This window comes from Macrotis lagotis, chromosome 1 (assembly GCF_037893015.1).
Source record: "Macrotis lagotis isolate mMagLag1 chromosome 1, bilby.v1.9.chrom.fasta, whole genome shotgun sequence".
NCBI lineage: Eukaryota > Metazoa > Chordata > Mammalia > Peramelemorphia > Peramelidae > Macrotis > Macrotis lagotis.
Genome location: NC_133658.1, coordinates 827630005 through 828206720, shown reverse-complemented (window position 1 = coordinate 828206720; position 576716 = coordinate 827630005). Strand labels below are relative to the sequence as shown.

Sequence of the window (576716 nt, the reverse complement as noted above, 5' to 3'; positions counted from 1 at the left end):
CATGCAGGTTGGTTTGCAAATTCCTCTGAGAGATTAGTATCAGAAGATGAAGATTGACTGATCAACAGCACAGACCCTCACTTGTGATCAAGGACCATGTGATTTTAAAGGCTAACTAGAGTAAGGAATCATAATCAGTAACAGAATTAGTCTTAGTGGTAGCAAACTGCTGTAGTCTCCTCCTCTCAAGCAGGAGAGGCTCATCTTAAATGAAATATAATCATTTCCTAGTAGGGTAAGGTCATGGATTTAGGATTGGCCCAGTTTAGTATCTTCCTATTAGGGGCATACAAACTACACTGTTCTAAAGCCACAACTTAAAAAACTTCCAATCAAATGGTGGGGTATAACTACATCTTTTCAATGGAAGACAACTTCCCATGAGTTAGACCCCCCTGTGGTATATATGCTGACATACCCAACACCCATAAGGTCCAACAATTTTCAAATGATATAGTTTTCCCAGCTTCACTGTGTAATTTATATCAATGAATCTTTTCCAGTCTTCCTGGAAGGAGTGGATGAAAAGGAGAATACAACAGATAATACTAGTAAAACTTAACATCAAGAAAACTTTACTCAATAGGAAAATGATATTACTCAGACATAAAGCAATTGGTATAGAATACAGACCAAGTGAAAAAGATTTCAATACTGAAAACTTCCAAGAAGCAGGCAGACTACTTCCTGCATTCTCCAATCTCAGATCCCCTAAGAGAAGTTGTCTACAGAGGAAAAAGCAACAGGAAAAAGATCAAAAGCAAAGCAAAATAACAAGATGGACCAGTGCTTCTTGTCACAATAAAAATGATCAAAAATGTGAAGCACAGAGCCAGTGGTAAAATAAAAATCTTCCCATCTATTGAATTTTCTACCTCTCCAATCTCTGTGGAAGAGTTATCAAACTGGGAAAAATTTGCAGGAGAAGCAAAAACAATAGGTGACAAAACAAAAATAAAGTAAATCACAAAATGCATGTTGAATTCAACTAAGGGGCAGGTTTTACATAAGAATAGTATCCAAAAGTCCTTTTTTTCCAATCTTGATTGCAGCAGTGGTCAGCCACACTTTGGAACAGACTTCCCCAGCTTAGTTTCACTGGTTCGCTGGAAATTTTAAATGTACCTTTATCTCCAAGATGGAAATCATGCAATGCAAAATCCAAAGAGCTAGTTTGTATACAGCTCCTGTGTCATGGAATTCTCCCAGTCTGTTGTGTAATTCCCTTGTGTGAGAGGCAACAGAAGTATCTCCTCCTAATGTTGAAGGAGAAATACCTGTCTAGTTTTTTAATATTAAGAAAATATTATTTGTGCCTGTTTGATATTTTCTGAGGGTTTTCTCTCAGATGGAAATTCCCTCCAATTGTTCAATGTAACTCCATTGAAAAATAAATGTATATTCTCCAAGATAAGAGCAACCTCAGCCCATCCCTTTTCCCTAACTCCAGCATCCTGCCTCCCAGTCTTCCAAAGTGGGATCACCCTTTAATTCCCTATCACCCTTTAATTCCCTTTTTTCCTGACTCTTTCCAGCACAAGAAGTGGGAAAGACTATAAAAGTTTGGCCCGAATTCCCCTCTAGGTTGGACTCATTCAGGTCTAAGCCCAGTCTTTTTTTTTTTGTTTGTTTTCCTTTCTCTTTCAGGAGTCTCACCTAGACTTTTTGTTATTCAGCCTTTCCTTTAGTAATTTACTGACTCTCCAGAAAATTTTAATCTGTGAACTTTGCAGACTTGTGAATTAAAAAAAAAATCTGAGCTTCTACATTTCCAGGGTCAGTCTTGAGATCTTGACTTAAGAAGGAGCCTTTATCTTTGAGTTCTTTGAAACACCACAGACCAATTCCCCATCATCACCAATAATGATGTAAATACTGGATGGAAGGGATTAAAGAGGAATAAAGAGGAATAGGAAGGATGGGGCATAAATAATACATCTTGGAAGGCAGGTGGGCAGAAACCATCACTTAAAACTGCCCAGCTAACCCAAACAATGGTTCATCTGATCAGAAGAAAATTTCTCAATGGCTAGTCTTAATTTCTTCAATTTGCAATAGTAAAAAGACCAAAATTGAGGTTAAAACAAATGATCACTAGCAGATTTATATCAAAATTTACACAAAAGGCTTGCTATTTATTCCCTCAACTATAAGGATCTTTACCTGCTCCCAAGTTATCAAAATTCTATCCAAGGGGGAAACCAAAGGGATCTTGTTCTTGTTGGAACTTTTTCTCTGTCATGACTCCTGGGAAAAATAATCTAAAAACCAAAACTTAACTCTAAACCATCCCATTCTATGGGGCAAACCTAATCTGGCTCCCCAAAGAAAACCTGAACTTAACCAATTCCTGAGGTAAACCTAATCTTCCATAGTCCCTGAAACAAATCTAATCTTCAACTTTCAGAAAACTTAATCAACATTAAATTTAACCCAATTCCTGGGGTAGATCCAAACTTAACCTAACTTAAACTTCCCCAATTCCATTTTCTTTTTTTAGGTTTTTACAAGGCAAATGGGGTTAAGTGGCTTGCCCAAGGCCACACAGCTAGGGAATCATTAAGTGTCTGAGGCTGGATTTGAATTCAGATACTCCTGACTCCAGGGCTGGTGCTCTTATCCACTGTGCCACCTAGCTGCTCCTCCCAATTCCATTTTTAACTGATCTTCATTTTATCTCAACGATTCGAAACTGTAGGCCCTAAATAAATATTTATTGATTAAGCAGAGCCAAGATGTAGACTCAAATTCGAATGTCAGAGGCAAGCAAAGTATCAAGGTAAGAAGTTTTTCCAGTCTGCAGCACTGGAGTGAAAGTCTAGCAAGAGGGCATAGAGATAGAAATAGCTTTGGGAGCTCTCTGCCCAGAGATGTTAAGGGGGTTGAACAACTAGTCAAAAAGAGATTACAAAGAGACCCTTTGCTGGCACTAAGCAGAGCTGGCATTGATTGGCAACTCTACTGTCCATACACAGTTCTGGACAATAGTTCCAGGGTAGAGAAGAGCACTTATGGTCAGTCATAAGGAGGCAGGTACTGCAGTCATAGTTCCAGGGCCAAGAGGAGGACTACAGGGGATCAATAATTCTTCCTGGGTGAAGACAAGAGTTTAAGAAAACAAAAGTCCAATTTCTGGGAAGAAAGATGGCAGAGTAAGCAAGATATAGCTTGAACTCTCCCAAATTTACCTCCAAATAATTATGAAATAATGGCTCAAAATAAACCTGGAACAGCAAAATCAACACAAAGATGAGATGAAATTTTTAGCCCATGACGACTTGGAAAAAAGGTCTGTCTCACTCAGGTAAAAGAGGAGCACAGTTCAGGGCAGGCAGCATCCCAGTAATCCAGAAAGAGACCCTGCCTCAGCAAACCAGTAGGAGGCCCTGAGCCCCAGTGCAGCTCAGTGTCTGAGGCCCCATACTCCTGGTGTAGGACAAGTGCTGTCCCATCCTACCACCTCCATGAGTCTGGATACAGCACCAGAAGAGCAACCAAGGCCACCCCAAGACATGGTACAGCATCAGGTCCACCCTAGGCCCTGACGCAGCATCAAACCCCTGCACCTAGAGCCCCAGTGCCACACCAAGAGAACAGTCAGACTCCATACTGCCCTGGTCAGACCCTCCCCACACAGTGCCAGGCAAGTGATCAGGTCCCCCACAGCACCTGTACAATACCAGGCAAGCAGCCAGGGCCTGTAGATTCTAGTACAAGAAGTTTGGGACAGTACCCTTTCCACTCAGGCCCCCCCCCCCGCCAAAAAAAAAAAAACTGGAAGCACTCAAAAAAGGATTTTTAAAAATCAAATAAGAGAGGTATAAGAAAAGCTGGGGGGTAAGAAATGAGATGCAAGGGAATCATGAAAAAAGTCAATTGCTTGACTAGAAAATGAAAAAGATACACAAATTTTGCTTTAAAAAACTTCTTAAAAATAGAATTAGTCAAATAGAAAAGGAGGGGAAAAGCTAACTGAAGAAAATAATTCCTTAAAAATTAGAATTGGACAAATGGAACTCCCTGAGACATTAAGAATCAAAGAAAATCAGAAGAATGAAAAAATAGAAGGAAGTGTGAAATATCTCATTAAAACCTTTGAAAAACAGATTCAGAAGAGAAAATTTAAGAATTATCAAATGACCCAAAAGCATGATCAATAAAAGGACCTGAACATCATACTTCAAGAAATTATCAAAGACAATTACCCAGATCCACTGATTACCTCTTTTTTTTTTTAGGTTTTTGCAAGCCAAATGGGGTTAATTAGCTTGCCCAAGGCCACACAGCTAGGTAATTATTGTTTGAGGCCGGATTTGAACCCAGGTACTCCTGACTCCAGGGCCAGTGCTTTATCCACTATGCCACCTAGCCACCCCCACTGATCACCTCTTGAAAGAGATCACAAGATGAAACTCCTAGGAATGATACAGTCAAATTCTAGAAGTCCTAGGTCAAGGGAAAAAAATATTGCAAGCAGCCAGAAAGAAACAATTCAAATATCAGCTAACCACAGTCAGGATTACACAGGATTCAACAACTTCTACATTAAAAGATTGGAGGACAGGATTTATGATATTTTAGAATGAAAAGGAGCAAGGATTGCAGCCAAGAATCATCTTTCCAGCAAAACTGATCATTCAATGGACATTCAATGAAATAAAGAGCTTTCAAGTTTTCCTGATGAAAAGAACAGAGTTGAACAGAAAATCTAATTTTCAAATAAAAGACTCAAGAGAAGCATAAAAAGGCAAAAACAGAAAATACAAGGAAATCAATAATATCAATCTGATTGCATCCCTACATGGAAGTTAACTTGCAAGAACTGTTATCAATATTAGTGTGGTTAGGAATATATGTAAATGGAAAGTGTGGGGTATAAGGTAACTGTGAGGGGATGGTATAAAAGAAATTAAGGGATGAGAAAGATGATTACATTGGGAATGGAAGGAAGAGAGAGGTAGAAATAGGTAAAGTATCACACATGAAGAAGGGAAAAAGACTTATAAGTGGAGGGGAAGGTGAGAAACTAAGTAGTGGTCATTGCTAGAACCTTTCTCTCATTAGAATTGGCTCTAAGAGGAAATAATAAACACAGTCACTTGGTATAGAAATATATCTTACCCCATAGGAAAGAATCAGGAGAAGTTAGGGAAGGCAGATTGGGGGAAGAAGTGGTCAGGAACAAAACACTAATGGGGGGAGCACAAATGTGACAGGGGAGAGAGAGAACAATAAACAGGAGGAAAAATAATATGAAAGAAAATATACAGTAATCATAAATGTGAATGGATGAACTCACCCATAAAATGAAAATGAACAGAAGAATCCTACAATGTGTTATTTACAAGAAACACACAGAAAACACACACACACACACACACACACACACACACACACACACACACACGCACACACAAACAATTAAAGGGCTGGAGCAGAATAGATTATGCTTCAACTGAAGTAAAAAAAAAAAGCAGAGTAGTAATCCTGATCTTATACAAAGCAAAAGCAAAAATAGAATCAATTAAAATAAAGAAGGAAACTACATTTTGCTATAAAACATACTATAAAAAATGAAGCAATAATACCAAATTTATATGATCAAGTGATATAGCATACAAATTCTTAAAGGAAAAGTTAAGAGAGTTACAGTAATAAATAGATAGTAAAACTATATTAGTGGGGGACTGAAACTTTCTCCTTATAGTTCTAGATAAATCTAAGTATAAAATAAATAAGAAAAAGATAAAGGGTGAATAAAATTTTAGAAAATTAGATATGACAGACCTCCAGAGAAAACCAAAAGGAGATAGAAAAGAATATACTTTTTTCTCACAGTACATGAAATCTACACAAAAACTGACCCATATATTAGAGCATAAAACCTCAAAATCAAATGTAAAAAGGTAGAAATATTAGATGCATCCTTTTCAGATCATGATGTAATAAAAATTATACTCAATTAAAAAGCAGCAAAAGATAAATTAAGAATTAATTGAAGACTAATAATCTAATCTTAAAAACTAAAAAATCTAATCTTAAAAAATAACAAATAGAGGGGCGGCTAGGTGGCATAGTGGATAGAGCACCGGCCCTGGAGTCAGGAGTACCTGGGTTCAAATCCGGCTTCAGACACTTAATAATTACCTAGCTATGTGGCCTTGGGCAAGCCACTTAACCCCATTTACCTTACAAAAAAAAAATCTAAAAAAAAATAACAAATAATAGAAAAATAATTTCTTTAAAGAGGATGACAAAATGGTCAGCTAGATGGTGTAGTAGAGTACTAGCCTGGAGTCAGGAGGACCTGAGTTCAAATTTGGCCTCAGACACTTAATAATTGCCTAGCTGTGTGACCTTGGGCAAGTCACTTAAAAAAAATCCCATTGCCTTAAATAAATTTTAAAAAATTTTTAAAAAGAGGATGACAATAACACAACATATCAAAATTTATGAGATGAAACCAAAATAGTACAGCAAATTTTAGTTCTCTAAACTTTCACAACAATAAATTAGAAAAAAGAACAGATCAATGAATTCAACATGCAATTAAAAAAACTAGAAATAGAAGAAAATAAAAGTCCTCTATTAAGCACCAGACTAAATATCCTGAAAATCAAAAATGAGATTAATAAAAGTGAAAGTAAGAAAACTATTAGACAAATAAATAAGACCAGGAATTAGTTTCCTGGAAAAAACCTTAGCATTAGTTAAGTTGAAAGAAAGAGGAAAACCAAACTACCAGTATCAAAAATGAAAAGAATGAATTCACCACCAATGAAGAGAAAAATTAAGCAATTATTAGGAAATATTTTACCCAGTAATATGTCAATAAATCTAACAATCTAAGTGAAATCAATGAATATTTATAAAAATATAAATTGCCCAGATTAACAAAAGAGGAAATAGAGTATTTAAATAATACCATCTTAGAAAAGAAAAATTGAACAAAACATCAGTGAACTAAGAAAAAATTCGCAGGGTCAAATGAGTTAACAAGTGCATTCTATTAAACATTTAAAGAACAATTAATTTCAATAGTGTATAAACTATTTGAGAAAATAGGCAAAGAAGGAGTCCTACATCAAATTCCTTTTATGGGAAATATGGTGCTGATACCTAAACCATAAAAAGGCAAAACAGAAAATGAAAACTATAGACCAATTATCTAATAAATATTGATGCAAAAGTAAATACTAGCAAGAAGATTATAACAATATATCATCAGCTTCACACATTATTATACCAGGAATGCAGGAGCAGTTCAATATTAGAAAAACTATCAGCATAATTGACTATGTCAATAACAAAATTAACAGAAATAATATGATTATCTCAATAGATGTAGAAGAAGCTTTTGACAAGATATAGCACTCATTACTATTAAAAGTACTGGAAAGCACAGGAGTAAATGGAGCTTTCTGTAAAAGAATAAATATTAAGTATCTAAAACCATCAGCAAGCATTATCTGTAATGGAGATAAACTAGAAGCCTTCCCAGTACAATCAGGGATGAAGCAAGGATGCCCATCACCATCATCATCATCATCATTATTATTTAATATTATACTAGAAATGTTACCTATAGAAATAATAGAAGAAAAAGAAATTGAAGAAATTAGAATAGGCAATGAGGAAATAAAAGTATCACTCTTTGTAGATGATATAATGGTACATTTGGAAAATCCTAGATAATCAATTAAAAATTACTTGAAATAACTTTACAAAGTTTCAGGATATAAAATAAACCCACGTAAATCATCAGCAGTTCTCTCTCTCTCTCTCTCTCTGTATGTATGTATACATATGTGTGTGTGTGTGTGTGTGTGTGTGTGTGTGTGTGTGTGAACAAAGCCTACCAGCAAGAGATAGAAGAAATTTCATTTAAAATAATGGTAAATGGGGCAACTAGGTTGCACAGTGGATAGAGCACCAGCCCTGGAGTTAGGAGTACCTGAGTTCAAATCCAGCCTCAGACACTTAATAATTACCTAGCTGTGTGGCCTTGGGCAAGCCACTTAATCCCATTTGCCTTGCAAAAACCGAAAAAAAAAATAAAATAAAATATCTGGAAATCTCCTTGCCAAGACAAACCCAAGAACTATATGAACACATTTAAAAACCACTTTTCACCTAAATAAGGTCAGATCTAAACATCTGGAAAAAATATCAATTGCTCAATGATACACCAATGATAATTCTACCTAAATTAATTAACTTATTCAGTGTAATATCAGGCAAACTACAAAAAAATTATTTTATAAAGCTAGGAAAAAAACAATAACAAAATTCACCTGGAAGAACAAAAGTTCAAGAATTTCAAGGGAAAAATACAAAGAAAGGTGGACTAGTCATATCAGATGTCAAACTATATTATGAAGTGGGAATCATTGAAACTAGTACTGGCTACAAAATAGACTGGTGAATCAGTGGAATAAATTAGGTACACAAGACATAGGAGTAAATGACCACATTAGTCTAATGTTTGATAAATTCAAATACCCCTTCTGAGATAAGAACTCACTATTGTATAGATATTGTTGGGAAGACCAGAGAACAGTATGGCAGCACAAATGAAATAGACTATGGATCAATTCTCTGCTACTTGTCCTAACTTTGGCCTGACAACACCAAGAAAACAGATTCTCCACCAGCCAACAGTTGACTGTATCCATGGATACAACAAACTGAGAAATTCTGAATGTTGTGGATAAGCTCATTTATCTTGGGTGTATACTTTCCAGGGATGTACAGGTAAATGATGAAGTTGACACACATTGCCAGAGTTAGCTTAGTGTTTGTGAGACTCTGAAGGAAAGTGTGAAGAAAAGAGATTATTAGGTTGACTACCAAACTGAAAGTCAACAAAGCCATTGTGCTGACATCATTGCTGTATGCCCATGGAATCTGAACAGCATACCAAAGCTGGCCACAAAATCAAGCCACTTCCGCCTGAATTGTCTTAGAAAGATTCTTAAGATCATCTGAGGAGATAAAGTACTAGACACCATGGTTCATTTTCTGAGCCGAACTGATAAGCATTCAAACTCTACAATGGAAAGCACAACTCTATTGGACAGGCCACACTGTTTGATTACCTAGGGGCAGCTAGGTGGCATGGTGGATAAAGCACCGGCCCTGAAGTCAGGAGCACCCGAGCCCAAAACTGGCCCCAGACACCCAACAATCACCCAGTTGTGTGACCCCATGCAAGCTACCCCAACCCCATTGCCCTACAAAAACCAAAAAATAAAAAATAAAGAAGACCCAAAATAAAATAAAATGGTAACAATAATAATAATAGTAGGGGCGACTGGGTGGCAGACAGATCACTGGCCCTTGAGCCAGAAGCACCCAGGTCCAGATCTGGCCTCAGACACCCAACAATCACCCAGCTATGCGGCCCCAGGCAGGCTACCCAGCCCCATTTGCCCTGTAACACCCCCCAGAAAATAATAATAATAAAAAAATGTGCTTCAGTCTGTGTTCCAACACTGCCAGCTCTGTCGCAGGTGGATCACATTCTTTAGGATAAGTCCATCACAAAAGTTACTTCCATATTTTTCCACTGTTGCCATTGCTGATCGCAACTCCCTCCATTCATACTTCTCCACTACTACGAACTATATATTCTCTCTCCTTTCACTCTGTCTCTGCTGTAGGATAGAGTGGCACAGCAGACAGATCCCTAGCCCTGGGGCCAAGAGGCCCCAAACCCACATATCACCCTTTACCCAGCATCCACCCGGCCCTATGGTCCCAGACAGGCCATCCAATCCCAGCCCCTTGCAAGAAGTAAAAAAGAAAATATGTTATATCTGACCACTCTCCCCCATGGTCCATCCTCTCCTCCATCACTCACATACCCCCTTCCCCTTGTCCCCTCCTTCTTACTCCAGATGTCTATACCACATTGAGTATATATGCTGTTTCCTCTCCTAGCCACCTCTGATGAGAGCCAAGATTCCTTCATTCCCCCTTGCCTTCCCCCCTTCTATATCATTGCAATAGCTCATTGTAATAAAGAAAAATCTTATTATATGAAATATCTTAGCCTATTCCCCCCTCTCCTTTTTCTTTCTCTCATTACATTTCCCTTTTATCTATTGACTCCATTTTTACACCACAATATATCTTCAAATTCAGTTTTCTCCTGTGCATCATCTATAAAAGCTCCTTCTACCTGCTCTATTAAATGAGAAGGTTCATACAAGTATTATCAGTATCATTTTTCTATACAAGAATACATGTAGTTCATCATCATTAAGTCCCTCATATTTTTCTCTTCTCCTCCACTCTATGCTTCACCTGAGTCCTGTATCTGAAGATCAGCTCTGGTCATTCCAACAGGAACATTTGAAATTCCCCTGGTTCATTGAAAATCCATCTTTTCCCCTGGAAGAAGACATTCAGCCTTGCTGGGTAGTTGATTCTCGGTTGCATTCTAAGCTCTCTTGCCTTCTGGAATATTATATTCCAAGCTCTACAAAAGCTTTTAATGTAGTTGCTGCTAAGTCCTGGGTAATCCTGACTGCAGCTCCATGATATTTGAATTGTGTCCTTCTGGCTGCTTGTAATAGTTTCTCTTTGATTTGGGAGGTCTGGAACTTGGCTATAATATTCTTGGGGGTTGTTTTTTTGGGATCTGTTTCTCGGGGAGATCGGTGGATTCTCTCCATTTCTATTTTTCCCTCTGCTTCTAGGATATCAGGGCAATTTTCCTATAATAATTCTTTGAAAATGATGTCAAGGCTCTTTTCCTGATCATGACTTTCAGGCATTCCAATAATTTCTAAATTATCTTTCCTAAGTCTGTTTTCCATATCAGTTGTTTTTTCAGTGAGATGTTTCACATTTTCTTCTAATTTTTCATTCTTTTGGTTTTGAAGTATTGAGTCCTGATTTCTCGTAAAATCAGCCTCCCTGAGTTCTATTCTTTGTCTGAAGGATTTGTTTTCCTCAGAGAGCTTTCTTATCTCCTTTTCCATCTGGCCAATTCTGCTTTTTAAAGCATTCTTCTCCTCAATAACTTTTTGGACTGTTTTATCCATTTGACCTAAGCTGGTTTTTAGCATGCTATTTTCTTCAGCATTTTTTTGGATTTCCTTGACTAGGCTGCTGACTTCATTTTCATGTTTTTACTGCATCTCTCTCATTTCTTTTTCCAGTTTTTCTTCTAATTCTCTCATTTGATTTTCAAAGTCTTTTTTGAACTCTGTCATGGCCTGAGCCCAATTTCTCTTTTTCTCGGAGTCTTTAGATGCAGGGGCTTGTACCTCCTCATCTTCAGATTGAGTGTTTTGATCCTTCTTGGGATCACAGGCAAAGTATTTCTCCATGGTGTTCCTCTTTTTTCTCTGCTTGCTCATTTTCCCAGCCTGATCCTGGTTTTGGGGTGCTTCCTGAGCTTTTGGGACACCCCCACAAGGATCTCAGTGTGTGAGTCTCTGTCCTCCCTCTTGGTCTGTGAATGAACATAAAGGCCCCCCTCTGCCACAGGGCTGAGGTCAGGGGGGGGTCCCTGATGTCTATGGGGGGCCTAGACTGTGATCAGGATCTGAATGTGGTCAGAGCCCCAAAGTCCTGTTCCAGGGACAGAGGACAGAGTTCAGCAATCTCTCTCCACTCCCCTCCCTAGGCTCAGCGTGCTCATGCCCTGGGGGCTCCTGCTTACTGGCTCCACCTGCTTCTGGTTCCTAGATCTGGGCTGCCATGACTTGCTGTGTGCCCTGAGGGCTGGGCTTCACGTGCTCGTTCTGGCAGAGGTCCCCGGCTGTTCCCCCAAATTGTGCCCGGTGCTCCCTGAGGTGTAAGTCAGGAAACTCCACTGCTGTGAGCAGCGGCTCCCAGTGCCCTGGGGCTGCCTCCGGGAGGCTGAAGTTCCTTCACTGGCAGGCCACCCCTCTGGCAGCCACCCCTCCGACCCCATGGAGCCGAGCCTTTCCGCTCTTTTCCAGGTTACCTTGGGTTGGAGAATTGCCTCACTGGATCCTTCTGTGGGTTCTGTCTCTCGAAAATGTAGTTAGAGTCCTTAGTTTATAAGTTTTGGTCCAGAGCAACTGAGAGAAGGTCCTCTCCTGTCACCATCTTGGCTCCCACTTTAATGCAGTTCTAATGAGAATTAAGTTCCCTAGCTGCCTGTCCTGCATTGTAAAAGTTTTTATTTATTATCTTTGTATGAGATAAATTCCTCCAGTTTACCTCTCCCCATCCAATTATATTTTTTAGAATCATCCCATTGATTCAATGAAAAAAAGTACAAAAGAAGGTGGCTTAGCCCTACCTGATCTAAAATTATATCATAAAGCATCAGTCATCAAAACTGTCTGGTATTGGCTAAGAAATAGAGCAGTGGATTGGAGGAATAGACTAGGGGCAATAGCAGGAAACGATCATAGTAGTCTGCTGTTTGATAAACCCAAAGAATCCAGCTATTGCAATAAAAACTCTGTTTTTTGTGATGGTCACAGGTCTACAGAAAATAAAGAGAATTAGAGAAGTGGGCATATGAAGTGGATAGGTGGGAGTGGTGGTGGCAACTATAGTCAAAAGTATTGAAACAGAATCCAGCTCTACCCCTTTAGAGCAAATCAGTAATCAATTAGCAAATGAGAAATGTTTTGAACTTAAAAGGATAAAGGAGAAAATTATTAACAAGCAAGGTAGCTCAGACTTTGTACTCAAATTTATGGTTTGGGAATTTATGTTGATTCCTGAAGGTGAGGAGACTGGTGTGACTTCAGGTTGAAGGGAGAGAGAGGCAATAAAGCGAACTGAATTGAAATAATAATTTGGATGATATGGATAAGAAGTCTGGAATGGATGGGCATTCTAAATGAATGGGTTCCAAAACTGATTGATTGACTGGAAGGAACATCTGAATCCATGAAATTCATAGATCCATTTGAGAATCTAAGAGCTAAAAAACAAAGACATGGCCGTAGGAATTTTGACATAGTAAATCTTCATGCAAATTCAGATGACAGGGACCCAACCTCGGATTTTGATTTTAACAAGGACATCAGCCTGGTCACATCTAATAAAGGCACTAGACAAGTCTAAATCTGAGCTTTGTTAGCTGGAGACAAAATGACCTTTCCCATATAAACATAATGTGATAGACTCAAATTTTATATTTCTTTCTTTCTTTGGGGGGTGTTAGGTTTTGGAGGAAACAATTTGAATTATACAGGTAGCAAGTTTCTGAGGTCATATTTATACCTAAATCCTTCTGACTTCATGACCTGTGCTCTATCCACTGAGCCATTGAACTGTCTCAATTTTTATATATTTTTCATTGCTGTCAGAGAAGTGCTTCACTTTTGTCTTATTCTTGTTATTGCTGTAGATTTTATACTAGACTAGGGTGGAGGAAGCATCTCTTCCTTAGGGATAGCATGGTATAGTATAAAAGTCCTGGACTTGGAATCAGAAAACCTGAATCCAAGTTTCTCATCAGAAAATGAGAGGGTTGGAGTAGAAGTCCTCTGATGTCCCTTCTACATCTATGATCCTATTCTAAATAGGATCTAACTAGGATTTTATTTTTATATGATCCTATTCTAAACCCTCTTTAACCATCAAGAAAGGAGTTCTTCATATAGATGACCTTGATATCCCTTCTAAATCTGTGATCCTCAGAATTCTCTTCATCCATCAAGAAGAAAACTCTCCTCATAGTGGCAAAGAATTGGAAAATGAGGGATACCCATCAACTGGGGATGGGCTAAACAAATGGTGGTATATGAATGTAATGAAATACTATTTTTCTGTAAGAAATCATGATGGAGGGGCAGCTAGGTGGTGCAGTGGATAAAGCACCGGCCCTGGAGTCAGGAGTACCTGGGTTCAAATCCAGTCTCAGACACTTACTAATTACCTAGCTGAGTGGCCTTGGGCAAGCCACTTAACCCTATTTGCCTTGAAAAATCCTAAAAAAAAAAAATCATGATGGACAGCCCTTTGAAAAAGCCTGGAAAAACCTGCATGAACTGATGCTGAGTGTAGTGAGCAAACCAGAACAACATTAAATGATCAACTATGACAGACTTACTCATCTCAACAACTCTAAAGGATTTCTGATGGAAAACACTATCCACACATCCAGAGAAGGAACTATGGAGTCTGAAGTCCGACTACAGCTTACTATTTTCCATTTTTAAAATGTTTTATGTTTCCCCTTTTTATTTTGATTCTTCCTTCACAACATGATTAACATGAATATATGTTTAACATAGTTATACATGTATAACCAATACCATTAGATTGCTTTCTGTCAAGGGAGAAAAACATGATACTCAAAATATTACAAAAAGTGATTGCTGAAAACTATCTTTGCTTGTGGGTGGAAAAATGTTTATTATTTATTTTTTTAAAAAGGGAGTTCTAGGGGCAGCTAGGTGGCGTAGTGGATAAATCCCCGGCCCTGGAGTCAGGAGTACCTGAGTTCAAATCCAACCTCAGACACTTAATAATTACCTAGCTGTGTGGCTTTGGGCAAGCCACGATTTGCCTTGCAAAAACCTAAAAAAGAGAAAAGAAAAAAAAGGTGTTCTCTATATAGTTTACTTCTGGTGTCCCTTCTATGTCTGTGATCTCTCCAAACAACTCTATGGGACAAGGGAAGCAATGAATAGAGATGATTTTGCCCAATTATATAGTAAAAAACAAACCAAAAAAAAAGCCAATAACTGAAATGAATATCTACAAAAAATATAAAATGTGCAACTTAACAGAAGAAGGAAAGAATTTAAATAAACCAATCTGCAATGGGGAGGAGTTGAACAAACCATAAACGAACTCACAAAATAAAAAAAAAATCAAAATTTATTGTCTTTTATAATGGTAAAAGCTGGAGATGCAAAAAAAAAAAAAGATAAAAGGTTCTCTCTGCCCTTAAGGAGCTTACAGTCTAATGCAGAGGAGATAACATTCACCTTCATATTGGATAAATAGGAAATAATTAACAGGGTTAATAATGAATTAAGGATTTTATTTATTTTGAGTTTTACAATTTTTCAGTCTTACTTCCTTCCCCCCCACCCCCACACAGAAGGCAATTTGTCAGTCTTTACTTTGTTTCCATGTTGTACATTGATCCAAATTGAGTGTGGGCATTAATAATGAATTAAAGATTTTATTTATTTTGAGTTTTACAATTCCCCCCATCTTACTTCCCTCCCCCACCCCCCCACAGAAGGGAATTTGTCAGTCTCTACATTGTTTCCATGTTATACATTGATCTGAATTGAGTGTGGGGGTTAATAATTAAGAGGGTAGGGGGCGCAGTGGATAAAGCACAGGCCCTGGAGTCAGGAGTACCTGGGTTCAAATCCAGTCTCAGAAACTTAATAATTACCTAGCTGTGTGGCCTTGGGCAAGCCACTTAACCCCATTTGCCTTGTAAAATCCTAAAAAAAAATAAATAAATAATTAAGAGGGTGGGATGTTAATTGGGACTTGGAGGAAAGCAGGAGATGGAATTAAACACGAATGAATTTACCAACCGAATCCTAACAAACATTCAAAGAACAATTAATTCCAATATTTCACAAACTGAAAAGAAATTCTATTTAAATGCTTCTGTGATACAAACATAGTCTCGCCGTTAACAGCGGAGAAGAGAACCTAGAAGCCGCTATCTAAAGCCCACCGCCCTCCGGATCCTCTCCGCAGTCTCAGCAAGGGGTCCCGGGCCAGGTCGCTGCTCCGGTCCCAGGACTCGCTGGGGCCCAGCGCCCACCCCCCCGGGGGCGGGACTCACCGGCTTTATTTTGGTTTGAAAGTCCGGAAGACCCGCCCCAAAGCGGGGTAACCCCGGGACTCGACCTAGCAACTTCAACGCTCCTCTCAGTCCATTGGGCCATTCCATCGAGCCCCGAGCCAATAGGCGGAGAGCACGCGAGCGATCGAACGAATCAGAGAGCGCGGCGCGCGGTTCGAACGCGCCTGCCCGTCGTCTCCTCCGGTCCCGTCCGAGGTAGCCGAGGAGGCGCAGGTTTACGGACCAGCACGCGCGACCGCCGGCGGCCCCGGCCATCATGAGCGCCGCCACGCTGCAGCTTCCCCCCAGCCAGAGGTCCAAGCCCCAGTTCAAAGGTGTGGGGGTCGCGAGGGGGGAGGCCTCGGGCGGGGTCGTGCGGGGGGGGCAGGGCGGCGCTTGCCCCTCGCCTCCGGCGCGGCCTCGGGCTTTTACTCTCTTTGGGCCGCGAGCGCCGGAGGCCAAGGACGACGCTTTGGTTTCCTCGGTGCCCCTGGCGAGTAGCTAGGAGTGAAGCGGCCGCTTCGTGAAGGCTTTGTTCGCCGAGCGCGTGAGGGGAAGGCCTCGCGGGGGTCGGGGGTCGGAGGTCAGTCGGGGCGCGCCGGGGTGAAAGGGCGCCGGAGTGGCGGGGCAGCCGCGGCCCGCAGAGAGCCCGCCCCTCCCCCTCCGGCTGCCCAGTGCCCGGCCGCCGGCCTGGGCCCCGCCACATTGCTGACCAGTCTCCCGGGTGGGGTTCAAAAGGGCCGGGGAGGGGGCAGAGGTGGTCCAAACCTCCCGGGGAAGCCAACCCGCGAGTCTTTATGTTTAAAGTTTTATTTAATTGCCAACCCTTTTTATGACTATTGTTATATAAACACCAGCTATTCAGATATATCTATCATGTAAATACAAATTATTATATTTACATTTCATAAACGCCAGCTGCTATATCACTATATATCGTATAAACGCCAGCACTTCATTTATGTCATGTAAGTAGTAATTATTATATATATATATATATTATATGTATAATAACTAATATATGTAATATTATATGTATATATATATAAATGCCATCATGTAAATGTTAGCTATCATATTTAAGTCATGGTAAGTAGGAAGTGTATTTATGTTATATAAATGCTGGCTAAAGTATATCGCATATTATAGTCATATTATGTAGTTACCAGTTATTGTATTTTTATCTCATAAATGAAGATTATTCTATTTTATCATGGAAATATGAATTATATATTTACATAAATGCCAACTATTATATCACGTAAATGCTTGCTATTACTAGCATTAGTAGTAGCATGAGTACTAGCTAGTATTTCTTTCTATTTTGAAGGTAATTGTACCGTATTGTATGCTCTCTGATTGATGTACTGAATGACAGTGGATATTTGTTATCTCCTTCTTAGGTTATTAACTGAGGAGCCATGGTAGTGCTGTGGAAAGGCATTCTCAATGGGTGTAGTAATCCCAGCTCTGCCATCTACTGCATGGCATGTGAGGGGCAGGATTGCCCAGGAGATAAGATGCCTTCTTGGAGTCAGGAAGATCTGGGTTCAGATGTTGTCTCAGCCACTCTCTAGTTGGTTGACTCTGGGGAAGTTACATAACCTCACTCGGCTTCAATTTCTGTATCTATAAAATGTGGGGATTTTGGACAGTGACCCTTTTTGATCCTAGGCACAGAATATTCTTTGTTTTCTAGAGTTTCAGGTGGGAGAATTATCCATGCCCATCTGATGGCAAGTGTTAAATTCCCAGCAATTCATAATACCTAGTTAGTGTGCCCAGCCCTAAATCTACAATCCTGTGAATTTGTTAGATAAAACAGGACCCACATATTTCTACTTTCCAGTTATATAGAAGCTCTGTTTTGGATGAATATTTCTTTTGCAGTACTATTAGTTGACAGTGCCTTAATTTGTTGGTGTATTTTTTGAAATTTAAATGTAGTTGATTTGTTTATCTCTTCCATTTGTCAATTAGAACAAAGAAGACAAAAACTTGAGGAATATATCGCAAGAAAGAAAGCCTTTTCTGGTTTAAAATTACAGGAAAAGCAGATAACCAGGTAAAGTTTATTTTAGTTTTTAGCAGAACACTAAAACAAAGTTTTCACTATGAAACAATTTTCATGAATGCTGTTCAGGAAGCTTCAGTGGCTTTCTGTTATACTCTGAGATAAGACACAAATTTCTCTGTTTGGCATCCAAAGCCTCTCACAATTTGGCTCCAACTTAGCTTTTCATTTTTATTTCTAATTAAGTCTCTCTCTCCTGTACTGTGATTACTACCACATTAGCCTACCTACTTGTGTTACTTTTCTCCTACTTAACCTCCAAGCCTTTGTATAGGATATCCTGCATGCTTGAAAAGTTATTCCTTTCATCTTCACATCTTCAAATCTGAGATATACCTGCCTCCTAGATGCCTTTCTCGATTTCCATTTTGTAATATGTATGCATTGGTTCTCCAAACTCTACATGAATGAATTGCTGTATTTAAAAATAGATTTTCATTTTATCTCAACCTCTGCTTCAAATAAGTATGCATCTCTATGGCATAACAAACAAATAATTGTCCAGCTTCTGCTTGAGTTTCTATAGTGACAGGATATAGTACTTTTCTAAGGTTGCCTATTCTGTTTATAGATATCTTGAACTGTTGGAGGGTTCTTTCATATATTCTGCTGAAATCTTTCTCCCTGTAATTTATATCCTCTTCAGTCAAGCAGTAATCTTCAGGGAGTTTTGAACCCGGGATGTGACATTTGCAACCAGAAGATGTGACATTTTGTCTGAACTTTGATACTTATAAGCTTTGGGTTTTAACAGTTGGTAGCTTTATAATCAGGCATTTCAGTTGACCTTTCTATGCCTCATTTGTAAATTGAGAAAAATATTTGTACTAATTACTTCACAGAATTGTTTTGAAACAAATTATTTTATAAACTTCTAAAGAACTAAAGAAATATTAGTTTTTTTTTTTATTGTGACAGGTAAAGATTCCTGAGAAACTGAGTTTCTAGCTAATAATAAAGTGATGGGAAATAGTTTTTCTCAAAAACTTCAGGCAAAAAATCATGGAGAGTATGAAAACTTGAAGTGTTTTTTTGAAGGAAAATGCCCCCAACAAGAGAAAATCAATCCTGATTGGTGGACATTTAATGAGGAAGTGGGCTAGAAGTCTAAAGCACCTCCTGCTGAGAATGTGGCTTGATCAGGAGACTTAATTCCAGCAATCTGGACAGGGATCAGATCACTCTGATTTTCTCCTTAATGATCTGGGCCAACCTAAATTATAATGAAGGGTTACAAGGACAAAGACTCATTTCTTGGATCAATAACCCACCCAGACTGGGTTCTGTGTACACTCTTTTTTTTGGGGGGGGGGTTGCAAGGCAATAGGGTTAATTAATTTGTCCAAGGTCACATAGCTAAGTAATTATTAAGTGTCTGAGGTCGAATTTGAACTCAGGTCCTCCTGAGTCCAGGATCATTCTCTATCCACTAGGCCACCTAGCAGTCCCTCTGTTTACACTTTTTGTTGTTATTGTTGTTGTTGTTTTTGCAAGGCAATTTGGTTGTGTGTTTACACTTTTAGCAAAAGAATGGGCTTCTGGGTGGGTAGGATCCCAAAGATCAACTAGCATGTTTCCCAGTGGTTAGGGCAATCTTATCTATCAGTCATGCCTTTCAGAACCTGAACTCTGACTGGACCTTAAATAAGGAAGTAAAAGTAGAAAGACCTGAATCCTAATTTAAAATTAGTTATTAATATAATTGCCAAATAATTTCTCTCAATTATTACCTTCATCATCTTGTTTGCACTCTGAACTGAATATGACATAGCCTTAGAAAATATATAGTACATTTAGACTATTAACTTCTATTCTTCTGGTCATTACAGTTTTTATACGATAGAATAATCTATTAGTTTTTTAAAGAGTTACTTGTTACACCATAAATCATATAAAACTTGCAGTTTATTAAAACTCCCAAGTCTTTTTCATATAAACTGCCTTTTAGGTAGATTTCCTCTATTTTATATTTGTAATTTTTTTTTCTTTTAACTTAAATGTAAGACTTTTTATATGTTGTAAGATGTTTTACATGTTGAATTTTATTGTATTAGATTAGCTCATCAGAATCTTTTTGGGGTCCTGGTTATATCATCTAATGTATCTTCTCCAACTTGATAAGCTGCAAATGTGATAATCAAGCCATCTTACATCATCAGCCAAAACATTGATAAAGGTTTTAGACAGAATAGGGTCAAGGACAGTGAACATAGGCTAGAACCAGAAAGGAAAATTAAAAAAAGATTTATGAGCAGTAAAAATAAGTCTCACTAAAGCTCATGGTTTTCACCTCACTCAGGCTATTTGCACACACAGTTTTAACAAACTTGGTTATCTGATTTCAGAGTTACCATATTTAAAAGGGGAAAAGAAGTTTTTATTGAGAGCAAAGGAAAAGTATCTACAAGTAGAGGAATCAGAAACAAAAACCATTTAAAAACAACAACTGAAAAAAAACCCATAGCACTTTGGGATTCTTTAGTGAGTAACTGATTGTGATTTGCCTTAAAGCCACATAGTTAGTAGTCTATGTATTCTGACTTCTATTCCAGATTTCTTTTCCTCACCTAGTCCAGAATTTTTTTTCCCCCATCACAGTTATGCTTATGACAAGTGACCAACAAAATTTGTGATTCTGTTTAAAGAAAGCAGGAAGGCATATAATGTATTTTAGAAATGTTTCCATCTGTATTGGCTAAAATAAAAAAAAGTTTAAATGCTTAATGAGGTAAATTTATAAGCTATGCTGAGTAATTGACTCAGTGATTTTCTATAGTTGAAGTTATCTTTTTGTTATTATTATTCTTTTATCTCTTTTTAACTACATCCCAAAACTAATTTTACTCCTTAAAATATTAAATAGTGGCTACTGGAACTGTCGGCTTTTCAAATAATTATTTTTTTTTTTGAAATTGTTTGAGAACTAGAAGGACTTGGATATTAGTGAAATTTGAATTTCCAACTAGGGAATCTATAGAGACAGTATTTCACTCTGAAAATAACATTTCATGGGGTCTAAGGGCTGGAACTTTTTTTTTTAAATCTTCTCACCCCTTCCATGCACCTTATAAAGAAAATATCTAACCTAAAAACTAAAGACTCTCTTTTGACTGCATGACAGTCATAAAGATAAGCAAACCAGTATGAGAAACTTAATGTGGATTTTGAACCAAAACAAACAAAAATATCTTCTGAACTAAAAAATGTCTGTTACCTCAAAGATATCAAAGACAGTTGAAAGGACCCATACCTACAAAATTACTCAGAACAGCTCTTTTTTGTAGTAGTAAGAAAACTAAACTAAATGGGTACCCATAATTTAGGGAATAATTGAATGATTGCATGAGAATATAATGGAACATTAATATGCCATAAGAAAGGGATGGTATCAGAGGAATCTGGGAAGACTTATATGAACTGATATTTATTTTATTTATTTTTTGTTTTTTAAGTTTTTGCTAGGCAGTGGGGTTAAGTGGCTTGCCCAAGGCCACACAGTTAGGTGTGTCTGAGACCAGATTTAAACCCAGGTACTCCTGACTCCAGAGCCGGTGCTTTACCCACTATGCCACCTAGCCACCCCCTGAACTGATATTTATACAATTAAAATATTGTTAAAAAAAAAAAACTTTGAAAGCAATAACAATTCTGATCAATGCAATGATCATCTTGATTCCAAATAATGAAACATGTTACCTACCTTCTGACAGATAGATGATGGATGGATTCAGAATGCAAAATGAACCAAATAATTTTGGATATGAAAGAATTTGTTTTACTTGACTTTACATAACTGGTGTAAGGATTTTCTTTTTCTTTGTTTTTAATTGTGTGAGCAGAGGATAGAAAGAAAAATTAATTTTTATTCAAAAAGTAAAATTTATTTTAAAAATGTTCATCTAGGGGGCAGCTAGGCGGTTCAGTGATTAGAGCACCGGCCCTGGAGTCAGGAGGACCTGAGTTCAAATCCAACCTCAGTCACTTAATATTTACTTAGCTGTGTAACTGTGGTTAACTCTCTTAACCCCATTGCCTTGCCCCCCCAAATGTTTATCTAAAACAATAAATGTGCCATGCCAAAACATAAATTCATATCTTAATGTATTTTAATTTAAAAAATGATTGTACTAGTATCAGGTTTTACAGTACCTTAAAATATTATCTCTTAGAAGTTTTTAAAGAGGTATACTTAGATGTATAAATGTAAGTGATTTATAATTAGCCCATGGACTTTTTATAAATGAGAACTTCTAAATTATATATTGGGAATGTTGGGAACAAGTATACTTAAACAATTCAAATATTTTAATTTTTTCCTACATCAATTTTCTTTTTTAAAGCAATACTAATTGTAATAAAAAACTATCTGGAGATCCAATCCAGAAGGTTCCAAAAGCTCTGAAGCTTAGCAGCACGAAAATGGTAAGTCTAATACTTAAATCCTTTATTTTTAAATTTTATAGTTTAGTCCTGTATTTGTTGTTTCTTCTCCTTTTTCTCCTATAACATTTTTTTCTCTAATAGAAATTAATCATAAATTACTGACTCATCTAACTATTTCAGGATGACAAAGAAAATGCTAATTTACCTATTTGGAGGAAAAAGATCCCAACAGTAGGAAGAGATAATGTTTCTTTAACGTCTACCAATGTATTGACAAATTCAACCAAAGATAATGATGTATGTTGTCCTAAGAACTGTGATCAAACTATGCAAGTGTTACCAAATGAAGATGACCCTAAAATTCGCTGTGTGTCACTTAGCCAAACCTTTCGCCTTAAAAGAAATATTAAGGAGAAACAACTAGTTGCAGAGAAGTTGAAGCAAGATGCTACCTTGCCAAAGAAACCAGTCCTTGGCTCTTATCGTGGTAGAGTTGTCCAATCTAAAGTAAACTCGTTTCGAAAGCCATCAGATGTTACAGATGAAAGTTCTTTAATAAGTAAGACAACTGCAACTACTGTCAATAAAATAAGGCCTCAGTCTGTGAGAAGCACTGAAGTAACTGTGAAAGACGATAGAGCGACATCAGTTACTATTTCCACTAAGTCTGGTGGTACTGCTTCTTCCCAGAACAAAACAGCCTTTCAACCTTCTAGCAAAAACCAGGTTGATGCTGTGCAGAACAAGGACAAAATCACTGCAAAAACCTCTATTAATGTTACTACCCGAAGAGAACCTCCAAAAAAGAGATTACCTCTCTCAAAACCAGCTCTACCAAATATCAAGACAAACCTGATTTCTGGTATAAAAGAAAATGAAGCATCATCAAAATATAGGACATCTGTTGCTGCAACCGTTCATGTTTCTGAATCCAAACCTGCTTTAACTTTCAGTAGCAAATTCAGAGAGGATTCTAAAACTGCTGATAAGAGAAGATACACTTTAGCAAAAGCACCTCTCAATATGGGAAAATCTATACTAACCAAAGAATCAACAGAAGAGAGAAGGTAAAAATAAATTACTGGAAAATTTGGCTAGATTATTGTCTTCATAATAGTTTGCAAATTACTTTATAGTACTGTACAATCTAGTAGGTATGCATTTTCTCTTCCATGGATTACAAATAACTTTAAAACACTGCATTGTAACTATTCTAGTAAGATGGCCCCTAAAACCTAAAGTAAAGCAAATGTTTAGTCAGATGGATTCAAGTGTCACCAGCCCCACTCACCATCCCATCCCTGCATTTATGTTCATTGATGGTGTGAGTTGCATCGTATTTATGAATGGATATTGAATTCTAGATGTGACCCTTGGGGGGGGTTTATTGAATCACAGCTTAGATGAGCTAAAAGTTGGACATCCCTGTACTTGAGATATTTTATATTTATGCTATTTTTAAATATTCTAAATTGAAATTTGGTTCTTTGGGGACCCTTGAAGTTAACAACACCTAAATCTCAAAGCCTGGCTATATACAATTCGATTACTTCCTTAGAACATTGAATCCTTTCCACCATACAGTAGAAATCACTAGCTTTATTGTTAGAGGACTTAGGTTAATTCTTGGCTCTGACGCTTAAAATTTGTAAAACCTTGGGTAAATTACTTTTACCTCTTTAGACTTGTTTCCTCAACTGTAAACAAGTGGGTTAAATGATCTGTAGATCTGAATGAGCTCTACTGTCTCTCTTCAAGCTCTGTGTCTATGATTCTGCTGCAGTTTGGGGTTCAGGTGGTGAATTAGGATTCAAATAGTGAAAGAATTTCACATAGATTCATGACTCAGAGTGATAAGGGACAGATAAATTTTATTTCACAGGTTCTAAGTTATTACATGTGGTCTCTTTCCCCAGAGGATAAGCAGCTAATAGGGAGAAAGCTAGGACTTATAGATAGGGTACAGGAGATGGCCTACAGGCTAGGAAAGGGGTAAAGGGGTAAGGGTTCATGCTTTGAAGGCCTGGTATAAAAGATTATGTCAGGATGTTCAGGAATAACAAATGCTCATTTTGGGTACCAAAGAGCTGAGTTTGTTAGCATGTTGGGCTTCTGCCTGTTTTTTCCTCATCCATGTGGCCTAACAGGTATCCTGTCTGATTGGTAGAATACAGGGTACACAGATGGCTGTTATCAATTCAAGGACTTTGGTAAAGGGAGGAGGGCTATTCTTGAGAATGGTAACAAGGGATGTTTTGAGAACAGTCTTTTTGTTTTTTGTTTTTGCAAGGCAGTGGGGTTAAGTGGCTTACCCAAGGCCACACAGCTAGGTAATTATTAAGTGTCTGAGGCCAGATTTGAGCTCAGGCACTCCTGACTCCAGGGCCAGTGCTCTATCCACTGTGCCACCTAGCCACCCCTAAGAACATAGTTTCTCAGGACAGATATACAAAGTTAGCATAGAAAGACATAAGATTTAACTATTTGTTGTCTGCCTAGTATTTCCACAGCATCAATCCTAATGTATTTCTTCTAATTGTAGAGCTCGTCTGATTGAATGGCAAAATGACAAAAGAAGAGTAATTAAAAAACCACCTGTATCTAGTCTAGCTGCTCCACTTAAGATGGAATTGCCAGAGGAAAAACCAATTGAGTCTTTCTGGACCACCATTGCAGAAGAAGATGAGCAAATATTATTCACTGATAAAGTTAACAAAATATTTTCTGAATACTTGAACTTAATTAATAAGGTAGTAATATTTACTTTTTCATTTATGTCACATCAGTTTTATTTGTTTAAGTTTATCAGTTACATTTTATCAATTTCATTTTGGAGATTAATCTTTTGTATAAAAATAACCTTACTTTTTTTTTAGTGAACAGTTTAGGGAAATATTTCAAAGATATCAATAGGAAAATTAGTCTAATTTAAGTCTAATTACTTACCTTAGTGGATTTTCACAGATAATAAATATTTGTCACAGAATGTGATGAGATTTTGAAATTACTTTTTCTCTGGCCATTTATAGTATCAAAAACATTTATAAATTGAATTTTTTTATCCTTCTAATATTTAACTAAGCACAAGTACTACTGAATGGTACTTCCATAGTACTGAGAGAAATTAAAATATTATACCTTAAAAGCACAACCACGTTTTTCAAGAATGCACTCAACTTATAAATCTTGTTCATCTAGTCTACCAAGCCTTGTAACTGAATTCTTCAAATAAAAGTTTTTTTAAATTTCTTATTATTACATCACCATAGTTTCACCTGGTATCTCTTCCATTTTCCCCTCCCAGAAAAACTATCCCATATATCAGAAGAGTATTTTCAAAAGAAAAAGTGGGAAAAAATTCATATAGCTGATCAACAAAAAGATTGAAAATATTTCCAGTACACAATACTTGTAGAACTTCCACCTCTGTAAAGGGATAGAATGAGACTGTCTTCCCATCTTCTTTTGATTAACACTTTTGCAATATTTATTAGTAATTTTATTTTGTATGAGTGATTGTTCTTTATCATTTCATTGTTGTAGTTATTATGTAATTTGTTTTCTTGACTGCTTAATTTACTCTGCATCAGTTCATGTAGCTATTTCCCTGCTTTTCTGCATTCATATTTCATTGTTGTACCACAGTTTCTTTAGTCATCCCCAATCTCTGGGTATCTACTTTATTTCCAATTCTTTGCTATCACAAAAGTACTGTTATAAATATTTTGGTGTACATGGGAATTTCTTATCTGTGACTTCCTTGGGGTATAAGCTAGTAATGTAGCTTCTCAGTCAAAAGGTATAGACAATTTAGATATTTTATTTGGATAATTCTAAAATGCTTTCCAAAATGGTTGTACTGATTTAATTGTTACATAGTGTGTTTATGTGTTTATCTTCCCTCAACCTATTCAACTTGGACTATTCCCATCTTTTGTCATCTTTGCCAGTTTGTAGGGTTTGAATCAAAACCTTGGGTGTTTTGATTTGCATTTCATTTATTAGGGATTTGGAGCATTCTTTCACGTAGTTCTTAGTAGTTTTAGATTCTTCTTCTGAGAACTGGTGGTCATATCCTTTGATCACTTATCTATTGCAGAGTGGTTTTTTTGGTCTGTATATGTTAATTGTATATATCTTGGATTTCAAACCTGTTCCAGGGAAATTTTATACAAAATTTCAATTTTGATGGCTTCCTTTCTTATATTAAGTGAATTAATTTTGTCTGGGCAAAAGCTTTTCAGTTTTATGCTATCAAAATTACTTATTTTTATCTTTTGTTATTGCCTCTATCTTTTGTTTGGATAAATATTTCCACATCTGTGAGAAGTATGTAGTATGTTTCTTTTCTAATTTTTTAAAAAATAGGATCTTTTCAGCATTAAAGCACATATGCATTTAAAAATATATTATAGAATATGGTGTGGAATAAGATGTTGGCCTAAGCCTAATTTTTGCCACAATGTTTTTCAGTTTTCTAAGCAGTTTCTATCTTTTTTTTTTTTTTTTAAGAAAAATGCTATGCAAGGTGTTTGAGAAGTACATAATTTCTTTAGGTGTGGTTTTCTTTCTAGGAACATTTTTAACACCTTAAATTAAACATTTGTATTTTCATTAGTTGACATAAATTTGCGAGAAATAGATTTGGGTTGCATCTTGGGTTCCTTAGCTCTTTAAAATAAATTCCATTTCTTTTAACAGTTTCCAGTGGGTGTAGAATAGACTTATATTATTGGAATTTCTTTATTTTATATTTTATAGGGGGGTTTTTTTGATCACTTAGAAAATTTGTTGTTTGTCGGTGGAATTTAATCATTATGTGCTTAGAAATTGCAGTGCTATATTTTCTCCTGAAGGCAATAAATGGATTCTTTAGTTTGAACTTTATTGTATTCAGAACTTTTGGACATTTTTCTTATCTTATCTCTTATATAATCGTGTCACTTTCTTGACTTGTCATGTTCTTCTGGGAGACTTAAAATGTTTAAGTTGTTTCTAACATCCTGTCTCAAGATTGATATTTGAATGGAGATCATACTGTCTTTCAATATTACTGCTTTTTGCTTCTCTTCCAGATTGTCTTTTACTTTTGTATATTTGCATTCCCAATCAGTTATTTTTTTTATTTGTTTAGTAAGACTTATCATTGTGAATTAAAGTTATTCTGTTCTACCAGTTATTTCTGTTATATGGACCATAAATTCAGCTTTCACTATTGTTATTTCTCCTTAAATCATTCAGGAACATCTTGCTGTTTCCTTGCTCTATTTGGGATTCCCAGGGTCCCTCTACCTTATCAGGTATTAATTCCATTTTCCTCTGTTTTGAGATACTTATTCATAAATACCTGGACTATTTTACCTGATCTAAAGACCATATTCCTTCTGTTATTATTGTCTTCATTGTTGGTTTGTTTAATTACATTCATGATCTTTGAATTTTTCTTCCAGAGAGCTTTAGTAGTATCTGCCTTTTTTTCTCTTAATTCCCCCTATTGCTTACTTTTTAACTCCCTTTCCTTTGATGGTAGTTTCCCTGGGAGCTAGATTTCAATTATTTCAGCTTCCTAATATACTGGAGAATTGACATTTTGCCAACCTTGGTCTTTGCCCCCAAGTCTGGGTGGCTGAACTGGCCTTAGCTGGAGGCCAGATTCTCTTTTTCAAGGTTAACGTATTTCTACATGGCCCTGACATTCCACAGTTCCTTTTCCTCAATTCTCTGGTCAAGTTCTCATATGGAACAGCATCTCTCATAGCCTGAGCAACCCTCTACCTTTCAAAGTTCCGAGATGCTGAGAAGGGGGGACAGGATTGGAGTAGACTTATGTTCACTAGCTGAATTCTTGATATAATTTGACTGGAGGTGTCAGAAACCTATAGGAGCATAAGGAAGGAACCCTAAGGAGGTCAGAAGATTGATATTTGTTGCTCATATTTTTGGTGTTACTCTGATCACCTCTTCCTTTTTTGCGGGCTATAGCAGAACTGAAGAATACTTAGCTTAATTTGACTTAACTCTTGTGGTACTACAGCATTTTGACCTTGCACCCTTGTACTGTTACATGTAAACTTTTATTTTAGTTTTGAATGATAATTTTTGATTTGATCAATGATCTCCTTCATTTCCAGAATCAGTTAAGGTAGTTAGCACAGTACCTGGTACATGGTTTGCACTGAATAAATATTTGTATATCTCCATCCATCCTTTTTTCCTTTTCTCTTTCCCTTCCCTCCCTCCATTTTTCTTTCCTTTGGTTCTTTAGAATAAATATCTTTTCTTTCCCCCTCAGTGATCTATATCTTATGCTTTTAAAAAAAAGCAGTTAAACAATATCAGATTACATATTAACTATGTATAATAATATGCCATATTCCCACAAGTAGTTTCCCAACTCCACAAAAGGAGAGAGGTTAATATCTTAACTCTTCTCAAGGACCAAGCTTGGTCATTATAAAACACCTACTTTTTCATAGTATATCTCTTCTCCGTGGTAGATTTCTTTTCCTACTTTTGTAAACAGTTTGTACAGTATTGGCATTAATTATTCTTTGAATGTTAAAATTTACTTGTAAATCTTTTTTACTCCCAATTTATTATTTTTCCTTTGGGAGCTTCTTTATGACTTGTTCATGATGCTACTTTTTCCCAAAACATTATGGTCCTAGGAAACTGTAGCACTATTTGTTCATCTTCTGAATTAATGTTTAGTATTATAAGAGATTTTCTTGTCCTTTTATTTTCTCCCATAAAGGTTAAATTTCAAAAGACCAAAATTCTTCTCATTTTTCAGTGGTAAAATAGTTACTGATTAGACTTATAGATCCATATTAGCATTATTCTTTTGCTTCAGATTGTGACTTGATTGAAAGAGATTTAAAGGAAGAAAAATATAATATGCACACTTTAGCAGTTTTGTAGGAAGTCTAGATGTTCATTACTTTGGAAGCTAAAAATAGATTATTCTTTAAAAAGAAATTGAGATGGGAACATACAACTGTGAATAGTCCCCACTTTTCTTTTTGTATATACATGTATTCTAGGAAACTTCACTAAGAAGTGAATTGCAGAAAAACTAGTAGATGCTTTTTCTTTCAAGGAACTTCATCACAATCTAAATTATAAAGTAATGGGTTTTTATCATTAAATCAAAATGACAAAATTTCAGGGAAACTAACTGATGGGTTGCACAATATTAATTAGAACTAGAAGGGACTTTAGAAAGAAATCATCCAGTCCAAACTCTTTAGATAAGAAAACCAGTGCTGGAAGTGAAGAGCCTTAACCAAAATTACTCAATGACTAAGTGGCAGAGCTAGAACTTGAATCCAAGGCTTTAAAACATTTGAGTCCACCCATTTTCTTCCATACTAAAGATTAGTGATTAATTATTAAAGTGAAGGCTAAAATACTTTTTTGTATCATTGGGTGAGCATATATGTAATCTTTTTAAAAAAAATTTATTGTTCCAATTGTATGTAAGGATAATTTTCACCATTCATTTTTGTAAAGTTTTCTCCCTCTGACCCTTTCCCCCCCCCCCCCCACCCTAGGATAACAAATAATCTCATCTAGGTCATACAATTGTGTTACACATATTTTTGTATGTGTAACGTGAAAGAAAGAAAAATTGGGGGGGAGGAAAAAATCATAAGAAGGAAAAAGCTGTAAATATTTAAAAAGGTGAAAGTAGTATGCTTTGATCTGCATTCAGATTCCATAGTTCTTTCTCTGAATATGCATGTGTTTTCCATAGTAGGTCTTTTAGAATTGTCTTAGATCTCTATACTGCTGTTAAGGTATATAATGCTCTCCTGGTTCTGCTCATATTTCACTCAGCATCAGCTCATGGAAGTCCAGGTTTTTCTGAAATCTGCCTGCTCAGCATTTCTTATTGAGCAATAATATTCCCATATATTCATATACTTCAACTTCTTCAGACATTCCCCAATTAATGGACCTCCACTTACTTTCCAATTCTTAGTCATCAAAAAAGAGTTGCTATGAATATTTTTGTACATTTTGGGTCTTTTCCCTTTTTTTCTGATCTCTTTAGGATACAGACCTAATAGTGGTATTGTTGGATCAAAGGGTTTGCATAGTTTTATTGCTCTTTGGGTATAATTCCAAATTGCTCTCCAAAATGGTTTGATCAGTTCACAACTTCATCAACAATGCATAAATGCTCCAGTGTTCCTACATCCCCTCCAATATTGATCATTTTTCTTTTTTCATTATATTGGTCAATCTGTTGTGTGAGGTGCTACTTCAGAGTTAAACGTTTTAATTTGCATTTATGTAATCAAAATGATTTAGAAAATTTTTTCATAATCTATAGACAGCTTTGGCTTCTTCATCTGAAAACTATTAATATCCTTTGATAACTTATCAATTGGGTAATGACTTGTATCCTAAATTAATTTTATTCAGTTCTCTATGTATGTTGGAAATGATTCTTTTATCAGAAACACTAGCTGTAAAAATTGCCTAGTTTTTGCCATACTATTTTCCAGTTTTCCCACCAGTCTTTGTCAAATAGAGTTCTTATCTCAGAAGCTAGATTCTTTAGATTTATACTATAGTAACTTATTACTGTTTGTTTTGTATCTAATGTATTCCACTGATCCGCTCCTCCATTTCTTAGCCAATACCAGACATTTTTGATGACTGTTACTTTATAATATATAGTTTTGGATCTGGTACAACTGCTAGAACCTCTTCCTTTACATTTTTTTCATTGGTTCTCTCAGTATTCTTGATCTTTTTTTCTTCCAGATATTGTTATTTTTTAGCTCTATAAAATAATGGGTAGTTTAATTAGTACATTTTAGGTTTTTGCAAGGCAAATGGGGTTAAGTGGCTTGCCCAAAGCCACACAGCTAAGTAATTATTAAGTGTCTGAGACCGTATTTGAACCCAGGTACTCCTGACTCCAAGGCCGGTGCTTTATCCACTATGCCACCTAGCTGCCCCTAATTGGTACATTTTAAAAGGAATTTTTCTGTCTCTAAATATACCATCATATCATCTGTGGAGCATGTTGGTTTCAGCTCTGATATTATTGAAAACAAAACTAAGGATGCCTGTTATATATACTAATTTTAATATTGTATTAGAAACCTAGGCTTTAGCAATAAGAGGGGGAAAGAAGAAATGAAAGGAATTAGAATAAGCAATGAGGAAAAATATGTAAGTATTTTTTTCCTTTTCTGTAATCTAGCAATTTGTATTTTTATAAATATTTATCCATTTTACTTAGTTTGTCTTTGGCATATAGTTGGACAAAAAAGTTTTGAATTATTGCTTTAATTCCTTCTTCGTTGATAGTGAATTCACTCCTTTCCATTTATGTTACTAGTAATTTGATTTTTTTATCAAATTAACCAAAGATTTATTGATTCTATAGTTTTTTCCATAAAATCAACTACTAGTTTATGTAGTAAGTTCTCCAGTTTTCTTACTTTCAATTTTATTAATCTTTCCTTTGATTTTTTAGGATTTCTAATTTGGTATTTAATTGGAGATTTTTGCTCAATTAATTGCTCTCTTCAATTTATTCATAAATGCATTTAGAGATATAAAATTTCCTCTTAAAAACTGCTTTGACTGCATCCCATAAGTTTTGGTATGTTGTCTCATTGTCGTTTTCTTGGATGAAATTATTGATTGCTTCTATGATTTATTGTTTGACACATTTAGGATTAGGTTATTTAGTTTTTAATAGTTTTTAATCTTTCTATGGCCCCTTGTTACATGTAATTTTTATTGCATTGTGATCTGAGAAAGATGCATTTGATATTTCTACCTTTTCTACATTTGACTATGAGGTTTTAATGCTCTAATACATAGTTTTTGTATAGGTCTCTTGTGCTACTGAGAAGAAGATATATTCCTTGATTTCTCCAGACATCTATCAAATCTCACTTTTCTAATACTCTGTTTACTCTCTTTACTTCTTGTTTATTATTTGTTAGATTTATCTGATTCTGAGAAAGGGAAATTGAGATCTAATACTGCTAGTTTAGTTTTGCTATCTGTTACATAACTTCTGCAAGAATTTGAATGCTATCCCACTTGTACATATGTGTTAAGTGTTGATATTACTTCATTGTCTATGGTGCCTTTTAGCAATATGTAGTTTCCTTTTGTATCTCTTTTCGTTAGATCTGTTTTTGCTTTTGTTTTGTTTGAGCTCATGATTGCTAACCCTACTTTTTTTTTTAACTTCAGCTGAAGCATAACATATTCTGCTTCAGCCTTTTACCTTTACTCTCTGTATCTCTAGCCTTTACTCTGTATATCTCTGCTTCAAATGCGTTTCTTTCAAATAACATATTGTAGGATTTGAATTTTTAATTCACTGCTATCCACTTTGGTTTATGGGAGAGTTCATCTCATTCACATTCACAGCTATGTTTACTTTATATTCCCCTCCATCCTTATGCTTTTTTCTCTCCTTTGACCCAATCCCACTCTCAGCAGTATTTTGCTTTTGACCACCACTTCCCTCAAACTACCTTCTCTTCTATTTTTCCCCCCTTTTCCCACCTTCTATCAGCCTTTCTTTCCCCTCTTTCTCCCCTCCCTCCCTTCTCCTCCTATTTCCCCTCTAAGTTAAGATAAATTTCCTAACCCAATTTGGGAGTGTATGTTATTCCTTCTTTGAGCCAAATCTGTCGAGAATAAGATTTAATTAGTGTTCATACCCTTCCTTCTTTCCCCCTCCTATATAGGTCCATTGTGTCTCTTCATTGGAAACTATTGACTCTATAATACTTAGTCTTTCCCTTCTTTCAGTATATCCATTTTTTTAATGTCTTAATTTTTTAAAAATACATTATAATCATCTTATATCTACACCGTCTAAGTATATTCCTTTAAACTGTTCTAATAAAAATTCAGTTCTCAAGAGTTAAAGTATTATCTTCCTACGTAAGAATATAAACAGTTTAGTCTTAATAACAGTTAGCTTTTATTAAAGATTTCATTTATTTTGAGTTTTACAATTTTCCCCCCAATCTTACTTCCATCCCCCACCCCCCAACAGAAGACAATTTGTCAGTCTTTTACATTGTTTCCATGGTATACATTGATCCAAATTGAGTGTGATGAGAGAGAAATCATATCCTTAAGGAAAAAACAAAGTATAAGAGATAGCAAGATCAGACAATAAGATATGTTTGGTTGTTTGTTTGTTTTTTTTTTTTTTCCTAAATTAAAGGTAATAGTCCTTGGTCTTTCTTCAAACTCCACAGTTCTTTATCTGGATATAGATGGTATTCTCCATTGCAGACAGCCCCGAATTGTCCCTAATTGTTGCACTGATGGAATGAGCGATCCCTTCAAGGTTGATCATCACCCCCATGTTGCTGTTAGGGTGTACAATGTTTTTCTGGTTCTGCTCATCTCACTCAGCATCAGTTCATGCAAATCCCTCCAGGCTTCCCTGAATTCCCATCCCTCCTCCAATCCTTTAATGTTGAAGCTGCTAAATCCTGCATAATCCTGACTGTGGCTCCTTGGTGTGTGAATTCTTTTTGGCTGCTTTTTCTCCTTTAATGAATAATTCTGAAATTTGACAGTATTCCTTGGAGTTTTTATTTTGGGGATCTCTTTCAGGAGATGATCAACAGATTTTTTTCTCAAGGACTATTTTACCCTCTCATTCTAGGATATTAGGGTAGTTTTCTTGATAATTTCCAGGCTCCTTTTTAGATCATAGTTTTCAAAAATAATTTGTTAAATTATCTCTCCTGGATCTATTTTCCAGGTTGGTTATTTTTCCTAAGAGATGCTTTACATTTTCTTCTATTTTTACAGTCTTTTGATTTCATCTCTTCTTTTTGCTGTCTCTCAGGCATTTTGTCTCAACTATTACATATAAGAAAAAAAGTAAAACTTATTTCTGTATTTTGTCTATCTTTAGTACTTCTAAATCTACATGTAGAATCTAGCCAGTTATCAATTATCCATAATATTTTAAGAAGCAAAGATAAAATTATTGACATTTTTTTTTGTTCTTTACATTTAGGGATGTCCAAGGGAAGAAGTACTTTTAACACTGGAGGAACTCATTGTAAAAATTCCGGATGCCAAGAAACTTGTTAAGTATTGGATATGCCTTGCACGCCTTGAACCAATCACAAGCCCTATTGAAAATATCATTTCAATATATGAAAAAGCTATTCTTGCAGGGGCTCAGGTGAGAACTAGAATTTATTAGTTTTTGTTATAATGTGATTATCACAGTTATTCTAGAAACTATGATTTTAACTTATAGGAAATTAGTTAATTATATAGTTTGGAGAGAATTACATAAGTCTTGCTATTAATATTGGTTTCTCTTAGAAAATTTTCATTAGTTTTCCAGGGATGATCAGGCAGGCCTAGGTAAGCTAATTATAAGTACTACATAAAACAGTATGCAGCTTATTAATTTGGATCAAGAAATATAACCAAAAATTTTACATATTCTCCCTGGAAGGAGATATTTATAGGAAACAATATTATAACTATTTTGTATAATGAATCTACATTTTAAATGAAAATTAATTTTATGATCTTAAGGAAATATTTTGCTTTTATGGAAGGAAGTTATTTGGTAAATTGGATTAAAATCAGTTTGCATACTGAATCTAGAAAAGGAATCCTATAATATTAAGAAATATTTATTTTCATAATATTATGGCCTGGTAAATTACTCATCAAATAGAAATATACTTGCCCAGCATACTTGTGAATTGCTTTAGGGCAGTATCACTCTCATAATCCTCCAGCATATTTGCATACATAGAATGTACTGTTTGGATTATTCTCTTATTTTGAATTTTTGTACAAATTTGTCTTTATTGTTTCTAATGTCCATCCTGTTGTTCTTTATACATAACACTTCTTTTTTATTGATGGATAAAATTTCCATACTCTTAAAAAAATGAAATTGGGAAAAGGGTTTCTGAACCATTTGTGTATTCATTTGTATTTGCCTTAGTAATTAAATGAAATGTAATTCAGGCCTTTATTAGAACTAATATCACCTCTTTCTCCACCCCCAAATTCCATTCAAAATTGATCAGTTCCTTATAAAGGCTTTATCAGAATTAGTAAGATTAATTTGCAGTTATGAAGAATGGTGCTAACATAACTACCAATACAGAAGAATCAACTTTACAAAGTATTTTTAAATGCTTCTGGAAGAAAAAAAAAGTAAGCTTTCCAGTTTAGATTTTTTTGGTGGGGGGGGGGGTTGCAACGCAGTGGGGTTAAGTGAATTGCCCAAGGCCACACAGCTGGGTAATTAAGTGTCTGAGACCAGATTTTGACTCCTGAGCCAATGCTTTATCAACTGTGCCACCTAGCCACTCCGCTATAAATTTTTAAATCCTCCATCAGAGCAATGGTTTTCAAACTTTGCTTTCAAGACCCCTTTACAGTCTTAAAAATTATTGAGGACTCCACTAAGGTGGTTTTATTTATGTAAATCATATTTATTGATAGCTACTGTATTATAAGTGAAAAAATCGTATAATTATTATGAAAAAAGTTTTGACTTGTTGGAAACCCCTGAAAGAATCTTGAGAACTGCCAGTTCTTCCCACGTTGAGAACTACTAAATTTGAAAAAGATCAGAAATTTCCTCTTATAATTTTGTGTAACTTCTATGCTAAATGGAATCAATTTGTTAGGTTATTTTAATAATTAGAATTGATAGGAAAGTTTTTTGATTATCTAATTAAAATGAGCATTGTTCTGAGCATTCTTAAGGTAAATTATAAAGTAAATCAGTGTCAATTTTCCTCTAGCCTTATGAGTTTGGAATTTTATATTTCAAGTCTATGTCTCCTACACATAAACATAAACATCCCATGAAAGTTTGTTCACCTAGATCTAACCACATTCCCAGCTGCATAGTTTGCAATTTTCTCCAATCTTCCTGAAGCTCATCTTTTTGGCCTCTACTTGGGGATATAAGTCCCCATTCTGCTTTTAGCTGAATTCGTTTTCACAATTATTTCAATATTTTTCTGACTATGGCATGACTTTGGAAAATATGAAATTGAATCAAACATCAGCCTTCACGAAGCAACAATCTAGTAACAGAAATGGGGGAGAGAGAAAGAAATGGACATTTATAGAGCAGCTGTTCTGTGCAGGTGCTGCACTAAGGGCTTTTTACAGCTGTTTTCATAGGATCCTCCCATCAACTCACAGGTGTTGATAATAGCACTCACCACATGCTTTAACATGATCATCTGATTTGTTCCTTCAACAGCACCAGAACCATGTAGTGAAGGGTGGGCCAAGGAGGCAGAGCTGAATCTGGGCTGGGGCGGGGGGCTCAACCCTTCTTAATCAAAGGCTCAACTCTGCTCTGTCTCCCCTACCACCTGTCATTTCAGGGCCCTAAATAGCACAAGGAGCTAAATGTTAGTATTGTTTACATGTCACAGTTGAGTAAATTGAGGCAAACAGATGAAGAGCCTTACCCAGTGTTACATTGTCACAATTATATGCAACTAGGTTGTATGCAGCTTGGTTCTTCTGACTCCAGGTCCAGCCAACATTTTCCTTTGGCTTTTGGTTTACAAAGTACATTTTCATGGATTATCTCATTTGCACCTTCTAATCCTGATAGGTAGATGAGTGAGGTGTTATTCTCACTTTATAGATGAGGAAACTGAAGTTTCAGATAGGTTAAATGTAGTTCCTTTACTTATACGTTATAAGTGAGTGAAAAGATGGATATAGCTAGAGACATAGGGCTGTATTTGAAGTAAGAAAGACTTTGGAGTCAGATCTTTCTCACACATTCCTAACTCTATAACTCTGTGCAAATCACTTTCAAAACAAAATGCTAGGCAGCTAGGTGGAGCTTGGGCAGCTAGGTGGCACAGTGGATAGAGCACCGACCCCAGAGTCAGGAGTACCTGGGTTCAAATCCGACCTCAGACACTTAATAATTACCTAGCCGTGTGGCCTTGGGCAAACCACTTAACCCCATTGCCTTGAAAAATCTAAAAAAAAAAGCAAAAACAAAATGCCATTTGCCTCAGTTTTCCCACCTGTGAAATGGAGATAATGACACTTACCTCCCTATGTTGAGAGAATTAATTGAGACTTTATTTGTATAGTAATGAGCAGAATGTCTGGCACACAGCCTGTTTGTTTCTTTTTCCTTCTTACTGGGGATAATCAGGAAAAATTCATGGAGTCATTAGATTGTGCAAATACGTAGGTGAGAATAGAAGAAAGACAGGCAGGGCAGTTTTACTATTGTGTTAAATTTAATATCAGCTTAAAATGTACATAACAAAAGTATATATATATATATATAATCCTCTGTTATTACAATGTTCAAATTTATTGGTTTGTTATATTTTTTAAAATTAAAGAAAAAGGGGAGTTAGAATTTGAAATATATTTCTAAGTATAGATTGAATTCCAGTAGAGGAGAAGATCATTCCATTTGGGGTAATGGAAATTAGCAGAGGTGGAAAAATAATGCATATTCAGAGTGATGTCAGTGATGGTCCATTATGATTCCTATATAAAGTCTGCTTAGGGAATAATCAGAAATTAACTAGCAAGTTACATTGGGACCAAGCTATGAAGATCTTTGAGAAGTAGGCTAAGAATCTAGAACTTAATCATTCAGACAATGAGGAGCCAGCTTTGCAGAATATACTGAGAGGCAGTTAGATGGCAAAATGGATAGAATACTGACCCTGGAGTCAGGAGGACTTGAGTTCAAATCTGGTCTCAAATACTTAATAGTTGCCTAGCTGTGTGACCATGGGCAAGTCATTAAACCTCATTACCTTAAATAAATAAAAAAAATTAAAAAGAGAGGAGAGACAGGAAGCAAATAGATATTGATTGTAATAGAAGCATGTAATAGAAGCATGGGGATCATAAGAGCCTTATTTTAGGTTTCTAGCAGTGGAAATAAGGAAAGAAAAAGCACAGTTGTATGAGATTAAAAGCCTACCTATTTGTGAGGTTTTGTGTGTGTGTGTGTGTGTGTGTGTGTGTGTGTGTGTATGTGTGTGTGTATAAACACGTCGGGGTAGCTAGGTGGTGTAGTGGATAGAGCACTGGCCCTGGAGTCAAGAGGACCTGAGTTAAAATTTGGGTTCAGACATTTAATAATTGCCTAGCTGTGCGACCTTGGACAAGTCACTTAATCCCATCTTCTTAAATAAAATAAAAAAGATAAACATGTGAGTAAATGTATATGTGCATAGGACTCCTATTTCATATCTTAAGTATTTCTGATTTAAAAGTATGAAACTTTACTTCCTCAATCTTAATGTTTACAACAACCAGAATGAGACATTCTGAGACTAAAAGTTCCAACTAATTCTATGCTTTTCTTTACTAAAAAGGACTAATTTTTTTTTTAAGCCTATGGAAGAAATGCGACATACATTTGCAGATATCCTAACAATGAAGAGTCAAGTGACAACCAGTTCTGGTAAACTGGAATCTTTATTTCTCTAAAATATTTCTGGTTTCATTAGTTTTTCTTTATTAGAAAAAAATATTTTCTGTTTAAGCTTTTGGCTTCATTTTATTTGCATTCTATTATTCTCCCAAACTAAATTTCTAGACTTTTTTGGTTTTTGACTCATGTGAATATTAATGAGCCCTCTTTTTATGTTTAGGGGATGTATTCTATAGAAAAACACATCAACTGACCTATCAGGTATATCTGATAGTTAATAGAAGGGATTCCTTAATTGGCAGAACCTAATGCTTCTACCTTATTTGCTTTAATATATTTACATCAGGGTTTATGTTGCCAAGTAGCAAGGGCAATTCAGTCTTCCAGTTTTTTGATGGAGTTGTTGAGAAACAAAATAAATTTTGGGAAAAAATTGGAATGTATTTCTACATTAAGTGATCCTGTATTAATCTAGATCCAAACAAAAGCTTGGGTGAATTTCAGGATCTAACAAGTTTTTTTTCAAGTTTCTAGATATTTGGGTGGCAGAAAAGGCAGTAGTAAATAGGAAAAAATACGAAAGGCTGAAGGTTTGATAAGAGAGTATGGTACATGATTGTGGGAGCAATCTACTGGAGAAGATTAAAGAAATGATGAGACTAATTATATAAATAGTTGTCCTCAGAAAGAAAATGGTAAAGGGTAAAGAGAGAATTAGAGTAGGAAAGAAAGGAGATGATGTTATTTTTGAATAGGATCTTTAAAATTTTACAACTTGTTACTCATTTTTAGCTTAAAAACCAGTCAGTTATGTGTTAGTTTTCTTTAACCAGAAAGCTTTATTGTAACATTGACTAGTAGTTTCTCAATAAGAATTGCATTTTCTTCAGGGGAGAATGTTAATGAGGTTTGTTCAGCTAAAGAAGAAGTCAACAAAGTATGTGATGAAATTATAAATCAAGATAAAATTGATGTAGATGATTCATCAGCAGTGGAAAATTCAGAATCAAAGGATACAGACCACAAATCAAGTAATGTAAAACTTCAAGTGTCTGAAAGAGAGCAAGAGGATAAAACTGAAGATTCAAACTGTAATGTAGAGACTCCTGAAAAGGAAACTAGGGGATCTTTTGTCATTAAATATAATGTGTCAACCACTCCATACTTGCAAAGGTAAGTCAAAAATTGCCAAAATTTAGTGAATCATGGTACAAAATTTTAGTTAAAACATTTTGGCTCTAATTTTCCACAGCTACTATTTTTTTTTTTTTGCAAGGCAGTGGAGTTAAATGATTTGCCCAAGGTCACAGAGCTAGGGAATTGTGTGTCTGAGGCCAAATTTGAACTCAGGTCCTCTTGGTTCCAGGGTCAGTGCTCTATCCACTGTGCCACCTAGTTGCCCCCTCCACAGCTACTATTAATGCAATATCTTAATGTAGACTTTCACAAACTTTCTTGGTTCTTTTAACTATTAATGACTAAGTAATTTTTTCATAGTACCCCTAGGCCAAAAACAACCCCTAATAGTTTGACTAACCTGAGTAATTAGTTCTATGAACTTAATAAGTATTTATGTCCTCACAACTTGGTATCTAAGTAAAAAAAAATTTGGATTACTTACATATACAGAGTTGACAGATATTTACTTAAAAATTTTAAGAAATGAGAAAATTCTGATAGTTATTGACATAGCTGTAAAAACAAATATACCAAAATATATTTAAGCATTAGAGACTCATCAAAACGAATGTAGCATCATTTCTGAAATGATGAACTTCCTTGAGCTAGCAGTTCACATGGTGTCTACAAGTAGATAGATGCATTTAGAATATGGACTATTGTGATGTTTTATGGAAAATTTAAAATATCCTAAGGAACCCATTTGAGTTTACTATGGTACCTTGGACTGTGCACAGCTTGGAAACCAAGATCTGAATAGTTAAAAAAAAAATCAAATCTCTAACCAAATTTGCTGAATTTTAAATTAACTCAGGTTAAACTAGATTATCCTGCTCAAAGTTGTTAAACACATAGCTTTCCAGTTAGCAATAGGAAGGAACCCTTGTGCATCCTGCACCAGATTAAAATGCAATCAGCAAATACTTAATAAAATAATAGAAAATATGGGGAGGCTAGGTGGTGCAATGGATAAAGCATCAGCCCTGGAGTCAGGAGTACCTGGGTTCAAACCCAGTCTCAGACACTTAATAATTACCTAGTTGTGTGGCCTTGGGTAAGCCACTTAACCCCATTTGCCCTGCAAAAAAAAAACAACCCACTAAAAATAAATAAATAAATGAAATGAAATAATAGAAAATATAATAGAACAGAAATAGTCTTAATATGTGGTTTTCTAAATCAAGATTCAGTCTTTAGGAATCCTTGTCCTATGTCTTCCTATGAATTCAGTTTTATGTTGGAGACCTTTATTTACCTACATTGTGTGGGTACATTTAACACTTTTTTTAGTTGAAAATTCTTTAAATAATTGAACTACCTTTTAAATCAGATATTCCTAATTGTGTGTCAGAAAACACAAAGATGAACAGTTCCATAAAAAGCAAATATATAGAATACAAGTTGAAAAAGAAGGGCAAAAAAGGTAGATTCTTTGAAGAGAGGTTTTTGGTTTGGGTTTTTGAGAGGCAGTGGGATTAAATGACTTGCCCAGGGTCACACAGCTAGGTAATTATCTAAATGTCTGAGGTCAGATTTTTATCCCAGGTCCTTCTGACTCCAGGGCCAGTGTTCTAATCCACCACACCACCTAGCTGTCCCACGGAGAGGTTTTAAAAAGAATTTTTAGATTTTTAAGACTAATATATATATATATATAGATAGATAAATAGATAGATAGATAGATAGATAGATAGATAGATATAGATATATATATAGATATAGATATATATATAGATATAGATATATATCTGCATAAAAGAGGGGAAGTGGGGAAAAGCTTGTGTCTGAATGTTGAATAGGTTATGGGTTTTTAATTTCTGTTTGAGATTAGCAAGTACTAATGTTCCATATCATATTTGAAGAACTGCCTCCTAAATGTTAACACTTAAAAGGTAACATGAAGTTTGTTGTGAAACTTTAGGAATAACTTTGTGTTTTCCTTTAGTGTGAAAAAGAAGATGAATTTTGATGAAAATAGTTCTTCATTTAAAGACTTGAAGTTTCTGACACCAGTGAGGCGTTCTCGACGTCTTCAGCAGAAGATTTGTAAATTACCAGATATGTTAAAAGACCATTATCCTTGTGTTTCTTCATTGGAACAGTTAGCAGAACTGGGAAATGAAACAAGTGCTTATATATGCCGCCCAAACATTGCACTATGTACAACTTCCCTTGAAGAAGAAGCAAAAGAAACAGAAAAGAAATGAAACTTTAACAAGAGAAGAAATATATTTGAAAACTTATCCAATTAAAAGTTGTGTTTCAGTTTTCACACTTCCCACAGATGTGTAGAATAAGTTTTTACTAAGTTATTTCTACAGTGAAAATATAATTGATAAGGCACTTATAGCAGGATTTGACTTGCTTGGATTAATAAACAGATTTAGCCTTACTATCAAAATGTAAAAAAGTTAGAGACTAATTTTTTTTTGAGATTGGTAGAGACTGTCTTTGAAACAAGACTATACATTTTGTATTTCTACATCAATATTTTGAGCAAGAAAAATCCGAGTATAATTAATTCAAGAATAGCTTAGCTGATTATTTATATATTCTTTCATTTTTGTGACTATTTGAATGGAATTTAAACATCTAAACAAAAGAACAATGTTTGAAAAATAAGTTTTTCTAGAAGTGTGTTTGTATTGAAGTAAGCAAACTAATGTGATATATTTTTTTCCATTGAGGAAATGTGTTCCAATTTAGGAAGATTTAAAATTCACTTTATTTGGGATTTTTAGAGTAGGAGCTTATGTTTATTTAACAGTCTTCTGAACAGTTCTCAATGTTTAACAACTAAAACTGAAATTTTGAGGTTTTTTAAAGATATAAAAGTTGCATTAAAATTCTTATCATGAATAGCAGTTACAAATGTGTCACTTTGTCATATATTTTTAAAGTAAATCATTTGCCTTCTCCATTTTTAAGACCTACAGGAATTCCTAAGTACAGTAATGCCTTATGGTCATCGAAGACTCATTATTTGACCTAACATTGGTGAGTAAGGTATTCTGGGTTAGTGAATTTCTCAGGTAAAGTTTTATGTACTTCAGCGTTAGAATTGGCAAAGATTTAACAGGTCATCTAATTCATCCTCAACCATGCATCTTGTGAAGCAAGTCATTGAATAACTATTTCTTTAGTTCCTACAATATGCTGGGCACTGTGAGGATAAAGAAAAAGCAAAAACAACCTCATCCTTATAAGAAGTTTATTTCTTAAAGGAAGATACAGGACACACACACACACACACACACACACACACACACACACACACACACACACAGAGGTGTGTATGTCTACGTAATATGTGTGTGTGTGTGTATGGAAGATAACCTTGGAAGAATTTTTTACAAAATATAGTTATTTAAGCTCTCTGACCTTTAGTGACAAGGACCTCACTATCAGGACCCATTTTTTGAGGGGGGAGGTCTAATTGTGAAAATTGTCTGAAATATGTCTCCCTATAATTTCTGTCTAGTACTAATTCTGTTCTCTATAGTTCAATTGAATACATTTATTTGCTCCCAGTGCTTTTCCTTTCACTGCTAAAATTCTATAAAGGATAGTATTGTAGATTCCAGTCATTGCTTCCACTTTTATTATCTCTTTACTCTTCTACCACTTTTAAAGTCTTTTAGTCCCACTGCTTTACTAAAACTACTAGCTCAAAGACCACCAGTGACCTCTGAATTGCTAAATTTTCTTCTTAGCTCTTCTGTATATAACACTTTTGACCAGACTTCCAGGTCATGTGGTTGTATGACTAACAACATAGAAAACCAGTCATTTTTTTCATGAACTGTACACAAGATGTAAAGCAGTGATAACTATCTCTACAGTCCAAAAATCCTGAGATAACCTGATAATCTAACATCAAGAAAGGTAAATCTTTAATTTTCTCACTCCGTTCCCCCTCTCCAATGAGTTCATGTTGTGTATGGCAAATGACCCAACCTGACCCAAAAGACTTACACTCTGGGATTCACTCAGAAAAACTTGCTATTGCTGAAATCTCAGCCAACTAACACCCTCTCCTGTTACTGCAGCCCTCTACAATTCTGAAGCAACAAATAAAATAAGAGGGGTACAGCTTAGGGGCTATGGAAGGAAAGTGGATTCACAGTTGAGACCAGGAGAAAGCACTTGGGGCAGATACCTGCTGGAGGATCCATGAGGAAGCACATATATAAGTCCCATTGTTTTACTGAAACTAACTCAGACCACCAGTGGCCTTTTAATTGCCAAATTTGACAACCTTCTCTCAGTCTATTCTTTTTACTCTTTTGTAATGACACTTTTGACCAGATTTCCAAGTCATGTGATCATGTAATTGAATAAGATGGAAGACCCTCTTGGTTTATTTACCATCAAGAGTGAAAGTAGGAAAATGAGCTAGAAGAATATAAGGGGATAAAAGACATCTTAGGAAGAAGAAAACTCACTTAAAACCTTATGCACAAATAGATAACATAATAGAAAGTAATGAAAGGGAAGGTGACCTCCCACAGAACAACTAGATGAGTCAACACCTCTGAATGAATGATAGACAGGAAAATAAAGCAACACCTGAAAAAGAAGATGTGGATTCTCAAGTGCATGGAACCAAAGCAAGATATTCAAAAATGGTTCCAAAGAGGAAAAAAAAATCATGAAAGTAGAATTTATGGCCTGCACGGCAGAAATAGAATCTATGGTGGTAAATCTCAAAAGAAATGAGACGGGGTGGCTAGGTGGTGCAATGGATAAAGCACCGGCCCTGGAGTCAGGAGTACCTGGGTTCAAATCCGGTCTCAGACACTTAATAATTACCTAGTTGTGTGGCCTTGGGCAAGCCACTTAACCCCATTTGCCTTGCAAAAACCTAAAAAAAAAACTTTAGATTTGATGGGGGGAGGATCTGGGGAAAGGGGTGTTGACAGCTTACTAACAATCTCTAAACTTAGTACAATGTAAGAATTCTAGTTAAAAACCACAGAGACTTTCAGCATAAAGAAGAGGAAATTCAAAGAACCTAAGACTATTCTGTACCTACTAAAAGCCATCAAGAAAGGTTGGAATATGTTCCAAAAAGAAAAGAAAATATATAGCCCACAATGAGATACCTTCACAAATCTGAATCCAACAATAAGACATTCAAAAAAGAGGCATTTGAAACATTCCCTGCAAGGAAACCAAGGTGTGAGCAGATCATTTTTCTTGCAAACAACCCAGATAACATGACAAATACAAGAAAGGTAAATAAATGTGGCAACTAATGAAAATGCAGAGAAAGACATTGCCCCAGAAAAAATAGATAATTGGGTTAACAGCAACAACAAAATGACAGGCCATTAAGAGATTTCTTTCTAAAAGTACAGATAAATTATGAAAGCAGTACTTAATTAGAAGTAGTGATGTTGAAGCAACAAATCTGAAACAGCAAGGACTAAACCTAGAAATACCTAGAAGTGAATCAATGTTTTTTTTTAAGAGATGAAATTCCTGAATGGGAGTACTCATAAAAGGGAAAAAGGAGGAAGAACATAAAAGAAAATGTGGCAAGCAGAGAAGGAAAAATAACTAGTCTCAGATGTCCTATAGTAGGTAGAATGGGTAAGTTTGCAAAGAGAGGGACCAGAAAAGAAAAAAGGAAGAAAACATAATTCACTGATGTGAGGGGGTACTATTGGAGAATATTCCTATGGAGAAAAGAGTGCCTACAATAGGAGACTGGGACCTTACAATGATATTATCTTCAGGAATTTAGTGTTTAGAAAGACCAATAACTCTAAAAAGATAGATTTCTACCTGAACTAGCATTCTGCATCAGGATAAAGGGTGAAAGGCGTGGTTTCAAGGAAAAGATTTCATAACTAAAAAGGGGGGGAAATGATCATGAGGCTAGATAGCAGGGAATAGTAAATCAGGGATGTAGCAAAATTTCTACCATGGGGCAATGATTCTAGCTTCTCATTTTTTAGAAGTGGTCTTTCAAAGAGAGGTTCAACGGAAGAGAGAGCAAGATCTTTAAGAGAGTAATATAGAAACTTTGGAAAAGAACACAAAAAAGGTATCTTAGAAGTTTTTAATTACATGAATACAGGAAAATAAAGACTAAAACAAGGACCTAGAATCTAAGAAAATAAGTCTAGAATAGAGAAGAGAATGAGAAAAATCCTTTTGAGAAAAAGGCACAGAAAATGAAAACATGGAAAAAGACTAGAGAAAGGTAAATTTTATTTGACTTTCTAACAGAAAAAAGATGAATTAACTAAATAAAAGATGAAAGAAAAAGGAATTAAGCAAAATTCCAAAATTAGCAAAAAATAAAAATGGGAGTGTGAGTTTTGGGGTGAGAAGAAAAATTATATGAATGGGGTTGCCTTAAATTGTCAAAATCATTGAAGAAATAAAAGTACAGTAATTAACAAAGAGCATCCTAATTCAGGACAAAAAATGAGAAAGTGAGGGAAATATAAATCCAACTCATAACTTTAAATGTAAATAGACTGATGTTTACCATAACTATACCTGTAGAATCTATATTAGATTGCTTTATGGCAAGAGGGAAGGGAGGAAAGGAGAAAAAGTCACACTTAAAACCTTGCAAAAAATGGTGAAAGCGACCATGTTAATGGAAAAAAAAATTAAAAATTTATTAAAAAATGTATATGGGGTGGCTTAGGTGGTACAATGGATAGAGCACCAACCCTGGAGTCAGGAGGACTTGAGTTCAAATCTGGCCTCAGACACTTAATAATTACTTAGCTGTGTGACCTTGGGCAAGCCACTTAACCCCATTGCCTAGCAAAAAAAGAAAAAACAAAAAAATGTAAATAGATTAAACAATAGAGTAAAATGAAAAAGTCTGATACTCAATGAGAAGACAAAATCCTATAACCTTTCTTACAAGAAATATGCCTAAAGCAAGATGAACAAAATCTATCAGGTGAATTCAAAAAAGCAGGGGTTATCATAGTTCAGTCATGTCTGACTCTACCCCATAGACCATACTGTCTGGGATTTTATTGGCAAAGATACTGAAATGGTTTGTCATTTACTTCTTCAGTGAATTAAGGCTGGCTGGTTGGTCTTGTCCTTCATTATCAAAGAAGAACAAAATGACATCACAGTCAGAGATAAATAATGATGTGTCTGACTATGACTGATCAGACCAATATGAACTCGGAATGCTCTATCACAAGTCAGACAAATAGTCCATGTGAACTCCTAGGGTGCTTATCCTAGACTTAAGTATGTCATATTTCCTTTGAGCTGCTTCAATTTTGCCTTCTGATGAGGGCACACAATGCTGGGTAGTACAGCCTCAAATTGTACAATCAGTTCTAAAGTTCTTAAGAGAGATTTTCAGGGTGTCCCAGTATCCCTACTTCTGACTCCCTTGTGAGCACTTGTCCTTGGGTAAGTTCTCCATAAAACAGTCTTTTTTTTTCACAACTTTTTTTTTTTTTTAGGTTTTTGCAAGACAAATGAGGTCAAGTGGCTTGCCCAAGACCACACAGCTAGGTAATTATTAAGTGTCTGAGACCGGATTTGAACCCAGGTACTCCTGACTCCAAGGCCGGTGCTTTATCCACTACGCCACCTAGCCACTCCTAAAACAGTCTTTTTTTGACAAGGGTACGTCTTGCATTCTAATCAGTGGTCAGTCCATTGTAGTTGCACTCTCTGTAGTAGTTTAGCTCAAGAAAGGACTTCAGTGTCTGGTATCCTCTCCTGCCAGGTGATCTTCAGAATCTTCCTAAGACAATTTAAATAGAAGCGATTTAGTTTCCTGACATGGTGCTGGTAGACTGTCCAGATTTCACAGGCATATAGCAATGAGGTCAGCACAAGATTTTGTAGGCCTTCAGTTTGGTAGGCAGTCTAATACCTCATCTCTTCCACACTTTCAGTCTCCCAAATACTGAGCTACCTCTGGCAATGCGAATGGCAACTTCATTATCAATGTGTACCTCCCTAGAAAGGTAAGTGAACTTGTCCACAGTATTCAAAACTTCCTCCATTTGCTATAATCGATGGTTCCACTTATGGATGGTGTGGTGCTAGCTGAAGAAGCACCTGTGTTTTCTTAGTGTTGTCAGATCAAAATTAGCACAAGTAGCAAAGAATCAATCTATACTTCATTGCATCTCAGCTTCAGAGGCTTCATTGAGTGCACAATCATCTGCAAACAAGATCATGCATCAACACTCCCTCCCCTTTGGTCTTGGCTTGTCTTCAAGTTGAAGAATTTGCCATCAGTACAGTAGCTGACCTTGATGTCATGTTCATCCTCAGTGAAAGTGTTTGATAACTTGGCTGAAGACATTATGCCAAAAAGCATGGGAGCAAGGACATATCCTTGTTTCACTCCATTGGAAATCTTGAGAGCAACATCCACTATACAGAACCTGGGCAAGCATGCCTCAGTGAATTAATGCAGACATTATATAGCTTGCCCAGTGTCACACACATATTAAGTGTCTTAGGTCAGATTTGAACTCAGGTCTTCCTGACTCCAGACTAGAAATCTATCTACTAAACCATCCAGCTGCCCATCATGCTGCTAGACAAAGCAAAAACAAACATAAAAGGTAATAAGGAAACTATATTTTATTTATAGGAAACATGTACAAAAAATCCATAACAATGTTAAAATTATATGTTCCTAAAAATCTTTGCATGAAAATTCATAAAGGGACAATTAACTGAATATCAAGATGTTCAGTAATGGCAAGATATTTTAATTTTAATCTGTTTTGCACAAATCTCACAAAAATAAAATGGAAAATTGAGCAAATTGCTAGAGAAACTTAAACTTAGAGACTTCTGGCATCTTCTAAATGAGACTGTAAAAATATACATATTCAATACTATATCTGTCATTTACTAAGGGCCTATGTGCATGGCTTTATACTATATGCTAAGGATACAAAGAAGGGCAATCTAATGGAGACAGCATGCAAATTACTATGACCAAACAAGCTACATTCAAAAATAAATGATAATTACCCAAGGAAAGGAACTAGAATTAAGAGGCAAGGAAAAACTTCTCCAGAAGGTGGGACATTAACTGAGTCTTAAAGAAAGCCAGTGAGGCCAGGAGACACAGAAGAGTAGGGAGAACATTTCACTAAAGGGGGATAGCTGGTGAAAACTGGAACTGGGAGATGGAGTATCTTCTCTGGTGTATAGCAAGAATGCCAAGATCATATTTGATACTGGACAAGAAAGGGAATCATTAGAGTTGAATAAAGAAGGGGATGGTCAGATCTCTGCCTTAGAAAGACCACCTTGAATTGAGTGGATGATGGATTGAAATGGGGAGAGATTTGTGGCAGCCTAACAACCAACAGGTTATTTGCAGTAGCTGGGTGTGAGGCTGGTTGGTTGTTGGTTGGTTCTTGTATTTCATTATCGAAGAAGACCAAAACAGCATCACTATGTTTGAGACAAATTACAGTGTGTCTGGCTGTAACTGATCAAACCAATATGAGCTCAGGATGCTCTACCATAGTTTGGGCACAAATAATCTTATTAGCTTACTCTAAACATTTCCTTTGAGCTGCTTCCATTCTGCCTTGTTCATGGAGCACAGCACCCTCTTTGATGAGAACACACCACGCTGGGCAGTTCTGTGTCAGTCCTATACTGTACAATCAGTTCTAAAGTTCTTTAAGGGGACAGAGCCAAGATGGCAGAGTAAAGGCAGGAATTCCCAGGAACTCTTCCCTAGATGACTCCAAATACCTTTAAATAATGACTAGCCAAGTTGTAGAGTAAGCAGAACCTACAGAAAGACGGAGTGAAACAATTTTCCAGCCCAAGACAGCTTGGAAGATCTATAGAAAGGGTCTATTACACTCTTTAGAAAGGATTTAGAAAGGACTACAGCACAACCCAGGTCATGCCAGAATGAAACAATTCCAACCATCCAGGAACAGCCCATGGGGTGTCTGGGTCCTTGGGATTCATTCCTGGGTCTCTGGAAATGATGACAGTTTCCAGACTGAAAAAAATAACATCTTACAAACCAGTTTAAGTCAAATGGGAAAAGCAGTCCAAAAGGCCAATGAGGAGAAGAATGCCTTAAAAAAACAAATTGGTCAAATGGAAAAGGAGATACAAAAGCTCTCTGAAGAAAATAATTCCTTCAAATGTAGAATGGAGTTCAGGGAAGCTGATGACTTTGTGAGAAATCAAGAAACAAGAAAACAAGAAAAAAATAAAAAACTAGAAGAAAATGTGAAATATCTCATTGGAAAAACAATTGACCTAGAAAAAAGGTCCAGAAGAGATAATTTAAAAATTATTGGACTACCTGAAAAAGTCATGACTAGGAAAATAGCTTAGACTTCATTTTTCAAGAAATAATCCAGGAAAACTTGCCCTGGTATCCTAGAAGCAGAGGGTAGAGTAGAAATTGAGGGAATCCACTGATCATCTCCTGAAAAAAAAATCCCAAAATTAAAACTGACAAGAATATCATAGCTAAATAACAGAACTCCCAAGTCAGGGAAAAAAATATTACAGTCAAAAATAAACAATTCAAATATTGTGAAGCTACAGTAAGGAAAATACAGGATTTAGCAGAGTCTACATTAAAGGCTGATAGGGCTTGTAATATAATATGCAAAATTGAACATATTCTTTCAGGGGGGGAAAAATGGATAATCAATGAAATAGGGGACTTTTAAAATTTCCTGATGAAGCAACCAGAGCTGAACATTAAATCTGGTCTTCAAGTAAAGGACTCAGGTGAAGTATAGAGAGGTGTGGACAGGAAGGGTAAATTATGAGGGACATAAATGATGTTAAACTGCTTGTATTCCTACATGGGAAGATGATACTGATAACTCTTTTGAGAAATCATTTATTAGAGCAGTTAGAAGGAGCCAATGTAGTTGAGGCACAGGAGGGAGTTGAATTTGAAGGTATAAGATATTAAAAAGATGGAGTTAATGGGTGAGTAAGGAATGTACTGGGGGAAAGTGAATGGAGAAGTGGAAAAGGCTATGTTATTTCACATAAATGAGTTAAGAAAAAGCTCTTACAATGAAGTGAAGAAGGGGAAGATGAGGGGGAATGAGTCAGACTTTATGCTCATCAAAGGTGGTTCAGAGAGAAAATAATATACACATTCAATTGAGTATAGAAATCTCTTATCCTAGAGGAAAATGAGAGGAAAGGAATGAGAGACAGGAGACCGGGGAGGGAGGAGGGGGTTTAGGTGATAGAAGAAAGGGAAGATTGTGTCAGCTACAATACACTTTTGAGGAGGGACAGGGTGAAGAGAGAGAGAGAGAATAGAATAAATGGGGGGTAGAGGGGAATAGGATGGAGGGGAAATAAAACTAGCAATAGCAACTGTGGGAAATATATTGAAGCAATTTCTCTGATAGACTTATAATAAAGAATACTATCCATCCTAAAGACAGAAATAATATGTTTGAAAACAGACTGAAGCACATTTTTTTTCTTTTCTCTCCATTTTTCTTGAGGTTTCTCTTTGTTGGGGAGGGGGATTATGTTTACTCTCCAACATGACTATTGCAGCAATGTGTTTCATGGCTACACATTTTAAAATTACACTAAGTAACTTACTTTCTCAGTGTAGGGAGTGGAGGGGGAGGAAGAGAAAGAATTTGAAACTCAAGATATTGGAAGTAAATGTTGAAACTTGCTTTGGGGAGCGGCTAGGTGGCGCAGTGGATAAAGCACTGGCCCTGGAGTCAGGAGTACCTGGGTTCAAATCCGACCTCAGACACGTAATAATTACCTAACTGTGTGGCCTTGGGCAAGCCACTTAACCCCATTGCCTTGCAAAAACTAAAAAAGAAAAAGAAAAAAAAAAAGAACATTAGTCCATCTCTCTACGATCATGTCTGTATTACTAATCAAAGTAGCTTTATCAGTACAGAGTAGTTGAGATGCACCAAATGTCTGACACATAAACAACCTTTAGGTTATCAAAAAAGCACTTTGGATTGTTACTATCTACATAAAACTGAATTTCAACTGCCTTCTTACTGAATCAAGAATCCTGAATCTCTCTAAGCTTTGCAAGCACGTTACTTTTTATGGAATTAAATGCTACCTTCATAGAAATGGATGAACTACCTTACTGGTAAATCTATGGATTTGTTTTGTTTTTTCATTTGGCAGTGTCTGTATATTTCCCCACCATTTTTCATCAAACCAGTCTTGATGTTTGTTAGTGTTTTATCTCAGATGAGCAGTATAGCAAATCTCTGAATGCTGCCCACTCCTTTTCTGCTCCACTGTTGCCAGTTTTTGTAGGGGCAACTTTCCCTCCAAGCTAGCAACAAACTGTTCCCACGCAGAGAAACACTCTAATCTCATAAATTCTTCTGGTAGTCCCTTTGCTTTGGAGCCACTGCTTTGGCTGAATGTGAATATATAGCTTGGAGAGGATGATTCTGTGATCAGTCCAGTACTCTGCACCACACATTGCCTTTGTCACTCTCGCCTCCTGTCTCTTTTCCATACAATCACCTAGTCTAATAGATGCCAATGTTTGCCACGAGGGTTCATCCAGGAAGTTTTAGTGTGTTTAGGTAAACGGAAGACAGTGCTTGTGATGAGAAGGTTATGAGATGAACATGTTTTCAGTACTGAAGAAAATAATCATTGCTGTTGTTGTTTCCAACTCCATTCCTCTCAAGGACTCCCTACCAATGTCTGATAGTCTGAGTCTACTCTAAGCTTTAAACCCCTACAGAATTATAAACTTGTCCTCTTTTGGTACATTGAGGATAAAGGTCTCTAAGTCTTCATAAAATTTTTCTTTGACCTCCTCAGGGTTCATGATGGTGAGAGCACAGGCACCAAGGATGGTGGCCTGTCGTTTCCCTGCGAGTGGCAATCACATTGTCATGAGCCCACCCTTCACCCCTTTGGTAGGCATACAAGCCAGTTGACCAGACTAGTTTTGATTGTGAAACCAACCCCAAATTCACCCCAGCAACCTTTTTAGTCACCACCCTATTTCTGAGCTAGTCCTCTTGCTGTTTGTTGAAGTTAAGGCCAGATTGCCATGGGAGCCACGACCCAGTATTATACAACAGACAGATTATTGCAGAATTCCTCTTTGGTCTGCAGGACCCTAGTGGAAAAACTTTCAACCATCAGTGTTTAGGTTTTCACCTGAGAGTGAAGAATTAACTATGGGATTAGGTGTTCCCTTCTTGGTTCAAAGGTCCATGTTCTGTAACTTCATATTTTTTAGGTTTGTTTTGTTTTTTTTTTTGCAAGGCAATGGGGTTAAGGGTGCCCAAGACCACACAGCTAGGTCATTATTAAGTGTCTGGGGGCGGATTTGAACTCAGGTCCTCCTGGCTCCATTCCCCGCCCGTCGCCGCCCCTCTAACTTCATATTAATGATCTTGGTTGTACCTAGTTTGTTTTAATGCTGATCCCTGCGTTAGAGGATGAGCTCCCCGAGAGCGGGGCCTGCTCTTTGTCTCTGGTTTCCCCAGAGTTTAATCGGTGTTTATTGCCTGAGACAATGAAAACATTCAGCACCCCGCTCCTCTGGAGTTTAAGCTGTCACAAGGAACACTAAATACATCTGTTTTTGCGAGGAAACACGAAGGACCTTCTTTAAAGAAAACACCGGGACCCGGTTCTTGGGTCTTTCTGCAAAGACCCTCCCGCGTTGGTCGTCTGTTTGGTTTTGCCGGAGAACCAGAGAACCAGCTGGTCCGGGGCCCGGGCGCAGCGGCGTGCTGGGGCGTCTGGGCTGGGGGCGGGGCGGGGGGCCCCCGAGGACCGCCTCCCGGGGAGAGCCCAGCCCCGCTCCCCCGGACTCGGCCGCCTTTTGGTCGGCTTGTTTTCGTTTGGCTTTTTAAAGGGAAGTCGAGCTTGGTGAGTTGGGGGGAGGGGGTCCCCGGGGGTCCCCGAGAGCAGTGTTGCACACGGGGGTGATGCCGATGCACAAGTCTTCCTAAACAGCCCTGAGCGTTCCAGGTAAGGCGCGGCATTACCGAGCCGATCCTAAAACCCTTCCTGCGTCCTTGCAGTCTGTGAGGGTTGAGTCGCACTTGCAGTTTTGTATCCACCGGGAGGGTAGGAGCACATAGTAGAATGGTAAGGGGGTGGGGTGGGGGGGTTCTTTTTTCTTCTTCTAAAAATAACAAAGCTCAATGGGAAGCGAAAAGATTTAAAATCTGAGGTGGGAGTGGGTCATGAGCCTCAAAGGCTCAGTAAAACTCTGTGTCTTTCAATATTTCCAGGACAGCCTTATGGAAGAGGGATTCAATTTATTCTGCCTGATCCTCACTGGGCAGAACTAGCAACTACTGAGAGAAAGTACAGGGGGTTATAAAGAAATTTCAAACCATTTCATGTGTGATACCGGGCCTGTTAAAGTCCAATATAGAGGGGGTGGTGGCTAGGTGGCACAGTGGATAGAGCACTGGCTCTGGAGTCAGGAGGACCGAAGTTCAAATCGGTAATCAGACAATTAATAATCACCTAGCTGTGTGGCATTGGGAAAGCCACTTAACCCCATTTGCCTTGCAAAAACTAGGAAGGAAGGAAGGAAGGAAGGAAGGAAGGAAGGAAGGAAGGAAGGAAGGAAGGAAGGAAGGATCGATCCAAGGAAGGATCCAAGGAAGGATCCAATTTAGAGGGGGTTCTTCCACTTTGGTGACCTGAGATGTTGACCTAACTCATGCCTCTTGAAGACCCAGATCAACATTTTGTGATTCTAAAGTTTCATTAGTCATTCTGTGAGGATTCTATTTGAAAGCTGAGGTGAAAGAGTGACAGAAATAAACATTTCCTCGTTATTGCTATTATTAATTATTATTTTCTGGAATTAGATTTATTGCCACTTCAGGAAACTTAAACAAGTTAGTAATCTTCATTTGATTATCAGTGGGCATATAGTCCTTGATTATTGTTCATTGATAAGTTTGCCTCAGAACAAATGATGCAAAGGGAAATATAATATGGGCAGAAAAACATGTAAAAATGAGGGAGAACCTAAGGACAGAATTTAAAATAGTCTGTTTTCCTTCAGTTCCTTAAACTTTACTTAATCAAAGATCAAACCATTTGGGACAGGATCTTTTTGAAAAGGTTTTACATAGGAAAATTCTACTGGTTGGTTTAGTCCATAATATATGCATCTATACATACATACACATACATATGTATTTATGTATACATGCATATATTATATATATATTATATATATATTCCCAACTAATTTCTCTAGGTTTATTCCACTTCTCTTCGTATCTCCTATATGCTAGCCCTTCTTGTGGTTCCTAATCTTGGGTCTCTATTTCTATTCCTTTCTATAGGCTTTGATATTAAGACCTAAATTTCTCCCTCTCCTCTTCACTGCTGCCTGTTAGAATCCTGTGGGCTCATTTATGTGCCTCTTCCAGAGGGAAGTCATTCCTGATCCACTTGTTCATACTTTCCTTCATATACTTGACCTGTTTATAACATTGTTTTTTTCCGAGTAGATTAAAAGATCCTCAGAAGGACATGAGCTGCTTTTCGGTTTATTTATTTCCAGCATTTAGCATATTGCTTTGCAAATAGTAGGTGCTTAATAAAAACTTGTTGGTTTGGACCAGTCTCCAGTACTATCCCTGAATTCTAACAGAAAATAGGTCACATCAACTAAAAAAAAAAATTCAGTGAACCTAGCCTCAAAAAATAAAAAAGATTTGCACTTCACAACTTTTTCCTGTTGTATTTGAAATTTCTGTGCATTTTTCTTCCAAGCAATTCAAGTAGTCTTACTTTTCTAAAGGGATCATGTTGTTGCTGTTCAGTTGTGACTAACTCTTCATGACCTTTGTGGAGTTTTCATGGCAGAGATAGTGGAGAGGCTTGCTATTTTCTTCTGTTCATTTTTTAATCTGAGGAAACTGAGGCAAACAGGGTTCAGTGAAGTATGAGGTCAGGTCTTCTTGACTCCGAGTCCGATCATTTATCCACTATACCACTGGACTGTCCAAGAGAGAGAATAGTTTCCCATTATTTATTTCTTTAAAAAAAATAATCCGAGAACTGGTTTTTATGGAGGGGTGGGGGTTGGTTGGTTGTTTTTAATACAGTCTGTAGGATTTAGAGACTAACTTATAAAATGTAACTTTTACCAAGGTCAGCTGCTCCTTCATTATGGATAACTACACAGTCCTGAAGGTGATCGGGGAGGGCTCCTTTGGCCGGGCCCTTTTAGTTCAACAAGAAAGTGGCAATCAGAAGTATGCAATGAAGGAAATACGGCTTCCCAAGGTAACTGTTTAGTAAATTAACTCTCAATGTCAGACAATTTGGAAGCACACATGTTCCCGAGGCTTATGTTGAATCAGATTTATAATTGTACCCAGGATGATTCTTAAAGTTAAAAAAGTGGTTTATATATACTGTTTCTTTAAAATGATGAATCATCCTCCTTGATGGAGATAGCTACAATGTAGCCTTCACACCACTGATGAAGAAATCACCTTTGTTGCTTTGCTCAATGAGTCCATTTGGGACCAAGTGAAGTTTCCCCCATGGCAGAAGAAAAAAAAAGAACGATTCAAACCCAAGAATTCAATAATGAAAGTGCTCTGAGAACCAAATTGTATGCTGTATAAACATGACCTGCTCTCCCCTTCATCATTATGTTGAAAAGTTAAGCGTAGGATTAACGTACCTGTACAGGTGGGGCTAGGTCAGACAGGAGAGAAGACACTGGACTGGAAGCAGGAGCCCTGGTGGTGGGTTCCTCAATTCCTGCCCTTTTCTTTGACTTTGAGGAAATCACTTTCCCCTTTGTAGGCCTTGGTTTTCTGATTTTATAGAAGGAGCTTGACTAGATAATCACAAAATGAAGTCCCAATTCAGTTCTTCAAGGTTGATGATTTATGAGAAAGAAGCTATGGTTTTATGAAATAAAAATAGAGAAAAACCACAGTGATTTCAAAGAGACCCAAATGATTTGCTCTTGCTGAATTCGTGTGTGACCCTGTTTAGAGTTTTCTTTTTGTATTAGACATAAAGTTTTATTCTCTGGGATTTACCATTAATATTAGGTGCAGGCCATTCTAGTAATGATCACTCATTTAGGGTTTTCTTGTTAAAGACACTGAAGTGATTGTCCATTACCTTCTCCAGCTCATTTTACAGATGAGAAAACTGAGGCACCAGTGTTACACCACTAGTAAGTGTCTGAAACAAGGGCTGTATACTTGTCTCTTCCAGCTCTAGATCTATGACCTATGACCCCCTAAAATTCCTGGTCTGACCCTTCCTAGGTATGTGACCATGGACAAATCAGTTTTTTTTTTTTAGGTTTTTGCAAGGCAATAGAGTTAAGTGACTTGCCCAAGGTCACACAGCTAGGTAATTAGTAAGTGTCTGAGGTCACATTTGAATTCAGGACCTTCTGACTCAAGGGCCTGTGCTCTATTTACTGCACCACCTAGTTGCCCCATGGGCAAATCATTTAATCTGAGCTTGTGTCCCCACCTGTAAAATGGAGATAATATTTGTATAACCTATCTTATGTCCCTTTTGTATGAAAAGGACTTTTTATATCATGAAACTCAATAAAAATGTGAATTGTAATTATATTATGCAGGTCCCTGAGCACCTACTATATTAAATTTATAATAGATCAGATGACTGAATTTGTATAAAGTCATTTCAGTTTGCCCAGGGTTTCTAACTAGTTAAAGAATTTAAATGCATCATATGAGCAATGTCCTCGGAGAAAGAACTTGACTATGGAGTTGAGAAACCTGGGTTTCCAATCCTTGCAATGATATTTACTAACTATAATGAATCATTTTGTCCCTCCTCTGCTTCTATTTCCTTATCAGATAAAAGAGGAGAGCAATACTTAGATTACTTCCCTTAACACAGTTATTTTACTTTATAACTCTGAATTATCATTACTGAATACTTTGTGAATGTATTTGTAGAATTATAATATAAAATCACTTTTTACAGTCTCTCTCTGATGTAAAGAACTCTAGGAAGGAAGCCATTCTATTGGCTAAAATGAAACATCCCAATATTGTTGCCTTTAAGGAGTCATTTGAAGGTAAATACTAATTTATTTCATTCTTATGAAGTAGTGTCCACATTTCTGAATGTTGTTGTTTATGGAATAATTAACTAACAAATTTTAAATTTATCCAAGCTGATGGACACTTGTATATTGTGATGGAATATTGTGATGAAGGTGATCTCATGCAAAAGATTAAACATCAAAGAGGAAAATTATTCCCCGAGGATACGGTAAGAGATCTACTTTCTTAAACATCTTTTTTGCACTTAATTTGGTCAAGCTCTATGTTGCATTTTCACACTGATTAGATGTAAGCTCCCCCAGAACAATGAGGTCCTATATCATGTAATTTTTTTTGTTTGTTTTAGGATTTTTGAGGGGTTTTTTGTAAGACAATGGGGTTAAGTGACTCGCCCAAGGCACACAACTAGGTAATTATTAAATGTCTGAGGCCGGATTTGAATTCAGTTGCTCCTGACTCCAGGGCCAGTGCTCTATACACTGCGCCAACTAGCTGCCCCTATCATGTGTTTTATTTATTTTTTTTTTAACAAGCATCAAGGACAGTGTCTCACACATAGTGGGCATTTAATTAATGCTTTTATTTATTGTATAGTGTGCTAGAGTACTATGATATGGACTTTATGATATGACTTTTAATATGAAAAAATATAACCTCAAGAAACTAGTAATGAAAGTGATCATTAAATTACCAAAATAACAATGAAATTATGTTTGTTATATTTATGCTTTCAGAGTTTTGAAATATGATTTATATTTATGAGAATGCTAATATCAAATACTTTTCTCAAAACTAGTTGGCTTTGTTTGAATGAAAGAAAAACAGACAAAAGTCTTGAAATAAAATAGTAATATAAAATAACAGCATATGAGTTTGAATTTTTTACTTCATGTCTGAATATTTTAATGAATGAACTAACTAGTTTTCTGACATTTGGAGTTGCCAAAACATTATGATATAGTGGGAAAAAAGCATTGATTTTGTAGACCTGAGGTTTGTGTTGAAATCTTGCTTCTGATATTAACCATGGGAATTGGGGAAGTCTCTTAATCTCCTTGGGCTTCCAAAATGAAGAGTTGGACAAGATAGTATATAAGATTCCTTTTAGCATCTAAAACTGTGATCCTGTATTGATGATAGTAATGATGATGATGATGATGATGATGATGGTGATGATGATGATGATGTTGATGAGAGCATTGTGAAGAGATGATATTGATGAGATGGTGATGATAATGTTGAAATAATGATCCATGATGATAGTGATGATGATGATGATGATGAAGATGAGATGATTATTATGATGAGATGATGATGATGATGATGATGAGATGATGTTAGTAATGTTTAGTTCTTTGATTTCATTGGTGGAAGAAATCCCCTTATCCATGGAGATCAATACCTGTTCTGCCTTTATCTCCCTCCTTGATTGCTTAGAATTTCTTGAGAGATTACAGCCAGATGTGGATCTGAATGCCATATATTTCTATCTCTGAAGTCACTTCTCTATATCATCGTGCTACTTCTCATATGTATATTTTCATTGTGTTTTAATGTGCTCAAGATCTGAAAATACATTAGAACATATGTATGTGGATATAAAAAAATCCTTAAGAAAATGGTACTCCATGAACCAGATTTTGAATATCTTTTCCTCACAGATCCTTCACTGGTTTACACAGATGTGCCTGGGACTGAATCACATTCACAAAAAAAGGATGTTACATAGAGATATAAAGTCCAAGGTGAGTGGATTTTTTTAACTATTTTTTTTAAATGCTTTTCTCCCTGGAAACATCTCTTTGGGCAACTTGGGAACATTATATCATTTGTTTTATTTATATCATTTATGTCATTTATTTTTTACAAATATCTGACTGCTTACAGATGAACTTGGATTAAACACTTTAGTTGAGTATTTACTTATTAGAACTTATTGTTTATTATCATTAATATTATTACTTATATTTGTATACTACATTTTTTTTTGCATGGCAGTGGGGTTAAGTGGCTTGCCTACTGCACTACCTAGCTGCCCTGTGTGTACTACATTCTTAAAGCATCAGTGTTAGGTAATGTTATCCCAATTGAGACAAAGAGATGTCTTAACTGGACTTTAGTCTTCCAGAAATCTCAGTCTCTATAGATGAGGGCCTGTTTAGAGCCTGTAGACTTATTTTATGTATAGTATTATCAAGATCAACTTTTTTCCTAGCTGATAGTAGATCAAAAGTAGCAAATTAATAGTTTCTTCATATTAACAGTCCATAGTAGTTCTTATTTCTATAAGAACATTAATGAAGGGGCGGCTAGGTGGCATAACGGATAGAGCACCAGTCTTGGAGTCAGGAGTATCTGGATTCAAATCCGGTCTCAGACACTTAATAATTACCTAGCTGTGTGGCCTTGGGCAAGCTACTTAACCCCACTGCCTTGCAAAAAAAAAACCTTAAAAAAAAAGAACATTAATGAAGGTCAGGAAAAATAAGAAAAGCAATCTGGATCTGTTTAGAGTAAGGACAAATAGTTTTCTGAGCCTTAATAGCTTGTGAGGGCATGTAAACACATAAAATATTTATATTTATAATAATAGGCCAAAATAATCATTTATCACCTGGTAAGTTACATTCTGAATGTCACCTGGTTAAGAGCAAAAGAAACAGAGATATTTACCTTTATGTAGCTAGGTGGCACAGTGGATGGAGTATTGGACCTGGAGTCAGGAAGACCTGATTTCAAATCTGGCCTCAGATACTGACTAGCTTGAGTGACTCTGGACAGGTTACCCAACCCTGTTTGCCTCAGTTTCCTCATCTGTAAAATGAGTTGGAGAAGATATGTCAAACCACCTCAGTATCTCTGCCAAGAAAAGCCCAAATGAAGTCATGAAGAGTCAGAAACGACTAAACATCAATCAACAAGCTATGTGACAAAAGACCTCAGGGTACACACCATTTGACCTTGTCCTATTGAAAGTAAATTGAGCCTAGCCTGGTGGTGCATGTCTTAAGTTGTCAGCTCTAAGGGAGGCTGAGGTTGGTGGATCCTTGGAGCTAAGGATTTCTGAGTTGTAAGTTTTGGCTTAATATAATGAACCCTGCAGATCAGGGAGACCACTAGGCTACCTAATGAGGGTAAAGAGCCATAGGTCAGAAATGGAGCAGGGCAAAGTTCCTGCGCCAATTGGATTGAGATCAGGACTCTGAGTGGCCCATGTACTTCCAGCTTGGGAAAGGTAGGGAAGTGTAAAGAAGGAAGGAAGAAAGGAAAGAGGGAAAGATGGAAGTAAAGAAAGGAGGAAGAGAGGAAAAAAGAAGGGAGAGATGGAAAGGAGGAAAAGAGGGGGAAAAACAGGGAAGGAAGGGAGGAAGAAAATAAGAAAGAAGAAAGGAAGGAGGGAGGGAGGGAAGGAGAAAAAAAAACAAAGGAAGGAAGGAAAAAAATTGAACCAGTCCCTTGGCATAAATATTGATCTGTCCTTTCCTCTTTCAGTAAATTTTTTCCCACCTCAGAGATGACCTCCTTTTCCCATTTTGGGTGTGCATTGCTCTCCCACTCAATTAACCCCTGATCCCCCTCAAATAGCAACAACAAGGCAGGTATTAATATCTCCTTTTTATAGATGAAGAAATTGCACTACACAGAGACATTATGTGATTAGTTCATATCACACAGCTAGCACATGGCACAATCAGAACCAGTCACTGTTAATAAGAATTCGTTAAGTGCCTGAGCACTGTACTACTTGCTGGGGATACAAAGAATGGTAAAAAAAACAGTCCCTGTCCCAAAGAGCTTACAATCTAATGAAAATAATTAGAATCTAGGTGTTCTGACTCCTCAATCCATACTTTTTCCACCATCCTATTCTTCTGAGAAAAATGATTTATAGCAAGTTTTTACTCCTAAGAACTGACTGACTTGACATTGTGTTTTATTACTACAGTCCCCTTATCTGATGTTCTAGGAACAAACTATTACACATTTGATGTTGCCATGGACATGCCTTCCCTAGGAATAGGAAACCAGGAGAAAGCTCAGATAACAAAGGCAGTCATCCCTAGCTGGGTTTGATCAATGCTTTCATTTACACTTCATCATTCACTTCAGGTGTCTGCTGAGGTATACTTCCTGAGTCCTTGAGCTTCATAAACTAGAACCACAGATAGGCTTAGAAATATATGAATAGGCCTTAATACTTCCTTAACTGTGTGACCTTGGGCAAGTCACTTAACCCCACTACCTTGCACACCAAAAAAAAAAAAAGAAAAAGAAATTTATGAGTACTGTCCCCTCCCTGCTTCCTAACATTGGCTGAACCATAAGCATTTATAGGGGAGAAAGACCTAGCCTCTAAACTATTCCTTTTAACTTCTTCTGGTTTATTCCTGGACAGACTCTAATTTGCCTTGTGTCTGTTTTTTTGTTTTTTTTTTTAACAAGGCCTTCAGGGTTAAGTGACTCATTCAGACGTCATACAGCTAGCAAGCTGAAGCCAGATTTGAATTCAGGTCCTCCTGACTACAGGACCAATGCTCTATCCACTGTACCACCTAGCTGCTTCTGTGTCTATTTTTAAGATAAGCCAGTTACCTTACTTCTGTTTGGTTCCCCTAAACGTCTGAACAAATAATATCATGATCACTAGCCTCTATTCAGTTTTATCTGTTTCCTACCATACCAGTACTGTGGAGGAGAAGCTCAGAACATATAAAGGAAAGAATATTGGACTTTGAGTTAAATCCCATTTTGACTACATATTAGCTGTGTTGTTGTTTATTTGTGTTCTTCAATCCGTTTGGGGTTTTCTTGGCAAAGATACTGAAATGATTTGCTAGTTCCTTCTCCAACACATTTTTCAGATGTGGAAATTGAGACAAACAGGATTAAGTGACTTCCCAGGGTCCCACAGCTAGGAAGTGTCTGAGGTCAGCTTTGAACTCAGAAAAATGATTCTTCAGGACTTGTGGGCTGGCCACCTAGGTACCCTATTCAAGAAAATAGAAAAGTTCCAACATTGACAGGAGGAATTTGATATAAAAGTGAAGGAAATCCTGAGTTTTAAAAATGAGATTTCTTGCCATTAACTAGGAGTAGTAGCTGGCATTTATAAAGAACTACAAGATTTTCAAAGCCTGTTACTTGTTATCTCATTTATTCTTCACAATAAGGTGGTGGGGTTTATTGTTTTCATTTTACAGGAGGGAGAACTGAGACTAAGAGGTTAAGTAATTTGCCTAAGGTCACATCTGAATTCTAACCAGTTCTTTCTCCATTTTGCTACCCCTATTCTTATACTACTTAAAATTAAAAAATTTAAGAAATTAATTTTTGGAAATACCAAAAATGTGGAGTTGGACAAGACATTGTCCTTATTCTTGCTGTTACTGCCCCATTTTACTCTAAGGGAATTATAGTATCTCTTAGATCAGGTTTTTTTCAACTTGAAGCAGTACTGGTAGGTCTTGCCAGAAAAACCTTACTTAATAAGTATATTAAATAGGTTTATACTGCCACATTCCCATTTTCCAACCAACCTATACTAACATCACAGTCCTTGCCAGGATCCGTCTATTCCTCCCCAATTCCCTGGTCTGCCCAGAATTATTACTGTTACTCTATTTGGTCACAAGGTGTCTGGGAAGTGAAAAGTAGATCCTCTTCTTGCAGTGATTGGGGACTTCTTTCTAATGATAAACAATAAGATATTTGTTAAAGAGATAATCTGATTTTCTTTTTTTTTTTTTCTTTTTTTTTGTAATTCAGAATGTCTTCCTCACTCAGAATGGACACATAAAATTGGGAGATTTTGGATCTGCCCGACTTCTCTCTAAGTAGGTAATTCTCTTCTCTGATAGATTTAGTGATCAAAGTATCTGCCATTCAGTAACAATCTGATAAACATTATTTCTCATTGTTCCTTCAGGCCTATGGCATATGCTTGTACCTATGTGGGAACACCATATTATGTGCCTCCTGAAATCTGGGAGAATATGCCTTATAACAATAAAAGGTATGTGATTCATCCATCTAACAAAAAGATAAAGCTCTTTTAGATCTCTTCACCTTTCTTGGTGTAATCGACCCTTTTGGCAGCTTGGTGAGGCCTATAAACTCCTCCTCAGACCTATATTTTAAATTGCATCTAAAGTAAATACCATTATCCCTTCCCCATTGCAAGGTTTAAGGATGCAGGGATCCCATGAGTTGGAAAATCTACATAAAATTTTTTGACCCTTCTCTTTGTACCAGGAAAGAGGTGTGAATTTTTTCTTTTTCTATTACAGATTATTTACCATACCTTATTGTAAAATTTGGGTTAAGTATTTGGTCATAAGTTTTGTGTTGTCTGCTAACCTTTGTGTATCATCTGTGATGCAAAATTCTCCCAAAATTTCCAGGTAATAGGACAGAAAAGGAAAATGACAAATGACAAAATGAAAAAAATAAGGCTACTAATGCACCGTGGTAAAATTGTGCATTCTGGAGAACAATTTGAAATTACATCCAAAGGTCTATAAAATGATGTATATCTTTTTGATCTGGCAATTCTACTATGAGGTCTGTTTCCCAGAGAGATCAAAGAAAAAGGAAAGGACCCATATGTACAAAAATGTTTATAGCAGCTCTTTGTGTGGTCACAAGAAATTAGAAACTGAGGGGATGCCCATCAACTGGGGAATGACTGAACAAGAAGTTGTGATATAGGATTGTGACAATTCGATTGTGTGTATTCTTGTAAGAAGTGACAAAGAGGATGGTTCCAGAAAAACCTAGGAAGACTTATGTGAGCGGATTCAAAGTAAAGTGAGCCAAACCAGGAGAATGTTATATGTACAGAGTAATAGCATTACTCTAATGATGATCAACTCTGAAACACGCTGCTCAATAAAATGATCCACAACAGTTAGTTCCAAAGGATTCATGATGAAAAATGTGGTCCAACTCCAGACAGGGAACATACACATTCGGAAGACATATATATATATATTTTTTTTTTCTTTTTTTTCTTGCTACATGGTTAATGTGGAAATATTTTTTGCATCAGCATTATATTTCTTGCCTTTTTTTTTAGTTTTTTGCAAGGCAAATGGGTTAAGTGGCTTGCCGAAGGCCACACGGCTAGGTAATTATTAAGTGTCTGAGGTCGGATTTGAACTCAGGTACTCCTGACTCCAAGGCCAGTGCTCTATCCACTACGCCACCTAGCCACTCCCTATATCTTGCCTTCTTAATGGGTGTGGATGGGAGTGGAGAAAGAGACTTCATTTGACACAAATTAAAATTTAAAAAAATAAAGAAGAGAACTTATTCCTTCTTCCAGAGGAAAATGACCTTTAGAAATTAGAAACCACATTATATAAAAAAATGGTTGCTGGAACTAGACTTTTTACCCTATAGAAGATAAGACCTGGAACCTTGAGGAAGTTCCCAAAGTGCATGCTAGCAATCCTCAAATATCTGAAAGGTTTTCAAGAGAAAGTACACTTCTTTTGAGTTGTTATATAGACCATATAACACTAGGACCAGTGAGTGGAAGTTCAAGGGACATATATTTAAGCTCAGTATAGGAACAGTAGAATTACTGTTAAATTAAAAATTAGTGAGTTCTCTACTAATATATGTGTTTAACTACTTTTCTGGGATGTTGTGTGAAACTAAGTGAACATAAAGATCTCTTCTGATTTTTAAGGTTGCTTGAATCTTAAATTTCTCAAATATTCCCCTTTAGGATAAATAACCCCCAAGTGACCCTCTTGATAGGATCTAGACTGAAGTTAAGCATGAATCAGTATGGGGTTTTAGATGGCTCCAGTTAACAAATATTCAATTAAATTTAAATTTCTTGTGCAGTCATCTTTTTTTAATTGTACTATGTTATGAAAATGCTTGTTTTATTCCAAAATTAAAATTTTATTTCATAAATTAAAAAAGTTAAATTGTCTTTAGTAAGTATGGCATCTGTCCATCTTAAAGATAGATTAAAAAAAACCTGTTTGTATTTGAATAAACATAATTTAAATGAACAGTTGGTGACTTTATTTAATTTTTTTATGTTTCAGTGACATATGGTCCTTGGGATGCATTTTGTATGAACTCTGTACACTCAAACATCCAGTAAGCATTCTTGTAAAATAGAACATTCAAAACTATTGTTAATTGAGCTTTGCTCTGCTTAGGTTTTAAGGAATGCTTTGTTATAATAGGAAATTTGGTTCCTTGAAATGGATAGATGAGAAAACTTTCAAATATTTTCATAACTATGAATTTTACTTAAAGATAGTTTAGCAGAGAATAGAAATAGGAAATATTTATTTCATCATCCTTTTCAGTTCTAAAAGTATATCTTTTTATGAGTAGGCAGATTTTATCTTTTTATTCTCTTCTCTGATAGAGAAGACATCGAAAAAAGAATTTTCTCATATAATTCTTATGTCTTTCCAATGTATTTTACAAACATATTTATTACTATAATTTCTAGTTAGTCAACTAACATTTATTAAGCATTTACTCTGGTGCCATTCATTGTGCTAAACTCTGGGAATACAAAGAAAGGCAAAAAGATGTGGTTTTATTGTTAGAGTAACAAAAAAGAGATTAATTTTTAATATTACCCTACCTTTATTTAGACCAATGTTTCTCAGTTATTTTTGGACTCTGGGACCCTTTTGCACTCTTAAAAATTAATGAGGATCTCCTATTTTATGGGTTATATTTACCAAGATTTACTGAATTAGATATTAAAGTATCTTAGTATTATTATTAAAATAGTTTTGAGTTTGGGACCTCCTAGAAATAGTCTCAAAGAATTGCCCCCAAGGTCCTCAGAGAACATTACAAGATGTCTGGGTTAGATTTTAGTGCTTACAATACTAGGTCATTCATTTATTACTTCAACAAACATTTGGCAAATGTATCCTATGTTCCAGGTACTATGATAGGTACTGTGGAGGATCCATAGACTACACATAGTTCTTATTTTTCTGAGAATTTATAGTCTAGCAAGAATGCTACAATTATATACCTGAAACGATAATAAATCTAAAAGTGTGATAGTGAAGCTAAAATTGGCATATGTGTATATATATATATATATATATATATATTATGAGAAAATGCTTTGAGAAGGCAAGGTTTTTGTGTAAAATTGTGAAGGATGGCTAAGAATTGGACAGGCAATGGAATAGTGGGAGGGTGTGTGTAGGAAAATTGCATATAGGAAGATTAATGTTTTATTGTTACTAATTGAACCCTAAAATGTCCTACCACACCAATGTGGGGTTATCTATTTGAGACATTGGTATGAGTGATTCTGTAGAAAAGTTTATCACTAATATTGGAGGGAAAACATCTCATCCATATGTATTTTTGTAGTGATGAGTCCATAACATCATCCCAGGGTAAAAGTTCCAGCATATGTTTGATTTTAGCAGCAGAATTTTAATGAATATCTTTGGTCTCTCAAACTTAGTTTTTAAATGATATTAAAAAACCTATCAAAGCATGAGTTATACCTTTTTAAAGAGAGAACATATACGAAGAAATTTGTGATCTATTGCCTTTATTTTCTCCTAATTCATTCTTGATCCTTTGGAGATCATACAAATTCAAATACAGCAACTGATTAGCATAAAATTCAGAATCAAAGCAAGTCTGTTCTTTCATAGCTCAAACAGATTTTTTTCTTATTTTACATTTGTTGAGTACATATTTTTCCATTTTGTTTCATGTTCAGAACTGATTATAGAAACAAAGAAAAGGCCCTAACTATTTTTATTTCTATTTCTAAGGAATTTCTTTTTTTAGGTTTTTTCAAGGCAAATGGGGTTAAGTGGCTTGCCCAAGGCCACACAGCTAGGTAATTATTATTAAGTATCCGAGGTCAGATTTGAACCCAGGTATTCCTGACGCCAAGGCCGGTGCTCTATCTATTGTGCCACCTAGCTGCCCCAGGAATTTTTTTTTAAACTTCATTTCAGTTGATTGTCAAGATGTTCATCTCTATTCCTACTCCATTAAAAAAAGAATAGGTTTGGGAGCATCTAGGTGGTGCAGTGGATAGAGCACTGGCCCTGGAGTCAGGAGTACCTGAGTTCAAATCTGGCCTTGGACACTTAATAATTACCTAGCTGTGTGGCCTTGGCCAAGCCACTTAACTCCATGGCCTTGCTAAAATCTTAAAAAAAAAAAAGAATAGGTTTAAACTTTATTTCTAAAACATTAAGTTGCATATTTCATTCTCCATTCCTTGGTGAAATTTCACAACACACACCACTTTAAAAGATTTAATTTTCCTAGTATAGTGGTTTAAAAACCTGAAAGGAGACATACCATACATAAATACATATATGTCTATATGAATATGTTTATGCATATGAATAAATGTATTTACATTATCAAAAAGAATAAAGGAAAAATGGGTTAGGATATAGGTGAAATATGCTAGAACTGTAGGCATCATTAATTAGAAGACATGGTCTTAAAAAGTCATTATTCTTTCTGTGAAGTATCTTATCAAGCAGGGAATGGACTTTTGGCCCATCCTCACTTCTAGTCCCCATTTTATAGCTGAAAAAAACTGAGGTTTAGAGAAATTAGCCCATTACACATAGGCTTAAAATGTTCTGGAGGAGGGCAGCTAGGTGACGCAGTGGATAGAGCACAGGCCCTGGAGTCAGAAGTACCTGAGTTTAGAACCAGCCTCGGACACATAATAATTGCCTAGGTGTGTGACCTTGGGCAAGTCACTTAATCCCATTGCTTTAAATAAATAAAATGTCATGGAGGATAATTAGTATGTAGCAATAAAAATGCTTGTAATTGGGAAAAAATAAAATATTTATAAGGTAAAATTAATTTTAATATTTTAGTTTCAGGCCAATAGTTGGAAAAACCTTATCCTCAAGATATGCAAAGGCTCCTACAATCCCCTCCCATCTCATTACTCCTACGAACTTCACTATCTGATAAAACAGATGTTTAAGAGAGATCCTACATATCGTCCTTCAGCTACTACAATTCTCTCTAGAGGCTGTTTAGCAAAACTTATTCAGAAGTGCTTATCACCAGAGGTAAGATATGTTTAACTGGGCCATGAGTTGATTTTCTAAAATGTGACAAATTGACATTTATACTTTTTCCAGCTTCAGGCACTCATATAGATAATTGATAAATGGATATCATTATGACAGGATCTAAAAGGAAGGTAAGTTATTCACATCACATTTTCTAATATCCTGTTTCAATTTACAGATAATCAAAGAGTATGGTGAACATATCATAGAGGAAACCAGGAAGTCCAAAGATTCGCCAAGAAAAATGGGTAACAACTTTGGAATTTTATTGTTTCCCAAAAAGCCTTGATGGAGTAGTGATTAATTTACATGTTTTCTTCTTCCAGCAAAATTACCCTTAGTTTAATATAAGCCCCCTTAATGGGTGTATGACTGAGTGGAAGAAATGATTGCAGGGGATATTGAGGATCACATAGTTCCTAGACCACTTTTTAAACATCATTTTGGTTGATTGTTAAGATGCCCTATTCCTACTCCATTATAAAAGAATAGGTTTAAACTTTACTTCTAAAACATTAAGATGCATATTTCATTTTACATTCCTTGGTGAAATTTCACAACACACCCCAGTTTAGAAGATTTAATTTTCCTAGAATAGTGAAAATTAATTTAACTGTTGGTAAGAGAGACAGCTGGGTGATGCAGTAGAGATAGTATCTCATTCTGTGACTTTGCCTTGCCTAAAATGCTTTGTCCCCACTCCCCAACCTTGAACTTAGAATCTCAGGCTTTTTTTTTTTTTAAGTTTTTGCGAGGCAATGGGGTTAAGTGGCTTGCCCAAGGCCACACAGCTAGGTAATTATTAAGTGTCTGAGGCTGAATTTGAACTCAGGTACTCCTGACTCCAGGGCTGGTCCTCTATCCACCTAGCTTCCCCTCAGGCTTTCATTAAGACTCAACTCCACTACTACCTCCTCCTGGATGCTCTTTCCCATTCCCTCTGCTCATAGTGCCAACCATTTTAAAGTTATCTTATGATGACTCTGTATCTCATATGTTCTGATCAACATATGTTGTCTCTGCCATTAGAATGTGAGGATCTCGGGGGCAGGGATTATTTTTACTTTGTTTCCACAGCACAAAATACAGCAACTGGCAGAGTCGGTGTTTAATAATTGTTTGCTGATTCTTGATGACGCAGAAACCCATTATTTCAACACTCATTCTTCCAATGATATATATCTCTGTGTATATCTCTGTATGTTTTATATTATATATAATGTATATATGTGTGTGATATATGTGTATGTGTGTGATTTATAAAACTAACACAGATATGATATTGCAAGATTTATATAATACTTTCTAGACTTTATTTAATCCTCCTTAATCCTTTGAGGCAAAATGCTCTGGGCAGATTTATTCCTCCATTTTGCTGATAAAAAATTGAGAGGTCAAATGATTCACTTAGTCCCACATCTAGTAAATGACAGAGATAGTCTGTGAACACAAATTTTTGTGGTTTTTTTAGGTCCAACATTTTCATTACACTAATAATAGTTGTTGTGAATCTAGTTGTTGTTATTATATGCGTTGCCTTTCCATGTAAATCGTGAAATATTACACTATCCCAGGTTGAGGATGGTTGCAAAGACACCAGAGTAAGGTTGCATGCTGCAGAGCAGTAGGATGTTATCATTGCTGACTTGCACATAAGATTTGGCATAAATAAAGGAAACTAAATATATGCCTAGAAAAGAATGTGCTGCTTGTGGGCGAGAGCAAGAGATAACAGGGACAGTTTGAATGAGGCATGGAAACTGTCAACTGCTAGAAGAGCTATGTATGAAATTAAATAGCTTCAAAAGAGGATTTACAGACAGAAAATGCACAAGGGGAAGGAAAAGGAAGGAGAGAAGGAAGTCTATCATATGATAGGCTTTTGGAAAATGTTATACACATCTTATTTTATCCCTGTAGCAACCTTGTGAGGTAGGCGTTGTTGTGATCACCATTTTGCAGTTAAGGAAACCCAGACCGACATCAGTTAGGTGACTTACTCAGGATTAATACAATTAGGAAACCAATTTGAACTCAGGTCTTCCTGCCTGCAAGCACAGTTCTCTATCCACTGACCTACCTAACTACCTTCAAATGCACAGGATAAGGAGGAAGAATTGGGATGCAGTTTTCATGTAGAGGGAATACCCACAGGGACGAGATCACAGATCCATCAGAGTATACATATTGACATCAAACTTCAATCATCTAATATGCATTGATATTGCTTATGCAAAAACTTTTCAACTTGATATAATTGAATTTTTTGAATTATTGAATTATCTTTTATGATCTTTTCTTTTTTCTTTTCTTATTTTTTTTTTTTTGTCAAAAATTCTCTCATTAGACAATTCTTAGCCAACAAGGGATGGAAAGTGCATTAATATGGTATCATAGGGGTGGCTAGGTGGCACAGTGGATAAAGCACTGGCCCTGGAGTCAGGAGTACCTGGGTTCAAATCCGGTCTCAGACATTTAATAATTACCTAGCTGTGTGGCCTTGGACAAGCCACTTAACCCCATTTGCCTTGCAGAAATCCCTAAAAACAGGGGCGGCTAGGTGGCGCAGTAGATAAAGCACTGGCCCTGGAGTCAGGAGTACCTGGGTTCAGATCCAGTCTCAGACACTTAATAATTACCTAGCTGTGTGGCCTTGGGCAAGCCACTTAACCCTGTTTGCCTTGCAAAAACCTAAAAAAAAACCCCTAAAAACAACAAAAAAAAATATGGTATCATAGATCTTAGAGCTGGAAGAGACCTCAGAGGTGATTTAGTTCAACCTCTTCATTTTCCAGATTAAGAAAAATGTTTGAATAAAATACAAAAGATTAAATCTGACATTAAGCACTTACTATGTGCAAGGCATTGTGATAGATGCTGTGTATATAATGACAAGAGCAAAATCATCCTGGCTTTCTCTAGAAAGTTATCTTCATTTTGTAGAGTGGGATTACAATGTGTACATAGAATAGTATAATGTAGAGAAAATTGAAGAGGAAAAAAATTAATTAGGGAGGAAGGATGGAATCAGAGAAGGTTTCAGCAATAATTTTGAGAGATAGAGATGAATTATATTTTGAAAAATTCCTTTTTTGGGGTTTGGGGAAGGGTGTTACTTGTCCTTGATTTCATCACTGTGAGGAACCTCCATTTATCTATGTGGTTCATCACATTCTCTTCAACTTATCTTAGAATTTTCTGGGCAAGTGAGATGTTTGAGTGACTTGACCAGGGTCACCCAATCAGTTTGTATCTGAGGGAAGATTTGATCCTAGATCTTTCTGAGCCAAAGACTGGCTTGAAAAAGTGCATATTCATTTAAAAGTTGGGGCAGCTAGGTATTGCAGTGGATAGAGCACTGGCTCTGGAGTCAGGAGTACCTGAGTTCAAATATGGCCTCAGACACTTAATAATTACCTAGCTGTGTGACCTTGGGCAAGTCACCCCACTTTGCCTTGCAAAAAAAAACACCTAAAAAAAGTTATGCTTTTGTACAACTTTTGTAAAGTTTGACCCCTTCCAGTCTTAAAATGCTGCTCTCTTTTAACTCTTGAGGTTGACTTACCTTTGTTTCTCTAGAATAAGTTCAGTGTTTGTTCTCATTTAGCACTTTATAGGTGTTTAAAAACCAGCAAATAAACCTTATTGATGTCTTTTGTTTTTATACTTTAGTCATTTCTGGATGTATTATGCACCCATTCAGTGAAAATCAGTTAAGCAAAACCAATAACATAGTGACCCAGTTTGACTGCATTCCACACCTTAATTTCCTCATTTCTCCAGCTAAAAGGAGGGAGCTTCATTTCCTCCTCTCTTCTCCATGGTCAAGATTGGTCATGACAGTTTATTGTAGACACTTTTAAGGACTTGATGAAATAAATTAGTCTCCCCATTTTGGATCATATTTTCTTTGAATGTTTCAAGTAAATTTGGAAAAATCTCTGGTTATTTCCCATGAGAAACAAGAGTAATACTCAATAGTTGGGGAAAAAAAAAGATTAGATTATTGAAAGAGTTCACTTATTAGCTACTGCTTTTTTTTCTAGTCTAATTATACATACATTAGGACTTTGATAACCCACTTAATGTAAGGAATGTGAAAAGGCACCAGGGAACATCTGGCTTCAATGTTATTTTAGCTCCTACTGGTTTCTCCACAGAGAGAAATAGTTGTACCCACTTTGACACCATAATGATCAGATTTGCAACTGATCATCTGCTGAATAGAAAGGTATGTGGTAACACAAGATCAGAATTTTCCTTTAAAAATCTAAGTTGTGGGTGGCTAGGTGGCACAGTGGATAGAGCACTGGCCTTGGAGTCAGGAGTACCTGAGTTCAAATCCAGCCTCAGACACTTGATAATTACCTAGCTGTGTGGCCTTGGACAAGCCACTTAACCCCATTGCCTTGCAAAAACTAAAAAAAAAAAAAAAAACCAACTAAGTTGTTGGGGAGGTTAAAACTTTGCACCTCTTCTTCCAGCTAATGGTTTAACTTCCTTTTAAGACTTTATAAAAATGGAAATAGACATTGAGTGACATGAATACTTGAATGCATAGTTTCTTTTTCTCTCTCAGGCACTGCTGGAAGAAATATACTCTCAGGAAATGAGGCAGTTACTATGGTAAGTACCTTAAAATCCAATAAGCAAGTGTTTGTTGAATAGGTACCTTTTCTCTACTTGGGGCAGCTAGGTGGCCCAGTGGATAGAGTGCTCGGTCTAGAGTCAGAAGACTCATCTTCTGTAGTTCAAATGTGGCCTCAGTTACTTACTAGCTGTGTGACCCCAGACAAGTCACTTAACCCTGTTTGCTTCGGTTTGCTCTTCTGTAAAATGAGCTGGGGTAGGGGCAGTTAGGTGGTGCAGTGGATAGAGCACCGGCCCTGGAATCAGGAGTACCTGAGTTCAAATCCGACCTCAGACACTTAATAATTACCTAGCTGTGTGGCCTTGGGTAAGCCACTTAATCCCATTGTCTTGCAAAAAAAAAATGAGCTGGGGAAAGAAAATGGCAAACCACTTCAATATCTCTGCCAAGAAAATCCCAAATGGGGTCATGACTGAAAATAACTGAACAACTACTCTACCCAGCCTTGTTTGCTGGTCACAACAAAAGAAAAATGATGTCCCCTCTTCCCTCAAACAGCTTATTTCTTTGGGATATGAGATTTGAATCCATAAAAGAAATACATCTGAACTAGTCCCTGGGTTGTCTCCAGCTCTCTGCCTTCCATTTTACCCTGTGAAGCACTGCTGGTTTCTACTTAAGAATATTTTTTAACAGAGATTCCTCAGCTAAAAAACCCAACAGCAATTCTCCATTGTCAACTGAATAAACTCCCTAACCCAGCATATAAGAATTTTTCCTGATCTAATCCTAACCTCCAAATCTGCAGTGTTGACCACAGGTCCAGTCCCATGGAAAAAAGTATGTCATTCATATGTGAGAGTCTGATGCTAATCTAGGAAGAGTTCTCTATTCTCATTTCCTAAATACCCTAGAAACTGGGGCTTGAGTCAGGGAAGAGTTGTTTAGAGGGCAGTTGGGGTGGTAGTTGGGAAAAAAAAGAAGGCAAGGGCAGTTAGTATTGTCTGAGAACAGTAGCACAGAAAGCTCCCCTTAGGCTAAATGCATTGATGTTGCTCATGTAAAAACTTTTTAAACTGATGTAATTGAATTTTTTTGAATTATTAAATTATCTTTTATGATCTTATTTTTTTCTTTTTGCTATTTGTCAAGAATTCTCCCATTAGATAGTTCTTAGCCCACAAGGGATAGAAAGTACATTAACATAGGATCATAGATTTTAGAGCTGTAAAACCTCAGAGGTGATTTAGTCCATCCTCTTCATTTTACAGATTAAGAAACTGAAGCCTAAATAGGGTAATCAGTTTGCTTAGGTTCACTTTCCCAGCTAGCAAGATCTGAGTCAGAATATAAAAACACTGGATTTCCAAATCCTTCACTTTATACAGATTTCCTCCCAGCATAGCTGCATGGTTTGCAACAAGGATCTTGAAAGTTCCATTCGATTCTGCCTTACCCTTCCCAGATCTCACCTGCTCAGGAACCTCCCCTGGTGTCATATGGCCTCTTGAGATCCATTTCCTTCAAAACTCACTTCAAGCACCTTCTGCATGAAACCTTTCTAGAGCTACCCACCTGTTGTTGCCCATTCCCAATCATTTTGCATTTATTTTGCATATAATTATATAGATTATCTCTTCTAATAGAACATAAGCGCCATGAAGGTAAGGACTAGTTCATTTTCATCTTTGTTTTTCCTTGTTTTAGTGCAGTGCCTAATACATAGTATACAATTAATAAATATTTATTTATTAATAAATGTTTATTGATTAATTGTTTAACTATAAACAGTCCCTACCCTCAGGAAGCTTACATTTAATGGAGGAAGACAACACTTAAAAAGAGTTTGAAAAACATTGATGGGGAAAGGGAAAGGGAAGGTGAAGAGATGAATGTGTCTGATATGGAAGCCAAGACAGAAAAGTGGAGTCTCAGGTGCAGGCTGGAGGGGAATGAAGACATGTTGACCTTCCTCTTAAAGTGGAGGTTCTTGGGGAATCTAGGGGGAGAGGTTGTTGTGGTAGGTAAAAATCTGGGAGGGCATTCTGGGACCCTGTAGGGGAAGTTCAGGAGAACTGGATCTGTTCTTCCCAGCATGGGGGGTCAGAAAGGACACCTCCTCTCTGGAATGTTGGGTTCATTTTGGATTCGAGGACCAGTATTGACACTCTGGAACATGAGTGAATGGTGAAGGGACTCGAGGAATCTAATGTTAAATGAATATTGGGTGAGTCTTGGGTTGATCTTGAGAGTTGTCAATCACTTTTGTACATTAAAATGTAGAAGAGAGTTAGAGAGAGACTTGTTCTCAGAGGGCAGAACTAGGACCAATGGTTAGAAGTTACATGGGAGTACATTTTGGTTTGATATGAAGGAAAACTTTCAGTTTCTTTCAAATGATGTATTGGGTTTGGTTATAAGTTAGTAAGTTCCTCAGCATATGAGCTTCAAGTATATGGATCTATACTTTAGGTAAGACTTGACAGAGTGGACTTAAAAGGTTCATGATTTTGTATTTAAAAATTTTTTTTTATGTACCACCTGTGTTTTTCATTTTTTTGAAAGCAAGGAGAAGAACAAGGTAAAAAGTGCAGCCATGCTGACTTAGAGAACATTAATAAAAATTTGACTGAAAATGCATTGAAGCGAATAAGCAATGAAGATAAAGGTAAATTATTAAAGTTCTAATGCTCTAATTCTATAATTATTATAGTCTTTCTCCTTAGGGGAGGGGAGGCAGAAATCTAGAGGAAATGGCCACATAATATCTTTCCAGGACAACCGAGCAAGCAGACTTTTATAGTCTTTCCAGTAATATTTTTATATCTATATCTATATCTAATCTATATCTGTATATTTATATATATTTATGTGGATGGATGTTTGTTCTTCTTTCCTGAAGAAGACCATAACACCAAGTAGATTGATGCCACAAGATGCATGTGAACTGGATTTGAATGAGGAGGGCTATACAGCCTCAATTTCCCCTCCAGAGCCATCTGGGTCCAGTGGCCAGATAGGAGTCAGGATGATTGGAGATGGCCCTGGATGCAAGGCAGTCAGGGTGAAGTGACTTGCCCAAGGTTACATAGCTAGTGTCAAGTGTCTGAGGCTGGATTCGAATTCCTGTCAGTTCCTGACTCCAAGGCCAGTGCTCTATCCGCTGTGCCTCCTATAGCTGTATAGTTATATATTTTGTATCCATAATCTGTATGAATAGATGTTAAATATATTTCATATAAACATACAAATACATATAAATATATTATTAATTTATTATATTTGTATATCAATACATATGTATTTTTAATTTATGTTTTAAAAGATGTTTCCAAATTAAAACCAATGAATTTGAATTAGAAGTCTTGATTCTTTTGTGATCCATGTGATCTGGAGCAAATAATATAATCTTTTCTATATTTGTTTCAAATATGAAATAGCAATACTTTCACATAATTTCAGAATAATGATAATCTCCTGAATGCTCTTCTGATATATTTTTTTCATATTTTTCCAATTTATAGACTGCCCACATTTTGTCAAGCTCAACATAAAACACTTATTTGATAAGCTTTCTTTGGGCTTAAATAACATAACTACATGTTATAACATTTCTTACATAACATTAATCAAACTACTGATAAATATGTATACTGTAAAAATATTTTAAACACTTTACTTAGTACCCTATTTTTTTATTTTCTTTAGCTCTGAGAGGTCAGAAATTCTTGCTCTGCTTATTTGAGGGAGACAACTTATCAAAGTGTTTTTAATGTGCTATATTAGTTGACTAAATGTTTAAAAAGAACACTAATATTCCTCCTTTTATCCTTTAAATAAGAAAACAAATCAGTCCATCTGAGGAAAGATAACTCACCAAGCCCTCAGAGACGGCAGTGGGAGAAAAACATATCTAATACAGCTGTAAATGCCCTGGAAAAAGCATCCATTCTTTCCTCCAGTTTAACATCAGAAGAGGATAGAGGTATGTAAATAAGATTAAGTGTGACTAATTTTATTATTTTTTTATTTAAATTTAATGAAATTTTTAAAAAATTGAAAATTTTTAATTCAAAAATATTTTCCCAATTACATGTAAAAGTTACTTTATATTAATTTTAAAAATTAATTTTTGAGTTCCAAATTCTCTCCCTTTCTTCCTTTCTTTTACCCTTCCTGAAATGGCAAGCAATTCGACATGTTATACATACATGTCATTTAAAACATATCGGCATATTAGTCATGTTGTGAAAGAAAACACAGACCAAAACAAACCACAAGAAAATAAAAAATATATGCATTGATCCGAATTCAGACTCCATCCTTTCTTTTCACTGTGAATCCTTCAGAATTGTTGTAAATCATTGCATTGCTAGGACAAGCTAAGTCATTGATCATTGTATAATGTTGCTGTTTCTGTGGGCACTGTTTGCTTGGTTCTGCTCACTTCATTTTGCATCAGGTCATGTAAGTCTCTCCATGGTTTTCTGAAATCATCCTGTACCTTATTTCCTATGACATAATAGAATTCTATCACAATCATAAACCACAATTATTCAGCCATTCCCTAATTAATGGATATTCCCTCAATTTCCAATTCCTTTCCTCCACAAATAGAGCTGCTATAAATATTTTTGTATATACAGAATCTTTTCCTTTTTTTTATAAAACTTATCTTTGAGGGTATAGACTTAGTAATGTCATTTCTGGGTCAAAGGGTTTGCACAGTTTTATGCTCTCCAGAATGGTTGGATCAGTTCACAAATCCACCAACAGTAGATTTAGTGTACCTATTTTCCCTCATCCCTTCCAACATTTGTCATTTTCTTTTTCTATCACATTAGCTAATCTGAGAGGTGTGAAGCAGTATCTCAATTGTTTTAATTTGCATTCCTCTAATAGTAATTTAGAGCAATTTTTTCACATGACTATTCTTAGCTTTGATTTCTTCTGAAAACTACCTGTTCATATTTTTTGAACATGTATCATTTGGAGACTGACTTGGATCTAATTACCTATATATTTGAGAAATGAAGTCTTTATCAAAGAAACTTGCTGTAAAATTTTCCCCATTTTCTATTTCCTTCTAGTTTTATTCATGCAAACTTTTTCAATTTAGTATAATTGAAATTAACCATTTTTATGTAGAACTTTCTAAGAATGTTTTGGTAACCTGCTTTTCTGATGTCAGTGTATGGATAAGACTCATGAAGATGGAATAAGTTCTTAAAAGTAACAAGTAAACAGTGCTCTTCTTGGTTTTGAGATATGATTTGAAAGATGCATTTTCTGTTCCATGTCAGATTGTTGTTTTAATGCATATCAATCCTTTGATTATGTTCTAATTAGGTGGTTCTGTAATAAAGTATAGTGAAAATAATACCAGGAAGCAATGGCTCAAGGAATCTCCAGAAACGTTGTTGAATATCCTTAAGAATGCTGACCTTAGCTTGGCATTTCAGACATATACAATATATAAATCAGGTAACTAATGATTATTCTTCATATACTCGCATAAATGCTTAGAAATTAAATGTTAGAATTTTTAAATTATTTTAAGATATCCAGGAACTATTGTTCTATTCTTGTTAAAAATGCAATAAGAAATTATAGGATTTTCTGGAAAATCATTATAGATTTACATTTATTTTATTAGCTACTTTGCTTATTTGATTAAGCGAATCATAATATATATGATATTCCCTCTTATTATAACATATAAAAATTTGGTTGGATATAATAGGGAGTCCCTGAAGTTAATTAAAAGGGGGAAGGGCTTCAGTTAGCTGAGTTTTAGGGAAAATTGATTTCGAAGCTGAGGAGAGGATAGACTAGATGGGAGACTTGAGGCAGAGAGACCAACCAGTAAGCTTTAGTGGTCCAAGAGTGAGGGCCTGCACTAAGATGGAGACAGTGTCACAGGAGACAAGGGGCCTTAAGGCAAGAGATTTATGAGGGTAACAATTTTTTTGAAAGATTTTATTTTGAATTTTACCATTTTTTCCCCTAATCTTACTTCCCTCCCCCACCCCCTATGGAAGGCAGTCTTCTAGTCTTTACAATGTTTCCATGATATAATTTGATGTTGATGAGAGAGAAATCATATTCTTAAGGAAGAAACATAAAGTATGAGATATAGCAGAATTATATAATAAGATACCATTTTTTAAAATTAAAAGGTAAAAGTCTTTGGTCTTTGTTCAAACTCCACAATTCTTTCTCTGGATACAGATGGTATTCTCTAATTCTCTATCACAGATATCCCAAAATTGTGCCTGATTGTTGCCCTGTTGGTATGAACAAGTCCATTAATGTTGATCATCACTCCCACGTTGCTGTTAGGGTATACAATGTTCTTCTGGTTCTGCTCATCTCGCTCAACATCAGTTCATGCAAATCCTTCCAGGCTTCCCTGAATTCCCATCCCTCCTGGTTTCTCATAGAACAGTAGTGTTCCATGACATACATATACCACAGTTTGTTAAGCCATTCCTCAATTGATGACATCCCCTCAATTTCCAATTCTTTGCCACCACAAACAGGGCTACTATTACTATTTTTTTGTACAGGTGATGTTTTTACCCTTTTTCATAATCTCTTCAGGGTATAGATCCAGTAGTGGTATTGCTGGATCAAAGGGTATGCATATGTTTATTCTTTTGGGCATAATTCTATATTGCTCTCCAGAAAGGTTGGATGAGTTCACAGCTCCACCAACAATGTATTAGTGTCCCAGATTTCCAGCATCCCTGCCAACATTGATCATTATCCTTTCTGGTCATATTGGTCAGTCTGAGAGGTTTTAATTTCATTTCTCTAATAATTAGTGATTTAGAGCAATTTTTCATGACTATGGATCATTTCAATTTCCTCATTTGTAAATCACCTTTGCATATCCTTTGACCATTTGTCAATTGGGGAATGACTTGTCTTTTTTAAAAAAAATTTGACTTAGTTCTCTGTATATTTTAGAAATGAGTCCTTTGTCAGAAATACTAGTCATAAAAATTGTTTCCCAATTTGCGACATTTCTTTTGATCTTGGTTACAGTGCTTTTGTGTGCGCAAAAGTTTTTTAATTTAATATAATCAAAATTGTCTAGTTTATTTTTAATGGTGTTCTCCATCTCTTCCTTGGTTATAAACTGCTTCCCTTTCCATAGATTTAACAGGTAAACTATTCCTTGATCTCCTAGCTTGCTTATAATACTGTTTTTTGTGTCTAGATCCTGTATCCATTTTGATTTTATCTTGGTATAGGGTGTGAGGTGTTGGTCTAATCCAAGTTTCTGCCATACTAACTTCCAATTTTTTTATCTCAATAGCTGACTCTTTGAGTTTATCAAACAGCAGATGACTATAATCATTTCCTGCTATTGCACCTAGTCTATTCCACTGATCCACCACTCTATTTCTTAGCCAATACCAGACAGTTTTGATGACTGATGCTTTATAATATAATTTTAGATCTGGTAGGGCTAAGCCCCCTTCTTCTGCACTTTTTTCCCCATTAAATCCCTGGAGATTCTCTACTTTTTATTTCTCCATATGAATTTACTTACAACTTTTTCTAACTCATTAATTTTTTGGAATTTTGATTGGTAGGGCACTAAATAGGTAGTTTAGTTTTGGTAGAATTGTCATTTTTATTATATTTGCTCGGCCTATCCATGAGCAATTGATATTTGTCGTTATTTAAATCTGATTTTATTGTGTGAGAAGTGTTTTGTAATTGTTTTCAAAAAGTTTCTGAGTCTGCCTTGACAGATAGACTCCCAAGTATTTTATATTGTCTGAAGTTACTTTGAATTGGATTTCTCTTTCTAGCTCTTTCTGCTGCATCTTGCTAATCATATATGGAAATGTTGAGGATTTATGAGGGTCTATTTTATATCCTGTGATGTTTGAAGGCAATAGGGGAATAGTCAGTAGACAGGGACAGATTAGAGCTAAATGACAGATGATAGAGGGAACAATGATAGAGGGATAGAGATGATAAATGGGGATGATAAGGAGACAAGTTTCTGGAGGTGGAATTGTATCAATTGTACAAGTGGAAGGATTTATCTTGGTGAAGAGAAGGGCTACCTTGTGAATCAGGAGTGAAGGAGAAGATAGTAGCTGTAGGCTGGCACATGAATGATGTGGGATAAGAGGGGAGAAACTTGCAACAAATAGTCTCAGTTTTTTCAATGAAATTTGAGGCAAGGTCCTCAGTTGAAAGGTTTGGGGGAGAGGGAACCATTAGAATTTTGGTTTAGAAGAGCTGCTTTGAAGAGTTGGACAGTGAATCCATTGAGATTGCCTTGATGCATTGAGAACCCAGTAGACATTTTGTAACATAAATTTGTTGGGGACCTAATCAACACAGTTTCAGAATTTTCTCTTACTTCCTTCAACAACACATGAGCGGCAGATGGAGGAAGTAATCCAAGACTGAAATCTGGCAGGGCAGGTTCTTCATTAAGATAAGGATAAAGACTAGGATAGGGTTGAGTTGAACTGGCTCATCATTAGATCAAAATGGGGAATTGGAGTTACTAAAACAAGGGAGATAGCCTGGAAAAGAACTGAGGGTTTGAGGGATTGGAGATCATGGTTCATGGATAAAGTATAGAGATTGAAGCCCTAAGGCAGAGATCAAATTAAAAAAATTGTCAACCCTTGATAAGTAGTCAGATCTGAGCCCCACAAGCTACCACTTGACTGATGATTGTGAACAAGTCACTTAACTTGTTTCCTTATTTTTAAGGTAAAATGGGGGGGGGGGTTAGACTAAATGATCTTCAAGATTCTGTAAATTGTCGATTCCATAAGTGAGATGATGTTACGAGAAAGGATTTTATTCCCTATTATTTCCAGTAATTAAACCTCCTTGGACAGAGTCCAAACAAGGTGGTTGTTATATAAAGTTCCATGTTAGAGTGGGTAATGACATAGCAACTCTTTGTTGTATTATTTATAATAGGATTTGCCTCTTATCAGACTGGATTTTTTATTATCCCAAGGTAAGAAAACTTGAACTGGCAGTCAAGACTGAGTTTTTTAATTCCTGGTCCCATACCTATATTATATAATTTAAGAAAGGGAATTGAATTGTATTCTACTTGATCATTTTTATCTTTTAAACAAAGAAACCCATATTAAAATGCTTTTTAAAAATTCTTAGTTGAAAGAATTTAGTAAGTAGGAATATTATCGTAAGTTCTGTGTGATGCATAGGCAGTTATCATATATTCCTGCAATTATTTTCTCATTTTAATGTAATGTGGACACAGAGGACCGAAAGGAAACAATGGCTCTTTGTAAACTTTGTCTTGGAAACCTGAGGTATTTGATCTTGAGGAGGAGAAATAACACTCCTTAATCAATCAACCATTAAGTGTTTACTTGAATACCTACCATGTGTTTAGCATATATGGGAGAAACAGAAGTCAAGGACATGGTTTCTGTCTTCACGAATCTTATGGTATAGTTGGGAATATATATTGTATATATATAAAATGTATAAGCATATATACATATGTTTGTGAATGAAACAAGAATATTTTTTAAAGTTATTCTTTTAATCTTTGGAAGGCTCAGATAATTTCCTGAAAGGACCTCTTTCTGATGAAACAGAAACATCAGATTGTATAGATGGAGATTATGATATCATCTTGGACCCTGAAAGACTTGAACCTAGATTAGATGAAGAGGACACGTATGTTCAATTTAAAAAATTTTCATTAGCATGTATTTTCTTTGACTGGATTATATGATAGTTTCACATTAGATATGGGGATTTTATATTATTCTTCACCCTTGTGGAATACAGACATGATATTTTTGCCCTGTAGAAATAAAACAGTGTTAAGATATAGAATTTCATCCCATTGTTGATTTAGATCTGTGTATCTAATTTTTCAAACCTTCTATTCCTTGCTTTTTTATGATAAATATTTAGGAATAAAAAACTATAATAGAAATAGTAAAATGAATTTTAGAGCTTTCCTATCACCCCTTACTCCTCAAAACAAATTTAATGGTCAAGAGAGAAGAGAATAAAACTTTTTTTTTAGTGCTTGTGTTACTTTGTATTAAATCACCAAATATTTGTGTACCTGTGATGAGGAATTTATGTTTTCATTTCTCATATGTAGGGATTTTGAAGAAGAAGATGATGACCCAGACTGGGTATCTGAATTGAAGAGGAGAGCTGAATTAAAGTGTGTGGGTCATGAATAAGTCCTAAAGAAATGTTTCTTAAGCACATTGAGAAGAATTGTTAAATTAATCAACACTGTGTAAATTTACTTTGGCAACAGAATAGATAAAGGACTATTAAAGATGAGGGGTTTAATGATTATCACCAGAAAACACATCTATAACCCCAGTGGGTTTTTGAAGTAGATGTTAGTTCTGTATTAATCCTCTAATTGGAACAGCATCATGTAAATTGTTTTCTTTATATGTCAGAAAGGGAAGTGGTGCCATCCTGAGAAAACATCTTGAGATTTCTTTTTTCTATATTTAATGTACTTTTAATCCTAAAATACTCTAGTAGGGGAGATGGTTGTTGCTGCTTATTAAAAAGATTTTGACATAATGTATTTATACTTCCAATTATGTGTAATAGGATTTTTTAGTGGTGTTCTTAAGTAGTAGGGGTTTTTTCCCACTAGTTGGCAAAAGAACCAGTGAGGATGGAACAGAAAAAGGAAGGTAAGAATGAGATGAGAAATAGGAAGATGAGGATGGGATGAATGTCTAGATCACATCAGAGGTCAGATATAAGTGACAAGAATGGGATAGGAGTATCACCAATGAAACTGAATAAGGAAGGACAAATCCTTGAGAGGAAAAATCAATCTCTGTTACTGTCAGTTCCAGAGAAAAAAGAGATAATTTTCTTTTTTTTTTTAAATGAGAGAAAATTTTCGGACTACAGTATTCTTTGATAGAATGTAAGCTGTTTGAAGGCAGGAACTCTTTTTTTTTAATATATTACAAGTTATTTCTGGTATGGGGTGAGCCCAAGATAGATGTTTGCTTTGAATTGCTCAGGTGGCCTGCTCTCCCTAGGGTTCACAAAAATTTTGATTCATTGATTATTGCTTAGCAAGCAGTGTGACATGAATAGAGAAGCCACCAGAGTCCAATGTAATTATCACTCTTAATAATAATTACAGTTTTGCTTAATATGAGGTCATTTTGAAAATGAATTCATAAAAATGTTAAGGTCTCAATAGAAATACAGAATTGTAGATCTTGGAAACAACCAAGACTTTGTCCAGACTATTTATTTTATAGGTCAAGAAACTATGGTTCAGAATAGCTGTAGCTTGGCCAAGATTGCACACTGGTAGAACTGAGACTATAATGGCACCATGTCAATCCATCAGTCAGCAAATCTTTATTAAGAGTGCTTACTACATGAGAAGCATTGTCCTAGGTTCTAGGCAAACCAGGAAAGACAAAAACCTTCCCTGCCCTCAAGGAGTTCACATACTCACAGGGAAGATAACATGTAAAGAAAGGTAAGCATGAGTATTCCAGTGTTCTTTCCACTATGCAGGATCCTTCTGTCAAATGATCTCATGATTCTTCTGAAGTACAAAGTACTGTTTTGTTTTTGTGTACAAAGAGTGCTGTAAAATGAACTGCTCCATGAAAAAATATATGACATCAAGGAGACAGTGGGGATGGAACAGAAATAGGAGAATGAGGTTGAATCGAATTTTTTGATCAGATCAGAGGTCAGGTGTAAATAATAAGGAAGAAAAGGACAGAAGAAAGACGTTATTAGGTATCTGAGAGCAAAACAGATGGTACCAAACTTGGATTTAAAATTAGGAACAAAGCAAGGCTGAGATGGGGATGGGGTACTGGTTAGGTAAAAATAGCATTTATGTTGAGGATCTAGGAATTAAGGGAGGGGTCATGGGAAACAAGTAGGTAGGAGATCATTAGGAATTTAGGGATAGATAATTAGGTTGTGGCAGACTTTGCAACCTGTAAGTCTTCAATTTTGTAAAAATAATTAAAAGTACACTTTTTCATCTGCAACCAGTACCCACTTCTCTGTTTTGTAATCTTAAGGTGCTTTATGTTGAAAATCATACCTCCTTTGAGAAATTAATAGTTTTCATGATTTTTCCTGAAAAATATTTGATTACCTTTTCATACTTTTTCATAATAAAAAACATGTCTTGCATTAGAATAATTATGGAGAGTTTATTTTTGTGTACATTTTTTGCTTTTTATTTCCAAAATATTTCAATAATGTTTTTTAAAAAAGCAAACAAACCTCTTAAGGGTATCTAGCTTCCTAAGATGGTAACCTGAAGAGAAGACAGACCACCCAGCTCCCATATCCCTACTCTTGCAAAACCAATGGATCTGCACTAGACTGAATGATGATGAAGAAATCCAGTGAGTAGTTATAGTAAGTCTTAACAAAACTGCATAAAAAGACAGCCAGAATCTTAAGGCAGTAAGAAGGGGACCCCTCTGGCAGAATGGGTGCTTGTATGAAGAGACAGATCATGGCCAGCCTTCAAGATTCTATCAGGGGGCGGCTAGGTGGCGCAGTGGATAGAGCACCAGCCCTGGAGTCAGGAGCACCTGAGTTCAAATCCAGCTAGGACACTTAATAACTACCTAGCCGTGTGGCCTTGGGCAAGCCACTTAACCCCATTGCCTTGCAAAAAAAAAATTCAGAAGGTAGCCAGAGTGGAGGGCTCCTCTGAGGGGAGGGAGGTAGGAAATAAGCAGTTATTAAGCACTTACTATGTACCAGATAGTGGGCTAAGAATTTACAAATGTTCATTCCTCATGACAATATTAAGTATATGATATCATTTAACTATGTGATATAGTTACAATTTGCAATTTACAGTTGAGGAAATGAGGCAGATGGAGATTAAGTGATTTTCCTAGGACCACACAACTAATCGGTATCTGAGGTGAGATTTGGATTCAGGTCTTCCTGACTCCTGTCCCACCATTCTAGCCACTGTGACAGCTGGCTGTCTTTGAGAGAAGCATCACGTGGTCAGAAAGAAGCAGAATTGAAATTAAGGGATTTTAGTTAAGATCACAAAAGACATGGCAACTTCTACTGAATACCAGAGGAGATCTTTTATTACAGTACTCTGAAAGGCAAAAAAGAGATATTTTCCACCAAGAATAACTTACTTGCAAAGCTGAGTATAATCCTAGAGGAAGAAATAGGACCTTTAATGGAATAGAAGACATTCTGACATTTCTAATAGAAAGACTAGAGATGAGAAGGAACTTTGAAATAGAAATACGAGCGTCTGCAGATTACCTGAAAGGTAAATTGATACACATAATTGAAAAGAGCAAACATTTCCTTATTGGGAGAGAAATATTTGCAACTTACAGTTGAGGAAATGAGGCAGATGGAGATTAAGTGATTTTCCCTTATTAGGAGAAGAAATAGATGTCAGAACCTTACTATGTTCAACAGGTATTGAATGAGTTAAAAAAAAATATGGCTTGGGGGTTTATTGATTCTATTCTGAGATTTTTAAGAGGGGAAAATAAGGGTGACTATAATTGTTGAAAGGAAGAATATGCTTTCTCTTAACAGACATGCATAAGATTTACAGAACATAGGAGAGGAAAGATGGGGCATCACATGAACCTCACTTTTATTTGAACTGAGCAAAAACTAAACACAAATACACAGAATTTTGAATAGAAATATGTCAAACTTGGATAAACAGGGTTACAAAAGGGTAAGAGTTGAGATTGACAAGAATATTGGGGAGGGACTAAATTAGTCAAACGCTTTGAAAAAATATGGGGAAACTATCATTCCACTGTTCCAATTGTCAATTATATGACAAAAGGAAATAAAAAAATAGATGTCATAACTTGCCTTTGATGAAACTATTGTGGCTCTCTGTGAACACTACTTCTTTAAGATAGTAATCATCATTTATTACAACCTAGAATTTTGCTAGTATTTGGAAATCAAGTGCATTTGCAGAAAACATGATCTTTTTTGGGGAAATGGAACAATTTTTCATTTTTTATTTCTATGATATCTTTCCCATTCTCTATAATCTTTCAAAGATTCAGTGACTCAGCAATCATATCTGCCTGTTCTTCCAAGACTTCAGAATATAATTGGTCATAGGTTGATGATTTTTGGCAATTTGAATTCATCAGACTGCTCCCTGTCAGCCCTCATTCTGAAATATTTTTCTGACTTGATTACTTCTTTTTTTATTTAAGAGGCAATGGGGTGACTTGCCCAAGGTCACACAGCTACGCAATTGAGTGTCTGAGGTTGGATTTGAATTTCGGACCTCCTGGACTGTACCACCTAAGCTGCCTCAATTTGATTACTTCTTGATTGATTTTTCTATTTCTTCAGGCCCCTGCCTGGCCTGAACTATTGCAATGCCAGTTTTCATGTCTCATTTCCTAATTTAGACTATAAACTGCCAAATTTCCTCTTTGCAATGCAGAGATGTTATTCCACTATTCTATTCAGAAACCTCCAGTGGTTCTGTGTTACCAACTGAATAAAATCCAAAGGCCTATTTCAAGGGTCTCTTCTATCTGGCTCCAAACTGTCCTGTCCATATAGTATTACTCGCTTGCCATATTCTCTGAACTCATCCTGCATTTCCCTATCTCCAAAACAAAGTCAAAATCACTTCTTTTCTACTTCTGCCTCCTTTATCCCAAGACCTGGCCCCGCTATACCTTTGTTTATAACTCCTGGCTCATATTTTCTTTAATCCCTCTAGGTAAATATAATCTTTACTGTCTCAGATAACTCTGTTTATAGCTCTCCTATGTATTTATATTGTAATTTGTGTTATAGTTATTGTGCATATTTTCTTGTTTCCCCTGCTAGATTATAAATAGAAGGGCTTGGAAGGAGCCCTATTTGTTTTTATAAATCCACGAGCACAGTGCTTAAGATACAATAATCACTTCATAAATTTTATAGAATTGTTCAATGGAAGTGTTTCCCATTTCCCACTACTGCCTTAAAAAAACCGAGGCCTACAATTTATGCTATTAGCTGGCTAGCTACAACTTAGCAACAAAATTGATTCCCATTCCACGTTGTACTAAAACAACTAATGGTGATGGGGGAAAAAACATGAACATTCGAACACTCCAGCAACGGGGGGAGACCAAGGAGACAGAAAGAGGCAGGGAAAGACAGTTTATGGAAAACTAGGTTGACCATGGGGTGCTCAGACGTTGTATTTTATCTTTGTTCGGTGCAGATTTGGATGATTTGCATGAAGTATGTCCTGGAAGTCTGGAAGTGGCAGGCTCTCCTTGCCTTGTTTAGGCTTAACTAATGATGATAAATTAAACACTCTTCTCTGAGCACCCTACGTTACCCGTCCCGAGCTGGAAGGAGAAGTGGTAGACAGCACAGCAACTTCCGGGGGCCATTCCCCGCCCCAGGTAGGAGGGCGCGGCGCCCCGGTTTGGAGCGCGGGCAGGTGTCTGTCTAGGCCGCACCTTCCCGGAGGCGCGTGACGGCCGGGGCAGGCGCCGCCGAGGCGACTCGCGGCTTTTCAGCTGTGACTCGGAGACGCCGCGCCGCTCGTCGGAGCCGCATCGCCCGCCGCCGCCGGCCGCGTGGCATCCGCTTCCGTAGCTCAGGCTCCGGGGCCGCTCGGGGGCGGCTCCCCCTGCTCCAGCGGGGCGGGGCGGGCCGGGGGCGGGGGCGGCTCACCCTGCTCCAGCGGGGCGGGGCCGGGGCGGGGGCGGGGCCGGGGCGGCTCACCCTGCTCCAGCGGGGCGGGGCCGGGGCGGGGCCGGGGCGGGGGCGGAAGGGCGGCAGCAGCGCCGCCTGATTCGCCCCCTGCCCCGGGGGCGGGGCCGGGGCGGGGCCGGGGGCGGGGGGGGGGGGGCGCCGCCGCTGGCTCCGACGCCGCTTCCGCCCTTCGGGCTCCTCCGCACGGCCGCACGGGGGCGCTGCGGGGCAGGCCGAGCGGCCTCCTGGGGGAGACGCGGGGCAGGTGAGGGGGCGCGCCGCCGCTGCTGTGGAGGGAGGGAGGGGGCGGGGAGGCGCGCGCTCGTGGGGGAGGGGGCGTCCTCGGGAAGGCGGCGGAGCTCGGTCTCCATGGCAACGGGTAACAGCGTCTGCAGGCGTGGCCCCGGATGTGCGGGGGGGGGGGGGCCCCCGCTGGCGGGAAAGCCCCTCTGCGCTTCCTGGGGGGGCGAGGAGGGCCGGGCCGCCCCGCCCCCGGGGGGCGCGCCCAGGAGTGGGGGTGCACACACATACACCGCACACACCACACACGCATGCAGCACACATCACACACATGCAACGCACATCATACACACATGCAACGCACGTCATACACACATACACCGCACGCACCACACACGCATGCAGCACATCACACACATGCAATGCACATCATACACGCATACACCTCACACACCACACACGCATGCAGCACACACCACACACGCATGCATGGCCCACACACATGTGCAATGCAACACAATGCACCACATGCACACAGCGCACACCATACATGTCATGTACACACATACCACATACAGACCCACTCACACCCCACATACCACACTCACACTACACACCACACACACCACACATATGCGACACACAACATGCACATATATACCACATACAGACCCCACTCACTCCACACACATGCACAACACACATGCACACAACATGCATATATGCACCACACATCACATACAGACCTCACTCACCACACACAAACACAAATACCACACGCCACACACATATGCAACATACACATATACAACACACCACATGCACACACCACACACCATATGTTATGTGCACACATACCACATACAGACCCACACACACCACACTCACACTACATACCACACATACACCACACACCCCATGCACACTGTATGCATGCCCACACACACACACACCACATACAGACCACACACAAGCACACAAGCCCCCACACCACACTCACACTACACACTACATATGCCACACGCACACCACATAGGCACCCCCCATTCATGAATGCAGGACAGTAACATATATGAAGAGATAGCCCTAATCTGCCTCTGCCGGTGTCCGCCTCTCTTCCCTGTGGATGTTGGCTCTGACTCCCCGACCCACCTGGGGTTTTCTGGGCAAAGACAGTGCAGGGAGTTTGCAGTCTTCTTCTCCAGCTCACTTGGCACATGAGGATAACGCCACAGACAGGGGAAGTGACTTCCCAGGGTCTCCCGACGCCAGGCCTGCAACTCTGACCTCCTGCGCCGGCTAGCTGCCACCCGTGTAGATATGGCAGCAACAATTATCTTGAGAATCTTGAAGCTGAGGAATTCTGTCTTAGAGGAAACTCAGTAAAGAAGGGGTAGCTAGGTGGCAGGGTAGATAGAGGCTGGACCCAGAGCCAGGAAGAGCTGAGTTCAAATCTGCTCTCAGACACTGACTAGGTGGGTGACCCTAGGCAAGTCACTTAGCCTCCCTTTGCCTTAATCCACCGGATAAGGTAAGGACAAGCCACGCCATTATCTTTGCCAAGAAAACCCCAAGTGATCAACAACAGTGCAGAAAGCCTCTCTCACCCTACTGTCCCTATCTGGTAACTACCCTGTACTGATATGTGTGCAGATATGTGTGCGTACATATATTCACATATATCCTCCAATCAATAAACCTTTATTAAGCATTTACAATTGCCAGACATTTTTTAAAGCCCTGGGTGTACAAAAAGAGGCAGTAGATGCAAAATCTAAGCTTATACAGCTAATTTTCTTTATGGAAACAAACGTTTATTTCTATAAAATAATTTAAAGTTATCAGACTTTAGAATGAACTTTGGACGGAAAGACATTTTAGAAAAATTAATCAGTTTTTAATTATAACCTAGTCAGATCACTTATCAGAGAGGGAAAGTCTTAGGCCGGGAGAGGCTTTCCTCACTGAGTTTCTCATAAAATAGACTTCCTCCTCTTGCTAGCTAATGGTTCTCATGGTGGTCATTGCCACAACTGTATTAATTTTTTCATTTGTAAATAATCATTATGAACATGTATAAATTATTTTAAGATTTTTTCATTCCAGACTTTTTCTACACCAGAAACCATGGATAAATATGATGTGATTAAAATGATTGGGGAAGGAGCCTTTGGGAAAGCATTTTTGGCAAAAGGAAAGGCAGACAACCAGCCATGTGTTATAAAGGAAATCAATTTAACAAAGGTAAATTTATAAAGTAAAGACCTATTTTTAATTTACTTGCTGATGTTGATAGTGTTTAGTAATGCAGTATCAAAATATTTTTTAATTTCATATTTCAGTCCTTAACTGTATAATATGTGCCTTGCATGTAGTAATCATTTTGGAGTAAATCACACATCTATGTTTATATCCACATAAATACACACATATATTCATCACATTATTTTTTTTTAGGTTGTTTTTTTTTTTTTTTGCAAGGCAATGGGGTTAAGTGTTTTGCCCAAGGCCACACAGCTAGGTAATTTGTAAGTGTCTGAGGTCAAATTTGAACTCAGGTCCTCCTGACTCCAGGGCCAGTGCTCTATCTACTGCCCCACCTAGCCGCCCCCATCACATTCATTAAATAGGCCTTATGGTCAGTGAATTCATTGTGGCCAATGTTTGTGTAGAACAATATGCTTTCCAAAGTGCTTTGGCATCTCATCGTAACAGCAGAGGGTTTCTTACCATCTAATGGAACTCACGGAATCACAAAAAGGAAGGGCCTTTGCCGAACACAGACACCTTTGTACAGAACTGCTAAGGAAAGATCATCTATTTTTCATTCAGATCTCTTCAGTAAAAACCTACTTATAAGTCAGCCAACAGGTTTTTATGAAGTATTTCTATATGGGTCTGGCACTGTGCCAACTCCTGAGGGTGCAAAGTAAGGCTAAGATAGTCTCTGACCTCAAGGAGTTCACATTCTAATGAGGAAGACAGCACATGGATGTTGAATGGTATATGGAAGGTGATCTCAGAGAGGAACACCTGCAGAAGCAGGATTTGAGTCTCTTGAAAGAAACCAGTGAAACAATGAGGTAAAGGGAGAAATGACAGTATTATGAACCTGAGGGATAACCAGTATATAGGCATAGGTGTAAATCACAGGAGATTGGCCAATATCCGGATTAAAAAAGCATGAAGGGAAGTAGAAGTCTAGAAAGATAGGAAAGAGTCAGTTTATAAAGGACTTTAAATGCTAAACAGAATTTTATATTTAATCCAGGAGGAAACAGGGAACTCATTGGGTGGGGGGAAGGGTGTAGTGACATGGGCAGAACATTTTTTTTAATAATATTTTACTTTTTCCAATTCTATGTACACACAATTTTAAACATTCACTTTTTTTTATAAAATTTCAAGATACAAATTTTCTCCCTCTGTCTTTTTCCTTCCCTCTCCCTAAAACAATAAGCAATGAGGTATTGGTTATATATTTGCAATCATGTAAAATTGATTTCTATTTTAGTGATGTTTTTGAAAGAAGAAACAATTTGCAAAAGTATTGTAGTTTGCAAAAGGAAAAAAAAATCATGATAAAATAAAGGGAGAATAATGTTTCAATCTGTATTCAGACCATCCCTTCTTTCCCTAGTTGTGGGTAGCATTTTCCATCATAAGTCTTTTTTTTGTTTTTGGTTTTGTTTTGTTTTGCAATGGGGTTAAGTGACTTGCTCAAGGTCACACAGCTAGGTAATTATTACATGTCTGAGGGCAGATTTGAACTCAGGTACTCCTGACTGCAGGGCTGGTGCTCTTATCCACCATGCCACCCAGCTGCCCCATCTTTTAGAATTCAGCAGAACTTTTTTTTTCCTTAAGAAAAATCACTTTGACAACTGAGTGGTAGGTGGATTGGATTCAGAGAGATGATTAAAAAAAGGGAGACTGATTAGTTTGTGGTTGTTTTTCAGTCTTGTTTGATTCTTCATGACCCTTTTTGGGTTTTCTTGACAAAGATACTGAAGTGGTTTGCCATGTCCTTTTCCAGCTAATTTTACAGATGAGGAAATTGAGGCAAATAGGATCAAGTGAACTTGCCCAGGGTCATACAGCTAGGAAGTGATTGAGGCCAGATTTGAACTCAGGAGAAGTCTTCCTGACTCCAGACCTGGCACTCTATCCACTATGCACACAGCTACCCAATTAGTAAATTAATTCAGTAATCCAGGCTAGAAGTAATAAAGGCCTGAATTAGCATAATGTCTGTGGAGGTGGAGAGGGGGTATATATTGAAGATGTTGTGAAGGTAGAAATGACAAGATTTGGCAATGGATGGGTGAGTTAAAGTGAGGCGTCAAGGATGACACCTAGTTGAGAGTCTAGGTAATTTTGAGAATGGTGGTGCCCTAGTCATAGGAAGATTAGAAGATGGGAAGATTTGGGGGGGGGGGGAAGATAAATTCTGTTTTGATCATATTGAATTTGATTGCCTATAGGATTTCTAGTTAGAGCTGTCCTAAAAGATGATATGGGACTTGAGGATCCAGAGAGACATCTAGGGATCTGGGAATCATCTTCATAAAGATTATGGAACCTATGAAAACTGATTGGATTACAAAAACAACTGATTGCATTCTTTGGATAGCTTTGTTAGGAAGTCTTTCCCTGTACCCAATCTAAAATTTCCTCTCATTGAGGTGGCTAGGTGGCACAGTGGATAAAGCACCAGCCCTGGAGTCAGGAGTACCTGGGTTCAAATTCTGTCTCAGACACTTAATAATTACCTAGCTGTGTGGCCTTGGGCAAGCCACTTAACTCCATTTGCCTTGCAGAAACCTAAAAAATAAATAAAATTTCCTCTCTGACTTCTTTACTTGGTTATTAGTTCTGTTTTCTGAGGTCAAGGAGACTTTATCCCTTTTCCAAATGACAACCTTTTACATAATTGATAACATCTGTTTTCTCGGAGTTTTCAGTTCTCCAAACTAAACATCCTTATTTCTTTTATTCAGCTTATCCCAAAATTTGAGCCGATTAAAATTGGGTCCTGACCTTGTCATTGAGGATGTTAGCTATCCCTCTAATTTTGTGTCATCTTCAGATTTGATCTATGTCTTCACCTAATTCATTGACAAAAGTAACAACTAGCATATGACCAAGGACAGTTCCCTGGGGGGTGGGGGTGGGATGGGGTGGGGGTGGGGGACTCTCCGAGAAATTTTATATTGTTTACACTGAACCACTTTTTTGGACATACTTTCCATATTCAGTTATTCAATTCAGAATCCACTCAATTGTACTATAAATTTAGTTTGCATTTCCTGTTATCTACAGTAATAATATGAGAAGTTTTGCCAAATGCTTTCCAGAAGTCTAGGTTAAATCACATGTACAATATTCCCCTGAGTTATCCACTGAGTAATCACAAAAAGGGAGAATAAGGAGTCAGTCATGATTGTTTCCTTGTTTGTTTTTCCTTCACAATTTAACTATGATTAGATCCTTTCATATGAATTATTTTTAAACATTTTGTTTTCTTTTTTCTTTAAATCATTTTAATTTCCTAAAATATATTTTCCTCCCTCCTTTCTTTTGAGTCATCCCTTGTAACAAAAAATAAAAAGGAAAAGCAGTTCAGCAAAACTGACCACTATACAACTAACTTGTTCCCTTTTAAGATGTTCACACACGATTTTAAAAGTAATCCAAACAAGGACTATGTCAAAAAATTAAGTCAAGCTTATCAGTTTATTGTATACTGTCTTCCACTGTCTTCCTTTTTTTTAAAAAATCAGAAAATTGATATAACATTATTTCTTCGTTTTTCCTGAGACACCTTCTCACATTCTGGTAGAGGCCAATTGTATTGCCCAGCTCTTTTTGTATCCTGGGATGTGGCTTGTCTGGACCTGAGTAACTGAACTCATCCTAGGAAGCTAAGTGCTCTCATTATTTACTTAATTATCTTGGGTTTCAATTTTAATTACCTCGTTGAATAGAATTGAATTTCCAATTAGCTATTTATTTTTGTTTGGTCCTTTCCAGTCCAAACACCATTCTTCTTGGACAAGAAAAATAGAAACGAAGTTAGTTATATTATCTGTTGTCACTGCCACATTCACCCTAAGCATCAATCTTTTTCTGCATTTGTGCCCTTGAAGCCCTTACCCTTCCATGTCCTCCAGGAGCTTGCCTCTTTGAGCATCCCCTCTCTCTAATCATACATCACAATAATATACTGTTACATTCATATAATACAATTTGTTCAGTCATTCCCTAATTGGTTGGAGTCTGGAAATTCCTTTGGTTCCAGTTTTTGCTACTACAAAAGTGTAGCCATAAATATTTTTGTATGTAATGACCTTTTCTGTCTTTCTTTGATCTATTTAGGATATACTTCTCTTGGTCATTTTATTGGCTCTCTTGAATTAAACAATTCTTTGCAGATAACTCCCTAAAAAAAATCTATCTATCATCTATCTCTGTAACTAACTATATCTCTATATCTATCATTTTTGTCTATCTGCATATATATATATACATATACATATACATATATATACATATACATACATATACATATATATATATATATATATATATATATATATATATATATATGCACACTCTCTTTCTGAACTCCAATCCTATATCATCATCTGTCTCCTGGACACCTTATCTTGGATGCTCTGTAGGCACAAAACACCTAGCCTCTTAAATCTTAATCATTTCTATTCCCACATCTTTCTCATCCATCTGTTGACTCACTTGGTCATCCCCCTATTTTAGGTCCTCATCCTCTCTCAGCTGGACTATGGCTCTGATATTTTGATTGAACTGCTGTCTTGCAATGTCTCTCTTCTTCACTCCAGCCGTTGAGTAGTTGCCACAGTCCTTTTAAAGTATATGTCTTGGGGCAGCTAGGTGGCGCAGTGGATAGAGCACCAGCCCTGGAGTCAGTTCAAATCCAGCCTCAGACACTTAATAATTACCTAGCTGTGTGGCCTTGGGCAAGTTGCTCTTAACCCCATTGCCTTGCAATTCTCTGGGATGTTAAAGCTGCTCAGGAATTTATTATAGCAAATTATTACATATATACAAGTTAAAACTCCTAGAAAAGCAGTAAACAATTTAAGAATAGGCTAGATTAAGTTTGAGTGAAAGTGTGTGTGTGTGGGGGGGGGCATGGTGAACCACCAGGGCCTAGCATGGGAGCACATAGCCTAGGAAGGAAAGAGAGATGTAGACATCCTCCAGGATCAGGAGATAGAATCAAGAAGAAGGCAGAAGAGGTGACCCTTCTTGTTAAATACCTTTCTGTGGTAGGCTGGGCAAGGGATGGTGCTTGGGGAGTGGTTGCGCCAGGTATCTTCCAGTGGTAGGCTATGTTCAGGTCCCTTCCTATCCCAAGGTTAAGTGGAGAGGAAAATGGGGCCAAGACACAAAACAAGGTCAAGGGGAGATGGATACAATCAACATCTCAGGAGCAGCCTTCCACAATTAACAATATTTTAACAGCATTAAAGCTACTTGGATAAAATGCAAGTCTGGTATTTAAAGTCTTTCCTATGCTTACCTTTTCAGACATAGCACACATGACTCCATTTCATGTGCCCCTCTATTACAGTCAAATTGATTTACTTGCTAATCTTCAAACTTAGCATTCTATTTCCTTCCTCCATGGTTTGGTTCAGGTTGTTCCCTCTGCATGTAACTCACTCCCTTCACCCCTTAGAAGCTCTAACTTCTTTTGAGGCTCATCTCACACAGCAGCCCCTGTACCCTTTTGGGAAGGCTTTCTTCATCCCCTTAGTGCTTAATCCAACCACCAATTATTAATTATTTACTCAGCTACTTATTTGTTTGGATCCCTAAGATCTAAACCTGAAATGTAATTATTTTAGGGCAGGAAAAATTCCTGGAAAAAATATGTTCTTATAAATATTTGTTCAATTGGATCAGACTGAATTTTCCAATATGCTCCTAATATAACTTCAAAAAAATCCTTTTTGATTGTTCCTTACCATCCTCAGCTCATTCTAAGCTCCTGATATCTTATTGGACATAAAAATATTTTTTTTTTAAGGCGGTGGGGTTAAGTGGCTTGCCCAAGGCCACACAGCTAGGTAATTATTAAGTGTCTGAGGCTAGATTTGAACTCAGGTACTCCTGACTCCAAGGCCGGTGCTCTATCCACTGTGCCACCTAGCTGCCCCCATAAAAATAATTTTTATTGATTTCTTTTGTTTTTATTTCTCAGTGTATTTTTTTTCCTTCCTCTCACAAGGATTCCTTTTGAAACTATTTCATTCTCCATCCATTACTTGCCCTTGAAACTATCTTAAGCATGTAAATGAAAAAACAAACAAAAACTCTAAACCTGTATTGGTTGATGAATTCCTTGTATATCTACATCTGTTTCTTTATTCATTTGTCTCTTCTTTTCATCAATACTATTTCCTTTTATGTTTTCAAAATTCAATTCCTGAGAGTTTCCTCCTTCCTGGGCTGGCTTCCCCTATGAAATGTTAGTTCATGGAATCCTATCCTATCATGGAGCCCTTTGAAATTTCCTCTCACACCCTAGGCTGCAGGTTAGGTTATGGGTCATTGGATAGTGTTGAATCCAGTATCAGGAATACCATCATGTAATTCTGTTATCAGACACCTACTAGCTTTGTGGCCCTGGGCAAGTCACTTAACCTTTCTTTGCTTCCATTTCCTCATCTGTAAAATGGGGATAATAGCATCTATCTCCCAGGGATGTTGTGAACCTCACATGAGATAGTATTTTAAGGTGTTCTACAAATCTTACGGACTACCTAATGCTATTTTTTTCTATTATCTATATATCTATAAGACAACGGAGTATTTCTTTCTAAGATTGGCATTATTTCTGCTGCAGTGAATTTCATTTTACTGGCCAGAATCCAGTGCATAATAACTTCTCATTACTTTCTCTACTTTTTGAAGGATGAATTTTTTTCTCTACTTAAAAGCAAGCCAATAATTTTTTCACTCCTTTGCTTTTCAAAGGATGATTGAGGTCTAGAATGACTCCTAGGTCACCCTTTTCTGCTACACTAATAATCTGTTTCTTTCATTCTTCATCTGTTGCTTCCTTTTGTCCTGTTGTTAGAAAGCAGATGCAGACTGTACTCAGTGCATGAGGCTTGTTAGGGCAAGAGGCAGGGGCATAGACTTCCTGGGACAGTGTTATTAGGAGGTGGGTGCAGAGGTAGCCAACTCATCAACCAATACAGGTTCCAGTGGAGTGAAGGAGGTACAGGAAACATGGGTGATTCAGATAGTTCACCTTTGAATCATTGGCTTCTGAGCCCACCACATGCTTGAGAGTCCTCTTCCAAAGATGACCAGTGATCTCTGCTTTAGGATGATCTCATCCTTAACTCCTACCATTTTTGATGTTGTTGGCTCTCTCCATCCTGGTTTTTGTGACATTGTTCTTTCTTTGTCCTCCTCCTACCTCTCCGACTGCTTGCCTTCAGTCCCTTTTGCTAAGTCTTTAACTGTGTCTCTTCTTCCAGTCAGGAATCTGCCCCAAGGCTCTGACCTGGGACCCTTGTTTCTTTTGCCTCTAGACCCTCCTTTTTGGTGATTGTATCAAATCCTGTGGATTCAATTATCATCCTTATGCTGATAACTTCTAGACTCCTCTATTAGGTATTTAAAGTCTTTCTTAATCTGGTTCTAGATTATTTTCCCTGATTTATTTCACATTTGTCCTTTTTTTGTACCATAATGTGTCCAGCCAAATTGCATTATTTGCCGTTCCTTTCAGCCTGCCTCTGTCTATGCCAAAGACAATCTTCCAACCCTCAGCCCTCAAAATCATTTTATCTGGCACCACCATGGCAACCACAGGTGGGACTTGAAATTCAATAAATCTAGGAACTTTTTAGGGGTGAATTACTTAAATGTTTGATCAAATATGGCAGGCTAATTTTTCAGCTGATAGTTTTGTATGACCTGCAAATGATGTTATTAATCTCCAAATGGTGCTCAGTAGGGAAAAAAAGGGTCCCACCCTTGGTTTATGTGATTCCTCATGCCCAGAATGCACTTCAGCATCTCCCAGCTGGTTGTAAACTTTGAGAGGACATGGGCATTTTTCATTCTTGTGTCTCTCTGTTCTGTGTCTTGAACATAGGTCAGGAATTGGGATGGAACGATCCTTTGATTTCATTGATTTAAGAAGCTCCTGGTGAAACATTTTATCTACTAATGTGGATTGGCACCTTCTCTGAAATTTATAGTCTTAGAGAGCGGATGATAGGTTAAGTGATTTGCATAGGATCACATAGCCAGTATATGTCAGAGGCAAGACATGGATTCATACCTTTCATGGGTACAGAGCCAAGCTTTACATCTACTATGCATTGAATTTTGACTCTTGAGTGCTGTGGCTGGAAGAGTTCAAGATCCCCTAGTATGAGGACAGGAGATGGGGAGGACAAAACAACTGCAAGCCAGTCAATCATCTATTGAGGAAGAGAGTTGGGAGACCCTAGTCCCCTGGAGGTTGGGAGATAACAGCCCCCAGGATCTGAGTTATTGCCTGCTACTTTTCAGCAGTCTTTTTTTTTTTTTTGTATATTACAGTTTCTTCCCCAAATTTTTTTTGTTTGCACAAGATGAGCAAGTATAGAAATAACTCCAACAGATGCAATATCTTGCTCATTAATATTCATAGCAATAATAAAAAAGCTCCAGAAACATTAGTTTTCTTTATAATAACTATAACAAATACTTATCCATTTGCCTGCTCTGAGTTGGCCAATGTACTAGATTTTGCAAATTAAGAGGAGTGATACAGGTCACAGGGTGCTGACTTGCGGTGTGGCAGGGAATAAACACTTGTAGTATCTCTCAACCAGTTACTTTTCTTTTTTTTTCCATTTAAGCTAAACAAATAAAATGCTGAATGCCTAAAACTTTATTTTTAAAATTTATTTAGATGCCTCATCGAGAAAAAGAAGCTTCAAAGAAAGAAGTCATTCTTTTGGCAAAGATGAAGCATCCAAATATTGTAAAATTCTTCTCATCTCTTCAAGGTTTGTTGTTTTTCTGATTTATAGGTGCATATCTGTTGTGTTATGTAGACAGTAGTTCCTGAAAACTGTGACTAAATCAAGTTTTTATAAGTTGAATAATTTCTTCCATTTACCTTACCTTTCAAAAACTACTTTATCTTCATTTCTGCTTTATTTACCTTCAGTTGGCAGTGGTTTCTAGTATAATTTTAATTCTAAATTTCTATGCTACCTCCTGACTTCAGTAAGTATGCAGCACTGTACTTTGCATACAGAAGTCATTTAAAAAATGTACATTAAAAACATTAATGAATAATCATCTACCATGGCTATTCCCCATGATACAGTAGATAGAACACTGGGCCTAGATTCAGGAAGACTTGAATTCAGACCTAGCTTCAGTCATTAGCTGTGGGATGCTGTCTGCCTCAGTTTCATCGGTAAAATGGGGATACTAGTAATGCCTATCTCCTGGCATTGTTGAGGATGAAGTGACTTAATAGCTGTGAAACACCTAGCTCAGGGCCTGATCCAAGGTAAGTATTATATAAATATTAGCTATCATTATTAAAAATGTAAATGTTCTATGGGATGCTATTATTTAAAGAAAATTTATAGTGGATATTATAGAATTACTCTAAAGTACATTATATCATACTATACAGTAGATAAAGCAGTGGGTTTGGAATCAGGAGGATTCATCTTCATGAGTTCAAATCTGACTTCAGCTACCTACTCAGACTGGGCAAATCACTTAACCTTCTTTGCCTCAGTTTCCTCATCTGTAAAATGAACTGCAGAAGGAAATGATAAACCATTCTAGTATCTTTGCCAAGAAACTCCAGATAAGCTCACAAAGAGTTGGACACTTGTCCTTAATTTAAGTTGTGCACTCCCTGGTCCGGCCAGGCTGTCCCTCCATGTCTACAATGCACTCACTCCTTCCTTGCCTCTCCTGCTTAGAATCCCTGCTTAAGGGTCACCTCCCCACACATATCCGACATTGTTTCCACCCACTGTAGCACCTTCTGTCTTTTTATATGGCTAATTCGTGTTTGTCTCCTTGAAGTCAAAGATAGATTGGGTCCTACTCTTCCTGGTATCCAATACATTGTCAAGCACAGTGCTTTCCATCTAGGAAATGATTGATAATGTGGAATGGGGTCGTGCATCTTTGCATCCCTCACAATATAAGCAATTTGCATTCAATAATGACAATTACAGCTTACATATATGGTCTGAAGTTCATCAGAGCTTACAAAGAGTTGCTCCTCGGTATAGAAGGAAACAGAGACTACAAGTCATGAGAGCTTAAGGTCACACTAAGACTCTTAGAACATCTTGTATTAGTGTGTATTTGGTGAGAGCAAATTTTAAGGAGGGAAAAAGCGGGAAGAAAAAGAATAAGTAATAATAGAGGAGGAAGAGGAAAGTTCAGTCATGTCCAACTCTGTGGCAAAGATTGCTTGGCAGGGAGATACTGGAGTGGTTTGCCATTTCCTTTTCTAGTTCATTTTATGGATGAGGAAACTGAGGCAAATAGGGTTAACTGACTTGTGCAGGGTCACACAGCTAGTAAGTGTCTGAGACTTTATTGGAACTACGGAAGATGAATCTCCTTGACTGTTTAAACCTAGCACTCTATCCACTGCACCGCCCAGCTGCCCCAAGAGGGAAGTAGAAAGGGGGAAAAATGGGAGAGAAAGAAGTGCCTTCCCCCAACCCATTCCTCCTAGGCTTTTTTGGATTAAAGAGAGGGAGCATGTTCCCACCTCATTCATTCATTCATTTAAACAGCGTATGGTGGTTAATGAACTGAATTTAGAGTCAGAAATATAGGCTTACATTCCTCAATTGACAAATGATCAAAGGATATGCAGACGATTTACAGACGAGGAGATCAAAGCAATCCATAGTCATGTGAAAAATTGCTCTAAATCATTACTTATTAGAGAAATGCAAATTAAAGCTTCTCTGAAGTACCACCTCACACCTCTCAGCCTGGCCAATATGACCAGAAATGATAATGATCATTGTTGGAAGGGTTGTGGGAAATCTGGGACACTATTACATTATTGGTGGAGCTGTGAACTCATCCAACCTTTCTGGAGAGAAATTTGGAACTACGCCCAAAGGGCAACAAAAATGTGCATACCCTTTGATCCAGCAAGAGATGATGAAAAAGGGTAAAAGCATCACTTGTACAAAAATATTCATAGCAGCCCTGTTTGTGGTGGCAAAGAATTAGAAATCAAGTAAATGTCCTTCAACTGGGGAATGGCTTAGCAAACTGTGGTATATGTATGTCATGGAACACTATTGTTCTATTAGAAACCAGGAGGGATGGGAATTCAGGGAAGCTTGGAGGGACTTGCATGAACTGATGCTGAGTGAGATGAGCCGAACCAGAAAAACATTGTACACCCTAACAGCAACATGGGGGTGATGATCAACCTTGATGGAGTCACTCATTCCATCAGTGCAACAGTCAGGGACAATTTGGGGTTGTCTGCAAAGGAGAATACCATCTGTATCCAGAGAATCAATTGTGGAGTTTGAACAAAGACCAAGGACTGTTACCTTTAATTTAGAAAAAAAACCTGGTATCTTATTGTCTGATCTTGCTATCTCTTATACTTTATGTTTCTTCCTTAAGGATATGATTTCTTTCTCATCACACTCAATTTGGATCAATATATACCATGGAAACAATGCAGAGACTGACAAATTGCCTTCTGGGGCGGGGGATAGGGAAGTAAGATTAGGGGAAAAATTGTAAAACTCAAATAAAATCTTTAATAAAAATTTTTAAAAAATGTAAAAAATAAATATAGGCTTAAATATGAACTTGATCACTTATTTGCTAACTGGGAAAGTTATCTAATCTTTTTTTCAGCCTCAGTTTTCTTAGTTATACAATGAGATGGTAGAAACTGGAGAGTCAGTGGGCCACTTCCTTCTTATCTTCTGCCATTTTCCTTTAGACGGTATTTATTTCTATTTCATTCTTTCTCTTCCTCCTCCTGCTGTTCCTTCGGTTTGAATTTGTTCTCACCAAATACATGCTAAATTTGAACAAACTGTTTGATGATGTACAATGCTAAGTCTCCAACTAATGCAAACTTTTATTTATATAAACACTTTTTAATATGGGAGCAACATAGCACTGGCCCTGGAGTCAGGAGTACTTGAGTTCAAATCCAGCCTCAGACACTTAATAATTACCTAGTTGTGTGGCCTTGGGCAAGCCACTTAACCCCATTGCCTTGCAAAAACTAAAAAAAAATGGGGCAACATGATTAATTTTCTTTCCTCATCCTTATATCTTGTATTGCTCACTCCTATTCGTACATCTGTATTGGTGAATAATGAAAATTTAGTTAACTTAAAAGTGACTTTCTTTGATAAAATGTTGGGGACCCTTGACCTAAGTAAGGATTCTTAATTTGACATTCATGAACTTGAACTTTTAAAAAAAATTTGATTCTTTTCAATATAGTTGAGAATTCCTTGTATTTTGTAATTACAATTCCTTTGCAATCCTATGTATTTTATTTTATGCATTAAAAATATTATTCTGATAAAGGATCCTTAGGCTTCACCAAATTCTCTGAGGGGTACCTGACTCAGAAAAAGTGTAGAAGCCCTGCACTACAGCAAAAAGTTCAGGCTTATTAGCCTAGTAGTCAAAGCCCTCTCCATTTGACTTCAAACCTTTTGTTTTCCTTGGTTCTTCTACTTCTCTACAGGAACTCTTTACTCCTTAATTATACTTAGGGAAACATTTCCTGGAATTTCTTGTCTCCATGCCATTACGATGCCTTCCCCCGTCCTTTTTGGCTCCCAAGACCCAATTTAAATGCCACATTTTCCAGGAATCCCTCTTTGACCACTCTGACCTAAAACAATATCTCTTCTGAACCTCTCCATCACTTTCTGCCCATTTGAGGCATATGCATAGTGGATGGATGGTTGGGCTTGGAATAAGCAGAGAGGGATTGGCATCCTTCCTCCTCCTCCTTCTAGATTGGTGACATTCTGTCACCTACTCAGTCTTGATATTTTTAGCTATAAAATTGGGATGATGAAAGCATCTACCTCACAAAATCAGGGTAAGAAAATAATTTATGTAAAGTGCCTTGCAAACCTTGAAATCCATATAAATCTAAGCCATTGTTATTGTTTCTGTTAATATTATTATTATCATTATTATTATTATTAGCTTGATGTCACAGCAGATGGAGCACTGAACCTGGAGTCAGAAAGACATGATTTCAAATCTAGCCTTAGACATTTTCCACCTGTGTGATCCTGGGCAAGTCACTTACCCGCTATTTGTCTCAGTTTCTTCAACTACAGAATGGTGAAGATAGGAGCACCTACCTTGCAGAGCTGTTGTGAGGTAGTGTTTGTAAAGCAACAACAATTTTAAAAAAAGGACTTCTTAACACAGTGCCTAATATATATGATATATGCTACATAAATCCTTATTTCCCTTGCCTCTATGATCTTGTGAAAATTAACTATTAATTTTAGTCCCTTGGCTATGTTGTTTTTATGTTGCTTTTCTTGCCCTAGTCTTTGTGACCTCATTTAGGTTTTTCTTGGCAAAGATACTAGAGTGGCTTGTTATTACTTTCTCTAGCTCATTTTACAGATGAGGAAACTGAGGCAAAACAGGATTAAGCGACTTTCTCAGGCTCACACAAAGCTAGTAAGTGTCTGAGGCTAGATTTGAACTCAGACCTGATACTCTGTTCACTGTACCACCCAGCTCTCCCTGAATACAGAGGCATGATTAAGTCACACTACCATATTTAACTTGACCTATCTTAATGTTTATCATGAGACACTGCATCTCCTGACTTTATACTTTTCCACTGACTTTTCTCCTTGGGATGTTTTTCCTCCTTGTCTCTGCCTCATAGCTTCCTTTAAGATATAGTTTTTAAAAAAAGGAAGGAGAAAAAAGATTCAACCCAAATTCCACCTTTCACAAGAGGCCTTGCCCAGTTTCTCCTGTTGCTAGAGCTTTCTTTCTGAAATGTTTCTCTCTGTCTTTTCAGGTCTGAATAGACATCACAAACACCTTGTTTTCTTAGACTGATAATGACATACCTTTCAGACCTCACATAAAACTTTTGGAAAATAATTGAATGCAGTTATCCTTCAATAGGGTTAGGGACTGGACTTGTGATTTCAATGGTATAGGGAACTCATGAATGAAGAAATTCCCTCCCCATCGATGCAGGTCGTCATTTCTCTGTAGCTTGGTTATTAGAGTTTGACCCCCATTGATCACTGTAGAGGTGAAGTGACTTGCCCAGGGTCACCCAGACAGTCCATGCCCAAGGCTAGTCTTGAATCCAGATCTTCCTGGTTTCGAAGCCGACTCATTTATGATGCCACACTGCTTCTCATGATTTAATATTGAATGTTACAGATATCTGTGTTGCTATTCACATTCAAGTATATTCTAAATTCTTCTACCAAATAGTAGATTCTTGGAAAGTGGGAACTGCAACTTGTATCTCCCCATGCACCTAGCTCAGTGTTCTGAATACACAAAATACTTAAGAAATGTTTGGGGGATTTTTCTGATACAGACAGACATAGAGAGAACCAGAGACAGAGGCAGAGAGAGATGGAAACAGACAGACAAGAAGATAACAGAAATTTCTCCATATCCAATCTAGTGCTTGTGCAATGTATTTTTTTGGGGGGGGGGGAAGAGGGACCCTACATATAGGAATTTATATAAATTCCTTTTAAAATTTAATTTTAGGGGCAGCTAGGTGGCACAGTGGATAGAGCACCGGACCTGGAATCAGGAGTACCTGAGTTCAAATCCAACCTCAGACACTTAATAATTACCTAGCTGTGTGACCTTGGGCAAACCACTTAACCCCCTTTGCCTTGCAAAAACTAAAAAAAATTTTTTTTTATTAGATTTGACTCATTATTCTAGACTACTGAGCACTTTTTGGATTCCTGTTCTTTAACTGATGTATTAGCTAGCCCTCCTAGTTTTCACATCATCTATAAATCTGCTGCACATACCTAATATCAATCCCTCTCACTTAGCCATTCCTGAAGTAAGTCCAGCTGAGTTGTGTCTATGCTACCAAAATCAGCCAGTGCTATTCACCTGATGGGAGTTACTCTGGTGGAAACACAGCAGCTTCTCATAGAGGACTTGTCCTCAACCTTTCTTTAATGAGAGGAGCATAACTTTAAGTGTGATAATGGGAGTCATAAATATTATGATGGACCCACTACTCCAATATTGCTGAAATATCTCATTGTAATGTAGAGTGACCCAATCTCTGGAAGGTTTTCACCACACACTCAAGCTCTGACAATTCTTTCCAAACCAGAAAGGTTTTGAATATAGGCTCAAGGATGGACTGTATGTCTATGAAGTTTAAGGACCAGCTTAGCCAAATTCACAGAAGCTCAACACTATGAGATTGACTAATAGGTGTTACATATTTTTGGTTAAAACCACTTCATTAACCCTTCTAATAAGTTAAGGAATGATTTTGAGCTACACACATGAAATAATTTTTCCAAAAAACATTGACTAATTTTGTGTTTTAATTTAAAAATGGAAGGTACAACTTAGATATTTTAATGAATAATTTGGGAGGTAGATTTCTAAACCATTTTACAGGAGGATATTTTAATTATACTTAAAAATACCTTACCTTTGATAGGAGAGGGAAGATCATGGGAGAGGTAATTAGATGCAATACATATTTGAGGAGGGACAGGGTGAAAGAAGAGAATAGAATAAATGAGGTGGGGAGGAATAAGATGGAGGGAAATATAGCTAGCAATAGCAATTGTGGGGAAAACTATTGAAGCAATTTCTCTGATGGACTTATGATAAAGAATGTGATCCACCCCAGAGACAGAGTTGATGGTGTCTGAATATAAACTGAAGCACTTTTTTTCTTTCACTTTTTTTTTGAAGTTTCTCTTTCTTTGTGTATGTGTTGGGGGTTATGTTTACTTTTACACCATGACTATTGTAGTAATGTGAAAAAAAATTTAAAAATTGGTTTTAAAAAACTTACCTTTTTAAAGAATCAATACATATAGGAAAGTTATTCCAGTAATTAAAATAATGCCCCTTTTTTCTTATAGAGATGAATAAATTATACATTGTGATGGAATATTGTGATGGAGGAGATCTTATGAAGAGGATCAATAGACAACATGGAGTACTCTTTGATGAGGACCAGGTAAAGGATTCTAATTAGTTACCAAAAGCTAGTATTTGAGGGAGAAAAAAGAGATCTGCTTTTATTATTCCAAAACTGTATAGCATGTCATTTGAGGGTAACCCCTCATACTAGAATGCAGTGAACTAACCAGTTCCCTAACAAATACAGTTTGATAATTATACATTATATTGTATATTCATTATACATTGACAGAAATACATTGACAGTTATGACTGCAGTGACTCTCATTGAAAGTGAAATCGTGGGGCGGCTAGGTGGCACAGTGGACAGAGCACCAGCCTTGGAGTCAGGAGTACCTGGGTTCAAATCCGACCTCAGACACTTAATAATTACCTAGCCATGTGGCCTTGGGCAAGCCACTTAACCCCATTGCCTTGAAAAATCTAAAAAAAAAAAAAGTGAAATTGTCTTGAGTAAAATGTTAGCATTCTTACAACCTCTAGCATTCCCTGCCCAAGTCCCTTTTAATCAGAATCTGGAAGTATTTAAAAACAAAATATTATAAATACAACATATTAACCTCTTGACTAAGTTTTATTCCTTTTTCCAGTGGAGCCTTATAATAGCTATACGCCTTTGTTAGTGAGAGGAAAAACATTCTTCTTAGAAAATGTCATTTTAGTTTCACTAGTTATTAAGAGAAGAAAGAGAGTGAAAAATAATGGCCTCCTCTCTCATTGCCACTTTGTGCAGCCACATATTTCTTTAATACATACAGAGCTTTTGTTGAAGTCCATTTGGGAGCTCTGGTCATGGAAGAGATATGTGCCTGAATAAGAATCAGAGTCAGAATGATGGATGCTTAATATTCTGGATTAAAGCACTCCACAATAATGTTATCATTATCTTCTCTGAGGTCTTTTTGTTACATTTTGGTATTTAAGATTGCCTCCAGTTTTGTTATTAAATATTTCTATTAAAAGTAAGTAATCCATATATCTCAAAACGTTGTGAATTTATTCAAGCATTCTTCCTGTGCTCATATAGGACCATATTCTGGATTTATGGAAAACATGTCTCCTCTTTTCCTCTGTGTGCTTTTTCTTCTGTATTTATAAGACTGACCTTCACTGTTAAAGTTGGGGCTACATTTCATTTTGATAACAGGGCTTCCAGAATTGCAATTTAACATTTTGTCTTTAGAGCTTACCTACCTATAATTCTCCCCTTTTCTGTATTTAATAAGGGAAATAAACAAACAAATGTTTGTGAATTAGTAAAATTTGACTGTCATCTCTATAAACATGGATTGCATACTGAAAAAGACCCTGAATTTTATGGAGAGAAATTGACAAAAATGAAGCCAAATGAGGTGTTAAAAGTAAGATAAAAACCAGATTCTAAAAACTTCTATGCTTGTCCTCCATATTTTCTCCCACACTAAAAAAGAAACACAACTAAGAAGCAACACAGTTATCAAGAAAAAGAAAATATAAGCATGGTGCCAGTACATTTTTAACATTTAAATGTTCAGTAAGAAAAACAACATAGGAAGTCTCATTCACTTCCTTGCTTCTAATCGTTTATCTTTTAATTGTACTGAATTCTCACATACAAGAAGACCGGAGTTCAAATCCATCCTCAGACAATTGCTAACTGTTGGCTCTTGGGCAAATCACTTTTGCCTCAATTTCCTCATCTGTAAAATAAGAGATTTAATATCATCCATCTTTCATTTTTTGTGAGGATGAAATGAGATAATAATTATAAATAATTATAAATTATAATTATAAAACACAGTGAGTACTATATAGATGGTAATTAACCATTGATGATGATGATGATTTATGATGATGATGTTGAACCTCATCTTTGTGCCTCAGTTTTCCTTGTTAGAAAATGAATAGAATTAAAAACTAAAGTGGATTCTTATATAAATATGTTTGATTGATACAGAGTATATCCATGTAATTCCTTTGTTTTTTTATATTGTTCCATTCAATTCTTTTTTTTTTTTTGGTCTTTTTTTTTAGGTTTTTTTTGCAAGGCAAACGGGGTTAAGTGGCTTGCCCAAGGCCACACAGCTAGGTAATTATTAAGTGTCTGAGTCCGGATTTGAACCCAGGTACTCCTGACTCCAGGGCCAGTGCTTTATCCACTACGCCACTACGCCACCGTTTTTTTTATATTGTCATTGGGACATTTCACTGAAATTGTAACTATCAGATTGACAAGAGTAGCTTCTCTTTCATTGCAGATTCTGTGTTGGTTTGTGCAGATCTCTCTGGGATTGAAACATATTCATGATAGGAAAATCTTACACAGAGACATAAAATCCCAGGTAAGTAACTCAGAGAAGATGAACGAGAAAAATGGGATCTTTCTCTTGGCCCAACTCACATAGTTTTTTTTTTTTTCTTTGTTTATAGAACATTTTTCTTAGTAATAATGAGATGATTGCAAAGCTTGGGGACTTTGGCATAGCAAGAGTATTGAACAAGTAAGTAGCTTTTAAATACATTTTCTTTACTGCTCAAAATGGCCAAGGTAATATCCAACAGTTACATGTAAAAGTATTGTTTAATATTTTTAGGTAAATATTTGGATACTGACTCTGAGATGGCAATTGGCACACTGAGGTACACCAAAGAAATACCATGGAAGGAAGGAAGGAAGGAAGGAAGGAGGGAGGGAGGGAGGGAGGAGGAAGGGAAGGGAGGGAAGATGAGAGGAGAGAAAAGGAGAGGACAGGAAAGAAAGTAAAAATAAAACAATAAAGAGCCTTTTATCATATAAGCATAGTCAAGCAAAATAAATTCTCAAAACTCATTTCTCCATCTTCATCAGTTCATCATCTCTTGGTCACAAAATGTTCTGTTTCATCAGTCCTGTGGAATCATTGTTTATAATTTCATTAATCAGAGTTCTTTCAGAATTGTTCTGAAATATTGATATAATTTGTTCTTCTGGTTGTGCTCATTTCACTCTGCACCAGTTCATTTAAATATTCTCAGGTGTCTCAAATCATCTCTTCATTACTTATAGCACAATAATATTCCATTACCTTCATATACCAAAATTTGTAAAGCCATTCTTTAATTACCTTAGCTTTACGGTTCTTTGCCACTACACAAAGAACTGCTATAAAGGTTTTTGGTTTTGTTTTTACATATATGTCTTTTTCCTCTTTTTTTGATCTTAATAGAATTAATAATGAGTAAAAGGACATGTGCAGTTTGATAAAATTTTGGAATATAATTCCTAATTGCTGTTCAGGATGGTCAGACAATTCACAGCTCCACATCAGTGTACCTGTTTTCCCACAGCTGATTCAAAATTTATTATTTTTTTTCCTTTCTTTTTTTCCCCAGCTTTGCCAATCTAGTTGGTGTGAGTGGACTCTCAGAGTTGCCTCAATTTCCATATCTCAAATTATTAGTAATTTGAAGCAGTTTTCATATGACTATAGATAGTTTGGATTTCTTTCCTGGAGAAGTTTCTGTTCCTATCCTTAGAATATATATTAATTGTATCAAAATATATTTAACATGATTGTACATATATATAACCTGTGTATCAGATCACTTGCTGTCCTGAAGTGTGGGAGGGAAGGGAAGAAGGGAGGAAAAAAACCGTGGAACTCAAAATCTTATAAAAAATGAATATTTAAAATTATCTTTACATGTAGTTGGAAAAAATAAAATAAAAAGTAAAAAACCCCAAATGTCAAAAAATATTATAATGTGTAATTGAAGAAAAATAAAATGAAAAACATTTTTTAAATGTTTATTAATTGGAGAATGCATGCAACCTCAGTTTCAATAAGAATTGAATGATATTTCTGTGATTTTGAGCAAGTAATTGCCCTTCTCTCTGAGGCCTCAAGGAGAACTAATAAGGATTTCTTAACTTAACAGACCCCTTGGCTATCTAGTTAGACATATGGACTCTTAGAAGAATGCTTTTAAATGCACAGATTAAAATACATAGGATTATAAAAGGACACATTTTTGTTGAAATATAATTATTAAAATATTTTTAAACTCCTCAAGTTCAAAATTTCTGAATTAAGTGATCCTTAAGGTCCCTTCTAGTCTAATATGATATTTTGAAGGTTTGAGAGGTTTGACTTATAACCCTCTCTCAATCTCCTTCCCAAAATTATTTGTCCGTTTAATTGTAAACCCCTCATTAGCCTTCTTGGAAGAAACAACTAATTATTTTCCATAACTAAGTGCAAAGGTAGGTTTAATTAGTAAGTTGCAGATTGGTCTCTTTCTTTTAGTTGGAGGTAGATTGGGAGTAGGTAGCCTCCCTAGCAGACACTTTCCAGGTATTCTAGAGTCTCTTTCTCCTTCCATGGGGTACTGGCCATTCCTCATCCCCACTCCATCCTTCCTTGCGTTGCCTCTTGTGCTATTTACCCTGAACAGGGTTTGAGGTGCTTGATCCAGGTGGAAAAATTTCTAGTTTTTAATTTTTTTTTTGTTTTAAGGCAATGGACTTAAGAGTGACTTGCCTGAGCGACTAGATGGTGCAGTGGATAGAGTGCCAGCCCTGGAGTCAGGAGGATCTGAGTTCAAATGTGACCTCAGACACTTAATAATTACCTAGCTGTGTGGCCCTGGGCAAGCCACTTAACCCCATTTGCCTTGCAGAAAACTTAAAAGAGAGAATGACTTGCCCAAGGCCACACAGCTAGGTAATTATTAAGTGTCTGAGGCTAGATTTGAACTCAGGTCCTCCTGACTCCAGGGCTGGCACTCTATCCACTGCACCTCCTAGATGCCCCCTAAGAAATTCCTAGTTTTGACTGTGTCTCTGAGATCTCTTCCAACTAAGTTTCTCTGTATTTTTTAAAAATATAAATAGTTAACATTCAATTTAATTCAATCTAGTTAATATTTATTGCATCTTCATGGTTCCCAGGACTATAAAATGGTGGGTTGAATAGTAATCTGGAGATAAATGGTTTGTCTTTGAAGAATCAGGCAGGTCCATGACCATCATTTCTTCTATTCTAAGTCTAAGACCATCATATTTTTCTATATCTGTGACTTTACTTGATTCTTCCAAAAGCAAATGTAGGGCTCTGGCCATAAGGAACCTCCTGAGAGGTAGGAAACAAAGTAGTTCAGGGAAATAGTGGTGAATTTGAAGGCAGATGATTTGGGTTTAAGTCCCATCTATTTTTTTTTCATTGTAAAGATTTTATTTATTTTGAGTTTTACAATTTTTTTCCCCTGATCTTACTTCCCTCCCTCCCCCACAGAAGGCAATTTGCCAGTCTTTAGCATTGTTTCCATGGTATACATTGATCCAAATTGAATGTGATGAGAGAGAAATCATATCCTTAAGGAAGAAAAATAAAGTGAAAGAGATCCCAAGATCACACACATAATAAGATATCAGTTTTTTTTCCCCAAATTAAAGGTAATAGTCCTTGGTCTTTCTTCAAATTCCACAATTCTTTCTCTGGATACAGATGGTATTCTCCATTGCAGACAGCCCCAAATTGTCCCTGATTGTTGCACTGATGGAATGAGCAAGTCCTTCAAGGCTGATCATCACCCCCATGTTGCTGTTAGGGTGTACAGTGTTTTTCTGGTTCTGCTCATCTCACTCAGCATCAGTTCATGCAAATCTTTCCAGGCTTCCCTGAATTCCCATCCCTCCTGGTTTCTAATAGAACAGTAGTGTTCCAAGACATACATATACCACAGTTTGTTAAGCTATTCGCTTAAGTCCTATCTTGACTAATTGTTATTAGTTTTGTTTCCTATTTTAATGAAGTATTTTTCTATAATATAATGACTTTAGGAAAAAAAGTCTAATTTTCTTGTCTCCCTGAGAATAAACTTCTTTATTATCTTGTTCAAAATACTTTTAGTACAATGGAACTCGCTCGGACTTGTGTTGGGACACCTTACTACTTGTCTCCAGAAATCTGTCAGAATAAACCCTACAACAACAAAACGTGAGTTCTCTCTATCAATTGACTCATTTGAAATTAGCTGTCAAGTCTCATTTAGAGAACTCTATAAGAAATACGGAAACTATGTGTCATCCCTGCCATGCTGTTAATTAAAGGTTTATATCTTAATGTCCATGTAAGATGGGTCCTTTGTCAAGAAATGGTTAAATTGGGACAGCTAGGTGGCACAGTGGATAAAACACCAGCCCTGGAGTCAGAAGTACCTGGGTTCAAATCGTCTCAGACACTTGATGATTACCTAGCTGTGTGGCCTTGGGCAAGCCACTTAACACCATTTGCCTTGCCAGAAAAAAACCCTTAAAAAAAAAGGGTTAAATCCTTCTGGAGAAAAGGTATCATTAGAGAAATGGAGTCTCTATGAAGAAAAGGTATCATCATGGAGATCTTGTTATTCTGTGATCCCATTTGGTAACCATGGGAAGTTTTGGTCATGGAATATAAAGCTTGGTCCCTGGGAATGGTACTTTTGGATGAACTGCCCTGCAGTTACTTGCTAAAGACCCTATTAATGCTTCTGATCAATCAATATTTATTAAATGCCTACTGTGTCCCCAGGAACTGTAAAAAACTCTGGGGGATACAGAAAAACAATGAAACTCAGAACTTGCCATCAAGAAGTTTATAATTTAATGGAAGAGGCAACATGTAAGCAAATACATACAAAACAAGCTATATCCAGGATAATAGGAAGTAATTCATAGAGGGGAAAGCACTAGAATTAAGAGAGGTAATTAAGAAAGCTTCCAGTAAAAAGAGAGATTTTAGTTGGAGGAAGCCAAGAAAGTCAGTCAGCAGAGTAGAATATTCTAGTTTTTTGTCTGAGAAACATATATAACAGAGAAATGACCTTGTTATTGTACACATTGCATGTACCACCTATTTATTAATTAATCTTAACTATAATCATACCTATAGCTAGTATTCATATATAATTTTAAGATTTGTAAAACAATTTTTATTTGACTTACAACACTCTTGGGAAGTAGATATTATTAAATATATTATATTATTTAAAATTTGGGAAACAAAGGCATGCAAAATGTTAAATGATTTGTTCAAGATAGTTGCTCTGTTTGTTTTGTTTTTTTGATTTTTGCAAGGCAATGGGTTAAGTTACTTGCCCAAAGTCACATAACTAGATAATTATTAAGTGTCTGAAGGCTAGTGCTCTATCCACTGCACCACCTAGCTGCCCCCCAGGGTAGTTCCTTTGTTCTTGAATGATACTACTGTTTTGTGAATAGTCTTTGAGTATAAGGAAGTCCCTTCTGGGAGGACACAGGGTTCCTCTAGTGAAATTTAAAAAAGCTTTGAGAGCCAATTTCTGGATAATTTAACAATTTTATTAATAATGCCAGCATCTTAATAAAAGGATGGTTATCTGAAAATTTAACATTTGACTCTTAGGAGCTATTCCTAATTCTAAAATTCCCTGACTAATAGAAATGGTTGTTTTGTTTGTTTGCCTATTTAACTTTCCTAGGGGAAAGAGGTGATCAACATAGGGACAAAGGGACAAAGGGACAAAAACATTTCTACTTAAGATAGTTAGGATTTTTTTTTTAATAGACGTCTTCTGGGTTTTTTAACATCATAGTTATCCCTCTGTTAGACACTCCCACAGAACTATTCCATAGAACAAACAGTATTTTTTAAAGAAAAGAAAGAAAGGGAGAGAGTGGAAGTGAAGGAAGAATTGAAAGAGTGAGAGAAAGGAAAGGAGGAAGGAAAAAAAATGAAAAAATCAGTTTAACTGATCAATACGTTGAAAAAATCCGAAATAAAAAAGTCCTCTACACCTAGTTTTATTTCTTTTTCTGAGGCTAGGTAATTTAAGATCAATATCAGGTAAACTGATAGTTTGAGTATTTTATAACTTTGAAGGTATTTTTTCATTTCTTTTGCACTTTCATTTTTATTAGCACATAATTGGGCATAATATGTTCATACAGTTATATGTGTGATTATTCATTTTACTATTTCTGGTTTTATTGTGATGTCAACTTGATCATTTGATATTTTATTAATTTGACTTTCTCCATTCTTTTTAAACAGATTAGCTAAAGTTTTTAAAACTCAATTGTTTTTTCCAAAGAATCAATTATTCATTTCCTTTAATATTTCTGTTATATTTTGGTTTTCAATTTGTCTATATTTCTTCTAATTTTTAAAAATATCCTCCCGTGCTATTTTAGGCTTATTTGTTTATTTGTTGGCTTGTCAATTTTTAAAAATGCATTTTCAGCTCATTAGTTCTCTTCTATTTTGTCAATATATATTTGTAGGTACATTCTGGATTAATTATGATTTGCTTTAACTATAACCCTCCTGTCCTACTGTCCCCTTAGGTCTAAAGAGAACATGATATCCCACTCTGCACCTTTGAATAATCTCTGTATTCCTCTAAATTTGGGAGAACAAATAGCTAAAAAACAATGGCTAAAGCATTAGACTTGGACTCAGGAAAACATGAGAGTTCAGGTTCTTCTGCCTTAGGCATTTACTGTCTGGGTACCCACTGTAGACACTGGGTTTCCTGCTATTCTGTGATGGTGTGGGAAAACTTGCGGAATTTTGGTCATGAGATATAGGCCTCAGTTTCCTCATCTGTAAATGCTGGGATTGGACTCTAGGGCATCTGAAATTCTCTCTCTATCAAAAACTGTGCCCCCTCTTTTCAAGACAACACAAGCACAGTTAAGCTTTGTGAGGGAACTCTGAGGTATAAACTATGTAATGGCCTAGGTATTTCAGAGCTCTTCTCCCATTTTTGAGGCAGGAGAGCTCAGTTGTCAAGCATTAGATTTTACCACTATCCCCTGGATGACAGTACTTGTTAAAAAACCTCCACCACTACCACCACCAAAATGAGTTCATTTCAGGTGTCTTATGCCTTGGATCCCCCTTCAGTCTTCAGACTTCTTTTTTGATCCTGACTTTTGGAGAAATGTTTATCTGGCCAATTAACATTGGTAGGCTTGGATTTTTAAAAAAAATAAGATTTTTTTTTCCTGATTGGGTACCTTTAATTTCTGGTCAAGACCCCATTGATATCATACTTATCACTATGATTATTTTTGATTATTAAGAAAGATATTAACTTTGCACCTAATTTTGATCTTGAGAAATCTTATCAGTCTGTGATACTGCACTATTTTGCTTTTCCCCTTATATCTCTGATTGCTCTTTTTCCTCCTTCTGCTCCTTGAATATGGCTAATTCCCAATCCATTGTGGGTTATTTTTTTGTTTTCTTTTAATTTTCTCAAAATATATTATCTAGGCTATTTTTTTGGTTGTGTCTTTTGAGTAGTCCAATGATTCTTAAATTTCTTCATGTAAAAGTTATTTTACATAAGGATCATGGGTGGGATTTGAACCTAGTGTCTTTAGTTTCTAGAGTAAGTGTCCTTTCTATCATGCTGCTTCCCATATAGTTTAAAAATGCTGAAGGACCCACACTTATAATTCAGCAAAAGTCACATTAGCCATTCTGGTTTGGGGTTAGATTTCTCTTTTCACAATCATTTCTTGTATACTAAATACCTGCTACTCATATTTTTACTGTTGCCGTATTAGATTGGAATTGAGTTATTACAATGACCAGTGGAGTTGGGAACTGATAGAGTAGAGATGTCTTTACTATTGTTAGGACCAGAATCAATAATGCTTTCTTTGTAATTACTTCATCACTAAAAGTAAAGAGCATACATTTATAAGTTTGAAGAATTATAACTCTCTGCTGTAACAAGTATTTTTCATTTATTTGGCTTTGTTTCCATAGTGTTGCATAAGTAAATATTCATCACAATAATCTTCGAGGATATGACATTATGCATTATGAAAGTAATCTCTTTCCGGAAAGGGTCAACCTCTATGGAAATTGACTATCTTCTAAATCATGTGAATTAAACCATTTTTAGCTTATCCCCATCAAATCACTTTGAAAGAATAGAAAAAAGAACACTTGACCCTTATAGAGCCTCCCTACCCAAAGAGAAATACATTGTTTAATACATTAATTAATGATGAGTTGTGTCTGTGACAGAACCTTCTATGTGAATCTTGGTATTATTTGAATAATTAGAATTATTTGATGATGGTTGTATAGTATAATCTCTTTTTTTATAGTTTTCAAAACTGAGGATCATAAAGACAGAGTAAGGAGATTACTTTTTTGTTGTTGTTTTTTCAAGTTAAGTGACTTGCCCAAGGTCACACAACTTAGTATTAAATGTCTGAGGTTTGATTTGAACTCAGGTCCTCCTGGGTTCCAGGACCAGTGCACTATTCTCTTTGCCAACTAGAGAACATCTTTGAAGCCAACTGAGGACTAAGTGGTCATGGTGGCTTAGAACTCTTTTTTAAATCTTGATTTTTCATGTCCCGAGTACAGGACCCTTGTTAGGTGCCTTACCTTTCTCCAAGGAAAAGGGGGAGAATGAGAAGAAGAGAGTTTCTAGGAAAAAGGGAGATAATGGGAAAAGGATGAGGAAGATGAAAGTAAAGAAGAGAGAAAGAAAAAGAAGGAAAAGAAAGACAAAGGAATGATAGAATATGGAGCATGAGAAAGGTTGTGTAGTCTTAACTAGAAAGAGAGGAAGTTGCAAAAAAAAGTATATATTTTAATTGTGTTTTGCTTTTTATGTGTACTTCCCTCCTACTTTGTTATGATTGAGGTATTGAATTAGAATTCTCCTTCTTTGGTCAGGTTGATTGAATTTTACCTAACAGTATTATGATGCCATTATGTTTGAAGATGTCATCCCTACACATCTCTATGTACTTATCGGAATTATAATGAAGACCTGCAATGAAACTAGTAGTGGAGCTATGAGATTAATAGAATCTACATCAGTTTCATTGTTCAAATTGTTTCCTAATTCTGGGGTCTTATGACATTTAAAAACAAAACATTATAATAAAAGTAAACATTATTATAAGTTGGAAGAAAAATTGTTTTTGCTATAACAAAGGGCTATGCATTTAATTTAGCAAATGAAAGTATTCTTTTTTTTTTTTGCAAGGCAAATGGGGTTAAGTGGCTTGCCCAAGGCCACACAGCTAGGTAATTATTAAGTGTCTGAGACCGGATTTGAACCCAGGTACTCCTGACTCCAGGGCTGGTGCTTTACCACTGGGCCACCTAGCCGCCCCCCCCCCCCCCCCCGATGATTCTTTAAGACAGTGATAGACTCCATGAACTCCCAAGGAGCTCATGGATAGACTTCAGGTGGGTTTTGAACTTGTATAGGAAAAAAAAATTACAGTGTTATTTTCTCCAACCTCTAATTGAAATTTAATATTTCCTCTAATGATGAATGTGGGCAACAAATATTGTTTTGAGAAGAGACTATAGGCTTCACCAGATTACCAAAGAGGGTCCATGATGGACAAAAAAGGTTAAAATCCCTTGCTCTAAGATATGAAATTATGTTTTGTAAAATCAAGTCAAGATTCTTTTTTTTAAATAAATATTTTATTTGTTTTCCAATCATATACAATAGTAGTTTCTACCTATCATTTTTTGTAAGGTTTTAAATTTTACAATTTTCCCCCACCTTCCCTTCCCTCCCCCCACCCTCACAACGCAAGAAGGCAATGAGATAATCTTTACATTGTTTCCATGCTATACATTAATCAAAATTGAATGTGTTGAGAGAAAAATCATATCTTTGAGGAAAAAATAAAATATTAGAGATAGCAAAATTATGTAGTACAATAAGACAACTTTTTTTTTTTAATTGAAGGTAGTAGTCTTTGGTCTTTGTTCAAACTCCCCTGTTCTTTCTCTGGATACAGATGGTATTCTCCATCACAGATACCCTAAAATTGTCCCTGATTACTGCACTGATGGAATGAGCTAGTCCATTAAGGCTGATCATCACTTCATGTGGCTGTTAGGGTGTACAATGTTTTTCTGGTTCTGCTCATCTTGCTCAGCATCAATTCATGCAAGTCTTTCCAGGCTCCTCTGAAATCCCATCCCTCCTGGTTTCTAATAGAAAAATAGTATTCCATAACATACTTAATACCATAATTTGTTCATCCATTTCCCCAATTGATGGACATTCACTTGATTTCCAGTTCTTTGCCACCACAAACAGAGCTGCTGTGAATATTTTTGTACAAATGATGTTTTTACCCTTTTTTCATGATCTCTTCAGGGTATAGACCCAGTTAGGGCTATTGTTGGATCAAAGGGTATGCACATTTTTATTGTCTTTTGGGCATAATTCCAGGTTGCTCTACAGAAAACTTAGATCAGTTCACAGCTCCACTAACACTGCATTAGTGTACCAGATTTTCCACATCCCTTCCAACATTGCTCATTGCCCTTCTGGACATATTGGCCAATCTGAGAGGTGTGAAATGGTATCTCAGAGATGCTTTAATTTTCATTTCTCTAATCAATAATGATTTAGAGCAATTTTTCATATAACTATGGATAGCTTTGATTTCCTCATCTGTAAATTGCCTCTGGATATCCTTTGACCATTTGTCAATTAGGAAATGGCTTGTTTTTTAAATAAATTTGACTCAGTTCTCTATATATTTTAGAAATAAATCCTTTGTCAGAAATACTAGTTATAAAAATTGTTTTCCAATTTACTAAATTTCTTTTGATCTTGGTTATAGTGGTTTTATTTGTGCAAAAGCTTTTTAATGTAATATAATCAAAATTATCTAGCTTGTTTTTAATAATGTTCTCTACCTTACCTCTTCCTTGGAAATAACCTTTCCATAGATCTGACAGGTAAACTATTCCTTGATCTCCTAGTTTGCTTATAATATTGTCTTTTATGACTAAATCCTGTATCCATTTTGATCTTATCTTGGTGTAGGGTAGAAAATGTAGGTCTAATCCAAGTTTCTGCCATGCTAACTTCCAATTTTCCCAACAGTTTTTATCACAGAGAGAGTTCTTATCCCAGAAGTTGGGCTCTTTGGGTTTATCAAACAGCAGATTACTATAATCATTTCCTGCTGTCTCTTTTGCACCTAGTATACTCGACTGATCCACCACTCAATTTTTTAGTTAGTTCCAGACAGTTTTGATGACTGATGCTTTATAATATAATTTTAGATCTGGTAAGGCTAAGCCAACTTCTTTTGCACCTTTTTTCATTAAATCCCTAGATATTCTTGACTTTTTGTTTCTCCATATGAATTTAGTTACAATTTTTTCTAGTTCATTAAAGTAATTTTTTGGAAGTTTGATTGGTAAGGCACTAAATAAGTAGTTAGGTAGAATTGTCATTTTTATTATATTAGCTTGGACTATCCATGAGCAGTTGATATTTGCCCATTTTTTTAAATCTGATTTTATTTGTGTTAAAAGTGTTTTATAGTTGTTTTCATAGAGTTTCTGAGTCTGCCTTGAAAGGTAGACTCGCAAGTATTTTATATTGTCTGAAGTTACTTTAAATGAGATTTCTCTTTCTATCTCTTGCTGCTGTTTCTTGCTAGTAATATATAGAAATACTGAAGATTTATGTGGGGTTTTTTTTAATATCCTGAGTCGTCAAGATTCTAATGGGTCAAACAATGTCAATAAAAAGATATTCAAAGAGTAGAAAAAAGAACCTTAATATTTCATCTGTTTCTTGAGGCACTTGAAAATAATATAATCCTATGAATCCTTTCTACAATCTGAGAATACTTGTTATGAAATGCATAGGATCTCTATGAAGGAGGAGGGCCCATTTTAAAATATTTCATCTGGGGCTATTTTTTTCCTAGCTTGGCTTTGAGTGCCTCTAATGTAATTATTTTTACATTCCCTACTTTTGTTTTTTCTAGTGTAATTATTCAAGAAGTAAAGTGGTGATTGTTTATTGAATAAAGTCACAAATCGCTTCATATTTTTAAAGCTTTCCTTCTAATAAATGCCACCTTTAGAAGTCATAAGCAAATTTGTTATAGGATTTCAGCTTTCAAGATAGCTATTTATAATTCTAGCCTCCTTCTTCCTGATGAACAATTTGCAAAGATGTCCATTACAGCTATCACTTATATTATTTTAAAAGTCTAAGTAAAGCTAATGCATGTTGAAAAATGATAAGCAGTAATTTCATTGATTAGTTGTCAATATAGGAGATATTTAATTGAAATAATGATAAAATTTTGGCCTCTAGAACTTTATTTTTTCAATGAAAATCCAACACTCAGTACCTTAAAGATATGGGGGGACCTAATCCTAGTAGGTGCAAGGTCATTATAAGAACCCTGGTAACCAAGGTTGAGCATAAGTAAGATCAACCACTCTGTCCAAAAGTATAGGGTGAGAATATTTTTTATACAAAACCTCAATTTGCAACTGAGGTTAAAGTTTGAGCAAAGTAGAAGATATGGAACACTAGAAAGAATTATGGGGCTGGCTAGGTGGCGTAGTGAATAAAGCATCAGCCCTGGAGTCAGGAGTACCTGGGTTCAAATCCAGTCTCAGACATTTAATAATTACCTAGCTGTGTGGCCTTGGGCAAGCCATTTAACCCCATTGCCTTGCAAAAAAAAAAAAAAGAATTATGACAGATCTAGAGATACCCAAAAATCCAATCTAAGAAAGTAACTCTGTATCAGCTGTAAGTAAAGATTTAAGGCAAAAAATTACATATATTGTGGATTTTAAATAAGAAATAAAAGATGACCTGGGCAAATTTTGGTTTTGTTCTGAAGATTTTAAGAGGAGAAAGAGAATGGAAGGTAAAAGGAATACATGAGTACAGAAAGGAACAAGAGGGTATAATTTGCTATTTCTCATAATTTAGTGTGTGAATAGGAAAGTATACCAGCATGGTGGAAGGTGGGACACCATAAGAGATAGCAGAAAGGCCAATTTCAAAGAATCTTTGGAAGGAGAAACTGATGCAGAGTAAAATAGGTAGAACCAGGAAAATAATTTTATAAGGACAGTATCCTCATAAAGAAAAATCGCTTTGAGTCTTAAGAACTCTGTTCAAAGAAATGACTAGTCAGGCTTCTATGGAACCTATGATGAAGCATATTATTCACTTCCCAAAAGAGATATGATGGTACAAGCTGTGGAAGGACACAAACATATTTAGATATGTCTACTGTATGAATTTCTTTTGCTTGAACTTACTTAGTTGTTATAAGAGTTGTATTTTTGTCTTCTTCTGTTTTCAGTTGGGGAGATGTTGGTGAAATAGAAAAAATAGCAATGGTGATCCCATAAAAAGAAAAAATATAAAAGACAAGTGTCATTGACACATAAAAAATACACAGGGAGAACAGAAAGTAATTCAGAAAAAACAGACAAACATGACAGTTTTTAAAGTAACAGGTTAAATTCATAATATACATTTAAAAAAGTAAGTAGTATATAGAAAAGAAATTCATAGTTTCACATGCAGTACTTTATTGTGTTCTATTTTTGTATATGGAAATGCTTATTTTTAATATCAAAATATTAAGTTCAAAGTAGAGATATTTTGAAAGAAAAAATAGATATATTTGGTGTCACTATATAAACTGAAGATTGTAAGTTTAGCACTATAGAGATCTCAGAGATTTTCTTGAATAATTTACCTTTCTTTAAGATACACTGTCACCAAGCAGATAGTGATGTGTTGTTAAATGGGCAATTTAGCATCTCATAGTGATAGTGAATTGAATTAGAGAGTAGCCCATTTTTGTGCTCAACTTTTTTCTCTCCATAAAAATAAACTCATCAATGAAACAAAGCATCATAATTTATTTGATTAGTATTATACAGTTAAAGTAAGATTTAAAGAAACACACCCACATAGATATAATTGCTTTCCCAGTAATCTCTTATCTTCTTAAACTGCTTAATTCAACCTAGATCTTCTCCAGTCTTGATCAGGACATCTCTGTTTAATTCATGCAAATGTTATATTTCAAATGAAAATTAAAGCCTCAAATTGCTTATAGATGTATAGAACTGTTAAACTGATAACAAATTTTACATACTTTTCCCCATTCTAACAAACTAACAGAAGAAATTTCACTTTACTGTCACTTATTTCTCATAGAATTGGCCTCAGTTTTCATTTAGTAAGAATAATTTTTCACTTACTCATAGTAAATGTGAAAACACTGAAAAACTATATAGTGCTTTGCAAATGAAAGTCATTTACTTTTATTATTTCCATTGTTGAAGCATTTTTGAAAAAATAAATATATGTTTTAGGTATATAAATTTAATCTTATTTTTCACAGGGATATTTGGTCTCTTGGCTGTGTCTTATATGAGCTGTGTACATTAAGGCATCCTGTAAGTATCAGATTAATTTTTAACTATTAAAGACATAAAAATATTAATTGTTGAAAGGAAAGAGATGCACTCTTTTTAATAACAACAACAACAGCAATATTAATAACTCAATTTTGCTTGAGAAGCAAGGAAATAAGCATTTACTAAGTGCTTACTATGGTAAGCAATGGTGATTAAAATAAAAGCAAGGTGTGGGACTTCAAAACCGAAGTCCAGAAAGTCTTTTTCCTTAATGAACAAGGAGGAAAACGAAGGCAAGCCGGACCAGTCCCTTCTACAACATTAGAACACACACTGTCTAGAAGTGTATCTTATAGAGAGATGTTCAGGGTGAACAGGCTGCAAGGATATCAGCCTTCTCCAGGACAAGGAGGGATGTTCTAGGTTGAGCCAGCCTTAAAGACCCATATAGTTTTGAAGTTTTGACCCGGAAAGATAATGGAAGTTTGGATCCATTCTCAAAATGAAAGCTTCAGGAGGACCGCACCAAGGGAATAATAGGGTGGGCACATTTATATAATATTTTAGGATTTCCTCAAAATCCTCCTATATATTAGAGAGTGTAGATAATCTCATTTTCCAGAGGAGGAAAAGGTGATTCATGGTGGTAGATTTTGAAGTAGTAACTAATAGGTTCTTAGTCGCCCAGGTTATAGAATAACATTAGTATATATGTCTGAAACAAGTAAAATAGGCAAAGCTGCCTCTGGTGTTTGTGACAGAGTGCACTGAGAGCAGAGTGGAAAGAGCTGGCTGTGGGATCAGAGGACCTGGGTTCAAATCTTGTTCATGTTGTCCAAGCCACTTAACTTTCCTGAACCCTAATTTTTTTCAACTGAAAAATGAGGGGAATGGTTTAGATGGCCTCTGAGGTCTTTCAGTTTGAGTTCTAGGAAGTGGGTGGGAAGGAAAAAGTATTTATATTGCACCTACAATATGCCAGACATTTTTGATCCTTCTGACATCCCTGGAAGGTAGGTGTTTTTATTATTCCCATTTTTACAACCAAGGAAACAGAGGGCAAATGACTTGCTCAGGGTCAGACACTGGTAAGCATCTGAAATTTGAACTCAGACCTTCCTGATACCAGACTCAGGTCTCTATGCACTGAATCACCTGCCTCCTAAAATGCCACAATTTAAGTGTGTGTCCTGGAAGTAAGTTGACAAATTAACATAATTATATGGAAGTGGAGTTTTAGTTATCTGTCTGGGTTGTGAGTCAGCCTGTGTGTGTGATGGGGGTAAATTCTGATGTCAGTCCCTGGAAAATTGAGGAATGAGGAGAGTGTGGGTCTGAAGTTACATGGAGAGTGGTATGCTTTGAGTTCTGAGAATGAGCATAAGCTGGTTTCCAGTTCTGATCCCCACAGAACAATAGCATCCTCTGCAGAAACTGATGACAACTCTCTGGCAGGTAGAAAGATCTAATTAGCATAGTTCTGGGCCCCAAGTCATTTTTTTTATACAGGAAAAGTGAATTCCTGTTGAGTGAGATAGAGCTCAAGCATCATCCTGAATCTGGAAGATGTATATGTGGGGGTGGGGGTGGGGGTGGGGAATGGTGGTGGTGGTGGTGGTGGTGGGACTTTCTTGGTCTCACTGTCAATAATAGCTTGAGGATACCAGGTAGAGTGTGTGTACAAAATTAGAATATATTTGTTGCTGAAGAAAAGCAGGGATGAAGCCAAATTAAAACAAGACCATGTGGGAGTAATCCCTGTTATACTCATAATTAGAGTAGGTCCAGTTGGTCACCCCACTTGAAACATGGTGAATTTGAAGAGTGTTTGGAGGAAATTCAATTCAACAAACTTCAATAAGTGCCTATTATGTGCAAAAATGGATATGCAAAGAAGAAAATGAACCCTATCCATACTTCAGGAGCTTAGCTTCTGTTAAGAGGGATACAGAACAATTTATACAGATAAGCATAATAAAAGGTAATTTGAGGAGGGAGTATTTTGGCATAATAAGCACTTAGTAAGTGGGGGTTGCAATGCTATGGGGGGAGAAGGGAATTAGGGTAGGTTTCACAGATGTGTTACCTGAGCTGAATCTTGAGGAAAGAAGATCTTGAAAGGTAGATATGAGGATGATATTAGGAACAGAGGAGGGTGGCTTGTGCAAAAGCATGAAGGTGAGAGTGTTAGATATTATCTGAAGTTTCTTATAAACTCATGTTTCCTTGATTGTTGTAATTAACTTTTTAAAAAGACCTGTGAATCATTATGGGGAACTCCCTTTACCAATTGTGAATCTACTCAATTTATTGTCTGAGAGAGATTTGCCTGGAGTATACAGTTCAAATTATTTGTCAAGGGTCCTACTTATGGGCTTGTTGATTTCAGAGGCAGGATTTGAACCCAAGAATTAAGGACTCCAAAGTCAGTTTTATGGCCTCCATGCCGCAGTGCCTCTCACATAACTGTCTCAACCTCAGCATTTTTCAGATTATCCTTTGAATGCTACTTGACTTTATCACCAATTTGAGTGATTGAAGTATAGTCTGCAATCCTCTACAGCACTTAGGAAATTCTTTCTTTACTTAGAGCCACAGTTTCCCCTTCCTGACCTCCAGCTCCACAACCATAAGAATCCTTTAAACAAAACCACTTAATTAACTGTTTCCTCTCCTCTCTAAGGGAAAGTATGAGTCCAGAAAATGTGAGATTAAAGACACAGAAGCAAGAATCTCAACTATGTTATATCAGCTTAAGAGGTGATCTATAATGTTGCCTATAAAGAAAGGAGACTGAATTTTGTGTTTTGAATGTGTTTGTAACATTAATCAGTCTCAATTATTTAGAAAAATACTTTGTATTTACAAATATATTAAGAGAGAATAAGAATATAAAGTATATAAAGTATACTTTACAAGTATATAAAAACTTCACAGAATAGCTTTACTATTTGGTTAGAAATATTAAATTCCATAATATCAGATGTGAACATTTTCAAATGTAAGTATGATCTTGGGCAAGTCAGATCACTTAGATCTGAATTTTCCCATCAATAAAATGAAAAGTGGGGCAGCTAGGTGGCGTAGTGGATAAAGCACTGGCCCTGGAGTCAGGAGTACCTGGGTTCAAATCCGGTCTCAGACACTTAATAATTACCTAGCTGTATGGCCTTAGGCAAGCCACTTAACCCTGTTTGCCTTACAAAAACCTAAAAAATAAATAAATAAATAAATAAATAAATAAATAAATAAATAAATAACATGAAAAGTTTGAATTAAGGGATATTTAAATTCCCTTGCAGTTGAAAAATATATAATCGTCTGCTCTCTATGGCTTCTATGTTGAAATTTGCCTATCTGCAGCTGGGCTTGCCCATCATGAAATGATTACACTCACCCACAATGGAGGGACTACCATTTAGAAATATTAATTCTCCTTTGCAGTAAACAGAATAAGCAACTCTTTCCCAAATGGAAACTAGTTTTTCTGCCCCTTTTTTTTTTTTTACTGTTTCAAGTCATTAAAGTGAATTTTTCAAACCGGAAATATCTCTTAAGAACCTTATAATGAGCTCATTAATTCATAACTTGGGCGGGGCCCAAGATGGCAACAAGAAAGGATCAAGTCCTAGGCTCTCTCTGATAAAACTCATAAACTAAGGACTGTAACTAAACTTTCGAGAGACAGAACCCACAAAGGGACCCAGTGAGGCAGTTCTCCTACTCAAGGTAACCTGGAAAAGAGCAGAAAGGCTCTGCTCCCCAGGGTTGGAGGGGCGGCCTGCCAGAGGGGTGGCCCGCCAGAGCCAAAGAACTTCAGCCTCCCCGAGGCAGCCCCAGGGTGCTGGGAGCCCCAGCTCACAGCAGCGGGGGAGTCTCCTGAGCTGCACCCTGGGGAGCACCAGTTACAAAGTGGGGGAACAGCGGGAGACCTCTGCCAGAGTGAGCATGTGGAGCCCAGCCCTCAGGGCACACAGCTAGCAGCTTGACCTCAGCAGGGCAGACCCAGGAAACAGAAGCAGGTGGAGCTGGTAAGCAGGAGCCCCCCAGGGCATGAGCCCATTGATCCTAGGGAGGGGAGTGAAGAGACAGAGACTGCCAAGCTCCATCCTCTACCCCTGGAACAAGTCTCTGGGACTCTGACCACATTCACATCCTGATCGCAGTCTAGGCCCCCCCATAGAACAGTAGGGCCCCCTCTACCTCAGCCCCGTGGCAGAGGGGGGTGCATGTGGTCATTCACAGACCAGGAGGGAGGACAGAGTCTCACATACTGAGACCCTTGTGGGAGTGTCCCAAAAGCTCAGGAAGCACCCCAAAACAGGCTTAGGCTGGGAAAATGAGCAGAGAAAAAAAGAGGAACACCATTGAGAAATATATTATCTATGATCCCAAGAAGGATCAATATACTCAGTCTGAAGATAAGGAAGCACAAGCTCCTGCATCTAAAGACTCCTCAAGGAAAACAGAAATTGGGCTCAGGCTATGACAGAGCTCACAAAAAGACTTTGAAAATCAAATGAGGGAGTTAGAAGAAAAACTGGGAAAAGAAATGAGAGAGATGCAGGAAAAACATGAAAATGAAGTCAGCAGCCTAGTCAAGGAAATCTAAAAAAATGCTGAAGAAAATAGCATGCTAAAAACCAGCTTAGGTCAAATGGATAAAACAGTTCAAAAAGTTATGGAGGAGAAGAATGCTTTAAAAAGCAAAATTGGCCAGATGGAAAAAGAGATAAGAAAACTCTCTGAGGAGAACAAATCCTTCAGACAAAGAATAGAATTCAAGGAGATTGATGAATTTACAAGAAATCAGGAATCAATACTTCAAAACCAAAAAAATGAAAAATTAGAAGAAAATGTGAAATATCTCATTGAAAAAATAACTGATATGGAAAACAGACTTAGGAAAGATAATTTAAAAATTATTGGAATACTTGAAAGTCATGATCAGGAAAGAGCCTTGACATCATTTTCAAAGAATTACTACAGGAAAATTGCCCTGATATTCTGGAAGCAGAGGGCAAAATAGAAATGGAGAGAATCCACCGATCCCCCCTGAGAAAGAGATCCCAAAAAACCAACCCCTAGAAATATTATAGCTAAGTTCCAGAACTCCCAATTCAAAGAGAAAATATTACAAGTAGCCAGAAGGGCACAGTTCAAATATCATGGAGCTGCAGTCAGGATCACACAGGACTTAGCAGCAACTACATTGGAAGCTTGTAGGGCTTGGAATACAATATACCGGAAGGCAAAAGAGCTTAGAATTCAGCCAAGAATGAACTGCCTAGCAAGGCTGAATGTCCTCTTCCAGGGAAAAAGATGGACTTTCAATGAACCAGGGGAATTTCAAATGTTCCTTTTGGAATGGCCAGAGCTGAACAGGTTTGATCTTCAGATACAGGACTCAGGTGAAGTATAGAGAGTGGAGGAGAGGGGGGAAATATGAGGGACTTAATGAGGATGAACTGCATGTATTCCTGCATAGAAAAATGACAGATAATACTCATATAAACCTTCTCAGTTAATAGAGCAGGTAGAGGGAGCTTTTATAGTTGAAGCACAGGAGAAAGCTGAATTCAAAAATAAAATACGGTGTAAAAATGGAGCCAATAGAAAAAAAGGGAAATGTAATGGGAGAAAGAAAAAGGAGAGGGGGAATAGGCCAAGATATTTCATATAACATTTTTCTTTATTACAATGAGCCATTGCAATGATATAGAAGGGGAGAGGCAAAGGGGAATGAGGGAACTTTGCTCTCATCAGAGGTGGCTAGGAGAGGAAACAGCATATATACTCAATGGGGTATAGGCATCTGGAGTAAGAAGGAGGGGGGAGCAGGGGGAAGGGGTGGGGATGTGAATAAAGGAGAAGAGGATGGACCATGGGGGGAGAGAGGTCAGATATAACACATTTTCTTTTTTACTTCTTGCAAGGGGCTGGAATTGGAAGGCCTGTCCAGGACCATAGGGCCAGGTGGATGCTGGGCCTAAGAGGTGGTATGGGGGCTCAGGGCTTCTTGGCCCCAGGACCAGGGATCTGTCTGCTGCACCACTCAGTGACCCTACAGCAGAATCAGAGTGAAAGGAGAGAGAAAATATAGTACATGGTAGTGGAGAAATAAGAAAGGAGGGAGTTGCGATCAGCAATGGCAACGTTGGAAAAATATGGAAGTAAATTTTGTGATGGACTTATCATAAAGAATGTGATCCACCCATGACAGAGTTGTTGGTGTTGGAACAAAGACTGAAGCACATTTTTTTATTATTATTATTTGGGGGAGGGTGCAGGGCAAATGGGGCTGGGTGGCCTGCCTGTAGATGCATGGCAAGGTGATCGTTGGTTGTCTGAGGCCAGATTTGGACCTAAGGTGCTCCTGGCTCAAGGGCCAATGCTCTGTCTGCCACCCAGCCACCCCTACTATTATTACTATTTTATTTTATTTTGGGTCTTTTTTTTCCTTCTTTTTGGGTTTTTGCAGGGCATTGGGGATCGGGTGGCTTGCTTGTCACACGGCTGGGTGATTGTTGGGTCTACGGGGCTGGATGTGGGCTTGGGTGCTCGTGGCTCCAGGGCTGGTGCTTCATCCATTGCCATTCATATCTACAATTATTACTATTATTTTTTTAATTTTAATTTTTTCCCTCCCCTTTACTTTATCACTCAAGCAAGTCTATATTTAGGGGGGGAGGGGGTATTTCATTTACTCTTAAACAAGAATATTTTATTAATGTAAAAAAACATTTGTACAAAATGAGAATAAAAAAATTAAAAAATTAAAAAAAATTCATAACTTGGTATACAACCTAGTGATGAGCTTCAGCCTCTGATGTTAGTTAGACTGGTTTTTAGATGACAGACATACCATCTGAGATGCCTGTGTATCTTCAGAGGACCTGTCTTTGTTTGTATTCTGCTGGTTTAGTTTCAGATTCCCAGGATCATTCAACCAGCACCAGGTGTTACCATAAGGTGACTAGAAAGTGCTTTACAAAAAAAAAAGAAAGAAAGAAAGAAAGAAAAGGAAAGAGAGAGAGAGAGAGAGAGAGAGAGAGAGAGAGAGAGAGAGAGGAAGGAAGGAAGGAAGGAAGAAAGAAAGAAAGAAAGAAAGAAAGAAAGAAAGAAAGAAAGAAAGAAAGAAAGAAAGAAAGAAAGAAAACTTTAACCCTGATATCAATGATTAAAAGATAGTGATTTTAACTTGTTTCATAGGTTCCATGGTCAAAGAATTCATTGCCCTGTGTTTATCAAGTGCATCTGGTGATATTCTTTCCTTATCCTTAGTTAAGCTGCTCCATAGCAGATCATAATTGTTATAATAATTAGCATGTATATGGCAATTTAAGATTTACAAAGTACTTTATGTACATTAGATGTTAGGAGCTAGTATCACCTTTGCTTTACAGAAGAAGAAATTGAGGCAAAGAGAGTGACTTGTTCAGGGTAGTCCTTGTTCAGTTTCAAATCCTTCTATCCTCCACATGACCAAGTTCATGGTCCTTGTTTAATGACACTAAACATCTCATCCTCTGCCATTTCCTTTTCCTTTTGTCTTCAATCTTTCCTATCATCAGTGTTTTTTAAAGGTCTAATCTCATGTGGCCAAAGTAGTAGTTAAGTTTCAGCTTCAGTGTTTGCTCTTTCAGTGAATAATCTGATTTTATTTCTTAAAGGATTGACTAAATTGGTTCTTTTTTTTTTGCTATCTTCTCCAGCACCACAATTTGAAAGTATTCATTCTTCAGTACTCAGCTTTCCTAAAAATCTATCTCTCATAGCCATACATTGCTACTGGAAAAAAATAGCTTTGACTAACAGACCTTTATCTGCAAAGTGATGTCTGCTTGTTATCCACATTTTCCAAAGCTTTCCTTCCAGGAGCAAGCATTTTTAATGTCATGGCTGCCATTGCTAACTGCAGTGATCTTTGAGCCCAGGAATATAAAAATCTTACGCTGCTTCCATTCCTTCTTGCCTTATTTGCCAGGAAGTGATGGGACCAATAGAATGATTTTCTCAGGGTTTTAATGTTAAACTTCAAGTCAGCTTTTTCACTTTCCTTTTTCACCGTCAATAAAAGGCTTCTTAATTCCTCTTCACTTCCTGCCCAGGGTCACACAGCCAGTAAATATCTTGAGTCTGGATTTGAACTCAGCATTCCTATCTACAATGATACGTAGCTGCCTTAGATTTTTAGGCATCGTTACTAGGATAATTCTTGAATTCTTTCCAGCTTGTTAAACCATCAAATGCTTTTGCTTTCCTGGCATAACCTGTTAACACATAGGGATCCTTCTGCACTGATCTATACTGATAGAAGAAACACTTCCATTGTTAACATCACAGCTCCACTGAAATATCCAAGTCATATAGTGATAATATTAATAATTAGTAACTATATACATAGTTATTGCATATAGCTCTATAGTAATGAGATTATTATTAAGATAATATAGTAATATCTATATGTAGCTATGGAAAAATATATTTCTTACCCAGTATCATTTATCTTTTGACATTTTAGTTTGAAGGTACCAGCTTACACCAACTTGTGCTCAAGATCTGTCAGGCACGATTTGACCCCATCTCTCCAAAGTTTTCTTCTGACCTACAGATTCTAGTTACTCAACTTTTTAAAATACCACCTCGAAATCGGCCATCAATTAATTCCATCTTGAAAAAGCCCTTCTTGGAGAAACTCATTGCCAAATATTTGACTCCTGAGGTGAGTTTCTTGGCCAGACTCCTTGGATTTTGACCAATGTTTTGATAAAATCTCTGAGATAATCACACATTGTGGGTTTTATTTTTAGGTAATGCATGAAGAATTCAGCCATACACTAATACATAGAAAGAGACCACCAACAGCAAATCCTGTAACTAATCTTGCCCAAGGTAAGAGTTTTTTAGTCTCAATTATCAAAAAGCACTTATTAAGGGTTTTCTGCAGATAATATTGTGCTAAATGGTACAAAATGAGTTAAAGTGTACTGTTCCTCTCCTTATGAGGCTTAACGAAATAACTCACAGTGAAATAACTTAGTTCTCAGGGTGGCTAGGTGGTGCATTGGATGGAGCACCGGCCCTGGAGTCAGGAGTACCTGGGTTCAAATCCGGTCTCATACATTTAATAATAACCTAGCTGTGTGGCCTTGGGCAAGCCACTTAACCCCATTTGCCTTGCAAAAACCTAAAAAAAACACTTAGTACTTTGACATTCCAATGACTCTCATGGCCTTGGCCTCTTCCTACCTTTCCAGTCTACTTCCACCTTTCTCCCACAACACACTTTGCAGTCCAGTGACACTGGCCCCCATACTGTTTCTCACACCAGATGTGCAACTCCTCACTCTTGAGTTTTTCTCTGGTCATTCCCATAGAATGTTCTTCTTCCTCACCTCCATCTCTAACTTTCCTAGTTTTCTTCAAGTCTCAGCTAAAACATTATGGTCTGCAAGAAGTCTTTCCTGGTCATCTTTAAATATTCTCTCAGAGTCTACTTCCAATGTATCCTGTATTTATCTTGTTTACTTATAATTGTTTGCAAGTTGTCACCCTATTAGATTCATAGAGTAGATCCTTATTATTACATTAAGATCTTTCAGAGGAGAAATTATATCTTCAGCATTTAACACAGTTCCTGTGTTTAAATTTAAATTTGAATTTAACAGTAGATGATTGGGGTGGCTAGGTGGCGTAGTGGATAAAGCACTGGCCTTGGAGTCAGGAGTACCTGGGTTCAAATCCGGTCTCAGACACTTAATAATTACCTAGCTGTGTGGCCTTGGGCAAGCCACTTAACCCCATTTGCCTTGCAAAAACGTAAAAAAACCCAGTAGATGATTAATAAATGCTTGACAATGAATACTTTGAGGTCCGAGGTAGTACCAGAATTATTACATCATTGACAAATGAAAACATTGAGACTCTGAGAGTTTTGGGGGACTTGTGGGCCAGGGTCCCAAATTATAATCTTTGTGTTAGCAGCAATCTCAAAAAGTATTGTAGCTTTAAAGCTTGAAGGGAACTTGTTGAAGTCATCTAGTTCAATAGTTTCATTTTGAAAATGAGATAACTGAGGCCTAGATAAGTTAAATAACCTTTCTGAGGTCATATGCTTGTAAGTAGCAGAGTCAGGATTTGAATATAGGTCTTCTGACTCCCATGCTAGCACTCTTTTCATTGTACCATATGATTTGTCACATATTTTGGATGATTTTCTCATTCTCTTGGTCTTAGTTCCCACATAGGAAACAAGAGAATGATATTGCATTGTAGTATTTTGTGGCATACTGAGATCAATTGCCAATGTGTAATTATGCAATTTATACTACCATAGAGAAAGTTTTTATTATTTCATTGACTGCTTATCCATATTCAGAACTTCCTTCAGGAAACCTGGAATACAGCAGATGTCTAGGTCTATCAATGTGGTTCAAGGACATGAAATTCCTATGCAAGCACCCAAGTTAACAATATCAAGAACAAGACAGTTTTAATTTAATCTCTTAGAAAATGAAAAATAACATAAAGGACTCATAGGCATCTATGACAATCAAGACATTCTCTTTCTGTCTGGTGAGTCTTGCTTTCCATCTAGGAAAATACTTAGGCCTCTAGTCTCAAATGAACCATTCTAAGGGTTTAGACTCCTCTGGGAAATAAACGTGGGATGGATAAAGAGGCCAAACCCTTTCCATTGGATCTGCACTATCCAGATACCTGGTGGTACTTGTGGAAGGCAAAAATCTGGGTATTGCTGCTCTGTATAGTAGCTCAGTCCCTTGATGCTCCTCTGCTCTAGAGTTGTTCTCATTCCTAGTTCAAGAGCTCTCCCCATCCTTCCAGAAGGTTGGGATTCAGCCACTCCTATCACTCAGGGATGTGTTTCTCCCTCTCACTGAGAGTTTCAGTCCCTGGCTCTCTGTCACTGGTACGATGGGAAGTGACACAAGACTGACACTGAAATCAGTGATATGATGGTAATATTCTCTGTAGTAGAGAAAGTAAGCAGAAGGAAAATCATAGGGGAAATCATTATCTTTATCTTTCTTTGCCAGATTTAATTTGAGTTAGCAATAGGAAATCCAATTCAGAGTGCACTGAAGACAGATTGCCTTGTCTGACTAGTTTGAACAGGAACATTTAGGGCTGGGCAAGTAGATAATAACATTAAATTTTTTTTAATATTAGGGGTTAAAGGGAACAGGAAACCAAAGAGGGTTTGGATAAATGTAAATAAGGACCAATTCCTAGGTAAATAGCAGTTCTCCCTGAATTACTGTTATTAAGCAATGCTAATTGAGAGAACCTTTTTAATAACAATAACTCATCCTTATATAATAAAACTTGTCAGGTGTTCTCAAAACGCCCTATGAGTGAGGTACTATATTGTCACTGTCTTACAGAAACATGAAGACAAGATCTTCTGTGCACAGTTTAGAGATGAACTATGATCCAGTGGTTCTCATCCCTGAGCATTCTTTGGTGTTATAAGTCATGGGGATGACATCAGTAAGCAAGTCCCAAGGCCAGCTTTTATTAGGGTGAACCTGTATGCTCATTCATTCCCACACATGCTTCCTGTGATTTTTTTTTTGAGAAAGAGATCCACAACAAAAGCTGTAAGATACAGGAAGGCAAACCCTTCAAGCATCTCACCCTCTTCTCTTGGGTCCTTTGATAAAGCTGATGGCTTTTAGCTATTCTATGTATCTCTTATCCACTCTTTTTAATTTGATAATGCTCATAGCATTGAGGACTCTTGTCTGCTCCCCTCTTATACCTCCTACTCTTCTCCTAGGTCATGGATATATTCATCCACAACTCTTTTTTTTTCAGGGTTTTGCAAGGCAAATGGGGTTAAGTGGCTTGCCCAAAGCCACACAGCTAGGTAACTATTAAGTGTCTGAGGCCAAATTTGAACTCAGGTACTCCTGACTCCAGGGCTGGTGCTCTGTCCACTGTGTCACCTAGCTGCCCCTTTATCCACAACTCTTAATCTGTATTATAAGATGTTGGGAGCTGTGTGAAATGGATTCAATCTTTCTACAGTCACTGCCACAACTACTGCTTCTCCTTTTATACTACTACAATGATGGACTTCAAACAATAATCTAACCAATCAGTTGGTTTTGCTGTGGTTCAGTTGTATCTGACTCTTTTTGACCCCATTTGGGGTTTTCTTTTTTTTTAAATTTAAGGTAATAGAGTTAAGTGACTTGCCCAAGGTCATATAGTCAGGTAAGTATTATGTGTCTGAGGTCAAATTGGAACTCAGGTCCTCCTGACTCCAGGGCCGCTGCTCTATTCACTGAGCCACCTAGCTGTCCCCGATTTGGGGTTTTGTTGGCAAAGATCCTGGAGTGCTTTGCCATTTCCTTCTCCAGCTCATTTTACAGATGATGAAACGAAGGCAAACAAGGTTAAGTGAGCTGCCCAAGGTCACACAGCTAGTATCTGAGGCCATATTTGAACTCATGAAGATGAGTCTTCCTGATTCCAAATCCAGTGCTCTAACTGTACCACCTTAAATAGCATTTATTATTAAACACCTACTCTCTCTCTCTCTCTCTTATATATATATATATATATATAAAATGTTAAGTGCTGGGAATACAAAGAAAGCCAAAAGAGAGTCAGCCCCTGAATTTGAGGATCTCACAGTTTAATGGGGGAGACAATAGGCAAACAATTATGTACAAATACGATGTAGAAAGGATAAACTCAGAGTTGTCTTGAAGGGAAGGCACTAAGATGAAGGAGGACTGGGAAAGGCTTCTTGTAGAAGGTGGGACTTCAGCTGAGACTTGAGGGGAGCCAAGGAAAGCAGGAGGCAGAGAGGAGCAAGGGAGAGTGATCCATACTTAGGGAAGTCAATGAAACTGCTCTGTATTGGGAAATTGAGTGTTGTGTGTGAGGAACAGCAAGGAGGTCAGTGTCACTGGATCTACAAAGAAACCTGGGAGTGAGTGAAGTGTTGGGTAAGTAAGGACTGGGAAAGTAGCAGGGAACCAGGAGGAAGTAGTATCCTGCAAGCCTAGAGAGAAGAGAATATCAGGAAGAGAGTGATCAGCGGTGTTTAAAAGCATAGAGGTCAAGAAGGATGAGGACTGAGGAAAGCACATTAGATCTGACAATTCAAGAGCTCATTAGAAACTTTGGAGAAGGTAATTTTAGTTGAATAAAGTGACCAAAAGTCAGACCATAGAGGGATATGAAGAGAGTAGGAGAGGAGGAGAAGGAGGCGCTGAAGCTGACCTCACAAGTTCAGTTAAAGAGGCAGGAGCGATATGGGACAGTAATTAGTGGGGAAATGGATGGATCAAGTGAGATTTGGTTTGTTTGTTTTGAGAATGGGGGAGACATAGGCATGTTTGGAGCCAGTAGAAAAGCAGACAGTAGACAGGGAGAAATGAGGATAAGTGAAATGGTGGGGATTACAGACAGAGCAATATGCTGGAGGAGATGGGATTAAATGAGATTACGTGTCAGGTAAAGGAGTTAGCTTTGACAAGGAGAAAGGCAATACTTTTATGTGTCTTCTTAGCACTCCTATATCTCAAGATCCTGAAAAATGTATAAATTCCTGTCAGACCCCTAATAAAAAACACTAGCTACTAGAAAGCCTTAAGGCAAAGAGTTGACAGTTACTTCTGGCTTTTCCCATTCTGGGCTGTTGATTATACACTAATGTCTTGCTTCAAAATGATTTCTTTCAGTAATACCTTATCCTGGGGGAAGGGTGGTTTTTTTAAAAAGAATTTGTATGTTCTCTCTTTGCATTTTCTAAGAGGGCCAGAATTCCAGGTTAGCCACTGTATTTACTGGCTCACTGGGGAGTTATAATATCTTTTCTCTAGAACCAACATAAATATTGGACCTTGAAAAGAAAAAGAAAATACCCAGGACAGCCATGTCTTCATCCTCTCTAGCTTCCATTTATTACTCTTTAAACTTTCTCATCTCTAGGTCTAGGTTTTCAGGTCCTTTTCTGTGTTCTCTTTCCCCATTAGAATATAAACTTCTTGAGGGGCTGTCTTTCTGTTTGCATTTGTAGCACAGTGCTAACAGTGGCTTAGATAAATCTGTGGTGCGATGGAATGCAGGTTGCAATTACTCTATGTCAAAATTTATTTACTTAATTATAAAATTAGGAAATATAATAATAGTATTACTAATATAATAATTAGTGTGAAATGTTTATGCATTCTGATTATCTCTTCTTTCTTTAAAAACCGCATAAATAAGGTCCAAAAATGCAGAAAAAAAGATTCCAGGGTAATCCACCAAAATCTAAGAATTTGCTACCTCCTAAGAGACAGGAATTGCTACCCAGAAAAGGGTGGATACCTCCTAGAGTTCAGAAGCCATTACTGGTGAGTTCCCCATTTCATCTTTATCTGAAGGTACTTTATTTTTGATCAATCTGCAAACATTTATTAAGTGTTCACAGTATGTGCTAGGCAATAACCGTAAAAAATGAAACCACATCTGCTTCTAAGAATTTATATTATCTTGAAAAAGGTATACACATATACATATATACCCACATGCACACAACACATATAATACAGTCACACATGTGTACATACATATAGGGTGACATGTGTCTACACATATAGACGTGTGATGCAAAGACATATATGTGTATCTACATATAAACATGCACAAAGAAATACGTATATGTGTGTATATACTCAATTTTGGGGGGAGGGGATCACCAGTAGCTAAAGGGATCAACAAACACTTTATGTAGGAAAATGACTCTTGAATAAAATTTTGAAGGAAATAAGGGATTTCAAGAGGCAGAGGTAAGATAAAGCAGTTAAAATGTTGGGTGTGAGGAACAGGAAGAAGGCTAGTTTTCCTGATCTGGAAGGGTTGAAATGTATAAAACTAGCATGGTGGACTGGATTCAAGTTATAAGAGACTAAGTCAAGTCAAAATTGAAGTTCTTATATTTGTGTCAGACACTGTGGTGAGTTCTGGGACTACATAAACAAAGAGAAAGACAACTCTTCAAGGAGCTTACATTCTAATGGGGAAGAGAAACATAAAAGGGGACTGAAATCTAGTCACTGGCATGATAGAGAAACTCTACAGTCAAGAGTGGAACCTGGAGACAGTGAAGAAATGTGGCTTGGGCATTTTCCTTAAAATGTTGGTTCCAGAAGAAACCAGCCAGTCAGAGGAAGGAGCCCCAGTAGTAGAGAATATTTCTAGGGCAAGAAGTCCAGAGATAGAGTGAACTTTCAGAGTGAATAAACTTCTGTGGAATGATCAAGAAAATGGAGCCTAGGAGAGGATGAAGATCTGGCTTGCTTGGGCATTTTCTTTAAAATGAAGATTCTAGGAGAAATAACCAATCAGAACAGGGTAACCAGAAAAGATTGCACCTGATCTACAAAAAAAAAAAAAAAAGAATAAGTGGAATTTAAATATTAATAGGAATTATTTCTAAGATATTTTTGAATCAACATTCATTAGCAACTCATTGGTAGCTTTTGGTTAGGGTCAGTCTGAAAAGAGTCAGAAGAATCTAGGTTCAAAACTTGGCTCTGATACTTTATAGTCTAAACAACATGTCTAAAACTGAACTTATTATCTTTCCTCCCAACCCTCTTCTCTTTTGTACTTCCCCTATTATTGTAAAGTGCGTTTCCATTTCCCCTTTGCAATGAATACATATTTTGTAGATCTAGACAATATACTATACTGGGTAATGGGGATATAGATACAAAGAATGAAATAATTCCTATTCACAAGGAACACACAACCTAACAGGACAGATGATGAATATAAGATGAATAAATATTAAAAGAATAACAGACTTTCGGCCAAGGTGGCGGAGAGAAGACAGGCACAGTTCTAAAGTCTCCTGATCTTTCCCCATCTATGATATAAAACAAACCTCTTAACAGAAATCTGACCCACAAAACCTAGAAAGAAAAGCCAGGAGAAAGAACATCTATCTCAGGATTTGTCTCTGCAGCCGTGGGTGAGTCCGGGAGCAGAGGGTGGATCAGCTGTGGATCAGCCTGATTAGGGGCTGGATTGGAGCCCCTGGTGCCTGAGGGCCCAAGTGCGGGACCTGCTTGATCAGCAGAGAGACTAGACCATGGGGGCTTGGGTCTACTAGGGAGCAGAGGCATTGGTGTTGGCACTGGCCTTCTGGAGCTTGTTGACAGGGCTGGGGGAAGAGTTTGGGTGCAGGAGAGCTGCAGATACCATCCCTGGGCTCCTCTGGTCTGAGGAATTCCAAGTCCACACCTCCATTGCAGCTGAGGCCTCTTTCCAGAACAAACACAATCACAGACTACTTCTGCCTCAGCCACAGGTGTGTGAGCAGAAGAACCAGCCCAGCTGACAATAGGGAGAGGGATGACCTCATCCCAGGGTAAAGCCCACCATTGATTGAAGGCAAAAGTATTTAATAGTTTTGATTGTGCCCTTCAGGCTAAGGGAGAAGGCCTCAATCAAGGTCACAGACACTACAGAGAAAGCAACAAGCACCTCCTACTGGCCAGCTGGAGAAATTGCACTCAGTGAATAAAGCCTCTAGGGATCCCAACACCAAACCTCTGTGAACCAGCCCCTCCCCAACTCAAGGTCTTAGCAAAATGAAGAAAGGTCAGTGGAAAGGTAGATCCACAGAAAAATTCTAATTCAGAGAGACCTAGAACCTTTGAAGAGAATATGATCTGGTCTCCAGCACAGAAAGACTTGCTTGAAGAAATAAGGAAGGAGTTTAAAAATCAATTGGAAAATTTGGAAAAAGAAACCCAAGAGAAGATTAACACCTTGCAACAAGAAAACAAATCATTGGAAAATATAATTGGATAAATACAAAATGAGAATAAGTCTCTCAGATCTTCAACTGGACAAATACAAAATGAGAATAAATCTCTCAGATCCTCAATTGGACAAATACAAAATGAGAATAATTCTCTCAAATCCTCAATTGGGCAAATGCAAAAAAGAAAATAATTCTCTCAAAACCTCAATTGGTCAAATGGAAAGCTCTTTCAAAAGTAGAATTGACCAAGTGGAAAAGGAGTTGCAAAAGGTAAATGAAGAAAACTCTTCCCTAAAAAAAGAATGGAGTCTGTGGAAACTAATGACTTCATGAGCAAGAGCCTGTTAAACAAAATAAAAAAACAGAAGAAAATGTAAAATACCTCATCAGCAAAACCACTGACCTCGAGAATAGATTGAGGAGGGGAACCTGAGAATTATTGGATTTCCTGAAAACATTGAAGAGAAAAAAAAAAGCCTGGACTTAATATTATAGGATCTAGTGATGAAAAATTGCCCTGATATCATGGAACCAGAGGGCAAAGTAATTATTGAAAGAATACATCGATCCCCTCCAGAAAGAGATTCTAAAATGAAAACACCAAGGAATGTTGTGGCCAAATTCCAGAACTATCAGATAAAAGAGAAAATCCTGCAAGCAGCCATAAGGAAACAATTTAAATACCAAGGAACCACAGTAAGGAGAACACAGGACATGGCTGCATCAACTTTAAGGGATCAAAGGGCCTGGAACGAAATATTCTGAAGAGCAAGGGAGCTTGGAATGCAGCCAAGAATCCACTATCCCACAAATCTGAGCCTTCTTTTTCAGGGGAAAAGATGGACATTTAACAAAATAGAAGAATCCCAAAAGTTCCTCATGAAAAGACCAGAGCTAAACAGAAAATTTGGACATCAAACAGGAGGTTCAAGAGACACATGAAAAAGTTAAAAAAAAAAAGGAGGGGAGTATAGAAAAAAAAACTGCTATCCTATAAGTTGAAACTGGCTATATCTCAGCATGGGGGAAAAGATTCTTGTAACTCTTGAGAATTGTAACTCTACAGAGAGAATAAACCTAGCCAGAAGTGATGGACACTCATGACTTATCCATGAGACTGCTACACAATGGGATGAAACTGGCTATAACTCCATTTGGGAGAAAGACTGTAATAACTCTCAAGAATTGTAACTCTATTAGATAGAATGTACTTAGCTAGAAGTGATGGATACTCAGAATTTTCTATGACTCAGATAGAATGATTTTAAAAACACTATCTCCTTAAAAAGGGGGACAGGAAGGAGATGGGAGGAGAGAGGGGATTGAATGGGGTGAATCTCATTACACTAAGAGGTACAAAATACCTATGGTAGTAGAGGGGAAGAAAGGAGGAGATGAGAAATACCTGAATCTTCTTCTCATCAGACTTGGCTGAAAGTCAACTGATACACATACTTAGTTAACTTAAAAAACATCTAACCTTTCAAGTATTAAAAGGGGAAAAGGAGGGCGGATGGAGAAAGAGAGTGGGAGAGAAAAAATAAGGGGAACTAACAAAAGGAACAGAAGGGAAAAAGGAATAAGGGAAAGGGGGAAGAAAGAGGAGGGGGTGGATATAGGAGGACAAACACACTGAAGGGGGTAGTATTCAGGAACAAAAAAACTGGGGAATATGGATAAGGGGGGAAGGGGGAAAATATAAACAGAGGGAAGATAGCATGGAGGGCAATAAAGAATTAGTAATCATAACTTTGAATGTGAATGGGATGAACTCTCCCTTAAAATGTAAGCGAATAGCAGAGTGGATTAAAAACCAGAATCCTACAATATACTGCTGACATGAAACTCATTTGAAGCAGAGAAATACATATAGAGTAAAGGTAAAAGGTTGGAGCAAAATATATTTTGCTTCTGCTGAAGTGAAAAAAGCAGGGGTAGCAATCCTTATCTCAGATAAAGTAGCTGCAAAAATAGATATCATTAAAAGAGATAAGGAAGGAAACTTTATCCTCCTAAAAGGTACCATGGACAATAAGGTTATTTCAATACCGAATATACATACACCCAATGGGATAGCATCCAAATTCTTAGAGGAGAAGCTGAAAGAGCTACAGGAAGACATAGACAAAAACTCTACTAGTGGGAGACCTCAACCTCCCTCTCTCAGATCTAGATAAATTGAATCATAAAATAAACAAGAAAGAAGTTAAGGAGGTAAATAGATTGTTAGAAAAATGAGATATGGTAGACTTATAGAGGAAATTGAATGGGGATAGAAAGGAATATACTTTTTCTCTGCAGTACATGGCACTTATACAAAAATTGACCATATACTAGGACATAAAAACCTAATGATCAACTGCAGAAAGGCAGAAATAGTGAATACATCTTTCTCAGATCACAATGCAATAAAAGTCATATGCAATATTGGGCCAAGGAGATATAGTCCCAGAACCAATTGGAAACTGAACAACCTCATTTTAAAGAATGAGTGGACCAAAAAACAAATCATAGAAAGAATTAATCATTTTATCCTAGGTAATGACAATAACAAAACAACATACCAAAACCTATGGGATTCACTCAAAGAGGCTGTCAGGGGATATATTATATCTTTAAATGCTTACATGAATAAATTAGAGAAAGAGGAAATCAATGAACTAAATATGCAACCAAAAAAATTAGAGAAAGAACAAATTAAAAATCCCCAATTAATTAGAAATTCTAAAAATTAAAGGATAAATTAATAAAATCGAAAGCAAAAAACTATTGAATTAATAAATAAAACCAAAAGTTGGTTTTATGAAAAAACCAATAAAATTGGTAAACCTCTGATCAATTTGATTTAAAAAAAAGAAGAAAACCAAATTGCTAGTATCATAAATGAAAAAGGTGAACTCACCACCAATGAGGATAAAATTAAAGTAATAATTTGAAATTATTTTGTCCAACTCTATGCCAATAAATTTGACAATCTAAGTGAAATGGATGAATATTTACAAAAATATAAGTTTCCCAGGTTAAAAGAAGAGGAGAATAAATACCTAAACAACCCTACCTCAGAAAAAGAAATTCAACAAGCCATCATTGAACTCCCCAAGAAAAAATCTCCAGGGCCTGATGAATTCACAAGTGAATTCTACCAAACATTTAAGGAACAATTGGTTCTAATTCTATATAAACTCTTTGGAAAAATGGGAAGATGGAACTCTGTCTAACTCTTTTTAAGAAACCAATATGGTGCTGATACCTAAGCCAGGAAGAGTTACAACAGAGAAAGAAAACTATAGATCTATCTCCCTGATGAATATAGATGCAAAAATCTTAAATAAAATCTTAGCAAAATCATTATACCAAGTTATCACTGGGATAATACATTATGATCAAGTAGGATTTATCCCAGGAATGCAGGGTTGGTTCAATATTAGGAAAACTGTTAGTATAATCAATTATATCAACAACAAACCTATCAGAAATTATATGATCATATCAATAGATGCTGAAAAAGCTTTTGATAAAATACAGCACCTATTCTTACTAAAAACACTAGAGAGTGTAGGAATAAATGGACTGTTCCTTAGAATAATTAGCAATAGCTATCTGAAACCATCAACAAGCATTATATTTAATGGGGAGAGGCTAGAGGCATTCTCAATAAGATCGGGGTGAAACAAGGGTGCCCATTATCACCACTACTATTCAATATTGTATTAGACATGTTAGCTTCAGCAATTAGAGAGGAAAAAGAAATTGAAGGAATTAGAATTGGGAAGGAAATGACAGAACTCTCACTCTTTGCAGATGACATGATGGTCTACCTAGAGAATCCCAAGAAATCATCCAAAAAAACTACTGGAAACAATTAGCAATTTTAGCAGAGTTGCAGGATATAAAATAAACCCTCATAAATCCTCAACTTTTCTATATATGTCTAGCAAGATATAGCAGGAAGAGCAAGAGAGAGAAATTCCACTCAAAGTACCCTCAGACAATATAAAATACCTGGGAGTCTATTTGCCAAGACAGACTTGGAAACTTTTTGAAAACAATTATAAAACATGTCTCACACAAATTAAATCAGATTTAAATAACTGGGCAAATATCAACTGGATAGGTAGAGCTAATATAATAAAAATGACAATTCTACCAAAGCTAAACTACCTGTTTTGTGCCCTACCATCAAAATTCCAAAAAATTACTTTAATGAATTAGAAAAAATTGCAAGTAAATTCATATGGAGAAATAAAAAGTCAAGAATTTCTAGGAATTTAATGAAAAAAAAGTGCAAAAGAAGGAGACTAAGCCCTAAATGATCTAAAATTATATTATAAAGCATCAGTCATCAAAACTGTTTGGTATTGACTAAGAAATAGAGTGGTGGACCAGTAGAATAGACTGGGTGCAATAGCAGGAAAGGTTTATAGCAATCTGCTGTTTGATAAACCCAAAGAGTCCAACTATTGGGATAAAAACTCTCTCTTTGATAAAAACTGCTGGGAAAATTGGAAGTTAGTATGGAAAAAAACTTAGATTATACCAATACCTCACACCCTTTACCAAGATAAAATCCAAATGGATACAGGATTTAGACATAAAAAAACAATACTATAAGCAAATTAGAAGATCAAGGACTAGTTTACCTGTCATATATGGAAAGTGGAGCAGTTTATTACTAAGGAAGAGATGGAGAACATCACCAAAAACAAACAAGATGATTTAATTGCATTAAATTAAACTTTTGTAAAGATAAAACCACTATAACCAAGATCAAAAGAAATGTAGTAAACTGGGAAACAATCTTTACAACTAATGATTCTGACAAAGGACTCATTTCTAAAATATACAGAGAACTGAGTCATATTTTTTTTTTAAAAAGTCATTCCCCAATTGACAAATGGTCAAAAGATATGCAAAGACAATTTACAGATGAGGAGATCAAAACAATCGATAGTCATATGGAAAATTGCTCTAAATCTGTAATTATTAAAGAAATGCAAATTAAAGCTTCTCTGAGGTACCACCTCACACCTGTCAGACTGGCCAATATGACCAGAAAGGATAATGATCATTGTTGGAAGGGTTGTGGGAAATCTGGGACACTATGTTGCCCAAAGGGCAACAAAAACGCGTATACCCTTTGATCCAGCATTGCCAGTACTGGGTCTATACCCTGAAGAGTTGATGAAAAAGGGTAAAACCATCACTTGTACAAAATATTCATAGCAGCCCTGTTTGTGGTGGCAAAGAATTGGAAATCAAGTAAATGTCCTTCAATTGGGGAATGGCTTAGAAAACTGTGGCATATATGTATGTCATAGAACACTATTGTTCTATTAGAAACCAGGAGGGACAGGAATTCAGGGAAGCCTGGAGGGATTTGCATGAACTGATGCTGAGTGAGATGAGCAGAACCAGACAAACACTGTACACCCTAACAGCAACATGGGGGGTGATGATCATCCTTAATGGATTTGCTCATTCCATCAGTGCAACAATCATCTGTATCCAGATAAAGAACTGTGAAGTTTAAACAAAGTTCAAGGACTATTCCCTTTAATTTAGGGGGGAAAAACCTGATATCTTATCATCTGATCTTGTTATCTCTTATACTTTTTATTTCTTCCTTAAGGATATGATTTCTCTCTCATCACACTCAATTTGGATCAATGTACAACATGGAAGCAAAGTAAAGACTGACAAATTGCTTTCTGTGGGGGTGGGGTGGGGAGGGAAGTAAGATTGGGGGAAATTGTAAAACTCAAATTAAAATCTTTAATAATAAAGAGAATAATAATAGTAATATTAGTAGGTGGTATTTATATACACTTTAAAGTCTGAAAAGCATTTTACATATGAAATCTCATTGAATTTTTACAATAGTACTATAAGGTAAGTGATTTAAATATCATCCTCATTTTACAGTTAAGGAAATTGAGGACAGGAAAATTCAAAGGACTAATAAATGTCTGAAGCAGCACCTAAGCTTGGGTCTTCCCAATTTCAAGTCTAGCACAGTACTGGGAGTGTCGGAGGGAGGGAGGGGACTAGGTAGAGATGCCCAATATATAAACTCAAGAGAAGAGGATATTTTATTCCAAAATACCTACAAGCATAACCTCAAATAATATCAACTTGTCTGGAAGATCCTTTAGAATTTCAAGTAGAAATGATATGAATGTTAAAAATTGAATTAAAGTGGTTATATAACCGAAATGAGAATGGTAGAGGAAAGAATTGGGAAAAGGCAAGTTTTGGAAGAGAGACACTTGGAAAGGAAATTAACAGCTTAGCAAAGAGGAAGACAACCAAGAGCCATACACTCTAAATTAGAATGAACTAAGTAGAAATTAATAACTCCATGAGGTTATAAAAATAGTAAAATACAAAAGCAATAGAGAAAAATGTAAGGTATTTCATGTCAAAAATAACTGACCTGGGAGGAGAAATTTATTGGATACCTGAAAATTATGATTTCGAAAAGAGAATAGATATATTTCAAGAAATCATGAAAAAAATTCTGTCCATCAGTGAACATTTATTAAGCTCCTACTTTGTATGTGTTGGGCACTATTCTAAGAACTGGAGATATAAATAAAGGTAAAAGAGAGTTCTTGTTCTCAAGGAACTCACAATCTAATGGCAGAGGTACAAGCAAAAAACTGTGCACAAACAAATTATGTACAGGATAAATAAGATCTAATCAAGAGAGGGAAGGCACTAGAATTAAGTGGAATTGCAAAAGGCTTTTATCGAAGATAAGATTTTAACTGGGACTTAAGGAAACCAAGGAAGATAGGAGGTGAGATCATGGAGACAATCAGTGAAAATACTTGGAATTTCTTGTTTGAGAAACATCAAGAAGGCCAGCATCACTGGATCTAAGACAACAAAGGAGGAATGTAAGTTGTATTAGAAGATTGGAAAGGTGAGAAGAATGGATAATAAATTCTTGGGATGCCAAGAAGAGGATTTTATGTTTGTCTGGGAAGGGAAAGGAAGCCAGTGGAATTCACTGAGTAGAGAATCAACATGAGCAGACCTATATTTTAGGAAAATCATTGAAGGGAGGATGGAGTGGAGTGGGGAGAGAGGCAGGCAGACCAACCAGCAGCTTATGACACTAGTCATGACATGATAAGAGCTATGAGACCAGAGTTAGAGACCAAAATGGGTATAGAAAGACTAGTAACCTCTTGAAACTCTAAAATAAAAACTTCTAGGAATTTCATAGCATAAAACCAGAATTTCCAGGTTAAAAAAATTCCTGCAAGCAGCCAGAAAGAAAGATTTTAAATACCAAAGAATCACAGTCATGACTACACAAGATTGAACAGTTAACATACAGGAGCAGAGACCACGGAATACAATATTACCCAAGGCAAAAGATGGTTTATAGTCTTACAAGCAAGAATAATTTACATAGAAAAATAATATAATTACAAGGGGAGGAATGGAGTTTAATGAAATAAAGGTCTTTCAAATATTCTTATGAAACTAAAAGAATTGATTGGAAACTTTAAATGTCATATACGGGGGTAAAGAGAAACATAAAAAAGTAAATACAAGCAAGCAACTAGAAAAGAATTTATAAGGATGAAGGTTTTGAATCCTAATGGAGTGATAAAAAAACATTCCTTCGGGATGTCAACAACATAGAAATAAAATATGGAAAGAGAGATTTTTATTTTGTTTTGATCATCTTAAAAGGGGAAAGGAAAAGGAAGAGGAGAAAGAAAGATACAATGGGAAAGAAAAGTTTCAGAATGGTGATGTGTGTGATGGAGGGCAAATACAAATGTATAAAATGAGGAAGGGGGTGGAGGAGATGGGCTTCCTTGAACATTACTTTGAACTAATGCAGAAAGAAGTGAGCAGAACCTCAACAATTTATACTCTAATAATAACACTGTAAAGACTAATAATTTTGAAAGACTTGAGAATTCTGATCAACTTAGTGATTGATCATCATGATTCCAGAACACTAATGACTTAGAATGCTGCCTATCTCCTAATAGAGAGGTGTTGAACTAGCTATGTAGTATGGGACATGCATGTTTAGAAATGGCCAATGTGAGAATATATTTTCCTCCTTTTTTTTGCAAGGCAAAGGGATTAAGTGACTTGCCCATGGTCACACAGATAAGTAAGTATTAAGTATTTGAGATCAGATTTGAACTCCAGGGCCAGTACTCTACCCACTGTGCCACTTAGCTGCCCCCAGAATGTATTTTCCTAAACTGAATTTGTTGCAGGTTTTTTTTTTTGTTTTCTTTTATTTTCTGGGCAGATAGAGGAGTAAGAGGAGAGGGAGCAAGACTGATATCTGTTCACTGAAGTTAAGGAATAGATTCAATAATTCTAAAATAGTTTATCAGAAAAAGATGCAAATATATTTAAAAAATATTTTTCAAATTTTTCTTTCTTTGGCACATTAGATAGCGACTCATCTTTTTCTTCTGTATGTTATTTTTAGTATCAAAGCCCCCAGAAAAAGGTAATAGGAAAACCAGAAGTTGCTCCGGATTGCAGACTTTATGGTCATTTTTATGCTCAGCTGGACATCTTACAGAAGAGACCTTGTGATCCAAGGTATCAGTATGTTTCTGAAATCAACAGAAGAGTTGATAGATATTATAAACAGAAAGAAGGCTATGCTTCACCTCCAGCTCAATGGTAATAAATTCAAACAAACTTTAATATTCTAATAGTAACTTGATTGACCCAACCTTCTTTATTTTGTGATATTTACAATTTTTCAAAAGCAAATAATGAAGCAAGAATATCTAAAAACCCCTTTCTTCTCTTTGCTTTCCACCTCCTTTGCTATTCTTTTTTTATTCTCTTCCTTCACAAGCTAATTGTACCTGTATCTGGACACTGATAAGTTAGAAGGTAACCTAAATAGCAAAAGTTCTTAAGATCATGCTGTATGAAGGACTCTGAGGATGTTTAGTCAGTGGAAAAATTGGTTTACAGGCAGTAGGAGGATTATTTTCAAAGCTATAAATTCAGTTAGTTCTGCATGCCCCCTTGGGCATGTGCCTTCTCAGGAAATAGGAATTTTCATTTACAGTCTTGTCTGTTGACCTGTACAGGGTATAGAAAATTGTGAAATCTTGAAGGAAGTTTAAAGAACAAGTAAAATTATAAAATTATAAAATTTATAAAATTTATAAAAATTTATATAAAATTTATAAAAATTATAAAATTTCCTACTGATCTAGTATCTAGGTATAATCATATCAATTATTTTCATATTCAATGTAATAATAAATTGAATCCCTCTTATACCTAAGAAAATATGCCATGGTCATATTTAAATGTTTTTCTTGTACCCTATTTCTTTGAATTCCTTATATTAATTATTAGTAATGGAACAGTACTACTCCATTAGTCTTGTTACCATTCTGGCCCTATTCCAGTTTGTCAATATCCCTCTTAAAATTGTCCTGAGGTGTCCAGGTAAGGCAGAGTGGTGATGGAAGGCTGGGCTTGAGTTCAGTAGAATCTGAGTTCTAATCCTACCTCAGGTACATACAAGCTATGTGAACCTGGGCAAATCATTTACCCTCTCTGACTCAGTTTCCTCATGTGTAAGATGGGTGTAATAATAACATTTCAATCCCAGGTGGTTTTTGAGGCCCAAATGAAATAACATGTAAAGCATTTTACTACCTCAGAACAATTTTAAGAAGAATTTTAACAAACTGGAATCAGGTTAGGTTGGCAAAGAGGCTTAAATCTCTTAATAGAATATTTTAGTGCTATTAGTTGTAATAAATATGAGGAATTCAGAAAAATAGGGGACAAAATTTTTAAATACGATCTATGGTCTATGAATTATCTTTTACTTAGTTATGAAGGTATTCTATTGTTACTATTATTGGGTATTATTATTATTACAGTACTTACAAACTTTAAAGTGCTAAAGAAATGTTAGATGTAATGATGATGATGCTTAGAATGTAATTTACCTGGTTCAGAGTACTCTCAATTCTGTCATTTTGAACATGGTGCTTTTTTTATTTTACTGTATAAAGATAGTATGGTAGAGTAGAAAGAATGTTGAACTCCGATTCAAAAGAGATCTAGTCTTTGGTAGTTAGATCTTCACTCTGACATCCACTAGTTGATTTATAATAGTTTTCTGACTCTGTTTCTTTTTCTACGAAATAGATATCATAATATTGTATTATTTTTTTAAAAATTTATTAAAAAATTTTTATTTATTGGTGCAGCTAGGTGGCACAGTGGATAGGGGGCAGCTAGGTGGCGCAGTGGCAAGGTTAGCCCAAGGTCACACAGGCAATTATTAAGTGTCAGGCCAGATTTGTACTCAGGTCCTCCTAACTCCGGAGCTGGTGTTCTAGCCACTGTGCTACCTGGATGCCCATATTGTATTTCTTCTTGAGGTTGTGAGGATCAAAACATAAAGTGCTTTGTGAACCTTAAAACATTATGCAAAGATCAGACTATTATTTTTATTATTATTGTGAAAATCACTTAATTTATGTTGAAAGTAATTTAAATTGGTTTTTTATAAGCTGTTGGATAAAGCAGGGAGTCTGGAGTCAGGAATATTTTAGCTCAAATCCAACCTAAGAGATTTAATAACAGTGGAACCTTGGGCAGGCCACTTAACCAGTTTACTTCAGTTTCCTCATCTGTTAAATGACGATTTTTTTAACCTACCTGTCAGGGTTGTATTTTTTTTTAATCTACTATCAATTCCCAATAAACCCTCCAACCACTGTAGAATTCTCCCTAGTGAGAGGCAGCTAGGTGGCACAGTGGATTGAGCACCAGCCCTGGAGTCAGGAGTACCTGAGTTCAAACGCAGCCTCAGACACTTACCTAACTGTGTGGCCTTGGGCAAGCCACTTAACCCCATTTGCCTTGCAAATAAATAAATAAAAAAAGAATTCTCCCTAGTCATGGAAAAAAACTATTAAGCAATAGAAACAGTAGTTGAATCTGAAAGCATATAAGACATTCTGATCTTGTGGTCTACCACCTCTTTATCAAAAAGAGAACCTGTATTTTTTCACAGGGCCTCTAGAACAAAGGTCACCCACTATATTTAATCCGAATTTCAGTTGTTTAGTATTGTTAACTTTTATTATTTTGGTCCAGGGTCACCTAGCTAGTATCTGAGGCTGGATTTAAACTCCAGAAGATGAGTCCTCTGACCCCAGGCCTGGCACTCTACCCACTGTACCTCCTAGCTACCCAAAAGAAAGGTATAGGATCCAGGATATATAAGGAGGTGTGGTTGCATGGATTCTAGCTTGGAGCATTGTTTTCAGTTGGAGCAATGTATTTTAGGAAAGACCTTAATAAGTTAGAGTGTACCCAGAAAAAAATGCAATATGGAGGATTAAGATCTTGGAGTTCATGCCATATAAGAAATAAGAATTGAAAGATATGGTGATATTTGACATGAAGAAAAGAAGACAGAAGTGATTAATGGTTGGATTTTTTATTTTTATTTTGTTTTTATTTTACAAACATGTGAACACATTTCACATGAAAAGGAGACTTTTCTTCTTTGGGGAAATGTGTTCTACGACCCAAAGAACCAATTTACCAACATTTGGAAAACAAACTGTTTATACTGATTTTTTCAAATGGGTTTGGTTTTTTTTTTTTTTAGGTTTTTGCAAGGCAAATGGGGTTAAGTGGCTTGCCCAAGGCCACACAGCTAGGTAATTATTAAGTGTCTGAGAACGGATTTGAACCCAAGTACTCCTGACTCCAGGGCCAGTGCTTTATCCACTACACCACCTAGCCGCCCCCAACGCCACCTAGCCATCCCCTGGTTTGTTTTTTTTTAAGGAGGAGACTTCTCTATACTCTTATCTAGCTGCTGCCCCAGTTATCCCATCTTGACTGCCAAATTTCTTAAGATAAGGTCTTTTCCCAATGCCTCAACTTCCTTACCATTCTCTCTCTCTTAGTTGGCTTCCATCTCCATCACTTGGCAGAAAAGAATTTCCCATTGGTCACCCATTATCACTGAATCTACTGGTCTTTTCTCAGTGAACAATCTCTGATTTTTTATTTTTATTCATTTATTTTTTTTATGCTTTAGTCTGTGTTCAGATAATATCAACTGTTTCTTTGGAGTGGATTGCATTCTTATAAGTCCACCAAAGAAGTTGCTTCAATATTTTCCCCACAGTTGCTATTGCTAACTATATTTTCCTCCATCCTCCCCCCCACATTTACTCTGTTCTCTCTCTCTTTTCACCCTCTCCCTCCTCAAGTGTGTTGTATCTGACTACCCACTCCTCTATCACCTACACCCCCCTCCCCACCCTGTCCCTTTTTTTCTGTCCCTTTACTCTCCTATTTTCCTCCAGGGTAAGATAGATTTCTATACCCTACTGAATCGAATCTCTGATCTTTCTGACTTTTGATGCTGTTGACACTCTCCTTCATCTCTTCTGAATATTTTTATTCAACTTTTGAGATACCACTTTTGACAGTTTTTTTGAACTACCCTTTTGTTCTTGGACTCTTTTGCCCTTTCCTCTTCTTTTCACTTCTTCAAGCTATTTTTTTTTAATCTACAAGGATCTGTTCTCAGTTATCATATTTTCTATACCTACTGTCTTCCTTAGAAATTCTCACTTAGGGGCAGCTAGGTGGTGCAGTGGATAGAGCACCAGCCCTGGAGTCAGAAGAACCTGAGTTCAAATCAGACCTCAGAAACTTAATAATTGCCTAGTTTTGTGACCTTGAGTAGGTCACTTAACCCCAATGCCTTGCCAAAACAAAACAACAACATAAAAAGAAATTGTCATCTATTCTCAGACTGTGAGGAGTGTAGGGTGTTTCTCTTCCATAGAATCTAAGAGGAGATTTAGTTCAAATATATATGTATGTATGTATGTATGTATATATTATTGTATTATGTACACACACACACACACACACACACACACACACATACCTGAGATTAGATTAGACCTGTTCCATCTGGTCCCAAGTTTGATCCAGGGTCTTTGTCCTTTACAAGTGACATATACTGCCCTGTGCTCATTATTATAATGTCCAGGGGCAGGGAAAACATTATTAGAGAATGGTATGGGGTGAGTGTATTGATTAGACTGTAATCCCGACCAATGGCTGGCATGAAGAGGAGGAACATATAAGATTGCGATGCAGAGGATTGTGAATGTGGGAGATTTATGGTTGGAAATGGATTTTGTAATCTTTTGTTGAAGTGTAGAATTCCATCTGCTCCTGAGATGTAAATTGACTCTTATACTGTTCCATTGTTAAATATAAAATTTGTGTCCATCTCCTCATTCCAACCTTCTACCTGGTTTCAGTTAGATAAGAGGGGGGAGGGATTTCCCCCTTACCCCTAGTACCCAGAAAATGGGTGAGGCTATAAAAACCTGGCCTAGGCTCCTCTAAGGGCGGTCAGCTCTCCCTGACTCTCTTTCTTTCTCTCTCTATCTTCTATCTGTCTCTGTTTCCCAAGTAACCTCACCTAGCCTTTTGTTACTGACTTCTATCCTCCAGGAGGAGAAAAAGTTTTTAATCTGTATACAATGTAAGCCTTCTATATAAATAAATCCTGAGCAGTTTTAAAACTCCAGGGGGCTAATTACCTAGCTGTGTGGCCTTGGGCAAGCCACTTAACCCCATTTGCCCTGAAAAAAAAAATCAAACAAACAAAAATTCCAAGGGGCATGTGAACTCATTCACTTTTCTTTTTAATTTTTTAAAATTTATTTATTTAAGGCAGAAGAGTTTAAGTGACTTGCCCAAGATCACACAGCTAGACAATTATTAAGTGTCTGAGACCGGATTTGAACTCAGATCCACCTGACTTCAGGGCTGGTGCTCTACCCCCGCATTTCCTAGCTGCCCTTCATTCATTCATTTTTCTATTGGCAACCCTAAATCTCATCTACCACAATTAGACATTGTCATAATTGGTTGTCTTTCTTGCTCTGAGAAATGGCCCTTTTCTGCCAAAAAGTTTATTAATAAAAGTAACTTTAATCACTCTGGACTCAGTATTTACAGTAATTACAAGTCATTTATACAAGGCTCTCATACTTTTGCATAAGTGACTTGCCTGTGTTTATAATGGGCCCTGACATTTGTCCTGAACCCTGGATCTCCTTCTCTGACAAACTTTTAGGGCATTTCTACCAGAATAGTTTATAGGATCTCAAAAGCAGAATGTCTGAAGCCAAAGTTATTATCTTCACCTCCTCAAATCTCCACCTGACTTCATGATTTCTAACCATCAGAATATTATTTATATTTAAAAAACCAAACAATTTTCAAATTACCTTTGACCCTTCCTTCATCTGCAACATCCAATCAGTTGCTAAGTCCTATCACTTTTATCTCTGTGATATTTCATTTCCTACAGTAAAGTTCTGCTTAAATGCGAGAACTGGCTTCAGTCTGGCTCAGACCTTTCTTACTACTTAGTCTACCCCATCTTCTTGCTTCCTTTTTCTTCCTCTTCATTTCTTCATCATTGTGTCAGATCAACAATTGATCTGGTCATGCCACTTCTCTGCTTAAAACCTTTCATTGGTTCCCTATTGTCTATCAAATAATCTTTATCCTGGTAGTCAAGGTTCTCTAGAACCTGGGGCCATCCCATCTTTCCAAGCTTATCTCATACTACTCATTTCCACATAGAGAGAACTTCTGCCACATTAGATTGCTTGCCATTGCCCAAGGGTGCTCCCTGCTTTTTTCATGAGTTCCATCTTTTAAATCTCTTTCTATGTCTTGAATGCCCTACATATAGGGGGGTGCTTAAGAAAACTGTTAAATTTTTGAGGTGAAATTTTCACTTAGGAATTAGAGCTTGATTTATTATTTTGTTGATTGTTTTGACTTAAGTGATGAAAAATATTAATACTGAAAATTAAATTTAAAAAGTGTGTCCTTGATTGTTAAACATTTACTAGCATTCCCCTTATCTTTCCAGGCAGTACTTTTCTCTCCTGTTATCTCCTATACTGCTTCCCCTCACCCTATTATGTTTTGTATTATGATGTCAATGATTATCTCATATCCACTTCAAATCTTAAGCACCCATTATGGGCCAGCACTGTGCTTACATTTGAACCTCACAACAGTCCTGTGAGGTTAGTGTTATTGTTATCTCCATTTTTCACTTGAGAAAACTGAGGTAAACAGGAGTTAAGCAACTTGCCCAAGGGTCCCACAGTCATTGAATATCAGAGGCCAAATTTGAACTCAGGACTCCAGGTCCTGCATTTTAGTTACTCTGCCATCTGGATGCCTCATGAAAACAGTGCTCTGCAAATAGTAGCTAATATAATAAATAACTAATTAACATTCAGATTGAATTAGGGAACACTGTTAATTAAATTTGCTTTTGAGTGTAAAGAACTTATTCCAGATGAAAGAGCTTTATAATCACACAAGACTTTTTTCCCCATAAATCCTGAAAGAACAAAGATTCTATTTCAAACGGATTTGTACATGCTACCATTCATTTAAGAAGCCACTTCTGAAGAACTTCTGGCATCTTTTCTGCAGTTTTTAACCTTACAGAGTTGCTTAAAGGATAAGAGGTTCAGTGACTTGCCTATGTTTGCAACTAGGGACTTTCTGCCTCTCTATCCATATTGTACTGTCTTTCACAGCAAAGAGTCTAGTAGTTATGAAACAGTGACATTAAATAATAAATCATTTAAGACTTTGTACATAATTCTGCAGGTAAATATGTATTGTTGTTTGGTTTTTTGAATACATATATGTAAGACTAGAGTCTGGCTTGTCAATATTGAATTAACCAAACATTTCAAAAAACATACCCCTTATAGAGTCAGAGAACTCTTGTGCAATAAATAGATTGGGAGTGTTTTTTTCCCTGCAAAAAAAACCCCAAAACACTAAGTCATGTATTCCAGAAAAAAGAGCTTTGGAGTAGATTCCTTTTCCCCCCCACTGTTTTTCCTCCTCCACCTGGTTGCTATTTACACTTGATTCTATGGATATTTTCCATGGAAACACTCCATGGAACTGCCTCCTAATCCTTGACCTTGGAATTGTCCTTTCCATTTCATAAAGGTGAAGTGAAATTGGTTTTTCTTCTGTGCACTAAGATCTGCCAACTGTCAGTCTAGTTTCCTGAAATTATTTTAAATTGCTCCTCTGGCTGAAAAAAATGTTGTTTTTCTTAAGGCCTGCTGAGTACCTTCAAAGGAGATTGGAAGCTCAACAGTATAAGCTGAAAGTGGAAAAACAATTGGTAAGTAAAATGCCAAATTCTGGAAGAAAATCAATACATCTAACCAAGAGATCTGCTTTCTATGCTTTTCTGTGACTATTACTTAAAGACAGTTTCTGGATTTTTTTTCTGACAATTTTAAAAGCAATTCCATTCTATATTACTTCCAGAAAGGGTTCAACAGCAGATTTTTTTATCCAATGAGAAAATAAAACTAGATGTCTCACATGGAAGCATAGAATATTATGTTTCCATTGATACACTTTCTTTCTATTAACTGCTATTAAAGCAGTTAATGTACCTAAATATTGAGTTTAATTTATCATCAGATTCTTTTTTAGAGGAGAGAAAGTTAAGAAAGAATGTTTTCAAAAAGAAAAGTATTTTGCTTTGTAAATAATGTTACTGATAGAGTTTTTTCTTATCAGAAAAGACTAAAAAAGCTATTTTTCATTTTATTATTTATATTTGTCATTCATTAATAGGGTCTTCGTCCATCTTCAGCTGAGCCAAATAACCTATTACAAGTACAGGAAAAAAAGGGAGAACAGCCCAAATTCCAGGATCTACAGTCTAAGAAGAATGAAATTAAGCAAGAGGTCAGTTAACAAGCAATATATGCCTACTGGATACCAGACACTATGCTAAGCTCTGGGATACAGAGAAAAATAAAAACATGTCTTTACCCTCAAAAGAAGTACTACTATACTAACTGAAGAGACAATATATAAATAACACTACATATGTGGTCATTTAAATTGTCCAACCGCCAATAAAAGAGACCAAGGTCGAGCTCTAAGCCAATGGCACTTTATTAAAGAGTCCATGGTCTCCTCTAATGAGATGGACCTCAGATCTTTCTTATGATCTGAGATACCCACTTCATCCAGGACCTTATTTTTATAAGACTTGACATCAGATTCAATACTTAAACACTTTAGAGAGGATATACAAAGTGGTCATAAGATGGCTATAAGATGGTCACCTGCTCGTGTTGGATAAAGGAGAGTGGTCCAGAGGTATAAACAAAATTGAAGTATTTTCCATGCAGTTGAGTTACTGCAGTCACACTGGACTTCATCACCATAACAAGGAAAAACAAGGATGGGAGGCCTCTAGTTAACTTCCTATGATTAAGCTCCTGAACTCTGCAGTTCACAGCTCTGGGGCTTAATATACAGAACTTATAATCACTACCCCTATGGAATCATATCACATTGATTACTACTGATTTGGAATAAAGTAGGAATCAAAATGAATTTTTTCTCACATACAGTTTAAATGAAAGTTAAAAAATGCTCATCTTGCAGAGAAGTATTATTAGCTAAATGTCACTATCTTTTATAAAGATATCAGTGATAATATTATTTTCCATAAGAATAGAAGAGACAGCACAGCCAGGTGGTATAAGTGAGCCCTGGTTCTACTAACTGTGAGACTTTGGTCCGCTTTGTTGGAGTGTAAGAGGGAGGATTATGAGCACATCTGCTGTGAGGGCTCCTCAACCACCTTTGATGGCTAATGTGGCACCTGTGGCTCCAAGAAGCTTGACCCCTCAAAAGATATGTGAATGTAAGCAACTATAACTAAGATAGAAGGAATGGCAGATCCCTCTATACTCTGTTATTATTTTGCAGGTTTGCTTTTTTGGAAACTCAAAGGTTACAAATATCTTGTGCTAATAAAGATGTTACTGTGCTAGGAAGAAACTGGATTTATCACAAGCTTAGTTGTATAACAGACTAAAGGACTTTCATAGATAAAGTATGACAGCAGCCAGTCAAAAGTTCAGTCCCATAGAGCTGTGGTTTCCAGAGATGAGTCTATGTCATACTGGGAGGCTTTGGCATGACGTCAGGGGGTATATCATCAACCAATAGGAGAGTGAGAGCAGTGGCCAATAGTGTGACTTGTCTCCGTCAACCATATCCTTACTCAATAATACAACTTTAGTGCCCTCCTGGGCATTCAAGCTCTCAACTTTGCTTCTATTGTACTGATTGTTGTCCCTTAGGGAATAATAATCTAACCTCAACCTGGACACCAACAGCAGCAGCATCTACATAGGTCCCGTGAGGAAAAATGCTCCTACCTTCCCAGCATATAACACATATCACACTCCCTGCCTTCCCCATCAGTGGCTGTCTGCTCATTCTCCTCTCCTCTTTTAGTTTTGGGTGTGACAGAATGAGTAGCACCAGCTGAGTAGGTAGTGGTGGCTTGCAATCTAGATTATGACTTCATTTTATTATTCTTTTCCACCTAATTCATCCCTGTACTTAAGTTCCCCATTTCTGTTGAGGGACTAGCACCCTTTTACTCCTACAGCATACAATCTCAATATCATTCCTATCACCTCACTTTCACTCTTCTCACATATCCAAGTAGTTGCCAAATCTTTTTGTTTCCAGTGCTACAACATCTCTTGCATGGGCCCCCTTTTTACTCTCTCAGACACTACTCAAGCTCAGTACCTCATCTCCTTTCACCAGGACTGTTAGCAATGGTCATCTTGCCTGAAGTATTTCCTCAATCCAATCCATTCTTCACATACCTGCCAAAAGGATTTTCCTAAAATGTAGGTCTGAATAGATTACTCCTCTTTTCAAGAAACTCCTGGAGCTCCCTAGTACCACAAGGATCAAATAAATATAAATTCATCTGTTTTCTTTGCAGAAGTTTCCCTACCTAATAGTAGCCAGCCTTTCTAACTTGTATTATTTTACCTCATGTTCTTTATGGTCCAGTCAAATTAACCTTTTAGACATTCCTTGTACTATACAAAAACACAATTAAGGAATTCATAAATAGGGCAGCTAGGTGGCACAGTGGATAAAGCACCAGCCCTGGAGTCAGGAGTACCTGGGTTCAAATCCAGTCTCAGACACTTAATAATTACCTAGCTGTATGGCCTTGGGCAAGCCACTTAACCCCATTTGCCTTGAAAAAAAAAACATAAAAAAAAAGAAATTCCTAAATAAATTGAAATTAAAATGTTTTCCACTAAGCAAAGTAATGTGAAGAAAGGAGGATCTGATTCATGTTGAAAGCTTTCTGATGAATTGAAATCAGAGATAATTCATATTAAAAATTTTGTTTTTGTTGGGTTTACGGTCAGTCTCTATACACAGAGGAAACATGAGTCCTGTTGAAGAGTCACTCACTGTTATGACCTATTATTTCTTTGTTGGATATTTTTGATAAAGTTTTTTTAAAAGGAATAAACAAGCAAAGGAAAATTCACTGACTTGGCTAGCTATAGGCTAAGCAAAGAGCATACTGAGCCCAGAATTAGGATAGACCTGTGTTCAAATCCTGCCTTAGATATTCTCTAACTATGGGACCCTGGGCAACTCATTCACCCTGTCTGCTTCAGCTTCTTCATTTATGAAATAGGGATAGTAGCATCTACCTCCCATGGTTGTTGTGAGGAGAAACGTAAAAAGCTTTGCAAGCTTTGAAACTCTACAAAAATATTAGCTATTATCATCAAAGTAACTGTAAATTTCTGATAATTATTTACTTCTCCCCTATACTCCAGGCCATACATAGGGGTTTTTTTTTAGGATTTTTTTAACAAGGCAAATGGGGTTAAGTGGCTTGCCCAAGGCCACACAGCTAGGTAATTATTAAGTGTCTGAGACTGGATTTGAACCCAGGTACTCCTGACTCCAGGGATGGTGCTTTATTCACTGCGCCACCTAGCTGCCCTGATACATAGGGTTTTACAAAAAAATAATGAAACCTATTCAATCATATTGCTCCTAAGCATAAAAAGGGATTTGTACCATTAATAAAATTTAAAATATAGTTTATCTTTGCCTCATTCTTTTTAAGTTCTATTTTTGTAGATGATATATTAGTATAATAGTACATAACATTTATAAATACATATAATAAACATTCTGTGGTTATTCTGTTCCAGAGGAAGGCTGACTACATCTGTCCTTGATGGTTCTAGGGGACACTGAAGAGTTGGGGGGATGCTCTCTTTTCTTTGCCATTTTCCCTATGCCCTCCTGGCTTTGTTTTCTCCCACTCTTAGAATTCAGAAATTGGCACCTTAGTTCCATTTGACTACTTAAAACCATTTAGCTTTTACAAAGGAATATTTATCCTAAAGATATAGGAAAGAACAAAAGTACAAACGTTTTCTTGTCATCTCAGGAGTAGACTTTTTCCTAGACCACCTTAGTCTCTGGGGAGAATGGGTTCACTCTTAGTTTAGTTTTAAAATAATATTGATCCTACCACATTCATGTCAGTTTGCAGCAAGAGGACCCCCTGAGACCTTCTTTCAGGTACTGATGGACTGGGAACCGAAGGTCATAACAAAGGTCATCCCTTGCTTCTAAAAGTAATGATGCCAAGCTGGCTTTAAAACCTGGATGTTGGGATACTCGTTTTCCTGCCTATTCAAAACTCACAAGGTTGGGATCTCCAACTCCCTAGGAGGGAAAGGAACAAATGTGTAGACCAAGGGTAGCTTGTTTTACACAGCCATATTTTAGTCTCATTGGGGAAGAAGACCCAATATTGCTCCCCTTTTACAGCACTGTCTTCTTAGACATCAGCAGAGGAGTCAAACCAAGAGCAGAGCAACAAAGCAGGGTGGCTTGAAGATTATGACTGTGGCTGACTACTGCCCTTGGGAAGACACCCAGCTCCAACTCCCCAGCAAGTCAGAAAAAAGTCTCTTCATCTTATAATTAGCAGACCAGAATCAGTTACAAAATGCCCCATAATCTCTCCAATGCATTTTTATTCCCCTTCATCACAATTCTCTTGGAAGGGGGGACCTCAGTTTATCCATGGAAGATAATGCAAGGATGCACTGGACTCCTGTTACAAATAAGTTGCATATACTGGGGAATGTGTGCTCAAGTGTTTTACTGGTAGGGTAAAAAGTTTGAGAACATTGATGTAGAGCACCAGGCTTCTCAAATTTCATCTATAGCTAATCAGATGTGTGTGTGTGTGTGTGTGTGTGTGTGTGTGTGTGTGTGTGTTTTCTAAATTTTTGACGTATTCAAATGGTGGTCAACTTCTCAAATGGATTGGGGATCTCACTCATTTTAGAGTTTCCTTTAAGGAGTCCAATATCAACCATTTGTACCCGGGAATTCTATCTCTTGTCTTCTCTATCCATGGCTCCTGGTAAGTCCACCATGAAGTTCCATACAATGTGCTAGGGGTCTTCCTCACTTTGTCCTGACATTGTGATAGTGTTGCTGAAGCATACGGGCTGTTCACTAGTCTTTCCTCATCCTTGCCACATAACCAGCCAACCTTCCCTTCCTAACATTTCCTGGAAGATATCTTTTATTCCTGTTCTTTGGTGTTTTTCATTGGTTATATGTTATAACCTGTCATTCTCTTCCCATGTACTTCTCCATGCTCTCTGTGTTATACTCATTTTTAATTCTTCAAAGATAACTGTATTCCCTTTCTCGTTGCTATATAGCAAAATAGATGGAGAGTTGGTGGATTTTTTTTTTGTTTGCAGGTGTTATGCATTCAGCATAGCCTCTGAGACTGACATGAATGTGGTAGGATCAGCATTATTTTAAAACTAAACTAAATAGAATATGGATCAAATCTCTGCCACTTGTGTTAACACCAAAAAAGTAAGTTCCCTAGAATTATTGGTTGTAGTAAATGGAGAACTTTTGAATGCTGTAAAGTTCACTTTCCTTGGCACCATACTTTCCAGGGATGTCCAGATTAATGATGAGGTTGATGTATTCATTGCCAGAGCTAGCTCAGTGTTTAGGAAGGAAACTGTGGGAGAGAAGAAGCATTGATCTGCCAAACCAAACTGAAGATCTACAGAACCATTGTGCTGACCTCATTATTGTCTGTGAAACCTGGATGGTATACCAATGCCATGACAGAAAATTGAGCCACTTCCATCTGAATTGTTTTAGGAAGATACTGAAGGCAAGTAAAGGTACCAGACTGAGGTCCTCTCTTGACTTGAACTGCCAACCATTCAAACTCTACTGAAGAGAGTGCAACCCTAATAGACTGGCCACATAGAATACTAAATGTACATTTAAATATGATTATGGAGAACTCATGCAAGGCAAGTGCTCATACAGAGGTTGAAGTGGTACAAGAGCACTCTCAAGTTCTCTCTGAAAAACTTTAGAATTCAGTGTGAGACTTGGGAGACACTGGCACAAGACTGCTCAGCATGACGTGCCTGCATCAAAGAAGGTGCTGGTCTCTATGAGGAAAAGAAAATTGCAGTAGCACAAAGGAAACCTGAGTTTTACAACTCTAGAGACAATTCCATCTCAATTGTTCAAATGGCATATTTGAGCCCAACCTGTGATAGAATCCTCTGCACTTATATTGAACTGATCAGCCACAGCACTGTACATTTCCTCAATAATGTGATATTATTGGTCTTCTTCTAGAATGAAGGATAAACAACAGCAGCTATATAGCAACCCCAATGGAATATTGGTAATAAAATTTTTAAAAGGTCTTTGTTTCCATGGAAACCTTGGGGTAATGAAAAGATCGTTGCAATTTCCTGAAAGCAATCCAGTCCAATCTATATTCTTCCTGTTCGATTCAGATCCCAGCTTCTCATCTACCTCCTCCTGTTTCTCAGATATATATATATATACAAGCAGATGAGTTTTATAGGTTGTCCATTCAAACTCATCTCTTAATCTAAGCCATCAATCTCCTTCCAAGAGGTCTGCAATGTTCTAAGGCTTGATGTGACCAGAACAATGGAATCTGCAAACAAGAACACTTGGAGGATCTCACTATCCACAAAGAATGCTACTTTAACTTGAACTCTGCTGAGTCTTCTCCATCAATAGTGAAGACCACTGACAAACATATATCTCCTTGCTTTGTGTCTCACCTCTTATTTATTATCATCAGAGAGTTTTTAAGCAGTTTATTTCTTTTTTAGAAATTTATTTTAAACTTAAATATAAAATAAGAAACAAAAAAAAATTCCAGATACACAGCAGAACATGAGAGGATTCAATAAAGAAATAAATTTCTAGTTCAAGAAAGCTATATAATATTACAGATTGTGTTCAGAACTGTCCATCACACATCCACACATAAATACAGAGATTTGCATAGCTAGATATATACATACATGTACATATATTTAAACATATATACACAAATATATACTATATGTATACATAGCTATTTATAATCATATGCAAATTATATATATATACATACATAAAATTTTACAATGCATATTCCACTTGTCCTCTGTTTCTCTGAAGGTGGATAGCATCATCTTTCATAAATCCAAGTCTTTTCTATATTTTTCTAAACTCACCGACTCATCCATCATTTTCTATATCACAGCATTATTCCAATCTTACACTGTCTAGTTATTTTAAATGCTCTAAAATAATATTAAATAATATTGCTGACACATAGTATGGTTTCCCCTATTTTTTCCTTTGACTAAATCTATTTTAGCTTTAACTTTGTCTGATATCATGATTACTACCCCCTCTTTTTTTAACATAATTAATTCTCCTGATCTTTATTTTATGTTTGTATACATTTTTTATTTTTATAGCATTTCCTGAAAGCAACATATTGTTGAATTAAAATTTTTAATCTGGTATTTGTTTCCATTTTATGGGTGAATTCGTCCATTTTGTAATCTAAGTTATAATTATTTGTTGTTTATTTTCCCCACTATCCTTCTCACTGTATTTCTATCTCTCCTTGCTCCTCTACTTTATTTCTACCTGCTATCTTGCCCTCCTATTCTCTAAGGTAGGTACCTTACCCCCTCTCCTCTAGGAATCCTTGCTTTATCCTCTCCCTCCTCTATACCCCCCCTTTTCCTTTTGTTTCTGTTTGAATTTAAAATATTTTTTACACCCTTTCAAATGTGTGTAGTGTTTCCTTTTCATCCCATTCTTGTTAATCTACAATTCCTTCCATACTCCCCCTTATCCTATACCTCACCCTCTACTCAGTAGCCTCCCTATTGCCTCACTTTCTTGTTTCTTTCTGAATTTAGAAGACTTTTATACATATTCACACACACACACACACACACACACACACACACACACACACACACACATTGTTCCTTCATTAACCCATTCCCATGAGAGTAGGGTTCCAGAATTACCAGCCCTACTCCTCCATCTAATTCCTCTGTGTCAGTTTTTCCTCTGGCACCTCATTTGTATTATTCTTTTTATCGTTTCCTATATTTTACTTTTTAGATACTGACCCAAATGTTTAGTTATCTACCTATACAAAATTTTTATGTTACCCATAAAGGACATCTATGATAAGGGTATTTATGAGGAATAAGTAGACTTTTGTATTAGCTGTTCAAACATCTTTATCATTTCACACTTAACAGAAAGATATAGAGAATATAAGGTCCCATTGTACCTATTGGTTGCTGATGAAAAAGCATTTGATTTGGTAGAACAAAACATTGCCTTAAAGCTCTTTTCCAATAATGTGTCTCCCATCCATTTATCAAAATCATTCAAGATTGCTTAAATGATAAGATGACTTTTGGTTATATTTAGATAATTTTTGATAGGTTGTTCACACATATTAAAAATATGCATTGTTTAATAGGAATATTGGAAACAGTTAGAGGAAATACGACAGCAGTACCACAATGATATGAAAGCTATTAGAAGGAAGGTTGGAAGAGGACTTGAGGTAAAAAAAGAAAAAATCAACTTCTCCCAAAGTGATCATTATTTTTTCATTTAGAATAAATACATATATTGAAAAGTTATCAAAATAAATTATTTCCTTAAAGAAAATGGGAATGAAATTTCCAACAGGAATGGTAATTTAACATTTCTTTAGAGAGAAAAACTGAGTAAACTGAAATTCTCTCAGATAATTGGAGAATATAGCAAAATCACTGTTGATTATTATCATCAATTGGTCTAAATCAGTTTATCTTGAGAGCCTCTGTAATATATGGGATAGTGAAAAGATAAACCTCGTTTTGAAACACCTCTATTATTAAATAGCTGTGTGACTATGGATAAATAAATGCCTACTGATTGATTGAGCTGCAAAATGGGAATAATACTTGCATTATTAACTAATCATATTGTGAATATTATTAAATGATAATATATGTGTACTATGTAATCATTAAGGGCCTATATAAATAAAAGCTTTTTTAACCAGCTATGTAAGATGGCATGACTAATAGGCCCTTTTGCACCCTAACTTTTATTAGGAAACTTACTGAATTTTTATAGTGTGGACTCAGAATTAATCATAAATGTTTCATGTTAAAGGAGGATTCAAAAGGAGGATTCAAGACTTACTTTGTAAAGCGGAAAAACACCTATACTCACCAGGATGAACCTGAAGATATAGGAGAACCAGTACAGGTACTGATTACTGTGAATCGAATTTTATCATAAAGTTCCCATAAAGATTTCCTCCTAATATACAAAATCAGTTCCTTGAAAGTTATATATGTCAATTTTCTTAACTACATAAAACCAGTCATTGAAATCTTATAGTAAGGAAACCATCTATTTAATTAACTTGAAATATTACATTTTTTTAATGAATGGAAATCTCAGTTGCCTCCTAAAGGATGCATATCACAATGCCTTGTATATGGTGGTTGCTTAAAAAGATTGAGTTAAATTAATTTGAATTGCATTCCTTATTATATAATACTTATTTGTATACACATTTCTTCCCTCTTTCTATTTGATTATAAGCTCCTTAAGAACTGGCAATGTGTCATATCTGATCTTCTATCTCATGCATTATAGCACCTTATCCATAGTAGAATGCCTAATAAATATTTAACACTTTTATTTGAATTGAAATGAATTATAATATATTTTCAGAAATAAATTCAAAATGATCAAGTTTTGGTCACATTTCTATCTCTCAATTTTCTTTTGACAATTTTCTAATTTTACTTTCTATTTATATATATCTTTATGCATATATACTTGCAAATTAGATATTATTTCTCAGGATCTATCCTCCAGGACTTGGTCTTGTGAAGTAGAGAGATATGACTGCCAAATACACCATGAGATTAGACTATAAATTCATTTGTAAAAATGGAAAAAAAATCACTGAAAGATTATAAACAATATCACCTCATAAAATCATGAGAAATAGTGGAATGAAAAACAAGATTGCAGATGGCTTGGCCAGAGGCAGAACTAAACAAAATCATCTTGGAGGGAAATTGGAAGAAAGATAACAAATGGAAAAAAGTAGATCTGTAAAAATTTTGAAAGAAAATCCTTTTCTTTATTAAGGACAATAGAACCACCTATAATTCTTGGACTCCAGTAATCTCTAGGTGCTGCCTTAGGATCTGATGAATTTTAGAAAAACAAATACGGGAAAAATTGCTTGTTGGAGGCAAAGCAATTTTAAACATATTAAAGGGTTTGATTTTCAAGGGAGGAGGGAATATTTGAACTTTATTGTTATTTTTTAAAAAAGACAACCAGGAAAATTTTATAGTAGCTAACAAATTGTATGTCTACTTTTCCATCTCTATTAAATTCTTTATAAAATAATCTACATAAGCATCAAAAGAAGCATTATAAAGGTATATATAAGAAGAGAAAAGGCAGGCAAATGTTATTCTTCACATTTAATTGAAAGGTGAAGAAGAAACATGATCTTGCTGTGTTTATTATTTGTATGTTGATTTGGCAGAATAAAATGTTTCCAGAGGCTGCAATACCCCTTGGGTGTTTCCCATGTGTATTTTTAAATCTACTAGATTATTTTATAAAGATTTTATAGAGATAGGAAAGTAGAGTTATCTCTGCTATGATGTGCAAGAAGTCTTGGATGATTTAAAAATATGACTGAGAGACATGAACAGGAGGGTCTCTGGAGACATTTTATTCTGCCAAATCAAAGGCTTGTTTTATATTTGACAAATAATAAACACAGTGAGATCTTGTCTTTTCCTCTACTTTTTTTTTTAGGTTTTTTCAAGGCAATGGGGCTAAGTGGCTTGCCCAAGGCCACACAGCTAGGCAATTATTAAGTGTCTGAGACCAGATTTGAACCCAGGTACTCCTGACTCCAGGGCTGGTGCTCTATCCACTACACCACCTAGCCGCCCCCCCCTTTTCTTCCACTTTCAATCAATTTTGTGACTTTGTAAATGTGACCTGTTATAGAATATCATTTGTGAAAACCTGCTGCTTTGCCTCTCACACATACTTTCATCCAGGTGTCTTTGGTACAAATGCATAGACTAACAACAACCCTTTGAGAAAATGAAAACAAAACCCAAAACAAGGAGATTCATGTGCCAAAAGTGCTGAATATAATTGAGGATTTCTAGTGCCCATAGCAAAAAGAAAAGGAGTTGCTTTAAGGATGGTGAGGTTTCTGTTGGCAAATGATAGGTCAATTGCATCAAGCCTTAGAACTCTCCAGAGCCCCCTCTGTGAGAGCCACAATTTCAGAGACCGGTTTGACCACACAGAAAGAACTGTGTGGATGAAGAATGCCGATTGTCTAGGTTTTTAGGAGCTGGCTAGGCGATTCAGTGGAGAGTGCTGGTTCTGGGGTCAGAAAGAGCTGAGTTTAAATTTGGCTTTGGATACCTGCTGCTATGGACTACTGGCCAAGTTACTTAATGTTTGCCTCAGTTTCTTCAACTGTAAAAAAATGGGGATGATAACAGATCTTACTTTTCAGGATTGCTGTGAAGATCAAATGAGATGCTATTTGTAAAGTATAGAACATAGGCATTTAAATGCTTATTTCTTTCCTTTGGGTACAGTTTATTGTGCAATGTATGGAACCAGTCCATCAGTACATATATCTCAGACAGACACTGCTGAGAAGCAGAGAACTGGGCCCTAAAGAGAACTGGAAGAAAAGGATGGATTGCATTTATGAAATTAATAATTGGTTATAATGGCCCCATAACAAAGACATTTTTTAACCACAGTATTCATCCTGTGATGCTAAATTGCTTCAAGCTAAGTAGTCCCCATAATCTTTGAAGAATTAAAGTTGTAGTTTACTCAAAGGGTGATGAAAAGAGATAGGAGTATATGAGATGTCTATAACATATGAACACTGAAGGATTGTACAGGAAGAATGATGGCACAGATGCCATCAGAGAGGCATTTGTGACTGGAATAGAAATGGATCACATGGAATAAAGTTGAAGAATAATTGATTGGCAGCCTTTGTGCATCATTGCCATCCTTATAACATTAGGATATCTAGATATCTAGTGGCATCTAGAATCTTCTTAGGGAAGATTTAGAGGAAGAAGGGCATGGGTAAGAGTTGCCTTGAGGGGTTGGTTGGAAATTGAATCACTGAAGAGAGTGTTAATATTAATGAGATCACAGATCCAAGGAACTATTGAAATATCTCCCAATATTGTGTATATAGAACATCTGAAATAAGAGTCATAATCACTCAAAGGAGTTTGGCCTAATCACATAGGAAAAAACAAAATGGATGAAAATCCTCTTTTCTATACTATGATAGGCAATCATATATATGGCCAACCAAGCTGGGTTTATCAATGTCTGAATTTAATAAACTGAACAATAGGTGAAGTGTTCTGAAGTTCCTTCCTGTGAAAGGGTCCCTGAACTTGTCTTTTTTGATCCTGAAACAAAAACCCATAATTTTAAACTATTAATTCCTCTAATCACTTCCAAAGTCTTAGTCTAATGCACTATTAGGGTGTAGAGGTGATATAAGTTTTTAAAAGTTACAGTGGCAGGATGGAAACTCAGAAAGGTTCTACTGAGCTAGATTTGGGTATTTCACTGAAAACAGAGTGACTTGACTTCTCTAGAATTAGCATAGCTAAATCAGGGAAGGCTCATCTCTAGTAGGCTAGCTATAATGATTTCAATGGACATGGCAAACATACAAAAGAAAAATACTAAAAAAAATACTAAATGGCCTTCACTCTTGGGCAGTCCTTTTCTGTTTCTGCAGTGATGGTGTAGAATGGCAAAAAAGGAGAGATCTCAGTGCTTTGGAGTGAGTGAATAAGTGGATATATTATGGAAGGAATTGAACTGTTATCAATCTTGATTTTGCTGTCGAAAACAAAGTCAGGAGAAAGAAGAAAGCTGCAACTCAGTAGAAGGATGACTCAAATCATCCTTGGAGAGGCAAATAAAAAATTGAGTTCTGACTTTACAGCCCCAAATGTGTTGATGGAGGAGGTAGACCTAGCACGAAGAGCAAAGTTAGGAAATGCAGCTAGATAAGAAATCTGTACTGGAAGCCACACGGTGATGATGGTGCTGAAGTAGTGATTAATATAATAATTGAGTTAAGAAGAGATATAAAAGACATGGAAAAAATCCAGAACTTTATTAACACTGAAAAAAGGGAGACCACTAGAATTCTAATAACTACTGACCTTTAAACTGACTTTCCCACCTATATACAATTTTATAAAGATTGCCCATACTTGCATCAAAGGCATTATCAATGAAGATGTTAATGGGAAACAGGCTTTTGCAAAGCAATATTTCACAGTGGACCGCATCTTTACACTTTCACCAAGAGAGCTGAAAGTATACCAAAGTGTACGTCAAAATTACTCAAGATTTTTTCAATGACACAGTGATAGAGAAAACTTGTTCACTATATCTCTGGACTACTAATATTAGATGAGGCAGAAGACAGAGACAAATGCTTGCCAAAAGTATTCACCACTGTCCTTGAAGAGATCCAGTGTAGAATCTGCCTTGAAGGATTCCCTTGTTTTGATGGTGAGAAATCCAGTTGTTTCTTTCTGTAAAGGTCATTTGATATTATTGAAATTACATTAAACCATAGATCACTGCAGAACCTCAGGGATAAGATCTATGACCACTTAAAAGAGTTTATTTTAACCATCCACACTGAAAAAAACCAAGTGGATGAAAAGTACTTCTTGCTCAGATTTTGACACGTTAAATGAACAACATGCAGAGCTTTCCCTGTATCTGTACATGTTTGTCACACACATATATATTTATGTATGCATATATATATATACTCCAATATACACATATATATATACATACACATACTCAAACGCTGCAAATTTATTTAGTCTAGAATTAAATATGAAGAGAACAGACTGAATTGCTTCTGAGAAATAGCAAAGCTCCTTTAAAGACTTCAAACTTATTCTGGGAAAAAAAGCTAATCATTTATTCTACTGGTAGAATTATTAGCCATGAGTTGAGGAATATTATAGTCACAAAAGAATTTTAAAATGAATATTATTTAGTGAATAACTGAAATATGCATAGTGGAAGTAAGCATGCCCAAACAAATAAGAGAACTCAAAAATAACTAAAATAAGAAATTCCATTAAAAAAAGCTGGTTATAGAGAAAGCAAGCAATAATCAATACTTCGTTGTTATCCCTATAATGATAAGATACTTTAGATGGAAGCTCCTATAATGAATTTATGGAAGGACAAGGATAAGACTTATACAGATTGAGTATTCATGAATAAGTTCAGATCTGTATCACTGGAGGAAACGCACACACACACACATATGAAGAAGGAAGAGAGAAAACAAATATTTATTGATGCCTATTATGTGTGAGGGTGATTCAGAACAGTGAATTTAAAGACAGGAAGACCTGGATCTAAATCTGGATCTGACACTAACTGTATGGCTCTGGGCAAGTCATTTCATTTATTTGGCTCAATTTCCTCATCTATAAAATGAACTGGAGAAAGAAATGGCAAGCCACTTCAGTATCTTTGCCAAGAAAATATCCTACAGGATCACAAAGAGTCAGACATGACTGAATGACTAAGCAAAACATGTGCTAAATAAGTACTTTACATTTATCTCATTTAATTGTCACAGACTCATTTGAGTATTTTAATATTCTTCCAAAGATGTTTTTATAAGTTGATCATGAGTGAACATTACATCCTCCATTAAATCCAATTCTCCATGACCTCATTTGAGGTTTTCTTGGCAAAGATATGGAGGGATTTGCTATTTCCTTTTTCAGATCATTTTACAAATAAGGAATCTGAAACAAAGATAGTTAAGTGACTTGACCAGGGTCACACACTATGTGTCTGAGGCTGGATCTGAACTCGGGAAGATGAATCTTCTCTAGGCCAGGCCCCTCTATTGAGCCATCTTGCATCCTTGGAGGGTTTATCTGTTTCTACAAAACCATAGATCCATTGTAGTTTTCAAGAAACCTCTCCCAATAACCCAGAATTAACCAAATTCAATGCCGAAATTGGTTCAGGTGATTCTTGAGAGAAAATAGTAAGAAAAAGAAATGAGGTAAATACAATAGTGTGTATATTATGTTTAATGCAATACTATGTATATTTAAATCAAATATTTATAAATAGAATTATATTTTAAATATACTAAGAGAACTTTCTTTTTAACCAAACCCTCCAGTGAATGTTTTGTGAAGCAAATAATCAAGCTTGATTTTTCTATTTGATAAATTCTTATTTTCATTTATTATTTTCCTTAAAGTGTGTCACATTTATATAATGGAAAGCTTTTTAAGAGACAAGGGATTAGCAATATCGAATTACAGACCTTTGTATAGGAAAAGCTAGAGTGACTTATTCATGGTTATGCTAGGCTGAGGTTCCCAATCAGAATAACAGATGTTGACAGCACTTAGAGGCACAAATGCATGGTAAATCACTTTCAAGGGACACTGTTTACAAGGGAATGGACAATTGGATTCAGTCTGTAAGCTAGTTCATTTTAAAAGTGTATTATAGTTTAGGGCTTGTGTATATACAATTGTGCTTTTAAAATCCTTTTATTTTCCCTGCCCTTTCAGGACATTGAAAGAAAATTGGAACAAATCAGGCTACAGAGCAAACAGGGAAGAAAAATGCTAGAACAGAAATACAAGGTTAAGGTAAATAGGCATTGTTGTCGCTTTTTGACCATGGGTCTCCATCTTTATAGCTTAGTTTGTTTACAGGTTTGTTTGTTTGTTTTTTAACCATGTTATTATAGAATTGTCTCAGAGTTTGAAAGTATCTTTAAACTCTCTGTCTCTAAAGCGAATTGTCCTCAATTGTTATAAATATGAATTTCACTAGAATATTAAAAAGTAAAGGAATTTCTTTTTTTAATTTTTAGGGAGGAGTGAAGTTTGAAATAAATCTAAACAAATGTAATACTGATGAAAACACTAAGCAAGGGGAAGAGGTATGACTTTAATTATTATGCATTTTTGTTTTTTGTCTGTTAATCTTAAAAAGAATATTTTAGTAAATAATTTCCTGGAACAATACACAGGGAAAAACATATTATAAAAATTCTCATGAGGGGGTTTTATTGAAATATTTTTCTTCTTATTAAATCACATTTGGAATATTGTGTTCAGTTTGGGGTACCTCATTTGAGTAAGGGCATTTTCAAGATGGAGAATGTCCAGAGGAAAGAAACCAAAATGGCAGAGTTTTGAGATCATGCATTAGGATAACAGTTTGAAAAACCTGTGTTTTTTCCCCCTGGAGAAGAGAAGACTTGGGGGGAGGAAGTGTGGAAGAAGAAATCTGTCTAGTTTTTTAATATTAAGAAAATATTGGCGTGGCTAGGTGGCGCAGTGGATAAAGCACAGGCCCTGGAGTTCAAATCCAGTCTCAGACACTTAATAACTACCTGTGTGGCCTTGGGCAAGCCACTTAACCCCATTGCCTTGAAAAAAAAATTAAATAAATAAAAGTCCAAGATAAGAGCAACTTCAGCCCATCCCTCTCCCCCTCCTCCTGCTTCCTGCCTCTCAATCTTCCAAAGTGGGTACCCGACTTCAGTTCCATGAAGCAGATGGGATACCCTTTAACCAACCCCCTTTCTCCTGACTTCTCTCTGCACAGGAAGTGGGCAAGACTATAAAAGTTTGATCCACATCTCCACCCCACTCCCAACCCATGCTGGACTGGCATCACTGAGGTCAAGCCCATCCCATTTCTTAGGGTTTTTTCTTTTTTTTTTTTACAGTGATCCAAGACAATTCCAAATTCTTGCACTGAAAAGTGCTATCCCCATCCAGAGAAAGCACTGATGGAGGGTGAATACAGATTGAAGCATAATATTTTTCATTTTCTTTATTTTTCATGGTTTTTTCTTTTATAAAAGATTTCTTTTACAATATGACTAATACATATATTTTTAGAAAAAGACTGATTATACCATATTTATTTGAGAATTTCATCAAACTCTGAGGTTTTACAACAAAAATATCACCTCACCTATTTTTTGAGAAAATCTTCTTGAATGAATTCTGTCATTTGATTTCCTCCCCTAAATATATAGCTATTTTTTTTTAATAATGAGCTTTCTAATAAGATCAAATCAAAATATTTTAAGATGAATAATTGGTACTTTATATATTTATTTAAATCTTTGAGAAAATATCTCAGAACCCTATTTCTCTCATTGATCTTTTAAGACAAGGTACTATGACAGAGACAGGACTTGAACTCAGGGCTTTCTGACTCTATGGCTAGCTCTCTAATCACTATTGCATGCTACCTCTCTCAAATTTAGCCAAAGTAATCTTTAGGAGGAACAGTTAAAGGTCAATAGAAAAGTGTCTTGAGTAATGTTTGATTAAGATTTTGCTGCTTATTTGGAACTTATCTTTTCACCCAAGCTTCACATTCCACTGTTAAGATGAGATTGCCAATTCTATGGGCTAAAGCTAGTCTCCTTTCCTCCCTTACCACAATATTTGTGATGCATGTCATAGAGAATTGGATTATGTAGGAGTACAAATGTTTTCTTACTGTTTCCTGGGATCTTTGCTATGGTTTCTCTTAGAAATGAAACTGTATCTGAATATCATACTGGAATGCCTAAAAAAAAAAAAAAGACAAGGTTCCATGAATCTTAATTCCCCATCTGCTCTTGTCTAATTGAAGGGCAGGGAATGTTTCATTTCTGTCTTTGTAATCCCTGGTTTCTGGCACATGGTACCTAATAAATGTTAAATTGAACTGAACTCATTTCCTTAATAGTGGCAACCTCATTTATTCAACAGTCTACCTTAACACAAAGAGGAATGCTCTGAATAAATAATGGATGAATATTCTGATAAATAATATAAATTGAAAAAAAACAATTTCTATGTCATTCAATAGATATTTATTACTTTTTCCCTATGCATCTTACATGTGCTTCAAGTGCTAGGTGTGAGGAATAAAAAAGCAAAAACAGAATGATCCTTGCCTTCAAAAATACATTTCCCTGAGAAGATAAATATGAAAAGTAGAGAAGGAAGGGGGAAAAAGGAGAAAATCCAGTAAAGACTAGGAATCTTTGAGGAGGGAAAAACCACTAATAGTTAGAGGGATCAGGTAAGACTTCACAAAACAAATAGCTTCTGAATGAAACCTTAGGAGAAAATAAGTGTCCAGAAACAGAGACAAGGAGTGCATTCCAGTACCAAGAGATATGTGGGAATTCAGGGAGGGAAAAGGCAATGTGTTAAATTCAGAGATAGTCTGCCAAGGGGAGCAATGTAAAACAAAGCTGAAGAGGTTACTTGGAACCAGATTCTAGGTGGTCTTAATTGCTAGACTAAGGAATTTGTATTTTATCTATGAGCAATAAGAGTCACTTAAGATTTTTGAGTAGGGATTTTTATGCTCAGCTGTCTGCCCTTGGAAGATTATTTTGGCAATTGGGTCAGAGGACATATTGGAGTGTTGCAAAGTTATCAGTTAAAAAATGTTAACATTAAAAGCAAAATCTTAAAAATAGAACAATGACAGAAAATAAGGGTTAAATATGAAGTTTTATTCTCTAGAATAAGTTAATCTGTAGATGGAGGCCATTCTAATGGCTGAGGGAGGCCAGAAAACTTATACAGCATCAGTAGACAAATCCTTAAACTTCCCTGGAGACCATTCTATTATTTGATATCAAAAAGAACCATCCTTCTACAAGGCTCTCTTGCATGAGGGAGGTAATGTTTTTATGAGTTTGAGTACCAGGAGAGCAGGGCAACTAGGACACAATTCTTTTCTGGTCTAAGGAGGGCAAGACAAATCTTCTTTTCAAAGTCTCAAAGAGGACATTCCATTCCTTACAATAGTGAAGAAAATCAACCTTTAACCAGGAATATGTTGTAAAAATTTATAGTATTTATTCTTATTGCTATTATAACAGTTCAGGTGAGTGGTAATGGGGCCTGAACCAGGGTAGCCAGCCACATGAATGGAGAGAAGGGAATGAGTACCAAAAATATTAAAACAGACAGATAGTAGGACATTGTCAATTGATGAAGATTGTTTGGGAGACCACTTAACAAAACTCCTGGCAAGCAGCAAAATGTTTTAATACCTTATCTTATAATGGATGAATATTCTGATAAATAATATCCCCTTATTTAATCTCTGAATAGTCATGGCTGTTCATATGGATGGGAAATTTAAGTATTTCTAATTTGTGCTGATTTATGAGCTATGGATATTGATCAGGCTACTTAGAATCTCAGGTCTTTGATTTTCTCATCTGCATATTGTGGATAATGACACATGATGAGCTCTGTAAAATTGTTGTTGAGAGGAACACTTTATAAACCTTAATATCCCCTTATAAATGTGAGTTTTGATAATTATTCATTATGAATGTTTAATAAGCATTTACTGTCTTATACCATTGCAGCCCTCCTAATTAGTACCCCCTCTAGTCTCTCCCTTCTCCCATCCTTCCTCCATCTAGCTGGAGAAGGAGCATGCTTAAAACCCAGGTCTGACCTTCTCACTCCTCAGCTCAATAAATTTCAGCAGTTCTCTATTACCTCAGCATCAAATATAATCCTGTTTGGCATTGCAAGGTTTTCAAAGTCTGGCTCCAACCTTCCTCTCCAGGTTTAATATATGATATTTCTTTCTACTTTCCTTGGACTACCTTGTTGTTGTTCCTTATACAGGACCCTCCATCTCGCAGCTCCTGGTCTTTGTATTGCCTTTCCCCCATACCTGACATGCCATCTTTCCTCACTGACATCCCTTCAAATATTCTAGTTGTCTTTAAAGCTCCCCTCAAACTTTATTTTCTTCATAAAGTCCTCATTACTCCCATTGGTTGCTAGTGGTCTCTTCTGTAAAAATATCTATTTGAGTTTATATTATTATGTTTTGTACATACTTAGGTATGTATACATATGTGTATGTGTTTCTATATGTGTATATGTATATATATATATATATATATATATATATATATATATATGGAGAGAGAGAGAGAGAATCTCCCCTGTTAGACTTGAAACATTAAAGGGAGAAAATAATTTCATTTTTTTTCTATCTCTAAGTGTCTGGCACATAGCAGGCACTTAAATAATGCTTATTAACTGATTGATACTATGTGTCTAGTGATATAATGGGGAATGGAATTCACAATTTTTTCTGAATATTTGTTGTGTTTCTCATTAAACACTGATTTTCTTTTAGGAAATAGATGCACTGAATGAAACTTTGACTTTTGAGGATGGTATGAAGCTTAAGGAAAAGCAGTTTATGAATGAATATGAAGATAATATTGACCAAGCTTTGGAAAAAATAAATTGTTCAGAAGCAGGTATTCTGTTTTAGGAAAATACAGGCAAAAACTGGTAAAGACATGGACCCACTGAATACAATTCAATATACTGTAACAAAATTTTATTAATTCCTGAAGGAATTAATGTAATTTTCAGTGTATCTGACATTCTCCCATAAAAGAAAGTGTTTACTAGCCTTTAGGATATTCTATTCTGTTTGGGAACTCTAGAACCTAGAAAGCGTCTCTTATAAGCTCCAACAAAGAAAATTGTTTCTCATTTTGTCAAAACACTCTACAAGACATCTCAAAATAGGGAATGAGATCACAATTCTATTTTAATTGGTCTTCCCTCTCTTACAGCATCCCCCTCTAAGAATTGCCTAGTATGAAGTCTCACAGTCTTTCTTTTTGTTTTCTTCCTTCCTTCCTTCCTTCCTTCCTTCCTTCCTTCCTTCCTTCCTCCCTCCATTTCTTTCTTTCTTTCTTCCTTTCTTCCTTTCTTCCTTCCCTCCCTCCTTCCTTCCTTCCCTCCTTCCTTCCTTCCTTCCTTCCTTCCTTCCTTCCTTCCTTCTTTTCCTTTTCTTTTCTTTTCTTTTCTTTTCTTTTCTTTCTTTCTTTCTTTCTTTCTTTCTTTCTTTCTTTCTTTCTTTCTTTCTTTCTTTCTTTCTTTCTTTCTTTCTTTCTTTCTTTCTTTCTTCCCCTATCCTTTCTCTTTATTTTTTCTTTCTTCCTTTGGAGTTATATCACAACATGAAAGAACCCCTTCTGGGCTTCTAGTTAAAACCAAAGGTATAGGTCACTCTAGACACGTATAAGAAAAATTTCCTGAGATATTTCATTCTGATGATGCTAATCTTCTGGTCTGTAATCTATTATCATCCAGTTAATGCTAACAGCCACTTTCTGGAATATTCTCTCACTGGATTTTTTTCACATAAGTTCATACAAACCATAGAAGGACTGGCATAAAAACAGGTAACATTAACTTGAAAGGAGGTATAAAAGGATGAGTGTTTTCCAAATGGCAGTCCTCAAAAATCTGAAGCACTGTGGTCAGAAAAGAATTAGGCTTGGGCCGCTTAGCCCCAAGGACAAATCTAAGAGCAATGGATATCATTTAATAGGGAAACAAACTTAGACTACATAGAAACCTCTAATAAGTATTTGTTGACTAACATATAATAAAAACATTACTAACATTCAGAGCTCTCCAAAGATGGAATGGTCTGCCTCAGGAAATAGGGAGTTCCCCATAACTTGAGGTATACAAAAAAGAGGATTTGTAATTTGAATAGGAGTTAGATTAGATGACCTCTTGGGTTCAGTTCTCTTTCTGAGATTCAATGATTCTATATAATCATAGAAAACTTGAAATATAGAATTCATAAATGATCTGGGATCTGAGAGTATAAAACACACCTGAGATAAAGGAAGATGCTGGTGAAAATACAAAAATAAAATAGAGGAATGTAAGCCTATTTTCACATCCTAAATTGATATTTTTGATACAGATATAGTTTCATATTGAGTATTTCAGATGGAAACTATTGATAAATTTGAAATTTTTTCATGGAACTCCACATTCAGTGCAGAACATTAGTCTTCTTTGGAACATGATGTGGAAAACAATACTTTGGGAAGATGTTCTTTTCCTTTATAATGACAGCTTGGTGGTATAGTGGATGGAGCTCCAATCTTTGTGTTAGGAGAACCTGAGTTAAAAATCTGGCCTTAGATTCTTACTAACTAGGTGACCCTGGGCAAGTCACTTAACCCTGTTCAACTCAGTTCCTCATCTGCAAAATGAAATGGAGAAGAAAATGGCAAACTACTCTAGTTTGTTTGCCAAGAAATAGGACATGACTGAAATGATTCCACAGCAACAAAAACCTTTATAACATCTATAGATTCTATACTTTCTCCCAGAGGTAGCTTATACTTTCTTGTTTCTTTACTCTTAGAATATTTTCATTCAAATCCTTACTATACATTCAAATCTAATTTTTTTTTTTTAGGTTTTTGCAAGGCAATGGGGTTAAGTAGCTTGCCCAAGGCCACACAGCTAGGTAATTATTAAGTGTCTGAGCCTGGATTTGAACTCAGGTACTCCTGACTCTAGGGCCGGTGCTCTATCCACTGTGCTACCTAGCAGCCCCTCAAATCTAATTTTTTTAACCTCTCCTTTAAATTCCAAAAATTTCTTCTGCCTTGGAGGACTCATTTATTAAAGATGGAATGTACCCAAGGACTTTGTATTTTTGGAAAAAATGCCTTTGGAACTAAAACCATATTGAGCACTTAATTCTGTTGATTCATACAGATGAAATCTTTCCACTTAGGTTTAATCACAGCACCTGTTCATTTTTAAAAAATTCTTATTAATCAATCCACAAGGATTCATTAAGTACTGTATTCATTCATTATGTGGGTTAGCCATAGCAGTTAACCATAGTAAACCACGTGCTGTTTTATTTGTATTTACATGTAACCCAGGGCTTCACAACTGCCTCTGAGATCCCTAGCTACCTTGATATCATTGTGGTATTTTGGTCTAAATTATGCTAACATAGATCAGGTTCCCATTCTATTGACATTTTCTAGTCACAAATCATGTTGGACTAAAAAAAAAATCAAACAGCAGTGAATTTAATGAAAACAGAAAGGCAAGATAATTTATATAGGAAAATAAATAGGCAATAGAAACAGAGAAAACCTCTTATACAAAATGAGTGTAGTTCAGTCATTTCAGACTCTTTTAAGGTTTTCTTAGCAAAGATCCTAGAGTGGTTTCCCTACTTCCTTCTCCAGCTCACGTTTTTTTTTTTTTTTTAGGTTTTTACAAGGCAATGGGTTTAAGTGGCTTGCCTAAGGCCACACAGCCAAGTAATTATTAAGTGTCTGAGATTGGATTTGAACTCAGGTACTGCTGACTCCAGGGCCTGTGTTCTATCCACTGAGCCATCTAGATACCCCTCCAGCTCACTTTATAGATAAGCAAACTGAGACAAACAGGGTTAAGTGACTTACCCAGGATCACACAGGTAAGTAAGATTATGAAGCCAGATTTGAACTTGGAAAGATGAATTTTTCTGATTCTCAGTCAAATGTTCTTCTCCAAAACACCCCTGAGAATAAGAAAAAGAGATGCTTGTCTCCATCTTCTCTCATTTTGGTTATGGTAGTCAGTGTGGAGATTTGTGGATTAATTTCAAGGACATCTTAATAGTTTTTGGCTCCAGGGTTATCAGGATTGTTAGGATTTTGGGGTTCAAGAATGCTATGGTTAGGGGCAGCTAGGTGGCGCAGTGGATAGAGCACCAGCCCTGGAGTCAGGAGTACCTGAGTTCAAATCCAATCTCAGACACTTAATAATTACCTAGCTGTGTGTGTGGCCTTGGGCAAGCCACTTAACCCCACTGCCTTGCAAAAAAACTTAAAAAAAAAAGAATGCTATGGCTGCCTGGCCCTAATGGCCACTCTTCTGTCCCTAGATATGAACAAAGGTCTTCTTCCTTCTCCTTGCTCTAGCCAAAGGCTCTTTTTACAGTCAAAAAGTAGTTGGCCCTACCTCTCAGTTCTATCAACTTTTCAGTCTCTGTGGATGACCATTCCCATATCCTCTACTAGGAATTACCATCAACACTTTCTCTTCTGAGACTTAGAAGTAGCTTAGTGGATAAGGTTTTAGATCTGACAACTGGACAGTCTGGTCCAAGTGCTTCAGATTCAAGTGCTTGAACCTGAAGTCAAAAACTTGGTTCAAATCCAGCTTCAAATACTAATTGTGTGACTCTGGGCAAATCACTTAATCTCTGCTTCAATTTCCTCATATGTGAAATGGAGATGATAATACCTACTCTCCAGGATTTTTGTGAGGATCAAATGAGATAATATTTGTAATGCACTTTGTAAATCTTAAAGTGCTGGCTAAATTTTATCCCTTGTTGTTACAATTGTTCTACCTAACCAGTAGCTTTTAAGGCAATCTACTTGCATCCCAGTCACCAGTCTCATAGAATATCCTATGGATATTACTCCAATGGAGGTTCCCTTGCTTAAGCCATATTGGCAACTGAGATTGAACTGGAATCAGCTTTTATGGACAGATCCTTGTGATGTATAGTAAAATTAAAGTAGACCTATTTCTGACTTCTGGTTTGTCCAACTCTTGGAAGGGCTTCCAGTTGTTTTTTTTTTTTTTTTTTTAACACATCACAAGATAGGCAAACCCACAGTTTGGCTACCTCTGAATTATTTCATTATTTTCCCGTTTCAGCTGTTCACAAACAGGATGTCATTACTGGAGAAAAGAGGCGGCACTGGAGTGTTCGAGTTCCTCAGACACTGTTACATATGATAGAGGAAGCAGACATCACTTCAACCTACTCTACCACCACTGGAGGTGAGTCCAGTGGCTTACAGGATGGTGTCATCCACGTCACCAAGAGAAGCTGAACTACTTTCCACTTGTGTCATGAGAGGGCATTTGATTGTTTCTCTTTTACAGAAGAGTTCTTAGGGACTTTGATCGAAAATAATGAAAAAACCTGACCTATAGAAAGAAGCTAGATTTGGATCTATGAATTATTTTCATATTTTGTTAGCCATATTTCAATATATTTGGTTTCCTTCATAATCCTATGCATTTTATTTTGTGCATTTAAAAACATTATTCTGAGAAGGGAGCTATAGGTTTCACAGACTGCCCAAGGGGTCCATGGCATAAAAACTGTTCAGAACACTTGATCTGAGGGGTTTTATCTAGCACATAATGCTCACCGGGGGAAACACAAGAAATAGGCCTAAAAGGTAAAAGAAGGAGGTTTCATATAAGAAGATATAAAACTGTGGATTTAGAAATGAAAGAGACTTCAGAGGCTGTTGAATTGAACCCCCTTTGTAAACGAGAAAATGAGTCAAAGAGAAGCAATTTAATAATAATCATGGTACAAAGTATTTTGCAAATATTACCTCATTTGATCCTCACAACAACCTTGAGAGGTAAGATGCTATTATTATTATTCTCTTTTTACAGGTGAGGAAACTGAGGCAAACAGCAATTAAATGATGTACCCATCTCTCTCTCCTTCTCTCTCTCTCTCTCTCTCTCTCTCTCTGTGTGTGTGTGTGTGTGTCTATCTCTCTGTCTGTTCTCTCTCTGTCTGTCTCTCTCAGAGTGCATTCAGTATGATATATATAATGAACTCTGAATCCAGACACCTAGATTGTAATTCCCATTCTATCTTGTATTAGCTGTATGATCCTGAGCAAGTAATTTGACTTTTCTTTATATGTAACATGATAATAATAATGCAAAGATGATCTCACAGACTTGTGATAAAGTACTCTATAATGAGTAGAGGACTGGAGCAGAGTATGAATCCGCAATCCTGGCCATTCCTTAGCAGGTATCTGCTTTTGTACAGCCTGGATCATGGATTCATGTTTTGCTCCAGTCCTCTTCAGTAATGCTATATATATATATATATGTATGTATATATGAACTATTATTATCATCTTAATCCTCAAAATGACTCAAATTGTCCAAGACAGATTATTGATCTCCCTCATCTTAAATTTTGCATAAAAAATTAGAGTGGAAAGGGATATTAGTAATAATCCAGTCCAATGTGCTCATTTTGCACATAAAGAAACTGAAGTCCAGAGAGTTCCTTCAACCTGTCCAAAGTCACCCAAGGCAGTTGGTGACAGAAGAAGGGCAAACCCTAGGTTATCTGACCCTGGTCTTGTTCTAGTGATCTTTCTACCACAGTATACTGTACCTCTAAGTCTTCCAGAGAAAATTTGTTAGATTGTTTTGGTGATTTTCTATATCTCAAGAATCAAGATGGTATGTCAGGTAGGCAGCAAGACTTGAAATCAAGAAAACCTGGTTTAAAATTCGGTCTCAGACCCTTTATAGCAAGCTGAGCCTGGAGTCAGGAAGACCTGAGTTCAAAATAGAATTCAGACACTTACTAGCTGAAGAACCTTGAGCACATCATTTTATTGCTATCTGCCTCAGTTTCCTCATCTGTAAAAAAGAAGATAAAAACAGTATCTTACCTCTCAAAGTTGTGAGGATCAAATGAGATAATATTTACAAAGTGCTTTGTGATATGCCTTATTACATCACTTTCTCATTTACAAAATAAGGGGGGTTCAATTCAACAGCCTCTGAAGTCTCTTTCATCTCTAAATCTACAATTTTATATTTTCTTATATGAAACCTCTTCCTCTTACCTTTTAGGCCTATTTCTTGTGTTTCCCCCAATGAGCATTATGTGCCATTCCATAGATAGTATCATTTCACATATTGAGCATCATCACTTTATTTCTAGGGTTTCTTATTACAGTGTGCACTTAGGGAGGAGTTGTATATTTTACATATATAACATAAAAAAGTTTTTAAGACTGGAAAATGAGTGGTTAGAAAAAAATTGTTAACTATAGTCAAGCAAAATAACTTGAATTATTGATTGGCTAATATTTCATACTACAGTGAAACTTAACATCCACCTCTAGGTAAAATAACTGGGAAAAAAGAATCTTAAGAATAGATCAAAGATTTATAATTCTGTGGATATAGGTATTTCCTTCTCTGGTATAGTTCTCAAACTTCTATGCCTTAGGAAATGGTCTGAGTTGTTTTGACTGATAAATCTATCACCCCTTTATCAATCTGGGAAGGGAACAGTGTACTGAAGTAGAAAGACTACTATATTTGAGTCCAAGAGACCTGTGTTCACAGGTCAGCTCTATAACTTTCCTCCCTTGGTGACCTGGAGCAAGTCATTTAACTTTTCTGAAACTTGGAGCCTTCATCTTTTAAAATAAGGTGGGGAGAGGGGAGTTGGAATAGAAAAACCTCTAAAAATCACTTCCAAACAACTTATAAACATGTATTAAGTCCCTAAAATGTGCCAGGCAGTCTACTAGTATTTTTTTTAAAACCTTTGACCTCAAAGAATTTACATTTTATTAAGGGGAAACAACACATATACTTTTTTTTTTGCTGGCTTTTATAAGGCAATGGAATTAAGTGACTTGCCCAAGGTCACGCAGCTAGGTCATTATTAAGTGTCTGCGACTGAATTTGAACTCAGGTCCTCCTGATTCCCTGGCCATATGCTCTATCTGTTGTGCCACCTGGCTGCCCTGCCTCCCCAGGGTCTACTCAATGTTGACAATACAAACATCAAAGTGAGAGACTTCTTGACCTCATGGAGCTTACATCTTAGCAATAAATCTATGATCCTGTGCTTCTGTGAACTTAGCTAGGATGGTTCTTGGACAAGAGTTACCAGATTGTGACCATTATCGAACTCATAATCCAATCCTCTGTGGTTTGTAGGACTTGTCAGAACTTAACACTGTTAATGTGGCCCTTAAGAACTCAGGTTCAAATAAGACATTGGAATAGGATTTCAGGAGAGGTTAGAGAAATTATACAATTTATTTCTGATTTCTAAGTCAAAGAAATAAGCTAGGAAGAAATAAATCTAGTTTAAAATTTAAATTTGATAAAAGTTTTCATAATAAAAAAATTAAATTTATAATGCAAAAATGCATACATTACTCTGTGTGTGTGACTTTCACCAAATCAATTTATTTCCCTGAACTTGGTTTCCTAGTCTGTAAAATAAGGAAACTGAACCAAATATTCTCTAAAGACCTTTTCCAGTTCAAACATTTTGTAATTCTATTAAAAAGAAAAAAAATCATTTTAATTTTTTTTCCTATTAACACTTCTTCCAGTTGGCCAGGTCATTATAACTGAAGATGCTTCAGAAAATAGGAAACAGTGGAAACAGGAATCACCAGAGACCCTAATGAATATGTTAGCAGCAGCAGAGCTGGCCAGTGACTCCTTTTCTGCAAATGAACAAGAGTATGGTATGGAGTTTATTATTAAGATCATAATTGTCTCTCTGAACTTTGGCAAGACACCTGTGAGAACAATAAGGTGATTTTGGGGGGGGGCATTGCAAGGCAATGGGGTTAAGTGACTTGCCCAAGGTCACACAGCTAAAAGTATTAAGTGTCTGAGGCTGAATTTGAACCTCCTGACTCCAAGGCCAGTAATAAGGTGATTTAAAAAAAATCTATGAGAAATGAGTGGCAAAGTTTTTAACATTTCTAGAAATTTCCTTTGCTGAGCATTGTACAATAGACTTATGGATTTACAAGAAGGTGGGTTTGTTTTCTTTTTGTCTAGTGGGATAGGTAGAACTGGTAACTTTATATTTGATAACTTGGAGCTCACTTGGTATTCTGAGTCACTGAGCAATCTCTAATTACTTTCCAATGGGCAAAGTAACTCTATTGTGATGTTCTAAAGAGCTTTTATTTAACACTTCAATTTATTTTGAGGAAAGCAATTCTTCCTTTCCAGTGTTTACAGAAAATCCATCTAACAATGAGAGATTGATTCCTACTCTAGTACTGCTCACATCAAACAGATAAACTAGTAAACAAAGAACCTGTGATTCAGGGTCCTAGGCTTATGGTCTGAGTTCAATCTAAATGACCTGTGGTAAAAATCTTACTGGGAACTTTAAAATCTGGTTTGTGTCTAGATGTTTACAAATATAAGTAAAGGGACCCCACCTCCAATAATTACTTGCAGGTATGATATCAGATACTGGCATTTCAGATATAAGATAACTTATTTGAACAGATTGATTGATATGCATAATACACAAAGGATTCACAGTAGCTGCTAAACAAGTGAAATTTCTAAGGTATTGATTCTGGGTTCTTTCTTCTAAGCAGTTTCTGTTTTATTAACTTATAGATCTTGACCATCCCCTCCATCCTTCTTTTGTCGTTGTGTCTCACTCTTAGAAACTCCATTTCCTCTAAATAATAAAGAGGCTATTGCCTCATTAGAGGAATTTTCTACCAGATTGTGCAATTTGTTACAAACTTTTGCTCTTCACTTGGTAATTTTTCCTCCATTTGCTTCAAAATCTCCCCTCTGGATCCATGTTCTCCTACTCTTCTGGGTGGCAGTTATCCCCAGAAGCTCCAGTTCCCCTTATCATGAGGCAGAGTGAGTTGTCATTCTAAGTATCAGATCCTTTAGATTTAACCCATAGTTAAGATCCTCATCTCCTTTTATAGAATATCTCTCTTCTCCCATGGTAGTATTCATCACTGTTACCTCCTCCTACCATTAAAGCCAGATTTCCCCCCTTCCTCCCCTTGCCCCCTTTTACCTCATCACTCAATCTCCTGGAGGCTCTTCACCAGAGAGACTAAAGAAGTTATTTGCCTTTTGCTGTTAGCCTTTGACTTGAATGTTGTTTAGTCATTGAGTTGTATCTGACTTTTTGTGACCCTGTGAATCCTACTGGTGATGGATTTTCTTAGAAAGGATAATGGAGTAGTTTGCCATTCTTTCTCCAGTGGATTAAGGCAAACAGGTTAAATGACTTGCCCAAGATCATACAGCTAATAAATGACTTGCCCAAGATCATACAGCTAATAAATGTCTGAGATGAAAGAAATGATTATTATTCTCTTATTTTAATAATCAGTTATTGAATTAGGACTAAAGTATTTTCCCCTTCTTTTCTTTATTTATAAATCAGCCCCTGTAGGTTATTCAGGTAGCCTGTGAAGTTCAGGATTCATAATGAGATGAAATCTTGGGCTAAACTGACCTGGCGAAACTAGAAAATTCATAGAAATTATAGTTTAGGTGAATTGATGTATTTTAGTCCACTATGTTTTACTCAGGCCAGGGTAAAAGTGAATTCTCTCTTTTGTCTAGATGACCGTAAATTAGGTTATATGGCTATAGATCAGTCTCTTTGATCAAGTGATCAAAGTGATCAAAGTGAGTGATCAAAGCCATGACTCCTAGCATTCATTAGAATAAGCCCACTTCTCATTATAGTTTTCCTTCTCCTATTACTTGTTAATCAATCAGAGTTGATTGGCACTCTCAGGCAACACTCAATTTACCAAAGGCATATATAAACATTGAGTGCTTTCCAGGAAGATTCTTTGGCATTTAAGAGTGCCACTGACCCCTTTAATTAATTCTTGCTAGCATGATCAATAAAATGATTAATTACTCAGAAATTATGTTTCTCAAACTTTTATATGTCACAAGGGTCTGTTTTGAACTCAGGTCTTCCTGACTCCAGATACAGCATACTGCTGAGCTACCTAACTGCCTCCTTTGTCTTGATTTAGGGTTTATGAGTTATTCCATCAATGTTTTTCCTTCCCTCTCCACTTTGTTGCAACCTCCCATTCTGTAATTTAATCTCACAATAAACATTGATTCACCTATTGGGGATTATTGTGAGATTTCAGGCTATGCTGTTTTAGATCTTTTTCTCCACCACAATTTCTATTGAATCTCTGCTTTCCATCCTTTTCTCTTTGTGTGAGTTTACAAAGAAATCTCTCATTTGTTTCTCTGTTGTTATTTTGTTGATGCTGCTGTAATCCTTGGATCCTCTATTTGTTTACTTTTTTTAATTTCTGTTGTCTGATGGATGAGAAGCAAATAATTCCATCAGGTTTGATTTTATTTTTAGGAATGCTTAGAATATCTCTTTTTAACTGAATAACCATCATTTTTTCATTAATAGGTAAACTCAGATCCACAGGGTTGGTTATCTTAAGTTTTATCTTGAGCTTCTTTGTACTATAAAGACATTATTCCATTCCCAACTATGGTTTTTGTAGGTCTTGCATTATTCAATTTTTCCCTTTCTATTTGAAGATATTTTCATTACTTGCAGAATTTGTTATTTTTCAGTATCATTGTTAAATTTTATTATTATGGATACTGAAGTTTGCAGTAGCATTTGTTTTTTGTTAGTTTGAAGGCAATCTGTAAATTCTTTCAATTGACACTTTGTTTTCTATTTTCAGAAGTTCCAGGGGGTTTTGTGTATTATTTTTTGCATTAAAGTGTGCTGTTTTTTTTGACTTGTAGAGTTCTTCTGAGAAACTTATTATATTTTAAGTTCTCTTCTTATTGTCACTCTCAATCAGTAGCAATGCTCCCACCATGAAGAACACTGATAAAGTTAAAGAAAAATTTTATGGAGACCCTTATTGTCAGTGTACCAAAAAAGGACAAGCTTATAATTCCAGGTGACTTTAATGCTTGAGTAGGCTCAAATAACCAAACATGGCAGGGAATCCTTGGGAAGAATGGGATTGGAAACAGAACAGCAGTAGACACCTACTACTGAAGACTTCATCTCATGACCTTCTCATCACAAACACTATCTTCCATTTACCTAACTAATCAAGCTTCCTAGATGCACCTTCTTAGAAAGCATTGGCATCTATAGACTATGTGATTGTAAGAAGAGACAGACAGGATATGAGAATAACAAAGGCAAGTGTGATACAGAGTGCTGGACTGATCACAGACTCATCCTCTCTAAGCTAAATATTCAAATTCAATCAAAGTGATGGCCCCAAGGCAAAATGACTACTAGAAGAATTAATGTCAAGAGATTAGAATGTCTCTCTGATGGGGAACTGAATCAATAGGCCATTGGCAACAATGAAGCAGAAAAGAGTGGCCAGCCTTCAGAGATCTGGTCTACAGCACTGCATTTGCTCATCTGGGCCAGAGCACTCACGGACAGCAAGACTGGTTTGATGAAAATGATGGGGAAATACAGAAGCTGCTAAATGAAAACCTTTACAGGATTTACCAGCATGATAGTTCATCTGTTTCTAAGAAGGCAGCATTTAGGGGGCAGCTAGGTGGCGCAGTGGATAGAGCATCAGTCCTGCAGTCAGGAGTACCTGGGTTCAAATCCAGCCTCAGACGCTTAATAATGACCTAGCCGTGTGGCTTTGGACAAACTACTTAACCCTGTTTGCCTTGCAAAAAAAAAAACAGCCTAAAAAAAGGCAGCATTTAATTCTATCAGAAGTAAAGTACAAGCAAAACTTAAAGAGATGCAGGACTCTTGGCTCAGTAAATAGGAAGATGAAATTCAGTTTTATGCAGATAGTAACAAACCAAAATGCTTTTATTATGCTCTGAAGGCTATTTATGGGCCAAAGACATATGGTGTATCTCAGCTACTCAGTGCTGATGGGTTCACATTGATAATGTTAGGGAGATGATCTGAGAGATGGGCTGAACATCTCCATAGTGTTCTTTCTTTTTTTTTTTTTAGATTTTTCAAGGCTATGAGGTTAAGTGGCTTGCCCAAGGCCACACGGCTAGGTCATTATTAAGCGTCTGAGACTGGACTTGAACCCAGGTACTCCTGACTCCAAGGCCGGTGCTCTATTCACTGCGCCACCTAGCCGCCCCTTATAGTGTTCTTAATAGACCATCTTCAATCAATGCAGAAGCCATTTACTGTTTACCTCAAGTTGCAGTCAATCAGTCCTGAGCTGAAGTTCCAATTGAAGAAGAGGTTTTGAATGCCATTAGATTAAAGTGGCAAAGCACCTGTTGCTAATTCTTTTCCAGCTGAGATCTACCAGGGGTGGGGGGGAGTCTATTGCTCAACCAAAAACTGACTAAAATTTTCCAGGTTATATGGCATGAAGAAGTTATCCTCCAAGAATTCAGGGATGCTTCTACTGTCCACCTCTATAAAAATAAAAGGAATAGTTTGTCCTATGACAATCATAGGGGTACTTCTCTTTTAGTCATTGCTGGTAAGATGCTTGCCAGAGGCCTTCTCAATGGGCTGATTCTTCATCTGGAAGATGGTCACCTCCCCAAGAGCCAATGTGGCTTCAGAAATGGTTGAGGAACAGTTGATATAATGTTTGATGCCTGACAACTTCAGGGAAAAATGCCAGGAACAGAACAGAGCTCTGCATACATCATTTATAGATCTGACTAAGGCCTTTGATACTATAAATTGTGAGGGTTTATGGAAAATTATGTCAAAATTTGGTTGCCCAGAGAAGTGCATCAGTATTGTATGTCAGTTCCATGAAAGCATACATGCCCAGGTAATGGATTGTGGACCAATGCTCTTGAGATTTCCCAGGCACCAATGGAGTGAAACAAGAATGTGTCCTTGCTCCCATACTTTTTAGTATGATGTTTTCAGTCATGTTATCAAACACAGTCACTGAGTATGAACATGTCCTCAGGGTTGGCTACTGCACTGATGGCAAATTCTTCAGCTTGAAAAGGTTACAAGCAAGACCAAAATGGAGAGTGTCAGTGCATGATCTTCCGTTTGCAGATGATTGTATACTCAATGCAGCCTCTGAAACTGAGATGCAACAAAGTATGGATTGATTCTCTGCAACTTGTGCTAATTTTGGCCTAATAACATCAAAATAACACAGGTGTTCCATCAGCCAGCACCATACCTTCCATATGTGGAATCATAAATTACAGCAAATAGAGAAATTTTGAATACTGTGGAGTTCACTTACCTTGGCAGTGTCCTTTCCAGGGAGATACACATTGACAATGAAGTTGATACTTGCATTGCCAGAGCCAGCTCAGTATTTGGGATGCTCTGAAAGCGTGGGAGAGAATTGGTATTAGACTGACCTCCAAACTGAAGGTCTCCAGTTGTTATGCTGACCTCATTGCTATATGCCTGTGAAACCTGGACAGTCTACTAGCACCAGGTCAGGAAACTAAATCACACTCCACTTAAATTATCTTAAGATGATTCTGAAGATCACCTGGCAGAATATAGCAGACACTAAGGTCCTTTCCTGAAGTGAAACTGCCTAGCATTCTAATATTACTTCAGAGAGTTCAGCTACACTGGGCTGGATGCATTAGTAGAATGCCAGATGTACACTTGCCAAAAAGACTATTTTATGGAGAAATATGTACTTTAGTCTGTGTTCAGATTTCAATGGCTCTCTCTCTCTCTCCTTGAGGTTTCCCATCTTCTGGGGTGGGGGGAAGGGGTTTATGTTTATTCTTATGTTTACTCTTATAACATTCAATTTACATCAATGTATGGCATGGAAATAATGTAGAGACTGTCAGACAGGCGAGGGGGGAGGGAAGGGAAGGGGGGGGGAAATTGTAGAATTCAGAGCCTTGCAAAAAAAAAATGATAGGTACATATAACTGTAAAACAAATAAAATGTTAAAAAAAAAAAAGGAGGGGCAGCTAGGTGGCGCAGTGGATAGAGCACTGGCCCTGGAGTCAGGAGTACCTGAGTTCAAATCCGGCCTCAGACACATAATAATTACCTAGCTGTATGGCCTTGGGCAAGCCACTTAACCCCATTTGCCTTGCAAAAAAAAACAACCTAAAAAAAAAATAAGGGTCTGGGGGGGGAAAAAAAATTTCCCTTCTGGATTCATCATTCCAGGTGTTGATGGTTGTAACAGCTGCCCATAAAATGACTTAATCAATAACCCTGCATCTTCATATGGACAATAGTCACTGACAATTTCTCTAAAGGCATTTTGATAAAAGAGTACAACCATATGGATATTTTCTTTGACAGCTGCTTAGGATGGTTATAAGACTCTGAGCATCATGGGCAAGCAATGACTATATATATATATATATATATATATATATATATATATATATATATATATATATATATATATATATATATATATATATATATAATATATATTAGATTCCTGAACCCTGAGGTATTCTTGAACACCTCCTTAATGATTTTTGTTTACTGGCATCATCTCTCTGGGATTGTGCAAGCTTGTTTGCATTCCTTTCCTAAAGATTTGCTTTTTCTTCATTAGATGTCTTACAGAACTGCAGGCTGAATTTTCTCCAAAAACTCCACAAAAACTAAATGGAAAATCTAATATGTCATTCAATCTATTTATCTATTGAAATTAAGCTTATGATATTTTTCTTAAAAGTCATTTACTAGAATGATTTTTCTCTGTGTGTGTGTGTGTGTGTGTGTGTGTGTGTGTGTGTGTGTGTATTTTAACAATTCTCTACAAGAGTGAAAGAAAACAAAGTTTTCAGAAAGTTTTTTCATTCCTGGATGAAGTCATAACTGGATGACTGTGTATCTATAGCCATAGGTTACTGAGATTTTTTTTTTTTGGACATGTACCCTTTTGGAAGTCCAGTGGAGCATATGGATTCCTTCTTAGAATATTTTAAAAATCATAGAAAATGTATAGAATTACAATGTAAATGAGTTATAATGAGATAAATATAAGGCCTTTTCCCCCTTCCTTCCCCTTCCCCCTTCCCCTTTCCCTTATTATTTCCCCCATCTTCTATCCCCAGATTAAGAACTCTGAACTCAAGGCCCTTGTTGACCTTTGGCTATAAGGGAAACATGATGATACATCTAGTTCCTGATTAATGTGAATAATTAATCCCCTGAAGTAAAATTATTCAAATTCACACTTCATCGTTCCATTGGACTAGAATCAATGACCATACTTTACATGATTATAGCTTCTAATAGTATGAATTCATTAATATCTGTACAAATTGGAACTTAACAGTTGAGTCCAGGTACTCTTCTGTTCTCACTAGACCTGTGTGAAGGCAGGAGGCCAAATCTCTCACTGGGATGCCAGGGATCCAATCCCAAAATTAATATTTCTTAATGGATGAAAGCTCTTTGTTGCTACTTGACTCAATATGTTATCCCTGGAGGCCAGTGACATCCAGCTGTCACTAACTCATTTACAGGAAAGCCAGATTGCAGAGGAAAATGGAATGAGTTTGTGCAGAGGAAGTAGAGGCAAGGAGTATATACTTTTCTTTTTTAGGCATCTAAAAGTGAAAGGAAGGAAAGACAGGTTGATACTGGGGATAGTAAAGTGAAGAGATTTTTAGGAGAGGAGAAGAGAATAGGAGGCAATAGAGAAGGGAATAGACTTGGAGAGATGAAAATGAGAGGGAATAAATGATAAAGTTGATAAATTATTAGAATTCAAAATAAAATAATTGATAAAAATATTCTAGAAAGTGTTATCGTTCAGTCATTTCAATCATGTTTAATTCTTTGGGATTCACTTTGGGGTTTTATTGGCAAGATACTGGAGCAGTTTTCCATTTCCTTCCACAGCTCATTTTACTGATGAGGAAACTGAGCCAAATAAAATTAAGTGACTTTCTCAGGGTCACACAGTTATTAAGTGTCTGAAGTCAGATCTGAACTCAGGAAGATGAGTCTCATCTAAAATGAAATACTCTAAAGAGAGTAGAAGAATACAAGAATGGAGGGGGCTCATCTTTATAAGAACTGTTTCATTCTCTGAGCCTGAAGTAAAGAGGTTTTGAAGAACAAAGAAGAATTAAATGGAAAATCTCAGACTATCCAGTTTAAGCACCTGCTCAGCTTACAGAATGTATTGTGCCAATCAAGGTTTAATGTTAGAAGACTCCCTGACTCATGTCTTTGGGTTGGTCAAAATGCATGACTAGCTCCACGAGATTCCACATTGGTCCCTATCTTGAACTGGGCATGACAAGAGCGGTCAGCAGGAAAATGGTCTGAAAAATAGAAGTTGTTCACAAGCTAGTAACATTAGTTATCTTCCCCAAAGGGATGCTTTTTCTGGAGAAATTGCCTCATTATTCAAGAAGTATATCATCACCTGGAGCTGATCACTTAGCGTATGTCAGGTTTGAGCATCATTCATTTCTCAGCACTAGCCAGAAGTTATATCAAAGAAAGTGATTTCAGTGTTACAAAAGAGGCAAGAGATTGTAGCACATAGGAAGATGGCAGCTGCCAAAGAAAATGACTGAGAAAACTTGGAATAGAATCTGTATTGATTTTATATGACCATTCTGAGGGACTCTGCTTGAATTTGAGAATTTACTCCCTTCTGTTGGGAGGAAACTGGATTTCTCTCTGTACTGAGTGTTTTTCTCGTTGTGCATGGCATTTTTTTCTGTTTACTCAGATCTACAGTCTTTATTTTTGGATTGTGGGGTTTGTGCTTGGATCAAACTCTACTTCCACACTCCAGATCAGATGGGTAGACTAAGTTTGTTGAGTGTGGTACTTAAAACTGGTTCCTACTTTCCTCTAAGAATTCTCTGGCCTTGTTTCTTACTGTGGTTCAAACCAAGACTACCTGGATACCAGCTTTGGCATAGATGTCCTGCTTGTTGAATTAAGAATGGTCCAATGTGGATGAGCTCCCTTTATCATACTTCATGGTGCTAGTTTATCCCAGAGACCTGTTGTGGGATTGGGTTGATTTTCTCTTTGTTTTCAAGCCAGAATACTTTATCTCCTCTTTGCAATTCAAAGGATCTGAACTGCATGGAAAGGGTTGTAGCTAATTCTCTTTAGTCTTCTTTTTATTCCTGTTCCTTTACAATTTTAGAGCTTTCACGGGAATGTTTGTAGGGGAACTGGGTTCTCTGAGGTCCTAATATACCACTATCTTCTCTCAATCCTCACTACCTCCAGGACCAAATATAGCACCTTCTATTTGACTTTTAAAGCCTTTCATACCTGGCCCATTCTTAACATTCTAGTTTTCTTTCTTCTTACTCTCTTCCATGCACTCTGAAATCCACTAGCACTGGTCTCCTTTCTGTTCTTCACAATAATGCCCATCTCCTGATCTAAGGGCATTTTTTGATAGATATCTGCCATGTCTTGCTCTCTCTTCCTTCTTATTTCTAATCTCCAAACTTTCCTTCAAGTTTCATATACTCGCACCTTCTGCCAAAAATTCTTTATAGCAGAAAGTCTTTCCTATTTCTCCTTAAACTTCATGCCTTCCCTCTGGAATTAATTTTCAATTTATTCTCTAAATATCATCTGCCTATGGTTTTTGCATGTTGTCATCCCTTCTGGAGTTTGTTGTGAGCAAAAACGTTTTTCCCCCCCTCTTTCTTTTAATTTCCAGTGCTTATCACAATGTCTGGTAACAGAGCAAGTACGTTAATAAATGCTTGTAGAGTTAAAAAAAAAAAAGGAGGTTATAGACCATTTGAGGTACCCTGAAATGGATTGTTAGAGGAGATTAATCAATAAGACATACCCATTTTTCACACTTACCCAATATCAGATTTTATATACCCGGGCTCAAAGGTCATAGCAACCACCACCATGAAATTAAAAAATGCTCCTTTGAAAAAAAGCTATGGGGGCAGCTAGGTGGTGTAGTGGATAAAGCAGTAGCCCTGGAGTCAGGAGTACCTGGGTTCAAATCCAGTCTCAGACACTTAATAATTACCTAGCTGTATGGCCTTGGGCAAGCCACTTAACCCCATTGCCTTGCAAAAAATAAAAAAAAAAAAAGCTATGGAAAATTTGGACAGTATACTAAAAAGCAGAGATATCACCTTGCCAACAAACTTGTTCATATAATCAAAGCTATAATTTTTTCAATAATAATGTATGGCTGTGAGAATTGGACCAAAAGGAAAGCTGAGCATCATGGAATTGATGCTTTCAAATTGGGTGTTGGAGAGTTTTTTGGATAGTGAGGAGGTCAAATTGGTTAATATTGAAAGAAATTAGGGGTGGCTAGGTGGCGCAGTGGATAGAGCACTGGCTCTGGAATCAGCAGTACCTGAATTCAAATCCAGCCCCAGACACTTCATAATTACCTAGCTGTGTGGCCTTGGGCAAGCCATTTAACCCTATCACCTTGCAAAAAAAAATTAATTCAGGCTATTCACTGGAAGGTCAAAAACTAAACTGAAGGTTAAATACTTTAACCAACTAATGGTAAAACTGGACTCATTGGAAAAGACCCTGATGTTGGGAAGATTGAAGGCAAAAGGAAAAGGGGATGGCAAAGGATAAGATGGACAGGAAACATCACACAAACAACAAACATTAATGAGGACAGGGGCAGCTAGGTGGCGTAGCAGATAAAGCACCAGCCCTGGAGTCAGGAGTACCTGGGTTCAAATCCGATCTCAGACACTTAATAATTACCTAGCTGTGTGGCCTTGGGCAAGCCACTTAAACCCATTTGCCTTGCAAAAAAAAAAAAAAAAACCCCTAAAAATAAAAGAATGAGGACAGATTTTGAGAGACAGTGAAAGATAGAAGGGCCTGATATATAGTGGTCCATGGGGTCACAAAGAGTCAGACATGATTAACAACTGAATGACAACAAAAAAAGTTTTCATTGCTTAACATGTTCAGTAAAACAAATGTCTTGATGAATTTCTAATAAAGTGAAATCTCATAATTGTATACAATTGTACACATAATGTGATGCTAACTACCTAGATGATATTGGGCAAGTCATCTTAATTTTGCTGCAACAATTCTTTTATAAACCACTGAGGGCCCCTCCATATTTAGAGTTATATGGGCAGCTAGGTGGTGCAGTAGAGAGAACACTGGCCTTGGAGTCAGGAGCACATTAGAATTTGGCCTCAGGCATTTGACACTTAATAGCTGTGTGACCTTGGGCAAGTCACTTAACCCTGATTGGCTTGCATTTAGGATCATCTCCAGTAATCCTGATTCATATCTGGGCACTAGACCCAGATAACTCTGGAGGAGAAAGTGAGGTTGGTGACTAAGCACGACACCCCCCCCCACTCAAATACAATTCATGTGCATCACCTTCCTGATATTATGGTCTTCTAGAATGAAGGACAAACATCATCTTCTAGAATTATGATCCTATGAACTGTGATCCTTACCAGATCTCTGTGTCAAAAACCTTTTAAATTTTTATATACTAAGAGATTTAGTAAAAGTCAGTATAGTTGAAGGCTTTCTTTGCCAAATGGCAAAGTTCCATTATATAATGAGCTTTAAATTTAGAGTCAGGAAGACCTGAGTCCAAATCGTCCCTCAGACATTTATTAGCTGTGTGACCTTGGACCTGGCAATTATTTTGTCTCAATCTCAGTTTCTTCATTTGAAAATGAGGATAATAATATCACCTACCTCACAGGATTATTATGATGATCAAAGGAGGCAGCATTTGTAAAGTAATTTGCAAATCTTAAAAAATACATAAAAATATTTACTCTTATTAAGCTAAACCTCTTGACAGCTCAAATAACCTCCTATTTGAAATGTTTTGAAAATCTGTTCTTATCCATCAGAGAAAACAGATTGGCTGGAAGGCAGAGGAGGCAGCTTAATACTTGTAGAAAACACATATATGTTGGGAATTCCAATGGCATCTTAGAAAATGTCTTCCATAGATAAGTTAAACTTTTTTTGCATACAACTTCACTCTTAATGAATAGTATAGTTTTTTGACAGTACATTTTAATATTCCACTATGCAATATATATCATATATGTATAAATATGCATATATACATTTGGCATTCTTTTACTAAATAGATGTTTGATGTTTGACCTTCTACCAAATGGAACCCATCCATTCAATGTCAGATTTAGAATACATGTTCAATGATGGTCAGACTGTGTTCTTCATTATATCTCTGTGTACTTTTTACCTTTGTTTTTATTTTATTTGTATATTTGCTATTATAATTTTTAAGTGCTCAAAGATCTTGTGAGATCCTATAAATGAATCTTATTGGGGATAGCCATACTCATCAGTCTTGACAAATAGTTTTCTGTTTGTCATTACAGAATTAGTTCACACCTAAATTTTGATTTTTTCTAGAGGAAACCTTAGCAGGAGTTCTTAATCTAGGGCTTATAGATAAGTTTTCTGGGGTTCAGGATAGTTTTTAATAATATTTTGATAATTATATTTCAACATATTTATTTTCCTTTTTTATCTTATGTATTTTATTTTATGTGTTTAAAAAACATACTCTGAGAAGGGAATCTATTGACTTTGTCCCACTTCCAGAAGTGTCCTTGATTCAAAAGATTAAAATCCCTTGTTTATTATGAATATGGACTCTTTCCTCTGCCAGTCTTTATGAAGTAGATGCATATATAGCTAAAGAGGAATTATTTTAAAATGAAAAGGAAAGAAATTTGCATTTCCATAGTCAATCAGTAGCTCATTTACTTACTTGCCTGTCTCATGAACCACTGTAAAATTTATTTTCCTAAAACTAAAAATGAAACATGTCTGATTCCTTTCCCTTGGTCTATCAGCTTTCACTGCAACTAAAGAATGCCATATAAATGGGAATGAACTGATTCACTTTCAATTTACTTCAGGAAATTATCTAAAATATCCACTTGGGATTGAACATACTGGCTGATATTATTAAAAATTTCTTTAATATCATTATGTTTGGCAAAACTTCACATTATATTTTTCTCTCGTTTCTCCATCATTTTTACATTTTAAAATAAAGTCAAGAGAGGGAAGAAACATGCCCTAAAAAGTGATATGGAATATTAGGAGTAGGTGAAAGCTAATAATAATGTTTGTTTGTCCTTCATTCTTTTTTTTTTAAAGTTTTTACAAGGCAGTGGGGTTAAGTGCCTTGCCCAAGGTCATACAGCGAGGCAAATTATGCATCTGAGACTGGATCTGAACTCAGGTTCTCCTGACTCCAGGGCCTGTATTCTATCCACTGCACCACATAGCTGCGCCTTTGTCCTTCATTATTGAGGAAAACTACAACATCAGGGAGGTGATTGCCATGACAAGCACATGAATTGGATTTGAGTGAAGAGGGGCTGTGCTAAGTCACCGGCCTCACTTTCTCCTCCAAGGTCCATTGGGTTCAGTGGCCAGGACGACTGGAGATGGCCCTGGATGTGAGGCAGTCAGGGTTAAATGACTTGCCCAGGTTCACACAGCTGGAAAGTGTCTGAGACTGGATTTGAAAACTATTTTTATAAGTAATACTCAAGGCTCCCAGGGAAGCCTTTAGCTTACTAACGTAACCATTGGACACATTGGTGTATGAGAGAGAGAGAGAGAGAGAGAGAGAGAGAGAGAGAGAGAGAGAGAGAGAGAGAGACTGACTTTAATTCATACAGTAGAGTGAAATAAATGACAAAAATTTTCCAAAGATATTCACACTGATAACCATATCATCATCCCTGGGTTAAGGAGCAGCCTAGGAGGAAGTCCTGCCTCTGGCTCTCTGAACCTTCAGGAAGCTCTGAAGGCCTCAGGACAAAGGCCTGAGCTGCTTGTCTTCACTTGCCAGTCCCAATCTTTGCTTTCCACTGGGAGTCACCATCGAGCCATTCTCTAGCTGCAGTCTTCACAAGCCAAGTATTTTCTTTGCTGAGCAGCTGTTGGCCCCGCTAGGAATCAGACTTGACAAGGAATCCAGGCAGGGACACAGCGGATCACTCTGGAGCAGGTTATTTTTTAATCACTGAAGGCCAAAAAGCTAGCCAGTGAGCCAGCCCAATCCTAAAGCATCTACACCCATCACTTGGAGCTGAGAGCTGGCATCCCATTTATTTGGACTACCTCAGTCGAATTCATACCTTAGTTATGGTCAGAAAATTCTTTTTAAATTCCTGTCATAACCTGGTCTTGTCAAATCATACTCAGGGGAATCCATTGAACAAAATAGCACAAGAATAGAAGGAAATTGAATGAATTAAGGATTTTCCTCTCAAACCCGCATCACGCCTCCTGGATTCTATGCAAATCACAGGGGCTAGAGGGAGGAGACTGAAAGGGTTAGTCAGAGTTGCTCTGCTTCTCCCCCTGTCTCCTAGCAACGGAATGACTGCCTGGCTACATGTGATGGATTTAAATGAGGCGCTGTGGATTCTGGAGTCTCAGTGCTGATGGAGACAAGTAGGGCAGAGTGAAGCAATCATTTAATTTACATTTACCCCTGGAAAAGTTTTTTCTACATCGATTCACATTCTAGATTATGGTTGGCTTTAATTGGTACATTCCAAGTATTCTTCATTCTCTGAGCTCACATTAGCTAATAATAATCATAATAATCATAATAATCATAATAATAATACAGAGTGACTAGGACTTTTGTTTGATGGCAAAACCACCCTTGGGATTAAATGTTCAACATAATTAACCTGTGCAGGGGAGGATCCATGTGTGGATAATACAGTGTTAAGGTTGTTCCCAGTAATGTTGCTCCCTACCTTAAGAACCAAATAAAGATCATGTCAAATAGGGTTTCACAATGAAACCCTATTTTTCATAGAGAGTAATAATATTACTATTTGTATTAACACAAAACCACAGGAGCTAACATTTCTATCATGTGTTAAAGGTGTTTAAAGTGCTTAATGTACGGTATTTCATTAGTTTTTACAATAAATCTTTTACCCTGGTGTTCTTCCTACAATATGCTGACTCTAAAAATGCTGTCAGAAAATCTAATATTTCAAATATGAATTGAGAAATGAAGGTTCTATGGTAAACATTTTACCTCTTATGGAAGTACTTTAGTCTAGGTAATTTGGTGGTATCTTCAAATTAGAGAAAATTGTATACTGGATGCTTTTACTGTACATTATTTCCTTTCCCACCTTGCCCACTGGAAAGGAATGGTTTTTAAAAATTTTACAAAATAATCCCAGAAAAAAAATGGTGTGGCCAGGAACTGGGTGGGAGAGAGGGTGGCTTTTCATAGTTATTGTCATCAGTAATGTTACAAGGAACAATGGGAAATCTCAGAGAATTATAGAGATTCCTTGTTTTAATAATGTAGAAAATGATCTTTCTATTTAATTAGTGGAAACGTTAAAGTATTGGTTGCCCAGTGATGAAGAAGAGGGAAAGGTAGAAGCAATCTCTGCTACTGATATGGATGAAGAACAACTGGAACCTAGATCTGATGATGATGATGACACGTAAGTGACAGAGCCAGGAAGATTTGTTCTAAGGAATTTCACTGCATATCTGGAAAATGGAATAATAGTTGGACCTTTGCCTATTTAATGACTAGATTTAAAATACTTACTCATTGATAAATGAGGAAGGAAAGCTCTCCTCTTTCAAAATTTATATTTTATGAATCAGAATTAAAAGATCTTTTAAGAGATAGAGCTTATCTTATCCAATTTTTCATTTTATATATAAGAAAAGAACCAGAAAAGTTAAATGACTTGTCCAAGTCACTGGTTGATCCAGGATTAGAACTCATGTCTCTGATGGCCAATAACAAAAAAGTGAAATTTATATAGTATTTTGCATTGTACTAGTAAATGTTCAAGTTGAGACTAGAACCCAAGCTGCTTCTGATTCCAGACCTTGCATCCTTCCCACTAAAAGAGGCTGAGATTTGTCCAAGAGTTGGGTGGCTAAGCCATACTTAAATGTTTTTCTTCCCTGGGATGACTGACAAATGATATCAGTTATATAAAACTAAAAGCTATAAAGCAGAGAGATCCAAATGTTTCTTTTTTATTTTTATTTATTTGTTTTTTTTAAGGTTTTTGTTTGTTTTTTGCAAAGCAATGGGGTTAAGTAGCTTGCTCAAGGCCACACAGCTAGGTAATTATTAAGTGTGGGAGGTCAGATTTGAATCCAGGTCCTCCTGACTCCAGGGCCAGTGCTCTATCCACTAGACCACCTAGCTGCCCATTTCTTCTTCTTTTTTAATTAGGACAAGATATTACTGACATTGTATTTCACTGATTAAAAGCTTCCAAGTCTTTTCTTAAATCTAGGATTATTAACTAGAATTATATACATTTCAAAGAGAATATTAACATTTGTTGTAGAACTCTAATATGTGTTGAATACTATTATAAAGTTACTTATAATTTTAAAATTTAAGATATTAAATGACAAGTTCACCTGATATGGTTCAATTATTGAAAGATTTTATAAACCTTGGAGAGAGAAACACAGAGAAAGACTGTGAGAGACATCCTATTTTTGTCCATAGAAGAATAGCAGCATTGAGAGGCTTCCTAATCAAGGTCAGCAATTCTCAGCCCACTTTGAATATTAATCAGTTTAAGTGAAGAAATAGAAAAGAGAGTGAAAAGAAGAGTTTCTTTCCTTGATAGCTCTGCAGACTACTTTGTGAACTGGAAAAGAAAATGGTGCCCCAAGTCATACTGTCCAAGCCTGAGGAAGTGGATAGTGAATAAGACTTGGCTGCATTTTTTTGTTTTAGGATTTTGCAAGGCAATGGGGTTAAGTGACTTGCCCAAGGCCACACAGCTAGGTAATTATTAAGTGTCTGAGGTCGGATTTGAACCCAGATACTCCTGACTCCAGGGCTGGTGCTTTATCCACTGCACCACCTAGATGCTGAGAATAAGACTTGGAATCAAGAAAGCCCTAAGGTCAAAACTTTCCAAAACACTCACTAGCATTTACCGGCAAATCACTTAACCTCAATGGCCCTTAGTTTTCTTATCTGTAAAGTGGGAATAATAATATCTATCTCATCCAGCTGTTGTGAGAATCAAATTTATAAGTGAAATATCTTGAATGAGTATATATAGATATATTAGCTACTGTTGTTGCTGATATTAACCTGGATAGAGCTTGGGAATGGTTGGAAATTACAACAACAAAAATTCATGCCATTATTGTTTATTTTTATTTTATTTTTGCAAGGCAGTGGGATTAAGTGACTAGGTAGGTAATTATTAAGTGTCTGAAGTTGGATTTGAACTCAGGTCCTCCTGACTCCAGGGGTGCTCTATCCACCACATCACCTAGCTGCCCCTCATTATTATTATTATTATACTTTCAACCCAGCTAAGTGATTCTCAGGCTAGGTTCTCAAAGGAATAATTTTTAATTTAATTAATAATTTTTAAAATATATATTTATGTATATAAGGTGTCTCAAAAGTCTTAGTGATAAGGTGGAAAGATAAAATGATTAAGGAATCAGGTTCAAGCTTCTGGGCATATAGATTTATTAAGCAATGCATTGTCAATTGACCAACAAATTGGAACCAGTAGCCTTCCTTAGCTTTGGCATTGAATCTCAAAACAGGAGGAGACACTTTTATACATGAAAATCACTTAATCAGATAAGACCAACTAATTCAAAGAAAATAATTCACTGGTATGCAAAATTAGGTAAATTGATTTCTAATTGGAGGAAAGATTAGGGATTTTCCAAGTTGAGAGGAAGAAAGGGAACAGGAACAATTCCCTGAAATCACAAAGAGATGTTCGGTTCCTTCCAGGTGTTTGTATTCAGTGGAAGATAGAGGAAACAACTGACAGATCAGAGAAGTTTTTAGATAAGACATATAGGTTGCTTGAGATGTACAATTATTGTTGCTGGAGAGACTGGGGTCACCTATTATGATTGGGAATAGTGATATTTTGAATTTTGAATAGTGAATGAATTCACATACATTCCTGGGATTTAGGGCCTAGGCCAGGGGCACGTGGCCTAAGAAAGAGAGATAGCCATCCTTGCAAAGGGAAGGTTGGGTGAAGAAGAGCAAAAAAAGGGTTCTCTTCCAGACTTAAATACACTTCTGTAGTAGGTTGGACAAAGGTGCTGCTTGGGGAGTGGTCTAGCACCTCTCAAGTATTTTCCAATGAACAAACTAAGTACTGTTCCTTCCTGACTCAAGGTAGGTGACCTCTAAATCCAACATGTCTTTTCCTGTCATGCCAGCCTAAGTTTGACCCATGAATGACCAAGGTCGGGTAGCTGGAAACCAGAAGCTAGAGGTAGGAGAATGGAAGCTGGGGGAGGGGAATAGGCCAAGGTCATCTTGATGAATTCACATATAATTCCCTGCATCATTATGAGAAAACTTTTTGCATCGATCTTTGGATCTGTCTTTAGTTAAGGGTCTCTAAGTAACAGGTTGGGATGGTCCAGCTTGGGGCTTAACTTCCATCAGAACAGTAATTTTTCTCACAATTCCCACAATTGAATAAAGTTTTCTCACAGGATAGAAGTTGAACTAGACTGATAACTGAATAGAAAGGGAACTGAGATAGTTCCAGAATTGAGTCACAATTAGAGTCAGTGTGGTTCATTCAACTATCCAGTGTTCTAACTCCCTCAATTCCTTCAGCAGAATATTAAGTCAAATGCACAGTTATGCAATCTCAGAGTAGTTTGTTATGAGCAAACATTCTCTAAAAAGATTTACAAGCATACCTCTTCATGGTATGGGAATACAGCACTGTGCTTAAAGTCTAAAAGATCTGGGTTTGAATTCTGTCTCAGACAGTTTCTAGCCTTCTGGTTCTGGGCAAGTTTCTCAACTTTTATCAGCCTTGGTTTCCTTGACCATAAAAGAGGAATAAAAACACTACCTTCCAGGGTTGTTAAGAGGCCCAAAGGAGTTAATAGATATTTTCTGAGCCAGCTAGGTAGTACAGTATATTGAATGCAGGACTTGGAGACTGGAAGGCCTGAGTTTGAATCTAGCCTCCTCAGGGCAAATCACCACCCCACCCTCTCAGTCTCAGTTTCCTGTTTTATAAAATGGGGATAATAATAGTGCCTACCTCATAATGTTACTATGAGGATACAATATGATGAACTAAATAAAGGTGTTTGTAAGTTTTAAAGAGCTCTAGAAATGCAAATATTTGTAAAACATTTTGCCCACCTTAAAGGATCAAATGAGTTATTATAAAGCCCTTAGCACATTATCATATAATAGGTACTCAGGAAATGCTTTTTTCTTTCCCTTTATGGGCTATATAAATGCCGCCTGTTATCACTCTTGTTCTTTTAAGAGAATTATTTTGTTCACTTAAACAACATACATTTATTGAAAACAATTATTATGATACTGTGTTAGGTGTGGAGGTGGGTAGGATGAGGGATTCATAGATAAATCAGATGTATTCCCTACTCTAAAGAAACATAAAACCTAGAAGATGATATTCATGAAGTTAGATAGACAAAGCATTACATGGATTTCTCATTTCCTCAATGATTGTTAGTCACTGACCTAACTGAAGAAAAACTCAATTCCTTTTCCTAAATCTTTTACTCCCCCAAAATTAGATGCTGGTATTTCCAGGTTATTAATCCACTATTTATTCAACAATACCTTAGAGTCGTGAAAGAATCCTTATTCCTTGGTGCTTTAATATGATAAAATTAATTTTTCTTTTTGAATACTTCAGAAATTTTGAAGAATCTGAAGATGAGTTGAGAAATGAGGTAATGGACTCTCTAAAAAAGCTTGCAATTTCCAAAGAGGAAGAAGAGACGCCAGATCACCCTAAGGATGAAGAAAAGTCAGAGGTAGACCATATGAGTGACCAGACATTAGGGACATCAAATCAACATTTAGAGGAGACCTGCATTCCATCTAAGGCCAAGATTTGTGCTGTAGATGAAGGACAGGAAGGAATAATTAACCCAAATACATAAGTGTGATCACACTATCATCTCTGAAATAATATTCTAGCATCTGAGCTCTGCTATCTGATTTGAAATGCTTGTCACAGACATTATTTTTGCTTCATTAGCTCTCTAATGAGAAGGGAATGTGGGATAGTGGATTGAGAGAGCCAGCCTCTAAGCCAGGAAGATTTGTGTTCAGACAACACCTCTGACACTTTCTGGTAATATGATCCAGGGCAAACTGGATTATGGAAAGCTGGGGAAATGTGGCAATTGGTCCTGGAAAATGGATTCTCCTGGCCTTCTTTTAGGAAACTGTTCATCCTACCCAGTCTGGACTCAGCTTTCAAAATACTAGACTGGCTATTTTAGACATAAACCTCCAAAACATAAATCAATAAATCCTTGTGAAACTCATTTCATCCTGATCTCTTGGGCTCTGCAGTAATAATTCCAGTTTTTGTGGTCCAGTGAAGTTTTCCTGCTGCTCCTCCCGGTTTCTACAGATAGAAATTTAAGTCTGGGCCTTTCCTCAGCTGTCTCAACCTCTTACCAACTTTCTAAGACTAGAAAGAGTAGAGGAAGTGCCCTCATTTGTCTTGGTTGAAAGAACTAAGCTCAAAGAACCCCTTAACTCAATGAGATCTCAAATATAGACTCTTAACTAATTTGTCATATAATCTTACAGGGATAGTTGTTGGTTTTTACCCCTCACATAAGATGAAAATTTAGATATTACAACTTTATAGTTTAGAAATTTCAGTTTTGGGGCGGCTAGGTGGCGCAATGGATAGAGCACTGGCCTTGGAGTCAGGAAGTACCTGAGTTCAAATCTGACCTCAGACACTTAATAATTACCTAGTCGTGTGGCCTTGGGCGAGCCACTTAACCCCATTGCCTTGCAAAATCTAAAGAAAAAAAAGAAATTTCAGTTTTAATTTTTCTTCAAACAATATGACAAATTCTATTTAATATAATGATGTTCAACCAATATAGGTCACCAAATTCAGGCTCAAGGAGGGAGTTGATTCTTTTGAGAAATGAACAAATGCACAAATTTTCTGGTTAGCTTAGCTGGGAATGAGACCATGCACACTGCCACAGTGTTTCTGATACACCTGCCATCCACACACTAATTGTAATACTCATTGTTAAGATTCTGTTTTACAGTGTTTTCTATTTTTTTTTTTTTCTGTTTTAATCTCCTGCTAGATTGTAAGCACTATGAAGACAGGGAACTTGTATGAACACTTCTTTGTCTCCTTCCCTGAAACACCTGGGCAGTACTCAGGTCATGCCTAAAAAGGCTATAAAAATATTTGTTAACTTAATTGCCTGAAATGGTAAGGGAAGGAGGGAGGTTGGAGTCTTTAATTGTTGTTGTATTAATACAGTAGGACCCTGTCTTATAACTGTCCAAAAACATAAATAAAAGCTCACATATAATGGAAATTTATCTTTAAATATGGCAAGATAAGGAGTATTTACATTGGGAGATGATTATAAAGCTGTGGCAGAGGCCAGACCTTGGAAGGCAAAGCAGAATTCAAAATGTTTAATAGTAAATTGACCTATCAGGTATTGTTAAAGAAAAGGGAGTGGGGAGGCTATCCCTTTTTTGTTGTTGTTTAAGCAGCAATTGTTTCACAAAAGTATATCCATCTTATTTCCAAGTCTTTACCTCCCATAGTTATTAGTGATTCCAATTCCCTTTAGACTATAGGAAAGTGTACAGGGCAGACTTTGAATATCCATATGGACATCTATCCAGCATACATTCAGATATTTGGATATTCCCTAAAGACTGTCCACATAAAATAACTGAAAGCTCTATCTTTCCTCAAACCACAATCTGGTAATGATATCTCATCTTAAGGGTGGGAGGGAGGGCAAGAATTTGTAAAACAAAATTTAAAAAATGAATATTAAAAAAATTTTACATGTAATTGGGCATTATTTAATGAAAAAATAAAAATATATTTTGAAAAGGTACACTAAAAAATAGGGCCAATATATCTTTTCTTCCTCTTCTTCAGCATTGATTCTCTTATTAGAATTGCTACTTTAAAAAAAAGCATTATAGTATTATGTAATTTTACTATCTCATACTTTATTTTTCTTCCTTAAGGATATGATTTCTCTGTCATTGCATTCAACTGAGATCAATGTATAACATGGAACCAATGTAAACACTAACAGAATGCCTTCTGTGGGGGTGGGGGGGAGGGAAGCAAGAATGGGGGAAAAATTGTAAAACTCAAAAATAATTAAAATCTTTCTTTTAAAAAAATACTTTAATGAACTGATCTAATGTCCTGAAACATTTCTAGGGAAAAAAAAAACTTTGGAAACCTTAGTAGTAACTATTAAGTCCTATGGTCTTAGAGAGGCAGTGGATTGCAATGGAAAGATTTCATTCAGGCTTTGGATTCAGATCAGAAATGAGTTCATGTCTTACCTCTGACACTTTACCAGCTTTGTGGCCATTGGCAAAACATTTAATTTCTCTGAGTCCCAACTTATTTATCTGAAAAAAGATGATAAATCATATTTGTGGTATTGACCTCACAGATCTGATGTGACAGTCAAATGAGATGTGTATGTCAAGTGGCTTGCAAACCTGAAAGGGCAACTCTTCGGGAGTATATAGACTGTCATTCTCCAGTGACAGGATCATACATAGGTGTACTGTTTGAATGCTTGTGCTTTCTCCCTATTCAGTCTTGAAATTCAGACTATTTTCCTCCTCCCATTCGGGAGTGTTGGCAAGTTTGGCCACTGTCCAGGGAAGCTGAGGAGCTGCCTGCTGGGCAAGTGAACCACAATTGATGGTAGGGATTTTAACTGTGGAATCACAGTCCTAGGGAGATTTCTGGCTGCCAGTCTATCACATGGGCAGGAAAAGCTGCAGAAATTGGACTGGGAGCTTCCAGACAGCTGAGGAAAAGCCCAGACTTAAATTCCTATCTGTAGAAAACAGGAGGAGCAGCAGGAAAACTTCACTGGACCACAAAAACTGGAATTATTATTGTGGAGCCCAAGAGATCAGGATGAAATATGAGCTTCACAAGTATTTATTGATTTATGATTTGGAGGTTTATGTCTAAAATAGCCAGTCTAGTATTTTTGAAAGCTGGGTCCAGACTGGGTAAGATGAACAGTTTCCTAAAAGAAGGCCAGGAGAACCCATTTTCCAGGACCAGTTGCCACATTTCCCCTGCTTTCTAGTATTTATAGTTTCTGACCCCAAGAGAGCCTCAACCTTAAACTCCTTTTTTAATACTTAATGTTACAGTGCTAGCAAGGAATGTGGAATTGTTCCTCAGGGCTCTCACGCCCCCCCCCCCCCCCCGAAAAAACGGAGGCAAATTAGAAGACATTTGGAGGTGACTGGAGAACTACAATGGTCCACTCTAGTGGAGTTGTGACAGCCTTCTTGCAGTTTTTTTAAAAATGTTTATTGAACCATTTGCTTATAAAAGCCAATTGCCTATGAGCCATCAATATTCAGGATGAAGAGAGATAGGAAATTTTCCAGAGGCTAGACAGAGGGTAGGGTGGAGGATAGAGTAATAATTTTTGTATTTTAATAATCCTGAGTTCCTGAGTCATCTTATAGCATTCCCTAAATATATTTGAAAGCTGGTTTATTCTTCTCCCAGATCTTTGAAGCTGCTGGACTTGGGGGAGTTGAGGGGAAGGTTGATTTCATGCTTATTTATATAGATGAAATCTTTTAAAAATAATCTTCATAAGATATAGGTAAAAAACAAAACAAAAAAAATAACCTTGAGTTGTTCCCCATTGCCTAGGGCATAAACACAAGCTCAATCTGGCACTTAAGCCCCTCCACAAATTTGGTTCCTGCCTACCTTTCTGGATTTATTTAAACTGCGCCCCTTCTTACATTTTACACTCCAGCTAAACTGGTTGAATAAACCATTGCCCTAATTCTGTGTAGCTGCAGAAGTTGTCTTCCATGGGAGTCATGGGTTCATAGATATAGGGCTGAAAGGGACCTTAGAGAACATCGGTACAACACAGATGAGGATACTGTCCAAAGGTGATTTAACTTGCCCAAGATCACATAGGTTGTAAGAGATAAAGCCTAGATTTGAACCTAGATCCTGAAACTCCCAGATCAGTGCTCCTGAAGCCTGAAAGTCTTCCTTGACTGCCATACTTGGTCTCTTTCTCTCTTGGTAATTTCTCTTAATGTGTTTATTTGTGTAAATGTTAGCTTCCCCATCCCCCAACTTCACTTCTTTAAAATGGGATCTGTTTTGGCTTTTTGTCCCCTCTAGAATAGTAACACTTGCTTTAATAAATTCCGAATAGGACAGTCCTGCTGATGCATTGTCTGTAGAAGGAAAAGAAAAAGGGAATAGCAGAGATGGAGTAGCTTTGGAGGCAGATGACTTGGATTCAGATTCTGCCTCAGAACTGGAAACCATAGGGTACCTAGCAAATAGGGAGTGATCCAGCAGATTCTGGTACATGCACAAAATGGAATATAACTGCTCTGCAAGAGGACAAAAGGATCAGTTTCAGAGAAAACTGGGGAGACTTTTTCACTGATACAGAGGGAAGCCTCAATCACAGTATCAGTGATTAAGTGATTACCCTAACCCTAGATTTACTTTCTCAATACAAACATTCTGACAGAGGTGATGAACTCAAGGTGCAGAATGAGGCATTTTTGGATAAGGTGAGTGTGGGCTTGTTTCGCTTGATCTGTGTATTTGTTATAAAGGTTTTATTTTTTTCAGTGGGGATGGGAGAGAAAATAAAATTTTTGTTGATCAAAAACAATTTCTTGTTGACTAACAATCAAAAATAATTCTACCTGTGAGATAAATTCTTGTGTGATCCTAGACAGACTCAAGATTTTTAGTTTCCTGGGCCCTCAGTTCTTCATTTGTAAATGATAAGGATGGGGGGGCAGGGCAGAACAGAGCTAAGATAGTAGCATGGAGGCAGGAATTCCCAGCTCTTCCACATCACTCCAAATGCCTTTAAATTATGACTAACTAAATTCTAGAGTGGTGGAAAGACCAAGTGAAAATTTTCTGGTCCAAGGCAACTTGAAAGATCCACAGGAAGGGTGTGTTCCACTTGGGTTGGAAAGGGCCACAGTGTAGCCCAGGTCAAGCAACGCAGCTCCAGTCATCCAAAAGCAGCTCGTGGAGTGCCTGGGTCCCTGGTGGGGTTGCCAGTCCATGGCAGCAGGGCTGTTTCCAAACTTCTTAGTCCAGGGATTGCCAAGGACAGCTTGGAAGGGAAAAAAACGCTGCTGTACCAGAGTGAACCCAGGCCAGCATGGGCCTCAATGCAGCCCTGTCCCTGGGAACCAGAAGCAGGTTTGTGAAGTCACCCAGCAGCTGCTTTCAGAGCACTCAGACCACAAATGAATGGTAAGGGGATTGAGGGAGACCATAGAGGTCTCTCCTTTGTCACTGGGCCAGGACTCTGTTGATTTGCCCAGACTCAGATCCAGGTCAGAGTCTGGGACCCCATAATGCCATAGGAGAACAGGGAACCTCCTCATAACTCCAGGGTAAAGGGGAGTGCTAGTGGTCATCCATAGATCAGAGCACAGGCCTGAAGAGCAGACAGCCTCTCATAAGACCTTGAAGGATTGAGGTCCCTGGTGGGGGGATGTCCATGAAAATAGTTTCAAAACCTCAAAAGCTTGGGACAATACATTCTCCACCCTGAAAGCAGAGCCCCACTTAACAGAGAGATAAAAATCAAGTTAGAGGTTGGGGGAAATGAGCAAATAACAGAAGAAAAAGAATCTCACCAAAGACAATTTCTTTGGTCCCACTGAGGATCAAAATACACACTTAGAAATTGAGAAAGTCCAAGCTTCTGGATCCAAAGCCTCCAAAAAAAAAAATAGGAACTGGTCTCATGCTACAGAAGAGTTCAAAAAAGATTTTGAAAATTAAGGGAGGTAGAAGAAAAATTGGAAAGAGAAATGAGAGCAATGTGGAAAAAAAAACAAAAAAAAATACCAAAGAAAATAACATCATAAAAACAGTTTAGGTCAAATGGAAAAAGTAGTCCAAAATGCCAAGAGGAGAAGACCTTAAAAAGCAGAATTAGCCAGATGGAAAAGGAGGTAAGAAAGCTCTCTGAAGAAAACAATTCCTTCAAATGTAGAATAGAATTAAGGGAAGTGGATAACTTTGTGAGAAATCAGGAAATAAAATAAAAGCAAAAATAATGAAAAACTAGAAGAAAATGTGAACTATCTCATTGGAAAAACAATTGACCTGGAAAACATCTAGGAAGAGATAATTTAAAAATTATTGGGTTAACTGAAGGTCATGACCAGGAAAAGAGGCTGGACTTCATTTTTCAAGAACTTTTCCAGGAAAATTGCCCTGATAGTCTAAAAGTAGAGATTCTAAAATAAAAGTTGAGGGAATCCACTAATCACCTCCTGAAAGAGATCCCAAAATAAAAACTCCCAGAAATATTACAGTCAAATTCCATAACTCCCAAGTCAAGGAGAAAATATTACAAGAAGCCAGAAAGAAATAATTCAAATATCATGAAGCTACAGTCAATATAACACAGGATTTAGCAGGATCTACATTAAAGGTTTGTAGGGTTTGGAATAATATATTCTGGAAGGCAAAAGAGCTTGGATTATAACCAAGCATCAACTACCCAGCAAAACTGAACATCCTTTTTTCAGGGGAAAAGATGAACCTTCAATGAAATAGGAGACTTCCTAACTTTCCTGATTAAATGATCAGAGCTGAACAGAAAGTTTGATCTTCAAGTACAAGACTAAGGTGAAGCATAGAAGCAGTGAATGGGAAGGACGAATTAAAAGGGATTTAATCATATTGAATTGCTTGTATTTTTGCATCAGAAGAAGATACTGATAATTACTCATATGAATCTTCTCATTTATAAGGGCAGTTAGAAGGAGCACATATAGAAAAGGCATAGGAGGGAGTTGAATATGAAGGTATAATATAAAGATGGAGTTAATGGACAAAAAAAGAATGTACTGTGAAAAAGGGAAGGGGATGTAGAATGGGCTAAGATATTTCACATAAAAAAAGTCAAGAAAAAACTTTTTCAATGGATGGGAAGGGGGGGAAGGTGAGGGGGAATGGGTGAACCTTCATTTTAATCAGAAGAGGCTCGGAGAGGAAATAACATACATACTCAATAGGATATAGAAGTCAATCTTACCCTACAGGAAAACAGGAGAGGAAAGGGATGGGAGATGGGAGGGGTTGTAGGTGATAGAAGAGGGAAGATCATGGGAGAGGGTAGCCAGATGCAACACACTTTTTAGAACAACAGAGTGAAAGGAGATACAGAACAGAATAAACAGAGGAATAGGAAGGAGAGAAATATATAGCTAGCAATAGCAACTGTGGAAAAATATTGAAGCAATCCCAAAGATGAAGCTGATGGTATCTAAATACATATTGAAGCACACTTTTTTTTCTCTCACTTTATTTTTCTTGAGGTTTCTCTTTGTGGGGAGAGGGGGGAATTATGTTTACTTTTATAATAAGACTATTGTAGTAATGTGAAAAATAAATTTTAAAAAGAACTGAAAAAAAAATGAAAGTGTTGGTTGGATTGGAGACCTCCAGTTGTAGGTCTATGATGTGAAGTGATACTGACTTGTTTCACCTTAATGATTTTTGCTGATACTCCTCCTGCCCTTCCCCCTTTCCTCTATAACTTACTTTGGCATTTTCAAATAGGAGAAAAAAAATAAATATTTATGAATTGTAAACTCAATGTGAGCATGATTTTTTCAATCTTTGTCTATTTATGTGTTTCTATATATTTACCCTCATTAGAAAATCAACTAGATCAAAAGACTGAATTTGATTTAGGAAGAAGGGCAAATATCAAACCTAAAAATAAGAATGATTATTTTTTAATGCACCCACAAATTCACTTACAACAGGAACAAGAGTATTTATTTAGGTTTTTAAAAAAATATATTTGTCCTAGGGAATATTTACATAATTTAATATACATTCTGAAAAGCATCAGTAGCCAGACTATAACTTTTCTCTTGTTACGTCTTTCAGACAAAAATGATCTTGAATTGGACCCTATACATTTTTTTTGTCTGTTTTTAGGGTTTTTTTTGCAAGGCAATGGGGTTAAGTGGCTTGCCCAAGGCCACACAGCTAGGTAATTATTAAGCATTTGAGGCCGGATTTGAGCTCAGGTACCCCTGACTCCAAGGCTGGTGCTTTATCCACTGTGCCACCTAGCTGCCCCACCCTATACATTTTTGATAGGCACATTTTTATTTTGCCCTGTCCTTTAAAAAAGACAGCTGGGTAGCACAGTGACCAGAACAGTTGGCATGGAGTTAGGAACACTTAAGTTCAAATCTTACCTCAGACATTCATTATCTCTGATACTCTGGGCAAGTCAGTTAACTTCTGTTGTCTTAATTCACTGGAAAAGGAAATGGCCAACCACTGCTGTATCATTGCCGAGAAAATCCCATATTGGGTCACAAAGAATTAGATATGAGTGGACAGTAACAAATCCTTCATAAACAAAACAAAACAAAACAAAAAACATGCTTTCATTTCTCTTATTTCCTGATCTTGGAATTCTTTTAAATAAGAATTCAAATTCTTGGGGGCAGTTAGGTGGCACAGTGGCACAGTGGATAGAGTACTGGCCCTGGAGTCAGGAGTACCTGAGCTCAAATCCGGCCTCAGACGCTTAATAATTACCTAGCTGTGTGGCCTTGGGCAAGCCACTTAACCCCATTGCCTTGCAAAAACCTAAAAAAAAAAAATTCTTTTAAAAATTACCTTTACAGGTAGAAGCTGCAGAAAACTATAAAGAATAAAGAACTTACTTTGTTCATATTTAGAAATAAGAGCTACAGAATACTGAAAATGTACTTTTCTGCATACAATTTTTTATAAAAAATATTAATTTTGATATGTACTTTTCTAATTCAATAATCATGAAATAAGCCAGAAAATGTAGTTCACAAATTAAAATTGTTAACATGCTAAATATTTTTCTCCCTAGTAATTCTCTAGAATTTTGTGATCTTTTGTGCTAACAACTAAATTTAAAAAAAAAATTGATTTCACAATATTCACTTTTCATGACAAATCTACAGTAACATACTGTGCAGCATATAAAATTCTTAAAACAAAAACATCTGAAACCTGAATCTTACTTTCCATTTTGTTAAATGGTGGCATGAGAGCCTTGTATGATATACTATATTGTTGTAAACCTCTACTTAGCCACCTTTTGAAAACCAAGGGAGAAGTTGTTGGGACTTTAGTCACAGAGCCTGGTGAGGTCTTGGCATCACCTTAAGAGTCCAAAGAACTTGCAATATGGTTGGAGACAGAATTGGCTCACAAAACTTGAATTTTAAAGGCAGATAATGAAAATGTGCATGACTACACAATTGGCAGGATGAAAAAGACCAGTGAAATACCTAATTGGATACCCAATGCTTCACTTGTGCACATTGTGTCTCATTTTTTTCTTTACTGCACATTGCTACACATATGCAAGGCTGCCAATTTAAATGTAAAAATGAGATTACTAATAAAATCACAGGAATGCTAGAGGTCACAGAAATTAAATGTGTAAATGTTAAGGTTTGACTATATTTAGGTTGTTCATAGAGAACTTACAAAAGCCAGTATTTATGACTATTTTATGTTCCAAGAAACTCATTGGAGGAAGGCATATACATTTTCTTGATGTTATTTTTGTACAAACTCAAGTGATTTCCTTTTTTTTTACCCCCCCCAATTCTAGTTTACTTCCTTGCTTTTTACCTTGGTAAAGTTAAAGAGGTTAAGTTAAAGAGACAAACTATTGACTTTATGGTTAAAAAATAGCCAATGGGACAAAATGGGATCTAGTTTTTCCCTTAATTATTTCTACTTTACATAGATCTCTACCTTGATTTTTTTCCTATCTCAAACTTCATCTTCCATCTAGTCCTCTATGGATCAAACCATCTGTTGCCAGTCACATTTGGACAATTAGCTTCCTATGACTATGAAAACTGCTACCTCCACCTTAAAGTTTAACCTTCTTAAAAACATTTTTAACCTGAATCTTACCTTCCAGCATGACAGATTGTGATGTGAGGGTATTGTACAGTGTAGTATACTGCTGTAAACCTTTCTATCTTAGTCCCCTTCTGAAAAACAAGGGAGAGGTTGTTTGGACTTGAATCCCTGCTGTTGGAAGACACCGAAACTGGTGAGGTCTTGACATCACCTTAAGACCCCAAAGGACTTGTATTATGTTTTAGGGGTAGAATTGTAAACTGACAAAGGGGTATGAAAAACCCAGTGTTATAACACACTAAAGATAATTTTTGGAACACCTTTTTGGAGATGATATGCGAATTAGAAAAGGACAATCTTAAAGCCTAAAGTTGGAAAAGAGACTGGTGATTATTTAGATGAGTTCTTTCAAATGAGGAATCTCAGGTCTAAAGAGAGCAAAGAGATAATAGATCTAGAACTAGAATGTAGGGTCCTGTTTCTTTCCCCCCATTAGCTGATCTTTCCAGAGAAAACAGCAACATTGATTTACAATTCCAGAACAGGAAAGAGGGGAAGTGCAGTGCATTTCTGGGGGAGTAGGAATTAATGTGAAGCCTGGCTGAAGTCTACCAGGAAAAGATGGTCCAGGTGAGTCATTTGCCCAGCAAGGTAGCAGTGGCCCTGGGGCTGGAGTGCTAAGTCTAATACTTCCAGGACATTGCCTGCAGTCCAACAAATGGTTTCCTTGGGAAGATTTTCAGGCAGTAGTGATAAAAAAGGATTGTTTGAATGGCCTGACTCTCTTGAGTTGCTATTGGTTCAATGTCTTCTTGGCAGGAGATCTCTAGTATTCCAGTTATTAACTCTCTGGTGATCAACATTTTGACAGGGTAGAGCCCTGGGATGAATCTAATCAAATGAAACTCAACAGGGAAAAATGCAGACTCATGTTGCACTTGAGTTTTCCTTTGAGAATAGATGTGGTAAGGCGGGACATATGGTTAAAAGCAGTTTGTATCAAAAAGATCTCAGTATTTTAGTGGGCTGAGGATGCAATATAGTTCATAGTGTGATGTGATTGGCTTACATTGGTAGGTAAAGCTTTCTGGATTAAGGTGACAAACCAGAGTTCAAATCCAGCATTGGGCACTTTTTCTTTGTATGACCCTGGGAAAGTCACAACTACTGGCTGCCTCAGTTTCTTCAACTATAAAACAGGGATTATGTTAGCAGCTACTTCCCAGTGTTGTTGAGAGAATTCAGACTGGTCTAGCTGGTGCAGAGCACTTGAGTAATACATGCTGATTCCTTTCCCTTCTTCCCTTTATTCTACCTTGGCCAGGACACATGACTATTTAAAAAAATGGATGACTATTTCAATATAATCCATTTCCTTGGTAATCCTCTGTGTTTTATCAATTTAAAAGCGTGATTCTATAAGCTTCACCAGCCTGCCAGAGGGGTTGAGGACAGCTGGGGAAGAAGCCCTGACAGAGAGGAGAGTAGACAAGATGGAGCAAGGTCTGGAGAACAGATTCTGTAAGGAGCCACAGGAGGCCCTGGAGAAGTTAAACCTGGAGAAGATGGAAGGGAAAGGAGAGCTCTTTCCAAGGGCAGTGAGGGCTGTTTTGTGGGAGAGAGAGAAGAGAAACAGAGTGATGGTTGGCAGCTACAAAGAGGCAGACTTGGCTTGACATCCAGAAAACCTCCCTCCCAACTAAAGCTCTCTGAAGATGCCTTGGGAGGGAGTGGGTTCTTCTCCCAGAGGAGGCCTTTAAGCAGCACTTTCATCATCATTGAAGTTATGGTGTAAAGCAGAGGAAAGACCCTGATTAGAATGTAACTAGGAGCTGTGCAATTTGAGGTGGATAATAATAATTTGTAGTTGTCTAAGTCAATATTGGCCTCAGGGATCCATTTCTATTTAAGTTTTTTTTTAGGCTTTTGCAAGGCAAATGGGGTTGAGTGGCTTGCCCAAGGCCACACAGCTAGGTAATTATTAAGTGTCTGAGGCCCCATTTGAACTCAGGTCCTGGCTCCAGGGCCGGTACTCTAGCCACTGCGCCACCTAGCTGCCCCTCTATTTAAGGTTTATACCACTGTAGTAGAGCACTCTTTTTTATTTAAGGGTAGGACTAAATGGTAGCTAAGGTTCCTTCCAACTCAATTCTATAGTTATACACACACACACACACACACACACACACACACACACACACACACATATCACTGATCAAGAATCAGGCAGTCAAACCAACTCTATTATGTATGTATGTGTGTGCTGAAGGGTAATGAATTAGGAAATATGTTAAATGCTTATTATACCAAAACTGCCAGTGAATTTTAGCTATTGAAATGATTTCTTCTTGGTACATTTTTGAAACAAAATTTTCTAAGGAAAATGTAAAATTTTTGGCCAGAAAGTAAGCCAAAAATTTTAGATTTTCTCTCCTAAGACATTTTATTTAAAATAAAAGGATATGTACTTTAATTTAGATAAATTTTCTCTTCTTTCCAAACTCAAATAAATATCTATGATAGTAAATATACCTGAGGACATTGCTTGGCGTGATTTTATGGAATGAAACTTTAGAAAAATATTTACATACAAATACATTAAATCATATTTACTTAGAGACCATAAATAACTTCTCCATAGCTGATAGAAATGCCACTTCAAATTCTTCATCAGAAAATCTGCTCACAGACTGCCGAGCATTCTTCCTTATTTGAAGCCTCTCTTCAGGAGACATAAAAAGGATATGAGCCATAGTTTCAGCATAATCTTCTTCGCTTTCTGCCAGGAATCCAGTTATGTTACCTTCATAAGGTACGACAATATCAAGCTTTGGGCCTCCTGAGTTGTGAGCCAGAATAATTGTTCCAGCAGCCATACATTCCACAATCCCTATAGAATATATATAAAAAAATCAACAAAGAAAATTATTACCAAAGTAATTGTCAAAGTATAATAATTACTTTAAGTTTTTACAGTTGTAAATGGTCATCTAGTCAAAGGTAGATGTCTCTTAGAGATTGTGAGGAATGGAATGTGGCCTCCTTGAAAAGAAAATTGGTCCAGCTTTCCTTAGTCCTTAGTCCTGAAAAGATTGTTCTTTATAATTTGAAAAGAGTACTGGGTCACTTGGCCCAGCTCTCCCTCAGGCAAAAATAGCATTGCAGATCTTTCTTAGAAATCAAATACTAGAATTGTCTCCAGGCAAGTATAAGATTTTATCTACTCTTATTAAGTATATTCTGTTTCCCTCCCCTGGTTATTTTCTAAGTTTTCTGATCTCCCTCAGCTAGTTATGGCCATTACTAGAATGGCCTCCACCTACAGGTAAATGGTAAATCCCAGAGAATAAAATTCTGTGTCTAACTCATATATTTCTTTTTCTGTTATGTTATTTTAACCCTATATTTTAAGGTTCTTATAAGTTTAGGGTTCACAGTATCACATTTTAATTTCCTACATGTGACCAACAAAAAACAGAGGTCACCAGAGACCATTTATAAATTCAGTACTCCCAGTTTATAAACTGATAAGGAACTGAGTTAATTATTGATGATTATTTGTGCATATGTAAATTAGCTTTTGAATGAGATATTAAAAATTTAAAAAGAAACAAACATTTTAGACTTAAAAATAAACTTTCTAGTAGTTTTCTTGAATTCTAAGTTGTTTCTTCCTTTTTTATCATGGGTTCATTTTTTTGATTTTTCAGTTATCCCTATTTTCCTCAGCAGTATCTGATAGGATATTTTTTTATGTGTATGAACTAGTGCATTATTTGGTGTAAAAGGGCAATACTGAATTAAATGGAATAGGAAATTAGTTTCAGTTAACATGATTTCAGTGACAGGTACTATGTAAATAAAAAATAACCTGGAGTCCCACTAAAAGGGGGAGCAGGATTCAATACAAGGCAAGTCTATCTCAGAATTCCTAAAACCATGTAGGTCAAGAATTCTTCAAGTTCCTAAATTTGAATTTCAATAGAAGTGGCTTCATGATAACAAATAGGTTAAAATTCTCTGGTTTCATTGAGAAGCATTCCAAGAAAGGTAAATATAAGAGCAAAAGTACAGAATGAATTGGGGTTTAGTAAATGATGAAGCCAAAGAACTAAGAATCACATCTTTTTAGGGTAGTCTTGAGGGTTATGTGAGAGCAAAGTTCCAATCTATTATTAACCAAAATTTAAATAGTGGTTATTAAGGTACTAAGAAAAGTCTTTGAAGTTAAGGACAAAACTTACCAATCCCAAAGTGCTCATTCCACATAGTATGAAGGCCAATTGTTGCTTTCGACAAATAATACTTGAATTCTTCAAATGGAACATTGATTTGAAACTCCACATTGTCTTGAACTCCTAGGGCTTCACAAAGCTTTTTAAGTTCCTTTACCCGATTTTCGTCATCTCTGTTACGACATCCTCCAATGAGGATGAGTTTAAGTGAAGGAGCATTCTTTGTAGCCATCTCTTCCAGCAACTTTGCAAAGGCTTTGATCTGCAAAGAATGGTTCTTTTCAGGTCTGAATTGGCCAATAGACACTATTGTAGCTTCTGAGGTCATCTGCTTTTCATGTAAAGGAATGTCCAGAAATGTGTTCACATCACAAGGGGGATAAACAATTCTACAACAACTTTGGACCTTCCAGAGGGCCAGAATATGGTTTAGAGTCCAGGTAGAATTGACCATGACCAAATCACTGCAGGATCCAACTAATCCATAAATAATAGCAAAAAAATAATAGTAGATGAGCTTCACTTGGCTGAGAAAAGAATTTTCTGAAATAAAGCTTGCATTGTTAAACTTAGCATTTTTATTTCTCACAACAGAGAGCATATCAGTACTGATGGTGGGATAATGGACATAGGATCCAACTTTGCAGCCACCTAAATATTTAAATAGTGGTAGTGTGAAAGCATAACCCATTGAGTCAATGTAAATATCAGGCACGCACTTCCAAAGAGCTTCCCAGCCAAGAAAAATGGAGCCAAGGCTCTGACCCAACAAAGTAAAGTGAGGATAGAGTGATGCTTCCACCAGGTAGAGTTTTCTTAAAAACACAAACTTCACTGGATGATCTAATTTGATGTTGAATCTTCTGAGAGCATCAGCTAGGATTTGTTCATCAGTGACATTCTCATCACCAGTATAAACAACATAAGCTGCTTCATGATACCTAAAAAAATATCATTTAATTTAAAACTGGCAAATGTTATGGGAAATTTTTGTTTTTAATGATACAGTGGGTTCTTTTTAGGCTACGTAATAGTCCTCAGGTTCTTAAAAATTATCTAATATCACTGATAGATTCAATTTAGTTTCTTCCTTTATCCTTTGTCTCCTGATCCAGATTTTAACAGCAGTTAAATTTTTTTTGATGAATGCTGTCATTTCATTTAATATATACAGAATATTCATAAATATGCCATAAATTCTTTTAAAAATAGAGAACTATTTCTTTGTATCTTTTTTTTTAAGGTTTCTTTTTTCAAGGCAAATGGGGTTAAGTGGCTTGCCCAAGGCCACACAGCTAGGTAATTATTAAGTGTTTTTCTTTGTATCTTCTTGTTTAGAACTTTGCAAATAAGAGAAATGTTCACTTTTTAAAACAACACTAAGACTTTCCTTTATAGGTCTGCTCAGATCCTAAGTCGTGTAATTAGATGGGATTACTTTAGAATCATAGAATCTTAGGGCTGGAAAGGATCCCAGGTGTTTAGTCTCCCCTAAATTTGAAGCAAGGGAATCCATTCTACAATATCATGGACAGGGTTAGCTAGGTGGCACAGTGGAGAGAGCACCGGCCCTGGAGTCAGGAGTACCTGAGTTCAAATTCGGCCTCAGACTGTGTGGCCTTGGGCAAGCCACTTAACCCTGTTGCCTTGTAAAAGCTAATATATATATATATATATACATATAATATCAATGTACAAATGGTCATGAGAATTCTGTTTCCAGTCCTCTAGGAATAATCTATTTTCTCCTCAGATAGTCCATTCTTTCTCTCTCTCTCTCTTTAGGATTTTGAAAGGCAAATGTGGTTAAGTAGCTTGCCCAAGGCCACACAGCTAGGTAATTAAGTGTCTGAGGTTGAATTTGAACTCAGGTACTCCTGACTCCAGGGCCGGTGCTCTCTCCACTGTGCCACCTAGCCGCCCCCTAGTCCATTCTCTTTTAGGGCAACTCAATTTATAGTAAGTTTTTCTCATTTGAAAATAAAATCTGCTTCTAACTTCCAACAACTTCTCCTAGGTCTCACAGGCCAACAGAAATTAAGTTTAATCTTTTTTTGGGCCGGGGGGAGAATTTTACAAGGCAATGGGGTTAAGTGACTCACCCAAGGTCACACAGCTAGATAATTATTAAGTGTCTGAGGTCAGATTTGAACTCAGATCCTCCTGATTCCAGGGTCAGTGCTCTATCCACTGGGCCACCCAGCTGCCCCAAGTAAGTTTAATCTCTACAGTCTTTAGAATACTTGAAGATATGAAATGCTTGTCTCCTTCCACCCAATCCTTTTATAACATAGTCTGTTTCCACCACCATCTAGGCTGCCCTCATCTGCACATCCAACAGTCTATGTTTGTCCTAATATAGGTAGTACACATTGCACACAGTATTCCAGATGGGGATTGATCAGAATAGAACCCTAGCAGAATTCCTCTCCACTCCCCCACCACTTTGCTTGTATTAATGCAAACAGCCAGGCCCATATTACTCATACCTAACTACATCATTTTCAAATCTCCTATCTCTGCAGTTGGATTTTTAAATAAAGATATAGAACTTTATTACTATTACATTTTATCTTCTATTCAGTTTATTGTTTCAGCCTGTTAAATATTTTTTGCTATTCTTTTCCACAAAAGGACACAATAGTGACTTTTTGATGTTTTGGGTGTTTGTAATTATTGTTCAGAAATAAGTGAAATTTATTTTCCTGACTATTCAGTGCAACAGGAAAACATGATCTCTGTTTAAAGGAGTTTGCAACTTTGGGAGAAAAGGTTGTTAACTAGGGGTCAATTCCATGTTAAATGATGTTTTTCCTCATTTTTTGATCTGGCTGGAGTACTTATGACTTCTCTGTCTGACTTCCCCAAGCCCCAGGTGATCTCATTACCTTGTGATTTCATTTCATTCACAATGAAATCATACGTCTGAAGAGGAAAAACCTACAAAGCCCCAAGCTAACCACTGTATATATTCCCCGAGTTCACTGTTTATTCTTGTGGAAGTACCACATGATATGGTGATGTCTTCTAGTAATACCAAACTAAAATTTAATGGCATGATGAAAGTGATGGTATGTCTGAGAGAAAAGAATTCTAGAGAGAGCACTCCAAGGGCATTCTAAAGCAGGTGGTATCAGAGAAGATTCTGAGTGGAGAACAAGGAAAGGTTATAATTTTTAATAAAGAAAAGGTCACAATGCAGATATTTGCCTCAGAAAGATGTTGCGTACCTACTTTTTCTGCAGAGCCCTTAGGGCACACCATAAAACTCTCTCTCCTCCACCACCAGCATTGCAGTATGGATGAAAAAAGGCAACCACTTTCTGATTTTTTTTATTTCTGTAGGTTGACATGGCTTTTTTCTTTTTCTGGAGCGACATTCTAATTCTCACAAGGGTGGCGATCAAAAGGATAAATAAAAATCCACTTATAATCAGCCCAGGAAGGAGGAAGGAGTTAAAAAGTCTGAAATGAGAAGGAAAAAGATCAAATTAAGCCATCAGTTCAATAAATATTTGATAAATTCCTAATGTGTACAAGGCATTACGTTGGGTGCTAGAAATAACCCCACAGTTCATGATCTCAAATCATTTATAATCTTCTGAGCCCAGACTCACCCGCCTGAATTCATCCAGTGCTGCTGGGGGAGACAAATTCTGAGGTAGATGTTCTTTCTCCTGGCTTTTCTTTCTGGGTTTTGTGGGTCAGATTTCTTTTTTTTTTCTGTCTTTTTTGGGAGGGGGTTTTGCAAGGCAAATGTGGTTAAGTGGCTTGCCCAAGGCCACACAGCTAGGTAATTATTAAGTGCCTGAGGCCAGATTTGAACTCAGGTACTCCTGACTCCAGGGCCGGTGCTTTATCCACTGTGCCACCTAGCCGCCCCCGGATTTCTTTTAAGAGGTTTGTTTCATATGATAGATGGGGAAAGATCAGGAGACTTTAGAACTGTGCCTGTCTTCTCTCCTCCATCTTGGCCGGAAGTAATCATTTATAATCTTAATAGGCAACAAAACAAACACACACACACACACACACACACACACACAAACACACACACATAGATGGGAGAATTTAAATAGGACAAAAGGGAAGTCTGGATAAAGTATTATAAGAAATCTGAGCAAGGGGCGGCTAGGTGGAATTCTTCTCATGAGGAATGTAGAAGCAGTGGTTTTGAGTACAGATGCATTCTATGAATTAGAAAGATGATTTTTTGCAGCTGACTAAAGCAGTATAAACGGGGGGGGGGGGGGGGGGGGGGGGGAGAATTTGAGAAAAGAAATCAGAAAATCCATTAGGAGTTATTACAAAGTCCACTAAATTCAACAATTAATAGGTATCTACTCTGAACACTGTGCTAATTGCTAGAGAAATGAAATTTGGATAAAACAGTCCCTGCTTTAAGGGATTTTACTTATAATCTAGCAGAGGGATAAATAAGGGTCAAATAAGGGAATGTAGGAGATTTGGGTGATCTGACAAGACTTTGAATTGATTTGAGATGAGAGTTATATAAGTATCTAACACTACAGTTTCAGACTTCACATAATTCTTAAGATGTGCATTTCTGATGCAATTGTGTTAGTGTGCAGTATCATTTTTTGTGCAACAGCTTTACCCTTGCTGGAATGGAACTAAGTTCCTGCAAGGCAGGGACCATTTGATCTAAACTTTGTATCTTCAGAAATGATCACAATGTACATAGTAGGCCCTGGAAAGCTGACTACCAGTGAGATTCAGAGCAGGAACAAGTAAATAATGACAATAAACTTGAAGGAGAATCTAAAAGGTAAGTTCCAGTGGGACAAACAAAGATATCTTAAAGTTTCAAACACAGGCTGATTTGTGGAAATATAGCTATGCAAATATAAGTGATTATTGGTAAAGAGAAAGCTGGAGAGGGAAAAGGATCATCACAAAATTTTGGGAATTATTCAAACATTTAGGGGAACACTTGCCTTAAGAGGCTATGAAGAAAATGTGGGGTGAGTTAGAGACAAAAGGAACTGTTAGAGAACCTGGAGAACCAGAGGACTGTAAGGTTTCAAGTCATCAGAAGAGCTAAATTAGTGCCTGGGAAGGGGGGCAGCTTTTGTCATGATACAGTTCAATACCTTCTATCTCACTAAATATAAGCCTTTATTAAATTAGACAACTATGTATTTCTACTTATCCTTTTATAATATAGACTCTTTTAAATAAATTACTATTTAAAAAATGTTAAATCATCAAAAACAGAAAATAAAAATGGAAAAAAAATACAGATAGAGAACTACAAAAATCTTCATCAATTAGCTCCAGACTAGTGGTAGAAGATCTGAATGGGGGTAGTGAATACAAAAGGACAGATTACAGAAAATTGCTATGGCAGAACTGGTTAAATGAATTAGAAATGTGTGTGGGAGAAAGGAAAAATTCGATGATGATTCAAGTTTTTAAGTCTGGGTAACTGGAAAGAAGATAGGACCTCTAGCACAATTATACATGTAGAGGAGGGCAAGATATTTATCACTGAAACAGTCCACTCTGGAGCTGATTGAACTACCTGTGACTAAGTTATCAGCAGAAGCCAGGTTTCATAATAATGATGTTAATTTTTCTTTCTTTTTTTTTTTGGTTGTTGCATGGCAATGGGGTTAAGTGGTTTGTCCAAAGTCACACAGCTAGGTAATTAAGTGTCTGAGGCCAAATTTGAACTCAGGTCCTTCTGATTTCCAGAGGTGGTGCTCTACCATTGTGCCATCTTGATGCCCCAATGCAATTAGATTTAATATTTCATGAGCCAAAATGCTTCACGTGGATCTTAGTTACCACATTCTGTGAAATGAAGTTTTAAAAGACCACAGAATAAACCATAAGATCAAATCTAAGGTTTTGTGTTTGCTACAAAATTTTGCTTTAAAGTGCATACCTGTGTATTCACATTCTTTATTTATAGTGAATATAAAATACAAACATAATTCTATAACATTTTCTGAAAACTTGAGACTTTTTGGATAAATGGGTAGTGGCAATTTATCAAAAACCATCAAATGATACTGTTTAAAAGAAACACGAGTCTCCCAGAATCCTTGCAAGTTATTCTATAATAACTGGTGTCCTTTATAACATTTCTACTCATAACTGGGCACAATTTTTTTTCCCTCTTATGGGATAAATCATATCCAGAGCTTAATATAGCCCACTTACTACTGTCTGGATACTTGGGCACTTTGAATAATGTTAAGCCAATTTTTGAACAATTTTGAAAGAGAAAGAGGATACACAGTATATCTTATACAATATTTATATCACCTTACTAGAAAGGTATAATGGTAACTAAGAGCCAGACAGCAACAAACAATAAGGTATATACAAAATGTAAACTAAAGACTCCATTGGTTTATAAGCATTTTAAAAGAAAACAGTTTTTTCATCAAGGGGAAAGAATGTGCCACTGATACTGTGTGCTTTTGAAACAGATTGGGTTTCAAAGGTCTGGTTGGTTGGTTGGTTGAGGATTTTACTGTGCTGTTTTCCAGAACATCCTCTGTGGCCACTTTGGATTATAAAGAAAAACTAGGGGGTGGCTAGGTTGCGCAGTGGATAGAGCACAGGCCCTGGAGTTGGGAGTACCTGAGTTCAAATCCGACCACAGACACTTAATAATTACCTAGCTGTGTGGCCTTGGGCAAGCCACTTAACTCCATTTGCCTTGCAAAAACCTAAAAAAACCAAAAACCAAAACAAACAAAAAAACTACAGAGACTTCCAGCCAAGATGGTAGAGAGAAGCCAGGCACTGTGCTAAGGTCTCCTGGTTTTCCCTCAGAAATAATTTGAAATAAACCTCTTAACAGAAATTCAATCAACAAAACTCAGAAAAAAAAGCTAGGAGAACATTTACCAACAAGGTCTGTCTCCAGGGAGCATGAGGGAGCCAGGCAGAGAGCAGAGAATCAACCTGGGGTGGTGGGGTGAGACTCAGGGCTAACCTAAGATCAGCCACAGATGCTCTGGCTGTGGGAGAGGTGGGTCTGAGTACCAACCCTGACTGTGGAGATTTTGGTGGTCTGAGGAGCCCTAGGTGGGCTGGAGGGCAAGTTCCAGCACAGAGAGTTAACGGAGTACGGCTGGACATCGATCAGCTCAGCTTTGCTCTGCTAGGTGGAGACCTGCAGACTCCATACTTTCATTTCAGTGGAGTCCTCTTCCCAAAACAGACACACTATCAGCCCTCCCACCTCCTCCCCCAGGCTCAGGTGTGAGCAGCAGAACTCCCTCAGCTGAACTGCTTCACTCCAGAGCCTAGCTCACACTGTTCAAGGATAATAGTATCCAGCAGCATCACCCAAACCCCTCCAGGTCTAGGGAGAGGGTCTCAAATCAAGGTCACAGACACTCCAGAGAAAGCAACTAGCAGCCCCCTACTTGCCAGCCCCCTTGGAGTTATTAAACCCAGTGAATAAAGTAGGGATCTCAACACCAAACCTCTATGAACCAGCCCTTCCCCCATCACAAGGAAAATGAAGAAAGGTCAGTGGAAAGGGGGGGGGGGGTCCATAGAAAAGTACCTTCAAGACAGACTCTTACTCAGAGAGATCTAGAACCTCTGAGAATATGATTTGGTCTCCAGCCCAGAAAGATTTCCTTGAAGAAATCAAGGAGTTTAAAAATCAATTGGAAAAACTGGGAAAAGAAACTCAAGAGAAAATTAACACCTTGCAGCAAGAAAAAATCCTTGAAAAATATAACTGGAGAAATGCCAAAAGAAAATTCTCTCAATTTGGAACTATGCCCAAAGGGCAACAAAAATGTGCATACCCTTTGATCCAGAAATACCACTACTGGGTCTATACCCTGAAGAGATGATGGAAAAGAGTAAAAACATCACTTGTACAAAAATATTCATAGCAGCCCTGTTTGTGGTGGCAAAGAATTGGAAATCAAGTAAATGTCCTTCAACTGGGGAATGGTTTAGCAAACTGTGGTATATGTATGTCATGGAACACTATTGTTCTCTTAGAAACCAGGAGGGATGGGAATTCAGGGAAGCCTGGAGGGATTTGCATGAACTGATGCTGAGTGAGATGGGCAGAGCCAGAAAAACACTGTACACCCTAATAGCAACATGGGGGTGATGATCAACCTTGATGGACTTACTCATTCCATCAGTGCAACAATCAAGGACAATTTGGCTGTCTGCAATGGAGATAAAGAACCATGGAGTTTGAACAAAAGTTCAAAGACAATTCCCTTTAATTTAGGAAAAAACCCCCTAAAAACCCAGATACCTTATTGTCTGATCTTGTTACCTCTTATACTTTTTGTTTCTTCCTTAAGGATATGATTCCTCTCTCATCACACTCAATGTGGATCAATGTACAACATGGAAACAAAGTAAAGACTGACAGATTGCTTTCTGTGGTGGTGGGGTGGGGGGATGGAAGTAAGATTGGGGGAAAAATTGTAAAACTCAAATAAAATTTTTAATAAAAGGGAAAACAAAATTCTCGCAAAACCTCAAATGGACAAATGCAAAAAGAAAATAATTCTCTCAAATCCTCAACTGGGCAAATGGAAAACTCTTTCAAAAATAGAAATGACCAATTGTAAAAGAAGTTGCAAAAGGTAAATGAAGAAAATTCTTCTCTAAAAAAAAATGGAGTCTGTGGAAACAAGAAAAACCATAGAACCCAAAATAATTGTGGTTGGTAGGGAAACATACAATTCTTTTTATTTTTTTAAGGCTTCTGCAAGGCAATGGGGTTAAGTGGCTTGCCCAAGGCCACTCAGCTAGGTAATTATTAAGTTTCTGAGGTCACATTTGAACTCAGGTCCTCCTGACTCCAGGGCCAGTGCTCTATTCACCGCACCACCTAGCTGCCTCGAAACACATAATTCTTAATACAGATGATGAAGAAATAATATTAACCTAATGAAGATTCCCCCAGGTTTTTGTGAACAACCTTTATAAAGCAGCATGTTGCAAAACATATGCCCATTTCCAATCACTGAATCAAATCACAGTGCAGGGATTGCACAGGTAAACAAGGAAGATTCCCAATCTGGCCAACTTTATTCCCTTTTACTTTCAAAAGAAGTTTACGCTGGCCCAATATGCATGCACTATTAACTTTCCTGCCTAATTCACCAAAATGCAAAGTTTAAGTGATTCTGAAAAAAAATTAGTAAAAATGTTCTATCTTCTATGTTTCTTGTAAGTATTGCTATTATAATGCTACTGAGAGTTTTGGTTTGTTAAAAAGAAAAAAATGACTGCAGTCCTCTTCCCTGATTCTTCCTTACCAGTTCCATTAATATACTTATAACTCTAGGGCCAGTTATGTTATTTGATGATGCTTGTAATGCTATCTGTATTTTTGTTTACAATCTAATTTTGCTCAATAATATGTATGTAAACTGCATACTTGAACTAATCAAAAAAAAAGAATGTGAGGTGTTGGCACTACATACTGGAATAGATAGTGAAGATAATTTAAAATGTGGTCCTGGAGATAAAGACTTGGAAGTCTTTTGCTGAGTTAATTAGAACCATGGAGAGGATAAGATCACAAAGAGAGAGTAAAGGGTGCTAAGACTATTCTTTGGAGGTAGTAGGCAGAAAACTCATTTATACAATGCTTTATGGTTTATAAAATTGTAAGGTCAATAATGAACTCAGCATTCCCATGTTTATGGTTGAAGAAATGAAGACTTTTAAGAGGTTAGGTGACCTGCACAAGTCCACATAATGTGAGAGCCAAAATTCTCATCTAGTTTTTCTGATGTGAAGTACAGGATGCTCCCTAGTACACAACACAGACAAGAAACAGGAAAGAAATAAGAATTAAAAATTGAACTGAATTTATCAATCAAGAAGTTGCTGGATGAGAGTAATTTTGATAACCTGATGGAAAATAGAAACTAGGCTGCAAAGCAACAAGTAGTGAATAAGTGGTGAGGAAGTTTTTGTTGTTCTGTTGTATCCACTCTTTGTGATCCCATTTGGGGTTTTTCTTGGCAAGGATACTTTAGTTTGCCACTGCTTTTTTCAGCTAATTTTAAAGATGAAGAAACTGAGACAAACAGAATTAAGTGATTTGTTCAAGGTAAACCCAGCTAGTAAGTGTCTGAGGCTAGATCCTCATTCCAGGTCTAGCATTCCATCCACTGTACCACTGAGCCGCTCTGATGAGGAAAACAGACACAGTTAATTTAGACCCCTCTTGAAATCTGACAGTGGAAAAGCATAGTGAAACAGGATAATGGCTGGAGGATTTTTCAGGTCAAATCAAGATTTTTCTTTTAGAGGAAGGGGAAAGCTGAAATGTAATTAGGAAATCAGTCAATCTTAAGATTTTTCATTTTGCTTATTATCAGAAGTGAATTTCTAACAACGAATCAGTGTATATACATAGAATCTTTTTTTTCTGCTTTTTTTTGCAAGGCAAATGGGGTTAAGTGGCTTGCCCAATGCCACACAGCTAGGTAATTATTAAGTGTCTGAGACTGGATTTGAACCCAGGTACTCCTGAATCCAGGGCCGGTGCTTTATCCACTGCGCCCCATATACATAGAATCTTAACAGAAACTTAACCAAAACAATTAGGAAGGTAAACCATTCCCCAAGATTATATAGTACATTCTTAATTTTTAACTTTTGGTTCAAGATTATTCCAATAGTTCAAAAACCTTCTCCCAATGCTAAAATAGAATCCTATGGGAAGGAAGACTACATAAAATTTCTGGATTTTATTTCTAGTTTGTTATTTGACTCCTTTCACCTCTTTGCCTCTATAAAGGTAGTTCCTCACACAAGAGTCCAGTTTAATAATCACTTACAAATTTTTTTATGATAGCTTTTATTTTTTTAAGGATCTAGATTTATTTTATATTATTACAATAATTTTGTTATGAGTAAACATAAACCCCTCTCCCCCCCCAGGAAGAAGAGAAACCTCAAGAATAGTGAGAGAGAGAAAAAAAATGTACTTCAGCCTGTGTTCAGATTCCAATGGCTCTGTCTCTGGGGTGAGGTGCCTTCTTTATCATAAGTCCAACCACTCTATCCCCCCCCCCCCATTTATTCTATTCTCTCTCTCCTTTCACCCTGTCCCTGTTCAGAAGTGTGTTTTATCTGAGTACCCTCTCCTCTATCACCTATCCCCCCCCTTCCCTCCACCCATTGCCCCTCATCCTATCCCTTTCTTCTCATTTTTCTCTAGGCTAAGTTAGATTTCTGTACACTGTCAAGTGAATCACTTACAAAATTAAGAATTGTTTGATTCTTAAACTAACTGTACTTTTATGACATTTTGCTAACTCAGGTCAATTTTCTTATTTTTTAAAATGAGAGAATTTAACTAAATCCTGTTTCTGAAACTAAAGTTAGGGAGTACAAATTCCTTCATTTTACAGATGACAAGTATTTTATGAGATATATTTCTATTATTCTAGAGCAGTGGTAACCAACTTTTTCAAATGACCCCACTGTGAATTAAAAAAAAAAATCACTCTCAAGTAATAATGGTATAATTAGTATCTGTTGGCTAGGAAAAATATAAAATAGTCTACAATGAATTCTGAAATACTCTTATATTATAGGACTGTATTTTATTAACCACAAAACTATGTACATAAAAATATATATGCATTTATATATATTCAAAACTGTAACATGAGAGCCAGATATTCAATCTACAGAAAAGGTTTATTAAATTGAGTCCTATTACACATTTTGTTGGCACTAAAAATGGCCGATCCATATATGAAATTTTTTTAGTCAACTCCAAGTTGTCTAAAGAGTCTAGGACTCACAAATTACCTTCAGTCACCAAAATGTCACATTATCTATCACAAATGACAATCCAGGAGTAGTTAGTTATGGTTTAGGTAGTGGACAGAGGACTGGAGATACTTAGTACTAGTTGTGGAACCTCGGTTCACTTCAATGGACCTCGGTTTATTTGTCTTTAATAAGGGATTAGACTTGATGATCTCTAGAGTTTCCTGTTTTGCTCGGAGAATAATAATGAATTCAGCTGTAAAGTAAATAATGACGCTGAATGTGGAGTTGTTGGATCTGCCGCGTTTGGCCCTTAGCTCGGACTCCAGGGAGGCAGGACCCACTCAGGCCCCTGCCTTAAAGCACGCGCCAAGGGAAGCCATCAGGGCTCAGGGAGATACAATGTAACCTTTCTGAAGCGTCTGCAACAAGCACGGCCAGGGCCAGGGCCAAGGCCCCTTAGGCCTGGGCCAGCCTTCGTGGCGGAGGCTCAGCAGCTTAACGGCCTCATTTACCTTTTCTACGTTTGTTTGCTAAATTAAAAAGGAATAAAAAGCGAGAGAGGGGGCAGTCAGGCTATTGGCGAGGTCATGCGGGCATCTTCGGTCCCAGTCCGCCCCGTACGGCCGGGGAGGTCACCGCCGGGTCTACCCCAGTGACCTATCCTCCCGGGAACGCTACGGGCAGGCTCCCTCCTACCCTACCAGCATGACCTCACGGTGCCACGGGGCACCCACACGCCGAAGAGACGGGGGAGCCTGGCCCCCGGGAGAGTGGCACTCCTCGAGATGTCTAGGGAGTCGGCCACGCTGCGGCGTGTCAGGGGGTGCACGCAAAACAGAATCATTCCTAAAGCTCGGGGCTCTGCAAAGAGGGCCAGGCCCCGGGCTCGACTTCTGCCTGGGCCACCCGCGGCCCCCTCCCTTCCGGGGCTCACTCACAAGTGGGGGGCGGAGGAGGGTTAAGGGATCCCCGAAGTCTGTGCAGGGGGGGAGCGGGAAGGGAGGCCAAGGGAAGGCCACGTCCTGACGCCAGGCAGCCCCCCGAAGAGCTGAGGACCCCACCTCGTCCGCCCGGGTTCCTCACCTCAAAAACTTGGACAAATAGAAATTCCTGTCGCCCACCTCCATCTTTCACCGACCCCGGAAGCGCTTCCCGGCCCCTCCTCTCCCCGGCGCCTGGCTTGCCCTAGCGACCAGAGCGCTTTCTGATTGGTTCCTGGCCACTCACGTATCTCACGGGACCTTCTCTCATCCAATAGTATCCCCAGGATCGTGGCATCTGGGTTTTTTTTTTTTCCTTCTCCCCGCCCCCCAGTGGAGGGAGAGGGAATTGGGGGCGGATCCCGCGTTGGTGACGGGAGGAAGTGGGCGTGGCCGCCCCTCCTCCGCCCCGCCCCCTCCCGTCCTCCCCCATTCCCGCCCTCCCACCCCCAGCCCGACCTGATGAGTGATACCCGCCCGGGACGAATGGGAATCTCCGACGCTTCCCTATTGATCTCCCTGGGGGCAGAGTCCATCCTTTTTATAGCTGTCGTGGAGATCCCGCGAGAGAGGCGGGGGCCGCAGGGGCCGCTATCTGCGTGGGGCAGGGAGTCTGTAGGGCTGGGACCCCAGGTTCCCTCCTTTTCCTCCCCCTCCTTGGGAATTGCAAGCACCGCAGGCAGAGGCGGCCCAGTCCCTTTTATTCCTTAGTAGTTCCTACTCTTCTGTGGCAATCCTAGGTGAGCTGCCAGTCCTGGGAACTCGGGGTCCCCCTCTTATCTCCCTCTACATCACTCCCTACCTCCCTACTACCACGTGTCTGCAGTCAAGGACTCCTGCCGCCCGCAGTGACCTAGAGAAAGGGGACTGGGACCGAAGATTCCCGCATTACCTCGCAAATAGCCTGACTGGCCTCTCTCGCGCTCTCTCTCTCTCTGTCTCTCTGTCTGTCTCTCTCTCTCTGTCTCTCTCTCTCTCTCTCTCTCTCTCTGTCTGTCTCTCTCTCTCTGTCTCTGTCTCTCTCTCTCTCTCTTCCTTTTTAAATTAGCAAGCAAACATAGAAAGGCTTAATGAGGCCGTTAAGCTGCTAAGCCTCCGCCACGAAGGCTGGCCCAGGCCTAAGGTGACCCCTGGCCCTGCCCGTGCTTGTTGCAGACACTTCAGAAAGGTTACATTGTATCTGCCTGAGCCCCGAAGGCTTCCCTTGGCGCGTGCTTTAAGGCAGGGGCCTGAGTGGGTCCTGCCTCCCTAGTCCAGGAAGGAGCCCGGCTTCAGGAATTGCCGGCTCCCAGAACTGTGTCACTTTGGAATGATGCCTAAGACGGTGTTCAGCACTCTAATTTCTTGCTCTCTCTCTCTCTCGTAAAACCATAATGAGCGTTTCTCCTTAGTCAATCCAGTGATTTTGGTGCTATTTCCAGACTTATTAGAGAAGAACTCTCATTTCTCAGAAGGGAGGATACCTGGAAGAGAAAATCAGATCACAGCAAGAAGGAACACCAGCCATCCCAGGGCTGCTTCCAACAAGGGAAAGTAAGTTCTTTAACTCTATTTTACACTTGATTTGACTTCATAAAAACTCATTTCTCAGAGTGGACTACTGGTGTGTTATTTAAAGCACCTAGTATTTTATTGATGCCAGATGAGGATAGTCCCTGGACTCGTGGTGACAAAAAAAGAAATAATTGTGAGAGAGCAGGAACTGTCCCTGGACTCGTGGTGACAGAGAAGAAAGAATTGTGAGAGAGCAGGAATTGTCTTTGTATCCCTAGTACTTAAAAAAAGTTTTTCTCTTAGGTGCTTAATAACTATTTGTTGACTTGTCTTGGACTTGGATTCAGAGAACTGGGTTTCAAATCCTGACTTTGATACTTAGCACTTGTGGATTAGACAAGTTGCTTAGGTTTTTTTTTAAAATTTTTTTTGGCAAGGCAATGGAGTTAAGTGACTTGCCCAAGGTCACACAGCTACGTAATTATTAAGTGTCTGAGTCTGGATTTGAACTCAGGTCCTCCTGACTCCAGGGCTAGTGCTCTATTCACTGAGCACCTAACTGCCTTAAGTCACTTAGTTTTTCTGAATCTCAGTTTACCCACCTGTAAAATGATTTATCTATCCCATTCATCCCTCCATCTCTCTCTCTATCATCTCTCTATATGTTTGTGTGTCTCTCTATATCTAAAAGTCTCTTACAATTCTGACCATGTAATTTTTAAACAATACTTTGTTTCTAGATAAAGAATATCATGCATGTATGTACATAAGAATGCTAAAACATAGGGTTAAAATCATGCAACAATTATAAAAATAGATTAGATATGAAGTTTTATTCTCTGGGATTTACCATTACTGTTTGATGGAGGCAGTTCTAGTAATAACCATACCAAACTGAGGGTGAGGGGTGGGGAATAAAATATACATAGTAAGAGTAGCCTAAATTTAAACTTGCCTGGAGACAATTTTATTATTTGATATCAAAGAGAACCATCCTTCTATAAGGCTGTTTTACTTGAGGGTGGTAACTTTTTTTTTTTTTTTTGAGTTTAAGTATCAGGCGGACAGGGCAAGAACTCTTTAAATTATAAAGGACACAATTCTTTTCTGGACTCTGGAGGGCTGGACATGTCTTTCTTTCAGAGTCTAAGGAGGTCACATTCTATTCCTTACAATAGCTAAGAAACAGCAGAACTTTGATCAGGAATAGTTGTAAAAACTTATAGTAATTATACTTTGACAGTACACACATGCCTACATGCACATGATATAGACATACATATATATGCACATATACACAACATGGTATTTTTTAATTTATTCCTCAGGGACTACTTTTCTATAATTTCAGAAACATAATTGCCAGTAGGATGTCTGAAAGCAAATCACATCCAACTGGGCCAGTTTCCTTATCTGTAGAATGAGAGGATTAATTCTAGATCAGGGGTTTCTCAAACTGTTGCAAGGAATACTGAAACACCCCAATTGTGTTTTTTTTAAGTGAATATTTGCTGTTTCTTAATAGATATTAGAATAATTTTACAAATTTAATAATGGTGATGATGATAAAGCTAACAGTCACATAGCACTTAATGTGCTAAGTATGTTATATGATTTGATTTTCACAAAAACTGTAGGGTGTTATTATTATCCACATTTTACTGATGAGGCAATCTAGGCAGACAGGTTTAAGGAACATGCTCAAGGACTCACTGCTAGTTAGTATCTGAGAACAGATCTAAATAGGTTCATCTGATGCTCTATCCGTTAAATCACCTCCTTGCCTAAAATTTTAGCTTTAAACTAAAGGGGTCTATCACTGTGGAAAAGTTTGTCAATCAGGATCTTTCAAATCCATAGGAGGTTTATTACTTACCTTTTATACCTCTACTGTACTTGTGCCCAATTTTATATTTAGAGTCCATTATGAGAGGTAGAGACAGCATTGGCGGGTAGGTGGACCAATCCTTAATTCTTGTAGTCAGTGGAATTACTCATTTGAACATGATTCTAATTGTGAGCTCCCTGTGGACTAAAGATTAATTTCTTTTAATGCTCATTTTTATGTTATGACGATTTCTGTGCTTATGATTTATTTTTGCATGTCTCTGGTTTATTTCTGAAATTTCTGTTATTCCTAAACAAATTCTTTCAACCCTTCAAAACAAAGCTCATATCCTCTATCCTATATGAATTCATCCCTGCCCACTCTACCCAACAGTGATGTCACTAAAAAAAACAACAAAACAATACCTTAAATCACATTCTTGGGCGGCTAGGTGGCGTAGTGGATAAAGCACTGACCTTGGAGTCAGGAGTACCTGGGTTCAACCTCAGACACTTAATAATTGCCTAGCTGTGTGGCCTTGGGCAAGCCACTTAACCCCATTTGCCTTGCAAAAGCCTAAAAAAAAAAAATCACATTCCTTGTCTACAAAATTAACTGAGTGCTTGTCCATATGTTGTTTAATTCTTCAAATGCAGGTAACGTAAGATTATAGAATTAAACCTAGAAAAAAGACCCTCCAAAGGCATTGATCCAATACCTTTGCTTTTTTTTAAATAAATATTTTATTTGTTTTCCAATTATAAACAATAGTAGTTTCTACCTATCATTTTTTGTAAGGTTTTGAATTTTACAATTCCCCCCCCACACTCTCTCCTCCCTCCCCGCCTCCCCCCTCCCCAAGGCAGTCTGATAATCTTTACATTGTTTTCATGCTATACATTGATCAAAATTGAGAGAAAAATCATATCCATGAGGAAAAAATAAAATATTAGAGCTAGCAACATTATGTAGTACATAAGAAAACTTTATTTTTAATTGAAGGTGGTAGTCTTTAGTCTTTGTTTAAATTCCATAGTTCTTTCTTTGGGTACAGATGGCACTCTCCATCACAGATACCATAAAATTGTCCCTGATTGTTGCCCTGATGAAATGAGTACGTCCATTAAGGTTGATCATCACCTCCATGTTGCTGTTAGGGTGTACAGTATTTTTCTGGTTCTGCTCATCTCACTCAGCATTAGTTCATGCAAGTCTTTCCAGGTGTCTCAGAAATCCCATCCCTCCTGATTTCTAATAGAACAATAGTGTTTCATGTGTGGGACAAATGCCACTTAAATAAATTAAGGAGATCTCTCAAGGTATGAAGAGAAGGCTTTATACCTTTCTCGAGAAACAGGCCACAACCAATTAGAGAGATTGAGGCAAAAGCAAAAGGCCCAAGAATCACATTTATTCTAACTTGATTCCCCACCCCCAACTGACCCACCCTCATTAATAAGGAGTGTGGTCTTACAATCTAACCACCTAGCTGCCCCCTCTTAGAGAATTTATTGATGATTTCTTCAATTCTTTTTTTCTGAAATGAGGTTATTTAAGCATTTATTTCATATTTGTTAATCTGGGCAGTTTGTATTTTTGTAAATATTCATTCATTTCACTCAGGTTATCAAATTTATTGGCATACAGTTTGACAAAGTAACTCTGAATTATCTCTTTAATTTCCTCCTCATCGAGGCTTAGTTCACCCTTTTTGTTTTTGATACTGGTAATTTGTTATCTTCATTCTTTTTTTCAATCAGATTAATCAAAGGTTTATCTATTTTATTGGCTTTTTATAAAATCAATTCATAGTTTTAGTTATGAATTCAATGGTTTTCTTGCTTTCAATTTTAATAATCTCTTCCTTGATTTTCAGAATTTCCAATTTGGTATTTAATTGAGGATCTTTAATTTGGTCTTTTTCTAGCTTTTTTTCAGTTGTATACCCAATTCATTGATCTCTCTCTATTTTATTCAAATAGGCATTTACAGATATAAAGTTTCCCCTCAAAACTGCCTTGGTTGCATCCCATAAATTTTGGTATGATGTTTCATTGGTATCATTTTCTTGGATTTGATTATTGATTATTTCTATTGTTTACTGTTTATCCACCCATTAAGATTAAGTTATTCAGTTTCCAATTAGATTTTCATTTATCTTTCTATGATCCTTTATTATATGTAATTTTTATTGCATAATGTTCTGAGAAGTGTTTATTATTTCTGCCTTTCTGCACTTGATTATAAGGTTTTTGTGCCCCAGTACAGTGTCAATTTTGCTATAAATGCCATGTACTGGTGAGATAAAAGGTATGTTCCTTTCTATCCCCATTAAGTTTTCTCCAGAGGTCCATCATATCTAAATTTTCTAAGATTTCATTCATCTTCTTAACTTCCATATTGTTTATTTTGTGTTTAGATTCATCTAGTTCTGAGAGGGAGGTTGATGTCCCCCCCCCCCCATTATTCAAGTTTTGCTGTCAATAGCTCCTTATAATTCACTCAGCTTATCCTCTAGGAATTTGGATGCTAAATGCATACATGCTTAGTAATAATATAGCTTCATTATCAATTGTGCCTTTTAAGAAGAGGTAATTTCCTTATCCCATTTAAGGAGATTGATTTTTGCTTTTACTTTATCTGAGATCAAGATTGCTACCCCTATTTTTTTTATTTAAGCTGAAGCATAGTATATTTTGCTTCATCCTTTTTTACCTTTACCCTATGTGTATCTCTTGATTCAAATGTGTTTCTTGTAAACACCACATTTTAGGATTCTGATTTTTAATCTCTTCTGCTATCCACTTAACATTTTATGGGATGGTTCATCCCATTCACATTTACAGTTACGATCACTAATTCTCTATTTCCCTCCATGCTATCTTTCTTCATTTATATTTTTCTTTCCTTTCCTCTTATTCCACCTCACCAAAGTTTTACTCCCTTTCCCCCTTTAGCTTTTCTTTTAAAATTTAACTTTCAGTTTACTTTAACTTTTACCTTCATCTTCCTTTTCATCAGTTCCTTCTTACCTTATATTTCCCCTTCCTCCATTCCTCCTTTTCCTGTAGATTAGGATAGATTTTCAAACCCAAGTGGGAATGTATCTTACTCCCTCTCTAGGCCAAATCTATTGAATAGAATTTACTCAGTGTTCACACTCTCCCTTCTTTTGCTCTAAAATTATAAATCTTTGTGCTTCTTCCTCTGGTGTTATCACTATTAATTAGGTATCATTGATCACAATTTGATTATTTGTTTTCTTGATAAGCTTAAATTGTTATCAAAGTGTCATCACAGATTGCTTGATTGCTTAATAAACAGTTTACTCAAAGTATATCAAATTATAATTATAGTCATTTTTACCTTAACCCCTTTTCAAGTACACATAATCCTCCTTATGAGCCAAAGTATCATCCAAATCATTTCTTAAACTATTTGTACCCTTCCTCCCAAGCCTATTTTCTCTCATACTTTACCCTCCACCCCCCCCATCCAGGGTACTCATCCTATTGTTTGTTTGTTTGTTTTTTGTGTGTGTGTTCCAACACCACCAGCTCTGTTGTTGGGTGGATCACATTCTTTATGATAAGTCCATCACAAACATTACTTCCATATTTTTCCACCACTGCCATTGCTGATTGCAACTCCCTCCTTTTGTACTTCTCCACTACCATGTACTATATTTTCTCTCTCCTTTCACTCTGACTCTGCTGTAGGGTATCTGAGTGGTGCAACAGACAGATCCCCAGCCCTGGGGCCAATAGGCCTTGAGCCCCCATACCACCCCTTAGGCTCAGCATCCACCTGGCCCTATGGTCCCAGACAGGCCATCCAATCCCAGCACCTTGCAAGAAGTTAAAAAGAAAATGTGTTATATCTGACCACTCTCCCCCCATGGTCCATCTTCTCCATCATTCACATCCACCATCCCCACCTTCCCCCTTTTCCCCTTCTCTCCTTGTTACTCTAGATGTCTATACCCCATTGAGTATATATGCTGTTTCCTCTCCTAGCCACCTCTGATGAGAGCAAAGATTCCCTCATTCCCCCTTGCCTTCCCCCTTCCATATCATTGCAATAGCTCACTGTAATAAAGAAAAATCTCATTATACGAAATATCTTAGTCTGTTCCTCCTCTCCTTTTTCTTTCTCCCATTACATTTCCCTTTTATCTATTGACTCCATTTTTACACCACATTATATCTTCAAATTCAGCTTTCTCCTGTGCTTCATCTATAAAAGCTCCTTCTACCTGCTTTATTAAATGAGAAGGTTCATATGAGTATTATCAGTATCATTTTTCTATGCAAGAATACATGTAGTTCATCATCATTAAGTCCCTCATATTTTCCCCTTCTCCTTCACTCTCTGTGCTTCACCTGAGTCCTGTATTTGAAGATCAAACCTTCTGCTCAGCTCTGGACATTTCAACAGGAACATTTGAAATTCCCCTGATTCATTGAAAGTCCATCTTTTTCCCTGGAAGAGGATGTTCAATTTTGCTGGGTAATTGATTCTCAGTTGCATTCTAAGCTCTTTTGCCTTTGGGAATATTATATTTCAAGCCCTATGAGCTTTTTTTTTTTTTAGGTTTTTGCAAGGCAAACGGGGTTAAGTGGCTTGCCCAAGGCCACATAGCTAGGTAATTATTAAGTGTCTGAGACTGGATTTGAACCCAAGTACTCCTGACTCCAGGGCCAGTGCTTTATCCACTGTGCCACCTAGCTGCCCCACTATGAGCTTTTAATGTAGTTGCTGCTAAGTCCTGTACTATCCCAACTGCATCTCCATGATATTTGAATTGTGTCCTTCTGGCTGCTTGCAATATTTTGTCTTTGACTTGGGAGTTCTGGAACTTGGCTATAATATTCCTGGGGGTTGTTTTTGTTGGGTCTCTTTCTCGGGGTGATCGGTGGATTCTCTCAATTTCTATTTTGCCCTCTGCTTCTAGGATATCAGGGCAATTTTCCTGTAGTAATTCTTTGAAAATGATGTCAAGGCTCTTTTCCTGATCATGACTTTCAGGTATTCCAATAATTTTTAAATTATCTTCCCTAAATCTGTTTTCCATATCAGTTGTCTTTTCATTGAGATGTTTCACATTCTCTTCTAATTTTTCATTCTTTTGGTTTTGAAGTATTGTATCCTGATTTCTCACAAAGTCAGCAACCTCCCTGAGTTCTCTTCTTTGTCTGAAGGATTTATTTTCCTCAGAGAGCTTTCTTATCTCTTTTTCCATCTGGTCAGTTCTGCTTTTTAAAGCATTCTTCTCCTCCATAACTTTTTGAGCTGTTTTATCCATTTGACCTAAGCTGGTTTTTGACATGTTATTTTCTTCAGCATTTTTCTGGGTCTTCTTTACTAAGGTACTGACTTAATTTTCGTGTTTTTCCTGCATCACTCTCATTTCTTTTCCCAATTTTTCTTCTGTCTCCCTCACTTGATTTTTAAAGTCTTTTTTTGAGCTCTGTCATAGCCTGAGCCCAATTTCTGTTTTTCTTGGAGTCTTTAGATGCAGGAGCTTGTACTTCCTCATCTTCAGACTGAGTGTTTTGATCCTTCTTGGGATTACAGGCAAAGTATTTCTCAGTGGTGTTCCTCCTTTTTCTATGCTTACTCATTTTTCCAGCCTGTGCCTGGTTTGGGGGTGCTTCCTGAGATTTTGGGTATTAGTGGGACACCCCCACAAGGATCCCCGTGTGTAAGACTCTGCCTTCCCTCCTGGTTTGTGAATGACCACAAGTGTACCCCTCTGCCATGGGGTTGAGTTGGGGGGGGGCCCTGCTGTTTTATGGAGGGTCCTAGACTGTGATCCGGGTCTGAATGTGTTCAGAGCCCCAGAGTCCTGTTCCAGGGACAGAGGACAGACCTTGAAAGTCTCTCTCCACTCCCCTCCCTAGGCTCAGCACTCATGCCCTGGGGGCTCCTACTTACCAGCTCCTGCTTCCTGTTCCTGGATCTGGGCTGCCTTGGCCATGCTGGCTGTGTGCCCTGAAGGCTGGGGTTCACGTGCTCACTCTGGCAGAGGTCCCACCGCCTGGTGCTCCCCGTGGTGTAGTGGTGTAGTAGTGTAGGTCAGGAAACTGCCCTCATTGCTGTGAGCCGGGGCTCCCAGTGCTCTGGGGCTGCCTCCGGGAGACTGAAGTTCCTTTGCTCTGGTGGGCTACCGCTCCAACCCCTACTCATCCTCTTGTTAAGTAAAGTATGGATTAAATCCATCCCTGATTTAATTATATTATATATATTTAATTATAGAGTCTCTAAGTGCTCTAAGTACTGGTATGCTCTGAAGGTCTCTCTTAAGAACTTTGCAATTGATTGTAAGGTATTCGACATCCTGATTTAGAACTGCCCAGCTTATGATGCCCTCAACAAAGAAAATGTAAAGCTTTGTGAGCACAGCAGAATTAATAGGTTAAAGGAAAAGGAGACACTTAAGTTTAAACACCCCTACTTTTCATCAGGACTTTTTAAAGCTTAGTGATATCATCTTGTTCTTCTTCAATGGAGAGAGAAAAGACCCAATCATACTAAATCCAATCTCTTCAATTATATTCAACCTTTTAAGTATCCTAAGAGAAATGCAATTCTTGTTAGATACAAATATATCTTCCCTTTTAGGGTTGTATGCAATATGATGCTCTTGACTAACATTTATTTTGTTTTTTTTTTCTTTCCCCTTTTGATTACCTTTTTATGCATCTCTTGAGTCATGTATTTGGTGATTGAATTCTTTTCCCGTGACAGTATATGCTTAATTTTGCAGCCTAGTAAATTCTTGGTTGCAATCCCAGATCCTTTGCCCTCTGATATATGGTATCCTAGGTCCTCTGTACCTTCAAGGTTGAGGCTGATAAGTCTTGTGTGAGTCTGATTGTGTTTCTTTTGTATTTAAATTGTTCCTTTTTACTGCTTCCATTATTTTCTCCTTTATTTGTGAATTCTGCAATTTGACTATAACAGCCCTTGGAGTTTTTATCCTGTGGGCTCTTTCTGGAAGAGTTCTTTTTTTTTTTTTTTTTTGCAAGGCAATGGGGTTAAGTGGCTTGCCGAAGGCCACACAGCTAGGTAATTATTAAGTGTCTGAGGTTGGATTTGAACTCATGTACTCCTGACTCCAGGGCTGGTGCTCTATCCACTGTGCCACCTAGCTACCCCATGTGTATTCTTTTAATGGCTTTATTGTCTTCTTGTTTTAGTAGATTTGGACAGTTTCTCTGATAATTTCCTGTAAGATGTTTCCAGTTTCTTTTTTTTTTTTTTGATCTAGACTTTCTGGTAGTCTGATGATTCATAAATTATCTCTCCTGGATCTACTTTCCAGGTCATTTGTTTTTCCCAAAAGGTACTTTAGGTTTTCTTCAGTTTTTCCAGTCCTTTTATTTTGTTTGATGGAATCTTTTGGTCTTGTAGATTCATTGGTTTCTATTTGTTCAATGCTAATTTTTTGAGTTTTATTTTTTTCAATTAACTTTTGTCCAGTTGTTGTTGACCAATGGCATAGGTCCTGGCATCTAGACAATAGCGTAGTCACAGCAGCTAGACAGCAAGTCAGCAGGGAGGGTCCCAAACCTTAACAAAGTCTGAACTCTGGGAACACTGGGTCAAAAGACAGGCCTGGACTGCATAGACAACATCTTGGCTAACAGCAAGCCAGGGATAAGATCCCAGTCCCAGCATAAATATCTTGGATCTGTACTTCCTATACCCCAGTAATAAAGCTCAAATCATAAAGATGAACAAAAAAGCTAAAAGAGTGCTCACCATAGAAAACTACTTTGGAGATAAAGATATTAAAAATGCCATGTTAGAAGAAGAAATCAGTGAAAAATAACTTACAGGGGAAGTCTCAAAAGAGTCTTATGAATTGGACTCAAATCCAAAAGCTCCTTAAAGAGCTTAAAAAAGAATTTAAAAACCAAAGAAGAGAGGAAGAAGAAATGAGAGTCTTGAAAGAAAATTATGAAAAATTGACCAAAGAGATCAACTCCTTTAAAAGTAAAAATAAGCAATAGGTAAAAGAATATAATTCTTCAAAAAATAAAATTGAGCAACTGGAAAAGGAAACACAAAAGTTAATTGAAGAAAATAATTCAATAGAGATTCTAAATGAAAAAAAATTAATTTTTGTTTAACATTTTATCTTTTATGCTGATTACATTAATAACATTCATGTCTCTTGTCCTTTATGAAGAGTGCCCCATTTGGTTCTGAGTTTCCCTCAAGCATAGATTCTCCATTGTTGATCAACCAAAGAGACCCTGGTTGCTGCCCACAGACACTAGTCATCATGGATATTAAGGGAGTTTCAGCCATCCTCAGTATTGACTTCTTTTGCATAAAAAGGTTATTTCCAGTTGAGATCATGAGAAGATGCCTTAGTCATTGACTTTTATTCAGACCTCCCCTTTATCTCTAAGCTAAGTGAGATCTACAAAGAATGAAGGACAGTGAGTTAAATGGGTGATCAGATGGGACAGGGTTTTTAGGGTTTTTTTTTGCAAGGCACATGGGGTTAAGTGGCTTGCCCAAGGCCACACAGCTAGGTAATTATTAAGTGTCTGAGACCGGATTTGAACCCAGGTACTCCTGACTCCAAGGCCGGTGTTTTATCCACTACGCCACCTAGCTGCCCCGACAGGTTTTTTTAAATAATGTTACTAGCCTTGCAAATATTTTTACATGTGATAAGAATACTTCACACATCTCCACATTCTCTGAGATTCAGTGATTCCCTTTCTGTTCCTTGCAGAACATACTCCATATCCCAATTCTGCATTTTCATGGACTGGCTTCTATTACTGGGATTCTTCCCATTTTATTAATAAAGAAACCAAGGCCTACAGCTGGTTGAGGAAGTCAGAGCTGGGAATCAAACCTAGAACTTTTAATACCAAATTTATCTGACATGCCACATTGAGTTGTGGTCTGATTTGCTGGGTGGAGCACTCACTTACCAGTCTGATCCAAAAGCACCTATTTGAAAAGTAGATACTATTCAAGCAGTTGGGGATGAGGGAGGGCTCAGGAAGGGCTTTACATTGGAGAAAGGTCATGAGCTGAATCTTGAAAGAAACTAGGGATGCCAAGAGTAACAAATGAGAAGGGGTGTATGTGTGTGTGTATGTGTGTGTGTGTTGTTGTTGTTGTTGTTGTTTGTGTGTGTGTGTGTATGTGTGTGTGTGTGTGTACCTACACACCATATATTTATTTATTTATATTTATGTATTGATCCCAGTCCTGCTACTTCCTACCTCTGTGACATTGAGAAAGTCATACCACTTATCTGAGGCTCTATAAATTTAGGTGGGTATATATGTATATGTATATATTCCAGTTCTGAGCAGCAGTCCATATACAGTCATAGCCCTCTACGAGTCCATTCTCAAAATCCCAAACAATGGAAGTCCAAACAAAGTATTTTATTTTATTTTATTTTTATTATTATTATTTTTTTTTAGGTTTTTGCTAGGCAATGGGGTTATGTGGCTTGCCCAAGGCCACACAGCTAGGTAGTTATTAAGTGTCTGAGGCCAGATTTGAACTCAGGTACTCCTGACTCCAGGGCCGGTTTTCTATCCACTGTGTCACCTAGCCACCCCTAAACAAAGTATTTTAAAAATTACTGTCCACTAAAATGTATTTTGTACTTATATTTTATTCTGGTTATTTCTGATGTTCTGGAAACATAGCTCATAAAATAAAGTAATGAAGGTCTTGCTAAATTATTATTTCCTTTGTCTTCTGATTCTTAATTAAGAAGATGTACAGGTCTATTGGAGCCTTTCAGGGGTGTGTAATCTCACAAGATCTAGAAAGACTGAAGAGTAAGAAGGGCAGAAAAGACTCCTTTTTAGATGGATGGTACACTGAAATCCTGGGGTCTAAAAGAAAAAAAGTATTGGTAGCCTTCTAAGAGCTTTTGGGAACTTAATCCTGCCTTCTTATTGTTACTTAACTAATATTAAAGAAAAAACCATAATACTAACCCATCCAAGGGCAGCATAGTGAATTATATTTGAATTCAGGGTATCAGCATTCTAATTTGACATTTTTCTCCCACCTGTTGTGACCTTAGGAAAGAAACTTGACCTTTCTGGTCCTCAGTTTCCTCATGTATAAATGAAGATTGTCTGGATGACTTCTGAGGCATGATCTTCTAGCTCTAGATCTCACTTCCTATAGCTGTTAATTACTGATTATTTGCTTTTAAAATCAGTTTGGTGATGTTTCACTCCTGTCTAAAAAGCAATTCTCAGTTGTAATTTGGTAGCTGGACTCACTCCAACTACTTGATTCCTTGGTGTGCCACTAAACAAAAATCTGTTTGGTGTACATTATGTAATCATTGGAGAGACCAGATGGTGCAGTGTAGTCTACTCCCCCCCCCCCCCCCCCACCTAAATTTAAAGGTAAGGAAATTGAACTTCAGATGAGTGGCATGACTTTCTCAAAGTCACACAGGTAGGAAGTAACAGGACTGGGATCAAACATTGACCCTCTCTGCCCTCTCTGATTTTCTGAACTTCCTCGCCTCATCTCCTAGAAAGCAATTCTACTTTTCTCATGAAAATAGTTTTTGGAAACAGCACAAATGATTGGATTGAAGCTTCTCTGTTAAGTTTTTTTATATCAGAGAGGTAAATTTGATTTCCTCTCTTGAACTCAGCATGGGTTGAATCCTGACCTGAATATTTTGCCCACCTCTGCATTTCAAAGCTTAGGGGATACACAGCACACACAGGTGCCATATTCAAAGGAGAATCACACATGACTAAAGTCTTGGAGAATAAAACTCACTGAGAATAAGAAAATAGACATGATATGAAAACTTTAAATCAATTTGAAAACTCGAGGATAGTTGACAATACTTATCTTTACTAAAGGTCAAGCAAAACTAAATAACCTTGAGGAATTTATAGTATTTATAGTATATAGTATAGTATATATTTATAGAATTTATAGTATTTATACAGTGAAAACTGATAAATATTGAACTTAAATGCCAAAATTTGCCTTGTTTTACCACTGTGCATTCATTACAATTCTTATAGTAAGGCATTATTTCATAACTTTTAAATTTCAAAGTCGTGTATTCTAGCTCCCTCATCTTGCAGAAAGGATATGACTTGCCTAAGGTCTCTTAGGAAGTAAGTGACAGAGCTATAATACAAACCTAAGTCTTCTGACTTCAAGTCCAGTACTACATAAAATATGATATGCCCCTCCTCCTGTCCCTCTGGTTTAATAATCTCATGGAATTGTTATGGTTCCTGAACAAACACTGTACTGATATGTGGCATAACATTAGCCAACACATCATTATTTGTGATAATTGATATTAATATTTACAAATCACTTTGTGAATGTCATTTAATTTGCTCTTCATAGATACTCTTACGAGCATCATATCCTAATTTTACAGATTAGAAATTTGTAAATTAGATGGATTGTCTTGTCCAAGCTCAACTAAATTGAAAGGCCTGGAATTGAATCCAGGATTTCTTACTCCAAATTGCCTTTTTATTCTCTAGCTTTCTCATGAATACATTTAACTAAACCCCATCTTAACGTCCTGAAACTGTTGTAATCTATTTTGTTTGCTTGAGGTATATAGAATAGTGCTGTCAATTCCCAAGTTTAATAATAAATATTTTTTGGATTAAGTGGCAATCTCTTTATTGTTCTTTATAACACAACTCCCCCTCCCCAACATTATTTCACTTAATGATACTAGATGGGAGATGGCAGCTAAGTGGCACAGTGGATAGAGCACCAACTCTGGAGTCAAGAGGACCTGAGTTCATATCTAATCTCAGACACATAATATTTGCCTAGCTGTGTGACCTTGGGCAAGTCACTTTATCCCATTGCCTTAAATAAATTTAATAAAAATGATACCAGGTGGGGTTTACCTGTTATACAAAATGGAATGTGCTAAGTACTGAAGAAGGTACACTGTGCTCTAAGAGTCCATAAATATGAGCAATCACTTTGTCATGTGTATGTATGTATGTAGGTGCTAAATGAGAAGAGTTGGGGGTTAGGGAAGGAAGTGGGTGAGGGGGAAAGTTAATATATTAATGGGGCACCTAGGTGGTGCAGTAGATAGAGCTCCAGCCCTGGAGTCAAGAGAATCTGAATTCAAATATGACTTCAGATACTTAATAATTACCTAGCTGTGTGACCTTGGGCAAGTCATTTAACCCCCTTGCCTTGCAAAAAACAAACAAACAAAAAAGTTAATATATTAACAAAGGCCTTGTGGAGGAGGAAGTAGCATTGCAGCTAGGCCTTGAATGATAGGTAGCTTTTATACAGGGAGTTTTGGAGTTGCATTTCAAATACTAGCAACAATGTGAGCAAAAAGGTACAATGAGTGAAGGTAAAGTACAAACTCTGTAGTATGTTGAGTAACAAACACTGTCTAGCCAGAGAATAAAGTAGGTTAGTAGTTGAGCTTTAGCTAAAGTAGAAAATTAGCCTGGAGGTAGATCATGAAGAACCATAAATTCCAGGCTACAATACTGATTTTAATTCAGTAGTAAAGGAGTAAAACCAGTGGAAAATTTTGAGCAATAAAGTGACATAATCAATAGGCATTAGAAAATAATAATATTAATAAGCATTTCTTCAAAATAAGGACAAAAATGCAGAAACTATGAGCACCACATATTTAGACAAAGTAGTGAGAGTATCTAGTAATGAATAAATTGTGGACAAATATCTAATTAAAATGTGAAAATTCACTCTTTTCATTTATCACCTATTAGATTGTTAAATTCCTTGAGGGCAGGTACTTTTTTTTTTTTAACCTTTCTTTGTACCTCTAGTTCCCATCTCTGCCTTGTGCTTAATTAATTTAACACCTGTTGTATGCAAGGTATTTTACTAAATTTTGGGGATACATATGATCACAAGTTCAGAATGGAAGCTAATTAGGCAGTCATGTGTGGGATGGTTTGGAGTTGGGGGGAATAGGCAGGACAATTAGTAGGCTATTATAATAATCTCATTTAGAAGTAATGAGGACCTTAACTAAAGGAAGACAAAGGGAGTGAAAGATAACAGAATATAGAATCAACCACGTTGATGACTAATTAGATGAAGGTGAAGGGGAAAAGACATTTTAAAACATTCTTTTTCAAGTGTAAATTGTATTAGATGTCCAGAGGATTCCTTCTTGCTCAGATTTTGTGATTGATAACATTCTTTAGAAGCATTGGCCTGGAATTTTTATTTTTCTACTGGCAGCTTTTAACTGAAAAATAAATGACTCAAGTAATGTCACCATTTGACTAAACAGTCACACAGTTATTTAGTTTTTTTCCTGGGCTAAGTGCTGAAGAATAGAAAATACTTTCTCTAAATGCTGAAAATAAAAGAAAACAAAAAAAAATAGGAAATGAGGTTCTTTGTTAGAATGTGTATAATCTTAGTTACTATTTTCTGAGTTGTAAAATTAAATTTATATACATATTTTTATTTTCTGGTCCCATAGCAGAAGTGATATCCATGGATAGCCTGTGGGCTTCCTGATATCAAGAGATTTTGAGGAAGTAATTTTCTTTGGCTAAAAATGAAGTATAATTTTAGAAGTGAAGATAATTTTAGAAGTGAAATTTTATCCTCTAGGATCTTACCAATAAATGAATAATCAATATTTATAGATTTTCAATAGTTTTGTAATATAGGATGTCAGTTTGAGATATCCTATAAACAGAAAAGGAGAAGAAAAAAATGAAAGGTTTGAGACAAATTATTGTGGGATGCCCATTCAGGCCTGATCTTAATTCAGGCCACAAAAGGAGACTGAAAAGGAATCACAGGACCAGGAGATAGTAATGCTGGGAGGAACTGTCAGTTACCTTTTTCAGCTCCTGAGATCTAACTATAACTTGTAAAATATAAGAGTAGAAAAAGACTTTATATATGCAACTATGATAGCTCATGGGAGAACAAAACCAAAAAACTATGGGAAGCAATTAAGGCAAGAGGGCTGCTTTGTATGTTATAACAAGATTTAGCTCTAGTATGTAAATTATTCATGACAAATTCAAATAAAGATAATGCCGTTATATAAATATTAGCAGTATTGAACACAAACAAGCAAATAATATGGAGGGCCTCACAGGACCATATTTTGAGAATCAGTAGGCCATGGTAAACAAGACTTCTTAAACAAGGACTTTATTAACTGGATAAAAAGACAATACAGATAAAAATTTAGAAATTAGTTTCACAGAATTGCCAAAATGTGTGGAAAAAATCTGAAAATACTATGGATATAGTAAAACTGGAATTTCAGATGAAGAGAGACCCTTTAACAATATGTATATTACCTCTTCTACTTTTTCTCATTATTTGTTAAAAGTATGCTACAGGGGCAGCTAGGTGGTACAGTGGATAAAACATTGGCCCTGGAGTCAGGAGAACTTGAGTTTATATTTGACCTCAGACACTTAATATTTGCCTAGCGGTGTGACCTTGGGCAAATCACTTAACTGCATTGCCTTGCAAAAAACAAACAAAAGTATTCTGCACCTATTTTACAAGTTTAGTTGAACTTGTGGATTCTGTATCAGTACTCTCTGCCCCTCAGTTTGACCCAGTGACTGGAGGGCAGGGTCACAGGCTCAGGACTTGGATTTTTTTTGGCAAGGCAATGAAGTGACTTGCCCAAGGTCACACCGCTAGGCAATTATTATAAAGTGTCTGAGGCTGGATTTGAACTTAGGTCCTCCCGACTCTACGGCTGGTACTCTATACACTGCACCACCTAGCTACCCCCAGAGCTTTGATTTTAAGGTTCTCAGCACAGTTTTTCCTTCATCTTTGGGAGTTCTCTGGAACTTTCTAACATTAAATTGTAAGCTCCTTAAAGCCAGGGACTAATTTAAAAATTTTTTTATTTGTTTATATTCTCCATAGGGACTAATTTAAAAATTTTTTTATTTGTTTATATTCTCCATACTTTGCATATTGCCTGTTACATAGTAGGATCTTAATAAATGCTTATTGAACTGGTTGACTATTGAGTAAGATCAAGAATGAATTACCAAGATAAATCTTTTGTGAAGTATCAGATTTTGTTGGTACTCTTGTTCTTTTTTTTTTTTTTTAATAAAATTTTTCAAGGCAATGGGGTTAAGTGGCTTGCCCAAGGCCACACAGCTAGGTAATTACTAAGTGTCTGAGGCTGGATTTGAACTCAGGTACTCCTGACTCTAAGGCCAGTGCTCTATCCACTGTGCCACCTAGCTGCCCGGTACTCTTGTTCTTTAGCTATAAAGTTAAATTGTAATAACAGATTTATTTATAAAACTCAATGACTTTGTTTTATAAAGATATTGGCTAAAAGCTTAAAGCTGATTCATATGACTAGCATGTGTTTCTCATAGTCTGCCATTGATGTCTCCTCAGTATGTGTTTCCATTCCAGAGACTCAAGTCAGGGTTTTACATAATTGAATAGTTTCCTGCTTGCCTGGTTTATAAATGCACACAGGCTTTCTTAGAAGTAATTTTAAATAAACTGCATACAAAGTAAGTTTTTTTTTAAAATTTAGTGCATGTGTTTTTTTGTTTATGACAGGTGTTTTGTGTCACCAAGAACATTGACCTTTATTATGTTTAAGATTTGTTTCTGGAGGAAATCTCTTTTTTTTTAACAAGATTTATTGATATTTTATATATATATATATATCAGTCATTCCTGGATATAGTCCCTCTCCCCCACAAACATTAGGAAAAAAGTTTGTATAAGAGGAAGAACTTAAGAAATATTTTCTTAATTGACTTGTATAAAGGAGAGAGGAAGTTTAAACATTATATTTTGAAAATTGTGATATTGTTCATTTAATATTTGTTGAATTTTTAGGAACTGATCCTTTTATATGTGGATGAACATATCTTCTCACTGCTTCTTTTCCCCCTTTCATTCTTACCCACTAAGCCATATTCCTATAGAGCAGCTTTCCTTCCCCCCCCCCTTCCATCTCATCTGTAACTCAACATGCCCTCAAATGATTAGCTTTCACTCTCTACCTGCTCCATCTTCTGATGTCTTCATTGCTTCCCTTTTGTGCAGTTTCCCAGTTTTGAAGCTTTGGTTTTACCTTTGTATTTTTAGAAATAATTTTATTATGAACTTAGCCATATTAAAAAGTAAAGTAAATTAAAAAAAGTACTTCATACCAGAAGGAATAGTTAATTTAAAAGAAAATTTAAACTTTAACAGTTAGATATATATTTATATGTATCCATACCCTATATATTATATATATTATATTTATATGTATACTATCCATACATATGTGTGGATATACTTTAGCAAAGCAATGACATCTGATTTGCTTTTGTGTCCCTGTCAGAGTTTTTTCTTCTGCTACTTCAGTAAGCATTAAATGCTCCTGTGTGCAGCACTCCTTGGTAGGGGAACAAGGATGAAAAATGGCAGACCTGTTCTAAAGGAGCTGCCATTCTCCTGGGGGTGAGGGGAAGACGGCATGTTCACAGATAGGTGTATACAGATCCCTTTGATATATTTCTTCACAATTCTCAAGTGCTTACTTTCTATTTGAGGATGAACAAAAACATGCCAGTATGCCAAGGACCTGTGATTTCCATCACTGGCCACAGTGCCACCAGTTGCCTCCAGGCTTGGGCAGTTCTGAGAACTAAGCACCCTTGTATTAGTTCCAGGGGAAAATATTCTGAGTTGCAAACAAAAAAACTTTTAATAAAGTTCATTTCTAAATTGTGTCTATGTTCCTTACCTCCATTAGCTTATGCGCCTTGCTGGAAGAAATTGTCTTATAGTTTTATCCTCTATATTTTTGAGCATTGTGTTTTGTGTATAGCAGGCACATAAATGTTTGAAAAAAGTTGATTCAGCTATTTTATTTTATTTTTTTAAGAAAGATTTTAATTTTTTTTGAGTTTTACAGTTTTTTCCCCCTATTCTTGCTTCCCTCCTCCTACTCTCCACAGAAGGCAGTCTGTTAGTCTTTACATTGTTTCCATGGTATACATTGATCTCAGTTGAATGTGATAAGAGAGAGATCATATCCTTCAAGGGAGAAAAATAAAGTATAAGAGATATCAAAATTACATAATAAGATAATAAGAAAATAAATTAAAGGTAATAGTCTTTGGTCTTTATTCAAACTCCATAATTCTTTCTTTGGAAACAGATGGTATTCTCCATTGCAGACAGCCTGCAATTGTCCCTGATTGTTGCAGATGGAATGAGCGTGTCCGTCAAGGTTGATCATCACCTCTATGTTGCTGTTAGGGTATACAGTGTTTTTCTGGTTCTGCTCATCTCACTCAAAATCAGTTCATGCAGATCCTTCCAGGCTTCCCTGAATTCCCATTCCTCCTGGTTTCTAATTGAACAATAGTGTTCCATGACATACATATACCACAGTTTGGTAAGCCATTCCCCAATTGAAGGACATTCACTTAATTGCCAATTCTTTGCCACCACAAACAGGGCTGTTATGAATATTTTTGTACAAGTGATGGTTTTGCTCTTTTTCATCATTTCTTCAGGGTATGGACCTAGGAGTGGTATTGCTGGGTCAAAGGGTATGCACATTTTTGTTGCCCTTTGGGCATAATCCAACTTTGCCCTCCAGAAAGGTTGGATGAGTTCACAGCTCCACTAAAAATGTATTAGTGCCCCAGATTTCCCACATCCCCTCCAACATTGATCATTGTCCTTTCTGGTCATATTGGCCAGTCTGAGAGGTATGAGGTGGTACCTCAGAGCTGCTTTAATTTATTCAGTTATTTTATTACTAGTATAATTCTCATTCTTCACCACAACCTTTTTCCAGTGTTTGAGGTAGCATGGAGGCAATTCAGGCTGATCAGAGGCTAGTTGGTAGAGTATACCTTGGGAGAAAAGACAGGGGTGAGTGGGAATGTCCTCCCAAGCAATGGGCAAGATCCACCATGCATAGGCCTAAGGATTTATTTGTACACCTTGCCTTGGTGGGGTGAGTATGTAGGTAGCAAAGGCTTATCACCATAATTAGCTATTGGATGCTGAATTTTTGAGGTTACAGCCACTCATAAATTAAGAAGTGGAGAGTTTGTGATCCACTACAGTGAGTCCCCATTTCAGTAAAATGGGAGAAGATGAACCGGTTTTGGGGTTTTTTTTTGGTAGTGTGAGTTAGTCAATTTAGTGTGCCATTTTGCAAGTCTATACAACTTAGAAGCATAGTATGGGAAACACTATGTCCTGTACTTCCCAGTGCGCAGCTTAGTGTCAAATTCTTACTCACTGATGCATTCATCCTGCAGGAGTTCTCATTATTTATTCTTTGTGCCTTCTCTGCTTCCCCGGAGAAGGATGGCCAAACATCTTCTCTAAGCAGCCACTCCCAGTGCAAGTTTGTAGCTTGGCTGAACAGGTGATCTTTGTAAGGGCTGAAAGATTCCAGGCTGATGTCTCCTCCTCCAAGCATGGTCCTTTTGTCCTGGGAGGCTAATGGAAATATGAACTCCTCATCCCTTCATTGGGCCCAGCCTTCTCAGGTTGCAGCAGAATTGTTTAGGACACTAGAGGGATTTCAACTTTCATACAAAAAAAAGACCCACAAAGACTGGGAGCATGAGTAGGAGGCAAACAAAATGAGACTGATTCTAGAAAAAAAATTAGTATTTATGAAATGGCAAAAAATAATTCATATATTTAAATAGTATTTTAATATTTAAATAAAAATAATACATATATTTAATAGATAATAAGGGAATTATTTAATAGATAATAAAAGAATCTTAAACAGAAATGAGATTCTGGGTAGAAAACTTACCTTTAACCTGACTAATTGACTAAATATTTTTTGAGCACCTTATATTTGCTTAGCATTGGGTTGACAGGAGAGTGAAGGAGAATTTTTAAAAAGAAGAATAAAATAATTGCCTACCCTTAAGGAGAAGTTCTGGAACTGCACATGCAATGTGTATTCAACCAAACATTTTGGTTGATCATACTCTCAGTAAGGGAGATAAGTCATGCTCATGTGAAATAGTTAGATAACAATTGATGAAGCAACATGGAAAAGTGCCAAAGTGAGCAGAACACCCACCACCATGCTAGAGGAGTTTAGAAGACAGAGTTCAGCTTGACCTAGAATGGACTAAGAAAGAAAGTTTCATGGAGAAAGTGGGACTGAAGCTGGATCTTAAGGGATGAGTAAGATTTAAATAGAGTAAAGGAAGTGACAGAAAATGAGAAGGGAGAGATGCCAAAGAATCTTAGGACTGGAAGGGTTCTTAATGGTCATTCAGTATAAACCATACTCAAACAGTTATACTCATTACACTTTAATGGCATCAATTCAATTCAGCAAGCCCCTTGAGAGGTGGACTAGCCTCCTTAATGCTTTTTACCACTTTTTCTTAGCTATAAATGAGATAATATTTGTAAAATTCTTAGCATAGTTGGCTTAATAAATCCTTGGGCTGAGGCTTTCCTTTCTCCCCCCTATCAATAGACTTAGTTTTCTCATTTGAATGCATCTAACATGAGGAAACTCCTATTCCACAACTCAGGGGCCCCAGTGGGGAGGATGAAGAGCTGAGCAAGGGGTGAGACTGTAGGAAAGACTTTCTTTTCAATGCTGAAGTCCAAAGCAAACAGCAGGCCTAGGCTACAGTAGTAGGCAATGCCCCAGGTGTCCTTGTTCTGAGGGCAAGGCCATGGAGGCTCTCCCTAGAGCATGTAAACATGTGAGAAAGTCCATGATGGGGATAAGGGTGTTAATGGAAGAAAAGTTTAAAGGTCAGAACTCTATGGAAAAGTAACTAAATTGGCCATACTCTTTGACCCAGTGATACTATTGTCCTCGAGAGATGAAAGAAAAAGGGAAAAGACCCACATATATAAAAATATCCACTTTATTTGTTGTAGCAAAGATCTGAAAAGAAAGTGAGTTGTCATCAATTGGAGAATGATTGAACAAACTGTGTTATATGACTAGTGGAATATTATTGAGCCATAAGGAATGACAAAGGGATAGTTTCAGAAAAACCTGAGAAGACTTCTATGAACTTATGCATAGTGAAGTAATCAGAATCAGGAGGACAGTTTATACAAGAGCAACAAAAATATGATAAAGACAAATCACCTCAGAAGAATAAAGTACTCTACCAATGCAATGGATCAGTGAAGGTTCCTGAGGACCTTTGATGCAGCAAGCTGTCCACCTTCTGGTGGAGAGGAGATGGACTCAAGGTTCAAAAGTCATAACATTTTTCAGATACAGCTAATATATGCATTTGCTTTGCTTTACTGTTTATGTTTGTTATAAGGGTTTTGGTTTTTGTTTTCCAATGAGAGGAGAGGGAGAAGGGTGAGAGTAGTCAGCAATATGGTTTGCCCTTCTTTTACATAATCTCTTCCCCTAAAAAGAAAAGTCTTTGAAACATTTTTTTAAGAAATACATAGAAGAGAACAGAAAAAAAGACCAGAAGGAAAAGAAAATAGAATGGTTTTGAAAGATACATGTTGAATTTATTACATTCTTGGGATTGAAAAGCAAAATATATATAATCAAGAATCGCAATTTTGTGTACTTTTGGGGTTCTACCTTGTAATTGGAAATACTCATTCTATGTGTTAAGAATTTTTAAAATGGAGACTAGTCTGGCAGAATCGGAGTATCCTAGATGTTAACAGGTTTTGGCCAGGGAGTCATCACTTTGAGTGAGTGTAAAAGCTGAATTTATGGAAATGAAATGCCTATATTACTTGACAGTTCTATAATATTCACCCACTATCTTACAGGATTGTTGTGAAGACCAAATGAAATAATGTTACTTTGTAAGACTGGCACATAGGATAGGGACTATAAATGCTTATTCCTTTTCCCTTCTCTCACCTCCCACCTTCCCTTCCTTCAATTTGAGCTATCATCATCATCATCTATTATTACTTCTAGAGTTTTCACTGTGGAGATAGTCCTCCTTTATGGAAGATTTCCTGGTTTATAAATACTGATGGATGGGATGAGAATCATGAATAATCCAGAATAGCAGAAAACCTCAAAACCATTTCTCTGTCTTTGAAATGTGGTTTTGTAATTATACTTGAATATGGAAAATTACTTCCAGTCTGACTGTAAAAATCTTGCCAGAAAGGAGCTGTGCATGTCTACCATATTGAGTCCTGGTTAATGTCTCTACAAACCAATGCATTCATTTACTGTCCAACTTATCAGGATGATTTAGAACAAAAATGTTAAAATGTGAGTTTCTGATGGGTTCCCTTCTGCATACATTTAAAATCAAGTGGAGGTAGAAGATATAATTAGAACGTGTAGAGAGAATAGATGTTGGCAACAGAGTGAGAATTGTTCTCTTGAAGCTCCAAGTACAAATTGTTTCTCTTTGTCCAAGGCAGCTAGGTGTGCTGTTAATAGAGCCCTAGATTTGAAATGAGAAAGAATCAAGTTTGGATCTTGCTCAGATATTTAGTAATTGCTCTATCCTGAGCAAGTCCATTAATAATTTTTGTCTCAGTTTCTTCATCTATAATATGAAGATAATAATAGCATCTAACTTCCAGGATTATTGTGAGGATAAAATAAGTTAATATTTGTAAAATACTTGCCAAACCTTAAAGTTCTATAAGTGCTAGTTGTTGTTATTATCATCAAAATTGTTGTTACAGTTAAGAAGCTGGGGAGGATACAAAGAAGGACAAAAAACTGTCCCTACTCTCAGGGAGCTTATGGGGGAGGTAGCAGTGTCAGCAATTTGTATACAAGAGATGTTTTGAAGGTGGTTTCAATAAAACTTGGCAATAGAGTGAAAATGGGGTGAAAGAATGAGAAGTTGATGATACCTGGGGTTGCAAGCCTGGGTGATTAAGAGGATGGTGGTAACTTTGACAGTAATAGGGAAGTTAATGAGAAGAGGGTTTGGGGAGAAAGATAATTAGTTCAGCTTGGAAGATAATTGAGTTTAAGATGACTGAAGGACATCTATTTGGGCTGAAGACAGATTTGGTAGTTGGAGATGGGAGTCTGGACATCAAGAGAAAGATTAGGATTAGATAAATAGATTTGAGAATCATTTACATAGAGATGGTAATTGAATCTGTGGAAGCTGATGGACCCACCCAATGAAATAACATAGAGAGAAGAAAGTCCAGGTTCCTGCCACTCACACCCCTTCTCCCCCCCCCCCAGTCTTTTAAGTCTGTGATTGTAAGTTTAAGTTTTTTGAGGGTGAGAACCACCCATGACTCCTTTATTTCTCCCACAGAGCTTTATCCAGTGAATTACTGGGATATACCAGACTGCTGACTCTCTCCCAACTGTGGGGCAAATGAGTGAATAACTAGTGTCCTAGTGTTCACAGGAAGAAGGAAAGGAAACAAACTTGAATTTTGGGTCAGGATGTGGGCATTTTTAGAGGTGATTGTAAATTTACTTGTTGTGTCAGGGCTGAAACTGAAGTGGATTTCTCAGAAACCCAGGTACTTTTCTTTTCTTCTTAGTATTATTAATTTTTTAACTAACGATTTTATTTTGAGTTTTACAATTTTTCCCCCACTTACTTCCCCCCCTACAAAGCAATTTGTCAGTCTTTACATTGTTTCCATGGTGTACATTGATCCAAATTGAGTGTGATGGGAGAGAAATCATATCCTTAAAGAAGAAACATAAAGTATAAGAGATAGCAAGATCACACAATAAGATAGCAGGTTTTTTTTTTTTTCTAAATTAAAGGGAATAGTCCTCAGGCACTTTTCTTTACAGTGAACTCCAGGAGGAGAAGGTCATGAAAGGAACTGGCCACACCTTAGTTTTCTGGAGATGGGAATGGTCCAGTGTGATCGACCTTAGTGTTCTAAGCGACTTGTGACAGCTTGACCTAACTCAGAAGCTTAATTAAACCTGATCCTGGAGCCTCAGCTCCTTATCAGTCTTTCCCTACTGTCTTCAAACATGCCCCCAATACTTAAAAACTTTCCCTAGATCCTACCCCTACCTGAAAGTATCAGCCTTTTTCTCTCTCCTCTCTGTATTGGTCAAACTTCTTGAAAGTTTTCTCCTAATTGGTCTTCCTTCCTTAGACTTCTTGCCATTCCAGTCTATCTTACACATAATTAACTTTCCTTAAGTGCAGATCTGATCATGTAACTCCTTTATTCAACTAGTTTCAGTTGTATCTGAAATGAAATATAAATTCCCATATATTGCTTTTAAAACTCTTTACAACCTGGCCCCAACTTAAATTTCCAGCCTTCCTGGACAGTTCCCCTCCCCCAGCTATGCAGCCAAACTGGCTTTCTTTATGTGCCTCACTCATGATACTGCATCTTTGTGCCTTTTCTCTAGTTCTCTGGAATGCATGCCTGACTTACCTTTGCCTCATGGAACTTCCCTCTTCTGCTAGACAATGAAGTATTCCCAATCTCCCCACTTGCTAGTGTACTTCCTTCTATCATACCTTGTGTTTGCCTGGTGTGTGTCTGTGTGTGTGTGTGTGTGTGTGTGTGTGTAGAAAGTCATTTATGAATTTGATATTTGGGCTCTGAATAGTTTATATGTACTTGTTGTTCCCCAATTAGAATGTAAGCTTATTGTGAGTAGAGAATGCTTCATCCTTTATGCTCATATTCCCAGTATTTAGTACAGTGCCTGGTTCATTTGTAATGAAATATTGATTTGTTGATTGATTAGCCTCATCATTTTTGATCAATCTCCATATTAGGTCAAGGAATCATCAGGTTTTACTGCCATAAGATTACAACTAGATATTTTCTAATGGTTTCAAGACATGGTTCTAACAAATAAGAAACTTGTACAAGGTTGTCAGGAATAAGCAGCATTGATGCATTGTTCCTCAGTCAAGTAATACAAGCTGTGTGTGTGTGTGTGTATATGTGTATATGTATGTATGTGTGCATGTGTGCATGCATATGCTGAGGGATGCCAAACAACTCCTTGCTAGTTAATCTAATTGTATATCTCGGTACTGGGAAGTCCAAGACTGGGGGATGACAGTGTGATGAATGGCTCTTGTATACCGAGGTATCCTGTTTTTACTTTCTTCATTAAGTGATTCAGCCCTTGGGAGTGGGCTGTGTAAATCCTTTAACTCTAAACCTGAAAAGAAATGGTCAGTTGTTGCAGAAACTAAGCAGATCTATGCTGAATAAAATAGTAGAGGGAAGAAAAGTTCAGGAGTCACCTCAGGGGTAGGGGTGAGGCTAAGGGAATGGAATTGAATCTGATAACACTGGAGGACCTGGGCTTCCCTCTGGGCTTAGATGATGTCTGGCTGTGTTGGCCTCTAAGAATTTACCCTCTAAGTTTCAGTTTTATCATCTGCAAAATGTGGATATCTGCCTTGCATACACCATTTAGTCATGAGAATGTCATCTGTTATTTATGGTATTGTGATGTTTTTTATAAGTTTGTTGTCAAGGACATTTGTATTCACCAGTGGACTGGGACCAGTTTGATTCCTGCTCTCTCTTCAACTCTGATTCTGTCATTTGAATTGGTTAAATATGCAAGGTGGACACTTCAAACATACTGGTATTTGAGGCACAACTCTGATGTACAGGTGTAGCTTGTATCAGGACAGGTGATAATGATTTACAATGGGAATAGGAGGATTCCTTTCAATACTGCTGTCACTTGGGAGCAATCCCAGACTTGGGTTGCCTGCATTGTCAGAGCAGTAGGAGGCAGGGAAGTAGGAAAGGGAGGAAGTATTGCTTTGTGAAATGGAAGAGTGCCCAGATTTTAACTCATTGACAACCAGAGACAGCTCAGAAAACTTCCATCATGATGGTAATTTCTGACAGTTCTGCCAGAGGCAATTCATGATACAGTGAATTGAATGCAAGGTTTAATAGCAAGAAGATATGGGTTCAGATCCTACCTCTGATCCATGTGTGATCCTGGGCAAGTCACCTAACTTTTCTTAGTTCAAGCAACTCTCTAGGACTTTTCTACCTAATCGTTAAAAAGTTGTGATTTGAGTTGAAGATGGGAGTTCCTATACTAGACTTCTGCCATACAGATGAAATCATAGATCTTTTCTAAATTCACGTGATTCCCTTATTGTTTTTTTTGTTTTTTTTAATGATATGATCTTTAATATTAAAGTTATGTCCATTTAGAATGTATTGTATAAGATAATGGTTTAAGTCTAATTTCTGCTAGTTTCCCCATCAGTTTTTATCAAACAGTTTTATCTTAGGTAATTTATGTTTTCCACTTTATCGAATATCATGTCATTGAGATTCATTGTTTTTAATTCTCCCTTGTCTAGTCTGTTCCATTGACCTACCTCTATATTTTTTTGACCAATACTGGATGGATTTTGATGAATTCACCTTTTGTTTGAGGTTTAGAAGTATTTTTTTCCTTTTGTCCTTAATCTCTTTTCATCATTTTCCTTAATATTCTAGATGTGCTTTTCCAAGGAATTTATCATTTTTTCAAGTTTTATAAAATATCCACTTGGTAATTTGGTATTTCATTAAAAGTATATATTTACTTTAGCAGTATTGTCACTTTAAAAATTATATTAGCATGACCCAGCCATGAGCAATAAATATTCCTCTATTATTACTGTTATATATAGAATTCTTGATAGTTTGCAAAGTACTTCATAAACCCTCTCTGCTTTAATCTTAATTAAAATGCCCGTGATACCTTCCTTTCTCCATTTTTACAAATAAGGAAACTGAGGCTCAATGAACTTATGGAACAGTCCAACTAAGTGGCAGAATCAGAGTTGAACTTGTTATTCCTATTATAAGTTTCATTTATGTTATTTAATTTTAACTTTAAGGACCATTATTGTAAGATCTCATTGTTGTGTAGAGTGTTTTGCTCATTTCTAATTTGTGGTGTCTAGTACATTTGCACCCATGGAAGATTTTTTTCCCCCTTGTTGTAAAGACTTTGACCCAAGGGGAAACTAAGTTACAATAAAAATAAAAATTTTTTATACTTTCTTGAAAATGCAAGTCATATTGCTTAGGAAATAAATGGTCCAGTGACAAAGTATTATAGAAGCTAGTAGAAGAAAGAGCTATATTTCATCCAGGGAAACTCTAGTAATTCAGTAATAAAAGGAAGTGGATTATTTCCCCCTGCCTCTAGGCAGGGTTTCTAGGACTTGTGATTGTGCACATAGCTAAGAGGAAATCACCTTTTAGCTTTGGGAGTTAATTATATGTAGGGTTCCTGCCCAGCCCCGTTGTGCCTCTGGAGTCTTTGAAAGGCTAGTCAGTGTTGTCTTGGGTGAGTAAACGGGCCGTGTGCAAAGATTAGCAAAGTAGTGCAATGAGGGAAAAGATGCCAAAGAGAAGGCAGAGTTTAAAGAGAATGAACACAGATAGAGGAGTGTGAATACAGACCGGGAAGGAGCAGCCTGCAGGTACTGCTGGGGCCATTCAAACAGAGCCCTTCACTCTGGGGCAGAGAGAACCTGAGTTGGTGCTGAAATATCACGCTGGATGGCTTTGTGGGGAACTATTCTAGACAGAACAGTGACTTTTCACCTAGATGGGATATAGAATGGGGAAAAAGAAAGCATTTACTTCTAATTTAGCAGATTAGGCTGGTAGAAATAAATTTGACTTTTGTAGAGTTGGAGTGAACAAGAAACATCGATGGAGAAAGCTGGGAGTGAAATGAAGGGGAGCCTGTTAGACCAACCCTCCTTGGCTACTTTAAGTGATCCAGATGTCACCTTGCTCTCACTTCACAAGCGACCCTCCTTCAACAAGATCCCTCCTGGGAGCAACCATTCCACGCCAGCCCTGCCGGAGGATCATGGCTGTGCTCTACCTAAAGGGAAGCAATTGGCTCCAGGACTTTTGAATGGAATACCAGAGACAAAATCCACTCAGGTCAGTGGGTTTTCGAGGGGACTGCTCTCAGACATCTACTGGAAAAAAAATGTTCATGTTGATGCTCCCATATGTTGTCTGTAGAAATGGTAGGAGTTCCTTAGAATGTGTATGCACATTAATTTAGGTGATGGAAATTTTCTTTTCCTTTTCCCAGCATTATTACTCTATCAAGGTAACAGCTTTTATTTTCTCTTGGTGAATTTTGGCAAAATACTTTGGAACCCTGGAGCAATGATTCTGCCTGTACATTGGTCCAAAGTACAAGGTCTCTGAAGTCAGTTTTTTCTTTTCTCACTTAGATTTAAATTTTAGCTTTAAATCTACATTTAAATATAAGGTAGATGATTTGAAAACATAGCAAAACCAAAAATTATTTACTTAATTTATTGCTTGAAATTTATATGAGTAGGTAAGGTAAATATTTTGTTTGGAAAAGTCTTTGGAAAATTTCTTTAAAAATATTGACAACTAAAAAAAAATAAAAAACAAAAAATATTGAGAACTGTTTTTAAAGGCGTTCCACCAATGATATAAAGTAGAATTGGCTTAATTCCTATGTTAGCTTTATGATTGTTTTTACTATTACTATAAATAATTATTTAGAAGCACTAAAAGTTAAAGTGAATTTTATGCCTAGGACTTCTTGGAATGGGCTCTTAAGACATTTAGTTTAGGCTAATAGTCAGATACCATGTTTCAACCTTTTGTGTTATTTTCAGAATTCCCTTTACATTGAAGTTAAACTAATATATGGCAGTTGTTTGAAATCCTAAAGGGACAAATAAAGTTAAGTTGATGTTTCCTTCCTCAAAGCAGGGAACTTTCTGGAGCTTGAGGATTTTTTAAAAAGTGATATCAGAAAATAAAGATTTTGTTAGATTTAGGGCATTTATAATCTGGAATTCAAGGGGAGTTAACTTGCTTCTCAGCAAGTGTAAGTTCAATTAAAATAATCAGGAACTAGTACAGATCCCTGAAATTTTTGTGTGAGAAACTGAAACTATCACTAGTTCTGTGGTCACATACTATTAAAGGAGGTGGTTAGGGAGGTGGTTAAAACTTAACTCCCTTTGTAAAAAGATGGTCCTAGAGGAGAGACCACTGTATTTAGCAAAATGACTCTTTGTAATAAAATTTTTTAATTGTGTAATTCACTTGGTACTCTCTCTCTCTCTCTCTCTCTCTCTCTCTCTCTCTCTCTCTCTCTCTCTCTCTCTATATATATATATATATATATATATATATATATATATATATATATTCTGGGTCTGATCGTCCTCACAGCTAACTTAATTTAGAATTGAAATTGATTAGCCTTAATTAAGAAGGAGTAACCAGAGGTTATAAGAAAGATGATGAACTGATTTAAGTGATGTGAAAACAGCAGAAATTTAATCTCAAAAATGATACAAAGAATATTCATCTATAAGCTATATCTATCCATTTATATATCACTTATATCTCCCCAAGGAGCACTATGGCTTTTTTTCTCACCAGTATTTGAAGCCGCTTGCATATTTCCTTTCTCCACTAGAATATAAACTCTTGGAAAGCAGCCTTGCTTTTCTATTTGTATTCTCAGTGCTTTACACACAGTACTTAATGCTCAATAAATGCTTTTTAAATTCTTTCTTTCAAATACATGTATGATAGATCTAGAACACCTTCAAGATTGAAGGCTCAAACACCACCTTATGAAACCTTTTCTAATTTCTCTAATTATACTTTGCATTTATTGCATACAATAATTTTACATCTATAGATATCTTTATAACATGAGAGAGTTCCTTGAGAACAAATACTGGTTCTTTTTTTGTCTTTGAATCCCCACACCAGTATATTATGTGGAATATAGTAAGAGCTTAATAAATGCTTATTGATTGATTTAAACTGAGCAACCAAGCTCCATGATGAGCCAAACACCTCCGTAATCTGGATTGGCTGTTTTGGAAGACCACAGTCACACTTGGTATGTTGGATTTAGTCATGTTCTGATGATATCTGAGTACACAGGACCTACTAATTTCTCACTCACATGGATGGGCAATTTACTTTCTCAGAGTACTTTTAGTTAAAACAGGATCATGTTCCAAATGAAGCTTTATTCTAAAATGATTAAAGTTACTGTGTACTTGTAATTTCTTTTTAACATTGCTTATATCAATGTAGAATAAAATCATGACAGTAAAATGTAGGGTTCTTCAGCTCTTAAAGCTTTTTAAGAGACAAAAGAGAAAAGAGATTGCAAAGAAAAACAGAACTAAATCCTAGAGGGAAAGACATATTTAAATTAGAAACAAAGAGGAACTTCTTGACTTCAAGGGTTGTTAATTTGCTATCTTCTGTCTCTTGAGCTTTATAAAAATGAGGTAGAGAGAGTTCTCAGGGGTGATTAAATTAGGTTCTGCCTAGATGAACTCATGATGACCTTCAGAATCCCAAGACCATTTTATCCCACTTAAAATAAGTCTGATATGTAATACCCAACTCTATAAAAATGTTAGACATCCTCAGTCTTTTTGCAAAATAAATTTGGGATTTAAAAAGAAATTCTATGATCACTCCATTTTACAGTTTGATATCAAGAAAGTTGATACACACACACACACACACACACACACACACACACACACACACACCCTTTCAAGAATACAGTTATTGCATTTAATTTAATTGTTGCTGTCCTTCCTAAGAACAGTGCAACCAGGTGGCTAGGTGCAGTGGATAAAGCACCGGCCCTGGAGTCAGGAGTACCTGGGTTCAAATCCAGTCTCAGACACTTAATAATTACTTAGCTGTGTGTCCTTGGGCAAGCCACTTAACCCCATTTGCCTTGCAAAAACCTTAAAAAAAACAGTGCAACCATTATAGCAAAATCTATAGAAGTTTGTAATAAAGAAAAAGATTGATTAATTTGTTCTATCAGACTTAAGACATTTATATGCCACTTGAATTCCATCAGGACTATCTGGAAAATTAACAGTCTGGGCATACTGACTATTTTTCTGTAATATAAAAGATTTGAAAAAAGCTTATTATGTTTAATATAAAAAGCTTACTGTACTTAATTAAACTCTGAAAAAACCTTTCAGGATACATATCCTTCATAGCTTTACTGTAGTATGCTGTCTTCTCTTGATTCTGGGAAATGAAGCAAGTGAATTATGGTCTTAATAATTTGACTTGGGATATTTCTTTAGACTATTAAAAACTAAACCAAGCCAAACTAACTAGTCTTAAAGATTGGCTGTTTGACTGATACTGCCAGATTAGCCTTTGAGCTTGCTTTGCCTCCTTGGATCTTGTACACATAACATTATCAGAGAGATAGCACTGCTATAGCTCACAAAGTGCTATTATTTGATAAAAACATGGAATGAAATATTTGCTATAGGAGACAAAAGTCAGATAATGAAATTCTCTGAAACAGTGAAAAGTTGTATTGTATGACATTTGATAATCTGCTGAGAAAAGCTGTTAAGATAACTGTTTTGAAGAATTTTAACTATTAAGTGTCTGGGTCATGAATTTGTGTTGCTGAGGGAGAAAAATTGCTATTAATACTGTACTCTATGTTTTAGACAAAAGTCTGTCAGAAACATTTTAATATATTTATCATTTTTCTAAAACAAAGCATTTCTAACTTAGAGAAATATCCGAACTAATGTAATCTCTTTATACTTCTGGGCATCTCTTTCTCTAAGATATTGTGAGATGAAACTTACAGGAAGCTTGAATAAGGAAAATGCCACAAAATAATGAAATATGATTTTGTGATTCTACTTCTTCTAATGGAATAATAGTCACTTAAACTTTTAGGGAAGCCATTGGAAAACTAATTTCCTAAAACTACTTGTCCTTCTCTGAGCACTCCCACAGCTTCCCTCGATTTGTCACAGGTGACATGTAAAGGCATTGCTTTCTTCTGATCAATATCCTAATCATTTCATGAGGTATTCAAAGAAGGAACTGCCCTGATATGGGTCAATAGTCCAGTCATTTCAGAAGATGAAGGCAACAATAATTTTAACTGGAGAAGAGTTAAATTTGGTTACCACCTCATTATTAGAATCTTAACCTTTTTTCCTAAAGGAAAAAGTATAGAAACTATTTTTAGATTAGATCATTATATTTCTTAATATTTTAATTTGAACTATAAAGGAGAGTTTTGCTTTGCTTCCACAGTATATTCCAAAATTAACTTTTGCTTTTTTACTACCTTAGTTTAAAAGGAATCAGTCCAACCAAACTGAATATTAAACATTTTGTATAGTTTACATTGCTTGTTGTTCAGTTGTTTTTTAGTCATGTCCAACTCTTTGTGGCCACATTTGGTATTTTCTTAGTAAAAATACTGAAATGATTTGCCATTTCCTTCTCTAGATCATTTTACAGATGAGGATACTGAGACAAATCATGCCTGAGGAACTAGGATTATACAACTAATAGGTGTCTGAGGTCAGATTTGAAATCAGGAATCTTACTGACTCCAGGTCCAACGCTATCACTGTGCCACCTGAGTTCAAATCTGGCCTCAGAGGGGAGGAGGGGAATTCATTCCAAGAATGAGGGACACTGTGCAATGGGACACTGTATTCATGTGTGAGAAATAGCAAGAAGGTCAGTTTTACTAGACCAAAGATTGAGGGAAGTGTAGCAATGTAGAATAACACTGGAGAGATAGATTGGGACCATATTGTAAAAAATTTCAGATCCTAAACAGAGCAGAGTAGAGAAGTCCTGGGCTTTAGGACAGTCTTTTTTGGCAGCTATCTGAAAGATGATTTGGAGAAGTATGAGACTTAATTAAGGCAAGCAGACTAATTTGTAGACTACTATAGTGGTCCAGGTAAGAGGGTCTTAACTTGGGTTATATCATTAAAAAAAGGGGAGGGGATGCTTTTGAAACAAAATATGGAGGTTACAAAAAAAGACAAAATGTGACAACATATTTTATATGTATAAAGGTTACTAGCACTTAATACTCAATAATTATTCAGAATCATCTCCAACCATGCAAATATGGAAAAAAAAATGTTGATCAGTGTTTATCTAAATAAATAGCCCTTAGGACAAATCCAGTAGTATTTATAACTTAGACAGACACCACAAATGGACAAAAAGCTGGATCCAGAATTGAACAAGAGTAGAGCGGTCTACTTTGGGAAATTTTGGAGTGCTTTTAACAAAGTCCTGCTTTTCCACACCACTATTCTCCCAGAGGTGCTGTCTGGTCATTATGGGTCAGACTAAACTGAGACACATGGTATACATGGATTACAGCATATTGCCAAGAAAGGATTGTTCTGAAATGGTATAAAAGACATCATCAGAGCCAAAAGGAATCAGGATAGCTATCTACCAAATTTGAACTATAATTGACTCCATTCAGTAAAAGCTAAGAAGTCCATAGGAAGACCCCTAATACATTGGATGGAGTATTTGAAAGTATTTATGGAACGACATGCCTAGGAATGGTACAGAATAAGATGATGTGAATAGATGGATGGAGATCTGAGGGGCATAGTGCCTGCAGTTATGACATGAAAGATCTAGTCAGATATTAAGGGCAACAAGATCATGCTAGGCTCTTGTAAGGATAAGCATTTCTAGTTCTTTAGAAAAGTTATTATGTGGGGTCATGGGTCTTATGGAAGCATTCTTTGAAAATAGGACAGATATATGCAGCTGTCCAGGATGGCTGGGATTTCTGTTTTGAGGAAGGGGGTTGAAGTTGTTGACTTCTCCTGGCCTCTGCTGCCCCTTTGATTCTTTGGTATTAGAGAATTAATAAGGCTTATGAGTATGGTAGACTCAGTCATTGGTCCAAGATACATCTAGCACTAAGAGTATGTAACATCAAAGCAGAAGATGGAACTCTACTATTGACTTCCCCCTCTCCCCATAGAGAAGGGAGATGGCCTTATGACATGAGTGGAGGGGAAAAGATAAATACTGGGGGAAATAGTTTAGTGTGCATTATACTGTGGGGCACTTCTGAAATGACAAGAGGGCAAAGCAGAAGCTTTTGTTACCTGGAAGAGTACACTTGTCTTCTCAACTTCACTCTGGATCTGTTCCCTTGAACCATGGAAATGGGGCAGGTAATACTGACTAGTTACCATGGATGTATAAGAGTTAGAGGTGAAAGTTGCTGCATAAAAAAAATCAATCAATAAGCATTTATGAAACTTTTATTCTGTTCTAGACATTGTTGAGCCCTGAGTCCTGAAACTACAAAATCTCAAATGAAGTGTGGTCCTTGTCTTCTGGTAGCTTACAACTTGTGTACAATGTGTACACATGTAATTAAATGAAAAATATGGTCAAAAGAAACAAAATAATTTTATGTTGAGCACTGGCCTCAGATCCAGAGCAGTGTTGTGCAGAAGGGGATGGATGTGTGGGATAAGTTTTGGAGGAAACTGGGAATAAGAAGTGAGGGTGATTGTTCATATTAACCGCAACATTGTGTGATGATCAATTATGATAGACTTTGATCCTCTCAACAATTTAAAGAACAAAGACAATTCTAAAAGACTTGTGATGGAAAGTGCCATCCACATCCAGAAAAAGAACTGTGAAATTGGAATGCAGATCAAAGAGTACTGTTCACTTTTTTAAAATTTATTTTGTGTTTTTTCTTTTTAATGTTTTTTTCCTCTTTTGTTCTGAGTCTTTCAAAACATGACTAATAAGGAAATATGTTAAACATGACTGTATGTATATCAATCATATTACTCACTTTCATGGGGAGAGGAAAGGGAAGAAAAGGAGGCAGAAAAATGTGGAACTCAAAATCTTACACATCTTGTTGAAAACTATCTTTACGGGGAGGCTAGGTGGTGCAGTGGATAGAGCACCGGCCCTGGAGTCAGAAGTACTCGAGTTCAAATCCGGCCTCAGACACTTAATAATTACCTGGCTGTGTGGCCTTGGGCAAGCCACTTAACCCTATTGCCTTGCAAAAAAACTAAAAAAAAAAAAAGAAAACTATATATTTTTACATGTAATTTGAAAAAAAAAAATATATATATATATATAAAATGAGTGAGAAAGGGGTATACTCTAAGATATAGGGATGAGATGATATTTGTAAAGGAGTATTAGTAATTAATGTAAATTGCTGTTCCTCTTCTACTAAAAAAACAATAAGGTTAAGAAAGGAAAGGATAGGTGCTTAATGTTTTTTGTTTGGTTGATTAACTAGTCATGTCCAAAATCATGTATCTCCTGTACCTTGAGTCCATTACTTCTCTGATAAGGAGGTAAATGACATGCTTTATCATAGATCCACTGATAAATCATTGCTTTGGTCAGAGTTCTCAAGTCTTTCAAAGTTATTTTTCTTTACAGTATTCTTATCATTGTATAAATTGTTCTAGTTAAGCTCATTTCACTTTGTCAGTGCTTACTTCCCAGGATTATTTGCAATTGCCTCTTTATTTCTTTTGAGGCAATACTATTCCCTCCCCTTTCCTTCCTTTCTCTTTTTTCCTGTCCTTTCCTCTCTCTCTTCTCCTCCTCTCTCCTCTCCATTTTCTCTTGTCTTCTCTTCTCCTTTTTTTCTTTCTTCCTTTCCCCTCTTCTTTTCTGCTTTTTTTCTTTTCCATTATTTTCCATCCCTACCTCCTCAGGAAGTTTTCTCTTTCTTTCTTTCTTTCTTTCTTTCTTTCTTTCTTTCTTTCTTTCTTTCTTTCTTTCTTTCTTTCTTTCTTCCTTTCTTCCTTTCTTCCTTTCTTCCTTTCTTCCTTTCTTCCTTTCTTCTTCCTTTCTTCCTTCCTTCCTTCCTTCCTTCCTTCCTTCCTTCCTTCCTTTTTCTTGCTTGCTTTCTTGCTTTCTTTCTTTCTTTCTTTTTTTCTTTCTCTTTCTTTCTTTCTTTCTTTCTTTCTTTCTTTCTTTCTTTCTTTCTTTCTTTCTTTCTTTCTTTCTTTCCTTTCTTTCTTGGTTTTTACAAGGCAAATGGGGTTAAGTGGCCTGCCCAAGGCCACACAGCTAGGTAATTATTAAGTGTCTGAGACCGGATTTGAACCCAGGTACTCCTGACTCCAAGCTGGTACTTTATCCACTATGCCACCTAGTCGCCCCTAGTTTGTTTTCTTTATGACTATTCCCTCCTCAGTATTATCTTTCTCCTTAATCCCTCCTCTGCCTATTCCTGCCTGTTTCCTTATGGTGTTTGAAATATTTCTACAATAACACGTATGTGTGTGTGTATGTGTGTATGTATTTTTTACCCTTTTCTATTTGATTCAAATAACAATGATGTTTATTTGATACCTACTCTCCCTACCCCTTCCTCCATGTTTCTAAACTCTTCTTCATACTTAATTGTGGGGAATAAAGTTCTCTTCCACCCCTTTCCTTTATATAGTGAAATATTCCTTTTTCTTTTCATTTCCCCCCTTAAAATCTTCAAAACAAAACTGATTCATTCTCAGATCCACTTGATAAATTAACTGCCTTAATATCCTTTGAATACATTAAGATTCTGAGAACAAATTAATTCTTGATACAATCCATTTTAGTATTGAAAAGCCCTAATTATTGAAAACTTTTTGAGTTCAAAATTTCCCTGCAAATTCCTCTTCCATTTAGGGCCAACCAGAACAAGTCTTTCTTGTGGTTATACTTTATACCCACTTGCAGATAGATAGATAGCTACATGTCCCTTAACAGTCTCTTCTCCCTCATAAATATCTCCAGTTTTCACAACTACTGGTCTTGGTCTGTGACTTCTCAAGCATTCTGGTTGCTGTAATGTAAATGTTCAGATCAGTGTCTCTAAAACATGTGTGACTTTTGAATGTACAAAGAAGGATTTTAATCTCTTCTTACAGTTTTGAGAAATCTGATGGCAAAGATATGGGGGAATGGTGTTGTGTGGAGTGAAGTACCAGAAAAAAGAAATCTTTATGGTAGTTTTGCTTCATGAGTATCATAGAGATGAAATAACATCTTTGAAAATATTTTGGAATACATTTTAAATTTTGCTAGACTTGGAGAAACAAATACATAAAGACTAGAGATGAAATATCATGTGTGAGGAGCAGCATGAAGATAAATTTGGTTGCATCTTAAGAGGAGTAAGCTGGATAAGTAGGTTAGGCTACGTTGGGAAGTGTTTTAAATGACAAATGTAAGACTTTGTAGTTGGCCTTAGAGACCACAAGGAGCCCCTGGAATTCATTGAGTAGTTTGAGTGACCTGGTTAGACCTTGCCTTTAGGACAATCACTTTGGCCATTCTGTGAAAGCTGAATTGGAGAGGGATCAATTAGTACCTCAGAGATTACTGGGAGAGTCTTGCTGCAGTCTAGATGAGAGGTAATGAAGACCTGAGGTAACTTAAAGGCTATATGCATACAGAGAAAGGGGATTGATATGAGATGCTCTGGAAGCAAAATAGACAAGTCCTGAAAGCTGATTGGAAAAACAAACAGAAGTCATCCATCAGTCATGACAGTTCCTGCCCTTGCTTGTATTAAGTGAAATAAGCCCCAAACTGTTTAATCAACCCAGCCTTTCCTACAAGACTCCTTACATGGATGGTCAGAAGTGATGTAATTGTTGTATAGAGCAGCTAGGTGGGGCAGTACTGACCTTGGAGTTGAAAGGATACAAGCTTCTGACTCTTGACATGTACTAGCTCTGTGACTTTGGGCAAGTCACTTAACCCTGACTGCTTCACATCCAGTACCATCTCCAGTTGTCCTGATCCATATCTGGCCATTGGACGCAGATGGCTCTGGAGGAGAAAGTGAGTCTGGTGACTTAGTACAACATCCCCTCACTCAAATCCAGTTCTTGTGTTTGTCATGGCATCACCTCCCTGATGTTGTGGTCTTTAAGAATGAAGGACAAAAACATTGATTATTGTATTGTCCTGCATGGTGGGCTTGCCCTGGGAAGATGACTCAAGTCCCAAATATGGTTGTTCTATGATCCACCTGCCCACTTATAATCACGTACAAAATATTCGACTCCACAACAGCAGGGTGGAGTTCCAAGGAATGGAGTAATCCTGTGCCTGGCAAATTGGTTCTTGCAAAGAAGGTAATGTATGAACCACTATCTGATCTACTGGCACTTTGTCTCTGACCTGCTTTGTATAATTTAACATATGAAAATTGTGGTGCCTATGAGAGAAGAAATTTGGAAGAACAGTGGGTGGGGGGGTGAGGAGGAATTAATGAGTCATATTTTGGACATGTATTTGTTTGATAGCCAATGCATTGAAATGATGATTAAACTCTTGGGAGCTGATTCAGTTGATTACCAAGACACTGTAGAGAGAGAAGGGAAAAGGGTCCAGAACACAAGTTTCACTTGGTACTCTCTCTCTCTCTCTCTCTCTCTCTCTCTCTCTCTCTCCCTCTCTATATATATATATATATATATATATATATATATATATATATATTCTGGTCTGATCGTCCTCACAGCTAACTTAATTTAGAATTGAAATTGATTAGCCTTAATTAAGAAGGAGTAACCAGAGGTTATAAGAAAGATGATGAACTGATTTAAGTGATGTGAAAACAGCAGAAATTTAATCTCAAAAATGATACAAAGAATATTCATCTATAAGCTATATCTATCCATTTATATATCACTTATATCTCCCCAAGGAGCACTATGGCTTTTTTTCTCACCAGTATTTGAAGCCGCTTGCATATTTCCTTTCTCCACTAGAATATAAACTCTTGGAAAGCAGCCTTGCTTTTCTATTTGTATTCTCAGTGCTTTACACACAGTACTTAATGCTCAATAAATGCTTTTTAAATTCTTTCTTTCAAATACATGTATGATAGATCTAGAACACCTTCAAGATTGAAGGCTCAAACACCACCTTATGAAACCTTTTCTAATTTCTCTAATTATACTTTGCATTTATTGCATACAATAATTTTACATCTATAGATATCTTTATAACATGAGAGAGTTCCTTGAGAACAAATACTGGTTCTTTTTTTGTCTTTGAATCCCCACACCAGTATATTATGTGGAATATAGTAAGAGCTTAATAAATGCTTATTGATTGATTTAAACTGAGCAACCAAGCTCCATGATGAGCCAAACACCTCCGTAATCTGGATTGGCTGTTTTGGAAGACCACAGTCACACTTGGTATGTTGGATTTAGTCATGTTCTGATGATATCTGAGTACACAGGACCTACTAATTTCTCACTCACATGGATGGGCAATTTACTTTCTCAGAGTACTTTTAGTTAAAACAGGATCATGTTCCAAATGAAGCTTTATTCTAAAATGATTAAAGTTACTGTGTACTTGTAATTTCTTTTTAACATTGCTTATATCAATGTAGAATAAAATCATGACAGTAAAATGTAGGGTTCTTCAGCTCTTAAAGCTTTTTAAGAGACAAAAGAGAAAAGAGATTGCAAAGAAAAACAGAACTAAATCCTAGAGGGAAAGACATATTTAAATTAGAAACAAAGAGGAACTTCTTGACTTCAAGGATTGTTAATTTGCTATCTTCTGTCTCTTGAGCTTTATAAAAATGAGGTAGAGAGAGTTCTCAGGGGTGATTAAATTAGGTTCTGCCTAGATGAACTCATGATGACCTTCAGAATCCCAAGACCATTTTATCCCACTTAAAATAAGTCTGATATGTAATACCCAACTCTATAAAAATGTTAGACATCCTCAGTCTTTTTGCAAAATAAATTTGGGATTTAAAAAGAAATTCTATGATCACTCCATTTTACAGTTTGATATCAAGAAAGTTGATACACACACACACACACACACACACACACACACAAACACACACACACCCTTTCAAGAATACAGTTATTGCATTTAATTAATTGTTGCTGTCCTTCCTAAGAACAGTGCAACCAGGTGGCTAGGTGCAGTGGATAAAGCACCGCCCTGGAGTCAGGAGTACCTGGGTTCAAATCCAGTCTCAGACACTTAATAATTACTTAGCTGTGTGTCCTTGGGCAAGCCACTTAACCCCATTTGCCTTGCAAAAACCTAAAAAAAACAGTGCAACCATTATAGCAAAATCTATAGAAGTTTGTAATAAAGAAAAAGATTGATTAATTTGTTCTATCAGACTTAAGACATTTATATGCCACTTGAATTCCATCAGCGACTATCTGGAAAATTAACAGTCTGGGCATACTGACTATTTTTCTGTAATATAAAAGATTTGAAAAAAGCTTATTATAGTTTAATATAAAAAGCTTACTGTACTTAATTAAACTCTGAAAAAACCTTTCAGGATAAATATCCTTCATAGCTTTACTGTAGTATGCTGTCTTCTCTTGATTCTGGGAAATGAAGCAAGTGAATTATGGTCTTAATAATTTGACTTGGGATATTTCTTTAGACTATTAAAAACTAAACCAAGCCAAACTAACTAGTCTTAAAGATTGGCTGTTTGACTGATACTGCCAGATTAGCCTTTGAGCTTGCTTTGCCTCCTTGGATCTTGTACACATAACATTATCAGAGAGATAGCACTGCTATAGCTCACAAAGTGCTATTATTTGATAAAAACATGGAATGAAATATTTGCTATAGGAGACAAAAGTCAGATAATGAAATTCTCTGAAACAGTGAAAAGTTGTATTGTATGACATTTGATAATCTGCTGAGAAAAGCTGTTAAGATAACTGTTTTGAAGAATTTTAACTATTAAGTGTCTGGGTCATGAATTTGTGTTGCTGAGGGAGAAAAATTGCTATTAATACTGTACTCTATGTTTTAGACAAAAGTCTGTCAGAAACATTTTAATATATTTATCATTTTTCTAAAACAAAGCATTTCTAACTTAGAGAAATATCCGAACTAATGTAATCTCTTTATACTTCTGGCATCTCTTTCTCTAAGATATTGTGAGATGAAACTTACAGGAAGCTTGAATAAGGAAAATGCCACAAAATAATGAAATATGATTTTGTGATTCTACTTCTTCTAATGGAATAATAGTCACTTAAACTTTTAGGGAAGCCATTGGAAAACTAATTTCCTAAAACTACTTGTCCTTCTCTGAGCAGCTCCCACAGCTTCCCTCGATTTGTCACAGGTGACATGTAAAGGCATTGCTTTCTTCTGATCAATATCCTAATCATTTCATGAGGTATTCAAAGAAGGAACTGCCCTGATATGGGTCAATAGTCCAGTCATTTCAGAAGATGAAGGCAACAATAATTTTAACTGGAGAAGAGTTAAATTTGGTTACCACCTCATTATTAGAATCTTAACCTTAATTTTCCTAAAGGAAAAAGTATAGAAACTATTTTTAGATTAGATCATTATATTTCTTAATATTTTAATTTGAACTATAAAGGAGAGTTTTGCTTTGCTTCCACAGTATATTCCAAAATTAACTTTTGCTTTTTTACTACCTTAGTTTAAAAGGAATCAGTCCAACCAAACTGAATATTAAACATTTTGTATAGTTTACATTGCTTGTTGTTCAGTTGTTTTTTAGTCATGTCCAACTCTTTGTGGCCACATTTGGTATTTTCTTAGTAAAAATACTGAAATGATTTGCCATTTCCTTCTCTAGATCATTTTACAGATGAGGATACTGAGACAAATCATGCCTGAGGAACTAGGATTATACAACTAATAGGTGTCTGAGGTCAGATTTGAAATCAGGAATCTTACTGACTCCAGGTCCAACGCTATCACTGTGCCACCTGAGTTCAAATCTGGCCTCAGAGGGGAGGAGGGGAATTCATTCCAAGAATGAGGGACACTGTGCAATGGGACACTGTATTCATGTGTGAGAAATAGCAAGAAGGTCAGTTTTACTAGACCAAAGATTGAGGGAAGTGTAGCAATGTAGAATAACACTGGAGAGATAGATTGGGACCATATTGTAAAAAATTTCAGATCCTAAACAGAGCAGAGTAGAGAAGTCCTGGGCTTTAGGACAGTCTTTTTTGGCAGCTATCTGAAAGATGATTTGGAGAAGTATGAGACTTAATTAAGGCAAGCAGACTAATTTGTAGACTACTATAGTGGTCCAGGTAAGAGGGTCTTAACTTGGGTTATATCATTAAAAAAAGGGGAGGGGATGCTTTTGAAACAAAATATGGAGGTTACAAAAAAAGACAAAATGTGACAACATATTTTATATGTATAAAGGTTACTAGCACTTAATACTCAATAATTATTCAGAATCATCTCCAACCATGCAAATATGGAAAAAAAAATGTTGATCAGTGTTTATCTAAATAAATAGCCCTTAGGACAAATCCAGTAGTATTTATAACTTAGACAGACACCACAAATGGACAAAAAGCTGGATCCAGAATTGAACAAGAGTAGAGCGGTCTACTTTGGGAAATTTTGGAGTGCTTTTAACAAAGTCCTGCTTTTCCACACCACTATTCTCCCAGAGGTGCTGTCTGGTCATTATGGGTCAGACTAAACTGAGACACATGGTATACATGGATTACAGCATATTGCCAAGAAAGGATTGTTCTGAAATGGTATAAAAGACATCATCAGAGCCAAAAGGAATCAGGATAGCTATCTACCAAATTTGAACTATAATTGACTCCATTCAGTAAAAGCTAAGAAGTCCATAGGAAGACCCCTAATACATTGGATGGAGTATTTGAAAGTATTTATGGAAGGACATGCCTAGGAATGGTACAGAATAAGATGATGTGAATAGATGGATGGAGATCTGAGGGGCATAGTGCCTGCAGTTATGACATGAAAGATCTAGTCAGATATTAAGGGCAACAAGATCATGCTAGGCTCTTGTAAGGATAAGCATTTCTAGTTCTTTAGAAAAGTTATTATGTGGGGTCATGGGTCTTATGGAAGCATTCTTTGAAAATAGGACAGATATATGCAGCTGTCCAGGATGGCTGGGATTTCTGTTTGAGGAAGGGGGTTGAAGTTGTTGACTTCTCCTGGCCTCTGCTGCCCCTTGATTCTTTGGTATTAGAGAATTAATAAGGCTTATGAGTATGGTAGACTCAGTCATTGGTCCAAGATACATCTAGCACTAAGAGTATGTAACATCAAAGCAGAAGATGGAACTCTACTATTGACTTCCCCCTCTCCCCATAGAGAAGGGAGATGGCCTTGATGACATGAGTGGAGGGGAAAAGATAAATACTGGGGGAAATAGTTTAGTGTGCATTATACTGTGGGGCACTTCTGAAATGACAAGAGGGCAAAGCAGAAGCTTTTGTTACCTGGAAGAGTACACTTGTCTTCTCAACTTCACTCTGGATCTGTTCCCTTGAACCATGGAAATGGGGCAGGTAATACTGACTAGTTACCATGGATGTATAAGAGTTAGAGGTGAAAGTTGCTGCATAAAAAAAATCAATCAATAAGCATTTATGAAACTTTTATTCTGTTCTAGACATTGTTGAGCCCTGAGTCCTGAAACTACAAAATCTCAAATGAAGTGTGGTCCTTGTCTTCTGGTAGCTTACAACTTGTGTACAATGTGTACACATGTAATTAAATGAAAAATATGGTCAAAAGAAACAAAATAATTTTATGTTGAGCACTGGCCTCAGATCCAGAGCAGTGTTGTGCAGAAGGGGATGGATGTGTGGGATAAGTTTTGGAGGAAACTGGGAATAAGAAGTGAGGGTGATTGTTCATATTAACCGCAACATTGTGTGATGATCAATTATGATAGACTTTGATCCTCTCAACAATTTAAAGAACAAAGACAATTCTAAAAGACTTGTGATGGAAAGTGCCATCCACATCCAGAAAAAGAACTGTGAAATTGGAATGCAGATCAAAGAGTACTGTTCACTTTTTTAAAATTTATTTTGTGTTTTTTCTTTTTAATGTTTTTTTCCTCTTTTGTTCTGAGTCTTTCAAAACATGACTAATAAGGAAATATGTTAAACATGACTGTATGTATATCAATCATATTACTCACTTTCATGGGGAGAGGAAAGGGAAGAAAAGGAGGCAGAAAAATGTGGAACTCAAAATCTTACACATCTTGTTGAAAACTATCTTTACGGGGAGGCTAGGTGGTGCAGTGGATAGAGCACCGGCCTGGAGTCAGAAGTACTCGAGTTCAAATCCGGCCTCAGACACTTAATAATTACCTAGCTGTGTGGCCTGGGCAAGCCACTTAACCCTATTGCCTTGCAAAAAAACTAAAAAAAAAAAAGAAAACTATATATTTTTACATGTAATTTGAAAAAAAAAATATATATATATATATAAAATGAGTGAGAAAGGGGTATACTCTAAGATATAGGGATGAGATGATATTTGTAAAGGAGTATTAGTAATTAATGTAAATTGCTGTTCCTCTTCTACTAAAAAAACAATAAGGTTAAGAAAGGAAAGGATAGGTGCTTAATGTTTTTTGTTTGGTTGATTAACTAGTCATGTCCAAAATCATGTATCTCCTGTACCTTGAGTCCATTACTTCTCTGATAAGGAGGTAAATGACATGCTTTATCATAGATCCACTGATAAATCATTGCTTTGGTCAGAGTTCTCAAGTCTTTCAAAGTTATTTTTCTTTACAGTATTCTTATCATTGTATAAATTGTTCTAGTTAAGCTCATTTCTCTTTGTCAGTGCTTACTTCCCAGGATTATTTGCAATTGCCTCTTTATTTCTTTTGAGGCAATACTATTCCCTCCCCTTTCCTTCCTTTCTCTTTTTTCCTGTCCTTTCCTCTCTCTCTTCTCCTCCTCTCTCCTCTCCATTTTCTCTTGTCTTCTCTTCTCCTTTTTTTCTTTCTTCCTTTCCCCTCTTCTTTTCTGCTTTTTTTCTTTTCCATTATTTTCCATCCCTACCTCCTCAGCAGTATTGTCACTTTAAAAATTATATTAGCATGACCCAGCCATGAGCAATAAATATTCCTCTATTATTACTGTTATATATAGAATTCTTGATAGTTTGCAAAGTACTTCATAAACCCTCTCTGCTTTAATCTTAATTAAAATGCCCGTGATACCTTCCTTTCTCCATTTTTACAAATAAGGAAACTGAGGCTCAATGAACTTATGGAACAGTCCAACTAAGTGGCAGAATCAGAGTTGAACTTGTTATTCCTATTATAAGTTTCATTTATGTTATTTAATTTTAACTTTAAGGACCATTATTGTAAGATCTCATTGTTGTGTAGAGTGTTTTGCTCATTTCTAATTTGTGGTGTCTAGTAAATTTGCACCCATGGAAGATTTTTTTCCCCCCTTGTTGTAAAGACTTTGACCCAAGGGGAAACTAAGTTACAATAAAAATAAAAATTTTTTATACTTTCTTGAAAATGCAAGTCATATTGCTTAGGAAATAAATGGTCCAGTGACAAAGTATTATAGAAGCTAGTAGAAGAAAGAGCTATATTTCATCCAGGGAAACTCTAGTAATTCAGTAATAAAAGGAAGTGGATTATTTCCCCCTGCCTCTAGGCAGGGTTTCTAGGACTTGTGATTGTGCACATAGCTAAGAGGAAATCACCTTTTAGCTTTGGGAGTTAATTATATGTAGGGTTCCTGCCCAGCCCCGTTGTGCCTCTGGAGTCTTTGAAAGGCTAGTCAGTGTTGTCTTGGGTGAGTAAACGGGCCGTGTGCAAAGATTAGCAAAGTAGTGCAATGAGGGAAAAGATGCCAAAGAGAAGGCAGAGTTTAAAGAGAATGAACACAGATAGAGGAGTGTGAATACAGACCGGGAAGGAGCAGCCTGCAGGTACTGCTGGGGCCATTCAAACAGAGCCCTTCACTCAGGGGCAGAGAGAACCTGAGTTGGTGCTGAAATATCACGCTGGATGGCTTTGTGGGAAACTATTCTAGACAGAACAGTGACTTTTCACCTAGATGGGATATAGAATGGGGAAAAAGAAAGCATTTACTTCTAATTTAGCAGATTAGGCTGGTAGAAATAAATTTGACTTTTGTAGAGTTGGAGTGAACAAGAAACATCGATGGAGAAAGCTGGGAGTGAAATGAAGGGGAGCCTGTTAGACCAACCCTCCTTGGCTACTTTAAGTGATCCAGATGTCACCTTGCTCTCACTTCACAAGCGACCCTCCTTCAACAAGATCCCTCCTGGAAGCAACCATTCCACGCCAGCCCTGCCGGAGGATCATGGCTGTGCTCTACCTAAAGGAAAGCAATTGGCTCCAGGACTTTTGAATGGAATACCAGAGACAAAATCCACTCAGGTCAGTGGGTTTTCGAGGGGACTGCTCTCAGACATCTACTGGAAAAAAAATGTTCATGTTGATGCTCCCATATGTTGTCTGTAGAAATGGTAGGAGTTCCTTAGAATGTGTATGCACATTAATTTAGGTGATGGAAATTTTCTTTTCCTTTTCCCAGCATTATTACTCTATCAAGGTAACAGCTTTTATTTTCTCTTGGTGAATTTTGGCAAAATACTTTGGAACCCTGGAGCAATGATTCTGCCTGTACATTGGTCCAAAGTACAAGGTCTCTGAAGTCAGTTTTTTCTTTTCTCACTTAGATTTAAATTTTAGCTTTAAATCTACATTTAAATATAAGGTAGATGATTTGAAAACATAGCAAAACCAAAAATTATTTACTTAATTTATTGCTTGAAATTTATATGAGTAGGTAAGGTAAATATTTTGTTTGGAAAAGTCTTTGGAAAATTTCTTTAAAAATATTGACAACTAAAAAAAAATAAAAAACAAAAAAATATTGAGAACTGTTTTTAAAGGCGTTCCACCAATGATATAAAGTAGAATTGGCTTAATTCTTATGTTAGCTTTATGATTGTTTTTACTATTACTATAAATAGGTTAAAGTGAATTTTATGCCTAGGACTTCTTGGAATGGGCTCTTAAGACATTTAGTTTAGGCTAATAGTCAGATACCATGTTTCAACCTTTTGTGTTATTTTCAGAATTCCCTTTACATTGAAGTTAAACTAATATATGGCAGTTGTTTGAAATCCTAAAGGGACAAATAAAGTTAAGTTGATGTTTCCTTCCTCAAAGCAGGGAACTTTCTGGAGCTTGAGGATTTTTTAAAAAGTGATATCAGAAAATAAAGATTTTGTTAGATTTAGGGCATTTATAATCTGGAATTCAAGGGGAGTTAACTTGCTTCTCAGCAAGTGTAATTTCAATTAAAATAATCAGGAACTAGTACAGATCCCTGAAATTTTTGTGTGAGAAACTGAAACTATCACTAGTTCTGTGGTCACATACTATTAAAGGAGGTGGTTAGGGAGGTGGTTAAAACTTAACTCCCTTTGTAAAAAGATGGTCCTAGAGGAGAGACCACTGTATTTAGCAAAATGACTCTTTGTAATAAAATTTTTTAATTGTGTAATTCACTTGGTACTCTCTCTCTCTCTCTCTCTCTCTCTCTCTCTCTCTCTATATATATATATATATATATATATATATATATATATATATATTCTGGGTCTGATCGTCCTCACAGCTAACTTAATTTAGAATTGAAATTGATTAGCCTTAATTAAGAAGGAGTAACCAGAGGTTATAAGAAAGATGATGAACTGATTTAAGTGATGTGAAAACAGCAGAAATTTAATCTCAAAAATGATACAAAGAATATTCATCTATAAGCTATATCTATCCATTTATATATCACTTATATCTCCCCAAGGAGCACTATGGCTTTTTTTCTCACCAGTATTTGAAGCCGCTTGCATATTTCCTTTCTCCACTAGAATATAAACTCTTGGAAAGCAGCCTTGCTTTTCTGTTTGTATTCTCAGTGCTTTACACACAGTACTTAATGCTCAATAAATGCTTTTTAAATTCTTTCTTTCAAATACATGTATGATAGATCTAGAACACCTTCAAGATTGAAGGCTCAAACACCACCTTATGAAACCTTTTCTAATTTCTCTAATTATACTTTGCATTTATTGCATACAATAATTTTACATCTATAGATATCTTTATAACATGAGAGAGTTCCTTGAGAACAAATACTGGTTCTTTTTTTGTCTTTGAATCCCCACACCAGTATATTATGTGGAATATAGTAAGAGCTTAATAAATGCTTATTGATTGATTTAAACTGAGCAACCAAGCTCCATGATGAGCCAAACACCTCCGTAATCTGGATTGGCTGTTTTGGAAGACCACAGTCACACTTGGTATGTTGGATTTAGTCATGTTCTGATGATATCTGAGTACACAGGACCTACTAATTTCTCACTCACATGGATGGGCAATTTACTTTCTCAGAGTACTTTTAGTTAAAACAGGATCATGTTCCAAATGAAGCTTTATTCTAAAATGATTAAAGTTACTGTGTACTTGTAATTTCTTTTTAACATTGCTTATATCAATGTAGAATAAAATCATGACAGTAAAATGTAGGGTTCTTCAGCTCTTAAAGCTTTTTAAGAGACAAAAGAGAAAAGAGATTGCAAAGAAAAACAGAACTAAATCCTAGAGGGAAAGACATATTTAAATTAGAAACAAAGAGGAACTTCTTGACTTCAAGGATTGTTAATTTGCTATCTTCTGTCTCTTGAGCTTTATAAAAATGAGGTAGAGAGAGTTCTCAGGGGTGATTAAATTAGGTTCTGCCTAGATGAACTCATGATGACCTTCAGAATCCCAAGACCATTTTATCCCACTTAAAATAAGTCTGATATGTAATACCCAACTCTATAAAAATGTTAGACATCCTCAGTCTTTTTGCAAAATAAATTTGGGATTTAAAAAGAAATTCTATGATCACTCCATTTTACAGTTTGATATCAAGAAAGTTGATACACACACACACACACACACACACACACACACAAACACACACACACACCCTTTCAAGAATACAGTTATTGCATTTAATTGAATTGTTGCTGTCCTTCCTAAGAACAGTGCAACCAGGTGGCTAGGTGCAGTGGATAAAGCACCGGCCCTGGAGTCAGGAGTACCTGGGTTCAAATCCAGTCTCAGACACTTAATAATTACTTAGCTGTGTGTCCTTGGGCAAGCCACTTAACCCCATTTGCCTTGCAAAAACCATAAAAAAAACAGTGCAACCATTATAGCAAAATCTATAGAAGTTTGTAATAAAGAAAAAGATTGATTAATTTGTTCTATCAGACTTAAGACATTTATATGCCACTTGAATTCCATCAGCACTATCTGGAAAATTAACAGTCTGGGCATACTGACTATTTTTCTGTAATATAAAAGATTTGAAAAAAGCTTATTATATTTAATATAAAAAAGCTTACTGTACTTAATTAAACTCTGAAAAAACCTTTCAGGATACATATCCTTCATAGCTTTACTGTAGTATGCTGTCTTCTCTTGATTCTGGGAAATGAAGCAAGTGAATTATGGTCTTAATAATTTGACTTGGGATATTTCTTTAGACTATTAAAAACTAAACCAAGCCAAACTAACTAGTCTTAAAGATTGGCTGTTTGACTGATACTGCCAGATTAGCCTTTGAGCTTGCTTTGCCTCCTTGGATCTTGTACACATAACATTATCAGAGAGATAGCACTGCTATAGCTCACAAAGTGCTATTATTTGATAAAAACATGGAATGAAATATTTGCTATAGGAGACAAAAGTCAGATAATGAAATTCTCTGAAACAGTGAAAAGTTGTATTGTATGACATTTGATAATCTGCTGAGAAAAGCTGTTAAGATAACTGTTTTGAAGAATTTTAACTATTAAGTGTCTGGGTCATGAATTTGTGTTGCTGAGGGAGAAAAATTGCTATTAATACTGTACTCTATGTTTTAGACAAAAGTCTGTCAGAAACATTTTAATATATTTATCATTTTTCTAAAACAAAGCATTTCTAACTTAGAGAAATATCCGAACTAATGTAATCTCTTTATACTTCTGGCCATCTCTTTCTCTAAGATATTGTGAGATGAAACTTACAGGAAGCTTGAATAAGGAAAATGCCACAAAATAATGAAATATGATTTTGTGATTCTACTTCTTCTAATGGAATAATAGTCACTTAAACTTTTAGGGAAGCCATTGGAAAACTAATTTCCTAAAACTACTTGTCCTTCTCTGAGCAGTCCCACAGCTTCCCTCGATTTGTCACAGGTGACATGTAAAGGCATTGCTTTCTTCTGATCAATATCCTAATCATTTCATGAGGTATTCAAAGAAGGAACTGCCCTGATATGGGTCAATAGTCCAGTCATTTCAGAAGATGAAGGCAACAATAATTTTAACTGGAGAAGAGTTAAATTTGGTTACCACCTCATTATTAGAATCTTAACCTTAACCTTTTTCCTAAAGGAAAAAGTATAGAAACTATTTTTAGATTAGATCATTATATTTCTTAATATTTTAATTTGAACTATAAAGGAGAGTTTTGCTTTGCTTCCACAGTATATTCCAAAATTAACTTTTGCTTTTTTACTACCTTAGTTTAAAAGGAATCAGTCCAACCAAACTGAATATTAAACATTTTGTATAGTTTACATTGCTTGTTGTTCAGTTGTTTTTTAGTCATGTCCAACTCTTTGTGGCCACATTTGGTATTTTCTTAGTAAAAATACTGAAATGATTTGCCATTTCCTTCTCTAGATCATTTTACAGATGAGGATACTGAGACAAATCATGCCTGAGGAACTAGGATTATACAACTAATAGGTGTCTGAGGTCAGATTTGAAATCAGGAATCTTACTGACTCCAGGTCCAACGCTATCACTGTGCCACCTGAGTTCAAATCTGGCCTCAGAGGGGAGGAGGGGAATTCATTCCAAGAATGAGGGACACTGTGCAATGGGACACTGTATTCATGTGTGAGAAATAGCAAGAAGGTCAGTTTTACTAGACCAAAGATTGAGGGAAGTGTAGCAATGTAGAATAACACTGGAGAGATAGATTGGGACCATATTGTGAAAAATTTCAGATCCTAAACAGAGCAGAGTAGAGAAGTCCTGGGCTTTAGGACAGTCTTTTTTGGCAGCTATCTGAAAGATGATTTGGAGAAGTATGAGACTTAATTAAGGCAAGCAGACTAATTTGTAGACTACTATAGTGGTCCAGGTAAGAGGGTCTTAACTTGGGTTATATCATTAAAAAAAGGGGAGGGGATGCTTTTGAAACAAAATATGGAGGTTACAAAAAAAGACAAAATGTGACAACATATTTTATATGTATAAAGGTTACTAGCACTTAATACTCAATAATTATTCAGAATCATCTCCAACCATGCAAATATGGAAAAAAAAATGTTGATCAGTGTTTATCTAAATAAATAGCCCTTAGGACAAATCCAGTAGTATTTATAACTTAGACAGACACCACAAATGGACAAAAAGCTGGATCCAGAATTGAACAAGAGTAGAGCGGTCTACTTTGGGAAATTTTGGAGTGCTTTTAACAAAGTCCTGCTTTTCCACACCACTATTCTCCCAGAGGTGCTGTCTGGTCATTATGGGTCAGACTAAACTGAGACACATGGTATACATGGATTACAGCATATTGCCAAGAAAGGATTGTTCTGAAATGGTATAAAAGACATCATCAGAGCCAAAAGGAATCAGGATAGCTATCTACCAAATTTGAACTATAATTGACTCCATTCAGTAAAAGCTAAGAAGTCCATAGGAAGACCCCTAATACATTGGATGGAGTATTTGAAAGTATTTATGGAAGGACATGCCTAGGAATGGTACAGAATAAGATGATGTGAATAGATGGATGGAGATCTGAGGGGCATAGTGCCTGCAGTTATGACATGAAAGATCTAGTCAGATATTAAGGGCAACAAGATCATGCTAGGCTCTTGTAAGGATAAGCATTTCTAGTTCTTTAGAAAAGTTATTATGTGGGGTCATGGGTCTTATGGAAGCATTCTTTGAAAATAGGACAGATATATGCAGCTGTCCAGGATGGCTGGGATTTCTGTTTCGAGGAAGGGGGTTGAAGTTGCTGACTTCTCCTGGCCTCTGCTGCCCCTGTGATTCTTTGGTATTAGAGAATTAATAAGGCTTATGAGTATGGTAGACTCAGTCATTGGTCCAAGATACATCTAGCACTAAGAGTATGTAACATCAAAGCAGAAGATGGAACTCTACTATTGACTTCCCCCTCTCCCCATAGAGAAGGGAGATGGCCTTGTGACATGAGTGGAGGGGAAAAGATAAATACTGGGGGAAATAGTTTAGTGTGCATTATACTGTGGGGCACTTCTGAAATGACAAGAGGGCAAAGCAGAAGCTTTTGTTACCTGGAAGAGTACACTTGTCTTCTCAACTTCACTCTGGATCTGTTCCCTTGAACCATGGAAATGGGGCAGGTAATACTGACTAGTTACCATGGATGTATAAGAGTTAGAGGTGAAAGTTGCTGCATAAAAAAAATCAATCAATAAGCATTTATGAAACTTTTATTCTGTTCTAGACATTGTTGAGCCCTGAGTCCTGAAACTACAAAATCTCAAATGAAGTGTGGTCCTTGTCTTCTGGTAGCTTACAACTTGTGTACAATGTGTACACATGTAATTAAATGAAAAATATGGTCAAAAGAAACAAAATAATTTTATGTTGAGCACTGGCCTCAGATCCAGAGCAGTGTTGTGCAGAAGGGGATGGATGTGTGGGATAAGTTTTGGAGGAAACTGGGAATAAGAAGTGAGGGTGATTGTTCATATTAACCGCAACATTGTGTGATGATCAATTATGATAGACTTTGATCCTCTCAACAATTTAAAGAACAAAGACAATTCTAAAAGACTTGTGATGGAAAGTGCCATCCACATCCAGAAAAAGAACTGTGAAATTGGAATGCAGATCAAAGAGTACTGTTCACTTTTTTAAAATTTATTTTGTGTTTTTTCTTTTTAATGTTTTTTTCCTCTTTTGTTCTGAGTCTTTCAAAACATGACTAATAAGGAAATATGTTAAACATGACTGTATGTATATCAATCATATTACTCACTTTCATGGGGAGAGGAAAGGGAAGAAAAGGAGGCAGAAAAATGTGGAACTCAAAATCTTACACATCTTGTTGAAAACTATCTTTACGGGGAGGCTAGGTGGTGCAGTGGATAGAGCACCGGCCTTGGAGTCAGAAGTACTCGAGTTCAAATCCGGCCTCAGACACTTAATAATTACCTGGCTGTGTGGCCTTGGGCAAGCCACTTAACCCTATTGCCTTGCAAAAAAACTAAAAAAGAAAAAAGAAAACTATATATTTTTACATGTAATTTGAAAAAAAAATATATATATATATATAAAATGAGTGAGAAAGGGGTATACTCTAAGATATAGGGATGAGATGATATTTGTAAAGGAGTATTAGTAATTAATGTAAATTGCTGTTCCTCTTCTACTAAAAAAACAATAAGGTTAAGAAAGGAAAGGATAGGTGCTTAATGTTTTTTGTTTGGTTGATTAACTAGTCATGTCCAAAATCATGTATCTCCTGTACCTTGAGTCCATTACTTCTCTGATAAGGAGGTAAATGACATGCTTTATCATAGATCCACTGATAAATCATTGCTTTGGTCAGAGTTCTCAAGTCTTTCAAAGTTATTTTTCTTTACAGTATTCTTATCATTGTATAAATTGTTCTAGTTAAGCTCATTTCTCTTTGTCAGTGCTTACTTCCCAGGATTATTTGCAATTGCCTCTTTATTTCTTTTGAGGCAATACTATTCCCTCCCCTTTCCTTCCTTTCTCTTTTTTCCTGTCCTTTCCTCTCTCTCTTCTCCTCCTCTCTCCTCTCCATTTTCTCTTGTCTTCTCTTCTCCTTTTTTTCTTTCTTCCTTTCCCCTCTTCTTTTCTGCTTTTTTTCTTTTCCATTATTTTCCATCCCTACCTCCTCAGGAAGTTTTCTCTTTCTTTCTTTCTTTCTTTCTTTCTTTCTTTCTTTCTTTCTTTCTTTCTTTCTTTCTTTCTTTCTTTCTTTCTTCCTTTCTTTCTTTCTTCTTTCTTTCTTTCTTTCTTGGTTTTTACAAGGCAAATGGGGTTAAGTGGCCTGCCCAAGGCCACACACCTAGGTAATTATTAAGTGTCTGAGACCGGATTTGAACCCAGGTACTCCTGACTCCAAGCTGGTACTTTATCCACTATGCCACCTAGTCGCCCCTAGTTTGTTTTCTTTATGACTATTCCCTCCTCAGTATTATCTTTCTCCTTAATCCCTCCTCTGCCTATTCCTGCCTGTTTCCTTATGGTGTTTGAAATATTTCTACAATAACACGTATGTGTGTGTGTATGTGTGTATGTATTTTTTACCCTTTTCTATTTGATTCAAATAACAATGATGTTTATTTGATACCTACTCTCCCTACCCCTTCCTCCATGTTTCTAAACTCTTCTTCATACTTAATTGTGGGGAATAAAGTTCTCTTCCACCCCTTTCCTTTATATAGTGAAATATTCCTTTTTCTTTTCATTTCCCCCCTTAAAATCTTCAAAACAAAACTGATTCATTCTCAGATCCACTTGATAAATTAACTGCCTTAATATCCTTTGAATACATTAAGATTCTGAGAACAAATTAATTCTTGATACAATCCATTTTAGTATTGAAAAGCCCTAATTATTGAAAACTTTTTGAGTTCAAAATTTCCCTGCAAATTCCTCTTCCATTTAGGGCCAACCAGAACAAGTCTTTCTTGTGGTTATACTTTATACCCACTTGCAGATAGATAGATAGCTACATGTCCCTTAACAGTCTCTTCTCCCTCATAAATATCTCCAGTTTTCACAACTACTGGTCTTGGTCTGTGACTTCTCAAGCATTCTGGTTGCTGTAATGTAAATGTTCAAATCAGTGTCTCTAAAACATGTGTGACTTTTGAATGTACAAAGAAGGATTTTAATCTCTTCTTACAGTTTTGAGAAATCTGATGGCAAAGATATGGGGGAATGGTGTTGTGTGAAGTACCAGAAAAAAGAAATCTTTATGGTAGTTTTGCTTCATGAGTATCATAGAGATGAAATAACATCTTTGAAAATATTTTGGAATACATTTTAAATTTTGCTAGACTTGGAGAAACAAATACATAAAGACTAGAGATGAAATATCATGTGTGAGGAGCAGCATGAAGATAAATTTGGTTGCATCTTAAGAGGAGTAAGCTGGATAAGTAGGTTAGGCTACGTTGGGAAGTGTTTTAAATGACAAATGTAAGACTTTGTAGTTGGCCTTAGAGACCACAAGGAGCCCCTGGAATTCATTGAGTAGTTTGAGTGACCTGGTTAGACCTTGCCTTTAGGACAATCACTTTGGCCATTCTGTGAAAGCTGAATTGGAGAGGGATCAATTAGTACCTCAGAGATTACTGGGAGAGTCTTGCTGCAGTCTAGATGAGAGGTAATGAAGACCTGAGGTAACTTAAAGGCTATATGCATACAGAGAAAGGGGATTGATATGAGATGCTCTGGAAGCAAAATAGACAAGTCCTGAAAGCTGATTGGAAAAACAAACAGAAGTCATCCATCAGTCATGACAGTTCCTGCCCTTGCTTGTATTAAGTGAAATAAGCCCCAAACTATTTAATCAACCCAGCCTTTCCTACAAGACTCCTTACATGGATGGTCAGAAGTGATGTAATTGTTGTATAGAGCAGCTAGGTGGGGCAGTACTGACCTTGGAGTTGAAAGGATACAAGCTTCTGACTCTTGACATGTACTAGCTCTGTGACTTTGGGCAAGTCACTTAACCCTGACTGCTTCACATCCAGTACCATCTCCAGTTGTCCTGATCCATATCTGGCCATTGGACGCAGATGGCTCTGGAGGAGAAAGTGAGTCTGCTGACTTAGTACAACATCCCCTCACTCAAATCCAGTTCTTGTGTTTGTCATGGCATCACCTCCCTGATGTTGTGGTCTTTAAGAATGAAGGACAAAAACATTGATTATTGTATTGTCCTGCATGGTGGGCTTGCCCTGGGAAGATGACTCAAGTCCCAAATATGGTTGTTCTATGATCCACCTGCCCACTTATAATCACGTACAAAATATTCGACTCTACAACAGCAGGGTGGAGTTCCAAGGAATGGAGTAATCCTGTGCCTGGCAAATTGGTTCTTGCAAAGAAGGTAATGTATGAACCACTATCTGATCTACTGGCACTTTGTCTCTGACCTGCTTTGTATAATTTAACATATGAAAATTGTGGTGCCTATGAGAGAAGAAATTTGGAAGAACAGTGGGTGGGGGGGTGAGGAGGAATTAATGAGTCATATTTTGGACATGTATTTGTTTGATAGCCAATGCATTGAAATGATGATTAAACTCTTGGGAGCTGATTCAGTTGATTACCAAGACACTGTAGAGAGAGAAGGGAAAAGGGTCCAGAACACAAGTTTGAGTTACACCTATCGTTAGGAGATACAATATTGTTATCTAATAAAAAGATAGCAGGGTAAAGAAAACTCAGGACAGAAAATCCAAGAGGAGGTTATCATCAGTGTTAGTTGCTGCGGAAAGATCAAGAAGGATTAGGATGGAGAAAAGATAAGGCAATTAATCCTCTTTCCAGAAGATTCACTGTGAAAAATTGTTCTATATCTGTACTGTTATTCACAAACTCCTTGAAAAAACTCTGCTCTTTTTGTCTCTAATTCTCTTACATCTGGTCTCATTTAACAAAACGTTCTCCAGAGTTAATAGTAATCTCTTAGTTGATTGTCCCCTCTTTCTGAAGATAACATGTCTCTAAGTTTTCATGATACCAATCTCTTGGTTCTCTGTCTACCTGTCTGACAGCTTACTAGTGAATGGCAATGAGAGTAGACTAACAAAACTGAATACAATTACACAATTGCACAGGGAGAATCATTTTTATGAAAATTATTTTGTGCTATTCATCTTTATTCAATAAACATTTATTGATAATTTACTATTTATGTGTATGTACTTATATATGTGTATATTAAACACACATATACATATTTCTATGAAATTAAGAGCTGATGTAATAGCAGAGAGACCTGCTCCCACACCAGATCACTAACACTTAGGTGTTCCAAAATAAACAAACATTCCAGTATTTCATAAAGTTGCCTCTGTTTTCTTCCTGGACCACTTACCTTTACAAACCTGCCCTTCGAGAAGGAGATTTATCGCTATTGTTTCCTGCAAAGAATGGCTCCACCTGTCCTGATAAACCCTTTTGGCAGTTATATACACCCCACGAAGTAAGAATAAAAAGCTAGCACCATGGCTAAGAATTCAGGAAATATTGACCAAGAAACAATAAGATAAACTGAATGGAAAACCATTGATGATTGATGATTCACTTCTTAGATGTTGGAGATGATTACTGAGTTAAATTTTTTATCCTAAAGAAGCAGTTTGCTAGCCTGTGGCATGTCTGTAGTTGTCTTTGAGATCACTGTAAGTCCTATTCTTCTTTGAGAATATTTCCATTTTTCTTTCCCACAGCCTTTCTTTGTTCTTTTTTTATTAAAATTTTATTTGATGCTGAAGGCATCCCAAAGACTTTATTTTCTTACCTTTATCTACAGTGTGCTTAGGTAGCACATAATGGAAGTGGATAGCTATTCAGTAGCTAAACACCCTTAGGGTAAAAAAAATGATTGAAGGCAAGGACTGTATCAATTTGTCTTTCTATCTCCACTAGTGCCCAACATATTCTCTTATATAAAATACTGGCTTAATAAATGGTTGTTGGATGAGTAAAACTCCAGTAAATTTAGTTTTCTGATCTTCCTAAGGTAAGAAATTAACATGGTCCACACCATTATCCCTGTTCTATAGGGAATATTTTCAATGAGTGAAATACATAAATAATAAAATCCCTTTTATTTGATTAGTAATTTCAATCACATTTCTTACAAAACCTTTTTAAAAAGCTCTACTTTTTTTTGCTTCTACTCTCCACATTCTGTTGGATTTATATAATAAATTAGCAAAAGGTCAAAAAAATGATTGTAAGTGGGAAAAGGAATAAACAGCATAGCTAATGGATAATTTCTTTGATAATTTATGTTTAATTCTCAGAATGACTTGTAAAGTTTAACTATTAAGATATGGCATATTATTAATAACTTTTTACTTGATTAGTTCATGATTTTCTACATGATTACCATAACAAATATAATATTCTCTATCTTCAAAGATGTTTATAATATTCAATTTGTTCATCCACCCATAACCTCTTCAAATATAAAGACATCAAAGTTAAGGGAAAGAACACATATGACTGTTAATAGGATTCAGTTCCTATTAAATAAGAACAATTGAAGCCAACTGTTGTAAAATTGCAATGATCAAACTTGCCCCAAGGAAGAGATATATGAAAGAATTTCTCCCTCCTTTCTTTGCAGAGATGGGACAATATACGTGTAGAATGCTGTATCAGATTTTTCTATGTGTTGGCTTGTTTGCTGGGCATCTTTTTCATTCCAGGGTTCAAGGCCTGTCCCTGATGAATATTCAGTGTGGCCATGTTACTTTATCTCTCAGTTCTCTAGGCCATTCTCTAAAACTATAAGGTGCATAGGAGATGCAGAAGATTTATGCATTGGTATAATTTCTCATCTGGGGATTACCTATAGCAGTGCAAATCATAGGACCATTCTCTATCCCTTTATTTTTTTGTAATAAAATCTGGGTCTCTGAGAGATAGAAAAAATAGGCTGAAAATGTAATATTTTTTAAAGTCAAGAAATTTAAAAAAATATATTAAGATTAGAGAAAAAAAGTTTGCTATGAAGAACAAGAAGTTCTAGTCTCAAAATTCTGATACTCCATTACTTTAGACATCTGTGACTTCTTTGGAAGGGACACTCCCTCCATTAATGTAATTTGTCTACATTTTTTTGCCTTAGGTCATGGATGATGTCTAACTTTTAGTTCTTCTGGGTCTCACTATCCAAGAAAAACTTGTCAAGGTTTAATTTTAACTTAATTTAATTTAATATCAATTTCTGACTACAATGTACTCCAAATCACCAATGAATAATAAAACATAATCTAATAAAATAAAATGTAATAAAGTATAAAACATTTACTTTTTAAACAAAAATAATAACATTCCATTGTTAATGTAAACCCTGAGTTTGCTTTTTAAATACCATTAACTTCTGTATCTAGTTTAATAAAGATTGAAGCAATGCAAAGAATATTTTCAAGATTCTTGTCTTGAATTTTGGTTCTATTTTTACTTTTTGAATACTTCATATAGAAAAAAGTTGCTAGCAAATATATGTACTCTCCGAAAGAGACATCGTGAACAGGACATGTTTGTGAAATACTAGATATTTTTCTTTAGGCAGATACAACTTATAAAAATTCAATAAAGACACTTGAATAATTTTTTTCTTTATTTTGCATATATGATTGCAACTCTATATATTATATTTGCAAGTTTGCAGCTAAGGAAATGATGTCAACCGATAAGAGAATAGCAAAGATACTGAAATGCAGTTGGTGTTTTCTAATATCTTGAAATCTATTCTCAAAATCCTGTGGCACAATAGCCATTAATGCTGTTAACAATAAAGTTGTCTGATGCAATTATGAGTCATATGTATTAAAATAAAGATCCCAATTCCTACATGCATATCTTTTGTAAAAAAAAAAACAACATAAATCTCCAGTGGCCTTTGAGACTGCACAATGTTAGTATGTGAAAAAAATAAAACTATGCTTGTTAAGGGTTAAGCTGGTTTGTGATATTGCAACATTGGTACATTCAGCTCACCCATTTCTTCATTTTTCCAGTTATGAAACATGGGCTTCATGAATGAGCTTTGAGGGCCATATTGGACACACTTATCACCTTGGGTGATAGTTTTTATGAGTTAATACTGGTAAAAACATCATTTATTAGACAATCTTTTGCTAATGAGTTGCTTTGAATTTAGGGAGGCTGGTCCTTAGATGATAGTCCAACTTTGGGCATGTGCTTATAAGCTACATGGTGGTACATATCAGAACTTGAATTCTGTAAGTATCACTTCCATGCTATGGTAATCAGAGGAATACTTTTTGGTGTAGATTAACAATAATATTGATAACTCATATCTATTGTTTTATATAGCACTTGCCTTCGAAGAAAAATGTGGGTGACCATTGTAATAATGCTTGCTGTCTTAAGCCTATTGGGCCTTCAAACTCAATTGCTAATGAGTTAGCTTAAAGAAGCAGCAGTAAGATAGCAAAAAGTAGAGAACAGCTTGGCATAGCTGAAGCAACTTTTGTAAATTGAAAAAATAAACCATGTCACTGTACTTGTACTATGGATAGTTTTTTCGCAATTTTTTAGCATTTTTTTATTTAAAGTCTTGAGTTCCATCCCTCCCCTCCTCTCCCCTTGAGATGGTAAGCAATCAGCTACAGGTTATACAAATGCAATTATGTAAAACATTTCCATATTACTTATTTTGTTCAAGAATACTTGAATAAAAGAAAAAAATGAAAGAAAAATAGCATGCTTCAGTCTGTTTTCATTCATTATCAGTTCATTAAAAAATGTCTTTGGGATTGTTTTGGATCATTGTATGGCTGAGAAAAGCTAAGTCATTATATTTCTTCATCATGCAATATTGCAGTTATTGAATACAATGTTCTCCTAGTTCTTCTCACTTCACTTTTTGCATCATTTCATGAAATCTTTCCAGGTTTTTCTGAAATCATCCTACTTATTTCTTATAGAATAATATAGAACATTCTTTTTTTTTTTTTCTTTAGGTTTTTGCAAGGCAATCCGGGTTAAGTGGCTTGCCCAAGGCCACACAGCTAGGTAATTATTAAGTGTCTGAGACCAGATTTGAACACAGGTACTCCTGACTCCAGGGCTGGTGCTCTATCCACTATGCCACCGCCGCTCCTGAATATAGAACATTCTTATGGAACAATAAAATTTCCTATAGAAAATCAATTTAGTCATCCCTTTGTTTTCCAATTAGTCGCCACAAAAAGAACTGTACATTTCCATTTCTATTTTTTTTAAATGTCTTTGAGATATAGACCTAGCAGTGGTATTGCTGGGTCTTAGTTCCAAATTGCTCTCTAGAAAGATTGGATCAATTCACAATTCCACAACAGTACATTTATGTTCTAATTTTCCCTTCTCCTCCAATATTGATCATTTTCCTTTTTTGTCATTTTAGTTAAACTGATAGATGTAAGGTAGTACTCCAGTTTCATTTGCATTTCTTTGATCAATAGTTACTTAGGACTTTTTAAATTTGACTATAGATAGCTCTGATTTCTTTGTTTGAAAACTGCTTGTTCATATTTGACAGTTTATCACTTGGGAATGACTTATGTTTTTATAAATTTAATCACAGTTCTTGATATATTTGAGCTATTTGTTGCAAATTTTTTTCCCAGTTTTCTTCCTTAAAATTTTAGTTGTTTTGATTTTCTTAGGTTTAGTTTGTGCAAACATTTTAATTTTATATAATCAAAATTATTATTTTATGTTTTATAATGGCATTATCTTTGTTCCTGAATTTTTTCCTTATCCATAAATCTGACAGATAAATATTACTTGCTTTCTTAATTTGCTTATATCATTCTTTATATGTAAATCATGTACCCATTTTGACCTCATCTTGGTATATAGAGCAAAATGCTAGTCTGTACCTAATTTCTGTTATACTATTTTCCAATTTTCCCAGCAGTTTTTGTAAAATAATGAATTTTTATTCCAAAAGCTTTAATCTTTGGATTTATCATATACTAAATTACTTTATTATTTATTATAATTTTTACTTAATATATTGCACTGCTCAAACACTGTTTCATAGGCAAAACTAGCTTGCCTATTCTAATTCCTTTAATTTCTTTTTCTTCTCTTATTGTTCTAGCTAACATTTCAAGTACAATAGTAATTAACAGAGGGGATAAGGTCACCCTTGCTTCTCCCTGATTGTGATGGGAAGGCTTCTAGCTTATCTCCATTACAGATCATGCTTAGTGATGGTTTTAGATATATATTATTTATCATTTTAAGGTAAACTCCATTTATTCCTATGCTTTTTATATTGTTTTTTAATATAAATGTATATATTGTTTTTGTCAAAGGCTTTTTCTGCAACTTTTCTCCATTAAAATAATGATTTCTATTGGTTTTGTTATTGATATGATCAATTATGCCCATAGTTTTCCTAATCTTTTAACCAGATCTGTATTCCTAGTATGAATTCCACCTTATCGTAGCATTTTTTCCTTGTGATATATTGCTATAGTTTCTTTGTTACTATTTTATTTAAAATTTTTGCATCTATATTTCATTAGGGAAATTGGTCTGTAATTTTCTTTTTCTGTTTTGACTTTTCTGGGAGTGGGTATCAGTATTTCTGCCTTAAAAGTAATTTAATAGGACTTCAACCATTTTTTAAAAAGAGTTTATGTGAAGTGGGATTAATTGCTCTTTAATTGTTTGGTAGAAATTGCTTATTAATCCATCTGATCCTGGGGATTATTTTTTAGGAAGTTCATTTTTTTCTTCCTCTTGTTAATCAAATTGGTATATAATTGCACAAAGTACCTCCTAACAATTGTCGTAATTGCCTCTCCATTAGTGGTAAATTCATCCCTTTTATTTTTTAAACTAGTAATTTGGTTTTCTTTTATTAAAAATAATATTATTAATAAATAAAAGTTTGGGGCAGCTAGGTGGCATGGTTAGATAGAGCACTGGACCTGTTGTCAGAAGGACCTGATTTCAAATCCGGTCTCAGACACTTAATGATTGCTTAACTGTCTCACCTTAGCCAAATAACTTAACCCCATTGTCTTGCAAAAATAAAAAAAAAAAGTTTATCTAGTTTAATTCATTAGTTCAATAGTTTTCTTACTTTGAGTTTTATTAATTTCTACTTTGATTTTTTTTTTTCAGGATTTCCGATGTGTGTTCAATTGGAGATTTTTATTTGTTCTTTTTCAAGTTTTTTTTTTTGTTATTGTTGTCCAATTTTTGATCTGCTTTTTCTCTATTTTATTGCTGTAAGGAATTAGAGATAGAAATTTCCCCTAAGTACTGCTTTAGTTGCAAGCTATAAAATTTTGGTAGGTTTCATTGTCATTTTCTTTAATGAAATTATAGATTTTTTTCTGATTTATTCTTTGACTCACTTGTTTTTTAGGTTTAGATTATTTTATTTCCAATTTTTAAAAAAATTTATTTATTTAAGGCAAGGGGTTAAGTGACTTGCCCAAGGTAACACAGCTAGGCAATTATTAAGTCTGAGGTTGGATTTGAACTCAGGTCCTCCTGATTCCAGGGACGGTGCTCTTATCCACTGTGCCACTTAGCTGCCCCCAATTAATTTTTAATTTTTCTTTTCAGTGTCTATTACTGAATGTAATTTTTATTGCACTAAAGCATATTTTGCTATTTCAGCTTTTTCTGCATTGGGTTGTGCGATTCTTATTTCCTAAGTCAGTTTTTGTGTAGGTGCCATGTGCTGTTGAGAAAAAGGTATATTTCTTTCTATTGCCATTCAGTTTTCTCCAGGAATTTGTCCTAACTTTTCCAGCTTTTTTTCTCCTCGTCAGCTTTCCTGTTTATTTATTTTTCAAATCATTTATTTCTTTATTCTTATTTTGTGCAAATAATGTTTTTTAAATATTACTAAAATATTCTTGTTTAAGAGGAAACATAATACCGCCTCACCCCTATAAATATAGATCTGCATGAGTGATAAAGGGGAGAGAAAAAAAATTAAAAAAAAACAATAATAATAATAATTGTGGGTATGGCCAGGTAGCGCAGTGGATGGAGCACCAGCCCTGGAACCAGGAGCACTGGAGCCCAAATCCGGCCCCAGACATCCAACAATCACCCAGCTGTATGACCAGGTGCAAGCCACCCCAACCCCATTGCCCTGCAAAAACCAAAAAAAAAAGACCCAAAATAAAATAAAATAGTAGTAATAATAATAATAGTAGGGGTGGCCGGGTGGCAGACAGAGCATTGGCCCTTGAGCCAGGAGCACCCGGGTCCAAATTTGGCCTCAGAAACCCAACAATCACCCAGCTGTGCAGCCCCAGGCAGGCCACCCAGCCCCATTTGCCCTGCAACCCCCCCAAAATAATAATAAAAAATGTGCTTCAGTCTGTGTTCCAACACCATCAGCTCTGTCGCGGGTCGATCACATTTTTAATGATAAGTCAATCACAAGTTATTTCCATATTTTTCCATTGTTGCTTTTGCTGATCGCAACTCCCTCCCTTCATACTTCTCCACTACCATGTATTATATTTTCTCTCTCCTTTCACTCTGACCCTGCTGTAGGGTAGCTGAGAGGTGCAGCAGACAGATTCCTGGCCCTGAGCCCACATACAACCCCTTAGGCCCAGCAATCACCTGTCCCTATGGTCCTGGACAGGCCATCCAATCCCAGCCCTTTCAAGAAGTAAAAAAGAAAATGTTTTATATCTGACCACTCTTCCCCCCCATGGTCCATCCTCTCCTCCATCACTCACATCGCCCCCTTCCCTCTGTCCCCTTTCTCTTCTTTTTTTTTAAATTTATTTTTATTAAAGATACTATTTGAGTTTTACAATTTTCCCCCCAATCTTACTCACCCCCCGCCCCCGGAAAGCAATCTGTCAGTCTTTACTTTGTTTCCATGTTGTACATTGATCCAAATTGGATGTGATGAGAGAGAAATCATATCCTTAAGGAAGACACAAGAAATCTAAGAGATAACAAGATCAGACAATAAGATATTTGCTTTTTTTTTTTCTAAATTAAGGGGCATAGTCCTTGAACTTTGTTCAAATTCCACAGCTCTTAATCTGGATACAGATGGCACTCTCCTTTGCAGACAGCCCAAAATTGTACCTGATTGTTGCACTGATGGAATGAGCAAGTCCATCAAGGTTGAACATCACTCCCATGTTGCTATTAGGGTGTACAGTGTTTTTCTGGTTCTGCTCATCTCACTCAGCATCAGTTCATGCAAATCCTTCCAGGCTTCCCTGAATTCCCATCCCTTCTGGTTTCTAATAGAACAAAAGTGTTCCATGACATACATATACCACAGTTTGCTAAGCCATTCCTCAATTGAAGGACATTTACTTGATTTCCAATTCTTTGCCACCACAAACAGGGCTGCTATAAATATTTTTGTACAAGTGATGTTTTTGCCCTTTTTCATCATCTCTTCAGGGTATATACCCAGTAGTGGTATTGCTGGGTCAAAGGGTATGCTCATTTTTGTTGTCCTTTGGGCGTAATTCCAAATTGCTCTCCAGAAAGATTGGATGAATTCACAGCTCCACCAGCAGTGTAATAGTGTCCCAGATTTCCCACAACCCTTCCAACAATGATCATTATCCTTTCTGGTCATATTGGCCAAACTGAGAGGTGTGACGTGGTACCTCAGAAAAAGTTAATTTGCATTTCTCTAATAATTAATGATTTAGAGCAATTTTTCATATGGCTATGGATTGCTTTGATCTCCTCATCTGTAAATTATCTTTGCATATCCTTTGACCATTTGTCAATTGGGGAATGGCTTTTTGTTTTAAAAATATGACACAGTTCTCTCTATATTTTAGAAATGAGTCCTTTGTTGGAATCATTAGTTGTAAAGATTGTTTCCCAATTTACTACATTTCTTTTGACCTTGGTTACAGTGGTTTTATTTGTGCAAAAGCTTTTTAATTTAATGTAATCCAAATCATCTAGTTGGTTTTTGGTGATGTTCTCCAACTCTTCCTTAGTCATAAATTGCTCCCCTTTCCATAGATCTGACAGGTTAACTAGTCCTTGATCTTCTAATTTGCTTATAGTATTGTTTTTTATGTCTAAGTCCTGTAACCATTTGGATCTTATCTTGGTAAAGGGTGTTAGGTGTTGGTCTAATCTAAGTTTCTTCCATACTAACTTCCAATTATCCCAGCAGTTTTTATCAAAGAGGGAGTTTTTAATCCTAATAGCTGGACTCTTTGAGTTTATCAAACAGCAGATAACTATAATCGCCTCCTGCTTTTGCACCTAGTCTATTCCACTGCTCCAACACTCTGTTTCTTAGCCAATACCAAACAGTTTTGATGACTGATGCTTTATAATATCCTTCTCTTCTTACTCCAGATGTCTATACCCCATTGAGTATATATGCTGTTTCCTCTCTTAGCCACCTCTGATGAGAGCAAAGATTCCTTCATTCCCCTTTGCCTTCCCCCTTCTATATCATTGCAATAGCTCATTGTAATAAAGAAAATCCTTATTATATGAAATATCTTAGCCTATTCCTCCTCTCCTCTTTCTCCCATTACATTTCCCTTTTATCTATTGACTCCATTTTTACACCACAATATATCTTCAAATTCAGCTTTCTCCTGTGCTTCATCTATAAAACCTCCTTCTACCTGCTTTATTTAATGAGAAGGTTCATATGAGTATTATAAGTATCATTTTTCTTTTTTTTTTTTTTGCAAGGCAAATGGGGTTAAGCAGCTTGCCCAAGGCCACACAGCTAGGTAATTATTAAGTGTCTGAAACTGGATTTGAACCCAGGTACTCCTGACTCCAAGGCCGGTGCTTTATCCATTATGCCACCTAGCCGCCCCCAGTATCATTTTTCTATGCAGGAATAGATGTAGTTTGTCATCATTATGTCCCTCATATTTTCCCCTTCTCCTCCACTCTCTATGTTTTCCCTGAGTCCTGTATTTGCAGATCAAACCTAATGTTCAGCTCTGGCCATTCTAACAGGAACATTTGAAATTCCCTTGGTTCATTGAAAGCCCATCTTTTTTCCCTGGAAGAGGATGTTCAGTTTTGCTTGGTAGTTCATTCTCGTTTGCATTCTGAGCTCTTTTGTCTTCTGGAATATTATATTCCAAACCCTACGAGCTTTTAATGCAGTTGCTGCTAAGTCCTGTGTGATCCTGACTGTAGCTCCACAATATTTGAATTGTGTCCTTCTGGCTGCTTGTAATATTTTCTCTTTGACTTGGGAGTTCTGGAACTTGGCTATAATATTCCTGGGGGTTGTTTTTTTTTTTGGATCTCTTTCTTGGGGAGATTGGTGCATTCTCTTGAGTTTCTATTTTGCCCTCTGCTTCTAGGATATCAGGGCAATTTTCCTGTAGTAATTCTCTGATAATGATGTCAAGGCTCTTTTCCTGGTCATGACTTTCAGGTATTCCAAAAATTTTTAAATTATCTTAACCTGAATCTGTTTTCCATATCAGTTGTTTTTCAGTGAGACATTTCACATTTTCTTCTAATTTTTCATTCTTTTGGTTTTGAAATATTGAGTCCTGATTTCTAGTAAATTCATCAATCTCCCTGCGTTCTCTTCTTTGTCTGAAGGATTTGTTTTCCTCAGAGAGCTTTCTTATCTCTTTTTCCATCTGGCCAGTTGTGCTTTTTAAAGCATTCTTCTCCTCAATAATTGTTTGAATTGTTTTATCCATTTGACCTATGCTGCTTTTTAACATGTTATGTTCTTCAACATTTTTTTTGGATCTCCTTGACTAAGCTGCTGACTTCTTTTTCATGTTTTTCCTGCATCTCTCATTTCTTTTCCCAATTTTTCTTCCATCTCCCTCACTTAATTTTCAAAGTCTTTTTTTGAGCTCTGTCATAGCCTGAGCCCAATTTCTGCTTTTCTTGGAGTCTTTAGATGCAGGAGCTTGTACTTCCTCAACTTCAGGTTGAATATTTTGATCCTTTTTGGGATCTTACTGCTTACTTATTTCTCCAGCCTGTGCCTGGTTTTAGGGTGCTTCCTGAGCTTTTGAGTATTATTGGATCACCCCCACAAGAATCTCCATGTGTGAGGCTCTGTCTTTCCTCCTGGTCTGTTAATTACCATAAGAGCACCCCTCTGCCACTGGTCTGAGTCTGGGGGCCCTGCTGTTCTGTGGGGGAGCCTAGACTGTGATCAGGATCTGAATGTGGTCAGAACCCCAGAGTCCTGTTCCAGGGACAGAGGACAGAGCTTGGCAGTCTCTCTCCACTTTCCTCCCTAGGATCAGCACTCATGCCCCCGGGGGCTTCTGCTTACAGCCTGGATCTGGACTGCCTTGACCATGCTGCTTGTTGTGTGCCCTGAGGGCTGGGCTTCACATGCTCGCTCTGGCAGAGGTCCCCCCGCTGATCCCCCAAGTTGTGCCTGGTGCTCCCCAGGATATAGGTCAGGAAACTGAAGTTCTTTTACTCTGGTGGCATCCCCTCCAACCCCGTGTAGCCAAGCCTTTCTGCTCTTTACCAGGTTACCTTGGGCTGGAGAAGTGCCTCATCGAATCCCTCTGTGGGTTCTGTTTCTCGAAAATTTAGTTAGAGTCCTTAGCTTATAAGTTTTGAGGGAGAGCACCTAAGAAAGGTTCCTCTCATCGCCATCTTGGCTCTGTCCCCATCCTGTTTATTTTTGGGTTAGATTTTTTTGTAGTTCTGAGAGTAGAAAATTTTAAGTATCCCAGTAGTATAGTTATTATTATCTATTTCCTCCTCTAACTCATTTGACTTCTCTTTCTACAATTTAGATGCTATAGCATTTGGTAGTCTAGTAATTCATTATGTCTTACGTCTTTTTTCTAGGTGAGTTGTTTTCTAATGAGAAATTTCTTTTTTTTTTAAATTTTTTAAAATTGTTTTATTGTCTCTTGATGACTCACAGAATCATTAGTTTCCACTTGTTCAATCCTAATTTTTAAGGAATTATTTCCTTCAGTGAGCTTTTGTACTTCCTTTTCTATTTGGCCAGTTCTATGTTTTTTTACAGAATTATTTTCTTTGGTAAATTTTTGTACTTCTTTTCCCATGCTTTTAGCCATTTTCTCGTTATTCTCTTGTGTCACTCTTATTTCTTTTCTCAATTTTTCTTCTAATTTCCTTTCAAAAATCCTTTTTAGGGGCGGCTAGGTGGCGCAGTGGATAAAGCACCGGCCCTGAAGTCAGGAGCACCTGGGTTCAAATCCGGTCTCAGACACTTAATAATTACCTAGCCCTGTGGCCTTGGGCAAGCCACTTAACCCCATTTGTCTTGGAAAAACCAAAAAAAAAAAAAAAAAATCCTTTTTAAATTCTTCTAGGAATTCTTTTTTGTACCCCAGATGAAATTTCATTTTTATTTGAGGCTTCCTATGTCACCATTTTGATACTATTATTCTTTTCTAAGTTTATGCTTTGATTCTCCCTGTTACTATGGTAACTTTCTATAGTGAAACTCTTTTTTTTTTTTCTCATTTTTCCTACCTCTTTTTGGTGACTTGTTTTTTATGTGAGAGTTGAGTTCTGGTTAGCATTGTCCCAAGCTTTTTGTGCAGGAACTCTGGGTTTCCCTGGACTTCAGGGTTTAGTTGTTCTCTTCTTCGGAAGACTTCCCTTCTGTTATCTTTAGGGCTGGGGTCCTGTTGGCTTCTCCTGAGTATGAATTTTAGCTGTTGGTCTGCTCCAAGGGGTGGGGCCTTGTTAGGTTGCTATGGAAACAGGTTCTCTGTGGATAGTCCTGGGAGCCAAGGTCTTGCTGTTGGCCAGCCCTTGGGTTGGGGCTTCACTCTTGGTCAGCAGTCGGGTCTTGTTGGTGACTTTAGCTGGGGGTGTGGTCACTGGGATTGGGACTCTTCACTGCATAGACCCCTCACTTGCAGGTGTGCAAGAGGGCAGAGCCTCCAAGGGAGATTGTCCCAGTCTTGGAGATTTTCTGCAGACCCCCCTCCTGGGAGGCTGCTGCTACTCTTGGACCTCATTCCTCTCACACCCCAGTGAGACAGACCTTTCCTGCCAGGCTGGTAAGCTGCTTCCCCAGCTCTTTTATCACTTCTGAGGTGGTTTTCTAGTGGTTTGGAGGAGAATTTAAGAAGTCTTCAATGGGTTCCTTCCTCTTGCTGCCATCTTTGCCACTGAAAGTTCTGTGGAGAATTTTTAAAAGGAATTTATTTCAGTGGGAAAAGCACTCCCATTTTAAATGATAATAACTTTAACTTTACTATGGCTCTTTGAAATTTACAAGGCATTTTTTTTTGTATTATCTCATAAGATACAATGACATTGTGAAATGGATGATTTTATTTTCATTTTACAGAGAAACTGAGACCAACTGATTAAATGACTTGCCTAGGGTCACACAGCTAACAAGTATCTGAGGCAGGATTTGAACTCAGCTCTTCCTAATTTTATTATGTCATCTCTTTTATGGTGACATGCTTGTGCATGCACACACACAAAATATTAGATCCATTAGATTGTGGCTCCTTGAGGTCAGGGATTGTCATTTGCCTCTTTTTATTTTTTTAGTAGCATCTTTTTTTTCCATATACGCATGTATATTTTTAAATTACAAAATTTCCTTCCCCTTCCATCCCCTTCCCCTCAGTGGTGAGCAGTCAGATTAGCATTGTACATGCAGATTAGTTATTTACAGATTAGTTATTTCTGGTATGAGGAATTAGGATTAAGGGAAAGATATACATGAGAGATAATTTTTATAAAGTGTTCTTCATAGCTGTGTGGCCTTGGGCAAGCCACTTAACCCTATTTGCCTTGCAAAAACCTAAAAAAAACCAAAAAAAATAAAGTGTTCATCAGAGTCTGAAGGGTTTTTATTATTTGTTTTGTTTTGTTTTTTCTTCCTTTGGATTGGGATAACATTGTCCACAGGTGGTCTAATAGAGTGGTCCTTGCTCTCTGAACTGCTGAGAGGAGCTGCTTCCATCAAGGTTGAGCATCTCACAATGATGTTGTAATTGTGTACATTGTTCTCTTGGTTCTGCTCCCTTCACCCAGCATCATATCCTGTAACTCATTCCATGCTTCTGGTTTCTTATAGAACAATAGTATTCCTGTACCATAACTTGTTTAGCTATTCCCCAATTAATGGGCACATTTTCCTCTTTTTATATCCCTGAGTGCTTAGCATAATGACTGGCCCGTAGTAGGTCCCTAACACATGTTTATTGAATGACAATTTAATATTTTCCTTCTCCCTTCTGGATTTTTTCCCCCAATTTCTTGAGTCAGATAGAATCACTGTTATAGTTGAAAGGGACCTTAGCAAGTTCATTTCATATATAAATCAGCCCAGGTTCGGCCAAGTCTTAAGATCATGTAACTAATAAGGGTAGCATGATATTAGAACTCTAATTTCTTAACTTGTAGAACCCAATGCTTTCTCCATCATATCTTACTTTCTTGAATTTTGAATCTATCTTATGTCTTTTCTTTCTGATATTTTAATGTTTTCATGTTCCCAGGATACTATATGATCCTATCCTTTTATTCCAGAGAACCTTGAAAGTCTCTAGAAGTAAGTAATATTGTTGGGTTTGAATTCTAAAGATGTCTTTTCTTCTTCCTTTAGATGTTATCTAAAGTCTCCTCTGCTCCTTGTGTTCAAGAATTACCTATAAATCAGGAATTTGCTTTTAACAACTTAGGCTTTGAAGGCAGTTCAGACAGTTTACCTACATCATCATCATCCACAAATACCAGTGTAATCAACATTTTGGGCATGACGTGCCAATCATGTGTGAAGTCTATAGAAGGCAAGATTTCTAACTTGAAAGGTATTGTGAACATAAAAGTTTCCCTTGAGCAGAGCAATGCTACTGTCAAATATATTCCATTGACCATAAATCTGCAACAGATTTGCTCTGAAATTGGGGACATGGGCTTTGATGCTAACATATCAGAAGTAAAGGCTGCTTCGTGGCCCACAAAACCCTCATCTGCTGATGAAGCAGTGACCAAACTTCGTGTAGAGGGCATGACTTGCCAGTCATGTGTCAGTACTATAGAAGGGAAGGTTGGAAAACTTCAAGGAGTTCTGAAAATCAAAGTCTCCCTTAGCAATCAAGAGGCAGTCATCACTTATCAACCTTACATCATTCAACCAGGAGACCTCAGGGACCATATCAATGACATGGGATTTGAAGCCACTATCAAGAACAAAATGGCACCATTAAGCCTAGGAATGATTGACCTTGGACTGTTACAAAGCAACAACCTTAAGAAAATGTCAACTCAGTTCTCTTATAGTAATACAGAAGCACAAGGAGACCAGAGCAGCCCAGCTATTCTACAGCTAGGAGTGGAAGGAATGCACTGCAAATCCTGTGTCTTGAATATTGAAGGAAATATATCTGAACTACCAGGTGTACAAAGCATTAAAGTATCTCTGGAAAACAAAAATGCAGAAGTTCAATTTGATCCGAACTACATTACCCCACTATTTTTGAAACAAACCATTGAGACTCTCCCACCTGGGAATTTTAAAGTCACTCTCCCTAATGGAATAGAAAGTAGTTGGTTGGAGAATTCATTAGACAACTTGTCTTCAAGACTTCCTCTATCTAGATGTTCTCAGGAAAACCAAGCACAAGGAGTGTGGAGTACTGCTGTGATTGGCATTGTGGGAATGACCTGTGCTTCTTGTGTGCAGTCCATTGAGAGTTTACTATCCCAAAGGGAAGGGGTTGGAAAAATTTCAGTCTCTTTAGCTCAAGGGATTGGAACCATCCACTATAATGCTTCAGTAGTGAGCCCTGAAGGGCTCAAAGCTGCTATTGAAGATATGGGATTTGAAGCATCCATCAGAACTGGTATGTATTTGAAATCTGCTAGTTTCTTGTCCACTGTCTTCTTTTTTTCCTATCTTTCTCTAATAATATAATACCAGCTGGTTTGACATGTCTCATTTTCTTATGTAATAGTAGTGAAACAGTCTTCCCTTTTATACTCAAAGAAAGAGGGAATTTATATTATTCTCAATAGACAAATAAAATCTTCACCTGGATATTATGGCAATGTATTCCAAAGATGTGAGTGATAAGGCCCTTTGACATTTTTCCCCCCTCAAGGTAGTTATATCTTGTTTGGTTGTTTTTGGCTCCAAACTTAACTCCAAACAAACTGCTAAAGAGGCTTGTAGAATATAGTTTTGTTTCTTTTTTTTCCCCAGGAAATATTTCAGAGCAAAGTTTCATTCATGTTTTCAGAGGAAGAAAGTAAAATCAAGATAAAGGAAATGGATTTTCCAAATTTTTAGTTTTAGCTTCCATGATAGTCATGCTCAGAGGTAGCATGTTACAGTGGACAGAATGCTGAAGCATCTGGATAGGGCAATTATCTACTATTTTTATTGTCCTGGATGAACCACTCAATTCTACATCTTTAAAAATTAGAGAATTGGACTGACTTCTAAGATCCCTTCTAGCTTTTGAATCTATGACACAATTAGTTCCTTACTTACTTCAATCAATCTCCTAGAGATCCTTCCACTTTATTTTTTAATTTAATATTTATTTATTCTCATTTTGTATAAATAATGTTTTTATACATTAATAAAATATTCTTGTTTAAGATTAAACAAAATACCCCCTCCCCCAAAAAAATTGTAGACTCGCTTGAGCGATAAAGTAAAGGGGAGAGAAAAAAATTAAAATTAAAAAAATAATGGTAATAATTATAGGTATGGTCAGGGGGCGCAGTGGATGGAGCACCAGCCCTGGAGCCAGGAGCACCCGAACCCATATCCGGCCCCGTACACCCAACAATCACCCAGCCATGTGACATGCAAGCCACCCCAACCCCACTGCCCTGCAAAAACCAAAAAAAGAAAAAAAAAGACCCAAGATAAAATAAAATAGTAATAATAGTAGGGGTGACCAACCGGGTGGCAGACAGAGCACTGACCCTTGAGCCAAGAGCACCCAGGTCCAAATTCAGCCTCTGACACGCAATGATAACCCTGCTATGCAGCCCCAGGCAGGCCACCCAGCCCCCCCAGCCCCCTTTGCCCCAAATGATAATAATAAAAAAATATGCTTCAGTCTGTGTTCCAACACCACCAACTCTGTCGCAGGTGGATCACATTCTTTATAAGTCCATCACAAAAGTTACTTCCATATTTTTCCACCGTTGCCATTGCTGATCACAACTCTCTCCTTTTGGATTTCCCCAATACTATGTACTATATTTTCTCTCTCCTTTCACTCTTGACTCTGCTGTAGGTTAGCTGAGTGGCACAGCAAGCAGCGGCTCTGGGGCCAAGAAGCCCCAAGCCCCCCTACCACCCCTTAGGCCCAGCATCCACCTGGCCCTATGGTCCTGGGCAGGCCATCCAATCCCAGCCCCTTGCAAGAAGTAAAAAAGAAAATGTGTTATATCTGACCACTGCCCCCCCCCATGGTTCATCCTCTCCTCCATCATTTACATCCCCCCCCTTCCCCCTGTCCCCCTCTTCTTCTTACTCCAAATGCCTATACCCCATTGAGTATATATATGCTGTTTCCTCTCCTAGCCACCTCTGATGAGAATGAAGATTCCTTCATTCCCCCTTGCCTTCCCCCCTTCCATATCATTGCAATAGCTTATTGTAATAAAGAAAAATCTTATTATATGACATACCTTGGCCTATTCTCCCTTTCCTTTTTCTTTCTCCCATTACATTTCCCTTTTTTCTATTATTCAGCTTTCTCCTGTGCTTCATCTATAAAAGCTCCTTCTACCTAATCTGTTAATTGAGAAGGTTCATCTAAGTATTATCACTGTCATTCTTCTAAACAGGAATACATACAGTTCATCATCATTCAGTCCCTCATATTTCCCCCCTCTCCTCCAATCTCCATGCTTCTCACCTGAGTCCTGTATTTGAATATCAAACCTTCTGTTCAGCTCTGGCCATTCTAACAGGAACATTTGAAATTCCCCTGGTTCCTTGAAAGTCCATCTTTTTCCCTGGAAGAGGACATTCAGCCTTGTTGGGTAGTTGATCTCAGTTGCATTCTAAGCTCTTTTGCCTTCTGGTATATTATATTCTAAGCCCTACAAGCTTTTAATGTAGTTGCTGCTAAGTCCTGTGTGATCCTGACTGCAGCTCCAGGGTATTTGAATTGTGTCCTTCTGGCTGCTTGTAATATTTTCTCTTTGACTTGGGAGTTCTGGAACTTGGCTATAATGTTCCTGGGTGGTTGTTTTTTTTTGGATCTCTTTCTCGGGGAGATTGGTGGATTCTCTCCATTTCTATTTTGCCCTCTGCTTCTAAGATATCAGGGCAATTTTCCTGTAGTAATTCTTTGAAAATGATGTCAAGGCTCTTTTCCTGATCATGACTTTCAGGTATTCCAATAATTTTTAAATTATCTTTCCTAAATCTGTTTTCCATATCAGTTGTTTTTTCAATGAGATGTTTCACATTTTCTTCTAATTTTTCATTCTTTTGATTTTGAAGTATTGATTTCTGATTTCTAGTAAATTCATCAATCTCCCTGAGTTCTCTTCTTTGTCTGAAGGATTTGTTTTCCTCAGAGAGCTTTCTTATCTCTTTTTCCATCTGGCCAATTTTGCTTTTTAAAACATTCTTCTCCTCAATAACTTTTTGAACTGTTTTATCCATTTGACCTAAGCTGGTTTTTAGCATGCTATTTTCTTCAGCATGTTTTTGGATTTCCTTGACTAGGCTGCTGACTTCATCTCTTTCCTGCATCTCTTTCCTTTCTTTTCCCAGTTTTTCTTCTATCTCCCTCACTTAATTTTCAGAGTCTATTTTTGAGCTCTGTCATGGCCTGAGCCCAATTTCTGTTTTTTCTTGGAGTCTTTAGATGCAGGAGCTTGTGCTTCCTCATCTTCAGACTTGGTGTTTTGATCCTTCTTGGGCTCACAAGCAAAGTATTTATCGATGGTTTTCCCACTTTTTTCACTGCTTATTCATTTTCCCAGCCTGTGCCTGGTTTTGGGTTGCCTGAGCTTTTGGGACACCCCCACAAGGATCTCAGTGTGTGAGGCTCTGTCCTCCCTCCTGGTCTGTGAATGACCATAAGCACCCCCTCTGCCACGGGGCTGAGGTGGGGAGGGGGGACCCTGCTGCTCTTCTGGGGGGGGCCTAGACTGCGATCAGGATCTGAATGTGGTCAGAGCCCCAGAGTCCTGTTCCAGGGGCAGAGGACAGAGCTCTGCAGTCTCTCTTCACTCCCCTCCCTAGGTTCAGTGAGCTCATGCCCTGGGGGCTCCTGCTTACTGGCTTCTGCTTCCTGTTCCTGTATCTGGGCTGCTAGCTGTGTGCCCTGAGGGCTGGGCTCCCCGTGCTCCCTCTGGCAGAGGTCCCCCGCTGTTCCCCCACTTTGTGCGGGTGCTCCTCAGGGTGCAGCTCAGGAGACTCCCCCGCTGCTGTGAGCTGAGGCTCCCAGCGCCCTGGGGCTGCCTCCGGGAGGCTGAGGTTCTTTCACTCCGGTGGGCCACCCCTCTGGCAGGCTGCCTCTCCGACCCCGGGGAGCAGAGCCTTTCTGCTCTTTTCCAGGTTACCTTGAGTAGAACTGCCTCACTGGGTCCCTCTGTGGGTTCTGTGTCTTGAAAATTTTGTTAGAATCCCTAGTTTGTAAGTTTTATGGGAGAGCACCTAAGAGAGGATCCTCTCTTGTCATCATCTTGGCTCCATCCCCCCTTCCACTTCATTTTCCCAAAATGTTTGGATCAGTATTTTGATGACTGATGACTCCATAGAAAGTTGAGACCATAGCCAGTGCTTTTAAATGGAAGAAGGAAAGCAGTGCCTTTCTCTTCTTTTGACCTTTTTCAGTCAAGTGGACCAGTTAGGCAGCCACTTTTTTTTCTATTTTTTTTTTACAAAAAGTCAGTAAGTCTGAATGCCTGTAAAATTTCTTATAAGCAGTGATAAAAATGCTGACTTAATCGAATTAATCTTATATCCTTTCTAAACTTCCAAATTTAATAATAGTTTATATTTATATAACACTTTTTGGTTGCAAAACATATTATTATCTCTTTTGATCCTCACAATAAAACTTTAGGAGATAAACAACACAGATAGAAATTTTACACATAAGGAAACTTGAGGCTGCTTAACTTGCTACTTTTGCAAAATCATAGAACTCATTAATAGCAGAGTCAGGATTCGAACACATATCTTTTTTTTTTTTTTTGCAAGGCAATGGGGTTAAGTGGCTTGCCCAAGGCCACGCAGCTAGGTCATTATTAAGTGTCTGAATTTAGATTTGAACTCAGGTACTCCTGACTCCAGGGCTGGTGCTCTATCCACTGTGCCACCTAGCTGCCCCTTGAACACACATCTTGTGGTTGGAATTCCAGCAGTTTTTACACTGTAGCATGTTCTATTTCCTTAGCTTTTGGTCATCCCTATAGGACATGGGGAAGAAAAGATAACCCTTTGTGAACCACCTCTAAAAATTTGATTTCACATATTTTCATGATGCCAGACTGAATATCCAAGGGTTGTGGGTCCCTGGTGTTCTCTCCTTGCCCCATCAGAAAAACACAAGGTGTAAAAATGTGAAGAGGCAAATGCCTTCTCACAGCCCTGGATGTGTTAAATGTAATTTTGATTTGTACATAATTAATCTGGCTGAGATATAGTCCTGTGCCTCTTTATTTTCTTTGTGTCTAGATACTGCCTGACATAAAAAGAGCTCTGGCCTGAATTTCAGACCTGACTCTTGTCACTAGCTAGCCCTGAGGCAAGTTCATTCCATTTTCTGTAAACACATTTTTCCCTGTTTAACTGTAACTAACAATGCTATCATGACTCTCATGGAATTGTGAAGAAAATGCTCTCTAGAGTCATACAATGCTGGTGAGGGTGAGTGATTGTTTCTATCAGAATCCTTTTGGATTTCACATTTCATGGGTTAGGGGAGGAGGCAATTAAGCATTAAAGGCCTTTCTAAAAACACCAGCCTATATCCTAGGTTAGATCTGTGTCTAAACTAGAAGTGAACCAGCTAAAGCTCTAAAAAGTATGCTTCTTCTGCATAGTGTGAGATTAGGACTTCAAAACACTGTTTTTACCACCCATGCGATGTTAGAATCACTTGGCAAACTGAAGCAACTGAAATTTTGTAGTCTCTTATCCAGTTTGTTATAACTTTGTAGGTAGGATTCTGTTTTGTTGGATACTTTTTTTTTCTTTTAGGACTCTAGCAAGGCAGCTGGGCAATGCAGTTGTTAGTGTGTTGAATCTGAGTTCAAATGAGTCCTTGGACACTTAAGAGCTGTGTGACCCTGAGCAAATCACTTAACCTTTCTCATTTTCAGTTTCTTCATCTGTTGTGAGCATAACATGAGCTAATACTTGTTAAGTGCTTCAGTATATAACGATAATAATGATCATAATAATGTCCTTTGTTTTCAAAGAAGACCATGACATCAGTGAGGTGATGCCATGAGAAGCACTTGTACTGGATTTGAGTGGGGGGGTGGGGGGTTGCTGGGCTAAGTCACCAGCCTCACTTTCTTCTCCAGAGTCATCTGAGTCCAGTGACCAGTTATGGATCAGGATGACTGGAGATGAATCTGGATGAAGGGCAGTCAGCTTTAAGTGACTTGCCCAAGGTCACACTTCTAGTAAGAGTCAAGTGTTTGAAGCTGGATTCAAACTTCATCTTCTTCCTGGCTTCAAGACCAGTGCACTATCCACTGCACCCCTTTTTTTCTTTTTTTAGGATTTTGCAAGGCAAATGGGCTTAAGTGGCTTGCCCAAGGCCACACAGCTAGGTAATTATTAAATGTCTGAGACTGGCTTTGAACTCAGGTACTCCTGACTCCAGGGCTGGTGCTCTATCCACTGCACCACCTATTTGCCCTGCACCACTTCTGATGTGCTTGAAAAGCTAGTTAGCTAACTATAGGATGAGCAAAAGTAGTAGTGATAGTAATCATGCTCTGACCTTGTACAGGGACTCAGGTACCTACATAGAATATGCACATCACACAGTTGTTTTGGTTACATTCTGGAATTCACCTAGTTTCAGGGAGGAGCTCTTTAAAAAGAAGAATCAATAAGGAACACAAAACAGAACAGTTAATCCTGTTAACAGGAAAGAAATGTGGCTTGAAGTCAACACATAACAGTTTATATAGGAATTAGAATCCTTCTTCAATTACACTTGGGTGGTTAGCTATTATTTGGAAGCCCACACAATGACAACTGGGATAACCATTGGGTTTGATGGCAGATTTTGAATCCAATGTGATCCTGACAGGTTAGAATAGTAGTCTGATTAAAAAGCAAAAAGACAAATGTTTAAGATATTTAAAAAAACTTCTATTTTGGTTAAAACAAATAGTTTCTAGATTCAGGATGGGATCATCATGCCTATATAATAGTTTGTCTGAAAAAAAATTTGACTATTTTAATGCAGTGAAAGCTCAAAAAGTATGATGGAGATAGGGACTGGTTCTGTGATTTAATTGGTATAGGGAACTTCCTCTACTAATTTGGCTCAACAGATTTTGAAGTCTAGCCCCATTGTAGGAGGAGGTCAGTTCATTAGCCTGTGACTGCTTGGTGATGAGAGAAGAGAAGAAAATGTTGGGAATTGATTCTGTAGAGAATGAGGCAAGGTAGTTGAGAAGGGTAGAATAGGAAGTTTTCCTAGCAATCTCAAGAGTCTGTACCTTGAATGACTCCACCATGTCCTTGGTTGTTTTTTCTCTAGCAGGGCTAAATAATAGGTAGGAGCTAGCAAATGTTAGAGGAGAGGACTAAAAACCAGGATCCTGACTCTTAAGTCTGGCCCCAGTTTGCTCTTCTGTCCTGTCCATCTGTAAGGGGGACTGTTGTGTCTAACAGTTCACCTGAAATAAAGAGATTGAGTAATATTGTATGGCAGAGTAAAAAGAGTCTCTCATTGCTTGCTGCATCTGAGTGTTGTGACTTTAGCATATAGGTGAGTCTTTGAATTTCTGATAAGTGACATTCTTTTATGAAGGAAGGAATGGAGTCTTTCTTTCTGTGTTGGAGACTGAGGGCTTAGCAGCAGTTGCTGCTGTCAACCTAGTGATGGATCCCAGAAGAGACGGAAGAGTTCAGAGCAGGTCTGACAGTCAGAGTCACTGAAGTCAAGAGGATTGTTGAGTTGAGAGGATGAAGCAGCTGAGGTCAGTTTTCCATAAATTCCAGTGTGAAAAGAAAGCCTAAAAGACCCGACATTTATTTTGGTTTGGTGTGCTACTTGAAGGGAAGAGTCAAATCCTAGATCATAGATTTGAAACTAGGAGGGAGCTCTCTTTAAAAAGTCTTATTTAGGCCAATTCCCTCATTTCACAGCTGAGGAAACTTAACACCTAGAGATTGTTCAAAATCACATATAGTATCAGAGGTGAGATTTGAACCTTTGCCCGTTGTCTCCAGATCCAGTGCTCTTTCCATTATGCCACACTGCTTTCCATTGATAGAAAACATTATTATTAGGGATCGGTTACAAAGAAACTACTAGGTTATGGGCTGGGGTCAGCACAATTGCAGCCCAGTTGTCTCATGGGTGGAGTGGAGATTCCTTTTTGGGGGTGGGGGTTGGGAGGGATTCAGCAGATCTCTCCCAACCCAGAACTTGAATGATTCTGTAATTCTCATACCTTTGATATCTGTAGTCTGTGAAGCTGATATTCATCACCTATTCAGATTAGAGGCTCTTAAGAGTCTGAGACCTGTGGTGGGGTGGGAGGTGAGGCAGAGCTGAGCCTCACTGATTGCAAAGGGTAGAGCACATACACCTGACCGGGTAGTACACCTGACAGACACTTACTTAATGTCTAGGCTCCAGGTGTATGGCTCAACCTTTCTCAGTTAGAGCTGTGAGGCTCACCTCTGCCTCACCTGCCAACCCACTCACTGCACTTGTCGGCTTAGAATACATGATGTCCTTATTTATCAAAGAAAAATGAAATCCTATTCATGGTAATGTGGTTCAGAAAAATAAATTGGTATTTTTTTAGAATTTGGAGGTTGAAACAAAATGGTTTTTTAATCAAGTCATAGCTAAGTAGCACTGGCTGTCCCGATGCTGGGAATTCTCTGCTTCCTGACCTCCCTGACTCCCTTCAAGTCTCAGCTAAAATCCCACCCTTCTGCCAAGAAACCTTTCCCAGTCTTCATTGATCTTAGTGCCTTCCTTTAGCTTATCTTTAATTTGTATATTTTTTGTTTATATAGAATCGATGGCATGTTCTCTCTCCTCTTAAGACTATGAACTTCTCAAGAGTAAGGAATTTTTTTGCCCGTCCTTATATTCCCCAGTGCTTATCATCGTGACCAGCACATAGCAGGTCCTTAGATGCTTGTTGACTAAGTAACCAAAACATTCAGTTAGCTATTTTAGAGGTTTGAGATTTTTCTGTGTTTTGGGAGGGTAGGGAAGAAGATGGAGAGAGTTTAGTATGGGCTCTTAGACTTAGATTATGGTGTGTCAGATTTTTGTTTTTATTTTTCTCGAAGAAATAATTTGATTCTCTAATATGAACTATTTATTTTTCCCTTTTTTAAAAAAATATAGAAACCAGTTCCAGAAAACATGTTGGAAATTCTTATGCTGTGGATTCTAATGCCCGGACAGAGCTTAAGGATTCAGTTTCTCTTCAGGAGGAAGAAGTTGATACCAAGGGACATCAAAAAACAAATATCTTGAGCCACTCTCCAAAGTCTTTTCCCTCAGGATACCCATTTCACCCTAAGGCAGTGATTTCGGAAAAATGCTTTTTGCGCATAACAGGCATGACCTGTGCATCCTGTGTCTCCAACATAGAAAGAAATCTACTGAAGGAAGATGGTGAGAGACATAAACTCATTATCTCCAGTGTAGAATTAATTCATCAAAGTTATCATATGCTCTATATTGGAACACCTTAAGAGATCATTGAAATAGGGCACATATTGTCTCCCCTGGGGGTCACCATTTGCTATTTGTCTATCTAATAACTTGATCAGAGGTTTTTCTCTGATTGGTACAGTTGGTTCCTTGCCTATTTTCCAATCTTTGATATTTCATTTACTTGGGATATAAAACATAACTTTTCATAAATTAGGCATAGAAAAACGACACAGAGCTTTTCTTCTTAATTGATATTTTTTTTAATGTTCATTCCTCCTAGTAGCTTTCTACCTTTCTGGTTTTAATTATTGTATGACTTCAGACAACTCCATCTACTCTTAGATCCCTTTCTTCTTGTGAGTTCCCCATTTCTTAAGATATAAGAACCTCTTCCTACTCTGTTCACCATAATCTGGTACCCTGGTATCTTAGGGCAATTGTCCTTAAAATATTGTCTGAAAAGGTCCTCTTTATATATTATCCACAGGCTAAATTAATTTATAACAAGACCATACTTTTGGGTCTTCTGTGAAGGTTCTTACTATATTCCTTGTTGACATTTCATTAAAAAGCATGTTAACCTTTCTCCTACTTTGGGCAAGGTATTTTGCAATGCAAATGGTGGGTGATCCATAGCCTTGTTAATCTCACTGAAACAGATTGAAAACATTTGAGATTACTTCTTTGGGGGGGAATTCTTTCTTATTTACAAGCATCTGAGAAAGTAGTTCCAACATGTTTGTTAAATAGTGGTTGATAGGTGCAAATTTTATTTCCTTTTTGAGAGTATATGATATGTATGGCCATATCCCATAGATATGACATCACATGACTTAAGGGAAACATTTTAAATTTTTCAGTGTACTCTACATGTGGTTCCAAGGAATCTTGCTTAGTACTCCACAAAATGTTATTCTCATGGTTACAGGTATACTTTCCGTTCTGGTTGCTCTGATGGCTGGAAAAGCTGAGGTCAAGTATAATCCACAAACTATCCAACCCCTTGAAATAGCTCAGCTCGTCCAGAACTTGGGCTTTGAAGCTACAGTAATGGAAGATTATACTGGGTCAGATGGCAATATCGAGCTGATTGTGAGTATTGGGGTGGAAAACTAAGAGAGAAGGATAAGAACATAAGAGGAAAGCAAGGGGTTCTCATTTGGGCTCTCCTGCTAGCTGGCAGGTGATCATAGTCAAGTCATTTTCCCTCTCAGTTTCCTGAGAATGAGGCAACTAAACTCAGATAAGGAAGTAACTTTAAACATTCTGATAGTTGGTCTCTTATTTATTGGAAGGCTTCATTCTTTGGGCCATCAACCAACGTATTTCTGATTGAGGAGATCCAGTGTAAATTTTTTTTCCCCTAAGTTACCAGTGATGACATGCTTTCCCTGTAATGCAATGAAAGCACCTAGGAATCAGTACTTTAAGATCAAATCAGTGCATTTGAAAGAGGATTTGGGGAGTAAAAGGAGGTTTTTAGGGAGGAGAGAAGTTTAAGAACCCTGGGGAAGTACAGGCTTAGGGAACTGTTGTATCCTGAGTTGAACTAATGTTAGAAGAGGTGCTCAGAAAACTCAAATCTTTGGGAAACTGGAATGCTACATACCTCTGATTAGTCACAAAGAGGGTTGAGGAGACTCAAAAGGTTGTTTCTGAGTATCTGAGGTGCTGTGAAGCCCTGGGATGGGCTGGAATGTGAATTGGGCTATGTAGTCTCCCCTCTGTGTTCTTGTCAAGATGGGACAAGGGTCATACATACCAAACTAGAGATAAACAGGCTCCAGAACTGGTGCTCAGAGGAAAATGGGAAGCTGTACCCTGGGACTGGGTAGAGTGAGTGGTGCCCATGGGTTCACTATAATCATCCATCCCTGTCTACAAGGGAGGAGGACAGCATGGAAACATTTATGCAGGGTGTCCCAGAAGTCTGAATGCAGGTTTAAGCTATTGAAGCTTATTCACTTATTGAACTTCTGGGCATTTTAAATTGGTAAAACTGTTTTCCTTAATGACAGTCATGTGAGGTAGGTAGCACAAATATTATTTTATTAGAGATAGCCCACTGATTTGGGTGTTAGACTTGGAGTTGGGAAGACCTGAGTTCAAATGCAGCCTTAGATACTTAGTTACTGTTGGATTCTGGGCGAGTCACTTCGCTTCTGCTTGCCTCAGTTTCCTTTTCTGTTAAGTGGGGAATTATTACAATTTCTTAGGATTATTGTGGGGCTCAAATAAGATCTTTTTTAAAAGCTCTATGTAAATACTAGTCATACTCGTATTTTCCTAGCTAGTAAATATTAGATGGGAGAATTACAAACCAACCCTGGATCTGACCCCCATGCTGCCTATCTGTAAGGGTTGGATTGTGTCAAGCAGCTGACCTGAAAAAAAGAGATTGAGTAATGCTGTGTGGCAGAACTCTATTTGAACACTGCCATTAGCAGTGAGCAAATATTTAAAGAAAAGTTTTAAGGAAATGGGTGGCTCTGAATTTCTGATAAGTGGCATTCTTTAAGAAAAAGGAACAGGGTGTTGCAGAGTGGGGCCTTCCTAGTGAGGGTCTCATGGTCACCTGATTGCTACTCTCAACCTCATGATGGATCCTGCAAGGATTTCCCTTTTTTATATACCCCCCAAATCTAAATTTCAATAAGTAATTTTATTTGAGCACTTTTTTTTAGGTTTTTTTTTTTTTGCAAGGCAAATAGGGTTAAGTGGCTTGCCCAAGGCCACACAGCTAGATAATTAAAGTGTCTGAGACCGGATTTGAACCGAGGTACTCTTGACTCCAGGGTCGGTGCTTTATCCACTGCGCCACCTAGCTGCCCCTATTTGAGAACTTTTTAAAAACATTTTAAGAACTATAGTGCTTTAATATAGTACTTTATAGTTAATTTGCCTTTATGATCATTGCTGTGTATTATTTTCATTTTTGTTCACTATAACATGTACACAAGATTTTCTTGTGAGTCTCAGAATTGTGAGACGACACTATGGTTTAATGGAAAGAGCACTGAACTTAGAAGACCTGAATTTGAGTCCTTGCTCTAACACTGTGACCCTGAACAGACCACTAACACTTGTGGCACTTAGATTCCTTATTTAAAAATGGGGATACTGCACTTGACCAAATACAGGCCACACATCCCTCCCAAATTTGCCTTATATTAACTGGGGACTGGACTGTACTTGGCCTTATTTTTAAATATTTAGCTACTCATACACACACACACTTTTCCTTTCAAACTACTCTTAGTGTGGTTGGATTGGCCATATTTTGGGATCAAAATTTTGTGTGTGTGTGTGTGTGTGTGTGTGTGTGTGTGTGTGTGTGTGTATGACAACCATGGCTTGTTTTAGGTACTTCTGAATCAATTACTGCATGGGAAATATGTGTGTTTATATGGACATGCATATATTTATGTTTATTTGTATTATAAATTATTATAAATATACATTTACATATACATTCATATAAACATTTACGTATGTGTAATATATAAATATATTTATGATGTATAATACAATTATAATATATAACTTATAATACAAATGAATATAAATATATGCATTTATATAGATAGATACATACCTACATTCATAATTATATAACATGACATTACTTTTTGTGTGTGTTTGGTCATTTTCAATTGTGTCTAACTCTTTGTGTCCCCATTTGGGATTTTCTTGATAGAAATACTGGAGTAATTTGTTATTTCATTCTCCAAATCATTATACAGATGAGGAAACGGAGGCAAACCAGATTGCTCAGTCATACAGCTAGTAAGTGACTGAGGTTATATTTGAACTCAGGTCTTTCTGACTCCAGACTAAGCATTCTATCCACTGTAGAAAATAGCTGCTCCATTATATATTATATTATATTATATTATATTATATTATATTATATTATATTATATTATATTATATTATATTATATTGTATTGTATTGTATTGTATTATATTATGTTGTACTATCTCAAATAACATTAATCATTTCAGTGTGTTTTGGACTGCATGGTTGCTGAGGTCTCTTTCAGCCTCAAATTCTATGATTCTGGGTTAGTCAGTGTCTCCTTTATCTAATTTGATCCTTTTAAATAAGGTTCACAGGGTTTTTGTGCAGATGAAATTTTATGGAAGATGTATGTGATGGCTCTTGGTAGTGATCAAGCCCCACAAGTTATTACACATAATAATTAAGAAGAATGCTGAATATTAGTGCTCAATGTCTGATTCATTTTATGTATGCTATAGCAATGATTTCCTTGTTTTCCTATAGTTTTAGAACTGAAGGAGACTTTCTTTTCCTTAGAAGGGGAGAGCCTAAGTTTAAAGGAGTTCACATTGTTTTGCAAAGTCTATGCCTTCTCACTAAATCTCATCAAGATGAGCAGGCATTATTATATCCATGGCACAAGTAAGACAGAAATAAAGTAAAGGTCTTCTATACACTATGCAGTGAGTAACTCCCCATACTGGAAACTTGAACTCAGAGTGTTCAGCCTCCTCACTCATAGTCAGTGATGTTGCCTACACAAGGGATTCACTACCTTTTAGAGAGAGAGGAAAAGACTTCCTTTTAGGCAGAGAAGAGCTACTTTTTTTTTTTCCAAGGCAAATGGGGTTAAGTGGCTTGCCCAAGGCCACACAGCTAGGTAATTATTAAGTGTCTGAGACCGGATTTGAACTCAGGTACTCCTGACTCCAGGGCTGGTGCTCTATCCACTGCACCACCTAGCTGCCCCAGAAGAGCTATTTTTATTTGTGTATTTGAAGCGATTTGGTGGAATGGAGTAGTTGATGCTATTATGGAGAGTTAGCTTCCCAATAAGTAGGGTATCCTGGGGAAACATTGCTGATTCCATAGTTAAAGGATATGAATTCAAATCCTGTCTCTTGTTCTTACCAGCAAGTGTGACTTTGAAAGTCACTTTGATTTATCAACTCTGGACCTCAATTTCCTCATCTGTAAAATGGACTGGATAACTTCCCATGTGTCTTCTTCCTCAAGATCCGTGCTATAGTGATCCTATAATGTACTGAGTTATTTGTCTATTTAGGAGTTGATAGGAGGGAATGAGGTGGCAAATAACTTGTGGAATATGAGTGGCTAATGATGTATAGATTGGGGAGCTCTAGCCTAGACCCCAGAGTTCTCCATAAAATTCTACATTTTATCCTTCTGCTTTGCAGGTCACAGGGATGACCTGTGCTTCATGTGTTCACAACATTGAATCCAGATTGACCGGAACCAATGGCATTCTTTATGCCTCCGTGGCACTTGCTACCAGCAAGGCTCACATCAAGTTTGATCCTGAAATTGTGGGTCCTAGGGATATTATAAAAATTATTGAGGTAAGTTATTTGAAAGCTAACTAATAGAGATGAATCTGAGACTATCTAAAATAGTAAGGAGGTAGATCAGAGTAAAATGCATGTACATCTTTGTGTTCATTTTTTATATTTAATATTTATTTATTCTCATTTTGTACACATTTTTAATAATTAATAAAATATTCTTGTTTAAGAGTAAACTAAATACCCGCTCCCCCCAAAAAAATAGAGACTCGCTCGAACGATAAAGTAAAGGGGAGAGAAAAAAATTGAAATTAAAAAGAAAAAAATAATAGTAATAATTGTAGGTATGGCCAGGTGGTGCAATGGACGGAGCACCAGCCCTGGAGCCAGGAGCACCCGAACCCATATCCAGCCCCGTACACCCAACAATCACCCAGCCGTGTGACATGCAAGCCACCCAAAACCCACTGCCCTGCAAAAACCAAAAAAAAGAAAAAAGACCCAAAATATAATAAAATAGTAATAATAGTAGGAGTGGCTGGGTGGTGGACAGAGCATTGGCCCTTGAACCAGGAGCACCCAGGTCCAAATCTGGCCTCAGACACCCAATGATCACCCTGCTATGCGGCCCCATGAAGGCCACCCAGACCCATTTGCTCTGCACCCCCCCCAAATAATAATCATAATCATAATAATAATAATAATAATGAAAAATGTGCTTCAGTCTTTGTTCCAACACCAACAACTCTGTTGCGGGTGAATCACATTCTTTATGATAAATCCATCACAAAAGTTACTTCCATATTTTTCCACCGTTGCCATTGCTGATTGCAACTCCCTCCATTTGTATTTCTCCACTACCATGTACTATATTTTCTCTCTCCTTTCACTCTGACTCTGCTGTAGGGTATCTGAGTGGTGCAACAGACAGATCCCTGGCCCTGGGGCCATGAGGCCCCGAGCCCCCATACCACCCCTTAGGCCCTATGGTCCCAGACAGGCCATCTAATCCCAGCCCCTTGCAAGAAGTAAAAAAGAAAATGTGTTATATCTGACCAGTCTCCCCCCATGGTCCATCCTCTCCTCCTTCGTTCACATCCTCACCCTTTCCCCCTGTCCCCCCTCCTTCTTACTCCAGATGTCTATACCCCATTGAATATATATGCTGTTTCCTCTCCTAGCCACCTCTGATGAGAGGAAAGATTCCTTCATTCCCCCTTGCCTTCCCCCCTTCCATATCATTGCAATAGCTCATTGTAATAAAGAAAAATTTTATTATATGAAATATCTTGGCCTACTCCCCCTTTCCTTTTTCTCCCATTACATTTCCCTTTTTTTCTATTGACTCCATTTTTACACCATATTTTATCTTCAAATTCAGCTTTCTCCTGTGCTTTATCTATAAAAGCTCCTTCTACCTAATCTGTTAATTGAGAAGGTTCATATGAGTATTATCAGTGTCATTTTTCTATGCAGGAATACATGCAGTTCATCATCATTAAGTCCCTCATATTTTCCCCTCCTCCTCCACTCTCTATTTTTCACCTGAGTCCTGTATCTGAAGATCATACCTTCTGTTCAGCTCTGGCCATTCCAACAGGAACATTTGAAATTCCCCTGGTTCACTGAAAGTCCATCTTTTTCCCTGGAAGAGGACATTCAGCCTTGCTGGGTAGTTGATTCTTGGTTTCATTCTAAGCTCTTTTGCCTTCCAGTATATTGTATTCCAATCCCTACGAGCTTTTAATGTAGTTGCTGCTAAGTCCTGTGTGATCCTGACTGCAGCTCCACGATATTTGAACTGTGTTCTTTTGGCTGCTTGTAATATTTTCTCTTTGACATGGGAGTTCTGGAACTTGGTTATAATATTCCTGGGTGGTTGTTTTTTGGGGATCGGTGGATTCTCTCCATTTCTATTTTGCCCTCTGCTTCTAGGATATCAGGGCAATTTTCCTCTAGTAATTCTTTGAAAATGATGTCAAGGCTCTTTTCCTGATCATGACTTTCAGGTATTCCAATAATTTTTAAATTATCTTTCCTAAATCTGTTTTCCATATCAGTTGTTTTTTCAATGAGATGTTTCACATGTTCTTCTAATTTTTCATTTTTTTGGTTTTGAAGTATTGATTCCTGATTTCTAGTAAATTCATCAATCTCCCTGAGTTCTCTTCTTTGTCTGAAGGATTTGTTTTCCTCAGAAAGTTTTCTTATCTCTTTTTCCATCTGGTCAATTTTGCTTTTTAAAACATTCTTCTCCTCAGTAACTTTTTGAACTGTTTTATCCATTTGACCTAAGCTGGTTTTTAGCATGCTATTTTCTTCAGCATTTTTTTGGATTTCCTTGACTTAGCTGCTGACTTCATCTCTTTCCTGCATCTCTCTCCTTTCTTTTCCCAGTTTTTCTTCCAACTCCCTCATTTGATTTTCAAAGTCTTTTTTGAGCTCTGTCATGGCCTGAGCCCAATTTCTGTTTTTCTTGGAGTCTTTAGATGCAGGAGCTTGTGCTTCCTCATCTTCAGACTTGGTGTTTTGATCCTTCTTCGGCTCATATGCAAAATATTTCTCAATGGTCTTCCTCTTGTTTCTGTGCTTGCTCATTTTCCCAACCTTAGCCTGTTTTGGGGGTGCTTCCTGAGCTTTGGGGACACTCCCACAAGGGTCTCAGTGTGTGGGGCTCTGTCCTCCCTCCTGGTCTGTGAATGACCATAAGCGCCCCGCTCTGCCACGGGGCTGAGGTGGGGGGGGGGGCTGCTGTCTGGGGGTCGGGGGGGACTAGACTGCAATCAGGATCTGAATGTGGTCAGAACCCCAGAGTCCTGTTCCAGGGCCAGAGGACAGAGTTCGGCAGTCTCTCTGTTCACTCCCCTCCCTAGGTTCAATGGGCTCATGCCCTGGGGGCTCCTGCTTACCAGCTCTGCCTGTTTCTGTTTCCTGGGTCTGCCCTGCTGAGGTCAAGCTGCTCTCTGTGTGCCCTGAGGTCTGGGCTCCACGTGCTCGTTCTGGCAGAGGTCCCCCGCTGTTCCCCCACTTTGTGCAGGTGCTCCTCAGGGTGCAGCTCAGGAAACTCCCCTGCTGCTGTGAGCCGAGGCTCCCAGCGCCCTGGGGCTGCCTCCGGGAGGCTGAGATTCTTTCGCTCTGGCCGGCCCCCCCTCTGGCGGGCTGCACCTCCGACCCCGGGGAGCAGAGCCTTTCTGCTCTTTTCCAGGTTACCTTGAGTAGGAGAACTGCCTCATTGGGTCCCTCTGTGGGTTCTGTCTCTCAAAAGTTTAGTTAGAGTCCTTAGTTTATAGTTTTTATGAGAGAGTGTCTAAGACAGGAGCTGTTCTTGTCTCCATCTTGGCTCTGCCCTGCTTTGTGTTCATTTTTGAAAAACATTTGAAACATCTGTTCAGTTGAGATATCTGGCCCTTGAATTGTGATGATTCCTGCTCTCTAATATTTTTAACTCTTTCAATTATTCATCAGATATGTTTGAAAGTGTTTGCCTAGTGCATTGAATTGTATTAGAGAAGATGCCAAGATGGAAAGATGTGGTCTGTCCTCAAGGAGCTACAATCACATCTTTCATTCCCTTTGACCCTTATTAGAGACCATTAGTGATGACTGGCATGGTTTTTTCAAAAATTGATGAGGAAACCAAACTTTGCAAGAATTAACTGGCAATGCAACCTTTAGAGAATAAGATAAAGTTGCAGCTAATTGGTAACCATGACCTTCTTAAAATCTCTTATGAAATGTACCGTCTTCTTGCAAGATTAGCAGTGTTTGTTCTCATCTTTCTTTAGTAATAATAAAAGAACTACGTTTTCTACTGCTTAAAAACCTAAACAAACATCCCATGCTGAATGACCCCGATAGACAGTATTCAGTAAATTTTGAAGGATACCAGTAATTTGGTATAAAAGGTGATCAAAGTCAGAGATTCAAAGTAAAATAAAGGATCAAAAGTCAAATTTACCTGGAAAGGAAGAATCTCTAGAAGGCAGTGTTTGAGCACAGCATTTAAGGCCTCCAAATGTTTTAGATTTTATGTTATTTACCACCTGTATTTGGCCTTACTCCCCTCTGAGACTTGGCTTCATCCTTCCTCCTTGATCTGAGGGATTTTATACACTCCCACCCTGGACCTTCTTGGTTGCTACTTGCCTGTCTGTTCTTTAGTTCTGCAGTGCTGAATTAGTCCCGTCTGACCCTGTGGCCCAAGATTTGCAGGTGTCCTCATCTCTCTCATACTCCTGTCTCTGCCTATATATGATGGTCAGTGCCTGTGATGAAAGTGCCAGTCTTTCTCATGGGTCATCTGTCTTATTTCCTAACAGCTTTTTCCCATGGGTATTGTAAAGAGAGAATTAAAAGTCATTGTGGGGTTGGGGAGTGAAAGAAGTAGAATGTGCCTGTGTCTGCGTAGAAGATTGAGGGTGATTCCTGATGAACCAGAGATGAGATCCTAACTCTTGTGTGACCTTGGAAATCATGATTCATAATGAAACATTCCCTGCACTTAACACCAGGAGGTCTGGATTCTTGCTTCTAAATAACATTTCTCAAACTTTTTGAACTTGCAATCCCTTTACATTCTTGGTTTCAAAAATTTTTTTTTTTTATTTTTGCATGGCAATGGGGTTAAGAGACTTGCCCAAGGTCACACAGCTAAGTAGTTATTAAATGTCTGAGGTCAAATTTGAACTCAGATCCTCCTGACTCCAGGCTCAGTGCTCCATCCACCGTACCACCTAGTTGTCCCCAATCCCTTTAAAGAAGGGATTCTTAAAAATTATTGAATTTCTTTAAATGTACATTATGTCTTATCTATTTTGACTTTAATCTAAATTAAAATGTTTTATTAAAAAAAAGGTTTTGCTCTTGAGGACCTCATGGAAGGATCTTAGGGACCCACAGAAGCCCCTAGACCACATTTGAAAAAACTACTACTCTCTCACTTGTTAGATGTATGACTTTGACACTTAGTTTTATAATCTGAAAAACAGGGATTATGATATTTTCTCCACCTCACAGTGTTGTGAGGAAAGGGCATTGTAAAACCTACATGATTGTTATTTACTGTCAGTAACAGGAGGAAGAGTAAATTGTCTGTATGACTTTAAACAAGTCCCAGCCCCTTTAGATCTCAGTTCTGAAAAGTGTAGGGGCTGGACTCTTTTAAGAGGACTTCCAGCTCTGAAGTCCTCGGAATATTGGGACCCCCTGCTGTCTTTGTATTCATAAAAGGGAAGCATTCTATAAAAAGCATGCTGGACCCAGAATAGATTTGTGTGTGGTGTGTGTGGTGTGTGTGTGTGTGTGTGTGTGTGTGTGTGTGTGTGTGAAGCAGGAGAAATGAGAGTTTATAAGTCACTGTTAATGGAGCAAAAAAGTGAGAGTTCATTTTTTATGAAATACTTCTTCCATTGAGTTCATTTACCAAATATTCTCTATTTTTTTCTTTTTAAAAAAAAACAAGGGAATTGGCTTTCATGCTTCCTTGGCACAGAGAAATCCCAATGCTCATCATTTGGATCACAAGATGGAAATCAAACAGTAGGTAGAACAGTCAAAAATAACTCAAAGCTCTTGAATAAGTGTCTTGCTCTCTGTTTTACCCAGATTCTTTGACTTTTCCTGGTATATGCTTGATTATTTAGCCATTTCTGCTGGTATCCAGTGTTTCTTGCAGTCTGGGATTAAAGTGGCTTTGTGTCTCTTAGTTGTAACACCTTTGACCTTCATGTGGAAGGGATCTTAGATCAAGGATAATTGCAAATTAAGAGTTGGTACTTTATTTAAATGAGAATCAAGATTTAGGCCTGAGGAGAGACGTCATGGTATAGTGGGAATAATGCTGCTTTCGCAGGCAAGAGACCTGGGTGCTGATCCCTCTTGTCTCACTTATTTTATGAACAAATGCTGTTTTTCTGAACCTCAATTACCTTGCCTTTAAAATGGGCACAATAGAATAGGCAGGACACTGAATCCGATGGTCTCTGAAGGCCTTTTAACTATGGAAAACTTAGAATGCTAAATGTGGCCTTGTTGGGCTGATGTCTGAGAGGAAGAGTCATTGCCTTTCCCCTTATGGCCACAGCCCCTGATCCAGGTGATGGAAGTGAGTCTCAAACCCCATCAGCAAGCTGACAGGACACCAATCCAAATGGGAATTGTAACATGTGACATGGTTGCTGCCCTTTCCTTTCTAGATGGAAGAAGTCTTTCCTGTGCAGTCTGGTGTTTGGTATCCCTGTCCTGTGCTTGATGATTTACATGTTAATTCCTAGCAGCCAGCCTTATGAGTCCATGGTATTGGAGCACAACCTCATCCCTGGATTATCCATCTTAAATCTCATCTTCTTTGTCCTGTGCACTTTTGTCCAGGTGGGTATAAGAAGGAAAATCAAAACCCATCTTTCTCTGCAGCTGCTCGGCTGAGTTTGTGGGCTCTGCCCAGGCAAAATGAGCTCCAGGATTTAGAATCCCACAGAGGGTACCCTACTGCTGCTTCCTGGCCCTGGCAGATTCAGGCTGGGATGATGGACCTTGCTCACCAATGTGGAGGACAGAGGACGAGCTGCCCTCTTGGGGCACTTGGTAGCTGGCGTTCTCTGCCCTCCATGATTGTGTGGCATGGAGGAGGCATGTTCTATGATTTGGCAGGAGCATCTTTCTTGTTATCTGTTGTAAATGATCATTGCTATAATCATCCTCTGAACATCATCTGGCTTAAGTGATCACTGTTATAATCATCCTCTGAAAATGTATTTCCAGTTCATTCTGAGAACTAAGGCTGGCCAGACTTGGAACTGAGATCTTTGCTTCACCCCCAGCTCTGACACTTAGTACCATGTGGCACTAGACAAATTGCTTAATCACTCTGGGTCTTGGATTTCTCAGATTTAAAATGAGAGGGTTAAATTAGAACAGAAGCCACATTTGGTGAGAGCTAAATAACTTAAAGTTAATTAGTAAAGGAAGGCTAGAATTTCAGAGCCAAAAAGGATTTGGGGTTCTTTATGCCAATGGCTACATTTTGCATATGAGAAACTCATAACTTTGAAAGAGTATATGCACTAGGTTACACAATGAGATGGGAACAATTTCCTTTTTTTTTTTTTAACTCTTTTTATAAAGAAAAAATTATTTGGGCAGCTAGGTGGTACAGTGGATAGAGAGCACCAACCCTGGAGTCCGGGGACCTGAATTCAAATGCAACCTCAGATACTTAATTAACTAGCTGTGTGATCTTTGGCAAGTGGCTTAACTGCATTGCCCTACAAAAAACAAACAAAAATTTATTTATTTGTTTTTCCAACTACATGTATCAGAAGTTTTTAGCAATCATTTTTTGGTAAGTTTTTGAGTTTTACATTTTTCTCCCTTCCTTCCCTCTCTTCCTCTATATTTATAGCCATGCTAAATAATAATTTTAAATTGATCATGTTGTAAGAGAAGAATCAAATTCAAATGGAAGAAAGAAAACATTAGAGAGGGAGGAAGATGGCATACTGTAAGAAAATTTTAAAAAATTGATTATAATAAACTTTGGTCTTCATTTAAACTGCACAATTCCTTCTTTGGATACAGATAGTATTTTCCATCATAAGTCTTTTAGAATTGTCTTTGATTATGAAATGAGCAAGGCCATCTTATGTATCATCACCCTTTGTTGTGTCAATGTGTATCATGTTCTAGTTCCACTCATTTCCCTCCGCATCAATTCATCCAAGTCTTTCCAGACTAGGGACAGTTTCCTAATACCCATGATCTTTAAGGAATTTAAAATGTTATGTATTTGGCTTCATGTTAGAAAACTAAAAGAGTCTTCTTGGGGTGGGAAATGGACCTTTGATATGTACATTTTAGGGGGGCAGTTTTTTTTTTTAGGTTTTTGCACAGCAAATGGGGTTAAGTGGCTTACCCAAGGCCACACAGCTTGGTAATTATTAAGTGTCTGAGACTGGATTTGGACTCAGGTACTCCTGACTCCAGGGCTGGTGCTTTATCCACTGCGCCACCTAGCCGCCCCAGAGGCAGTTATTTTTAAGGGCTTTTAAAAGCCCTTAGTTTATAAAATTCAGGACTCTTAGGGATGAGCGGGACCTTTGAATAATCTTGAGATATGTTCCTGTCCCTTGCTGTCCCAATTTTTAATCAAATGCCTCCTTCTAATCACCTCATTAATCATAGATGTGTTTTCTCCTCAACTCCTATAAGTGCTGGGAGGGTAGGATCCACATTTAAAATGTTCACCTTCTATAGTACTTTGTAAGTAAGTGATTGAATTTGAATCTGGATCTGAACCCAACCATCCCAGCTGTGACTCCCTGATTTTTAAAGGCCATTCTTTACAACTCCTCAATGGACCATTCAGCCTTCAATTTTAGAATTGACTTTTTAAGAAATCATGTGATAAAGTGAAAACAAGCAATTGTGCGAAAACCAGGGATATTTATGTGCTCAGGGCTGGTGGGGAGAGAACTAAATCTGGGTGCTAAGATTGTTTGGCTTGCTTATCAGCAGTGAATCTCGAGTTACCCACTCCTTTCTACAGTTCTTAGGTGGGTGGTATTTCTACGTTCAAGCCTATAAATCACTGAAACACAAGACGGCCAATATGGATGTGCTCATTGTGCTGGCCACCAGCATCGCCTACGTCTACTCTCTTGTGATCCTGGTGGTAGCCATTGCTGAGAAGGCAGAGAAGAGCCCTGTCACCTTCTTTGATACACCCCCCATGCTTTTTGTGTTCATTGCACTGGGGAGATGGTTGGAACATGTGGCAAAGGTAAGAATCACAAGAAAAGAGGTTGTTTGGAGATCTTGACATTGCTTGACCCGTATTCAGATAGGGTGTCCTTTAGTTTTGAAATATTAAACATAAGCTATATTCCCATGTTAAAAGGACATGTTCATTTTGCACATACCTCACACACACACAAACACACACATGTATACGCACAGAGCAAACAAAAAAAAACCCATTAAATCATCTCTCCAACTTGGACTTTGCCCTATAAGAAATTAGGTTGAACCTAAAAATAAAATAGGAAGTGGATGCTTAAAAAATTTTTTAAAAATACATAGGTTGACTGCTGTAGTTTTTGTACTGAATTATTTCTGCTTACTGATGGCAAGACATCAAACTCATGTGGGTGTGATAGAGGAACAGCTAGATATTATTCAAGTAGGAAGAATGTCTGAATCTAGCAAGATTTAAAGATTTAAATGGCAGCAGTTTTAACAAAGTTGTGATCACTCCTTTACTCCTAACCCCAGGATTGTGAAGGAGAGTCTAGATGTGGCCATGCCTTTTAAAAATTTCTTTGACATCTTTTCTCTTTATGTCTTAGAGCAAAACATCTGAAGCCCTTGCAAAGTTAATGTCTCTTCAAGCCACAGAAGCTACTGTCGTGACTTTGGGCAATGACAACCTAATCATCAGGTGACTATTCTTCACCAAAGACTCTCTTTCACAGACTGGGGTTTATAGCTATCATTCAAAAAATATTCATTGATACTGTGGACTTGAAGTCAGAGGATGTACATTTGAGTCCTGGTTCTACTACTGTCTGGTTGGGTGATTTTATTTCCTAGAACTAATGCTTGAGGGGTTATAAGTAAAGTGCCTTATAGATCTTTAATCACCATAGAAATGTGAGTTATGGGGCAGCTAGATGGCACAGTGGATAGAGCACTGGCCCTGGACTCAGGAGGACCTGAGTTCAAATGTGACCTCCAACACTTAATAATTGTCTAGTTGTGTGACATTAAGCAAGTCACTTAACCCCATTGCCTTAAATAAATAAAAATTTAAGGGAAAAAAAAGAAATGTGAGTTATCATCACCTTGTGTGGTACTCCATCATGTAAGAAAAGAAAAAAAAATCATGGGGCTTGCCCCCAAGGATATCAGCTGGATTCTTGCAATAATCATCTGTTTGGTCTCCCTTTCTCAAGCCTCTTGTCAGTCTAATCAAGGGGTTCTTTATTTTAAAAACTATTTTGATACCTATACTTCAGTATAATCAGTTTTCTTTGTAAACCTCTACATTCTCTTTTATGCATTTTAAAACATTCTTCTGATATGTTCTTAACTACACCCCCATAACTACTATCTTGTGCTGTACAACTCTCTTTGCTTCAAATGTTGTAGAAACCTTCATCAGATACTGATCATTGACTAAAAGGATTGCATGTGCAATCCAGGCCTTAAGGTTTGAATGCACAGATCTGCTGATCTGAGAAAGGGTCATACAGAATCTGTCAAACCGTGCATAGTGACAGTGTGCCTTGGCTTGTTAAAATTAAAACAAATCACTTATTATTTGAATTTCAGGAAACTCAGAAAGTATAAAATATAAATAAACTTTCAGTTGATATGTTTTGTAGCTTGGTAGACTTTATGCTTCTAAAGTTATTAAAATTTAAACCTGCACTAGGACTTTGGAGATTTACTATATTTGTACATTTGTCACAAGAAAATGTAAACTCTTCAAATGCAGAGACAGATTTTCTGTTGGTTTTGTACTCTTTGTACTCATCACTGAGCCTTGCACTCAGTAGGCACTTTTGGAATGATTATTGATTATTTGATAATTGTTCTACTCTAATCATTTTATAAATCAGAAAATTTTGCAGCTTAGAAGTTGTATTTCCTGAGGTCACAATAGTAAACCTACCCTCTAACTTCATTTCCACTGCTCTTTCTCCTACAGTTAAAATTTATTTAGGGACATAAGATAATGAATCTTCTCAAATGGTTGCACTTTTTGAATTTACATGATATATTTCCCTTAGGCTGAAACCAATTATTATATAATAACTTAAATAATTCAAATTGGAATTTGTGAGACAACTTCTGAGGATTCATTATTCATCCTAATCATGACCTAGTTTTAAAAAGATGATTGACAACACAAGGAGTGCTAACAGTGAATAGAGGACAAGTCACTTAACTTCTATCTGCCTCAGTTTCCTCATCTGTAAAATTGGGATAATAACAATGCCTCTTTTTGTTTGCATATGTTTATAAGACACTATGGTCTTTGAAGGGGTAGGAGCTACTTCTTAAAAGAAATGGTGCTTCCCAGTTAGAGTAGCAGTTTTTTTTAAATCAATCTACAAATATTTATTAAATGCCTACTATGTGCCAGTCATTAACTTTTCATGCTTAAATAAAGAAAAAAGGTTTTTATTCCATGATATCACATTGAGTTTCTAGACCACTTCATTAAGTTTACTTTTCATTGAGTTTCAAGACACTAAAATTTGCAGATCATTGGTACATTTACTACGGTCTGACCATTTTCCACTACCCTGTGTTGATGTTTGTTTTTTTTAAATCATACTGTAGAGTCTAATTTTATTTCTGTTCTTCAAGAATATGTAATTTTGTAAATATAGATATTCCTTCCCCAGTGTCCTAATTGCAAACCTTCTGAGTGTTGCCATATTTAAAAATGAAAATCATTATGCTTTGGCCAATTAGATGATCAGCTTCTCCAAATTTATCTAAACTGATTCTCAGATAACAAATGTGTGCTCCAGGACCAGGCCCATACTTGGAGTCCTTTCAGCTTAGAAGCCAGAACTTGTACGCTGCCTGGAGGGTCTTCAAGAACCAATGAACACTTTCCCACTGTAACTACTGGGCCATATATTTAGTGCATTAATTTCATCTTAGTAACTTTGACCCCTCATCCCTATTCTTTTTGGATCCTTATCATTTGTGATTAGAAAATTATGGTACTTGAAGCCTGTAGTGTCCTTCTTTGATCCTAGTCTAAGGCTCTCCTTGTAGAGATGAGCAAACCTCGAAGGTCAGAGAGGTGAAGAAACATGCCAAGGTGAAGGCACGGGAATCTGGGCCTTCCACCTCCCAGGTACCTCTAACTCTACCTCTCTTTAAGGACATTGCTTCCTTTTGATTCCATTTACTAGTTTGGGACATTAAACAAACTCAGACAGTCCAGCCCACTTTTCCATTTATACTGGATTCAATTTTTTTCTTTGTGGTATCTATTTAAATAGCTTTGGGTGGAGTAGAAATTTAATACATATTTGTTGAAATGGACTTCAGACTGGAAGGCACACTTGAGCACAGCAAACACGAAATAAATACATACCTTTTACCTGTAATTGTATTTGCTTTTGTCCATGTCTGCCGGGACTTCTTTATGTCTCCAGTATCTGACACATTAGAATTGCTAGAATGTTGAAAGATAATGAAAATGGGAATAAAACTTTGAGGCATTTGATTCCACCCTCTCCCTGCCTCCTTTAGGAATAATCATTGTGATGGGTTCAGAATATAATATAAAAAGCATAAAATGGGTTTATTTATACTCTTTCCTTGAGAGCTTGTGTGGAGCTAACTGTGTTTTCCTCCTTCAAGTGTTTATGCATTTTGCTATTGTTAGGCAACTGGTTATATCCTAAAAGAACTGAGAATTAAAAAGGGTTTTGATTGAGTCACTATTATAAATTAGTCCTTCAAAATGTCTGGCTTACATTTGTCCAAAATCAGTGTAATCAAAAAAAACCCCAACCCTTTCATATGTTTGTTATAAATTGAACTTAGCATCTTCTTTTAAAAAATGGTGATTAAAATAGGTTTCTTCTTGAAGAACTATTAGCCATTTGTAAAATAATTTTTCTGTGTAAGCTAAGATTTGAATAATTCCATACTTTTTGTCAGAAAGAATCCTACAATATATAAAAGAGTAGGTTGCTAAAGGAATGAATGTAATTCAAATTTCAGTTCATACTAGACCCTAGCTAAAGAATTGATCAAAGAGAGGACAAGATGAATTATGAGAGCCTCTAAATCAGGACACTTTGTCCTGGGGGGGAAAAAAGACTTTGGCACAAAAGTATAGTATATTTTCCTTCTTTTTATGGCTTCTGCAAAGTGAGTAGAAAGCAGTATAGTTGTATTTGTTTGTTTGGTTCTTTTTTTGGTGGTGTTTCTGCTATGATGCCATCATTTATTCCCACAAACCTTTCAACTGTTGCTGTTATTAAATAGATTAATCCTCACCCAAGCTTCTTTCAAATCCAGGTTCAAAGACTAAAAATTGAAAGACAAAATAAGTTGCATGTTTGCTAATGTCAGTCATATTTAATTGATCTAATTATTTCCTATTGTTGAAGATTACTTGAAGAGAAAATTTTCCATTATACCTACCTATCTCTATGTTCCTTCTTTTCTTTTTACTTCATTTTTTAACATTCTTTTAAAAAATATAATTCCAAATCCTCTCTCTCTTGCACATCCCTCTTTTACCTACTGAGAAGGCAAGTCAATATGATATCAGTTATGCATGTGAAATCATGTAAAACATTTTTCCATATTAACTGTTATCACATATACAAAAAAATAAAGTGGGAAATTATACTTCACTTTTCCCTGAGATTTCAGTAGTTTCTCTCTGGAGATGGATAGCATTTTTTCATCCTATTTCTCATTTCTTATAGTACAATAGTCTTTGATTACAATCATAATACCACAGCTTATTCGGCCATTTCCCAATTTCTAATTCTTTGTCATCACAAAGAGAGCTGCTATATTTTTGTGTATGTATATATATATATATATATATATATATATATATATATATATATATATATATATATAGCTATTTCCTTTTTTTTTAATCTCGTTGGAATTTGAATCTAGTAGTGGTATTGCTGGCTCAAAGGGTATGCAAAGTTTATGAACTTTTGTGTCTTCCAAATTGTTCTCCAGAATGATTGGACAAAAGCAAGAAAGTTGTGATAACCTGTGGTGGTAAACTGCCCTAAGAAATTCTTAGGGCAAAATGGATGTTGGATAAAGCAAACTGACACCTGTTCTTTGATTAATCAGGAAGGTAAATTTTTCTTCCTAGTTCTTAGTTTGCAAATAAGGCTAAAAGGAGTTACTTACCTCCAGTGCAGAAGATGTATTGGAGTCAACAGTGTACCCCAGGAAGGGCCTTTGTTTCTAAATTCAGACTCAGATCTGGAAGAAAAAACTAGTTAGATCATAATTATAGAACTGCAGACCAATCAACCCAGATCATAAATCTACATGAATCTACCTGAAGAATTGACATTTGTATAATGTGCTTTACATACTTGCATTCATTTGATCCTCATGGCAACCCTGCAAGGCAAGTACTGTTGTCATTATTGGCCCTATTTTACAGATAAAATAATTGAGACTCAAAAGGTTAGAGGCAGAATTTTAACCTAAGTCTTACTAACTCTAAATTTAGCGCTCTATCCACTCTGCAAGACTACCTCTCAAAGATGACATTATAATAGTACATTAATTTTAAGCTCCATGGAACTAATAAAAGTGTTTGTGGGATGGTGGTAGCTAGGTGACACAGTGGATAGAGCACTGACCCTGGAGTCAGGAGGACCTGAGTTCGAATCTGGCCTCAGATACTTAATAATTGCCTAGCTGTGTGACCTTGGCAAGTCACTCATAACCCCATTTTCTTAAATAAAATTTTTTAAAAAGTGCTTGTGGGGTGGAACCAAGATGGTAGATAAGAGTCAACAACCCAGCTTAATTCTCTTAGAATTCTTTTCTAAACAGCTTTAAAATAATGCTTTAAATCAAATTATGAAGTGGTAGAGCCAAGAAAAGATCAGGGTGAGACATTTTTCCAGCCTAGAAAAACTTAGGTATAAGGGACAGATCTGTGATACCAAGGTGGGTGCTATCCTGGAGCACAGCATCAGAGCACTAGTCACAGTTAGTGGCAGGAGCAGATTTAGGAGCTCCTAGCTCAGAGAGGGAGGCATAAGGAGATTACAAGAGTCCCTTTGCTGACAGTGATAAGCAACTCCGTTGCCATCAGCTCTGAGTCACAATTCCATGGTGGGGAGGAGCATTTCTGGTTGGTTGCAAGAGAATAAGGGCTCTGGTCTGAGTTCCAAGCTGAAGAGGAACGCTCACATTTGTGACTGGCTACAGAGGACCAGGGGCCTTTCCTGGGCAAGGCCCAGAGCACAGACTGGTAAAGCAGTGACCATCCTTTTTCCAAGATCACACTAAAAACTTGTGGTATCAAAAGGTTTTAGGCCTCCAGAACTAGCTGAAAAGAGCATCATGAAAAAGCCTGAAGCTTGGGACAGTGCCTCCCTTTCCCTCGTTGAACAAATGTTAATAAAGTTCAAAGTCAAGAAATACACTGGAAAATTGAGAAAATAACCAAAAAAATAGTACTTGCCCATAAAACACTACTGTTGCAACAGGGAAGATGAACGCAGAAACTCAAAAGATGAAAACATTGTGAAAACTGCTATAACCAAAGTCTCAGAGGAAAAATGCTAAGTGGTCCCAAGCCCAAAAAGAATTCCTGAAAGAGTTAAAGAAAATTATAAGAATGATAGATGAAAAACTGGGAAATAAAAAGAAAGATCTAAAAAAGAGAATTACCAACTTGGAAAAAGGCAGAAAAAAACTGAAAAGAGGGGACAGCTAGGTGGTGCAGTGGATAGAGCACTGGTCCTGGAGTCAGGAATACCTGAGTTCAAATACAGCCTCAGACACTTAATAATTACCTAGCTGTGTGGCCTTGGGCAAGCCACTTAACCCTATTTGCCTTGCAAAAAAAAAAACCACTAAAAAAAAATACTGAAGCAAAGAATAATGACTGGCCCAGTAGATTCAGCACCAAACCTGGAATCAGAAGGACCTGAGTTCAAATTTGATCTCAGACACTTAATAATTACCTAGCTGAGTGACCTTGAACAAGTCACTTAACTCCATTGCCTTGCAATAAAACAGAATAGTGGAATAAACCAAATTGAAAAGGAGGTAGAAAAATTCACTGAAGAACTTAAAAAGCAGAATTGGGCAAGTGGAAGTTAATGACTATATGAGGCAAAAAACCAATAAAACAAAACCAAAAGAACAGGATAAAAAAAGAAAAGAAAATGTGAAATATCTCATTGGGAAAAAAAGCTGACCTGTAAATAGAACAAAGATAATTTAAGAATTATTGGACTATTTGAAAGCCATGATCAAAGAGAGAACCCTGAAATATGTTTCAAGAAATTTATGTACTTTTTAAAAAAAAAACTAGTATTTTTAGATGCAGGTGGTAAAATGGAAATCAAAAGAATCCATAGTTTACCTAAAAGTGATTACCAAAACAAAAACTCCCAAGAGTATTATGGCTAAATTCCAGAGCTCCCAGGTCAAAGAAGAAATACTACAAGCAGCCAGGAAGAAATAATTTCAAATATTGTAGAACCACAGTCAGGATCACACAAGATTTTGCCACTTCTACATCAAAGGAACAGAGAGCTTGGAAGATGATCTTCTGGAAGGGGAAGAGTTGCAATTCATTCAAGAATAACAGCCCCAGCAAAATTGAGGATAAAATGAGGCTATGTGTGTGAACATTTAATGAAATAGAGGACTTTGAAACGTTACTGATTAAAAGACCAGAGCTGAATAAAAAATTAGACATTCAAGCACATGACTCAGGGAAAGCATAAAAAGGTAAACATAAAAAGGCAATTTAAGTTAAAAAAGTTAAATTGTTTACATTCCTATGTGGGAAGCTACAAGTGATACATGTAACTCCTAAGAATTTTTTCATTATTAGAGGTCATCAATAAGAGTTGATGATGTTGGAATGATCTTTTTAAAAAATGAAGGGGTTTGAAAGAGGGATGTACTGGGGGAAGAGAGAGATAGAATGGGGAACATTTCTCATAAAAGAAGAATACAAGGAAGAACTTTTATAGTGGAGAGGAAGGGGAGGGATGGTAGGCAGTGCTTGAACCTCTTTCTCCTCTGAATTGGTTCAAAGAGGAAAGAATATGCATTTTCGTGTAAATCCATATACACGCAAGCACACTCAGTTGTGTTTATAAATGTAACTTGCTCAGTAGGGAAGTGGAAAGGGACAAGGATAAAATAAAATAGGGGAGGCATAATGATAAAACAGGCAGAATTAAGGGAGATGCTGATTAGAAGCAAAATAGACTTTTTTTTTTTGCAAGGCAGTGGGGTTAAGTGGCTTGCCCAAGGCCACACAGCTAGGTAATTATTAAGTGTCTGAGGCCGGATTTGAATCCAGGTATTCCTGACTCTAGGGCTGGTGCTCTATCCACTGCACCACCTAGCTGCCCCAGCAAAATAGACTTTTGAAGAGCCTCAGGATAAAAAGAAAGAAAAGAAAATGGGGTGAGGAAAATATATAGTAATCATAACTGAATATGAATTCACTCATAAAATGGAAACAGCAGAATAAATTAGAAACAAGAACCCAGCAGTATGTTATTTACAAGAAACATATTGATACAGGACACAAAGCTAAAATAAATACCTGGAGATGAATCTAATGTACTTCAACTGAAATAAAAAAGGCAGGGCTATCAATCATAATCCCCTAAAGCAAAACCAAAAATAGACCTATTTAAAAGAGATAATCAAGAAAACTATTTTCTAAAATATGGGCAATGAAATAATACTAAAATTTTTACAGCAAGTTTCTCTGATTAAAGCCTTTTTCAAATATGTAAAGATAATGGAGCTGAGACAAATTTATAAAAATAAGAGCCATTCCCCAATTGATAAAGATCAAAGACAGTTTTTCAGAAGAAGAAATCAAAGCCTAATATAATTAGATGAAAATTGTTCTAAATTATTACTGATTAAAGAAATGCAAATTAAAAGAATTCTGAGGTTCCACTTCACACCTATTAGATGTAGGTATAGTAATGAATTGTTGGTAGAGTAGAGAACTGGTCCAATTCTTGAAAACAATTTGGAACTAGACCCAGAGGGCAATAAAACTGCACGCTTTCTGACCCAGCAATAAAGAGGGCAAAGGAAAAGAATCTGTATGCACAAAAACATTTAGAATTGGAAATCAAGGTGATGCATATCAACTGGGGAATGAGTGAACAAGTTCTGGCATATGATAGTGATGGAGTAGTCTTATGCTATAAAAAATGACAAGGAGGTTTTTAGACAAACATGACAATACATAGATGAACTGGTGTAAATTGAAATGAGAAGAACCAGGGGATCATTGTGAACAGCAATGTTTTAATGATATTTAACTGTGAAAGACTTAGCAACTCTGTGATCAAGACAATTCCAGTAGACTCATGATAAAAAAAAATGCTATCCATTTCCAGAGAGAGAACTGATGAGTGGAGTATAATTTTCATACTTTTTTTTTTTTTTGCTTTTTTAAAACTATGACTGGTTTGAAAAATATATTTTGTATTATTTCACTTGTATAATGGATATTATTTTTCTTGCCTTCTCAGTGGGTAGAGAATGTTAAAAATAAATTTTAAAATATTTTAAGTTAAAAATCACTGTGTAAAGGATTGACATTGCTGTGCACCTGAAGGTTATTCTATCTTTTGTGTGAAGGACTAGGTAGGAAGTTTTGTGAACCAGCATTTGAGGTCAGGTGGAACCAGTGAAGGAAAATATAGATATAATGCAGGATTGCAGTTAGGTGGCACAGTGGATAGAACACCAACCCTGAAGTCAAGAGGACCTGAGTTCAAATTCTGACTCATACACTTAGTTGTGTGACCTTGGACAAGTTGCATAACCCCATTGCCTTAAATAAATAAAATTTAAAAAAAGATATAGTGCAGGAGTAGAATTAACCAGGAGGGAAGGAGAGACAAGTTATGCATAAGTTGCCATTGATACTTGTGTACTTTTTAGTTTCAAAAATCATTAATAATAAAATTGGAAAAAGGAAGGAATGAGAAAGAAGTTCTTTGGAGAACTTTGAAACTAAAATAGCTGCAGAGTCCACTTCTGAGGAGGAATTATAAAGGTTTCCAGCAGTTTTTGTTCTTAATACAAAAATACTATCCACAACTAACTCCATCCTTTTCCTCCAAAAGTCTCTCATTTTTCAGTACTTCTGTAGTTATTTTGCCTACATCAGGAAGAAAGCTTCACTTCAGATCCAATAAAATGACAGATACAAATATCAACTATACTTATTCTCCTAATGATTTTTAATTTTGGAATGCTTTCGTGCTAAAACTCCCACCTTACAAGGAGAATATTAACTATAAGAAGGAGATTAGGGGTCAGGACTGAAGTGCTACAGAGGAACTGACTACTCTAAATCATGAATGTTTCATTTTTGAATAAGTGGAGTTTCCATCAATCATCTATCTAAGATGGTTTAAGTATAATTCCCCCTTATCATTGAACTTATTCTTAGATGTAGGTAGAATTGTACTTAGATAAGGGATTTGGAGTTCACGCTGAACATTTTTCATAGATGATCAAAACCAGACTAAAGTTGAGAGGTGATGCTATTAGCTGAGAAAGATGAACACTTTAAAGAGTGTTTTAAAAAAAATAATACAGCATTTTTGTATATTGGCAACATAATCTAATAGGGAAAAAAATAGGAAAATTCCATTTAAAATAGCTACCAAAAATATAAAATACTTGGGAGTCTGTCAGACAGACATAGAAACTTTATGAATACAATTATCAAATACTCCTTTAGACAAATAAATACAGAGCCAAATAATTTGGATAAATATTAATTTATCATTTGTAGACCAAACCAATGTAATAAAAATGATTGTGCTACCTAAATTAATTTACTTATTTAGTAGCATGGCAATCAAATTCCCAAAGGATTGCTTCATAGAACCAGAAAAAATAACAGAATTCATAATGAAGAATAAAAGTTCAAGAATTTCAAGGGAATTGATGGGAAAAAGTGCTAATGAAGGGGACTTAAGTACCAGCTTTCAAAACTATACTATAAATCAGTAATTATAGAAACAGTTTGGTACTAGTTAAGAAATAGATTGCTCACTGGAGCAGATCAGGTGCATGGTATATGAAAAGAAATAAACACAGTGGACTAGTATTTAATAAACCCAAATATCCTACCTATTTGTATAAGAACCCATTGTTTAGCAAAAACAGTTCAGAAAACTGGAAGCAGTGTGGCAGAAGTGACATTTCACTGTATACCAAGATGAGTTCGAAATGGTTAAGATCATAAATTAGAGTAACAGGAAGGAAATAGAAGAGTTCATAAACGAGATTTAGAGGCTCAGAGAAGGTAAAATGGAAATTTTCGATTATGTAGAATTAAAAAGATTTTGCATAAACAAAACCAATGCAGTTGAAATGAGCTGTTAAGTCTCTGTGACCTTTTTGATATTGGAATGGTTTGCCATTTCTCTCTCCAGCTCATTTTACAGATGAAGAAACTCAGGCAAATAGGGTTAAATGATTTACTCGAGGTCACACAGTTAGAAAGTGTCTGAGTTCAGATTTGAACTCAGGTCTTTCTGACTGTAGGCCCAGCAGATGTCACCTGGTACCCCTATCTAAGTCACCTAGATGCTCCAGGATTATAATAGGAGACAAATGGGGAAATTCTTTGCTGTAAATTTCTCTGAAAAAAAATCTCAGTTTTAAGATATGTAGGGAATTGATTCAAATTTATAAAAATAAGAGCCATTCTCCAATTGATAAATGATCAAAGGATATGAAAAGACAATTTACTGATGAAGAAATCCAGACTATCAGTGGCAATATTAAAAAAATACTCAAAATCACAAATAGCTAGAGAAATACAAATTTAAAGTGCCTCTCCATATACACATTAGCAGCAAAGTTGACTTAAAAGGAAATGCCAAAGGGAGTGTGGGAAAGTAAGCTCACTAATACATACTGTTGATGGATCTGTGAGCTGTTAAAGCTTTTTTGGAACTATGCCCAAAAAGCTATTAAATTGCGTATATATAGCCTTTGACCTAGTGATGCTGCTACCCCCAAGAGATCAAAGAAGAGGAAGATTATTCCACAAACACAAAAATATTTACAACACCTTTTTTTATGGTGGTGAAGAATTTTGAAACTAGAGAATGTCCATTGATTGGGGAATGATTGAACTACTCATGGTTTATGTATGTGCTGTAAGAAATGAAGGAGACAGCTTCAGAGAAACCTGAGAAAACTTGTATGAATTGATCAAGAATGAGATAAGAAGAGAGCAATTTTTACAGAAATGGAAAAGATTATAAAGGCAAACAGTTTTTAAAACCTTAGGTATTTGAACCTAACCATAATGCAATGACCAACCCTAATTTCAGAGGACTCAAAAGAGAAATAGGTCACCCATCTCCTGATAGAGAGGTAATTGTATTAATTGAGATATTTTTGTACATGGCCAACTCAGAAATTTATTTTGCCTGACTGTACATGTTTATAATAGGAGACTTTGTTTTTCATGTTTCCTTAAGGGGGATGAAGAGAAGTGGAAGGGAGAAAGGATATATTTTTGTTCAAAATAAAATTAATTCTTTAAAGTTTAAGCATTCAAAAAAAAGAACATTCTTTTTGAATGGAATATGGTGAGTGTAGTTCATAGGATTTAGAATCAGAAGGAACCTTACAGATCATCCCATTCAACTTCTTTATCTTAAAAATAAGAAACTACAGGTCCAAAGGAATGAAAAGATTTATCTAAGGTCAAAAAAGCAGCAGAGTCAGAATTTGAACCTAGGTCCTTGACTCTAAAGCCAGCATAAGTTTTGCCAAACTATGCTGCCTTCATGGGATTTTTACTTTCCCAATTTTTTTTATTTTAATAATATTTATTGCAGGGAGGAACAAGTACCTATGGAGCTGGTTCAGCGGAATGATGTGATCAAGGTAGTACCTGGGGGGAAGTTCCCAGTAGATGGAAAAGTCCTACAAGGCAGCACCATGGCAGATGAATCCCTCATCACAGGTTAGCTGGTGTGGATTGAACTTGACTTCTGGGAGATTGCTTGGAATTTGCCAAGATGCCTAAAAGCTGATGGCAAATGTAACTCATAATATTTCTTTCTTTACCCCATTCTAGGAGAAGCTATGCCAGTCACTAAGAAGCCAGGGAGCACGGTGATTGCTGGTTCAATCAATGCCCATGGCTCAGTGCTAATTACTGCTACTCATGTTGGGTCTGATACCACATTGGCACAAATTGTGAAACTGGTGGAGGAGGCTCAAATGTCAAAGGTAATGAAAACATCCAGAGTATTTGGCCAACACTGGGCAGGACTTCATGGTATCTTCACTCTGGAAATTATTTTAAGGTCTTTGATATGGCTGGTCAGTGAGATGATTAAGCAAAGAAATGATTATGTATTACTTTCTAGCTCCATATTTATAACATTATTTAGCTTTTTGTTTATAAGTTTCAATGGTTGTGGTGACTTGTTGTTTTTTTTTCCATAGGCACCCATTCAGCAACTGGCTGACAAATTTAGTGGATATTTTGTTCCATTCATCATCGTCATTTCAACTGTGACATTGGTGGTATGGATTGTAATCGGTTTTATCGATTTTGGTGTTGTTCAAAAATATTTTCCTGTAAGTTGAGTGCCTGGATTGAATTGGCTTCCTACATTCCACTACAACTAATGCTCAGTTATCAGACTTTAATTATCCATTGCATGCATTCATTTTATTTGCTTATTTCATTTTTTGACCATACCATGCAAGGCAGAGATAGGGTAGTTAGCTTACTAGAACCTTCTGATTGAACATGGCCACAATTGCTATATGCTTTCTATTGTGAATACAGCAAAAAAAAAAAAAAAGTAGTTTATTATTGTGCCCCTATGAGCTTAGTTTTGAATGTGGAGGGCCTCCCACCTTACATCAAAACTTGAGTGTATTGATGGCAAGGCACTGATCAGAGTGGTCAGGAATGCAAACATGTAAATCAGAGCCCTTCACTCAAGGAACTTAATATCCATTTGGGGAAATAAGAAAAATATATTTTAAAAATTAACAAAATATGGGGCAGCTAGGTGGCATAGTGGGTAAAACACCGGTCTTGGTGTCAGGAGTACTTGGGTTCAAATCCGGTCTCAGACACTTAATAACTACTTAGCTGTGTGGCCTTGGGCAAGCCACTTAACCCCATTTGCCTTGCAAAAATTAAAAAAAAAATTAACAAAGTAAAGCATCCTATGATAAGGGAAAAGTAAGTGGGACAAGCAATGTTTTTAGCTTTTCTGTTTTGTTTTGATTTTGATTTCTCTTTTCTAGCACAATATAATACTTGTTAGCCTTTTATCATAGGTTTGGAAAGCTAGACTTTATGTTATTTCTCTGTTGATCACTGATTCCCTCAGAGGGTACATGTACTGATCATTAAGATGTTATTTCTTATTTTGAAGTTATAGGGATAGAAACTATAACCTGGGATTTCAGTGGTCTAGAAAAACACCTTTTTCTATTGAAATTCAGCATCTCTAATAGTTGAATTCTAGAGAGGTTTCCTTACAGCAGCAAGAGGTTTAGCCACTTTCCCAGGATCACATAGTCAGTATGTATGATAGGAGGCAATTAAACCCCCTAGCCTCTAGGTCAACTCTCTATCCACAATTCCATATGACCTTTCTTTGAAAATAGTACTTAACCTAGAATATCCTAATAGATCTTTCTGACATCAAGTTGCATTTTTTTTATTGATAAAGGCAAAATATAAATACTTCTCTGAAGTGAGAAGAAAGGGGACCTAAAAGTATCAGATTTCAAACTCTACTATAATTCAGTAATCTACAAAATAACTTTAGTACTAGTTAAGAAATAGCTTGATCAGTAGAACAGATTAGGTACACAGTGTGCAGAAGCAAGTAAGTAGTAGTAGCCTAGTATTTGATAAACTCAAACATTCTAGCTATTGGTAAAAGAACTCATATTAAATAACTAATCTTAATATCCAGAGTTGATTAGCTTGATTGCTTACAAAAACTGAGGTTTTGGGAGTTGGGAGGGATAAGTAGAGTCATTCAGTAAGAAAAAAAATTATTCTTAGATTAAAAAAAAAATTGGACCCTGAGAAGATCCTATGTAATTTTCTTATTGATCCTCTTTACAATCAATTGATTTTTTTTCCTATAACTGATTAAGTCATAGTTCTTGGTCTCTGAACTTAGTTCAAAGTTCAGCTGTCCTGTAATGTGTTAAGATTAAAAATCTAACTCTCCTGTGGCATGAAATTTAACTGACCTTGGAGAATGTATGAGAAAGCAAGAGAGTTTGACTTGATATTTTTACGCCACCAAGCTATCCTTCTGAGATGTCTGGTTTGCTGTCTAAAAAGTCTGGACTACTTTCTCACATCTGCACTCAGACAATGAGCACTTTATAATCATAATCTCATCAGAGATGAATAGGGGTCATTGCTAGTCCCTACTACAAAACTTCAACGTTCCACTTAATTCTGCAGTGTCATCTACCTTGTTCCTTTCTTTTGTTTGTACTCCTGAAACCCTCTCACCTGGGTTTTCAGCATTAAAGGAGGCAAATCATTGACTTATTTACTGATAGGTAGCATACCCCTGTGAATAAGTGTTGTCTTACTCAGAGATCTATCTTACTTTGCCTTTTTGTTAAAATTCAATCATGACCACTATGTGATCATATGCATTTTTGATATTCCATGCTTCCTCATCTTCTATTTGGACTTTTTTAAACTGCAAAATCATGGAGAAGCTAGCAAATGAGGTACTGTATATTCCTATAACTTTGCTCTATGAGAATTGTTTATAGGGTACATAATTTGTATTATTTCCTAAGGTTCTGTTGAATTCTAATAGCTTGATTGTATATTTGTACCAAAGAAATAGGAGCTACTCCACTACTGGGTAGAGTGACTTAGGAACTATCTGGATTCTTCTGCCTGATTTATTAAATTACAAACTTAAAAACCTTACATAAACAAAAATACTTTATTTTTTAAAACTTTTTACACTCAATTTTTACAAATTTTGAGTTCCAAAGTTTCTCCCTATCATCTCTCCCCCCCATCCATTGAAAAGGCAAGCAATTTATTGATTATACATGTGAAGTCACGCAAAGCATTTAACTATATTTGCCTTGTTGGAAGAGAAAAATTAAAGGAGAAAAAAGGCAAGAAAAAAACCAGCAAGAAAAAAAAAGTAGGAAATGTAATTTTTCTATGCTCCCTGAATTTACTTAGGATATTGCTGATATCACCTTTTATATCTAAATATAAATGATTCACTACTCTCCATCTTCACTCAGAGATCATCAGATATCTCTCTGGAGATAGATGGCATTTTTCATCCTGGATCCTTTGGAATTACCTTGGATCCTTGTCTTGATCAGAGAAATGGATTCTTTCTCAGTTGATCATCCTTACAATTTTGCTGTAACTGTATATAGCATTCTTCTAGTTCTACTCACTTCATAATGCATTATGCATTTAAGTCTTCCAGGGTTTTTCTGAAACCATCCTGCTTGTCATTTCTTGTAGCACAATAACATTCCACCACAATCATGTACCACAACTTATTCAGTCATCCCTCAATTAATATTCAATCTCCTTAGTTTCCAATTCTTTGCCACTACAAAAAGAGCTGCTATAAATATTTTTGTACAAATGGACCCTTTCCCTTTTTGGGGGTGAATCTCTTTAAGATTCAGATCTAGTAGTAGTATTGCTGCATCAAAGATATGCACAGTTTTATTACCCTTTGGGTCCAGTTCCAAAATGTTCTCTAGAATGATTGAACTAGTTCACAACTCCACCACAGTGCTTTAATGTACCTATTTTTCTGCATGCCCTCCAGCATTTATCATTCTTCTTTTCTATTAGCCAATGTTAGCCAATCTGATAAGTGTGAGGTGGTGCCTGTGTAAACAGTAGTGATTTAGAGGATTTTTTCAAGTCTATTGCTAGCTTTGATGACTTCATCTATTACTTGTTCATGTCCTTTGATCATTTATCAAACTGGCAAATGGCTTTTATTTTTAAAAATTTGACTCAGTTCTTTATATATTTGAGAAATGAGACCTTAATCAGAGAAACTTGCAGTAAATTTTTTTTCCTTTCCTTTTAATTTTAGCTGCATTGGTTTTGTTTCTGTGAAACCTTTTTAAATTTCATGCAATCAAAATTGACCTATCTCTTGTGTGGTCATCAACGCTTTCCTTATCTATAGGTAAATTTTTCCATGCTTAGGATATTGCTGATATCATCTTTTATATCTAAATATATATATATATATATATATACATATATATATATATATATACACTCATTTTTGACCTTATCTTGATATACAGTGTGAGATATTGATCTTTGCCTAATTTCTGTGAAATTATTTTCCAGTTTTACCTGGAATTTTTGTCAAATATGTACCTAATTTATTTCATTGATCTACTACTCTCTTTCTTAGCTAGTACCACTTTGTAATATGATCTGAGACTTGAGGCAGCTTACTACCTTCCTTCACATTCTTTTCTTTTACCACAAAATATCTATTTATTTTATTTCCTTTTCTCCAAAAAAATGTCCCCCAAGCAAACAAATCCAAATATCACCTGACTTCTATAAGTTTTTGACACAATGATGGGCGAGGTCATGAGGCATAGTAAAATGTAATCTCCTTGAGGGGAGAGAATGTTTAATGCTTATTATATCTTGGTATTACTAGCATCAATATAGTTTCTTTTACATAATAGGCACTATATAAATATTTGCTGCCTTGAATTATTGCATGATGCAAAGAAAGAGCCCAGATCTTGGGGTCAGAAGCATTGAATTAAAAAACTGACTTTGCTCCTTAATTAAGTTTCCTGGGATGTCAGTTTCCTCATCTATAAAATGGCAGCAGTGCTGGTCTAGATGATCTAGATGGTTCTTACCAGCTCAAAATCTATAATACAATGAAGTTTTTCCCTTTGGGGTTGTCTATAGAGTCTTGAAGAGTCATTTGTTTTTTCCACCTTTGTTAACTTTGATTACAAAAAGAAGTTACCTTCATTTCAGAGGAAGGGAAACTGAAGTACTAAGCCTACATTGGCATTTTTTTAAATTAAAGATTTTATTTATTTTGAGTTTTACATTTTTCCCCCCAATCTTACTTCCCCCCCCACAAAAAGCAATTTGTCAGTCTTTACATTATTTCCATGTTGTACATTGATCCAAATTGAGTGTGATGAGAGAGAAATCATATCCTTAAAGAGGAAACATAAAGTATAAGAGATCACAAGATCAGACAATAAGATATCAGTTTTTTTCCCCTAAATTAAAGGGAATAGTCCTTGAACTTTGTTCAAACTCCACTGTTCTTTACCTGGATACAGATGGTATTCTTCATTGCAGACAGCCCAAAATTGCTCCTGCTTGTTGCACTGATGGAACAAGCAAATCCATCAAGGCTGATCATCACCCCCATGTTGTTGTGAGGATGTACAATGTTTTTCTGGTTCTGCTCATCTCACTCAGTATCAGTTCATGCAAATCCCTCCAGGCTTCCCTGAATTCCCATCCCTCCTGGTTTCTAATAGAACAATAGTGTTCCATGACATACATGTATCACAGTTTGCTAAGCCATTCCCCAATTGAAGGACATTTATTTGATTTCCAATTCTTTGCCACCACAAACAGGGCTGCTATGAATATTTTTGTATAAGTGATGTTTTTACCCTTTTTCTTCATCTCTTCAGGGTATAGATAAGTTTACAGCTCCACCAACAATGTAATAGTGTCTCAGTTTTCCTACTACCCTTCCAACAATGATCATTATCCTTTCTGGTCGTATTGACCAGTCTGAGAGGTGTGAGGTGATACCTCAGAGAAGCTTTAATAAACATTTTTCTAATAAGTAATGATTTAGAGCAATTTTTCATATGACTATGGATTGCTTTGATCTCCTCATCTGTAAACTGCCTTTGCATAGCCTTTGACCATTTGTCAACTGGGGAATGGATTTTTTTTTTTAAATACAACTCAGTTCTCTGTATATTTTAGAAATGAGTCCTTTGTCTGAAACATTGGTTGTAAAGATTGTTTCCAGTTGACTACATTTCTTTTGATCTTGGTTGCAGTAGTTTTATCTACCTTCACATTCTTTTCATTGATTCCGCTAATATTCTTGATCTTTTGTTCTTTCAGTGAATTTTGATACCATTTTTTCTGAATAAAAATAAACTCCTTTAGTAGTTCCATTCTAACTCTTTTGTAGTTTAATTGTTATGACACTGATAATTCTTTTGTAGTTTGACTGATAAGAAATTAATTTAGGTAGAATTGGTAATTTTATTATAATTGGTTTGACCTACTTAGGCACAGTGAATATTTCTCCAATTTTCCAGATCTGTCTTTATTTGTTTGAAAAATCAAACAGAAATGTCTAAATACTCATTAAAGAATAAAAATATTATTTATGTAAGAACCATAAAATTTTTTTTTCAAAACAATGAGGATAAGTGACTTGCCTATGTTTACACAGTTAAAGTAAGTTTTAGATGTCTGAATTTCACATTTGAACTCAGGTCCTCCTAACTCCAGGGCTAGTGCTCTATTAACTGTGAGAATAATCAGCTTTTATAGTTCATAGCAGAGACATAGTGGATTAGGGAAATGGCCATGAAGCCCAGAATTATCTGCGTTCAAGTCTTTCCTGTACCAAATACTGACTAGGTGACCCTAGTGGTCTAGTTCAGTGGAGTCAAACTCAGATCAAAACTGGGTTTCTGGGGACGGCTAGGTGGCGTACTGGATAGAGCACCAGCCCTGGAGTCAGGAGTACCTGAGTTAAAATGTGGCCTCAGACACATAATAATTACCTAGCTGTGTGGCTTTGGGTAAGCCACTTAACCCCATTGCCTTGCAAAAACCTAAAAAAACAAAAAAACAAAACCAACAACAAAAAAACTAAGTTTCTGCACCAAGCTGCTCATAAGGATCCCTGGGGCTGCATGTTGTCCTAGGAAATCACATTTTAACATTATTTTTATTGTATTTTTTATTTTGTTAAATATCTCCCTATTACATTTTAACCTGGTTGGGCTGTTCTTGGGAATGTGGTGACTAGTGTGCTGCATATTTGACTCCTCTGCTCTAGGAGCCTCTTAAGACTATAGATTACAGAGAAGGTATCAGCAATCATTGGTAAAGAGTTTCCTCACTTGGGAATTCCCTTTGCTAATAATAGTCATACCTTGTCTCCATCAGTTTTTATAAATGAAACCCATATTTCATATTTATCTAATAAAGCAGGGGCAGAAATAGGAAATTGTATTGCAATATTTTTGATTTAGGAAAGGTGTTTTTAATTGAGTCAAGTGAAAGAAACATTTATTATCATAAATCTGAAATTTTTTAGAACACTAAAAAACTAGTCAGCTTAATCCAGGGATTTTCAGTTCATATTAAAAGACTCATATTACCCTAAAGTGAGTGGATATTTATCACTTTTTAAATTGAAACTTTTCTTTTTATTATTATGAACATGCCCAAAATCAGTGAACATGAATGCTTTTTCTGCTTTAAAGAACAGAAAATGTGAAAATCATAAATTGCTACCAGATGCATTTTGAGTTTTTTAAAATACTTTTCTAATTTTTCAAGTTGCCACATAGAACATTCTTTTATTATCAAGGTTTCTCCCACAGTATTTCTTTTGGGGGAAATCAGTAGAATATTTGGCTTTTGTAGATAGGAAAACTGAGATATGAACCAATTAAATGATTTGCATGAAACTACCCAGGCAGGGGAGACAAAATTAGAATGTAATTTCCTTGAATCCCAGTTAAAAAACAAGATTACAGGGTCTGCTCCTTCAATAGTTCCATTCAATTTCAGAATTTTGTGAGCCTTCTTGCCTAAATCTCACCCTGCTTTTTCCTTTTCTTCACTTTTCAGAATGCTAACAAGCATATCTCCCAGGCAGAAGTAATTATTCGGTTTGCGTTCCAGACTTCCATCACGGTGTTGTGTATTGCCTGTCCTTGCTCTCTGGGCTTGGCCACACCCACAGCAGTGATGGTTGGAACAGGGGTGGCTGCCCAAAATGGAATTCTCATCAAAGGAGGAAAGCCACTTGAAATGGCACACCGGGTATGAGGGGCCCTGTCCCTATTGTACCTCTCTGTGGGGTAAAAGAAAAAAATGGGTTTGTATTTCGGGACTCTTTCTTGAGAGGCAAGAATTGGACTCTTGGAGGAGGAAGCAACTGTTGCTGATGTTTATCCTCAGATAGTATCTGGATAAAATTCATCCCAGAGACAGCAAAGTGACTCAGCTTGCATACACGTTCAGATTGGATAAGACAGTCTCTGAAGTCCCAGATCTGAGAATAACCTCCCCCCAAAGCTTTTCACTGAAGCAGAAGCCCCCCACTGCAGCACTGTTGATGGTTCCCTGGTGGTGGGCCCTGGGCAGGATCACAAAACAACAGTCTTGAAAACTTAAACCCTCCCTTCCATCAGACCTACCCATCCCTGCCCTCATTCTCATCCTTGCATCCTGGGACCCTGAATCCAGTATTATCCAACTTTAGCTTTTGGGTTCTCATACAAGGGAAGCCTAGTAAATGGTCTTTGTTTCTATTTGAACAAATTTGAGCAATGGCACAAAATAGTCAGTAATCTGTGGTGAGGTGTTTGTGTGTCCCTGGTTAAAGTTTGAAAATCCCTCTGCCTCTTGTGTTACTGGGCCTCCAGACCTTTGAGCTTCAGAAACACAGAACTCAGCTTATCACAAAATGAATATATGGTCTAAGTAATAGAGTTTTCTTGTGTCACAATTATATTTAGTTACAAATTTGACACATGAGTATCCCTCAAAGCTTCGCCTAGGTAACCCTTGCCTATGCTTCCTCCAGGCTTTGGTGGCAAGACAATCAGAATAAATTTCTGGTCCTGAGATTTAGCTATAGAGGGAGGTCTAAATCTTTTTCTTTGTGAATCTTTTTTAGTTTTTGGTGAGGTTTGTGTGACTTTCCTAAGTTCTCACAGCTTAATAAGTATTAAGTATTTGAGGCTGGATTTGAACTTGGGTACTCCTGACTCCAGAGCTGGTGCTCTGTTCACTGTGGCACCTAGCTGCCCCTGTGAATCTTTTTAAATGGCACAGACTTTTACTTATCTGAGATGACTTGGCATTGCTGGTTCTGCCAGAAACAGAAGTCTGGATGATGTGAACTCTGAATGCCCCTTCTAACCCTTTGATTCTAGCAGTGTAATCTAGGCTCAGATACAGTCGGTCGTAGATTTGGAATGAATTTGGAGGGGCCCTAGAAGTTGTCTAGTAAAACCCCCTCATTTTATAGAGTGAGAGTTAGGATAGTTACATAGCTCCCTGAAGGCTCACCCAGATAATTGGAGGCAAAGCCAAGCCTTAATCCTGGGCCCCTAATCCCAAAGGAGCACCCCCACCACTATACCCTAGGGAGTCACAGGTGGCATCATCCACTGCGGTTTTTCCCCTAACAGATCAAGACCGTGATGTTTGACAAAACTGGAACCATCACCTATGGCGTCCCAAGAGTCATGAGGGTTCTTCTGTTGGTCGACATGGTTTCCCTACCAATGAGGAAAGTTCTGGCTATTGTTGGCACTGCTGAAGCCAGTAGTGAGCATCCTCTAGGTGTGGCTGTCACTAAATACTGTAAAGAGGTGGGTACCCAGAGGTGATGACCCAACCTCACTTCTGTTTTTTCACAATCAGTGCCTTGGTAGGTAAGGCTTCCTGACACCTTTCTTACATGTCTTACATGTCTTACATGCAGTGCTAATATGATTCCACTGTGGAACTGAAGTGTTCCTGAAATCTTTGTGTGGTTTTGGACCTGTGATTTCATTCTGAGTACCAGTCCTGTGACTTTGCAGTCTTTGAATGTTTCCTGGGTTACTGAGAGGGTTAATCATTAATCAAGGTCACATAGCCAGTATGCATCAGAGTTGGAACTTGAAGCCAATATTCTTTCTATCTACTACACAATATATAAGCAGGGATATGTCTCAAATTGAAGGTCCTTCATGCCAGGCAGACTGTATCATCAGTTGTCAGAAATATAATGGAGAGACCCTGTAAAAGTCAACTAAATGTCAAAGGTATTTTTGGCAAATAAGAATTAGAAGCTATTTGTCCAAGATTTTTCAGCCATAGATATATATATTGCTTTGTCTGGGAGGCCCTATTGATTTTTTTTTCTCTTTGACATCTTGAACACGATGGTAAAGGTCATAGGTCCCACAAAGACATTGGCCAGAGACAACTGGAACAGACTGAAAGATATGATCAATAAACATTGAAACTTAACATGGGCAATTTAACTGGAAACACTGTAAAATCTTACTTGTATAGAAACTTGTTCATTCAGAAATCTTATTTACCATATGTTTTTTGATAAGGTTGATCAATATGTGACATTATTCTCCATTCATCACTTCCTTCCACCTGACTCTTGTTTCTTTTTCTCCATCTCATCCTTCTTTCACAGGAACTTGGAACTGAAACTCTGGGGTATTGCACGGACTTCCAGGCTGTCCCTGGGTGTGGAATTGGCTGTAAAGTCAGCAATGTTGAAGCCATCCTGGCACAGGTTGAAGACTCTTTAAAGGAACAGAGCAATCATCTGAATGGTGTTGGTGGCAGCCTTCCTGCTGAAAGAGGTTTCAATGATCATTGCCTTTGGCTCTGGGGAGATATCAATAGTCAGAACTTGATTGGGTTAAAGTGGAATGGTGCCAAACCACAGAGGCAAACTTGCCAAGTATTTCTGTTGTGATTTCCAACTTAGCCTGGAAAAAGGTGTGCAGATGGGTGGGTGTGATACATAGAGCCAGGTCACACACAAAAACCTTTTCTAATCCACACAGTATTCAGTGGTAATGGGAGATAGGGGTATTACCCTTTTCTTTGGAACTTAGAATGTTATCTACTAATGCTTATGGAACCCCTGGTGGAGTGGAAAAATCCCTATCTGTGAAGTCAAGAACCTGGGTTCAAATCTTGTCTCTGAGGCTTCCTACTTGTGTGGCAATGAGTAAATCTTTTATTCTCCCAGGGCCTCAGTTTTCTCATCTACAAAAATGAGGAAGTTAGACTCTATGGCCTTTCATATATTCTAGCTTTAGATCTGTGATATTACATAGCTGCTCCACAAAGGACAGAACTAGCATGCTAGAAACTTAGTATCTTTGTTTTAGAAACCCAGGGGAACCTCTCTATCTATCCCTCTCTTGTCTCTCATTCTTGATACAAAATTTCCCCCTTGTCTTGTTTAGTCATTCTCAGCCATGTCATTTGTGCTACTTCTCATATACAATATTGCTGATACTGGTGTACAGTGTTTCTTAGTTCTGCTCATTGCACTTTATATCATTTCTCACAAGTCTTTCCAGGTTTTCCTGAAATTTTCCTGTTCATCCTTTCTTATTCCATAATAGTGTTCCATTACATTCCTATACTACTATCCTTTCTTATTCCATAATAGTGTTCCATTACATTCCTATACTACAGCTTGTCCAGCCATTTCCCAATTAATTGACCGTCCATCCCCTCAGTTTCCAATGTTTTGCCACCATGAAAATGACTACTCTACATATTTTTGTTCCTGTAGGTCCTTTGCTCTTTTTTATGATCTCTTTAGGTTACAGTGTGTCATCGCATTTTTTTGGGGGGGGTTGTTTTTGTAAGGCAATGACTTGACTTGTCCAAGGTCACACAATTAGGTAATTGTTTTTAAGAGTCTGAGACCATATTTAAATTCAGGTCCTCCTGACTCCAGGGCCAGTGTTCTATCCACTGTGCCACCTAATTGCCCCTGTCATTGCATTTTTTTTAGGTTTTTTCCAGGCAAATGGGGTTAAGTGGCTTGCCCAAGGCCACACAGCTAGATAATTATTAAGTGCCTGAGGTTGGATTTGAACCCAGGTACTCCTGACTCCAGGGCCGGTGCTCTATCCACAGCGCCACCTAGCCACCCTGTCATTGCATTTTTAACATCTACTTTGTTTAATTAATTTAAGATTTTACCTCTTTTCCTTTCCTTTTTTTCTCCTTCTAATGAAGGTGAAGTAAAATGTTAAGAGCTAGGCAGATGAAGGCAGGAAAAGCTCACAGAGCTTTTTTTTTTTTTTTTTTTTTTAGCTGGTTCATGACAGGGCTAGTGTGGCATAATAGGAAGAACATGGGTTTGTAAACAACAGGACCAGAGTTTGAATCTTGGCTGTGTTAATTACTAATTCTATGATCTTGGTCACAAAGAGGCCTCTCTTTATCTACAAAATTAAATGGCTGGACTCAATTGAATTGTTGACACCTTGAAAATGACTTTCCAGTGGAACACAGTCTGTATATCAATTTGTTCCCTTTCATTCTCTGATGTGGTCATCTCATCCACTTTTTTTTATCTAGCAAGAGTTTACTCATAATCCTAAGAGCCTTCCTTATCTTTTCCTGACATCCTGAAGATACGACTCTGCCTATCATTTATCACTCATTGTTTCAGTGTGACCAGTTCACCTACTTTTTAGCATATTTTTGTTGATTACATCATTTGCAGTACTCATATTTCATTACTTCTTCTGGAATAGATTGTGGTCTGATTGAGCCATCAGATTCCTCCATTGCCTTTTTTGATGGTCTTTAACTTCATTTCTTTAGAATCAATAGAGAACTGTGAATCATAGCCAAACAACATTATTGGGAAAATGTGCCTTAGTTTCAGGAGAAAGCTTAGGGGTAATTCAAAGAGCCAGACATTCTTCCCCTGTTCAACTTTAGAGACAACTCATTTACTATTTACAAATTTCTTTCCGGGCCACATGGATGAGCTTAATAAGTTGTCAGTCCAACTGCATTTCGTCATTTGAACAAAAGGCATTTTTTCATTTACATGGTTTTTCATGTGTTGATAACCCAGATGTCCTCGATAGTGAAAAAAGTTTGTTATAGAAATCCTTGCTCAAATTTTGCATCTTTTTACTGTCTGTTATCTCTTTATCCATTAAAATGTTTAGGATGACTTTTCTTAGTTGGGTTTCTTGCTAAGTTTTTTAAATTAGTTTTTTCTTCTACTGCTTAATGGTGTTAAAATACAACTCATAATCATCTGCTATCCTTTTCTATAAGATGTATCAAAATGAGAGTATATCATGAATACTATACCTTTTTTAAGAAGATAATTTAAGTCCTTATAAATATATACAGAAGAGAAACCGTACAAAGTAGTTAAATACAAGGTGATTTGAGAGGGGAAATTAGATTTGGGGGCCTCAGGAAAAGCTTCACATAGAAGGTAATATTGGAGAGTGATTTTTGTGAGCTGAAGTTAAAGAAGTTCATTCCGAGTATGTAGGAGAACTGATGGGAAATGAAGTGCAACACGTAAAGAACAGGGAAGTCAGTTTGGTTGTATTCTAAAAATTAGGTTTGGAATTTTAACCAAGTCATTCATTATGACATGAAGCCCAAAAGAGCCTAGAGATTATCTAAGCAAATGCTTAAACTCTTTAACAGACTGAGAACTATGGCCACCAAAGGCAGCACCCAGTATAGAATATAAACACATTCATAAAACATTATGAAGAAAGATGGGGATGGTTTTGATTATCACTTCATAAAACTGAGAAGCAGTGAAGGAAAAGACATCTTTTTAAAAGTTTAAAGAGAGATCCAAACAAACAAAGTATTTCTAGGGACCTTTAATAGTAAAAACAGAAGGATGACAAGAAACAGATTTAAAAAAAAGATCTATTTAAAATTTTTTTCCTCTATCAAATTCTTTTTCTATTAAGAATATTGTATCCACCATATTGGGATAGTCTTAGATGTGCTTCTAGAAGGTATGAGCAGCTAGATGGCACAGTGGTTAGAGTACTGGCCTTAGAGTCAGGAGGATGGATGTTCTAATCCAACTTAGATACTTGCCACTTACCAGCTGTGTGACCTTGGGCAAATCACTCAATGTCCTGCATCCAGGATCATCTTCAATCTGGACCCAGATGACCCAGAGAAAGTGAAGCTGGTGACTTAGCACAGCACCCTCTCACTCAAATCCAATTCATGTGCTTGTCATGGCATCACCTCTTTGTATATTGTGGTCTTCTTTGAAAAAATGAAGGACAAACATTCTAGAAGGTGTGGTAATGAAGAGAATAAGGATGGGAAAAGTAGCCAAGCTTAATTAAATATACATAGAAGAGGTTTTTGTTTAAGAGGATATAATTTTGAGTGTATTTAAAGATCAATTCAATAGATATTAGAAGGGAGGGTGGAAAACAAAGGTGTAGAAAATTTCCAAACATCATACCCCCCCACCCTGACAAAACCCCAAAATGTGAAAATATTAATACCAACCCATGTATCTCCTTTGCCCATACACAAAATTATATAAGAATAAATCACAAATGTAGTGAGATAAATATTAATAATATATGTAAAGTCTGAAGGTTTGAAAAGAATTTTACAACTATTATTTTAAAACAACCCCATGAAATAGATGCTATTTATCTCCAGAGTAGAACATTTATTAAATACTAACTTTGTGCTAGAAATTGTGTTAAGCAGGGAGGATTAAAAGGGAACAGGCTTTTTCATAAATGGTATTTTACAGAAACCAATGTCTTTACCATTACACAAGTATCTAAAATTATAGAGTGCAAAATTTCATCATGCTTTTTTTGTTTGCTTATTATAAAAAACTGATGGAAAAATTTACTCTCTTCTAAAAAGGTACCTTCAATGTATATATATCAAAGTTATAATAATCTTTGAAAAAAAAACTAGAAAAAGGGAAGCTAGGTGGTGGGGTAGATAGAGCACAGGCCCTGGAGTGAGAAGGACCTTCGTTCAAATGTGGCCTCAGGCATTTAATAATTACTTAACTGTGTGATCTTGGGCAAGTCACCTAACCCCATTGTCTTGCAAAAACCAAAAAAAACAAACAAACAAAAAGGAAAACTAGATAAAACAGATTACTTGTTCAGTGAAATTCAGATTAGTAATAGTGGAGAAATATAAAACAGGCACAAATTATTCAAATCTAACAACTTAGACTAGCTTATGCCTCTTAGCTGGTGTTATACCACCACTGACCATTAGAAAGTTGGCAACTGGAGACTTAACAGGAAATAACCAAGTACCCTAAATCTGTGACAGTTTCATGTCCACTCTGGATGGGATGGAAGATTGGGGTTGTGGCATTAATCATTAAATACAACTAGTACTCTGAAAATGGAGCTCTAGGTTTTCCTGTCTAGGGAAGCCAATTAGAAATGGTCCTAATAATAGCTAAAATGGTGGCCCTTAGAAATTAAATCCCTTCATAGACTAGCATGACGAATTCAGCAAAATTCAACAAGCATTTATTTGCTAAGGAAACTACTATATAGAAGGTCCTATGCTCTGTACTAAATTATTGTATTGGAAAGAGTGTGTTTGGTACTAAGAAAATCACAAGACATGACATTAATGGGGATACTTAACCTGGACTCTGAAAATACAAAATTGACAACTGATCTCAATATCCTTAGTTCCTTTGTAATCTCATGTACTTTATTTTATGCATTAAAGACATTATTCTAAGAAGGGGTTTCATAAATTTCACCAGACTGCCAAAGAGGCCCATGACATAAAAAAGGATAAGAACCCTTTGCTATAGAATCACCAACTATCATTTGTAAAGGCAGAAGATATTATAAATATCATAGTTAGTTTTTATATAGCACTCTATATTTGCAGAGCAATTCACCTCGCTTTTTATCCCTTTTGTGAAAGAGGTGACATTATTTTCCTCATTTTACAGGTAAGGAAACTGAGGCTGAGAAAGACGTAGTGACTTGTCTAGGGTCACACAATCTAGAAAGTGTCTGAGATAGAATTTGAACTATGATAAAAGAAATAATCAGTCGAGCAGTAAACATTTATTAAGTACCCACAATATTCCAGAGATTGCTCTAAACTAAGCTACACAAAATGAAGCTAAAGACAGTTGCTACCCTGGTAGAATCTTCATGAGTGTGCCATATATCATCAGATGTTTCAGTCTCAGATGTATATATTTAATCGTTCTATTTTCCTTCTTCCCTTTCTATAAACAATATTATTGTGGTGTTATAGGTAGAATGGATAATACTGGCAAACTCTTTGCCTGGATAGTTAAATGTGGGAATTTTATAGTTAAGCTGGTATATAAATTCTAGCTTGTTTTAGCCCACTCTGGCAATACAGTCTGGGCTCTATATCTAATGCCCAACATGGGTTCTATTTGACAGGTGCAGGTATGTCCCAGACCTACTCCGTGCTGATTGGGAACCGGGAATGGATGCGACGAAATGGTTTAACTATATCCACTGATGTCAGTGATGCCATGACAGACCATGAAATGAAGGGGCAAACTGCGATATTGGTGGCTATTGATGGTAAGTTTGTAGTGTATTGTTTATTGTTTGTGTATGCTGTGTCTTCTGAGTCAAATTTATTATTTTATCCTTTCCCATCCCACCAAAATTACCTCCAATTGATATTCGAGATTACCCTTCTTCCAATATAGGTTTAGATTTTTAGGAATCTGTTTATATCCACAAGAGCATGAAGCTTTAGCCCAGCACATTTAGCACTTTATTTTTAAAAGGAATTAGTGCCAAAAATCTATCCTTATTTTGAAATTTAATTTTACTTAATTTTCAGTTAACAAGAATTTATTTTCTTTTCCCTTGTCCTCCCACCAGTTGAAAAAGAAACAAAAACACTTGTAAAAAATCTGCATAATTAAGCAAAACAAATTCCCACATTAGCCATGTACAAAAGTTTTATCTCATTGCATATCTTGAATCTATCACCTCTCTTATCTTCCTAGGTTTCTCTTAAATTATACATTTTATATTTCTTGTGGTACAATAATATTTCATCACATTCACATACCATAAGTTCTTCAATTATTGCCCAAATTGATGAATACCCTTTTGGTTTTCAGTTTTTACCATTATATAAAGACTTCTATACAATTTATGTAGATATGGGTCCTTTTCCTTCTTTTCATTTTTAATTTCTTTGGGAATTATTAGTGGTATCATTTGGTCAGAGTATGTATAATTTTATGATTTTTTGTTTTGTTTTGTTTTGTTTTTAGTTTTTGCAAGGCAAATGTGGTTAAGTGGCTTGCCCAAGGCCACGCAGCTAGGTAATTATTAAGTATCTGTGCCTGGATTTGAACTCAGGTACTCCTGACTCCAGGGTGGTGCTATATCCACTGCCCCACCTAGCTGCCCCTTTATGACTTTTTGAATATAATTTTAAGTCTCTTTTCCAAAACACCAAATTAATTTGTAGTTCTGCCTGTTTTCATTCAGCCTCTAACATTTTCTTTTTTTTTCTTTTTTTTGTCATTTTGGTCATTTTGATGACAAACCTGAAATTTGCTTTGATTTGAATTTTTCTCTTTATGATTGGAGAATTTTTTTCATATAACTGCTGATAGGTTGGATATTTCACTCTTTGAAAAACTGTCTATTTGTAATCTTTGACTTACCTATCAGTTGGGGAATGGCTCTTGTTTTTTATAAATCTGAATCACTTCCTTATACTTCTCAGAAATGAGATCTTTATAAAAGAAACTTGATTGCAAATATTTTTTCCTATTTCCCTTATAATTTTAACTACATTTGTCTATGCAATTTTTTTTATTATTTCATGTAATCAAAATTATGTTTATCTTCTGGGATCTTTTCTATCCTTTGATTGTAGATTTTTTATCTATAGTTGTAAACAGTAGTAACTTCCTTGCTCCTCTAATTTATTTGTTATGTGACTTTGTATGTCTGTCATATATCCATCTGTCACTTTATCTTGGCATATGGCATAAAGATACAATTGGTCTACTCCAAAATTAATTTCTGCCTGTCTGACTTGGCTTTGCCAGTAATTTATGATAGACAGTAAGCTCTTACTCCATTAATGGTTTTTTTTTGAAAGGCAAATGGGGTTAAGTGGCTTGTCCCAGGCTGGATTTGAACTCAGGTCCTCCTGACTCCAAGATTGTTGCTCTATCCACTGTACCACCTAGCCACACCTCCATTAATGTTTTTATCACATCATACCACAGTATTTGCTTATTTCTGTTTGTTGTATACCTAGTCTGTTCTATTTGACCTATTTTTTAAATAGTCCTAAATAATTTTATTTATTGAATTCCTGTACCATAGTTTTAGATGTGATATTGCTAGACCTTTGTTTCCATTTTAAAAAATGATTTTCTTCATTCTCTTTTTTACTTAGTGTTTTTTCCAACTCTATAAAGTAATCCTTTGGTAATTTGATTGGAATGGTTTAAATTTATTTTGATAATAATAACATTTTTATTATCTTGTAGTAGTTTACCTCTGAGCAATTAATACTTCTCCAGTTATTTAGATCTATGGAAAATGTCTTTTAGTGGAAGTCATATAGTTAGTGTCTTTCTTGAAAAGTAGACTCCCATGTAATTATTAAATGGAATTTCTCTTTCTATCTCTCCTTAGTGTTGTTTGTAAAATAAATACTAATAATTTTTAAATTCTTTTACATTTTTACATCCTTCAACTTTTCTTGGGATTATTTTAATTAATTTTAATTGTCTCTCTATGATTCTCATGTAACTATCATTTTTTTCATCATTGCAATATTCCCTAAATTTCTTTTTTCTTTTTATAGCTTGCATTCCTAAAAATTTTATTTTAAAAAATGAACATCCTTGCTTTATTCTTGTTCTTATTGGAAAGGACTCTAGATTATCCCCATTTTATATATATATAATACTAGTTCTTGGTTTTACATAGATAGTACTTCCCATTTATTTCTATGTTTTTAATGATTTTAGCAAATAAAAATGTTTTATCATAAACTTTCTGCATTTCTTGATTTTTGTTCTTGTTTTAATTTGTTCTAATTTGTTTATAGTTTTAATTTTCAACTACGAGCAGAAATATAAGGTTCAAATGAGATGATGTTAGAAAGTACATTATCTCTAATTATACCTCTAATTTTAGTTGTTATGAATGATAAATAACAATGGTTTAACTGGAAAGGAAGATAACTTGAAAGAACAAATGGCATTGACACAAGGGAAAAAAACAAAATGGGAAAACACTAATTTGTCCAAATCCAAAGAAAAATAGAGTAAAAGGCATAAATATAGATTAATATAGGTCAAAGAGTTAAATATACCTCTTTGGCAATGGTGTCATTTTTGTTATTTACACATTCTTCTGGCATCAATACCTAAACTGCAGCTGTATTTGCAAGGCTTTGCATGAATCTGATCTGTGTTATATACTGCTGCTTCCATTAGATTTTGCATGTTATGTCCCTTCAAAATTTTAGGACTGCTCAGGCCAGGGAACTGCATACTTTTAGTGGATCAAATCCAGGAGTGCAATTCACACTGACTTGTGTAATATCCAATTGTTAAATTTTCAGTTTGAACATTTATACCTTAGAAATCAGCAGACATAAATCAGGGCTTGATTTATTGTTCTATTGATTATCTAAGGTTAGGAGATTGATGGAAAAGATGTTAATAATGCAGAGAAAACTTAAAAATATGTTGTATGTACATTCCTCCTCCATCAGAGCCAGTTATTAAATATTTACTAACATACCTCTAGCCAGATTTATTATTTTAATTTAGTTTATTGTCCTTACTGACTTGTACAGGGTGTATTTGGTCTGATCATTTAATGAATAGTACTGTTGGGTAGCTCACATCTCCATTCTGTCCACAAGCATAGCATGAGAGAAACTTGGTCAAATATATTTTACTGAAATACAGCTTTGCTATAACTATAAATATAGTTAAACTATATAAAATTTTTCTATTCTATAAAACAAACTTTATTTCATTTCTTTTGTCTTTTATTGCTATAGTCAAAATTCTGTTTCAGAGACATTGGACAGCCTATTTTTAGACCTCTGATTCCTACTCTTTCTGTTTTCTGATCATTCCCAGCTTCCACAAATTGGCAACATATGATAATCATAGCCTGTCTTCTTTTAGGCTAAAATTGCTTCAAAAGAGCCCAATATATTATGTGAAAAAACTTGATATATAAAGTCAAAATCTTTACTTCTAAAAGATGTTCACTTACTGCAAAAATCCTTTAAATAGTAAATTCCCCTAGGACATTTAATTGACTTCCTGTAGAACAATGCAAGAACATGTATATTTTATAAAAGTAAGGTATATCTTATATCTAAAATTTAACAGACAAATTATAACTTAAGCTGTTTTTCCTTTCAAAGTCTTAAGAGATTCTTTCTATTTTTTCATTGCTGTCTTTTTTTTTTCCTTTTCTCAAAGCTTTCCCCCCAGAATCACCTTGTCAGGATTCTCCTCTGAGTTTCTTCTCCTTAAAACTATCTATTAACTTCCATTTTTGTTTTGTCTTAACACTTTTAGCTCATTGCCTATATTAGTCTATATGCCTTTTACTTGGTTCTTCATTTTTCTTTGGATTTGGACAAAGTATTTTTCCCATTTTGTTTTTTTCCCCTTGTCTCAATGCCATTTCTTCTTTCACGTTATCTTCCTTTCCAGTTAAACCATTGTTATTTATCATTCATAATAATTAGAGAAGTCCTGCTCCCTGCATCTCTTCTCTACCCTTCATCCCAAATTCAGTCTTCCCATTTATATGGCCCAATATTTCATTAGTCAATCAATTAACCAGCTCTATTAAGTACTTGTTGTATGAACTTGTTACTGTGCAAAGTGCTATACAAAGCAAAAATGGCCCTTTCCCTCGAGGAGTTTACATTTGAGTTGAGAAGGAAGCACACATATAAATCAGAGCATAAATGATATATGCAGAATAGATGGAAGGCAACCTTCAAATTGATGATACCAGCAAACAGTGAGAGGTCAGAAAACCCTCCTGAAGCAGACAGTACTTGAACTGAGTCTTAGAAGAAGCCTAGAATGGGAAAACTGCCAAGAATGTCGATGTGTAAGCTGGTGTAGGCGAATCTTCCCCTCTCTGCTGACTTCCATCAAGTCCCAGCTAAAATTCCTTGTTTCATAGGAAGCCTTTCCCTACCTTCTGAATTCTTGGACCTTCTCTCTGTTCCTATTTCCTGCTGTATATGTTTGCTAATATGTTTTCTTCCCCATTAGATTACAAGCTCCTGGACAGCAGGTCTGGTTTTTTTTTTAACCCCTTTTTTTGGTTTCCCTAGTGCTTAACACAATGCCTGGCACAAATATTGGATTTGATTGATTGATTGATTCATTGAAGCTTGTTTTTTTTTAATGATATAAGAAAATTGTCTTTGAATAGAGGAGAGAACCCATTATAGCCTGGTTGCTATCAGCAATATTAATGGTTGCTCATACATACTCTACCTACTGTTTAAATTTATTTAAAAAAATCATATAAATTCCATGATGCTCCCCAAACTTAAGATTATTTTAAAAACTAATTTAAACAACTCTAAAAAATATTAAAGATTAAAAATGACACTCAAACTTTGGGGACATCTGTATGATCTTTAGGATGTGATAGGAGGGAATGAGATAACAAACCCACTTCTCCTCTGGTTTTGTTTTGCTTCACTTTCTGTATTTGCTTAACTAAAATTATTTTTCTTCCCAGGGGTGCTCTGTGGGATGGTAGCCATAGCAGATTCTGTGAAGCAGGAGGCAGCCCTGGCTGTCCATACCCTCAAAAGCATGGGCGTGGATGTGGTCCTGATCACTGGGGACAACAGGAAAACTGCGAAAGCAATCGCCACGCAGGTCTGCCTCCAGTTGGGTTGGGTTTGTTGGCTGTCATGTGTTCTTGGGGATCCTTTAAGGATTTCTGTGGCTGGCTGCCTTGGGCCCCTGTGCCACAATATGCTAGTCCAAGGGGACCTTAGGATCAGGAAACTGAAGTCCTTGTCTGGAATATGCTCAAACAAAAATCTGATCTATACCAAATTATCCTTTGTGATAGCAAAAAAAGTAGAGAGGTAGTTATTGATTGGCTTCCAAAACTAAGGTTTCTAAATGTAATGGGATATTATTGTACAATAAGAAATGAGATATTCAAAGAAATATGGAGAGATTTGTAAGAATTGAAGCAAAATTCAATAAGAAGGAAGAGAACAAATATACAATGAATACATCATTGTGAAAAGTTCATTAAAAATAAATGTCGGGGGGGCGGCTAGGTGGCGCAGTGGATAAAGCACCGGCCCTGGAGTCAGGAATACCTGGGTTCAAATCCGGTCTCAGACACTTAATAATTACCTAGCTGTGTGGCCTTGGGCAAGCCACTTAACCCCATTTGCCTTGCAAAAAAACCTAAAAAAAAAAAAACCTAAAAAAAAAACAAAAGAATGTAACTCCAGGTAACTGAAAACCAATCAATCAACAAGCATTTATTAGGCTATTACTCTCAACGAGACACTGTTTTAGGCTCTAATGATACAAAAGTGAGAGATAGATGGGGGGGGGGGGGTGCTTGTGCTTAAGGAGCTTCCAGTCTAAATGGAGAGGCGAGATATACATGGGTGAGATATACATGAGAAGGGGTGCTGTGCTTGGAGTCAGAGGGCATGGGTTCAAATCTTGCTGTGTTGACTCTTCATATCATTGTGTTCTGGACAGTGTTGAACTAAATGACCTCTCAGATCATTTCCAGCTTTAGATATATGATCCCATGTGTAAAATTAAGGGGTTAGGATGATCCTTAAGATTGTTTCTTGGGGCAGCTAGGTGGCGCAGTGGATAAAGCACCGGCCTTGGAGTCAGGAGTACCTGGGTTCAAATCCTGTCTCAGACACTTAGTAATTGCCTTGCAAAAACCTAAAAAAAAAAAAAAAAAGATTGTTTCTAGCTCTAAATCCTGTCATCCTTAAACCTTGTGGTTTTAAAAATTCTCAACTGATTATATCTTGCCTAGGAAAGAAGCGTTGCAGAATATATTTGAGGTTGATTTTCAGCATATATCAAGATAGTTAATTAGATTAACAATAATGCTATGAGTTCAAATCTGGTCTCAGACACTTAATAATTACCTAGCTGTGTGGCCTTGGGCAAGCCACTTAACCCCATTTGCCTTGCAAAAACCTGAAAAAAAAAACTAATAATGCTATGATACTGATTTTCAATATCATGTCTACCTCCAAGGAGTTTTGGACATGGGGTGCTGCTAGGTTGTTTTTTAGGGAAAAGGTTATCCAATTATAATCACAAGGTTGCTTCCACTTACAGTATCTAAATAAAATGATAGCTCCTGAATGTCAATTAATTTTCCAAATGTTAGCAGAAAGTATTATCATTGCCCTTTTAGTAATGTGCTCTGGTCACATAGTAGCATACAAATATGGAATTCCAAAACAGAATCTAGGGTAAAAAAAATTCATAAAAATATTATCTGCCAATGATTGTGCCATTGATGATATCTTCTTTGCTGAAAGTTGAACTTACTTTTAAACATCATTTTTATGCATTTTCCATTCCTGTAATAATCCTTATAGGTCAATAAAAGAGAAATGGACAACATTGAGTAATAGAAATATTCTAGATTAAAGGTCAAGAAGTCCTAGACTTGAATCCTATCCGAAATAGTTATAGTTATGTAGTTATGTAATCTTGGGTCCATCTCTTAATGTCCCCATACTTGTTTTCTCATCCAAAAAATAAGACTCATGACCATATCTCCTTCACAGAGTTGTTTTGAAGATCAAATGAAATAATGTATGTAAAGCACTTTGCAAAACCTGAAAAGCTCCTTATTATTAGATTTTTATATAGTATGATATGAGGGACCTTGAAAAAGCTCCTCTATTTGCCCATCAGCTGTCCCCAAATCCACCTTTAGTGATTTGTTCCTTTGGGTTAAAACTTTATGATCCCTGTACAAAAACCAAATGTCTCAGGAGCAGACAGCCCAGTAAAACTTATTGTCACTCTGCTTCAGTGTGATTCCCTCATTAGAATTTTAGAGCTGGAAGAGACTTTTAAATTGGATAGTTCAGGGGTCCTTAACCCCTCAAGCAGTTTGGTCATGAGTCCCTCTTCAGAGCAATGTTTTTTAAAAATTGAAGAAAATTATAAATTTGAATGAGAAGTTACTGTAATTAAAGATATAATTATTCCCAAGTTCAGAGACCCTTCTGAAATCTGACCATGGACGCTTACCCCAAGTTAAGACTCAGTTGAACCCCAGCCTTTCATTTGACAGATGAAGAAACTGAAGATATCAGAGATTGTGGTTTTCCCAAGTTGTCATCATTTCTCAATATTATAGAAATGTGTTAGATATTTCATAGTTGGAAGCAGATTTTAATGATTTAGAGGATTTAGAGATTGTTGAATCCTACACCCTCATGTTGCCAATATGGAAATTGTGGTCCAAGGTAGTTGTTTCTTGTCCAAGATCTCTCAGGGAAAGCAAGAGCAAATTCAGGTCCCCTTCCTCTAACTTCGTATTGTCCTATCAGAAAAGAGAGTTGGAAAACAAAGCCTGGAGCTCCTTAGAGACAAGATTTTTTTTTTAGGTTTTTGCAAGGCAAACTGGGTTAAGTGAGTTGCCCAAGGCCACACAGCTAGGTAATTATTAAGTGTCTGAGACCGGATTTGAATGCCGGTACTCCTGACTCCAGGGCCAGTGCTTTATCTACTCCACCACCTAGCTGCCCCTACCCTTAGAGACAAGATTAACAGTGACTCCTGGGACAACTCTGATGATATAACTTTTTTTTAGCCTTTATTAAAGTTTTATTTAATTTTTCCAATTACATGCAAAGGTGGTTTTTCAACATTTGCAGGTTGATGTGTTCCATATTTTTCTACCACCCTCCCTTCTCTCCCCATTTCCCACAGCCTCAAATAAGTTGGTAAAAGTTGAATATGTCCAATTGTGTTTAACATAATTCCATACTTGTCAAATTGTGAAAGAGGAATTAAAACTAAATGAGGAGGAGGCTGGCAGCTAGGTGGCACAGTGGATAGAGCACTGACCCTGGAGTCAGGAGGACCTGAGTTCAAATCCAGCCTCAGACACTTAATAATTATCTAGCTGTGTGACCTTGGGCGAGTCACTTAACCCCGTGCCTTAAATAAAATAAAAAATTAAATTAAAACTAAGGGGGAAAAAATCATGAGAAAGGAAAACTATGATAGATGTCTTAAAATTGTCTCATCTTTAGCAATAATTGATGAAATATTGATAGCCTCATGCAGTGTAATCCATGACTTAAATTTATTTGCATGCAGGCATCATTCTTATTTTCCAGAAGTTGACTGAAACTCAAGACATGGAAATTTATAGGGTAGGGGGTTTATGGCATGGGAATCCTGGAGAGCAATTCTCAGTTACATTTCATAAATCTTGGACTCTAGGGCATAGATGTAGGAAAGCAGAATTTGCTTTTTCTTGTACCCAGAAGTGGAGGTGATAATACTTTTCCATCCGCTGATGTTTACCTGAGAACTTTAGCTAGAATTAATGACTGTGACCAAACTTCTTCATCTCAACCACTAAATCCCTGTGAGGCCTTTCCAGGTCACTTGTGTTCTCCTCTATGAAAGGAATAGGTTGGAGTTAATCCATGGTTCTGTATGAGAACCTTTTTTGATGTCAAACAATTTCCATGAATAAAACTAATGTTAGTAAAAGTATTCTTAGTACAAATTATTGGGTATATTCGTGATAACAAAATGATAATACCTGATGTACACATGAATACATGGACTTTTTTTTTAATAATTACCACCTAAAATTGGAAGAAGTAGAATAAATTATCTCAGTCAATGAACATTTATTAAGCACTTACTGTATTCCAGGGATGGTGGTAAACACTGGGGACACAATGACAGAAATGAAACTGTCTCTGCTTTCAAAAAGCTTATACTCTATCGGAGGTCTTGATGGTCTCTTTCAGTTCTAACACCATGATTCTGTGATCTCCCTTAAGCTTCTTAGGTTCATATTTTATTAGTCGCCATCCCAAAATGTTTACTCTTCTTGTATATATATATATATATATCCATTTCCAGTTCCTTTCTTGACAGTATAATTACAATCCACATATATATCTCAGTGCCTTTAAATTTATAATGTTCTCTTTGCATCAGCCCTGTGGGAAGGTAGTACAAGTTTCATTACCATCCCCAATTTAAAGATGAGAAAACTAAGACTCAGAAAAAGTCCTAAGTCCAGCTCTCTTTCCACTCTGCCATACTGCCTTACTAACCAATCTGCTCTCTCAGTCCTCCTAGATCTGAGAGGTAGGCGGTCAAAGCATGATGATAGTATTCTTTTATCTTTCCCAGAGTAGCCCACTTCTACTGATCGTTTTCTTTCAGAACCTGTTCTTGGTGCAAGAGGAAGGAATGAAAGAGTTTTGTTGTCTTATGATACCATACTGTGATTTTCTTTCCTTTACAGGTGGGCATTAATAAAGTTTTTGCAGAGGTTCTCCCCTCTCATAAGGTGGCCAAGGTGCAAGAGCTTCAAAACCAAGGGAAGAAAGTGGCCATGGTAGGAGATGGAGTGAATGACTCTCCAGCCTTGGCACAGGCCGATGTTGGCATTGCCATTGGGACAGGGACAGATGTAGCTATTGAAGCCGCTGATGTTGTCCTCATTAGGGTGAGCCTGGATCCATCTTAATGACTTCTTTTTTTCCCCCCTAACTTGGGGAAGGAAGGGTGTAGAGAAGGAATGATTTCCTGAGTCAAAATATGCTTTTGTGTTTCAGAACGATTTGCTTGATGTGGTTGCTAGCATCCATCTTTCTAAGAGGACTGTCCGGAGAATACGAATAAATCTGATCTTGGCCTTAATTTATAACCTAGTTGGGATACCCATTGCAGCAGGTAGGTGGTGATTTGCAGCTGGTTTGTTGCAAAGATGTTCATCAAGTTGGCTCCTGATTCTTCTCCAGAGAAGAAGGATTTAAAGGAACCTTCCTGGTTTAATTTTTTTGTGAGTTAGAAATGAACTGGGCCCTGCTGGAGGATAACCACTCCTGAGAGAGACAGAGAGAGAGAGAGAGAGAGAGAGAGAGAGAGAGAGAGAGAGAGAGTTAGCTATATCATGTATTTCTTTATCTGTTTTTGGGAGACAGATAGGAAACTCTCCTTGTATCTATTTACTAAGGGAGAAAATGGGGTTTCCTGAGCCAGAAAACTAAAATACTAACAGTATCATAAGACAGTTTAACCAAAAAAATGAACAATTTCTACCTCCATTGTTCTTGTAAGTTGGAGGCATACCTTTTTTCCTCAGGGTAGGGGGTATGAAAGAAGGAACCACACTATATTTATGTTCTCATGAGAAAGGCCACTGGTTCATCAGGTAATATAATAGCTGGCATTGTTATAGAACTTTTAGATTTACAAAGCACTTAACTCACTTTAAGCTAAAGTAACTATTACTAACTTCATCTTTTGCAAATGCGAAACAGAGGGAAAAAGCTTAAATGAATTGCCCAAAAGTGTCAGAACCAGGATCCAAAGGCACTCTCCAAATTCAGCTTTCTTTTCTGCCACATTTTGATACTCAATGGAGGGGTTGCAGTTTATGTTCTTAAGAGGGAATATCTGCTCGACAGATGAAATCTCACATCTTGAAAAGAATGTCTGTTTGTCTCATTTGCTTAACTTCTGTTTCTCTCATATCTCTCAATCCAAAAATTCAGCTCTCCCTTTAAATATTATCAAGATAAAGCCTTTTTCAAAGTAATTAATACCTATCTCAAGCCTCTCCTTCCCTCTCTATTCCCCCCCCATTTGAAACATCTAGAGTCAGAAAACTAGTCTCTTTCAGTTTTTTTAAAATATTTTATTAATTTTTCCAATAACATAGTTTTTTTGGTTGTTTTCTTTTTGCAAAGCAATGGGGTTACATGATTTGCCCCAAGGTCACACAGGCTAGGTAATTAGTAAGTGTCTGAGGTTGGATTTGAACTCTGGTCCTCCTGATGCCAGGGCCAGTGCTCCATTCACTGCACCACCTAGCTGCCTCTCAAATTAAATGTTAAGATAATTTTAAACATTCATTTTTGTGAAGTTTTCTCCCTCCCTCCCACCCCACCTAAGATAGTAAGTAAAGTGATTATAGATTATTTATATATATATATAATGAATATGTATATACACACAATCATGTTACACATATTTCCATAAAAAGAACAATTAGAACAAAAGGGGAAACTACAAGGAGGAAAAAACAAAAGAAAAATTTAAAAAACTATAAGTAGTATGCTTGGGTCTGCATCCAGACTTCATAGTTCTTTCTCTGGATGTAGATGGCATTTTACATAAAAATTCTTTTAGAATTCTTTGGTCTCACTGTATTTGCTGAGAAGAGCGAAATCCATCATAGTGATCATCTCACAATGTTGCTGTTACTGCGTACAATGTTCTTCTGGTTTTTTTTCACCTCACACAGTATCAGTTCATGTGAGTTTTTCCAGGCTTTTCTGAAACTCCTTGCTTATAATTTCTTATAGAATGATAATAATTCCAATACAGTCATATACCATAATTTGTTCATGCCCAATTAATGGGCATCCCTCAATTTCCAGTCCTTTACCACCACAAAAAGAGCTATTAAAAATATATATTTAGGGGGAGCTAGGTGGCATAGTGGATAAAGCACTGGCCCTGGAGTCAGGAGTACCTGGGTTCAAATCTGGTCTCAGACACTTAATAATTACCTAGCTATGTGGCCTTGGGCAAGCCACTTAACCCCATTTGCCTTGGAAAAACCTAAAAAAAAATAATAAATAAAAAAATTATTTTTTTGTACATATGGAACTTTTCTCTTTTTTATCATCTTTTTGGGATGCAGACATAGTAGTGGCATTGCTGGATCATAGGGTAAGCACAGTTTTATTGCCCTTTGGACATAGTTCCTAATTGTTCTCCAGAAAAGTTGGATTAGTTCGCAAGTCTTCCAACAGTGCATTAGTGTCCCAGTTTTTCCATATCCTATCCAATATTGATCATTTTACATTTTTGTCACATTGTCTAATCTGTGGTTCTTCACAGTTGTTTTTAATTTGCATTTCTCTAATCAATGATTTGGGTGATTTTTTCACATAATACCTAATATATGCATCTCCTTTGACCATTTATCAATTGGGTAGTGTGTCGTATTATAAATTCTTATGAACTCAATTCTTTATATATTTTAGAAATGAGGTCTTTATCAGAAACACTGGTTGTAAGAATTGTTTCCCAGCAGAAAACTAGTATTTATATAGATAGCACTTAACATTATGCTTTAAGGTCTGCAAAATAGCCTACAGATTATCCCACTTTATGTTTCATAAGCACCCTGGGAGGGAGATGTTATTATCATCTTCCTTTTATAGATGAGGAAACTGAGGAATAGTCCTGGAATTTCTAATGTAGAGAAATACTCACACAATGGTTGAGAAGACAGATGAAATCTCTGAAAATGACTTTTCCATGTTAAATTTCTCTCTCTCTCTCTCTCTCTCTCTCTCTCTCTCTCTCTCTCTCTCTCTCTCCCTCTCCCTCTCCCTCTCCCTCTCCCTCTCCCTCTCCCTCTCTCTCCCTCTCTCTCTCTCTCTCTCTCTCTCTCTCTCTCTCTCTCTCTCTCTCTGTAATAATAGGTGACTCACATAATAGGAATTAGTACTCTTGCCAGCATTCCGTCTTCAATCAGTGGGGTGGTAGAACTATTTCCTACTTCCAGAAATATGGTTGAAAATTTGCTCTCACCTCCAGGGCTTTTAAGTCTGGCACTGGTGTAGCCAGTTCATTTCATCCATCTTGATTTCCCATCTGTACCATGCCAAGACCAAGTCCCTTGTTTCTGTTAAAACAAAATGCTTTGATGTCCTTAGGTGAAAATTAGTCTATAAACAATCCAGTGATCTGGTATTTAGTCAGAGTGAGTTCCCTCCATCAGTATAGGTTGTCCTCAACCCCTAGGGATCTTCTTGAAAAAATGTCATCACCTGAAGATCCACCTTCTAGTGAGGGGAGTCACTCTCTAATTAGCTAGGGTACCTCTGAACACTAGATTGACAAGCATTTCTTGAATGCCTTTGTGTTAGAGATTATGCATATAAGCACATAAGGGAGATAAGCCTGCCCTCAAGGAACTTATATTGTAAAGAGACATGTAATTCTCTGCACCATGAGCATTTGAAACCTGCAGCATGAAAGAACCTGCCAGAATTGTGCAATGTAGGCTTGGCCTTTGAGAATTCTCAATGTGATGAAGCATCAAAGCTGGGCTCAAGAGTGACCTATAAATACCAAAAAAAAATTATTATAATGAATAACTTTGTACCAGTAGTCCACATAAAAAAAAAACAACCCTCTCATATTAATATAAATTTTCCCTAATTTTTTTTTCACTGCTCATATCTGTTACTTGTGATCAATGGTCATTTATCATAAGGAGAGTTTCAAGGGGCCTCAGAGATCATCTGGTGAGTGCAGCCCTCCCTCATTTTATGGTTGAGGAAGCAAAAAGCCCCAAGGAGGTTGTGATTTTTCCAAAGACACTTGGGTGTTATGAGATTTGAACCCAGCCCTGCATGGATCAGTATGCTTTCCCTTGACCTCTCCCCATATGCCTTGATAAATTATATATGTCTATAAAACTGTCCTTAAAATTTGCTGGCCGTTTTCAGGAAGATCCACACAGATGGGATCATTAAAAGGAACTATAAGTCTCATTTCCATGATTTCACACTCTCTAGCTTTGAAAACACACGAGTTGAATTGTTCATTCTAAAGTGCCTTGTGTCCAATGAGCCCTTAGTAGAAAAGCACTGAAGATGCTGAGGAGAGGGGGGCTGTGGAGGAAGGGCAGGTGGGTGGCGAGGTGGGTAGAGCACCAAACATGGAGTCAGTCAGTCAGGCCCCAGATAATTACTAGTTGTATGACCCTGGGTGAGTCACTTAACCCTGTTTGCCTCAGTTTCCTCATCTATAAAGTGATCTAGAGAAGGAAAGGGCAAACCACTTTGGCATCTTTTCCAAGAAAACCCCAAATGAGGTCATGAAGAATCAGACAGAACTGATGAAATTCCAAGCAACAACAAAAAGGGAGGGGGGGAGAGAAAGGTGTAAAACAGTAGATTCTCATCTCTCATGGATAGCCTTGTGGTTTTAGGATTTTTAATTCATGTAACTTCTCCACTTGCATAGATGGGGTACTCTGCCACATGGTGAAGACTGCAAGTCTGCTTTTGCTCTTTATTCCCCCCTCTACTAACCCTCCCCAACAGTCTCCCTGGCAGGCTGAAGGCAGGACCTGCACACCTCTGTCAATCACAAATTTGCTGGATAGTTGATTTTGTGCCATTTCTAACTGCAGCCTGTTCCCCTCCGCAGTGCCTTCTCCCTGGTATTTTGGATCATGGTAGTCCATGATTAACAGCTGATGGCATCCCTGGAGAACCCTAGTGTTCAGAAAGGATAGACTTTTTGCTTGAGTTTGAGTAGCCAGAGGTAATCCTGGCGTGGTTATGAGCCACACAGGCACACTTTCCTTCTGCTTCTTTAAGGGCTGAGTAAAATTCAACAAATGCATATTAAGCACCTCCTTGTCCAAGCTTGTGGGACACAGAGTCTTAAACAAACTGGTCAAGTCTCCCAGAGGGAAGATAGCCAACTGAGAGTATACCCAAAGTCACCCCGAGAAACTGGGAGGAGGGCTCATGAGAAGCCTCGACTGCTCTGGAAGGAAGCTTGGGACTGCATCAGAGGTCCGAGGAATGGGTTCCCCATGCAAGGGGACTGGTGGTGGTTTGTCCTTTGTTCTCAAAGACCAAAGAGGACCAATGACATCAGACAAGAGAATTGGATTGAAGTGAGGGCACAATCAGCAACCTCCCTCTCTGCTCCAGAGCCATCTGGACCACCTGGTTCAAGTCTTTTGACCCCCTACACCTCACTAGGTACTCTTTAGTTCAGTGACTGGTCTCCTGGCTCTTCCACAAACCAGACCCTCCTCTCTCAACTCCAAACATCTTCTTGGCTGTCCCCCAGTCCTGAAATGCTCTCCCTCCTGTGTTCTGATCACTGACCTCCTTGGCTTCCTTTAAGTTTCAATTGATATATTGCCTTCTCGAAGGCTTCCTCAGCCCCTCTTGATTGTAGTGCCTTTCCTCTGTCGTTTCCTATTTTTCCTTTATATAGCTTGTTTTGCATATATACATATGTATTTTTTTTCATGTTGTCTCTCTATTAGATACTAAGCTCCTTGAGGACAGGGACTACTTTTGGCTTCTTTTTGTATTCCTTAACATTTATCATAGTGCCTGACACATCATTTAATGAATGTTGATTTATTGGTTGATTGTAGTTGAGCCATCTTGCCAGTTTAACCAAAAGGTCAAGTTTTAGAACATAAGTCTCAATAATAAGGATTGGTTCACTCTTTGTTTTTGTATTCTGGTGTCTAATACTTAGTAGGTGCTTAATCATGCTCATTTTTAGCTCAAAAAAAGGAGAGAAATGAGAAACAAAACTGTAAAGACAGATGGGAGGTATATTGTCTAGGACTTTAAATGTGAAACTGAGGTTGGTTTTGTTTGTTTTTAATTTTATCATGTATGTATTTCTTATTGGCTAGGTGTGTTCATGCCCATTGGCATTGTGTTACAGCCCTGGATGGGATCCGCTGCCATGGCTGCCTCCTCCGTGTCTGTGGTACTTTCCTCACTACAACTGAAATTGTAAGTGCCATATGTTAGAGCATAAAGGGAGAGTGGGAGGTCCAGGATAGAATGACTATCTTCTCAGCAGAGCTTTTCTTCTTTATGATCTCGAGAAGACTCACCCAAGAGCCTGGGCTGCCACAATGCGGCATCCCCAATTCACTCCTCTGAAGCTGAGATTTAAGATGAGAAGGATTTCAGTGGAGTTGAATGTGCCATTTGTACAATTCATCAAAAACAATAACCTTTCACTAGTGATGATTAACACTGACTCTGAATTGTATCTAAATGGTGACACCCTAAATGGTGTCATCTTTGCTCTCGAGATGAGGCTCTTTCAGTTGTTCTTTAAAGTAGAAGAAAAACTCCTGCCCATTGGCAACTTGAACCATTTTTTCCCTTTAAAGGGAATGAGATCCTAGAGGAGAGAGAAGGGAATTATAGGTCCTGTAGGAGAGGTGGGTGAGAAATATTGCATACATAATCAGATATGATTGCCTAGTCTGCTGTTTTAGTTCAAATTTTTTATTCTGATTACTTGATAAATTTTATAAGGTAGGAGTAGAGAGTAGACATGATTAAGGTAAAAACAAAAGGCAGCAATAAATAATAAAAATAAACACAATAAAATAACACAAATGAGACAGCCCTTGATACTGTCTTTTTAGTTTTTTGGGGGGGGGGGCGGAGGGTCACCCTCATATAAATCAGCAGGTATAAAATTTCCTTAGTCTACCAAAAAAAAATACTAAAGATTTCCATAAGGCTATTTCTCACTTTCTTTGCCTCCCTCTTCCTAGTTATAAGAAGCCAGATATGGAAAAGTATGAATCCCAAGCCCATGGCCGCATGAAACCTCTTACTCCATCCCAGGTCAGTGTTCACATTGGAATGGATGACCGACGAAGGGATAACAAGGCCACCCCATGGGATCAGGTCAGCTATATCAGCCAAGTGTCGCTGTCCTCCTTAACCTCAGATAGATTGTCACGACACAGCACCCTGTTAGAGGATGGAGGAGACAAATGGTCACTGCTTCTGAATGATCGAGATGAGGAGCAGTCCATCTGAAAGGCGGCAGCTATCATTAGAACATTCACAGCAAGATCATGGTGCCATGTTTCCTGGAGGATCAATGAGTTCCCCCATACACAAAAAGAAGTGGGGAGGAAGCTTGGCCAAACAACTGTAGCATCACTTTTCCTTTGTTGGGATGAACTGAAATCTTCTCTGGCATTGGGAACAATTTATTCTTGACCAAGACAACTTATGGCTTTTCCCAGATACAATTTTAGGTCAAGGAAAAAGAGTTCTAGTTTATGGCAACTGTCTTCAACACTGGTTTGGAATATACAAGGAAAGTCTCCACCATTTTATCAATTCTTTGATTTTGGAGAAGGAAAAAAAATCCCCTACAAACAGGAGGAAAGCCAATGTTCCTCACGATTTCCCATTTATACCATTTGGGAGGAATTGTAGTAGTAAAATGTGAGAAATCACACTAGGACTAAAAAGTTGGCTAAACTTTTCAGTAGAGTCCGGGTAAAAACTTCACATAGCTTATTTTTCATTAATGCAAGTCTTTATGTTTGTCATATTGTTGAGACCATGGTTTACCTCAAAGTGCCATTTTCTAAAAGGACATGACCTCTTTTTCAATTCTCAGTCTCTCTCTCTCCCCTCCCATCACCCTATTCCCCTTCTCCCTGACCCTTCATGCTTATATTCCCTTAATTTGTAGTCATATCCTTTGGTCCTTTGTTCTCCTATCTCAGTAATCCTTGTATCTACTATGTTCTGTTCTGTCTCCTGTGCATTTCCTGGATAAATGGTGCATTCCTATATAAGTGCCAGATGGTTCGCCATCTATCTTTGTGTGATGAGGAATGCTTTTATCACCTAAGGCCCTTCAACCATTGCTTCTCACTGTGGAGGAATATGGCACACTCTCTGGCGGCAGCAGCTGCTGCTAGGAGCAAGAGATTTAAGAGCAGATTATAAACCTCTCTTCCTAGAAGTCGTGGGGCCCTGGCAAAAGGAGACCGTGGTGCCACTCTATTAAGTACAGAACACTATTCAGGTGCTTGTGATTAGCAGGCAGGAAGTGGAGAGGGAGGAAGTAGTCACTCAAACATTGTTTAGGAAACCTTAGTAAAGCTTTTTCATGACTTTCTGTAGACCTACGTGAGCCTTGTAAAAAACAGAGGAAGTATCTTTGGGGAGTGGAAGGGGGACAACAGGACCCTTTCAAATATAAAATGCATATTTTTTTATATTCAACAGCTACTTGCAAATGACATCCACATCAAGAAGGCAGATGGATCTTGTTTTATTGTCTAAGTTAATTCACTACAGCTGATAATTGAAGGGACCATATGGAAGTGGGCTGGTGGAAGGGCCCCACTGGTTGAAATAGTTACCCTTTGGAGAGTGGGATTAGAGGATTTGTGAGGACAAAGGGACTATAACTGATACATATTTGTGCTTTTTCAAGCAATGATCAATATTTGCCACCAAAAAAATATTTTTAAATGAAAAAAATGTACACCCTAGTTTTGGGGGGTATGTGTGCTATGTAAATAAATATTAATTGCACTGACATTAAGTGGAGTTTAATAACGAAACAGTTTCATCTGTTCATAGGAAGGTTAGTTTTTTTCCCACATTATGGCCTATTTTATTTTTCGGAAGTTTTTTCCTCTGAAATCCAGAGTTCTATTTTCTTACCTGTCCCTTTTACCCTTTTCTTTGTTTTTTTCTTTTCTATCGACTCTCAGTAAAAATTTCCATTTTTTTCTAGGTTAATAATGACATGAAGAAGATAATTTTATTGATTTTTAAAAAGCTTTAAAAACCTTAAATGCCATGTTTATATGCATATGAAAATATTTATGTAATTGTAAAGAAAAAAGACCTCATAAATGTGCAATAGTTGAAGGATTTATTTTGGGGCTGATAGAATGTTTACTATTTTTCAAATATTTCTCACGTGTCCATAAAATAAAGTTGTTGCCTTTTATCCATTTCCAAAACTATTTGTTACTCTCTCTTTTGGAATAGGAGGCTGCACTTTTGGTATTAAATAGTCAGTCTAGGGCAATGCTTTTCCAAAACCTGCCCAATAGTATACTTAGGTCACTAAAATAAATAAGAGATATAAAGATAGAATCAACAAGGTTCAGCAATAGATTAGACATGGTGGCTGGGTACTTTGCAAGCCTCCTTGACTAGGAGGATTTCTTATATCTTCAGTGCCTGACTATTCATACATAGTAGATTGCATAATAAATATGGGATGACCAACTCAACAGTAAGAGGAAAGTTTAGAAGAGAGGAGGGTTTTAGGGGAAAGACAATGAATATAGTTTTGAACACATTGAGTTTCAGTTAGAGATGCAAGTCTGGAGGTTCAGAAGAGAAGTTAGGGCTTGATAAAGATATGAGAATCATGTACATAGAGATGATAATCAAATCCCTGTGAGTTGAGGAGATCATCAAGCAAGAGAGTAACAGCATAATGGTGTTGCATCTGCAAAAAGGTTAAGAGTCAGAAGATCAGGGTCCTGATATCTTAAAGATTAGATTTTCTTTGGCAGAGAATTTACTACCTAAATAAAATATTTATAATCAGTATCACTCAGAAGTCTCCAAGATGTGATGCCATAAAGAGGTGAACTAAATCATCAATGTTTCCTTAATATCTTTTTCTCCCTATCAATCTATTAGATTTTAAATTGAAAATAGCGCTGATTGTTGTTTGTCCTTCATTTTTGAAAGAAGACCATGATATCAGAGAGGTGATGCCGTGACCTGCATGTGAATTAGAGTTGAGTGAAGGGGACTGCTCTAAGTCCTGGTGTTATTTCCATTATTGAAGAAATTTAGAAGTCTGTTTGCAATTCTGACATTCTATGTTTATGAATTCTGGTTTCAGAAGAATGGTGTCTGTGGATGGGAGTGATACTGAAGAAAAACAGGTGCCAAAGGTGATGTCACAGGTTCACTTTAGGGGATTAAAATTAACAGAAGAAAATCCAATGTAAACCAAAATCTAAATTCCAAATACCTGAGTATGAGAAGTGACTGATTATTCATGTGACAGAAGAATCTTTTGATTTACAGAAGAGTTCCTTTCAGAGACATTTTAAATAACCTCTTTTGTTTACATTTAAAATACTATTTGGCTTAGAGAAATCTGACTTGCCCACAACTTTGCAAAATCACATCAGTTGACTTAAGTGAGGGTACACATCTAAATGGCAATGATGCCCCTCCCCCAGATTATAAGTACATGGTGAAAACACATTCTTTGCTTAACAAGAATCCTGTGGAGCCAGTCAGAACATCAGAACCCATTCTTCATTTGCAATCTCCTCTTAGGCGGTGATACAAACACCTTCTTTGGGCAGCCTCCAAATGGAGATGTGTGCACGTCTGCTCTTTCCTTTGTGCAAAGACAATGACTGAGGTTGAAATTACAGGACAGAATGTAAGCATGTTAAATAATGCTGAAATACCAGCATTTACTTCCCTCTATAAAAAGGATGAATAGACAGGTGTATTTTGAACAGGAAAATCATCCAGGAGTTATAATGGAAACAGAAGTTGGTGGAAATTCAGTATTTTATGGACAAATGCAGGAGAATGAGGTGGGGGTGGAGGGGGGTGGGAAGAGATATTCCTTGACCATGCTATTTAGCCACTCAGTGTAGAATCAATTCACATGGTCTCCTGAGGTCATCATGAATTGTCAACTAGACCTTTAGAGGAGCTAAGCTGTATATGTAGCAAGAGCACAAATGCATCCTGATTCCATTAAAAAGCAACATTTTCTTCCTCCTTGATCACTCCCTCCAAGCACCAATTGCAAACACCCAGTAAGTTCTTGATTGCTTTTCCTCCAGAGTTCTGCATTGGCATTATCAATGCAGACCTGGTGGTTTGAGAGGTAAATGATACGCTGTGCTCTAGCTGCCATGAAGGGAAGGGTTTTTAATGGCAGCTAGAGCACAGTGTATCATTTACCTCTCAAACCACCAGGGGTCTCTCTAACCAAAACAACCTAGAATTTGAATGAAGATGCCCATTTCACCCTTTACTGTTGTTTTCATGTTTCTTAAAAATTCAAATAAACATTTTCATCATGAAAACATCGCATGGAGGAAAAAAGCCATAATGCTGTCGTCTATGCCAGATGTTCCAGTGCTTCCAATATGTAAACTGGTATTTAATCTACACAGGCAGGACAGGATTTCAGAACACTTTTCAGATTTGCATTCAGCTATGAATAGTACCTTGTCAAGGACTCCTTGACAGTCAAATTTCCCCTTATCACCACCTATGCCTATTGAGACTGTCATTCTTTTGACAAGTTTAGTTTTTTTTTTTTGCTTTTTTTTAAGTCAGTGAAGGAAAAGATTTAAGAAGCTCCCCAAATTCTGTCTTGTTGTAGAGCTCCAAATTCCAGAGATTTAGGATGACTTAAATCATCATAGACAGGCTGTCTAGCCTAGGCTTGGGGTGGCTCCCAGTCTGACAAAAGCTCAATAAAGTTTAATGGACCCATTCTTGGTCACAAGAGCACAGAACTTGAAGGGAGCAGAGCTCCCATTCTGGTCTTGTTGCTGAGTTGAGTGACTTTAGGGGAATTTTTAAAAAGTCTCTCTTTGACTCATAATATCACCAGGGTTACATATTGCAGCAGCACCAAGCCTCAGTAGAATGTAAACTCCTAGAAGGCAGGGACTTTTATTTTTTATACTTTTATCCCCAGACCCTCCATAGTACCTGAGACATGGGAAGGTGCTTAAATAACTGCTTAATGAATTGAACTATTAAGACTATTTTATGAATTGCAATGACTGAGATGATGGCTCATTATGATAATGAACCTCTCCAAAGTTAAGTTTCTTGGATTATAGTTTGCCACTGGCCTAGCCTCAAAGCCCTTTCCACTTCAGGTTCGCCAGAACTCTAGGTTCAAGAGAATACCCCAGATCACTTCTTAATATCAGTATGAGACTGGGACAAGACTTTAGTGGAGATCATTGGTCAAATGGATATAATAATGCTTGTCTGTCTCACAACTCTGTTGCTAAGAGATAGCAAAATTACATAATAAGAAAATGGTGGGGGTTTTTCCTAAATTGAAAGTAATAGTCTTTGGTCTTTGTTCAAACTCCACAATTCTTTCTCTGGCTACAGATGGTATTCTCCATCGCAGAAAGCCCAAAATTGTCCCTGATTGTTGCACTGATGGAATGAACAAGTCTATCAAGGATGATGATCACTTCCATGTTGCTATTAGGGTGTACAATGTTTTTCTTGTTCTGCTCATCTCGCTCAGCATCAGTTCATGCAAATCCTTCTATGCTTCCCTGAATTCCCATCCCTCATGGTTTCTTTTTCTTTTTTGGTTAATATGACTTTATTTATACATTACTAAAATATTCTTGTTTAAGAGTAAACATGATACCCCACCACCACCAAAAATGAGAAATAAAGTAAAAGAAAGAGAAAAAAATGTGCTTCAGTCTATGTTCTTATACCATCAGCTCTGTCTCGGGTGGATCACATTCTTTATCATAAGTTCATCACAGAAGTTACTTCCATATTTTTCCACAGTTGCTGTTGCTGCTTGCATCCATTCCTCCCCACTACTATATATTTTCTCTCTCCTTTCACTCTGTCCCTTTTCTAAAATGTGCTGTAGGGTAGCTGAGTGGCACAGCAGACAGAGCACCGGCCCTGGGGCTAAGAGACTCCAAGACCACATACCACTCCAGAGACCCAGCAACCACCTGGCCCTGTGGTTCTGGACAGGTAAAAAAAGTAAAAAAGAAAATGTGTTATATCTGATTATTCTCTCCTATGATATACCCTCTCCTCTATCATCCACATCCCCCCTCCCCCTGTCCCCCTTCTCTCCTTTTTCCTCTAGATGTCTATACCCCAATAAGTATATATGCTGTTTGTTTCCTCTCTGAGCCACCTCTGATGAGAGTGAAGGTTCCCTCATTCTCCCTCACCTTCCCCCCTTCCATATCATTGCAAAAAATAAAAATCTTTTATATAAAATATCTTAGTCTATTCCAACTCTCCTTTCTCTTAACCCAAGTACATTTCCCTTTTAGCCATTGATTCCATTTTTACAATATATTATATCTTCAAATTCAATTCTATCTATCCTGTGCTTCACCTATAAAAGCTCCTTCTACCTGCTCTATCAATTGAGAAGGTTCATATGAGTATTATCAGTGTCATTTTTCTATGCAGGAATTCACAGTTCATCATTATTAAGTCCCTCGTAATTTACCCCTTTCCTCCACTCTCTATGCTTCACCTGAGTCCTGTACTTGAAAGTCAAATTTTCTGTTCAGCTTTGGTCATTTCAACAGGAACATTTGAAATTCCCTTGGTTCATTGAAAGTCCATCTTTTCCCCTGGAAGAGGATGTTCAGTTTTGCTGGGTAGTTGATTCTCGGTTGCATTCCAATTTCTTTTGCCTTCTGGGATATTATATTCCAAGCTCTACAGACCCTTAATGTAGTTGCTGCTAAGTCCTGTGAGATCCTGACTGCAGTTCCATGATATTTGAATTGTATCCTTTTGGCTGCTAGTAATATTTTCTTTTTGACTTGGGAGTTCTTGAACTTGGCTATAATATTCCTGGGGTTTTTTTTTTTTTTTGGATCTCTTTCTGGGGGAGATTGGTGGATTATCTCAATTTCTATTTTGGCCTCTGCTTCTAGGATATCAGGGCAATTTTCCTGTAGGAATTCTTTAAAAATGAGGTCAAGGCTCTTTTCCTGATCATGACTTTCAGATATCCCAATAATTTTTAAATTATCTTTCCTGAATCTGTTTTCCATATCAGTTGTTTTTTCAATGAGACATTTCACATTTTCTAATTTTTCATTCTTTTGGTGTTGAAGTATTGTGTCTTGATTTTTCATAAAGTCATCAGATTCCTTTATCTCCATTCTACATCTGAAGGTTTTGTTTTCCTTAGAGAGCTTTCTTATCTCCTTTTCCATCTGATCAATTCTGCTTTTTAAAGCATTTTTCTCCTCAATAACTTTTTGAACTATTTTATCCATTTGACCTATGCTGGTTTTTAACATGTTATTTTCTTCAGCATTTTTTTGGATCTCCTTGACTAAGCTGCTGACTTCTTTATGTTTTTCCTGCATCTCTCTCATTTCTTTCCCCAATTTTTCTTGTATCTCCCTTACTTGATTTTCAAAATCTTTTTGATCTCTGTTGTAGCCTGAGCCCAATTTCTATTTTTCTTGGTGTCTTTAGATGCAGAAGCTTGTACTTCCTCGTCTTCAGATTGAGTATTTTGATACTCTTTAGGATCATGGACAAAGTAATTTTCAATGGTCTGGTTCCTTTTTTTTTTCCTGTTTACTCATTTCCCCAGCCTATGCCTGGTTTTGGGGTGCTTCCTGACCTTGTGAATTTTAGTGGGACACCCTCACAAGGACCTCAGTGTGTGAGGCTCTAACTGCTCTCCTGGTCTATGAATGACCACAAGAGCACCCCTCTGCCATGGGGCTGGGGAGGGTCCCTATTCTGTGGGGGACCTAGACTGTGATCAGGATCTGAATTCTGAATGTGGTCAGAGCCCCAGAGTCCTTTTCCAGGGACAGAAGACAGACCTCAGAAGTCTCCCTCCATTCCCCTCCATTTGGTGGGCTGAGCACTCAGTGCACAGCTGCCTGGAGGCTCCTGCTTGCCAGCTTCCCTTTCCTGGATTTGGGCCACAGTCACACTGAGTGACTGAGTGCTGCGACCGTGCTCAGGGCCTGGGCTTTGTGCTAGTTCTAGCAGAGGTCTCCCTGCTGATCTTCCAAGTTGTGCTTGGGGTGCAGGCCAGGAAATTGCTTCTGCTGCCAGGAGCCAGGGCTCTCAGGCACCCTGGGACTATTTCTGGGAGGCTTTTAAGTTTCTTCACTCTGGGGGGGGGCCACCCCTCTAACCCTGTGGATCAGAGTTTTTCCACTATTTTCCAGGGCTGGAGAATTGCCTCACTGGTTCTTTCTCTGGTTTCTGCCTCTCGAAAATTTAGTTAGAGTCATAATTTTAAGATTTTTGAAATATTTTAGAGAAGGTACCTAGGAGAAACTCTTCTCCTGCCACCATCTTGGCTCTGCCCAACCCATCATTAAATTTGTGAGTGCTGTGCTCCAGCTAGCATCTACTATTATTGCCTCACAGTCTTTCTCCTATCCGAAGCAGATGTACAATAAATACCATTCTTCTATTTCTACTTCAGGTCATAGTTAATCCTTTATTTTGGAAACCAGCATTACAGTAACAGGTCTTTTTCTTGTCTTTTTTTTTTTTAATCTCAGGGAAGTTTATTTTTCCAATTATCTCAAATGGTAGGTTTCAACAGTCAGTTTTTGTCAGGTTTTGAGTTTCATGTTTTTCTACCTTCCTTTCATCCCCCTGCTCTTGACAGAAAGCTATCTAATATAGGTTATACATGTATAATATATTAAACACAGATCTATATTAATCATGTTGAAAGAAGAGTCAAATCATAATGGAGGAAAAAATTAGAAAGAAAAACATAATACTTAAGACAATTTTTTAAAAAAATGAAGATAGTAAGCTTTGGTCTGCATTTAACTCCACAGTTCCTTCTCTGGATATGGATGGTATTTTCCATCACAAGTCTTTTAGAATTGTCTTTGCTTATTGTATTGCTGAAATGAACAAGTCCATCGTGATTGATCATCACTCCATGTTATTGTTAGTGTGTATAATGTTCTGGTTCTGCTCACTTTCCTCATCATCAGTTCCTATAAGTCCAGGCTATTCTGAAGTTCTGTCCCTCATGATTTCTTATAGAACAATAGTGTTCCATCATATTCACGTACCATAATCTGTTCAGCCATTCCTCAATTGCTGGACATCCGCTCAATTTCCAGTTCTTTGCCACTACGAAAAGAGCTGCAATAAATATTTTTGTCCATATGGACTTTTTATCCTTTTTTTGTGATCTTTTCAGGATACAGACCTAGTACTGCATAGCTGGATCAAAGGTCATACTTACTTCTATTGCCCTTTGGGTATAATTCCAAATGAGTAGCAGATCTTTTAAAAAATTATATTTTTATTGAGACAAGACACTGATTTGTCAGCTACCCTTGTCAGCAAAAAGTTTCTTCCAGGAGTTGTCCAAATAGTAGAAATTTCCCATCTCTTCTCTATCTTGCTTCCATTCAGAATTTGTGATGTTTTCTGAGATCTTGATGAATTTCCCCCTATCTGATTTCCTCATTTATTCAGATGGCTTTTTGAATGCTTCTTCCACACCTACACATATAAATGGCTTTCACTATATCTTCCCACTTAAAGCTCCTGAATTTTCTTATGTGAGAATAGTATCTCTCTAACATGTGATGACACTGAGGACACTTGCTCAGACTCATGCCCTTTCCCTCTAGAGAAAGAGTAGAGGTCAAACCTAGAACCATCTATTGATTGATGACTTCATGAAGGTCATTGCTGAGCACCAAAGAAGCTTTCCAAGTTTCTGTGTACATCTTTACGTAGCTTGTTTCTTCATGTTTGATGTTCAGGAGTTTGCTTGTCTTAAATGAGTACATTTGGGAGAGGCTCCAGTTCCCTTTCCCCTCCTGAGTATAGATCACCTAAGATACAGTGTTCAAGAAGCCAAGTGGTCTGTAATTCTGATAGAGCAGGCCAGTGGGGTGGCATAGATGCCCTCCTTAGAGGCAGCTAAGTGACAGAGTCTGCAGTCCTGCAGTCAGGAAGACCCGAGTTGAGATCTGACCTCAGAGGCTTACTAGCTGTGTGATCCTGGACAGGTCATTTTACCTCTGTTTGCCTCAGTTTCTTCAACTATAAAATGAGGATGATAACATCTACTTTGCAGGGTTGTTGTGAGGATCAAATGAGATAATATTTATAAAGTGCTTAGCACAATGCCTAGCATATAGTAGGTGCTTAATAAATATTGATTTATTATTTAATATTTTTTCTTCTTTCCTTCCTCCCTTCCTCCCTCCCTTTTTTCCCTCCTTTCTTTCTCTGTCCTTTCATTTCTTCCTTCCTGTATCTTCCTCCTTCCTTTCTTTCCTTCCTTCCTTCCTATGTCTTTTGCATTAACACCAATATATTTTATCTAGGTAAATGCTTTATAGAAAGACAGCATGTCATAACACAGTAGTTCTCATCTTTTTGATCTCAAGATGCTTTTATGCTCTAAAAAAATTATTAAGACCCCCCCAAGAGTTCTTGTTTATATAGCATGATTTAGAAATGTTATTAGAAAGAAGTATTTTAGTATAATCTAAAAATTATTTTGACTTTGTGGATCCCTTGAAAGGGTCTCAGGTAGCCCCAGGGATCCCTCAATCACGCTTTGAGAACCAAATTATAGGATAGCATTTATATACCCTTTAAGGTATGCAAAGCTCTTTAAAATACTTTATTTTGTCCTTAGAACAACACTGGGAGGAAGATATTATTCTCACCGATTTACAGATGAGAAGACAGAAAACACCATATGACTTACATTAAAAGTCTGAAGCAAAATTTGAACCCAGGTCTTTCTGACTCTGAGTCCAACACTCCATCTACTGTGCCACCTAGTTGTATAGAGAGAAGGGACCTCAGAGTCAGGATCTGGATTCAGGTATTGCTCCACATTTATTGACTATATGGTCATGGTCAACATTTCAATACCCTTAGATAATTCTTTAAACTGATAAATGACTGAATAGGTATCAATTTGCTCTGGTAGATGATGTTTTCTCACCAAAAATTCCTTTTACTAATGAGATCATAGATCTAATCCCACCCACCCACCAAAAAAATTCCCCATGAGCTATGTCTCTCTTCTAGATGGCCAGTTATCCTATACCAGTGCATTGTTTATCTATTCTGTTCCTTTTAAAGGAGCCATGACTTTTACAATTCCATCTCAACAAGGTGAAATTTGCCTCCTTATGTTAAACTCTCTCATTTCCTCATTTCTCATTTTGCCTGTTTAGTACTCTTACTTTATATGCTTGGGTGTAGCTTTTAAGTCCCTAGATCTTATTGCCTGCTCTTTTCTTGGATATTGCCTCCTGTGAATTACTGATCCTCTCTGCTGTTAGTCTTCCTATTGTTACTAGAGAACTATCTCCTACTGAGTTCATGGAATAGGCAATTGCTGCCAAATAATGCTTTCACAACGTAGAAATTATAGAGATTAAAACCTAGGTTTTGTTAACTCAAGAGCACGTTCAGAAGATAGAAAAATAACCCCTTCTTGGGAAAATTTACATTAGAGAGATTTTTTTTGACATCTTGAAATCTTGTACATCCTCTTAGGGAACTATTTAAACTTTGAGAACTATTTAAATAGATTCTATAAGTAAACTAACTCAGGTTCAGGTTAAACCATATTTAGAGGGTTCACATGACTGAGAAGGAAAATTTACGTGCCTCAAAGATAACTAGAGTCAACTGGAATCCTTCCACAAATAAAGCAAATTAAATTCCTTCAAGAAACTTTGACTTCCTTTTTGGATTCTTATCTGAGTGATGTTTGAGGTCTTAAGTAAATTTTCATATCTACAGATCAGATTTCATCTAGATCATTAACCTCCTAACTATGAGAAATGGCCTTGGATCCCAAGTAATAAAAATGAATAAAAGGATACCAAGAAGTCTTATAACACTAAATTGTAATTGCTGCTTTCTGGGGGAGATTTCATTTAGTTTTCATACTTATTGGATAGTTTTCAAAGTTCCATTTTCCAATTCATTTTCAGTTTAAAGTCCTTTTTATCATATTTGCAAAACTCTAGGAAAATCTTTCTTACTGGACATTTCATGATGTATTCCACCACTGACCAGAAGACTATCACATCTATATTTTAGGCCATAGTTCAGAAATAAAAAGCCTGTTTTCACATTAGCTGCAGTTGTCCCCAATCTGCTTTCCTCTTAGACCCCCTACCTTGAATTAATGGCCTAGATGAAAATACCACCTGTACTCCTAAATGCTTCAGTTTCTTAACTATAATCCCCAACAAAGATTTCTAGATTTATATTCTGTTACTTCTTTTTTCTTTGAAATACTTTTCTCTTTCTTTCAAGGGAGACTTCAGCCTCCATAGAATAGCATTTTGCCAGCCCATTTACCTCAACCTGAATTTTGTGCTACATAGCTCTTTCTTATCAGTAGCAGAAACATAAACACAGCCTCCTACTCTCTTTAAGTCATGGCAAAATCCCCTTCAACCTCCAGACTTAATGTAATCAGGACCCTTAGCTTAGTCCTCTGTCATTCTTGTTGGTAGTTCTCATTAACTTTTTAGATAACTGTAATGGCAGCTATCTGGTTGCTTCTAAGATTTACCAAAGCCCCAATGCAAACAGTAGCTGTCTAAAACTATTGTCTGTGAGGGAACAATTACCACTACTTCCTATAATAAAAAAGTTTTTTTTTCTGTTCCTCCCCACTTATCAGATTCAGAATCATCTCTCCCCTCCCCCTTCCATCTTACCGTTATTGGTGTTTTGAATTTCTGGGCCACAGCCAAAATAGAAGTATGATGGATTCTTGACCAGAAATGAAATGTTGTAAAATTAGACTGATAAAAATATATATTTAAAAAAATTTTAAATATATATAGAGAAATATATTTATACATACATGTATAAATATATTTGTGATATATATATACATACATACATACATATATATATATATATATATATATATATATATATATATATGTAATTTGCCTGCAGCTCCACAAATGTGATCAAGAGAGCTTTAAAGTGAAAAGAATTGGGGTGGGGGTTGAAAATTGAATCCATGGATCTATCAAACCTAATACCATAGAACAAAGACAAAAATAAGAACAACAGAAGAGAGAACAGTAATTCATGGAAGATAATATCCAAGAAAATGAGCAATAAAAACTATGCCAATATAAATATATAAAGAATGGGTAACAAATGTGGGAAGTAGAGTTCTTGATACAAAAAAGGCAAATCTGACCTTTGGTTATCTCAAATTTTCAGGAAGTATTCCCTGCCATCACACATAAATTTTTTCTCTTTATCTACCATACATTATTCTTAGTTCTATTTTGGAGCCAGGTTAAGTGAGTCTAATTCTTTAGTTACATGATAGTTCTTCAAATACTTGAGGGCCATTGTCCTTTCCCTTCTCCCTGTCTTACGCCCTTCGCTAGGCTGAACAACTCCAGTCCCTTCAACCAATCCCAAGACACCATCTTGAAGTCTGCTATCATTTTGGCTGACCTCTACTGAGTGTTCTATTTCTTGTTAATCAATAAGCAAGCCACAAGCATTTATTAAACACCTACTGTATCCTAGGCATTGTACTAATATTGAAAATACAAAGACAAAACCAAAATAGTTCATGCCCTCAGGGTGATTTCTTTCTATTGGGTGGAGACAACCTGGATATAAATAAGTTTATGAAAATATACAAGGACATATGAAGGAAGATGCTATCTTTATCCAGAGAAAGAACTGATAATAGAATTTTACATGAATATACACATTTGTGTCTAATGGTAACCTTCTTAAAGGGTAGGTAGGTAAATAACATAATAACTTCATAAAATATTTAAAAGGAATAGGAAATTATACATAATAGATTTGCAGTTGCATGTGCTATCATCTTTTTTATTGTACTATGTTATTGAAATGCTTGTTTTATTCCATAAATTAAAAGTAAATAAAACTTTAAAACTATATAAACAAAAATAAATAAGTATATGATCATTTGAGGGAGAAATCAATAACCTGAGAAGCATTTTTGATGTTTACCATGTTAAAACACTATGTTAATGACTAATATGGAAATGTTAAACATGATTATACATGTACAACCTATATCAGATTGTTTGTTATCATGGGGAGGGAAGGGAGGGTGGTAAAAAAATTGTGGAACTCAAAAGCTTACAAAAGGATGAAAACTAACTTTGCATGTAATTGGGGGGGAAATTAAAGAAAAAAAAGAAAAAACCACTATGTTGAAGTACTAGCAGTTAGGGGTGGGGAGGTAAATGTTAGGAAAAGTCTTCCTGTAGAAGATGATATTTCAGCAGGGATTTTGATAAGTGAAGGTGCAAGGCAAAGGATGCAGCCAATGCAAAGGAAAAGAGATGGACAGCTTGGAGTGTTGTGAGTGACAAATAGAATAGTATGAATAGACCAGAATATGGGAAAGGGGACAATATTAGACAATTGGAAAGCTAGTTTGGGGTTGATTTGTAAAGGGCTTTCAAAAGTTTATATTTGATTCCAAAGGTAATAGGGAGCATGGGGTAGTAACATAGTCAAACTTTCCTGAGTTTTAGAAAAATCACCTTAGGAACTATGTAGAGGACAGATTGAAGTTTGGGAAGAGGTAAAGCAGGGAGAGCAATTAGGAAACTATTACAATTATCTACACAACAGCTGAGGGAATCCTGAACTAATTTGATGGCAACTGAGATTCAAAAGGATTCAGGGACATTGTCAAAGTTGCAACCTTTGATGACTGGAAAGATGTTGATGCTCTCAATAGAAATAAAAAAAAGTTTAGAAGGGTATGGATTTTGGGGAAAAGACAAATTCTGTTTTTGATACTGTGAGAAATGGGGTTCAGTCACTCCCTGGAAAGGTTAGGGTGTTAGCCCAAGCAAATCATGCTCCCCTAGGACCATAGCCAAAGAAGTGTGTCTCCTTTCTCAAATCTCTCAAATGAACAAAGTTTGAAACCAAAGTGAGGGAAGGATTATTTATTAGGTCTTCTGGAGAAGTGGGGTGGGGGAGGGTTGGGGGGGGAAGAACTCCTCAGAGCATCCACACTGGTACAGAAGAAAGAGCCAGCTTATATACAATTAGTTCAACCCTACTCTCCCATCAGAGATAGGCTTGGTCCAGGTTCCTCTGGGTTATAACTCTTTTTTACCCTTCTCTTTCATGTATCCCCTTGATATGTTCCCCTTCCCTGGTCATGCCTTTTCATATACCGTATGTTATAATGAACCTTAAGCTCCTCCTTAGTCAGAGAATGTATATGTATCAAGTTAATTTTAAGGATGGGCAGTAAGTGGGGGGGGGGGGACCATAACCAGGCTGTGAACTGGTGAGTTTGAAACTGTTTTGAACTGGTTCAGGTCTTCCAGCCCAAAAATGGGACCTCAGACTATTTATTAATCTTGCAGAACAGGCATTCTTATCTATTTCTATAACATTCCTTCTGATCAACTTCTCATTTGGCACTATCTGTGGAAGCAGAATTTCTTCTAGTGTGGGACCCCATATCTTACAACATATTGGGTTTAAGATATCTAAGGAAAATCTAATTTGAAATGCCCAATAGAAAGATAAAAACAGAGGACTGGTGTTCAGTGCAGAGATGAGGGTTAGATAGACAGATCTGGGTATCTTCATAAAGATAATAATTAAATTTATGGGAACTGATAAGGTCACAAAGAAAGAGATCAGACAGGGAAGAATAGACTGGGAAAAGTCATGAAACCCCAAAGGGGAGAAAGATTGCAGGAGAGGGTGATCAATTGTGCCAAATGTTTTAGGGCGGTCAAGAAGGATGAGTATGAGAAAAGGTTATTGCATTTGTTCAATAAGACCAAAGATCAAATGAGACAGTGTCCACACATCACATTGAAAAGATTGGTTTCACTTGAGTGATAGATTTCAAAAGGATGACAAATGAGTAAAAGAGCAGGTAGAGGCAATGAGTGCAGATAGCTTTTCTTTTTCTCTCTAGGAATTTGTGAATAAGATGCCATAGACAGTGGCTTGGAGTGAGGTGGCAGAGTCTTGTGAGGGTTTTATAAGGAGATGGGAGATCTGAGTGTGTTTGAAGGGAATGAACAAGTTGCTAGGAAGAGACTGAAGATTAGAAATAAGGAATCAATGTGTATGTGGGGTAGGGGTGGGGGAATCTGAAGATGAGAGGAAAGGAAATTACCCAAACCTGGGAGCCTTAACCTTGAAAAAGAGGGAATCTTTTCATTATCCATTGGAGTAAAAAGAGGAAAATGGTGGCAATATTAAGGAATTTTGAAGTGTGGAGTTAAGGAGATGAAGAGAAGAGGGAGCCCACAGAGAATAACCCCTCTCTACTCAAATAGGAGGCAAGATTTGCAATGGAGAGGGTTCAGGAGGGAGAAGGTTGTTTTAAGAAAAGAAAAGGTATAAAATACCCTCTTTATAAAAAAAGGTATTTAAAAATAGCTATTTTAAAAAATAGCCTAAGGGTAAAAGCATTGTGTTGAGAATCTAGGCAAGATTAGGTAACTATATTTATAACTATTATCATGATCTTATCTAAATCTGTAATTCTACTAATTTTGCCTCTCTTTCCCAGGTAAGGGATTTTGAGATGCTTTCTTCAAGCCTCTCCCTGAAAGTTTTACCTTTTGGTAACTTGATTGAAAGAATATGAATTCTATAAAGTGAATTTGGAGGTATCTACTTTACAAGGCATCTGGATGCTGCACTGGGTTGGGAACTAGGAAGTCTCATCTTCCTGAATTAAAATATGGCCTCAGACACTTACTAGCTGTGTGAACTTGGGCAAGTCACTGAATCCATTTGCTTTGGTTTCCTCATCTGTAAAAAGAGCTTGGAAAAAAAATACAAAGCACTCCAGTATTTTTGCCCAGAAAACCCTAAATAGGATACAAAAAGTCTGGCATTATGAAGATCAAATGAGACAATGCCCACAAATCCCCTGGGCTAGATGGAACAGTGGATGGAGCCCTAGGAGGTCAGAGTCAGGAAAACCTGACTTCAAATTTGGCCTCTGACACTGTAACTCTGAGCAAATCACTTAACTTCTGCCTGTTTCAGTTTCCTCATCTGTAAAATTATAATAATAACAATAATACTTCTTTTCCAGGGTTGTTGCAAAGCTCAAATGAGATTAAAAATTATAAGGTACTTAGCCTTATAATAAATAGAAATAAGAAATATTAGAGAGAAATCTAATATATAGAAATATAATCCATAGAACTATAAGAGAAATATAGAAATGTATTATATGTGAATACATATAGAAATATATGGAGGAAAATATGTAAAATATAATGTGTAACAATACATGTAGAAATATATAGAAAGATATTGAAAAATGTAGTATATAGAGAATATAGTACATAGAGTATATAATCTAAAGAAATATTCTGAAATATGCTAGTTGAAGCTATTAGGAGTTATTTTACATCTCTTTGTGAATGTATTTATCATATCTTTTTTTTTTTTTGCAAGGCAAATGGGGTTAAGTGGCTTGCCCAAGGCCACACAGCTAGATAATTATTAAGTGTCTGAGGCTGGATTTGAACTCAGGTACTCCTGACTCCAGGGCTGATGCTCTATCCACTGCACCACCTAGCTGCCCCTATATCATATCCTTTCCAAAGTTAAGGTTTTGGTTATGGGGGGGGTAGTGGAGGGGGAGTTACATCTATAATTTATTATTTTTAATGAGGATACCAACACCATATGAATATGGTTTTAGAAAGTTTCTGGACATACTAAGAGGTCCCAATCTCTCCAGCCACTCTGTGCCAGAGGATAGTTTCAGGTTTTCCAGACTTCTGGAACTGTTCTCTCTCCACTAAGATAAACTGTGTCTCCTGAAGACAAGTTTTTTGACTGGGTGTGGGTAGGGTTGTGCTGAATCCAGGCAACCGGGAGGCTAGAGCCCATTGTTAAATTTTCAGTGTGTTCACTTACCCCAAGTCCACAGACTTTACAAGTCAACCAAAGGCATCTTGATTTATTGTTTTGTTGATTGTCTAGACATAAGAGAGTGATAGAGAAAATATTAATAAGGTTAAAAGTCATTGTGCATACATTTCTCCTTCCCTTCCTGCAAGTTGTCTGTTTAAGCATTTACCAATGAGTACCCAAAGAATGGTCATTACAACTAGAGTTCTCTCTTCTGCCTCTCCCACAATTCCTTCATTTATTTTTTTAGGTGAAAATGAGGTCTTGTGGATCTGCCAGGCAATTGCCTCCCTGTAGCAGATGTGGACGTTTAAAGCTTAACCAGTCTGTACTTCCTTTTAATTTTTCCTGCACCTTTCGTGGACATCAACCCACCTTTTGCTTACCTTGGTGTTACTTCAGTGACACCTTCTCCCTCCATTTCCCCTCTGCTCTGACTGGAGGACTGGAAAGTAGAGTACCAGACTTCTTCCTTTATAGAGGGCAGACACTGAAGGCTCATTCACCTCTGCATCAATTATGCCTCTTGGTTTTAACACTGTGAAACAAAATGACTCCTGGTCTTCCCCCATCCCTTTCTTGCCTCTGTTGTGTCTTGTCTCTCTCTATTAGACTGCAAGTTCCTTGTCATCAGGGACTGTCTTTCATTTTATTGTATCCCCGCTCAGCACAGCATCTACGACATTGCAGATGTTTAAAGAATGTTTATTAGGGTCCTAGAGACAAGAGGAACTGAGTTCAAATGTGGTCTTGGATATTTACTAGATACTTTGTGATTGTGGGCAAGTCACTTAACCCCAATTGCCCACAAAACAAAGAATAGATGCGGGGCAGTTAGGTGGCACAATGGATAGACTGACCCTGGAGTCAGGAGTACCTGAATTCAAATCCGAACTTGGACACCTAATAATTACCTAGCTGTGTGACCTTGAGCAAGTCACTTAATCCCATTGCCTTATAAACCCCCCAAAAAGAATAAATGCTATTTGGATTGGATAACAGGGGTGTGAGTATTTCCAGGTGGGTGGTAGTGAGCCTTGTCTCCCCAACCTGAAGGCTTTGAGAGGGAGGTGTCTACATTGAAATGTCCACTTTGCTGCCTGAGAGATCCACTGGACTTCTCCTCAGGTGAAGGATTCTGGGGGATGCTTTCCTCAATCTTCCCATTGCCATTTTTACCTTAAGTTTCTACCCTCCTGTCTTGCCTAGACTTATTTAGCTGATTTCACATGAACTGAACCATGCAGCTAAAACAATCTTCCCTTTCTCCTTAGCAACCATTTCCTTTTGAAAGGGGCTATAAATGGCTTTAAAGTCTATTTGCTTAAGTATTGCCTTAAAGTAAAAACAGCAGTTCTCATGACTTTCTCCAGTTGTTTTTCTTTTAATTTTCCCTTGCTTCAACTACATAAGTCATAAACTATGCATCACACTCCCTGATCTCTGGCATCTGAATCATCATTAAAAAAAAAATCCCCTAGAGTTATCCTTAGTGACTTTTTAGTCAGGACTCCTATGTCATAAGAATTTTCTTTTGAATCTCAATTAGGTTTCCATAGTCTGTCTCCTCTTCCTGAGCTTTTTGTCTTCTTTTCCTGGGACACTTAAAGAGATCTACATGATTTCAGCAGTCATACCTTTGTCATTCTTTCCCCCACTCTCCTCTTAACTAGTTCCATATCTATACCTGTTTCTTACATCATTACCTCCTTGATTTGGGACCCAGCCTCACCTTTTCCTCCTTTTCCAGTCCTGTTTCAGGTCTGACTTCTCTCCATCTTCACCAAGCTTCTGAAGTCCTTATCCCTTGACTCAATCCAGCTCCTAGTGTGGCTTGGCCTCTTTATAGCCTTTGGAAAGTGAGCTCTCTCCTGACAGTTTAAGATGTGATTTTTCTCTGGTTTTCCAACAGGCAATCCAGCTGCAATGACTAAAAGACATTTTACCAAATGTTTATTGCTATTTGTTCAAAATAGGGGAACTGTGAGTCTTGATAGCTAGAGTTTTTTTAGGTCTTTTTTTTTATTGTTTTGTTTAAAGAGAATGGAAAGAAGCTTTGTTTTGGTTAAAAGAATTCTTTCCTCCTTTCAGGAATGCTTTTCTAATTTTCTTTTTTTGGTCCTTTTGCCCTATTTTTTCTAAACTTATCAGGGCAGAACCTTTGACTTTTGCATGGTTACCATGACAGCACATCGGCTGTATTCATTTGTTTTTCCTTGCTCTAGATCCATGATTTGTATTTCCAGTCATGTGTTTTTTTGATATTATCTTTGATGTATTTTTCATATTTGATTTGGTACTGAACTAATGTGGCAGTTCCATTTATGCCTACCATTTTGGGGGTATTTTTGCAAGACAATGGGGTTAAGTGACTTGTCCAAGGTCAAACAGCTAGACAATTATCATGTGTCTGAGGCTAGATTTGAACTTGGGTTCTCCTGACTCCAGGGCCTACACTCTATCCACTGCCCCACCTAGCTGCCCCACCTACTATATTTTCCATTGGGTGAACTGCTGTTTTACTTTGGAAGTTCTGTGATTTGTAGAAATATAGCATCACTGAAAAATACTAAAAGTATTTTAGTTCAGGGAAATGTTTGGAGGGATCACTAGGACTGCATGATTTCTGAAATACAATCCCACCCACCTTTTCCTGTTTAATTTTGGACTCAGTTTAGTCAGTCAAGAAACCTTTATTAAGTGTTTGCTATGCGTCAGAGTAGGGATACAAATAGAAAAAGACAATTCTTCATTCATCAAGGAACTTAGAATCTGGTAGAGGGGAGACAACACAAAAAATAGCTGAAAGAAGGGAGTGTAGTGGTATCCCATTTCAGGAGTATGATACAGAACAGCCAAGGAGAGATGGGTGGGAAGCAAAGAAGTGGCAGACCTGGGCACCCTCTTTATTTTTTTTAAGGTTTTTTTGCAATGCAAATGGGGTTAAGTGGCTTGCCTAAGGCCACACAGCTAGGTAATTATTAAGTGTCCGAGACCAGATTTGAACCCACCTACTCCTGACTCCAGGGCTGGTGCTTTCTCCACTGCACCACCAAGCCGCCCCCGGGCACCCTCTTTAAATGGAGGTTCTAGAAGGAGTTCTACACTCACCCTCCTTTTAGTGGGACCCGAGGTGAGTATCTTGGCTGATGTGATCTTGCAGGATAATGAGATTCCTGGGGCATGATGGAGAAATCCAAAGTCTGGTTCATCACCTATCTGCCCAAAAGATTATGTACTGATGAATCAATTCTATGGACTGCCTGTCCAAATACATAAAGACAAATAGAGATTCTTTGTCCACTTGATTTTTTCCTGCATGGATAAAGTCAGGTTAAACACTTTTAAGTGATCTTGGATATCATTTAGAATTCTCCACAAGGTTCTGGGATTGTGCAATCAGTGCAACACCCTATATAAAGGAATCCCTCTTCCAGTTGAACTACTTGTGAATCTTTACTATGACAATGACAAATACTTTTAACACCTTTGTCTCCTCTATTTTAGACCTTGTTTTATATTAATGTAAGTTATTGACCCTTTTATAAGTGAATAATTTGGTTGTTGAAAGGGGCAGAAAATGGATTTGGGGGACAAAAATGAACTTTTGAGTAAGGAAAAATAATTAAACCAACTTCTAAAGGATGTAAGGTACTCCATCTTTCATATGTGAACAGTTTAGTTGCAGCAATAACAAAAACAGATAGAAAGAGAACTTTCATAAATGAAAAACTGACCAAGTTCATTTGTGAAGAAGCAGCTTTTCTATTAAACTATGAAAGACTCAGATTATGAAGCAGACTGGTTGGAGAACTGAAAGGATTTGTTAGAGAACAGAGAAATAGCTGAGGTTGCGAGGCATTGTGGTTCCTCAAATTCTTTTACATATAAATTGTTACACATAATTATTTTTAGAGGTTAGAATTCACAAAGTGATAAATCAAATAACTGGAAACTAGAGGACAGTTGGTTTCATAATTAACATAAAAGTGGATTTCATGAGTTTTACCTCCTAAGAAAAAATAAGTCATTGAGCATGAGGGGGGAGCTCTGATTTGAGCTGTTAGAAGTGAAGAACCTAGCAGGAGAGGAGTTAAGAAGATAAAGTAAGCAGTTAAGAATACAGCTGCCAAAGGTTTTAGCTGTAGTGCTTAGAGAGGTTGATTGGCTGGAAAAAAAAAAGGCTAAAGCTCATTGGGATAGAGTTGAATTTATTTCACAACTTGTACTATTTACAAATTGAGAGAGATGAAACTTATTGCATTGGAACCTCCATGAAAAATTGATGGAAAGACACAGTCAAAAATTACCCGGGGGAGGCTAGGTGGTGCAGCGGATAGAGCACCGGCCCTGGAGTCAGGAGTACCTGAGTGCAAATCAGACCTCAGACACTTAATAATTATCTAGCTGTGTGGCCTTGGGTAAGCCACTTAACCCCACTGCCTTACCAAAAAAACCTAAAAAAAACCAACAGAATTACTCAGAAGGCACTGATGAGTTGCATGATCTCTACCAATCCATTAAAATATCAAAACATAACAATCCAAGTTAAGTAATCACTCGCTCATAAATCTATGTAACATTTGGTTGGGAGAAGGGAAATAGAAAAACTGAGAAGAACAAAGACAGGACCTTCTTAAGGGAGACTGCTCAAAGGACTATGGTAGAGTATTCAAGAGAGACCACCTTTTTTCTTGACAGATTTTAGGCAATTAAAAGGAAGTTAAATGGATCATTTTATACTTCAGTTTTCTTTGCTCCCTGTATTTCTTTAAAACCCATTGGGAAGTTTTTTGAGCTAAAATATTTTGAACAATAAACATGAAAGATGCTATATAAAGTGAGATCCTTGTCATTCCTTTCAGCTTTGAAAATTAGGGAAGGGAAAATACCTTTTAGTTGACATGTGAAATGGTCCTGCTGCCTAACACTTTTTGCATCTTCTGTGTTTAGAAACTGGTAAAATACACTAATGGAAATAGATGCAGTCATGATATGTGTTAAGAAACAAAGTAGCTGCCTTCAACCCCCTACCTTTCATTTACAAATTAAAAAAAAAAGAGTTTGGGGCATCTAGGTGGCGTAGTGGATAAAGCACCGGCCCTGGAGTCAGGAGTACCTGGGTTCAAATCCGGTGTCAGACACTTAATAATTACCTAGCTGTGTGGACTTGGGCAAGCCACTTAACCCCATTGCCTTGCAAAAACCTAAAAAAAAAGAGTTTGTGGGTGTTACTGCGGTCTAATTAAAATATTTATAATACTTAATGAGGGATTTTTAAAAAATAAGCCATGTTCAGAACCAACTCAATGCACTCAGAGAAGATCTCATAGCATGGTGGAAGGCTCGTTTACCCAACATACTTCATACCTGGGTATAGCAATGATCACTGACTGGATTTTTTTCCGTTATGGAACATTTCTTTAGAAAAGTTACCTTTCTTTTTAACCTCCCCCTCTCTTCCCCAAATCATAGAAATATAGGCTCTTAGAGCTGAAAAGAATCTTAGAGATAATCTAGTTCACTACCAGGTAATTCACTGATTCACTAATTCTAATTCACTACCAGTTCACTAACTGCTAATCCAGCTAGTTAGTACTGAGGACTGAGTATTTGGGATCAGGAAGTACTGAGTTGGAATTCTATCTTAGACACTTACTAGCTGTGTGACTCTGAGAAAGTCTCTTAACTTTTCTCAGTCTTTTTCCTCATCTTGAAAATAGGTATAAGAACAGCATCTATTTCATAGGATTGTTGTGAGGATCAAATAGGATAATATCTGCAAACCTTAAACTCAGCTATATAAATGATGTTTCTGTTGCTAATTTACTACTACTACTACTACTACTACTACTACTACTACTACTACTACTACTTCACTACTAACTACTACTGCTACTGCTACTACTAGAATCTACTTCAACATTCTGCCTATGAAAGCAATCCATTCCATTTCTGGACCTCACAGCTTCTTTGGAAGTTCCTCCTCCTGATGAACCAAAATCTTCACTCCTAAGTTTAGTTTTACCCGTTGGTCCTAGTTCTGCCTTATGTAGCCTAGCAGAACAAATCTGATCCTTTCCCCTTATAATTCAAAAAATATTCACAGATTATTGATTTTATTTGAAAAACCCAAAACTTTGAGATTATCTAGTCTGATTCCCTCATTTTTCAGAAGCAACTGAGACCCAGAAATGTCAAGTGACTTTCTTAAGGTCACACAGATGGCAGTGAGAATCAAAGTAAGAATTTGAACCCAGATCCTCTGATTTGAGACCCAACAAGCCTACCATAACTACAAAGGCCACAATCATGTTTTTCCAAGCAAAGATGTGCTCTGAGAAATGGGTTAAGCTCCATCCTCCCATACTCTTTGATTTATTAGGTCTACTACCCTGGTTTGCTGAGTAAATATTCTTTTTTTTTTTTGCAAGAAATGAGATTAAGTATCTGAGGTCAGATTTGATCTCAGATCTTCCTGATTCCAGGGCCAGTGCTCTATCCACTGTGCCACCTAGCTGCCCTTAGGGTAAATGTTTAACAATCAGTTTTGGTGGGGAGGGAATATACCTTTGACCCACTTTTAAGTTAATTTTGCATTATTAACATTTTCTCCATTACTTTCTTAAGTCTAGAATAAATAAGCCCAAATGTTTATATATTTCTGAGATACGAATGCTCTTAAAATTTAACAGTTGTTTCTAGAATACTCTTACCCTTTATCTTCTTCAGGCTAAATATCCCTAGTTTGTATGGCATGGTTTTAAGTCTGCTCCCCTTCCTGCTTTCCCTACTCTGGAGACACTATAATTTGTCAGTGGGCCTACTAAATACATTATTCAGAATTAGACACAATAATATTCTTGATTTGGTTTGAGCATGGCAGAGAATAATGGAACTATCAGCTCCCCCATTTGGAACACTGTATTTTTAGTCTAAGGTTGAAAGAACTGCCACTGGACCCCCGGGGACTGGGGGACTGCACCAATTTCCTTCCCGCTAAAAAGCCCATCTGCTCTGCCTACACATTCATATGCCTGCACCAGGCTCAGGCCTGAGGGAAACTGGTCTCCAATGGGAAGTTCCTTTTTCTCATGCTCTTTGGTCTAATTAGGTCCACTTCCCTGGGCTTGCAGGAGAAGAATAATGGACAGCTTTTATTGTGATACATCACTCTAAAGGGGTTGGCGTACTTAATGTACGGTGGAAATCACGTATGTGATAGGTATTTATTTCCTACACACACACACACACACACACACACACACAAATGTGAAAAGCTGCAGAAGGCTCACTGCACATGTTTACAAAAAGGATTTCATGCACTTCACTTAAAATGATAAGTTATGCTCTCCCAGGATGTAGATAACTAAGTATTATGAGAATACAAAACATTTAGGGGGATTACTTGTAAAAGGTTCTGTACTGCCTAAACAACTCCAAACCCATATCCATTGACAAGACTCAGGTTCATCTTATTGTTGAAGGTCTTGAGTAGCAGCTGAGAATTTCTCCCTTTACCACTAGTCAGCTCCAAGCAAAAGGACTCAGGATCCCCAAACTTCTCATATTCAGAGGGTCACTTCTAAGACCGGACATATTCATCTCAGGAGAGAGATTCAGCTGAGATCAAAGAATAAACACAAAAGAGGTTGTCCCACATCCAGATTCAGGTTTGCTTAGGCAGGACAGTACTTCATTGTCCGAATGTTCATGACCTTTTATTGGCCCCAGGATAAAAAAAAGGAAAACTCTTCTTCCCCCACACCTCCTGCAAATCAGATCAGAATAATCCTGACATCCTGTGGCTCTTCCTGGTCAGCTGTCAAGAAAGAGACTGCCACATCATTTCCAAGTCCCTAGTTTGTTCAAGTGTTAAATCACACACACACACACACACACACACACACACACACCCCAGACAAGAACAGCACTGTACATGCAAGATGCCCTTGTCCTTTGAGTGTGAGCTTCTGTCTAATCCCCTCTTTCATCTAGTATTTGAGTGCCTATTTTTTTAAGTTCTTTTATATGTAACTAGGAAGATCTGGGTTCAAATCCTATCTTCAGACACAGGAGGGTAACTGTGGACAAATCAATCACCCAGACTCTCTGGGCCACAGCTTCTATCTTTATAAAATAAGTGTATTGGACTTAGTGATCTTAATGACCCTTCCAGCTCTAAAAATCATTTGTCATAAGAGCTCTTAGTTAATCCTTTCCTAGGGATTTTATTGAGAAGCTTAAATATTCTTACCTTTGCCAAAACCACCAGGGACTGACCCTGAGATGCTAACCTCATGATCACAAATATGTAGGTGTTCCCTCTAGCTCACATTTCAGCTTGCTGAGAAACCTCAATTTTGGTACCTTTTCAGATCAGGGTTAGTGTTTTTGGAAGCTATATCTGCAATGCAGCTGTAAGTAAAGGGAGAGGGAAGGAGGAAGGGGGGAAGAAAGAGAAGGAGGGAGAAAGTGATAGAGGGAAAGAGAGAACCTGCTCACCAGGAAACAGCTCATTAAGTATACATTGTCATCAACTTTGAATTCAGCAGGACAATATAATGACTGTAATTATGAAAGATGCTTTCTGCTGAATGCCCTTTATGTTAGCGCCCCCCTCACCTCTAAACACTTCTTATATATCAGCCAAAAGAATTTTTAAAAATCTAATGAGTTAATTTTATCATGCCACAGGTAAAAGTAAATCATTTTACTCTGCCTGAGTATCTTAGTTAAGAGTTTATGTACCTTATCAGAATTTCCTTGGTAGTAAAGGAAAGATTCTTTGGGGAGGGGGCAGGGAAAGAGGTTAAGAGGGCAGGTTCACAGGTTAAGATCTGTGGCAATGACACCGAACTGACAGGTAATCATCCCTGGAATAGACAACTTGTGGAAGTTTTCTGTGGAAGGGAGCAGAGGGGCTTGTGATTCTTTGCCTTTAAGTATTTTTTAGGGAAACTTGTCCTTTAGGGAGGTCCCACTATTTGGGATATCTTACTCACAACATCTTAGTAGAAGGTCACATAATTTTGTAGGATATGTAATATTTTTTTATTTGGAGAGTATGTAAGTGGGTGTTTTAATTCAGTGATAAAGTGGGGAAGGCAAAGGAGTGAGGGAGGAGATGGTGGCAGAAGGCAATCTGAGTGAAAAGAAATAGAGAAGAGAGGAAGAGAGAGAGCTCAATGTAAATGATTTCATTTTTTCTTTTCTTTTTTTAAAATTTTATTTTATTTAAGGCAATGGGGTTAAGTGACTTGCCCAAGCTCACACAGCTAGGCAATTATTAAGTGTCTGAGGTCACATTTGATCTCAGGTCCTCCTGACTTCAGGGCCAGTGCTCCATCCACTGCACCACCTAGCTGCCCCGATTTCATTATTTTCTGTGAAATATGAGGCAAGATTCTCAACTGAGAAAGTAGAGGAGGGAGCCATGGGAGGTTTAAGGAGAGATGAAAAAGTTTGGAAAAGCCTTTGGAGAATGAGATAGTGAGTTGATAAGAGAGATATTGTGGAATAGCAGTGAGGGCTCATATGAGATATAATATAAATTTGTAGTGGACTCAAATCATAACAGTTGCATAATTTTCTCTATCTTCATTCAGCAACATGGGGATAGGAGTGAAGGTGACAAATAGTGAAAGTGTTCCAAAACTAAGGCTTAGGTGGGCAAAAAGCATGAAATGAGAAGAGGATTAGGGATTCAAGAAAGGATGACAGAGTAGAGTTGAACTGGTTTACCAAAAGGTCAAGACAGGAAAAAGGGGAGAGAATGGCTAGTGCAGGAAAGATGGCCTGGGACAAAACTAAGGAAGTGAAGGATTGGAGGTCATGGTGTGGATGAGAAATAGAGTTTAGTAAAGGAAGGGAGATGGAAAGGTGGAAAATCAATAGATTATATAATTAGATAAGGGAATTTCAGAATTAATTGAACTTGGAACTAGTACATTTGTGAGTGGGGGCAAGATCAGGAGTATGACCATCTTTGTGTGTGGCTAAGGAGCAATGCCAAGAAGACTGGGGAACTAAGTGCTCACTAACTGTTCTTTTAATAATATGTTTTGGAATTTTTTCAGGAATCTAAGCAAAATTAATCAAACCACTTTATACTTTTTAAAACTTGGGACATTTTACCTTTTTCGGTACTGAGGCAACTCTTCTGTTCTCCATGATTTTTCAAAGATTACCACTCATGGCTACCAATTCTTTTAGTATTGTGGCAGTATACTTCATTCAGGCACAGAGACATCAGTTGAGTGAGATCAGCTAAATGTCCTCATACCATTTCCTCATTTATTGTGAGCTTTAACTTGTAAATTTTTCTTCTTTTATCCTCCTCGGACTAATGTTATTCAAGCAAGTAAAAATTGAGCTGTTTTACCACCTCTATGACATCCATTATAATTAAATCTTACAAGTAGTCCTTTTCTTATTTTGATATTCCTTTTGTTTCCAAGGGTGGCATTTCCAGTAATCCGCATCTATGTCTGGCCGCAGATAGCTCTAGAGGAGTGAGACTGGTGACTGTGCATATCCCTGGCTTACTTAAATCCAATTCACTTGCAAGACAAGACCTCACTTTCCTGATGTAGTTGATCTTCTAGAAAAAAGAACAATGTATGAGAAGTAGTAGTTGTTTCACTGGGGACCCAACTGACCAGTTCCAGATGGACAAAACTATCCCCCTTCTCTCTTTCCCTCCTTCCCTCCTTCCTTCCCTCTTTTTAATCTCCTTCCCTCCTTTCTTCTCTGATTCATATGGACAATCATGTATTTGCATGTGGGTGCTTTGCCCAAAGGAAAGTGTACTTCTTAAAGAAGAACTCTAGAAAAACCAAGCTTTGATAAAGCCCATTGAAATTCAAATTGACCAATAATAAGTCTCAGTCTAAGTCTCTTTTGGTCATTGTTTAGGTTTTAATGATTCAGAATTAGAGTATATAGCAATTGTTTTTGTTCTGTTCTGTTCTGAGGGTCTTCCCTCTCAGATATTTTTTCCTATTTTTTTCAGTAGGTAAAAGAGTCCTTTTTTGCCCTATTTCTTACCTAGCCTTAATAACGTTTGTCCTTCATTTTCGAAGAAAATCATGACATCAGGAAGGTGATGCCAAGACAAGTACATGATCTGAATTTCAGTGACGGGTTGCTGTGCTAAGTCACCAGCCTCACTTTCTCCTCCAGAGGCGTCTGGGACAATGGTCAGATATGAATCAAGATGACTGGAGATGACCAACAGGGTTAAGTGACTGCCCAATGTCACACTGCTAATAAGTGGCAAGTGTCTGAGGCCAGATTCAAACTCCCATCCTCCTGAATCCAAGGCCAGTGCTCTATCCACCTAGCTGCCCCTTACCTAGTCTTAATCACTGAATGGATGTTGCCTCAGTCAAAGCGAAAGATTTTAGCTTAACAATAAAAAAGACCAAGGTCTTCCACTGCATCTAGGGCCATCTCCAGTTGTACTGATTCATTTCTGGCCACTGGACCCAGATGGCTCTAGATGAGAGAGTGAGACTGGAGACTTTCACAGCCTTCCCTTAAATCCAATTTATTTGCATGTCATAGCATTATATTCCTGATGCCATTGGTCCTTTCTAAGAACAAAGGACAGAGACAACAAATTTTACCTTCCAAACCTAACCAAAAGAATGCTTTATTTTGTTCTTAGTATTCATTGCCAGGCTTTCCTAATTCTGAGTTTTTGTATATGAGGCATCTCATTCATTTCAATTCATAAAACATTTCTCTATTTGAAGGCATTATATTTTCAGTGATCTTCTCTGACTTCCATCTTCATTCATACTTCAATTCTTTACTGGAGCTAAATAATGTTCATTGCTCATTTCCCAAATTCTGAACTCATAGGAACTTGGATTTTTATCTTCGAAACATCTTAATAATTAATGCTTACCATGGTTTGCATGTGCCCCAGTCAGATTCTCTCTGGGAATATCAGAATATTACTCATTTTTAGCTCTCCCTAAGGGCTATTCAATTTCCTTTATACAATTAGCCAAGAGAATTACTGTAAGGAACACAAAAAAAAGGACAGATAAGGATGTTTGCACCCAAATACATTCTCTATATATGCCTTCTCTTTCTATGCAAATTTTGTCCATGTCCTATTAAGATGCTCTATAGAAGGTCTTTCCAATAGACTAGATAATTTCCTATAAGCTTTTAAAATTATCTCCATTTTGTTTTATTTTTAATATTTTTCAAATTATATGAAAAGATAATTTTTAGCATTCATTTTTACAAAATTTTCAATTTCAGATTTTTCTCACTCTCTCCTTCCCTCCTCTCCTCTCTTCCTAAAATGTTTTTTTTAGGGTTTTTTTTTTTTTGTAAGGCAAACAGGGTTAAGTGGTTTGCCCGAGGCCACACGACTCGAACCCAGGTACTCCTGACTCCAGGGCCGGTGCTTTATCCACTACACCACCTAGCTGGCATCTTCCTAAAATGTTAAGCAATTTGATATAGATTTTCTATAAAGTGAAATTAGTGTGCTTTGATCTTCATTCAGAGTCCATCAGTTCTTTCTCTGGATGTGTATATCATTATCCATCATGAGTCCTTTGTCTTGGATCATTGTACTGCTGAGAAGAGCTAAGTCATTCATAGTTAATTATTACTCAATGTTGCTGTTACTGTGTGCTATGTTTTCCTGATTCTGTTCATTTTAGTTAGTATCAATTCATATAAATTTTTACAGGTTTTTCTGAAATCCTGTTTATCATTTCATTTCTTATTACACAATAGTATTTCATATACCACAGTTCAGCCATTCTCCAATTGATAGACATCCCCCTCAATTGCTAATTATCTGCTCCCACAAAAAGAGCTGTTATAAATATTTTTGCACATGAATGTGCTTTTCTATTTTTTTATGTTCTCTTTAGGATATAGACCTGGTAGTGATCTTGCTGGACCAATGGGTGTTTGGACTTAGTTCTAATTTTTTTTAATGGTACTATACGTTTTTAAAACAAATATTACATGTAGAACTTAGACTGTCCGTCTTTTATCCCTCCATCTGGGCAAATGTCCATCCCATAGCCTTCTCTAATACATGTATACATATATAATATATACACATATTTATGTATATATATATAATATAAATAAGTATATAATATATAAATCTAAGACAGTACATTTTGTATTGTATCTTACATACAAGTCAACCTTGTTAATGGTAAATGTCCAACCTGCAGCCTTCTCCAATCATATGTATATCTAAGGCAGTACATTTTGTATCATTTTTTTACATACAAGTCAACATTGTTAATATGCTGCCATCTACTATTATTTTCCATAAAAAAGTTTTAAGATCGATGAAGCTCTTTGAGTTTTTCATGCATCTATGTTGCTCTCTTTATATAAGAATCATTTTTCTTCTCAATAGGAACCATTTTTATCTGTACCTTCAAAATTTTATTAAGAACTTCCCATTGCTTTTAAATTCCCTGGCAGAATTCTATGTCATAGGTCTCTACTTTTGTTTTCTCTGAATTCTTTGTAATCGATTTTCAGAGTTCAGGGTTAGCATCAGATTATTTCTTACCCATAAAATGAGGGTTTTACACAAGATGATTCATAAAGTACTTTCCAATTAGAGTCTCTATTCAGTAAGCTCCCCTTTATGGCATGGCACCATTGAAAGGTGAACCTCTGATCGCTAGCCACCAGGGGTCCCCATTTGAGCGTATACAGCTATATGGAAAAGGCTCTGTAGCTTGCAAAATGACTTTGTGTTCATTTTCTCCTTGAAGTGATGCAGTAATTTCAAGACATAAATTATTCAAGTCTGATTGTGTTCCTTTTGTAAATGAGGAAAGTGAGACTCAGAAGACTTATGAACTGATTCAGAGTGAAGTAAAGCAGAAACAGAAAAACAAGAAAATGGAAAGATGAATGCTACAGCAGAGTTGAAAAAAATTTATCTCCCTCTTCTTTGCAGACATAAAAGGCCATGTACATGGATTATTGTATTGCTGTCAGAATTGGTTGTCTTGATATTGCTAAATTGCCACCACCACAAATATATACATAAATATATGTATTTATTTGTACAAATAGATGTTTGTTTTGATCTCTTTGGTCCATAGACTTAGTAATTATGTTGCAGTGTCACATAGAGTGTAGCTCCTTAAAGTGTAGTTCCAAATTGTTTTCCAGAATGGTGGAACTAGTTCATAACACCAAACAGTTCATTTCCCCCCACTTCCCCCATCTCCTCCAGGATATGTCATTTTCCTTTTCTGTTATATGAGCTAATCTGATAGATACCAGGTGGTATCTCACAGTTGTTTTAATTTGCATTTCTCTAATCAGAAGGGGTTTAGAGCACTTTTTCATGTAACTATTGATAACCTTGATATCTTCATCTGAAAATTGCTTGTTCATTTCCCTTGACCATTTATCAATTAGAGAAACAAACCCTTTTACTCTTAAAAATTATTGAGGACCTTAAAGAACTTTTGTTTGTGTAGGTTATATTGATCAATGTTTGCCATCTTTAAAATTATCATTGACAAATTTTAAAATATATATACATTCAAAAATAGTCATGAATCAGGGGCAACTAGATGGGACAGTGGATAGAGCACTGGTCCTCGAGTCAGGAGACCCTGAATACAAATTTAACCTCAGACACTCTCTCTCTGTGATCCTGGGAAAATCACTTAAACCTGATTGCCCCCCCCATAGTAATAAATGCATTATATGGTAACATAAATAACATGTCTTTATGAGGGAAAAAACTATTTTACCAAACCAAAAAAATTAGTGAAAAGTGGCATTGTTTTTTGCAATCTCTTTAATGTCTAGCTTAATAGAAGATAGATGAATTCTCATTTCTGCTTTTGCATTCAATCTGTTGTGATATGTCATTTTCACTGAAGTATATGAAGAAAAATTGGCCTTAAACAGATGTGTAGTTTAAAAGGGAAGGAGTATTGAATAGCCAGATGGCTCAGTGGGTAAAGTGTTGATTGACCCTGAAGTCAGAAGGCCCTGAGTTCAAATCTGAACTTAGACACTTTCCTGGATGACCTTGGACAAGTCACTTAACCCTGATTGCCTTGCATCCTGGGGCCATCTCCAGTCATTCTAATTTATATCTGACCATTTGATCCAGAGAAGAAAATGAGGCTGATGACTTAGCACAACATTCTCCCTCAAATCCAATTCTCATGGTTGTTAACATCAATCATCCATCAATTGTAAATGACAAACAAAATGACCTTCTTGAAGAACGAAGGATAAAAATCAATTGTAAATTGGCAAAGTCTTATTCTTATTATGAAAGTAGTTTAGATCTCATGGACACCCTAAAAAAAGTCTGGAGGGTCCCCAAGGGTCTGCAGTCCACACTTTTGAGAACTTCTGGGCTAAGATATTGTTTCTAGAAGACCCTAATTAAAATGAAATTTGAGTAGGAATCACATTAAATACAAATACAATTAATAACTGTTTTGACAAGTTGTACAGAACACTGTTAGGCTCAGGGGGGAACCTAGATAAGGAATAGTCTTTGCCCTCAAAGAGCTTACAGGCTGATAAGAGAATAAAATACCTAGACAAATAATTAAAATATACAAAATTGCACTAGAAACTTTTTAGAGAGTTGCAAATTAAATACTCTATAAGGGAGTAGAGGTCAATAGGAACCAGACACAGTTCCATGGAAGAAGTAACACTTAAAATAGGTCTTTTTTTTTCTTTAGGATTTTGCGAGCAAATGGGGTTAAGTGGCTTGCCCAAAGCCACACAGCTAGGTAATTATTAAGTGTCTGAGATTAGATTTGAACCCAGGTCCTCCTGACTCCAGGGCCGGTGCTCTACCCACTGCGCCACCTAGCCGCCCTAAAATAGGTTTTAAGAGACCAGATGGGAATTCAACAAATGGAATGAAGGAAGGGCATCCCAGGATAGACATGCAGACATGAGAGCTCAGTGTATTCAAGGTTAGAGAAAATTGGGTTTGGCTGAAGAACAGAGGATGCAGAAGGCAGTATTATGAGATAATGCTGGAAAGGCAGAGTGTTGCCAGATAGTCAAAAACCTTGAATCTAAATTTAACTTGGTAGGCAATAGGGCACCACTAAAGATTTTTAAGCAAGGGTTTTTTTGTTTCTTTATCCTTCATTTTTTTGAAGAAGACCACAACATCAGGGAGGTGATGCCATGACAAGAATGTAAATTGGATTTAAATGAGGGGGATGCTATGTTGAGTCACCAGCCTCAGTTTCTTCTCCAGAGCATCTGGGTCCAGTGGCCAGATTTGAATCATGATGACTGGAAATGACCCTGAATGTGAGGCAATCAGGGTGAAGTGACTTGCCCAAGGACACACAGCCAGTAAATACAAGTGTCTGAGGCTGTATTCCAACTCCCATCCTAAATCCAAGGCCAGTGCTCTATCCACTGCACCACCTAGCTGCCCACACCTTCTAGAAGCACATCTAGGATTGTCCCAATAATGATGGATACAATATCCTTAATGTTATAAGGTAATATATCCTTAATGGTATAATGGTAATGACCAAGGTGGTGCATAAGAAAGATTATCCTGGAAGGGGCAAAAGAAGAATGGAAGTGGTGATGTCTATTGGGAAGTTGTCAAAGATGGTTATCACAGGGAGGACAAAGAATAAGATTAGAAATAAGATGTAGGGAGAAATGGAATAAGATGAGGTTATGATCAAATAAAGAAGTTTCAGAATTCTCAGTCATGAAATTCAAACACTTGGGGATGAGCATGACATCGAGTATGCTGGGTTGGCTAGGTGGTACAGTGGATAGAGCACTGACTCTGGAGTCAGGAGTACCTGAGTTCAAATCTGACCTCAGACACTTAATGATTACTTAGCTGTATGGCCTTGGGCAAGCCACTTAACTCCATTGCCTTGCAAAAAAAAAAAAAACAAAACTAAAACTAAAACTAAAAAAAAGAGTATGCTGATGTCCAGGTAGAAGCCAGGGAGGATATGAAGCAAGAGGTCTGAAGTGGAAATAGGAAGAGATGGATGGAGCAGAAATTGAAGAGGTAGACATTATAGCACTTGATAACTGATCAGATAATAGAAGGGAGAGAGAAAGAAAAGTTAAAGATAATATGAAGTTTCAAACATGGAGTACTACATGAATTAAAGATACTACTGACAAAAATAATGGAGTCAAAATGGGTAAAAAGAGTTTTATCAAGGAAAATTATAAGGTACGTTTTAAGACTTGGTGAGTTTGAGATCCTAGTGAGGTGGAGAGATCTAGTGCTGGCACTAGACTTATTTTGAAGTCATCTATGTAATAGTTATAATAGTTGTAAAGTATGTAATAGTAAAATGTAATTATTGTAAAGTATATAATAGTTGTAAAGTAATAGTTGGAACTATGGGAGTGAATGAATCATCCAAAGGAGACATTGTAGAGAGAAGGAAATGTCTAAGGTTATATCTTTAAGCAATATCTACCTTAAGATTAGAAGAGGCTGAGGAAACAGCAGAGGAAATGGAGAAAAAGCAGAGAGAGAGAGAGAGAGAGAGAGAGAGAGAGAGAGAGAGAGAGAGAGAGAGAGAGAGAGAGAGAGATAGATGCAGGAGACCAAAGTGAAGATCATGGTTCTGGGGACCAAGGAAAGAAATATTTTCCCAAAGCAGATGGAATAAATTGCTGGTGGATCAAGGAGAACAGAGACTGAGATTGTTGGGAATTTAGTTGGAAAATAAGGAATAATATAGGGGTTTTTCCCCAATTCTTGTTCTCTTTGCCTTTGCATTCAACTGTTGATAATGTTTTTCCATCCTTCTGGATACTCTCCTGTCTTGGTTCTGGAGACTACAGAAATGTTCAGAGTATCTAATTGTAGAAATAATAATAATCCACAATCATCTGGTTTTCTTCCTGCCTCTTTTACTATTCTTTTCCCATCTTCTTTGCTTTTCATCCTTGTCCTAACTTTTTGGTTCAAGGTGTTCCCCCAAAGATCTGCCCTTCACCCTCATCTCTTCCTTCTCTACATACTCTTCCTCGCCAATCTCAGTTCAAATCTCACCTACTTCAAAAGACCTTTCCTTATCTCTCCACCTGCTAATGTCTTCTTTTCTTAGATTGTCGGTCAACTATTCTCTCTATCATTTTTATATCCTACCTGTTCACATCTTGTCTGCCCCATTAGAAAGGAAGGTCTTTGAAGACAGGGAGGATTTTTGCCTTTCTTTGTAACCTTAAACCCCCATTTGTCATTCTTTGTAACCCCATGTGAACTGCATGGCTTGTAGATAGAATTTACCTTGTGCTTGTTGATTGGACTTACAAAGAAAAGCCTGGTCTCTTGCGTGCTTTCCTCCTGGGAGTATCACCAGAAAGGAAAACAGCCACAGCACACCTTGAAAAAGAAACCATGAAAAGAAGATGGGTAGAGGTTCCCCCCAAATTTGAAACAAGTGGACAAAGCTCCTGTTGAGTCAATACTTGAGTGAGTACTTGAGTCAGTGACAATGAGAGGTGAGATGGTAGATAAGAGTGATCCAACTCTGAGATTATATTCATGACTTCCATTTAGCTATATCATTAAAGGTGACTTCTACATTTTGGGGGAATGACTGAACGAGTTTATTATTGTGATGGAATCACTACTGTGCTATAAGAAATGATAAGCTTGGGTGGCTAGGTGGCGCAGTGGAGTTCAAATCCGACCTCACACACTTAATAATTACCTAGCTGTGTGGCCTTGGGCAAGCCACTTAACCCCATTGCCTTGCAAAAACCTAAAAAAAAAAAAAAAAAAAAAAAAAAAGTGAAAAGCTCCATGATCTTAGAAAAACATGGAAAGACTTGCACAAAATAATGAAGAGTGAAATGAGCAGAATCAATAGAACATTTTTATACCATATCAGCAATATTGTTTTAAGAACAACTTTAGTGAGTTAGTTATTTTGACTATTTTAAATACCCAAATTAAAATACAAATAATTAAGAAAGAAAAATGTTATCTGCATCCAGAGGGAAAAAACCTGATAAATAGAACTACATTTGAAAGAAATAGCAAGTTGCATTAGTGGATTTGCAGTTTCATGAGCATGGAATGCTTGTTTTATTCCATAAATTAAAAATAAAATATTTTTAAAAGGTGACTTCTTAATCTGGCTCCCTGACTTACTGACCTTAAATCTAATTAGGAGACAAGAAAGTAGACCTGTAATTTCATTGGGATAGAAAGTTCCAGATGAGGATATTCCCTCTCTCAATGTAGGTTGGCACTTTTTCTGCAACTGATAGTCTCAGGTGACTTGCTCAGGAACATGAAGCCAATATATGTTGAAAGCATGACTTGAATTCATATCTTTCTGTCTCCAAATCCAGCCCTCAGTCCATTAGGCTACATTATCTCTTCTAATTATATTTGGGACAGCTAGGTATTACAATGGATAGCGTTCTGGGCCTGGAGTCAGAAAGAACCAAGATCAAATGTAACTTCAGACAGTAATGTGTGACTTTGGGCAAGTCATTTAATTTCTGTTTGCTTCAGTTTCTTCAAATGTAAAATGGGAATAATAATAGCACTTACTTCTAGGGCTATTGTGATAGCATCTGGCACATTGTAGGTACTATATAAATGCTAACTATTATCATTATCATTATTATTTTTATTTATTGATCATTAGAAAAGATCATGTTTTCCCTCCTAACTCATGTTATCTGGAAGCCTCTGTACTTCCTGGAATTTTTATTAAGAATTTCCTATATCCTAAGAATCACTCTCAGATTTTATATTTTTTATTATACCTTCTGCCTAATCTCTTCTGAAAACCATTTCCTTTTCTGCACAAGTGTATTGGATCCCTGATCTCTGCACAGATCTGAAGATTGAGAGAGATGTGAAAGACATAATTAAATTTGGTTTTAATACCTCTTATAGCAGATCTCCAAATAGGATATTTTCTCAGGGAACTTGGTAGAGATCTGTACTTTTTGAACTTTCTATTAGAGGTGAGGGAGGTCTGCCCATGGAAATGACCAGATCTCAGTAGGCCAGTAGTCATCATTTGGATGTAGCTAAATCTGCTGGTTCTCTACTATTTTTCTGGTGCTTTGTGTCCTACCTGTCTGTCATATCAATTTGGGGGCATAGTGTGCTAGACTTGGGAGTCAGAAAGACCTGAGTTCAAATCATGCTTCAGATCCTTTCTAGCTGGGTGACCCTGGACAAGTCATTTAAGCTCTGTTTATTTCAATTTCCTCATTTGTAAATTATCTACCTCCTAGGGTTGTTGTTGTATCAAATGACAATGTATATATGTAGACATATATGTATATATATGTATGTATAACACTTTAGAAACTTTAAAGTGATATATAAATATAAATAATTATATATTTATATATATTATTATTATATATAGTTATGAAGTCAAATTCATTTGCGTCCAACTCTTCATGATCCCATTTGGGATTTTCTTAGCAAAGATACTGGAGTAGTTTGCTGTTACCTTCTCTAAATCATTTTATAGTTGAGAAAACTGAGGCAAACAGGGTTAAATGACTTACCCAGGGTCATATAACTATTAAAGTATCTGAAGCTGAATTTGAACTCAGATCTACCTTGCTGCCCCCTTTTTATATATATATATATATATATATATATATATATCTATATATATTTGTATAAGCATATATACAAAATATATACACAATAATGCCCATATACACATATACATATGCATATATATATATATATGTATATATATGTATATATATATATATATATATATATATATATATATATATATATATACAAAAACTATTCTTTTTTTTTTTTTAGGTTTTTTTGCAAGGCAATGGGGTTAAGTGGCTTGCCCAATGCCACACGGCTGGGCTGGTACTCTATCCACTGCGCCACCCAGCTGCACATAAATACAAAAACCACTATCAAAAATTGAAATGAGTCACTCTCTCAGAGCAAATCATACATAATTGATCCCAAAATGCCAAGGTTAAGTATTTAGCAAATCCTAGTGGAAATGAGGTTCACAGAGTCTTTTCCATTCACTTTTGTGAGTAATTTGTATTCCCCTGATAGGACTGTGCCAGATACTACCGATTCATTTAAAAAACCTCAGATAATATCTATAGAGGTGATGTTGCTTTTCTCAATTTATTCCCCTAAATAACACTTGAATATCATTAGTTGAATCATGCCACACAGATTACTATGAGGCATCATTCTTAGGGTACAGTATATTCAAAGACTGATATAGTGGGCTGAGGACAAAGATTCATAAGGTAATATCCTGTTTCTCTGAGAACTAATAATAATCATTTAAATGATGTTACTGCCAGCATGCACGCTTCCAGTATTCTAGGTGAGTATGAAAAAGGGACCTTTGTAAATCAATGCAGAGGCAGTGTGGGCCAGTGGGCGGAGTGCATGAGATTTTTGGAGTCAGAATACCTATATTCCATTTCTAACTCTGAGACTCACTTGCTAGTCACTCATTTTCTTTAAAATATGACTATCTCAGCACTTCATTCGTGATGAGGGGGAGGTAGTAGGATAAAATTTTATCCACTTTCCAATGCCATAGAAATGTTGCAAAAATAAATTAAATCTTACCTTTTTGAGATCTTTAAAGAGGAAGCTATTTGAGTTAAGGAGTGATTAATATCTATAAAGTGTCTCCATTGACTAAGAGAAAATACTAGAGAGACAGCTTAGATCAAAATTCCCTGGACTGTATTGAAAAACTTTGGGAAACTGGCATAACCTTGTCCAAGGTCCTTGTGGATGAAAAATGTAAGTCACATTTTTCCTTATTTTTACTGTGACTCTATTTTCTGAACTAAACATCAGTTCAAATATGGTATAGTGGGAAAAATATTGGATAAGAATTTTAAATCCTGTATTCAAATAATCTCTGGTACTTCCTTATTGTGTAGCCTTGAGGCAAAGTTGCTTTTGATCCCCTGCACCTTAGTTGATATTTTGACCTCTCCAGGACTCAGATTCCTTATCTGTTAAAAGAGAGGTGGACTTGATCATTTTTTATGTCTAAAGCTGATGACTTAATAAGAGAGTAATATATGTGTGATAGATAAAGGCCATATAATCTTGCCTTTCTGGGCTTCTAGGCCTCAAGGCTCCTAGGTACGACCCTAGACTCTTCACTTTTCACTCATTCCACATACCCAATGAGCTGCCAAGCTTTGTTAATTTTTCTCCATAACATTTCTAGCATTCATTCCATGTCTCCACTCACAACCCTCTGCCCCTCATTACTTCTCACCTGGACTATTGCAGGACCTTCCTAATTGATCTCCCTTCATCCGATCTTTCCCCATCTCCAATTCATTTTCTCTACCATGGTATTTATTCTTAAAGCAGGTCTAAATTATACAGGAAACTACACTGTACCTTATATAGGAAGCTACAGTGACTGTTCATGTCTAGAATAAAATACAAATGTTATGCTTCCATTTAATATTTAAAACCCCTTTTTTTATAATCTGACTCCAAGCCATCCATCTTTTCTGACATGTTTCACATTATTCCCTCTTATACATTCTCTTTTCCTATTTTAAGTCACTTAGGAACAGCATGTTGTAGTTCTGTGTTGGTGATTTAGATTATGGAGATGGTGGAAACTGCTTTATCTTTGGGGCATAATTTCTGCTATGGAGAAGTCTGAGAATCAGGGAAAATGCCAGTTCGCCATTTTGTTGGTCACGTGACTCATAATAATATAGTAGACCTTTAATATATTAAATTGAATTGTCCCAGATTTCTGCTCTGATTTTTATAAGATGGAAAATGAAAATCTTCTTTTTCTCTGTGTTATGACCATGTTTTTAAAACAATAATTTACATTCAATCTTTTAGCTTTGCCTTACTACCACAATTGAATGTACTTTATATCAGCTGAAAAGTATAGCATGGTACCAGATCTCAAACTAGATTATAAAACAGTAACTGTGGTACAGTGGATAGAGCACCGGCCCTGGAGTCAGGAGTACCTGAGTTCAAATCTGACCTCAGACACTTAATAATTACCTAGCTGTGTGGCCTTAGGCAAGCCACTTAACCCCATTTGCCTTGCAAAAACCTTAAAAAAAAGAATATAAATTATTTTCCAATTGATAGAGAATATGAATAAGCAGTTTTCATTCTTTTCTTTTATTCAAGTTTTCTTGCACAAATTACTAAAATGGAAACTGTTTTACATGATTGTACATGTATAACCCGTATCCTATTGCTTACCATCTCAGGGAGGAGTAAGAGGAGAGAGAGAGAAAGAAGAAAAAATTGAATTTAGAAATCAATTTTTTTTAAAAAGGACACATGTTATAAATTGTTTTAACACATAATTGGGAGAAAATATGATTTATGTTTTTAAAAGTATAGTATGGGGGCAGCTAGATGGTGGATAGAGTACCAGCCCTGGTGTCAAGAAAATCTGAGTTCAAATCTGCCTCCTCCTTCCTTCCTTCCTTCCTTCCTTCCTTCCTTCCTTCCTTCCTTCCTTCCTTCCTTCCTTCCTTCCTTCCTTCCTTTCTTCCTGAGTTCAAATCAGACACTTAATAACTACCTAGCTGTGTGACCTTGGGCAAGTCACTTAACCCCATTGCCTTGCAAAAAACAAAAAAAAAACAAAAAAAGGGTAGTATGCCTAATTTCCATGTCAGAAATGTTAAAACTAATCTTGGTCCTCACCATATTTCACCATCCACATATCTTGCACATTACATACATATTTGCTATGATATAATTATAGGCGTACTTAAAAATTTGTCCAATATTTGAACACTTTCATGGAGATGTTTTCTCAGTCTGTGATTCTCCATATTTGATAACCCTATACCGGTTAAAAGTGATGCTCCCTGTCACCTAAAAAGTAGATAAAAATGGGATACCTGTGTTTGACACTTAAAACTCTTACTTTCCCCCTTCCCTCCTTCCTTCCCCCTTCCTTTCCTTCCTCCCTTCCTTTCCTTCCTCCCTTCCTCCCTCCCACCCTTCCTCCACCCTTCCTCCCCCTTCCTTCCTCCCTTCCTTCTCTCTTTCCTTTCTTTTTATTTGTAACAACAGGTTCCTACCTATCTTTCTAGACAGATTTGATATTATTCCTTCTCATGAATATTTAATTCCAGCCAAACAGGCCCCAGTGTTCCCTGACACTGCTTAGGTTACTGGCTCCTAACAGAATGAGTGCAGCCTCTGTTCCTTTGAAGCTCAGCTGTCTGTGCCCAGGCTGCTGCTTCTCCCAACCATAAAGAAACAGTACAAAACATTTCATCAACTATTCTTTCTCTGTCTCCTGGGTTAACTGGGATGGGACTTTTTTCTCTAATTCATTTCCCTTACTCTAGAGACTTGAGGGGGGGAGGGGGGCCCGAAACAGCCAACCTGTGGTAGTTGGGGGGGGGGGGGCGTTCCAGGCAGGATGTCCTGCCCTGGAATTGCAACCAATACAAGTGAAATACAGAGTCCAGACAGAAAGCTCTGGGTTCTGTATAAATTCTGCACTTGAAAGTTTAGCTATGAAACAAAGAGATTAAATGAGTCATAAAATATGTCCCTAGATGTTCTCTCTGACCATCAAGCTAGAAGCAGGCTCCTAATTTATATAGTATCCTCAGAGCCCCACTCCCTTTAGCGAATTTGGACAACTTTTACAGTCACACTCAGCAAAACAATGGAGTAAGGACTCCCTTATCTTACAAATCAAACTTAAAAATACCATGGTACAGTGAAAGAGCTATGTAAAGGGAATAGAAAGATCTAGACCCTAGGGAAAATTAAGTTCACCTTCAGCTGGTTGACTTTAAAGCCAATGGGAAATAAGTTCACAACAAATCTCCCAGTACTGGTGCTCTGTCTTCTGCAGTGAATATCTCGTCTCTGAAATAGTCTCTGTTCTCCCTCCATCCATCTCTCTATCTGTAAACTTCATATGTCCAAAACATCCTATCCTTTAATGTCTCACTTCTCTTTTTTCTTTTTTTTAAATTTATTTTTAGGGTTTTTTTTTTTTGCAAGGCAACGGGGTTAAGTGGCTTGCCCAAGGCCACACAGCTAGGTAATCATAAAGTGTCTGAGGCCGAATTTGAAGTCAGGTACTCCTGACTCCAGGTCCGGTGCTCTCTCCACTGTGCCACCTAGCTGCCCCTAATGTCTCAATTCTCAAGCATCCATTATAGCTCAGTTAATTATTGGTCAACTAACATTTATTAGTGTGGGGAGAAAAAAATGCAAGCAACTATGTAAAAACTAGATATATAAGAGATAATTTAGAGATGCTCTTTCCCTCTAGGGAGCTATTTCATTATTTCCTGAAAGTTTGTGAGAGGGACTACATTTGTATAAAATTTGGGATATTTTGAAGATTTATTGGGAAAATGGAATAAAAAAATTTGAAATCAGAACTGACCCTCCTAAATCTGGAAATATTATTAATACAACTATCTTTCTGCTGCCTCTCTAAAGAATCAGAGTTATAATACCCAAAGGGCTATAAAACTACGCATACCCTTTGATTTAGCAATACAACTTCTAGGACTATAACCCCAAAAAAGATTTTTTTAAAAAAAGGAAAAGGACCTATATGTAAAAAAAATATTTATAGCAGCTCTTTTTTGGTGGCAAAGAATCTGACATTGAGGGGATGCCCATCAATTTGAGAATGATTGAACAAATTGTGCTATATGATTATGATAGAAATACTATTGTGTTATAAGAAATGATGAACAAAATACCCTCAGAAAAACCTGGGAAGACTTACATGAGTTGCTGCAAAGTGAAATGTACTTTGGACACAGTAACAGCAATTTTGTAGGATGATCAAATGTGAATGAATGACTTGGCTATTTTCTGCTATACAATGACCAAAAACAATTCTGAAGAACTTATGCTATCTCAAAAATGCTATCTGTCCCCAGAGAAAGAACCGATGATGTCTAAATACAGATTGAAGTATACTTTTCTTTCTTTCTTTCTTTCTTTTTCTTAAGTTTTTTTTGGTCTGTGTTTTCTTCAGCAATATCACTAATATGGGGGCGGCTAGATGGCGGAGTGGATAGAGCACTGGCCCTAGAATCAGCAGTTCAAATCTTCCTCAGACACTTAATAATTACCTAGCCGTGTGGCCTTGGGCAAGCCACTTAACCCCATTTGCCTTGCAAAAACCTTAAAAAAAAAAGAAGAATATCACTAATATGGAAATGTTTTGTAAGAGAACACAGATATATAACATTTATTGAATTGCTTGCCTTCTCAATAAAGATTGGGAAAAAAGGATGGGAGAGATTAACGAATGTTAAAAATTGTTCTTACATGTAACAGAAAATAAAATTCTGAATAAATTTTAAAAAAGAATAAGTTAACAGAATTTCAAAGTTGGGGGATACCTGAGTGGTACCAACCCTAAACCAACTGAGAATCTCCTTTTCAAAATATTGTGAGACCATGGGTCTGAGGTACTGAGAAAGATGCTCAAATGTTCCATGCACCACATACCAGATATTTTATTACTTACATGCACATAGGCTCACATATTTTTCAGCCCTATAATCCTTTGGGCAACACAGTAAGATGTGCATCTCAGTCAAAAATTCAGATCCCTGGATTTCTGACTGCTTTTTCTAAGAAGATTTAAAAAGACTGAGTAGGAGAGGGACCTAAGGGACAATCAACCAATAAACATTTTCACAGTATCACTTTTCCCATCTGATCCAACAAGTTTCTCCTATTTATCTTAAAAGACCCTGACATCTTACTTTCTCTGTAGTCTTCTTCTTTGATCAGTGAAAGGTGATGTTTAACAAATAAATTAATCATGAAAGAAAGGGAATTCAGTTAAAAGAACATGGAAATAGAGCAGCAGCTTCAACCTATGTGTTAAGATGCAACTTCCTTGACTAATTTCCCTACCTTAACCCATGACTAACACTTTCACAGCAGAGATGCATGGTACATACATCAATGTCCATTTTTCTGAACACTTAATATTATTGTCTGTTTTTCATATATTTCTGGATCAGTCTGTTTTCTACCAATGAGGAGAAGACTCTAAAGTTTCACCTCCAAGTTCCTTGATAACAGCCTGCTCTCAATCATCTAAATAGAGAAGCCTCTAATTGGACATCAGTCCCAATTAAGTTCTCCCTCAGCTCCAAAAGGAGGACTACTGTAATTATAAATGAGAATGTATGACCATATTAATATATTAAAAGGTCGTGTGTACTGGTAGAAAGAGATCCAGCCCCAGAGTCAGGAATTCATGGGTTCCAAGCCCCACATTATCACATAGAGACTTTGTGAACCAAGACAAGTTACTTAATCTTTTCATGACCCCAATAGCTCTACAAGACTGCAAATTACAGAAGACTTGACTGTCTGCATTGGTAGGGGAGGTTTTCTTACCAGAAATTCCCTACATTGATGAAACCATGAGTCTAAGACCAAAAAAATTCAATCCAAAAACCAACATTAAAATAGCACATTCTGTGTGTCCTCCCCCTGTAGTTTATGTCAGGATCATTTCATCAAGAACCATAAAAATAATCTAGTCCACTCACATTGTTTTATAGAGGACTGAGTCTCAGAGAAGCCAATCAATTGAATCAGTCACCCAACAAATTAGTTGAAAACCAGCGCCTCCTGACTTTTATTTCAGAGCATTTCTTTTTCTTTTTTTAAAAGAAAAAAATGTTTTATTAATACTTTTATTTCAGAGCATCTCTAAGTGTATGTTTATCCCTTTACACTAAGGAAAATTCTTCCTGTGAAATTCTTGTCATACAATTAAACTATCCTCTGTCTCACCTAGTTATTGTCAGCCACTGGTCCCTGAAGCAACTAGTCAAACTTCTGTAGTGACTTTAGTGTCTAATTTAAAGTCTTCTTTTCCATCTGTTTCTTTGTTTTCATCCTCAGTTATTTGAATTTCCATTTGATGATTCTTCCCAAATCCCTATTTTCATCATCAAGTTTTTCAGCCCTGAATTCTTTCTTCTATCCTAGCGATCCATTGGAGTGGCTATTATCCAAACCTCCATATATCACTTGAAGATGCTGCTCTTCTTCTATGCTCTTTAAACTCTGAATTTCCTTTCTTTCATCATATTTTATACTCTCACTAATTCATTTAACTTATTCTGGACAAAACTGGTATTCTCTTTTATGATGATTAGTCCATTATTTGATATTCTGTGCTGAAGCTGACACAGACCAGCTTCTTGGTAGTTGGTTTTCAATGTTGGAATGATATGAAATACTCAGAGGTCTTTTAAAAGTTAACTAAAGGAGAATCACCCTAACAAGAGACTATTCAACAAAGATATGCACTGGTATACCTATACTCTAGATTAATTCTCCTCAGTAAAGTTCCCCATGTTCATGATGATGGATCAAAGATCCCTGAAGCTCCTTGTGGATGTTTTGTATTCAGATGACCAAAAACTAATGTCAGCATCTCTATATCAATAACATTTCAAGTATGATTCCAGTACATATTAAGAGGAAAAAAACTAGCCTAATTTGTATGAATTGGGGATATTGCTTTTGTACTTTTTGTACTCCAGTTCTGGTCTTACTTCTCTCTCTATCAGTCTTCAGTCAATAATCAGACATTTCAACAACAGTCCTCCCCTCCATCTTTAAATTCTATCCCTTGACCTTTTGTCTTTTAACTCTGCAAACTCCAACATCCAATATCATGTGCTTTCACTACTCCAATACCCTAATCCCATTTTTATATCCTGATCCCCTAGAATAAGTTAGAAAATGTAAGAAATGATGGCAAGTCCACTAAACATTCTTTATAACTCCATGTCACATGGCAGCGCTTTTATTCATCCTAAATTGACTCTATATCAAAATTCCCACAAAAAGGTCATTCTTCAATGTGAAAGAATACTATTGTTCTGTAGAAATCGTGAGCAGAAAATAAATAAATAAATAGATAGATAAATAAATAAATAAATAAATCATGAGCAATAGTAATCTGCTGTTTGATAAACTCAAAGAGTCCAGCTATCGGGATAAAAACTCTCTCTTCGATAAAAACTCCTGGGAAAATTGGAAGTTCGTATGGAAGAAACTTAGATTAGACTAACACCTCACACCTGTCCAAGATAAGATCCAAATGGATACAGGATTAAGACACAAAAACAATACTATAAGCAAATTAGAAGATCAAGGAATAGTTTACCTGTCAGATCTATGGAAAGGAAAGCAGTTTATAACTAAGGAAGATATGGAGAACATCACTAAAAACAAATTAGATGTTATCAATTACATTAAATTAAAAGGCTTTTGCACAGACAAAAATACTGTAACCAAGATCAAAAGAAATGCAGTAAACTTGGAAACAATCTTTACAACTAATGTTTCTGACAAAGGACTCATTTCTAAAATATACAGAGAACTGAGTCAAAGTTTTTAAAAAAAAGTCATTCCCCAATTGACAAATGGTTAAAGGATATGCAAAGGCAATTTACAGATGAGGAGATCAAAGCAATCCATAGTCATATGAAAAATTGCTCTAAATCATTACTTATTAGAAAAATGCTAATTAAAGCTTCTCTGAGGTACCACCTCACACCTCTCAAACTGACCAATATGACCAGAAAGGATAATGATCATTGTTGGAAGGGATGTGGGAAATTTTGGACACTAATACATTGTTGGTGGAGCTGTGAACTCATCCAACTTTTCTGAAGAGAAATTTAGAACCATGCCAAAAGGGCAAAAAAATGTGCATACCCTTTGACCCAGCCATACCACTACTGGGTATATACCCTGAAGAGATGATGAAAAAGGGTAAAAACATCACTTGTACAAAAATATTCATAGCAGCCCTGCTTGTGGAGGCAAAGAATTGGAAATCAAGTAAATGTCCTTCAATTGGGGAATGGTTTAGCAAACTGTGGTATATGTATGTCATGGAACACTATTGTTCTATTAGAAACCAGGAGGGATGGGAATTCAGGGAAGCCTGGAGGGATTTGCATGAACTGATGTTGAGTGAGATGAGCAGAACCAGAATATACACCCTAACAGCAACATGGGAGTGATGTTCAACCTTGATGGACTCTCTCATTCCATCAGTGCAACAATCAGGGACAATTTGGGGCTGTCTGTAATGAAGAATACCATCTGTATCCAGAGAAAGTACTTCGGAGTTTGAACAAAGACCAAGGACTATTACCTTTAATTTAGAAAAAAGAAAAACTGATATCTTATAGTCTGATCTTGTTATCTCTTATACTTTATGTTTCTTCCTTATGGATATGATTTTTCTCTCTCATCACATTCAATTTGGATCAATGTATACCACGGAAACAAAGACTGACAAATTGCTTTCTGTGGGGGGGGTGGGGGGAGGGAAGTAAGATTAGGGGAAAAATTGTAAAACTTAAAATAAATAAAATCTTAAAAAAAAGAAATCACGAGCTGGTAAAATTCAGGAAACCTGGAAAGACTTACATGAACTGATGCTGAGTGAGTGAACAGAACTAGGAGGACATAGCAACAGAAACATTGTGCTTAGCTCTTTACAAAGCCAATTCCAAAAGATTTGTGATAGAAAATGCCATTCATATTCAAGGAAAGAATCGGGCAGTCTGAATGCTTGTATTTTTTCTTTCTTTCTTATGTTTTTTTCCTTTTGTTTTGATTCTTCTTTCACAACCTGACTAATATGGAGATATATTTGGCATGATTATGCATATATAAGCTATATCAGATCACTTGCTGTCATACAGAGGGAGAAAAATGCAGAACTCAAAATCTTACAGGAAATGAAAAGTGAAAACTATCTTTGCATTTGATTGGAAAAAATAAAATATAAAACTAATAAAATTTAAATTAAATTAAATTTTTAAAAGAGAAATAAAAAAAGATGTTCCTAATCTCCTCCCTACTCAGGTCTCTGGCCATGTATCTTTCCTCCTTATTCATAGAATTTCAAAGTTGGAAGAGACTTATAGAGGTCAACTGAAAGAACCTATACTGAAGTAAATCATGTCTTTCCAATATGCCTGTAAAATGACCATCTGAACATTACTTGCAGCCCTCTAGTGGTGGAAAATACTCTTTTGAGACAGTTCATTCTATTGAGGCAATTAAGGCTTAGTAGTAGTGGACTTGGAATTAGGAAGACCTGAGTTCAATTGCTGCCTTAGACTCTTACTAGCTGAATAATCTGGATAAATCACTTGCTATCTCCCAGCCTGCTTTTCCTCATCTGTAACATGTCCCAAAAGCAGCATAAAATTGCTATGAGAATTAAATGAGATAACATGTGGTTTGCAAACTTTAAAGCACTATGTGAATATTATTATTTTTAGACAATTGGAATCATAAAATTTTCTTTTATAGTTCTACCCCACTCCCACCAAATAAAGTCTAATCCCTCTTCCATGCAAATCTTTTGAACCTTTGATGGCAGTATCATGTTCCCCCCAAGACTCCTCCATGTTTTACTTCTTCAATGGAAGGAATTCAGTTTCTTTTCCTGTGGGGTGATTTCCAGTTCTCTCCTCTAGAAACACTTTAACCTGACAAAGTTCTTCCTGATCCATGGCTCCTGGAATTAAGCAATGAATTTCAGATCTGGTCTGACCTGGGCAGAGCATACCAGGAGCATGGCCCCCTCCAAGCTGACAATGTTTGTTGTGCCACACACTGCGCTTGCAGGTCACTGAAATGCCCAAGGCCTTTCCACATGAACTCTAGTTTTCCCTTCCTATACTTGTGCAACTGAACCCAATTACAGGACTCAAATGGGGATGATTTCATTCTTTGTGCTTGTATCCCACACACTTAGCACATTGTCTGGCACATATTTAGACTCAATAAATACTTGCTGACTGATTGATCTCTATTACATTTTTTCCAAATTAGATTTGGCTCAGAGTTTTAGAATTTGGGGGATTTCAGATCTGCCATTCTACTTCTTAGCTAACCTTTCCATTTTTCTGTTATTTCCCAACTTGAGAAGCCCATTTACCCCTTTATCCAAGTCATTGGTAAACTCAATGAATACAGTTGACCTCCTTGGCAGGACAATAGAGTCTTATTCTGGCTAATGAGTAGCTCCATTTGGAGAATAAAACAAATAAATTTCTATAGCTGTACTTGATCACATCAGAGCCAAAGCTAGACATGTTGGCACCACCCAAATGGCCTTCTCCTCCTCTTTTGTGAGGGCAGTCATTCTTTCCCTTTCCCCTAACACACACAGACACACAGACACAGACACAGACACACACACACACACACACACACACACACAAACTCCTCCACTTGCATAATCAGCTAATTTGTTGACCTGCCAGAAATCACAGACTAAGCTGAACCCATGTTTCTGGTGGTATTTGATTGTTTAGTCAAAGATTTACAATGGAGCTTTTACTTGGAATGTTTTTATGAGAAACTATGCTAGCAAATGTGAGCAGTAGATTTGTGCTTGCAAATAATGATATTGTAAGTTAATAATACAAGTAACTTGCTCATTCAGCGTGATTAGTTTATGGGTATACTTCATAGGGTCTAGAAACCCTGAACAAGGCTGATTATATTAACACTCAGGAAGAGCTGCATCAGATAGTGATGTTCACAAGATCTGCTAACCTAATTGATGTGAACAGGTAATGAAGATGGAGAGGCTCTTTATTAACTAATAAGTCCTGCAGAGTCTCACAAATGGAAAGAGCACTGAGAGGGAGAAATGACTAATAATATACAATAATGAATTTACTATTTGGGGAAGGGTAGCATCCAGCCACGTGAATGGGGACACAAATTACTATTCAAGTCATCAGTCACCTGGCTTCACAAATTGGCACTTATTACTTATTCCTAAACTCATTGTTATCGGCCTTATGGGAACAGGAGAGAGGAGATGGTGGAGGGGAAAGAGGCATTTTTACATTATGCTCTCAGGATTTTTTTTAACTTCACCTGTCATTTAAAATTATATAGTTGCTTGCTCTAATGGGATAGAGAACATGAGAATAACTTACAGTAGTGTAGAAGGGAAGGCATAGGTTTTTTTTTTTCCTTCTCCACATCATGGTTCTAATCCAGGAGACTCTTGCCCCACCTCTTTTATCCAGAGAATTGCATTTCAGGAATTCTCACTATTTGGCCAAATGATTCATCTCTTTACAACTTCTAGTCACAGGCCGAGAAGTTGTGCCACTATTTCTTCATTGTTGGGGCCCAGATCTTGGGGTACAGGACCTATTCCATTGGGTCCAGTAGATAAAAGTGTGTCCAACTGACTTCCTGCCAAGATAACAGCTTGGATAAGAGGAAGATCACCCAGGTCCCACATAACCTCTCCACCAAAATTCTGAAATTCATTCCAGGTTGACTTATGATCATGAAATCCAGTAAGAAACTATAATAAATGATTTCTTTTACCCCAAATCTGAACCAAAAGTCAACCCTAGTTGTCCCCTGCCTCCCAAAGATAATACCAATAACGTTACACTAGGTTTCTGGAAGCATCAAGAGAAGAGGGCTTCCCTGAGTAAATTCCAAGTTGATCAGAAAGCCCCAGGGTCATCAGATAGTCTTGGGCTGAGGATCTTGGAAGCCCTGGGGATCAGCAGCAGTCTGTGACCAGGATGATGCCAACTAGACCAGCTTGGTGCATAGTGCTCAGAGAAGGTCAGCCCAGGCCTAGAACTCTGAGATCCCTAAAACTTTATCTTGAGATTCTAGAGAAGGACCTGAAGATACAGCGTTCTGAACCTTAAAGATCCAGGATCTGGATCCTTGGAGATGGAGGCAAATACAAGAACCAAGCAAAGCCAGAATGAATCCAGATAAGATCAATTATTTTGCCAAAAAGCACAGAAAGGGCAGAAAATAGCCTTAAAAGAAAGTCCCAATTAAAGAATTGACATCTTTTGTGGGTATGTCAATGCATCCGACCACTAGTCTTGCTCTTAGTTCTGTACCCATGGATAGTTCAGGCTAAATGACATTTATTTTCTCTAGTACTTAATAAGTTTGACTCAACTTTTTTGTGAATCAATGTAGTCCATGGTCTTCTACTATAATCTTCATCAATAATGTTTTTACAAATGAGTCTGCATTCTAAATCAATGTCATCCTTGGTTACTATTCTCTCTTCCCAAAATGATCTACTTACACATAAGTGGGCTTACACACACACACACACATACACATATACACACATAAAATGATATTAAATGGAAATTCCATTAGTAAATTAATGGTGGCTATGTTAATACCACAACAATGTATGGATATTTTTGGGAAACTAATGATATATCATATGCTTACTTATCAATCAAGTAATGATATTACAAATGGCAATCACCTAGTATCTGGCCTGATTTGAAAATATAAATTCAGGTTTTTTTTACTCATCATTTTAATGCAGAATCTTACAGGTCATATTTTTCATATATGCAATGTCAGATTATATTAGATGATCTCTGTAAGATCCCTTAGAGCTCTCAAATTCAGTATTAAAAATATTGTCATCTTATCAAATCTGTTCTATTTTAAGAGACCTTTTTGAATCAGTAGATTCTATTGACAAATATAATATGATCACCTAATCATTATGAGTCTGTAATTTGTTAACCAATCTTCTTTAATTTCTTGGGTTCTTAAGCCATAAGAAGCTCTTTGGAAGATCAATATTATCTACAAATTGTTATGGAATAAAAAAAAGCTTTAATCTAAATTAACTTGGCATGGCTTCCCAAATTGAATGAGAAAGCTTGAAGAAAAAAATAGGAAAAGAATTGCAAAAAGTATTTGAAATGGAATATTGACCGCTTCAATTCTAAAATGCATTGCATAGTGTACACAGATGCTACCAAGTTCAACAGTTACCAATCACCAATCAAAATCTTACCCCTCTTTCCTGAACCCATTCAAAATTCTGTTTTGTTTTTGATACTTTTTTCTGAAGTATTCTTTCTCTCCTCTCAACTATAGCATTATCCATACCAACTATAACATTTAGTCCATTCTTACATGTGTGTTTCAAAGTTTCTATGCAACTCTGGTCTTTTTTTAAATCAGGAATGCTTGGAATTTCTCTATTTCATTAAAAGTTCATTTTCCCCCTATAAAAGTATACTCAGTTTTCTAGATAAGTTATTCTTGGTTTAAGCCTATGAACTTTGCTTTCAGATTTCAAGCTCTCCATTCATTTGGACTATGGTCACTAAATTATGTGTGATCCTGACCATGACCACATAGTACTCTGTTTTTCATATTTTCCTATAGCTCTCAGAGATATGGATAGTTTTGTGATTTCTTGAAACATGATGTTTAGGCTCTTTTTTGGACATGTCTTTCAGGTAGTTTGTGATTATTAAATTCTATCTCCTCAATTTTCCAGGTTAATTTATTTTGCTGTGGGATACCTAATTGTTTTCTATTTTTTCCAATTGTTTAACTTTATTTTAATATTTCTTATTGTCTCATGGAGTCATTAATTTATAATTGGTCCAATTAATTTCCAGGAAGTTTGTTGTTTGATTATGGTTCCACATTGTTGGTACCAAGCTGTTTTCTTTTTCCAGTTCTTTCTTCCATAGCTCTCATTTATTTTTCCAATTTTTTTCCTCCAGTATTCTCATTTAATTTTTTTTTTTAGATTTTTGCAAGGCAATGGGGTTAAGTGGCTTGCCCAAGGCCACATGGCTAGGTATTAAGCGTCTGAGGTCGAATTTGAACCCAGGTACTCCTGACTCCAAGGCCGGTGCTCTATTCACTGCACCACCTAGCTGCCCCTCTCATTTAATTTTTAAAATAGTTGATTGTTTTTCTTTTTCTTCATCTCTCTTAGGAATTTTACTTGATTTAGTGTCCAAGCTATGTTTTCCCTAAAAACTGTGATAATAAATGTTTTGGGGTCATTCTCTTTTTCTGGGTTATATATCAAGAGTTCCTTCTTTTTACTTGTTTCTTCCCTCATTTTTTTCCAGGCTGTTTTCTGACTGTGGACATTATATTAAGGCCAAATTCTGTGTAAACTCAATGGAATGTCCAGTCTAAGTTTCAGACAATTACTGACTTCAAACAATTCTAGCTATGGGACCCTGGGCAAATTTAACTTCTATTTGCCTTAGTTTGGAACATGGGTATAGTAATAGTTCCTTCCCTCTCTGATTTATGTTCTCTTGAATTTTGCTGTTCCTTTCATGGGACATTGAGTGTTCAATATTTCAACAATTTATGATTTTAGGCAGCTAAGTGGGATAGTGGGTAGAGCATTGAATCTGGAGTGAGGAAGACGAGTTTAAATCCTGTCTCAGATATTCTCTTACTAAATATTGCAGGTAAGTCTATTCTTTCAGCTTTGACCTTCTCATCTAGTAAAACAGGAATAATATTAACACCTACTCCACAAGATTCTTAAGGAGATCAAATGCCTTAAGTGCTATAAAGCATTTTGCAAACTTTAAAGTAGTAATATGAATGTTGGCTCTTATGTTAGTTTCCACGTGGGTGGGTTAAGTTGTCTTTGTCAAATCAGGTCAAAATCTGGTCCAAAACTTTTCATCACCTGGTGACCAACATTCTGATGCTGAGTGCTTTCCAAATTTAAATTACACATCTGTCATCAGTCCCATAATTGAAGTGTTTATAACTTATTGGGATTAGGGGAATTTGTTCTCATTTTGTTCTCTGCAGTTATAACCTTCAGAAACCCAATGTACCTTCATACTCTGATGAGGCATTGGAATAGGGTTTCAATAGAAGTGATGTGTTGTCATTATTAGTATTATATAATATTTAAATAACGCTTTGGAAAAAATACATTAATGAGAGACAAAATGTTCCCACTATGGTCTTGTAACCACCTATTATTTTTGGTGTTGACATATAATTTATATTTAATTCTCAATTCGTGTGTCTCTCTTAGCACTTTAAAGCAAGAAATCACTGCAGGAATTTCCTGTTTTCCATGAAGATCTTTCTCCCCACCCCACCCTCAACTCTACCTTCAAAATAGGTCTTTTCATCAGTGAGATTAAAAACACAGCAGGGCCCCATCAAAAGTCGTGTCATTTGAAGTCATAACACTTCACATTTCACTGAGAACCAAACTTTGAAGAAATGCAGATCTCAGGGTAGAAAAATCAGATGCAGAGTTGAGTGTTAGCTTGTTCAGAGAACTTCCTCTCCAGGGATAGGCTGATAAATGTTTAACAACAGGCTGTCTGAAAAAAGGGAAACTAAGTGGTGTAGTGGATAGTGTTCCAGTCCTGGAGTCATGAAGATTCATCTTCCTGAATTTAAATCCAGCCTTAGACACTTACTTGCCATATTACCCTGGGTAAAGCATTTAACCCTGTTTGCCTCAGTCTTCTCATCAGTAAAATGAGCTGGAGAAGAAAATGGCAAACCACTCCAGTAAATTAGCCAAGAAAGCCTCAAATAATGTCACAAAGATTCAGACACAATTTTTAAAAAATGACTAAACAACAAACTGTCTGAAAAATTATTTTTGCCAGACACACTTTTAAGTTTAATCTGCACTATTAATATTTCCTCCATCAATTTCTTAAGGTTAGACAATCACTAAACAATAAGCCAAATTCCAAGTTGTAACTGTTGTTGATTACTGAAGTGTCCGTATTCACAATTGAAAATTTAGCAATCAATTCTCAGGAGCCAATTCAAGGGGACTCCAGTACAGCCTTGCCCCTTTCCTTCCTAGAAATTTCTGAGAACACTGAGAAATTTAATGAGTTATACAAACAAAAGTTGCCTTATTGATTCCATCCTAATGATTGTATAGAAGTGCTCTCAATAAAGCTTGTAAGTTGAGTAAGATTCCACCATACTGTAAATGTTCAAATAGAATCATGATATTAGATGATAGTCATGATATTAGAGACTCAGTTTAAAGGACCAGCCTAGTTCCTCCATACAGTACAGAGAGGCTCATTACCAAAGTCTAGCTAGTCACTTTATGAAGAATACTTTGAGCAATCAATCTGTGAAATAGAGAAAACTGAAAAATTTCCCTCAATCTTGATAGAGTCTTTCTACTTCCAGAGTTATGGGGGCAGATTCGTAGGAAAGGGGTCAATGGTACTAAGAATTACCTAGTTTTTAGGTCATGTATAAACTTTAACAGCTTTTGGTACTCTGAATATAAGAATCTTTTCCAGTGACCAATGAATAATGACATGACTGGAGGAACTACATCATGTCAATCCTAACATTCTCATAATAAATGAAACCAGAAGATATAAAAATTATTAATTTCAAATTATGTTTTTAAAAATATAAATGAGACATTCTTTAACTACAAATTCATAGCTATCATCATTTTGACTAGTTCTGACCTGTCTCATTGTCTCTTTCTTTCATGTAGGAGAGGTCTGAAAGAAAAGTTGTAATGAAAGGAGAATCTTTTTCAGAATTACCCTATAGAGCAGAATGAGACACTAAATAAAGATAACTTTGATGTATTTAATATCATCACTTGCCTAGTCTGTTGTTTAAGACATTTCAGCTTTAGGGCTTGGGATATATTTTAGTTGAAATCTGTGTCTGTGTTAGAGAGCAAACTTGAATGCATACAGTTTCCATAAATCTGGTTGCTAATAAGAATGATTTGAGAGCCCTGATTGTTGGTGAGTGATACAGTATGCCCAAATATGCTGTACTAATTGTCAATCTTCTTATATTCATTTATTTATTTATTATATGTTTATTCTTAGCTTTTGATTTCATATCACCATCATTTCCCAAAATATCTCTTTCCTCCTTTCTCTCTCCAAGAGCCATCCCTTGTAAAAAATAAGAAAAAAAGTTTAGTAAAGTTAATCAACAAATCAACCAAGTCTAACATTATATTCAATGTACCACACCCATAGTCCCTTCCATCTTCTATAAAGGGAAGAAGGTAACATCTCTTCTTTGGGAACCTGTTTAGACATTATTATTTCACAATATTTATTCTTATTTGTATGTTTGTTTTTACATTGATCTCTCCATTTGCATTATTATAGTCATAGTACAAATTGCTTTCCTGATTCTACTGATGTAATTTTGCATCAGTTCATAGCAATCTTCTCAAGTTTTTCTATATATTTTTCTATGTTATATATATAATATATATATATATATATATATATATTTCTATATATATAGCACAATAAAGCTCCATTAGTACCCCAAGTTGTATAGCCATTCCTGGAATGATGGACATCTATTTTGTTTCCAAGTCTTTCTTATTACAATAAGCACAATTTTTAAAAAAAAAACACCCTTTTTCATTATTAATCTCCTTGGAATATATTGCCTTCAAACAGTCTGTTTAATCTGCTATGCATTTATTTGTTCATGCTTTTCTCTCTGCCTGGGATGCTTCCTTTCTCCCCTTTTCTTCCCATTCTTTAATGCCTAATTTCAGTGACACCTCCAAGAACTTTCCCTGATCCCTACAGACTGAACTCTCATAGCACTCACTACCTCTCCTTCACTTCTCACTTAATCATCTGCTCTCTACATCATTCCAGTACAGGCCCTCATCACTTCTCATCTGGGCTATTATAATTGTTCAGTTGTTTTTCAGTCATGTCCACTTCTTCATAATCATTTGGTTCTTTCTGATCAAAGATATTGGAGGGGATTGCCGCTTCCTTCTCCAGCCCATATTAAAGATGAGGAAACTGAGGCAAACAAGGTTAAGTGAGCTGCCTGGGGTCACACAGCTGGTTAAGAGTCTGATGCCAGATTTGAACTCTTGAAGATGAGTCTTCCTGACTCCAGGTCTGGTACTCTATCCACTGTGCCACCTAGCAACCCTGGGCTATTTTAATGGCTCTCTAATTGTTTTCTTTCCCTCAGGTCTCTCCCCTCTTTAATCCATCCACCACACAGCTGCCAAAGTGATCTTTCTGAAGGGCAGGGGTAATGATATCCCTTGCTTGAGAAATTTCTGGAGCTATGGAATGCCTCTAGGATAAACGACCAGCTTCTCTCTTTGACATTTGGAGCTGGAGCTCCAACCCATCTTTCAAGACTGATTTCTCAGCCTATGCTTTCTTCTCTCTTCTTTCCCTCACATGCCCATTGTTCCTCTGCTACAAAACATCCCATCTTCCAAGCTGTGTGCCTTTGTGGCTGTCTAATATTAGCCTGCAATATTTTCTTTTTTAAATTCCCTCTTTAAAAAGAAATCTAATTCTTTTCAAGGCTCAATTCAAGTACTTCTTTTTACATAATACTTTCCCTCCCTGGTCTTTAATCTTCTCTTTCCACCAGTTACTCTGGTTTTACTTTGCTTATATTTTTCTTTAATTGATGTCCATCCTCTCTTCCCCAGAAATAGAATGTAAACTCCTTGAAGGCATCTTCATGAGTTGAAATTTGGCATCAGACACTTATCAGCTATATGACCCTTGGGCAACTCACTTTAACCCTGTTTGCCTCAGTTTCCTTATCTGTAAAATGAGCAGGAGAAGGAAATGGTACACCAGAAAGCAATAAATGAATCATGAAGAGGCAGACACATTTTTGTGCCTAAGCATACAGAAGGGACTTAAATGCTACTTGAATTTATTCCATCCCCAGGTCTCCACTAGTTTTTAAATGCTGGAAAGGGAAAATATTTGAGGGGAGGGACTTTTCTTCCATTTTATTTTAAAGTTGGCAAACCTTGAACTAATGCCTACTCCTCATCATTTTTCCAAAAGGTGAATTATAGTTTTAAGGCATATTCAGTTGTGACAGTAATTCTCCTGGGACCTTAGCACATCTTAAGGAAATTTATTTCTACTCATGAAAAAAAAGCCTTGAGGGATACTTCCTAATGACTATTCCCATGGGGCTGGAGAATTAGTTTACATATTCTTATTTCTGGGAAGGGATAGGTATGTACGAGAGGAAAGCAGAGTAGAAGTTAGGTATCATTTTCTTTCTTTTTTGCTGTGTGTTGTTTGTAGATTCATAGCTTTCCCTTACTGGAATTCTGTATTAGAATGTCCTTGTGACTCTCCTTGTTGTTCAACTGATCTCAGTTCATTCTACTGATGCTTTTATTGTTTGGAAATTAGGTCTGTTTAATCATTGCTCCTATACATTTAAAGGGGAAGAAAAGATGTACCATTGATTTTTTTTCTGATCAAAGAAAGTAATAGAATACTAAGACAACTTAGAACTTTAAGTATGAATCCAACAGGTCCAGAGTTCTAGTTAATCCAACTTTGTAAATGGTTATAAAAATCCATTTAACTGGCACAAATTCCAGAACTCCATTTTTCTCATTCATACTATTCCTTATTGGCATTTGATGGAGAGGGTGCTCAGATTGGAGTCCAAGGAGCTAGGTTCAAATGTAACTTCCGCTTCTTGCTACCTGTATTTCTTTGGGCAAGCTGATTCTCCTCTCTGGGTCTCAGTTTCCTCAAGTGTAAAGTTATAGGTGCCATCTGAGTTTCCTTATAGCTCTAGATCTATGGAGGGTGAGGGATGAGAATCTGCCACATTGAAGGCTTGCTTGACAACAACCACCTCCTGGGTCAGGTAGCATTTGTATAGAATTGTAAGTTTGCAAAACTCTTTACATAGAGCGCAGCTAGTGGCAGCTGGGTGGAACAGTAGATAGGGTCCTGGACCTGGAATCAGAAAGACTCATCTTCCTGAGTTCAAATTCAGTCTTAGATACTTACTAGCTATATGACTCTGGGCAAGTTGCTTATCCCTTTTGTCTCAGTTTCCTCGTCTGTAACATGAGTTGGAGAAGGAAATGGCAAACCACACTTGTCAAGAAAACCCCAAATGATGTCACAAAGAGTTGGACATAACTGAATAAAAAATTACATGTATATTACCAAAAATGACTAATCTGTAAACCTGTTAAACACAAATGTGTATGTACAATATCCACTTGACTATTTGCCACTGAGGGGAGTGGGGTGAGAAGGGAGGGTAGAAGGAAATTATGTAATTTAAAAATATGCATATGGATGTGAATGAATGTTGGATAACTTTCATAATGTGTAATTGGAAAAATAAAATAAAACATCAACTGGGGGAAAAAAAAGAAATTGCATGTATTACATCACTTGATTCTACCTATTTCGTAAGTGCTGCTATGATTCCCATTTTACAGATGAAGGAACTGAGACTGAAAGAAATTCAGTGACTTGATCAGGTCAAACATGTAGTAGGTGTCTAGACAAGATTTAAACTCAGGTCTCCCTTATTCCAGGTCCAGCATGATACCTATCTGGTATAACTGCTTATAACATCCCTTGGCCATAACCAAAAGATTTCAGTTCAGATTGGAGCTAGAAGTGAGACTGGTCTTTTAATACTAGTGTTCATTGTTGAGGATCCTGAGGCTGGAAGGCAAAAGGTGGTGCCCATAATAAAAGCAGGAATTGATACTAAGATCCAACTGAGTTCCAGGTATGAATGGAGCTATGGAATAGGACTTTGCTAGGGAAATAACAGAAAGACCCTGGCCTTGGCAGAATTCATTTGTTGCAAGCTTTAATAGATAGGGAATGTTGGCATCATGGAAAAGTACATGGAATGATGAAGCCTGCAATCAAATTCTGCCTCAGACTCTTACCTAGATGACCATAGACAAGCTATAAACTCTGAGAGCTCAACTTTCTTATCTGTTACATGAGAATGATAACATAGATATTACTTAATTGCCCATATTATTGAAAAGACTATTATTTGCCAATCTTGAAAAGACTATTATTTACCAATCTTAAAGCACTTGTATATCTAAGCTATTATTATTATTGTAGGCATATGGGTATATGTCCAACTGTATAAGACCTATTCTACTTTACAGCTTTCCCCATGTCAGTGATGGTTAAGGGACCCATAAACTTCACCAGTCTCCAAAGAACTTCATGGATAATTTTTTTTTAATTTTAAAACTAAAAACCCTCCTTTTCCAAGGATAAAGGGATCTCTCAGAAGTGGTGGACATTAGCCACATGGACCAAGTTCAGCCTCCCTCTCTGTTCCTATTTCAGTAATGTACTGCCCTGCATGACTGAGTCAATTGAGCCCAAGAACACAGAAAACATAATCCTAGAGTGGGAAGAAAACACTGAAGTTATCTATTCCGTTCTCTAGGTAGCTCTTCAATTTCCCCTAACGAAGACCCATAAGTATCATTTACTCCCTGTTTGATAGATGTGTAGGGATAAACTGTACCTGATGAGTAATAGGAATTGGACCTGTAATTTCATTGGAAATTCCCTCAAGGGTAGAACTCCCTCCATCAATTCAGAATGGCACTTCTATCTAATTTATAGTCTGGAGAATTGCCTAGAGAACTAAGAGATTAAGGTCCTTGCCTAGACAATCACTCAGCTACCATGTGTCAGAGGTTGGACTTGAACTCAGGTCCTTCTGGGTCTAGGCACTGTTTTCTATCTACTATACTGTGCTTGGCAATGACCCAGTCACAAAGATTATGTCTCCATAATGCTAAAAGAAGTTTAAAATTTTTTTGTTTTCACAAAACTGAATAGAGGTTTGGAAACACAGCCAAAGATGTATTTGTCAATGTGAAGACCAGGGGAGACTTTTAATTTTTATTTTCACAAAATTGAATAGAATTTTGGAAACACAGTCAAAGATGTATTGTCAAATATGAGGACCAGGACAGTACCTTAGAGTGGGAAGAGCATAAGACTTGTATGCATAGAGCTCAAATTCAAATTTAGGAGCTGCTCCATATTAGCTGTGGGACCCTATTCAATTCAATTCACAATCATTTATTGAGTGCCAGGCATATATTAGACCTGGGGCATATAAAGACAGAATTGAAAATAGTTCTTGCCCTCATGGAGCTTACCTTCTACTGGAGGACAATGGGTATATAGTTAATAAAAAAATACAAATTAAAAAATAATGTAGGTTTGGAAGGAGAGAACTAATATTTGAGGGGATCAGGACAGGTCTGGTGGGGAAGGTAGCTTTTGAGGTGAACCTTGAATGGAACTGAGTCGAAGAGCTAGAAATAAGGAGAGAGAGAGAGAGAGAGAGAGAGAGAGAGAGAGAGAGAGAGAGAGAGAGAGCAGTCCAGATACTAGGCACAGAAAATAACTTACAAAGGAAAACAGAAGCTAAGGGAGAACAGGGAAAGGAAAGAATGGATATGGTTATATAAAAATGGAACAGAAAGAATGGAGGTAAAGGATTCAGATAAAAAGACACAAAGAAAAGAGGAAGGAGTTGAGGAAAGAAGCCAGGCTGGTAGGGGAGGTAGGGCATTGGGGGTCACATTGAAACTCACAGTCATAGGACTCATTTTTCCTCCTGAATTCCAAATAGAAGTTTCCCTCCTCCACTGCTGGATTCTGCAGGTGAACAGAATAGGAGGGGAGGAAGTAGGGGTTGATAAACACTTCCAAGAGCCTTCTAGTGGTTACCAGTCTTGGAAAGGCTCACACTTCTGCTTAAGCTGTGGTTTGCCTATGAATACAAATATCTCAAAGTCCTTTTAAACAGACTGAACCAGTGAGCCATAGAGAAGTTTGCATTACTGGACTATTGTGAAGAACAAAGCTGACAGCCAAAGGTCTCCAACAGCTGAAAAATACTCATTGACCTGGCAAATAATGTATGTATCACAGGGTTTCACTGCTAAGGAGATAGCTCTGTAAAATGCAAGACAAGGCAGAGAATTAGTGAGAGTCTATACTTGAAATGGAAAAAAACCTAATCCCACCACTAACTTTCTCATAAAAGATATGGCAGCTTGGATACAAAAAAATTAAAATGAAATGGTTCATTTGGATCACTGCCTTATCAGTTGTGTGGAATGTCTTGGTCAGGGTTCCATAGCTAAAATAAACCAGATCTAGGATTACAAGGGGTCTCGGGGGGGGATCTAGTTCACATTTTACAGACTAGGAAACTGAGACACAGAGAGGATTTGCCCAAGAACAAATGATTGGAAGATGTTCTGATGCTCTTCCAAAGCCAAGCTACTATATCTGCCCACTTCGACTGTCCAGGCATTTTTTGAGAGGGGGAGTTGTGTTTCTTAACTCTCCTCCCAACCCTTAGCACTCCCTCCATTGTTTGCTGCTCAGTCCTCCTTTCATTAAGTTCCATTTCACTACTTAACACTGTGTAGCTTTTAAAAATTGATATTTACTTCAAAAACTTATCAAGAACAAACTACAAACATTTCCCCTAATCCCTTGGAGGCCTATTCTCCTTTAGTTTCTACACAGCCTTGATCTCAACAAGTTCACATCTAGATGGGACAGGTCTGCTAGATGAGTCTTCATCTCAACTTCTGCTGGTCTGGATTCCCCAAATCCCTCTTTGGACTTTTGGACATTGATGTTAGACCAACTTCAAAGTCTTCCCTTGGGGCGACTAGGTGGCATAGTGGATAAAGCACCAGCCTTGGAGTCAGGAGTACCTGGGCTCAAATCTGGTCTCAGACACTTAATAATTACCTAGCTGTGTGGCCTTGGGCAAGCCACTTAACCCCATTTGCCTTGCAAAAACCTAAAAAAAAAAGTCTTCCCTGGATCACTAAAACATTATTGAGACCCTAGAAACTGGGACACCAAAACATCATGGAATTTCTACTCTCTTTACCTAGAACAGAAAAGAAAAAATTTAGAGGTCAAACCTGAAACTCCTTCACAGGGTTGTTTGGTCTCAGAGGGGAGAAAGTCCCATGGTCTTGCCCCTTAACAGCATCATCTCCCACCAGAGACCATGAGTGAAATCACCAAATGAGGCCAAGAAGAAGTAGCTGACAAACCTTTAGGAACCCTACAGCCAAAAAGCCTCCTCATCAATAGATGGTTACCAGATCAGGATGTCCACATATGCTCCACAGAGTCTCCAAGGCATTCTATTCCACATTACCATGCCTGTAGCAAACCACTCTAATATCTTTGCCAAGAAAACCTCCTCCTGGATAGTATGATGCAGGGAAGTAACAGAGAGTCAGAGAGGACTGAACAATAACCACAATATATATGTTACTTCCCCTAATCACTTTTATTGGCAGCTAGATGGGTATAGCACTGACCCTGAAGACAGGCAAACCTGAGTCAAATCTGACCCCAGAGACTCATTAGCTGTGTGACTTTGAGCAAGTCACTTAACCCTGATTGCCTTGCATCCAGGGCCATCTCCAGTCATACTGATTCATTTCTGGCCACTGGACCCAGATGACTCTAGAGGACAAAGTGAGACTGATGACTTAGCACAGCACCCCCTCACTCAAATCTACTTCATGTGCTTGTCACGGTATCACTTCCCTGATGTTGTGGTCTTCTAGAATGAAAGACAAACATCAGCAGTAGCATGTCTATCCTGGCAGCAAGCTCCCTTTTCCTTCCATGAGGGTGAGTTGTATGAATTGAACAAGATGAAGGAATCTGCATAAGCACCAGATCAGATCATGTGTGTGCATGTATGTATAAGCACACACATGTACATGTGTGTTGTGTTATATGTATCCATATATGTATAATAAATAGATTTGAACCCATTTCTGGAGTTGATGCTTTTTCCTTTACACCACACTGCCTCTAGGTAATTTTGACTAAGTCCAAGAAGTGTGGTGTGTGTGTGTGTGTGTGTGTGTGTGTGTGTGTGAACACATGAGCAGGTACATTTATATATATTTATTATATATATATTTATATATATTAAATGTGTGTGTATATTATGCATGTGTGCACATGTATTCACATTTAAGTATATATGTATATATACATATACATATACATATACATATATATATATATATATATATATATATATATACATAGACAGACAGACAGAAAACATTTCAGGTTAATTAATAGCAAAATACTAGGAATCACTGTGTACCACAGTGCTTAGCATTGTACAGGTTGATCAACTGACTAACTGGAACACTTGCTCACTTTCCCTTCTCTTTGGTATGAACAGTTAAATAAATTTGTTTTAAGATTCCTGCTTGAGAAAATTTTAAGAATACCTATAAAACTAAGCTGTATATAGGTCAAAAGACCTAAGCTTAGGAAGGCCTTTAACCCACCAAACTAGAATTTCATGGTCCTGGTATATGAAATATTCCTGTGAAATATAAAACTCTTGGACTATTCCTCTAATATACTTTGATCTCAAGTATGTAATGAGTCGGGAAGCTAGATGATACTGTGGATACTGTGGGGCTGGAGTCAGGGATTCATTTTCATGGTTCAAATCTGGCCTCAGACACTAGATGTTGAGCAAATCATTTAACCCTATATGTCTCAATTTTCTCCTCTGTAAGCTGAACTGGAGAAGGAAATGACAAACTAGTTCAGTATCTTTGCCAAGAAAACCCCAAACAGGGTCACGAAGAGATGCACGTGACTGAAAAGACTGAACAATAACGATGTAATGACTTACTCATAGACAATGGTAACCATATCATTTACAAAAAAAAGAGAATCAGAAGAAGAAAAATTACAATCCTCAGTTCTTGAAGGAGGAAAGGGGAAATCTATTACCCAGCTTCCAAGGTAGTTATTTCATTTCTGTCTTCTGTGGATGATGACAATGACTAAGACCCAGGTATCCCAATTGTTTTACATTTTGAGCTCCAATAGATAGTATGACCTACTTCCCAGTCTCCACAATCATGGAAGCATTGCCTCCCATCCCAATTCTTCTGTTACTTATTTAATGGACTTCCCACTACCATAAGACCTCATCTGCTCAAGATACAAACTCAAATAGATAGCTTCTTCCTTCAGGCAATTATCTTATTAGTTCACAGAAGCTTGTGAGAGGGACTAATTACAATAAGCAGAGTTCAACTTTTAAAATGAGTGAAAAATATAAAAAGAGTGCTAATGATAGAAAATTACTATGGTGACAGGGAAGATCAAAATGCCATCTCAAAAGAGGAAAGCAGGCAAAATGCCTACAGGTGAATCCTAAAAGTGGATTATGAATTGGTCTCAAATCAAAAGACCTCTTGGAAGAGCTCATAAAGGATATTAAAAAAAAAAGAAGAAGAAAGGAAGAAGAAAAATTGAGAAAAGAAAATTAGGTAAATTTGTTGTAAACTTTACTTGGTCAAAATACTAAACTATTTGCATGTGTCCAGTTTTCTGCTTATTGCTCAGGTAACTCAATAGACTAGAGTGCTGAACTTGATTCAGTCTGGTGCAAATGCCACTTCAGATACTTGTTAGCTATATGATCATGAGCAGTCACTTAAGCTTTCTAGTCTCAGTTTCCTCATAAGTAAAGTGGAGGTTGTTGTGAGGATCGGATGAGATATTTATAAAGTATTTTTCAAATCTTAATAAGATAAACATAAGACAAATGCTGAAAAAAGGGGAAAAGAAATGGGAGTTATACAGGAGAATTATGAAAAATTAGAAAAGAAAACAAAAATGACTGTTGAAAACATAACCTTTAAAATTAAAATTGTCAACTGGAAAAGGAAAATTTTACTTAAAAGAAAAATTAAGCAATTGGAAAAGGAAGCACAAAAGCTAACTAAAGAAAATACATTCTTAAATATTAGAATCAGACAAGTGAAAACTAATGACGCAATGAGACATCAAGATTTTATCAAACAAAACCAAATGACTGGGAAAATAGAAGAAAATGTTAAGTACTAGGAAAAATACCTGACATGGCAAATAGATCCAGAAGAGATAATTTATAAATTATTGATCTACCTGAAAGCTATGATCTGAATATCTTTCAGAAAATTATCAAAAAAGAACTCACTTCCTTAATATCCTGGGAAAAGAAGATAAAAGAGTCCTTGAAAAAATTCACTGATTATTTCTAGAAAGAGATCCCAAAATAAAAACTCCAAGGAATATTGTAGCCAAATTTCAGAATTATCAGCTGAAGGAGAAAATACTGTAAGCAGCCAAATTGAAGCAATTCAGATACTAGAAAACCACAGTCAGGGTTACACAGGACTTATCATTTTCAATATTAAAGAATTGGAGGACCTGCAATATGATATTCTAAAGGGCAAAAGAGCTTGGATCAACTACCATAAAAAATTCAGTATATTCTTTCAGGGGAAAATATGAATTTTCAATGAAATATATTATTTTCAAACTTACCTGATAAAAAAGACCAGAACTAAACAGAAAATTTGATCTTCAAATTCAAGACTCAAGGGATGTATAAAAAAGGAAAGAAAAAAAAAGTTATGCAATTAGATTAAACTGTTTACATTCCTGCTTGGAAAAATAAAACTTGTAACTCTTGAGAGCTGTATTTTTATTAGGACAGTTGAAATGAGTATACCCAGATAGAAGGTATGGATATAAGACAGATATAAAATAATTAGAATATAGAAAAATACAGAAAAATGATTATACTGGGAGATGACAGAGGCAGAAGAGGATAGATAATACCATATGCGCCATGAAGTGGCACAAAGAACTATTATAAAAGAGAGAAAGAAGGGAGGGTGTGAGGACTGAGTAAATCTTAATCTCAACATATGTGTTTCTAAAGCCAATTGGGTATAGAAATTTATCCTACCCCACAGTGAAGTAAGGAGAGGAAAGGGGAGTGAAAGGGGAAGGAGGAACTAATAAAAGGGTGGGAAGAGGGAAGGGGAGAGAAAAAGCAAAAGAGGGAAAAGGGGAAAAAGGGAAGAGGGGTGATAGAAGGGAGGGCAGATAGAGAGAGATGGTGGTCAAAAGCAAAACACTGGTGAGGAGGGATAAGGTGAAAGGAGAGACAAAAGTACAAACAAGGAGACAATAGGATGGAAGAAAATACAAAGTTAGTAATTATAACTGTCAATGTGAATGGGACAACTCTCCCATAAAACAGAAATGGATAGCAGATTAGATTAAAAAACTAGAATCCTACAATATTGGTTTTCAAGAAACACATTTGAAATAAAGAGATACACCCAAAATAAAGTTAAAAACTGGAACATATCATATTATGCTTCAGCTGAAGCAAAAACAAATAGTAGGGGTACCAATCCTGATCCCAGACAAAGCAAAAGTAAAAATAGATCTAATTAAAAGGGATAATGAAGGAAATTACATCTTCCTAAAAGGTACCAAAGGTAACAAAGTAATATCATTATTAAACATATATGTACCAAATGGTATGGTATCCACATTCTTAGAGGAGAAGCTAAATGAGTTACAGGAAGAACGAGAGAGCAAAACTATTTTAAGGAAAGATCTTAACCTCCCTCTCTCAAAATTAGATAAATCTAACCAGAAAAGAAGTTAAGAAAGTTAATAGAATTTTGGAACAGTTAGATATGATAGACCTTTGGAGAAAAATGAATGGGGATAGAAGGGAATATATCTTTGTCTCTGTGGTACATGACACCTAAGCAAAAATTGACCATGCATTAGGGCATAAAAATCTCACAATCAAATTCATCTTTTTTCAGATCATGAGGCAATAAAAATTACATGTAATAAAGAATCATGGAGGGGCAGCTAGGTGGTGCAGTTGATAGAGCACCGGCCCTGGAGTCAGGAGTACCTGAGACACTTAATAATTACCTAGCTGTGTGGCCTTGGGCAAGCCACTTTAACCCCATTGCCTTGCAAAAAAACTAAAAAATAAAATAAAATAAAGGATCATGGAAAGTTAGACTAAAAATTAATTGGAAATTAAATATCCTAATTTTAAAGAATGAGTGGATCAAACAGCAAGCCATAGGAAATAGCCAACAATTTCATTCAAAACAATGACAATGATGAAATGTCATACCAAAACTTGTGGAATGCAACAAAAATGATTATTAGGGGAAATATTATATCTCTAAATACTCACATGAACAAAATAGAGGAAAAAGGAGATCAATGCATTGGATATACAACTAAAAAAGCTAGATAAAGAACAAATTAAAAATCTCCCATTAAATACCAAATTGGAAATTCTGAAAATCAAAGGAGAAATTAATAAAATTGAACATAAAACTATTGAATTAATAAATAAAACTGAGTTATTTTTATGAAAAACCCAATAAAATAAATAAACCTTTGGTTAATTTGTTTTTTAAAAAAAAAGAAAGAAGAGAGGGACTACCACAATTTTTTCTGAGTTCACTGGAACATTGGAGCAGGATTACCATGTGCTTCCAAAGTTTACAATCCCACTTTTCTCTCATCGTAAGTTTCTAATCATCAAATTGATGTTGATAAATTCTAATAAACTATCCAAAATTTTGGATTGTAGTGAATTTTGTTGAAGGTGAACATTGAAGTATGTTGGCCTTTAACTGGAGTTGAGAATTATTTTGCTTATATAAAAATTTCATTGTGCTGGAGTTTAATGCAATATGCTAATATGGTAATTAAGTTGGGAGAGACAGAGGCCTGATCAGCATTTGGGCCCCAGTTTTGCATATTTCAGAAAATTTCAGGATGCTGGAAGAATTCCAGGATTCATGCCAATTTAATTTACCAACAATTTATTTAGAAAATATAGTGCCAAGTCATTATTTTGGAATTGGAGATATGTCTTTTCTGTGACTAGAATAAGAGAATCTCTATCTTCAACATTTCCTTACTGTAATTAAGACAATTGGAAAGGTTAACAAATGAAAGAAATAACTAAAACAATAGCTATAATTTAAAAAGAACAATATTAATATCTTACCTGTATATGATACTTTATGCTTTACAAGCATTTTTTAATTATCTAATTTAGCAGGAGTTGGATGTTCACTCTAGCTTAGAAAGAGCCTAGAAAAAAATTATCACTGATCTTCTATAAAAGATTTCTTTCAAGTGATTAGAATGCTACTAATTATCAGATATTTCTCTCTCTTTCTCTCTCTCTCTCTCTCTCTCTCTCTCTCTCTCCTCCTCCTCCTCCTTCTCCTCCCTCTTTTTGTCTCTTGCTCCCTCTTTCCTTCTCTCTTTCTCCCATTCTCCTTCCCTCTTTCTCTCTCTCTCCTCCTCTTTCTTATTCTTCTCTCTTTCCTCTCTTTCCTTCCTCCCTTTATTTTTCTTTTTCTCTCCCTCTCCTTTCCCTTTTTGTCCTTCTTTTTTCTGTTTCTCTCTTTCCTTCCCTGCCTCCCTGCCTCCCTCCCTCCTCTCTTCCCATCTAGCACACTCTTCACTGCACCACCCAGTTGATCATTAGCAGAGGGACAAGGAGCTATCTACCACAGAAGCTCATCCAGAGGAACAAGTAGAGATGAGTTACCCTCACATATTGGGCTATGTTGAGCAAGTCAGGTTGGAAAGATGATGTTTGCACATCCAATTTCTTGGACACTTGCCTGAGTATAGACTGTGTTTTCATATTTTGCCTTTGGATCCTTAAAATAAAACAAAATGCTTCATGGTTGACTGATATGTCTGAGCTAGAGATTCTTTACTCTACCTTACCTACAGCTTCATCTCATGTTCCGTTACTCTACAAGAAAACAGTAGGGCACTAGCCTCTATGGAATAATACCTTGTATACTGAAAAATTCATATTATCACTAATAAATAAGTTAAAGAATCCTTAGTTCCTCTAAATTTTCCTCAAAGGCCTTATTCTTCAGTCCCATAATCATTCTCTTATGAACCTTCTCCAAATCTTCTACTGCTACTTAGCTTTTTTGTACCCCCCAAAATAGACTGGAGTTTCCTGATTGCACCTGTGTGATTCTTTAGGAAGAGTTTTGAAGACTTGTCTCCAGAGTATCAGAGCAAATTCCTTTAAATAAACATTCTCACTTCTGCACCATCTATTTGATTTTTTTCTTGCCTAAAAAGTTTTTCTTGACTATGTGAGAGTTACTTAATCTCTTGAATACCCAATTATAGTTTACTTTAAATAACTGTTCAGTATTTTCATACTGCCACAATAGCACAGACCTGAATACTGGGGAGATCTGTGGCCTGGGGTGAAACTAATGACAAAAAGAAATCCCCTTCAAATACTTTCATTCTCTTTTCAGCCCTTCCCTTATAACATAGCTCAGCTTGGAGTAACCTTAGTAGAAGAAAACGCATTTAAAAAAACTAACAATCCTGGAGCTTTCAGAATTGCTTGCAAGACGCCCACTGTCTTCCAAAAATAGCCACCCACTGAGATGGCAGACCGCAATATTTATTATCTCTTCTTAGGTTCTCTAAAACTCTTAAATCATGTTTAGACTTGAGAAAAGAACTTCCCAAAGGAAATGCAGCGGCCAGCACATTTGTCTACTCAGGCAGAGTGGGTGCAATGAATGGGGTCTATATAAACAAACAAGGAAATCTGAGCTCTAGCCTACATTCCCTCTCAGTTCAGACTTAGACATGAGTAATTCTACATATCTGCCTGTGTTTACCACTTCTTTGGCCCATGTAATAATCAAATTCTTAGAAGCTTATGCTATTTCTTTTAAGGGAATTGTTGCAAATATGTAATACTGGGCAACAGAGACAATGGAAAGAATTTTGGATTAGAAATCAAAAGATTTAGATCTGCCATTTATGGCCTGTAGGACCTCAGGCAAGTCACTTGATATGGGACTCATCTCCTTTTTTGAGTTCATGTGGAAGGTAACAACTGCCATAATAGATCTACCACAATACAGAAATTATAGAAGTTAAAAACCTAGGTTTTATTATGCTTGAGCATTGGTTCAGGCTTCAGAGAAAAGAATAAATAAACCTGAACCTCAACTGGGATTTTAACAAAACTCCTTATAGACAAAATTATATCACAGTGGCAGAGTAACAATTCTTTTCCATATCACAATTTCATACGTCCTTTAATGTCATAAAAATTGAACAAATTTAGTTAGATAAAATCTTAAGCTCATATAGCCTTTAAAGAAACAAACCTAAACAGATACTATAGGTAAACTAAATAGTTACAGATTAAACTACATTTAGAAGGTTCAGAATGGGCTGTTTGACAGGATAGATTTACATGTCACCAAGAAAACCAAGAAAACTTAGTGTGAGGGACATCCTTCCTTAAATTATAAGTTAGAAGAACCCTTTCTACAAATAGCTAAATAACTTGGGAATTTCAAAATCTACTCTGTCACAGGAATATTAGTCAGGTTTTAGTCAAGTGAGGTTACTATTAACAAAAGACAGGCTTTCAGTAAACCAAATATTATAGAAGAAATTGTCCTGAGTCCTCAATGATAAAAATAAATAAAAAAGAAATTTAAAAGAATCAAAGAATTTTCATAGTAAACTTAACCTTTCTTGGGCTCAATTTTTCCATTTGTAAAAAGACTAGATGTTATCTTTTCCACTTTTTTAAAGGTTTTTGCAAGGCAAATGGGGTTAAGTGGCTTGCCCAAGGCTACATAGCTAGGTAGTTATTAAGTGTCTGAGACTGGATTTGAATCCAGGTACTCCTGACTCCAGGGCCGGTGTTTTATCCAATGCGCCACCTAGCTGCCCCATTTCTTCTACTTTCAAATCTATGATTTTATTACCTTGATCCCTTTTAGAGGTGAGTTGAACATTAGTACCCTATTAATTCCAGTTTTAAGGAAAAAAGTGAAACACTCATAAATCATTGAAGATTTACCAAAAAAAATTTTTAAAAGCAGTTTACTTAGGCTTAATAACATAATAAAAATAGACTGCAACATTTAGTTTGGTTGAACATTATTTCCTCCCACCCACCTCTTCCCTGGAGGTAGTTTCTTCAGCAGAGCACTATGTGACAATTCTCATGGTCTTTGGGCTTCAACTAACACTAAAAGGCACTGATCCCCACTTGGGTGAGGCCTTTTATGCACCTGTCAACATAGTCGGAAGCCACCATGAAGTTATATTAAGATAGATAGAAATTGAACCTTGCCCCATTCAGGCCAAGCAAATCTTGGATTTGTCATATCTTAGGTTCATGAGGAGTATATGGAGGAGGTCGATACTCTGGTAGATATTGGTCCTAACACAATATCTTCTAAATTCTGGAGAAAGGCAGAGAGGAGTATGAGGATGATATGGGATATGCAGATACACGATATGGAATTTTCTATTTGGTTTCTACAAGGCCAACTGGTTTAAAATGAGGAACCATATTCTCTCTCTCTCTCTCTCTCTCTCTCTCTCTCTCTCTCTCTCTCTCTCTCTCATTAGTATTAACTTAGATTGAATTTATAATCTATTACAATCTCCAGCTCTTTTTTTTTGCTCAGATTGCTGTCTTTTTAAAAAAATTTCTTTCTCTTTATTAATATAACTTTGTAGAGAATGGTAGGTTGGTTTACTCTGGAAACATTAAATCTGTTCACAAATCTGTAATTTTCTTTTTTGGACCCCCCCCACCTTTTTTTTTGCAAGGCAATGGGGTTTAGTGGCTTTCCCAAGGCCACACAGCTAGGTAATTATTAAGGTCTGAGGCCGGGTTTGAGCTCAGGTCCTCCTGACTCCAGGGCCGGTACTCTATCCACTGCACCACCTAGCCGCCCCAGATTACTGTCTTAATCACAGCTCTCTCATCCTTTACTTTTGTAAATTGATTCCGCAAGTGAATAATCTTATATTTATCAATTTTCAATCACATTTTATTCCATTCAGGTCTTCATTCTAGCCTTTCAAAATGCTGATTCTCTCATCTAACAAAAACTATCTCTCCTAGCCTCTTGCTATCTCCACATTGGATAAACATGCAAACTTTCTAGGTCTTTGTCCAAGTGATTGATTAAAACATTAGATGTAAGGGGGCCAAGAGCAGAGTACTGTAGTAAACTATTAGAGACCTTCTTCCAAATTCGCATTAATTCATTAATTTCCTTTTTGAGTATTTTATTGAGTATATTATTCTGTTAGTTACAATTTCACCAGTGGTGCTATAATCCATCTCACACCTTTCCATATTTTCTATAATCATATAATAAAAGACTTTGTCAGCTACTTTGATGAGACTCAAATATATTACATCAGTGGCATGAATCTGATTACCAGGTTAATTAGACTGAACTGGTAATTCTATAAAGTTAGACTGGCATTCATGTTCTTAGTGAACCTATACCGTCTTGTTATGATCACTACTTCTCTTTATAAATTCAGATAAAATTTTCCTAGTGTTAGACTCACTAGTAGGTGCTATTTATCTCTTAAATTAGGTTGATATATGAAAAAGAGAAACTCCACAATTTTCCATAGAAAATCCAGTGGTCAGTACTTTAGTCTATCTCCAGGCAGATATAGATGGAAGGATAGATAGATAATCAATAGATGGATTAGATAGATGATAGATAGAGATAGAAGATGATAGATGGATAGGTAGATAGATAGACAGATAGATAAAAGATTTATTGAGCATTAGGAATATAAAAAAGTCCCAAGTCCCAAATAACTTACATTATAGGGAAAGGAAAAAACACAAAAGGAAGTCTGGTATGGGGAGTGAGCTGGGTTTGAGGTGGAAAAATATGGACAGGGCAGCTAAGGTGGCTTAGTTGGAGCAGTGGTCCTAAAGTCAGGAGGACCTGAGTTCAAATCCAGCCTCAGATACTTAATAATTGCCTAGCTGTGTGACCTTGGGCAAGTAACTTAACCCCATTGCCTTAAATAAAAATTAATTTTTTTTAAAAAAGGAAAGTATGGACAGTCTGGAGCTGAGCAGGGAGAAGGAAAGTGAGCCATGGCTGACCAGGGCACTTTCTCAAATAGTGTTTCTTGGCAATAACTCATTGATGAGAGTAAGGGGCTCACTAAAAGGACAGAGGTAACTTCAAGGGAAGAAAATCCTGGGATATCAGTTCAAAAGTCAGGAGTGGAGCTTGAATTGGAGTGATATAAACAAACAGGAAAATCTGCTCACTCCCCTTTTGAAAGCTGGGGCATTTGCCACCTTTTTTCTTATGGTGCTACTCTGTTTTCCCATATTTTTTTAAAGATCATTAATTAGGCAGCTGGGTGATGTGTTAGAATTCTGAATTTAAGAGTCAGGAAGACCTGGATTTGAACCCTACCCTCAGTCACTTACTATGTAACCCTGAGAAAGTTATTCTCTCAGTTTCAATTTTTTGTCAAATGAGACTGTGTGTACATCAATAAGACAATATATGAACAAGCATTTTGCAAAACTTAAAGTACTATACAAGATGTCCCCAAAAGTTTTAATAATAAGTAATTAATAATAATAACAATAATAATGATGATGATGATGATGATGATATCCAGGCAGGTAGATAGCACAAATTCCAGAACTATCAGATAAAAGAGAAAATCCTGCAAGCAGCCAGAAAGAAACAATTTAGATACCAAGGAGCCATACATAGTAAGGATTACAGGTCTTGGAGTCAGAAAGAACAGAGTTCAAATTTCACCTCAGATACATAGAAGTTGTGTGACTCTGGGTAAGATACTTCCTTCTGTATGCCTCAGTTTCCTCATCTGAAGAATGAAATGGCAAATCCCTCCAGTACTTTGCCAAGAAAGTCCCAAATGGGGCCTTGAAGAATTGGACATGATTGAAAAAAATTGAACAACAACAACAACAATATATCTGTAATTCATCTAGCAATGTAAGATTTGTAAATAATATAAGTATTATCTCATTTTATCCTCCAACTCCCTGGAAGGTAGGTGTTATTATCTCCATTTTATAGTTGAGGGAACTTGCCCACAATCATGGAGCTAGTAAGTATCTGAGGTTGCGTTTGAAATTAGATCTTCCTGATTCTAGGTTCAGCCTTTTTATCCATCATACTTTTGTTTCTGAGACCAGAAGAAACAGGAAGAATTGGAAATAGGTAGAAGCAGCAGAAAGGTAAATTTAGACCTGCTGTGAGAGGAAAAAACTTCCTAACCATTAGAGCTATGCCAAAATGGAATTGATTTTAAGGGAAGTAGTGGGTTTCAATTGATGTTTTTGTTCATTCAATCATTTTTTAAAATTTTTTTATTTTATTTTATTTTTAGGTTTTTGTAAGGCAAATGGGGTTAAGTGGCTTGCCCAAGGCCACACAGCTAGATAATTATTAAGTGTCTGAGACTGGATTTGAACCCAGGTACTCCTGACTCCAAGGCCAGTGCTTTATCCATTATGCCACCTAGCAGCCCCACATTCAATCATTTTTGTCCAATTTTTCGTGTCTCCATGGACCATAGCACACCAGATCCTTCTATTTTTTTTTTCTGTCTCCCAAAGACTGTCCAAGCTCATGTTTGTTGCTTCAATGATATTATCCATACTCTGTTCTTCCCTTCTCCTTTTGCTTTTAATCTTTTCCAGCATCAAAGTCTTTTCCTGTGGTCATTATATGGTCAAAGTATTTAAGTTTTAACTTTAGTATTTGTCCTTCCATTGAACAACCTGAATTAATTTCTTTAAGTATTGTCAGATTTTTATCTCCTTGTTATTCAAGGGACTCTCAAAAGTCTCTAGCATCAAAATTCAAAAGCATTTGATTCTGTGATGCTTGGCTTTTCTTATAATCCAACTCTCACAGTCATATACATTACTCCGGGAAAAAAAAAACAACATAGTTTTGACTATATGAGCATTTTTTTTGGCAAGGTGATATGTCTGCTTTTTAGTTTGCCATTCAGATGTCATAACTTTCTTTCCAAAGGGCAAGTATCTTTTAATTTCATGACTGCATAACTGACTGAAGTGATCTTTCAACCCCCAAATATAAAATCTGATCCTGCTTCCATTTCTTTTCCCTGTATTTTCCAAAAAGTGAGAGAACCAGTAGCCATGATCTTAGTTTTTTAAATGTTAAACTTTTATACTCTCCTCTTTCACCCTTATCAAGAGGTTTCTTAATTCTTCTTCATTTTCTGGCATTTTGCATATTTCTTCTGGCAACCTTAATTGGAGTTGTATGCTGCATATAAATTTATTATGCCATTATACAGCCTTGTACTCCTTTCCAAATCTTAAACCAATCAATTATTTAGTTCTAACTGTTGCTTCTTGACCCACATACAGGTTCCTCAGGAGACAGGTAAAATGATCTAGTTCTCTCATCTCTTTGACGACTTGTTACATTTTGGTTTAATCCACACATTCAAAAACTTTAATCTAGTCAATGAAGCAGAAGGAGACGTTTTTCTGAAACTCCCTTGTTTTCTCCAAAATTCAACAATTGTTAGCAACTTGGTCTCTAATTCCTCTGCCTCTTTGGAAGCCAGCCTGCATTTCTGGTAATTCTCAGTTCACCTGTTCCTGAAGTCTTTGCTACATAATTTTAAGCATAACCTTGTTGACATGTGAAATGAGTACAATTGTTTGGTAATTTGAACATTCTTTTGCATTGCCTTTTTTTTTTTTTTAGGATTGGGATATAAAATGATTTTTTTCCAATCCAGTGGCCACTGTTGAATTTTCCAAATTTTCCTGACATATTGAATGCACCATTTTAACAACATCATCTTTTTAGGATTTTAAATAGCTCAACTGGAATTCTATCACTTCCACTTATTTTTAGCAAGGATTGATTTCATTCTCCAGAATATACCAGTAACTTCACCATTATGGGTATTGATGACGTTAAGATCTTTCTTATAGGATTTCTGGCCAAGATGGTAGAGAGAAGCCAGGCACTGTGCTAAGGTCTCTTGGATTTCCCTCAGAACTAATATGAATTACACCTCTTAATGGAGATTCGATCAACAAAACTCAGGAAAAGAAGCTAGTTCTGTCCCAGGGGAACATAGGTAAGCTGGTAGCAGAAAGCAAAAAGCCAGCCCAGGGGCAGCAGGATGAAGCCTGAGGACCAACCTAACATCAGCTGGGGAGGTTTTAGCTGTATGAGCATCGGTGGGGAGGGGGGGGGGCTCCAGTGGGCTGGAGGGGGAGTTCCAGCAGAGAAAGTTGCAGAGTGTGGCTGGACATCAATCTGCTTGGCTCAGGGCTGCGGGTCCCATACTTTCAACAGAGTCCTTTTTCCAAAAGAAACACAGTAACAGCACCCCCCTCCCTGCTCAAGGCTCAAGTGTGGGCAGCAGAACTCCCTCAGTTGAATAAAGAGATTAACTACCTCACCCCAGGGCCCAGCCCACATTATTCAAGTATAAAAGTATCCAGCTGTGCCCCACACCCCCAGCAAGTCTATGGAGTGGGCCTCAAATCAAGGTCGCTGACACTCCAGAGAAAGCAACCAGCACCCCCTACTGGCTGACCCACTTGGAGTTACTAAGCCCAGTGAGCAAAGCCTCTAAGATTTTCAAAACCAAAGGTCTGTGATCAGCTCCTCCCCCAATACAAGATATTAGGAAAATGAAGAAAAGCCAGCGAAAAGGGAGGGTGGTTCATAGAAAATTACTTTGAAGGGAAAGAATCTAGCTCAGATCTAGAACTTCTGAGGAAAATTGGTCTCCAGCCCAGAAAAAATCAGGGAGTTTAAAAATCAATTGGAAAAATTGGGAAAAGAAACTCAAGAGAAAATGAACACTTTGCAAGAGGAAAATTTAACATCTCACAACAAGAAAATAATTCGCTCAAAATCACCTTTGGGCAAATGGAAAACCCCTTCAAAAATAGAAATGACCAATTGGAAAAAAGAGTTGCAAAAGATAAAAGAAGAAAATCTTCTCTAAAAAAAAAAAAGAATGGAATCTGTGGGAACTAATGACTTCATGAGACAACAAGAATCTGTTAAACAAAACCAAAAAATTGAGAAAAAAATAGAAGAAAATGTAAAATACCTCATCAGCAAAACCACTGATCTTGAGAATAGATCTGAAAAAGGCAATTTAAGAATCATTGGGCTTCCTGAACACATTGAGGAGAAAAAAAAAGGCCTGGACTCAATATTACAGGACTTAGTGATGGAAAATTGCCTTAATATCATGGAAACAAAGGGCAAAATATTGAAAGAATACATCAACCTCCTCCTGAAAGAGATACCAAAAGGAAAACACCAAGGAATATTGTGGCCAAATTCCAGAACTATCAGATAAAAGAGAAAATCCTGCAAGCAGCCAGAAAGAAACAATTTAGATACCAAGGAGCCATACATAGTAAGGATTACACTGGACCTGGCTGCATCAACATTAAAGGATCAAAGGGCATGCAATATTCCGAGGAACAATGGAGTTTGGAATGCAGCCAAGAATTTACTAACTGGAAAAACTGAGCCTTCTCTTCCAGGGGAAAAGATGGACATTTAGCTAAATAGAAGACTTCCAACTTTTTCTTATGAAAAGACCAGAGCTAAATAGAAAATTTGGACTTCAAACAGGAGACTCAAGAGACCCATGAAAAGTTTTTTTTAAAAAGGGTAAGGAAAAAAAAACTGCTATCCAATAAGATGAAACTGACTATATCTCCACTTGGCAGAAAGAGTCTCATAACCCTTGAGAATTGTAACTCTAATAGAGAGAATATATTTAGCCAGAAGTGATGGACACTCATGACTTATCTATGACTCTGATAGAATGACTTAAAAAAACTCCTTAAAAGGGGGGGGCAGTAAAGAGACAGGAGGATGTAGGTGATTGAATGGGGTAAATCCCATTACATAAAGAGGTACAAAGGACCTATTGCAATAGAGTGGGAGAAAGGAGAGTTGAGAACCACTTGAATCTTCCTCTCATCAGATTTGGCTCAAAGGTAACATACAAATACTCAATTAAATTAAGAAACTTATCTTACCTGTCAAGTATTAAGAAAGGAAAGGGGTAAGGGGGAGGAAAAGAGGGACTAAAAAGGACAGGAAGGAAGAAGAGGCAAAGGGAAAGGGGAAAGAAAGGGGAGGGGTTGGATATAGGGGACAAACACACTGAAGGAGGTAGTATTGAGAAACAAAATACTGGGGAATATGGAGGGCAATAAAAATTTCATAATTATAACTTTGAATGTGAATGGGATGGACTCTTCCATAAAATGTAAGCGAATAGCAGAGTAGATTAAAAACTAGAATCCGACAATATGCTGCTTACAAGAAACTCATTTGAAGCAGAAGGATACATATAGACTAAAGGTAAAAGGTTGGAGCAAAATATATTTTGCTTCAGCTGAAGTGAACAAAGCAGGGGTAGCAATCCTTATCTCAGAAAAAGCAGCTGAAAAAAATGGATCTCATTAAAAGAGATAAGGAAGGAAACTATATCCTCCTAAAAGGTACCATAGACAATGAAGCAATTTCAATAATAAATATGTATGCGCCAAGTGGTATAGCATCAAATTCTTAGAGAAGTTGAATGAATTACAGGAAGACATAGACAGCAAAACTCTACTGGCAGGCAACCTCAACTTCCCACTCTCAGATTTAGATAAAATAAACAAAGAAGGAAGTTAAAGAAGTAAATAGAACATTAGAAAACCTAGATATGATAGACCTTTACAGAAAACTGAATGGGGATAGAAAGGAATATACTTTTTTTTCCTGCAGTACATGGCACTTACACAAAAATTGACTATGTACTAAGGCATAAAAACTTTATAATCAAATACAGAAAGGCAGAAATAGTGAATACATCCTTCCTCAGATAATGCAATAAAAAGCACATGCAATTAAAAGGGCCATGGAGAAATAGACCTAAAACTAATTGGAAATGAAATAATCTCATTTTAAAGAAGGGGGAGATCAAACAACAAATTATAGAAAGAATTAATGATTTCATCCTAGATAATAACAATAATGAGACAACATACCAAAACTTATGGGATACAGCCAAAGCAGTTGAAAGGGGATATGTTATATCTTTAAATGCTTACATCAATAAATTAGAGAATGAGGAAATAAATGAACTAAACATACAACTAAAAAAATAGAGAAAAGGGGCAGCTAGGTGGCGTAGTAGATAAAGCACTGGCCCTGGAGTCAGGAGTACCTGGGTTCAAATCCGGTTTCAGACACTTAATAATTACCTGGCTGTGTGGCCTTGGGCAAGACACACACACACACACACACACACACACACACACACACACACACACACACACAGAGACAAGCAAGCTCCATTTGCCTTGCAAAAAAAAACAACCTAAAAAAGATAGAGAAAGATCAAATTAAAACCCCTTCAATTAAATACCAAATTATAAATTCTAAAAATTAAAGGAGAAAGCAAGGAAACTATTGAATGAATAAATGAAACCAAGAGTTGATTTTTATGAAAAAAACAATTAAATTGATAAACCCTAGTTAATTTTATTAAAAAAAAGAAAGAAGAAAAACAAATTACTAGTATCATAAATGAAAAAGGTGAACTTACCACCAATGAGGAGGATATTAAAGTAATAATTCAGAATTATTTTGTCCAATTGTATGCCAATAAATTTGACAATCTAAGTGAAATGGATGAATATTTACAAAAATATAAATTGCCCAGGTTAAATGAAGAGGAAATTAAATACTTAAATAACTCTATCTCAGAAAAAGAAATTCAACAATTATTGAACTCCCTAAGGAAAAAAATCTCTAGAACCAGATGGATTCACAAGTGAATTCTATCAAACTTTTAAGGAACAATTGGTTCTGTATAAACTCTTTGGAAAAATAGGTGAAGACAGAACTCTGCCTAACTCTTTCTATGACACTAACATGGAGCTGATATCTAAACCAGGAAGAGTCAAAACAGAGAAAGAAAATTATAGACCTATCTCCCTAATGAATATAAATGCAAAAATCTTAAATAAAATCTTAGCAAAGCGATTACCCCAAGTTTTCCCTAGGATAATACACTATGACCAAGCAGGATTTATCCCAGGAATGCAAGTTGTATCAATTTTAGGAAAAATGTTAGTACAATTAACTATATCAATAACAAACCTATCAGAAATCACATGATTATAGCAATAGATGCTGAAAAAGCCTTTGACAAAATACAAAGCCCATTCCTACTAAAAACACTAGAGAATGTAGGAATAAATGAATTGTTCTTTCAAATGATTAACAGTATCTACCTGAAACCATCAATGAACATTATATGCAATGGGGATAAGCTAGAGGCAATCCCAAAAGGATCAGGGGTGAAACAATGATGCCCATTATCACCACTACTATTCAATTTGTGTTTAGCTTCAGCAAGAAGAGAAGAAAAAAAAGAAACTGAAGGAATTCAAATTGGAAAGGAAGAAACAAAACTCTCACTCTTTGCAGATGACATTAATGGTAGACCTAGAGAGTACTAAAAAATCATTTGAAAAAACCTTCTAGAAACAATCAGCAACTTTAGCAAAGTCACAGGATATAAAATAAACCCTCATAATCCTCAACATTTATATATATATATATATATATATATATATATATATATATACACATATACATATATTTTAGGTTTTTGCAAGGCAAATGGGGTTAAGTGGCTTGCCCAAGGCCATACAGCTAGGTAATTATTAAGTGTCTGAGACCGGATTTGACAGGTACTCCTGACTCCAAGGCTGGTGCTTTATCCACTATGCCACCTAGCTGCTCCAACATTTCTATCTATTACTAGCAAGATACAGCAGCAAGAGTTAGAAAGGGAAATGCCATTTAAACTAACTATAGACAATATAAAATACTTGGGAGTCTACCTGCTAAGACACTCAGAAACTCTATGAAAACAACTATAATCACTTCTCACACAAATAAAATCAGATTTAAATAACTGGGCAAATATCAACTGAACTAATATAATAAAAATGACAATTCTTCCTAAATTAAACTACTTATTTAGTGCCTTACCAATCAAACTTCCAAAAAACTACTTTAATGTGCTAGAAAAAATTGTAAGTAAATGCATAATAAAATAAAATAAAATAAAAAGTCAAGAATATCCAGGGATTTAATGGAAAAAAGTATAAAAGAATATGGCTTAGCCCCAGATCTAAAGTCATCAAAGTATTCTGATATTGGCTAAGAAATAGAGTAGTGGATCAGTGGAATAGACTAGGTGCAATAGCAGGAAATGATTTTGGTAAGCTGCTGTTTGATAAACCCAAAGATTCCAGCTTCTGAGATAAAAACTCTCTCTTCAATAAAAAACTGTTGGGAAAATTGCAAGTTAGTATGGCAGACACTTGGATTAGGCCAACATCTCATACCCTATACCAAGATAAGATCAAAATGGGTACAGGATTTAGAAATAAAAGACAATATTGTAAGCAAACTAAGAGATCAAGGAATAGTTTACCTGTCAGATCTATGGGAAGGGAAGCAGTTTATGACCAAGGAAGAAGTGGAGAACATCATTAAAAACAAACTAGATAATTTTGATTACATTAAATTAAAAAGCTTTTGCACAAACAAAACCACTGTAACCAAGATCAGAAGAAATGTAGTAAATTTGGGAAATTTTTGCAACTACTATTTCTGACAAAGGACCCATTTCTAAAATATACAGAGAACTGAGTCAAATTTAAAAAAAAAGAAAAAAACCCAAGCCATTCCCCAATTGACAAATGGTCAAAGGACATCCAGAGGCACCAGATGAGGAAACCAAAGCTATCCATAGTCATATGAAAAATTGCTCCAAATCATTACTGATTAGAGAAATGCAAATTAAAGCATCTCTGATGTATCACCTCACACTTCTCAGACTGGTCAATATGACCAGAAAAGAGAATGATCAATGTTGGAAGGGATGTAGAAAATCTGGGACACTAATACATTGTTAGTGGAGCTGTAAACTGATCCAAGCTTTCTGGAGAGCAATTTGAAATTATGCCCAAAGGGCAATAAAAATGTGCATACTCTTTGCTCCAACAATACCACTACTGGATCTATATCCTAAAGAAATCATGAAAAAGGGAAAAAATATCAATTGTATAAAAATATTCATAGCAGCCCTGTTTGTAGTGGCAAAGAATTAGAAATTGAATGTCCATTATTTGGGGAATGACTGAACAAATTGTGGTTTATGTATGTTGTGGAACACTATTGGTCTATTAAAAACCAGGAGAGATGGGAGTTCAGAGAAGCCCGGAAGGATTTGCATGAACTGATGCTGAGCAAGATGAGCAGAACCAGAATAACATTGTACACACTAAGAGCACCATGGGGTTGATGATCAGTCTTGAAGGACTTGCTCATTTCATCAGTGCAACAATCGGGGACAGTTTTAGGATATCTGCGATGGAGAATACCATCTGTACCCAGAGAAAGAATTGTGGAGTTTAAACAAAGACTACTATTGCTTACTATTACCTTTAATTAAAGGTATTACCTTTAATTAAAAAAAGTTAGCTTATTATGTAATTTTGTTATCCCTTATATTTTCCTTTTTCCTTAAGGACATGATTTTTCTCTTAACACATTCAATTTTTTTTTTTAGGATTTTGCAAGGCAAATGGGGTTAAGTGGCTTGACCAAGGCCACACACAGCTAGGTAATTATTAAGTGTGTGAGCCTGGATTTGAACCCAGGTACTCCTGACTCCAGAACCAGTGCTCTTTGCACTGTGCCACCTAAGCACCCTTAACACATTCAGTTTTGATCATTGTATACAATGTATACAATGTAACAATGTAAAGCCTATCAGACTGCCTTCTGTGGGGGTTGTGGAAGGAAGCAAAATTGGGGGGGGGGATTGTAAAATTCAAAAAAAAATTTAAAAAAGGATCTTTCTTATATAGTTCTTTCATGCATTTTTTCCACCTTTTGAAAATCTCTTCTACTTCTGTTAAGTCCCTAACATTTTTGTCTTCATCGTGCATATTTTTTGCATGAATGTTTCCTTGATAACTCTAATTTTCTGAAAGAAGTCTTTTGTCATTCCATTTCTATTGTTGTTTTCTATTTTTTTTTACATTGCTCACAAGAAAACCTTATCTCTTATTATTTTCTGGAATTTTGCAATCAAATGGATATCTTTCCCTTTCTTCTTCATATTTTTGCTTTTTTTCCTTCTTCAACTATTTGTAAAGTCTCATCAGACAACCATTTCACTTTCTTACTCTTATTTGGGATTTTTTTGTTGCTGCCTCCTGTACTATATTGGAAATCTTAGTTCTTCAGGCACTCTGTCTACCAGATATAATCCATCAAATCTATTTGTCACCTTCACTTCATATTCATAAAGATGTTATTTAACTCATACCTATATAATTTGACTTTTCCCTATTTTATTCAATATGTCTGAATTTTGCAATAAAATCATGATCTGACCCACAGTCAACTCCAGGTCTTGTTTTAACAGATTATATAGTTTTTCCATCTTTGACTACAAAGTATATGATCAGTCTGATTATATGATAATCACCATCTAATGACCATCTGATGAGGTCCACATGTAGTCACCTTTTGGATTGTTGGAAAAGAGTATTGCTCTTATCAGTGAGTTATATTGACAAAACTATTTTTTTAAATTTTTTTACAAGGCTTGCCCAAGGCCACACAGCTAGGCAATTATTAAGTGTCTGAGGCCAGATTTGAACTCAGGTACTCCTGACTCCAGGACCAGTGCTCTATCCACTGCGCCACCTAACCACCCCTTGACAAAACTATTAGTGTCCACCCTGCTTTATTTTGTATTCCAAGACTAAACTTGCTGGTTATTCTGTTATTTGTTGATTTCCTACTTCAGCATTATTATCCCTTATGATTAAGATGACATCTTTTTAGGGTGCTACTTCTGGAAGATGTAGCAATTATTCAACTTTGTTATCTTCAGCATCAATGGTTGAAACATAGATTTGTATTACCATAATGTTGAATGGTTTGCCTTATATTTGAATAGATGTTATACTGTCATTTTTGAGATTATACCCAAGTGTTGCTTTTCTCATTCTTTTATTAACTATGAAAGCTATTCCATTTATTTTAAGAGATTCTTGCCCACAGTAGATTATGTAGTGATCTGTCTGAATTAAATTCATCCATTCTCATCCATTTAAGTTCATTGATAACCAAGATGATGATGTTTAATATTTTTAGCTCCTGATTGACCACATCCATCTTGCCTTGGTTCACAGGTTTTGCATTTCAGGTTCGTATGCAATATTTATTTTTACAACATTGCACTTTCTTTCATCAACAGACACACCCACACATGAACTTCCTTTCAGTTTTGATTCAGTTGCTATATTTTTTCCTGGGCTCTTGGAGTTGTCTTCTGCTCTTCCTCAATAACATGTTGGATACTTTCTAACTCAAGGGCCTTATCTTCTGATGTCATCTTTTATCATTGTAATACTGCCTTTGCTGTTTTCTTGGCAGAGATACTGGAGTGGTTTACCCTTTCCTTTTTCAGTGATCACCTTTTATCCGACCTCTCCATTATGTCCTGTTGCCTTGGATAACTCTATAAAGCATAACTCATAGTTTCTCTGAGCAATTAAATCCCTCTGTCTTGAGAAGATAGTGATCATGGAAGAGTCCCTATTACTCAAAGTCTCCAAGACCAGGTGACCATTTATCAGGCATTATGTTAAAGGAATTTTTGTCCAAATGTGAATTGATCTAAGAGACCTCTGTGGCCTAGATCCTCTCTAATGAAGGAACTAAGCTCTCTAGCTTGTTTTCAAAAAATTACTCAGGACTTCTGGCCAAGATGGCAGCAGAGAAGGCAGGCACAGTGCTAATGTCCTGATCTTCCCTCATAAATAATATAAAACAAACCTCTTAACAGAAATCTGATCCACAAAACCAAGAAAGAGAAAGTAGGAGAAGATCTACCTCAAGATTTGTCTTCCGGGATCGTGGGTGAGCTGGGTGCTGAGGGCTGGCTGCCAGGAGCACAGGACAGGATTAGAGCCTGAGAGAGAACTTGACTAGCCTGATCAGTGGAGAAGGCAAGATTCTGAGACCCTGAAAGTGCAACCAGTCTGATCGGAGTCAGGGTGGGTGAGAGTCTGAGAGCTCCATTAGCCTGATCAGCTGGGTGGACTAGAGCCCAAAAGCCTAAAAGTGGGGTAAGCCTGATTAGCCAACTAGGGAGCAGAGGCATTGGTTATGGCATTGAAGGTCTGGAGGGAGAGTTCCAATGCTTCATTTCAGCTGAAACCTCTTCCCAGAACACAATTACAGCCCACCTCTGCCCCAGGCATGTGAGCAAAAGACCTCCCTCAGTTGTGAATAAGGAGAGCAGTTACCTTGCCCTAGGGCAAAATCCACCATTGATCAAAGATGAAAATACTCAACAGCTTCATCCACTCACTCCAAGTTAAGGGAGAGGGCATCAAATTAAGGTCACAGACACTCCAGAGAAAGCAACCAACACAGCCTTCTGGCTAGCCCACTTGGAGTTACTAAACCCAGTGAGTAAAGCCTCTAGGGATCTCAATACCAAACCTCTGTGAACTAGCCCCTTGTGAACATAAGGTCTTAGTAAAATGAAGAAAGGCCAGAAGAAGGGGGGTTCATAGAAAAATTCCTAGAAGGATAAGACCCTAACTCAGAGAGACCTAGAACCTTTGAGGAGAATATGATCTGGTCTCCAGCACAGAAAGACTTCCTTGAAGAAATCAGGAAGGAGTTTAAAAATCAATTGGAAGATTTGGGAGAGACAACAAGAAAACCTTGCAAAAAGAAAACAAGTCTTTGGAAAATATAATTGGACAAAATGCAAAAAAGAAAATTCTCTCAAAACCTCAATTGGTCAAATGGAAAACTCTTTCTTTAGGTTGTTTTTTTTTTTTTGCAAGGCAATGGGGTTAAGTGGCTTGCCCAAGGCCACCAGCTAGGTAATTATTAAGTGTCTGAAGCCAGATTTGAAGTCAGGTACTCCTGACTCCAGGGCCAGTGCTCTATCCACTGTGCAACCTAGCTGCCCCAGGAAAACTCTTTCAAAAATAGAATTGACTGAATGGTAAAGGAGTTGCAAAAGGTAAATGAAGAAAATTCTTCTCTAAAAAAAAGAATGGAGTCTGTGGAAACCAATGACTTCATGAGACAGCAAGAGCCTGTTTAACAAAACCAAAAAAATTGAAAAAAATAGAAGAAAATGTAAATATACCTCATCAGCAAAACCACTGACCTTGAGAACCTATCAAGAAGGGACTACCTGAGAATTATAGGTCTTCCTCAAAACGTTGAAGAGAAAAAAAACCTGGACTCAATATTACAGGACTTAGTGATGGAAAACTTCCCTGATATCATGGAACCAGAGGGCAAAATATTGAAAGAATACATCGATCCCCTCCAGAAAGAGATTCTAAAATGAAAACACCAAAGAATGTTGTGGCCAAATTCCAGAACTATCAGATAAAAGAGAAAATCCTGCAAGCAGCCAGAAAGAAACAATTTAGATACCAAGGAGTTACAGTAAGGATTACACAGAACCTGGTTGCATCAACATAAGGTATTAAAGGGCCTGGAATGAGATATTCCAAAGAGCAAGGGAGCTTGGAATGCAGCCAAGAATCCACTACCCAGCAAAGCTGAGCCTTCTCTTCCAGGGGAAAAGATGGACATTTAATAAAATGGGAGACTTCTAACATTTCCTGATGAAAAGACCAGAGCTAAATAGAAAATTTGGACATCAAACAGGAGGCTCTAGAGGCACATGAACAGATTAAAAAAAGGGAGGGGATAAAGGAAAAACACTGCTATCCAATAAGATGAAACTGGCTATACCCACTTGAGAAAAAGGTTCTCATAACTCTTGAGAATTGTAACTCTATTAGAGAGAATATGCTTAACCAGAAGTGATGGACATTCATGACTTCTGTGACTCAGATAGAATGATTTAAAAACAATATGTCCTTAAAAAGGGGGACAGTAAGGAGATGGGAAGAGGGAGGAGATTGAATGGGGTAAATCTTATTACATTAAGAGGTCCAAAAGATCTATTGTAATAGAAAGGAAGAAGGGAGAAACTGATAGCCACCTGATTCTTCCTTTCATCAGACTTGACTTAAAGTTAACTTACACAAATACTCAGATAGGTAAATTAGGAATACCTGAGTTCAAATCTGACCCCAAAATTTATTAATGACCCTGGGCAAGTCACTTAACCTCTGTTTGTCTTAATCCACTGGAAAAGGAAATAGTAAACCACACCAATATCTTTGTTGAGATAACCCAGGCTCAGCCTGGTGCTTTGGTCCATGGGGTCACAAAGAATTATTTAGAACTGAAGACTGGGCAATAACAGCAAAAGATATTTAATAAATGCTTCTCCCTCTGTATCTGTCAAAAAGAAGGGAAACAAATTTTTTTTGTTCAGATTATTCAAATTGTTTTATAAGTTTATAATTGTAAATTCTTTTTAATTACTTTTTCAGTGCTTCAGGACCTAGGACATCCTTTAAATAGTGGTTGTGATCCCTATAGACTTCTAATGTTACTTTTTCCTTCATCAGCCCCCTTAATGCATCTCTCCTGCTTTTGTCTAATGATGACTCACATTTCTAGAGGACTATGAGGCTTATAAAGCACATACTTTACAATAAGTCAGTAATTAATAGCTAGGATGATTTCTCAATTGCTTTGAAAATAGACTGCGGATGGATAATTATATAAATGAATGAAGGAAAAGGTAAGGTAACTAAAGGGAAAGACATACTGAGTGGAGGAAGGAATGAAGAAGCAACCACCTCATCTTAGTAAGGGTAGAGAATGAGGATATTATAGGTCCACATCAGAACCAAGTGAACAGAACAGGTTCAGAGTTCAGGCTAGCCCACACAACCAAGAGATATTACAATCTGTAGTTGTTTGGGGGGGGGGGAAGAGGGAGGAGGGAGGAAGAAAAGTAGAAGGGAAGGAATGACAGGAAGGAGGGAAAAAAGAAGAGAGAAAGAAGGAAAAAAGAAAGGAAGGAAGCAAAGAAGGGATTGAAGGAAGAAAGAAAGGAAGGAGGGAAAGAAGGAGAGAGAGGAAAAGAAAGAAAGAAGAAAATACAAGAAAAAAGGAAAAAGGAGGGAAGAAACAAAGGAAAGAAGGAAGAAAAGAAAGGAAGAAAAAAGAAAGAGAAAGGAAGTAAGAAAAAGAAAAAGAGGGAGAGAGAGAGAGAGAGAGAGAGAGAGAGAGAGAGAGAGAGAGAGAGAGAGAGAGGAGAAGTGAGGTGGATGAAATATGGGACCTAGAATCAGAAAAACCTAAGTTCAAATCTGATCTCAAATTTATTCAAATCTTTTTTGTCTGCTATAGGGTTGAACCTTCCAGACTGATTTGTTTCTTACTATAAGGCTATATAATATTTAAATTTTAAATAGGAGAAATATGAGGCCTAGAAGGGTAAAGTAAATTCTTCAAGGTCATACTGAAATAAGAATTCAAATCCTGGTATCCTTTCTCCAAGTCCATGATTTTTTTTTTTTAGATTTTTTTCAAGGCAATGGGGTTGAGTGGCTTGCCCAAGGCCACACAGCTAGGTAATTATTAAGTGTCTGAGATCGGATTTGAACCCAGGTACTCCTGACTCCAAGGCTGGTGCTTTATCCACTACGCCACCTAGCCGCCCCCCATGATTCTTTCTAACAAGAATAATGGATAATAATAATGGGCTTTACATAGTATCTATTATGTGGCAGTCACTGAGCTAAATGCTTTTATTCTTTTTTTTTTTTTACAATTATTATCTCATTTGACCCTTACAATATCCCTATAAGGCAGGGATGTTACAACCGAGGAAAATGAGGTAAACAGAGGCTAAGTGATTTGCCCAAGGTCACCCAACTAGTAAGTGTCTGAAGCAAGATATGAATTCAGGTCTTCCTTTACTCTGGGTCTAATGCTCTGTCACTTCACCCTCTAGCTACACTACACTATCCATGGACTGATCAGATAAGAAGCATTTATAAAATGCCTACTATATAATTGGAACAGTCTAGTTAAGAGAGACGTGTACAGATTTAAATTTAAACTCAATAGACTATATGACAGATTCATACAATCACAAAATAATTTGGGAGTAGAATTTGTACAATCACAAAGTAACTTGGAGAGGGAAGACACTAATGAAAGTCTCACAGACTAGCAAGATGGTGCAGTGGATGGAGCTCTGGGCCTTTAGTCAGGAGGACCTGAGTTCATATATGTCTAGCATCAGATACTGACTAGCTGTGTGACCTTGGACAAGTCATTTCACCCTGTTGACCTCTGTTTCTTCACCTGCAAAATGAGCTGGAGAAGGAGATGGCCAACTACTTCAATACCTCTGCCAAGAAAACTCCAAACAGGGTCACAAATAGTTGGTCATGGCTGAAACAACTGAAACACCAATATTTCATATACAAGTTCATGTTTCAGCTAAGCCTTGAAGGAAATTAGAGATTTTGAGAAACAAAATGGAATGAAATGCAAAGATTTGGACATGGGAGAAGGAAGGTATGTGAGGAGCAGGAAAAAGGGCAGTTAATAGACAATAATGTTTACTAAGGAACAATATATAACCTGGAAAAGCAGGTTGGGGTCAGTTTCTGATGATCTTTCAATACCAGAATAGTTTCAATGGGATTCTGTACAAGTGAGAGATCATTGACGGTCCTCTCATCTCTGACCAAAATCTTCATAGTCTGCTCCCAACATTATTGCAAGACATCTGGGCCCCAACCTCCTCCAGACTAGGAATGTTTCCTGATGCCTCAAAGGTTATAGTTTATTTAGGGAGAGACCCTACTCTTGTTCACGTGAGTAGGTTTCCCTCAGGCATCATAGGTCTAGGGATTAGCCAGGGAAAGCTAGACTGGGTTAATTAAGGTGCACATCCTTGGGCTTTGGAATTTTCCAGAAAAGGACAGGATTGGGGGTGTTAGGAAGAGGAGGCAACCTAGCTTTTTGGGCAGAGGCAGTGTACCCCAAATGAGCCTCATGGGATATGTTTCCAAGTTTTGAGGACCATCACAATAACCCTAGCAACAGGCAAATGACCCCATGTGCATGCATACTGGAGAGGTGGGGACAGGGAGGCTGGTTTATATGGTGTTCAGACTCTGGTTTCTTTGGTGGTTTCTTCTTTCCACTTCCATTATTTTTTTGAATGGTGTATATAGATGGCTTTCCTAGTCCTGTTTGCCTCTCTTCAAATCAGTTCCTATCTGACCAATTCTTACAGATCCTTCTAACTCTAGGATTGTACAGTCTAGGATTCTGTGATCCTTACTCTCCCCTTCCCCCTCCCTCCCTTCCTCTTCACCCAGCTCAACCCCCCATCTTCCAACAGGAATAACTGGTTTTGACAGAATCCTGTGCAGTGCAAATGCAGTTGCATTTATCACAATATGCATCATTCATCCTCCCCCCCCAAAAAAAAGATGCATGTGGAATATAAATCTAGATTTTGCAGATGGGTGACAAGGGATTCCTGTTGCTAGGAGGGTCACTGTACACCTTGCCATGTGATCATTGATTACCTAGCAACCAAATGCTCAGTTAAACCACAGTAGAGTTGCATTTCCTAATGAGTGATTTTAGCTCTTGGGTGCTATGAAAGACTATTAAGAAAAGAGGAACATTTCCAGAGGTCCAGAAGCCTACTAGTGCAGTGGCTAAAGTTCATTCCCCTTCTACATCATATTCTGCAGAGGAGGAATCCAGGAAAGACTTTTTTTTAATCATTACAAAATAAACAAGCCTTCAGTTTCTCTTTATTCTCACCATTATTCCATCTTCCAATGACTTGCGGGGTATTTAAATATGGAAAAAAAGAGGAAAAAACTAACAAGGATTGTTTCCCTTTATCTAATTTGTTCTGGTTTTCCATAATCTTCCATATTCTGAGTAACTATTTTTTAAGATTTTATTTTTGGTTTTACAATTCCCCCTCCAATCTTCTTTCCTTTCCCCCCACCCAGAAGGCAGTCTATTAGTTTTTACAATGTTTCCATGGTATACATTGATCTAAGTTGAATGTGATGAGAGAGAAATCATATCCTTCTATTCACTTATGTGAAAGTTATAATCAAATAATAAATAATAATCAAATAAATAATAAAAATCAAATAAATAATAAATCAAAGTTATAATTACTAACTCTTTATTGTCCTCCATGCTATATCCCCTCTGTATTTTCCCCCTTTTCCCCTTTATCCATATTCCCCAGTATTTTGCTTCTGAAAACTGCCACCTTTGGTGTGTTTGCCCTCCCATGTCAACCCCCGTCCCCTTTTTTTCTGCTTTCCCTTTTTTTCCTTCTTCCCTCCCTTCTGTTAGTTCCCCCCCCCGTTTTCCCCCCCTCCCCTTTTCCCTTTTTATTACTATCCATTAACCTACTTAGTTGTCTCCATTAAGTGGTTATTTTGTGCCAAAATCTTTGATAATATTATCTTGTTTGACCCCCACAATAACTCTCTATCTCCATTTTTCAGTCGAGGAAAATAAAGCATTCTAGAGGTTAACTGACTTGCCCCAGGATCACAGTTAGAGGCCAGATCTTAATTCTGGTTCTTCTGACTCTAGACCCAAAATTATATCTACTGTGCTTCTTGAGGCTTGGACAGGTCAATAATCTTAGGCTTGTGGGTACTCTCTCCAACAACAGCATTGTATTTGGTATATGCTTGCCCATGCCATATGACCATATCCTTTCCTAATCTTCTACAGAATATTCTTCCACATGCTGGAAGTGGACTTCTAGTTCTCCTGACATTGTATAGCTACTCTTGGAGTCCACAGGTATTTGTTATTTGGGAGTTTTGCACTGTGTCTGACCCCCATTTGGGGTTTTCTTGGCAATGATACTGCAGTGGTTTGCCATTTCCTTCTCCAGTTATTTTTACAGATGAGGAAACTGAGGCAGACAGAGTTAAGTGACTTGCCCAAGGTCACAAAGTAGTAAGTGTCTGAGATCAGAATTATAAAGAGAAATCTTCTTCCACAAGTATTATGAGCTTGATACAAAGACCCACTGGAGACCCAAACTCCTTGAGATGTAGGGATTATTTTATTGTTTGTGTTTTTATCTTCAGTGGCCTAGCATAGTATCTTGTGCAAAATTGCCATTTAGTGAATGCTTGTTGATTGATTGATTCCTGAAAATAATCTTAGAAGAGAAACCCACTCTTTATGAGAGATGACAGTTTTGCAGTCACATTTTGGACACCACTAGATGATAGGATGTAGCCTGTTCTATAGCAATTATTAAGTATCAAATGAAATTCAGGGCTCTCAATGGACACCAGTTGTGCAACATTTGTTTGGTCCTTCTCTTCTTGACCTATTCCTGTTCTTAAATGGAAATGGAAGTTGACCAGTGGGAAATATGATTAACCTAGGAGTAATAAATAATTAGAGAAGAAACACACAGAGATGGGCTCAGGAAATTTAAAATTCTACTTTTCCAGTGATTAAAGATGCCTCAGCAACCTCCATCCTTATAAAGTTTGTATCTATGAGGCCATTGCATGATAATGATTTCAAAAAGAACACTTCCCTCTACCACTTTTTAAAAAAGCATTTTGTGTATTTTGAGGTTTTTTTATAGCATAAAATCAGATTACAGGACTCTAATCCAATGGCAAATGTCAAAACAGAGAACATACCTCAGAAACATATTCTTTTTTTTAATCTTCTGCTAAAGTCCTACTATAATAGCTCATCATGGCATTGGAAGAGACTCTTGGTTTTCTTTTTTTTCTATTTTTCTTTTTATTATATTTTCAAATGAAAACACAATTTCTTTTCCTCCAACTTCTCACTTTTACCCCCATCCCTGCATTGAGAAATCTAAGAAAAAATATGTGTGGCAAGCATGATAATGGCCATATCAGCCATTAACAAAAAAAATAGTATGTCTCAATCTGTATTCTGAGTCCAACCTTCTCTATCTGGAATAAGTAGGCTGTTGTCACAAATTCTCCAGAATTATGGCTGGTTATTGTGTTGATCTGAGTTTCCAAACCTTTCAAAATTATTTGATTTTTACAATACTATAAATTATTCTCCTAGTTCTGTTTATTTGTTCAGTTGTTATGTTTCAGTCATGTCCAATTCTTTGTAATCCTATTTAGGTTTTCTTAGCAGATTGAAGCAGTTTGTCATTCCCTTATCCAACTTGTTTTATAAATGAGGAACAAAGGCAACAGGATGAAGTGACTTGCCCAGAATCATAAAACTAGTAAATAGCTGAAACTGGATTTGAATTCAGAACAAGGAGTCTTCCTAGCTCCAAACCCAGCATGCTCAATCCACTGTACCACCTAGCTACCCTGCTCACTTCGCTTTGCCCTAATTCATGCAAATTCATGAGGTTTTTTAATAACCTTCCTTTTCATCATTTCTTTTTCTTTTTAAGTTTTTTTTTTTGCAAGGCAAATGGAGTTAAGTGGCTTGCCCAAGGCCACACAACTAGGCAATTATCAAGTGTCTGAGACCGGATTTGAACCCAGGGACTCCTGACTCCAAGGCCAGTGCTTTATCCACTATGCCACCTAGCCACCCCCCCTTCATCATTTCTTACAATAAAAGAGTATTTCATCATAATAATATAGTATAACTTGTTCAGTCATTCTCCAATTGCTAGTTTCTGATTCTTTTCCACCACAAAAAATTTGGAGGGGTTGGTTCATCCCTTCCCTCCCCTCCATTCCCTTCTCAACCTTTCCTCCCTTCTCTTGACTTGCTTTCCCTTCCCTGGGTTGTTTGCAAGGTGATGAATTTTTCAAGTATAGAAACTTAAGAAGAGTCTGTATTGTTGGACAAATGATGAAGAAATGATGGAGGAAATTATTGATCTTTGGAGCATTTAAGAATTTTTCATTATGGGGAAAAAAGTGATAATCTAGGTTTTTTGACCAATATGTACAATGTCATAATGCTATTGATCATAGAACAGAATTTCAGATAAGGCAAGTACATACACCCTAGACAGCATGCAATGAGTTTAATTAATGAAGAGCTTAATGATTCTTGTTGCAATGCTTCCTCCCATATGGGAATCTTGGGATTATAATGAAATGCCAGTATATGGACATATAGCAAAAACATATCTCCACTGCAGATTCTACTCCATCCCATTCCAATTTATTCAGCTCCACAAACATGCCATCTATGTTGCAAGGTACAGTGCTAGGTACTGGAAATATAAAGATAGAAAAAATAAATAAATCACTTCCCCCCAAACTATAAGCAATCTCAGGAGCCAAGGGTCCAAAATGGATTTAAACTGCTGGATATTTTTAAGAGTTATCTTGTCATTTACTGTTGTCATTAAAAATAAGAGGAATCATTGAAATCCATTATACATAGAATATTGAGATGGAATAGCCAGGAGTTAGCATTTGCTAGCACACCTAAGGAATTGTATTTAGAAGTAATTCATCCAGAGCTACAGTTGTAGCATCTCCTTTTGGGCCACTGTTCCTCAATTTAAAATCTCCACTTGAGTCCCCTGTGTAATAATTCTCCCCAATATTAGCCTCATGATGTTATTGGTCCTCTTTAAGAAATAAGGACAAGTAACAACCACCATATTCATTTGCTAAACTAAAATTTGACTCATGAACCCTCATCTATCTTTATATCTTTATCTCTAGTTTTCAAAAGACATAATGAGCTCATGACAAATGTGTTTGCTGAAATGACCAAATAACAATATAATACATTCCAAACACTTTCCATAAACATTCTCTATATTCATAGTGTCACTGGGAAGAATGGACACCCATTGAACTCACCAGTGAAGAGGGATGCCTACCAGAGATACATGTGGCTAAGGCACCTGTGTGGAAGGAAGGACCATTGGGTCTCTGACTACAGATCTGATAATGTTCTCCCACTGCTCCCACTGTCCTTAGTCTTGTAGTCTCTGCCATGCACTGCTTCACTGCCTGGCTTTGGGATCAGTGGCTTCACCACTGTCTTCAGCTTTGGGATCAGCTCAAACTCTTTCTTTTAGAAAGAACTAAAGCTTGGACCTTAGACTAAGAAAAGTCTCCATTCTAGGACATATTTCCTGAGTGCTCGGTGACATTGGGCTCTCAGCTTCTCAATGGACTCTCCCACTCCCCTGCTCTCTGTTAGTTGCTGCACCTTCTATGGCTGTGGATTTTTGCTTCATGAACCATTGTCTATAGATAGGGCTGGGGGGAGGATCAGATAAATCCCCCCCTCCCCCCGTCTACCTTTGTTTCCCTCTGCAAGAGCTACAAAAGATGAAGACTGAATCCTTTCCTCACAGCTCCCTGACTGGACTGCCTCTGAAACTCAGTTTCTTTGCTTTTAAATTCTCCTAGAGCCTCTCCCTACTAGGGGTAAATTCATTGTTTCCATTAATCCTCACAGCAGTTATCTGATCCCTTCTTAGATCAGATCAGTAGGCCAACTGGAGTCTGAATGTCCCATCCTAGGTATGGATTGCTTACATTGAAAAAGAATCAGAGGGGGTGGCTAGGTGGCACAGTGGATAGAGCACTGGCCCTGGAGTCAGGAGTACCTGAGTTCAAATCCGACCTCAGACACTTAATAATTACCTAGCTGTGTGGCCTTGGCCAAGCCACTTCACCCCGTTTGCCTTGCAAAAACCGAAAACAACAACAAAAAAATAATTACTATTGCTACCTATACTTAGATCTGTTGTTTTGTAAAGATTAATTCCTGTATATTATGTATTCCATAATTCTTTGGACACAGCTTAATGATTTATGATTCTGAAACAGCATGCAAGCTTATAATTCCCACTGAGATTTTCAGGTAGAAAAATTAAGATACTACTTAGATGACTGTATAATCACTGATGAGAACACAGATCTGTTGAATTATCACAGTGCACCAGAGAGAGTAAAACTTCAATTTCCCTGCCAAGCTTTAGATTCTTCCCCATAGTCTGAATGACAAGGTAAGTAACCTTGAGGAAATTGGCTGAACCTTTGGACCTGTGGAAAGTGTTCTAGAAAATTAGAAACTTCATATGCAAATGGGCCAATCAAAATCTAAGGGGGTCTCACCCTTTCCTGAGATAAATTGGCTACTCTGAAAGGACAGTCAAGGTAGGAAGAAGAGCAGGACAAGGAGACCCCCTGACTCAACACAGTGATAGAGAACTTCTTGGGAGTCATGAGTGGTGGCGTGCCACTGCTTCCTGGGTGCATGCTTTGGGAAAGCCATGGATCAGAAGAATTGCATCAAAAGGTGAGAGGAGACCATACCTTGCAGCAGGATACATAAAAGCCAGGTGACTGTCCCTACCAAGATAAAGAAGTTTTGGAGTATTTCACATAACCAATAGCAATAGCCACTAATGGAGATACCAATGGTTGAAAAGTGACACAAGAGGACAGACATGATGAACCATCTCAGTAGAGTGGAAAAAGACCTGACTTAAAAGTCAAAATGCCAGGGTTCGGATTCTGCTGCTCATATGACCTGTATGACCATGGACAAGCCAACAACCTCATTGAGTTCAGTATCCCAATATACAAAATGAAAGACTTGGATAAGATAAGCTCTATAACTATGCTCTACAATCTGGTGGAAAACAGCTCATTCCACACTCAGGTTGATGGAAAAATAATTGAGAGGAGGCAATGGAGAGTGAAAATCTTCTGCTGTGAATGACCAAGAACTGCAGACAGAGTGAGGTACAACAGTACAGAGACAAAACTGGGGAGAAGCATGGCAATAAAGGACCATCAGAACATATTTGGGGGAGACATACCAAGGAACCACATTGGGTGTCTGCTCTTCTCTGGACTGTAACTTTGGGGACTTGTAAACTTCAAGGAGAAAGGGGCAGAAGCACAGGGATAAGTTGCTTATAGGCAGATTTTTCAATTTCAGCCTAAAAACAAATATCCTTTGTACCTTATGATTATGTGCTTATAACTGAGTTAAAAATGGGTACATAGGCAGCATAGCATGGGATGGGGGGGGAGGTGGCAGAGTTGGAGTTAGGAAGATTCATCTCTGAATTCAAATCCCACCTCAGAAACTTACTAGCTATTTGCCTCAGTTTCCCTATCTGTAAAATAAGCTGATAAGTAAAATGATAAACCATTCCACTATCTTTGTTAAGAAAATCCCAAATGGGATAACAAAGAGTTGTACATGACTGGAAAACATCAAATTAGTTACAGCACCCTCAGATAATGGAGTTTCCAGATTATCTGGTTATGGACAAAACAGAGAACAGAAATTCCCCTGAAGTGAATACAAGCCATTTTCCAATATGTGAAAGAAGGGGGAACAGAAGGATCTTGACCAAGAAAACACAAGGGTGGGAGTTCCCAGGGGCTGTTAGTTCTCAGTGCTTAGGCTGCCATTACCCCTGCATCACCCTAGCCATAGCAAAACATTGGTAGTATGAAGCAGAAAGACTTGGTTGCTTCCAGTCTCTGATAAAATCCTGGCTACAACCTTGTGTATTGACTGTTATAATAACCCTCAGACACATCTCCTATATGCCTCACAAAAATAAATAGTCTGGGGAGAAATTTGTGGGGATGAGGGGGATATTAACATCAAATCTTCTCTCTGTATTTTGCCTCTAGTTCAAATTTCTTGTTTCCCATGAGTGTAGCAACCCTAATTTCTGCAAATGTCAGCTGGGTGTGGTTGATTATGTGTGTATGTACCCACATGTGTGCATGGGACCCACCAAATCCACTATTTTTTCCATTGAATTGGTTTCCTTCTGGATCCTTAACAATCTATTCTGCAACAATTAAATAAAAAACTTTAAAGTAGGAGAAAATGACTTAGTGTCACTCCTTGAATGAGTGTGGCTCACCATTTCTAATATCTTCCTCCATTCTCTAAGAAATCTGCTTAAGTCCTTATGGGAAAGGGGTGGGAACAGGTCTAAATGTGAAGTGTGATGAGCAGCTCTGTCCCTTATCTCGGTCTATTGCTAGCGGACAATCCGATATCTAGGGGGAGTTAAGGGGTATTTATCAAGAGGAGTCAAGAGCAAGTAGTTCTGTGTCATGGCCTAGCATCATAGAAATTTGCCAGATCTAAATTATGCAAGTTTATTTGGGGTATAGCGTATGTTCAAGGAAAACTAGTACCTCTGGGTGAGGGCTGCTAAGCCCTTTTCAGGACTGCTTTCCACCTTTGATGTTCACCTGAGTCATCTCTCATCAGTAGTTCCAAGAAGCTACAGTATGCGCAGTGGCCACATCGTGGTAAACCATATTGGTAGATAGGCTAAACCAGATTGAGGGTAATCAAGGGGGTTTCAAACCCTGTGATGAACATGTGAAGACTTCCCCTACTGGAATGGGTGCATGAGAACAATTTGTTCCATTGTCCTTGAAGGCAAGAACTTGGTTAAGATATGGAAAATGCTAAGGTCATCCACTATATCTAGAGTGATCACTAATATTGTCTTGCCTTTGGGCCATGACTACTTTGGAAGAGTGAGGTCAATGACTTCTTGCAATTCTGCCTCATTTAAATCCAATTTACATATGAATCAGACATCACCCATTCCCCCCCCCCCCCATTTTTACAATAAATGAAGAAGTGGCAGTATACTTTTCAGGGAGGTACACATTGATGAGATTGATACACGCATTGCCAGAAATAGCTCAGTGTTTGGGAAGCTCTTCAGAGCCACTGTACTGACCTTATTACTATATGCCTGTGAAACCTGGAGAGTCTACCAGCACCATGCCAGGAAACTGAATCACTTCCATTTAAATTGTCTTAGGAAGATTCTGAAGATCACCTGGCAGGAGAGGAGACCAGACACTGAGGTCCTTTTTTCAAGCTACGAAGACTTCAAACCTACTACAGAGAGCACAACTATGATGGGCTGGCCATATTGTTGGAATGCTTGTCAAAAAACTATTTTATGGAGAACCCTCACAAAGAAAGTAGTCATGGGGAGTCAGAAAAGGTCTCTCAAGAACTTTGGAGTTAATTGTACAGCATAGGAGACACTGGAACAGGACCACCAGTATGGCACACCCTCATCAGAGGGTGCTCTATGAGCAAGGTGGAATTGAAGCAGCTCAAAGTAAACATGAGATATGAAGTGTTTGCATGCACTATTTGTGCCTGATCCATGGATGAAGCATTCAGAGCTCTTACTGGTCTGATCAGCCACAGTCAGACACAATGCAACTTGTCTCTAATATAGTGATGTCATTTGGTCTTCAATACCAACCAACCAACCAATTATACAGGTGTCCAATAGGGGAACTTCAGTCACCTGATCCAATGTAATTGGAGAAAACATTTGGAGACAAGGGCTCCTCTGACAACTCTCAAACCACATGGTATTAGTTAAAGGGACCTAAACCATGGGGTTTCGGAGCTAGTCAAACCTTTTTAATGGTGTTATAATTTTCCCTTTAATAGGGGAGACTAGTAAAGACAATCAGTAAAGAGAGCAGACCTGGACCTGCTTGGCCAGTATGTACTGAAGCAGCAAGAGCTTTCAAATTTCTTTCTTGACCTATCAATTTGTTATTTTTCCATCTCTGATCCACCAAGGAAGTGGACAATGTAAGAGATTCAAATTCCCCCAGGATCTGTTGGAGGTAGGTGCTAGATGAAATTTTGACCTTTTTCACAATCAATGCTCTTCTAGGGAGGGTCAGACCACTAAGCTTAGAACACCATTCAAGGTATCTGATTCTTCTGCCTATGGATAAAGGAAAGCTTTACTTAGCAGTTCTGCAGGAGAAAAAGAGAGAGAGAGAGAGAGAGAGAGAGAGAGAGAGAGAGAGAGAGAGAAGGATGGGTTAAGCAGAACAACATCTAAGTCTGTCACTGTCTTCATTTCTCTTCAATCTCTCCCACCTTCCCACCTTTTTTTTTTAGGTTTTTGCAAGGCAAATGAGGTTAAGTGTCTTGCCCAAGGCTACACAGGCCACACAGGCCACACAGCTAAGTAATTATTAAGTGTCTGAGACCAGATTTGAACCCAGGTACTCCTGACTCCAGGGCTGGTGCTTTATCCACTGTGCCACATCCACTGTGCCACCTAGCCGCCCCCTTCCCAGCTTTTCTTAAAGAAGGGAAAGGGGAAAAAATGTTCTCTACAACCAAACATCTGAGAAGAATTCAGATTGATTTACCACTTATGCTCATGGGTTTGCTGGGTAGTTTGAGAATGTCACCACCCCCCACCCCCCAACAAAGCAGCATGAATGACCTAGGGAAGGACAGGAGGCAGCACAAACTGACTTTCCTGGAGTTGGATTTTCCAAATTGCCCTGAAGACTTTATTAGAATCAAGGAGACAAATAGGTATAAAGTTTCTCAGGCACATGAGCACTCGCAGGGCATGGATGTTAAGACTTAAGCAGAGCCCAGGCTCCATCTTGCCTTAGCTCCTTTATCTCAGGCTCTACCTCTAGAATGACTTGGTGATATTGGGCCTCCATTGGCATTCAAGACCCCATCGTCTGGGGGTAATGGTTCCTCTCCTATAGGGCCACCACCTTCCACCCAGAATGCTTTTTCCTCCTCCCACAAGGCATTTTCCTCTTCCCAAAGGGATTTTTTATCTTCCCACAGAGCCTTCTCTTCCTCTAGCAGGGCTCTCTCCTCTATCCACAGAACCTTCTCTTCCTCCCATAGAGCCTTGTCTTCCTGGAGAAGGTTCCGGTCTTTCTCCCACAAAGCATTGTCCTCTTTCCAGAAGGCTTTATCCTCCCTCCAGAAGGTACGGTATTTTTTCCAGAAGGCTTTTTCCTCTTCACGAAAGGATTTTTCCATTTCCCAGAAAGCTTTTTCCTCCTTCCAGAAAGTTTTCTCTTCCTCCCAAAAAGGTTTTTCCTCTTCCCAGAAACCCATGATTCGGCCCCGAAAGCCTCGAATCTTTGCCCGGAATTCCCACATCTGCTCCCTGAAGGCCTCGATCTTCTCACGGAAAACCTTCATCTCAGCCCGAAAGTTTTTCTCCTCCTGCAGCTTATGGATCAACTTCTTCTGGCGTATGGTAGGGGAGGGGGAGAGCAGTGACCGGAAGCAGCCAAACCCCATCCATTTGCTCACCCTGAAGGTAAACATCTTTCCAGTGAGCCTGGCAGGGATGGCTGCAGCAGACTGGTTGGCTGTTGTCCGAGCCCAAGTCAGCTGGTCAAGTCCTGCAAAGAGAGCAGAGAGAATATGTGTCCATGTCTGAGTCACAGGGCCAAGAGAACTAGATCCTGGGCCTGGGATGATTTATCCCATTTAGTTATTGGAAACCCAATGACCATTCTTCTTGTTACCTCATGACCTTCAGGTTAGGGATGGCATTAGTCCCCAGGATTCCCTCCCTCCTTCCCTCCCTCCCTTCCTTCCTTCTTTCCTTTCCCCTTTTTCCTTTTTCCTCAACTCTCTCCTCCCTTCCCTTCCCTTCCCCTTCCTTTTCCTTCCCCCTTCCCTTCCCTTCCCCCTCTCCTCCCCTCCTTCCTTCCTTCCATCCTTCCTCCCTTCCTTCCTTCCTTCCGTCCTTCCTTCCTTCCTTCCTTCCTTCCTTCCTTCCTTCCCTCCCTTCCTTCCTCCCTTTCTCCCTTTCTCCCTTTCTTCCTCCCTCCCTCCCTCCCTCTTTCCTCCCTTCAATTGAGATGAATGGGATTCCAATCCCATCTCTCTTATACTATCTACTTAACAGTTTGGGCAAATAACAACCTCCTTAGGTGTACATTTCTTCATCTGTATGATGAAGGGAGATTCTATCTAACTGTGGATCTATGAGCCCATTAAACAATGTCTATATGAGCAGAACCAGGAGAATATAGTACATAGCAACAGTAATATTGTGCAGTGATCAGCTGAGAATGACAACTATTCTCAGCACTACAGTGATCCAAGACAATGTTAAAGAGCTCATGATGAGGGACAGCTAGGTGGCATAGTGGATAAAGCACTGGCCTTGGAGTCAGGAGTACTTGGGTTCAAATCCAGTATCAGACACTTAATAATTACCTAGCTGTGTGGCCTTGGGCAAGCCACTTAACCCCATTTGCCTTGCAAAAACCTTAAAAAAAAAATTCATGATGAAAAAATGCTCTTCACTTCAGAATTGATGGAGTCTGAATGCAGATAGAAACATATTTATTTTACTTTTATTTTTCTTGGACTGTTTTTTGGTTCAGCTTTTTTCACAATGTGACTAATGTGAAAATATGTTTTGCATGACTACACATGTATAACCTTTATCAAATTGCTTGCCTTTTTAAGGAAGGGAGAGGGATGGAGGGAGAGAATTTGGAACTTAAATGAATTAAAAAATGTTGAGAAAATTAAATAAATATGTTGTTGTTCTTCATTCTCAAAGAGGACCAAAAATAATTAGATTTTTAAAAAACAATGTAGAAGTAAATGTAGAAGTAAACAATGAAGAAGTAATGAAGAAAACAATGTAGAAGTAAAAATAAAATGCAAATTTTGGGACAGGAGAGGGTAACTGAGTGGAACAGAAAAAGCCTCATATGCAAGGAAGCTCTCAAGCCTCAGTTTGTTCTTGAAGGAAGCCAGGGATTCTTAAAAGCAGTTGTTAATGAAAGGAGAGCATTCCAGATGTGGAAGACAGACTTTGTCAAGACTTGGAGTCAAGAGAAGGAATGTTGAGTTCAAGGAAAAGACAAAAGACAGATTAGCTGGAAAATAGCCTCCTGTTTTCTACTTTTTTAGAGACAGCATGTTACCCTTAGAAAGGGCAAGGGCAGATCAGAAAACTTGAATTTTGGTTTTGAATCTGTGACTGTGGCTAAATTACTTAAATAATAACTAGCATTCGGTCAGCTAGGTGGCCCAGTGGATAGAGCTGGGGCCCTGGAGTCAAGAGTCACTGAGTTCAAATCCAACCTCAGACACTACTTACTAATTGCCTAGCTGTGTGGCCTTGGGCAAGCCACTTAACCCCATTTGCCTTGCAAAAAAAAAACACCAACCTAAAAAAATAATAACTAACATTCATGTGGAGCAGATAGGTGATTCAGTAGATAGAGAACTCAGCCTAGAGTCAAGAAGATTCTTCTTTGTGAGTTCAAATCTGGCCTTCCATATTTACTTGCTATGTAAGTCACTTCATCCTATTCACCTCAATTTCTCATCTGTAAAATTGGGATATAGTGGAGAAGGAAATGGCAAACCACTCCTGTTATCTTTGCTGAGAAAATCTCATGGACAAAACCATGGGGTCAAAGAGAGATATGACTGAACAAAAAATATGTGCTTTAAGTAGTACATATTTAGGTTCACAAGATGCCTTACAAATATTCTCTTATTTAATCTTCACAATCACCCTGGCAGATAAGTTATCCCCAGCTGAAGAAACTGAGGCCAACAAGGGCTGAGCAGTTGACTGAAGGCCATTCCTAGAATATCTAGTGTGGATTTGAACTTTGATCTTCCTAACTCTAGGACCAACTCTCTGTCCACCTAGTTATCTCTTTAGGCTTCATACCTTCAAGAGCTTTGTTAAGTTGCTTCAGTCATTTCTGACTCTGTGTGATCCCAGTTGAGATTTTCTTGGCAACAATACTGGAGTGTTTTGCCATTTCCTTTTCCAATTCATTTTACAAATGAAGAAACTGAGGCAAGTTTGGTGAATTGAATTGTCCATTGTCACACAGCTAATAGGTGAGTAAGTCAGATTTGAACTCAGAAAAAAGAGTCTTCCAGCAATCTATTCTCTGTCCCACCCATCTGCCTCCTCATATATATAAATGGGGCTAAAAAATGGCCATTACTTAACTCATAATAATGTTGTAAGGAAAATTCTTGTAAACTTAGGAGCTCTATGTAAAAGGTATGTTATTATTATTATTTGTTACTCCTTAAGTATCAAGGCTAACACAATGGGAAGCCAAAGGACAATCAGTAATATGCCAACTGCCTGCTTACTGGATTGATCAAATACAATAGAATTATTAAAAATTCCCACAGTGCCCTGAATATCACTGAAGAAGAGGTCAATTTAAACCTCTGACAAAGACAAACTTGGAATAGAGCACAAAATTTCAACTAATTCTTGACTTCACACCCCCAGCTCTAATTCCTTACTGAATTGTCAGTCAAAATTATGTATGGGAACCACAGAACACTACTGGATTCAAATTAAAGGAAAACTGAGAAAACTTTATCCCTGCTTGGATTCTCATAAGAGTTATAAAGAAGGAGAAAACATGTTATTTCTTTTTTGGAATTCATAATATTAACCAGTAGCTTATAATAAGAGTACCATTATTACTCACATTCTCCTCTACCTCCAAGCATTTCTTTTCCTTCATTTGAGGAATAAGTAAATTCACTTTGTTTAATTTCCTCTACCAGCAATATATAATTCTAAACCTATGTTAGATTGGTAGGAAAAGCTGAAAAATTTGTATTTAATTAAGAACTCACAGTGGAAAGTAAACAAGAGTTTTTTAAGTTCACACCTCTTCTACTTCTCCTATCAAAACTTCAGAGACTGTAGTGACCAATTGCTACTATAATCTCAGGAGAAAAATTAAAGAGTCCTTGAATCATTTTCTAGAATTCCCAGCTGCAGCATTATTTCATGTTGTTACCATTTCAGTAGTAAAATATCTTCAAACAAGGGGAAACTGTGTAAATAAATATAGTGTGAACATGAATATGAGTGAAACATGCCAATATCAAATTTCTCTTCCTTGGGATAGTTCATGTCTGTGGCATGTCAAAAGGCAGAAGACAAGTTAAACATAACATACTTTCATCCTACGTAAGAATCTTTGATCTGCAAATCTAAAACAAAGGGGTACTTACTGCTTAGCTGTTCCCCAAATCAACTGGACAACTCTTGCAGCATCCAGGAGACAGGCACTCATTGTTTAGCCTATCAGGTCATTTCTAGTGATGTCATTTCAAAGCATGCAAAACCATTTGTGTTCGTAATGCTCCCTCCCTCTTTCTCTACCCATCCCTTTCCTCCTCTCTTGAGGTCAGCCCATGAGATGAAGATGAATGAGGAAAATGGAGATTGAAGTAATGGAACAAGGGAAAAAGATTCTAGGAGACCCAAATAATTTGCTCCATCTTCCTTTTTGAACTTAATTGAAAAGGACAGCAGCAATATGGATGACTCCAATGTTATCACAAAGAAGATTATGACCTCACTTCTTGCCCCAACTATTTCCCTTTGGAGTAGACCTTATGGAAATCACCTTTTATTTAAAGGTGTTTATCAGGAGAAGTTGATCTTCTTACCATCCTTGTTTTTCCTTTAAGCAATCTGGTGATATTGGTACTCAGTATTATTATAATACTCCTTTTACAGATAAGGAAACTGAGACTTGTAAAGGTTAAGTGTCCGGTTCAGTCACATATCTAATAAGTAAGTGATAGGCTCAGTTCTAGAATCCAGATTTTGTGATTCCAAGTCTCATTTTCATTTTATCAGATGATTAGAGAATGGGTAAATCAAAGTGAATCAGAATAATTGACTGGCAAGAGCTTCATGGAGAAGCTGGCATTTGAGATGAATCTTTTGAAGAATTAGAAGAACTTTTATGGATGACAAGGTAGGTTGATGGCACAATCATGCAACTTGTGGAGGTGGAGGTAAATATGACATTTGCTTGGGATGACGAACCCTATTATTGCATCCACCTAATTTCACTAGTTAGTGACTATGATTGTTACTGGATTACCACATTCAGCTCGGCTGGAACTAAAAGACTGTGCTGAGGAAGAATGGTACATGATTGTTTGTATAAACTCAGGCTATGGATAATTTGGAATATCAAACTAAAAAATTTGTACTTTTATATGCAATGGGAAGTCACTGAAGATTATATATATATATATATATACATTACATACATTATAATAACTATTATATTATGTTGTATTATATCATTTTATATCATATTATTCTATATTATATTATACTATGTTATATTATATTCTATTATATAAAAATACATCACATTACTATATTATATTAATTTAATATAGGAATGGTGCAATAGAGATGGAAAAATTTCAAGAGATAAAGGAACCCAAAGGGTTATCTAGTCTAGCCCTCCCCAAGAAGCATAAAGCCTGTTTTCACTCTAGACAAGTCATTAAGCCAGTCCTTGTTTGAATGCCTCTGTGGATAGGGACTTAGTATTCTAGATATGTCAAATTGTTAGGAGATATTTCTTAAATGATACTGCATCTGCCTTTACATAACTTCCCCCTTGGTTCTATCCTCTGAGCTATGAAAAAGACATTCATTCACTCCCTCTTCCATAAGATAACCTTATTTGAAGACAACTTTGATATTGGTAAACTTCATTCAGGTTAAACAGTCCATATTTTTTCAGCCATTCCTCACAAGATTTAGTTTTGTGTCTCTTCCATCATTCAAGTATTTTCCAGTGGGGGCAAGTACCCCATGATGAATAAAAGACCTGACTTCCCAATAAATATCATAGATACTGGAGAAAAGAACATGCATCCTAGTTATGTTTTTATAAGATAGTGGGAGATTGATTGGTCCTTATCCTGGTGGAGTTCAGTTTTGAATGAAGACAAGTCCCTTGCCCTTTCTTTGTCAATTCATGAAAAAGTTCTTACCAATGACATCACTCAAAAATGGAAGTTTGTTCTAGAATTACTGTCCACTCTGCTAACTTATGATCACAGTCAATTTTAATCTTTAATAAATAAGAGAAATCTCCTTTTTTACTTTTAGATTACATACTGTGATTCTATTTGCCATATATCACTTCCCACTGCAGTTCCATCTTCTACAGTCAATAAAGTGATTTTCTCCTAAAATGCCAGTCCAATTATGTTATCTCCATACTCAGTAATCCCCAATGACTCCTTATCACTTCCAGGAGCAAGGACAAAATTCTCTGTTAAGCTTTTAAAGCCCTTCATAACTCCCACCTCCCCTGCCTTTCTGTTCATTTTATATCTTAATGATCCCCTTCCACACACTGAGGGATCCACTGACACTGGCCTCCTTGCTGTTCCTGAAACAAAACACTCCATTTCTCAGCTCAGGGCATTTTCTCTTGTCTCCCATACCTATACTGTTTTTCCTCATCTCTGACTCCTGGCTTCCTTGGCATCCTTCAAGCCTCAGCTAAAATTCTATATATTCTACATGAAGTCTTTCTCAATCCCTCTTAATTCTATTGCTTTTTTTTCTGTTAGTTTTCTATTTATCTTGTACATAATATGTTTGTATATATTTGATATCTCCCCCCAATAGATTGTGAGTTCCTCATGGAAAAAATATATCTTTCAAATCTATGGATTAGGAAAGAGTTTATGACCAAGCAAGATAGAGGAGATTATAGGAAGTACAATGGATAATTTTGATTACACCAAATTAAAAACCTTTTGCACAAACAAAACTATTGCAGCCACAATTAGAAAGCAAAAAACTAAAAAAAAAATTTTTTTTGCAGAAAAAATTTCTCTAATAATGGCCTCATTTCTCAAATATTTAGAGAACTGAAACCAAGATTTATAAAAATAAAAGCTATTCCTCAGTTGAAAATGTTTTAAGGGTATGTATAGGCAGTTTTCAGGTGAAGCAATCAAAATTATCAATAGTTTTTAATAGTTATATTAAAAAATTGCTCAAAACCACCTTTGATTAGAAAAATACAAATTAAAACAACTGTGAGATATCATCACATACCCATCACATGGCTAACATGACAAAAAGGAAAATGACAAATATTGAAGGGGATGTGGAAAAAATGGGACGCTTATGTACAATTGGAGTTGTGAAGCAGTTCAACTATTTTGAAGAATACACAATCAAAGCCTTCAAAACTGTGTATACCTTTGATCCAGCACACTGTTGTGCATCCACACAAGATCAAAGAAAAAGGAAAAGATATATATTTGCAAAAATATGGTAGTTTTTTTTATGGTAACAAAGAACTAGAGATTAAGGGTATGCCCACTAAAACTGGGGAAATGGCTGAACAATTTGTAGTATGTGATTGCATCAGCCCCTGAAGTCAAGAGGACCTGAGTCCAAATCTGTCCTCAGACACTTGACTCTTACTAGATGTGTGACCTTGGACAAGTCACTTAGCCCTAATTGCCTCGCATCCAGGGCCATCTCCAGTTGTCCTGATTCATATCTGACTACCAGACCCAGATGGTTACAGGGGAGAAAGTAAGATTGTTGACTTAGCACAGCATCCCCTCACCCAGCTCCAATTCACTTGTTTGTCATGGCATCATCTCCATCATCTTCGATAAGGACAAACAACAACTCCTGGGTTATAGGAAAACTTGAGAAAACTTATATGAGTGGATGCAAAGTGAAGTGAACAAGAACCAGGAGAACATTTTTCACAGTAACAGCAATATTTAAAGATAGCCAACTGTGTAAACTTTTCTGATCGACAGTGATCCAAGACAATTCCACAGGACCCTTGTTGAAACATGCTATCCACCTCCAAAGAGAAAACTGATAAACTCAGAATGCTGATTGAAGCATACTATTTTTTCATCTTTCTTAATTTTTATAGTTTTGTTTATGTTCTCTTTTGGAAATTTGTTTTGCATGGCTTCACATGTATAATCTATATCAAATTGTCTGCCTTCTTACAGAGTGGGAAGGAAAAAAGGGAGAGACTTTGGAACTCAAAATTTTATAGTTATAATTAACTCTTGCTAATACTCAGAAGTTTCTTAATTCTCAATAGGGAAAAATCTAGTGTCAAGTTAAGAGCAATTAGACTGGGTCCTTAAAGCTTAGAAGATGCTGAAAATAGAAGGGTCTAGGTCTCTGTCTCCAGTTCCTTCAGTTTAGAGCAGGGATGGGGAACCTTTTTTTCTGCCAAGACCCATTTGGATATGTATAATGTCATTCATGGACCATACAAAATCATAAACTTAAAAATTAGCCTGACATATTTGTTCAAACATTTAGTCAATTCACCCCTAAAAAGTTCCTAGATTTATTGAATTTCTAGTCCTGCCTGAAATGGCCATAGGGTCTTATATGTCCATGGACTGGACATTCCTGCTCCTGGTATAGTGTCTATTAAGTGATCCCTATCAAGCTTTATGATAAAAGCTAGGGATACAAAGGCAAAGATAATTTCTGCCTCCAAGGATCACACATTTTAATGGGGAAGACAACAGGAAAATAATTAAGTACATACACATATTCAGAATATAAGGAAAACTTCAGTGCCACCTACACCTCGGGAAGAGGGAAGAGGGATTTTTCTCCCCTCCTCCTCCTCCTCCATCCTTCAGAGCTCTGGGAAAAAAGTTTCACCTTATTAGGGCTATCTCTTGTTACCATTTAAAGGTCTTGTTCTAACTCCCTCTTTCCCAAATGAAAGCACCAGTTTTAGAGGCCAGAGTTCTCTTTTTCAAACTGTTTCCTCTTTTTTTTCAAATTTCCTTGTAGGATATTGTGATGTTGAGAGCAGATACATGTAAAAGGGAAATTTTCATTTTAATTTGTTTTTTGATTCAAGTGGAAGTTGCCGTGAGTGACCCTGTAGACTTTCTTCTAAATTAGGAAGAAATCATGAGGAGGAGGTAGTGATTATAGGAGAGTGACTCAAATACAAGAGTGACTTCAATAAGGAAAACTTTTGTGCTGGGGAAAGCATGGAAAAAAAGGGAGAGCATTTATGCAGAAGCAATTTATTTTGACAGTGACTTTCCAAACACTCCCTGCCTTTTAAAAATAAAAAAAAAATTGTGTTTGAATAAGAACATTATTCATCTACACACACACACATACACATACACACACAAAAACATAAGTGTTTAGTTTGTTAGATGACACTATTGGAGCATATTATTACTATGTGTGCAGGTAGAGATGACAAGGATCAGGGTCAGATTTTTCTGTGGGCTCACTAGACTCATGACTAGGACTCAACTAATCCTGTTGGAAGCAAAAGGGTAATGGAAACCTTTTATGAATAAGGAGCCCTAGATAGGAGAGTGGAAATCTTCATCAACTTCTACCCTACAGCCCTTGCTGAGAGCACGGAGGGGGGATGATGAGAAAAAAGACCACTGAGAGCCCACTGGAGGGCCAGTGGGTCATAGATCTTCTATAGTTTTATCAAGACACAGCTCTTGGAAGAAAAGTCAGAGATGTGCAAACAGGAATGTCCCATTTTCTTAACCTCCATCTCATATTGCTGTTAACACTCCAAGTCAGGAAAACAATACACATTGTTTGTCCTATGGGCTAATGCAATCTAAGTGAAATGGAGGCATATGAAGTCTACTAAGGGAGGGAATGGCACGAGGAAGTTGCATTGAGTCATTACCAGAACAAAGAATTTCACCCTGTGGATGTTTAAAAATTCTCTCAATGAAGGACAATAGTAAAACTACTTGAGATTTTGCTTTTATCACCTTCTGGAATCGAGGACAGCTTAAAACATCTCATGGGTGACAACAGATCCCCAAGTGACTGTTTTACATGAGAGGTGGGATGGGATCAGTGCAACAGTCACTTGGATGTTCTGCTGCCATCTAGTCCTTGTACATGCTCAGTCCACATGCTTGAAAAATCTATTTACGCTTATTGTCTTCAGTTCCTCATCTGCAGCTCACTTTTCAGCCCCCTGAAATCTGGTTTCCAGTATTACCACTTACCTGAAACAATTCTCTCCAAAGATTTCTTGATTATTTGATTCCCGAGTTTTTTCTTGGTCACATTTCTAGATTTCTCTGCAGCTTTTGCCTCTTTTGTTTGCCTGGTAACCTGATTACTCATTAGCTTTGAAGAACTCTTTATTTTTTTTTAATTTTTTTTTGTAAGGCAATGGGGTTAAGCGACTTGCCCAAGGTCACACAGCTAGGTAATGTCTGAGATCAGATTTGAACTCAGGTCCTCCTGATTCCAGGACTGGTGCACCACCTAGCTGTCCCTACTCATTAGCCTGGGAAATAATTCTTTTTCCTAGTTAACCTACCTTTCTTAATCATTATGTCTCCTTTGCTGTATTATCATCAGTGTTCTATCCTCTACATGTGACTGTAACCCAGAATTCTATCTTCTTTCATTGATCTCATCAGCTCCCATGAACTCAATTACTATTGCAGATAATTCCAAAATCTACAAATCCATTTCTTTCTTTCCTGAACTTCAATTAGCCACCATCAGTTGCCTGTTGAATATTTCAAACTCAGTACATCCAAAACTGAACACATATAACTACTAAACAATCCTGCCCCCAACTTCCCTATTTCTTTCAAGGATACCACCATCTATTTCAACCAACCTGTTTTAAACAACCAGTCAATCAGCAAACATTTATATGTATCCAAAATATTGGACAACAATGTTTTATCCTTCATTTTCTTTTTTTCTTTTTTTAGGTTTTTGCAAGGCAAGTGGGGTTAAGTGGCTTGCCCAAGGCCACACAGCTAGATAACTATTAAGTGTCTGAGACCAGATTTGAACCCAGGTACTCCTGACTCCATCCCTGAACCCTATCCTTCATTTTCAAAGAAGACCATGACACCAGGGGAGATTGATGTCATGACAATCACTTGAATTGAATTTGACAGAGGGGATGCTGTGCTAAGTCACCAAACTTCTTTTCTCCTCCAGAGCCATCAATAAAGTTTGGTCACTGACATATTTCCTAATATATAATCTTATTATATGAGTAGTAGTACTATTAGTAGTAAATAGGCTATAGGAGATTGTTTTTATGAAAAAGCTTATACATATCTCTCAATTTTTTTTATGGGAGCCAAAGCTTTCCTGGAATAATTCCTGGAAGAATAATTCCACCAAAGAATGGTATAAAATTATCTGTCTATATAAATATCTGCTTACTACAAGGAAAAAGGTGAAATAAAATATGAACTTTAGAGTTCCTCCCTTTTGTGAGGCAAAATTAAAGTAAAAATAAGTTTTTAATTCCAACAAGAATTACAAACTCATGTTGAAATAAAAAGTCATTGAATTCATACCACTAGATAATCATCAAAACAAACCAGTTTCCAGAAAAGTAGCAAAATAAATTTTAAAATTCCAACAAGTTTCATAAAAATAAAATGTGATGGAGTCAGCTCTAATTCAAAATGATCACCAAAATTTCAAGGCAAAGAAAGTTAAAAAACTCAAATCTCTAGGACCAGCCCCATCAGGTAGTATATATTAACCCACCTCCTAGGAGGTGGGTAAAGCTTCCACATTTAATTTCAGCTTCTAGTGGTGGAGGTGGAAGAATTCACAAAAAACCCTAAGGGTATAATCTGTGGGGAATAAAGACATTTCAGGAAGCAAATTCTAACTTTTGTTAATCTGTTCCAAGTTTGTGGTTCAATTGCTACTTTACTTACTATGTTATTTCATTCGATAACTTTTCTTTTAAATAATTGTATCCTCTGACTGCCTAGGGAAAACTAAATAGGGGTTCATGAGTTAATAGTTTAAACCCAAAAGAATAATTTGAACCTATGGGTTTTTATTTTGCTTTATTTTGTTTTGGAGGGGAGTAGGCACATGGAAGAGGAGAATGTTATGTTTAAAATACAACACCCTCAAATGCTTGTGGGTAGCTAAAGCAACTCCATTTTGTCTATAGTTCCTCAATCTCGCCCCTGACCCTGAAAGTAGGTACTCTCCTTTCTCCTGAACCACCCCATTCCCCTCTGTGAAGTTCCTTCCTGCTGGAACAGCAAGAACAGTTCTATTTATTAAGGTGGGGTTAAATGAGATAATTAACCTGAAAAAGAACCTTTCCTGTTACCAGCCCTAGAAAGAGGCCTGCTCAATTCTGAAGTTCTCCATTCCCAATTCATCTCCTGCCCAAACTGAAATCTATGTATCCTTTGTCCTTAATGTTCCTTGGGAAAGTCTTTGTCCCATGTGGGTGGGACTCCCTTGCTGGCAAACTCAACAAACTCTGGTTAGTTCCTAAATTTATGGGATTGAGTTGAGGGTATGACTTTGTTTCTGGGGTATGACTTTGACTCTGTTTCAGTTTCTGGTTTCTTGGGACACTGACAATTTTACCCACATGCTTCTAGGTCATTGTTCTCTTATTGCTTTGCACTGACATGTATTACTGTTTTCAATGTTTATTTGCCGTAAAAAAATTTTTTAATCATTTAATAGTTTCTTCAGTCCAAGGAAATTGATTTTTGGATTCTTTGACAATCTAGATTATTTAAGTAAGGATAATATTATTATATGTTTCTTCTCAGAATCCCAGATTTCAACAGACCAACTAGTCTAACCTTTACTTAAAAAAACGATTCTTCTTCTCCCATTCCCTCTCATGTCCAGAGGAATGGGAGGGACTGTTGGTTCATGGACAGTAACTGCCTAAGTTTGGTTCTGGCTTTTGTAGCCCTTGCTATCAATGGGAGTGTTTGTACAAAGAGAAAGTGCTTAGCAAGGGTAGGGAGGAAGCTCTCTGTACCTTCTGGAGAAATTAAGACAGGGATGGCTGAAAGCTGTGAAAGACAGGAGTTCTTTCTAATGGTTTTCTGGAGAAGAGAGCTGTGTTTAGAATATATGACAAAAACTGACGCTTCAAATTCTACCCAGTTTTTCCTTCCAACATATCTAATTAGTCAGTCTGGAAATGCTCAACATTATCAGCAATTATTTGGCAGAAGTGAGGACTAACATGACAATAGCTAAAACATTTTGTTCCCTGTAACTAAAAAACCTTTCCATGCTCCCATTTATTCATGTTAATTTAGGGGGAACTTTTCATGGCATAACATTGAGATCAGGTCAAATTCACAGCCAGTGCTTGATGATCTCCATATCCATGAGTTAGGAGTAAAAACTTGCAGCTACCCATCATCCAGTGGGAAGAAAGACATTTATAATCTGATTCCCATGAAAAATGAGCTTTGGAGAAGGTCAGGCCAGTCCTAAGATGGGTAGGGAGAAATTTATCACATACTGATAATCTAGGAGAGACAGCAAGGATGGAGGATAAGAGATGAACCTCTGCTTACAGATTGTATACCATGGGATTATGAATGATCAGGAAGCTATGAGTTAATGATCCAGTTGTTCGTTCAAAAATGAGCAAAGGTCATCAATTTTTTATTTGGGGGAGCTCTGCTTTCACCATGTGTTTTGACCTGGGATAATTTTTGAGAATTGAGACTTTTGATTAAGAAATATATCCACTTGAAAATGTAGAATTTATACTGTTCTGGGAACAACCTTAGAAATTGCCTATTTCAGAGATCCAGAGATATTAAATGACTTGGAGACTTCTGGGTCATGTGAGCAATAGGATGGAAGACTAGACATTTTCTCTGATTCCCATGATCTCTGCAACCTCTCCAAAACAGAAATTATACACCAAAGATAAAGCAAATCCATCTTTCTTCATGGTCTAGGACACCAAGAATCCAAAAGAAGGATAAAAATTCCCAAATTCCTGAACTTATCTTTAATGACCCTGAGCATACTCAGAATCCCTTCCCTACTTAGCAGTACACTGTTCTAGCAGACCCAAAGACACAACTTAGGCTTACATGAAAACCTGCTCCTAAACCCTGGTCCATCTTCTTTCCAATGCATAGCGACCCCATTTCATCAGATCTCAACAACCAGCTTGACCACAGCAATTGAGGAGCAAAAGTCTGTTAGGAGATGCAAATACATACCAAAGTCTGACCTGCTGGTAGTGGAAAGATAGGCTCTAAACTGCCAACGTCAGGATCAAAAACCAAAGAACACAGAGATTGAGGTAGGTTGCCATTACAGAACACTGTTAATGTGGGGAGCTGTACAGCAATCCACCAAGCTTGAAAGAACATAGAATTCAATTGGACCCAATTCTACCACCCAAATATCAGTTGGAAGAAAGACTTGGGCTAGTGAACCATAAATTGCCCAGTGTGGGAAGATACTAAGACATTTTGAGTTCCAGACCCCAAAGAAACCATGATCAGAGGCAAAGGAGTCAGTGAGTCACTTGGAGTCAGGAGGATGGGAGTTTCAATCTGGTCTCAGACACTTGACTCTTACTAGCTGTGTGACCTTGGGTAAGTCACTTAACCTTGATTGCCTCACATCCAGGGTCATCTCCAGTCGACTTGATACATATCTGATCACTGGACCCAGATGACTCTGGAGGAGAAAGGCTGGTGGCCCAGCATAGCTCCCCTTCACTCAAATTCAATTCATGTACTTGTCATGGCATCACCTCCCTGATGTTGTGGTCTTCTTCAAAAATGAAGGACAAACATTACTGGAAAAATAAGGGGGGAGACTAAAATTACTAAAGATTTCAAGATGAATATTCAGAGATCTTGAATATAAACAGCTAAATCAAAAGGAAAAAGTGACAATAAAAGGATATATAGTCTCCAGATCTAGCAATGAGTTCAGAAATCTATAAAAAATACTGCAAAACAAAAACTATTTAATCTGTGATGAGACAGAAGACTATGGAATTTTAGGAGATGGAAATACATGCTATACCTGAGTGGTTCAAAAAAAGAAAAATGAATTATGAGAGCAGAAATTATTTCCTGAAAAATAAAAATAATGAACAAAATAGAAAAATAGGAACTTTCAATGGCAAATCTCACCAAATGAGAACAGTAAATTGGGAATGAAAATATATAGAAGTACAGGACAATCTAGGAAAAAAAGAGAAACAAAAGACAGTAACATTAAAAGAAAGTATGGCCACTATACAACCATTACCTTCATATGTCAAAGACAGAATACATAGGGACCACCTAAGGATCATAGATTTCCTAGAACAACATTACATAGCAAAAAGTTCTAACACCAAAATGATGGGGGGAAACACCATAATGAACATTTTCATAATGAAAGAAATAATAGAAGAAAACTGTCCAGAATTTCTAAATACAGAAAATGAAATTCCAATTGGAAGAATTCACAGATCACCTCCAGGGAAAAAAAATCTAAAGATTCAAACTCTCAAGAAATTGTAGTTAAATTGAATAATTCAATTCAGAAACAAGTTCTTCAATCCATCAAGAGAAAGACCTTTAAATAAAATAGAAATCCCTTTGAATAATGCAAGACTATTCTGCACCTACTAGAAAATGTAGGAGAGAATGAAATAATGTGTTCCAATGACACAGCTCAAGGTGACTTACCTTGCAAATCTGAGCTTAATCATTCAGGGAAAAAAATAAGACATTCTTCAAGTACTTTGTTTTTTTTCTGTGTGGATGATTAATCTAAACTCTTTTGAGTAAATAAGGAATTTATTTAAGAGGTTCTACATCATTCTAAAGTTTAATGCAATCAGTATAGTGTCATCTATAAACAGTGGTATCTGGTGGATGTCACTATCTTTAAGTAATTACTTGGGCTTTATGAGAGAATCTCTTCACTTGATAATAATAGTTACAGAAACATCAAACAAAGCTGACTTTGTTGTTACATCTTTAAGGGATTTTATATAATTTTTAATACATGCATAAAAGACTCCTCTTTGGAGGAAAGCATTTAAGGTATTACTTTGCTGTATTAAACCAAATGTTATGGGCTTTTTTTACATAAAGAAAAAGGACACTGGGATCTTATATTCTCTATATCTTTCAGTCAATTATATAGTTATAAAGATGTAATATAAAATATTGCTTGAGAAAGTTTGTTATTTTCTATTAAGGATACACTTGATATATTTATGTAGTATTCTCATAAAAATTTTGTAAAGATGAGAGAGAAGGCATTTATCATTGATTTCCCCTCATTTCTGCTTCTGCCTTTTCCAGACTTCAATGTCATGCTTCATCTGATATCTCACTCTGGAACTTTCTTCAGAGTATGGGGACTACTCATCTTGGAACATCTATCCTTTCCTGAAACCCCTTCACCATGTAAAATCCCTCATGGGATTCTCCCATTGGATTCCTTTTGGGGCTTCTCTTTTCAGGAAGTGAGACAAGCATAATCTTACTTTTTGCTTAGACAGTTTTCCTTTCCACTACAAAGGGTTTAAAGGACACAGTGCCCCCACAATCTAGAAAATCTGCATATAAATTTTTTTATCTTTCCTTTGTACCAGAGAAGTCTAAACCATTAGGTATTAAAAGGTAAAAATATGTTAATATTATATAATACTATACATCTATTTTCTGCATTTCTGAGATTCTAAACTTTTTCTGTCTCATCTGCTAACTTCATGTATGGTCTATACCTTCTGCAAAACTCCTGCTCCCATTCCCATTTAATTTCTTATGTCAACTGTTGATAAATTCAAATTGTGATAGGGGAAAGTTGCTGTGGGGAAAGTTGCAATGTGGAAAGTTGTGATGTGGAAAGAATAACTAAATTTCCCCAACACTTATCATAGTTCCTGGCTCATAATAAGACTTAATAAATGAATATTGCCTTGCTGCCTATTCATTGATATTCTCTTAGTTTCCTATTCATGGTAATAATAAAATTTGAGACTTCTACCCTTTTAATATTCTCCCATCTTTCAACTACATTGGGAATTTATCTCTCAATGCCTTTCAAATTAGATCATTTTAAGCAGAATCTCCTCTGTTTATTTTGTTTTCAGCTGACTGCTTCTCCTCTCTTCATTTTCTATAGCATTAGTTCCATTTCCTCTCGCAGCATATCTAGGACTGGTTTTAGAGTAAAAATATGGCAACTCCATTATCCTTGATAGTGAAGAAAATTAATTGTAAAAATCTTTACAGTTCTTTCCCATTTTATCTATTTTATCAGGTTAAATAAGGTATCTATGAGCAGTACATACTAACAAGGATGTTACATAGCTCAAAGAGAAAGAAAATGAAGAATTAGATAAAAGCAAACAAACAAAATCTATTTTTTCTGGGTATAATTGATTAAAGAGAAAAGATTTTCCATATAATCTAAACTTGAAAGGAGCCTCTAGTTCATTAAATAAAAATATGTCACCAGAATTCCTAGTAATCCAACTCATGATAATAATAATAATAATAATAATAATAATAAAGATGATGATGATGTTGATAATTGCTAAGTGAATTAACCTTGACTTGATATGCCATTCCAATTTTTAAGTTCTTGCCATTCCAAATTGCTTGCTTTACATACATTTATTATGGGAATAAAGTTATTTCCATGATATGTTTAAATAATGACTAATGTTCAAACTGGCATCTCTTTAGAAAACTATGATGTCGACAAATGAGTAGATAAAATACTAGAAAATCAGGCTGAAATATCCCCTTGTCAAATTATTCCACTTCAACCAAAGTAGAAATCTATTATTATTTTAGAGTTTTAGAAGGTCTTATTTAAACTGCATTTAGTTGCAAAATTTTTATATGTATATGTATATATTTATTATATTTAAAGTATCAAAAAGGGATATTTAAAGTAATGTAATTTTGCTCTTAATTTGTTTTAAGGGAAATTAAGGAGTTTTATCCAAATTGAAACAATAGAAAGTCATAGTTTGAGTGATATGACTGAATTTATTTCCATATATGATATTATTAAAGATAAATTGCTTTCCTTCCCCAAATTAAGTTCATTCCAGTTCTGAGAGGTTACTTGCCAATCCAGTTAGGTCATTCCTAAAGTAAGTCTAAAATTAATATTCAGGAAAGAAGACATTTTCAGCTATAACAATTGCATCATGGACAGTTTAGGGTAAGTTCTAAAATGAGACTTTTGCTAGTTTGAATCATTACAGAATATGCAGGTAACTACTGCTGATGTATTCATCTCAGCTGCTAAGATGAGCTTTAAATTAGTTCTCTTCTGATTACTGAGGTTTCAGTAGCTTGCATGGAACAATGGAAAGAGGGCTGAATTTGAGGGGGAGAATATGTTCAAATCCCAACTTCACCATTTACCACCTACATACCTTTGGCAAATCACTGCACCTTTATTTTTAAAATAAAGGAGTTGGACAAGATGACCTTTAAGAATTCTGTCCACTCTGCATTTAATGATTCTTTTCTACATTGCAACTGAGTGAAAGTTAAGACAGGATTGAAGCCTGAGATAGGAAGAAAGCACCTAAATGCTTTAAGCACATTCAAATCCCCAACCAAAAGGATGACACCCTAAGCTACTGGAAGAACTTATTGTCCTTCCTTATCATAGAAGACTAAAATGACATCACTATGTTTGAGACAAATTACGTGTGTCCAACTGTGACTGATCAGAACAATATGAACTTGGAATGCTCTACCACAGGTCGAGCACAAATGGTCCATGTGAACACCTGGGGTGGGTTCTCTAAACTTCCTGATGTCATGTTTCCTTTGAGTTGCTTCAATTCTGCCTTCCTCATAGAGAGCAGCACCCTCACTGATGAGGGCCTGCCATGCTGGGAGGTCCTGTGCCAGTGTCTCCCATGCTGTACAATCAATTCTAAATTTCTTCAGTGAGATCTTCAGGGTATCCTGGTATCACTTCTGAAACCCCTGTGAGATCTTGCCCTGTGTGAGTTCTCCATAAAATAGGTTTTTTTGGCAAGCATATGTCTGGCATTCTTACAATATGTCTAGTCCATCATAGTTGCATTCTCTGTAGAATATTGGAATATGAGGTAGTTTAGCTTAAGAAGTTTAGCTCAGTGTCTGGTATCTTCTCCTGCCAGGTGATTTTCAGAAGCCATTCAGTTTCCTGACACGATACTAATAGACTGTCCAGGTAAAATATCCAGGCATACAGCAATGAGGTCAGCACCACAATTCTGTAGACCTTCAGTTTGGTAGTCAGTCTAATACTTCTTCTCTCTCAAACTTTCTTTCAGAGCCTCCCAAATATTGAGCTATCTCTGGAATGTCAGTGTGAAACTCTGTCGATATGTACCTCCTTGGAAAGGACACTGACAAGGTAAGTGAACTTGTCCACAGAACTCTGAATTTCTCCATTTGCTTAATCAAGGGTTTCACATATGGATGGTGTGGTGTTGGCTGATGGAGAACCTGAGTTTTCTTGGTATTAATTGTTAGACCAAAATAAGCACAAGCTGCAGAGATTTCATCCATACTTTGTTGCATCTCAGCTTCAGAGGCTGCATTGATTGCACAATCATCTGCAAACAGAAGATCATTTGTTCTTCACCAAATTTTGCCTTTATTGCAGTGGCTGACCTTGAGGGGTTTGATAATATGGCTGAAAACATCATGCTAAAAAGTATGGGAGCAAGGATACATCCTAGTTTCACACCATTGGTGACTGGGAAATATCAAGAGCATTGTCCACTATCCAGAATCTGGATAGTACAACACTGATCACCTTCTCTGGGCAACCAAATTTAGACACAATTTCCCATAAAACCTCATTATTGACAGTATCAAAGGCCTTGGTCAGATCTACAAATGTTGTGTACAGACTTCTGTTCTCTTCCTAGCATTTTTTCTGGAGTTGTCAGTCAGAAAACACCATATTGACTATTCCTCAACCCTTTCTGAAGCCACACTTCCAGGGAAGTGACCATCTTCCAGGTGAAGGATCAGCCTCTTTAGAAGGACTCTGGCAAGAATCTTACCAGCAATGACTCACTCTCTTTTTCAAAGTCATGATCCAGCATAGCAAGGCAGTCAAGACAACTGGTGATGGCTCCGAATGCAGTGGATGACCTTGGTGTCTTCAATATCTAACCAAGCTCTAAGCGCGTCACAGCATCTGCTTCATGGCCATTGGAATGATTTGTTCTTCTCTGTCCATTCCACTAGTGGAAGACTTCACGTGTTTGGAGTAAACCACTCACCAATGAGCTTGAGATTACCCTGGTTACCCTCAACCTGGTTAAACCCATCTGCTGAAATGGTTTACTGGGGTGTGGCCACTGTGCATGCTACAGCTTCTTGGAGTCACTGGTGAGAGTTAGGTGGCTGAGGTGGACATCAAAGGTGGAAAGCAGCCTCATACCAAGGTACTAGTCTTCCTTGAACACAGCCTATACCCTGGAAGAACTTAGAGATGGGAAAGTGTAAAAATAATTGTTAGGAACCTTTGAGAACCCAACAGGAATGGGAGGTGTGCCAGAAGACTGAAAGTAAGTACCTGACTTTATTTTTAGAAGTGGAATAAAAGAAATAGAAACCATACATAGGTAACCCTGGGAAAATTCCACAATTAATTATCAGACAGTGACAGGGCTATTAAAAAAAAAAGCAAATGAGGGACAGCTAGGTGGCGCAGTGGATAGAGTACCAGCTCTGGAGTCAGGAGGACCTGAGTTCAAATATGACCTCAGATATTTAATTACCTAGCTGTGTGACCTTGGGCAAGTCACTTAATCCCATTGCCTTGCAAAAACCAAAAAAAAAGCAAATGAGATCTCAATATAAATACACATATAGAGAGAGACCTTTTAATGCACAAGCAGTGACGTACATGGCAATGGAAGCTAGGTGGGGGATTGGGACAAAAATTTACAACCTTCTAGGCTTCTCATGTTTTGGGGGTGGTGGTGGTGGTGAGGTAATGGGGTTAAATGACTTTCCCAAGGTCACAAAGCTGGTAAGTATCAAATGTGTGGGGTAGGATTTGAACTCAGGTCCCCTGACTTCAGGGGTTGGTGCTGTATCCACTGTACCACCTAGCTGTTCTCAGGTTTCTCTTTATAACACAGAAGTTGCAATTTTCATAGTACAGAGAAGCTCCTTGGAGGAAATGAACACTTCCTTATTTTTAAAAATTTTTATTTATTTAAGACAATAGGGTTAAGTGACTTGCCCAAGGTCACACAATTATGTAATTTTCCCTAGAGCCCCGGGGAACACTTAGCTCAGCTGGGGATTAAGGCCTAGAAACTAAGATTGACTTCTGACTACAAGTTAGGTGAAAGTTAAACCAAGAAGAACCAAGGGAGACAGTAGAGGGCAAAGCAGTTCAGAAAATATAAGAATTGACTCCCCCAAAATTCAACAGGTGAGTGAAAACAAGAGGATCAAAGATAAGAATTCTGAGAAGAATAAAAAAGCAAGATGGCAGAAAGGGGAAATTTTGTGACCTTCTGGCTCTGTCTGGCTGAAAGACAAAGTCTCTTAGCCATTGGATATGAGAGATGCTGGAAACACTTTTCAACAAAAATCTTCATTGTTTTATCAGGATGTTTGAGAACTGCAGGGAGCCTCATAGATAGTGGTTACAACTGGTTGAGGAGAGCTGGAGCTGTCCTTGTAGGGGAGAGGCTGACCCACCTTGCCTTCTACCTTCTACATTACGGAGCCATCCTCCTGGTCTCTCAGGCTCACTATCTGATGCCTATCTGATTCACCATCTCTCAGCCCTCATATCCAAGCTGTTGCCAAGGTCTGTGGATGTCACCTTTGCAAAGTGTCTTGAATGCACCAACATCAGTCTGGAAGAGGCCTTCACCATCTCATACCTGTATTATTGTAATCACTTGCTGATGGGTCTGCCTGCCCCAAATCCATCCAATCCAATCTCCTTTCAACTCTAAAGTGATTTTCCTAAAACACAGATCCAGTCTTGCATATGCATACATACATACACACACATTCACACATACATACATACATACATACATACATACATATATACATTTAATAAACTCCAGTGACTTCCTATTGCCTCCAGGGATACCAAGTGCTCTATTTAACATTCTAAGCCTTTCATAACCTAGTTCCTTCCTATTTCTCCAGTATCCTGAGACATACTTTTTGATCCAGTGACACTAGCCTCCTGTCTGTTCATGAACAAGATGATCCATCTCTCAATTCTGGCGATTTTCTCTGGCTGTCTCACTGACCTGGAATACTCTCCCTCTTCTGTTCTGATTACTGATTTCCCTGGCTTCCTTAAAGTCCCATATACAATTTTTTTTCAAAAAGCCTTCCATAACCCGTCGTAATTTACCAGTGCTCTCCCTCTTTTAATTATTTCCTTTTTACCCTGTTCATAGCATGCCTTGTATACATTTGTTTTAATGTTGCCTTCTCCATTAGATTAAAACTCCTTGAAAGCAAGAACTGTCTTTTTCCTCTTTTTCTCCCAGTGTTTGGCACAGTGCCCATCACATAGTAGGACTTAATAAATGTTTATTGTTTGATTGATTAAGAAGAACCAGATGTAGAGAGTTTTGCTAATAGAATGGAGTAGAAATAGTATGGTTGTGAGAGGAACACTGAAAAGGTAGTCTGCAGAGAAAAAGCACATAATATGAAGTAACAATTAGTAAGAATGTCTTAGCTACTTTCATCTAATTTGCATATGACTGACATGAAAACATTGAAGTTGTAGATGGAAAGCCCTGGATCTTCAAACAGTTTGATATCAATGGGACAAATGTCTCTTGCTTAATTATGTCCTAAATGAAAAAAATGTACCTTTTAGTTTATTGCCATGAGATAGAAGTGAGGCCTTTCACTGAAGGGACTCTGTTTTGGATCAGTAACATAGCTGAAGAAGAACTAAGAGACAAGAAGTTGGAGCTGATCCCAGGAGAAACATCTGGTCCTATCTGGGAACAGCTGTCAGAGTTTTCGCTGCCCCTTACTACTTGGAAAAGCTGATTGGGGTGGGGGGAGACTTTAAATTTCCCCCTTAGAAGATTTGACTTTTTTTTACAGGTCCTACTGAGGGGGAAACTCTTCAGAAACCATCAGAGGGGAGCTAGAAAAGTTCTTAGGGTTTCTTCTTTTACAATAATACTATCTCATCATCTCAAGAGGCACATAGTCTAAGTAGGGGGCAATCAGAAAATACATGTGGATGCACCTATAAGTAAATTTTGTACAGACTTTTCTCGAGAGAGACAAAGGACATCTAAGTTTAAAATCCAGAGCTATGAATTATATGTTCCCTATACATGTCATTTTCTGCTATAGTTATTTAAATTTGTGCCCTCTCCTCTTCCTATACCATGTGCATCAGTGAAAGAGTTGCCTTGGCTTACAGATATAATGTTATATTATCGCATTCACTTTGCTTTTTGTTTAATAAATGTTTGTAATTAGGCATTAATGGAATTCATCTAGGCTTATTTATTAAATAGGAAGTACACTAGTAGGGACTATAGAGTTACAATGAACAATAGAAGTATATTTTCCCATCTAAGTTACAGCATTAGAGAGAACAAGGTCTTAAGATCCTGAATTAGGTTCACCTAGATGAATATAATATTCTAGATACCATGTGCAACCAACTTCCATAGGTGCTGAGGATGGGGAGATGAAATAACCAATAACCCAGTAGGAAATCTAAGAGAGAACTTCACATAGTATTCACATCCTAGAGAGAGAGAGAGAGAGAGAGAGAGAGAGAGAGAGAGAGAGAGAGAAATTCCAAAAGTTCTCTCTTAAAGATTACTTATTTGTACACCCTAAGGGCAACATGGGAGTGATGAGTAACCTTAATGGACTTGCTCATACCAACAGGGCAACAATCAGGCACAATTTGGGGATATCTGTGATAGAGAATACCATCTGTATCCTGAGAAAGAATTATAGAGTTTGATCAAAGACCAAAGACATTACCTTTAATTTTAAAAAAAATGTTAGCATATTATGTAATTCTGCTATATCTCATACTATATGTTTCTTCTTTAAAGATATAATTTCTTTCTCATCACATTCAACTTAGATCAATCCATGGAAATAATGCAAAGACTGACAGACTGCCTTCTATGGGGAGTGGGGGGAGGGAAGCAAGATTGGGAGGAAATTGTAAAACTCAAAATAAATGAAACCTTTCTAAAATTAAAAAAAAGATTACTTATTTGACAACCTAGTCTACAATACCTGTGTCAATAACCAGTTGTCTTTGCAAGTATTTTCTCTCTACTATTGATATCACAGGACCAAGGGACTGCTGGAACAAACCATTTTGCCAAATATTGGGCACCATATAACCTCTCAAGGAATAGTCATTTAAATTTCATTTATGCTCTATTGGACATACTCAAGTACAATTTTGGAAGGGGGAAATGTTGTCATTATACCGATTACACATACATACAAAGGTAAGCATTTAATAAATGTTTGTTGATTGCTCTAAAAAATGCTTATTCATAAATCAGAGACTCTCAGAGTTATAAGGAACCTCAGAATTATCTAGTCAAACACCTACATGAAGAAAAATCCCTTTCAAAATCCCAAACAAGTTGTCAACCACCCTTCCTTTGAAGACATCCATTGATGAGATAGTCAATATCTTGGATATCCATTCCCATTTTTGAATAACTAGCTAATTATAAAATTTTCCTCTATATTAAATTCAATTCTAACTCAATGTGACATCTTGTATCAAGCAAAACAAACAGAATCTCTCTAAGGGGTCTTTAATATAATAGGACTTCATATATTTGAAAATATATGTCCTCTGATACTTTCTGTTCTCTAGCCTCAATTCTCTTTGTTCAAGAACATCAAAAAGTCCTCAATTTCTTCAAGAGCTCCCACATTCCATGTTTTCAAGTTCCTTCACCAGCTTGTTAAACCTCCTCTACTCAATCTCCATCTTATTCAAATTCTTCCTAAAATGCAGCACCCCTAATTGTATATAACACTTCTGTTGTTCAGGGATCAGGAGAGTTTTCACCCACCTTTAATCTAGATCCTAAATTTATACTCATATATCCTGTGATCAGATTTGCTCTTTTGGCTTTCATGTTACAGTTTTGCATTATATTTGAACTTGAATTCATTAATACCCTTATCATTTTTTACATGAACTATTGCCTAGTCCTGCTTTCCCAATCCTATACTAGTGTGGTTAAATTTTTTGACTTAAGGTTAAGACTTCACATATATCTGAGTAAACTTAATTTTATTAGATTGTCAGGATTTTTTGTTACTGAATTCTATCATGTTAATTATCTCTTTCAATTTTATATTTTAAGCTGACAAAGCATGTCAGTTATGACTTCATCTAAGTCATTAATTTAATATATATTATATTATATGATATAATATAAACATAATATAATTGATATAATATAACAATATAATATGGGACTGAAGGGACAAAGATATACATTGAGATATTTGACTCTGATTATCCTTTTTTTGGTGAGTAATCAAAGTTAAGTGACTTGCCCAGGGCCACACAGCTAGTAAGTGTCAAGTTTCTGAGGTCAGATTTGAACTTTGATTCTTCTAACTCCAGGGCTAGTGCTCTATCCATTGTGCCAACTAGCTGCCCCTCTGCTAGTTCTTTAATTGTGTAACCATGGGCAAGTCAGTTTACTTTTCTGGGTCATGATTTTCTCATTTATAAAATGAAATCAGACCATCTTTAATTCCCTTTACGGATCTTTATCCTATGATTTACTATGATAGCCTAAAGAATTCCCTCCAAGTTAACATTGATTTATTAAAGCCACTCTTTGGGAGCAGTCAGTCAACCAATTCTGAATACACCTGACAGTATGATTGTCCAGTCATTATTTCTCCAATTTTCCACAAAGTCAATGTTTCTTTTATAATCTTTGAATACTATGAATATAATATTGCCCAGATCTATGCCATTAGTGACCCTGGTGAACAGTCAGAAAAGGGTAATCAGGATGATGAAGTGATCTGAATGATCTGAAGAACATTTAGATTCATGAGAATAAGAGAATCAGTTGAAGGAACTGGAGATCTTTAGTCTAGAAAAGAGATAACTTCAGAGAGACCAAAACTAGCTCTCTTCAAGAATGGAAAAGACAAGATTTGTTCTGTGTGCCCTCAGAGGGCAGAAATAGAATAATTTAGTGAAAGTTGTCCAGAGGTAGATTTAAGCTCATTAGAAGGAAATATTCCCTAGGAATTGGAATGAGTTTTCTTGGGAGAACATGGGTTGCTCCTCATTTAAGGTACTCAAATAAAGGTTGGATAAGCATTCGGTGGGTAGGATGAGGGATCTGCAGTCACGTGCAGATGGTCTTAGAAGTTCATTTTGTGGGAAAATACTCATGGGAAAATATTTATAGTAGCTCTTTTTGTAGCGGCAAAGAATTGGAAAGTGAGGGGGTGACCATCAGTTGGTGAATGACCAAACAAGTTATGATATATAAATGTGATAGAGAACTATTTTTCCATAAGAAATCATGATCAGCCTGACCTTAGAAAAGCCTGAAAAGACTTTCAAGAATTGATGCTGAGTGAAGTTGAGCAGAACCAGGAGGACATTGTATACATTAATAACAACACTGTGAGATGATCAACTATGATGGACACAGTTCATCTCAGCAGTTTAGTGATCGAGAACAATCATGAGAGGCCTTTTATGAAAAATGCCATCCACATCCAGAGGAAAATAACTAGGGAGTCTGAATGCAGAGCAAAGCATACTATATTCACCTTTTAAAACTTCTTTTATGTTTCTTTCTTTCTTATGATCCCCCCCTTAGTTCTAATTCTTTCTTTCACAACATGACTAATATGGAATTATATTAAATATGATTCTGCAAGTAAGACTTACTTCATATTGGTTGCTGCCATGGGGAAGGGGAAGAAAAGGGAGGACAGTAGAAAAATGTGGAACTCAAAAGTTTGCAAAACAATAAACATTTTGAATGGCTTTTTTTTCAAAATGATAAATGTTAAAATTATCTTTGCATGTAATTGAAAAAATTTTAACTTAAAAAAAGTTCATTTTGATTCTAGGATCCTGAGATCTTATAAAATGACATTTACCAGAAATAATTTTTTCTTTATTGAGAACAAGTTTGTTTTTATTTTTTTGGAAGTTTGTTTTTATTAAATAACATTTTCTTTCCCAAATATTCACAAATTATTCTTTTAGTAATATTTCCTGGAATTTTTCTAAGAATTGAAGTTAAATTCATTAGCCAATAGTTTATAGGTTTTCTCTCCCTTTTTGAATTTCAGAACCTTATCTGTTTATTTCCATTCTTTTATCACTTCCTATCAACCAAGATTTTTCAAACATCCAAATAATGATATTGTAGTCAAAAACATTGTGGCCGCTAGGTGGCACAGTGGATAGGGTGCTGGGCCTGGTATCAGGAAGACCTGAGTTCAAATTTGACCTCAGACACTTACCAGCACCTTGTACTTCATCCTGTTGATCTCAGTTTCCTCATCTTTAAAATGCTTTGGAGAAGGAAATGACAAACCACTCCAGCATTTTCATTAAGAAAACCCTAGATAGGGTCACAAAAGTGTCAGACATGACATAACAACAACAACCAACAATAATGTCTTTCAAACATTATAACCCATCTTCCATCTCTGTGCTCTTATACAGATTGTCCACTATGACTAGAATGTGTTCTCTCTTCTGCATCTTAGAATATTAAACTTCCTGCAACGTCTGTCCCCTCCTGTCTTGGGCTTTGCTAAGAGTCACAACGGCTAACATTGTCCCTCTGAAATTACTCTGTACTTACAAAGTATAAACATAGAGTAAATGATCATACAGGGAGCCCCAAAACTACTAAAGCTTAAAACTGCATTAAGACTTTGGGGATACCCTATATAAATACTTATCTCCCCTGGTAGAATACAAGTTCTTCAAGAGCAGAGATCTTCACCTTTGTCATTCTTTTCAACCCCTGACCCAGACTCATAATAAGTGCTTAATAAAGGCTCACTGATTATCAAGGAGATTAGGGTTCAAATCCTGCCTACAAGCTATGGCTCCATATTAAGTTTGACATACCATGAGCAAGTTAGAGTCCCAGTTTCTTCATCTGTAAAATGGTTACTCTATTATTTATCCTGTCTACCACACTATGAGAAAAATATTCTATGAGGATTAAATTTTTATATATATTTAAATTATATAGGGCATGATTTTTCCCTCTTCCTTTTCCCCCTTTATAGAATCCATTTTACATCTAGTTACTTTTGCTTTTTTATGATTCTTTTCTTTATTATAGTATAAACAACTCATCCTATAAAAGGATAATATTCAATGGTGTGTTGTCCACAGGGTCTTCTTAGGAATAGAAAGAGGTATGTGCTGGAGCCAGCACTAACCAACTTGCAAGAGCTAATTATTAAATTTTCAGTGAGAGCATTTACATTTTGGAAATGCTACAAATTAGGACTTAATTTATTGTTTAATTGATTGTCTAGACTTAAGAAAATGATGATGAAAATATTAATGTTGCTGATATACTTAAATGTACATTGTATACAATTTACCTCCCCGAGAACCAGTTGTTAAACATTTACTAGCATACTGCTAAATTAAAATCATTGCCAATTTCCCAGGTTTCCAGCACAGTGATCATTTGTGATATAACATCAGAAGTTTTATATTTGCCCTATAGCTCCACAGTCTCACCCTTGAGTTCCTTCAGAACAATTGAGCAGATGCTGATGACATATCTAATTTCTAGTCCAACAATAAAAATTTAGGAACATACTGTATGTTTCTTTTTGATCTCATGCTTCCTATCCATTCTTTGGAAGTGAAAATAGTTCTAATTGGCAAACTTCCTTGGAAATGACTGAGGCAAAGAATGCATTTCACCTATCTAAGATCTCTTTTTGAGATAGTTCCTTTAATAGACTACCAACTGGAGACCTCCCTATGACATAATTAAAGAGTTTCTGACTAGTATTGTGCAAAGAGCTAATGCTTATGCCATTTGGATTGTTCAAGTTCTAGTTTACCCTGACCGGTCACACTTTTTCTCTTTCCTCTGTTCCCCAAATGGACAATTTTTCTATTAAAAATAAAAACAAAAAACAACAACAAAAAGAACAAGTCTTTTCCTCCTTCTTTGACGTTGCCCATTAGCCAAGCTATGGAGAGTATATTTTCTCAAGCCCCCAGTGGTGTTTAACCATGGCATACTTTTATCCTAACATGCTATTAATTCTCCAGGACCCCAGTGGAAGATAGACTTTCTAGTTCTTTGCAAAAAAAAAAAAAAGAAAGAAAGAAAGAAAAGAAAAAACATGGGACAGCTAGGTGGTACAGTGGATAGAGCACCGGCCCTGAAGTCAGGAGGACCTGAGTTCAAATTTGACCTCAGACACTTAATAATTTCCTAGCTGTGTGACTTTGGGCAAGTCACTTAACCCCATTGCCTTGCTAAAAAAAAAAAAGAAAGGAAAAAAAGACTTTCTAGTTCTACTGTCATTTTTTTCATAACTTTGTACTGTTTTACCATCATTAATCTTATCATGTGATAGACTACTTTGTTTCCCATTTGCTCTTGAATAAAGAATACATTGTATTATGTTCATTGATACAAACACTGAGTTGATATAGGTGCTTTGCTCATCCTGCTCTTCTATCCTAGTAAGGACCAAGTCTGGTGGCTTTGTCATAATTGTGTTTTGAGGGTTTGGGGGGGGCAAGACAATGGGGGTAAAGTGACTTGCCTAGGGTCATACAGCTAGGGAATTATTTTTTAAGGGTCTGAGGTCGGATTTGAACTCCGGTACTCCTGACTCCAAGGCCGGTGCTCTATCCACTGTGCCACCTAGCTGCCCCTCATAATTGCATTTTCAAGGACAATAATGTCAAACTCAAATAGAAAAAGATCCCACAGCTCCTTATATTGACTTAGAAAGATCACAAATTAATATCATCTTTGTTGTATTGTGGGGTAGCTTGGTGGCAGAGTGGATAGAGTGCTAGACTTGGAGTTCAGAAAGATCTGAGTTAGACACTTAACAAGTTGTATGACTCTGGGCAAGTCACTTAATCTTGTTTGCCTCAGTTTCCTCATCTATAAAATATGCTGGAGAAGAAAATGGCAAACCACTCCAGTATCTTTGCCAAGAAAATCTCAGATGGGGTCACAAAAAGTTAGGCATGACTGAACAAGAAAAATGTTGTCTTGGATTTTTTATTTATTTTGTCAAACATTTTCCAAATATTTTATAATTTGTTTCCAGAGAAGAGGAGCAAGTTTGACATCCCTGTTCTAGGACATTGGAATATTCTGGGAAGCCTATATAAAAGGCTGGACAATCATTAAAATAAGATGAGGCAGTTAAAGGGGCAAAGGGAATAGAGTAATGGAGCTAGAATCAAATGCAGTCTCAGGTACTTATTAGTTGTATGATTCTGGGGAACTTAATCTGTTTGTCTCAGTTTCCTCATATATAAAATAGGAATCAAATAGCATCTACCTCCCAGGATCATTATGAGCATAAAATGAGATAATTTTTATAAGATACTTTGCAACTTTAAAGTGCGCTCTAAATTATCATCATGATTTTTAGTTACCTGGGAAGAAGTAATGAACCCCCAAAATAAGGTTAGAATACAGTTGACAAATTACTTCAGCACAATTTTACTGAAGTCTGGTTCTGACTATTATATGTAATTATAATGATAATAAGAATAACTTTTATTTTGTACTTTAAGCTTGCAAAGTATTCTACATATATCATTTGATACAATTATCCTATAAAACAAGATTATGATGATTATGATTATGATTAGCCTCATTTTACTGATGAGAAAACTGAGGATGAGAGATGTTAAATATCTTACCCAGGATTGCAGAGCTAGTAAGTAGGCATATATATTCTTCCCTTCATCACTACAGGGAAGAAGAGACTGGTCTACTGAAGGTTATATGTGAGTTCAGAGCTCTATAGTCATGGCGTGGAAGGAAAGCAATTAGAATATTGATGATAATGAAAATAATTCAAGATAACTTACCCAAAATCTTATCTCCATGTTTTGCCCCAGTAAGATATTCTGTCAATCTATGCCTGGAATTTTTAAACCTCATTATCACTGCCTCAATTCATTTTTCAGCTTCCACAGGCTCATTCAACATTTCTTAGCTTAGCCTCATTATCCTAAGCAGACAGTCTACAGTATATCCTTATTGTGACATGTTCATTATATAAGCATGGAATTCCAACTAGGCCTCCACATAACTAGCTCTTTGACAAGGTGCCAGAGGCCTATTAGAATACAAGAGCACTGGCTCTTAGATTTAAAGAACCCAGAAAGTCCTTGGGGGACATCTATCCCAATTCCCTCGTATTTTAACCACCTGGATCACTGAACAAACCAAAGTCTTCAAAAACACAGAAATCACATGACTTTCTTTTTATAACCTTCTATAGATTTATTTTTTGTTGTTAAAATGTCCCCACATGCACTTCATGTCTTATTTCATTTGTCCCTCACGTGCAAGACTGTACTCTGCCTTGTTCTACCATTCCTTTGTCTCAATTTCTAACTTTCTTTTCATCTGTTAGATGCTGTAGTGGACAGAGTACTGGCCCTGGTGTCAGGGAGACTCTTAGTTCAGATCTGATCTCAGACATTTGATACTTACTAGTTGCATGAAAATGGGCAAGTCACCTAACCCTGATTGATCCCATCCAGAGCTATCTTTAGTCATCCTAATTCATATCTGGACACTGGATTCAGATGGCTCAAGAGGAAAAAGTGAGATTGATGATTTAGCATTGGCATCCCCCTCAAATCCAATTCTTGTGTTTGTAAACATCAATCTTTCATCAATTGTTTAACAACTGGACAGCCTTTGAGTCTTAACTAAAATTTCTTTTTTTACTGGAAGCCTTCTCTCTTAGTTTAATGTTGTCCCTCTGCTATTTATTTTACATTTATCCTTTATATAGCTTTTTTTTGGTTTCTATTTGCTTTATGTTCTCTCCCCTATTAGATTATAATCTCCTTGAAGGCAGGAATTTTTTTTGTCTTTTAAAAAAATCCCTAGCATTTACCAGTATCTGATACATTGGAGATACTTAATAAAAGTTTATGACTGAAGGATTGAGATAGACTTTTAAATTTTTTGTGTCTTACTAATACTTTCTTAAGTCAAGTCTACCAGCAAAACAATAAATCAAGACTGATTTGTGGTTCTGCCTGAAAATGCTTACACCTTAGACTTACAATCAGCTTTCCCAACCTGGTTAAAACTGTTCCAGCACACCTCTGCCCTAGTTATAATAATAATTGGTCTTGACAGTTTATTTCTTTTGTAACTTTGAACAAATAACTTAACCCTTGGGGCTTAACTGAAGAAAATGAGAAGGCTGGATGAAATAATCTCTAAGAAAGGCCCCTTAGTTGTTAGCCAGCTTGAAGGACTCTCAGGAATGTAGACAGCCTCAGACTGCATGGATTAAACTCTTTAGAATTTACAAGTAGATGGTTCCAACCAAACTATGCAAAAAATATGTAAGGTGATGTCAGAGGCTTTGGTCACATTTATGGAGAAAGTCATATTAATTGTCTCTATCTCTGTTCTGCATCCCAACTCACCACCAACCTAGTCTAACTGGCCAGCAACCACCTTTTTAATTCATAATCTTATGGTTCCTAACCTTGCTTGTTTGGTTTTTGATAATATCTCAAGGTGTCTTCAATTCTCTGGAGGAGTGTTTAAAAAATCCTCACTACAACTTAGTTTTAATTCATATAAATATTTTAAGGGTAGTTGTGAACTTTTGTGTCCAAACAGAGGACATGGAATTTGTTCTTGGATGTTATAGTGAGCCACTAGATTTATAGAGGGAGGGGTAATATGGCCAGGTAATTGTGAGCCACTAGAGTTTATAGAGTGAGGGTGGTATGGTCAGGTTTTCAGGAGATCACCTTGTCAGCTTCAGTAGCTAAATGGATATCAAGTAGATAAAGGCTACTTGTAGCAGAGACCTGAAGGATTCAGGGAAACCAGGTGGGGATGAATGTTTATGTGTGGGACAGAGAGATGGGCTGAGGTATAGAAAAATTATATAAACAGTGAATGTGAAGAGTTTGGAATTACCTAATCAACAAATTAGCCAATATTCACTGAGTTCCTACAATGCAGTTAGCATACTAGTTAGAAGATAAAGTTAACTCAGGAATCTATTCTAGAACCTTTGATGTCTCCTTTGGAATTCATTCAAGATCATAGTTGGAAAAAGTACCCACAAAGTTAACATGAATTTATTAAGCACCTAATAAGTGTATTATTTATATAAGAACCTACCTAATAATACTGTGTTAAGCAAAGAGAATACAAAGAAAGACAAAAGGCAGATCCTGCGCTCAAGAACCTTATGTTATAAGTCTATGTATATTCTTCATTTTAAAAGAAGACCATGATATCAGGGAGGTGATACCATGACATGCACATCAAAAGGATTTGAGTAAGGGGGTGCTGTGCTAAGTCACCAGTATAATTTTCTCCTCTAGAGTCATCTGGTTCCAGTGGTTAGATACGGATCAGGACAGCTGAAGTTAGTTTTGAATGCAAGGCAATCAGAGTTAAGTGACGCTGTATTTGAACTCAGGTCCTCCTTACTTGAGCTGGCCCAGTACAGGTATTCTTTCCACAATGGACTTTCCCCATCACAGTTTTAATATGTCATAAGTCAGAATAAGAAATTAAATGAAAATTTTGAGGAAGTTTTTCAGAACTGCAGACAACAGACAAAAGTCGGAAGATGACATAGAAAACATTTAGAAGCTCAGAAATGCATAAAATATATGTATAGTATTGTACAATATCAACATTTTATCTTTTAATATCTTAATAATTCAGACTTCTTTTCTGGTATAAAAGGAGGGTCAAAAATTTTATGCAAATTTTCCAGTTCACCAAGGGAATGGGAGGTGGGGGGTGGGCAAGGACACCATGCCCATGTGGAAGGTATAATTAGTTCTAAGATGAAAAGATAAAGGCTACTTGTAGCAGAGACTTGAAGGATTCAGGAGAACCAGAAGGTGGAGGTGAAGAAGGAAAAAGTTCCCAGATGGGACACAGTCGTGAAAATGCTTGGGAGGAGGAGGGAGATGAATGTATAGAAACAACAAATAGGCCAGTGTCACTCGATTAGAGAATATGTAGAGAAGAAAGATGTAAGAAGACCAGAAAGGTGTGAGTGAAGAGAGGCTATGATGGGATTTTTAACCAATTAGAGGACTTTATATTTGTATATAATCAATTTGACAACTGGAGTGGAGGATCTAAGTGAGTGGGGAGAGACTTGAGACAGGGAAACCCACTAGCAGGCTATTGAAATAGTTCAGGCTTACGGTGATGAAATAAAGAGCACACAGACCCTATATTCTACCCTCCAGGTCCCTCTCTGAAAACTTTAACTAATTAATTTCTTTTTTTTAATTGTTTTTTGAATTTTATAATTTTTCCCCAATCTCACTTCCCTCCCCCTACCCCCCACAGAAGGCAGTCTGATAGCCTTTACATTGTTTCCATGCTGTACATTGATCAAAATTGAATATGTTGAGAAATCATATCCTTAAGGGAAAAAATAAAATAAAAGAGATAGCAAAATTACATAAGATGCCTTTTTTTAAAAAAAAATTTGATCAGGTGGCTAGGTGGTACAATGGATAGAGCACCAGCCCTGGAGTCAGGAGTACCTGAGTTCAACTCCAGCCTCAGACACTTAATAATTACTTAACTGTGTGGGCTTGGGCAAGCCACTTAACCACATTTGCCTTGCAAAAAAAAAAAACCATAAAAAAATTTGGTCTTTGTTTAAATTTCACAATTTTTTTCTTTGGATACAGATAGTATTCTCCATCGCAGATACCCTAAAATTGTCCCTGATTGTTGCACTGATGGAATGAGCAAGTCCATCAAGGTTGATCATCGCCCCCATGTTGCTGTTAGGGTGTGCAATGTTCTTCTGGTTCTGCTCATCTCACTCAGCATCATTTACTGATTAATTTCTACAGAAACAATCAAATTTCAGGAGATTGTTCATAGTAAATCTGCAAAAGTCTAGAGTCAATATTTTTCCCCATAGGCAGGAAGACAGTGTATAACAGACAGGATAAGTTGGTCAATGGGTATTTACTAAGTGTTTACAACGTGGCAAAGTGGGTAAAGCATATACCTTGGAGTCAGGCGTACCCGAGTTCCAATCCTGATTCAGACACTTGCTATTTGTGTGACCCTGAGCAAGTTACTTCATCCTATTTGCCTCAGTTTCCTCATCTGGAAAATGAGCTGGGAAAGAAAATGGTAAAAGTCATCTCTCTCTGCTAAGAAAACCCCAAATGAGGTCACCAAGAGACAGACACAACTGAAATGACTTAGTGACAACAAAATATATCTGGCATGTTGCAAAGTAGTAAAGATATAAGGAAAAGGAAAACCATTCCTGCTCCCAAGAAGTTCACACTTCGATGAAGGAGGCAACGTGTAAATAATTAGGATCAGACAAAACAATAGAGTGGATCGAAGATCTTAAAAGAGAAGCCTTAATTGTTAAGGAAACTGGAATAGACTGTCTTTTTTTTATTATTTTTTTTATTTTAGGTTTTTTGCAAGGCAATGGGGTTAAGTGGTTTGCCCAAGGCCACACAGCTAGGAAATTATTAAGTGTCTGAGGTGGGATTGGAAGTCAGGCCCTCCTGACTCCAGGGCTGGTGCTCTATCCACTGTACCACCTTGCCACCCCTGGAATAGACTTTCTGAAGAATCTGGGGCTTGATTTGAATCTTTTTTTTTTAAATAATAGGGTTGAAATTTGTCCAGGTCACAATTAATAAATGTCTGAGGCTAAATTTGAATTCAGTTTCTCCAGATTTCATGGCTAGTACTCTATCCACCGGCCAACTAGATGCCTCTAGAATTGAGTCTCTTTTAATTCTTCTTTGAAGGGGAATTTTGTGGGGCAATGGGGTTAAGTGACTTGCTCAAGGTCACACAACTAGTATTAATTTTCTGAGGCTAGATTTGATCTCATGTCCTCCTGACTCCAGGGTCTAATGCTCTATCTACTATGCCACATAGCTGCCCCTCCTTGAACTGAGTCTTTTTATTGTTTTTGTTTTTGTATTTTTGGAAAGCAATAGAATTAAGTGTTGTCGCACAGCTAGTAAGTATCAAGTATCTGAGGTTGAATTTGAACTCAGATCCTCCTGGGCCAGTGCTCTGTCTACTACACCATCTAGCTACTCCCTTGAATCGAGTCTTAAAGAAGCCCGGGGAGTCAGGTGAGGAAGAAAAGCATTCTAGGCACAGTACAGTCAGTGTCTAGGCACAAATAAGAGATGGAGTGTCAAATCTGAAGAAATACAAATATGTGGGTATGTGGTAGAAGAAGGAGAAAGAAGTAAGATATAAGATGACTGGAAATGTGGGAAAGGGACTGTGTTGTAAAGAACTTTTATTGCCAAACAGAGGACGTGGGATTTGTTCTTGGAGGTTATAGTGAGCTACTAGATTTATAGAGGGAGGGGTAACATGGCCAGGTAATTGTGAGCCACTAGAGTTTGTAGAGTGAGGGTGTATGGTCAGGTTTTCAGGAGATCACCTTGTCAGCTTCGGTAGCTAAATGGAGGATAGAGAGAAATGGGAAGAAACTGGGGAGACCAATTAGGACTCAATAAACCAAGAGTCCTTGTTTTAGGTGAAAGGGGACAAGAGCCTTAATTAGAGTTCTGGCTGTGTAAATTGAGAGAAGGGAATGTATAGGGGAAAAAATATAGAAAATATATACTCTGTAACTGATTGCTACAAGTTGTTGATAATGACTTCCACAGTGCAGGCCTGCGTGACAATAAGGATAATGATGCTCTAGTCTAGGGTGGGGAACCTTTTCCTGCCAAGGGCCATTTGGATATTTGTGTAGCTCCCTGCCAAATCTACCCCTTTCTCGGTTCTCTTTTCCTCACTGAGTTTTCCCAGAGAAAGGTGATCTACTCAACTACTTGATACTCATGTGTAAATGATTCATATCAGTTTATCTGGACAGACTTCCTTTTTATAAGTATACCTGGAGCTTAATGCTGTAATTCAAAAGGATGAATCTTTAGGGTTTTCAGTTCTATGTAGCAAACTGGTAGGAAAATGTTGTTGATTAGTATTTTTTCCCTTGGACAACTCAAATTATACCATAGAGAGGACCAAGAGTGCTATGTTGCTATAGTGATATTCTTAGAAGCATTATTCAATTAAAGTCAACAAATATTTATTAAACACTGAGTCACTTGGGATGCAAAAACAAAAATTAAATATTCCCTTTATGAAAGATACTGCAGACATAGCATGTATTAAGAAAGAGTGTTGAGTCCAAAGGGAGCCTAGACATCATTTAGTCACCATTTCACAGATGAGGAAACTGAGGACTAGAAGGACTTATGAGCAGTAAACATCAAAGCCTGGACCTTGGACTCCAGATCCATTCCCACTTTGACTCAAGACCGTGGGCCAAGATGAGAGGCTCTAACCCAAAACTTCTTTCTCTTCTATTTCCAAGGTGCGATTTTCCCAGTGCAATTCCCGGCCTCCTCTGCTGCCCCCTCCTGGCCCTGTGGAACACTGCTGGGGGTATTAAAGCTGTTTTCTGCCACATTGTACCACAGCCTGAAAAGTGGGAGTGGGAACTGCAGATGATCAGCTCTCCTCGGGACTAGAAGCAGCAGGGTTTCTGTCTGTCAGCAGAGAAGAGAACAGGAGAAACGAACAGAGAAAGAAAGTGTAGGCTCAGGAGAGGGGAACTGAAGGGAAAGACCCAGAGGCAGGCAGCAGCAGGTAGAGCTCCTGGCTGCAGGGATTGGCAGTGGCACCTAGGAGAACCTGACTGTGGGACAGCAAGACTCTCTCATCCAGAGGTTGCTCTGGTTAAGTCTTCCATTGGCTCCCAAGGTGAGTGAGGACATCCTTTTACAGGACTTCAGATCAAAACAAGTACCTGGAAGGTGATTTCTCAGAATCCTTTAGAGGAGGTATGACAATGTACTGGTTTATTCTACTCAGGGAAAAAAAAATGATTGTATTGGCAATGTTTTTTTTCATATAGCAGGGAAAGAAAGGAAAACCTTAAACTTCATTTGGGCTGAGAAAAATGGTTTCTTGCTGAGAAAATGGTATCAGTTCACAGGCACAATGGAGGATAGGGTCAAAGTGGGTCAGTTTGGGCTGTCACAACCTGCTTGCGATACCAAAGGTGGTGATTGGAATTGGAAGAATAATGCAAGGGTCTTGTCTGTTGAGAAGCTGTAGGGGAAAGCTGGACTTGGTCATTTAAAAAGTGCCTGAGCCCTCACAAAGAAAGTACATTTGATGGAAATGAGACTATAAAGGCAAAATGAGGGGAAATGGATGTTTAGCGGGATAGGGGAGTGGGGGGGCGGTTAGACAAGGCAGAGAATAGAACAATAAGCAGAGAAACTGCTAGACACAGCTAGATGTTAATGGGGAGGGGGCAGTATGCTTATGGGCATGTGTGGGACAAGTAATGTTCAAGATTGGCTAATGTCCAATGTTGGTCTATGAGGTAGCTGATAGTCTGTTTATCATAAAGCCAAACACCATTGTCCCCCTTCTCTCTCTCTCTTTTTCCCATGTGAACTGTTAAATTTTCTAAGACAATCATACAACATAAATCTACAAAAGAGAAGATAGTCACAGTTCAGATAGGGGTTTAAGAGGATTCCATTTACCTTGTCCATTGAATATGGCTCAGGCTCCTGTTGGACTTTAGCTTATGCTTAAATGTTTGTGGTAAAATATACAACTCTCAGAGCTAAGGAACAATGTGTTTCTTAGTTTAACAATCAGCACCCTTATTATACAACAGATATCTTGCAAGGTAAGTAAAACATTCAAGCCTGTGATGTTATAAAAGCGTTACAGGGAATGAAAATAAAAAGTGCCTTGGCAGGCTTATTAGCTGATTTTCTTCATGTGTTTTGGTTAGAGTTGGGAGTAGAGGAGCAATGAGGTTTATTGTGTCCATTTTGAGAAGGCATTAATAAAGAGCACCGATCACAATAATGACATTCCTGCATTCGCAAGTGCCTGTGCTAAGGGGAGAGCAGTTCACAGTGACAGGAGTGTGTATATTTGTGTGACTGGATGTGGTGGCAGTGGCAGTGCCCCATGTGCTGCTGCTACTCTCTCCAGAGTTCACAAAAGGAAGGAGGTACATTATGATGCAATCAGTCATCAACAAGTATTAATTAAGCTTCTTGTGCATACCAAACTGTTCTATGTTTTGGGGATACAGTGAGTGAAGATTAGGGTTTAAATCTTGCTTTAGGCACATTAGACTATCTGTGAGACCTTGGATGTAAATCATTTCATCTCTTGGTGCTTTCAGGCAACTAAGAACACAAGTCACAGATGAGTTGCTGATCTATATGGGGTGGGGGTGGGGAGTTACATAACAGTAGTTCTCTGCTCTTACAAAATCACCAGTCTGGTCCTGGCCCATTCTCACAGATAAAAGGAAGAATCCTCATGTTTTTATTTTCTTGAAGCTTCAAAAGATCAGAAGTTATCCCATGGTTTTTTGCCACCACCATCACCACCATCTTGTTACTGTTCAGTCATTTTCTGTCTTGTCTGACTTTTCATGACTCCATTTGGGGTTTTCTTGAGAAACCAGAGTGGTTTGCCATTTCCATCTCCAGTTCAATTTACAGATGAAGAAACTGAGGCAAATAGGGTTGAGTTTCTTTCCCACCACTTGCTAAATACCATCAATACATATTGATTCTATTCTCTACATATCTTGTATGACCCTAGTTTTTTATATTCCTCTGTTTGACTGTGTTCTTGGTATCCTCAACATTTAGCACAGTTCTTGTGACTTTATAAGACCCTAATAAATGTGTATTGACTGAGTGACTATACATAAAGCACCTACAATTTGTAAGGAGGGTGAAGGGAGTTTCTTCCTGGCTCTTGTAGAGGTTCCTTCAATAAAACGTAGAAAGACAGTGCTATTCAATACTGAATTATTGAGTTGGATGGATCACCATCTCAAAAATGAAACTGTTGTTAATCAGTTTGGCTGATGTTAAAGAAAGCTGTCATTTGTAGTTTCTTTCTTACATTGCAGTAATGCTGTAATGACTATTTTGAGAATTTGGATGAAGCTCATGGAGGCGAAAGAAATACTTCTGCCCACTTCACATTACCTCTACCCTTCCTAGGTAATATCATTGCTGAGGTGAAGTCAGAGGCCTTAGAGATTTTAATTCTGTACCCCTGGGAGAGAAGGGCAGGTGAATTTTCTCTTAAGAATTTTTGGAAAAGAAAAAAACATCAACAAGTCTTTCTTAAATGCTCATTATATACCGGATATTATGCTAGGTGGTGGGAAATAAAGACAAAGCAAGATAAAGTAAGTTCCTGTCATCAAGGAGCTTACTGTCTACTGAATACAAGATAGCCAACAATAGGTAGATAAAAGATAGACCCAGAATAAATGCAAAGTAATCAAGGGGAGCACTATTAACTTGGGACATCAAGAAAAAGCCTCATGTTGACTAGAGGTGGCACTTGAAATAAACTTTGAAGGGAATTAGGGCTTCTTAAAGGCAGAAGTGAGGGAAGGAGCAATTTAGATATGGCAGACAGGTTGGGCAAAGTCCCAGGAAGAGGATGGAATCGCATGTATGTATGTGGGGGGAATATTAAAAGGTCAGTTTGATTGGAACATAAAGTGTCTGATAGGCAGGAATATATTGTCAGGAAGGAAGTATAGGTTAGAACAAGACCACACCAAGCCAAAAACACTACAAATGAGATTTTTGGGTGGAGCTCTGACAGTCACAACTGGGATCCAATGACAGTAATTAGATCTTTAAGATAATATACTCTTTGTGATAGAACAGTAAGCAGTTCTCCTCACATTTTGGTTTTTCTCAATTGTCTAGGCTGTTGAAGAAAAATGAAGGACTTGAAGAAGTAGCAATTGTTCCATTTTTAAAGTGGAAACAATGTGTCTTGAATTCATTTTTTTTTGTTTTTTTATAAGTTATCAGCTGAATGCATCATCCACCATTTTTTTGGCATTGTTTTATAAAATATTTCCCTTCACTGAAGCCCTCTTAGGAATCTTTCTCACAGCACAGAAGTGACATTAAGCTAAACCTATAGGTTGGACCCAACTGAAAAAGCTTTATGTATACACAGTTTTGTCTGCTGCCCAAATACCAATCTCGATAAATTGAATGAGTTTATCACCTGAAAGACAGATCACCAGGCCACAGAATTTTCCAACCCAGCAGTTTATGAAAATAGTCTCCTAAGGTACCAGTAGGAAGAGAGTACCAACAAGTGAAGTCATGGCTCTCTAAGGTACTAAAATAAGAATAAAACATTTGATTGACTAACTCTACTTGTCTCAAATATGATCATCATCATCTTCATTGACCAATAAAATATAAGGTCCTTGAGGGCAGGGAATATTTTGTTTCTCTCTGAATACCTCCCAGTACCTAAGAAGGTGTTGGTTAGTAATTAGGGGCTTAGTAAATGTTTGTCAGTGGAATGAATGAATATTATCTCACACTAAGGTTGGAGATGGGGGTAGGGGCTCGAGAGATTTGGCAAAGGCAGGAGATTTAAAATAAATAAAGTAAAATCCTGTTTGGCACTCTTTTAGGTAGGTGGATGAGTGAAGGGTGCTCTCATGTGTGTATACCAGTTAAACACACACACACACACACACACACACACAAGCACACACTTAAAGTATAAACTAATTGTACTGTTAATATTGGACACATACCTGGTGCCACTAAGTCCTAGCACAGCCTTTAATAACTTAAGTTGTAGAAATAATAGTAACAATATGAAAGCAGAGTTTGAAAAGCAATTTGATTAAAGTTTAAGGAATGTCATAGAATTTTCAGAACTGAGCACAACAAAAGCCTTTTCATTCACTAGTGATCTTGTACAATTTGAAAAGTGTAATGTTATCACAAGGACAAACAGAGAATAGTTACCACTGAGAGAAGAGTTAACTGTCCTAGGTAGCAGAATGGAAGTTTGCAACCGCCGTGAAAAGAATGTTCCATTTATCTTTTAAAATCTGCCTATGGATTGTTTACAGTCATTTCCTCATTTATAAAATGAGTTGGAGAAGAGAATGGCAAACCTCTTTAGTACCTGCCAAGAAACCCCAATGGGGTCACAAAAACAACAAAACAAGATTGTTTTAATTCGAAGAGACTAGGGGGTACAGGAGCAAGAGCAAAAATTAAATCTTAGACACTTTCTCGGTCGTGTGACCTGGGCAAGCAACTTAATCACCATTTACCCCAAAGTTTCCTCAATTATAAAATAGGAATAATAACAGTACCACCCTCTAGGGTTGTTGTGAGGACCCAATACGATAATATTGTAAAAGACCTTAATACAGTGTCTGTCATATAGTGACGCACTTCCCTAAAATATTCTACTGTCATATGGTTAAGTGCTTGTTTATTGACTTTATTGATCATTTATGTCTCTCACATTGGGACATAAGTTCAATTGTTTTTCAGTCACGTCCAACCCTTTGTATCCCAGTTGGGGTTTTCTTGGCAAGAATCCTGGAGCACTTTGCCATTTCCTTCCCTGGCTTATTTTATAGATAAGGAACTGAATTCAGGAAAGGGAGTCTTCCAGGTTCCAGGACCAGAACTCTACCCACTATACCATCTAGTTGTCCCAGTTTAAATTGGGGATACATTCTAATGTGGGGAGCCATAAATTATATCTTTGATCATGGCCACAACAAAAGTTATGAGAACTTTAAAGTTGAAAACTTTTGTAAATACTTTATGAAGACTTCGTGTACACATATCCATATATAAGTGTATGTGTTATGGGAGAACACTATCTCCTCTCTGAGTTCATGTGATGGGTATATTTTTACCACAAAGCAAAAATGATGGAAGTAAAAAACCTAGGTTTCATTATTATGCTCAAACATAGATTCAGAACTCAACTCAGAGAAAACATGGACAATTATGAGTATTCTGACAAGTTTTTTTAAATAGGCAAAATTATGTCCCGGTGACAGAGAAATAATTCATTTACATATTGCAAGTTTGTACATTCTTCTTAGGCCATAAAACTTAAAGAGAAGGATTCATAATCCACATTTCTTTCAATATCATAAAAGTTGAATAAACTTAGTTAAACAGAGTCACAATCTCATACATCTCCTAAGAAAACAAACTTCACCAATAAGTAAACTAAATCAGGTTGCAGACTAAACTACATTTAGAGGATTCACAATAGAACAATTGAAGAGGAAGAAATACATGTTTCCTGGGAGTCAGGAAGAGTTGAGATCCTTCCTCTTGACTTCTTGTGGAAAGAACATCTAAAGTTCTTAAGTAAATTGTTGCATCCTATGGACAAATTTTCGTCAGATAAACTTAATATTAACCAAAATTTGCAATAAGATTAAAAGGAAATCAAAAATTCTCATAACACGTGAGACTTCAAAGGTGGTAGGAAATTGAAAGATGGGCATCCAAGAAACCAGTCCTTGTGATACTGAATACAGTGCTGAGAAGGATTGTCATTCCCTAGCCAGGAAAGGACTCTAGGGCACAGTTACCTGAACTAGTTCATTCCTTTCTAAGTTAGAGACTATGACAAAGTAGAAAAAGGAATGTGTATTTTTATCCCCTACAAGTGCCTACTTATATAGAGAGAATTGTACTGGGTGTTAGAGGAGAGAGTGAGTTTTGATAAGATCCAATCAAAGAAATCTCATGGAATTTTCTTTCAGTACAGATAGAGATAATGCAAAATATTATACAACCAATGAATTGGAGAGTGTAAGAGTTAAATGGAATGGGAAATCTAAGTAGAAAGGTAGATAGAAGGAAGGGGAAAGATGGGAGAAGGGGAAAGAGAAAGGAAAGCTATTAAATTTGGGCTTTAAGGAATGAATGGGAAGTTCACATAAACAGGGAAAAGGAAAACATTCTAGGCCAAGGGAATATCCTTAGTAAAGGCAGAGAGGAGAGTGTTGTGTTTTATCCAGGGAGACATTTTTTTTCCTACATCTAAAAGAAATTGTAAAAGAATGCCAGAAGTGAATCAGTCTTTTCAAAAGACCAGACAAAATAATCTCCCATGGACCCAAAACCCCAAGAGAGAGGATTACATTCTCCTCATTCTTTCAGCCAAAGGTGATTTGCTGTGGGATTCCATTGGATTTTTCAGATAACCTTTCTGTTCTTATAGACTTTGCTTAGAAGGCTGTCTCTGCAATAATCCACCTCATTAAGTGTATACAAGAATAATCAAGGGCCAGGTCTCACCATAGCCACCCATGTTTCTGGGTTGTCTTTTTTTCTTTACAGACAAACCACTGGCACCTGCTAACCTCATTACTGTGATCCAGAGCTCTGACTCCTGTTAAACTCTGACCAGTGAGAAACCAACGGATTATTGTTGTTATTTAGTCATTATTCAGTCATGTCTGACTTGTTGTGGCCCCCATTTGGGGGTTTCTTGGCAAAGATAGTGAAGTAGTTTACCAGATGTGGCAAACTGATGTAGAAGCTGAGGCAAAAAGTTAAGTGAGTTCCTCAGGATCCCACACTTGTATGTGTCTGGCACCAAATTTGAATCAGGTCTTCCTGACTCCATGCCCAACCCTCTATCCACTGCCCTGCCCAATTGTCAAAGCACTTAAATGCTTAATATTCTTGTGTGAAAATAATAGAGGAAATTTTTCATTATTCAGCATCATTCAGAAAAATTAATTTTTCCTAGACAAATTCACTTGACCTCTTTAAGGAACCATTTTTAATGTTATTTCAATCATTTACTATAGAAATCGTCAGGGGCAGCTAGGTGACACTATGAATAGGATGGAACTCTAATCCTGGGGGGGCCTTAATTCATACTTTTACTAATTGTGTGACCCTGGACAAATCATTTAACCCTGTTTGCCTCAGTTTCCTCATCTGTAAAAATAAGATGGAGAAGGAATTGGCAAACCATTGCAGTATCTTTGCTAAAAAAAAAAATAACTCCAAATGGGGTCATAATCAGACTTGACTGAAACAACTAAATAACAATGCAGAAATTTTATTAAATTCTTTATAACTTTCTTTTCCAGCTTAAACAGAAGGGTGATTGAGGTCTGAAGGACTGGTTTGTCCCCACACTAAATGGATGTTTTATTCTCTCTCTTATGTTCTACTTTTCAGTTTTTCTGTTTCCTTCTCTCTGACCTAGCTGTCGGATGTCCTTGCTCAATATGGAGCTCTGCAGACTTTCCTTTCCTCCTCTAGGCTTCCATGGGCTAGGAAAAGTGGCATTCTTGGACTCAAAAAATCTAGGTTTAAGTTTTTACTTAGACATTTTCTTGGTTGTGTGACATCACAAGCATTACACCTGAAGTCCTTTCTGGGCAGTTTTTTCCCACTTAAAAAACAGGGGTAATAACATTTATACATACTTGAATATGTAGGTGCTATGTAAATGTGAACTGTTTATAAATGAGATATCAGGCTTGTTGAAACTGAACAAACATGAATTTGGACAGACTTCAATAGATAGTGGAGGACAGAAGGACCACCACCTGGCATGGTGTTGGTTGGACACAACTGAACAGCAATAACACATTGGTAAAAATTACATGAAAGTAAGTTTCAAAAAGCAATGAGATGAATGAAGGGGTACTCCTAGTAACATCTTGTGCTTTATGATATCCAAGCTTTTTACAGAATTTTTAGATGGTTTTTCTTTTTTCTCTTAGGTCCTTACCAAATTATGTTATAAATGGTCAAGAGTTCTAAAAATTATGCTCAACCACCAAGCAAAGTCATTGCTTTAAAAATGATGAGAATGGGAGCGGCTAGGTGGCATAGTGGATAAAGCACCGGCCCTGGAGTCAGGAGTACCTGGGTTCAAATCCGGTCTCAGACACTTAATAATTACCTAGCTGTGTGGCCTTGGGCAAGCCACTTAACCCTATTTGCCTTGCAAAAAACCCAATGATAATAATAATATATTATCATTATTAATAATATTAACCCTTTTGTATACATAAGCATACTTCCCCATTCTGTCCCATTCTTCAAGCTCCTTCTTGAAGACTTCCTTGATCTTCTCAGCTAGTAACAATCTTTCCTTCCTCAACTCTCATAGATAACAAACTATTCTTTACCCCTATTTTAGTCTCAATGCATATATATATATATATATGTATATATTCACACACACATATCTTATCTGCCCTTATTATTCAGTTGTTCAGATGCTCAGTCCGCCAACTCTTTGTGCCCTCATGGACCATACTGTCCATAGAATTTTCCTTATTTATCTTACTAGAAAATAAACTCTTTGAAGTAAAGTTTATCAAATTTAAGCTAACTGTCCTCAGAATTCTTATATAAAATAAGTTTTAAAGAAATATCTTTTTTTAGGTTTTTTTTTTTTTTGCTAGGCAAATGGGGTAAAATGGCTTACCCAAGGCCACACAGCTAAGTAATTATTAAGTGTCTGAGACCGGATTTGAACCCAGGTACTCCTGACTCCAGGGCCGGTGCTTTATCCACTGCACCACCTAGCCGCCCCAAAATATTTTTTTGAATTGAATTAAATCTCAGGCTTATAATATCCTTCTTTCATCTGGGTTTCTGACTTCATGAATGTAGAGAAATTTCTGGTATATAAATTCCTCTCTCAGTCTATATCAGCAACTCCTCACTAAATTAAAGTCTTAGAGACTAGTCTGGGGACATTGAAAAGTTAAATGATTTATTTACATCTTTCTGACTCCAAGCGAGCTTTCTATTTCCTAGACTGTACCACCTCTTATAAATGGAATATCTGAAGATATATTGAATCCTTCCTTTATATCGTTCTCCTTTTATTTGTGTCTTTCATTGCATAGAGGAGTTGATCTTATTTTGGCAGCTAAGTAAATGACTTGCTCATCAATCTCCTATATTTGACTCATTGAATTGAATGGAGTTCTTTCCAAGAAAACAGAACTAGACAGTCAATTCTTTTCATATTCCAGAAATAGATAAAAAATCCAGATGCCATTAGATGAGGGGAAGTTAAGACCCCATGTACTATCACTGGCACTCCCATCTCAGGCTCCATCGCCACTCCCACTCCAGGCCAGCAGTTTCTACCAGGATTTCTTGAATGTGATTATCAGAGTAAATGATCAGAGAAAGAAATTCTTACCGGTGAGTGACTTTATCCTATTTGCAGTGACAAGGTGATAGGTTATTCCTGTTTTGTGTTGGCAAGAAAGCAGTAGAGTGAATCAGAGATGAACAGATTGGTTCCAATCATTACACTCCATCTTTTTTTCTCCAATTGCTCCCATTTGTTTCTCTATCCAATTGTGTCCTACCCAGCATGACCTAAGGAAAATCTATTTTATTGAGTCTCAAATTTAGGTATTTTAAAAATTTCTCTAGTAGATGAGGAAACATGATTCCTTAATCATACTTTGAAATATCACTGTTCTAAAATAATGAAAAAATTGGATAGTAGACTGAATTAAGGAAGGCCAAAAGTTTAGGAATAAGGAGACAAGGGGGTAGCTAGGTGGCACAGTGGATAAAGCAATAGCCCTAGATTCAGGAAGACTTGAGTTCAACTATGGCCTCAGACACCTAATAATTTCCTAGCTGTGTGACCTTAGGCACACACTTATTAAAAAAATAATAATAAAAAAAGAATGAAGGGATAATAGTTCTGCTTAGTATTATGTTTAGTTTGAGTGCCCAACTTTAGGAAGAGAGTTGATATACCATGGACTAATTAACAGATCAAGAAATACTCTATCTGTCAGATCCATGGAAAGTAGAGAAATTTATGACAAAACAAGAATTAGAGTACATTATAAATTGCAAAATGGATGATTTTGACTATATTAAATTAAAAAGGTTTTACACTAATAAAACAAATGCTGCCAAGAAGGAAGGAAAACAGAAAGCTGGGAAACAATTTTCACAGCTAGGAGTTCTGATAAAGGTGTCATTCCTAAAATATATAGAGAATTGAATCAAATTTATAAGGTTACAAATCATCCCTCAATTAAGAAGTGGTCAAAGGATATGAACAGGCAGTTTTCAAATGAAGAAATTAAAGCCTACACACACACACACACACACACACATATATAAAATCATTTAAGAAAATGCTCCAAATCATTGCTGATTAGAGAAATGCAAATTAAAACAACTATGAGGCACTACCTCACACCTATCACATTGATTAAGATGACAAAAAGAGAAAACAATGTTGGAGAGGAGGTTGTAGGAGGATTAGGACATTAATGAATCGCTGGTGGAGTTGTGAATGGATCCAATCTTTTTGTAGAGCAACTATGGAACTATGCCCAAAGAGCAATAAAACTGAACATATTCTTTGACCCAGCAGTTCCAATACTAGGCCTGTATCCAGAAGAAATCATAAAAAATGGGAAAAGTCCCATATGTTCCAAAATATTCATAGCAGCTCTTTTTGTAGTGGCAAAGAATTGAAAATTGAGGGGGATGTCCATCAACTGGGGAATGACTGAACAAGTTATGGTACATGAATATCATGGAATATTATTGTTCTATAAGAAACCATAAATGATCAGACTCCAGAGAAGCATGGAATGTATTACAGGAACTGATGCTGAGGAAAGGGAGCAGAACATTAACAACAACATTGTGAGTTGATCAACCTGGATAGAAGCTCCTCTCAGGAGATCACAGAGACTGGGAGACTGACTATGGACAATGCTATCCACATTCAGAGGAAGAAAAACAAAAACAAAAAAAAGGATAACCTACAGAATCCGAATGAATACTATGTCACTTTTTAAAAATTTCTCTTATGTTTTTCTTTCTTATCTCATACAGAAAATGACTAATCTGTAAATAACTAATCTGTATTTGTGCAATGCTCACCATTGATGGGAGGGGTTGGGAAGGGAGGCTGAAAGGAAATTATGTAATTTATAAATATGCATGTGCATGTGGATGAATGCTGGAAAATGTTCATAATATGTAATTGAAAAATAAAATATCAATTGTGAAAAAAAAAAGAAGAGAGTTGATAGGTTGGAGTACGTCTGGAAGAGAACATTCCTCTGGCACCAATGCCATCAAGATGGTGAAGAGAAGGGACTAGAGTCTATGAAGATCAGCATAATATAATATATCTAGGAGGTAAAAGAAAAGTTCATATTTCTCCTGGTTAGTCAATGTAAAAATTGAGAGAATCAAGAGAAGTTAGACCATTTTCCCAGAGTTACACAAGTCCACCATGAATCAGGGATCAAGATCTGGTTCTCAGTCTGGGATCCCATTCCCAACCTTGATTATAGTTCTTCTTAATGACAGTATAAGTTGTACAGGCAGCTAGAAGGTAATAGAACCAACCCTAGTGTCCAGATGACTCCTCTTTCTGAGTTCAAATGTGACCTCAGATATTTCCTAGCTGTGTGACCCTGGGTAAGTCACTCAACCCTGTTTGTCTCAGTTTCTTCATCTGTAAAATGAGGAGGAAAAATGTTGAACCACTACAGTATCTTTGCCAAGTAGTTTAGTCATTTCAATTGATTCGCCATGACTCCCTAAGCCTAGAAAACCTCAAATGGGGTTACAAAGAGTTGGACATGACTGAAACAACTGAACAATAGCAATAAGTGTGAATGGCAAAGTCAAAATGGACTCATTAGCCCACATTGCTACTCTCAGATATGTGTGTATGGACACATAGACATGTATGGATAGCTAGCTAGATATGAATATATATATATATATACATATATATACCAATAGTTAATTAGTTCACATAAAATATTATTCTGGTTATTTTAATATATATTTTTTTTAATCCTTAGGTCCACTTAAGGGAACTCTTAACAATGCCTGGTGGTTTAGAGAAGGCCTGTCATCAATGCATATCTAAAATTGCAAGTAATGGTAAGTTGCTAATCTTGGCACCATTCTTACTTTCTGGGAAAGAAAAACGGGTTTAGAATTGACATTGAAGGTCTAAATTCTAAATCAGAGGTTCTTAACCTTGTTTATGGTGTAGAGTCCTTTTTTTTTAAAAGATTAGATTTTTTTTTTGATTGTCCCAAATAGGGTGTATATAATGTCCCCATATAAAAGAACAAAGGGCCACTATTCAAAGTGGTACAAAATGGTATAATTTTCAAAATAATGTTTTAAAATATTTTAAAAATATAAAATAAAATATAGAAAATATTAAACGAAACTGATTTACTGAAACAATTATAAAACTACCCTTTAAAGACAAATTTAGAGACCCTAAGTACAAATCCCTGTCCTGGAGTGACTGGTATGGTCTTAGACTTTGAAGTCATCACTTAAAGGACCCTTACTCTGCTAGGACAGATGGAAGAGTGCCCATCCTGATGCTGGGAGGGTGGGGATGGGGGAGAGATTCCTTGTCACAGGAAGGTAGTGACAGAGACACGGGGCTACATTCAAAGTAAATCCAGAAAATCACTTTTTCTGAACCTCAGTTACTTTATATGTAAAATGATTAGGTTTTCCTAGATAGTCTCTAAGATTTCTTCTGTCTCTAAACTGATTTATTAAAAGATGGTCTCCTATAATGTTAGATTTAACCTGGGAAGGAAGAATACCTAGGTTGAAATCTGACCTCAGACACTTACTAGTTGTGTGCAAGTCTCTTAACCTCAATTTGCCTCAGTTTTCTTATCTATAAAAGAGGATAATAATAAAACCCACCTCTCAATGTTGTTTTGAAGATCAAATGGAATAATATTTGTAAAGCATTTAGCACATTGGCTGGTACATAATAAGTATTTTATTAGCTATTATATTATTGCATTTAATATAATCAATGTATTAATTATATTAAATGTAATAATATATTATAATGCTAGCTATTATTAGGAGAGCAAGCATTCAGAGGTCAGTGAACAAGTGTTTAATAAGCATTTACTATGTGCAAGGATCAAAATCAAAGGAAATTATCATTATTGTTATTATTATTGTAAAGTGCTTAGCATTTACTTTTTTGCTTTTGTTGTTCTTCAGTCATGTTTGAATCTTTCTGAGGTTTCCCTGGCAAAGATACTGAAGTGGTTTGCAGATGAGGAAACTAAAATGACTTGCCCAGGGTCACACAGCTAGTAAGTATCTGAGGCTGGATTTGAACTTAGATCTTCTGAATGCCAGATGCTATCCACTCTGCCACTTATTTGCCTAAGGTTACACAGTATATATCAGAGGAAGCAGTTGTACATAGTAATGATTATATACACATTAACTATTGTTATTATTACTTAACTTCTCCTTACCCCAGAAATCTCTCTGAGATGATCAGTTACAGAGAAACTGCCAACTTGAATCAAGTCTTTTTCTTCATTTTTGCATTTTTGTAATTCTCTTTTTTCTTTCTTTTTTTTCTTTTTCTTTTCTTTTCTTTTTTTTTTTTTTAGATTTTTGCAAGGCAAATGGGGTTAAGTGGCTTGCCCAAGGCCACATAGCTAGGTAATTATTAAGTGTCTGAGAACAGATTTGAACCCAGGTACTCCTGACTCCAAGGCTGGTGCTTTATCCACTACGCCACCTAGCCGCCCCCTTTTCTTTCTTTTTTAAATAAATTTATTTATTTTTTTCAACTATATGTAAAGATAGTTTTAAACAATCAAGCAGAGAGAGTCTTTTGTATAGGACTACCAAGACTGGATCAAAAAATATATATTACCCAAACAGAACCTGGACTAGAAGAAGTCAACAAGAAACACTTGTCAGGCTTATCTGATCTTTATGATTTGTAGTGTTTTCTTCACAAACCCAATAAACATTTTTATTCTCATTCCACAGATGAAGAAACTGAGGCTCTGAAAGATTAAATTATTTTCCTGTGGCTTTTCCTGAGGCAGTGGGGAGGGGGATCCATGGGTGGTTTGATGAGGGTTGAAAAGATTTGGTGAGCAGGATAGTAAGTAAATGAATTAGGGAAGTGGAAGTGTAGAAGGATCTCTTTGATGTAATGAGAGTTGGAGAGAGCATAACATAAATCTGTAGTGGACTCAGGCAGCATGGGCTTAGAGATTTTCTTCAGCTTCATTTAGCAGCAGTTGAGTAGGAGAAAAGGCAGAGGACAGCGGGAATAATTTAAGTCTGACAAATTCTAGGATAAGATCAGGAATGGGATAAAAATTTGGGATAGGATTCAGGTCTAGTTTTTCTGACTTTCAAATCCAGACTTCTCTATACAGTGCCATGTTGCCTCTGAAATAATTCTTTTTTATATTTTCACAAATTTTGAAGGCTAGAAAATTCACTATATGTGACATGTGTTATTTGTTTGGGGTGATATTGTAAGATGTGTTACAGGAATCAATCAATAAACATTTATTAAGAATCTACTATGTGATAGCAATTGTGCTAAGGTCTAAGGATACAAAAAAAAAAAGACAGACCCTGCCCTCAAGAAGCTTGCAATCTAATGCGGGAGACAAAATGCACACAATATATAGAAAGCAAGAGAAATACAGGATAAATAGGAAATAATTGAAGGAGGTATTAGAATTAAGAGGGCCTAGGAAGGATTCCTATAGAATGTGAGAATTTGGTTGAGGCTTAAAGGGGGTCAAGATCAGTAGGTGGAAAAGAAGAGGGAGAAGACTCCAGGCTGTAGAAAATACCCAGAGCCAAGAGCTGGAGTGTTTTGCTCATAAACATCCAAGAGGCCAGTGTTACTGAATTGAAGAGTACATGTCAAGAAGCAAGGTGTAAGAACACTAGAAAAGTAAAATGGACTAAGCATTTTATATTTGATCCTGGAAGTAATATGGAGGAGGGAGAGAGAGAGAGAGAGAGAGAGAGAGAGAGAGAGAGAGAGAGAGAGACAAACCCACCAATACTTGTAAGTGTAGGCAGGAGGTGATAAGGGTGGCAATAGACAAAAATAGGTGGAGTTGAACAGGATTATATACTTCAAACCAGAGAATGCCATATTAAAACTTGTCTAGAGATCAAAAGAACCATACGACTACTCCCAAGCCATAAACCCAATGGAAAAAGATCAAAAATAAAATGGAGAGATATCTAGGAAAGGCAATCACCCAACCTAATAATAAGAGAAACTTATATTTACATATCTCTTTATATGCTTTACCTCATTTGTTCTAATAATAATCCTGTAAAAAATAGTTGCTATTATTATTTCCATTTTATTCCAGACTTTGAAACCTAAAGAGTTTAAAATACTAAGGTTCAGAGTTTAGATTTATTGAGGGTCATTGTTCTTAGAAAAGACTAGAAAAACTTCTAAAATTGATCAGAAGAATATTTTAACTTTTTAAAATTCAAAAGAATTTGATTTTTCTCTACTATTGGATTTCAAGATAGTTCAATTATTCTTCTGGTTTTATTTTTCAAGATCACTTTTTCTTTTAATAAAGACTCAAGCATTATTTCCATTTCAGTGAATTTTATATGTAGCCATCTCTATCTCTCCTTTAAAAAAAATAAAGCTTTAATGTACAGACCTCTTCCAAAGTCAAATTAAGACAATAACTTGTCAGCATGTATTGACAGCATCTAATTGAAATTATGAATTGTCCATTAAATGTAAAAACTAAGAATATCAGAATATCAGAGCAAAGTTTTCCTATGTATTACCCTAAGAAAACAGAGTCAATAACTGTGATTGTTTTACCTTGATAAACTCCACTGAGTTGTGATAATCTTGCCTGGCTTAAAGATGGGACTTTTTCCCTTATGAGTCAATGGAAGGGGAAAAGATGATCCTATTGCTCTATTAATGACTCGAGAAGCTAGGTGGCACAGTGGTTAGAATCTTGGAGTCAGGAAAATAGGAATTTGAATCCAGACTCAGATATTTACTGGCTGTGTGACCTTGGGAAAGTTACTTAATCCTGATTGCCTCTCATCCAGGACATCTCCAGTCATCCTGATGCATGTCTGGCCACTGGACCCAGATGGATCTGGGGGAGAAAGTGAGGCTGGTGACTTAGCACAGTCCCCCCACCCCAAATTCAGTTCATGTGCATGTCATGTTATCACCTCCCTGATGTCATGGTCTTCTTTGAGAATGAAACACATATTAATGATTAATGATGTGCAGTCATCAATATCTATCTAGCTTGGCTTTTCCATATCACTCTCTTGCTCAAAACTTGACAATAATTCTTAATTTGCTCTATAAATCAAGATAAAATTTCTAGCTAGTCCTAATGAAGCCCTACTTTTGCCCTCTTCTCTAGAGTCTTTTCCATCCTTCATCCATTCTTTTCTGCCTTTCATCCTTTGATGAAAGGCAGTTGATTACCAATTCTGAGTAGTTTAGACACATTTGAACAATTTCCACACAGTAGACATTTGTAAAAATGGGGTTATAGAAAGCCATGAGGGAAGGGTGGGGGGAGGAGGTGGATCCTAATGGAGTTATTTGGTTGTCTTTCATCCATCCACCCTCTTCTGCTCAATTGCTGTTATCTATTCTCACAACAACTCTTCTTGTTTTCCCATCTTTCTACAATCCTTTCTACAATCCCCCCCCACTCACCTACTCTCAGTTCTCTTCTACTATTTCTTTGTTCTAAAATAAATGTCTCCATTGGTATCCCAAGGTGTGAGGGTCCCACAACCACTAATTATAGAGATAGTTAGTTGTGATTCCTGAATTGGCTACTATGGTAGTTATGATCTATAAGGGTTACAGATAGAATTCCTGCTTTTACATTTATTTGCAATTTCTTTAGGCCCTAATATATGGTCTTATTATTTTTTTCTTCAGAACTAAGGGATATCCTATTTTTTTTTAATTTTTTACAATTTTCCCCCTAATCTTGCTTCCCTCCCCCCACCCCACCCCACCCCCACAGAAGGAACTCTGTTAGTCTTTACATTGTTTCCATTGATCTAAGGTGAATGTGATGAGGGAGAAATCATATCCTTAAGGAAGAAAAAATAAAGTATTGTGTCTGATTGTTGAACTTATGGAATGAGCAAGTCCATCAAGGTTGGTCATCACCCCCATATTGCTGCTAGGGTGCACAATGTGCCTCTGGCTCTGCTCCTTTCGTTCAGCATCAGTCCATGCAAATCTTTCTGGGTTTCCCTGAATTCCAATCCCTCATGGTTTCTAATAGAACAATAGTGTTCCATCACATACATATACCACAGTTTGCTAAGCCATTCCCCAATTGAAGGACATTTACTTAATTTCCAATTCTCTGCCACCACGAACAGAGCTGCTATGAATATTTTTGTACAAGTGATGTCTTTTTTTATACATTACTAAAATATTCTTGTTTAAGAGTAAATATAATACCCCCCCCAAAAAAATGTAAACCCTCATAAAAAAATAAAGTAAAAGAAAGAGAAAAAATGTGTTTCAGTCTGTGTTCTGATACCATCAACTCTGTTTTGGGTGGATTACATTCTTTATCATAAGTCCATCACAGAAGTTATTCCCATATTTTTCCACAGTTGCTGTCGCTGATTGTAATTCCCTCCATTCATTCCTCCCCACTACCATATATTATATTTTCTCTCTCCTTTCACTCTGTTCCTCCTTCTAAAATGTGCTGTAGGGTAGCTGAGTGGTACAGCAGACTGATCACCAGCCCTAGGGCCACCCAATCCTAGTCCCTTGCAAGAAGTAAAAAAAAAAAAATGTGTTACATCTGACTGTTCTCTCCTATGATCTACCCTCTCCTCTATCACCCACATCCCCCCTTCTTCCCCCTTCCCCCCTTCTCTCCTTTTTACTCTAGATGTCTAAACCCTATTGAGTGTGTATGCTGTTTCCTCTCTGAGCCATTTCCAATGAGAGTGAAGGTTCCCTCATTCCCCCTCATCTTCCCCCTTCCATATCATTGCAAAAACTCATTGTATTAAAAAATATATCTTTTATACAAAATATCTTAGCCTTTTTCACCTCTCCTTTCTCCTACTCCCAGTGTATTACCCTTTTAGCCATTGACTCCATTTTTACAATATATATCTTCAAATTCAGCTCTCTCCTGTGCTTCATCTATAAAAGTTCTTTCTATTAAATTTCTATTAAATGAGAAGTGTCATATGAGTATTATCAATATCATTTTTCTATGCAGGAATACATGCAGTTCATCATCATTAGTCCCTCATATTTTACCCTTCTCCTCCACTCTCTATGCTTCACCTGAGTCCTGTACTTGAAAGTGAAATTTTCTGTTCGGTTTTGGTCATTTCAACAGGAACATTTGAAATTCCCCTGTTTCATTGAAAATCCATCTTTTACCCTTGAAGAGGATGTTCAGTTTTGCTGGTTGGTAGTTGATTCTCGGTTGCATTCCAAGTTCTTTTGCCTTCCAGAATATTATATTCCAAGCCCTACGAACCTTTATTGTTGCTGCTGCCAAGTCCTGTGTGATCATGACTATAGCTCTATGATATCTGAATTGTGTCCTTCTGGCTGCTTGTAATATTTTCTCTTTGACTTGGGAGTTCTGGAACTTGGCTATAACATTCCTGGGGGTTGTTTTTTTGGATCTCTTTCTGGGGGAGATTGGTGGATTCCCTCAGTTTCTATTTTGCCCTCTGCTTCTAGAATATCAGGGCAATTTTCCTGGTTTTCTAAAAATGAGGTCAAGGCTCTTTTCTTGATCATAACTTTCAGGTATCCCAATAATTTTTAAATTATCTTTCCTGAATATGTTTTCCAGATCAGTTTTTTTAATGAGATTTTTCACATTTTCTTATAATTTTTCATTCTTGTAAAGTCATCAGCTTCCTTTAGTTCCATTCTACATCTGAAGGATTTGGTTTCCTCAGAAAGCTTTCTTATCTCCTTTTCCATCTGGCCAATTCTTCTTTTTTTTAAAGCATTCTTCTCCTCAATAACTTTTTGAACTGTTTTATCCATTTGACCTAAGCTGGTTTTTAACATGTTATTTTCTTCAGCATTTTTTTGAATCTCTTTGACTAAGCTGCTGACTTCTTTTTCATGTTTTTCCTGCATCTCTCTCATTTCTTTTCCCAATTTTTCTTATATCTCCCTTACTTGGTTTTCAAAATCTTTTTTGAGCTCTATCATAGCCTGAGCCCAACTTCCATTTTTCTTGGAGTCTTTAGATACAGGAGCTTGTACTTCCTCATCTTCAGATTGAGTATTTTGATCCTTCTTGGGATCATAGACAAAGAATTTCTTAATGGTGTTCCTCTTTTTTCTCTGTTTACTTACTTTTCCAGCCTGTGCCTGGTTTTGGGGTGCTTCCTGAACTTTTGAGTGCATATGATTTTTTTAAAAAAAATTAAAGTGCGGGCAGCTAGGTGGCATAGTGGATAAAGCACCAGCCTTGGAGTCAGGAGTACCTGGGTTCAAATCTGGTTTCAGACACTTACTAATTACCTAGCTGTGTGGCCTTGGGCAAGCCACTTAACCCCATTTGCCTTGCAAAAACCTAAAAAAAAATTAAAGTGCTATGTAGTACTGAGAAATAAGTATAATTTTAAATGATCTCATTTAGAAAAAAACAAATATTTTAGTCTTAAATTCTCACAGCTATTTTTCAGTTTTTATTTTTGTTTATTTTTCTGTTAAATTTTTCAAATAACAATAGCACCATTCCCAGAGTTCTTGTGAAACTCAAACAAAATAACAGTAAAGTTCCTTGAAAGCTTAAATTGCTACAAAAATGCTAGGTATTATTCTTGTTAGGTCACCTCTCTGAGCCTTTGTTTTTTTATCTATAAAATGAAAGTGTTTGACTAGAGGGCAAGGATTAACTCACTTTCATCTTTGTGTCCCTGGCACCTGTTGCAGTTTAATGAATCCATAAGAAATGTTTATTGATGGATTGACTGCCTACATCTCCATAGAGGGATGACTCAACCCTCCTCCCATCCTCCAGGATCAAAGCCTAGGTACCTTGTTTCCTCATCCTTTCACTACCCACCATAGCCAATCAGTGGTTAAGTAATGTTGCAATATCTTTTGTATATATCCCCTTCTCTCCTTTGGTACTGGTGCAGGCTCTTATCATCTCACATCTGGACTATTACAATAGACTACTGGCCAGTCTCCTCACTCCAATGTAGCCTTCATTCATTGGACAAATTGATTTTCTTAAGAAAAAACATCTCCAGAGGCAACAAGGTGATGCAGTGGATAGACAACTAACCCTGGAGTCAGGGACTCAGGTCCTCCTGAGTTCAAATCCAGTCTTAGACATTTACTATCTGACCCTCCGAAAGTGACTTAACAGAATTGTCTCCAAAAAAAAGGAGGGGGGGGGTGTATTTGAAACTGTTGAATATTCCTATTACTCTCTAACCCTTATTTCTCTAAAGATGCTGAGATTTTTGTTATTTTGAACAGTGTCAAAAATCTCTTTAAATCTTTAAACTATAAAAAAACCTCTTTAAGTGGGAAATTCAATGAGAAAAGAAGCTGGAAGGAAAGCTGGCAGCCATTTATGGAAGCCAGCCACAGGTCTAAAGTTAAGGTCCAGCTTGATGCTCAGACCACCCAATCTTTCAGTGACTGTCAATGCAGATTGAAGCAGTGTTATGGTTCTTGTGATAGCAGTTCAGGGCCCCCATCTCTATCATTCTCCTACTAAGCATGAACAGCTGCACTCCATAGGCTTTTCAAATCCCTGGAGGATTTCTTTAATATCTGAAAAGCAATGAAATATTGATAAAGGTTTCTGTGTGATGTGTGCTCTAGCCTCTTGGGATATCTCAATTAAATTTGATAAATGCATACAGTCATAACCACATGTTCAGGTAAGGGAGAGATGCATTTTGAAGTTGTCAGTAAGGGTCCTGAGAAACCTTTCCATAAGTCTGGATAGATGGGGAGAGCTATGAATGACAAAGAGCAGCAGAACCTACATTTTACCTGAAACTGTCTCAAGGCATCCAATAGCATTTGCAATAAACCTGTAAGGTAGGAGAATAAAGCACCTAGTTGTACTGAGCAGCCAAGGAAATCATATCTTTGAACAGTCAAAAAGAGTAAGGGGTAGCTAGGTGGCACAGTGGATAGAGCACTGGCCCTGGAGTCAGGAGGATCTGAGTCCAAGTCCCACCTCAGACACTTAATAATCACCTAGCTGTGTGACCGTGGGCAAGTCACTTAATTACCGCCCCCCCCTTGCCTTGCTAAAACAAACAAAAAAAAGAGTGAATAAGATAGGCGACAAAATCCTAAGAAGCTTCAGAATCTGTGAGTACAATATGGCACCTTGGCATCCCAATCTCAAAATGGTATGAAGTAAACTCTTTCCCAGGAATTTTCCCAACTCTTCTGCTCAAAAACCAATTTTCTCTTGTCTTCCCTATCTCTGATAATAGCAAAGCTATTCTTCCAGTTACCCCATCTTAAAACCACAGAATGAACTTGGACAACTAACCACTTTGGACTCCAGTCCTCTTATCTAGAAACAAATGATCTCCAAAGTTCTTTATGAATTTGATATCACCAATCATTGGTGACTGGTGAGCACTGACAGAGATGCTCTCAAAGAATAAAAAAGAGCTTTTTGTTCTTTGGTATTTTACTGTGTCTCAACCTCCTATAGCCAATTGGTTCCCAAGACTTGTATATGTCTCAAACCCATTCCCTTCTTTCTCTTCCCACTGATATCCCATTGCTTTTCATCTGGACTTCAGCCAGTAACCTTCTAACTTCTCTTGATTCCAGACTTTCTCCCATTGAATTCATCCTTTACATGCCTGCCTGAAGAGCTGGATTTGAAGCCAAATTCTGCCTTTATTTGTGCAAGCCTGGGGACTTTACTTCATCTTGCTGTGTCCCACATAATTATTTATATAACTTGTACTATTTTTACTAGAGTACAGTGGCTAGAACATTGACTCTCGAGTAAAGAAGACCTGAGTTCAAATCCATCTCAGGCATTTGCTAGCTAGTCTCTGAGCAAATCATTTAGCCTCTTTTTGCCTCAAACTGTAAAATAAGGATAAAAATGACCTCCTAAAGGTTTTGTGAGGATGAACATTCTCTCAAATAAGATAATAATTATAAAGTATTCAGTATAGGGCCTGACACAGAGTAAGCAATATATAAATGTTTTTGTTGCTGTTTAGACCAACTCTTCATGATCTCTAGTATTTCTTGGTAGAGATACTGGAGTGGTTTGACATTTCCTTCTTCAACTCATTTTACAGATGGGGAAACTGAGGCAAACAGAATTAAGTGATTTTTCAGGGTCGCACAGCTAGTAAGTGTCTGAGGCCAAATTTGAACTCAGGAAGATGAGTCTTCCTGACTCCAGGTCTGGCACGCTATCCTCTAGGCCCATCATGATAATTGCTGTTGTTTGATACTTAGACAATGAGGAGACTGAACTATATAATTTCTAAGGGTCTTTCCAATGCTAAATCCTATGGTTCTATACTCCAGTGAATCTTCCTAAAATGTAGCACTGATCACTTTATTTCTCCATTGTCAGAAATCCTCAGAGGATTCCCATTATCTAGCAAAGCCCAAACTTTCTAGCCTGGAGGTCAAGGTACTTTATATTTGGAAAGTCCTGTGATAAAATCGAAAAAAAATGCTAGGTTTGTAGTCAGAGGACCTGGGTCCAAATCCTGCCTCTGTTTATTACTGGTGTAACCTAGAGGAAGTTACTTAACACTTTCTGGGTCTTAGTAATTCCATTACTCTATTTTACCATATTGATGCAACTAAAAATTAAAATAAAAACAAAAAACAAAAAAATTCTGTAATTCCTTGAGTCCACTGGAGACTTGGGAAAGCTTGAAACAAGCTACACAAGGCCAGTTCTCTCACTACTCCAATTCCTTGGTCCTAGGCCCATGATGTAATGAATATTTGGGATGGAAGTGATAGATAAGATGGGAGGTAGTCCTGCCATGATCATGTCATATCTGTGCGAAGGGAGAAAGCTGGACTAGACCTGGTGATTTGGGGGTCATCCTTCCAACTCACTTATCCTCCCTTATAAAGTCTCTTTTATGTCAAATGAGCATGAAAGAATATGGAGGTAAGGAACTGGCATGGATAGATAGGATTTCATGCTATAACTAGGCTGAATTTCCATACTAGTGTTTGTACTGACAACCTGAATGATATTCTTTGAGAAAGAAGCCACCTTTTCCCTCTGTTGCTTCTGGATATTACTTACAGTCTGGGTTAATCATTTGAACATATTATTGATCTACCTCGAAATACAAAGGGTTTTTTTTTTGTCTTTCTAGAAGTGTCCTATTTAGGTAGCACTGTGGATAGAGAACTGGGCTTAGAGTCAAGAAGATTGAACTTCCTGAGCTCAAATTTGGCCTCAAATACTTATTAGTTGTATGACCCTGGACAAGTCACTTAACCTTGTTTGTCTCAGTTTCCTTATATGTAAATGAGCTAGTGGAAAGAAATGGCAAACTCTTCCAATGTCTCTGCTAAGAAAAATCCAAATGGGGTCATAAAGAGTCAGACACCAGTGAAAAACTACTGAACAACAATAACAAAAGTCATTATAATGCATTGAAAGAAAGATAGGCAGGTTTAAACAGAATGGAGTGGTTGCATGATTGACTCAATAACCTATTGTGTTTTTTCTTCCAACAGCTTGCTTCATTTTTGCCCTCCTAGCTTTTCTGGCACTGCCTTTGTCCATGGCTTTCACAGGTAAGCCCACTAACTGAATTTCTTGGAAAGTGGAATGTTTATCCAGCAGCCTGAGATACCTTCATCCTCTAAACTTAAAACTGGGATGGTAAAAAAAATAAAAATAAATAAATAAACTAGGATGGTAAGGGGAACAGAGAGTTAGCCTCAAAGGTTCTTTCCAAGTATCTATGTCTTCATGGAGAAATTTGATCTGTATAGGAAAAAAATGTAGTCTGCTGATACTCCAATACATAAGTCACTCAGTAAATGTTTTTGAATGAGTGAATAAGCTGATCCAGAAACTATTTACTTAACAAACTCAATTGTCTAGAACAGGAATTCCTAACCATATCCCTGTTGGGTATGAGAAGCTTGTTAGAGAAGCTGAAGGGTCATTTTTAAGACTAGATTTCCGGGGGGCAGCTAGGTGACTCAATGGATAGGGCATTAACCCTGGAGTCAGGAGTACCTGAGTTCAAATATGACATCAGACACTTAATAATTACCTAGCTGTGTGACCTTGGTCAAGTCCCTTAACCCCATTGCCTTGCCCCCCCAAAAGACTAGACTTCCATATCCCATTCTTATAAAATATATTCATAAGTCTTTGATTCCATTTATATTGCCTTAATCTATTTGTTCACATATTTATATATATAAATCTAGAATTTGTTTCCTTTCACATTGAATAGGAAGAAGAGGAAGGCTTAGAAAAGACAAGGGGTTCAGGAACTGATTATTGTTGGGAAGGCCTGATCTAGAACATCGCTGAAACCAACAAGAAAATAGGCCTCCCCCAAAGTTAAAACAAAGGGTAAAAATAAACAAAAATAGAATCACACGGGGTAACTAAGTGGTGCAGTGGATAGAGTACCAGCCCTGGAGTCAGGAGGACCTGAGTTCAATCCAGCCTCATGTACTCAATAACCTGTGTGACCTTGGGCAAGTCACTTAACTCCATTGCCTTGCAAAAAAAAAAACCCCAAAATCTAGAAAAATAGATGTACATATCTACTAAAATTTTATTAACAGTAAAAAAAAACCCTTAAGTTTTCTCTCAGAGGCTATGTACTCTTATTTTACATACAAATTTAACACTGAGCGTAATCATTTTCATTTTTTGACTACAGCAGATTAGAAGGAATATGTAAAAGTGTATAGAGTCTCTGTTTATTCCTTTACAGAGGAAGTGGGTTCACAAGTGTGAACATTTCTTAAAATGGCAGATATTTTTTCAGTGATTAATATTTGACTCTCCTGAGTTTTTTTACTCTTTCTCTTTTTCTTTCTCTTAAAAAAAATTTTTTTATAAGGGATTAATGGGAGTGGGGAGAGAAATTGCAGGGAGAAATCTTGGCAACATTAAAACAAAAGATCAATAAAAATCTATTTTTAAAAGTGTATGTGAAGGGGAGGTATTAAAAGCAGGTATTCTGTCAGGCAAAAAGAGGAATAGGTGATGGGATATAAAGGAGGAGAGAGAAGAAAATGAAGCAGACACTAACCTAGAAGAACATAATCCTGGTAATTCTGGGGCCATTTAGTTTAGGAGCAAATAGGCCTTGCCTCACCAGCCCCTGAGTTTGTTTCTTCTTTACAATATAGCATGATAATTAATGGCTCTAATCATGATGCTGCTGCATCATCTTCATCAATCCTGATACAGAGAATTCTTGTTGGCCAGAAACACATAATACATTCTAGAAAGGTTTAATCCAAAATGAAATAACAATTATAATGATGATGGCAACAACTTGAGTTCTTGAAAAGGATGAATCCTCAGCAATGCAAAAAATTCAGTTACATGGATCAAATCATTACCCCCAATTTTGCCAGGTAAATGAGGCTCATAGACTCATATACATTTATTAGAACCTCCCAAACTCTCCAAAACTGATCCGAATTTTCAGTGAATTGTGTCTGCCTTTCCATTATTATTATTGTTGTTATTGTTATTATTATTATTTTAGGTTTTTGCAAGGCAAATGGGGTTAAGTGGCTTGCCCAAGGTCACACATCTAGGTAATTATTTAGTGTCTGAGGTTGGATTTGAACTCAGGTACTCCTGACTCCAGGACTGGTGCTCTATGCAGCCGCCCCTACCACCTAGCCGCCCCTTGCCTTTACTCATTAGAAATGAACAGGCATCTGAGCCATCACTCAATGGTTTTCTCACAGCTGAGTTTTGAGGCTGAAGAAGGAAGTTCATACAGTGAAATTGACATAAACAACTGTTTATGTTGATTTCATGGATCTTTATGATACTTGAATTTAGCTTTTTGTTAAAAAAAAAACTTAAACTGCATTTCAGCATCGTTTTCCTTAATAGCTTCTTCCGGGGGGAATCCATTACAGATTTCTAGAAATTAAAGCAATCAGGTTTGTTTTCCCCCTGGGAACCTCTGCTTTTACACTTGAGTTATGAATCCTTGCATACATCACACCTAGACATCTTTGTGAAAGTCAGCAGAACACGGTGTTGTCACTGGATATTGGTTTGTTGTGTCTCCTCAACTACCAAGACATAAATGAGAAAGGAAATGTCATGGCAATGCCAAAACATTAGTTACCCAAGCTATAGACTTTAATCCTTCACTAGTTTTCCTTTTTGAGTCCTGTTGGTAGTCTCACAGTCATTAGGTCTTATGAGCTGCCTTGTAAATAAATACCTGGACTCAAAACTAGGTGGGCACAAAATCCGACTCTGACCTACGGGACTTTGTGACTGTGGATGAACCACTTAACTAGATAATTATTTAAGACTATTAGTTGTAGAAAAAAAGCACCAACTTGCATTGAATAATTTCCTCATCCTCGGATTACCTATATCAGTGGTAGAACTGATCCTTATGGGTCTCACATTGATTTAAAAAAAATCAATATTTTAATCGTATTTTCATTTATTTTAACCATTTTCCCAATTATATTTTATTCTGGTTTGGATTGTACTGGGAATAGTGTGGGTCACATGGATTCTACCTGTTTGACATCTCTACCTTATACCAATAATATGAAAGGTCTAGTCCCTATCCCTTGCATTAAACTGAAGGAATTTTTTTAATGGTAAGGCAAGAAAAGTTACCCCAAAGAAAGCCTTAGGTCTATTTAGAGTTTTGGTCTGAATGAATTATGATCATGGAATCAAGGATCTAGAAGTGGAAGGAAATTTGGACAAAACTGAGGCCCTGGGAAGATCATTACCCAAGATCATTACCCAGGATCATTACCCAGATTGTAAGCATCAGAAGCATGATTTGAACCTCAGACTCTAGAGTCAGGGTTCTTTTCAATTACCATATCATAACCTGGGTGTCCCTTTGTAGTAGATGTTGGCACCATTATCAACATAGGTGGTATGTTGTCAACTCATAGGACATTAGATGTTCATCATTCATATTCCCTTTTATTCTCCCATTAGTGGTGTGTCAAAAAACAAAAATCAGTCAACAATCCATTAATAATCATTTATAAAACACTATTCACCAGGCATTGCCGCTGTGTTTAGCCCTAGGAACCCACCAGAACAATAAATCAGTCCTTATTCATAAAATAGATGGTTTTTATGGCAAAGAATGTGACCTTGGCCTGGCAGCTGACCAGTATATCCATCCCTAATTCATCTTATAACAAGAATTTCTGTTTTATGATGCTACTTTCTATGCCTGCACATTTTCTATATCTTTTCTCATATCTAGGAATGAAGTTTTTGGAAGACTGCCCCATTGAGCCACTCATTCCCTTATACTTGCTGGTGGGCGGGATCATCGGCAGCCTGAAGGTAATGTATATTTTTACATGTAAACTTTGGCTTGGGAAAAAAAAACCTAAGCTGAGGAGACCCCTCCCCCCTCCCTCCCCACTAAAATCTCTTTTAAGTGTCTGATGCTCACAGAGGAATGTGAACAGTTTTTCCTACTAGAAAGCCTTTGGTTAGGGAAGAAATGGCGTTAAACCAGCAGTGGTAGTCACGAGATAATGAACCCTCCCCACTGTGATCTGAATATCAGGATGGAGTGGAGATATTGATTTTCCAGCAGGAGTTGAGAATCTGCTCCCAGGGCTTGGTTAAACCAAATCCCTGCTTGCCTTTACCCTGCACTGCAGATGCTGTCACCCACTTGGTCCAACAGCTACTGGAGACCCTAAGAGCTGATTAGATCTTGAGAGGATGCTGGCAGTCAGTAGAGGTACCTATCATCCACATACATCTCTTCCCTCCCCCCACCCCTACCTCTTCTTAAGGGAAAATAATCTTCATTTTTGTGGATGAGAGATTTTACAATTTGCTCTGGCTGGGTCTACTTTATCTCATGGAGCAGCACTGATCTCCCAGGCTGAAGCTATCAGCTAAATCCTAAATTCTTTTTGACTTCTTATTTTATGCATCTGCATCTGCAGAAAAAGCAATCATGGAGAATTTAGTTTTTGAGAACCTAAGGGTCCTCTGAGGACTTTCTTTTCTTCAGTCTCAGATTTTGCTCTCTGGTTTCCCCTACTGGTCAGCACTGTTCCTACCCCTTTCAGCTTCCAGTTTTGCTCTTTTCTGTTTCCTCTGAAATCAGCACAGGAATCTTCTTGGTTTTGGGGTTTTTTTAAAGGATAAGGTTTTTAACTGGTAATTATTTCCAGAGAAATAAAAGTTTAAAATGACAATGGCAAAAATATAAAATTGCAAGAAACTTGCGACAATAGTTCAAATTTTCCAAGTATGAATATTAAGTAAAGGTAGCTTTGATTGTTTGCAGTAAAATACAGAAATACAAATTTAGAGCTTTAGGGAAACTTGGAGATTATCCAGTTCAATAGTTCTTACCCTTTTTTGTGTCATGGACCTTTTTGATCATCTGGTATAGTGAGCGTACCCCTTTACCACTTTTTCTCTCTGCTGAAAAATTTGCCTTCTTTACTGAGAAAGCTATTTCACATGAGCACTCTTTCATCTCCATGTCTTCATCTCAAAGTTCCAAATTTATGACAAAGAAACAGCCCTTCTTGCCAAGAGCAACCCTCCTACACATGTACTTGAACCTATCCCCTTCATCTTCTCTAGCAGTTTATGATCTGGTATCCTTACTCTGTCTGAAGTTCTCCAACTCTGTCTATACCCGTGCCCTTTTCTTAAGAGTAATTTATTTAAATGCATAAAATAAAATGCATAGGATTACAAAGGAATCCAATTATGCTGAAATACAGTTATCAGAATTTTTTAAAAGTTAGGAAAACAATTTTATTGAAATTCAGTTATCAGAATATTAAGAAAAAGTAAAATAAATTGAAATACAGTTATAAGAATGTTTAAAAAGTTAGGAAACCAATTATGTTGAAATACAGAATATATTTTAAAAGTTAAGAAATCAATTACATTGAAATATAGTTATCAGAATTTTTTTTAAAAAGTTCATGAACCTTAAATTTAAAACTCCTGATCTAGTCCAACCTCTTCATTTTACAGACAAGGACTTATTGAAACTCTCTAAGTTCCTTTTTTTTGTTTTATCTGAAATCAATCCTGCCCAAAGCTTAAATGCCTATTTATTCCCCAGGGAAGGGCTCTTACTGGAATTTACCTCCCTTTATTACAGAAAAAGAATTCCCAACTTCTACTTATCTACCCTTACTCTACTTACCTCTAGGTGTCCCAGGGGAGTATTCCCCAAAGTAGGATAACAAATAATGACTTAATATGAAACAATCCAGGAATAATTACATCTCAAAAAAAAAAATTCTCTAGACCAGTGTTTCAATGCGTTCTGGAAACCTCTAGAAGTTCCTTAGACTTTTTCAATAGGTTTCTATGCTATATTGGCCTAAAACAGTATCATTCTGAATAACGCTGTTTTATTTTCTAATATTGTAAATATTGATAAATTAATCCACACAAACAAAAATTCTTTAAGATCCTAAATAATTTTAAGTATAGAAAGGGGTTTGAGCCAAAAAAAATTTTGAGAACTGCTGCTCTAGAACAAGAGTATTCATTCTTAGCATCCAATAACTTTAGAGATCATTTCCTTACTGATTATCCATCCATATTCATCTTTGTTATCTTCACATCACTGTCCTCACTCCCGGTTCTAGGATCTTCCTAATATACAAGGACTACCCATAGGCTTTCTATTGTAACATCTTATTCAGCCCTCTTAACCCCTGGAAATTCCTTATACTTAGAAATTCTATACTATATTATATTAATTATATTATATTAGATGTTATGTTTGTCCTTTTGGACAAGTCACTTGATAACCCTGACTCTCAGTCACTTCATCTAAACAGTCTTTGGACTTGGGTTACTCCTGCCAACTGCCTCCTCAATTCTTACTCCTGTCCATGTGCTACTGAACAGATCCTGAAGAAATTTCAGTTATGCTGATTGGATACATGCTACATTCATATCATCCAACATTAGTTGGCTCCTCACTGAATCCAGGCGGTTCTTATATCCCACCTTAATTCATCCCCTATCTTACTCCTCACTAAAACTAGTCCAAACTTTCTCTTCCCTTGTCAAGACTCCTACATATTCTCTTCCCCCTCTTTCTCAGCTAAAAATCCTGTCTTCTTTCCTGAGAAAATTGAAGCTATTTAACATGAACCCTCTCATACTCTCCATCTCAAAATTTCCTTTCTTTGCTTTCCTAAATCTATGATAAAGAGACCCTTTTCCTTGCCAAGGACAACCTTTCTACATGTGTGCTTGAACCCATCACCTCCCATCTTCTCTATCAGACTGCAGCCTGTTACTCTCTCTCTCTCTCTCTCTCTCTCTCTCTGTGTGTGTGTGTGTGTGTGTGTCTATGTCACTATTTCTCCACCTCTGTCTCCCTCTGTTTCCATATCCATCTCTGTCATTGTCTGTGTGTCTGCCTCTCTTTCTATCTCTATTTCAGTTATTTTCTGTGTGCATATCTCTGTCTTTCTGTCTCTGTGTGTCTCTTTCTGCCTCTGTCTTTCTGTCTCTGTTTCAATATGATCCTGCATCCATCACCTCTCCATCAAGATGCTTCATCACAATTAATTCTCATGAGTTTAACTATCACCTTTGTAGATTCCTCATAGATCTATATACTCAACCTCAGTTTTTCTCATGTGCTTCAGTTCAACACCATTGATTATTGGACATTTCAAATTCAAAATACCAAGGACTCATGCCAAGCCTAACATGAGAAAAAGATAATTTCTTATCCATTTTTCCAAACCCACTCTTTTGCCAAATTTCCAGGTTTATATGAAAGGCACCACTATCTTCCAATTTTTTACCTCAATGTTATTGTAAGATCACGGGAGGATAGCTGGTGAAAGGGAATTTAGAGGTCCAAATTCAACCTCCATATTACATAGATTTGTAAAATTAGTCTCAGGAAAGGTTAGGTAACTTGCCCAGGGGTCATCCAGCAAGTAAGTGCCTAGGACAGGATTCTAACTCAGGTGCTATCTACTACACCATCTCATTGCCTCCTTCATTATTTTTGCCTCCTCATTCTACCTCCACACACTTATCTAGTTAAGTTGTTAAATTTTACTGTTTCCAGTTCTATAACCTTCCTTCTGAATTTTTCTCTCTGTGCATATAGCTACCATCTTAGTTTAGACTCCCATTACCTCTCATCTAGAGTATTGCAATATTCTTCTGGCTGGTCTACAATCGCAAGTTGTTTTGTTGTTGTTGGGGGGAGCAGTTAGGTGACTCAGTGGATAGAGTACCCGGCTAAAGGTTTTCCTTTAGATGAGTCAGGAAGGCTCATCTTCCTGAGTTCAAATATGGCCTCAAACATAGATGTTTTATGGCTAAACAGAAAAAAATCCAAGGAGAGTTCATGAAGATGAGTTCAAATCTGGCTCAGACACTTACTAGCTGTGTGATCCTGAGCTTAATCCTGTTTGCCTTGGTTTCTTCATCTGTAAAATAAGCTGGAGAAATGCCAAACCACTCCATTATCTCTGCCCAGAAAACCCCAAATAGGATTATGAAGAGTCAAAAATAATTGAAACAACAAAAACAACTTAAGTCTAGTTGGTGAATTCTTCAATTCATTCTCCACACTGTTGCTAAAGCGATTTTCCTTAAGTGTAGATGTGACCATGTCACTCCCATGTTCAATAAATTTTAGGAATGCTTTGTTACCTCTAGAACTAAATATAAACTCTACTTAGTTTTTTAAAGGCAACTAGGTGCTCCAGTGAATAGAGATTGGAATCAGGAGAACCTAGGGTCAAATCCAGATTCAGACACTTATGAACTGTGTGACCATGGGCAAATTACATATTCCCATTTATCTCAGTTTTCTCAACTGTAAAATGGGAATGATAATAATAGCACTCACCTCTCAAGGTTGTCACAAAGATCAAATGAGATAATATTTGTAAAGCACGGAGCACATTAGTGATACATCGTAGGCTCCATATAAATGCTTATTCCCTTCCCTCTGCTCTTAAACCCTTCACAGTCTTGTCCCAATGTATCCTTCCTGCCTCATTTTTGTGTCACTCCCCTTCCCACACTTCACAGTCTCTGTTCCTCACTCATAGTACTCTCCTTTCTCTTTGCCTTGATGCCCCCCCTCCCCAGCCTCGTCATGCCAGGAAGCACTACTACCTTCCCTCCACCCTCGCACAATCCTTCATTTCAGTCAAGACACATTTCAGGAACTATCTTCTGCACAAAGTTTTTCCTATTCCACCCAAATTGCTGGTACCCTCCCTATCTTGTATTTATTCTGTTTATAATTATTCTATGTATCTATAGCCATGAGTATGTATACATATATAAACACACAAAGATAGTTTTCAACATTTATCTTTTTTTTTTTGAGTTCCATATTTTTCTACTTCCCTCCCCATGATAATAGGTTATACATGTACAGCAAGATATATGTTTTGATATCTAAAATTATATTTGTATGTCCACATATCTCTATTTCTCTCTATTCATCTATCTAACTCTCTATATCTATTTATCTATTCATAGTTAACTATCTAGCCAAATTGCTTCCTTATATAACTGTAAACTCCTAGAGAGTATGGAATGTCTTTTTTTTTGCTTGAAATCCCCCCAGTATCTATAACATAGTAGGCTCTTAATAAATGTTTGTTGATTGACTGACACCTTTCCTGATGAGTAATAGCTCCATATATTACAAAGACCCTGTTGCTTCACCACCCACTAGAAGATAAAATTTATTATCAAACTCTTTATTACTTTTCAGTTCTATCATGAATTCTGGTGTTGCCCAAGTATCCCTAAGGTCCTTATTAGAATGCAGCCTTACCTAAAAAAAAAGAGTCCTATGGCCAGAACTCCTGAATGGTATTCCATAAAGAGGAAAATGAGCTCAGAGGAAGTCATTAACTTTGGTAGTTCACTTGCTGAGCTATCTAACTGCTGAGCTGAACTTTTCTGTCAGAGATGTTAGAATCTGGGCAGTCTGCTCTTTTTAATAACAGAAAACTTTTCCTCTAGGAGAGAAACCAGAGAAACTGAAGTCATTTTCTTTAATGAACAGCCTGGGACCCCAACAAACAATAGTGATATTTTCCTGCCTAGCTAAAGCCATGCAATAGCAAATTAAATTTTGATACTCACCACCCAGGGTATTTCACAAGAAGTCAATAGTCATTAGCTCCAATAGGGAGTAAATTTTTAAGATGCACCAAATATAGAATTCTATTAGCAATAATAAAATTTAATATTAAGCACCATCAAAAGAATACATTTGTTTTCCTGGTATCTCTGTGAAGTGGGGCATTAATCCCATCATGCCATTTTATTGATGAGAAAAAAAATGGGAGAAGAATGAATTTACTTAGTCCAGAGTTGTTGAATAAAAAAATTGCTTGGACCTTGTTAATTATTGGAATATCAACCAATAAATCATCAAGAGCCTTTATTGAGGATCTACTATTGAGTCAGGCACTGGTAATAAAAGATATGCTATCATGGACACTGTTCTATTTTGTGACTCGACCTCTTAGAGGATTCGGAGATGTTGGACTGGTATAAAAAAAGTCCGAAGTTGTTTTTTTTTTTCTTTAGTGATTACAAAGGGTGGAAGAAGGTAGAGCTCCATTTAACATTTTTAGGAGGGTTTAGAGCAAGTACCAAAACTAAAGCCTCAATTCATTTCTTTGATACAGTGATTTGTTTAAATGGAGTTTTAGGTTTGTTTGTTTGGTTTTTTTTAAGAGGTAAAGTGGCTAGAGAATTGTCCCTCAAAGCCAGCAAAGACTCTGATTTGAGTCCTACCCCAGATTGATACTGGATGTCCCTAAAGCAAACTGTTTAACTTCCAGTATTATAAGTTTAAAATGCAAAGAAGGTATTGATCTGCATTGAGGAAATTTCCTCAGTCCTTGAAAAGGAATTGTTTGGGAATGGGGAAAGTAAGGTAGGAAATATTTGACTCTCCATGCCTCCTTGATCAGAGGGGAAAAAAATCTTTTAACCCTCAAAAGGCCAGATTTAGACTTTCCATGAGTATGGTTGTAGCAATGTCCCTAGAATGGTGGTTGTTCAAGGATAAAATTGACCCACCAAGAAAAAGCAGCTTCAGGATTTTATGAGGGCTCCTACCCCTTCCTTTAGGGTCTGGCAAAGAGCTACCCGAACTCAGGGGGGCTTCATAGGGATTTCAAGAAGGTGAGGCAAGGAATAAAAGCAACAAGCATTTATTAAGTGCCTACTGTATGCCAGACTCTATGCTAAGTGATTTAGAAATATTATCCCATTTGATCTTCACGACAGCCCTGGGTGGTAGGTTATTATTATCCTCATTTTAGAGTTGAAGAAACTGAGGCAGAGGATGATTAAGTGACTTACCAGGGGTTACACAGCTGATAAATGTCTAAGACTGGACTTGAATTTAGATCTTTCTGACCCCAGGTCAGGTCTAACTCTTTTTTTATTTTTTTTTATTTTTGCAAGGCATTGGGGTTAATTGACTTGCCCAAGGTCACCTGGCTAAGTAAGTATTAAATGTCTGAGGATGGATTTGAACTCAGGTCCTCCTGACTCCAGGGCTGGTGCCCTATCCACTTAGCTGCCCCTGGGTCCAACACTCATAATCATAGACTTTTTTTCTTCATTCAGGAGCTGTGAGCTTTTGTCATATATGACCTGTGAGTTTGAGTCCTGGATTCTTTATCTACTTGTGGGAGATTGCATCCCAGAATTGAGGGGAATGTTTTATACCCATTACTTTCAGAAAAATTTCACTCTTCTCAGAGTCCTTTGTTCCTTGCTATCCCTTCTTGGTAAATGTCCTTTTATAAAATAATAACACCACTATGGTATAATCCGGGCATACCCTTGTGGGGCCGGATTGTCTAAGAGAGAGAGATCTGCATCTCCTACTACAAAAATGGGCGTAGTCTCTTTTTATTGGCCACCCACATCTTTAAGACTATTGACCAAGGGGATCTCTTTTTTCTGACCACTCTTCACAGGCTAGCTCACTTCCCATAGAGCACAGTCCCAGTTTGAAGTTCAAAACCAGACTTAAGACCCCAGCACCTTAAGTTTCTTAAGAGTTTCTGTGCTCACTTGGCTAGCTACACTGTCTAACCTATGGTCCTGACTTCAAGGTCGGCAAGACTCTAACTTCCAGGACATGAAACTGAGGAAGACAAACATCACAGACCAGAAAACAGAAACAAATACTCCCAGACCCATCTCTCAGAGAAGGAGTAAAGGAGAAAGAGAGCTGAGGAAGGAATACCTTCCCTTCCTACCTGTTTGGTTCTTGGGAAGACTCAGACCAATCAAAGGAAGCCACTCTCGCCCATAATCCTCCATGTTAAGCATTCTACATGGGATCCCAAGGCCCCTTAAGGATAAAGTATGAAAAATACTTCTCATTTGATCCTCACAATAACCCTGTGAAATAGATGCTATTTTACAGATGTAGAAACTGAGACTGAGAGGTTAAATAGTCATATAGCAATAAGTATCTGGATAGATTTGAATTCATGCCTTCTTGAAGCTAGGCTGAACACAATTCCCTGTGCCACCTAGCCCCCAATAATCAAGTTACTGGCTCAATGATATTGGGAGATAACAGTTGGGTACTTGATATTGAGAGATTACAGTTAGTTAATTGCTATTAGGAGATATCAGATAAGCACACAAGAGTGATAATGTTGTAAATAAGCACAACTCCTTGGGAATACTATGTAAATGTTAATTATTATTAATAATTTTATAGCTAATGTTATTATTATTATTAATTATTATCACTTGCCTAGACCCTTAACTTTACAGTTGGGGGAAAAGTTTATTTGTAACTAGTCTAGGTCAGGTACCTGAGTCTCCTAACTCCTCTTTCAGAGAGACTGATAAATTGATTAGCTCATATCCTTGAAAAAAAAAACACATTCTATATCCATGCGACACAGTATTGTTCAAATAACTTTTTAGAGGAAAGAAAATTTTTAGACTTTTTAGAGAAAGAAAATTAATAAGAAATCTAAAGTTTATAAGGTGAAAATATTGAGGAATTCAGTTGAGAGAGGCTATTAAATGTTAGGGATAAGAAAACATATCAAAGGGATCACCACTATTTTATCATGGCAGTGACTGTCTCCCTGATGGGTATCACTTGGATATTTTCAATGGAAAAATGGCAACATTTCTAAATTGATTGCACCCACTCTTGAGCAAACCCAGAGAAAATGTTTCCATGTTTAAAAGAGAGAAGGATTTAGATTAGAACCTGTAACATCTCATAACCAGCTCATTGTATTGCCTTTCAGCCCTGAAAGAAAACCCAGACCTCTTTAGGATGACACCCTTTCTCTGACCACTCCTATCATAGGGCTCAGCCAGTAGCTGGGACATGGTGCAGCCACTGGAGGGCAACAGGATTCTGCCTTGGAGAAGACAGCTGATGTCACAGTTCCTTCCCTCCTGCTCTGATCCTTACATTTTTAGCAAACTCCCAAGAGTAGGACCTAAAAAAATGTGGAAAATGCTCAAATAAGGAAACCAAGGAACAGAACCCGATTTTAACAGAAAGCTCTCTAGCCAGGATGTTCGTTAGGTTAAGGGTCATGCTTAGAAGTCCAGTTTTATTCTCTTTTTCTAATTAACCTTGTATTCGCCCAGAATTTCCCAGATCTGAACCAATGGACAAGTTGTCTTCTTGAATTTCAAAGGAAAGAAAGGCCTCCGGTCACCCTTCACTCCCTCCTTCCTCTCCTCTGGTCCTCTCCCTTCCTGGATTTTCCTGCAGCTGGAAGTCTGCAGAACATTAACTCTAACAATCTTTTTTTCCTAATACTTGAAAAACAGCACAGGAAAGTGTTAGCAGTGGGAGAGGGATGCTCCTAGGAAGGTCAAGAGGTAAATCACCCTTGTCCGCCAGTGACTTGGAGTGGCCCAGACAGTTACTACCTTGACTCTGGGCAAGTCACTTAATCTCAGTCTCCTTCACTGTAATATAGGAATAATAATAGGATTGCCACCCCCGGATTGTTATAGAATCAAAAGAGATGATATTTCTTCAAAGCACTTAAGTGTTATTTTTTTCCAAAGAAAACATATGAGCTAGCACAAAGTTGATCCCTGCCATCTCAGTTACATAAATCTATTTTTTATAGTCTATCGGATTGGAACCAAAGGAAAGATGAGTTCAAATCAAGTCATTTTTCTTGGCCTCAATTTCCTGTTTTAATAAATAAAAGAGTAGGAGTAAATGACCTCTAGGGTTCCTTCCTTCTTTAGTCTATGATCTTATTCCGACTAGCTTCTTAGAAGGATTTGTGTTGAGGATATGGAAAAAAGCTTTCTAGTTGGGCGAGGGCCAGTTCATAGAGTACTGTCTGTACTCTGACTCATTCACAATGGAAATACTGCACATTTCTTAGTGAAATGCTACACATTCCTTAACCATCATTCCACATTAAATTACCCTCTCTGTCCCTCATCCCATCTCCTCCCCTTACCCTCAGGGACATGCCTCATTTAAAAACTAAATAACAGCTAAGCCATCAAACTCTGTGCTTCCATCTGGTAGGACTGACTGAACCTCACTCATCTGGGAAGGGACAAGCTCTGAATTCTGACATTCCTCTCTCTTCTACTTAAGGTTCCAGCCTCTTGGATTCCAACCACTACCACATCTTTTCTATGCCATTTTGGGAGGGAGATTTTTTTTCATTCAAATTTAGGTCTTTAAACAGTATAATGACTTGTTCTCCATTTAAAAAAAAACATATCCCACTTTTGGAATGCAGATGTTCTGTCAATTTAGGGTGGGGTGGGAGCAGAGATGGAGATAGGCCTAGATGCTTTACCCAAAGGAGATATGTATCAGAGTGTTTTATTTTAGTTTATCTTTTTTTATAGTCTTTATTTTTTCCAATTATCAAGCATTCTTTTTTCTTCTTCCAAAATCTTTGTAACATAAAAGCATAGTTAAACAAAACAAGTTTGCATATAAGCTACATCTGCATATTTAATCCATTATCTCTCTGTCAGAATGAGGATAATATTCTTCTTCATCAAAAGTTCTCTAGGGGCAGTTAGGGAAGGCAGCTAGGTGGTACAGTGGATAGAGCACTAGCTCTGGAGTCAGGAGGATCTGGCCTCAGACATGTAAAAATTGCCTAGCTTGTGTGACCTTGGGCAAGTCACTTAACCCCCACTGCCTTGCAAAAACTGAAAAAAAAAGTTCTTTGAAATTTTTATCATTGTGTCAATAAGAATTCTTTAAGTCTTTCAATTTTTTTTTTAAGACTGGATTTCCCTATCTCCTCTCCCCCTCTTCACTGTCAACTGGCAGGACAGCTTAGATCTGCACTTCAGTTAGTTCAGTCCTCCTTAGGCAACCTGCAAGACTCTGCAATCCTAAGAGAAGGATCCTGGTATTGGTCCTGAATACAGTACAGACACCTATCAACTTTAACTCTACTGAAGCTCAGACCTCTTGAGCTCAAGAAATCCACCAACCATAACCTTCCCCTGTAGCAGGAACAAAATACATGCACCCATTGGTCCAGCAAAATGGTGCCATGTCTTTATAGTATTCATTATTCTTTTGGTCTAAGCTTAGTTTAATTCACTTCTTCAGGAGAAAGGAGCAGCACTGGTCTCTAAGGGCTCATAACAAGCATATTTTAGTTGCTATAAGGTGGAGAAAAAGTTGCATATTCTTTCCAACTGCCCAGTTCCTAATTTAGTACAGATCATTTGTAGAAGTTACCAAGACAACCATAGGCAGGAGAAAAGTCAGATGCTAGAGATGGTTTCCATCAGGGGTGGCGATTTGAGATGCCACAAAAGCCTCTCCCCCACCGCAATGTATATATTTATGCCCTCTGTTGAGTCTGAACTTCCAGTTATTTGTGAATATGAGAGGGTTAAGGCATTAAGGACCCTTGTTAAAGTGGGGAAACAAAAATATCATTAGCATCTTGACTTGAATTAGTTTATCAAATTAACTAATTGAACATACCCCAAGAGAATGGGACAGAAGATGGGTCATTTTTAATGGGAGCAAGATAAATGGTGGATGCTTACAGGTGGTTCTCCCAGATCTTCCTCACTGAGGGGTCTCTTGACTCTGTTTTCAATTCCCTTCCCCTCTGCTCCTTTGCTAACCTAATCTCACCCTTTCTACCCTCTCCACTGTACAGTCTTATTCCCTTGCTAGAGATAAGCACCACTTGTATTATTAGGACAGGAGAGCAGTATGATATAGGCTGCTAGGTGTTCTACCAATAGCAGAGAAAACTGGATGGATTTGGAATCGGGAAGACCTGAGTTTAAACCCTGACTGGGTAGCCATGGTCGAGTCACTCTACTTCTCTCTCAGCTTTCATTTCCTCATCTATAAAATGGGAACAATAACTCTTACCTCATGGGGTTGTGGTAAATATGTGGATGAGCTGATATATGTGTGAAGTGCTTTGCAAACCTTTAAGCATCATGGAAATGGTAGCTATTCTAAAGTGTGAATAGTGTCAAGAGGCAGGAGAAGCACTGACCTCATTAAAACTGCTCTGTAACCACCATTTCTACACACACACACACACACACACACACACACACACACACACACACACACACACACACACTTATTTGTGTATGGAAATCTTTCCAGGGAAATAAAGTAACTGTTTCTTAACAGACTGGAATTTCAAGATCTATCTCTGTCATGACTTCTTCACTTAGAACAGATGGAATCTCAAAGGAGATTCCTGCATGTTTACAGTAACAATGGGGAGTGGGAAGGTGGAGGGTGAAAATGAACCTACTTCTCCCTCCCTCTTCTGGCCCTACAAAGGGAGAAGGGACAGAAAAGAGGAAGGATGCCTAAAAGCTATAGATTGTCCCAGGGGGAATGCTGGTAAATGTTTAACAACCAGCCCTCTAGGAAAAAACAAATATCCTCAACATACTTTTAAGTTTGATTCACATTATCAGTATTTTCTCTAACTTTCCTAAGACTACACAATCAACAAAACAATAAATCAAGCCTTGATTTTTAGTGTCCATTAATTCTACAAGTGGAAAAATGTAATAATCTTAGTTTGAGTTGACTGTGTCCCCCCTTGCCCCCAATATACCTTTGGTTTTCACAGTATTCCTATGAGACAAGGATTTAGGGAATAGATTTTATTATTCATGTTTTAGAAAAAGAGAAATGATTTCCACTGTCAATAAAACAATAAATTAAGAAGCTTTTATTACATTCTCAAAGTGTACTAGGATACAAATAAAAGAGATCGTGTCTGCCTTCAAGGAGCTTCTATTTTTCCAAGAGGAATAAGAAAAGTTAACTCCCTTACTGGATTTGGACTCAGGTCCTCCTGACTCTATAGTCAGTGTTCCATCCACTTCACCATCTGGCTGCCCTGACACAAATTTGTTTTTAAAAATTATGAGGGGGTTGAGTCCAATGACTTCTTAAGTCTCATCCAGTTCTACTTGAATATCCACCTCCCCTCTCCCCTCCCCCTGCTTCTAACTCGAATAATCTATCACATTCTCTTCCTCTCTTTCTCCTCTTCCTCCCCATCCCCTTCTCTGCCTGCCTGGGCTCCTCTGCCTGTGTCACAGGTTTCTCTTCTGCTGTATGACTCCACCAAGATGAGGCAGCTGCTCGCCAAGTCTGTTGTGATCGATGACGATGACGACGATGAATATCCCTGGAGACAGAACGCTCATAAATATTATATCCACCTCATCCTCAGCCTCTTCCTCTTCATCTGGTTCATACTAGGCAACTACTGGGTCTTTTCCATCTACCTGCCCAATTTTATCCCTCCTTTCCATCATCCTCAAGATTACTGTGATAAAACCCTGTACCTCTTTGCTGTGAGTGTCCTGCTCATAAGTCATTCAGTGCTATTCTTGCTTGGGTTTTGTAGCTGTTGCATATATGTCTTCTCCAGGCAGAGGTATACAGTTGAGGAAGATTAGGACCACAGAGATCCCATTTCAAGGGAAAGGCAACAACCACATTCATTCAGAAAAGCTAGGAAGAAACTATGAAAATGCCCCTATGGATAACTTCCAACAAAGTGGGTATTCTTAATCCGGGCTTTATGAACCTGTTTTTACAAATATTTTGATATTTCTATTTCGATATCATAGGTTTCCTTTACAATTGTACAGATTTTATTTTCTCCATTTCAAAACATTATTCTGAAAAGGTCCATAAGACTAAACTTTCTAAAGAGTCCAAGATCCCACCCCCCCTTAAAAAAATAATTTAAAATCTCTGTTTTAGACCTACCTACTGCCTTGGTAGGGAATCCTTTTGCTCTCCCTGCCACCTTTTATAGTCAGAATTTCATTCATAACGAATTTTGTTTTGTTTTTTCTTGAGGTAGAGAGAGAAAGAGGAAATGGGGAAAGACTATTACTTTACCTCACTCAGCTGTTAAGGTTCAAATAAGAAAAATGTATATAAAGTATTTAGCAGGTTTTAAAATTCCATAGAAATTCCAGTAATTATTATTATTATTATCTCATTATTGTATTTTATTATTACTGTTATTCTTAGCATCCAAATCTACTGAATGGCAGTCATTGCAGGCATTCACTGTAACAAGAGCCAAGGTCTGACCGGTCAATTTTAAATGCTAATGTCTGTGTTTTGGGATACAAAGGCTGCTCTCTTAATGAGTCTAGTCAGCCTCTGGAAGAAGAGAAAAGCCAGCATCTGGTTTGTTTTGATGCTATCTGACCCCATGAAAGTTGACCAAGGCCTCTTTTTAAAGGTCCCCTTTCAGAAGAGAATCATCTTGACATTCCATCCCAGAATAGGATGATGCCATCCATGTCAGGTACGTTAGCTTGGTGCTGACAGATGAAAGTCAGTTGACCAATAAGCATTTATTAACCACTTTCTGTGTGTTAGTCTCTTTTTTGAGCCTTAGGATACCAAGAAAAAAGTATGGTCCCTGCTCTCAAGAAGCTCATATTCTAATAGAGGGAGGATCATTTTGAATAGAAGGATTCCAATTTGTAGTATAGTAGCCATGTGATATGATGAAGTTATTGTCTTAACTTTGAAATTAGACTTCTCCCTGCTTCTAGTATTTAATTGATGGAAATGTAGATAGTGGTGCCAAATTCAACTAGAAATATATTATATATACACATATATAGATATAACATATATTTTACATATATAATATGTATATTATATATATGGATATATGAGGATCCCTGTGGGTGAATTTTTTTTTAATCTTTATGACAATGGGGGTTGACTTGCCCAAGGTCATACAACTAGGCAATTATTAAATGTCTGAGGCCGGGGTGGGTGCATATTAACTTAGAAAAGCACATATCAACATTTGTCTATGTTTTGTTATGTCTTTATATTCCCAATGATATTTCCACCTGGTTCAGGCCCATAGGCTGCCCTTGGGCCATGTGTCTGACACTTCTGTTTTAGACAGTCAGTGGACAATCCAAGTATATCTGAGGCTGGTGTCCTAAGGGATAAGGTGAAGTGAGTGCCTTCTTAGCCTCCCTAGGGGTACATTCTTTTGTAGTATCCAAGGTCGAGTTAACCTTCTACCCAAGACTGCAGCTAAAGAATGCAGATTTCTTTGGGTGTTTGTTTTCTTCATGTGTAAGGCTGGGGAGTTGTCAGTTCCAAGATTTACAGAAATAAATCCTCCACAACTAAAGGGACACAGTTTATATTTATACATATACAATCAGACTTTTTTCTTCTATCCTAATCAGGTGCATGTGCTGTACATATGCATGTTTTTATGGTGCCTATCTTGAAAAATCACTCCTTCTGGTGCTTTCTAATCAAAACCATCAACAGAGCTGCAGCCAATCTGTGGCACTGCCTTTCAGCAAAAACATCTGGATTATTCAAGAAGCGGATTCCCTTCTATAATTTTTTCATTGAAAAGCATCCGTGGTTCTCATGGAGGCTGGTACACTTTAGTGTTTCTACTGTTGTCCTATGTACCGTACTATAGACTCTTGGGAATGAGAGGTAGAGATGATTTGGTCCAACCTTAGAAGTAATTTAGTCCAATTCTCATTTTAGGGATGAAGAAATGTCTGTCTGGCCAATAAGAGCATTTTCACAAAGACACAGACTTTCAATGTCAGTCAACAAATATTTATTAAACTCCTGCCAGGGACCTCTGATGAGCAGGAGGCAGGTGAAGCAGAGCTAAGCCTCACCTCTGATTGCAAAGGACCCTTCTAAGTCTTTGGTGGGGGGTGGGGTGGGACAAGAAGGTTTACTTATGTATTGTTATGATTAGCAGAAGCTAAGGAGAGGAAGAGTAAAGGCAGAAAATGACTGATCCCTGAGCAACCCAAGCAATAGGTGAGGATGAGAGGACAAGCACTAAGAAAAAGTATAGAAGCCAGAGAGGTTATGTGGGGTTTAGCTCACTCCCCAAGAGTGGGCTGCCCTCCCAAAGGAAGATGAGCAATTCAACCTGAGAGAGAGCTTTTAAAAGAGCAGGATGAAGAGGTAATTTAGCTATATGTGGATGGGGGCAACAACTCAGAGAGCATAGATGAAGTAATTAGGGATATGTAGATGAGGGATGGTAGGTCTAAAGATGGGATCTATTGTTTTGTTGATTGAGGCTTGTTTTGTACCTGGAGGCAGCATTTACAGAGTCCTTGTCAGGGAGGGGGTAAGGTACTTGACTAAAAGTTTGTTCATAGACTTCAAACTGATAGGACCTTGGGATGGGGGAAGGGGTGTGGATCAGTGTTAATGTAAAGTATTTGGTCAATGCAAAGGGAATAGATTAATTATAAAACTTGCTTTTCTGTTCAATATTTCCCCTTCTTCATTCCCCACTCAGAAGGCTCCTATTATGTAACTAGACACTGTCCTAAGTTCTGACTATAGAAAAAAAGGTAAAGACAATCCCTGCTCTCAAGAAGCTCACAGCCTAATAGGGAAGATAATATGCAAACATTATATATGCAGCCTATAAGCTATGTGTAGTTTTTCTTTTTGGTGAGACACTAGGGATTAAGGGATTTGCCCAGGGTCACACAGCTAACAAGTGTCTGATGTCAGATTTAAACTCAGGTCCTCCTGACTCCAGGGCCGGTGCTCTACTGAGCTACCTAGCTGTCCCTACATAGAGTTTAATATTCAGCAGAGGGAAGGTACAAAATGCTTTTCAGTCCATCACTATGTTCTCTAATATGTAGGACCTAGAACTGAAAACAGTACTTCAGATGCCGGATGTCACCTGCCTAGGACAGGTTAATGGACCCATAACCTTCGTGCTAAATGTTCTATGCTCTTCTCATGAGGTCTCATTGCATCAGCTTTTTAAAATTCTTTATCACACTATTGACTAATTTTAAACTTCCAGTACCAAAAAAGCTCTCTGATCTTTTTCAGGTAATTGCTTTCTAGTCATGCTCCCTCTGGCTTGTTACTTGTCAAGATGATTTCTTGAAGCCAAGTGTAAGAATTTATATTTGTCTCTAGTTTTATCTACCCAAGTTCAAACCCTCAGGAATTGGAAAACTGACTCTTAGGTCAAATCTGTCTCTCTTTCATTTTGGTCTGTTTCATGAACTAAGGGCGGACATACAGAAGCAAGTGATAGTCTAGATTTGGACCTCAGACTGTAATTTCCTGACCCCATTCTAGCCTATCTAGATCTTTTTGGATCCTGTCTTCTAGTGAATATACTCTATACATCCAATTGTTGAGTCTTCTGTACATGTGATAAACTTGCCATCTATGCCTTTAACCTATTTTATTGATGAAGGTGTTCAATAGCACTAAGCCATGAAGAAATACCCTAGAGTATTCTTTGGGAGATGGCCATTAATGACTCATGTTCCTGAGTTTAAATTAGGCTTCAGACACCATGACCCTGGTCATGTCACTTAATCCTGTTTGCCTCAGTTTCCTCATCTGTGAAATGGGCTGGAGAAGGAAATGGCAAACCATTCCAGCATCTCTGCCAACAAAACACCAAATGGGATCTGACAGAGTCAGATGTGACTGAGAAAAAAGAACTGAACAACAAACAACTGCAAATTGACATCCAATCATTCATTAATGACTTTTTTTTTGGTTCAGCACATCACTTAATTGTACTATATCCCCTAGACCATCTTTTTCCATTCAGTCTACAAGATAGTATGAGAGACTGTGTAAATCTCTGCTCTTTTGTGACCAGAGGAGAGTTCTCACTGCTTAAGGACCAAAGATTAGCAATGCTTTCTTGACTTTTCTTGCCAGAGGTGAGAAAGTCTTCACTTTCCCTTCCTTTCAGTTTATCTCTGGAATGAAGGGAGGTTGCTTGCTGCTATGAGGTTGTGAACTTCTCTACACCATTTGTAATTGTTGGTTTTATGCTCTGTGGGCAAAAAGCTTGTCTTGTCCCAGGAAAAACTCAGTTTAGGTGGGTGTTATGCCAAAATAAGACTGTTCACATTTGCTGGAAGAGTCTACATGCAATATAGTAGAATTAGAGCCACTGGAAGACTTAGTGGTTCCAGTTAACCCTTGGAGATCTGCACTATGGGCCATCAGTGCTGAGTATGCCAGGAGGACCAGTTGCTCTTATTTCCGCAGCAGTTATCACAGACTGAGGTGAAGCAGACCCATTATACTCAGTCAGCATTGACCTTATTGTGCCAGCAGAGCAATTTGCTATCAGTTCCATGGTTTTATTACCAAGTTCCATGATTTCATGTTACATCTATATTTTATTTACAATGTGCAACAATAGGATTGTGTATTTTAGCATGAGATGATGCAGAATGATAATTGAACTACGAGTTCAATAAATAACTTTGCTTTATTTGTAGGTCTTTTGTTTTTATAACTTTAGTGAATAAACTTTACATAAGCAATTTGTTTCTAGACCCTTCCTTGAACACCAATGGAATTTCACCACTATCCACAGATTCTGTCACTTGGTCATTGCTTTAATGGACTAAATGGGACATCACAATTCTCACCCTAAAGAGCTAAGACATCAGGAGTCTAGTCTGCACAAAGGTTCCTCTACAAAATCCATGTGTATACTTACCATATTTCTCAGATTTTTCTGGGACAGACTCAATTTCAAAACATTAAATGTACTTTTTTAAAAAAAGTGTTTCTTTTTTTTCCCTCCCACTTAACATCTATCTCCTGTCAATGAGATGGAACCAGCCTCTAACCAGTGGGTGGCCAAAGTTGAACAGAACAGAATAGACAAGAGAGTCAGGAATCAAACAGAAGTTTAATTTCAAAGTGAGGGAAAATGGTTTGCAAGCAAGGACATGTGCTGGAGCCCCTCCTCAAGTGGGGAGACCCAAGGCAGTGTGGGGAGATATCAATACTTTTACCAACAGGGAGTTGTAGCCCTGACAGTGAGGGTTAACAGCAATAATGTGACAAGTTTGATTTATAACAGGGTTTCGCCATCAGAACACGGATACAGCATTTGCTTGTCCAAGTACAGAAAACACCTGGTGCTGGTAAAAGCAATACAATAATTACATGCTTTTGCCAGAGGGTGAGTGCAAAAGATTGTTTTACCAATCTCAAGGCATAGCTTGCTTGCTGGGTCTTAGCCCTGGAAAACAGGGTGTCTCCTAATATCTTGAAAAATTACATGCTATACTTTTTTTTCACTTTGTCTTGAGGCTTCTCTTGGGGGAGGGTTATGTTTACTTTTACAATATGACTATTATCATGACTACACTTTTTAATTATTAAGAAAGATTTTATTTATTTTGAGTTTTACAGTTTTTCCCCTATTCTTGCTTCCCACCCCCAGAAAAGGCAGTCTGTTATTCTTTACATTGTTTTCATGGTATACATTGATCCAAGTTGAGTGTAATGGGAAAGAAATCATATCCGTAAGGAAGAAAAATAAAGTATAAAAAAACAGCAAAATTACATAATGAGATAATGTGGGGTTTTTTCCCCAAAATTGAAGGTAATAGTCTTTGGTCTTTGTTCGAACTCCACAATTTTTTCTCTGGATACAGATGGTATTCTCCATTACAGATACCCCAAAATTGTCCCTGATTGTTGCATTGATGGAATGAGCGAGTCCATCAGGGTTGATCATCACCCCCATATTGCTGTTAGGATGTATAATGCTTTTCTGGTTCTGCTCATCTCACTCAGCATCAGTTCATGCAAATCCTTCCAGGCTTCCCTGAATTCCCATCCCTCCTGGTTTCTAATAGAACAATAGTGTTCCATGTCATACATAAACCACAGTTTGTTAAGCCATTCTCCAACTGAAGGACATTTACTTAATTTCCAGTGCTTTGCCACCACAAACAGGGCTGCTATGAATATGATGTTTTATCCTTTTTCATGATCTCTTCAGGGTATAGACCCAGTAGTGGTATTGCTGGATCAAAGGGTATGCACATTTTTGTTGCCCTTTGGGCATAATTACAAATTACTCTCCAGAAAGTTTGGATGAGTTCACAGCTCCACAAACAATGTATTAGTGTCCCAGATTTCCCTGAATCCCTTCCAAATGACTACACATTTTTAACGTATATCAACTAACTTGCTTTTTCTATGAAGGGGAGTGGGATGGGAGGAAGAGAATTTGAAACTCAAGGTTTTGGAAATTCTGAAACTTGTTTTTGCATGCAAGGGAAAAAAATCAAGAAAAAAAATTACATGCAACTAAACTCTGTATATATTTCAGAGTCTAACTCTGAACCAGGATCTGAACACAATAGACAACTGCTGATTAATCAAATGTAGATTGAAGTCACCACTTGGGTGAGGAATGAGGAGAACCTGGAGGATCTAGATACTGGTTCAATTGAGGATGAAGAGCAGATTCAGAGGTCATTAAGAAGAGCAGGAGATTGTGATCAGAAAAAGGGATTTCAGGGCCAGGATCTTAGAAGTGGCCTGGTTTCTGTTGGAGTGTAAAGTGTGACCATATCCATGACTGAGGTAGGGTTGGGATGGAGGTCAAGGGAGTTGAGATTGATGAACAGGAAGGATGAGCTATTACAAGATTTTTTTTTTTTAGTCATGTAAATATAGAAGTAGCTCCCTATTACCTCCAAGATCAAATATAAAATCTTTGGTTTGACTTTTAAAGTCCTCCATAACATAATTAGAGTTTTATCACTTTATATTTTATATTTTATAATTTTTAAAATAGTCCTCCATAACCTATCATTGGACCCTTTCTACCTTTCCAGTCTTCTTACTCTTTATTTGTCTACTCAGACTATGAAGTGCAGCATGAGAACAAAGAAGAATTTGAGATTAATGGAAAGTTCATTAGCAATAGAATGAGGAGGAATGGAATATTACTGTGCCATAAGGGACAATATCTATGAAGGATCCAGAAAAGAAGACTTATATGAACTGATGATGTAAAGAGAATTAACCAGAAACAGGAAAATAATATAATGATTTATTGTTATTTAGTTGCTTAGTTTGTGACTCCAATTGGGATTTTCTTGGCAAAGATACTGGAGCAGGAAAGCTAAAAGGTGAGTAAAAGGATGAAAATAAAGTTGCCTGTGAGAAATTAGATTAGATTATAGACTGGGAATAAGCATTTATTAAGTGACTGCTGTATGCTTGGCACTGTGTAAAGACCTTTACAAATGTGATTTCATTTGATCCTCACATCACCAGGACTGTAGGTGTTATCATGATCCTCTTTTTATAGATGAGGAGCTAAGGCAAACAGGGTTAAGTGACACATAAGCTAGTAACTGTTTGAAGTCAGATAATATATAATTATACCAACCAAGTTTGCCTAGAAAATGTCTCTCTTGCCATGCAGATGTGGGGGACTGCAAGTGTGAATTACTACACATATGTCAGACACCATAAATATGTTGGCTGGTTTGCCTGAACTTCTCCCTTTCTCTTTATTCAAATTGTACCTTAAGGACCATGGAACTACTTATCTATCTGACTTGCCACTGAAACCTTCTATATGTATTGTCTTTCCCATTAGAATGCCAGTTGAGATCAGAAGTTGTTTTCTGGGGAAGCTAGGTGGTCCAATGGATAGGATAGAGAATTAGGCTGGAAAAATTTGAATTCAATTCTAGCTTTAGACACTATCTTTGGTGACCCTGGGCCAGTCATTTAACCCTGTTTGCTTCAGTTTACTTCTCTGTAAAAGGAGTCTCATAATAGCATCTGCCACACATTTGATGTGAGGATCAAATGAAATATTTGTAAAGTTCTTAGCATTAGGGGTCACCATACAATAGGTATTTAAAAATGTTTATTTCTAGTCTATAATCTAATTTCTCATAGGTATCCTTATATCTACCTTTCAACTCTCCTATCTTCCATAATACCCCATAGGTTTTATCTCCATTTTCCAGCAGCTGAGTATCAACATTGGCATATCTAAAAACAAATTTCTGTTTCCATTTTCTATTTGTTTACAGAGAAATAGGCCTCAGCTAAATTTGCAATATATTGAAAGAGATTCCCCCCCCCCCAGATATGGCCAGGTATGGTATAATGGAGAAAGTTGGATTTGGAGTCAGAAGCATGCTTTGAATCTAAGCTCTTCCACTAATTGCCCTTGTGCAGGCAGATCCTATTGAGGAACTTCTCCCAGTGCCCACCCATCATCTTCTCTATATCATAGTCTTTGATAGGTGTTTAAGGGCAGTTAGGTGGTACAGCAGATAGAGCACTGACCTTGGATTCAGGAAAGGAGTTCGAATCTGGCCTCAGACATTTGACACTTAGTAGCTGTGTGACCTTGGGCAAATCACTTAACCCTGACTGCCCCACATCCAAGGTCATCTCCAGTTGTCCTGATTCATATCTGGCCACTGGACCTAGATGGTTCTGGAAGAGAAAGTGAGGCTGGTGACTTAGCACAGCATCCCTCTCACTCAAATCTAATTCACTTGTATCACCTCCCTGATGTCATTGTCTTCTTCGAAAATGAAGGACAAATATTAGAACACTGAGATCCCTTGCCCAGGGTATCAGAATGACATGTAGTAGGTGCCAGACACTGGTATTGAACTCACCTCTTTCTAGCTCTAGACTGCTTCTCTATTTATCACCATTCTAGAGAGGCAAAGGTAAGAATGAATAAACTATATTTTAAAGGAGCAATCTCTACTTAGAATAAGTGGGAATACTCTACATAGGCATCCCCAGAGCTGATCACAGTATTTGGCATGTAATAGGTGTTTAATTGATGTTTGTTAATGGATTGATCAATACAACTAATTCATCAAGGCAAAGAGTAGTAACAGTTCTGAATTCAGGATGTTTCCTAGGAGATGGCAGCTGGGATCACACCTTGCAAGGAAGATAGGGACTAGAAGGGTTGGAGTTATTCTATGCAAGGGCTCCTTACTCTATCTCTTGGCTTCCTCTGAAGTCCCCTTCAAATGCTACCTCCTGTTAGAAGCCTTCCTGAGTCCATCCTTCTGGATCTTTCCTTTCCAGGACTTCATCTAACACTTTGCTTTAAACCGCTCTAATGAACTCATGTTATTTTATATTTTAGTTTTGTGCACTTTAAGGTTTACAAAGCATTTTACAATATCCTCACAGTAACCCTAATATCTAGCATTTATATAGAACGTACTATGTGTGTAGATAGCTAGGTATCACAGTGGATAGAGCACTGGTCTTGGAGTCAGGAGGATGGGAATCTGAATCCAGTCTCAGACTTGACACTATCTAGCTGTGTGACCTTGGGGAATAGCCTCACATCCAGGGCCATCTCCAGTCATCCAGATAAGAACACTTGCCCCAGATGATTCTGGAGGAAAAAAGTGAAGCAGGTGACTTAGCATAGCACTCCCTCATTCAAATCCAATCTACCTGCTTGTCATGGCATCACCTCCCTGGTGTCATGGTCTTCTTCAAGAATGAAGGACAGGGGTGGCTAGGTGGTGCTGTGGATAGAGCACTGGCCTTGGAGTCAGGAGTACCTGAGTTCAAATCCAGCCTCAGACACTTAATTCCCTAGCTGTATGGCCTTGGGCAAGCCACTTAACCCCATTTGCCTTGCAAAAACCTAAAACAAAAACAAACAAAAAAAGAATGGACAAATATTATCATTACTATATATTAGATATTGTATTAAGCATTTTCCAATTATCTTATTTGATCTTCATAATAAGCCTGGGGGGGGGGATATTATTATCCCCGTTTTAGGGGAGGCAGATAATGGTTAAATAACTTGCTCATGATTACACGAGCATGATGATTTTTGTCCTTCATTCTTTTTTTTTAAATTTTAAAAATTTATTTATTTTTGAATTTTATAATTTTCACCCTAATCTCACTTCCCTCCCCCCCAGAAGGCAATCTGATGTTTTTACATTGTTCCCATGCTATATATTAACCCAAATTGAATGTGTTGAGAGAGAAACCATATCCTTAAGTATAAGAGATAGCAAAATTACATAATATAACTTTTTTTTAATTAGAGGTAATAGTCTTTTTTTTGTCCTTCATTCTTTTTTTTTATTGTCCTTCATTCTTGAAGACCATGATATCAGAGAAGTGATGCCTTGACATGCAAGTGAGTTGGTTTCAAATGAGGAGGTGCTTATTCAGAGTCACCCTTCTCACCTGCTATATGGTTAAGAACCCCAGTCCTGGAGTCAGGAGGACTTGAGTTCAAATCTGAACTCAGTCACTTAGGTAAGTGTTTTGTCTCAGTTTCCTCATCTGTAAACTGAGCTGAAAAAGGAAATGGCAAACTACTCCAGTAGCTCTGCCAAGAAAACCCCTCAGGGGGTGGCTAGGTGGCCCAGTGGATAGAGTATGGCCCTGGAGTCAGGAGTACCTGGGTTCAAACCCAGCCTCAGACACTAAATAATTACCTAGCTGTGTGGCCTTGGGCAAGCCACTTAACCCCACTGCCTTGCAAAAAAAAAAAAAAAGAAAGAAAAAGAAAACCCCTCCAATGGGGTACAAGAGTTGGACTGAAACAGCTCAACAGCAACTACTAATTGATGAACACATTTAGTTCAAAATGAAGGTATTTAATAATAATATAGTAAGAAAAGTAGCAAGGACACATTTCCTACCTAGTCCTGGGGCGCATCATCACACAAATACACACACCATGAGTGGGAAGAGTAAGTTTACCGGGGGAACACGGTAGAGAAGCTCACATAAAGGATCCATGTGTCCAGGTGGACCACAAGTAGAAGAGCAAGTATGTAAAGATGATAGGAGGCCAGAGAGCATATGAGGGAGGGGCAATTCATATCTCCAGTTGAGGAGTGTACTGTGTCATCACACCATTCCCTATGCATGCATGCCCTGGGTGGCAGGCAGCTTCTGGGCAGTTCTCAGCCTGTCTGTCTCCTTGCAGCAAATATGCATCACTCCATGGAGCCCATAGTTGTGGAACTGGTCTACACGGCTCCATTTCAGGTGGAGCCTCCAGCTGAACTGTTGCTTCTTTCCCATAAAAGGAAAAGTGGACTCTGCCAATTTTCTTTTAGCTTCCAGTCCATAGGTATACACATTTTAGTTCTTTCAGTGAGGGAGGCAGGTTCTTCACACGTCCAGTTTAGAAGTAGGGAAAAAAGTTTCTTTGTCTCCAAAAGAAGAGAAATATCTAGCTGGGGTTTTTTTTTGGGGGGGGGGGGGGATGTCTTTATTTCCTCTGAAAGGAGAATTTTCACTTCCAGGGACAACACATTTTTGGACCATGGAACAGAAGATGAGACCACAGATATTTTCATCTGTTTTTGATTCTTACTTGCTTCTGTTCATCATGGGCTACATCACTATCCCAAACCTCTAATGGTTAAAAAAAGAAAACCCCAAAACACCTTTTTAGTAACCATTAATTTCAGACTGCCAACCTGTACTCTCCTTCATAATCAGTTTTAGAGGCTATCTAAATTTTGGACCTCGGGCTCCATTTTTTTTTAGTTTTTTGCAAGGCAATGGGGTTAAGTGGCTTGCCCAAGGCCACACAGCTAGGTAATTAAGTGTCTGAGGCCAAATTTGAACTCAGGTACTCCTGACTCCAGGGCCAGTACTCTATCCACTGCGCCACCTAGCTGCCCCGGGCTCCATTTTTTTTTAAGATTCTTTGACTCTCATCCAAACTGAAAGGAGAGGAGAGGGTAAGAACAACAACAAAAAAAAAGCCAAGATGAACATCAAAGTATCACCCTCAATTCCACCTTTATCATGGTCTGATGATTGTGAACAAGTCTCTGACTTTGAACAGCCTTCTGTACAGACTGCACAATTATATTTGATATACAGGGAGTCCTGAAAGTTTTCATATAGTTTCTTCGAGTTTACAAAAGATTAGACTTTGGGCATGCCCAGTATATACATACATATGTAACAATCAGAAAAACCAAATTAGAACAATTTCTGAAGCCTACGTAGAATAAAATGGGGGGGGGGGTCAAATAAACCACAAATCCTGAGTTCCTTCAAGATGACTTATTTAGTTTCTCAAAGCCACAGCAATTTGCTAATAGATTCTAAAGCTCCAAAGGTACCAGTCATTCCAAGGCTCACCTCAGGTGCAATACAAGTCTAGAAGAATCTTCTCAGTTATACCTTGAGGGGATGATAGATTTTTGTCCTTCAGTCGGTTTTTGGTTGTGTGACTCTGTGATTGCATTTGGAGTTTTCTTTTTCTTTTTCTCTTTGAAGGCAATTGGTGTTAAGTATCTTGCCTAGGGTCCTACAGCTAGTAAGCATCTTATTTAAACTTGTGTCCTTCTTACTTCAGGGTCAGCTTTATATACATTGTGCCACCTAGGTGGAGCTTTCTTTTTTTTTAGGTTTTTTTTTTTGCAAGGCAAATGGAGGTAAGTGGCTTGCCCAAGGCCACACAACTAGGTAATTATTAAATGTCTGAGGCCGGGTTTGAACTCAGGTACTCCTGACTCCAGGGCAGGTGCTCTATCCATTGCGCCACCTAGCAGCCCCTAGGTGGGGCTTTCTTGGCAAAAATAATGGAGTGATTTGCCATTTCCTTCTCCAACTCTTTTTACAAATGAGGAAACTGAGGCAAAAGTTAGTGACTTAGGGCCAAATAGCTAGTAAATGTTAGAGGTACCATTTGAACTCAGAGGGGACAGCTAGGTGGTTCATTGGATAGAGCACTGGCCCTGGAGTCAGGAGGTCCTGAGTTCAAATGTGATCTCAAACATTTAAAAAATACCTAGCTATATGACCTTGGGCAAGTCACTTAACCCCATTGCCTTGAAAAAACAAAACAAACCATAAATAATAAAAAAGATTTCAACTCAGAAAGATGAGTATCTATCTAGTCCTGACTCTCTAACCACTGAACTACTTAGTTTTGTCATCTAGAACTAGTAATAATGATGAATATGACAATGTAATAATAATAGTAATAAATTGACTAATAAAACCTTTAATTTTTGTAACATTTTATAAAGAATTCATTGTACTTGATCCTCATGGCCCAGGAAGATAGGCAAGTACTACTATTCTCATCTAATGGAAACTGGGACTCAGTGAAGTTTAACTTGTGTCCACCTGGTGAGTGGCACCAAGTAGACTGGATGCTGCCTTCTGGTGTCAACTCATGTCCTTTCAACTCCAGTCAGCTGCTTTTTTTTCTATTATTTGATATATGGTAATTTTTTAGCAGGAGAATCACAGACAGAAGAATCTTAGATCACTTTTGATTTCCTTCCTTTTTAGCTGGGTTAAACATGGCCACTGGATAGAAGCATCCTGAGGTTAGTTAGCCATTTTATAAGCTTGTTGTTGGGCATCAGGAAAATTCAAATGGCCTCCTAGAAAAAACAAACCCACCCAGAACGTTTGCCAGACTGGAATTTCCTGACCATATGTGTCTGACTGAGTCATTCATTCCGTCTATGTGTGTATATATATGTGTCTGTGTGAATGATTGAATGTACTTTAAAAATGTATCACTAGTTTGATCTGTGTCTCTTCTTTTTTCCATTAGAAGAGATAATGAAAAGCAATCAATTTGTGTATCTCTTGAATCAAGCTTGGCAGACACCATCACTGGCACTTCCTGTCCAGACTAAAAAGACCTGCCATTCTATTTAATCCCTAGGGAGGACTTGTGAATTTATTTGCATATTATACCCAGAGAATGACTCAAATCAAGAAACACATTGCCTTCCTCCTCCTCTTCCTCCCTCTTTTCCTTCTATTCCATTCCCTCTTTCTCTTTTGCTTTTTTTTTTTTTGCTCCCTCCATTCTTTCTTACACACCCTTTGTATACTAAATACCCAGAACTAATGATGCCTGGTTGCCTATGGAATTGTGTTTTCTGGTTCATTCTCTTACTGGCTGAATAAGGGGCTTATACTAAGTAAAACATATAACAGCATTACCATTATGACCCCATCTCCAATGATCTCACAAGCAGCTGGTGTTGCCATGACAACTTTGCAGGAGAAAATTGTGCTATGCTCCATGTTGTCAATGAAGCATTTGTGGGATACCAAAGGGAACCATCTTTTCCCATTATGTGTGTTGATTGTTAAAGAGACCATAAGGCTGGGGCTTTTTAAAGTCCTCTCTGTTCTTGTCAAATCTGGTCAAAATGTTATCAGGAATCAACAATCGATTCCTGTGGATCAGTCATTGCATTAAATATTGGGGTACAAAGAATGGTAAAGTTGTCAAGAACAGACACATTTTTTCTATTCTTTTTGCTCCAAATATTTTAGCAGTCTTCTATCTGTAGGAAATGCCCATTGTTTGAGGCCATATTGATTCCTCCTTCAAGCACTTTACAGACTAGACCACTGTAACTTGGGATTTATTCAAAGACCATCTTATTTAGTTATGGAATTGTTTCAGGATGTGATTAGTTTTTCCAGTGAGACAATAGCTCCTTGAGGGCATATACTTTCTCCATCATAGATTTTTTTTAAATTCTCCCCCATAGATTCTAGCACAGTATTGAGCCCTTACTCAGCTCAATAATGCTTCTTGAATTATCATGATTAAAAAAAATTAAGTGGTTTTTCATTCACCTATACTGTATGTATAGTCAAGCCCTCCATAAAACATTCACATTGCACACCTTATTCCCAACTGTCTCTCTTTGCCTCTGAGTCTTAGTTGTCAATGATGCCCTAGAAGCCCAGAGGTTCTGTTTATTTTTCAGCCACAAATAAAGGGCTTCTACTCTGTCCCCTGGAGGGGTAGGAGATGGGAACAGGTGCTTAGTTGTCAATAATCTGAGCTTATACTTTCACAACACTTTAAAGTACCTTTTTCTCAGATAGATGTGAAGAGCAACTAGGTGGCCTAAGTCTGGAGTCAGGAAGATGTGAGTTCAAATGTGGCCTCAGTCACTTTCTACGCTAGGTGACCCTGGACAAGTCATTAGAGCTCTGTTAGCCTAAGTTTCCTTATCTGCAAAATAGGAATGTTAATGACCCTTACCTTCCAGAGTTGTGTGAGGATCAAATAAGACAATAATTCCAAATTCTATGTTCTTCCCAAACTGAATGAGCATAGTGCTGATCTCAGCTGGGGGCTCATGGCTATATATGCACACATACCAGCATATATAATACACACATACCTATATACATACATATTCAAATACATACATGCATATATACATATTATATATATATGTGTGTGTGTGTGCATGAACACACACATGTATACACACACCCCTGAAATAAAAAAATATGGTCATTGAACTAAATAATATGGTCTTTGAATAAGTCTCAAGGTACAGTGGTCTAGTCTGTGTTTGAAGGAAGAACCAATACGGGCTCAAATAATGGGCATTTCCTATGAATAAGACTACTATATATATTTGTATTATATGTACATACATACACATAGGATGAGAAACTAGGAAGATTTTGTAATAGTTGTATATAGATTGGTCAAGAGACCTTTCCCAAGTCTTCTTTCAGGCACATTTAACTCAGACTAACCCTCTTCACTGTTGAAACAAATTCATTTCCATTTGATTAAAAATACCATAATAACTTTTATTGGACACTATGGAAGGACTTTACAATTATTATCTCTTTTGATTCTCATGACAACCTTGAGAGGAAGATGCTTTCATTATTCTCATTTTATAGATGAGAAAATTGAGACAAACGGGGGTTAAATGACTTGCCCAAGATCACATAGCTTAGTAAGCATCTGAGTTTACATAAGTATTCCAGACTCCAAAGAAGGTTAATGATGTTCAAGACATTATATAAGGTAGATAGTGTAGAGATACAGGTCTTCTGGGAAAATCCTACATGTTCCCTTGGCAAAATAAGACAGATGCAGACAATTTTAATGTGCCAGGGGATTCTTTAAAATGCCATTCATTGCTCAAAATGTCTTGTAACATCCTGTCAAGAATGTGAGCAATGCAAGCGAATGTTGAAGTCATTTTATGGACAGCTTTGTATCCAGATTTCAAAGGTTATTCTGAAATAATCAGCATCTTGATGATTAGTGACTAAGTCAACTTAATTGGCCAGCCTCTGTAGACCTGAAATAATCCTCATGAGAATATTTCGATTTCCACATCATTGTCTGAGAGGGGCTGATATGAATGGTGTTATTCCATCAGTGAGAGACCAAGACAGCAGCAGTCTTCATGTTTCTAGACCCCTTTTCAGAATACTGTTCTTAACTGCATAAAATACAATATATAAGATTAACCCCCAAATTCCAAAAATTAGTGAAAATTAAGGTCATTTTTTTCCCCATCCAAGTCCCCAAATTCTGAAATCGATCCACTAATCCATGGCTTAGTCCATGGACTCTCCTGATTTGAGAACTCCTTCACTAATAATGACTGATTATTAAATACAAAGAGAGGCAAATGTCTCATCCATTAGTATAAAAATATCTATACTTTTTTTCAAAATTTTCAGCCCACCATAAAATGCATATATATTCTCTTTCTTGCCTTAAACACTGGCACATACCTCAGTATAGGGAAAGGAATGTCTGCCATTCAGTAAGTTCACTTTAATTGATTTTCATCTAGAGCTTTGGGTGGATGTCATTCGGGCCTTACCCCGCCTGGGTCCCCATTTTACAGAGGAGGAAATGGGTTCTCCCCGCGGGGTCAGCCATCTACTAATTTTGGAGTCAGCATTTGGAACTCGGGGCTTGCTGACTCCAAGTCAAGCCCTGGGCTTGAGGGGGTGAATGAAGAGCCGGCAGGATTTAGTCACTGAAAGGGAAGGTGCTCAGAGGTGATTGGCACCCCCGGAGCACTTTCAGGAGAGCCCCTTTGGGGGGCTGGGGAGGGGGAGCGGGGCTAGACTAGCTCGCGCTGGCGTTCCCCTTCGGGGCTCCCTAAAATGGAGGCGGCTAGAGAGGAAGAACGGAGCCCGGCACAGGCGGCTTGTCCCCGGCAGGCGGCCGCGTTCCCTTCGGGAGAACGCCGCGGGGAAGCTGAAGGTCTTATATAACGGGGAGTGATGTAATGGGGCTCCGGGGTGGGGGTGCGAGAGGCGGGGGAGCCCGCAGCCCAAACAGCCGGCGCCCCCAGGGCTAGGAGCAGGGGCTCCGCTCCCCAGACAGCCCCGGCGATACACGCCCTCCCCTCAGCGGCCACGGCAGTTCGGGAGGACCCGGGAGGAGGTCTTCTGGCTACTGCTTGGGGAACCCCTTCTTCCCGGGGAACCCCAGGTCAGAGTCGGAAGTGAGGCGCCGGCAGCTGCTGCACCCAGCCCGCGAGCAAACGTTCTTGGAAGGGGTGGAAGATTTCCTGGGATGCGAGAGCTACAACAGAAGGGATCTCAGAGGGTCAGACAGCTAGAACAGAGGATCTCAGAGGGTCAGAGAGAGAACAGAGGATCTCAGGGGGTCAGAGCTAGAACAGAGGATCTCAGGGGGTCAGAGCTAGAACAGAGGATCTCAGAGGGTCAGAGAGAGAACAGAGGATCCCAGGGGGTCAGAGCTAGAACAGAGGATCTCAGAGGGTCAGAGAGAACACAGAGGATCTCAGAGGGTCAGAGAGAACACAGAGGATCTCAGGGGGTCAGAGCTAGAACAGAGGATCCCAGGGGGTCAGAGCTAGAACAGAGGATCTCAGGGGGTCAGAGCTAGAACAGAGGATCTCAGGGGGTCAGAGCTAGAACAGAGGATCTCAGAGGGTCAGAGAGAACACAGAGGATCTCAGAGGGTCAGAGAGAACACAGAGGATCTCAGGGGGTCAGAGCTAGAACAGAGGATCCCAGGGGGTCAGAGCTAGAACAGAGGATCTCAGGGGGTCAGAGCTAGAACAGAGGATCTCAGGGGGTCAGAGCTAGAACAGAGGATCTCAGGGGGTCAGAGCTAGAACAGAGGATCTCAGGGGGTCAGAGCTAGAACAGAGGATCTCAGAGGGTCAGAGAGAACACAGAGGATCTCAGAGGGTCAGACAGCTAGAACAGAGGATCTCAGAGGGTCAGAGAGAGAACAGAGGATCTCAGGGGGTCAGAGCTAGAACAGAGGATCTCAGGGGGTCAGAGCTAGAACAGAGGATCTCAGAGGGTCAGAGAGAGAACAGAAAGGATCTCAGAGGGTCAGGGAGCTAGAACAGAGGATCTCAGAGGGTCAGAGAGAACACAGAGGATCTCAGGGGGTCAGAGCTAGAACAGAGGATCTCAGAGGGTCAGGGAGCTAGAACAGAGGATCTCAGAGGGTCAGAGAGAA

General features: G+C 37.2%; 7 protein-coding genes and 2 long non-coding RNA genes across 27 annotated transcripts in view; 5 read left to right on the top strand and 4 right to left on the bottom strand.

Annotated features, from left to right (window-relative positions):
- Window positions 1-15948: 15948 nt before the first annotated feature.
- On the top strand, window positions 15949-42716 carry CKAP2 (cytoskeleton associated protein 2). The gene is made up of 9 exons (XM_074217208.1): window positions 15949-16098; window positions 17744-17828; window positions 22178-22259; window positions 22401-23287; window positions 24763-24970; window positions 34252-34422; window positions 38622-38691; window positions 39552-39834; window positions 41786-42716. The coding sequence occupies exons 1-9, from the start codon at window positions 16041-16043 to the stop codon at window positions 42045-42047; spliced, it is 2106 nt and encodes a 701-aa protein (XP_074073309.1). The 5' UTR covers window positions 15949-16040; the 3' UTR covers window positions 42048-42716.
- Window positions 42717-53616: 10900 nt separating this feature from the next.
- NEK3 (NIMA related kinase 3) lies at window positions 53617-84298 on the top strand. Of its 4 annotated transcripts, none has more exons than XM_074217204.1 (16): window positions 53617-53712; window positions 55972-56106; window positions 57811-57904; window positions 58004-58101; window positions 59555-59638; window positions 63660-63727; window positions 63820-63906; window positions 65957-66011; window positions 68765-68965; window positions 69147-69216; window positions 73548-73594; window positions 76125-76227; window positions 77401-77544; window positions 78909-79043; window positions 83138-83261; window positions 83701-84298. In XM_074217204.1, exons 2-16 carry the CDS (start codon window positions 55990-55992, stop codon window positions 83783-83785), a joined length of 1512 nt encoding a protein of 503 aa, XP_074073305.1. In that variant the 5' UTR covers window positions 53617-53712; window positions 55972-55989; the 3' UTR covers window positions 83786-84298. The 4 variants fall into 4 exon arrangements, with proteins under 4 accessions (XP_074073305.1, XP_074073306.1, XP_074073304.1 ...); XM_074217205.1 differs by having other exon boundaries at window positions 53620-53814; window positions 55977-56106; XM_074217203.1 differs by having other exon boundaries at window positions 53620-53814.
- A 5175-nt stretch (window positions 84299-89473) lies between these two features.
- NEK5 (NIMA related kinase 5) lies at window positions 89474-207510 on the top strand. 6 transcript variants are annotated; one of them, XM_074217199.1, is made up of 24 exons: window positions 89474-89565; window positions 91647-91784; window positions 100507-100603; window positions 107732-107829; window positions 110030-110113; window positions 110202-110272; window positions 113663-113749; window positions 123973-124027; window positions 132513-132713; window positions 132802-132883; window positions 138239-138366; window positions 149260-149375; window positions 156984-157050; window positions 157515-157628; window positions 165637-165723; window positions 166323-166418; window positions 172853-172933; window positions 173161-173229; window positions 177486-177612; window positions 180409-180459; window positions 181853-181978; window positions 185335-185472; window positions 201074-201191; window positions 205419-207510. In XM_074217199.1, the coding sequence occupies exons 2-24, from the start codon at window positions 91668-91670 to the stop codon at window positions 205666-205668; spliced, it is 2460 nt and encodes an 819-aa protein (XP_074073300.1). In that variant the 5' UTR covers window positions 89474-89565; window positions 91647-91667; the 3' UTR covers window positions 205669-207510. The 6 variants fall into 6 exon arrangements, with proteins under 6 accessions (XP_074073300.1, XP_074073298.1, XP_074073299.1 ...); XM_074217197.1 differs by having other exon boundaries at window positions 149260-149459; XM_074217198.1 differs by lacking the exon at window positions 180409-180459 and having other exon boundaries at window positions 149260-149459.
- Window positions 207511-214618: 7108 nt separating this feature from the next.
- Window positions 214619-232880, bottom strand: ALG11 (ALG11 alpha-1,2-mannosyltransferase). Its single transcript, XM_074217196.1, has 4 exons — window positions 232793-232880; window positions 223175-223405; window positions 219950-220881; window positions 214619-218595 (listed from the first exon to the last, which is right to left on the bottom strand). The coding sequence occupies exons 1-4, from the start codon at window positions 232834-232836 to the stop codon at window positions 218315-218317; spliced, it is 1488 nt and encodes a 495-aa protein (XP_074073297.1). The 5' UTR covers window positions 232837-232880; the 3' UTR covers window positions 214619-218314.
- Window positions 232881-233169: 289 nt separating this feature from the next.
- On the top strand, window positions 233170-379698 carry ATP7B (ATPase copper transporting beta). Of its 2 annotated transcripts, none has more exons than XM_074217194.1 (22): window positions 233170-233429; window positions 234111-234222; window positions 306108-307347; window positions 316054-316326; window positions 317297-317460; window positions 321568-321729; window positions 327134-327210; window positions 327867-328041; window positions 330215-330448; window positions 331014-331105; window positions 343296-343423; window positions 343538-343692; window positions 343912-344046; window positions 351365-351559; window positions 352936-353118; window positions 353946-354117; window positions 359725-359871; window positions 365077-365219; window positions 369862-370065; window positions 370175-370292; window positions 376042-376144; window positions 376927-379697. In XM_074217194.1, exons 3-22 carry the CDS (start codon window positions 306108-306110, stop codon window positions 377195-377197), a joined length of 4371 nt encoding a protein of 1456 aa, XP_074073295.1. In that variant the 5' UTR covers window positions 233170-233429; window positions 234111-234222; the 3' UTR covers window positions 377198-379697. The 2 variants fall into 2 exon arrangements, with proteins under 2 accessions (XP_074073295.1, XP_074073294.1); XM_074217193.1 differs by lacking the exons at window positions 233170-233429; window positions 234111-234222 and adding exons at window positions 279733-280597; window positions 280809-281072 and having other exon boundaries at window positions 376927-379698.
- Window positions 368131-396897, bottom strand: LOC141508514 (uncharacterized). 3 transcript variants are annotated; one of them, XR_012474452.1, is made up of 5 exons: window positions 396615-396897; window positions 395269-395420; window positions 394889-394950; window positions 373070-373702; window positions 368131-370444 (listed from the first exon to the last, which is right to left on the bottom strand). It is a non-coding gene; the product is annotated as an uncharacterized LOC141508514 (long non-coding RNA). The 3 variants fall into 3 exon arrangements; XR_012474451.1 differs by having other exon boundaries at window positions 373070-373263; XR_012474453.1 differs by having other exon boundaries at window positions 373170-373263.
- An 81817-nt stretch (window positions 396898-478714) lies between these two features.
- On the bottom strand, window positions 478715-483535 carry CCDC70 (coiled-coil domain containing 70). Its single transcript, XM_074217192.1, has 2 exons — window positions 483244-483535; window positions 478715-479609 (listed from the first exon to the last, which is right to left on the bottom strand). Exon 2 carries the CDS (start codon window positions 479530-479532, stop codon window positions 478861-478863), a length of 672 nt encoding a protein of 223 aa, XP_074073293.1. The 5' UTR covers window positions 479533-479609; window positions 483244-483535; the 3' UTR covers window positions 478715-478860.
- On the top strand, window positions 483394-568525 carry TMEM272 (transmembrane protein 272). 8 transcript variants are annotated; one of them, XM_074217187.1, is made up of 8 exons: window positions 483402-483654; window positions 483878-483998; window positions 492991-493157; window positions 498165-498247; window positions 528868-528949; window positions 540597-540656; window positions 544334-544416; window positions 557692-568525. In XM_074217187.1, exons 4-8 carry the CDS (start codon window positions 498218-498220, stop codon window positions 558052-558054), a joined length of 618 nt encoding a protein of 205 aa, XP_074073288.1. In that variant the 5' UTR covers window positions 483402-483654; window positions 483878-483998; window positions 492991-493157; window positions 498165-498217; the 3' UTR covers window positions 558055-568525. The 8 variants fall into 8 exon arrangements, with proteins under 8 accessions (XP_074073287.1, XP_074073288.1, XP_074073290.1 ...); XM_074217186.1 differs by lacking the exon at window positions 492991-493157 and having other exon boundaries at window positions 483394-483462; XM_074217189.1 differs by lacking the exons at window positions 483878-483998; window positions 492991-493157 and adding an exon at window positions 516514-516902.
- A 5912-nt stretch (window positions 568526-574437) lies between these two features.
- Window positions 574438-576716, bottom strand: part of LOC141508509 (uncharacterized) — a 4502-nt gene continuing 2223 nt past the window's right edge. Inside the window, exon 2 of the long non-coding RNA XR_012474450.1 lies at window positions 574438-574698. This is a non-coding gene — a long non-coding RNA (uncharacterized LOC141508509). The remainder of the gene's footprint in view (window positions 574699-576716) is intronic.

What these genes read in the sequence shown, in the direction of transcription:
- CCDC70 (XM_074217192.1), bottom strand. Translation starts at nt 479,532, where the DNA reads ATGTTTACCTTCAGGGTGAGCAAATGGATGGGGTTTGGCTGCTTCCGG.
- ALG11 (XM_074217196.1), bottom strand. Translation starts at nt 232,836, where the DNA reads ATGGAGGTGGGCGACAGGAATTTCTATTTGTCCAAGTTTTTGAG. An exon ending in CTAAGGGCTCTGCAGAAAAA is followed by an intron (nt 220,882 to 223,174) that starts GTAGGTACGCAA and finishes ATATTTTTTTAG; the next exon opens with GTATCATGAAGCAGCTTATG. An exon ending in GAATGAGCACTTTGGGATTG is followed by an intron (nt 218,596 to 219,949) that starts GTAAGTTTTGTC and finishes TATATTCTATAG; the next exon opens with GGATTGTGGAATGTATGGCT.
- CKAP2 (XM_074217208.1), top strand. Translation starts at nt 16,041, where the DNA reads ATGAGCGCCGCCACGCTGCAGCTTCCCCCCAGCCAGAGGTCCAAGCCC. An exon ending in CAGGAAAAGCAGATAACCAG is followed by an intron (nt 17,829 to 22,177) that starts GTAAAGTTTATT and finishes TCTTTTTTAAAG; the next exon opens with CAATACTAATTGTAATAAAA. An exon ending in ACTTGAACTTAATTAATAAG is followed by an intron (nt 24,971 to 34,251) that starts GTAGTAATATTT and finishes CTTTACATTTAG; the next exon opens with GGATGTCCAAGGGAAGAAGT.
- TMEM272 (XM_074217184.1), top strand. Translation starts at nt 526,052, where the DNA reads ATGCCATTAGATGAGGGGAAGTTAAGACCCCATGTACTATCACTGGCA. An exon ending in ATCTAAAATTGCAAGTAATG is followed by an intron (nt 528,950 to 540,596) that starts GTAAGTTGCTAA and finishes TTCTTCCAACAG; the next exon opens with CTTGCTTCATTTTTGCCCTC. An exon ending in GGATCATCGGCAGCCTGAAG is followed by an intron (nt 544,417 to 557,691) that starts GTAATGTATATT and finishes CCTGTGTCACAG; the next exon opens with GTTTCTCTTCTGCTGTATGA.
- NEK3 (XM_074217204.1), top strand. Translation starts at nt 55,990, where the DNA reads ATGGATAACTACACAGTCCTGAAGGTGATCGGGGAGGGCTCCTTTGGC. An exon ending in TCTGCCCGACTTCTCTCTAA is followed by an intron (nt 63,728 to 63,819) that starts GTAGGTAATTCT and finishes TTGTTCCTTCAG; the next exon opens with GCCTATGGCATATGCTTGTA. An exon ending in ATGCCTTATAACAATAAAAG is followed by an intron (nt 63,907 to 65,956) that starts GTATGTGATTCA and finishes TTTATGTTTCAG; the next exon opens with TGACATATGGTCCTTGGGAT.
- ATP7B (XM_074217193.1), top strand. Translation starts at nt 280,833, where the DNA reads ATGGAGAAAGCTGGGAGTGAAATGAAGGGGAGCCTGTTAGACCAACCC. An exon ending in CAGAGACAAAATCCACTCAG is followed by an intron (nt 281,073 to 306,107) that starts GTCAGTGGGTTT and finishes TTCTTCCTTTAG; the next exon opens with ATGTTATCTAAAGTCTCCTC. An exon ending in TGAAGCATCCATCAGAACTG is followed by an intron (nt 307,348 to 316,053) that starts GTATGTATTTGA and finishes AAAAAAATATAG; the next exon opens with AAACCAGTTCCAGAAAACAT.
- NEK5 (XM_074217197.1), top strand. Translation starts at nt 91,668, where the DNA reads ATGGATAAATATGATGTGATTAAAATGATTGGGGAAGGAGCCTTTGGG. An exon ending in CCAAATATTTGACTCCTGAG is followed by an intron (nt 132,714 to 132,801) that starts GTGAGTTTCTTG and finishes TTTTATTTTTAG; the next exon opens with GTAATGCATGAAGAATTCAG. An exon ending in CTACTCTACCACCACTGGAG is followed by an intron (nt 181,979 to 185,334) that starts GTGAGTCCAGTG and finishes CACTTCTTCCAG; the next exon opens with TTGGCCAGGTCATTATAACT.